The sequence below is a fragment of the Cydia splendana genome, chromosome 1 (assembly GCF_910591565.1).
Source record: "Cydia splendana chromosome 1, ilCydSple1.2, whole genome shotgun sequence".
NCBI classification, from domain to species: domain Eukaryota; kingdom Metazoa; phylum Arthropoda; class Insecta; order Lepidoptera; family Tortricidae; genus Cydia; species Cydia splendana.
In genome coordinates, this window is record NC_085960.1 from 7,633,300 (window position 1) to 8,210,015 (window position 576,716).

At 38.1% G+C, this 576,716-nt stretch overlaps 23 protein-coding genes and 2 long non-coding RNA genes across 33 annotated transcripts; 12 read left to right on the top strand and 13 right to left on the bottom strand.

Moving 5' to 3' along the window:
* Positions 1 to 25,725: 25,725 nt before the first annotated feature.
* Positions 25,726 to 49,040, bottom strand: LOC134796203 (uncharacterized). Of its 2 annotated transcripts, none has more exons than XM_063768235.1 (3): positions 48,380 to 49,040; positions 35,165 to 35,354; positions 25,726 to 25,882 (listed from the first exon to the last, which is right to left on the bottom strand). In XM_063768235.1, the coding sequence occupies exons 1-3, from the start codon at positions 48,564 to 48,566 to the stop codon at positions 25,741 to 25,743; spliced, it is 519 nt and encodes a 172-aa protein (XP_063624305.1). In that variant the 5' UTR covers positions 48,567 to 49,040; the 3' UTR covers positions 25,726 to 25,740. The 2 variants fall into 2 exon arrangements, with proteins under 2 accessions (XP_063624305.1, XP_063624314.1); XM_063768244.1 differs by lacking the exon at positions 48,380 to 49,040 and adding an exon at positions 47,608 to 48,262.
* Positions 42,045 to 43,940, bottom strand: LOC134795299 (uncharacterized). Its single transcript, XM_063767114.1, has 2 exons — positions 42,419 to 43,940; positions 42,045 to 42,176 (listed from the first exon to the last, which is right to left on the bottom strand). Exons 1-2 carry the CDS (start codon positions 43,907 to 43,909, stop codon positions 42,138 to 42,140), a joined length of 1,530 nt encoding a protein of 509 aa, XP_063623184.1. The 5' UTR covers positions 43,910 to 43,940; the 3' UTR covers positions 42,045 to 42,137.
* A 9,895-nt stretch (positions 49,041 to 58,935) lies between the features above and the next one.
* On the top strand, positions 58,936 to 59,700 carry LOC134804602 (trypsin-2-like). Its single transcript, XM_063778121.1, has one exon. The coding sequence runs from the start codon at positions 58,936 to 58,938 to the stop codon at positions 59,698 to 59,700; it is 765 nt and encodes a 254-aa protein (XP_063634191.1).
* Positions 59,701 to 95,017: 35,317 nt separating this feature from the next.
* On the top strand, positions 95,018 to 220,948 carry LOC134795598 (uncharacterized). Of its 2 annotated transcripts, XM_063767498.1 has the most exons (10): positions 95,019 to 95,248; positions 123,156 to 123,299; positions 165,436 to 165,527; positions 170,802 to 170,954; positions 182,567 to 182,787; positions 209,442 to 209,617; positions 210,184 to 210,290; positions 215,669 to 215,856; positions 219,826 to 219,938; positions 220,548 to 220,948. In XM_063767498.1, exons 3-10 carry the CDS (start codon positions 165,469 to 165,471, stop codon positions 220,770 to 220,772), a joined length of 1,242 nt encoding a protein of 413 aa, XP_063623568.1. In that variant the 5' UTR covers positions 95,019 to 95,248; positions 123,156 to 123,299; positions 165,436 to 165,468; the 3' UTR covers positions 220,773 to 220,948. The 2 variants fall into 2 exon arrangements, with proteins under 2 accessions (XP_063623576.1, XP_063623568.1); XM_063767506.1 differs by lacking the exon at positions 123,156 to 123,299 and having other exon boundaries at positions 95,018 to 95,248.
* LOC134794250 (probable NADH dehydrogenase [ubiquinone] 1 alpha subcomplex subunit 12) lies at positions 102,389 to 103,032 on the top strand. The gene has a single exon (XM_063766042.1). It carries the CDS (start codon positions 102,419 to 102,421, stop codon positions 102,911 to 102,913), a length of 495 nt encoding a protein of 164 aa, XP_063622112.1. The 5' UTR covers positions 102,389 to 102,418; the 3' UTR covers positions 102,914 to 103,032.
* Positions 168,831 to 291,591, top strand: LOC134795819 (annexin B9-like). 5 transcript variants are annotated; one of them, XM_063767778.1, is made up of 8 exons: positions 168,831 to 168,836; positions 277,913 to 277,954; positions 279,898 to 280,074; positions 283,642 to 283,846; positions 284,281 to 284,510; positions 286,466 to 286,562; positions 288,447 to 288,628; positions 290,461 to 291,591. In XM_063767778.1, the coding sequence occupies exons 2-8, from the start codon at positions 277,925 to 277,927 to the stop codon at positions 290,509 to 290,511; spliced, it is 972 nt and encodes a 323-aa protein (XP_063623848.1). In that variant the 5' UTR covers positions 168,831 to 168,836; positions 277,913 to 277,924; the 3' UTR covers positions 290,512 to 291,591. The 5 variants fall into 5 exon arrangements, with proteins under 5 accessions (XP_063623848.1, XP_063623826.1, XP_063623833.1 ...); XM_063767756.1 differs by lacking the exon at positions 168,831 to 168,836 and adding an exon at positions 277,525 to 277,641; XM_063767763.1 differs by lacking the exon at positions 168,831 to 168,836 and adding an exon at positions 277,525 to 277,641 and having other exon boundaries at positions 290,832 to 291,591.
* Positions 244,007 to 245,398, bottom strand: LOC134794333 (PF03932 family protein CutC). Its single transcript, XM_063766163.1, has 4 exons — positions 245,266 to 245,398; positions 244,896 to 245,039; positions 244,696 to 244,767; positions 244,007 to 244,616 (listed from the first exon to the last, which is right to left on the bottom strand). The coding sequence occupies exons 1-4, from the start codon at positions 245,266 to 245,268 to the stop codon at positions 244,008 to 244,010; spliced, it is 828 nt and encodes a 275-aa protein (XP_063622233.1). The 5' UTR covers positions 245,269 to 245,398; the 3' UTR covers position 244,007.
* LOC134795104 (protein Pixie) lies at positions 247,963 to 271,607 on the top strand. Its single transcript, XM_063766940.1, has 12 exons — positions 247,963 to 248,094; positions 248,317 to 248,531; positions 256,388 to 256,603; positions 257,052 to 257,259; positions 261,399 to 261,585; positions 261,962 to 262,083; positions 262,388 to 262,488; positions 263,011 to 263,188; positions 267,502 to 267,623; positions 269,665 to 269,861; positions 270,292 to 270,526; positions 271,439 to 271,607. Exons 2-12 carry the CDS (start codon positions 248,319 to 248,321, stop codon positions 271,484 to 271,486), a joined length of 1,827 nt encoding a protein of 608 aa, XP_063623010.1. The 5' UTR covers positions 247,963 to 248,094; positions 248,317 to 248,318; the 3' UTR covers positions 271,487 to 271,607.
* Positions 254,086 to 389,198, bottom strand: LOC134795557 (uncharacterized). Its single transcript, XM_063767454.1, has 2 exons — positions 388,890 to 389,198; positions 254,086 to 256,096 (listed from the first exon to the last, which is right to left on the bottom strand). Exon 2 carries the CDS (start codon positions 255,355 to 255,357, stop codon positions 254,086 to 254,088), a length of 1,272 nt encoding a protein of 423 aa, XP_063623524.1. The 5' UTR covers positions 255,358 to 256,096; positions 388,890 to 389,198.
* LOC134796009 (uncharacterized) lies at positions 291,511 to 295,166 on the bottom strand. Its single transcript, XM_063767913.1, has 7 exons — positions 295,015 to 295,166; positions 294,811 to 294,941; positions 294,557 to 294,663; positions 294,204 to 294,370; positions 293,753 to 293,881; positions 292,483 to 292,665; positions 291,511 to 291,631 (listed from the first exon to the last, which is right to left on the bottom strand). Exons 1-7 carry the CDS (start codon positions 295,054 to 295,056, stop codon positions 291,599 to 291,601), a joined length of 792 nt encoding a protein of 263 aa, XP_063623983.1. The 5' UTR covers positions 295,057 to 295,166; the 3' UTR covers positions 291,511 to 291,598.
* LOC134796136 (mediator of RNA polymerase II transcription subunit 29) lies at positions 295,652 to 303,735 on the top strand. The gene is made up of 5 exons (XM_063768112.1): positions 295,652 to 295,924; positions 298,312 to 298,373; positions 300,007 to 300,091; positions 302,063 to 302,158; positions 303,544 to 303,735. The coding sequence occupies exons 1-5, from the start codon at positions 295,697 to 295,699 to the stop codon at positions 303,661 to 303,663; spliced, it is 591 nt and encodes a 196-aa protein (XP_063624182.1). The 5' UTR covers positions 295,652 to 295,696; the 3' UTR covers positions 303,664 to 303,735.
* Positions 303,800 to 320,423, bottom strand: LOC134796478 (uncharacterized). The gene is made up of 8 exons (XM_063768671.1): positions 320,093 to 320,423; positions 318,616 to 318,671; positions 312,522 to 312,656; positions 311,036 to 311,174; positions 309,139 to 309,197; positions 308,723 to 308,857; positions 308,303 to 308,439; positions 303,800 to 304,443 (listed from the first exon to the last, which is right to left on the bottom strand). Exons 1-7 carry the CDS (start codon positions 320,175 to 320,177, stop codon positions 308,308 to 308,310), a joined length of 741 nt encoding a protein of 246 aa, XP_063624741.1. The 5' UTR covers positions 320,178 to 320,423; the 3' UTR covers positions 303,800 to 304,443; positions 308,303 to 308,307.
* Positions 340,280 to 360,987, top strand: LOC134794809 (uncharacterized). Its single transcript, XM_063766608.1, has 14 exons — positions 340,280 to 340,731; positions 341,136 to 341,392; positions 342,900 to 343,056; positions 343,317 to 344,061; positions 344,722 to 344,917; positions 345,901 to 346,025; positions 347,632 to 348,682; positions 349,061 to 349,237; positions 351,659 to 351,841; positions 352,214 to 352,402; positions 353,164 to 353,270; positions 354,941 to 355,041; positions 357,872 to 358,088; positions 358,569 to 360,987. The coding sequence occupies exons 1-14, from the start codon at positions 340,596 to 340,598 to the stop codon at positions 358,741 to 358,743; spliced, it is 3,816 nt and encodes a 1,271-aa protein (XP_063622678.1). The 5' UTR covers positions 340,280 to 340,595; the 3' UTR covers positions 358,744 to 360,987.
* On the bottom strand, positions 361,146 to 370,617 carry LOC134796470 (regucalcin-like). The gene is made up of 6 exons (XM_063768664.1): positions 370,220 to 370,617; positions 366,786 to 366,945; positions 365,776 to 365,973; positions 364,295 to 364,513; positions 363,205 to 363,320; positions 361,146 to 361,436 (listed from the first exon to the last, which is right to left on the bottom strand). The coding sequence occupies exons 1-6, from the start codon at positions 370,337 to 370,339 to the stop codon at positions 361,215 to 361,217; spliced, it is 1,035 nt and encodes a 344-aa protein (XP_063624734.1). The 5' UTR covers positions 370,340 to 370,617; the 3' UTR covers positions 361,146 to 361,214.
* LOC134794844 (SWI/SNF complex subunit SMARCC2) lies at positions 371,621 to 400,627 on the bottom strand. Of its 2 annotated transcripts, none has more exons than XM_063766655.1 (20): positions 400,356 to 400,627; positions 398,817 to 398,936; positions 386,418 to 386,522; positions 384,290 to 384,458; positions 383,782 to 383,936; positions 383,511 to 383,654; positions 382,649 to 382,773; positions 381,614 to 381,726; positions 381,140 to 381,276; positions 380,198 to 380,379; positions 379,700 to 379,841; positions 379,149 to 379,266; positions 377,714 to 377,844; positions 377,318 to 377,507; positions 376,854 to 377,008; positions 376,194 to 376,314; positions 374,824 to 374,961; positions 374,226 to 374,441; positions 373,211 to 373,313; positions 371,621 to 372,944 (listed from the first exon to the last, which is right to left on the bottom strand). In XM_063766655.1, exons 1-20 carry the CDS (start codon positions 400,470 to 400,472, stop codon positions 372,833 to 372,835), a joined length of 2,793 nt encoding a protein of 930 aa, XP_063622725.1. In that variant the 5' UTR covers positions 400,473 to 400,627; the 3' UTR covers positions 371,621 to 372,832. The 2 variants fall into 2 exon arrangements, with proteins under 2 accessions (XP_063622725.1, XP_063622717.1); XM_063766647.1 differs by having other exon boundaries at positions 386,409 to 386,522.
* LOC134795752 (regucalcin-like) lies at positions 388,499 to 398,130 on the top strand. Its single transcript, XM_063767691.1, has 6 exons — positions 388,499 to 388,694; positions 391,156 to 391,291; positions 391,550 to 391,750; positions 395,545 to 395,763; positions 396,209 to 396,321; positions 397,824 to 398,130. Exons 1-6 carry the CDS (start codon positions 388,608 to 388,610, stop codon positions 398,067 to 398,069), a joined length of 1,002 nt encoding a protein of 333 aa, XP_063623761.1. The 5' UTR covers positions 388,499 to 388,607; the 3' UTR covers positions 398,070 to 398,130.
* Positions 400,628 to 403,332: 2,705 nt separating the features above from the next.
* LOC134795868 (mitochondrial glutamate carrier 1-like) lies at positions 403,333 to 414,656 on the bottom strand. Its single transcript, XM_063767802.1, has 8 exons — positions 414,537 to 414,656; positions 414,043 to 414,124; positions 409,215 to 409,349; positions 408,049 to 408,198; positions 407,027 to 407,160; positions 406,435 to 406,633; positions 405,320 to 405,460; positions 403,333 to 404,404 (listed from the first exon to the last, which is right to left on the bottom strand). The coding sequence occupies exons 2-8, from the start codon at positions 414,099 to 414,101 to the stop codon at positions 404,263 to 404,265; spliced, it is 960 nt and encodes a 319-aa protein (XP_063623872.1). The 5' UTR covers positions 414,102 to 414,124; positions 414,537 to 414,656; the 3' UTR covers positions 403,333 to 404,262.
* Positions 414,657 to 426,000: 11,344 nt separating this feature from the next.
* Positions 426,001 to 429,080, top strand: LOC134790366 (tol-Pal system protein TolA-like). The gene is made up of 5 exons (XM_063761135.1): positions 426,001 to 426,213; positions 427,313 to 427,436; positions 427,853 to 428,015; positions 428,315 to 428,508; positions 428,905 to 429,080. The coding sequence occupies exons 1-5, from the start codon at positions 426,196 to 426,198 to the stop codon at positions 429,078 to 429,080; spliced, it is 675 nt and encodes a 224-aa protein (XP_063617205.1). The 5' UTR covers positions 426,001 to 426,195.
* On the top strand, positions 428,984 to 446,152 carry LOC134790350 (glutamate [NMDA] receptor subunit 1). 2 transcript variants are annotated; one of them, XM_063761121.1, is made up of 16 exons: positions 430,901 to 431,069; positions 431,254 to 431,376; positions 431,546 to 431,817; positions 432,090 to 432,242; positions 432,442 to 432,615; positions 432,689 to 432,950; positions 433,031 to 433,132; positions 435,362 to 435,473; positions 437,461 to 437,628; positions 437,771 to 437,895; positions 438,157 to 438,391; positions 438,624 to 438,772; positions 439,243 to 439,400; positions 444,677 to 444,849; positions 444,939 to 445,192; positions 445,756 to 446,152. In XM_063761121.1, the coding sequence occupies exons 1-16, from the start codon at positions 430,914 to 430,916 to the stop codon at positions 445,936 to 445,938; spliced, it is 2,799 nt and encodes a 932-aa protein (XP_063617191.1). In that variant the 5' UTR covers positions 430,901 to 430,913; the 3' UTR covers positions 445,939 to 446,152. The 2 variants fall into 2 exon arrangements, with proteins under 2 accessions (XP_063617199.1, XP_063617191.1); XM_063761129.1 differs by lacking the exons at positions 430,901 to 431,069; positions 431,254 to 431,376 and adding an exon at positions 428,984 to 429,090.
* Positions 446,153 to 461,803: 15,651 nt separating this feature from the next.
* On the bottom strand, positions 461,804 to 480,340 carry LOC134796065 (V-type proton ATPase subunit E). Its single transcript, XM_063768001.1, has 5 exons — positions 480,173 to 480,340; positions 479,800 to 479,975; positions 466,909 to 467,077; positions 466,215 to 466,409; positions 461,804 to 462,786 (listed from the first exon to the last, which is right to left on the bottom strand). The coding sequence occupies exons 1-5, from the start codon at positions 480,203 to 480,205 to the stop codon at positions 462,679 to 462,681; spliced, it is 681 nt and encodes a 226-aa protein (XP_063624071.1). The 5' UTR covers positions 480,206 to 480,340; the 3' UTR covers positions 461,804 to 462,678.
* Positions 480,341 to 483,416: 3,076 nt separating this feature from the next.
* Positions 483,417 to 493,525, top strand: LOC134790370 (regulator of gene activity). The gene is made up of 9 exons (XM_063761141.1): positions 483,417 to 483,553; positions 487,090 to 487,362; positions 487,812 to 487,995; positions 489,745 to 489,909; positions 490,837 to 490,869; positions 491,408 to 491,612; positions 492,066 to 492,230; positions 492,801 to 492,936; positions 493,391 to 493,525. Exons 1-9 carry the CDS (start codon positions 483,497 to 483,499, stop codon positions 493,463 to 493,465), a joined length of 1,293 nt encoding a protein of 430 aa, XP_063617211.1. The 5' UTR covers positions 483,417 to 483,496; the 3' UTR covers positions 493,466 to 493,525.
* Positions 493,526 to 494,566: 1,041 nt separating this feature from the next.
* Positions 494,567 to 498,239, bottom strand: LOC134795659 (hsp90 co-chaperone Cdc37). The gene is made up of 5 exons (XM_063767577.1): positions 498,123 to 498,239; positions 497,410 to 497,976; positions 496,770 to 496,885; positions 495,539 to 495,728; positions 494,567 to 495,179 (listed from the first exon to the last, which is right to left on the bottom strand). Exons 1-5 carry the CDS (start codon positions 498,153 to 498,155, stop codon positions 494,982 to 494,984), a joined length of 1,104 nt encoding a protein of 367 aa, XP_063623647.1. The 5' UTR covers positions 498,156 to 498,239; the 3' UTR covers positions 494,567 to 494,981.
* Positions 498,240 to 522,274: 24,035 nt separating this feature from the next.
* LOC134794425 (uncharacterized) lies at positions 522,275 to 523,463 on the bottom strand. The gene is made up of 2 exons (XR_010144671.1): positions 522,882 to 523,463; positions 522,275 to 522,648 (listed from the first exon to the last, which is right to left on the bottom strand). It is a non-coding gene; the product is annotated as an uncharacterized LOC134794425 (long non-coding RNA).
* An 889-nt stretch (positions 523,464 to 524,352) lies between these two features.
* LOC134794491 (uncharacterized) lies at positions 524,353 to 525,533 on the top strand. Its single transcript, XR_010144677.1, has 2 exons — positions 524,353 to 524,926; positions 525,160 to 525,533. It is a non-coding gene; the product is annotated as an uncharacterized LOC134794491 (long non-coding RNA).
* A 14,321-nt stretch (positions 525,534 to 539,854) lies between these two features.
* LOC134790379 (gustatory and odorant receptor 24) lies at positions 539,855 to 545,320 on the bottom strand. The gene is made up of 5 exons (XM_063761150.1): positions 544,660 to 545,320; positions 544,324 to 544,581; positions 543,918 to 544,196; positions 543,542 to 543,703; positions 539,855 to 540,091 (listed from the first exon to the last, which is right to left on the bottom strand). Exons 1-5 carry the CDS (start codon positions 545,194 to 545,196, stop codon positions 539,894 to 539,896), a joined length of 1,434 nt encoding a protein of 477 aa, XP_063617220.1. The 5' UTR covers positions 545,197 to 545,320; the 3' UTR covers positions 539,855 to 539,893.
* Positions 545,321 to 576,716: the final 31,396 nt, after the last annotated feature.

Below are 576,716 nucleotides of genomic sequence, written 5' to 3' on the forward strand. Positions count from 1 at the left end.
AATTATTAATTGGTGTTGTAAGTGTTTTTATAATACTTATGCTAGTTTTAAGGTATTTATGTATGGGCTATAGTGGGTGTTACCTAAAAAAAAAGCGATCTCTTTCAGACAATCATGCTGTAATTATTTTCAAAACGACTATTATGTTATAACCTATTAGGCACTGGAAATAGACCTATTATCGTAGGTACACTTTCTAATTAATGAAAACGAAGCTAGAAAATAGGTAAAATTATCGGAGCATGATGCAACGCTAACACCGATGCTCGCCATTGATAGCTACTCCCTGTTACATACGATTTCAACGTAAACTAATTACTCCTCACTTTTTAGCTAGGTAATCCTACCTTTTTGGCTACGGAACCCTTATAGATTCGTCATGTCCGTCTGTCCGTCAGTCCGTTTGTTCATCCGTATGTCCGTAAATTACAGCCATTTTACGCAAATAACTAAACTTAGTTTAACGAAATTTGAAACTTATTTGGTGTATTTTGTAAGCCGCTACTTAGTTAAGCAGTGAAAACCAAACAATATATATTAATTTCGTCTGAAATAAAATCGAAATCTTAAAATACAACAACATTATTTGTATATAGGTAAGTAAGACATCAGATAAATCACTCAATCCCGAAAGATAATTGGCTGTGACAACCTCTTAGCCTGATAAATGGGATCCTTACAAACGAATATTAAGACGGGCAGATGCGGAATATTATTCATCCTGATATTGCTTAATAGCTAATGACACCTGAGATAAGGGACTAAAGGAATAGGTAGCTATAGACGCCCCACTTATCTATAAATCGAATAATAATTTAGTGTTGCGTACTTACGTAGGTATCGCGAGGTAGCATTGTGATTATTGCTACACACTTGCATTCATTCCTTGTGCTGTCAACAAATAGAATCCGAATAAAGCATCAGGCACGCTCATGTGATGCTTGGGGATTTGCCACCGTCCGGTATAGATGTGGTATGTCCTCGTTGTCTATCACAAAGTGTTTGGAGAAATATTACCTGGATCAACACATTTCTACGTTCACACATGTCAAATTCTCATTAGCCAAATGAGAATTGCTTTTGGTTTAAATTATGGGTGGATTAGTCGGCAAAGTTGCTGGGTCTGCACCAGGGCAGGGTTGCATATATATAAGTTTGTACCTATGCAAATAATTTTGCAGAGTGTGTGTTGGTGGGTCGACTAACTATAGTTTGCATTTAGCCACAACCAACCATTTCATATCGAATAAAAATTAAACTATTAGTGCCACATATTTGGTCATACACAAAACCGAGTCATTTATCGTTTAAACTTAATTAATAATTACCGCAAACGCGAATTGAATTCAAAATATAACATTAAATATTTTCATGTAGCAATAAAAGTCTCCGAGCAAATTCAGTTGACTGGCTAGGATTTAAATAATTTACCATCTGAATGAGAAATGAACGGGGATGTAATGCTGATAAGTTTCCCGGGTTTAAGTGAGACATAAAAGTGTTGAACTGACATAAGAAATTATTTAATTGTAAAATTGTGTTCATTTAGGTAATTAATAGCTGTGGTAATGATTAACGTCCGCCAGGCGGCGTCGCCGCGTTCTCGTAATTGTTCAATCCAGTCATGGACAGCCATTTATGTTGTTTCCTGTTTTCAAATATCACGAATTTCCACTACACGCTCTGACTAGATTAGATTTTCTACTATTCCCTCTGACTCGAAGACCTGATGTCAGTGTGTAGGTAGGTATTTCCTGCAGTTTCAGACTTTCCTGGCTATAAGTTTTTATTGCTCATTCTGTACAGTCATATAGGTCATGAGCTGCTAGAAACGTAATAAATCAGACAAATAAAGGGTTAAACCTCGGAATGAGAGGTAATAAGCTAGAAACTCGTGTACATTTCCATTGTGGCACTCTACACATGTTATCTTAAAAATCACAGAAAATCTCCTGTGGTCGTCGGAATTCAAGGTCGCGAAAATCGGATTTCGGTTCTATAGATCAAATGATGTTCACATCTTAGTAAACATTGCTCAACCAGTTGCAAGATGAAGGGCGCAGAACGCGCAGCCGTCAGCCATACGTACTTTAAAGCCAGGTCACCGAGAATTTCGGGGAATAACTGGCTCGCCTAGTTTGAGAAAAAATATCAACAACACTTTATTCCAGACGCTTCTAAACAAAGTAAACCTAATTAGCTCCGACTTACCTTCACATTCAAATGACCTACTACTACTACGATGCTATTTGAAGACATTAATTTTATTTCTGTAGTTACCTACCTACTGCATACTAATACCAAAGAGAATAGATAGTATAGAGGGGGGGTTCCTCTCATCTGGCATAATATTGTTTGTCAGAAATACACTTCGCATAACATGTATCGCAGAAACACTTTTAGTCGAATGATAATTTTGCATAACTATTACTTGGCATTACTATTACTACGCATAGAATACATTTTGCAGCATATTTTTTAGCAGAAGATTACTTTCGCCGTCTTTAGTTTAGCATAATTTGATGTACCATAATCATCCTGCAGCATATTATGGCATAGTGATATTTTCTGCTATTAGCAGAAAAGTGGGTTAAGTTAAGTAAGAACCGCGACCCCAACAAAATTGAACCTGTGCCAAAGAAGGTTATATTAGGTTGGAACTGTGGCCTCCTATAATAACGAACGGCTGCCGGAAAAGTAGGTTAGGTTAGGTTAGAACTGCGACCCCCTACAAAAACGAACAGCTGCCAGAAAAGTAGGTTAGGTTAGGTTAGAACTGCGACCTCATACAAAAACGAACGGCTGCGAGCAAAGTAGGTTAGGTTAGAACTGCGACCTCAACAAACACAAACACATGCCACAAAAACAGATTCAGGTTAGAGTTATTTCATAATCTTTTTACCCGACGGACTTTATAGTTACTGATTATTTTACCGTATAAACACACTTTAAAAACTAGCAAACAGCAAATCCATCATCTCTATTCGTCTGTATGTTACTTCTTCACGCTTAAACCGCTTAAGTGATTTACGAGTAGATGGAATTTGGTATGCAGATAGTTTGAGACCCGTGGAAGGACAAATGGTAGTTTTATTAAATCTTTAACACCATTCCTCGTAGACGAAGACTCAACTTGATAACTTTATGCCACCTAAATATTATGCAATACATTTATCTGCGAAAACAATATTCGTTTAAAAGACTATTATGAACATCAACAGTATGCCAAAACATGGTTTTGGATTTTAAAACTCTGCGAAATTATTGTATGCTAAATGATATATGCGAAAGGTAATTCTGCCAAATGACATTTCTGCCAAGTAACATTATGCAATACAAAAATATGTCAAAAAACTTTCTGCAACACATTAGTAAACCATAGAGGGGTCCTGTCATAGTAAATTTTGTAGTCACAGTAAATTTACTGCCATCTATCGACACACGACTAAAACTCAAAATGAAAACGTATAAAATTATCAAAAAATGTTTATATATGGATAAATGATTTTATTATTTTTATATCATTTTGACCCATGTTCATTCACTGATATCTATGTGTTAAAATTGTTTTATATGAAACGGTGTCGTCACGCCATCTAGCCGAGAATAGGCCAAAGGTGTGTGCGCCATCTATCCGAGAATGACTTTTTCTTGATTTCCGAGGCACGTTTTTTCCTTAGACTTTATTCATCTTATACGAAGTTACATATGTCTTTGCTAATACTTTGTACATTACTAACTCAAAATTTCACCGTAAGTAGGTTGAACCATTACCAGATTCGCCAGACACTATAAAAGAGAAGATGTCGCCGATTGCAACATCCGCGTTGCGATTTGTATGACAGTACGGCGTCCAGCTACACTGAGGGCCTACCGCGAATCACGTTCGTCATGTTGCCTCCCTGTCACACTTACGTACGAATTTACAAGTGCGACAGAGAGGCAACACGTCGAACGTGGTTCACGGTAGGCCCTCTGTGCTCCCGGCCTTGCGATAACGAATCTCACACACGTTTTTCTCTTAAGTTGGTCCTTGAATTTCGAACAAGTTTTATAAAAGCTAGCACCTAATACGACCTTTGACGACCAGTCTGGCCTAGTTAGGGTTGCCATACGTCCGGATTTGTCCGGACATGTCCGGATTTTTGACCCTTTGTCCGAATTGCGGCCGGACTTGGCATGTGTCCGGATTTTTAGGAATGACCTTATAAAAATAAAATGCGCGCCCGGGGAGGGGGCTTCGGGATCGGGTGAAGGGAAAGGGAAAAGTAGATCCACGATACAGTACACCGCAGAGAGCAGCGCGCCGCCGGGGCGTCGTTCAAGTTACGCCAAATCTCTGCTACAAGAAATGTCCGGATTTTTAGGGTGATGTCCGAATTTTTATCAGGACTTTTAATTCTTCCATATGGCAACCCTAGGCCTAGTGGGTAGTGATCCTGCCTGTGAAGCCGATCGTCCTTGGTTCGAATCACGGTAAGGGCATTTATTTGTGTGATGAACAGAAATATTTGTTCCTGGGTCATGGGTTTTTTCTATGTATATAAGTATGTATTTATCTATATGAGTATGTATATCGTCGCCTAGCACCGTAGAAGCTTTGCTTAGTTTGGGGCTAAGTTGATCTGTGTAAGGTCTCCCCTAATATTTAATTATTTATTTAATATTTGTACTTTATTTTACAGATCATTGAACGAAAAACTATCACTCTAATGAGCTCTTAGAGCAGCGGTCGGCAACCTGCGGCTCGTGAACCTGTCACTTGCGGCCCGAGTGCCACCTTGGCTATTTTGTATGTAATAGTGACAAACGACAATGTCTCATAAAGTCATAAATATTAACAAAGTACGGCCCGCGTCACCTCCGTTAACTACTATGTGGCCCTTGGCTGCTAAAAGGTTGCCGACCGCTGTCTTAGAGGGATGAAAGGCTCATGCCAGTAGGTACATTTATAATTCGTACATAAGTCAACAGGTAATGATAAAAACAAATATTATGCAAAGTAAGCTAATATCTCTCAGAGAGATTAGCTTTGTAATATTTTATTATTTGAGTTTCATAAGCTTTGTTTTAGCTCATAACAAAGCTATCACCGATTATATACCGTTTCTACACTAATTCGTTTACAATTACGAGCCCCGATGCAAATTATTTCGTCTAGTTCCACGCAAAAAATTTGTTTATTTTAATAAATTTTACACATGAACATAAAATGACCCAATAATGGGAACCATAATAGCAATGTTTAATGTAGTTTATTTTGATCGTATAATAAAATTGCATAAGACTTTTATTACTGAAAAAAAGGACTTTTCAAAAACGTTGTCCAAATCATATTGTCCTCTCCTATAGTACTGCTGCATGCATGGGCTCGAAACAAAATTGTCAGTACATTGGCAGAGCCCTATTGCTTTCCCCTTTTCACATATGTTGTAATCCTACCCATCAATAAAAAAATAAAAAAACATTATTTTTTTTCTTTCAGTACAAACGGTATTTCTTGTATTTGGATTTAGTTATTGCAGAGTATTACCATATAAAATTAAATTACATTAGTATAAGCATTAAATATTAGTAATTTTTAAACAAAAACATTATTTTTGAACAAACGCGAGAACCTCAAAAAATGGTCTCACTAGACGAAAACATGTGCATCGGGGCTCGTATACTATATTTTTATAAAATATCTGACATCTATGACCCCTAATTTTCTGACCTTGTATTAGGTAACCTTCTTTCATAACAGAACGTTACTGCTCTATCAAAATAAGTGTACCTAAGAAAGCAATTAAAAATAATATATTTTGTTCCTTTACAATACATATTAAAATGTTAAGCTAAATTACATTTTACACATAGGTTGCTATGTGAACTGCGGTGGAAAAGCACGTCATTAGATAAGTTGACACTGTCGTGAACCAACATGGAGGCCTCATTCGGTTCATCTTAAATATTTCCATCTAAATCCAATTAAAATTTATTGTGAGTATCAATAATATGCTTCGCCCTCGCACATATTGCTTTTCGCTTTTCAAGCTGGTGGATAAGGGATTGCAGTTAATCAATACAATTTCAATATACGACCAGATTAATTTGTGAAGTAGAGAATTGTCGATTTAATTCTACCCATAACTTCCGCCTTCGTGGCAATTGTGCTCTCGAGCCTATATGATATTAAATAACTTTCTCTAAGAGGCCTATATCGACGTAGGGGGCACTACACTGACACTATTAACAAGTGATTATAAGTTTATAACTAACTATATAAGTACATTGGTAACTAATATCTCGTCATTTGTGGCAAGTTGATGGATGTTAAAATCAATCTACATACTTGTTCAGTAGGTATATAATGTACTAATTACCTTGTTATTATTCATTTGCATATAATAATGGATACAGAATACAATCTGGAACGGTTTAAACAATTTCATTATTTGATGTCTGGCCTAGAAATTGCGGCGAACTGCACGATAGATCTAATATAAATATGTTACATATAATATATTTAAGATACAAACCACAACACCAACAACGCAAAAATAATTTTCGAATGTTGTCGTGTTGTTACTTAAGTTTTGAGTTTGTATAAAGATTCCTTTAGACGTTAGAAATAATCTCGTCTTTCTTTAAAGAAATAAAAATAATATTCTCACTCGGGCCATAAACGAAATGATTAACCACATTCAATAACTCCTGTTTGATAGTTTCATCATTTCAGTCTGATAAATACACATACGATACCTTTAAAATGCTATTAAAAGGCTGCTGCTACTGAACGAGAACAACATAAACCACACAAGCAATATTCTAGACAAGGGCTGTCATCCTCACACCGCTAAGTACGACTCTACTGATTATTAGTATTGCGTACACGATATGGTTCATTTTAGCTCTACGGTAGCTGCAAAGTTAATGTGTAACATAACAATAAACGTCTTGTGTAATTTAATAAGGTGTTCAAAGGGTTAATATTGTTTACGCTGTAACCATAATACTAGACGGGTGGGAAAACTTTGCCGAGCAAGGCACTTTAACACTGTCTGCATACTAATTTGCTAAACTTATACAACGTTTACTGTATAGCTTAATTTTATTATGTGTCAATTAATTTTGTAAATAAACCACAATTAGCTTTACGCAAAAAAAATTTGGACATAGCATTAGGCGCGTCGAACCCAATTAGAGATTGTGGCGCAGATAGATCCGAAATCAATCAGCCGATCAACTTTATTAGGGAACCTAATCGTGTCGTTCTGGGCTTTTCACAACTCTTATATCGAGCGCACTGCCATGAGACAACCAGTATACACCTGAACTTCAATTACACATCATTGTTATGCATTTAAAGTTCAAAATACAATAAACAAGAGCTCACGATCGAACAATGGTTTTGTGAATTAAATACCTACCTAGCTAGAAGCACTCTAACGAAATCTACGAGTCGAGGGCGAGGGTGCAAATATGTTCACGGTCGTCGCTAAGTAGTTTGTAATTGTATCAAATGTCTGTATATCTATTTGCCGGGGCACTTATTAGTAAATAGGTTGTAATTTAAAAGCTTGCGGAATCACCTGCCAGTGTGTTAAGTAAAAGAAGACCTCTAAGTATTTTATTGCTTTCAAACTAAGGCCGAAACTTGCGCCACGTGGCGTGAAGGGGTGCAAAATTTACATAATCACAACAGAGACTCCGGGCCCTATTCGGATTTTGAAATAGACATAGGTACTAGATATCTTTTAGACGTCACCAAGATACGATAACGATATGTTTAAGATCTAACCTGTCAAATTTGACATTTATGCGATTCTGGAGATAATCTTGAACGATTTCCACAAGATATGACTTAGAGATCCAATTCACATCTAATAGATAGCTAACACTATCTGACGTAAAAGTGACACTGGTTGCCCGAATTGAGCTGCAAAAGAGAACTAGTTGAAATCTAAACTATAACGTATCTAGAATGGATCTAGTACGTGTCGTCTCTTGTGAATATCTTGAAGTTCGAATACGGCAGTCCGGCTTATTAGCTTCGAAACCTTCCACCTAGAACAACCTGTCATAGTCCTAGGCGTCCAAAATACATTCAAAACTATTTAAGGGAACATCACCATAACCATATACCATCTTCCAATTGAGACTTTATCATTTCACTAAACCTGTTTAGCGAAATGATAAAACGAGTTGACTTTTTGAGTTCGTTTCGTCAACTTACTGTCGTGGTTAGGGATTTTGTCAAAATCCTAAACAAATCTATTGAAATGAAAAAGCGTTTCGCGTTTATTGGCCGATTTTGTCTTTTCACTAAACAGAGGCAGTGATTTGGTCAAATGACTGAATTTTTCTAGGGAAATGATGATATGGATTCGCCATTTTAACATCCTGCGTGATTTGATCATATCCCTTAGAGATTTGTTCAAATCTCTGTTTTGATCATTTCCCTGCGACATATATATAGCTACAAAACCACTGATTTCTCATATATATGTTTTATTTGGAAACTAAGAGACACAGACCGAAAAAAAAATGATTTGTATAGAGGGCCAAAAATTTAGGCCGAAAGGCCGACCCCGCGACGGGCCGGTAGGCCCGGAGCTTCACCCCGAATGTCCAAGCGTGCCCAAACCCCAGCAATTTTGGGCGAGGCCGAAGGCCGAGCTGCGTGAATGCGGTGCACTCAAGCGTTCTACCAAGCCAACTGTCTTGATAAGCGGAGCCGGCGGGCCGAAGGCCCGACGGCGAAGCGTCGAGGCTCGCGAAGGCCGAAGGCCGAGCTCCGCGTAGGGCCGAAGGCCCGAAGCGTCACACGAGAGGGGGGAGTTGGAGCTTCAACACGACCCAATAGGAAAAGTGTCTTAGACAAGCGAAACGGCGGGCCGAAGGCCGAAGGCCGTAGGCCCGACGTGAGGTTGTCAAGACACTTCTACTATTGGGTCGTGTTTAAGCTCCAACTTCCCGCTTACGCCCCAAAGCAAAACCAACACTCCAAGTGCTTTAATAAGCGAAGCGGCGGGCCGAAGGCCCGACGCTGAGCTTCGAAACCCAGCGACGGCCGAAGGCCGAGCTCCGCGTAGGGCCTAAGGCCCGGAGCGGCCCTTACGAGTTCCCAAGCACGCGAAACCGAAGGCCGAGCTGCGGGAATGAAGTGCTCGCATGCGGACCTTTTCTTTCAAGCAAAAGTACAACTTCATTTCTTTTTCTCTTTGGAAAACAAAACTACAGCACAAACAACAACACCAACAACAGCACCAACAACAAAACAACAACAAGAAGACCGCGGGGCCCTCGGGCCCCGCGCACAACGCACAAAACTAGTTTAGCAGCTAAACTGTGAACTGAACTGTCGCCTGCGGTATTTTCAGACCTTTACGGCCTTCAAATATTCAAGAAAAGAGTGTACTATTTTAAAGTTCGGCAACGCACTTACAACACCTCTGGTGTTGCGGGTGCCCGTGGGCGACAGTAACTGCTTACCATCAGGCGATTCGTCGTATAACTAATCGTACATAAAACATATCTTAAAATATTAGGATGAATTGTATAAAGGAAGTTCATTATTGATTTGGTATATTTATGTTATTTTATTTCGACGGAAGTTAAAAATTACAGTGAAGGAAGTTAAGTATTAGAGTGAAGGACTGTATCTAAAGAGCACTTGCAGACTCTCAGACCTAATTAAAATTCCAGCTTAGAGATCCTTGCGCACTTACAGAGATATCGAAAGTAAACGTCACTTACGCGAGCAAGGTCGAGAGATTGTCCATTACCATGCTGAGATTCTTGCAATCCCACACTGCATTATTTAAATTAGGCACTAAGTAGCCATCTAGCTACTGTTACTGTGTATTGCATACTCTTATGCATTCCTTAGCATAAAGTTTCTGTTGTAAAAATAGGTCTTATTATTACCATCATCCTGCATGATTTATTTTTACGACCGGTTTGGCTTATTCAATAGCGACCCAGCTTGTAAAACTGATAGTCCTGTCTTGAATTCCTGGGGAACGTATTTATTTCTGGGATTTCATAGATATTTGTTACTACACAGTCGTGTATGTTTTCTATAAATTGAAGTATTTGTATAAGTACCTTTATATTGTCGTCTCGTTTAAGTATCAACCTAATCATGACACAAATCTGATTGCCTAAAAAATATTTGATTTAGTCGATTTGTAATTTTGTATCAACTGTCACAAGTCAGTAAAAGATGTAAAATAATGTTTTCGATTTACCTATATGTGCACACTTGCACACTGCACTAACAAGGTATAAATCAACGCAGTCCATCTCGCTCGCACTGATATATTGGTGCGATCGAGTTCACACAGTCGCTAGCGTAAATGTCAAATACCAACTCGTGGTAGCCGTGCAGTTGGTGACGAACCGGTTGAATTCTACCCGTTCAATACGTTTTATTACTATACCTGCCTTTGAAGGAACATTAAACCAAATTGAGTATGGCTTAGCGGCAGTTAAATTGGATATCATCTTGATACAAAGTTACATACATTTATAGAGAACTAATATCAGGCCCGTTCTGGTACGTGTATGCTTTCTCACTTTAGACCAATCGGATAACAGCCTGTCGACTAACAAATCACATAACTTATTACCTCATAAAAATTTCCATGTCAGGAAAGCCGGCTTATTAAATATCTCTTTGGATATTGATAATAAATATTTCGTGCCCCATCAGCACTTCTAGTGAGAATGATGGAGACCTCACTTAGTGCACAACCATTTAAACAAATAATTTAAAAAATCATCCGCTCATTTTTTTCTCTTTCCTTACTCTATATTAGTCGGCCAATCTATCCGTTCGTGAGTTTCGTGACAAACAGGCCTCAGTAATTTATTATTCTACCACAAATTGTCAACTGCATTACTTTTACCGCATTTACTTCCACTAGCAATCGTAAAATACTTAGCCATTTCGGTAAAAAATGAAGAATCCGTTGTAATTTCTACAAAATGCCCGAAAATGGTTGTCCATTCTACAGGAAATTAGAATGGGCAAAACTTTTGTCGTAACTGCACCTGCTGCAAATTATGTACTTTCCAAGGAAGGGAAGTATAGTGTAATATCTCAGAGTGATATTGTATTGTAATATGATGTTTTTCCGAAGCTTCTATTAAGGCCATGAAACGTAGCTACAGACAGAACTAAACATTTATTACTTAATTGAATTAATGTTAGCTAACAAAAACGCCCACGAGCATTTACTTTGAAATACTTCATTAATCTTCCTAATAGCAGTAATGAACCTATTTAAAAGATTAAACCAACTTTGATGAGCAGGCCGATTCAATACAAATAATGTAAGGTCAGCGAAAAATTCTATAGGACAAGGATACACTGGACGCGGCACAACCTAAATATGTGACGTTCCACGGGAAAAGGTACCTTATGAGGGTTTCTAGTTTCGGAGATATTAAATGTTTTGTAAAGAGGTGAAAAAATGCTCAATTTTTTTTTATTGTGTGATCTGAAACCTTAATGCGCAACGTTTGTTTACCTGTTTTTATTTTTGTTATAAGTTAGTTATAAGCCTAGTAATGTCGTCTCAGAGTTTAGTAGAAAAGGTACCTTATGGAAAAAAGATTGAAAATTCCCAAAAAAACTAGTCAATACGGGAAAAGAAGTTTGGTAAAGAACTGTATTAGCATTCTGCAAAACTAATTTGATAATTTCAGTTCTGGTTGGGGCGCCTCGCAAATATTATAACCGTACATAGACCGACATCACAAATCCAAGTAGACTGCTATTATACCAAAGTTACTCTCGTCAAGTCTTTCTTAACTAGAATAATCTTCATTTGGTTTGGTCGCATGCAGTAAATCAGCCATTGGTTTGCTGAAAAATGCCAATACCCGACGCATTACCTTATGGAATATCTGAGGTCATTGAACCTCAATGCCGCTTATCTTCAATAGCAACCGAAATATATTATTGATAAGAAATAGACGATTTATACCATCTTAACCTCAAAATATTATTAGTTTATCCTAACTGTTCCATCATCATCATGCCTCATCATGTAACTTGACCACAAGGTACCTTTTCATTACATACAAATTATTGGTCTTTTTTAAGATTATTATGACGAAGAACTAATTAAATTGGGGGTAGTTTAATGTAAATTAATATTTTCTATTCATAAAAGATAAACTGTAATATGATTGATATTTTGTAGTGATGTATTATTAGATTTATTTCCATAAGGTACCTTTTCGTAAATGTATGGAGCAAATACTGTTATTGTTATGTAAGTTTAAAGTGGCATAAGGGGTTAAATATAGTATTTAGTTGGGGTTTTAGGATTTATTTCATTTGAATGACAGAATTTCTTTCATATGTGCTCAGAAAAATTGATTGTGTGTCACATTAAAAGTAAAAATATTCAATTTTGTGATTTTATATGAAAAAGTCGCAAATACATTTTCACCTCTAAATCGGTATTGTTTTTTGCTTAAACTGTCTGTCAGTGTCGTTTTCTAATAGATAAAATTTAAATCTTGAGAGCTCATTGCAATCAATCGTGAAAATGAAATAAAACTTTATTTTGCAAGAGATTGGTTAGTATACACATAAATCAGTCGATATCAAAAGTTTCTATTTGCATTACAGAACAAGTCGCAATATTTTTTTAATCTCAGATATATAAGGTATTATTATTTGTAGTCAACTATGTAACTTACTTCAGGAACATAGTTTTTTAGGCGGCTAAACTTAAAACTTCTCTATCGTAAAGTTGCTCATTTCACAACATTATTTTCAAAAAATCATATCTCTGTAACTACGCAACCTAGAAGGTTGATCTTTTGTGTTATCGATAGCTTATTTATTGTAGATTACCGGGGTATGCATAACTCCATACCCGCCATAAGGTACCTTTGACCGTGGGACGTCACATATAATACATACGGCGCGATTCGAAAATGAATTAGAGATTCACTAGATATGAAATAGTAAACGCATGTGACGTTCCACGGCAAAAGGTACCATTGCCCCGGCTGAATATTGGAGCGGCGTTAATAATAGCGTAAGCGCCAGCCGCTATAAGGTACCTTTTGCCGTGAAACGTCACATATCTCTGCTATTTCATATCTAGTGAATGTCTAATTCATTTCCCGAATCGCGCCGATATTTAGGTACTACTATTAGTAACATCTCCAAATGAAGAACAATCGGATGATTGTGGTGTGTGGGTGTGTCCTTTAATACAAAAAATTAAAGTGTAGGCTGTACTCCTCAAACAGACCAACATTTGTTCAGTCAAATTTTTTGCTCGTGTTACAGGATAACTGGACACACCCGGTATAATAATTATTATGTTGTCAAATAATCAATACCCACGGTGTTACTTTAAACTAAACCTTGCAAGTTTGAATTGAGAACTCCGTTTCGAATGCCATTGGTTGTAAAGGTTTATAAGATAAAAAAAACTTTGTTGCTCAATAGTTTCATTGGTCGGCTATTCGTTTGTCTCCTAAGGAAGAAGCACTGAACATTACATTTTCAAGAAAGAGAATTTTAATAATATATATCAAAACGTATCCTGGAGTTTTAAGCTTTCATAGTCTACAACGAACCAAAAGAATAGTTATGCTTGTTAGCCGTTATCATATCATTAGTTATGAAAACAAGCACCGTCAACCATGGTAAAGAGGATTGGCGGGGTAAATAGGGATGGCGCAGAGAATAGGGATAAACACCGGGAATGAAATTTACCTGATGCGGTTGATAATAATAGTAAATTTTGCATGATACACTTTGTGTCGGTACCTTTTAAGAAACTGTGAGGTAAATGTCACTCCCGGTTTTTAAGTATCCCTATTCACCCCGCCATCCCCATTGTCCCGGTTAAGGGTACTTATTAGCAAGCAAAACCATTTCTTTCAAATCGTTCTACCGAGATCAGTGTACCCCGGCCTTATCTAAGCCTCCTACTGCCTGCCCGCCGGCTCTGGATTTATCAATTATTTTTCGTAAGAGGATTAAGTAGGTAATTATTTTTTTGTTTATTTTGGTGAGTGAATTGAGACAGATTCCACTATAGACATTCACTTTGAGGGTTTTTTATTTGAAATATGTTTTATTTATTTTATGTTACGTCTTTATCAAAGATATATTATGTAACTTTCAGTCACTTAGGTAGGTAATATCTGGGACACCGAGCTTTGCTCGGAAAACATGCGCGTTTTCCCAGAAATAACACCTAGCTAGATCGATTTATCGCCTCCGAAAACCCCCATATAGCAAATTTCATCGAAATCTTTAGAGCCGTTTCGAGATCCCCGAAATATATATGTAAATAAACAATAATTGCTGAATCATGTAGGTTCAAGTCTATTGCCTAAGTATACAGGATGATCAATCCAAATGGGTCAGTATGGAGAAGTCAGAAACTATAAGAGATAGCGAAATCTGTTCTTAGGAACCAATGCGTCGATTTTAGATTTAATAATAATGGCATTCAATTTTTTTTTTAATCTATCATACATAACCGGGATTCGAACCTGGTCAATATTCTTTATGTAATCACGTGTAATATTTGTTTGTATGGCAACTTTTAAACAATGCGTGATAGGTGGGGGGTGCTCGACCAAATATCATAGAGGGCCCCGAGACAAAAAAAACTACATTAAAAAAAATCAAAATGGCCGACCATTTTGATTTTTTTTTAATGTACATAGTTTGTTTTGTCTCGGGGATCTCTATGATATTTGGTGGCCTAGCGGTAAGAGCGTGCGACTTTCCTAGTTTCCCCTCTGGGTTGGAAGGTCAGATGGCAGTCGGTTTCGTAAAAACTAGTGCCTACGTCAAATCATGGGATTAGTTGTCAAGCGGACCCCAGGCTCCCATGAGCCGTGGCAAAATGCCGGGATAACGCGAGGAAGAAGAAGGAAGTTTGTTTTGTCTCGGGGCTCTCTATGATATTTGGTCGAGCACCCCCCACCTATCACGCATCGTTTAAAAGTTGCCATACAAACAAACAACAAGATTATTGACCAGGTTCGAATCCCGGTTATGTATGATAGATTAAAAAAAATTGAATGCCATTATTATTAAATCTAAAATCGAAGCCATGGTTCCTAAGGGGCTATTCATAAATTACGTCATTTCAAATTAGGGGGGGGGGGGGGGTCTGGACATCGGATGACGGTAGCATGAAGTAGGAGGAAATGGGGTCATTTGAAGCATGATTTTTGGATGATTATAGGGGGGGGGGGTCCAAAATCGTCAAAAATCGATGACGTAATTTATTGACAGCCCCTAAGAACAGATTTCGCTATCTCTCATAGTTTCTGACTTCTCCATACTGACCCATTTGGATTAATCACCCTGTATATTATTAAAAAAAAAATATTGAAAGTACCTACTCAATGATTATTTTTTAGGGTTCCGTACCCAAGGGGTAAAAACGGGACCCTATTACTAAGACTCCGCTGTCCGTCCGTCCGTCCGTCCGTCTGTCACCAGGCTGTATCTCACGAACCGTGATAGCTAGACAGTTGAAATTTTCACAGATGATGTATTTTTGTTGCCGCTATAACAACAAATACTAAAAACAGAATAAAATAAAGATTTAAGTCGGGCTCCCATACAACAAACGTGATTTTTGACCGAAGTTAAGCAACGTCGGGCGGGGTCAGTACTTGGATGGGTGACCGTTTTTTTTTGCCGTTTTTTGCATTATGGTACGGAACCCTTCGTGCGCGAGTCCGACTCGCACTTGCCCGGTTTTTTAAATCTAACGCATTCTGTGAATTCAGAACTCATATTTTATTTAATAAATGTACAAAAATCGTATAATTTTGTGCTGTTGGGTAAAGTAGATAATAAAACTAATCTAAGTCACGCCGCCCAATTAGCGGCGCTGGTGTTATTCATAATTTTCACCGAGCGCGTCGCCTCATGGAGAAGCAACATGAGTCTAGTCTCAGATAATGCATAGTTTTTAGGGCATCTAAACTGGTAACCCGACCACGTGGTCAGTGGTTTTCCTCCGAAAAGGTATTTTTTTGAAGTTAGTAGTATGCTGAAATTATACAACTTATACTCGTTGCACTTAATAACGAGTGTTTAGGGAAGGGCTTCAAAGTCAAACAAAAATGGTTTTGACGGCCAATCTAAAGGGTGATTAATGAGTTAAGCATTATGTAAAACCCTTACTAAGCTTAGTAAGGGATCCGCTAGGAGCTCCTAGCGGATCGCAAACTCTAACGGATAATATGTAGGCCCCTGGAGCCCTATTCAGGTGCTAGTTTATTGTTATCAACGGTTATGGATACATCTTCATCATAATGGATCTGTCAGCTGTCAACACTGACTTTTCTGTTTGAAGAACCCATAATTACTATCTGTATATACTTACCTCTAGGTCTAAACTAAACGTATTGTATTTGAGATGAGTTCATATCGAAACAAAATGTTTTGTGAATGAGGTAGCTGTAAACAGTGCTGCATTCTTTTCCCCGGTTTCTTCATTCGCGAAACATCGCTTACAAAATAATACTTACTAAACTACCTACCAAATCTACGTAACTTCGTAATTATTTTAGATATTTCACTGACAAAATAAAAGTAATTTAAGTATTATTCACCAAGGGGACCGCAAAACTTTAACCATTTGCGTCGTTCAGTTTACGATGATAAATAATATAAAATCATAAAAAGTGGAACGAAGGGGCACAGCTAATGGTTAACAAATTACGTAACTATATTTTTCATTGTGTCAATATCCAGGAAGGAAAATAGGGACTAGGTAAGTTTGTATGGAGAAGCGGTTACAAATCCCGAAAATGATAAAGAAACGTAGAAAACTGCCAATAGTCCTAATCTGGATTCTGGTTTTAGGGGTTTCTCCCATGCAAAAAGACGTTTAATTTGACCTAAATATTCACCCCGCGGAGCGTGACTGTACTAAGTTAGATACTTAATAAGAATATAATGTTCCTTTGGGATTTCTGTTAGGCTCGTTTAAGGGCTCACATAAATAAACATAATGTGTTCCAAAACGCTAGTCGCCTTATTCGCAACTTTTTAGTTACTAAACTGTAGCATACGCGTTTACCCCCATTACATAATTATCACCAGACATAGAAGTTTTTGTGGCAAAATAAAGTGATTGAGTAATTAAAATATCGACATGCCAGTTATTACGTTACTTATACTTAGATATTTATTACATTTTATAAGAAGATAGCTACCGCGAAATACACAACATCTTCGATAATCTTCTTCTCTTTTGATATAGGTATTGGTAGTTTTCTATTCTTTTGGCACTGTATGTATACTACAGTTTACGTTTTAATTTTTAAATACCTACTAAATATATGTAATAAAGAAATTATATACCGCTTTGTAATTGATTTGCATTATTGAAATTTCTCGGTAACTTACCTACAGCAAGTAGAAGAAGTTACATATTTTAAATGTTAATCTACCTATTATTATTTATTATCGATAATAGATTTATCGATGTTTCATTTACTCAAACACTCGTTTTTGCCACAAAAACTTCTAAGTATGTCTGATTATCACTATTTTGTACTTATTAGTCAGCGTTCACATCCTCCATATAATATCAGGTTGTGTAACTGTTTTATAACGCCGACGTACATCATACTTTTATCTATAATCTTTTAAACTGATCGGTAGCGCTGCTGTTGCACGGTGTTACTTCAACTGTGTGAAATAATATTGATAATTATACAAAATATAGTTAATTATAATCATAAGGAAGTTATGCCAAGTTTTACCGCGAATAACTTACTTTCAGTTATTCAGTAATGCTATTATTTATAATTTATTGTATTTAAAGCAGTACTGAAAGTTAATTGCTCACGATATTGTTTAATGATTTACATATCCTGAAAAACGTTTCAATCTATGTATGTGGTTTGATATACTAGATAAGAATAATTATAAGTATGTTTAATTAACATTTAATTTACTAGGGAGACGTATCTACGGTTTCGGAAGATATACTTAGGGCAACTAATCTTGCGATACTTTTTTTTGAAAGGCGTCACAGGAGGCGTCGATGATGTGCGGTGCGACCTTACCTATGCCCGCTTTTCATATACGTACAGATGAACACTGAATTAAGCCATATTTGGATAAAATAAGTTATATGTACATAATTAAGCGTAGTTAAAGACCTGAAATGAGTGTAAGTTAATTGGTAATATTGTTACGAAAATTAACTATGTACATTTTATTGTAATTCGTTCAAACACATAATTATAAGTTTATAGCATAGGTACGCCAAAACACTTTCATGCTTTTTTCATGCATGTAACTTAAATAGAACTTGCTTAATTTCATTTTTAATGAATTAGCTAAAGACTAATTACAGGTCCATCTATGTACATTAATAGTTATTTGTACAACAAGAGATCAAAGTTTGGTATTTCTTCGAGTGCTTATTTTGAGTCCCGTGCAAGCGAAAGATTCTATAATATCTATCTAATAGCGCAGTATGGGACTCAAAAGCGCACGAGATGTAAATAACTTTGGTCTCGTGTAGTACACAACATTTTTCACCTGAGCAGTGAGAACATACCTATTAGACAACTTGAAAAATGTAATCCTTCTTCATCACTTAATACCTGCACTCATGTTTTCTTAAAATATACAATAAATTAAGTTTAATTACAGCAATCGAACACAAAAAAAAAAACGAAATAATAAATTTCAGTAAAATAATATGGAAATATCGAACATCAACTGACACTTCAATCGACAACTTTTTTTTTGTAAAAAAAAAGCTTTGTAAGATACGGACCGAATTGCGGATACGTACTATTTGTCAACTATGGTAGAAATTCTTAAAAGTAAAATAATTAATTTTGCGTGATAATCTGTGTATTTTTTGAGTTCATTATTTGAATTGTACAATAAAATACCTAAAATATAGTATTTTATCAGTTTTTATCAAATCTTAAACTTTATCTTTTTTAATTAATTATTAAGAATTCATACTCGTACGTGGTTTGGAACGATGCGGTCTGAAGTTTTTCGGGCGTCTATTATAAACCGTCAATATACCGTTGAATGTCGTTTTAACTTTTTTTTGTCTATTTCTGTTTGCTAACAGTGTGAAAGGGACAGAGATAATAGAACCCAAGTATTTCGAACTTGTAGTAGACCCCGCATGTTGAAATGACATTTGACTATAAAGGTCACTTGAATGTCATTTTGTCTCACTCGGTGAGCAAAATCGCACTTTGCTCACTGTTTTTAAGAAGCAAAGTACCCTTGTTCGAGCTGCTGAGGTGAAAAAGTCTTTGATTAAATTATTAAGGTCGTGCTTATTGTAACTTCCGCATTTGCTCCCATTAGTCACGTCAGCCGCCACCTATCGGAACGCTGTGTAACCACGCATCACACAAGTGAAAGTTCCGTGCGAATGGGAAAACCACTGAACTCAGCAGTCTTTGCTGATACCTAAGTTACTTACTTACTCGTGCGCTAGATTTTCGGTAGGTGGCGCCACTGCACAAATTGTTTGCAAAAATTTTACTGTTCATTACTTTCAGAAGACCATTCAGAACTTTTGTCAGGTTCAGTAAGTGACGGGAATTTAAAAAAAACGGTCAATTGCGATTCGTTTAACTCGCGCACCGAGGGTTGCGTACAAACTTTCAATTTTCTCATGTAACTATCATCACGAAAGATTTTGACCAGAAGTACCTATACTAAGCGTAATACAGTGTCATCTATCGGCATATTGGCTTACTAATTATCGGCATATTGGCTTGCGCGGCCTGTATGTATGTTGATTTTTCAGGAATAATTCTTTATCATAATATGAACCGATTTCGATTATTGTTTTATTTGAAAGTAACTAGAAGGTGTTTTTAGTGTAGATATTTCAAGTATCCCTTCGAGTGGCATTGTCCTCCTCGAGGTCTCTACGGTAAGTGGCGGAGGCCGCGAGACGGACAGACATAACAAGCCGGTTGAGTGGCGCAGCCATTTTGGAAAAATATATGTCAAGTGGCGGGGCCTCAACGGGTGTTCATCGCGAATTTGGCGCGTGTTAGAAATATGACCGTTTTCCAAAAAAAATCTATGAATGATATATACAAACTATATATCACTGAATTCAGCATAAAATTGGTTATTTGATTGTATACCAATGAATTCTATTCTATTTATGTGAATTATGCTAGACTTGTTCTAATCTCATATTACCAATTTTTTTCTACTTTCATGTAAAAATACGTATAATTACGAAATAAAACAATTGATTGTAGAAAAAGCAGTCTTTATGACAAAACAATACATTTAACACGATTCACACAGTTTATTTCACTTTTTATCAGTGCGTATTCCGTTTGAATGTTCGCGGCTCGACGACAGTCGGCGCGAAATGGGCGAGGTGGGGCAGGAACATCACGTTATTTCTAACAAACTTTGTTTTACGCGGGAATTCGACCGTTAGGGAATACCATCCTTGTTTATTGACGAATGCATCTTGCAAGAGTGAGCAAGCAAGGCGTAGTTTTAACGGTTTTATTTTAGGCGCGAAATGCAGCGTCGCACAGATGCCGCGAGACGGTCTCTGTCAATTACGGGCTTGTTATGACCGAACCTTCTCGCGGCCTCTGCCACTTAGAGGCATATTTAAAAAAATGGCGCCATTTCTCCTACCGTTCAACCGGAGGTGCTGCCACCCGAAGGGGTATAATAAACACCCGCAAAGGGGCTTAAATAGTAAATTAAATTAGAAAATGTTTTTATGATTAAAAAAAAAGTTTTCAAGATCTCTATCATTGTGTCATTATATTTTTCCTGAAGATGAAATTCGGTATGGAGATAGTTTGAGGCCCGGGAAAGGACGGCATGCAGTCGTACTTTAGGGCAGAAGCTAGTACCTACATGATAAATTGACAAATAATAATTGTATGAGAGAATAGTAAACGTACACCTATAAACACTCGTGCCTTTATTATCAACTCGAACATATGTAATGAATATAAAAACTTTTAGCGGCCTGTCCTCTCTCTTAACAGTCGTAAGCCGCTTAAGCGATTTAACCTTTGAATATTTCATATAATCGTTGTTTTTCAGTTGTTTAAAACCCGCAGGATCCCAAAACCCTCTTATAGCCCTAAACTGCTTAATATGGCAAGCCCTACAATTAAACCATAACAGAATGGGAACCGGAAACCAAACGGTCCTTCCGTTTGTAAATTCACGTATAAAACAGATGGACTCATTTTGTATTTTATTGGGGTGTTTCGGTAAAATATTGCGTCGACTGGGCATTAGATTTATTATCTGTGCTGACGAGCAATCTCGAGTGAATAATTGTGGCATTGTTTTGATTTTCAATACAATATGATACATTTATGACCACTTTTTAAATAACGTACCTACTTAACTTCTAAATTCGTAGCTTAAAAAATAATGAATTTAGTATGAATGTGTATTGTAATTATGCATTATTGTATCTTTCTTTAGATACCAGACACTAAATATAGTAAAATAGGATTGAATAAAACAATCAATTTGTAATTGTATTTCTTTATTATACAATTGTTTTAATGAAATGACTAGCCTCTACTATAATGTGTCCTATTCAGTACCTAAATATTAGATGATCGTGATGTAACAAAACAGTCTTCATCACTACCTTGAATAACCTTCGTATTATAATTGTGATCGTTTTTACTCATGCTGGTGGCATCTAAATGGAAGAATTCACGGTTTTAACAATTAGGTACAAAGAAAATGTATTCGTTTTAAGTATATTAATAACATTACGATACAAGTGCGAAAAGTAGTAAATTCTCAACGAGTGGCGATAAATTGAAACACGACCGAAGAGAGTGTTTTGAATCGAAACTAGTTGCGAATTACCTTTTCGCACGAGTATTGTACAACGTTTTACAGTACAAATGGCCCTTTAAATTTTTGACATAGGCACGTATTGTCCTTAATCCCGGTAAAGTAGCACCATATGTACTGTAAAAATATTAAAAGAAGCACGCTCTTCAACTTTTACTTAGGTAGCTTAGATGTTTACAAATTTTGAGTGCTCCCATATTTTACTCATGGTTTTAGATGACACCTTGTCGGGGCAGGTGTTCGTGCCCTATCGGGTTAAAACTGTTGGGTTAAGCCGTTATGGTAACATTAGAAATATAATTTATGTTTTTACAGCTATTGTAATTAATGTAATAGTAAATGACACGCGTTTAATCTCGTGTAAGTTACAAAATGTAGGTAGGTATGGCATGGTAATATTGGTAATGGTTTGGTAACTGGAAAAAATACAAAATCTTATTTACGAGCCCTAAAATTGTAATATTACAATCTTAATGATAACTAGTTATAACGTCCAATCAAGATTGTGATAATAGTTATTATTCAGTTTAACAAGTGCAACACTTAAATTGTAGGAACCTAAAAGTAATAACAACTTTATAAAAAGTATACACTTATACATAGAAGTTACTTCAAATAAACAGTCCTTATTATAAAGTCACTTTTAATAGAGGATAGATACTTATGTACAACTTTTACCACATTTCATTAAGAATATGTTTAAAATTGTATACAGTTTTATAAAATTACGCATAATTATATAATTCTCGGGTTCAAATAAATATAAATCAGTTGAGGTTTTTACAAGTTTTTCTGTTTTTCCTTACCCTACTGACCACCAGTTTTTTTCTAGAATTTTATAATAATTCCACATTAATAGGAAAGAAAACAAAAACGTAAGATGGACTGCCTACTAAGCTATGTACAGCAAAAACCCTTAACCTAGCATCACCATGTGTTGATGTGGCTGTGATTTAATTCACATTACTTCATTAAACAATAACAATAATTCTAGGAGTTACGTATAATATCATTGATAGATAACTCAAAAGATGAAAAAACAAAAATAACCTGTACGAGTAGGTACTTATTATACTTACTTTAATAGATTTTTCTTTTGTTGTTGGATTTTTGTTTAAGTATGTCGAAAAATGGAATCTTGAGAGATGCGAGGGTTTCAAAGCACGAGGGTTAAACAAATTTTGCCACCGAGTGAAACACATAATTTTTCACCATACCAACGCAAGCAAAATACCAACTGTAAAACATCAAACAGAAACAAATCAAATCCAAATGAACGTTATTAAATATTTATCATCCTAAATCATCATTTAAAAGTCAATTCTATCAGCAAACAACTCAAAATTTTCATAAGATTACTTTGCCTCACATATGGATAAAATGCAACATTCTTATCAGTTTTTAAAGTACAAAGCAAGCCTTTCCGAGCTGTGGGCGCAGCACGGTTCCATTTTAATCGTCTATCACTATGCGCGTCCCTTTCGCACTTACGTACTTGTTAGAACGTGACAGGCATGGTGACAAGGAATAAAAACGCGACCGTGCTAAGCCGCCTGCCCAAGTAGCACAGATAGCTCTATAACTACTCACTTTTAGTTCTATCTAACGCTCTGTGCGTATTAAGACACTTATAAGAGCACACTCGTGGTCCTACAGCTGTATAATAGATCTCAGTGATATTTATATAGCTTAGGGCTGATTAAAAGCTGCATTACGGCTCTGAAAACTACCATTAATACGCAAAGGGTGATATAAAGGTATATTTGCTACGACCCTATACAGCTTTAAGGGTTATCAAATGCTTTAACCGTTATAAGGTCTGTTTAGTGGATAAAATTACGCCATGTGCTGTATAAGGAGGTAATTGTGGACTTTTATTACGTTGACTTATTAAGGGAGCACAAGTGAACTATTATGAAGCTAATAGATGTATAATGGAACACATGTGGCACATAATACAGCTTGTCGCTTAACATGTTTACCGCTAAGCAGCTTTTATTACACTGACTTTTAAGGGAGCACGAGTGAACTAATATGAAGCCAATAGACGTATAATGGAACACATGTGGCACATAATACAGCTTATCGCTGAACGTGTTTACCGCTAAGCAGCTTTTATTACGCTGACTTTTTAAGGAAGCACGAATGAACTATTATGAAGCCAACAGACGTATAATGGAACACACGTGGCACATAATACAGCTTATCGCTGAACATGTTTATCGCTAAGCAGCTTTTATTACGCTGACTTTTATGGGAGCACGAGTGAACTAATATGAAGCCAATAGACGTATAAATGGAACACATGGGGCGCATAATACAGCTTATAGCTGAACATGTTTACCGCTAAACAGCTTTTATTATTCTGACTTTTTGAGGATGCACGAATGAACTATTATAAAGCCAATAGACGTATAATGGAACACATGGGGCGCATAATACAGCTTATCGCTGAACATGTTTACCGCTAAAGCAGCTGTTATATTTCGCTGACTTATTATAAGGGAGAACGAGTGAACTATTATGAAACCAATAGACGTATAATCGAACACATGTGGCGCATAATACGGCTTAGCGCTGAACATGTTTACCGCTAAGCAGCCTATTATACTACCATTGGGACTGTCTGCATAGCGGCTGTTAAAACCTTCACAAGATGCCTTATAACTGTTTAGAGGTTCACTAGTGTATCGAAATAACGACTTGGACTTTATAGTGGTTCACTTAAGTATCTTTATCAGATATATAACAGTTGTATGCTGCATATAAGAATTTTAACGGTTCACGTTGCTTTTTAACATTGACCGCCATTTTATTGTATATAACCTACAAAATTGAAATTGCTTTTCCAACATTTAAGGCTAACAATAAGGTTTTGTGCCTGAGTTCTTAACCTAAATCATTAGATTAGTACTTCCTATAACGTATTATTAACTTTTTATCTCATATTCTGTCCAAAGCACTGAAATAGTTTTTACACATAGCTTATGTATATCATTAATTTAAATAAATACTGATTATTTTCGTGGCGCACTGAAATTTTCTTAGATAATGTATATATATAATGTCAATAAACTTGCATTCCCAAACATCTTTTTCGCATTCATATATAAAAGATCATGTACAAACATTTAACTAAACACTTTAACAAAATGACTTATGGTGTCGTTGCGCTTAACGTTTTTGCTTCAATATAAATATGTTCACCTCTGCGTTCGTCGTCACTATAGGTACTAAATATAATAGCTGATTTTTAAGGCAGAGGTGTAAAAGTATGTTATTAATTATCTTTTATTCAGCCCAACGTTAATCTTTCCCGGTATTAGGGCGCACATGTGACATATTAGCTGAATAAAGGGTAACTGGTGGTCTCTTACCCAGTCAATATACACCTCTTATAACTCCTGTTACCCCTTATAATTCCGTTAAAATGCTGCTACAACGCTCTTAAGTAGCCATGTGAACTTAAGGCTGCCTAATTTGTGCCCATTTAAGAGTTATAAAAGCTGAAAAGACGCATATACAGCTCTTATGCAGCTTTTATATTCCAGCTTCAAGCGTATTCGTACTTCATTATGCGGCTGCTATACAGCTAATCTGTGCTACTTGGGTGGTGTGGATAAAAGTATTTTTTATCATTCTGAGCTTTAAATACAGTGTACACCTTTTTGTACAAAGTTAATAAATTATTATACATTATTTAGGTGCATGTGTGTGCAAGGGTTTCAGGTAGGAAATCTAGTTTTATTTACATTTCTTACGTTAAAATATAATTACATGTATTTTAAATAATACATATTAGGAAAAGTTTATAACAAATTTAAATATTAATATTTAAATGTTTTATACCGATTCAGAGTTTAGAAGTATATCTAGGAACCTTCCAAGAGTCCTTCATCACAGCTCCTCCGCTTGCCCAGCTGGTGGCAGAGCTGCGGGGACCCCACGATGTCGCCGAGGAACACGCTCAGCAGGTAGAAGTCCTTCGCCTGGTCTGACGAGCGCTTATAGTGACTGTGGAAAAAAAAGTAAATTTATTCTACGGGTCTTCTAAAAATATTCCATATAACCACCGTGAAATAAAATCGCAGTAAAAGGACGTGCTTAATAGGAACAGACCCGTTGAATGTCCAAAATAGAAAAAATTCGCTATGACAAAATTTCTTTTCCTGTATAGAGTGGGGCTCATTATAGGTAACTATAGAATTTTAAAGCTAAGTATTAATCTGTATACATACTTTACATCATTACCTATATCGTAATTTTGGGTAGGTACATTATTTACATACCGATTATTATGATACCGATACCGATGTGTGCTAAGCTCACATCTTTGAAATATTTAACGACGTGCATATCTCAACATTTACTAATTTCAATAAGAGAATTTCGAAACTAACAGCACTTACAATCTGACATCCTATGTACATTTCATTTTATGAACAAATATAATATATAAAATGCTTTTAAAATTGCTTGCCCAGGCAAACAATTTCTAGACAACCCAAATTCATTCACAAAGGAGTTGGGATAATGTTTACTGTGATTTAACTTACAATACTCTCCTAAACAACTGTACAGGTTCAGACCGCGCGAGGCTTTTGGCGGTCGGAGCCTGGGAAGCCGGTTACTGGCTACATGCCCATCCTTCGCCCAATACTGGTACTTTCTTGGATCCGGCCTCCCTTAGACTGGCGACTGGTTTGCGACTCGGGGTTTCGGTGTGTACGCCACACATATGCTCTTGTGGCACGGACGTGGACCGACTGGCACACCACGGATTATCTTGTCAAAAAAGTGCAGGCCGTTTTTCGAGACATGCGTCGCTTAATGACATAGTCCGTCGGTCTCTTGCCACCATCAATGTGCCTGCTCTTCTTGAGCCGACTGGCATTATCAGAGATGATGGCAAGAGGCCCGATGGAGTGTCCTTAGTTCCTTGGAGCTTGGGACGGATGTTGGTGTGGGATGCTACCTGCGTAGACACACTGGCACCGTCCCACCTCCAACGGACTACTGTAAAAGCGGGCGGAGCGGCGGAAAGCGCCGAAATTCTAAAACGTGACAAATATAAGAGCTTCGGTAGAGAGTACCATTTTGTACCATTTGGAGTTGAAACTTTAGGTCCATGGGGTCCCAGCGCGCATAAGTTGTTCGCAGAAATCGCGAAGCGTCTGGTTGACGTAACTGGTGACCAAAGAGCTGGCGGCTACCTCGCACAACGTATCAGCATTGCGATACAGCGAGGGCCGATTTTAGATTTAAGCTAGTTATTAATTTCGTTTAGTAGTACCACTGTATATATATTGTAAATAAAATTGTATGAAAGAAAATATATATATAAAAGTAAGTACCCAACTATTTTATAAAAGTAATACGGGAATCACGTATGTATTTGGCAAGTTGGATATTTTATATGTATCTGCCTAAGTTCTTATAAGTATAATGTATTATGGTCATTGTTACTACGCTATTAATTACTCGTACATAATTAATTAATAAGACAAAATAGGAACATACACGAATAACCTATTCAAACTAAACAGTATTACTCGTATGCATATAACTTAATACTAATTAATAAATACCAATGCATTACAGCAGAATAATTATTAGTAACAACCCTGTCTGGATGCTTTCAACCTGATACTACGTGAGTGTGTGAAAATAATTATTTTATATTTACGATGTTACTTAGTGATGTGATATGACTTTACAAACTTTGAACTACCTATATAGTACTGGACACTGTGTGACATAGGCTCATTAGCTAAATAGCTGCTTGCCTATAATTATATAATAATAATAATAATATTTCACGGTTTCATGTGGAAGGCTCACAGTAATGCATGCATGAACACGTATACTTGAGATTGCTCACATTCCGACCTAATACTCGGATCCCCTCATTGGTTGCAAATGTTCTAATATGAGAAAATGGGGTGAAATAATCGTTTAAGGCTGGAAACACTTCACGCGAAATCCTTTTACACAAATGGGAACCGGAAGAAATGAGTACACAAAAAAAGGTTTTACATAAACAAGGTACTTAAATCACATAACAGACAAATAATATTTCTAAGAAGGTTGTAAGGTTTCTTTTGAGAAGATGTCGCGTCACTTTATTGAAATGGCTGTGGCTGTGACTGACGGAAATGACGAAACTATGAGGGTTTCGTTTTTGCCATTTCGGCTACGGTACCCTAAAAATGAAGTCATTCTCTTCATTGTGGCTTGCTTGTTGCTTAAAAGACATTATTTAGATCTGTGTTTGTAATGGTGCGTAGGGTAGTTTAGCCGGTTTACCGGCCACCTCCGGTTCTCGGCCACTACGTAGTAAAACTGTAATAACATGACAACTTTACCGTATTTATTGAAAAAATGAGGGTAGTTGGATAAATTAAGTTGACATTGACATATCCTAAATTTGTTAGCTTGATAACGTTTTGATTGGCTCGTCAGTGCACCAAAGCAATTTAGCAAGTGTGGATGTTGGACAAATTTGTAAAAAAAATTGTGATTCAATATTTTTTCAAGGTAAGTAAAAATATTGTTTTCGTGGGTTTGAGGCCATGTTGATGTTAATGTGCATTGTGGATAAGTTGAATTTATGTTATTATGATTTTAATGTACGATTTTTTTTATATAAGTCAATTAAATTTGATGGTCGGGTAGCTAAATGCAATTTCGCAAAGATATTTAGCTCTCGGCCGCCCGGCCGAGAACAGGATTGAGGCACGTAATTTTTAATTGATTATCTTCCCTATTAAAAGACAGCCAACAAAATAAATATTACAAATAATACTTATTTGTATCCAAGTAATTCATGTAGTTAGTTCTCGGCCGCATGCTTATTAACAAATAATTGGTTAAAATCTGCTTTAAAATCTTTTGTATTTGGCGGCCAAGAACAGGATTATAAAAAGTTAGTTTTCGGCCTAGCTAACTTATGACGGCCGAGAAACAAGTAAAATTTATTTTGTTTTCGGCCCTTGAAAAATAAATAATTTTTACACTATTTTTATATTAACAAGATGCTTCAAAAAGAAGATGAGGTTTTGACTATCAGCGTCGAAGAATTTTCGTTATTTTTGATGTATTGTCTTCATGATCTTCCTAGCGTTGTCACGACTCATAGGAGCCTAGTTTTTACGAAAATGACTGCCATCTGACCTTCCACCTATGTGTCTATTGGAATTAATTCGATTTCTTCACGAAATTTTCCTTCACCGAAAAGAGAATGATAAATATTACTGGTGATAAGTAGTTACCGTAGCCTATGGATGCCTGTAACTTCAAGGGTGTTACCGACCCATAAAAACCTCCGGACTTACGCACGCTGCTATTAGTTAGGCTACAAAATGTCTTATTTTAATATTTTGAGTATGTTTTGGAAAACTCTTTACGAGATGTAGGTACCATAAAAGTTCCCATTACCGTTCCTTAATGTAATACATTGTACCATTGAATATTTGTTGTTTTATTCAAAAATAATTCCTATTGATAGTGAAATAAGAGTAATTTAAAAACATAAATAACAGCGGCCGACAACTAGTTAACAAGCGGCCGAGAACCAAAAAAAGTGTCTGAAAACCAGCTAAATTGCTACTTTTTCATATTTTTAATTATATAAAGAAAACGTTGTAATTAATAACGGATTTTGATACTAACATGGTAAGTGTATTATATTTCTAGTCAAAAAATCACAAAATGACAAAGATTGGTCGAATATATTGTTCATAAAATACATGTGAATTCGAAATTTTGCTTAACTGGCCGACAACCGGCTAAACTACCCTATATACAGAAACCATGTTTATTCTGTCCAGATAACTGTCGCTTTTCTTTACCACGTAAAAACTAAAAACTAGAACTTAGCACAAATGTGCAACGACTGGAATTGTACCGACCGAGATAAACAAATAGTTTAGCAGGCGAGCTATCCAAGAGTGAACCAACTTGGCTCTTAGTTAGAGTCGACTGTGTGAAGCTTTGAACAGTGAAAGTGGCTGGCGGATTATTGCATAAGACTCGCCACAAATGCAGTTCAACTAGCCGAGCAGTACTCGGATGGTTTGCTCATCTCATGTAAGAATGCAACGCTGAACTGGGTATGTAGGTGCAAAAGTAGGTCGTACACAACTACACATGGACGGTGTAATGGCTTTCGTTTACTTATTAATTTTTAATTAAGTTTGGCATAATACTGGAGGCTCCCAGACGAGGACTTGATCAAATTAAACGACGAAGCTCTCGAGTGGGTTAATTCTCTGGGGTTCGATTTATGATTTATCTGTATAGTTCGTTTTTTTTAGCATTAGAAAGAACTTGAAAGAAGGTAAGCGATCTTGACATGTCTTTTAATTGAAAAACGCTTTTTAAAAATCAGTAACTAATACTTATGAAAGCAGAACAATATAAATGATCGTATTAGATTCATAATTGTTACATATTTGCCGTAACTTATTTTTAAAATGTGTTTTTCAATTAAAATACACATCAAGATTGTTTACCTTATTTCTAATGCTAAAAAAAACGAACTACAGGTATCTGATACTTACTGTAAAATGCCATACGATTGTATAAAAATTGGCTAGAGTAATGTAAATTTAAATGGAATGACGCGCTAAAATAAATAAGCCATTAATGTGGTTGTATATCTAATGCCTAGTTCCGTAAACTTAGATAACTTTGGTTCACAGACCACAAATTACAACTATGTCCAAATTCAAGTCCATATAAAATTCGCATATGTACATATTAAAAAAAATGATGAGTATGTGTGTTATGAAAAAGTACTAGTACATATATCGAAACTCTAAAATAAATGTGACGAGTATCATTTCAAATACCTAGGCTTATAAATTAACGACTTTATTCAAATGCCACGTTTAGATATGCTATAAGTTAAAGTCAATTAACATTTCCTAATTACTTAAATTGAAGGTTAACTGAGTTATTCGCGATTCATTTATTGTGCAATATATATCAAATGTGCAATCGATTAGGCCAAACTAAACAGACAGGAATTTCGATGTTGCAAGCCTATTTAGTCGGTAGTAAGTAATATTTGTGTGATCAGAAGCATGGATATTTACTTCTTTTTTACCTTCTTTAAAAAGAGTTTAATAACGATATGTACTCTTGATACAAATATAACATATGTAAGTTACAAATACTTTATATTATTATTCTCTCTATTCATTTTTCTTCTTAAGTTAGGTTGTTTATAACATGAATATAAAAGTAAAATACAAAAGCACATAAAAAAACAATAAAAAATACATATAAACACATTAAAAAAAACCTAACCTAGGGTTCCGCCGGCAGCCGGGCAGGGCCCAAGCTGCCGGTGGTCAGAGCCGCAGAGTGAGGAATCGACGTAGGTACTATACGCGCCGTGTCCAATTGTCCGTGTCGTTATTATTATTATTAGAAACCTGTTTAAAAGTTTGTACAACTCGATGATTAGTAATGAAACTTGGTCTTTCTGTACAAACAATAATAACCGGTTAATCTGCGAATCAGGAAGTTTCCTAATTAACAGTTTCTTTTTGTTGGTCAGGCGAGATTCCACAAACCTTGGGTAGATTTCACAACACAACTACAGCCCTGTAATCATTATTAGTGTTTAGCATGACTGCTCGTTCACATGTCACGGCCATGCTACTGTGTTGAGGTGGCCATAATCAACAAGGACTTCTATTACCTATTGTGTATTTTGACATTATTTGTTGTTGAAATACACAATAATTATTAAGTTAAAAACGACTTTCCTTCAGTTTTTCATTTTAGTATTCACGAAGAAAATAGGAAACTAGATTTTGACTTAGGACAGTGCGCTATAACTATAGCCATGCAAGGCATTATGGAAGACACTAATTTATTAGGAAAAACAAGGTCTTACAATATTAAGGATGACTCACATTAGACCGGGCCGTTGCCGGGCCGAACGTGATCACCGATCAGCCGTCATAGCATGACATGTCGGACCCCCCGGCCCGGGTTCGGCCCGGTCTAGCGTGAGTCATCCTTTATTCCCATTAGCACCCATAGCACACGCATGCCTAATACACATGTACTATCGTTACATAACGAAGGTCGCTAATTATGTTTTCCGAATGCGTGGTGTAGCAGCCAACGACAGCGGGTGCGTGGCTCGGATGACCCGTGCCGTGTTGCGTAGCGTTACGTCGCCGTTGGCGGCCTACTTGTGTTAGGGCTGTCACTAATCATTTGTTACTCAGCTAGTCTATCTAGAATTTTCCATTCCTAATTAGTCTTACCACAAACGTGTAATACAAAGTGATAATGCAACTTTTTTAAGGCCAGCTTTATTGTCGTTAGTAGCTATGACTATGAGACAATAACAAGTCCGATGCGTGACGTGTTGTTAGTTAAACGAGTGCATGGTTTGACGAACAACCGTGTTGTGTAACGTTACGTAGACGTGTAATTAATACAATGCGGCTCTAATCAATGCTTTGTTACGTATTAAGTGGCCACTTTAGAGTTTTTGTTATTCCAAAACCATCTTAAAAATGTGTATTAGAATATATAGTAAATTTTTAGTCTATTTTATTACTTTTAATTTAATTATTTAGTTTATAGTTAATATTAAGTAATATATTTTTAGAATAAGTGTGATTAATATATCTGTAATTAACGTAATAAAAGACCTTTTGTATTTATGTACTTTAAGGCAAAAATACTTTTCCAATAAATATCACTTCTATTTTCATTATTTTTTTTACAATTTTAGCAAATTTACCTACGTAAAACGCATGTCGTTTCGAACATAACCTTCAATTGCTACACGCTCTAACACCACGTTTTTTCACGCTAATAGAATAAAGGTGATCGACAACCCTACAGCAACTCGAGTTCACTGGACACACTTTGCTGCATTCTTTAACGAACGGCAATTTAGCCAGTCGCTGGCCTGGATACACAGTTCGGACATGGCATTGAAATGCCCAATTTGCATGCAGTTTGGTAATTCTTAAAGCATGGTGCATAAAACAGCTGGGTCAAGGACGGACGCTTGGGGAAATTGTGTGTGTTCAACCCATGAAACATTTAGAGCCACTTGCACCATCCCAACCTGGGGTTAACCGGTTAAACGTGGAGTTACCATGGTTACCAGTACAATTTGACACTGAGTTAACGGTTTAACTGGTTAACCCCGGGTTAGTGGGTTTGATGAGTAAACCGCGAATTTTACCTAAACTTCTATTTCGTTTAGTTGGTGTACTGCCATCTCGCCGAAATATTTTTCGCCTAATTTCACTTCCCAACCAACTTATTGCAGTACTTTTAGTTGGCAAACCAATGCTTAGCGTATTATTATTTAGCATAATTTTTATTTGAACACAATTTTATTTAGCAGATGTTCATTTTACCATTACCACGATTTATTTAGAAAAATAGTTACTAAGCAAATGTTTTATTATATCTAACAATTTATTGTTAAATAACGTTTGCCCAAATTGAAATTTCGCATACTTTTTATTGGATCACAACTATATTTAGCATTTTTTTATGACCCGTAAAACGAAACTGCTCCCAGAGATAGGTAGGTTATGGTTTTTTTTTTTTTTATGACCCGTAAAACGAAACTGCTCCCAGAGATAGGTAGGTTATGGTTATTTTTTTTTATGACCCGTAAAACGAAACTGCTCCCAGAGATAGGTAGGTTAGGGTTATTTTTTTTTTTGATGACCCTAAATACGAAACTGCTCCCAGAGATAGGTCGGTTAGGGTTATTTTTTTTTGGTGACCCTAAAAACGAATCTGCTCCCAGAGATAGGTAGGTTAGGGTTATTTTTTTTTATGACCCGTAAAACGAAACTGCTCCCAGAGATAGGTAGGTTAGGGTTATTTTTTTTTGATGACCCTAAATACGAAACTGCTCCCAGAGATAGGTCGGTTAGGGTTATTTTTTTTTGGTGACCCTAAAAACGAATCTGCTCCCAGAGATAGGTAGGTTAGGGTTATTTTTTTTTGATGACCCTAAAAACGAATCTGCTCCCAGAGATAGGTAGGTTAGGGTTATTTTTTTTTTGGTGACCCTAAAAACGAATCTGCTCCCAGAGATAGGTAGGTTAGGGTTATTTTTTTTTATGACCCGTAAATCGAGACTGCTCCCAGAGATAGGTAGGTTAGGGTTATTTTTTTTATGACCCTAAAAACGAAACTGCTCTCAGGGATAGGTAGGTTATTCACAATATTAGGCGAAAAATAATTTATGCCTATCAATACATTTGACATAACAATAAAAGACATTTTGAAACATGACCAACTAAATATTTTGCCATACAATAATATTGTAAATAATCATTTGCGACATGTTATATATGCGAAACATTGGTCTGCCATCTGATAGTTTTGCCAAATGATACTATGGAAAAAATAGTTTGGGTAGTGATAATTTGCCATACAATTTTCGGCCACATATTAGTAAACCCGTTTAGTTTCTTAGTCTACAAGAAAATTAATGTGGTGGTGTTTTAATTAAATAAGTTAGTAACTAATATTGAAATTTGTTACTAGATGTTTGGGTTTGTTGATTTGCATTATAAAATTAGGCACATATGTATAAGTGCGGATAAATGTTCTAAGTGATGTTTTAGCCGATATTGCAATAAATTTTATAATGATAAATAGCTTCGAAGGCCAAGTCTAAAGGTGAGGAGCTTACTTTGAAGCCTCTTCAGCCTAACATCACACTTTGTTGTATTGTATGTCAAGGACAGGTGTGACTTATTATTATGACGCAAATGGTATTCATTATAATAGTTTAGCATTGACGACTATTAACGGGTTTGTCACCAAGTTGTGTTGTAACTTGTAACAGGTAATAATTTATAATAACAAATAGCAATTTAGGAAATATGAAAAAAATAAGACTAATTAACAATGATTTGACATCAGATTTGTGAATTATCAGAATGGTTTATAAACTTACACCAATTTAACGTTATGATGACGTCAAGCATTTACTAAATTAAGTAATAATTAAGTAACGGCTCGATTCGGAAAATAAATTAGATTTCTACTAGACTTCATCAAGTTACGATACGGATAAGTTAAAGATATTTGTAAGATAGATATGTCAAATTTGAGGTTTCCGCGATTCTGGAGGTTTGTCGAAATCGTTCCTCTTGAACGATTTCGACAAGTTATGACTTAGATACCCAAGTCACATCTAGTCGATATCTAATGTAGATCTAGTTGATCTCTAAATCGTCTCAAGATCTTGTGATTATCTCGAAATCCGAATAGGCCTGTAGTCACCTGAAGACGTCCGGCCAGTCCATCTGCGGCTTGGGGTCCCACTGCGCGCGCGCCGCGTAATGCGCGCACACGCGCTCGAACACGCACGCTCGCGCGCCGAATTCGCCCACTATGTACTTCTCCACCTCCGCCGCGTCGAACGGGTCGGTGTCAGCGGCCAGCTGCCGGCGATTGCGCGAGCGGTATGTGGCTGGAATGACAAAGACAAAGATTGAGCCACGGTGTTCTATGGACTGAGCGAAGGGTTCTTTTAGTACTTTAGAACGTGTTTGACTATTTGTTATGCAGCGCGACATCCTGATACAGGTGTCTTAATCGGAAGTCCTTATTAAATTATGTTAAACTTTGATTATTACATTCTAATTACCCTCTTGTTTCAGAGTAAGCGATTCCGACCAAGACTTAAAGCCGAACTTTAAAATTATCAACTTATCGTAAGAACAAAACGCAATAGATCGCACAATATTGGTAAGTCACAGACTAGTTAGTAAGTATTCGGTAAGTGATGAAAATGACTGGCAAGGTCTATCATACGTCAATGTATTAGGAAAGTGCATATCTAGCGATGCAAATACAGTATTAGGTGCAACGAGGATCAATTAGCATCCATCTATTTATTAACCTTCACATTGCGACACTGTACCAATGAAAAAAAAGTTTTTAAGGCTTAAACCACAAATCCAACTCCACTAGAATAGTTATGTTTACTCGTATTTACCGTATTTTAAAACATTTCCAAAAGAAACTTATAAGTTATTTGGGTGAATCAACTTTTTAGTAGTTACGTATCAGTAATTGCCGTGGTTACGTTTAGCTGTCCAGGGGAAAACCACTTCTAATATCTTTATTTTACGCTATTTAAATTTACCAAACGTGCATATTAGTGGTAGTTATACGTGATTTCTATAATGGGTCATCTACTAAGAATGTAGGTAAGTAGAACGTGGTACAGGTCAACATGTCTTTTAACAAACTGCTTCACTATTGTCCCTCGGACAATGGGGCAGAATAACAACACAAAAAAAGTTGATTCACCCATTGAAAAAACGTGGAAGAAAATATAATACCCAAAACAAACTTAACAAATGTAACAAGGAAATATCCAGGAAGGTACCGTAGTAAAAGGCAATTTTCACCAAAGGTAAGCTGAAATGCAATGACCTCAGTTTATCAAAATGGTTTTCTGCCTCGTTGAGCCTTGCCGAGTGGGCTAATTAAAACTTCACCATCCCTGCCTGAGACTGCTAAGTCCACTTTAGCTCTATCGAAAATTGTGACTTTGGTTATTTTAATTTAAAGTTGTAAGTATACGCGGCTATCACATCGTATTTTAGCGGCTTTATTTTACTTGGGCTTGCGAGCACTTATACCTAGGGTCTCGTTCAGAAACGTATTTTAATCAAATCAAAACAATTTGCAAAGCCCATGGTGCTGGGCTCTAGAAAAAACGAACGTATTTACTCGCGTAACCCTTAGGTTTTTCTAGACTACACGTAAAATTTTAATAATTAAAATGTTTAAAGTAGAATTTCCGAATAACCCAACTAAAATAAGTCGTTTTATGCGAAAGCAGGCTCCAGCCTGCTTGAAAACTCTGTTAGCGACGTATCGTACATAGGTAATTTAAAACACATTTTTTTTTAAGGTTATAATAATACATATGTGTAGATCATTACGAACTTTACCTCGAGTCGCATTCAAACTGGAAAAAACTCAACTTTATTTAATGATTATTTGACAATTCACACAGTGCGCCCCTATTATAATACCTATGTATTATGTAAGTATCAACTAGATGTGTACCTATGTCTTTGCACTGCGCGGAGAATGTCGAATCAATACCAATTAAAATAAGGGTTCCTTTTGTACATTTTTGGTACGGAACCCTAAAAAGAAAAGAACGACGGCCGCTTCTGGTTCATTCCGATCGCAAATTCTTATATTCCGTAAAACTGCAAATCCACTCAAGTTAGTGCTTGTTTATATCTTGTAATGTAATAGGTAAAACCGCTGTTGCACAATTGATCTGCCGTCTACCATTTCTTGAGATTATCTGACAATCTTGTATTTCCGTTAATACGAGTATCTATCATTTCCTGAGCCGCACATTTCTAGTCTTCGAAATATGGACGTTATAGACAATCAGCAGCAATTCTTACGTAGGTACAATGCACGTTTGGAGAACACAATTTGTGCATTAATTAATTAATTGTGGGTGTAACCTATATACCCATACACATATAACTACTTTGGTTATCTTCGTTATTTTCATTATGTATAGCCATAAATTAGTAATATATGCGTGTTGTATTAAAAAATAATCTTATTAAAGATTAGATGTGTAAAACCAAATTCTTAATGGGGTTATAGGAGTAGGTACAAAATACACAATATTCACAAAGACTTAGATGTACCTACATTCAGAACAGATTTATTTCTTGATTTTTAATATAAATAAATGCTATTAAAGATCAAGTTATTTAAATGATCAATTTGACTTCGCTAACTATGTTTTCACCACTAAAGTTAAATGGAAGCGTGTTAAATAAATGAGTTTAATAGTTTTAATCACTATCAGCAAAGTTTACAACGGAGGTCGGCGGAAACCAAGAATTATGGCTCTTGCAATTTATCGTCTCTCAAATTATCATCTTTAACAGCCTTTTAGAAACGTGGTAGACTAGATAAGATTACCCTATTATTGAAATATTTGAAATATATTTTACCTTAGTCATCATCATCATCATCATCTCAGCCATAAGACGTCCACTGCTGAACATAGGCCTCCCCCTTGGACCTCCATACGTGCCGGTGCATTTTACCTTAGTACTCAACTTTTATCTTGTAATCAATGCACATACATTAATACCTATTAAATCTCCACTAAAATATATGCTATACTTATATTGGTACCTATTGGTACAAAGCACCTTAACAAATAAAATTAATGTTACTTCAAATGTTAAAATTAATCTTTTTTTTTTTTTTTGGAAATATAATATATATTTAAATTAACACTATTAAATAAATATAAAACATTAAATTAGCTTAAAAATAATAATACAAACTATCTCTAAACTAAATAAACTTAAAATAAAACGCCTATAAATAAAAAACGTCCCCCAAGTCACTGCCGATGGGCAGTGTGCCCAGAAGGCTGGCCGCATTGCCACGTTGTATGGCAATACTAACGCGTTGAGCAAAATACAGGCCAGCCCTCTGGTCCCCTGCGGCATCTATAAGGCGCTCCGCTAAGGCCCTGTATATACGGCGCGCGCTTGGCCCCCACGGCCCCAGCGTTTCGACCCCAAACGCCTCAAAAATATAACTACTGCCAAGGGTGGCATATTTGCGGCGTTTGAGGTCTTCTGCCATGGACGCGGCATGACCAGCATCTCTGCTGGTGCCCGGAAGGTGGGACGGCGCGAGGGTGTCAACACATGTGGCATCCCAGACTAGAGGCCGTCCCATCTTCCAAGGCACCAACGTCATACCGTCGGGCCTCTTGCCATCGTCCCTAGCCAAACCGACGGGCTCGAGTATGGCCGGGACTTTGACGCTGACAAAGGCCCTTCGGATGACGTCGTTGATGCTGGCGTGTCTGGGTATGCGTCCGGCGCTTCTGCCGCAGGAAAGCCCATGATGTCCAAATTTGTCCACCATGGCACCACAACGGCAGTGATGGGGGACGTTTGTTACAGTCCCTATGCGCAAACAAGTCGCCAGTCTGAAGGTGGTGTTGTCCAATAGGGTCCCTATGGATGGAGAGGGTAGGGCTTGTAGCCACAGACCCGACTCCCACTCCGCAGTGGCAAGAAGACGAGCTCGGTCTGCCGTACTAGTTGACGTATCAACGAGATTATTCCGTACTAGACGGCAGAGCGGCTCGTCCCATTGCCTCTGCGAGCATGGATTGGCAGGTGGGTCCGTGTTGCTGCAGGTTAGTGACCAAACATTCTTGGCCTCGGTGCAATGTGCTGCCTCTATGGTCTCGAGAGAGCGAGATAAAATGCCTCCAATCAGGTTTTGAGCACTATGCACCGAGGACAAGAAGGCAGGCAGCGACACACTGGAAATTTTGCGGATACCCAGGCCACCGTGCCGAATAGGCAGAGAGCCTTTCTTCAAAACGTATGTTGAGAACAGATGACAGAGTATCCTGAATTAAGGAGTCAAGTTTTAAAAGTAGGGTGGGATGCTTCCAAAGGTGACTACAGCGGAGAACATAAGTAAATTTGGGTACGAACAGGCAATATCGAATGATGGAAAAGGCGGTATGCATATTAATTTTTAGTAGGCGTTCCGAAACAGAATTAAAATTTTGGATTTTGGCATTGACATATTCGTCGAAAGATTGATCTAAAATAGGGCAACCAAGAAGGTGAAGCTGATTGTCACTAATAATTTTGATTCCGGGGGCTATCATAGCAAAGCTGTCCTCTATAATTTTGCAATCGGAGGAAGGGTTCTGTTTATAATAAAATAAATTTATAAGTGATGAGTTTTATTAGGCTTAATGGCTCACAACAGACAATAATAATAATATAGATAATCACAAAATCGGGACGAACGGAGGGACCCGTTCGAATACGCTAACATTAATAAATAATCACGTTCGGAAACATCTCCCTTTCTCAAAACAAGATACAACATAGTCTCTTAGATGACGTGGCTGTGTCTTAGCCCGCCCACTGCGGCGCACGGCCTCTTCAGGTTCCATCGGTGGATGTTGTTCTCTGATTGGTGGCTGAACCACTAGAGGGTTAGTATTCTGGTTCTCGTCCACTAATTCAAAGCCAGTAAACTCTGGTTCTCTATCGTGCAGTGGTTGGTGATCTGGGACCTGTGTCTGACTAGGGTGACCACCATCTATAATGTCCCCACTGTAAGGCTTTATGTGAACTCTACTTCTTCTGTATGCTTTATCATTTACATGTACTATGTACGATCTTTTATCTAGTTTCTTCGTGATGATACCAAAACTCCATCTCTTATCAATCTCGGGCTGAAGTTGAGTAACAACACTTGTCCTACCTATAACTCTGGCAGCTCAGCACATCTTTTATCACATTCTCGTTTTATCTTCTCTTTTCTTTCTTTTATTTTAACTGGAATACCAGGAATTATGTTTGGCTTTAAATGTCTTAACAGGCAAGGAAGTCCAGAACGTGTTCTTCTAGAAAATAATTTCTGAGAGGGACTGGTATTGTCCATTTCTATAGGAACATTACGCTGATGAAGTAAACTGTACCATAAATCTTCTTTGGTTTCTAGGCTGTTAAGTACTAGCTTCTTTGCAATTTTCACAGTAGCTTCGGCTTTTCCATTTGACTCTGCATGATGTGGTGATGATGTTACATGCTCGAAATTCCACTTATCTGCAAACTTCTTAAATGACTCATTGGCAAAATTAGTTGCATTGTCTGTGCATACTCTCTGAGGAACACCATGTCGAGCAAAGTTTTTCTTACAGATGGATATGATTTCGTTAGCTGATAAATTAGAAATTTTGTCTAATTCGAAAAAATCTGAGTAATGATCTATAGTGACCAAAAACTTTAGATCTCCCACACTAAACACATCCATGGATACATATTGGAAAGGGTAAGCCGGTATGTCATGACACATTAGAGGCAGTTTTTGTTGTGACGGAGCATGTGCCATACAAAATGTACATTTCTCAACATATTTTTTTATTTCACCCGACATTCCAGGCCAGAAAATGTTTCCCTTTGCTAAACGAAGGGTACTAGCCACTCCGTTGTGACTGACATGAACTCTTTGCATCATCTCTGCTCTTAACGCTTCTGGAATCAAAACTTGGTTATTTCTGAAGATGAGCCCATCTGATGTGGACAGTTCATGTTTAAATTTGTAAAAAATCTTGACCTCTGCTGGCATGTCTGATATGTATCTGGGGAATCCGTTAATAATATATTCACTTAACTGTAGGCAAAGTGTGTCTTTTATGGACTCTTCTTTGATTTTTTCTAAGAGTTTATCTGTGATCTTTAAATATTTTAAACTTGAAATTTTGCTTATCAGTTTATAAACTTTTTTTTCCTTGATTTTATTTTCCAGATCATAAGTGTCACATACCTCTGATACTGGAGCTCTGGATAGGGCATCTGCTACAACATTTTCTTTTCCTTGAATGAATTGTAACTGTACATTATATTTTTGTAGTGTGAGTAGCATCATTTGTAGTCTTTTTGGAGCTTCAATCAGTGGTTTATTTGCAATATTAATTAATGGTCTGTGATCTGTCTTGACAATAATTCTACTATTGCCCGCTACATATTGATTAAACCGGATGCACGCAAACACCACTGCTAACATTTCTTTCTCTATTTGAGCATATTTCTTTTCTGTCTTTGTCAAACATCTAGATGCAAAAGCTATTACCTGATTGTTCTGATACATTGCAGCACCCAAGCCATATTCACTGGCATCACATTCTAAAACCACTTCTTTATTTAGATCAAAATACTGCAATGTAGGTAAATCACTAACTTTCTTTTTTAACATATTAAATTCTTTATCTTCTGCTTCAGACCAGACAAAATCCACATCTTTTCTCGTTAGCCTCCTAAGATGCGTAGCTTGAATACTGAGATTATTTATGAACCTGCCAAGGTATCCAACCATTCCCAGAAAACGTAAAACATCCTTACTAGATGTTGGAGTAGGCATGTTATTAATAGCCTCTACCTTAGATTTGTCTACCTTTAGACCTTCGTTGGTTAACATATGTCCATAAAATTTCACTGATGTTCTTAGCAGATTGACTTTGTCTTTATTCAACTTACAATTTATTTCTCTTAACCTTATTAGTAATTTTTCAAATTTAATATTATGATCCAACACGGCATCTTCAACTGTCTCTCCAACTCCATAAATTAAAATATCATCAGCTATAATCTCAATGCCTTTTAGATCCTTAAGGAGACTGGTGAGTTGTTGCTGGAAGATCTCAGGCGATGAACAGAGCCCGAACGGGAGACGGAGCCACCTGTAACGACCAAACGGAGTCCAAAATGTAGTCAGTTTACTACTGTTCTCAGTAAGACGGCACTGCCAGAATCCTTTCTTAGCATCTACAGTGCTGAAAACCTTTGCTTTACTGAGCTCAGGCAACATCTCATCTAGAGTAGTGAATTGGAAGTTTGGTCTCTTTAAAGCTTTGTTTAATGGAATAGGGTCTAAACATAATCTGAATTTTGAATCACGACTAACAATCAATATGTTATTTACCCAATCTGTGTGCTGCGTCTCCTTTACTATGATGCCATCAGCTTCTAGTTGTTCCAGTTCCATTCTTAATTTTTCTTTTAGTGCAACTGGGACTCGACGTGCAGGCTGAATCCGGGCCGGAACTGATTCATCCAGCTCTAATGACACTTCACCTGGGAGGCTGCCATAACCCTCAAAGACATCTTCATATTGTTTCATTATTTGCTCTGCTTTAGAACGATCCAGCTCTGTTGATACTTCATCACAGTATTGAATAAAGCCCAGAGCTACACAAGCTTTCTCTGATAAAAGCGGTTCATGTTTTACATTAACAATGTGAAAGTTTAATTTATAATCCTTATTCTTTCTGGTGACTATGAAGGATGCACTTCCATAATTAATGATGGGAGAGCCGTTAAAAGCTTTCAGCTTTTTTACTGGTGGAGTCAAAGCCAATAAATCCTTTTGACCCGTTAACTTTTTATAATATTCTGCTCCCATCACACAAACTGCAGCTCCTGTGTCCAAAGCACAGTATATTTTCTGTTTTTTCTCACCAATATGGAACAACAGTGGTGCCTCAGCATGACCTGACTCTTCATTGTGCCTCACCTCCGCTATGATTACACTGTCATCCGAGTCTTCTTGTAATTCTTTTACCGTTCCCCGCTTCTTACAAACCCTTTTAAAATGGTTTCGGCCCCCACATTCTTCACAACGCTGTCCCCAGGCTGGGCATACTTTCTTTTGATATACATGAACACCTCCACAGAATTTACACTTTTTAGGTGTGTCCTTATCCAGCTTTAGCTTTTTTTTGATAATCTTGTTGACCTCTTCAGATTTTTTTAGATCTGCAACTTGTGCAGCAGCACCCTCAGAAGCACGACAGATATTGATGGCTGTTTCTAAAGTTAGATCTTGCTTTTTTAGCAACTCTTTTATCACTTCACCATCTTTTATTCCCACCACAATTCTGTCTCTTAAAATCTCTTCCTCAAACTCTTTATAATCGCATCTTTTAGCCAATTTCTTCAGAGCCAGTAAATACTCGTCAAAGCTTTCTTCATTCTGGTTTTTGATATTGAACAAGTACCTCGAGTATATTACATTTGTTTTTTGAAATATGACCTTTTCCATTTTTGCTAATATTTCATTTTGACTCTTCTTCTCTATCTCAGACAAGCCAAAATCCATATATTTTTTCATGGCTTTGCTACCGATTGCGCTGAGGAGAAGGCCGGCTTTTGTTTCATCTTTTTCGGTACTCCAAGTATTCATTCCGGTAGCAAGGCAATAATCTTCCCAGCGGCTCTTGAAAAAGGTAAGATTTTCATAAGGATCGCCATCATCTACTTCTAAAGGTTGTGGCCAGGGCACGGACACGCGGCTTTTAACATCTGGCGATGTGACATTTTTTACTTGCTCTTGTAGCATGAGCATTTGTTGCTGCATCACGGCTACCAATTGAGACTGCTGCTCAAGAAGTTTCTTATATTCTTCTGCTTCCATTTTTATTTACCACTTCTACACCATGTTTATAATAAAATATATTTATAAGTGATGAGTTTTATTAGGCTTAATGGCTCACAACAGACAATAATAATAATATAGATAATCACAAAATCGGGACGAACGGAGGGACCCGTTCGAATACGCTAACATTAATAAATAATCACGTTCGGAAACAGGTTCAAAATAAAAAGTTCGCATTTCGAAAAGTTCAGAGTTAGGCCGATTGATTTTAACTCTGATGTTAGTTTTTTAACTTTATTAACTTATTAATATCTGGGAGACCGCGCTTTGCTCGGAAAACATATAAAAACTCAAAAATGCTCGTTTTCCCAGAGATAGGAACTAGCTAGATCGATTTATCGCCCCCGAAAACCCCCATATAGCACATTTCATCGAAATCGTTAGAGCCGTTTCCGAATAAACAAGAATTGCTCGTTTAAAGGTATTCAATATTTAAACTTTGATAAGCTATTCAAATATTTCGTTATATCACGAACTGTATTGGTATTGTAGCAATTTTACTGTTTTTGATGGAACCATTATTATGGAGAGAACGTAACAGTAACTATATATTTATTTCAAATACAAATACGTAAGTTTAAAATAGTCAGCTAAACATAAAAAGCTGCATTACGAGCGTAACATCTTGCTATTCAAGAATAGTTAATTGACATGCACTAAATTCACAGTTAAGTTATTATGCCTTGCATAAGACTAATAATGATAAGGTTGGTATGTTATGCTATCTCGATTGATTTGCATAGTATTCATACTTTGCCAATTGCATAAATGTATAAGTGAACTATAGGTAGAGACGAGTAAATATAAAGCATTGCATATCGGCACAAAATAGATAATTTAATAGATAATTTACAACTGTATAAAATACTTTTACCTACCACATTGTATGTAAACCTGTTTATGTGCAATAAAGTGACATACATACATAAATACATTCATACATACATACATTTTACCACACTGCATTATAACCGGCTCAAAATGCTACATGCTATACCTAAAAATGCAATACTTAGGTTCTTTAAAGTTAAACCATGTACTAAGTATTTACAACGCATTCAAATATCGGAGGAACGGAGGCTTTCGCACTATGGCAATATTGTTATAAATATATGTCGGCTGTACTTGATACTACATAGATTGTTATTATAATTACTTATAAAGTTTATTTATTTATGTAATGTAGTTTTATACAAATTATAGATTTGATTACATTACAAACCTATTTATTTCAAGTGAAGTTATTATTATTTTTTAATTGAAGAGTTTCATTCACTCGTCTTTAGTAAGCACATAAATAATAAATACACAGCTAGTACTCGAAGTATGAACGCATTGTAAGTGCGATATGAATGCAATTAGAAATGGGTTATACAAGAAGTCCTTGATGGTGATGAAACCAGTATGTCCAGTTCTGGACGTTGTGGTTTATGTTTGAGTAATGAGGCGCCTGACATGTGCTATCAGTTGATAGATAGTGATACATAACACTGTACGGTTATTACCAAGTTGTACGATGATTATCCTGTTGGAATAAGTATTTCTTGTAGCTTGTAGAATACTTCTACAAGTATACGAGCTAATTAAAAAAATATTCCCCAATTTAACACATTGTTGAACCATATAGGACTCTACATATATCATTTGCAATTTGCAATTAAATCAAAGAGTGTCGTTTAACGATTGTTTTCCTGTTTTCTCTAACCTCTTACGTTAAATTTAAATTATAAATATTTTATGATAATAGTAAATACATATTATGCATAAGTACTAGTGATGTAACGATACCGATACCGATACGATATATCGGCCGATATAATCGGCAGGCCGATATATCGGCATCGCCGATTTAAATACTCCCGATATCATAACAAAATGTAAACAACCCAAAGTAAGGTATTTTATTGGGCAAGAATATTCTTCACCTCAATTTTAACTTGATGTGTCAAAACTTACGTAAGTTTTACTACGATATATTGCTTACTCAACGTAACAGTGAAGCTGCTATAATCGTGCTATTTTGCTAATAGGAATATATTTTTCTTTATTTTTATTTTTCCGTTTTTCACACTTCTTAAAATCGAGTGTCTATTAAACATAAGTATGATTTATGCGTATAAAGAATATAATTCTTTATTTATTTGATTGATTAACTAACTACCAGGCTATCGATATCGGTATCGGTATCGGTATCGCCGATTATTTACTTTAAATATCGGTATCGGTATCGTATCGGCTAAATCATGTATCGTTACAACCCTAATAAGTACCTGCCTACATACGATCGAAAAACTTAACCCTCCATCAGCAGTCGGGTAAAAAACAACATGGGTAATAATTTACACCAAGGCTATACCTTCCTACGTACTTTGAAATATGTACCTACTTATTTAATACTTTTTACCCAACTATTTTGTCGTCAATTAGAGTAAAAAACCGCTTTGTAAATAAGTACCTAGAAATAAACATTACAACACGCTATTGTCTCCTACAGTATTTCTTAGAGTTGAACTTTGAATGAAATTAAAAGTAAAGTGGCGATGTTGCGATAGTTAAATGAAACAGAAAGTAGTTGAGTAACAAACTTACATTTTATACATATTTTTGGTGCTATCGACACCGCATAAATTTCAAGTAATATAGGTTTTACAATTATAATTCCGTATAATGCCTATTTGTTTGTCATGTCAATCCTATTATCCTATATGGGCAATTATTGCATACCTATTGAGGCGTATTCTGATTGTAATAACATGTTATGAATTTGATCTGGATGTGTTATGGATATGATCTGTCAGTGTCAAAGATGACATTTCTTCAACCAGAAACGTTTTGCCGTACTCGATATACCTATTCACAGTGTTCGCTCCTAGCAAAACTGTACCAGCGGGCGCAGCATGGTTCCATTTTTAGGGTTCCGTACCCAAAGGGTAAAACGGGACCCTATTACTAAGACTTCGCTGTCCGTCCGTCCGTCCGTCCGTCCGTCCGTCCGTCCGTCCGTCCGTCCGTCCGTCCGTCCGTCCGTCCGTCCGTCCGTCCGTCCGTCTGTCACCAGGCTGTATCTCACGAACCGTGATAGCTAGACAGTTGAAATTTTCACAGATGATGTATTTCTGTTGCCGCTATAACAACAAATACTAAAAACAGAATAAAATAAAGATTTAAATGGGGCTCCCATACAACAAACGTGATTTTTGACCAAAGTTAAGCAACGTCGGGAGTGGTCAGTATTTGGATGGGTGACCGTTTTTTTTTTTGCTTTTTTTTTGTTTTTTTTTTGCATTACGGTACGGAACCCTTTGTGCGCGAGTCCGACTCGCACTTGCCCGGTTTTTTATCCAGTCACTATGCCCGTCACTTTCGCACTTACATACTTGTTAGAACGTGACAGGCATGGTGACAAGCGATAAAAATGCGACCGTGCTACCGCCGCAGGTGAAATAGTTTATGATAATACCTACACTTCAACAGAAATGTAATCCTTAGACGCATATCAGAAACATGGATAGGTGGATGTGTAATATATTCCACGCGCAGTAAAACAAATACCATCAAAATGCTTCGTTACGTAGGTAGGTAGCATATATTTTTTGCAGAAGTATATTTCTATCTTATACAATTTTGTTAAACAGTTGGATTTTAAGTATTTGTACCATATTTATTGTACCAACCTGGACTTAGAGAATATGAGAGTTTCTTCAAAAAGTTGGTGAGTCGCACACTCAAAATGATGACTGGAAAACCCACTAACTGCACCGGCAGTTCAAACGCCGCGTCTTGACTGTTTACATCACCGCAACAACTTAACAATATCACTAGTAGGCCAGCGGTGTATAATATTTTATTCCACTCCATTGCAGACAAGTATTAAATCAAGAAGAAAACGACAACTACCTAACTCAACCGAAGATGTTAACTGCTAATTTGTAGTCAACAGTTTCACAACACTTCGAATGTCTATTGTTGAAGTGTCACATGCATCAACAAAACGCACTAATATTTGAATTTTAACAAGTATCGTTCGAAATTTGAATTTTTACGCTCCCACGAAAGAGGTCCGCTCCCGTTGTAACCCTTTTCTATTTTCGCGCGTGAAAGCCGATGCAGTGTGCCAAACTAACTCGTAGTACGGCTCGGATTGTACTGGAATACGTGACAGCGTAACACCTTTCCCGCCGGTCTTTATGTTGGTCAATCGAAATCTTATGTCATAATGCCGGTTGATCCCCATTACGGCTACGTTTCGTAAAAAAATATTGTAAATAAACTGCGTGCTCTACTCTACTCTAAGCAAGTAAGTACGTATTCTATGTGCAATGGTTTGTGTTTTATGACTTCCTAGCAATTTTTGAAAAAGTATTTTTAATGTTCTAGTTCGGTATTGTTTGGAAATTTTACGTAAACGAGTATGTTTCTTTTTTGTATTACTTCTACGTGTCTTACCTGGATTTAAGGCGTAAGATAATTTCTTAACGAAATTTGTAAGTCTCACGGCCATAATAATAAATGGGAATCCCACTAATTGCACTGGTAACTCAAATCCCGCTTCTTGTCCAGAACCTTCAAGAACGAATTGGAACACCAAAAAGGATATCACTGTCCAAACATACCACAATTTAAGCAATTTCATGTTTTACGATTATAAAGGTGATTCTAAAGTGGAAACTGGCACAGAAATAGAAATTATATTTTAAAATACAGATCACGATTGTCTCTTGTTTCCATCTGAAAAATTTAGCACACACGGTTTAGAAACACATCGACCTTAGCTCGGAATCTACGTGGAACTGACCGTGTCCAATCACCCAAGACCAACAAGATGTACAAATTTCGAAACGTAATGATTAACATTAAGAAGGCTACTATTTAATCACCTGTCGTGACACAAGGTTAAATGCTTTACATTTAAAATGTTGAATGTTTACGTGTTTGCGCGCAAGCTGTCATAAAGATCACTGCGCTTTACTGAGAAGCATCATAGAGCTGATGTATCTCCCCGCTTACGTCCCTAATTACCTGTGTGAGCAACATGTAATTATTCGGCGTTTGAAATTTTGTTTAATTGGTTTTTTATCCGTTAACATAACACGAAACTGACCTGCACAACACAAATGGTTATTAACCCGTCACGTCATATTTTAAGGTTTAAAAGTAGGTATACAACATTGTGCACAATGGCCGTTACGCAATTTCAAGAGATGGTGTATTGATTTATCGGAACTCAAAACAAATTATTGATAGCACAGTCCACAACACAGCACAATTCGGTTTTAGAATATCCAAGCTCAAGGTCATATTGTTTCGTAGGTAACTAAAATAAAATATGAAATAAAATCTGAATTGAAAAGAAAAGTACAGTAAATTGAATTTTCTAGAACCTTGGCCTTCGTATAAAATTGTTTCAAAAAGGTCCATAATTGGGGTATTAGGGACCTCTGCCGGCCCTTTAGGGTCATGTACGAAGTTAAGGAGCTCGCCTGCGATGTAAATGCTCAATTAGAAAGATCTTTCTCGGAGCTCAAGAGAATCTACTTACACGTTCTGAATTCTCGAGTTCGTTTTTTAGAAACAAGAGCGAAGTATAATAATGTAATTGTAAATAAGATGAGAATTTCATTAAAAGTACATTATTATGCTCGTTTTGTGTTATACGAGTAATATATATTTGATCCGTGTTCTGTGACTCAGTTTGTTTCCCAATTATTTATATAGAAGTATAGGAAATGAAACTGATGCCTAATTCAACAGTTTTTAGTTTGCAGTTTTGTGGAGCTATAATAAATAAATATACAAATATATACTATTTGTAAAATGTTACGTTACCTATCTGTCAAATATTGCTAACAAAATCTAGCATGTTTATTTAAATTATTTGCCATTTCTATTGAACTCCACTTTATACACAATACACAAATATGACTTTGACGTGTCTCAAATCGATCAAGTAATGGGATTAAATTGCAGGAAATAAGCGTATAGTAGCCATTGTGTCACGTCACGTAGCTTTTGATTTATATGGGTCGAGGGTGGCGTGACGTCATCACAGGCTGTGACAAGAATAGCTGACACTACACGTAAGATGGCGGTCTTGGTTATGTACAAAAACTAAATAAAAATACTCATTTTCGTACAAATAATATTGTATTGATTATTGGAGAAACTTTTACTTAATATACTACTGCTCAGGGATTTAATATAAGTACATAATTATAATTTATTTTTTGAATTAAACTTGTCATCTATATAGAGTAGGTACCAAGCTATTGCTCGAACAGACAACATTAATTACCTATTCTATAATTAATTATAATACCTACATATAACCTACTAATAATTAATTAGTTTTTCAAAATACTGTTAATTTTACGATTCTTAACATTTTAAGAATTTTCCTCGCTGTATTAGGTTAAGCGGCTAATATAATTGTTTGTATGATGATTCCTAGAAGTTGCTAAACACTCATCGCCATCTTCAACTTTAACCCTACACTAACAAATTTTTACTTACAAATTTATTTTTTGAATTAAACTTGTCATCTATATAGAGTAGGTACCAAGCTATTGCTCGAACAGACAACATTAATTACCTATTCTATAATTAATTATAATACCTACATATAACCTACTAATAATTAATTAGTTTTTCAAAATACTGTTAATTTTACGATTCTTAACATTTTAAGAATTTTCCTCGCTGTATTAGGTTAAGCGGCTAATATAATTGTTTGTATGATGATTCCTAGAAGTTGCTAGTAGGTATATTGTATACTTATACATGTCCACCCAAAAATCCTTTCGAAGACAAGCTCTTGAACACCACGTTGACAGCTAAGTAGTATCCATATAACGGAACTATTGTATTTATGAGAATCCTTTAAAGAGTTGTTTCCTAAGAAAAACCTATATATTTGTAATTATATTTTATTTATAATTGTTTATGGTTTATTTTTATTGCTTATCGCATCCTGTAAGTATGTTAAATGCATCTCTTCCTACGTGCAAAAATTCCCTCATGGCCAAAAATAAAGTTGCTAAAGATATGGTTGAGTTTTCAGTTGTTTGTAGAAAACCCTAGCAGTCTAAATGGGAATTATTTTGTTAAATATACAGGTGGAGCTTATACATTCTTACCTAAGTATTAATCGATTTCTGTTGAGCAGAATTTTTATCAACAACATTTCGCGTTGTGCGTTTATGAAACAGCACTCGCGACAACATTGCCAAAATCGATATTAACAGTGTGTTATGAATACAAAATCGGATCGGTTGCTCGAGACGACTCCCGAATGAAACTGATTGCCTACCGCGAACCACGTTCGACGTGTAGCCTCTCTGTCGTACTTGTAAATTCGTACGTAAGTGTGACAGGGAGGCAACACGTCGATCCTGCTGTTATTCCAAGATGCATCGCCCAACCAGTGTAACTGTGATCCCTGATTACGCATGATTATCACAAGTTTCAATAGCTTGCGTTTATATTGGTTCATCTGTAGCAAAAGATCGGTCTGCGATAGAAATAACAGTTCGTATTGTTTGGAAAATAAAAAGGGGCAACATAAACAGCGCAGAGGGAGTTACAAAGGCTTGGCGGCGAACAGGCCATTACTGTGGGGCGTTATGGGCTTGTTACAACCAGATTACGCCTCTTTAGCCAGGGCACACTTGGAGCAGGGCACTCAAATTCTAACAACTAGCTACTTACTCCTCAATTAAAAGCGGGATTCATTCCATGGATTTGTATAAGACAATGATGCCGACTGGTAGATCTACATTAGACGTTTGTGGTATGTTCCGCTAACTGTGCTGTGCTAACTTGCTGTGCGGCCTTATTTTTAATTATAGATTTGAATAATATCAACTACGTATACTTATAAAGGTAACAAAAATAATTCAGACTATACCTATACGTTCCACTGCTGGGCATAGGCCTCCTCTCATGCGCGAAAGGGTTTGGGCTATAGTCCCCACGCTAGCGCAATGCGGATTGGGGACTTCACATACACCTCTGAATTTCTTCGCAGATGTGTGCAAGTTTCCTCACGATGTTTTCCTTCACCGAAAAGCTAGTGATAAATATCAAATGATATTTCGTACATAAGTTCCGAAAAACTCATTGGTACGAGCCAGGATTTGAACCCGCGACCTCCGGATTAGAAGTCGGATGTCAATTATGCACTTGGCCACCACCCACCCACAACTTAAAATCGTTTAAAGTCAAAAATAAGATCATGTTTACAGCGAGTAAATATCTCATAAAAATGGAGTTACGTATATACATCTAAAATATGGATGTAAAAATATATTGTAGTCTAATCGAATAGTAAAACATAGGGTTAGTCACTTTAAATTTATTCTAACACGTTCAGCGCTGAACAGGTCTTTTTGCCATGTACTTAATTGTACTTTTGCCTGGTGCTGTCTACGAAATAAGTCAGTCACTAGAAATTTAATACCTAAACTACTACTTACTACTTGTATCTGGGTACTAAATTCAAAAATTCCAAGGAAATAACAAACTATGATAAGTTAATGATGGTCTTATAATGCTCAGGTTTTATATAAACAGCGAGTGTTTCGTTCTCAGCGATAATTTAAAAGTTTACGGCCGTCTGCAGCCGAAAGATAATTTCCTAGTGAGGACTTCTGTAAGCCTCACACCACTAGACTTAGAAATATCTGCATGTTTCGACCCTAAAACTTACGGAATAAGATCTAGAATCGTGTAACAAGTAAATGAGAGGAACTCGGTGTACGAGACTTAAAGCCGAGCTAGATTAGGACTGTGATTAGTTCCCGTTTAAGAATTGCTCCGCAAACATGAAGCTCCTGGATTTAAATGGATGAGTAAATAAAAATAAAAAAATAGTTAATTTAAGAAACTTTTGTAAAACAAGGAAATTCAAGAGTAAGTAGATACTTACGGAATAGTCTTTGTTTTGTTATTTACTTGGTATTAATCACGTGAAGCAATTTCTTTTCACCACACCAGCTCGGAAAGGCTCACTTTGCACTTCAAAAACTGATAGCAAAGTTGCATTTTATTCACACGTGAGGCAAAGTAATCAAATGCAAATTTTGAGTTGTTAAGAAAACAACAAATGTTTGCTGGTAAAATTGACGTTTAAATGATGATTTTGGATGATAAATATTTAATAACATTCATTTGGATTTCATTTGGTTTGATTTTGTTTGATATTTTACATTTAATATTTGCTTCGGGTTGGTGTGGTGAAAAATTTTGTGTTTCACTCGGGGGCAAATTTTGTTTAACCCTCGTGCTTTGAAACCCTCGCAACGCTCAAGATTTAATTTTTCGAACCACTCGCTACGCTCGTGTTTCAATTTTGGAATCTTTCGCTTGCTTGGGTATCAATATTAGCACGAGCGGTTAAACAACGACTTTGCCCCCTTGTAAAACAAATAACTATGAAATATTACCTATTTATTTGCCTTAAATGTGTGTAAGTGTAATCTATCAGTAGGAGGTATGGATAAATAATTGAATAATAGGTGTTATTGATATTTCTAGGTAGGTAATATTTTCATGTATAACTATCCTATATGTAATATGTAAATTACTACAGTATTAGGTATTCATTATTGCGAGAGAAATTTTACTAAAATATATTTAAAACCCCATTTTTAGGGTTCCGTACCCAAAGGGTAAAACGGGACCCTATTACTAAGACTTCGCTGTCCGTCCGTCCGTCCGTCCGTCCGTCTGTCACCAGGCTGTATCTCACGAACCGTGATAGCTAGACAGTTGAAATTTTCACAGATGATGTATTTCTGTTGCCGCTATAACAACAAATACTAAAAACAGAATAAAATAAAGATTTAAATGGGGCTCCCATACAACAAACGTGATTTTTGACCAAAGTTAAGCAACGTCGGGAGTGGTCAGTACTTGGATGGGTGACCGTTTTTTTTTTTGCTTTTTTTTTGTTTTTTTTTTTTGTTTTTTTTTTTGTTTTTTTTTTATATGGTACGGAACCCTTCGTGCGCGAGTCCGACTCGCACTTGCCCGATTTTTTTATTATTACTAATATTTTACAAATATTGACTTGGTCGCACTTACTAAACTGATCAGCACGGTAACCACGACTTGGCATTTGACATTTACGTTAGCGACTGCGTGATGTGAACTCGATCGCATTCCCTATTCCCTCTCTATTGCACTCATACATCGGTGCTAGCGAAAACGAGATGGACTGCGATCGAGTTTACTCAGTCGCTTACGTACACGTCAAATGTCAAGTCATAATACGGCTACTTGTACTATAAAGATATAAATTTGTAGTTAAACTCAAAGAGAATTAAATCACTAAAGTTGAACTCATAGAATACTATATAATACTATATAACTCATGAGCAATAGCTCATTCATGCGCTAAGGAATGATATCCGCCAGTAACTAACTTAACTCGATTAAACATATGTTGGTATAATTTGTAATTTAAAGCAAACAAATATAGGTACAGTCAACGGTAAAAATATGGGTGTAGACTTACTCAAAAATATGTCCCATAGTTCTTAATTCACTGACATAAGAGTTATGGGACATATTTTTGAGATGATTTGTACACCCATATTTTTACCGTTGACTGTACTTTACGAGTAGGTAAATCAGATACCTATCGTCTGACAAAAAAGAGTAGAAATTAAAAAGTGGCAATACTGTAGTGTTATCCCGTTTTCTTAGATTGAATTGAAAGGGACAACGCTACAGTATTGTCACTTTTTTAATTTCTACTCTTTTTTGTCAGACTAACACGCTCAGGTTATTCAAATTATAATTTGATTTTAATTATCATATTTTTTTTAATTCATCAATTCGTTAATAGCAAAACATCAAAATTGATTTCTGATCATTATGGTGCTTTAAACCCAATGCTGTGCTTATCATATGAATATATTTAACCGACAACATTTAAAATAGAACTCACCTGCATATCCCGACAAAATCACTGCATACAACAGAAACAAAACGCTACTCTTTAAGCCCATTTTAAGATAAAAAAAAGTGTTTTTATAATTTCAAGTTTGTGGTCAAAGAATATTTTCTTTTTTTAGTGGCCAGTGAGCACGATGGCAGCCTGTCCGTGAATGCCAAATCGCGGTGAAACGAGTTGAACTGCCAAATATCGTCGACGTGAAACTAAAGTAATTGAATGTTATGGTTGTGCAGCTTTCTGAAGATAATGAGGTAGTTTATTCTCGGGGTCACTTTTGAATTCTGTATGTTTACTGAATTGTAAAACTTGATTGCTGAATTCGTAGCTGAATTAGCTGAATTCCTAAAAGCGTTGTGTCGTAACTCATGTTTTCTTCTTTATCAACATTTTCATACACACTAAATCACAATGATAATTAATGATGATAAAAGTAGGTACTAGTACCTACTGTAATTAAAACAAAGCATTACCATTAAATCATAACCCCAAATCAATATACCTACTGGGAGACATAAAAATGTATTAGTTTGGAACCTATCCTATTTTTATTTCTTAAATTAATGAAATTTCTAAATTGCTGTTATTGTTATTTCACACTACTTATTTATTATTACATGAAAAAACATGCCCAAGGTTCTACGGAACCCAACTAAAATACATAATATATGTATTGATGTAGATCAGCGGTCGGCAACAAACGGCTCGCGGGCCGCAGGCCCCGAACCTGTCGCATGCGGGCCGCGACCCTCCTTGGCTATTTTGTATGTAATATTGACAAACCACAATGTCTGCTATAGTCACAAATATTACTCATGGTCTAATAAAACATGGTCTTCTATTCCCAGAGTGACACGGGCCTACGTCACAATAACATTGCCACTTTATTTCAACATAACATGTTACATGGGTACATTATACCTATGGTTAATAAGTTAAAATATTTCTTTATAATTTTATAATTTTCATTTATATGTATTTTATCTTAAATTTTACAATAACACGTCATTTTTAATTATTCGTTAGCAATATCTTCCGATTCACGACAGAAATTTCAGACGTTCGGGTAATTCTGTTTACACTACTGACAACACAGGATAGCGCTGTCACATTTGACAATTCGGATCTAGATAACTTCATGCCCTGACGGTCATCCTTGTCGAACGCGTGTTAATTGTTATTTCCTTCTCGCTCAGTGTCAGCAGTCGCAGTGTTTTCCAAACTTTTCACGCTTGGTAATTAATGTGTAACTGTGAATTAGTTTTTCAAACGTTTGTCTTGTATAGATAAATAAGGTTTAATTTTATACATTAGATTTGTTTTATTTTACTATGTTTCTACATGAATAACTTAAAATTAATGCCGTTAAAATAATTTTCACCGTTGGTTAAAATTCTCCCACATTTTAAAGTTTGAGAACCTGTAAACAGCATGATGACGTAGGCCCGTGTCAGTTAGGTCATACGCGAATCTCGGAATAGAGTACCAGGCGGATATATTATTATACCATGATATTACTAAAGTACGGCCCGCGTAAACTTCGTTAACTACTATGTGGCCCTTGGCTGCTAAAAGGTTGCCGACCGCTGATGTAGATGATTGTTGCGTCATAATTTTTATATCTACTTTCTCAGTCGCGTTGTGCCCGACTTTCTTACTTGTTGATAAAATTTCACTTTTGCATAAGATACAAGCGAGTTACAGGACCAAAACAAAAACAGAAATTTGTACTTACTAAAAATCTATTTTTGAAGTGAAAACTTCTTTAGCGGCGCTGAGCACTTTTTGAGGTGGGGAAAAAATGATAAACTCGGGACAGCGTAACGCGTAACGCGTAAGGCGTCTCTCCTCTCTTTCTACCGCACGGCGAAAATGTATGTCTGAGCCTGCTGTTTCATGTAGGCGGCGCAGGGCGCTTGCGTGACTTATGTCATGTGTGACGGAGAATATTATTCACCAAAGAACTTTAGTCATAACGTATCATAATCAGGTCAATTATTTAAAACTGGACTTTTATATTAAGCAATAAAGGGGCTATTCATAAATTACGTCATTTCAAATTAGGGGGGGGGGGCTGGACATCGGATGACGGTAGCATGAAGTAGGAGGAAATGGGGGCTTTTGAAGCATGAGTTTTGGATGATTATAGGAGGGGGGGGGTTGTCAAAAATCGATGACGTAATTTATGGACAGCCCCAAAGCTCAATGTTCTAATCTTGTACGGGCTGAAATACGAGGATCTCACAGTTACATTCTAACTTTATATCACTCCAATATAATTCAATAAAGCTACATCTTGATGAAATCGCTAATAAAAGTGAACTAGTACTGGTGAATAAAACTCAAAATATCATGACCATAGTTATTTGTACAACAAGAGATCAAAGTTTGATATTTCTGCGAGTGCTTATTTTGAGTCCCGTGCAAGCGAAAGATTCTATAATAGATTCACGAGCGTAGCGAGTGAATCTAATTTAGAATCTTGAGCGTAGTAAGGGACTCAAAAGCGCACGAGATGTAAATAACTTTGATCTCGTGTAGTACACAAAATTTTTCACACCTTAGCAGTGAGAACATACCTATTAGACAACTTGAAAAATGTAATCCTTCTTCGTTTCTTAATACCTATGCACTCATGTTTTCTTAAGATATACAAACAATTAAGTTTAATTATCGCAATCTAACACAAACACAAAACGTAATAATAAATTTCAGTAAAATAATATGGAAATAAAGAAACATCAACTGACACTTCAACCAACAACTTTTTTTTGTAAAAAAAGAACTTTGTAAGATACGGTCTGAATTGCGGATACGTACTATTTGTCAACTATAGTAGAAATTCTTAAAAGTAAAATAATTAATTTTGCGTGATAATCTGTGTATTTTTTGAGTTCATTATTTTAATTGTACAATAAAATAGCTAAAATATAGTATTTTTATCAAATCTTAAACTTTATTTTAATTAAATAATTATTTAGAATTCATACTCGTACGGAGCTCGTACGTGGTTTGGAACGATGCGTTCTGAAGTTTTTCGGGGGTCTATTATAAACAGTCAATATACCGTTGAATGTCGTTTGAACTTTTTTTCGTTTCTTTTTGCTAACAGTGTGAAAGGGACAGAGATAATAGAACCCAAGTATTTCGAACTTGTATTAGACCCCGCATGTTGTAATGACATTTGACTATAAAGGTCACTTGAATGTCATTTTGTCTCACTCAGTGAGCAAAATCGCATTTTGCTCACTATTTTTAAGAAGCAAAGTACCCTTGTTCGAGCTGCTGAGGTGAAAAATATATTTAGATGCGATTTCTGCAAGGTAACTTTACAATTTCTATTCGAATTTTAAACAATTAACGCTACAAATTTAAGTTTACTGGCCAGCAATTTCGGAACTAAAGTTTTTCAATAGAAAGGAGGATGGGTCAATTATACATAGTGCTGCAAACATTTTGGACTAGTCATTGAGTTTTCACTTCTGTAGGCACTCCCGGAGTGCAACCCGTTGTTTTTTTTATTGAACTTTGTTGATTAGACACCACGGAAAGTAAGAGATTCTAGCAATATGACCCGTTTAGTTGAGAAATTCGCTCATACTTAGCCAAGGTGCGTTTCCATCAGAGATGTTCATTCTTAATGTAACCTTTCCTCACTCAGCGTACTCGCACATCTCTGATAGAAACCCAGCCTAATCCCTTTATCATTTTAAAACAATGCAAAAGCCCTAATGACGTAATAAACATTTTTTTACATGACACGTGTAATCAACACGTGTATCCTATAAATAAAGAATGTAATAAATTACATGTATTATCAAAAACAAGAACGTACGCGCATACTGACATAACTAAAATAGTTACCTACTCACAATTTTATACATCGCACGTGTACATTGTATAAATTCAAACAATGTTATAAAATAAGCTATATTTTAAATATTTATTGCATCATTTATTGCTAATGATAAAGACTTACTTATATAAAGCTCCTTACACCAATTAATTTTATTGCATGCTCACTAATTGCGTAGAAAAAAAAACTGCAATGTATTTTTTAATACTTTTAAATAGCTTTATAGCGATAAGTGCATTAGAGTCACGTGTATATAACGGCGTTGATTTGAATCCACAGCAACACCGGCATTTGGTACTTCTCACAATCAAGTCTTATCGAACAAATATCATATATGAATATTCCATTTGCACCGGCTCTATAATTAGTGAAAAATGGATAATCACAGCCGCACACTGCGTTCACAACAAGGATAAGGTCGTGTCAATTACCGTGCGACAATTCAATAAAAAAATCGACAGGATCTTAACGCACGTGAGACCATACAATATTTTTAAACATTCATTATATATCGACGGTCTTGATGAGTTGTCCAATTTTAAAAATGATATTGCTTTATTAAAAGCTTCAAATATAATCGTCTTTGATAACTATGTTTCGCCGATTAAACTAGCACAAGTTCCGCCTCGGATTGGAAATCCTGTAATAATGGCTGGATATGGACTTAACGAAATATCAGAGATGGGGCCACCATTGCCGCGACAAGGAGTGGCAAAACTCACTCAATGCCCTAGCAATGAATATGAAGGTATGTGGTGTATATATGACTATGTTAAAACTTCACATGGAGACTCCGGCGGGCCACTGACCTATAAGGGCAAATTGGTGGGCATTACATCTGGAGGCGTTGGAGATGGATGCGCAAAAGGGGATTCTCCAATACAGCCATGCCGTCAACATTATCCAAAAATAACGTATCACTATGATTGGATTTTGAAAGTAATGTATTACAATTGAATGTATTATAATCCACAAATTTAGGTCTTAAATTATTAAATAAATAAAGAGTTTTGAGACTTTATATAATTTCATCTTTTATTTTCATTTCTTATTATGTACACTGGTACACTAGGGTGGTCCACGTTTGTATGGAGTAAAAAAAAAATTATTTGTAATCTTTTCTCCACAAGGCTTTTGTTCTATTATGAAGTAGTAATCTATGCGCCAAACTTTGACTCATTTGCTCATTATTTACTGGTCGCTCAACATTGCTTTAAAATTTGATATGTCATACAATAAATAAAGAACACATCCATAAATAACAAAATGGCCGGTTTGTGTTTTATTTAGCTATAACAAAATAGGGAAAAATATAATAAACCTATTAAAACGCCTCCAGGTTTTTTTTCTTTGGTCAAGTGTATTTCATACATTTCAGTACCTATGGCAGAATTGCTTTATTTTAAGCGACCTCTAAATAATGTTTGATTGTTCTCAAAATTGGTTTACATAATCTTTATACATTTTTGACTAAAAAGAACCACGTGGAGACCAAACAATAAAAATGTTTTAACCACCTTATTGAAACACCGTCACATACCTACATAATGAATACCGTGAGGTGTGTTTAAGCAAAATGCTAAACAACGAAATATCACATTTTGCGTATCTTTTGAGGCAGTGCAAATGACGTCTACCGTTGAGTTTATAATTTGTAGAAACCATTATACAATAAAATAATTACCTACATGTTTCATATTTTGTTTTTACGGGATCTAAAAAACAAAATCATTATACATGTATTACGTTACTATATTTTCTTCGTCACTCATTACAGTACATTACTTAGTAAACCTAGACTTTGTAGGTGCTACGTCATCCAAATATCACAACTGACATAAATAATATTATCAATTAACATACCTACTCGTAATTGGCATATAAATATGTCGCATACAATCTATTTTAGTACCCTTAATTGCTGTAAATTACTTATAAATAAATTGATGTAAGTAATTTGCATAATACCTATCACTGATAACAATGTACAGGTACCGTTTACATTCCTTAATTAGAAATGTAGATAATAGTAAGTAATTATTACTGAAAAATGATAACATACGACTCACTTCCACATACAGGGCTGCTTATCAGAGTTGGGCATAAATCGATTAACTTTTTATTCGAATAAAAAAGTTAATCGTCAAATTTTAATCGCGATTAATTTAGTCGACCTAACATACGATTGAAATTGAATTTATCTGCATATAAATCGAGTAAATTTTCGATTAAATCTCGATTGAAAGTTGACAGTGGGTCATTTTTGTACGTAAAAAAAAAGATGCCTTGCATGCAGTGCAGATGGCAGCAAAACACTTTGTCATAAAAGTCGAGATGGGTGTCGATTTATCGGTTTCAGGGAGTGCCGGTTTCGAAAATGATGACAGTTTTGGAATCCAACATGTCTGCCGTGCACTTTGATATAAAAGTCGTCATGGGTTTCGTTTTATAGGTTTCAGGGAGTGCAGAATTCGAAAATGGCGGTAATTATCCAATTTGGACTTATCATAGAGCCGCTGCATTTCCTTACAGGATCATCTTTCCCGGTCGCTATAAACAAAACCACTAGATACCCGTGGCTAGTTGAATTTAAATCGTTGCCGTTGTAAACTCGCGATTCCTCTAATGCACTTGTCGCTACCAAGTCGCTACCTGTGTTTACAGAAGTTTTTGTAATGTGCCTTTGAAGAAGTTTTTTGAATGTTACATATATACTTTTGATGATTCCTTGTATAGAGTATTTGAACATATTTTTTCATCTAACAGTATCACACAAAGTTCTAAAAAACTTTATTTTTATTGTGACTTTACAACAACTTGTAACTATTGTGCAGTATAATTCAGGACACGGCTTAAAAATGACAGTTCGTATTTGTGTGTATTGCACTAGTTTTTTTTTTGTCGTAAGTCTACCCCCAGAGATCACATTCGGAGTTTGTTATAGTCAGGGACCGTATAACCGGTTTTATTAAATACCTGTATAAAAACTGTCAAACGAATACCGGTTAAAATGTTATACCTATATTCGCATTAGAGGTATTGCTGTCATTACGTTTTTGTCTTTATCGCTATTTGTACACTAATTGACATAATGAAATACCGGTATTCATTAATACCTCAATAATAACAGGTATTCAGTATACCGGTAATGGTTTTCGTATTTAATACCGGTATTCATTGCACTTGATCACAGAGTAACCAAAAACTTTGCGACAAGAGGTTAAAGTTGTTGTTAAGTCCTCATGCCAAAGACATATGTAACTTACTATCTATTATTTTTGCTCATGCTTATATTGATCGCTGTAGAAGCGAAAGATTTCATGATTTAACCACGAGCGTAGCAAGTGGTTCGAAATCTGTAAAATTGAGCGTTGCGACCGTTTCAAGGCACGAGGTTAATGAATGAATTAATGAAAATAATTAATCCCAGAAAACATGAGCAAAAGATATGAAATATGAGCGCCGCGCCGCCAAAATCTTCGCGCCGCCGCCGCCGCCAAAATTCTGCGCTATCGGTGTGGCATCGGCGTGACCTTGTTAGATACTAGAGTCTGTCTAAGCTAACTTTGCACCGATTTGAACAGAACAAAGTGAGGGAGTGTTATTATAATATAAACGTCATATTTTCATAGAACTTTGACATTAACGATGATATTTACACACGTTGTCGTTGCAAATGCTATGCAGATTAGTTTGATCGGGAATTTATTGCTTTTATATAACGTGCTAACAAATTAGGTACCGATATTTTAAGAGATGGTACTTTATATAAAAACAATTAACTTTAAATAGAAATCAAGAAAACTTTTCATATCATATTTTTGTTTTATTTACCGAACAAAAATATAAATTAAGATTATATCTAAAAATAATCATTACGTGCATTTAACCACATAAAGAAAAAAATACATAGAGTGCTCACTCAGAAAAGTCTAATGCTCAACAACTTTCAGCGAATATTAAACAAGGATTAACTGGAACTTTATTTTCAACTCCTTCTGCTTTAATATAGTAGTAGTAGTAAAACACTTTATTATACAAAAATCAAAACAAAACAGGAAAAATAACATTCGTCATTAGTACAAAGGCGAACTTATGCCTTTAAGTGATCTCTTCCAGTTAACCTTTGAGCAATATTACTTGTAAATAGTTGTTCAATACAATTTTTCAGACATTTTTGAAATTAATATTCTTTTTAGGGTTCCGTATTTCGTACCAATATCAAGTTGATATCAACTGCAAAAAAGTTTCTTGAAGGGGTTTTTATAGGCTTTTAATATCGTACATTTAAGTCACATTCACTCATTGATTCATTCATACTATTTTTGCGATTAGTAGGTGGTCTGTGCGAGCAGTGTGTGTAATCATTCACCTCTCCTGGCGATACGTACATATAATAACTATTATATTTGACTATAGCTACCCGCACTGACTTCGCACGGATTACACAAAACCTTAACAAAATGTACACCTAAACTAAAGCTTCCTCAAAAATCTTTCTATTGATAGCTGAAATCCGCATGAAAATCAGTTGAGTAGGTTTTGATTTGAGTTCATCGTGAACATACATTCATATAGTTACAGACAGACGCGGTGGGGGACTTTGTTTTATAAAGTGTAGTGAATTAGTGATAGATTCAATTAACAGTAACCTCACAATATAAAGAGATGTTCATTATGCTGCTTAACTACAGTTAATGCCATGAAAAAATTTTTTCCTACCATAATTCAATAAATGAAATGAAATTAAATTAAATGAATTAAGGTTTGACTTCTCTTCGCATAAACCAAGTTTTCAAGGCTACGCCGCCGATTCGCCGCCACCGCCAACCAATTTTGACCGGCGAACCGCCGCCGGCTAAATGCCTATTGGGCGGCGCTAGACGTGCGCGCCGGTCGAAAAAACTTGGGTGGCGGCGCGCCACAAAAAAATCCACGGCGGCGGCGTGGAATTTTTCAACTTTTCAATATTAAGACGTATAATGAAAAGCCATGCTTAACCCTTAAATCGACAAGGGAAAAAAATCTCAAAAAACTGTGTTAGTATCATTTTTTTGGTGTTATTATCTTATTATGTGGTTGTTTATTGTAGAAAAATCATGAAAAAAATCTAGAGAGAGAGAGAGAGAGAGAAAGAGTCTTTATTTGTGAAAACACAGGTACAATTAATGATCTTATATTACAGTTTCGTAGTCTCACCATGCTCTGCCAATAGTGGCGTACAAATACTATAATACTACTTATAAACATACAACATGCATTATTTTAAAATTTACAATTTGTAAATTAAATATTAATCATTAGAACATAGTCACAAAATTTAGAACATAATCATACTTAAGAAATAAAATTTATACATACATTTAATTTTCATTCAAATAGTCGCTTATTTTATAATAACATTTTTCGATTAATAGTGCAGTCAGTTGTTTCTTAAATTGTGATAGTGGTAATGTTTTTAAACAATCAGGAATTTTATTATATATTCTGGTTGCCATTCCAAAAATGCTTTTCCGCATCAATGTGGTGTTCCGTTGCTCATTGTGCAACTTCAGTAGGGCTACCGCCAATACCGAAAATCGTCAATTGCGGGCATTTTTCTCTGTCACTCTAATTACGCCTTCATTGGAGTAAAAGAGTAAGATCCCCGCAATTTGCGAATTTCGGTTTTCGCGGTAGCCTCTCTGGTCATATTGTGATCGCGTTGGATATTTGCGGTACTCTGAGACTTTAGCGAACAAATTAGAGTTGCATTTAACAAATACTGCCATTTCTAAGATATATATACACGGAAATGTTAAAATTTATAATAGTTTCGAAAAAAACATAGGTATGTCAAATATGTTGGATGTTGCCAGGTTCGGTGTAAATAAAAAGATACGCCGCATAATGAAAAGACGTCTAGTATTTTGGACGTTGCCTAGTTAGTATACAGTGCTTTATATGCATAAGGTTTTTCTTGTCAAATTCATGTTTTTTTTTAAATAAATATAGAATAATTGCATTTTTAATTACAAATACACTTACTGATAATGTCAACTTATGTTATGAACTAAAGTAAAACCTATTATCGAAACTTGGGCGGGCGTGTTTCGCATTGGGTAGGCTGGCCAACACCGCGTCACTGAACGTAGTGCGCTCCTGCTATTTTGCGACAGTGCATAGTCTACTCACATACGGTGCCGAGGTGTGGGCCCGCGCGGCTGATTCTCTGCGCATATTTCGAATGCAAAAGAAAGCATTACGTGCCATTATTAAAGCACCAACCGACACCTCATGCAGGAACCTCTTCGAGGACCTAGGGGTCTTGACATTGCCAGGCGAACTTGTGTACCAGGTGGCGCTATTCACTCACACTAACTTACACTTGTTCAAGAAGCGCGGCACGAATGAGGGTGATGCGCTCCGTAGCAATAAATATAGTTACCGTCTTGTCACACCGAAACACAAGCTTTCGAAGTCAGAGCGTTCTCCATACATTATGGGTCCGTCCGTTTATAACAGACTACCCGCAGCGGTCAGAGATGCAGCCTCCACCGATGTATTTAAATGTAGACTGCGAAAGTGGCTACTAACCTTATCTTTGTATGACGTCGAGGAGTTTTTTAAATTACCATATACATAGGTTATAGGTTATAACTTATTAATACTCATACGTTGTATTAACATATACTTATTGTAATTATTGTTTTTATACGAAATGTAAATGATTAATTAATATAAATTAAATCTGTACTATATGAAATGATATACTGCGACATTGAAATTGTACCTATTTAGACATTTTGACCTGTAACTTTGGTGTTATTAATAAATATTTGTATTTGTATTTGTATTTGTATTATTTTTATATTTTTCCAAAAGCTTTATAGCTCGTAGGTGGTAAAATTTTACCAGTCATTGGCGTCATTTTATTAACATTAAATCAAACTTAGCGGGGTATCGTAGGATGCAGAAACATGTGAGCAATGGTATACAACAATGCATGCAATTTTATCAATATTTTCGTAAGAAATTTCTCAAATGAAATCGGGTCTGTCTCTTGATGTCTTGATGAACGCACAGGAAAAAAAACCGTAATAATATTTTTTTATCTATTTTGTTCATTACGTTGCAATACGACAAGTAATGACTTTTTAAAAGGTTTTGAAACACCTAAAATCCCTCTGTTTAATTCATATTCATATTCATAAAAACTACCAGAAAACGTGATAATTTTACTCTTCGCATACTTGGCACAAGTGCCTTGTAATCGACAACGGTTAAAACACTGGACATTATACTTTGTAAATGTGTTTTACCCATAGGTACATGGTACATACAACACATTTTTATGTAAATAGTACTGCCACATAATAAATAGTTAGTATGGTGTTGGTGCGACATAAAATAGTAGAAATTAAATAATATGACCAAAAAAATTCCGTAAGTACGTAATTATTGCCATGTTTAAGTAAGTATTTTACGTCAAAAATGTGAGAGTTACGTAGGAAGTGGCGCCTATTTCAACTATTTCTTATCGGACTATAACCTATTACATATTTTAACGCTGCATAATACTGTCTTATAAAAAATATTCGGCGCGAATTTTAATCTACCGGCGGCGGCGGCGGCGCGCGGACTCCTTATGGCGGCGGCGCGCACGTCTAATTTGAGATTATAAACTACATACATAATAAAATACAATTAAATCAACAAAAAAAAAACAATTAAATGAATCAAATGAACGCTATTAAATATTTATCATTCAAAATCATCACCTAACAGCTAATTTTACCAGCCAACATGAAAACGGGCATTCTAAGATCCGGATCTTAAGTATTTACAACTTTACAAGCGGGCCGGACAACGTCCTTGACGAGTAGCGAAGGAACGAATCGTGGTACTACCACAACCGGTATTGGCACTTACTTATTACCGGTAATAGCTTTAGGAGTAAACTATCAAATAGTGGTATTTGTTGTCAATTGGCTAAACCGATAACACTATTGAATACCGGTATTCGAATACCTCTATTCGGAGCTTAAGTGATATAAATACCCAAATTCAAATTACACCGGTTATACCTCAATAATAACCTGTAGTCAGAATACCGGTAACGGTCCCTGGTTATAGTGCAACTTAATAAATAAGAGTTGTACAAACGGGTCTGCCGCGATATAATTTCATTGTTTTTACCTTTAATTCCGACGTTTCAGCTGAGTTGCACCAGCTGTGTGTGTGTATATCTCAGATTTATAATGTATATTACTCAATACATCTAACACCAAAATGCATAATGCTCGCATAGAATAACCTAACCTAACCTACTTTTCTGGCAGAAGTTTGTTTTCTGTAGGGGTCGCAGTTCTAACCTAACCTAACCTACTTTTCTGGCAGCAGTTTGTTTTCTGTAGGAGTCGCAGTTCTAACCTAACCTAACCTACTTTTCTGGCAACAGTTTGTTTTCTGTAGGGGTCGCAGTTCTAACTTAACCTAGCCTACTATTCTGGCAGCAGTTTGTTTTCTGTAGAGGTCGCAGTTCTAATCTAACCTAACCTACTTTTCTGGCAGCAGTTTGATTTCTGTAGGGGTCGCAGTTCTAACCTAACCTAACCTACTTTTCTGGCAGCAGTTTGTTTTCTGTAGAGGTCGCAGTTCTAATCTAACCTAACCTACTTTTCTGGCAACAGCCTGTTTTGTATAGGGGTAGCAGTTATAACCGATTTAGTATATCATACGCTATTATATTTTATAATCATTATACTAAAAGATAGTATATACTATGATCGATATACGTTATGTACTAATATAAATTCTATGTTATAAGCCAGAGTTTGGCAAAATTTATTCGAATAACGATTAACGATTAAAATTAACCGATTTAATCGCGAGCGACGATTAAAAGTGACGATTAATTAGTTTTATTCGAAGAGCTTCGATTAACATTAGTCGCGATTAAATTAATCGTCGACTAATTTCCGCGATTAATTTTTTCAATCGAATAATTATTCGACTAATTTTCTCTCGATTCATTTTAGGAACCATCGCCCCCACTGTACATCGGTGGACCTTATGCCTTTTGTAATAAGGTCTTTGTTGTTTTATAGGTTTCAGGGAGTGCAGCTCTTCTGCGCTCCCTGAAACCTATAAAACGACACCCATGACGTCTTTTATGTCAAAGTGCACGGCAGACATGTTGGATTCCAAAACTTTCATCATTTTCGAATTCTGCACTCCCTGAAACCTATAAAACGACACCCATGACGACTTTTATGTTTTTTATGTTTTGTTTTTTTGTGTTTTTTTAGTGATATAAAGTTAGAATGTAACTGTGAGATCCTCGTATTTCAACCCGTACAAGATTAGAACCTTTTTCATGTAATGTCATTGAGTTTTTCTTTATTGATTTAAATGCCATTTAAATGAGTGGCCATCTAAACGTTACGGTCACGTGATCGCGTTACGCGTTACGCTGTCTCGAGTTTATCATTTTTTCCCCACCTCAAAAAGTGCCCAGCGCCGCTAAAGAAGTTTTCACTTCAATAATTCAAAGAAAACTAGGGAGAGTGGGGCCAAAAAATGATTCCGGACATCCAAAATATATTCAAGGTAATAATTCAATAGCAAATAGTAGATATGACATTGCTTTGTTGAAGACTTCAAAGCCAATAGTATTTGATGACTACGCTAAGGCGATTGAAACAGCAAGAGTTTCTCCAAGGAACAATCAATGGGTCTGTTGTGCTCGAACAGTAATGTAAAAAGTGGACACGGGGACTCACTCGGAGGAGCACTTACGTTAAATGGCAAACTTATAGGCGTTGTATCTGGAGTGGCAAAATATACTTGCGAGGAAACCAACCCAGATTTGTCGTGTCGATAACAATTTATGTAAATGTAGACGTAAATAGCAAGTAGATACAGAACCTTACGGGATTACAATATTAAGTATACGATGGCCAAAGATAACTCAAACATTTCTGCCAAACACTTCTAATGGTACCTATAGGTTATTTATCTATGTAGGTACGATTAGGTTTGTTAGACGTTAGTACACATTTTATACGCAATGGAATAATACGATATCTGACTTACGCTTTTTGTTTGAAATGATGCCGTTTACAATTATTTTACATTATACATACATGTTTCGCAAAACTGAATTTCAATATACGGATTATACGAGTAAGTGGGCTATGAACTTTATGAAGTCACAATAAAAATAAGTGCCTTGCATGAGGTGTGAAACCGAACTATGCAATGTGAGGTGTGAAGCCGCGCTATACAGTAATTACAAAACATCCTATATAACCAACAAACAAAGGGGTATAATATGCCATGACACAAATTAATTCAATACAATCAGCACAACGTAGCAAGTAAGGAGCAATGTATTTTTTAATATTTTTAAGCACCTTGATAGCGATTAGTGCATTAGAAGAGTTCAGAGTTTATAATGGCATCGATTTGGATCCAATCGATCAAGGATATTTAGTGCTTCTACGCATTTACACCACAAATGGAACCAGGATGAGATGCAGCGGGTCAATCCTTACTGCTAACTGGATCGTTAGCGCCGCGCACTGCTTACAAGCTCAGAAACTGATTACAAAGATTTCTGTGCTACAAGACACTGAAGAAGTCACTAGAACATTAGCTACTGTAAGCCCAACTAATGCTTTACCTCATCCAAAATATATTCATGGTAAGACCACAATTGCAAATACTCAATATGACATTGCTTTATTGAAGACTTCGAAGCGAATAGCATTCGATGAATACGCTAAGTCGATTGAACCAGCAAGAGTTTCGCCTAGAAACAATCAATCGGCGATCATAGCGGGATATGGATTAAACGAACTCGGCGAGCCCTTGCCCCGACAAGCTGTGGTTAGGATTACTAAGTGTCCATTCACTAATTCTGGGTTTCTGTTGTGCTCAAATGACAAGGTAAAAAGCGGAGCTGGAGACTCTGGAGGAGCACTCAAGTCAACCGGAAAACTGGTGGGAGTTGTATCGGGAGTTGCAAAGTACAACTGTGATACATATGAACAAAACGATCCAGAATTTCCATGTACGTCAATTTATGTAAATGTTTCCGCTCATTATACATGGATAAAGAAAGTTGTGGGGTTAAGTACGTAGATGTCAGTTTATGGTGAAGAAATAGTATGTAGGTATAGATAAAATTCTTTCAACTGAGCTTGTTCACTTACCTGTACTAACAATGGCATTGTTCTATTACAATCCTATTATCTGCTTTTGTTCTCGTAGGCGCCAACCAATTTACTTACAAAATAAGTTAGAAGTACATTGCATGTATATTGAATTCTAAACCTTATTTCTTGTTGAATGGGGTTAAAATGGTCTAAAAGGATAATATCATATTCAATCTTTTGGAAAGTCACATAATGCACCTTAGCCACGACAGGTGTCGATGGTTGTTAAATGCAAAAAAAGTTGGGTTAGCCATTATTTAGTTAGTGTATTTTGTAGTCTATTGTTTAAAGAAATAGAGTCGTTAATCTATACTAACATTTCAAGGCGGTTATAATCTGCTTTTACTACGAGGGGATTATCCTAATTTGTGGTTTACCACTCAATGGTATTGTATTCTTGAGACTCTTTGAGTAAACTAGCTCAGATCGCTTGATTCACACTATACCTACACTTTTCTTGAGAATAAGGAAGGAAGGATGGATAAGGAAACATTATCACAACCGTAGACCGCCATACAAGTCGTGTCAGCCGCGCCGCCGTGCAGTTCGTAATTAATATTTTATGTAATTGACAACATTCCAGAATATTAAATAGCCTTAAAGTTAATATTTTGACAAAAACGCATGCTACACGAGATGGGTTTTCATACAAAGGTGTTTTTTTTTTTATTATGAGTATTACTACGAGTATAGCTCCATTTTAAATTGGAATACATTATTTTTGTAGCAGTAGCCTTAAAATCCCATCTCACCCCCCTTTCATACATACACATTTTTCGGTTTCACAAAATAGTTTACCATGCCGTTGAATTGTTGCATATGTTGCAATGACAGACCTTCGGTAACAATACGCCCTCAGTAATTAGAAGCAGGAGCGCACCACCCATGATTGCATGGCCCAGTGGTTAGTCGCTTGCGCACACGGTGTCCGTTGCGAGTGTTGCGTGCATCGTTACGTGGCACACGTAACTATGCATAAAAATTAGGCCGCACTTGTTTGTTTTTATAATCTCCATTATGCAAGCAAGAGTCTTTAAAAATCATTTAAAAATCGATACTTTAAAAATCACAACTTGAGGATTACAATGTGCATCTCGCGCGCAACAATATGTAGGTATGTAAGATAAGAGCGCGATGCATTATATCTGTCCGAAAATATTTCCTAAAACATAAATAATTAGAAAATAAGTTTAAATTTAGAATTTCTTTAGTTGTTTACTTATATATGTTTTGCATGCGGTGTTTACCTGTAAGTGATTGTGACATCACTCCCTACATGTATTAGCTTGTACGTTTTAAATGTATCGATGTCAACAATTGTTGGTGAACCTTAATAAAATAAAATAAAATAAAAATAAATTACGAGTACCTACTGTAAAAAGAAAATCTATTTAGCTTTATTTGACATTCATAAGCGCATTGTAATATGCCTACTTGAATAAACTATTTTTTATCTTATATTTATCTTTATAGTTGAGATTATTAAAGTTCGAATGTGGCTCTGGCATTTTAAATATTATAATATAATTATATGTCTTTAATCAGTATTTGGATGATGTTGTTATTTATATGTGAATAAAAAAACTTTTGTTTAAACGTTTGTTAAAAAAAAATATGCCCCGAAGCGACTGTCGAAAGAATCGAAGTGTACTTTAAGCATGCACCATTATAGTTTTCATATTGTTCACTTAACCGACATGTACGGTTGTTTTGAAAAATACTTAAAGCGACGGGACTGGGAAAGGAAAGGAATGGCGCTTAAGAGAATGAAGTGTATGGTGTGCTGTGTCACTTAACCGACTGCATCAGCAGTTGTAGCATTTAGGAAGAAACATTTAAGTGTCATACAGCTAGTGATGTGCCGTTCCCGGGAAAATTCCCTTGGTGGGAAATTTCCCGGAAACTTTCCCGGGAAATTTCCCCTACGAAGGGAAAGTAGGGGAATTTTGAAATGGCGCATAGATATACTATTTTATTATCAGAAATTCAGTCAACACTTAGCATCCTAAACTTTTTAAAAAAACATTATAAACTGTATCTCATCCGCCTACGAAAATTCCCTATACCCCCGGGAAAATTCCCATTCTTCCCGGGAAATTTCCCATTATTCCTGGGAAATTTCCCATAGTTGCTGGGAATGATTTCTCGGCCAAAATATTTTTTTTTACAATAATACGCCATTATTCAACAAAATCGATACAAATCATCACAGTTTAATCAGGGTCAAAATAAGTTAGTAGTAAAGTAGTTAGTACTAATGGGAATAGTGGAGTTCCGTAAGCTTTTTACCAAGAAATTCTTCTACATACGAGTGTTAAGGACGGGTTCTTGTGAATGTTTTTGCATTACATTATCAAAATATCTACAAAAAAAAATTCTGTAGCCATAATTTTTTGGAGATTAAAAAAAAAATTATAAGTATCTATTTGTATGGAGAACATTTCGAAATGATCTGACTTCGCATTCAGGTACATCGGGGGCTTAAAGTGATGCCATATATTTTTTTTAAACATCCAAAGTGTCGAATATTGTAAGCAAATCCACTTTCACGGTTTTTTTTTGGGAAGTCACTTTGCACTTTACGGTTTTTGGCTACTTTATTTTAATAAACGCAGTTACTTGTCGTTATAGCTAGCTTTAATTAAATTAAATAATTGTAATACACTTAATCTGTTTAAATATTCCCCTGTTTGGGGAATTTTCCCGGGAACACCGGGAAAATTCCCAGGAATTTCCCATATGGGAATATTCCTTGTTCCCGGGAAATTCCCACGGCACATCACTACATACAGCCTGAGTATCCAATATTGTCAGCGTGTAATATTACCCAGAGAAACAGCAAGCAACAGTTAAGTCGACCACTTAACTTGCAAACCAAGTACCACAGTTAATTGTCCGAACAGTTTTATCGACTCGCGAGCTAATCCTGCGAGAACACAATGCAGTTATTACGAACAGTATATAGACTTCATACAAATGCCCAAAATTATTATACATACCAAATATACATCGTGTTATTTTATAGTCACAATACATATTTTTCATTGTCTTACTTTGCAACCAATACATATTATTTGAATGATGCCAATCACCGAGACAATTTACTAAGCTTACATTGGCATTGTGTAATTAAAGATAATTCTGTTGATCAACTCAGTCTATTTAAATAGAACAATTAAAAATTAATGTATTCGTGCTATTGAAACAAAATAAAAACTCAGTTTCAAATGGCAGCAAAATGAACAAATAGATATCTACATACGTGTCACAGGTATGTAACCTAACCTAATAAACAATATTTTTCCAAGTTACTATAAGTCAAAGTACTTGATGTTTTACTGCTGTTTTACCCAACAAAAGCACCAAACTGGGTCAGTCCAACTTGTAATTGAGTTTATTTTAAGGCAATCATTTGTCAGTTGTTGAGGTTCTATGATTTGGTGAAACTCGACTAGTCGTAGCTTAGGCTGTATTTCAGTCATATAAAAGGTAAAACTTATTCTTAAATATTAAATAACAAAACTTTGCGTATTATGAAATCAACCAAATACAAATACAACTTGTAAAGTTTATCCCTTTGCAGTCGTCCACAACTACGAATGTGATTTACTTTGAGAACCAACAATCGGTAGAGAGTTTCCAACTGCTTAGAAACATCAACACAGAGCAAGTTGTCTCTTGCTCTACGAGACAAACGAACAAACATCCCGCCGACGCATCGCTTGGGACCTAGTTTGCCTTTGAATCCTAAACTTTAATTAAGTATAGAATTTAAGTGAGCAAAAAATTTTACGCTTACGAATTTTATGGTTCATATTACATATTTAGGTTTACTTGTGGAACTTTGACATGGAAAAGTGTGCGTGTTTGACAGAAATTGATGTTTATGGTGACACTCCCAAATTTAACATTGCAAAGTCTGTGTACAGTAACTAGATCCGATTCTAGATTATGCCAATTTACGTGATATGAATATATGAAAGACACAGCTAAGTTTTTGTAATGTCATGCCGTGATCTGTCGAAAATTGAATATATGTTAAATACCTTAAATGGCTTGTTGAGGTCTCTGGGGACAAAAGAGCTGGCAGCTTCCTCGCTCAACGCATAAGCGTTGCGATCCAGCGAGGAAATGCTGCCAGCATTCTTGGCACTATGCCCCAGGGGTCCTCTCTAGATATAGATTTTTTAGGTTTAGTTTTAGTTTTGTAGGTAGTTCTATATTTTTTTTAGGTATTAGTTTTAGTTTTGTAGGTAGTTTTAATTTTAGGTTACTTTTTATTCTAAGTTTGTTATCTTAATTTGTATCCAAAATGTTAAATACCTATAAATTGAGTTTGCTGCTCTGGAAGATACGCTGTCGAATCAAATACCATGGTTCTTTACTATAAAACAGTATCTGCATATTTTTTAATCTTTTAACTATTACGTTGGTAGCATCGCTGAAAATCAGCGTCGTTGAGTGCAACGACGTGCACGTAGTGACGTGCTTTCGAAACATGCTGAGTGCATGGACAGCAAAGTCCGTTAGTTTTAAGATTCAAATTAATTATTTTCATTTTCATAAATTTTTTCATCTGATTTCAGAATAAACATGAATTATAAACTGAAATAAATGTCATATACTAAGAAAAAGTGACCAAGGCCTCCAGTGCCCCAGGCTGGAATCGAACCAGCGTCCTCTGCTATCGCGGCAGGTGCCTGAACCACTCGGCCACCGGGCCACAGCGACATTAGTCAAATTTTCCAAGTATATGCACTTCCTACTGAAGGCTTGTGGCGCCCCCTAGGAAGCTTCAGTAGGAAGTGCATATACTTGGAAAATTTGACTAATGTCGCTGTGGCCCGGTGGCCGAGTGGTTCAGGCACCTGCCGCGATAGCAGAGGACGCTGGTTCGATTCCAGCCTGGGGCACTGGAGGCCTTGGTCACTTTTTCTTAGTATATGACATTTATTTCAGTTTATAATTTATATAGTAGTGTTTCTACTTGATAAAAACAAATTAAAATATTTTCTGAAAAATAATTTAATTTGTTCAAATACTTCTTAAACATGAATTGTTAAAAATTTTGTAAGAAAGTCATTAAGTACATCTTATTTTCCTGTAAAATAAAAACTAAGTGCATAAACACATAAGTGCACTGCAGTCGGCTACATGTGCCGTACTCAGCGGAAAAGAAAAATATGTAGTTCGTAGTTTTAAGTACTAATACCTACTCGTACATAATTTAGAATATTTTTTACTAACCAAGATATGAGTGTAACTTACTTGAAATAAATGATTTATTATATTATAAAATGAAACGAACTTTATTTTTACAATTATTAATCTAATATATTCATCCAATCTTTAATCCAATTATAATGAGTGGCAACATTTGCATATACAGTAGTACAATTTTCTACATCCAATCTATCAGCATCAGTACAACTCGCAGAAACGACTCCCACAAGTGTGTCTTGCCAAGTTAGCGCTCCTCCAGAGTCCGCGTCTCCTGCCCTCACTTTATCGAACGAACATATCAAATGCTCAACATTGTAATATGGGCACTGCGTAACACGAACTATACCATATTTAGGCAGTAGGTGCTTAGATTCGTTGTCCCCGTACCCAGCTATGACAGCCGATTGACCAATGCTCGGCGATGTTTTTGCTAATTTAATCGCCCAAATTTTGTCATTAAAGCGTATTGCCTTTGTAGTTTTAAGCAGAGCTATGTCATTCTCTCTATTTGCAATCTCATCGTTATGGTGGACATAATCTGAATGAATTATTATTCTTTTTGAGCTTACTGTTGCTATGTGTCTATTCCTTCCCGTCCCAGCCTTCTGAAAGACGTTTACCATATTCACAGTATATGAGAAGCAATGTGCGGAGGAAAGAATCCATCTTTCACTGATAATTGAACCACTGCACTTGTATATAGAATCTAAATCGAGTTGTACCAGATACCCGTGCTCTCCTGGACGCAATAAATTGCCATTGAAAATTCGAGATTCTAATGCACTTATTATTACTAGACCATTTAAAAATGTTAACCAGAACATTTTGCTACTCGTACGATCCACAGTTGCAGAAAGACTAACGGAAAAAAACTTTATAGAAGTATTAAACATGCAGTATTGTTTTCAAAGAATGTTGTTATTTATTCATATTAGCCGTACCATATATCGATAGTAATATTATCTATATTTTTGCTATAAGAATAGGTAAACATTCCGTAATTTTGTAAACTCTAAACATAGCCCAATCAAACCTAAAAAGGGCCTGCCGGATATGTAGAAATAAAATGTTTATTAATACCTAATATTTTATTCGTCAGTAACGTTGCTTAGCAAAAAAGGAAGTCAAATATGCTGCCGACCGGTTTCGGTAAAGAAGAGGGTCCCTTATCTTAACGCATACATACAGTTAACTTAAACCCAAGAGAATAACATTAACAAACGATACACGGAAGCAGAGGCCACTCTACTGTGAATATGAGAATACAGCGAGGATATAGTCCGGCCCCTCGCCACGGCCGGTCTTCTCAGCAACATCGGACTCCCCAACACTACACCAGACTAAAACTCTTATATAGTTAAAAGTTTTAAAACTTTGCTAGCGCGATGTAGACCCGCGTTCCGGATTGGTTGATTCAAAAAGTAATTTGGTTTCGTGCTGTTCCAGTCAGTAAACTCGTGCAGCAAAAAACGGTGATGGTTTAAGCACGTCGGCACTCGAGGCGCGTGTAGCGGTATTCGAGCATAAAACATACTTAGCTAAGATATGTTTTAACACTTTTAAACGCAATAGCGCTTGAAATAGTTTAACAATCAAATGTAAGTTAAGCGAACCGTTTTCATGTTTAATAGAGCTTAATAAGGTAATAAATACACAACTCTTAGTTAGTTGGGTTTTTTGTGAAAAACTCGGTAAAATTTGCTCTTTGCTGTCAAATTCGTATACTTAAGTATAGAATTTTGTTTTCCGGATTACTATTTTACGATAACCGTATTAAGTCTATTAGCCTACCTATCCTACCTAGTTATGTACCTACTGAACTGAACAAAATAAATTTACGTTCCGGTGCAGTTTTTAAGTAAGTAGATCACAATAGTAGCTGTGTTTGTATTTTATTATAACGTGCAATCGTGCATTTAAGTAGCATCCTGCTGTGAAAAAATAAATTCACACAGGCAATAAAGCAATATATTGTTTGAATCTTTGTTTATGAGTACCGTAGTCACCTGAGAACCTTTATTTATTACAACCAATGCTACATTATTTTAACTTATCTCAAGTACCTACTGGTAAACTATATGCTATAAAATATGAGGTTCATACCTAGCAGTCTTACTAGCATATTGTAATCAAAATAAAATTAGACTAGAACGTGTCGAAGAGACAAAACATGATGTTCTGCAAGTCAGATTTTGCCTACAAGACCAACTCCGTACCACTCGATGGGTAATTTAGCTATCTGAAAAGATGTCGCCGTTAACGGGCTTGGCAAGTCTCACTCGTATTCATGACGGAGAGTCCTCGACATCGATCTGAATTTCAGGCACGTTTTGAAGGCATAGGGCCCGCTTACTTCCTCAACATCATCTCTCTTGGGGAGAGTTTGAAAAATTGACCGTTATTTCGTAAAGAATAAGGTTACTTTTACAGTAAATTTGGAAGTTTAGGTGTATAGATAAATAGTTCATATGAATTATAAAGGCCGACAACCTGTTTAAGAATAGTTAATCGGAAATTCGAACCTAAGTAATTATTTATACGTACGGTACTGCATAAAATATTATGGCTAGGTACTACTTGAAACAAGCTAGGCACTTAGGCCGTGCAGAGTTCGTACCTCCCTTGCTTTGCACTTGCCGAGCTGTTCGCGAGAAATATAGTGTGATGAACTGATGAAATACAGTGTTAATTATATTTTCATAATTAGGATCATGCATGATTTTTTTTTGTTTATTTTAAATAAACACGTTCAACAACACCAAATTAATGTAAAAATGTGGAAATATGCAGTCTGTAAATGTATTTTTTATTTCCGGAGTAGGTGCATTAATGCGAAATATTACTGTAGGTAGTTACGTGCTAAAATAACAACTCTATGAGCAGTAGACCTCGCGAGATCCTATAGAAGCCATTGAATAATCTCCAAAAAATTAATTGAACAAATAATGCATGGTATGGTATATCAAATACAGCTGAGATGCTTCATGGTTTATTTTTAGAAATGTTCTTCATGGTTTATTTTTAGAAATGCTCATTTTAGCGCTTTTTAAACTAAATTATACCGCACAAGAACAAAATTGTCGTAGGTACTAAAGTTGGACTCGATATCATGAGGTATTTTCTACTAAGTAGTCAACTTTATTGTTTTTAGCAGAAGATATTTTAACCTAAGTATGCATTAAAAAAAATAGCATACATATTGAATTAAAACGATGCAAGTTTCTTAAAGAACTTTTACCTATGTATAACAAAAGTACGTTTCGTGCACAAACAGCAATACCATAACATAAATATTATATAATACTTATACATTTTATACCGAATTGTATTGATTGATTAGTTTGGAAGCATCCATGCGTTTCGGGTCTAAAAGATAAGAGAATACAATTCAAAAATAAATAAAAACGCCATTATTTATGAGCTCAGGAAGTTCGAAATGGCGGCCGGTCGGGTCGCAGTCGTACGTTTGATTAATGTTTAGGCCAAGGAACCCTTTGGGGCAAATATTTTGTCCGTCTGTTTTGATAACTCAGAAGATACAGAACTTTAAAAAGACGAAGGATATACTTTTCCCTACAGCGTATTGCGCACGGGAGGGTTCTTTGGAGAAGTTATTATGGTGAAAATAAATATACATACTTTTTTTTACTTTACAGTACCTCCCTTTTTAGTTAGTAGTTGCTCCTACACCAACATATGTATATAAATATTATACCTGTTTAGATATTTTTATAGCATTTTTTGTGTCACAATCACTAAATTTTATATTTTATACGTACTCGGTAGCAAAGTGTGTTAACCCTCCTGCCTTAAACTTTCGCAAAGTTCCAAGTGTTTATTGTATGTAAGAATATACAATTCCACATTCAGTTAGTTTATAGGTCAAGATTTTTTTTAACTATGGAATCGTTTGCTCGGTTGTCACATATTAGCACAAGGGGTCAAACACCAACTTTGCCTCCTTTTAAAATAAATAGGTAACTATTGTATCTCCTTCACATTTATATTCTAGACATTTCTTACTAACAAGTGTTTGGTTTCTGAAGTAAAGGTGTATCGGTCCAACGTATCACACTTCGACGGTTCTATTCTGTAACTTTGCTCACTGAAACATGAAAGGCGTTCGTCCGCATTGCGTATCTTTCTCGTATGTTTCCTTGGGGTAGTATCGTAACAATATGTACCTACGTACTACGTACTTACCCTGTTCACTTCCTACTACAATATTAATACAGGATACACTAGTATAAAGCTCTTCAAATAAATCTTATCTTAGCATTTCTACTTATCAAACCTTTTCACGACATTTTTCGTGCAAGTTAATTGTACTTCTCATATAAAATTTGAAGGTCGCAATAAAAAAAGGGAAAAAGAATTAACAAATTACTCTGCTGTAGATGGAAAAAACCTGTAAATAATTTAATTTTTCATGAAAGTGCTTGGTCACCCGTGAGTCCATTTCGAACCCCGGGTTTTAGTGTTCTAGAAAGTGTGACGTACTTACTTAAATTACAAACCAAGTTAACTTTTGTAAATAACATTGTAGGATATGTACGTGTTAATCTATTTTATTTTACTTTTTGGTCCTTATTCTTTAGTCGATCCTTGTTTCTTGTGGATCATGACCATTTCCTGAAGTTTTGCATCTTCGATGATTTGTCTCCATCTGTTTCCATCCAAAGCACTACTAAGAAAGGTTTTTTTATGTTTGGCTATCCTGCAATACGTATACTTCTTTAGTAATAATCATTTTAAATATAACGTAAAATTTTGGTATCTTTGCAAAAATAAATTGAATATCGCATGAGCACCCAATTCCATTGAAGTTAAAAGCCAGATATTGAATTTCGTTTTGTGAACCTCGTATTTTACCCAATCGCATATAGTAAAAGCAACCTTATTTCGTTATACATATAGTTCATAGTTAAACAAAAGTGTAAAAGAATTATGAATTCTAGGAAATAAGCAGTGTCAGATCTATGGCAGATAGTTAATTTACATTTTAATTGAATACACCGGGGCGCTGAAAAGTGCGATTTTTAAGTAGGATGAGCTTTCATGGCTTCACTTAAATATATACGCTTAGAAAAATTTGGACAGAGTTTACTATAACATCGCCCACACTGTTAACTATACATCGGTGGATCTTATGCTTTTTGTAATAAGGTCCACCGATGTACAGTTAGGAGTGTTGCTGTTTATACTCATTTTTTTTTTCGGTACCTAGGTACGAGTACAAGGGTTTAAATCAGAGTACCTAACTATTAGGCACTTGTTATTCTTCTTCTTCAACGTGCCATATCCTAACGGATGTCGGCGATCACCATGCGAAAGTCCTCGCTATGTTTTGCCACTCTGCCCAGAGTGGTTGCGTCCGTAATACCGGTCCAACTCCTTATATTATCGCACCATGATGTTCTGGGTCTTCCTCTGCCTCTTTTTCCATCAATTTTTCCCTCAATAATGTTTTTTAGTAACTCATATTTGATGTTCTTGTTAGATATTTATGTCCAAAATATGCTGTTTTCCTTCTTTTGATTGTCAATACGACTTCCTTTGTCTTTTTAATTCTGTCTAATACTATTTTATTTGATATTTTATCTACCCACGATATTCTTAGCAGTCTCCTGCATGTATATCCACATTTCAAAGGCATCTAATTTGTTGATTAGAGATTTATTTAGGGTCCATGCTTCTACTCCATAGATCAGAATTGGCAATACAAAACATTTAACTAGTCTCCATCTCAGGTTTAAATTTATGTCTTTATTTATGTATAATTTATTCATTTTTATGAAGGCACTCCTTTCCATTTCTATTCTTATGCGGATCTCCATTTCTGGGTCCCATTTCTCATTGTTTGTTATGATATTTGTTATGTTATGATATTATAGTCATATGATAATAAATATTCTATTTTTTTAAATATATTATTCAATATTGTACCTTTGTCAGACATTTAAGGTTACGCAAATATATTCGTTTAAAGAATGCACAAATCATTACGAGTAGGTACTAGGACTACGTTGATCAATTTTGCGATAGACGCATCATAGTAGCAACTAACTGCCATATCATCTCTCCGCCAAGCTTTTGCATAATGTCAGTGCTTTCATGTAGGCAATTACAGTACCGATAAGTAGTACCCAGGATCGCTATTAGCATTCCCGATAGGGAATAAACGTAAATGTTTAACGACCGGGCCAATTACACTAGATTACGGAGGGTTTAGACTCTAAAGGACTACGAGTAAGATACAAGAGTATTCTAGTCCGCTTAGTAACTCCGCGGAGTACTTAACCGGCGTTCTAGCCTAGTCGGTAGTGACCCTGCCTACGAAGCAGGAGGTCCCGTGTTCGAGTCCTGGTAAGGGCATCTATTTAGATGTTTATCACAAGTACGAGTATTTGTTCCTGAGTTCTGAGTTATGGATGTTTTCTGTGTATTTAAGTATTTATCAATATCTATCTATGATATATGGGGTCCCTTTGTTTCCCATAAAGTTTTAAGTCATAATGTATTGTTTGTCATATTATCGTTAGTCATAAAACTGAAACCGTTAACTTTTCAGGATTTTCGTAAGGTTATTCTGTAGATAGGTTAGGTTAGGTTTGTTTTATGGCAATCCTGAAAAGTTACGCGTTTCTGAGAAAAACCAATTATGACTAACGAAAATTCGGACAAACAATACATTATGACTTAAAACTATTTGGAAAACAATAAAGACCCATTATATATACCTACTTATCCTCGTGTAGTACCTACTCACAAGGTGCACAAGCCTTATTGAGCTTGGGTACTGTGGGACTAGGTCGAATTGCGTACTATTTTCTCATAATATGTAATAGGTAAGGTAGGTTGTCACACACATGTGCAATGTGCACAAATTGCAATTACCTAGTAGTCGTTGGAGCCACTACAAGCCACAATTCATATTGTATGAGACACTATTTTTTATCATACGTTATTAAAGTGTGTTATTCCACTGAGGTGTACAGCAAATTATAGGACAGCTAATTCCTCCAAAGTTGTTTATTTATTTATACGTAACTGCACGGCTACCAGTACAATTAAGATAATGGTTTTATTTTTATTGATTATTTATCGACACTCAAAGCCTACATACAGAGTGGAACATTTATAGAGACAGCTGAATGGATAGTGTTATCTAAGTGATCTACAATTGAGTTATTACAATCGTAAAGATGGATTAAAGTAAAATAAAATCATTAAAATGAAATATTTTTATATCAGTGAAAACTCTACAAAGTTATTTACATGTTAAATTGACACACGTCATGTCATTCATAGGATCTACTTGCTAGGGTTGAGACATACAGATTTTTGCACTAATATTGGGTCCTTACCTATGAAATTGGCGTTTTTGTTCATAGATATAAGTCTGATCCTAGTTTTTTTTTTTTACAAAAGTACATACACAATTACAATAAAACTACAGTGCACTCAATAAACAACGATTTTACATACAATTAATTGTTATTTTTTATTGTTAAGTGTTCAGAATTAAGCCTTGAAAATAGGTCTTTTCATGTGCTGTCGGTTCGAGTATTAAAATTACTTATATTTTTCTAATGGTACCAATTTTCAAGAAATGGAGATATTGAAAACATACCTTAAAGGTGTCAAAAATTACTGGAAAAATTTTGTTTGGTTTGAATTAGCCATCAAAAAAATATCCGCAAAATTAATTGTATGGAAATTCGTGTTTCGTTGAAATTCTCCGAACAAAACGCCAATTTCATAGGTAATGACCTAATATTTAACAAACTGTATCTCAAAAACTGTTAGAAATATTAAAGTTATTTACAAGTGAAAAATAAAGTACGTAGCCTAAACAATTCTACGTTTGCATAAGTCCTTCGTTCTATTCCACCCTATATAATTATATCGCCAGCCAGCTATCTCGTAATGCCCAGTGAAAGTGTTAACTTTGTATCTGTATGATAAAGTCTTAGATTAAAATGTGCTTTAATTAAAATCGTATCACTATTATTAAAGCACCCGCCTGTCATATATGCCCTTCGCCTTCATCAAGAAGCTTCTAATTTCACCCTTACGCGAGCCTACAAAATTCCATCAACACTATCCATCAAGAAGAAGCCATTAAAGGTTGACACACATTACACACATAACACCCTACTGTATTCAGTGGAAAGTAATGAATTAGGTATACCTACTTATTTATATTTGATATTGTTTTGAGTTACCGCTATAGTTTTTCATGAAACTATTTTGTACGGATTATAATGAATTTAAAATACATCCCAAATTTTCAACCCTTTAAGGATGTCTTACGGTAGAACATATACATTCAATCTTGTCTTATGGGATTATACTGTGGGGAAACTCAACTGACTTTGAACGTGTCTTAAAAATGCAAAAACGAGCTATTCGAATCCTGGCCAATGCAAAATATAATGATACCTGCAGAGAACATTTTAAAAATTTAGAAATATTAACATCTGTATCGACATATATCCTAGAAGTTATAATGTATGTAAGAAATAATCCAAATGAATTTGAACGTATCGGTGACGTAAGTAAACGACCGACTAGATATCCTGACAACTTAAGACAAAGTAAATGCAGATTACAAATGACAAAAAAGTGTCCCAAAATAATAGGGCAGAAACTTTACAACAAGCTGCCAAAAGTAATAAAAACTGAGACAAATATTAACACTTTTCGTCGCAAAGTTAAACAGCTCCTACTTGACAAGACACTTTATAGCGTTAAAGAATACTTAAATAATAACTATTAATGTACCCATTAGTATCAATAGACTACTTAATTAATTAATTATTATTCAAATTGTATATGTAATTGAAATTGAATTATATTTTTAATGTTTTATTTTTTATTTTTCTGTTTGTAAAATAATGTAAATATAAGTTTAAAATGCGTACCTAGCGTACCTGCCTTGACGATCTCACTATGTGTGCATATTTTTGTTTGTATTAATGAAAATTTTGTATTGCTATTGAGAAATAAATAAATCTGAATCTGAATCTGAATCTGAACGGTCCGGGTCCGGGCCGAGACGTTCGACACTACGTTTTCTATGACGGGTGATCTATGGTCATCAGCTAATTAGTTGGCTGAAGAACAACCAGCCAAGTCATTGACTGCAACGTTTAACTAGAAAGCTGAACGTCGTTTAGTCATTTAGTTAATTTGGACAATGATGAATTTGATGTTCGGTTAGATAAGGTTAGTATTTTATTGTTAATTTATTATTTATTTTTTTAATACCTCTAACTTTTTTAGGTCACTTTTAAATCACTTGACTGAGTGAACCAATCGTTTTCAAAAAGCTGACAGCTTGTTAAACGTTAAGTTATTATCTATCGGCCTAGGCGACTAACAGGCCTATTCGGATTTCGAGATAATCACAAGATCTAGAGACTATTTAGAGATCAACTAGATCTACATTAGATATCGACTAGATGTGACTTGGATATCTAAGTCATAACTTGTCGAAATCGTTCAAGAGGACCTCCAGAATCGCGGAAACGTCAAATTTGACATATCGGGGGGCACGGCAGTGCCCCCGCCAAGTCGAGCGCGAAGCAAACACGGCCGTACCATCCTTTACTGGAACCATTTCGCCGCATTTTCAGGTCCCTATTTGAGAACCTCTGGATAAGACCAGAACGCAGAAATTTTCGTCATCCAGTAAGCTATAATCACATACTTAAAATCCAAAATTTCAAGTCTGTAGGTCATTTAGTTCCGAAGTTAAGCGAAAGCAAAGTTTCGCATTTATGACACACACTCACTCACTTATGATCATCAGAATAGAACTAGTACTTCCCATAAACTCAGAGAGCTGAAATTTGGTACAGAGTTAGGGTTTAATGGCCACATAAAGGGAAAACTATAAAAACTAGGATAATCGAAGATCTGGAGTACCTGGTGACCCTGATTAGAAAACACAAGAGCCCAACCAAACTATTGGAGATCGACATACCGCCTTTACAAAAAATATTCAAATTGGTGGGTCGCTTCATTTGATGTCAAAAATCGAAGGTCTAAAGTATCTGATGAAGAACCCTCAGCTGGTCTCAGCTGTATTAAGGCTCCGTCAGACATAGGCGTTTTGCTTGGTGCAACATATGTACACACTGTTTTGGTCATCCGACACGCCTTGATGAGCCTTTGGGAAAGTAGTACCCAAAATGGAGCTGATGCTGAACCCTGGCTGTACCTAATGGAACTCAGGCTTGGTGCAACATATGCACACACTGTTTTGGTCATCTGACACGCCTTGATGAGCCTTTGGGAGAGTAGTACCCAAGATGGAGCTGATGCTGAACCCCGGCTGTACCTAGTGGAACTCAGGTTTGGTGCAACATACGCCCACGCTATTTTGGTCATACGTCACATCTTGATGAGCACTTGGGAGAGCAGTACCCAAGATGGAGCTGATGCTGAACCCTGGCTGTACCTAGTGGAACTCAGGTTTGGTGCAACATAGGCCCACGCTATTTTGGTCATCCGTTACATCTTGATGAGCACTTGGGAACGCAGTACCCAAGATAGAGCTGATGCTGAACCCTGGCTGTACCTACTGGAACTCAGGTTTGGTGCAACATAGGCCCACGCTATTTTGGTCATCCGTCACATCTTGATGACCGCCTAGTGGAACTCTGCAACAGGCACACGACGACAAGTCGGTTAACCAAAACAAAGTGTGCCTATGTTGCACCAAACCTGAGTTCCACTAGGTACAGCCAGGGTTCAGCATCAGCTCTATCTTGGGTACTGCTCTCCCAAATGCTCATCAAGATGTGACGGATGACCAAAATAGCGTTGGCTTATGTTGCACCAAACCTGAGTTCCACTAGGTACAACCAGGGTTCAGCATCAGCTCAGATCTATGTATACTAAAACCTTTACCAGAATGTAACAAACACTTTTCTGAAAACCGCATCAAAATCGGTTCAGCCAAACGCGAGATAATCGCGAACAAACATACATACGGGTCAAACTGAGAACCTTTATTTTAAGGCGGTTAAAATACATCAACTTTGACATTTTTGGCAGTAATGCAGTCGGCAGCTATACTGCAGCAGGATTGCAGCATGCACTACTGCCGACTGAATTACTGAGGTAAATATCAAAAATTCGGTCAGCATCATCGTATTTGACATTTGCTGCAGTAATGCAGTCGGCAGTATTGTCGCAATATACTGCTGCAGGCTACAAAACGCTCGTGAAACTATTCAACGTCCATGATCATGCTTTCCAACGTCCAACGTTCAGTAATCGAGTCACCGCTCGCAACACGCGCTGTGTTCTGTGTGACTGCGCGGGCGTGATCAAAGCGGGTCGCGCGCGCAGCGCGCCGGCGGGCCGCTGCGTCCAGGCGCAGATCGCGAGCGCCACGCGCTCGCGTCACGCTCGCATCGTGCCCCGCTCACGCCGCGCTTTGAAAACGCTCATGTGTGACGGAGCCTTTAGAGATATGGTAATAAAAAAACTACTCCTAAAAAGAAAAAAAATATGTCAAATAAGAAAATCTAATAAAATAAATCAATATGCCCACGTTTCTACAAAAAGAAGTGAAATCCCACCAAAAACATTCTGTAAAAAACTAGCCAAGTCTCGATGGAGCTGCTTGTTTATCTCTAAAAAGTAATGAAATCTAGACAAAGTCGTGCCAAGTCTAAGGTTCCTTACTGCGATTTCTTTATTATTATAGTTAATGTTGTGTGACTTGGCCGTTGAAGGGTACACAAGGGTACAAAACCAGGTGCTCCATGACACCAAACATACAGTATAAAAAATTATTTCCAGTACAGACGGACTTCTAATCATTGATAGAAGTCCGTCTGTACGTCTATTTTATGTTAGATCGATGGTCGATTTGACGCTTCAAAAAGTAGTGTTTGTTTCAGGCTCGCCTATACATCAGTATTATTGAAATACGCAGCTTTATCAAGCCTACAATTGACTGGTTATTGAATCAACGTTTTCCAAGTGGCAATTTTCCATCGTCAATGGGTAGCGGTTCTGGCGACAGATTGCTGCAATGGTGTCATGGAGCACCTGATTTTGTACCCTTGTGTACCCTTCAACGGCCAAGTCACACAACATTAACTATAATAATAAAGAAATCGCAGTAAGGAACCTTAGACTTGGCACGACTTTGTCTAGATTTCATTACTTTTTAGAGATAAACAAGCAGCTCCATCGAGACTTGGCTAGTTTTTTACAGAATGTTTTTGGTGGGATCTATCTTACAAATATCTTTAAATTATCCATATCGTAACTTGTTGAAGTCTAGTAGAAATCTAATTCATTTTCCGAATCGAGCCTTAATTAGCTAGCTAACTAAACCAGATGGATGCGACATTTCTATAGAAAACGAAGTGTCGGAAGCCTCGGCCCGGACCCGGACGTACTGGCTTGTGGTCAACGGGAGACTGGTCTGAATGGTGGTCGGAATGTATTTTGAATTAATTTTACGCGATATAATCCATTCAAATAGTTTTATTTTGTTTATACTTATTTGAGTAATATTTATCGGAAGTGGTTTAAACTTAGTAGGCAAAGCAGCATCCTTAATATTCAGGAAGTACCTATCTGATGATATGATGACAAAATTTTTCAATTAATTACATAGATACATAGACGTCAAATCTGACCAAAATCCGTTGTACGTAACTTATCTAAGACAGACAAAAACAAAAGAGGCCTTGGGCCCGTTTCTCAAAAGCTTGTAACTTGTAATACAAGTGGAAGTCCCTTTCTAACAAAAGCTGTCAAAAAGTGACATCCGCTTGTATTACAAGTTACAAGCTTTTGAGAAACGGGCCCCTTGTCACCGAATTTTGAGCCTCTGGATTTACATAGAAACATTTATCCCGCTGCGGTATTCAGTTCAGACACGGTAAACACAATAAAGTAGTTATTTATCTTCACATAACGAAAGCAAATGTCCTAATTCTATGCTCTCATACGCTTCGGGCATGATTTTTAATTATTGGAAATGTTGTATTCTTTCTTTTTGTGTTCTTAGTAGGTGAACTGGTATAAGAAATTTTATGCTCTCTACTTTGTACCAAAACCCTATATAAGACAATATATTATGTTTATACATTGTCATCTCATTCGCAACAAATAGATGCACATGTAAGAAGAAATAAGGAAATGTCAAAATTACAGGTCTAGAAGACCTCAGCTTCTCAACGACCACAAAATATTAATTAATTAGTAATTTAGTATACACAATCAACAACCTAAATTATTATTAAAAAAAGGACAGCATCAGTCGTACCTATTCTTACCTAATCTTTTCAATTATATTTCGAAAGTATTCTAACTAGAATAGAACATAATACCTGAATATCACAGAAGTCAAAGTACTGTTCACGTTGCTTCCTCTGCTGCTCATACATACGTGCGGTCGTTTACTATGTAGATAAGCCCAAACAAAGCGGGGTACCTCTACCTATGCCTACCACTACCATAGGTAGATATTGCTAACCCGTAAATTCTTGCTTGCATCTGATATGATGAAGAAGGTTCTCCGCTTTGTTACAAGAAATATCCATTAATTACTCTACTATGTTTCAACTGGGCGCCCTGATTCTAATTCCCTGGAGGTGTGTAGATGCTGTAAGCGGCTGGATTGCGTATAAGGTTTAGGAACAAAATTAACTTGAACATGTCCTCAGCTGTGGCAATTCCCATCTCAACTCAAGCTGAATTCTCTCCTCACGGGGATTGGGTCCTTCCTTCGTGATTGCCGTCTATAATATATAAATTGTGTTTCATACCTTTTATCGAAGATAGCTTGTTTGTGAATTCGGATCTATGCCTACCCTGAGCACTGGAAATTCTTTAATACCTTTTGACGACCGGTCTGGCCTAGTGGGTAGTGACCCTGCCTGCGAAGCCGATGGTCCTGGGTTCGAATCCCAGTAAGGGCATTTATTTGTGTGATGAACACTAATATTTGTTCCTGAGTAATGGGTGTTTTCTATGTATATAAGTATGTATTTATATATATATATATACTTAAGTACGTAATGCATGTAGGAGATCCCACATATGGTCGACCTTCACCAATCTGTCTGACGGATGAAACTATGAAAATATGAAAGAAAATATGTTCCAGGACATAAATAAATAGGGTTGCCTAAGGAAATATGGTCAAGGCTATTTTTAATAAATTTTTGCAAAAAAAATTTTTTTCGGCAAATTTCACCGATTTGTCTGACGAACGAAATAAGTTTCAATGGAAAGTATACAACTCGTACAACATAAATCATCTAGGTTGCCTATCTTTTTCCGGTCACTAGTATGTGGTTGCCGTGTTTAAAGAGGTGATTTTATATCGTTAATTGCACTCATCTGTCTGACGCTTGAATTATACATCAAAATGATGGTAATTTTATTGCAAATACAATGGTATAGGGTTGCCTGCGAAAATCCGGTCACAAATAAGGGTTGCCAGGCTTTTAATTAAAATAAGAAGGGAAGACTTTTAGCGATAACTCATAAACGGTTTAACTGATCAAGTTTGTTTTAATTTCATTTGATTGAGTTTTTTAAGCACTACTTTCATGATTTTTTGCATATTTTTTGGACAGATGATTCAAAAGTTAGAAGGAAAAACCTTTTTTTTTTCTTTCTATACGATTATTTCCGAAATGATTCACTTTATCAAGAAATGTTGTTTAAAGACCCCTATTCATTTTGAAAGGCCTATCCAACGACACCCCACACTATGAGGTTGAAAATATAAAAAAATTGTCACACACATTTTGTTTTTTTCAAAGCGATTATTTCCGAAAATATTCACTTTATCAAAAAATGTTCTTCTAAAACCCCTATTCATTTTGAAAGACCTTTCCAATAACATCCCATACCATAGGGTTGACACGAAAAAAAAATCCTCACATACATTTTGTTTCTTTCGTGGCGATTTTTTCCTAAAATATTCACTTTATCAAAAATTTTTGTTTTAAGACTCCTATTTATTTTGAAAGGCCTATCCAACAACACCCCAAACTATAAGGTTGGAACGATAAAAAAATTGTCACTCACATTTTGTTTCTTTCAAAGCGATTATTTCCGAAAATATTCACTTGATCAAAAAATGTTCTTCTAAAACCCCTATTCATTTTGAAAGACCTTTCCAACAACATCCCACATTATAGGGTTGAAGCGAAAAAAATGGTCACATAAATTTTTTTCTTTTTTTTCTTTTGATAACTATGTTGTAAGATGTCTTTTGATATGAATTTTAAAATAAATAGGGTTCTTCAAAAAACATTTTTTGATAAAGTGAATATTTTAGGAAATAGTCGCCTCAAAAGAAACAAAATGTATGTGAGGATTTTTTTTTCGTATCAACCCTATGATGTGGGATGTTGTTGGAAAGGTCTTTCAAAATGAATAGGGGTTTTAGAAGAACATTTTTGATAAAGTAAATATTTTCGGAAATAATCGCTTTGAAAGAAACAAAATGTGTGTGACAATTTTTTTATCGTTTCAACCTCATTGTGTGGGGTGTCGTTGGATAGGCCTTTCAAAATAAATAGGGGTCTTTAAACAACATTTCTTGATAAAGTGAATCATTTCGGAAATAATCGTATAGAAAGAAAAAAAAAAGTTTTTCCTTCTAACTTTTGAACCATCTGTCCAAAAAATATGAAAAAAATCATGAAAATAGTGCTTAAAAAACTCAATCAAATGAAATTAAAACAAACTTGATCAGTTAAGCCGTTTATGAGTTATCGCTAAAAGTCTTCCCTTCTTATTTTAATTAAAAGCCTGGCAACTCTTATTTGTGACCGGATTTTCGCAGGCAACCCTGTACCATTGTATTTGCAATAAAATTACCATCATTTTGATGTATAATTCAAGCGTCAGACAGATGAGTGCAATTATCGATATAAAATCACCTCTTGAAACACGGCAACCACATAATAGTGACCGGAAAAAGATAGGCAACCTAGACGATTTATGTTGTACAAGTTGTATACTTTCCATTGAAACCTATTTCGTTCGTCAGACAAATCGGAAAAAATGCCGAAAAAAAATTTTTTTTTCAAAAATTTATTAAAAATAGCCTTGACCATATTTCTTTAGGCAACCCTATTTATTTATGTTCTGGAACATATTTTCTTTCATATTTTCATAGTTTCATCCGTCAGACAGATTAGTGAAGGTCGACCATATATGTGGGATCTTAGACCGTTGCTGTAAGTGTAGATCTTTACAGTCGGGGTGGGTATCGTGAAGCCAGTGGTGACCATGCACATTGCACATGAGCCTTGGTACCTACTACTTAAAAATAATAGCATGTGTCAAATACAAGAAAACGTTGGCTACAGATCGAAGGTCACTAAAGCAGTCAAACGCGCGTGACCGTTGTTAACAATACCTACTCAATTATTGACTAGCAAAAAGCAGAGCTTTGTAAGGGCTCGCGGAGTTTTTCTACCTAAACGTACCGGACCGCGACTTTGCTCCAATCCGAGGCTTGTTTCATGTTCGATCGAGTGGGTACGTAATAAGTCCGTTAAGAACGCAGCTATAAGTGAGAGCAAGAAATAAATATGCTGTCCGGTACGCCTGTCTATTACAGCTTTTACTTTGTCCATTAAAAACGTGTCCAGACGACAAAATCAAATTTCCAATATCATCCACAGTCCACACGTAATATACAATTTCATAAGCGCTTATTACATCCTACACGGTCGCCCAGTACTTTTTGTAAGGAAGCCAACTGGTTTTCAGTGTCAGATGACCAAAACAGCGTGTACCTATGTTGCACCAAACCTGAGTTCCACTAGGTACAGCCAGGGTTCAGCATCAGCTCTACCTTGGGTACTAATTTCTTAAGTGCTTATCAAGACGAGTAGAATGACCAAAACAGCGTATGCCGTTGCACCAAACCTGAGTTCCAATAAGTACAGCCAGGGTTCAGCATCAGCTTTACCTTGGATACTACTCTCCTAAGTGCTCATCAAGACAAGTCGGATGACTAAAACAGCGTGTGTCTATGTTGCAACAAACCTGAGTTCCACTAGGTAGGTACTGCCAGGGTTCAGCATAAGCTCTATCTTGGGTACTACTTTCCTAAGTACTCATCAAGACGAGTTGCATGACCAAAACAGCGTGTGCCTATGTTGTATTAAACCCGAGCTCCACTAGGTACTGTCAGGGTTCAGCATCAGCTATCTTGGGTACTGGTCTACCCAGTGATCACATGACGAGTCGGGTATCCAAGACAGCGTGTGTCTATATATGTTGCACCAAACCCGAGCTCCACTAGGTACTGCCAGGTCTCAGCATGGGGTTCAGCATAAGCTCTATCTTGGGTACTACTCTCCTAAGTGCTCATCAAGATGAGTCGGATGACCAAAACATAATGTGCCTTTGTTGCACCAAACCCGAGTTCCACTAGGAACTGCCAGGGTTCTGGGTCAATTTGTTGAACTGCACGCCGACGTTGCAATTGGCGTGCAGTTCCCATACAAGTTGCAGTCGTGTATGGGCCCTAAGTCACTGAAGTTTGTATTAATATGCTTATCTTTATTTATAATTTTAGCATTTCCAAGCAATATGTAGTAACACTAAAGGCGCCATTCATTAATTACGTAAGACAATTTTTGTCAGTTTTTGTCCCCCTCCCACACCTATGTAAGAAATAATAAGAATAGGCTGACCCCCTCCCCTTCCCGCCCCCTATATTATATATATTACGTAAGAATCTAAAGGAAAAAATGAGTACACGTATGGTTTGTTTTAGTGTTTATTTCACAGAAAAATATTTTTATGAATGTTTATTTGTACCTGTACAAAGGTACTTGAGCTCGTTAAAGCTAACTCTGCACCATGTTTGATAGCATAGAGTGTGGAAATATTATTATTATTTTAAACGTCATAATTTCATAGAAATTTAAAAACAAAACGCATCTTTGTGATCTTACGTAAGAACTATGAAACCCCCCTCCCTCCCCCTTGTAAGAAAAAATAAGATATGTTCGACCCCCTTCCACCCCAAAATCGTCTTACGTAATAAATGAATGGCGCCAAAACTGTTTCTCCAAATTAAAATACCCGATTTAAGTTTGCTAACACAACATGACTGATTAGTTCATCAGCGTCACAAAACATACGAGTAAATTGACCTCCGCAGTGATTACAGCAAGATTGATTTTTCTAGTAGGTATTCACAGAAACTTAATTGCTAAATTGGGAACAGACTAAGCGAAGCGAGGTGGGTCAGAATCCAAAATTTTAACCCACTTTTGTATTCATCGTTGTTTATGGCGTAAACGCCATCGACATTATTGAAATTGAAAACACCGCATAGGTATTGTTGTCTAAGTACCCACAACACAAGCCTTCTTGAGCTTACTGTGGGCTTAGTCAATTTGTATAAGAATGTCCAATGTTTATTTATTTATTTACTACTAACGCCATCTGTTAGAGAAATAAATAATTAACATTAGCACAAATGTTTGATAAGACAATTTGCCAACAGATGGCGCTAGTAGTAATACAAAGTGTTATTACTTTATTTTATATTTTTAGGTTTATAAAATGATATTTTTATGTTTGATAACACATCTAGACATGAGTTTAAATTACTATGTTAAATCTCAAACCTAACAGTGCAGTAGTTTTTCCGTAAAGTGTACCACAAGAATGCATAGTTTGTCGAATAGTGATAGGGCTCGCTTCGCTCGCCCTAATAAACTGTTTTTTTATTAATATTGCCCGGTGAAATAGAAATGAGCAATCTAACAATATGAATCATAAAATGATTCCTATTTCTTTTTTGTAGTAACGGAACGGAAAAATACAAAAGTAAACAGTGCACAAAGATTTGTGACATAGCAAAAAATAAGGTAGCCAAATCCATTTGTTCCTGTCCAACCCGCCGTGAAATTTCATGAATTTTCGTCTCGTTAAGGGGTCATCCATTAATTACGTCACACGAATTTCTAGGTTTTTTGACCCCCCCCCCCCCCTTGTCACATTTGGTCACATTTGGCAAACCCCTCCCCCCTAGTGTGACGTCACATTTTTTCTACGAAATCGCCAAATCGAATTAAGTAAGTACCTAAGTATTATTAATATTTTATCAAAATATTTTTGACGATATAAATATTAGTAATTTTATAATCCAAAACTGCTTAGGAAAGAAAATTAAAAGAATAAAAACGATTATCGTTTTAAAAACTTGTTATTTAAATGTACAGCGAATAAAATAATAAAAAAAAAAATTTCGGTTACTGATGAAGTTAAAGTGACGTCACAAAGTTTGTGTCTCCCCCCTCCCCCATGTCACAATATGTCACATTTTCTTGACCCCTCCCTCCCCCTAAACGTGTGACGTAATTAATGGATGACCCCTAACTATTGCTTAATGTCCCTTGAGTTTTGCATCGTTGGATACCCGCTGCTAATTTAGCATATTAAATGTGATGAAGTCCAGTTCTGGCTACCGAAAAAAATACAACATAAATATTGTTTGACTTAAATATCGTTTAAAACATCAGCAAACCTCATTAGTTCCAAATTCATTGTTCCTATACCTCTCTTATCGAACCTCACCATCTACGACAAAACCCTATTAGCTGAAAAATAAGCAGAACACTTCGATGAATACCTGAAAAATACGCGGTCCCGTGAATTCAAACTCTAACAATAGCATTGTTGATCCGCTGAGAGTTTACACGCTCCTTAAGCCAAACCCTTTCAGTAATAACCGCAAAGCTCGTCGTCAAGCCTGCGGAAGCCTTCAGTCCTGTACATACTTGCGGCAGTGCCCGAAGGTTCGCCGCGCCGACCGCTTGCACCCATGCCGCTCTGCGCAGAAAACATCGCAACTTCGCCAAGTCAATCTAACAAGTCAATAGGTACTAATGTGTTCTTAGAATATTTTTCAAGCATTTAGTAACACTTTTAATCTGTTTGTTAGACCTTTTAAACGGTGGTGTGTAGTGTATAAATGAGTGATTAGATTACTTTCATTCTGTGTGAATTTATGTTAAGTGACAGGTGCAACTAATTGTCTTGCCTCAACTTAGGTAAGTGACGCTTATAATTCAGCTAACTTAGTTTTGATAAATGTTCAGTTTACAAGGTTGTACGAAAGTATACAAATTTATAGGCTGACCCCCTTATTCATAAAACTTTATGGGCCTGATTTAGTTAAATAAATTGTGTTTATCCCTTTCTTAAAAATACATAAGTCAAAATGACAGATTAAGACAAATGATTATTAGCTAATTACGGTTTGTAGCGCGTTTATGAATAAGGGAGTTAGTTTTTTACTATACCTGTAACAGAAGTTTTCATAAAGGGGCCCACTGATTAACAGTCCGCCGGACGGTATCGGCCTGTCAGTTGTTCGGAACTGTCAAAATTTTGTTCTAACTGACAGGCCGATACCATCCGGCGGACTGTTAATCAGTGGGCCCCTTAAGTAAGACTACTTACCTCTCACAAAAGCCGAAACAAAGAATGACTTCCAAGGCAATAGAGTTAATAAAACGTACCAGTTATAAGTAACAATATAAAACTAAGCTTTTCATTTTCACTTGCTTCATAGCGACGTGGCGTGACTATGATAAACATTCCCGGTACCTACTTAACAGCAAAACTTCACGCTACTTTCCGAAGAACTTTGCAATGTAGGTAATTTTATAAGAGTTCTATTATAGTGGTGCTACCGACTGCTCTGAAAGCCGGGGCAAAGCAATGAAAAGGAATTCTCAAAGGCGAAGTAACCGAAGAATGAAGCCTGATATGAAATAAAAAGAATTGAAACATGCTCTAATAAGAAATACTATGCTGTGATAAAACGACAAAGAAAACCGCACGACGACGGAAGGAAATTGCTTGAGTCTTATTCTATAGTAATAAAGTGCAGAATAGGTTTATAAGAGCTTGTCAGTTGTTCGGTTTTTAACAGAATACCGCACATTTTATTAACAATGCGTAATAAAGGTTACTTTACGTGCCATTAATAAGCAAGCGTAAGTATGTGTGACCACATGGTGACCACATAGCGTAACCACGGAGGTAAAAGGATTAATTAATTTATGTGCACGAACTATAAGTTTACCACTTCTGTTTATTATTTCTAAATGTATTACTTAGTGGGTTATATTTTTATTCGATTACTAGGGTACTTTTGATTGAGATTAAGTAATTATTTGCCTATTCGACAATGTAAAATCTCAATAACCACACACTTATAAAAATTTAAACTAAACTACATAAACCTATCTTAACCTAAGGGGTCTGAATTAATTAAAAAATATATTTAATAAAAAAATATATTTAATTGCGGAGTCGATGATAATGTAAGTAGATTCTTATATTAAAGTTTAATTTAAAAAAAAATAGAAAATAATAATAATTTTCTAACTACTCACTTGCTAATAGCAAACAGCATTGCATCCTTCAACATCTCATCAGAGGGCCTACCGCAAACCACGTTCGACGTCTTGCCTCTCTGTCGCACTTGTAAATTCGTACGTAAGTTTGATAGGGAGGCAACACATTGAACGTAGTTCGCGGTAGGCCCTCAGAATCTTACAAACTACCCCCTTCCATCACAGTCACTCCCATCCGCGTTTGGAATAAAATGATTGATTATGCTTTTTCCCGAACTTGTGTTTGAATACGATCATTCGATTTGGGCTCCATGCGGTCTAAATCTGATAGGCTAATGGTCTAAAGCAACTTAGGGGTGAGTCACGCTAAACCGGGCCGGAGCTTCCGGCGCTTCGTTTTCTATAGAAAGCACCACGTGATCACCGGTCACCCGTCACAGATCTGGGGGCACGACCGTGCCCCCGCCAAGACGAGACAAAGGGCAAAAGGCAGTGCATATCTTTTCTCGGCACGTTTCGTCGTATTTTCGAACCCTCGTAGTTTCGGCTTGGATAATGCTAGAGAGCTGAAATTTTTTGTATACTATGTAGTTAGTAGACTTATCAAAAACACCAAGTTTTATTAGGCTACCTATTATACATACTTTAAATTTCATAGATACTTTAATTTTCACTGTCCGAACCATATGAAATTCGTGTCATAGAAAATACAGACTACTTCCTGAAGACCTAGAAGGCTGAAATTTGGCATGTAAAGATAGGTCTGTATGCTAACACATATGGTGATGAGAAATCTGTAACTTTCGCCCTGCAACCCCGTGAAATGAGGGTACCTAAAAATTGCTGTAAACCTGAAAACATTGGTTCCTGAAGTCCTAGAATCGTGAAATTTTGTATATTAGTAGTGATTGGAGTGCTAATAAAGAAACAACAGTAAAAAAAAAAGTTTTCCAAGTGCAGATTTGAACCAGCTTCACGTAAACCAGCCAAGTAGCGCCCTCTTTATTGGCATTGTTACTTGTCGTAAACTTTTCGAAACCTTACTTACCTACAACTTCAAACACAAGGGAGGTTCTGTGAGCTGAAGAACCTTGCGAACATAGCCTAAATAAGTGTAGCCTATTAGAAGTGTAGCCTGTATTGATACTAAAATTGTTTTATCGAACCTGATTAGCAGAGATCGTCGATTTTGTTCGGCACTTGGGCCCAGAACAAAGTTGGGCGTTTTAGATTGAAACGAACGTCTTATTAATCGTCATAATCTCAAGATTACGATAGTAAACACAGAAATGAAACGGGAATGATGAGAAATACTGCAGTGAAAACATGAATCTGGAAATAAAAACTTTTGTATACCTATGCGTATACCATTATACTACCTATATTTCGTAAAGAAAGTGCGGTTTTTTATTTTCAGAAAAAAATTACAAAATCTGGCGTGTACCTAAATATGACTGAAATCTTTTTCTCATATAATATGAAGCAATATTTTGGCGTGATGTGTGGCGTGACGAGAATGGATAGGATAAGGAATGAGTATATAAGAGGAAGCCTGAAAGTTGCACCCATAACAGAAAAAGTAAGGGCAAATCGCCTAGCATGGTACGGGCATGTGATGCGGAGGGATGAAAGTCATGTGACGAGAAAGGTATTACGAATGAATGTGGAGGGAAGTACGAGGAAAGGAAAACCGAGGAAAAGGTGGATGGACTGTGTGAGAGATGATATGAAACGAACGCAAGTGAATGATGAAATGACGGGCGACAGAGAGGTGTGGAAGAGAAAGACATGCTGCGCCGACCCCAAGTGAATGGGACAAGGGCAAGAGAATGATGATGAAGCAATATTTTGATCTTGTTTGTAGTTCATTATTTCCCAATAAAACTGAACATATTGTTAATTGACCATTTGTAATACTTCTTTCAACAATAATAAGGTTTATTTAAGGTTGGCGTTGCTTGCAAATACCTACCTATGTGACAGATTCTCGACAGATTGATAAAAGATGGATGCGTTTCGTTGTATAAAAGGAGTAGTATATATTATCATTATTCTGAATACATTTACATCTCTTAACTTTAAACCAAAATGCAAAGACAATCAAGTATTTTTCTAAACTACGTATGTTAGGTATTTTGATATAGCCGTTTGTAATTTAAACGTAGATACAAAAAAATCAATAATAAATGATACTGTGATATTTTTAATAGTATCGAAACGCACGTATGTCAGCTATGAGGCTATGACAGACAGTGGCAGTTAGTGTCAAACTAGAATACAGACTTGTCTACCCACCATAAAGCTTAGTGCAAAGAGAATATATAGCTCCTTAGTGAAAAAACCTCACGGATTGTGTGAATTTGAGGGTTATGTCAATGCTAATAAAGATGATGACGACGGCAAAGCTTTTGTTAATAAATATATTATTTAACGGAAATAAATAATATACTTAATGTCTTTTTATTATGTATTTCTAATTCCCGTTTCATTTACACCCAATATTATATCTTTTTCTTATTACGGAAATCCGTATATAATTACTGTAATAGTCTGTACCATATACGCGATGGTTTTTCCTACGGGCCCAAAATCGACGATCTGCTTTCTGCATTAGATTTAAGCATGTAGATAGCTAGACTGAAATTTTATTTTAGAATAGTTTGTACTTAGTTTAATTGTAATTTTAAGTTATTTTTATTTATTTATTTTTGACTTGTTTTTGTACCATATATATACAATGTAGTGCGTCAAGCAAATCTTGTCAGTAGCAATGTAAAGCAAACTAAAGTAGGGCAACACTCAAAAGAGTAGTATTGCGCTAAGAAAAGCAGCAATGTACAATGTACATCGAACCAAAACTTCCACAGATAAAACACAGATGATACGCGATTTTCGAATTATTCGAACACAGTGTTGCTAACCCGCGATTTTTCAAATTTGCCGCCGTTTGCTACTGACAAGATTTGCTTGACCCAGTATATGAATAAATGAATAAACCTCTTTACAATAGTAGAGTAGCAGAAGACGTCACACTCCTGTCAAGATTTTTTTTTCAATCAATGTCAAACTGAAGTCACAGCCTTCACAAATCTCAAAACAAAACCCAAAGGAATATCGGGGGGCACGGCAGTGCCCCCGCCAAGTCGAGCGCGAAGCAAACACGGCCGTACCATCCTTTACTGGAACCATTTCGCCGCATTTTCAGGTCCCTATTTGAGAACCTCTGGATAAGACCAGAACGCAGAAATTTTCGTCATCCAGTAAGCTATAATCACATACTTGAAATCCAAAATTTCAAGTCTGTAGGTCATTTAGTTCCGAAGTTAAGCGAAAGCAAAGTTTCGCATTTATGACACACACTCACTCACTTATGATCATCAGAATAGAACTAGTACTTCCCATAAACTCAGAGAGCTGAAATTTGGTACAGAGTTAGGGTTTAATGGCCACATAAAGGGAAAACTATAAAAACTAGGATAATCGAAGATCTGGAGTACCTGGTGACCCTGATTAGAAAACACAAGAGCCCAACCAAACTATTGGAGATCGACATACCGCCTTTACAAAAAATATTCAAATTGGTGGGTCGCTTCATTTGATGTCAAAAATCGAAGGTCTAAAGTATCTGATGAAGAACCCTCAGCTGGTCTCAGCTGTATTAAGGCTCCGTCAGACATAGGCGTTTTGCTTGGTGCAACATATGTACACACTGTTTTGGTCATCCGACACGCCTTGATGAGCCTTTGGGAAAGTAGTACCCAAAATGGAGCTGATGCTGAACCCTGGCTGTACCTAATGGAACTCAGGCTTGGTGCAACATATGCACACACTGTTTTGGTCATCCGACACGCCTTGATGAGCCTTTGGGAGAGTAGTACCCAAGATGGAGCTGATGCTGAACCCCGGCTGTACCTAGTGGAACTCAGGTTTGGTGCAACATACGCCCACGCTATTTTGGTCATACGTCACATCTTGATGAGCACTTGGGAGAGCAGTACCCAAGATGGAGCTGATGCTGAACCCTGGCTGTACCTAGTGGAACTCAGGTTTGGTGCAACATAGGCCCACGCTATTTTGGTCATCCGTTACATCTTGATGAGCACTTGGGAACGCAGTACCCAAGATAGAGCTGATGCTGAACCCTGGCTGTACCTACTGGAACTCAGGTTTGGTGCAACATAGGCCCACGCTATTTTGGTCATCCGTCACATCTTGATGACCGCCTAGTGGAACTCTGCAACAGGCACACGACGACAAGTCGGTTAACCAAAACAAAGTGTGCCTATGTTGCACCAAACCTGAGTTCCACTAGGTACAGCCAGGGTTCAGCATCAGCTCTATCTTGGGTACTGCTCTCCCAAATGCTCATCAAGATGTGACGGATGACCAAAATAGCGTTGGCTTATGTTGCACCAAACCTGAGTTCCACTAGGTACAACCAGGGTTCAGCATCAGCTCAGATCTATGTATACTAAAACCTTTACCAGAATGTAACAAACACTTTTCTGAAAACCGCATCAAAATCGGTTCAGCCAAACGCGAGATAATCGCGAACAAACATACATACGGGTCAAACTGAGAACCTTTATTTTAAGGCGGTTAAAATACATCAACTTTGACATTTTTGGCAGTAATGCAGTCGGCAGCTATACTGCAGCAGGATTGCAGCATGCACTACTGCCGACTGAATTACTGAGGTAAATATCAAAAATTCGGTCAGCATCATCGTATTTGACATTTGCTGCAGTAATGCAGTCGGCAGTATTGTCGCAATATACTGCTGCAGGCTACAAAACGCTCGTGAAACTATTCAACGTCCATGATCATGCTTTCCAACGTCCAACGTTCAGTAATCGAGTCACCGCTCGCAACACGCGCTGTGTTCTGTGTGACTGCGCGGGCGTGATCAAAGCGGGTCGCGCGCGCAGCGCGCCGGCGGGCCGCTGCGTCCAGGCGCAGATCGCGAGCGCCACGCGCTCGCGTCACGCTCGCATCGTGCCCCGCTCACGCCGCGCTTTGAAAACGCTCATGTGTGACGGAGCCTTTAGAGATATGGTAATAAAAAAACTACTCCTAAAAAGAAAAAAAATATGTCAAATAAGAAAATCTAATAAAATAAATCAATATGCCCACGTTTCTACAAAAAGAAGTGAAATCCCACCAAAAACATTCTGTAAAAAACTAGCCAAGTCTCGATGGAGCTGCTTGTTTATCTCTAAAAAGTAATGAAATCTAGACAAAGTCGTGCCAAGTCTAAGGTTCCTTACTGCGATTTCTTTATTATTATAGTTAATGTTGTGTGACTTGGCCGTTGAAGGGTACACAAGGGTACAAAACCAGGTGCTCCATGACACCAAACATACAGTATAAAAAATTATTTCCAGTACAGACGGACTTCTAATCATTGATAGAAGTCCGTCTGTACGTCTATTTTATGTTAGATCGATGGTCGATTTGACGCTTCAAAAAGTAGTGTTTGTTTCAGGCTCGCCTATACATCAGTATTATTGAAATACGCAGCTTTATCAAGCCTACAATTGACTGGTTATTGAATCAACGTTTTCCAAGTGGCAATTTTCCATCGTCAATGGGTAGCGGTTCTGGCGACAGATTGCTGCAATGGTGTCATGGAGCACCTGATTTTGTACCCTTGTGTACCCTTCAACGGCCAAGTCACACAACATTAACTATAATAATAAAGAAATCGCAGTAAGGAACCTTAGACTTGGCACGACTTTGTCTAGATTTCATTACTTTTTAGAGATAAACAAGCAGCTCCATCGAGACTTGGCTAGTTTTTTACAGAATGTTTTTGGTGGGATAATCTTGTTACAAACCATTCGTTTAAGGTAAAAGATGTCACTGTCTGAATATCATCAGATCAGCAAATTGAAGCACTTTTTCGCCACCGTCCGCGCGAATGGCGGGTTTAAAAACACTCTGTATAAGTTGTGGAGATTTGATACTTTTAAGCATGGCTGCCTGAAGGGCTGGGACGTAAACGGCAACAAATACTACGAGAACCAGCGGTACATGATCGGCCGCAGCCGTTGGGTGGAGTACGCGGAACACTACAAATGGGAGTATGAGGGCTCTCAGGTGACCCCAGAATGGTTTGGCTGGCTCCACTACATGACGGACCAGGTGCCGTGCTGCAACCTCATCAAGTGCTGTATGCGGCAGTCGGACTGCCACAACCGGTGGCTCCTGCCTCCTGAGGAGAACATGACGGGCACTACACACCAGTACTACCCGTACTCCACCACCAGGCAGGCCGTCACGGTGTGGGACGGTTCGTCTCTATGCGAGTTGCCCTGTCCCCCCGTTTGCTGCGATAGTAAACACTCGTAAATTTTGTAATCACTTCCAACTGAAAATGTAATTAATGTTGACAATTATTAAATAGTGACACAATAAAGAGATACTTTCGATAGCTAGAACACATGTCTTAAAAGAGAAAAAAATGTCTAATGATATTGAAAACCGCTACTTCTTTAGGCGCTGATCTACAATGAGTCCGTTATTTTGTAAATGTTCCAAAAACTGAATAGTTACCTAGTCAAAACACACAAGAAAACAAATTACACTAAAATCGATTGAGTAACCAGAATCAGAGACCTTCGTTAACGCTTGGGTCATTAAAAAAATCCCTATTATGTTTATAATGCTTTAAAATTTCTAGAAACTTACAATTTATACTACATAACAAGACTTATAATTTATATACCTAGGCCCTACATAGATGGCGCTAGCAATAGGTACATAACTTTTATGAATACCTAAATGTCAAAATGTTTTAAAATTATGCCTGTTTATATGACCTTGTATGTATTATCGTAGTTTCTATAAACGAATAAGTCATTTTTAGCCTATTTCTAGCTGGTACTGTTTGACCAAGATGTTGGCTTTATACAGTTACTTAGAGCTTATAAAGTTAGGACTGACAGAGTAAAAGTCTTGGTACCTACCTACGGGAACTGATATCTTTTTAGTGTAAAAGCTTTATGCGCCTAGTCTTGGCAACACTTTACATGAAATGTTTTTGGTGGGATAATGACATGTCGGTCGCCTCGGTCCGCGCCCGGCCCGGTCTAGCGTGAATCACCCCTTAGTTGCTTTAGATAGTGTGGGATACCCTATTTTTCTTGGAGATGGCAACGTATAATATTAATATAAGATTAAAATGTTGCCACTAATTAACAAATTGAATGGGTACCACCCATTGAATGAATGGAATTTAATTTAATAACGTATACTACTATATATTAGCAAAATTAATATCAGTTTCAATATGTCGCGTTTTATTGACATGAGCCCACCTCACCGCGTACAATAAGTACGGATGCCGTAGTGACATTCGAAAATGTATTTAACTGTTAATCGTATTCTCACACAATAAATTTCAAGTTCTAAATGATTTTCTAATGTCGCTTACGGGTACTGTTGTTGAGCACTTGGTATTATGAGGTGGAGCACTATTGTTAACAGAATTCTAATTTACGAGTAGGTACGTAAGTTTAGTTTTTAATCTCTAATGGCATCAGGTTGCATGGTGTCGCCTGAATCGTGATCGCGGGTATGAAACCAGTGATATCGACCCGTGCCACTCGGTCACTAGCCTCAGATATTGATTAAACGCATTTTGTTAGGCCATTGATACAATGATCAAAGCACAAACGTTTAAATGCGCTTACTAAACGCTTCTAGATGCTAAAAGGAGATGTCGCTACAAAATTAGATTAGATTTCTTTATTTCAACGCGTTACTTTAGAAGTCAGTAACGCGTTGAAGCTAAGTGGACAGTTAGATAGACCAGGAAATATGATTTACTATTAATGTAAGGTGGGATAAGACTCACCGGGTTAAGACTATCACCTGAATGGAATCCTCATACTGTTTGTCTTGCCCCAAGCAAAATGAACTTTGTCACCCCACCTTACCTTAGTAATTTGTAAGTTAGTATACTGTACAAGTAAAAAAAATGGGCGTTATGTCACAACACGTTTTAAAAAGAATTGGAAATTACATTAAGTAAACAGAACCCATTCTTTTTTAATAGGTTACGTAGGTGTTAGATAAATGAATAATTTTTAAAATATTAAATATTAAAAACACAAAACTGATAGTAAATATTATTTTCAAGGTAAAACTTGTCAGGAAGTTATCTATTTAACTTGATTCATATAATTATGTAAAACTGCTAAATCAATAACTGGATACTATTTAAGTTTTAAGTAAGATAAATAAAATAATAAACAGATGTAATTGAAAATAAAACTGTTTTATTAAATTAAATAATCCAATTTATTCACCTTATCATCAACAACTAATAAACACAATCACTATTAGTTTATAATTCAGTAAGAGATAATTTAATTAATTATTAATTAATTAATCCATCTAATTAATCAAGCAAGTACATAATAATTACAATAATTACCAACATAGTATTTACTTAACTTTTAATATTCCTTTGGCGACGATTAACTCAGTGCTGATGCGCAAGGCAGAATGCTCAAAGCAGAATGCAGAATCAGAATGATCAGTAATGGATGGGTCGGTCCCTTTTATACCAATTTCTACCTGGCAACTGGTTGATCATGCCACTTGTCATTCGATAAGTGACGTCACAGAAGTAGTTTCTCATGTACCTCGTCCATTTATCGAATCATGCAGAATAAAACTATTAGAATATATTTTCAATAAACTCCGTTATACATAATTATTAATCAGTAATATTAATTCAAAATATAATTACTTCAAAGTAGTTTACAAATTTAAGTAGTAAGTTAACAGACTTACTGTTTCTCTTGTCAACGGTGGTTTCGTATCGTACCTACCCACATAAATAGCAAATTCTGTAAAATTCACGTAATGTTGTGTTAAGTGTTTAAATAGTGTAATATATTATCAACATTGAACGTCAAAGAGAAACAGGTCAGTTTTATACGTAATACAATTTGTACATAGAATAACAATATTCTAACATAGGCATATCACAATAAAATACTTTTTACAAGATAGTGACCCTATGATTCCAAATTCTAACAATTCTGTACAGGGAGTAATATACCTAACTAACCACGCGCAATGTACCTTTGGCAACTGAGTTGTACTTACTTAAATGTATGTAATAACATGGTTTTTTTGTATTAGTATTAGTAAGAGTACATATACTCTTTATTTGAAAAATAATGAATAGTGTTGAAGCCAAAAATACTTATATACATCAACCATACCAAAGTAATATTCTCCTCAATTCTTCTTCATATTTTATTTATTCTGATCACGTCGCAGAATTTAGGAAAGGAAGTAGATGCAAGTAACTCTATTACGTAAATGTTCCTTATCCGACTGAGACTCTTATAATATAAACGTACTTTCCCTGAAAACCGAAGACATTCAATCGCATAATTTATAAGTCGATAAATTCCGGTTTAGGGTTGAGAAAGTCGTAAATTTTAGCTTTACATGCCGATACTGGCTATCAAAAGCAACAGTCACAGATTTTTAAGCAAATAGACGGGCCAATAGTAATTTAGGTATTTATATACAACAGCAGAACAACTTATTTAAAATGAAATGAAAGAAAAATGGTAACAAATGAATAAAAAAATATTAGTTGATCACGTCATGTATTGTGATGTTGGCTGTCAGTCATGTTGTAGTGAATAAAGTTTTATAACACTTTAAACTCTCGCGTTTTGACACATTGCTATTGATATGAACGGGTCTACCGCGATATCATTTCATTATTTTTACCTTAAAACCGACGTTTTAATAGGGTTGCACCAGCACCACTAGGATTGCAACATATTATATTTCTTCTTCAACCTAGCGTTTTCCTGGCCTAGCGCCAGGGTCCGCTTTCCTGCTCAATCTTCTCCACTTTGCCCGGTCTTCGGCATCCTCATGTGTGATATTATAGTTAAAAGTAGTATAAGTAATTACAAAGATTTAAGAGTTAAAAGGCCGACCCCATCCCCCGTCATCATCTCACCCACCACCACTGGGGACTTTTAGATTTATAGATGATCCAAATGAACACGTTTTTCTTCATTTCTGATATATCTATTTTTCCCATGCTTTTTATAAGGTCATTATTATAATACTAGCTTTTGCCCGCGACTTCGTCTGCGTGGAATTAGTGACAGCAGCTAAAGTAGGGATAGCGCCTGGTTACTTCAATTATTAGCCAATTCATTAACTCTTTCAATTCCACCCCCCTTTGCACTCTCTTCAGGGATGATTTCGGACATAAAAACTATCCTATGTCCTTCCCTGGGACTCAAATTATCTCTATATTAAATTGGAACTAAATCGGTTCGGCGGCTTAAGCGTGAAGAGGTAACAGACAGACAGACAGACAGACACACTTTCGCCTTTATAATATTAGTATGGATATACTGTTGTTGGTCCGCACGCCGCTTTAGTGTATGCGAGACAGCGCTATGCACGTATATAAAAAAATAACAAAAATAATATATAAGTAGTGATGTCCCGCTCTCACACCGGAGCAACCGCATCCGAAAGGAATATCGCCTCATCCGGACACGTCTGCTAGGATGTAAGCTGTGTCCGCAACATTTTCTCGCGATCCCATACAATGCCGCAAGCATGTTGCGAAATAACTCGAGTCGGTATCCCGATCAAATTTCTCGCTAATGGTTTGCATTATTTTCGGTTAATTAATCTCTCTAATTGGGCTAGGATTCATTTTGTACGCCGATTTACGCAAAACGAAGGTACCTATTGAGTAATACGGTTAGGTATAACTCCCAATTTTCAAAATCTGAATTGGTTTACATTACGTACATTTGAAGAATATAAGGCCAACACTAATTGAACGTAGATAGATTACACCGCTGCATTAGGGTATATGTTTATTAAATTGTATTATTAATAAAAATACAATCATTACATACATTGATGAGCAAGCGCTAGAGGGCTGATGGTGGTTTTAACCCTTAAAACGTTTGTGTCACTTTTTTAGTACAGGTACTAAATGTGGCGCCAAGTTTAGACACTAAGCGCGGGCTAGAAAAGGAAGTACGTTGAAGAAAGTGCGAGAATTATACTTTTTTTCCTAATTTATGGCAATATCAGGCAACATTCGGTTTATGCGCAGGCGGCAATTGAAATTTGAAATTCGCTGAACTTGCGACGGAGTGTGTTACTGACGTCATAGAATATAAAGTAAATAGCCAAATTGTTTTCTTTGTATTGATTTTATTACTAGGAGAGTTAAACATTGTTATTTTAAATAAAGTTCATTAAATCATAGATTAATTCTAAGTAAAAAATTGCGAAATATACCTTGTCCCATTTTTGTGACATTGTCGATAGTACTGGTAACAAAGTACCATTTAGCACGCCCTAAAAAACGGACAGTGCCGACTTGTGCGGAGACAAGATTGTGACAGAAAACGGACATTGCCATACTTAGGCCATATACTTTTTTTTTCATTTAACGTCATTTTATAGGCCTATGTTGCGTTGGGGTTATGTGATACATAAGTATTGTATACACTTTTTTGTATTTCAGTTTCTGGTGGTTCCACCATCTGACTCAGAGGAGTGAGATAACAAAAAAGACGACTTTGACGACATTTTACTAGAGACAGATTGTAAATGTACCTTGCCCCAATCCGACTCTTTTTCAGCCAGGTCACTTTCTCCGGTGACGTCAGATATGATGGACAAATATAGATCGGTTCATTTACGAACACGCGTGCTTTTATTCTTATTGTCAGGCTATTAATGTTTAGTGCGCCTCAACGTGAATGGCACTATCTGTATTTAAATATAATTTCGAAGTCTAACGTAGTCCTAGTGGGAAATAAGTTGTTGATAATATAATGACTCGATCTGATGACCTAAACACGACCTGTCCCCTAGTACCCCATCTACAAAACTTAATTCCTCGTCATCAAACGCATTCAGTATCCAAATTATTGACACGTCTTGAAATTTCCTACGGTTAAAACCTATTTCAAGTCGATGAAGCAGATGTTACAATTCCTGAGGCCTGTAAAATGTAATCTGTACAAAATTCAGGAGAGTAAATAGCTAATTTCGAATCTAGTATTATATGTGGGGCAAACGAAGCAAAGGATTTCTACTCGGGTACAAGAACATAGTTATAGCTGATGTCAAGGACTGCCAACTAAAGTCTGCAGTCTGGGAGCATGACATGGATAAGCACCTGATTCTCGCCAAGGAAGAGCCTATGGCCTCTCGCAACATTCTGGGAATACATATATTCCCATAATGTTGCGAAAGGCCATTGAGACTGAAAAACATCTAAACTTGTACAGGAACTACAGCTATTCTCTACCACCAGCTTAGGACCCAGATAGTCAGTGTAATAAGGAAACAAGCAAGCCATAGAACTGTGAGACCATAGTGTTAAACGGTGTGGTCATTTAAGTAATATTACTTACCTACAACCATTGTAATGTGTAACTTGCTTTATGAGCCTATTTTGCATGTATACGTAGCTTGAAAATGTATATTTTTTGTTTAATATATCTGTACGTGGGTCGCTTTACATATTAACACTAAAAGTATATATAGTATTATTATGTTTCTCATAAGTTTTTCTTCTTGATATTCTAATTAAACATGTTTTCCAAACATTTGCTAATGTGTTATTTAAATATTTTTTAAGTTCCTTGCCCTGTAATTCTTTAATAATTTTTATTTTCTGAAACTGTATGACGGCGTTGTCCGTTTTTTAGGACAATCTTGGGAGCAATCAATCTATAAGGTTCGTGGCAATGTCCGTTTTAACGGATGTCCTGAAAACCCTACTTTCAGAATGCTTTTAATTTTTTTCTTAAATATATTATTTTTTTACTCATTACTATCCCCAAAAACATTCCACGAGATAGGTGGATACATTATTTCATGTCTTGCCATGTTAAGGGCTAAGTAGGTACACAACACTCACACTGTATAGGAATTTCACTAAAAGCACAAGTTATAAAAAGTAATCACATTGAGACGCCTGATACCTACCGCAAAAAATACTTCAGACACAAATGAATGCTATGAAAACTGTTGGGAACAGAATAACTCACTGGCTGGCCATAATAGTTAACCGCCTACCGCAATTCAATAGCATTTCCATTTTATCTGTTTTCACATTCCCAATCAACGTTCTGTCAACACGACTGTATTTAAATACTTATTGAATAACAAGTTTTGTAACGTTATGATCATTGGATATTTAACTGAATATTTTCAATAATTAGTGAACATAATCAGGAAAGGTACGACGTAACATTGTGGGTGCCCATTATTGTGTAACACAATTTATGTTTATGGTCACCGCAGGCAACTTACATTTGCACTTAGTACCTACCTTGGAAAGCTTAGTAATTATGTATTAGTGTAGATATACCTATGTCGTACGTGCGTACATACCTACTGTTCCCGTTATATATACACCAATACAATTACTTCTTGCAATAGATGTTAATCTAGTATAGGTATGGTATTAATCTTATAAGTATATACACACTTCCTATTGAATCATCTATTAAATTTTCATGTTTAAACGACTTATGGCGGAATCAAAAAATATTGTTTCCACCACACCAGCTGGTAAAGGCTCCCTTGATTGTTCAAAAACCGATAAGAAAGTTGCATTTTATTCACATGTGAGGCAAAGTACCTAATCAAATGCAAATTGTGTGTTGTTTTCTTATGTTTGCTGGTGGAATTGACTTATAAATGATGATTTTTTGATTGATAAATATTTGATAACATTCATTTTGAATCGATTTGCTTTGATTTTGTTTGTTATTTTACAGTTAGTATTTTCTTGTGTTGGTGTGGTGAAAAATAATGTGTTTCACTCGATGGCAAAATTTGTTTAACCCGTGCCTTTCGTGCCTTGAAACCCTCGTAACGCTCAAGATTCCATTTTTAGAATTTTGGAATCCTGCTTGCCCGGGTATCATTATTAGCACGCGAGGTTAAACAGCAACTTTCCCCCCTTGTAAACCTTGTAAAATAACTATTAAACTGTTGACAGTTTACCTACTCCATGTGGATACAACCTACTTAATATTCACTATGTTGCAACTTCAACAATAATGTAAGTAACATCAAAATCCTCAGGGTCTCATGACTGTTGAACTCTGATATTGCTCCTCTTATTGATGAGAAGTAACTGTCCGTTTGGGATCTCTGTGGATTCCGTCCGTATTTTCTACATTCCATGTTCACTATAATAAAAAAATGCAAGTCCTAATTTTATTGTTGAACTAAAGTAGATTCACTTTTTAATTTTGATTCAAAAGCATATAATATTTCACTACTAAATGAGACTGTTCAAGACTTGGCGGTAGTACGAGCTGAACTCCTTATGACACTTTAGTATGATACATATGACCGTTTTGTAGGCAATTTGCGGCTCCGTAATTGATATTTTCTGATTGACAAGAAATGAGGAGCCCCAAACTTTCGAAACCACAACATCGGTCCAGCAAATAACAAGTCCGGTTTGTTGATTCTCCGGTATATTTCGCTAAATAAATCAAGGTTTCTTTCAGTGTCGGCGCCATGATGGATCGCGTGTTCTACCCACTGAGCCCATTTGTTACTTGTTAACGGGGGCGAAGAGGCGATTGTTCTGTGTCCAACACAGTTTGTATTTTACAGGGTACTTACGCCGCTTAAATATAGTTCGTTTTTTTTAGCATTAGAAATTAGGTAAACAATCTTGATGTGTCTTTTAATTGAAAAACACATTTTAAAAATAAGTTACGGCAAATATGTAACAATTATGAATCTAATACGATCATTTATATTCTTCTGCGTTCAGAAGTAATAGTTACTGATTTTTAAAAAGCGTTTTTAATTAAAAGACATGTCAAAATCGCTTACCTTCTTTTAAGTTCTAGCTAATGCTAAAAAAACGAACTATAGGTAAAACCGGCAGACAAACCCTATGACGGAATTAGCCACATTGACCTTTACGTAGTAGAATATTTATTTTAGCGTATGTAGTAGGTAATTACCTAGTAATTAGTAGTAATATCGACTGGTGACGATTAAAAATCGTCTAAAAGTTACAATGAAAGACAGTCCTTGACTAATTAGGTACATTAAATATACATTGCATTAATACGATACTAGTTGCTAGGGAAAAGACTTCGTATAAATATAGGAATCTAATCTTTTCATAATCAGTATAATCATATTCACAAACTTTGACCTAAGTAGCTAATTAGTTTGAAACATTGCCAGATTTGTCATTTGTTACACCCTTCGTGTAATTTACGCGGGCCAACCCAGTATCGTTTCGTAATAGCTACCTAATAGTCAAACTTACAGGGAATGTTACTAATTACTTGCAGAGGACGTATAACATACACAATAGCGTGCCTTGAACTTTGCCGCCAATCTTGCTATATTGCAGCTTCGTGATCAGGCATAAAATCCATAGCATAACGAGTTCATAAGGGTCAATTTTTGAAGAAGGTGTTTTTTCGAAATTTGTATGGCATTTTTTTATTTTTGGAAAATCTGATTTATGATCATAGTTTCAGGAAGGGTTCTTAACAACAAAAATATACTGTACGAGGCACTACTCTACTTTTTATAGTTAGTTAGATATGGACGTTTAAAGATTGACATTTGTATGGCACTATTTAGCCATTTGTAAGGCGCTTTTGACATGTATATGGCGTAGCCCGACGTACGAAGCATGATGTACGCGTTCCAAAGCCGGGCGCCTTCGGCGCCCTCATACTAAAAGAGTCGGGCGTAGCCCGACGTACGAGGCTCGCTCTACGCGTTCCAAAGCCGGGCGCCTTGGGCGCCCTCATACCAAAAGAGTCGGGCGTAGCCCGACGTACGAGGCACGATGTACGCGTTCCAAAGCCGGGCGCCTTCGGCGCCCTCATACTAAAAGAGTCGGGCGTAGCCCGACGTACGAGGCACGATGTACGCGTTCCAAAGCCGGGCGCCTTCGGCGCCCTCATACTAAAAGAGTCGGGTGTAGCCCGACGTATGAGGCTCGCTGTACGCGTTCCAAAGCCGGGCGCCTTCGGCGCCCTCACACTAAAAGAGTCGGGCGTAACCCGACGTACGAGGCACGATGTACGCGTTCCAAAGCCAGCCGCCTTCATGCCAAAGGTTGTCGGGCGTAGGCCGATATATGCGGCCCTCTGCGTGCATTTCTGTACTGAGGACGCCCTCGAAAAAGTAATATAAAGTGACTTCAAATATTATTAGTAAGTAACGAAATCCTGACCCCAAAATTTATTAAAAAAAAATAAGTTCAAAAATTTAATTAATTAAAAATTAAAAAACACGACTGCGAAAAAGCGAACTGAAAAGACAAAAATAATTTTTAGTTGTGTTAGTTACTCAACTTAATGAATGTAAAAAATTATTAGAATATGAGTGTTTAGTGAAGGATATAAAAAACAAACGCAAAAGTTTTATGCTCATTTAGGATCGTGACTGTGCCTGTGTATTTTATTTCAATTGCAGTCGGGGACCTTTTAAATGGGAAAATGTCAATACATCAAGGTCCCCGACTGCAATTGAAATAAAATACACAGGCACAGTCACGATCCTAAATGAGCATAAAACTTTTGCGTTTGTTTTTTATAACCTTCACTAAACACTCATATTCTAATAATTTTTTACATTCATTAAGTTGAGTAACTAACACAACTAAAAATTATTTTTGTCTTTTCAGTTCGCTTTTTCGCAGTCGTGTTTTTTAATTTTTAATTAATTAATTTTATTTTATACTTTTTAGAATTTTTTTATTTTATACTTTTAGAATTTTTTTATTTTATACTTTTTAGAATTTTTACATTCATTAAGTTTAGTAACTAACACAACTAAAAAATATTTTTATCTTTTCAGTTCGCTTTTTCGCAGTCGTGTTTTTTATTTTTTTATTTATTTAATTAATTTTGGGGTCATGATTTCTTTACTAACCATTTGAAGTCACTTTATATTACTTTTGGGAGGGCGTCCTCAGTACAGAAAGGCACGCAGAGCGCCGCATATATCGGGCTACGCCCGACTCCTTTGGAACGCGTACAGTGCGTCACGAACGTCGGGCTACGCCCGACGCTTTCAGTAAGAGGGCACTGAAGGCGTCTTGGTAAGCGTACAGCGTGTCACGTACGTGGGCCTACGCCCGACACTTAGTATGAGAGAGTCGAAGGTGCTTGGCTTTGGACCGAGTGCAGCGCGCCACGTACGTCGGGCTACATCCGACTCTTTTACTATTAGGGCGCCGCAGGCGCCCGGCTTTAGAACGCGTACAACGCGCCTCGTACACGCCCGACGCTTTGAGTAAGAGGGCGCCGAAGGCGCCCGGCTTTGGTAAGCGTACAGCGTGTCACGTACGTCGGGCTATGCCCGACATTTAGTATGAGAGAGTCGAAGGTGCCTGGCTTTGGACCGAGTGCAGCGCGTCACGTACGTCGGGCTACATCCGACTCTTTTACTATTAGGGCGCCGAAGGCGCCCGGCTTTAGAACGCGTACAACGTGCCTCGTACAGGCCCGACGCTTTGAGTAAGAGGGCGCCGAAGGCGCCCGGCTTTGGTAAGTGTACACCGTGTCACGTAAGTCGGGCAAGCCCGACACTTTTAGTATGAGAATGTTGAAGGCGACTGGCTTTGGACCGCGTGCAGCGCGCCACGTACGTCGGGCTACGCCCGACGCTTTGAGTATGAGGCCGGCTTTGGTAATCATACAGCGTGTCACGCTACGCCCGATACTTTTAATATGAGAGAGTCGAAGGCGCCTGGCCTACACCCGACACTTTTAGTATGAGAAAGTAGAAGTCGCCTGGCTTTGGACCGCGCACAGCGCGCCACGTACGTCGGGCTACGCCCGACTCTTTTAGTATGAGGGCGCCGAAGGCGCCCGGCTTTGGTAAGTGGTGTCACGTACGTGTGGCTACGCCTGACCCTTTTAGTGTGGGGGCGCCTTTGGCGCCTGGCTTTGGACCAAGTGCATATACTTGGACAAGTTGCAGGAACCGCACATCTTTCTTAAGCTCTGAGCCGTAGGCCCTACGTGGAGCTCACCCTTCGGCTTTAAAAAAATGTCATCATCATAAATGTTAAAATTAAATCAAACCTCCTTCTTTCTTTCCCCTGCCCTTATCCCACGTTATGTGGGGTCGGCACAACATGTTTTTCTCTTCCATTCTCCTCTGTCTTTCGTCTCCTCAGCACTCACTCCTTTCTTTCTCATATCCTCTTTCACACAATCCATCTATCGTTTTTTGGGTCTACCATACGCTCTCCGTCCATCAACATTCATCCCTAACATTATTTTGCCTATATGGCATTCATCCCTCCTCATTACATGCCCATACCACGCTAACCTAGTACTCCTCATTTTCTCCGTTACTGGAGCTACTTTCAAACTTCCTCTTATATAGGTACTCATGAAATTTTGAAATTGAACAACATTTGAAAATTAAATCAAACCATACGGTTATAATGATACTTTCACGATTTGTTCTGCCAAAGTCGGTGCAGAGTTAGCTTAGACGGACTCTGCATCGTATCGATTAATAAATAGAAGTTATATTTTAAACTTTTCGATTCCATAAGCGCAATTACGAACATGTTTTAAAAACTGTGAGTAGTATGTACCTAATATACATAATATAATTATATTTTTTTATGATCAGCGGTCAAACCCTTTCCTTTTATTTTAATAAGTACCTATCCCATTCAATAATAATATTTGGTTTTATGAGATTAGCTTCTCTTAACATATTTTGTCAATTCTTACTTTCTCAAAATGAAACTTAAACCCACATGTTGCGTATATATTATCAATCGGCTTTCAAAGCCCTTCATTTTGATACCCTACTCAATAGGTTTGCACGATATTTTTTTCTAAAGGTTGCGTAATATGACGTATTAAGTCCGCCATATTGTTTTTATAATGACGTCACATAGCCTATGTTACCCGGGATGACGTAAGGATTCTAATGATGTATCATACGTCTAAATCGGTTAAGGCATTCAGAAGTTAAGGTGGAATAAAGAAACTCACATACATACACTCTTTTTGTTTGGGCAGTCGTGTAAAAACTAATACCCGACTACTGCAAATCGCGCTCTAAAAAGTATGAAACAAGATAGAATTCTTATCTGAAATTATCATACAGGAAAATTATAAGAGTTATCATTTTTTTATATATTTACAGAGATATTCAAAGGATCGCCATGGACGTATGCCACGATTATAAACTTTACGGCAGTGTTGGGCATTCAAGAATAAAATCATTATTTGAATAAGAATTTGTAGGAATAAAATAATCTCGATTTTATTCCCGTCAAAAATATTCAAATAATTTTGGTCGGGAATAATTCGTATGAGAAAAAATTGAATGAGAATAACATATTCTTAATCAAATAAATATAATCATGATTTTTCTTCGAAATAATATTCCACGAACAAAAATGTGGTCTGGGTACCGTATAGGTACTAATTACGTATAGTTAGGTGGATGTAATAGTAGTTAGTTTCTTGTCTAATTTATACCCATTTTATGGAATAAAATCATACATGACTTTCGCATAGTTTCAGTAACCGTATTATTTATAATTTACTAACCAAATCATTAGGTTAAATTTAGCTGGTCTAGGGGCCTAGGAAGATGCCAATCGCTTGCGCTCCGACAACGAAGCGCTTTCTGTCTCTATCACTCTTACATATTAGTGCGATAGAGAGCCAGAGATAGCGTTTTGTTGTCGTAGCGCAAACCATTGGCATGTTGGCTACGCACCCAAGGTGCCTAGCCAAGATGACATTTTTTGTTTTTAATTTAATAACCAAATCATTAGGTAAATTTAGCAGTTCTGGGGGCCTAGCCAACATGCCAATCGCTTGCGCTCCAACAACGAAGCGCTTTCTGTCTCTATCACTCTTACATATTAGTGCGATAGACAGACACAGATAGCGTTTCGTTGTCGTAGCGCAAACGATTGGCATGTTGGCTACGCACCCAAGGTGCCTAGCCAAGATGACAATTTTTCTTTTTAATTTAATAACCAAATCATTAAGTAAATTTAGCTGTTCTGGGGGCCTAGCCAAGATGCCAATCGCTTGTGCTCCGACAACGAAGCACTTCCTGTCTCGTATCACTCTTACATATTATTGCGATAGAGAGACAGAGATAGCGTTTCGTTGTCGTAGCGCAAACGATTGGCATGTTGGCTACGCACCCAAGGTGCCTAGCCAAGTGGTCAATTTTTGTTTTTAATTTAATAACCAAATCTTTGGGTACAATTTAGCTGTTCTGGTGGCCTAGCCAATGCAAGTGCTTTGACGACCGCTTTGGCCTAGTGGGTAGTGACCCTGCCTATGAAGCTGATGGTCCCGGGTTCGAATCCCGGTAAGGGCATTTATTTGTGTGATGACACAGATATTTGTTCCTGAGTCATGGTTGTTTTCTATGTAAGTATATAAGTATTTATGTATATATTATATATATCGTTGTCTAAGTACCCACAACACAAGCCTTCATGAGCGTACCGTGGGGCTTAGTCAATTCGTGTAAAAAAATGTCGTATAATATTTATTTATTATTATTTATTATTTATTAAGTGCGTGGCCAACATGCGAATGTGCTACGACAACGAAACGCTATCTGTCTCTCTATCGCACTAATATGTAAGAGTGATAGAGAGAGACTATACGCAACTCTACGGAGCGTTAACGTTTCGCATATTGGCTAAGCACCCTGATCGGATGATAGAACTAGATAGTGTATAGCGGAACTCTTCAATGTGTACTGTACCTAAACTAAAGTAACAAATATCAATTCAATCCGACTTTTAATTAGAAGGGTGAAAATCAACTTACAAAATATAACCGATTGTACTACAAAAATTAACTTAATTCTAAATAACATTTTAATTGAATAAAACCTTATTTAGAATAGTCCTACTTCTAGAATAATTATTCTGTTTTTTATTCCGCATTTAAAATAAAAGTTACATGATTTATTCACCTTAATTTTATGCTAAAATAACTAGTGCAAGAATTATTCTAATTCAAATCGATTTGAATAAGAATAAAATTTCTGTTTTAATTCTTATTCTTATTCAAGTTAATTTTTGCCCAACTCTGCTTTACGGTAAAGTGGCATACGACCACGGCTATCCTCTGAATCTCTGTAAATATATAAAAAAATGATAACTCTTATAATTTTCCTGTATGATAATTTCAGATAAGAATTCTATCTTGTTTCATACTTTTTAGAGCGCGATTTGCAGTAGTCGGGTATTAGTTTTTGAACTTATTTTTTTTTAAATAAATTTTGGGGTCAGGATTTCGTTACTTACTAATAATATTTGAAGTCACTTTATATTATTTTGCGAGGGCGTCCTCAGTACAGAAATGCACGCAGAGCGCCGCATATATCGGGCTACGCCCGACAACCTTTGGCATAAAGGCGCCTTTGGCGCCTGGCTTTGGAACGCGACATCGAGCCTCGTACGTCGGGCTACGCCCGACTCTTTTAGTATGAGGGCGCCAAAGGCGCCCGGTTTTGGTACGCGTACAGCGAGCCTCGTACGTCAGGCTACGCCCGACTCTTTTAGTATGAGAGCGCCGAAGGCGCCCGGCTTTGGAACGCGTACAGCGAGCCTCGTACGTCAGGCTACGCCCGACTCTTTTAGTATGAGGGCGCCGAAGGCGCCCGGCTTTGGAACCCGTACAGCGAGCCTCGTACGTCGGGCTATGCCCGACTCTTTTAGTATGAGGGCGCCGAAGGCGCCCGGCTTTGGAACGCGTACAGCGAGCCTCGTACGTGGGGCTACGCTCGACTCTTTTAGTATGAGGGCGCTGAAGGCGCCCGGCTTTGGAACGCGTACATCGTGCCTCGTACGTCGGGCTATGCCCGACTCTTTTAGTATGAGGGCGCCGAAGGCGCCCGGCTTTGGAACGCGTACAGCGAGCCTCGTACGTGGGGCTACGCTCGACTCTTTTAGTATGAGGGCGCTGAAGGCGCCCGGCTTTGGAACGCGTACAGCGAGCCTCGTACGTCGGGCTACGCCCGACTCTTTTAGTATGAGGGCGCCGAAGGCGCCCGGCTTTGGAACGCGTACATCATGTCTCGTACGTCGGGCTACGCCAGACTCTTTTAGTATGAGGGCGCCGAAGGCGCCCGGCTTTGGAACGCGTACATCGTGCCTCGTACGTCGGGCTACGCCTACGCCCGACTCTTTTAGTATGAGGGTGCCGAAGGCGCCCGGCTTTGGAACCCGTACAGCGAGCCTCGTACGTCGGGCTATGCCCGACTCTTTTAGTATGAGGGCGCTGAAGGCGCCCGGCTTTGGAACGCGTACAGCGAGCCTCGTACGTCAGGCTTCGCCCGACTCTTTTAGTATGAGGGCGCCGAAGGCGCCCGGCTTTGGAACCCGTACAGCGAGCCTCGTCTGTCGGGCTATGCCCGACTCTTTTAGTATGGGGGCGCCGAAGGCGCCCGGCTTTGGAACGCGTATGAGGGCGCCGAAGGCGCCCGGCTTTGGAACGCGTACATCGTGTCTCGTACGTCGGGCTACGCTCGACTCTTAGTATGAGGGCGCTAAAGGCGCCCGGCTTTGGAACGCGTACATCATGCCTCGTACGTCGGGCTACGCCAGACTCTTTTAGTATGAGGGCGCCGAAGGCGCCCGGCTTTGGAACGCGTACATCGTGCCTCGTACGTCGGGCTACGCCTACGCCCGACTCTTTTAGTATGAGGGTGCCGAAGGCGCCCGGCTTTGGACCGCGTGCAGCGCGCCACGTACATCGGGCTACGCCTGACCCTTTTAGTGTCGACTTTTTGACCGAGTCCGGTGCGTCACATAAGTACGTTTCATTTAGTATGCTTCGCTTGACCACTGCGAATTTTACGAGGTGAATATACTAAGCAACTTTTACCATGGGACCAAACCCGATCTCGTAAAAAAAATTGCTGATCTGGACCTATCTATACCTATTCACGTTATAAAATATTGCAGGTCATTAAAAACCACCATGTATATAGCGGCCAAACAAATTTCTTTTGAAAAATCCTTCCGATACATCGCCGTAGTCGCGGTAACACGCGGATAGATAGAATCCAGAGCGATTGTAGATTCGTAGTTCGAATTACCTACCAGATAAATTAATGTTTTATCAGGTGCATGCAAGCAAAGCCGGGTGCAAAAGCTAACAATATGTATATATTTGGAATGTGCTAATTGAGCTCTTTCAAATGATATACAACACGTCATCATTACTTATTTTTATTTTTTTGGTTCGGGACTTTATGACCTCTAAAGGGCGCCGTGTTCATTTTCTTGTGACGTCATGTATAACCAACGGGCGATTAAGACGATTCGAATGACACATGAAGTTATGAGGGAACAGATGAACATACATACATACATATATACATACATACCCACATACATACCGGTCAAAATCATAACCCTCCTTTTGCATTGCCGTAGTCTAAAACTAAAACCCGACTACTGAAAATCGAGCTCTAAAAAGTATGAAACAAGATAGAATTCTTATCTGAAATTATCATACAGGAAAATAAGAGTTATCATTTTTTTTTTATATTTACAGAGATATTCAAAGGATCACCGTGGACGTATGCCACGATTATAAACTTTAAGGTAAAGTGGCATACGTCCACGGCGATCCTTTGAATATCTCTGTAAATATATCAGTAGCGGCGGCTTCATACAACCCGATTCCCACCGGCTTGCCTAAAATTTATTGCTACATATATATCCATAACGAAAACACTACGTATTACCTTGTAATCGATAACACGATTTACTAAAGCTTCACTATTGATTAAATTTCAACTAATCATAGCGGGCGCGCGGGCGACTAAGTTTAAGCTTGAGTATTCATTCATGAGCCACCACACACATACGAAAACTCACGCACACGCTCATAAAGTTCGCTAAAGAAAGTCCGCGTATTTACGCATCAAAATAACACGGTTTTGTATCGAGTTATTCATTTAAATAAAAACCTTAAACGTAACATGATAAGGTTTATATTGGAAAAATGCACGCACACAGTCAAAGTCCGCGAGTGGCGAAGTGCTGTACACCATGCTTCATTTGAATTTAAACCTTAAATACAAATAGGTAAGATTTATATTGGAGTGTAATGTTTCACAATTTTGAATCGAGTCGCGTTTGCCGCTCGTGTGGTTAATGTTGCCGTACCAAAAAATTGAATTGAATTAATGGGTAAATTTTTTTTGTATTTTGCTATCATTAATACCAAATTTTCAAAAAACCTTTAAGAAAAGAAATTTTATTACAAAATCTAAGAATATTATGGAGTCGCAAGTTTAGTTAAGGTAATTTGATAACGAGGGTTTCTTCGAAGAAAGTACTGTTTATAAATTTGTAGTAATAGGTTTTGGAAGTCCGTAGGTCGTGGGTGAAAATGGAATAATATTATGACAACACTTCCGTTCCGGTTATTGCCAAGATTTGTTGTTATTGTTGTTTTTATTAGTTTTATAGGTTTTAATGAGATTTTACTTAGTTGTGTGCATATATTTATATATAAAGACTAAAGCAGTGAATTTTTGAGTGTTATTAGTGTTGCGTATTGTTCGTGCAGGTGTTTCAAGGTCAGTCCTTGTTTTTAACAAGCTTTTATTAGGACGATCTGTATGTAACTAATGTAATGGAATCTAAGGTAACTAATTTAAACATCTTCCAAGGATCGTAGCGTCATGAAAATTGGCAGCTGTATGTAGTTCTGCTGACAATACAATAATATCATACTGTCGAACTGATCTGATGATGGAGACAGGAGGTCGCCATAAGAACTCTGTGATGAAACAACGCAACCTAATTGTGTTAGGGGTTTTTAGAATTGTCTCGATGAGTATTAGTTGTCTGTCGTAAGAAAAGTATAGTCAGCGATAAAAGCTTGTACCAAAAATGAAATTTTTGCAAAAAACTTATTAGTTAGGATTGTTAGGAATTTAGGAGTAGGAATCCGCTTTTGTCATACACGACATACACTGTTTATGTGACGTCAGTGATGACAAGTATGGCAAAGGTGGTTATACACTAACTGCAAAAGAACGAACTCAAGGACACACCTAGCGCTTTACTTTACCTTCGCTTATCATGAAAAAATAAGTACATAATGTAGGTGTTTCATGTAGGTGTTTTTTTTTTTGCTCCGAGTTGTCTAGCGAAAAATTCCACGCGCCGCCACTGAAATATATAAAAAAATTATAACTCTTATAATTTTCCTGTATGATAATTTCAGATAAGAATTCTATCTTGTTTCATACTTTTTAGAGCGCGATTTTCAGTAGTCGGGTTTTAGTTTTTGAACTTATTTTTTTAGTCCTATGGACTTCGAGTTTTAGCCGTGGGACAGCAAAAAATGCCAATTTGAAAATTGACCCATTAATGATGCGATGTTACAGTAGGTACATTGTTGATCGGGTCCTTTATGAAGGTTATGAATATTTACCCGCGCTATCGCTTGCCCAGGAACATTGTGGGACCTTATTACAACTTTGACGGGACATGAAAGTTTAATGTTATTTCTAATTTTGTGCGTCAGCGGTTTCGCTTAATAATTCAATGCAATATTCTGTATGATGTTGATGTGATCTTAGAATATAATTTGGCGTAGTGGGTAAGAAAATCCAAAAAAAATGCATACCCAAGTTTATGTATTTTAGAACTATTAAAAACTGAGAGTGGAAAATTTCTCAGCCTGATTTCTTTTTAAATATATACTAAGTAGTCACGTATATACTTAAATCCAAAATATCCAAAAGAAATATCATCCCTTGTACACCCCGCTCCCTATACACTGCTCCCGATATGTTTAGTTTTTAATACGCTAGTTATTTTTTTGGATGTTTTTATAGTTGAATGGAAAGAAAACTGTGAACTTAATTCAATAAATAAAATGGATAGAGAAATTTTCCACAGCGAGTAAAAAGGCAATTTCTGAAAAAAGTATAGTCACATGGTAACTTTTTTAGATTTTCAATTTGTAGGTATAAATCGGCAATAAAATGGCATTCCAGTGAAATTAGACTGAGCAATTTTCCGGTCCAAGACACGCCAATAAATTATATTTTGTTAATATTGGTATTTAGCGGGGATATTTTTTTGATATTTCATATATTGTTGCAATACGTTACATGTCCGGAGAAGAAAGTTTTAACGGAGCATTTTTCCGTAAAAAGATATTAACGATTTAAGACTTTAGGTATTTACTTAAATCCTATTATTATTATTCTTTGGAAATGTATACAATACTTTTTGTTTATTGATACTTTATCATACTGTAAAGTTTTTTCTGGCTGAGGAATTACTGCGGGGTCCACTACCTTTATTTACTACACTAATATAATAACTCTTACTCTATAGCACTAGAACACGTCCGCCTTAAATTTTTCGATTACCATTTGCAATGTGTCTATCTCTATAAATATCACACTTCTCTCGCAATTCGTGTATAAATTCAATTTCGCAAACTCTCAAATTCAACGGACACAGCACGGCGTGGAGTTGAAAGTACATTTACATTGAACATTTCAGGTCGGCTGTCTCGAAAGGAAGTTTCATCTTGAAGAGTATTCACGCCAACCGGCCGGTGCCTTCGAAAATAGTAGCGGCGGCGGCGCTCTGCATATTTTCACGATAATAAACTTTTGGAATGGATGAACCGAAGCACGATGAAAGGTAATTTTAAAGGGTTGCTTTTGATATCGACCAAGCAAATATAAACAATAATGCACTACTATTGAATTGACATTCTTTATTCAGTTCTAGTTTACCTACGACGACTTGGTGAAAACTACTTATTCTTAAGTAGGTTTTTTTTACTCCTTGGTTTTAGGAATGTAAAAACATATCGTAAATAAAGTTGCGTTTTTCGCCTTTACGTTGTATAACATTTCTACTCTCCTCCTGGTGGCCTAGCCAAGGTGTTCGCTTCGCTATCAAATCGCTTTGTGTCTCTCTATCACTCTTCCATATTAGTGATAATTAGTGTGACATGACAGTTGCGTTTTGTTCGCTACGGAGCGTTAGCGATTGGCATGTTGTCTATTGGCTCCTCTACACGATGGCCCATCCTATTGGTCCAATATGTTGGGCCAACGTGTAGAGGGGGTAGTGGTGTCGGTTGGCTTATGGCGCGCGGGATGGCGATGAGTTGGCCGCGGTGTCGGTTTTTCGGCCGCACATCAAAGGGATTGGGCAAGCGATGGCGGTACGCATCTACACGTGGCCCAATCCACAGTGCGTGCTCGAACGCGGTCGAATGCGGACGTTTGTGCTCAGTATCAATTTTCGTTTTTTTTTTTATTAAAATGACGAGTACGTGGCCTTGTTATGGAAGTAATGAAGGAATAGGAAATTTACGCAGACAGTACATTTACAATTTAAATAAATAAATATAACAATACATACTTATAGTTAAATAAATGAATATTAGATACATATCTAACTATATGTATATAGTAAGTACCTACATTGCACAATTTGCACAGCTATGTTGGTAAGCTAGTAACAAAATTAAATAAAAATTATAATATGCTCTAAAATAATTTAAGCAAATTATAAGGTAACATGAAATTAAAAAGATATTTAATTAATTTAATTCTTTAAAAAAATCTAACATTCATTTATTTTCGGGAAGTAGGTAACCTCAAAAAACTCTTGCAGCTTCTACGACATTTTTTTTAATTACTTGATGATAATAATGGTACGTGGCGTATCTTAGATAAATTGCTGCAACGGCTAATGCTTCCATCACGTCCATCTTGGAAACCGGTTAGATCACAACTGAACGTCGCCATCGTGTAGATGCGTTCCAACCACCACAAGGTTATCTCGCTGGCGCAGCGCTGGGCCATCGTGTAGAGGAGCTATATGGGGCCTGACTAAATATACAGTTGTATAATGTATCCAAATAAGGCATTACTACTTTACTATAACGTATTTTCGATTCTGGGAAATTGTCACGTAGTATTACAAATCACTAGGTACATTATGAAACACTTCCAAAGATTAAAAAATAACGTTTTGATCTTTAATTTAAGAATATCTAGGTATATTGGTATTGATACTTCGATCTCTTTATAATTGTATATTTTATAATATTATTCTGAATGTTTAGATAGTATTTTTTTTACTAAGTAATAGTAGGTATACCTATATCACCAAGACTAACAAATAAAATGAACTTTTCTTTAATAAACCCTCGGCGTGTGCATGTTTATTCATGATTTTAAGTTTGCACTGCGAGTCAACAAGTCGGGCTCTGTAGGCATGAACTTTGAAAATCCCAGATTATTTTATACAATCTGGTATGAAGATTGGGTTCAGCTACTAGGTCCTATGAGTGCCATCACGTTAGCCTTGCTATCCCATACCTAGAAAATCTCGCGATTGTGGCGATTGTGTCCATTCTATTTTATTTTTCCAAGGAATATTTTACGAATTACGTAAAAGGTTAAGGTCGACTGGTAGAGAATGCATTTTGGAATCATGCTATGTAAGATAAGTTTTCTTTTGTGCAATAAAGTTTAAATAAATAAAACTATTTCTAGTTAGCCTGAGGATATTATGAAGTAGGCATGCTGTTAGCTCGCACAGAACAAACAGCGACTGCTACAGGAATCGGCAGAGAGCTGCCACATATACTTCGTACTTTCAAGACTCTCATACTAAATTGTGTTCAAAGGAAGCATCTTCCAGCCGTCGTGTGCTTTCCCAAAATAACGTCTTATTTTTTTTAACATCTAAATACCTACCTTCTCGTTGGTGATAGGAGTATTGAATTGGTCAATTTTTCATTGCTTACTTACTTATTACATAACTGTTGCTTATTTACTAATGATAAATTTATAATAATTATAGGATTATTTTTAACCGGCTTCCAAATCCCAAAGGAGGAGGTTATCATCAATTCGGTTGTATGTTTATTTTTATTATTTTATGTTTGTTACTCCATATCTCCGTCATTACTGGACCGATTTTGAAAATTCGTTTTTTGATTGTATGTCATACAGATTGATCGCGTTTTTGTCAAAACCCAGTTCTGATGATGGGATCCATGAGGAATCGAGGGAACTCCTCAAATCTTAAAGGCATACATATAGTGATGTTTGTGTTTGTATCAACAAATCAAGCACATACATTTAAAAACGTGACATTTGATGAAGTGGAACTGCTGACGATGATCAGAACGGAACTCTTAAACGACGCATAGTTCACGTTTGGCGATTTGTCCACTTCGTTATGTTTGTTAAGCAAGTTTAGTTTTTAAGCCACATTTCTGTCAAGCTCGAGTTCTGATGATGGGATCCATAAGGAATCGAGGGAACTCCTCAAATCTTAAAGGCATACATATAGTGATTGTTGTGTTTTTATCAACAAATCAAGCATATACATTCAAAAAAGTGACATTTGAGGAAGTGGAACTGCTGATGATGACCAGAACGAAACTCTTTAACGACGCATAGCTCGCGTTTGGCGATTTTCCTCTTCGTTATGTTTGTTAAGCAAGTTAGGTTTTTAAGCCATATTTTTATGTCAAGCTCAAGTTCTGAAACATGGGATCCATGAGGAATCGAGGGAACTCCTCAAATCTTAAAGGCACACGCATAGAATTTTCTGTATTTTCATCATAAAATCAAGCATTTACATTAAAAACTGTCGCATTTGATGAAGTGGAACTGCTGATGATGATCACAACAGAACTATTTTCTTTCGAATTTCGATTTTGACTTGAACTGGGACCCGGACACGGACCGGTACCTGGATCCGGTTCGGACCCGGACCTGGACTCGGACCCGGACTCGGACCCGGAATCGGACTCAGACCCGGACCTTGACCCGGAAAACCACTATGATACCTAAACTAAATAAACCACTATGATTACCTACCATAAAATGTAGGTATAAAGTATGATAGGCCAATCTTACTAGCCCCTCCCGCTCAAATCCCCGTACACCGTACCGTTAAGTGGGTTAGGTTAGGTTTGAACTGCGATCCTCACAGAACCGAACAAAAGTGGGTTAGGTTAGAACTGCGAGCCTTACAGAAACGAAATGCTACTAGAAAAGTGGGTTTGATTAGGTTCGAACTGCGATCCTCACAGAACCGAACTGCTATCAGAGAAGTGGGTTAGGTTAGGCTAGAACTACGACCCTTGCAGAAACGAAATGCTAATAGAAAAGTGGGTGGTTTTACCTTCTTTTCTACATAGAGCACCATCTACCATAATCTTTCACCGGGCCCCATAGAAGTCGGTTTTTTTTTCTTAAAAATTATTATTTTAGCACAGCTTCACTACTACAGCTTACTAGAATTTTATTCTAATGTAAGAAATACTTAGGTAGGTACTTAAATATAATAATTATGTACTCGTAGACACATTACAACGTAAAAGTTGTTTTTATTACATTGTTGTTATGATTATGATACATATTTCCTTAAATAAATAAGATAATAACGTAAGGACATAGTTAAAACTAGGAGCAATAAATTACAATCTGCCTTCAGGAAATATTGCCTTACCTTAAAAAAGGAAAGTCAGTTTATAGAGCAATTCAGTTAAATACTTTGAATCTCTCGAGTTGTGAATTTATAAAGTTATAAATCCAACTAGGTCAGACATAACTCATATAACCCAGCCGGGTCTGACCAGTATAATTTAAAAGACTGGGTGAAGTGGGTGATACATTTTAAAATTCTAGGGTCATAAGCCTTAATCTTGAAGAATTAATATATCAATCTGATATCGCTCCTTGAGAAACACAGTGTCATTAAGCGAAAAACGTGTTTTTTGGGTACAGAGCTTTAAAAATTTCGAAATCTTCAAACGTCTAAAACTGCCGTACTAGTGATAGAAGTAAGGTTTTTTTGCTATGTTTTGTTAGATTTTTAACTAAGCTTGTTAGCCATTAGAGTAAATTGTGTTGGTTTTGTTTAATTTCTAAGATAATTCAATTAAAAGAAAATTGTAATGTCACTTTTCCGTTTATTTTTGTTTAATGTCACTTGACGTCTTCGCAATATTGATTCAATTTCTGGAAAAGTGACACTATATCCAGTTATTTGAAATAACTTAACCTTTATTTCAATGAAAAAGCGCAAATAGCACCATTTTACATTGATGTCAATTAATATTTATTAAAGTAAGCGATTTTCAGTCTCAAAAATTAGCAAACTAGACTATTATCCTTTAAAACTAGATTATTCTTAGCTTGTTTTGTTTGGCCAAATTTTTACGATCTAAAATTACCAAAGTAAATAAACAAAGGGGAGGATAATAATTGAGGGATGGGATGTAAGGCCGCAGTACCGTCTTTACCATAAGGGCACACGAGGCCCGTGCCCAGGGCCCCCATCCTCAGGGGGCCCCGAAGGACAGACAGTAACAGTATATTTAATTACCCATAATAAATAGAAGATCATAGCTGAAAAATGTTAGTTTACTTAATTAGCTTTCTTTACTTTCCAAAAGGGCCCCAAATTCTTACGTGCCCAGGGGTCCTAGCATAGTTTAAGACGGCCCTGTGTAAAGGGCCCAAATGCCATGTTACGGATCCCAAACCAGCCTCTCCTGCTCGTGGTCACCCTGTTGAATAACAAACGAGCCTCTGGCGATCCAACAACCCGCACTGGACCAGCATGGTGGGCTTATGGTCCAATCTCATTTGACATCTACGACTCCTCGGTACGGCGCTAAGTGCCCTGTAAAAGTGGTGCTAAGAATCCCCGGGCGGAAGATACCCACAAAAAGATTTTAATGGCCCATGCAAGAAAAAAGAACTCCAACACCTATAAAGGCCGCCCTTTGATTAACGAAGAGCGTCTCACTGATCTGAAACACGGCGTAAAAGAAATTAATGGGGTTGTCAGAAGTTCGACGAGAAGAATGGGCGTACGCAGCATTTTTTAAGGGGTGGGGCAGAAGTAGGGGAGGCTAGAGTACATGGCCTGCAATAGTACAGATCCTCTACCCGTCCGCATAGGCGTGGACATGGTCGAGCGCACGGATCAAGTTAAGTACCTAGGATCTGTACTTAGCACTACCGGGGACATCGACAGCGACGTCAAAGCCCGAATTTCCGCTGCTTGGGTCAAATGGCGGGAGATGACTGGGGTTATTTGTGACCCCAAAATGCCGATTAAGTTGAAGGGACAGGTCTATAAGACCATCATTAGACCTGCCCTTCTGTACGGCAGCGAGACTTGGCCTTTACTAGAGCGGCACAAGCAGGAACTGCGTGTCACGGAAATGAAGATGCTGCGGTGGATGTGCGGAGTTTCACGCAAGGATCGCGTCCGAAACGCCCACATTCGGGGTAGTCTTGGCGTCCGTGACATTGCAGACAAACTGCAAGAGTGTCGCCTTCGTTGGTATGGCCACGTCTCGCGCAGACCGGCAAGTTACGTGGGTAACAAATGCCTGGCCATGCCGCCTCCTCCCGGTACGGGAAGAAGAGGCCGGCCCAAGAAGCGATGGCTTGATGTCGTCAAGGAGGACATGCGTGCCAACGGACTCACTACCAGGGATGCCGAAGATCGGGCAAAGTGGTCACGAAGGAGTCGGAAGGCGGACCCCGGGTCCTCGCGCCCCGCGCGGGGGCACAGCCGGGATTGACGCCAGGATGATGATGATGATGATGATGCAGAAGTAGGGGAGGCTGGGAACGTTGTAACAGGGTACGGTTGAAACGGAAATTCTTAGCTTATGGTCAGAGACCAGGGTGGGGAAACTGCCCCACCTTGCCCCACCGTGGGTACGCCTATGACGAGAAGGCGTGAATCGTTTACCATTTTGGAACAGCCTGTGGACAATATGGAGTAGGCTTTGTCGTCAAAAACAAGTGGAAGGACAACATTGTCGGATTATCAAATTACTCCGACAAGGTGGCTGTGTTGGCGTTAAGTATATCCCAAAGCCAAACTCATATAGACCAGGTACATTAAGCCCAATCAAAACCTAGGCATCGACATCATCACATTGCGATGATAAGATTGAAGAATATTACGAGATTATTACCCCCTAAATAAATCTAACGACGAAAAGCAGGAAACATAGGCCATTGTTCTTGGTGATTTCAATGCTAAAGTCAGATCAAGCACAGATTGGATAATGCCGACATAGTTGGACCACATATGGCCTTGGCAGCAGAAACGACCGTAGTTCTCGGCCAATTCCATTTGCCTTTGGTCAAAACTTGAGCGTAACTAATTCCTTCTTTCTCAAAAACCTCAAAGTCGCTGGACCTGGACGTGAAGTCCTGGCGGAATATGACACACGAAATTGACTACTTATATATTTTCGTCTGACAAAAGTTTAATTGGGGATTTATTTAGGTAGGTATTACGTACAATCAATCGGTTTAAATTTAGTTCCGATCACAGACCCGTGAGAGCAGAAATAAAGTTTAAGACTTAAATCCACCGTAAGCAAAATTAATTCATAAATAGGTAAAACACCTAAACAGAGACACACTCTTATTTGTATCCACGATCAGTTTAACTTTGAATTACGAAGTAATTTTGACACCTTGCTAGAAGACACCACAAATACACATTCAGAAATTCAAATTCAAAATAACAACATTATAAATACATAGTTTAGAAACAGCCAGTATAACCCGGAAAAACAATAAAAAACTCACAAGCGACACATTACATTATTGAATGTATATAGAACTAGCTCTTCTGATGGGGGTACGAACAAGGTACGAATTCTTCGTCATCATCAGTATTAACTTTACTACCTACTAAAAGAGTAGGTAGTATTAACTTTATTAAAATAGCTTTAAACTTTGTTGTCTTGAATTGCATTGAGACATTTTCTACTGTAACGGGAATCTTACACATACCAACCTATTTCCACAGTTAGTTCAATAGGGCTCCTAATGTGGCTATATCTATCTAATTATAAATAGTCGTCTAGTAGGTATCCATAATACAAGCCCATTATGAACCTTATTGAACAAATACAACACAGTGACATTAAACAACGAGTGACATTCATTAACCACACCGTTATAAGCGTTCTGTACCCGTTGTAGTGGCTTTAAGCTTAAAATGTCATTTTTCATTTAAGTACGCCAAGTGTCGCTAGGGTAAACTAAGCTAGCAAATTGACACTACACAGATAATGACGATTGACCTGCTAAAACTCCTGTCAGCTTCTTAAAATCACAATGTCACTTAAAGTAAAAGAACAGTACGTTTTTATTTTTAGTCAGCATTATGGCTTCGAGTTTTAAGCAAAACCGTCATTATAGATATAATGTCACTTTACTTATCTCAAAACGTTAAAAAATGCAAAAGTACAAGTGTCCTTAAAGGGAAAAGTACAATATTGCTTTAAATTGAGTTTTGATTTTGATACCATATTATAAGTTCAAAGTGACATAGTACGTATAGATACACTATTTCTTATGAACATTGACGTAGTTACCATTGAATATCATAGATGACCGTCACTAACCAAAAAATTACAACTTACTTCCCTTTAATGACATTGTTCCCATGAGGCAGGCGCCTATTCCCTCTATTCGCCATAACGACATTAGCGCCCTCTGGCGGTTCTAATAGAGCTAGGGCGATAGGTGTCTTCGTATTGCGTGCGTTACGATTATATGAGCTAGATGGCGTTACTAACTCAAAAACCCCATTTTTTGGATAATGACGTTATGTTTCTCAAGGAGCGACCACACCCACAGCATCTTTCACCTATTTTCATTGTCTATTTTGTTTGCTCTTGTGTTTAATTTGGAAAAGAGATACTAAACGAAAGAATTTGTGTTAGTCTAGTTACACTTTTATAACCTTACGAACTTTTTACTCGAGTAGGTATTTGTCTTTTAGTAGGTACGATAGGTAATCAATAATCATTTACACGTGCCCAGAATAGGGATGATGACACATGTTGAATTTTATAACAAAATCTTGTAAAATAGATAGCAAATGAGCAATTTATCACAATATTGTGGATAAAAAAAATATATGGAAATAATACAAAAATACAGCACCTGAAAGTTTTAAAATTTAAGTTTTTTTTTAACTTCCAAAAACGAAATAAGTAAGGATACCATTCGATTCCTCACATTTTATCCAAAAAAAGATTGTGTAGCAACTATGTATGTATATCCATAAAAGGGTTTACTAATGTGTTGCAGGAAGTTTTTTGACATATTTTTGTATAGCATAATGTTACTTGGCAGAAATGTCGTTTGGCAGAATTACCTTTCGCATATATCATTTAGCATACAATCATTTCGCAGAGTTTTAAAATCCAGAACCATGTTTTGGCATACTGTTGATGTTCATAATAGTCTTTTAAACGAATATTGTTTTCGCAGATAAATGTATTGCATAATATTTAGGTGGCATAAAGTTATCAAGTTGAGTCTTCGTCTACGAGAACTACCCTTTGTCCTTCCACGAGTCTCAAACTATTCTACTCTATAGCAGACCAAATTCCATCTACTCGTAAATCACTTTAGCGGTTTAAGCGTGAAGAGGTAATATACAGACGGAAAGAGTTTTATACGGTAAAATAATCACTAACTATAAAGTCCGTCGGGTAAAAAGATTATGAAATAAATTTCATAATCTAATGATAGGTATCCTAACCTATCTTAATATTATGCTCTAACCTAGTCTATTTTTCTGGCATGTGATCGTTTTTGTTGAGGTCGCAGTTCTAACCTAACCTACTTTTCTGGTAGCTGTTCGTTTTTGTAGGGGGTCGCAGTTCTAACCTAACCTAACCTACTTTTCCGGCAGCCGTTCGTTTTTATAGGAGGCCGCAGTTACAACCTAATATAACTTTCTTTTCTGGCACAGGTTCAATTTTGTTGGGGTCGCGGTTCTTACTTAACCCACTTTTCTGCTAATAGCAGAAAATATCACTATCCCATAATAAGAGTATGCTGCTGGATGATTATGGTACATAAAATTATGCTAAACGAAAGTCGGCGAAAGTAATCTTCTGCTAAATAATATCCTGCAAAATGTATTGTATGCGCAGTAATATTAATGCCAAGTAATAGTTATGCAAAATTATCATTCGACTAAAAGTGTTTCTGCGATACATGTTATGCGAAGTGTATTTCTGACAAACAATATTATGCCAGAAGAGGGGAACCCCCATAAAAGCAATATTTCACCAACAAAAGCGCAATTTTCTTGTTTTGTTCATACAGTTCATACTTCAAGATGGACTCTCAGTGACCTTGACGTCACGGTCACTTATCGTTTTGTTAGGGGCGTTTCGCGAATGAAGTACGACTGTCGGACTTTGACTATCATTTCTGACTTTTGTATAATGGGTCCCATATTGACATTTGATCCTAAAAACAAACCTGATTGATTGATACCATTAATGAAAATTTGTCATGTAGCCTATTGTTGTAGCACTATCGAACTGTCATAGTGAGTTCTCTCTTATGAACTTCCAAGGTACGGTGTATTGATATATTATATTATAGCCCAATATAAATTATTAATAACAAATCGTGTCATGTACGCTCGTGTAGCTGCTGGTATTAATAGGCTATTTTGCTATTTCCTTTATGTAAATACTTAATGGAATTGCATCAAAATAATTAAAATTAACTAATTATTATAATTCTGCCCCATTATCTGCCCAGAATAGGGCAGAATGGCGCTCTCTTGTGTCAGAGGCCAAGATCCTCTTTGGGTCACTGATCCAGTGATGTATGTATGTATGTATGTAATTGTTATAATACCTACTCGTAAGACCCAAAAGTGATCAGTTTTATTGAATTATATATACAATTTTGTATACTTACCGGTAGTTGATATGATAGAATCCCATTTAGTGGAGTGTGCTCAGAGCATAAAAAAAGGTCAACCACGGCGTTGCATGAACAAGAGATTTTCTATGGCAGGATTGGTCCTTAGGACCCAAGGATGGATTTAAGAAGTGGAGCCACCCAGATTTTTGATGCAGGTGGGGGGTGGGGGGGTTTTAAGCGTCGGCGACGTCTGATGTTAATAATTGTTTAAGTTTAGGTTCTATATCAAGTTTAGTATCATTTTCAAGTACTTAAATCAAAGATGTAGTCATAGATCTCATCTAAATCGGTTCAGCCGTTATTGATTCCCCATACAATCTTACACCTTCCTTTTCACTTTTAAGAGATTTTTTTTTTTTAATAAAAGCTATCCTATGTTCTTCCCTGGGACTCAAAATATCTCTATACCAAATTTTATCTAAATCGGTTCAGCGGTTATTGAATCGCCATACAAATTTCCACCGCCCCATTTCACACCCTTAAAGGATGATTTTTGAGATTTAATGTAGGCTATGTTATTCCCTGGAACTCAAACTATCTCTGTACCAAATTTTAACTAAATTGGTTTAGCGGTTTAAGCGTGAAGAGAAATTTAAAAAAAAGTATTTTTTTCATTATTTATGTGTTTTTACTTCTGAATAGTGCCATTGTGATATCAGAAATGAATTCGGCATCCCCGATTTATACTAAAACGATACCAAACTTGGCCTAGTAGCTTAAATGATAGAGATTTTGTTAGAGCGCATTTCGTAGATTATAAGCAACACTTTCGTATCAGTATTAGTGAGGTTAACGTTAATTTTCTAGTCGTGTTGAAAAAAAAAGTTATTAATTTATTTACGACATGCGTGGTCACCCTAAAATTAGAATACTAAACTACCGATATTCTGTGTCAAATTGAATGTCACCACTGTCATCGCGGTCTGGTTACTTTTGAAAACTCGTATCTCACTCAAGTTTGACAGTTTATTTTCTTCGTAATCAAAAATTAAAGAGGTTTTATGCTTATTAATTAGGTCTTGTAGGGTGACCATGATTGTAGAGGATTAAATTTGCCCTCACCAAAAAGTTAAAAAATAGGAAAAAATCTGGCTGTTTCACCTAAATACGACGGTGATCGATCAATTATCAGTTACTGAGTGTGCAGGATTAGTCCTGCTCACGTCTCATGAATCACCCTGTATATGTCCCTAATAGTTATTTTCAAACGTCCCTGGTTGAACTTACATCTAGTTACCTACTAGATACGAGTATAGCTGGACCTTTATAATATGACTTTACTTTGGTACTCTCGAGATTTAAACTTAATAGGTATGGTCCGCTTTTCTGCCGCAATGTACGTCAAATCTGTTGAAACACGACATGACTGCAGTAAAAACTAAATGAAAAGGATTTTCTGATTCCAGACTGGCGCATAAAAATGTAAGAGGGTTATTTTATTATATAGGTAGTTAGTTACCAGTGCAGGCGGTCATTTCACTCGTAAGTCGATAAATAAAATGGCTGAAGACTTTATTTATTAATTAGCATACCTGTGCTAACTCGGGACACGAACACTAAAGTGATGGTAAGTATTAAAGTTTTTTAACTTAAGAAGCTCGATATTAGGCATGATATTCAACCTGTGTACAGTAATACAGGATTTCCAATACGCAAATGCATAAATATGCGTCAATAAACTTAAATAATAAACATCAATTAGTATCCGTGCCCCGAGTTAGCACAGGTATGGTATGTTCATTAGAATATCTTTTTAAAGTGCATAAGTATAAGTAAATGCTTACTTAATGCTACATAAAAAGTTTTTCTGTGAGCTGTAGACCTCGCGTTTATGCTTAAAACTGAATAAATGTATAGCTCCGCTGTTTTGAAAGTTTTCCGAAAACTGAATCGACATATAAAAGTCCCTTTATTTATTCCTCGAACCTGCTCACAAATAGTGATGTGCCGGCGAGAAATTTCTCGTTCTCGAGAATTCCTTCCCCTGGAAATTCTCAGCGATTCTCGAGAAATTTCTCTTGGACGGAAATTTCTGAGAAAGCACATATAATCAAAACAATATCAAATTTCATATTTTTTTAATTTATAACTCTGCGTAAGGAATTCGAACCAATTAGACGATACTAAAGGTCAACTTCTCTTTGTTCTCGAGAAGTTTCCGAGAAATTTCTCGGGAACGTTCTCCATAGAAGCTTTCCAGGAGAAAATTTCCGGATTGAATATTTAAGAAAAAATACTGGTTATTTCGAGTATTATTGTTTAGAAGCTCAAATAGTCTGGATTTATGTTATATACAGCTGTTGGCTTGATAAGTTGGTTTCTGCCAAATGAAATGAACGTTCTAAGCGATAAATTTTGTTCCCGAGAAATTTCTTGGTATGGTCTCGGCTACATTTGGCGTTCATGTAAAACAGCCAATCCATACCGATATTATTATACATAAATGCGAAACTGTGTCTGTCTGTTACCTCGTCACGCTTAAACCGCTGGACCAATTTGGACAAAATTTGGTATGGAGATAGTTTGGACCCCGAGAAAGGATAGTTTTTATCAATCATCATCATCATCACGCAGACGAAGTCGCGGGCAGAAGCTAGTTGTGTAATAATAAAACAAAAAATGTTTCATATTAAAGAACTTGAAAACTGTTTTGACAAACTGTAATAAAATATAATATTATGGAGTTAATACAAAATGACTAATTTCTACTCAATAATTAAATGAACGGTAAATATTTAATAAAACAGATTTGAAATATTTGGCAGAGAATCATGGTCATGTCATGAACTATCTCAGGTACCTAGTTTATAAAACAAAAGAAAGCCACCAAACTTTCCTGTACCCTGTACATAACGCTTATCGCCAATAATACTCCATTGTTTAATTTGCATGTGATTTGCATGTGATTTTTTTAATTCTCCAGGTAATTTTTGAATAGGGAAGGGTACAAATACTTTTTTCTCTCAGTGTCAATGCTAAGAAAGTGGACGGTTGTGACAAATCAAACGTGTTAATAAATTAAAATTAAAAAGGTAAACTGTTTGAGTAGGTACTTTAGAACTTTGTCGGACGATGGATGTATCAAAGACGTGTGTTCATTTTTTGATGCAGTGTATAGATGCAAAAATATCACAAGATTTGGTACGGCATATGATAAATTGCGAAAAAAGTCCGGTTGTAGTAAAACACGAATTAGGAAAGAAATAACCTGAAGTGATTAATCAATCTGGAGTATTTCGGATGAGCCCATATTACAGGGAATACATTTAATGAGGTAACCTTTAATGTGTTTTTCCAGTAGCTAATACATAATAGTATATTACGATACAAAAGTAGTACGAAGTGCAAAATTTGAAAATTCGCAACGAGTGGTGATAAATAATTAAAACAACGACCGAAGGGAATGTTTTAAATCGACACGAGTTGCGAATTACCTGTTTAACAAAAATGTGTTTTATTTATTAACTATTAACCATTTAAACGGTACTGAATGAACCCGAGAAAGTTCTCCGGAGAACATTATCAAGAAATTTCTCGGAAATTTCTCGAGAACGAAGAGAATTTTGCCTTTAAAGGTTTTAGAAGAACTAAAATGTATTGCGAATACCTATAAATTACTAATATCAACACATACAAGAAACAAATAATCTAATTTTTATTATATTTAAAGTACTTTCTCGGAAATTTCCTTTCCAGAGAAATTTCTCGAGAAGCTTCTCGCGATATTCTCTTGTTTCCGAAACTTCTCGAGAACTGCCCATCACTACTCACAAAATTTCACGAGAATCGGTTGAGAAATGTGACCTAGCCTTACCATGATGTCCTTATTGCGATTCTGTTTAGGACCTAAACTGAATCACTAAAGGACATCATGGTAAGGCCCCTGTAGAGGGGAACATCCGGACATACGAAAGCATAGTTGGCCAACCCGAAACGGAGACCTTCGTGCACAACCCCTTAGGGGCGCATACCATACTAATAGAAAATAATTATTGTCAGGAAATGTTTTACCCCACTACTGTAATGTAATGTAATATAATAATGTATCTAGTCAATAATAAGGGGAGTAGCCCCAGTAAATTAGAGTTCATTTAACCATCAGGTCTTTGAGCAGTTACAAAAAGACATCGAGTCGTTTTAACTTGGACACGGACACGTAGGGTTACCAGATGACAGGAATTTTCCTGACATGTCAGGAATTTTGGCCTTTTGTCAGGAATGGGGACGGAACACGAAAATGTCAGGATTTTTTTTAATTGTTAGTTTTTTTATAAAGTACCTTTTTATTTACTTAAATATATACAAATAATAAATGTTGTAAAAATTTAATTAATAAAACGCGGCTATCGGCTTAATCGGGGCCATCGCTAACGGCTAGACCCCCCCGTCGTCGTCAAAAATAAGAATGTCAGGAAAAATATTCGGAAATCAGGAATTTTGTCAGGAAATTCTAAATTTGTATCTGGTAACCCTACGGACACGATGCGTCATTTTGCAGAAACTGTTAATTTCAATATTTTTTTACTTCCGTTTATTGTAAACTTGGTCCTTAAATGTTGTATTTTTAATATATCCCCTTTTTGAGGTGATAAAGAAATTTACTATAATGCTCGGGGCTTGAGCAAATATTTAGCACTGAGCATGAATTACGGGAGACGGCTTAAGGGGCCGGTATATGACGTTTTCGATTTAGACCTCACTTTGTAACCATAATTTGTTCAATAAATGTTTGATAATTGCATTAAATTACACGTAAATTTATTCACGAAGAAACCGTGTACCGACTCTTTATGCCATTATATTTTTAATTTGCTGTTATTCTCTACAAATCGACACTAAAAGTATCAAAAAATCAAAATATGGAGTTCCGTTTGAGACGGAAGCAAAACAATTTTGTCTTTGACAGTAATTGAATTATTGTATGATTTTGGAAGCTAGATAATTCAGCTACCAATTTATTATCGATTTATATTTTTACTCACAAAGACAACACAGAAATTCAATCTCAAATGTAAACTTTCGAACAATTTCCATACATTGACGACATCACTCAAAATTCTTCTTCAAGTCAGATGCCCGTTGGGGCTACACCGGAGCACACGTGTACTTCTTCAAATGAAAATGACAGCTTGATTTTCTTGCTTTTGTCAATTATATTGACATTAAATCATATACGCACACGAGAAAGCATACCAGTAGATAAAATGTATTTCAAAAAATAGGGTACATAAATAACAGCTCGCGTCTCATTTAAATTTCATTTGCTGTTATTTACGGGTCATTATTGTTGAAAACCGCAGTAAACTATCTTAAAATAATACGATTACAGTCGAATTTAAGTATTATCTTCCTTCAAAACTCGCTTAAAATGAAAAAAGTTTAAAGACTCATCTTTACTGATTGGGATCAATTTTTATTATGCTGGTATCATTTTGCGTCATTTTAAAAACGTATTTGACTTCTGTATGTCAATGAATTTTGATGACAACTGTAATCTTGTATTATATTATAGAACTTTTATATTAAAATATTGCCTATTAACTGGAAGAGTTATGTAATTCGTATAAGTAATACCTGAAAGTCTTGTAACTAGATCTGTAATACCATGGATTGCGACGAATAAATTATTATGATTATGCCGTTCGTTCCGTCTATATATATAATGCGTGTACGTGCTGTTCTCTGAAAATCTTCAAGAAAAAATAAAGGCTAGACCAGCACTAAGTACTAGCAAGTTTTTGCGGCTTTGGAGACCGAGATGAAGCTCACAGGCCAATAGCGTTGTGGCCTGGTTATTGTTATGTATACCTATGTATCGAATGTTTTATAAATTTACTATAAAAAGCAATGTTTTATTTCGATTAGGTCTACATTTTGTGCATATTGCATATCTGAAGTATTTTCGTACTAAACTTGAAACTTTCGTTGAAACTAAATAAAATAATTATTCCAAATGTACAGTCACCTGCAATTTATGTTACACAACGAAGGCCGCAAAAATATCTGACACGATCTTATTTGTAGAACCATAAGAGCATGTCACATATTTTTGCGACCTTCGAAGAGTAGGTACCGTCATTACTCATTATCATCAACTTTGCCCGCTTTTTTTTTTAAACACGAATTTCTCAAAAAAAATCACATCATATGACTTTTTTTTGCTCAGCAAATACAGCTCGTATATATGATGATGATGTCTAAGGATCACTTAAAGGTTTTGGGCAATCCTACCATTCCCTGTTAATAACTTAGCGATAAGTGTAAAAACTTTTAAATAAATTTGCTGGGCAATGTTGCCTACCCGTTTTTGGCCATTTCCAAATAAGGCTCGCCTAAGCATTTTACAAAGGCTAGGGTTGTCACTTTTGAGAAAATCTGTTACAATAGTTTAATGACCAAAAATATGATTTTTGTTGTGTTTTCATTCGTTAACGGGATAAAACATCTAAATAAAGGATAATAAGACAAATTAAATACAGTATATTATAAACTTATTTTAGTGTACAAACATAACCTTCTTTTACTTGCGAAGTTGGGTAAATTAGATGAAAGTGACAACCCTAATCCGTTTTTGGTGGTGGGCAATGTTGGTATGGATGCCAAATTACCGGATTACTTTGCCCACCGCTAAAACTTTTGTGTATTTAGGCCTTATTAGTTTAAATCTCAATAGACATAATCTATGCTTCATGTGTTATAACTGAAACCCGGAAATATTTGTCAAAGGGTTCTCAATTTTTTCTACTTGCATTCATTATTTATCAATTTTTTGCCCGCCGAAATATACCCTATATTAGACAACTCGCTCAAACTCAAAATTCCCAAGTCAAGTTATGCACAAGTTTGGCATATACTTTTTCAGAAATATAACCAATTTTCTACTAAAAACAGCAGGGTGGCCATAACTATTATCAATTTTTCTACATTAACGAATTTGTTTAAAATTGTCGTTTTGGGCAAAGTTTCCCTGGAGGCAAAGTTGGCGCTAATGACGTAACATATTATTGCAGGTGACTGTACATAAATGTTTCGGTGATTTTGAGATTATTTTCCAGGTTAGTTTACTAACAATCAAGTTATGCAGATACCGATTTCGTGAACGTATAAGTAGTAAGGTACCGCTATTGTTTAGCGATACCGATTATTTTTGAAGGTAAAACTATACCGGTTGAAATATAAAGATATTAAAATTACAGCAGGGACAATCATTTTTTATAGGTGTACCTAAACCATCATTGGCCGAGCGTTAGCAAAGGTCTCCGTTTCAGCTTGGGCAAAAATGCTTTTGTATGTTCTCCTTTGCAGATCACATTTCTCAACTGATTCTCGTGAAAATTTGTAAGCAGGTTCGATAGAACTATTCTGTTTCGCTTTATCCGCCAAAATGGAATTGCCACCCTGCTGAAACTTTATTTATTTAAATTCCTATTGAATGGATTTTGCACCTTATGAAAAACCGTATAGAGTAGTAAATAACATTTTACATCTGACTTAATGACATCTTGTTTTATTCGCTTTAATTGTACAAAACGCGTATCTCGACAAAGCAATAGTAGGTAGTAAAACAGTCAACAATCAAATGAATTAAATAGGTACGTCACGTGTGACATGAACAGACAAGGAAAGCAAGATTAAATGCATTGTTTCTCTTTCATCTTTAAATGGAATGCTTTTACCCTCAAAGGAGGCTAGTGGTCAATACTAAACTAAAAGTCCAATCTTAAAAAAACATGATGGGTCACTGACCTGTCCCAGTAAAGTGAGGTAGTGTGCGTGAAGTGCGCTTGTGTGTGAAATGGGGTAAATTGACAGAATCTGATATTTTACCCACCGCTACCGTCGCCTTAATGCCACGCAGCGCACTTTATGAGTTTACATCTTAAATCTCTAGCTTGGCTGCTACGCTCGGCAAGATACATTTATATTATAATTTATGGTTAATATCTAAATGTTACTATTTGTCTACTAGTGGGTATAGTAGTAAACTATGTGGTTAATTACAATATCATTTTACTTATTTAAAAAAGAACTACATATACCGTTGGTCCTTCGAACCGGATCGAATATGGCCAACGTGCGACGTACGACCGTACGTGTGAATGTTGGGTTTGCAGTCATTTCAAAGTCCAAACTTAAATAAATTTTTATTTAAATGACATCTGAAATATAGTATGTATTATATTTTACTTATATCGTACTTCTAATCCCAACAATGTTTATAAGTCGTAACATACTTTTATGTTAAATGTAATAATAAAATATTTATTTGTTGTAAAGCGGCATAACAAAAATGCATGTCACTAGGTATGTTTGTCTTTAGAACTACCATAAGAAAAACTAAATATGTAGCAAAAACGTAGGCAAACTTTTAACACTACCTTCGGTCGTGTTTTGATTCCGCCAGCCACTCGTTGCGAATTTCCTACTTTTCGCACTTGTACCTGTCAAGGTTCTTATTTACAAGGTTTTCCTGCAATTTGGCAGTTTGTAGTCACGATTCACTAACGCCATAAGTACAAGCAATACTAACAATTCTATTTTAAACAGTCGTAAAACAAATGGTACTCTTTAGCTAAAGCCTGAACCGTAGTAAAAGTACCTAACATTCTTTACACGGCTTCCAACAACGTTATAAGCATTAGGCTGAAGTGAAAAATACCTCAGAAGCGCGAGAATTAAGTTTTAAGTTTGAGCTTACCCCAGACTTTCGTGTTACGTCAGACCTTGGAACGGAGTCAAAATAATAAAAAATTCAAGCTAACAGGCACTTTGCTAAAGTCTGTTTTCTGATCCCGGAAACTAAATTGACATTTCATGTGTTGCCTGTTTAGGTATACTTATTTATAGCTATTGGTATAAATATACAGATAGCGTTTCGTTGTCGTAGCGCAAACGATTGTCATCTTGACTAGTCCCCCAGGTCTACTTACGCTAAAATATCATATCTTATGTACTCGTAATACACACTTTTACTAAATAATTATGTAACAGTGAAATGTAAATATGTAATCACCGCCGGCTACCTACTAATATTTAATTTTCTGTGTTACTGATAATTGTTGTGTATTTTATAAATGTACTGTACATCGCGATAGATGGCGGGGTACTATCGCGAAAGGTCGCTGAATTCACGACACGAAAAATACAATACTTATATTTCACTAGAATCTCGTTTTTCCTTGAAAAATATACATAAAGCCACTTGACTTTTCATTCATTGTATCGCAAGTAAGCAAGTACTCCCGACATCTCAGCAGGGAACGCGTAAATAATGAAATGATCTTATACGAAACTCTTGGCCTACTTCCCAAAGTAGCCGAATTCTTGCTGTGGGTGGGTTATATTGGGACAAATTAATTAAGAATTTTCCTGACTCTCACAGGTTCCTAACAAGGTAACGTCAACTTAAGTAGTTAATAGATTTTGCAAGATGAGACTATTGCTACACTGTCTATTTAGGTTTGAGTTGGGTAATTTCCTAATATTAAATTAAATTTTCTAGAACATAACATGTCGAATAAACTTGCCAAAGTCTGAAGCACTCAAATTAGCAGGTGACCTGGTTCTGAATCTAAAATAAAGTTAGATATGAAAGGCGGGTTGGGGGCGCGACCTTTGAGGTTTGAGCCTAGAACGTGCATAGTGATATTAAATTAGGGAACTGATCTCGGTAAGTCGCTGCCGCCTCGTTACTTAGCACAATAGAGTAATAGTAATAGTTCCTAAAACATTCTATAGATCTTCATCGTAAAAATTGACAGCATTTTAATTTTTTATTATCTGAGAGGTTCCCTGGACTCTACATATTACTTACCATTCAAGACATGCCGGCGCCAGAGCTACATAAAACGAGGTCCTAAGGCGTGCCATGGAATGAAAATTTGTCAATGCACATAAATGTCACGACATTTCACGAGGCAAATTGGTTCGAGACGACAATCGACACAGCTCTCTAGGCCTTCCACCTAATTCACAAATTATAATTACTCGACCGTCGGCTTGATCCCAACTCCAACATATATTGAACTCTAGGTCCGTAACAAGTATGCACATTTATACTGGTTAGTCTGAGGAAATGCTTCAATAAGTACTTAATAGTGATATTAAATAACGGAGAACGCGCAGAGTATGTACGCTCCAAGTACGCTCTACATAAAAGTTCCGATGTTCGTTTGTTAAACTTAATTCACGTCAGAGATGATTTCCTGCAAAGAGAACTTACAATCACAATGAAGGAAATTTGATATTATCATCTAACAGGTTCCAATTTCCTTAATAGTGCTCCGTCGCGTGAAGAGCTCGTTTTGTAGAAACCACCTTTACTGTAACTAACTTCGTTACACTCGAGATTCAATTCTGAAGTATTCCACTTCGCTCTTGCTTCGATATGCCGTACTTATTGCTACATAATATGAATTTAGGTCTAAAGTCTAAATACATTCTTCTGTTTCGTGGAAGAACTCGCTGGCTAAAAATTTGATCTTTCTCGCAAAAGTCGCAAATGTTTTCCTTTCATTCGCCGCGAAATAGATCCGCGATTTAGAAGCGCAGACGTGCACGAAACAAAACGGGTAGTCTTTACCGGTAGGTATCCAAAAAATCCGGCTTTAAAAGTGCCACGTGCTTAAAGACATGGTATAACTGTATCCTTGTTCTAGATCTTCATTTCATTTACTTGGAATTTAGGTGCAAGATAGATATGCTAAGTACGAGTATATGATAACAATGTCAAGTTACCTACAGTTTTCAAAGACAAGCCAAATAGGGAAGTTTACAATTGTATAATATTAAAAAGACTAGGTCAATTTGATTTTTAATGATAATTACTTGTATTAATTCAAGATCTGTTGTAATTTTTTTTTAAAGTTCCAAGTACCGCTTGAACTTAACATTTTGGATTAAATTAATTCCTACTACCTAATTCCCGTCCCTGATACGAGAAACTATCAAATTGTATGTTGTATTAGTTTAATTGGTCAGTCTGCAGCTAATATGTAGCTCATTATTTAATGTTATGAAAATTAAATCCCACAAGCTATATGAGCTCGTATAAAACAAATAACATTTTATTCTCATTCCGTATTGTGTTATAAAATAAAAACGCAATAAAAGAGCAGGATAATATTTCATACACAATGTGAGGTAGGTACGCAGTTTGCGTGAGCTTGTAGGGAAATGAAAATACGTTGTTTCCTCTTAGCCATACAAAATGTAAGAAACTCGTGGAAAATTTATTACGTTTAATAAAAAAATCTCGAATAGGATTACAGTGAACGTAAAAGTTTTATAAGCAGCCAGGAGGTTCTCGAACAAAGGATGCAGGTGACCCGTTAAAGTGAGCCGTTAAATAAATCCTATAAAATTTATCCGGAATCAGAGGTTCGGTGAATATGGGACCCCCGCTAGTTTCGGCCATTAATCAATGCTGATAAATCTTTCGTCAATATAGCGATGTAAAAATATCTTTGGATTTATGTCACTTATACATAATATTTTCTTCATTAATTTCATTGCCTACCCAAATCGTTGACTTAGAATAAACGGATTCCACCGAACCCATCATCTTTTCCGGCCGAAACGGATGAATACGCGTGATAGTATCCTCTGAAGCCGTACGTGTGTCAGTTGTCAAATGTATGTAAATGCCTGCATTAAGCCCTCAGTGGTATCTGCGGCCCCGCGATTCCATTCCATTATAAACCGATCAAGCCTGAAATTGTTTTTCACGTGAGCTCGCACCTACATACAATCGAGGAAATTTTCTGTGATACAAAGCTTGCAAAAACACTGGAACGAAATGACCTATAAGTACACATTCTTCGCTAAATTCAAAACCACGGAAATCATTTTTATGAATAGGTAGCTAAATTGACTTGTTTTTGTGGACTTAATAACGTACCTGCATTTAAGTAAGTAACCTAAGTAAGGTGCCTATTTTTTACTAAATTCCAGGAAAACGAATATCTACTTACATGAAAAAGTCCATTGCTTCAGCGATAATTTGAGTATTTAAGGTTTAAATACTCGAATTATTATGAATCGAATGTCTAAATTTTTAACATTCGATTCACATACACATGGAACTGGCGGAAGGTATGATTCCGGATTTTAAAAGGTCATAAAAGATCTGCAAATTTTATTCAAATCAGTTTGTGATTGAGTACCTAACTTACATATAAAGTTATTTTATTAATATTGCAGTTACGATGGGCGATAAGTTAATGTATAAGTCCTGTAGGGGTATTTATATAATAAGGTAAATATTTGTCATTAAATGGATCGGCAGCAGCACGAATAGCAGTTTAAAACACAATTTTTTGCAGGTCACGATTGTCATGTGCCAATAAAGAGGCAACTAAAAAACATCTATCATAAATTAACTTCATCTAAATTTATATTAAAACTTCTGCTCGCAATTTCGTCTGCGTGGAATGATGATTATTATTGATAAAAAATATCCTATGTCCTTCCCCGGACCTCAAACTTACTCCATACCAAATTTCATTTTAATCGGTTCAGCGGTTTAAGCATGAAGAAGTAACTGTTACAGACATAGACAGACAGACAGACATAAAGAGTTTACATTCGCATTTATAATATTAGTAAAAGCTTTTTGCAATTTTGGCGCTTCCCGGTGTGTTATTTACTAAAATGTCAGGCTATTTTAGAGAGCGAGTGCAATACTATACTTATTTCAAATAAAAAGGCTTTTGTATTCAGCTAGTTCGCTGAAAACTTCGTGTCTCGTTATTTGAAAACGGCTGCCAATAACTCCGATCCGAACGGTATTCATGTGCGGCATACATCCATCGAGAAATCATTATATTTCCGACTCAGCGCCCCAATAGATTAAAACTAGTTCCGAATAGGCGGTAAATAACGGCGCTGGACGCTCCCGCTGCTGCGCATGAAGAATGTTTGCAAACTAGCTTTCGACCTTAGCCAACTACCTGGAAAATACCGGAAAATAGAAGAGAAAATTTAAATGAACTTGGAAAAAGATGAATGAACGAAGTTTTGATAAAAGTACTTGTTTATATTTTCCAACAAATTTTCATTTTCCGAGAAAGATTAATAACGACCACATAACGACTTTCTTTTATGGCAGCAAACATAAGGTTTGAAGGTGTGTTACTGTTAATAAACAAACCATATTTAAGAAAGCTCAACAGGTTTATAATACAGGTTTATTAATTAACGAGGGAATTTGAATGTTTAATTTAGTCCATCCTGTTTATTATGCAAACGTATCCATTACTTTATTAACTCAAATTCGTTCTAACGTTTCACAAGCAAAATAGCAGAACTTTGTTAAAGTTCCCTTGATTTTAATGGTAAAAGTTTGGAAACCTTTGTTCCAGCTGAGCATTGAGCAAAAATGTTTTAGGATTTGGATTGACTATGACTGTGTACTTTAATTTCGTTAGAGTTGGTACGGAGAAAACTGGCTTATTTTACAGATAAATGTTAGCCGAAACGGCATACCGACGGAACCTGATTGGAATGATCAACTGCATTTTAGTGAAAATTGGTGGATTGGTGGTTGCTCGGAATATGTAAAATCTTCCGAATTTTATCGACGCTTATCGGAATTTCTTATGTTGTAATTTTTGTATAGGCAGGAGAGAGTGGGTCAAGAGTAACAGAGGATCTTTTGCAATAACTTTACTAATATTACTTGTACAGTCGCCATCATATATATCGGAGCGGCCGATGTGCTCAAAAATATCTGAACACGACTCTAACGCCTTGACAATAGAGGCGTGTTCAGATATTTGTGAGCACCTTGGCCGCTTCGATATATATGATGGCGACAGTACAGGGGTAAGCGCTCACGACGTTACTGTAGTGATCAAAATTTTGCATATATATCGTAAAACTAAATATAATTTAATGGATAAATGCTCAAACAATGCAGCAGTTTTATCGTTTCGTTCCTCGGTTTCGTTAAATCAAAAATGGCGCAACTACAGCTCTTACAAAAAAAGTGATCCACTGTGACTCACTCTCCCCTATGTTGCCAAAACCCAATTGTTTGACAATGCAATGTATCTTAAAAGTAGGTACAACATTTTATTTATCAATTATTTTACGTATACATTTACATAAAAAAAGAATGTATAATGTATTTTTTTTTGTCGGCCATTTACAAATTTTACATTTACACCACAAACCGGAATCAGAGACACTGTTTGTACTATGCTCGTTACATTATTTTTGGTACCGTTTGACATTTGTGGTTGTTGTTTTAATCCTCGGAAATAAAAAAATAACTTTACATAAAATAAATATTTTTTTTATAAATATGTACTTTTACTTTAATGTTTGCAAGGTATCATAACTTTTATCTGATACAAAACTCGATTTCAGTCCACTAATAAACTTTCCGTTCGTCTAAGCGGAATCAAGATCTTATTCGTGAGAAACCATTTATCTTACAAAAAAGGTCGAAAACAAACACCAGTAACCGCATAAGAGATTTTCCCGTCAAATCGGATTTAACCCCAGAAAGCTGCTGGTGAGGATCATTTATCTCGCGCGATCTTCTAGTTCAGGAAGGTACAACGACGTAATTTCCGCAGGCGGCTCCAAACGACTTGCTTCTACTGAATAGCGTTTCGATAATGCTCCATATCAGGCACTAATGTGCTGTCTTCGTGTGGGGGCGCTAGCGGTACTATAAAATCCTAACAAAATTATAGATAGGTACCTAGGTACCATTTTTTAGATTTCTAAGTACCTGTGAGTAACTTTATGGTCACTTAACCAATGTAATTGTAAATTAGTGGTATTTTTCTTTTTCCTAATGTAGGTAATAAGTACCTACCTTTTATCTGATCACCCAATTAAGCTGAGCATGTGAAAGTATCCAATGCCCTCTCCACTATGCTTGTCGTAATAGTAAATTGTTGAGTGGTGAAGCAAACAATCATTGGTAAAAAGCAAAGATGTTAAACTTTTAAAATCGTATCTAAAAATACTTTTAAATATTTAATATGATTTATCATGCAAAATCAGCGTACATGAAATGTCTATTATAGGTACTCGTACGATGCAATAGATAAGAAAAACAAGCCCATTATGTGTGTTGAATCATAATTTAATAAGTACTATAGAAAGACTAAGTATATAAATTTTTTTCACCTCAGCAGCTCGAGCAAGGGTACTTTGCTTCTCAAAAACAGTGAGCAAAATGCGATTTTGCTCACTGAGTTAGACAAAATGACATTCAAGTGACCTTTATAGTCAAATGTCATTTCAACATGCGGGGTCTAATACAAGTTCGAAATACTTGGGTTCTATTATCTCTGTCCCTTTCACACTGTTAGCAAAAAGAAACAGACAAAAAAATGTTAAAACGACATTCAACGGTATATTGAGGGTTTATAATAGACCCCCGAAAACTTCAGACCGCATCGTTCCAAACCACGTAATTCATAATAATTAATTAATTAAAATAAAGTTTAAGATGTGATAAAAACTGATAAAATACTATATTTTAGGTATTTTATGGTACAATTAAAATAATGAACTCAAAAATATACAGATTATCACGCAAAATTAATTATTTTACTTTTAAGAATTTCTACCATAGTTGACAAATAGTACGTATCCGCAATTCGGACCGTATCTTACAAAGTTTTTTTTTTACACAAAAAAAAGTTGTCGATTAAAGTGTCAGTTGATGTTCGTTATTTCCATATTATTTTACTGAAATTTATTATTACGTTTTGTTTTTGTGTTCAATTGTGGTAATTAAACTTAATTGTTTATCTTAAGAAAACAAGAGAGCAGGTATTAAGTGATGAAGAAGGATTACATTTTTCAAGTTGTCTTATAGGTATATTCTCACTGCTCGGGTGAAAAATTTTGTGTACTACACGAGGTCAAAGTTATTTACATCTCGTGCGCTTTTGAGTCCCTTACTACGCTCAAGATTCTAAATTACATTCACTCGCTACGCTCGTGAATCTATTATAGAATCTTTCCCTTGCACGGGACTCAAATTAAGCACTCAAAGAAATATCAAACTTTGATCTCTTGTTGTACAAATAACTATTTTCTCACTGATTTTGGGTGAAACAAAGTTTTTCTACAGCCACCTCACCCTAACCTTACAAATTGTTTAAATATTTTTATCTAGTAACGCAGTTATTTGCTCAGTTCCGAATCCACACAGCCAAAATAAGGCCTCTATGATAATAATGTTAATTGCTTTAATTACAAGTTATGCTTTACATATGCCGAGAGGTTAGCTGCCAAAAACTTCTCCAAGTCCTAACTATCGACACTTACAGTTGTACTGCAGTAGGTGCGGGTATTATAATACCCAGCGGTACAACTTTTGGCAGATTATTATAAGAACAGTTTCCGCCAAGTTGCATCGCAAGCATTTATGACATTCATGCATTAAATTGAAACTTTACAACGTGTGTCTGTATAACGAGCTCAGTTTTCTACGAGTTTAGTTTCCTAATCCGAGTTGGAATATCGTTAATTAACAGGTATTTGTCATGTATCACATAATTCAAGCAGAAGTTGCACGGCATTATATTGAGTGGAGATTTTGGTTAACACCTTGTTATTAATTGTTGCACTCGTATATCCTAATTTTATTTAATTATTGAACAGAATAGAGTCGCTCTTCGTCAAGTAACGGCCATCTATAACCTAGTTGGTAGTGAAACCCTGCATACGAAGCTGGAGCCGCTGGAGGTCCCGGGTTCGAATCCCGGTAAGAGCATTTATTTATGTGTTGATCGCGAATATTTGTTCCTGAGTTATGGATGTATTCTATGCATAATTGTATATTAGTATGTATATATATGCATTTATTATATATATCGTCGACTAGTACGTCTAGTACCCACAACACAAGCCTTATGGAGATTAGCGTGAGACTAAGGTCGATTTGTGTAAGATTGTCCTATATATATTTATAAATAAAAGTAAAATATTGTGGAGTAATTAACTAATATTTATATTGCACGTAGGAAGATATTAAGTATATAAATTAAAGTTATAATGTATACTTAGACTGTAATAAATAGTATTCTCAATTATTTTGACTTGCCGCCAATTAGCGGGAGGCCCGACTTTAATTACGCGAAAGGCTACCGAAATTTGTTAAAGGGGCACCTAATATAAAGCACATTGTTATAACAATAAATTACGTGCTCCTGAAATGTTTATACCTGCTATATAAATTTAAAGAGCCTTAATGTCTTCAATCTTCATTATATATCTCAGGAAATGACAATAAAATGAGCCATTAAGTACCCGTATGTCTATAGGCCGGGACCAATAACTTTGACGTGACCCTCGTGTGTCTAATGTGAGAAGGGTGGATAGATTAGATAGATGATAGGTGCTCAATCTTAAAAAAATCCTATCTACTTTTGAAATCAGTGGGAAGGGCGAAATAAAACAAGTTACCTCACGCTCCTCATTGAATTGTAGTGTTGATTTTTAATAATATTTTATTTAGAATCATTTTATACTTAGTATGCATGTATGTACTTATACAATAAAATGTTATTCACTTTATTTTATTCGACGAATTAGCCGTTCGGCTTGTAAGGTACACCACATACGGGTTGATTTTTTGCAGTAATTCAGAGCCTGAATTTCTATCACTTAATCAATTTCGATATTGTCTATGTCCTATATATGGCACCTGTTTTATTATGGAAAAATAATAATAAATATATATGTAGGGTCCGGGAGGCGTCTCCTGATTTGTTATTCAACCAGAAACGTCACTTTTGACACTGACAGATCATATCCATAACAAACACAGATCAAATTCATAACCTGTTATTAGAATCAAAATACACCTTCAATTCTAAGTTTGGGTTTGCCATAACTACCAACAAAAATGTTAATTTACCTACTCAGGTATAAAAAAAACCGGCCAAGTGCGAGTCGGACTCACGTACTAAGGGTTCTGTACATTACCTAAGTCCGACTCACGCTTGACTGCACATTTCTAATAGGTAATAGGTTTTCCTGTCATCTATAGGTAAAGAACTATTTTGTGTTTTTCTAAATTTTAGACCTAGAAGTTTCGGAGATAAAGGGTGGGGGCAATGGTTATTTTTTGGCTATTTTCTTAAATAACTTCTAACCTATGTATTTCAAATTTATAAAAAAAATATATTTGAAATTCTCAAGATGAGCTCTTTTATTTGATATATAACACGATATAGTTTGAAAAACTTTATTTTTATCTTTCTCATTTACCCCCCAAAAGTGGCCCCCATGTTTAAAATTAATTTGTTTACGTTACAATTCCGTCTTTGGGTCACCAATTTACATGTGTGTACCAAATTTTAACTTAATTGGTCCAGTAGTTCCCGAGAAAATAGGCTGTGACAGACGGACAAACAGGCAGACGCACGAGTGATCCTCTAAGGGTTCCGTTTGTTTTATTTTGAGGTACGGAACCCTAAAAAGGTAAACATCAGGCTCAATATTTCAGGGTTAAGACTGGTAGCCATTTAAAATATTTCACCCGCCTCGGATCACAAGTTTCCTATCTAACAACTCACTTACATGTTACTCTGCCTATACAAGATCCAATGTTTGGAGTAAGTTTAGTTAAATATGACTTAAGAACTAACAATTGCAGACTTGAATATGATCATAAAACAGAATATGTACAGGTACCTATGTCTACTTTTGATTGCATAAGTACCTATTTAAATTTCCAATTGTTACCTAGAGCTAGTTACGTAGGTACATACGTTATGTTATCTATCGAAGTGTAAAGGCATCGTCTCCAGGCAGATTAATTCAGCCCAAGAGAATATGTTCGCACTGCTACCAGCTCTCTGGTGCATGTATGCCATCCATGTTATTGAATTAGTTGCAAGCTCGAGAATTTAATTGGATAGAACCTTTGTTTGATTTGCAGCACAGTGTTACATATGTGCTCCTAATCTCATTAGGTTGACAAAAAATACATCACATTGTTTAATGATAAACAATTTATTAAGGCTTTGATTCGACCTAGTGAGATTTTACATGAAAACCATAGGTATTGGGCAAGAATGTCACTTTGTGCCCTTCTATCATAATTCATAACAATATTTGACTATAAGAGAGTTTTTTTTAAATGCATTAGGTATATTTTAGTCGTCATTTGAACGGGAATAATAATTTTGATTATTAGCATTTTAAGTATAATACCAATAGTTACCTAATCGAAGAAAAGCATAGCGCAGGATTTTAACTAAATGCATTCAACGCTACTAGATACTTACCTATCTAGGTAATAAGCGTTTATAGAGCGTATTTTCTGTAACTGTGTAAACTTGACTCGGTTAACCACTAAGAATAAAAAATAACGTAGTTTGTTTATTTCTATTGTGTAGGTACCAATAGATGGTCAAGCAAATCTTGTCAGTAGAAAAAGGCGCGAAATTCAAATTTTCTATGAGACGATATCCCTTCGCACCTAAATTTTTCAAATTGGCCGCCTTTTTCTACTGACAAGATCTGCTTGACCAACTTTACATGCGAGATACGTAGACATTCTAATGGTTCTATAAACTTAGCATAATATTTTTCATGACAATAAAAAGCCCTCAATAATGGTAGGTTTTCCAATAGCCAAAAGGTTTGGTATTCGACACTCTTTTCAATTTCAAAGGGATCTCCGGTAACATAAGAATGAGTTCGCCTACATTCAAGGCAGGTAACAAAGTAGGCTCGAATAATATTTATTCTGCCACGGAATCAATAAGACTTGCCTTACCTATGCCCTATATAGCAGTTCTCGCGAAGAAGGTGCCCTCAAAGGTTCCCCTCCATTTATTTTTATTGCCCCTATTAGAGGTATAAGTAGCCACGTGCAGGAACGCGGGGTTTTCCCACGGGTGGTGTTGCTAGCGTGTCAGGTATGTTTAACCCCAATTAGTTCCCATACACATTCATACTTTACGGATTAGGATTGATAAAATTGCGATTTTAATTTTAAAAGTTTTTGATACTGGGCCAGGCCACATGATTCACTTACAGCAACCGGATTATTGGTTGCAGCTTAGAACTGTGATAGTGTCTGCTGGGTCACTACTATTTTTACTAGTACCTACGTATTCAGGGGTAGTTTTTGTTCACAACTGATAGGCTACTCCCAGGTAGGTAAATGATACCTATATCTATATATAACAGATATATAAGTAGGTATTAGTCATTGAACTTGATTAATGTAGGTAAGTGAAGTTGAAAATTGTTTCATAAATGCAACAACTGAATAATATAATGAACCGAAGAAGGTTCTCTAGGAAAGGTCAATTTTATACATGATGTAACCCACATCAAAAAGAACATATGCCGCTGCCGAGCCTCACCCAATATTTTAGCTTTTTCACTTGGCGTGCCGCAGAAACAAAATAACAGGGATAACTCTCGCGTCTGTGTAATAATGTACCCACATTACGTGCATGAGTGGCAAATGCTGCATGTGCTGCCTACACACTAACTACCACATTCCCAACTTAAGAGCGTTTTACAGCGAGTATTCCGAAACATTTAGCACGGTGTGCAAGTCGAATTTAGGTTGGCAATGGAGTGCAAAAGATGTGAAGCAAAAATAATATAAACCCTGTGCTAAACGTATAGGTATATAGGAAGACTGCTATAGTTATTGGCACCTCCATAGTAATTGGCCACTCTTAACAAATAGCCAATTACTATGGAGTGGCCAATAACTATTATATCAGTCAGCCTATGTTACCGTAAAAACCCGCATCATTCAGCTTACGCGGCTAACGTTTAAAAAAAAAAACAAATAAAAAAATATTTCAAAAAATTGTTTTTCATAATCGTACTTGTTTATTATTTTAAAAGTATCGTGATAAGTACTTTATCGATAAAAACAAAGAAAGAAATAAACAAACATAAAATAATTTGATTTGGTCCCTAGTTGTATTCAAGACTTATTTATGTTTTGAAACCACATTCGTCTGCGGGCGGTGCAATCAACTAGGCTGCATTGTTGAATGCAAACGAGTCAATACGCCTGCCGCGAATTTCAAATACAAGCAAAAACAACTGAAGGTTGCAACATATTCAATATCCTCTATTTAAGGGGCTACCCCATGCCAATGACCTTCGATCTGAATCCCTTAGTTTTCTAATGTTTTTTGTAGCTTATTATATTAACGGCTTTATGCAATATAGTATCCCATATTTACTTCAAAGTTCATTGTCTTCGAGATATTTGGCATCAAAGTTGAACAATTTTAGGCTAAAAAACTGGTTTTCTGGACATAACTTTTGTGTTAATTAGTTTAAAATTTAAACCCTGGACACGTTTTTCGAGACGTCAAAGACGAACCCAAATATGTAGATTTCGTACATGTAATAAAGATCCTTCACTGCAAACTAGATACGAAAAAAGTGTTTTTTTAGACAATGTTTAAAAAATTCATAAAAAAATAAGTAAGGTGTATTCAGGTAATACCGAATGTCGGATAATTCCGAAATTCAGATGAAAATCACCCTTAATTCCATCATAATAAAAGTCTCTTTTCGGAATTATCCGACAGTTTTCGACATTCGGAATTACCCGAGTAAACCTTATTCATTTTATTCAAAATCCAGTGGACAAAACTGGAGATAAAAGATTGAAAAACCGATAACCGTTTGTCTTATAATTCTATCTGTACTTAGTGCAAAAAAGGAGATACGATTCAAAACTTGTCAAAAATCGATGAAAACCTCGGGTAGCCCCTTAATTGACAATAACGTGGAAAAGTGACTAGTTACTAAATAAGATAAGATAAAAGATAAAAAATAGTTTATTCAAGTAGGCATATTACAATGCGCTTATGAACGTCAAATAAACCTTTACCGGCTCCAACCGTACACCTCTGCTCCGAGAAGATTTAAATCCCCCCTCAATTGGAGGAGGGTATCCCAATATGGGACCGGCAACAAAATCAAACTCATACTTAAGTGTATTTAGTGTTTATATTTTCTTATAACTCTTGCATACGCCATAATTCAAACTGTTATACTTCCTTTTATTATTATTAAAGTTAATGTCAAATGTAATACGTTGACACAAAAGGAAAATTTAGGACGCGGCTCAAACAAAACTTTAACACATTCACTGCTAAGAACTTGCTAGGTTTAATCATTCTGTATTACAAATGGTGGGCTTGGCACTGAAAGTGTTAAATACAAATAAAAATATCGACATAATTTAATTATTTTTAGGTAGAAATGTATAAATTTGTTAGGTACTTATTTTGCTTACTGCAACTTATTAATTTCAATTTTATGTCATTCCTTTTGAATAGGTACCTAATGTATTGTATTGTTGTGAGCTCCCAATCCACTCTATTAGAAACCTATAGGCTGTCACATGTTGAGGACGCGTTGTCAACGAGGACCGTCAGGTAAACAGCCTGTGCATCGTAAATGGATTAAGCCATCAACTGCGCTTGCAAACGGCCGCCAAGCTTAAATAAAACTGTGGCCATTAGTGCGGCATTTGCGGGGTTCATCAAATATTCTAGTGGTTTAATGTAAGCTTTTATTGCATTAGTAAACACACAGCCTTTTAAATGCCTCATTATCATTAGACTTCACTGACACGTGTGACTTCACTGATGGAAGTGAAATTAATATTATCTTTGCGTAGGTCAATAGAATCAGGCATTTCTATTAGCGTATGCTGATACTTAATTAGGATCACGCAGCCGACCTCGGAAGCTAAAATAGAAGTTCAGGCCGCGTAGCCAAGATGCCAATCGCTTACGCTCCGTAGCGATCGAAACGCAACTGACACTGTCGCACTAATATGGAACAGTGATATAGAGACATAAAGCTTTTCGTTGTCGAAGCGATAGCGATTGTAACCTTGGCTAAGCCGGCAGATTATAGAGTGAGAGAAATATCTAGAACAATACTTCTGGCTGGTACTTCTAGAAACAAATTTTGAGACTAAACGGAAAGCTACTTTGAAATAAATTTGTCAGCCTAGACATTATTACATTCCAACATGTATATTACATTCCAACTTTACCTAGTTATTACATTTATTTCCCTTGGGCTATTTACAAGAAATAAGAGAATGATTAAATATGTTCATTACTCAGTGAGCTTGAATAGATTCGACAGCCTTGTTATTGTTTTCTTTTATCCAACTCCCTCAGCCTCAGGACGATCACTTCAGTATTGTCTAACAACACCTAATTTACATCTGCTATCGCCTTAATAATGGCATTAATATTCATCAGCAAGTCGGTAAAAAATTTCAACCACGTTTTCACACCGTTAATGGTTAAATTAAAAAGAAATCTTACTGCACTTCTACAACCCTTAAGAATATCTAAATATATATGTCGAGTACCGAGGGTCTTAAAGGCGGTGGGCGCGTGGGGTAGTATCTCGATGTATTACTTCACAGCTAAACCAGTATGCTACCATGCTACCAGTGCATGAAATAAACCTTAGGACTCGTTAACCATACTAGTGCCTACTATATTTCAGAACTAAATGATGAAAAGAACTAATTGCTATTAGAATGTTGACTGGTTAAATTGAGAATGAAAAGATCACATGAAACCGTTCAAATCTTTATTATTGTGAGCGCCTAGTACCTAGTCTAAGGTCTACAATATACCAACTGCACCGCAAATTAAGGCAAGTGACTATGTAAGTACGAAGTTACTTGATTAGTCAGTCACTCGTAATGGATATCCCTGCACTCTGGGAAGCTCTCACTGCGATTGTAGGGGTGGTCGGGAGACAGCGTGCGCAGTCATCAAGCTAAGTGAGCATGATTTAACAAGAAACATCAAATTAGCTTGCCATTCCGTCTGTGAAAGCTGCCAAATATTATATTAGCTACTTTTCATTGTTAATTAACAACAATGAAGTTCGATTTTTAATTAACAACAATGAAGTTCGACCCTGTTTACAAAGCTATAATTTAGTTTTTAATTGAAATCTGTGTACCTAAGGAAAAAAAATTCAGAGACGAGCACGATTTTTTATACGTCCATCGTTCCTATCGAAGTTTGTTCTACATGGTCGGCAATTAAGTTTTGCACTACGTTGATTGAATTAAAATTGCTCTTTTGTATACCTAAATGAATTTAGAAATTTCACAAAGTTCAAGAACCTGGTGGCTGGTGGTAATGGAAGCATACACTTATTTCCTTTAATTTCATCTGCGTTAGGATTATGTAATTATATATACAAAATATTTTTTTTATCTCGGTAGGTATTGCTTATACTTTCCCATTGTACGATCAGCAGTAAGTCGCGGATGAGATTTACAAAAAGAGATATTTACTTAATCAAGTGTAAAAATTCAGAATCGCGTACCCGACGGTTGCTCGCACTCGCAGCTCATTTAAGATTAACCTCGATTGTTTATTTGTGCCAACTGCCAACCTACGGCCCCATTAACTTGCGCATACTTAATGTACCTGGAGAGCTTTCAATGTCTCGAAAATTTCTGTCTACCCGAACTCAATTTTAAGTTGGAAAGGTGTCAAAAAAGAATTTATTTTAGTACTGTCTTACCTTGAATAGTAAAGTGCTTAAAATAAAATGTTGTGACATATTCAAGTGAACATATTTTTCATTAGGTACTTCAGATCTTACATTAAAACGAAACCTATAAATTTAGCTAAGTGACAACTAAGCATGAGCACTAACCCGGAAATTGAATACAAACAATTAATTAGCAGTTGAAACAACTCCAAGCAATAACAGAAATAAAACCACACAAACAATCAAGAGTATATTTATACCTTTACCTATGTTTACAATCCCAAGACACACCCTTCGTTATTAGTAGGTAGTAGTGTACCTAGTTGTGACATGGCAGTTGGCTTAATAGCATTTAAATTCGTATAGCATTTAAATTCGTATTGATTATTATTAGTGTTAATTAGATTCCTTAATTATTATTTACTGTGATGAAACTAACTAGATATTAAGCAATACATAATATGTTTTATAAGGTAACTTTAAGTATGTATTTAGCTATTAAGGTTAACTTGCCATACCCTATTCAGGGTCCATGCTGTTCAATCCAATTTAAAATACCATCTGTAAATACCATGGAATGCAATAAATAAATGAAATGAAATGAAATTAACATGCCCGTCTAATGTAGCAGCTAAAATTCAATTCGAAACGAACACGATATATTTACCAGCGAGGATATTTAAAGAAAACAAACGTAGAATATGCGTAGAATGCTGACCGCAATAACTAGGTATACCTAAAGAATCCGAGTAGGTGCTACCTTAAATCCCTTGGCCTTTTTTTAACGGGCAGAATCACTGTGAAATCTCACCATTTATCTACCCAACTTTAGGCCTCATCAATCTCAACATCAAATTACCTTGACAGGTGAATTAGCGCTAAGTACCCTGAATAACATTATTCAGTAGTGGAATTACCATGAGCGATGAGTATTCATAATCTCCGATAAGTGAATACATTGTCCAAATCCATCAACTTAATTTCTTAAGTAGCCAACCTACCTAAGTGAAAAGTGAAGTGAGTTTTGACATTTGTATTATTTTCACATTAAAAATATAGAAAAGTTTGTTTATCGCCCGCCTCTACCTGTTCCGTCCATAGTTTTTTATGTATACAATCATTAATACCACATAAAATAAAATCTTAAGAATATCTTAAGGCCATGTTGGGTAAGTAAGACAGTTTTGAAAAGTTAATTTGCACAGGCAGAGCAAAAAAGTATGGGCGGTACAAACGCCTGAAAAATTAAGAAAAATTTTACTCAATCCTTACTAACTGCTACCTGCAAGGCGTTCAAACGAGTATCGCCCTAAGGGTGGATGGAACACTGCGAGCGCAGGCGATTGTACATGTATACTAACCTACGTGTCTAGGTAACATAAGTGCAATTAATTCAGACAAATAAAATATTTAAATAAAGTATAAATAGCACATACGTAAAATTTGATTAGCTAGACAGACATTTCGAGCCAGAGAGATCTCCATCAGAATGTTAAATTATTACTGGTATCAATTTCAATGCAAATGCCAATTGATTGAAAATCAATAACTATTTATAGATTGTCATGTGCTGTGCTCATCACTGCAAAAGCTACTCGAACACAAATTGCTGCCAAATGCTTCTCTGAATTTGCGCCAAATGGACGTATATACGTACAGTCAGCTGTAGAGAAAAGTGACCCCCTCTGCATAGAAGTTTGTATGCAATGATGCTAAGCGAATAGTATTCCTGACTGTACATAGCACTTACCTAATTGATGGTCATTCATCGTAAATTATGTGTAGTTACTAGTTAGTTACAACCAAACGATTAAATACGTGACAAAATGTAGTAAGAGAAGTAAACACACAAACAGGTTCGAGTATAAAATATCCAAGTCAACGGAAAGCCAACGAGGCATCGATTTTCAAAGCATCAGAAATTCTGGAAAGCTTCCGATAGTCATTGATTGCTGCTATATTGATGGGTTTCTAGAAGAATAATAAATCAATTTTGTTAAAAGGCCTATCCAGTGTTGGAAATGATCGATAATGCCTACTTATGCCAAAGATAAACAGGCTGCGTAGCCAACATGCCAATCGTTTACGCTCCGTAGCAATCGAACGAAACGCATCTGTCACAATATGGAAGTTTCGTTGTCGTAGCACATGCGTAGGGTTGTAAAAAAACGTTTTTTTTTCTGACTTGAGTAAAAACATGAAAAAAAACCGTTTTTTTTCTGGAGTACGTTTTTTTTCAAAAGTATGAAAACTCAAAATTTGCAAGGCAGTTAATACTTTTATACGGTTGTTTTACTTGTTTTAGACTTTATGTTAACCATTAAACCAATTTAATTTAACAACTTTGATTAATAACAACATAAATGAAATCTGTAGTGGTAGTTATCGCAATTTACTGTTGGCAACACCAACGCCTCTCGTCGCCGCATCGCACGGTGGGCTGGCCTTAGGCCATAACTCAAAAAAACGCATGTGGTATTTTTTGGTTTCCAATGACTGAATATTATTAGCTAATAAGTGTACTTTTATCAGGTGTAAATAGATCCGGCATAACTAATTACTTTCATTCTCTAACAATCCTTGAAAGTTAACGCAACTCCCGTTTGTACGCGCTCTCTTATCAAAGGCTCATTAAGTGAACGTCATTAGTAGTGAATTCCTGAGGCGATAGTGATTTTAGTGATTATTATTAATATGGAGCTTAAAGAATCAGGTATGATGTTTCATTTTATATACAAAGTATAACTTTTTCATTAAAAGTATATTTATAATAATAGGTCTACGAGGTAACAAAAAGTCATACAAACAGGATTAGAATATTTTGTTTACTTAAACTTCTAGTTACGTTCCCAATGAATTCTAACATCGAAAGTAGTATTGTTTTGAAGCTTGATATCTCTAGATTAACGGCCATAAAAGATTATATGCAGACGCCTGCGGGTTTGATAGTTAAAAGACTGCTACGCCTGCGTAGGCCAACGCGTAGCAGTACTACGAAAACATTACGAATGGAAATTTACCCTTTTTCTTTCTTTTTTCAGGTGATGTGTAGGTCGGATCTTTTACAAAGGGATTTTTATTTAACTTAGTAGTTCAGATACAGAAGGATGTTGTCAAGTGCTTAAAACAAATTTGTAGGAATGTTGCCAGATGTAGAAAACGTGTGATTTGGATAACATAATAATGTACTTACATTGGTAGTAGACTTGTAATTTATTTGAAACCATCTTTGCGAAATCAGTGTATAGTTCTTAAGAAACATTCGAATTGGTTAAATGAGAAGCAATGTGATAATTTTCCAATAAAAATAAGGTGACTGAAAAGACGTTAAATATTGAATTGGGACAACCGTCATCATCGGGCAATTCGGAACCCTCTACTTCAGCCGGATGGCCAAAAAAAGGACTTTTCGGCTTGTAGTAAGCGATCAAAACGCAGAAGGTTAGCAGCACTAGCAACCTTGGATACATCAGTAGTCAACAACCTGACGAATATTAGCTAATTTAGAGATCAATCAAATCCTTACGATGCATGTGCTATCTCTTCTCACAGAAGCTATACTAACAAAAGACCAATATTTGTTACTACGTACTTATATAAATTTTCGAGTTTATCCTGTTTTACCTTCGTTTGGTAAAGTAATTGTGTGCGCGCACATAGACAAATACGAATCTCTTAAATCATTTTCTAGTAAATTCGGACCCTATGATTACGGGCCGTAGGAAACTACCAAAAACAAAAAATCTATAGTTGTCACAATGTGTACTTATTTAACTAGATGTTTAAAATACATTTTAGATGAATCTAAAATATTAGTTGATCTATGTTAGTTTTTTAAGGTGACTGACACGTGACGTGAAATATTTTGCGTTGCATAATTTGTACGATATTAGCATCTCTGTAAATATATAATTTTTAATTTTAAATATAGATTTTTACAATATAATTGATAAAAACTATTTGTTCTATTATATTATTCAAGAATACGTTGTAATTTATTTCTTAATTCAATTTTTATATGGCTTTAAAATTGTACGGATTTTGCATATTTTTTTGTTATCAGTTAGATTTTTATTATGCTAAAATATACAAAGAAGAACTATTTATTACTGTTTTTTTACTAGATATTTAAACAACAAACATGAACATATTTTTATTTTGAGGGTATCTTTGATACTTTCGGAGAAATCGATTTTTGACCCTTTCTCCATACAAGCCGAGCCACCGTGCATCGGGGAATTCAGGGATTCCCCAAAAATTACTTAGTTTTAAGTTACTTATATTAATAAATCACGAAAAACCGTTATTGTGGCATATTTTTGTTCATCTGAAAAAAACCCTAATTTAGAAAAAAAACCATGGTGCCAGGTTCTTTTTCATGATTTTTTTCATAAATTTGAAAAAAAAACATTTGGTTTTTTTTCTATTTGCAACCCTACACATGCGATTGTCACCTTGGCTAGACACCCTGATCAAAACACACAAAATGCTCTTTCACTGAAACTGAAAACAAGTTCAAATTGAAGGGGCCATTAGAGCACATGTCGTGACAAAACATGCCGTGACTTTAGTGGGGCACAATGAGAATAAATGCTGAATGAGCCGGCAGGTCAAGCGTCTGACCCACATTTGCTTTATTAAGGCGCTTTACCAGCTATTATTTCGCTTAGGCCCGCGACTTGCAATGAATGCTTTTCCTTATTGCATATTCGCTTTCACTTATTAACCTTTTGCGGCTGGGAACACGATCAAAAGAAATGCCGACCAAAGAAGTCTAAAAAAAGAAAACAGTGTGCAAAATCTAATTTAATTAGATGAGCATATATACCTATTTATTAATTGAAGTACCAAATTAAATACATCTAACAGTTTTGTTAATCCAAGTTTTAATAAAACAAATCGTATATTTATGAATATAGCCTTAATGTAATCGATATCGACTTCAAATGTTTAAACCTACTGCAATCGTACCTATTATTGAAGAACCACGTAAAATGTGTACCTATTTGTGGTGTTACTAGAATAGGCTAGACGAGGTTAGCCAATAAAGGCATGATACTAGCCGGGGATCCTAGCCCAAAGAAAGGAAGGTTTTTCAATCATCGTCGAATAAAAGGGATTCCAGAGCTCAGGAATCTCGTTTGAAATTTTTATATAGCCTCGGGGAGACTTAGTAGACGATTTTTAGGGTTCCGTACCCAAAGGGTAAAAACGGGACCCTATTACCAAAAAGAATAGATAGTATAGAGGGGTCCTGTCTTTGTAAATTTTGTAGTCACTGTAAATTTACTGCCATCTATCGACACACGACTAAAACTCAAAATGAAAACGTATAAAGTTATCAAAAAATGTATATATATGGATAAATGATTTTATTATTTTTATATCATTTTGATCCATGCTCATTCACTGATATCTATGTGTTAAAATTGTTAAATATGAAACGGTGTCGTCACGCCATCTAGCCGAGGATAGGCTAAAGGTGTGTGCAGCATCTATTCGAGAATGACTATTACTTGAATTCCGAGGCACGTTTTTTACTTAGACTTTATTCGTCTTATACGAAGTTACATATGTCTTTGCTATTACTAAGACTACGCTGTCCGTCTCTCCGTCCGTCCGTCCGTCCGTCTGTCATTTGAATTTTCACAGATAACAACAAATACTAAAAACAAAATAAAATAAATATTTAAGTGGGGCTCCCATACAACAAACGTGATTTTTTTGCCGTTTTTTGCGTAATTGTACGGAACCCCTCGTGCGCGAGTCCGACTCGCACTTGTATTTAATTATAATTTTTATAATAACGTGCTTGAAGTATTATAGTTCCTAGGAGAACTATTACAAGGGAAACTAGTTTTGAGCTTCTAATTTCTCCGAGAATTAATGTTTATGTTAATGGTTATGGATGTTAATGTGTATGTTATTTAAGGTTAGTATTAATGTATATATAATAATTATAAACTAATTCATTAGGTTACGCACTTCCGGTGTCTGGAAATCGACCTACGACCGCCAAAACTTTGAGACATGACGCCTCTCTGTCAAAACTTTCTTCGTGAGGTTCCTAGATGTTTGGTTGGCACTCTAACCCGAAAAGTAACCCTCCGGATAAAACCAGCCTTCACTCACATTCTGCTTTCGTAGATAAAACTGGGATTCGTACAGAGTTGCGGATGCTATAAAGTAGTTCATTATATAGTCGGCATTAGCAAGGCAAGAACATTCAGGGATAAAGGAAGAGTGATATAGTCATATATAAATAAATAGTGCACGTCTGATATATTTATAGTCTAATTTCAATAACCAAGAGCCTGTATGTTACATATATTGCAATGTAATTCATTCAAGGTTCAAAGTTGCAACTACCTACTGAGACAAGAATTTTTGGACAATTTTCGTGACGATACAAACAATCGAATAATTTCATAAAATTGATATGCCAAAAACAAATAAACAACTTTTGCAGGACTTTTGTTATTGAATTTGACAACGGAACATGACGGCCGGCCGTTAATTATGAATGGACTCAGGCAGTATTTGCTTTCATCCGCCGGGCTGGATAATGGAAGTTTAATTTTTAATACAGCGTTATAAATTCCACGAGCAGTGCATGTCTACACTAGCGCAGCTGAATAACTTGTGCGCTGGTCCGTAGTCGTTCCTCCAAGTTGCACTTTTAACAATGCAAGATATCTCGTTATTTTAATCATGAGCTCAGAGTAGTTACCTGGCAATATCTTAGGTAAATCCTAAATAGTCCTTAAATACATTAATTACTGGTTCGGTGTTGTCTTTATAGAAGATACGGTATTGTCCTTAAGGCTATAAAAGCTATGCGCGCAGAATTTCTTCTATTTATTTTATACACCATTTGTGATTTAGGTTCAACTACTTAGTCCTAATCACGGTATCCCCATTTATTTATTTAGTTGAAATGACTATATATGAAAGTACGGATATTACATAAACTATAACCATCCAACGATAGCGATACGCATTGATTAGTAAGCAGATTTTGAAAAACTTTTAAATGGGTCAAACAGATCACTGTGTTATGTCTTTCCTGTAGACATACACAAGAGTTAAGGGCTATAAAGGTTAATTTTCTTATTTAACCCTTATCCACGTGAAAAGGTCCTCCTTTTATTTAGAGAACTATGATAAAATCATTGCTTACATGCCCACAAGCTGTTCACTATTGCCCACAGGAGAGAAAAATGTGCTGTTCGTGATAACACACTAGTTTTCTCTCCTGTGGGCAATAGTTAACAGCTTGTGGGCATGTAAGTAATGATTTTATCATAGTTCTTTAAATAAAAGGAGGACCTTTTCACGTGGATAAGGGTTAAATAAGAAAATTAACCTTTATAGCCCTTAACTCTTGTGTATGTCTACAGGAAAGACATAACACAGTGATCTGTTTGACCCAAATGTCCTGGAAAAAAGATTACTGTTGATAAACTTTAAGTAAACTGCAAACTGTTTTGTTTCAGATAACCCGCTACAATGACAGTTGACACTATAAAATGGAGATGAAGAAACAAGACAAACCTGGCAGTTTATCGCCACTGAAGCCAACATTAAGGTAACCTTTATCTATTATTTATAATTTATTAAAAAATATTAATACTGTTTTTATAGCCATCTGATTTCTAACCTATACATACATACATACATACATACAAATATACATATAATCACGCCTATTTCCCGGAGGGGTGGGCAGAGACCATGGATTTCTACTTGCTACGATCCTGACATACCTCTTTCGCTTCCTTCACTTTCATAACATTCCTCATACACGCTCGCCGGTTTAGAGTGCTCTTGACCTGGCCTTTTTTCAGGATTTCCCCGATCGGATCAGAGAAAGTCCCAAAGAGTAAAGTAAGTAAAGGTAAAGAGAGCCCTCTTGAAGCATTTTATGGAAACTCATTTGAAAGCGCCATCTCTGATTCTCCCCCGAAACTAAGTATGTATGTGTGCGTGTACAATTACATATGCATCCATACGTGTACTTTCGTCCCACATAATATAAGGTCTACTTGGTCGGTTTACAAGTCCATTTTTTGATTGGTTTCTTGTAACAAATAACTGTAATTGTTTACAAGAAGTCAAACAAAAAATGTACTTGTAAACCGCTCAAGTAGACCTAACATTATGTGGAAAACGGAAATAATGGAATAAAAAAAAAAAACAGAATATTAAAGTAAATATGTTTATTGCTTTCATTTTGTTGATAGCGTAAGTAATACAATAAGTGTAGGGAAAATAGTCACAGAGACAATAGAATAAGTGTACTCGTAAAGAAGCAAACTTGTTGTTTACCTCTCGTGCTTATATCGAGGTCAAAACATTCGAAATATTCCAAAATTACTAGTGTTTAGAGAGATATAAAAAGTGGAATCTTGAACGTTGCAGAGTCACGAGAAGCGAGCAAACTTTGCTGCCGAGAGTAATACATGTTTTACACCACATTATTGCTAGGAAAGTACAATTTTTGGTAAATAATAGAAAAAAAAGCGTGTGGTGAAAAAGCATTCACACACAAGAAAATACATGTTAATAAGAAAATTTACTACGCCATAAGAATACCTAATAGAGCCTAAACATATGCGTTATACCAGTGCCAACTCAATTTAACATATTTTATTTTTGTAATGTTTATGTTTGTTGTAATATGATTGTGCTGCACGTTTAGTTTCGTCTTCGTCATCATTATAATTTATTTTACCACATAATATGCGATTAACTGATCTGCACCAACTGTACAGTAAAACATTTATTGTAGTGTTTGTGAAATACTGGGTCAATTTATCGTTATGTATAAAACATTCAAAAGGATAATCAACCAACACATCAGTTATTGCGGTAATGACTTTTTTCAAGTTATTTTTCGGCACATTTTTTTTTTAATGACATTGTAATATTTTGTATGTCATGAAAACAATTGACAAAATCCTCGCTTGGGTAGCAAAGCCATCGCCTCGTGCTTCTTTTGCTTTAATGTAAGCATTTTTTTTGTCTGCGTCTTGTCCATCAACTAGGCTTTCTCTGCAGGTCTCACATCTTTTGACGACATTTTTAAGACATTTAGTCAGTACCCATCCACACACATAATTCCGCTGACCCGCATCGGATTCTTGTAAATTGTCACATGAGAAACCCTCAGCATTACATTCTACATCCTTTTCAGGTGGAACGTCTGCGTCTGCATGTTTTTCTTTCAGAAAGAAATCTAGTGTTTGTAGACATTTATTTGAGTCATCTTCGCAGTTCGCATTTTTGGAATGGAGCGAGTTATAATTGTTTAATAAAAGCGATTTAAAGGCGGCTTCAAACGCCGTAGTATTAGGCGCGTTGTTTCTTGCCCCATAGCTGCGAATGTTCCCGAAAAAGTTTTCTAAGGGATCCTGATTTAAGTGTCGGGTTAATAAAATGTCAAAACCGAACTTTTCCGACAAAACTGTCCATATTCTTTCTACACCTTCTATAGTTTTACTAAAATTAATAACAGATGGGACGGTCTGTTCGATTTTTCGCATTTTATTCCCACTCATTTCTTGTTTTTTTATAAATGTTACTGTCTTTAAAATTGTTTTACAGTCTTGCCATAGTTTATGATGTGGCGAATTCCGCTTCACGCATTCTTTGTATTTTTTTCCGTTAGGAATGTTTATGGTATTTCCATTCAAGCTGTCGAATAGGTCGTCGAGCATCAAAGTAATGTCAATTATTTGACGACACTCCTGAGGCAGATCGCCACTGGCCGATAGGTGTTCAGCGGCTACAGCTACGCTATGGCTAAATAATTGGGTCGCTAATTTGACTCGCATTTTTTTGATTTTGTTGATTAATATGCTCTCCGGTCAACTTGTCCACTAGCCGTAGTTCTCCATATGTTCGGTCGGCGGCATATAACATTTCATAATGTTGCCACATCACTATTTTCCCTTGCCCGTTTGTGACGTAGCGCATGTCCTTGGAAAGTAAATTATTCCTGAGTCCCTTCATTAAATGGGGAGTGTCATAAATATGGATAATGTTTTTGCCATTTATTTTAAAATGTTCATATGGTAACTCCTTCTGTAGCTGTTTATTTTCTTATTTTGTGTCATTTACTAGTTCCCTGATGGCTCCAACATTTACTTGGCTCTGATCACAAACAGTGTTCACGATTATGAGACCGGATTTTTGTGCGTGTTTGATAACATCCACAATAATGTTTTTTAATTCCGTTTTCTGCAAACGTGTCGTAAAATAGTAGGCAATCGGTTGCTTAAAAGTATGTTTGATCCCTTTTACCATAAATACTAAGGCGTGGTCCGCAAACGCCTTGTCACGGTTGCAAGCAAAGCCTTCCATTTTATCCTTTTGCGCATTATAAGAAACCTGCGGTTTTAATGACATCTCGTCGAACATGAGGCTGCATAATCTGTTAGATAGGTTTTTCTTCGCAACAGTTTCCTTATTTTTTTTGAAAATTATAGGGTTTATCCCCGGTCTAAGTTTTATCTGGCTCAGTAAGCGCTTCATAGCTTTTGTAGATGGCAAGGTAAAATATTAAGTAATGCATAGCATTTCGGACTCTTTTTGTATACGGAAAATGATAACACCTTTTCTTCAACAGTGAAGCGTCGTCCTTTTGGTGTTTTTTTCGCTTGCTGCTGCATCTGCATAAATAGTCGCGCTGGTTTTGACATGTTATTTACAATATCCTGGAATGCAGGATTGGTTGTGAGGTCTTCGGCATTTGCCAGCCTCGCTGCAAATGACTTAGATTTTTTCTGTAACCTTAATATCTCCGTACGTAGCCGCGTGATTTTTGTACGCAGTGAGATTGATTGTTCTAAGCTGGTGCTAGATGATTTTGTTTTCAGCCCATCTGAAAAACAAAAATAAATGTGTGAATTTGGAAGCATGGTTAAAATAACAAACCGCACTGTTACATAGAGACTATTACTGCCATGTTCTGCCGCCAGAGAGCAGCATTAATTTGTTTAGTAAACCATAATCAGATAGAGTAACTTATACATACTAGGCCTTAAACAGTCCAGTAGTTTCCGAGAAAATAGGTTGTGACAGACGGACAGACAGACAGACGCACGAGTGATCCTATAAGTGTTCCGTTTTTTTCCTTTTGAGGTACGGAACCCTAAAAACATCGTTATAAAGAGTTAGACTGGTTTTTCCTACATACGTATAACTAATTCTGAAAGATCATCTTATAGGTTCATACCAGGTAAATGCAGTGAAGGCACTGCTAATCTATTTAACCGGTGGTTACGGTTTTTGTCTGCATTCTTGAAATGTTTATCACAAATGATCCTCTTCTTATGGTACTCATAATCCGAAGACTTTTCCAACTTGCCACCACCAAGTATGACCCAAGATTTGAATTGTTCTGGATACTTGTCAGGATTTGAAAAGCGATGGGTTATTGTTCCTGAAAAAATAAATTCACTCTCCTTGTATTATGTTTGCCTGATACATGTACGATAATGTTAAAATAAGTAGGTATGACACATATTTTTATACCATGTCTGGAGTATCTAGATATGGGATTTTAAACTATACATATGCATAGATATGGGAAGATTCTTATAGCTATATTTTATTGTTAATTAATAATATTTAAATGATAAGTTTGAAGAGATATTCTAATAAGACTACAATTTTTCATTTTTATTTGTATTAGGTATAGGTTAGTTTAAGTAATTGCTATGCCCTTGCAGGGCTCATGTTTGAAACAACTCATTTGTTATTTAATACCTATATGTACAACATGAATGCAAATAAAGAACTTGAACTTGAATGTATTAGGTACCATAATTCGTGAAAACGAACTTACCAGTGTTTTTACAGCCCAAAGCACATAGTCTAGGCATTGTAGCAGATTTATCGATAGTGGCCTGCCTTATCAAAAGTTACTAGTACTTAGGTACTAGTACTTAAGTACCTACCACGAAATAAATTTACTGTAAAATAGCGTCCATATCGCACAAAATAACACAGCACACAGCGAATGCTCAACGACAAGGCGGAGCAACACAGAGATACAACTCAACGCACTATCGAGGTTTTCATAACAGGGCATGTGTTTTAATTCGGGCTATAATCTAATTTCTTTCAGAACCGTAACGAAGAAAATGGCTGAACCATCACTAAAATATTTCAAATTTACCCTCTTCCAGTGACAGCAAAAAAATTGCATGTCTTGGCATTATGGTCTTGGCGGATATGCAAGTGTTGCCAGCATAAAAAAACAGCATAATTAAATCAAATTATAACAAAATTCTTATTTTTTCGCAAAATTTATTGAAAATTATAATAATTACAAATATGAATTCGTACTTATTTTAATTTAAATATTAATGCCACTAAAATTATATACATTTTAAAGTGACATCTGGTGACGTAGTTTGTGTAATCGGAAGTCAACTAATTTTGTCAAAAGCAAGATATAGAAGTCGCCTGCATCTTTACTGACGTTAACTACATTTGTTGTGGTCCCCCCCCCCCCCCCCTGGAAAGTCCGCCGAGGTCTACCTCTTCCAACTCCCACTTCCACTTCTCCCTCCTATACACTCTCTTTGTTAGCCTTATTTCGCTCATTCTTTCCACATGTCCAAACCTATACAAACTATAAAAACTTACTATTCATTGTACTTTCAGCATGTGCTTCTAAAGTACTAGCAGCACGATTAGGTATTTTGTCTGGTTTAAAAGGATGACTCACGTTACGTCGTTATGTATGATATTTCGAACATAATCGCGGCCGAGCTAGCCAGTAACTTATAGATGTACCAATCAAACTGTCATTTTTGTCAGCAACTTGTTTATCGATAATGTATACCAGCAGGGTCGACAGCAGCGAAGAGAGGACCTCTCGCTCTGGCAGCAAAGCGGAGAAAGAGCTCAAGCTACCGCCGGAAAAGTCGCCAGACGAGGGTGGCGGCAAAAAAGAAAGACGGCTCTCCAAGGCTAGTGATAGTTCCCGAGAGACTTTTGAAAGGTAATATTATATTTTATCTAATTTTCTGAAGGTAAATAAAATTGTGACTCTGACTCTGTCAAAGGCCCTCGGAGCTGCCGTTCACTATTATATTTAAAATATAACTAGGTGGAAGTAACAGGTGCTATCTCAGTGAAGGTTCTCGTATAGTCAGCGCAGAAGTACAAAAGCGAGTGGAAAAGGGCTCTGCCCTTATCAACAAAAAACCGGCCAGGTGCGAGTCTTGGCAGACAGACGGACGGGCGGTCGGACAGACGGACGGACAACAAACTGATCCTATAAGGGTTCCGTTTTTTCCTATTGAGGTACGGAACCCTAAAATGGACTAATTTTTGAACTCATATCACTCAAATCTCTATAAAATTCTAAATAGGCCTTTGCGAGATGTACTTCTGGTTTGTCAAGAAATAAAAGCAAGTAAACAAGCCCTCCAGTCAGCCAGCACTCGACGCTATCCTTTCTTATTAAGCGCTGCAAACAAACTAGAGCGCTTTCAATTGCATCACGTAGAAAACGTTTCATTCCACCGCCTTTCCACAACGGCCCGCTGCAACGAAAGGCGCTTGGGCGCGACCAATTTGCGAAAAAAACATGACGGAATATCTGCCCAACCACGCATGCATTAGAAGATCAGTTTCAATGTGTATTTAAATACGCGAAGATATGGTAGGTATACAGTTTAATTAATTTCCTGATGTTATACATATAGGCAAAGAGAATAGATAGTATAGAGGGCTATTGCCATAGAAAATTTTGTAGTCACGGTACATTTACTGCCATCTATCGAAACACGATTAAAACAGTTAGCTGTCATTCGTTATTCGCGCGTTCATTTCTCTCTGAATTGTACGCACAAGTATGTGCGAGCGAGACGCCCGCGCGAATGACAGCTAATTGTTATTATTCTAATATTGGATTGATGTCAGTTTACGCTCGAATTGGCCTGTGTGTCCGGTACAGAGATAGGAAAGCTTAATACAATGGTTTTCGTGACTGCATCCGAGCCGGTAAAAATCACTTTAAGCACATAGCAGCCGTAGGTAATATCTTATATTTTGAATTCTCAGGCAGGTGAAACTAGTACCTTTGCAGTGGAAATGTAAATATTTTACCCAGTTCGTGACAAAACTTTAACTTTTAGTACCCTTTCAAAATATATTTACCTCTTTAGGGAGAGAATTCATTTTACGTAAGCAAAAGTAAGTTTTACGTAGTCCAAGTTTTAGAGTAAAATAGTAACTGCAATGTTTGTATAATTATGAAACCGGACTTCCTTTCTGTCAACCAGCCCCCCCCATACATAACAAGGCCTAATAATAGTAAGGCCTGGTCAATTTATCTTTGTTTTTCTTCTTGATATACCTACCCAAAACTGCCGTTACCATCCCAAGACGGTTATTTTTATTGTATAACTTGGAGGGTGGTACGGCTAATTTATAAGGCCAAATAAATTATCCGAGATAAAAAACAATTGTTCTTATTGCCCGAGAAGAGCACAGATAATGGCTAGTCCGTAATGGAGACGCAAGAGAACAAAGTGGCCGTCAGCGACCGGCGACTGCAATAACGGTGGCTTCCTTGCAATTGCATGCAGACAACTGGCATTTAAAAATGTAACAACCTCTTTCAGAAGTTGTACTCGTAAAACATTGATAGCTTATAAGCTTATAACATAGTGAATTACAAAGAAGTGGTTTTGAGTTATGAAAAACATCTGGGCCTATCTATTTTATACCTCATGTGTGGTTTTTATTCTGAATAACGAATTCTTTACCTGGGTGTCGTTAGGTTCTACACATTCGTTCTGTCAAAGAATTGAATTATTGTTTATTCTGCTGTTTTTGCATTTAATGCAAATCTTTATATGTAATTTACTTAGTATTATTACCAGATATCGTACAGTACAGTGTAGCAGTATGTGCAGTAGGTGCTGCGTTAAAGAGATCTGTATAATCTAATTCCAATTGAGATTATAAATTAGAGGTAACAGTATTATGAAGCTTAATTGATTTCTATCCAGGAATTGGTTTTACCAATTCGTTTAATTATATATAATATAATATATATAATATATATATAATAGTCGATATAACTAGCAAAAAGCAGAGCTTTGTAAGGGCTCGTGGAATTTTTCTACCTATATAGTTATAATTACTAAGGTAGTTTTTAATAAGAGATTCATCTTAAAAAACCGGACAAGTGCGAGTCGGACTCGCCCGCCGAGGGTCCCGTACAAATTTAACGTATTTATTAATTTATTTACAAAAAAAATAGTTACCAAATATTTTCCCAGTACTTGTAGTGACGATATTACTTGCCAAATTTCATAGTTCTAGAAATTCTAGATCAACGGGAATTATCATACTTAAGGGGGCCCACAGATTACCAGTTCGCCGGACGATATCAACCTGTCAGTTGTTCGGAGCTGTCAAATTTTGCGTTTAACTGACCGGCTGATATCGTCCGGCGAAGTCCGTCAGTGGGCCCCTTTATAGGTACATTTTGATTCCTTTGAGAGTTTCGAAATATAAATGTTTTGCGGCATAAACGGCCGTATAGTTTTTTCCGATCACTTACAACTCTTAGAAGTATAAATTTTTCACAGCTTTTAGGACCTAAGTTATGCTTTTAATTTCAACTCGATACATCCACGCGTTCCCGAGATAAAAGGTCTTGGTAGACAGACGGACGGACAACAAAAGTGATCCTATAAGGGTTCCGTATTTTTCCTTTTGAGGTACAGAACTCTAAAAATGATATGATATGATATAAGGGCATTTATAAATAATGAATACCCCAAATCATTTTGTATTATATTATATCAATAGGTACTTATATTTAATAGTTTCACGCCGAGCAAGCCTTACAAATGTCCGGAGCACCTATATATAGCTTCTTGACCGGTAGACATGAATATGGGCGTAGCGATGTGACAACCCCATCGCGTGCTGATGGACCAGTACAATCAGTCAACGCAGGGCAGCTTGTGGAGAGCTGTTGGGAAGAAACATTCCCACGGCTCCTGGGAAGTGGGAAGTTCTGCCACCCGATAGAAGGGTGGATAAAAAGGGCCCTCTGCCTCTGTCTTGCTTTAGCCGGTCGGCCAGAGTGGAAAGCGACATCGATTTTGACATTTGAAACGATAAGGCAGTAATATCGCGCTGCAATACTGCTGCCGACTGCGATATTACTGCAGACTACATTACTACCGCAAATGTCAAAAACCCTGGCAGCGACATCGATTTTGGCATTTGAAACAGTAAGACAGTACTATCGCCCTGCAATACTGCTGCCAACAGCGATATTACTGCCGACTGCATTACTATCGCAAATATCAAAAATCCTGGCAGCGCCTGTCATTTGCGCGCTGCAATACTGCTACCGACTGCAATATTACTGCAGACCACATTACTGTCGCAAATGTCATAAACCCTGGCAGTGACATTGATTTTGTCTTTTGAAACAGTAAGGCAGTAATATCGCGCTGCAATACTGCTGCCGACTGCGACATTACTGCCGACTGCATTACTATCGCAAATGTCAAAAACCCTGGCAGCGACATCGATTTTGGCATTTGAAACAGTAAGGCAGTACTATCGCCCTGCAATACTGTTGCCAACAGCGATATTACTGCCGACTGCATTACTACCGCAAATATCAGAAATCCTGGCAGCGATATTGATTTCGACATTTGCGCGCTACAATACAGCTGCTGACTGCAATATTAGTGCCGACTACATTATTGCCTCGAATGTCAAAAACCCTGGCAGCGAAATCGATTTTGGCATTTGAAACAGTAAGACAGTAATATCGCGCTGCAATACTGCTGCCGACTGCGAAATTACTGCCAACTGCATTACCGCCGCAATTTCGAAATCAATCACGTGTGATTTTAATCGCCATAGTAGTAAAAACGATTATCGATTCAATCAAAAAATATATAGTCACGTATTAAATTTCACCCATAATTAATTATGATTACCAACTAATAGGGTATTTGACTGTACTTAAGATAAATTATTTTACACCATGCAAGAAATAAAGCACCAGAAGATTAATAGAGAAAGGTAGATAGCAGTTATTTTTAGTCACAATTTCTATTTTAAAACCCGATAACAACTATAAAGAGTAGGTAATTTGCTTGTGACGTCACATGCTAGTGTTTCATGTAAATTCCATAGTAGCAAATCGGTTTGACAGTTCGAAAAAAGAAACTCATTTGACTAGTATAGGTAGTCAAATACCCAATTATATTGAGCCACAAAAACCCAGCGCATTTTAACGGAACAACCTTTAACCTTGTCACTACTAACGCCATCTGTTAGAAAAAGAAATAACTAACATTAGTCCAACAGATGGCGTTAGTAGTAATACACATTATTTACCCTTTTATTTATTTTTTATGTTTATATAATGATATTTTTATGCTTGATAACACATCTAGACATGAATATAAATTACTATGTTAAATCTCAAACCTAACAGTGCGATAGTTTTTCCGTAAAGTGTACCACAAGAATGCATAGATTGTCGAATAGTGATAGGGCTCGCTTCGCTCGCCCTAATAAATCTAATTTACAACTACGCTGCACCGAAATGCTACAAAATTTACGATGTCTGATTATTACCTACCATCATCGCCCACACTGTTAACTAACAGTTCGTAAACCTTATTACAAACATTACAATAAGCTTATACCGATGGACAGTTAAGAGTGGACTGTTTATACTAACAAGCGACATAAAACCACAGTACTAGAACGCTTTTCAGAATTAATCCACTGGTTTCATCAACTGCCGCGGCCATAACTCATGTCAGTTTGGTTTGCGCTGGCAACTTCTGAAAGGACCGCATACACTGCAGCTAGTTTCGCCGTCGCATTGAATTTTTATGGTAGTGGTTTGAAATTTATTAGCCCCGTTTTCGAACGGCCATAAAGAAACAAAAGATTTGCAGTACCACTATTGCGATAGTATTTAGGTACTTAGACATCCTATCGTGTTTGGTAAATTACCCGTTTGCAAGCACATTGTTACGAGTACTATAACTATCAACCTCTAGTTTACAGATGTGAAAATTTGACAATAAAATTATAAATTTAAAACAATTGAGTTTTTTTTATTAAGTCCCCTACCGGTTTGTACTGGGGTGTATGTTCAAACATCTATTCGGTCAATTAAATCCACACAGAATATACACGGTGTGGCCTGTAACATGAGCAAAGAATTAAAACATAGATTGTACTCCTCAAACGGTGACACTTTTGTTCAACAACTTTTAAAAATTATGAAGTATTTAGACTCCCTATTTTTCATACAAAATAAATATTATCTTCAATGGACGCCATCGCCACGCCATATTATTGTGATTGACGTTGCTTGTCACGCCTTAAACATAACAAAATTCGCAATACATTGCGTCTTAGAATAAACTTTAAAGTGTAATAAAAATCAAACCACAAGTTATTTTTAAAAGTCGCTGAACAAATGTTGGTCAGTATGAGGAGTACAGCCTACAGTTTAATTTTTTGCTCATGTTACAGGCCACACCCGGTATACGTAATATACCTAAATGGAAAGCAATTCCTATCAATTTGCGTAATAATGCCTTTTAGTGAGGTATCCAATAACACTATAATTGCAGCAACTATGCGCATGTGGAGCGTGTACGGTAATTGTGCCTCGCGATCGATGTCGCCAATCCATCATGCAGCGAGCCTGTAAGCTAAACCTAGGACATATTAAGGGGTAGGTAACTAACTGGATACTAACTAAATGGTTAGAAAAAAACACACACATTTACACTAAATCGTGCAACTAAAGTAGTTAACTGGGTGAAGTGCTCAAAATAACGTAACACTCTTATGTTTAGCTTTTGTTGTTATTAAGAGTTAATGATTATCCTTTAATGCAAAAATTTTACACGATAAAACTTAGTTTAGAGAGTTTTACCATAATTTCCTTAACGCCTAATCAAACAGCCTTACATAATCCACTAAATAATAAAATACGCATAACATTTGACTAGTAACATGCAATTTTCACATGGCTTCATGTAAAACTATTAGCAAAAATATCAAAATTGCCTATGACGATGATGAGATACCTGTCCTATATTTTCCAGGACAATTTTGCAACACTGTAAATACCTATTGCAAGCCATCTCAATGCGAAGTGACACGAAAATGTGTCTATATTTACGAAATGGGCTGTTAAGTAATAGTATGGGCCGAAGTTAGAAAATCGACTTTTGTTACCGGCATGACTTATAAGTCATATAATCCCTGGGATATATCCCTTTGGGATGGGGATATATCCCTGTGACTCTATTTCTGTGACAGTCTGTGATAACTTGAGACATGAACAAGAATATTGCAAGCCTCGGTGGACACATTTGGCCGCTGCTTTATGAAAACGGTAAATGTTCAAGAAAAATTCTGTTCACTTATTCTTTCCTTTTAGAAAACAGATAAGTAAGATTTGTAACTGTGCTGACAGATAAGTAAGAGTGACAGCCAGGACAATTAACAAGCGGCTTAATTAGAAACAGAAGAAGGATTACAGGATTTATTTTAATCAAATATAATCTGTACCTAACGTTTTCTATAAGTACTCTTAAATTAACTACATTTGCAAATAAAATTTTATCCTGCGTGGCCCAAATACGATGACGATACAATTGTTAGGTATTACCCACTTACTTGTTTACATGTACGATATAAAGTTTTGTTCTCCAATAACTTGTTACGACAATCTGCCGTATTCGAACTTCAAGATATTCACAAGAGACGACAGGTACTAGATCCATTCTAGATACGTTATAGTTTAGATATCAACTAGTTCTCTTTTGCAGCGCAATTCGGGCAACCAATGTCACTTTTACGTTAGATAGAGTAAGATATCTATTAGATGTGAATTGGATCTCTAAGTCATATCCTGTGGAAATCGTTCAACAGTATCTCCAGAATCGCGCAAATGTCAAATTTGACAGGTTAGATCTTAACCATATCGTTATCGTATCTTGAAATGGTGATGTCTAATAGATGTTTTCAAAATCCGAATCGGACCCAATATCATATTACCAGTGATCGTTAATTGTTAATTTTCCAGCAATTTAGGTGCAACATAGTAAAAATAAAGGATTTTCTTCAATTTTTTTCTATTTTTTTCTTATTAGTCACTAATATTAACCTTAACCAATTCTCTCCCTAGAAAAAAATTGAAGAAAATCCTTTATTTTTACTATGCTGCACCTAAATTGCTGGAAAATTAACGATCACTGCATATTACTATATAGTTAGTTAATCACCAATCTAGCATGACCGAAGATTAGAAGCAATGCAAATATTCAATTTCCAAGATATTTCTCACTACACCAGCTCGTAAAGGCTCTCTTTATCCTGCCAAAACTGACGAGATAGTTGTATTTTGGTTGCTTCCTCATGTTGGCTGGTAGAATTGACTTTTTAATGATGATTTGAATATTTATTAGCGTTTATGTGGATTTGATTTAGGTATAATAAACTTTATACTTACAGTTAATATTTTCTTCGACTTGGTGTGGTGAAAAATTTTGTATTTCACTCGGCAGCAAAGTTTGTTTAACCCTCATGCCTTCAAGCCCTCGCAACGCTCAAGATTCCACTTTTCCACCCATTCGTACGGTCGTGGTTCAAGCACGAAGGGAAACAACAACTTTGCCCCCTTGTAAAACAAATAACTATTAAGTATATATTATGATGTTGGCAGCGTCAGCGAATAATACCATTACAGGTCGCCAGGGGCGCGTTACCGCGAGGTAGCGTTATGGGGTCCTGTCGACATGTTTACGGACTTGACCCTCGTACTGACCCATAGAAAGTGGGGCTTAATCTGGCAAAGTGCAGTATTGAATAGGCCACGAATAGGCTCACCCGGTACAAACATTTCTTTTTATAGGCATTTTCCTTGTCTTTCTTTATTAAGCATACTTAAATTAAATTACCGTAGGTATTCCATTATGTTGATTGGTATCATGTCTACAAGCAATATAAATAAGAATCGGTACAGTTACTATAAGATATATAAGTTTTATAACAGATGTACATAAAGGAAAAATCGAGGTGATGTTACATGATTTTAGCCTACGGCCCATTATTTCTAGGATTTTATTACAAACTGCGAGTGACAAACTTTGCGCAGGCCGCGAGTATAACTCTGAGAACATTTCCTTCTTACAAGGAAAAGCAACTATACAACTTACTAGGAAACAAATATTTATATCTATGAAGAATAATTTCTAGTACAATCCTTTTAGGTGGAGAGGATAACATAAAAGGGAGCATAAAATATGTAATTTTGGAAATGGAAGACGTAATGTAATATTTGCCGCTTAATACCTCAGACGCGACTTTGTTTACACGGTGTTATTTCCAGGCTCCTCGGGTTGAATTATTTATAGTATAATATTCGTTATATATTAAACATTTTTTTAAAGTATAATATCAACTCAGGACTTAGCTAAGGCCCTGCGAGCTAGGTTAGCTGAAATAGAATAGGCTAAAAAGGAGATAATAGGTACAATATTTTTTGAAGTGAAAACTTCTTTAGCGGCGCTGGGCACTTTTTGAGGTGAGGAAAAAATGATAAACTCGAGACAGCGTAACGCGTAACGCGATCACGTGACCGTAACGTTTAGATGGCCACTCATTTAGATGGCATTTAAATCAATAAAGAAAAACTCAATGACATTACATGAAAAAGGTTCTAATCTTGTACGGGTTGAAATACGAGGATCTCACAGTTACATTCTAACTTTATATCACTCAAATATAATTCAATAAAGCTACATCTTGATGAAATCGCTAATAAAAGTAAACTCTAGTACTGGTGTATAAAACTCAAAATATCATGACCAAATATATTTAGATGCGAGGTCTGCAAGGTAACTTTACAATTGAAGGGATGTTTACAAAAACAACATAACTGACTACACTGGTTGACACCTGAAACGATTAACAATGTTCTTAAAAAAGGGTCAACCGCTCTAAGCAGTTATGTTGTTTTTGTAAACATCCCTTCTATTTCTATTCGAATTTTAAACAAATAACGCTACAAATTTGAATTCCGAATTTTAAACAAACTCACTAACCAGCAATTTCGGAACTAAAGTTTTTCAATAGAAAGGAATCCTCCTTTCTCAATCAATCAATTATACATAGTGCTGCAGACATTTTGGGCTAGTCATTGAGTTTTCACTTCTGAAGGCACTCCCGGAGTGCAACCCGTTGTTTTTTTTTATTCTATTTTTATGAACACCATTCAGAACCCAAGAACTCCTCTATAAGGCCCTCTCTCTTGAAACCAACAAAAAAACAAGTAATAAAACCTAATTAACTAAGTAAGTTAAACCGTCCTATTCATGGTCGAGCTTTATAAGATCCTCGAAACATTAATTACCCCGTGCTACACCGTCTATTAGCGAAGTTAAAAGTTAGTTCGGGACCAGTCGGTTTCGAGTTGAACGAGTGCGTGGGTGAAACTAATACCTAGACACCTAGGTACTTAATGCATTTATGTAGTATAGGTACCTACATACGCAGTACGGTCAGCCTCTATAGTGGCTTGTCGTTTCAGTAAATACCTTGGCACTTTATAGTTAATTTGTTGTTAACTTAATGATGTCGTAGTCTATTCCGTTACTATAAGACAATGATAAACTAAAACTCGTACAGGTACCCAGTCGGTTCCCTGACATAAGTATCAACTTTTCTATACAATTAGTATGGCAACTTGGGTACTTAAGTTGGGGAACCGACCGTACCTATCGATGAACTTATCAAACACACAAATTGTCTAGAATTAATAAAGTTTTATTCGGTGTTATAATGTGTGTAAAATTGACTGTAATATACATGATTTTTGAAATAAGTAACCCGGCATATTGAAGTACCGACAATTCCAAATCATCCGAAATGGTTTAAATATTATTTTTAATTCGAGCGATATATCACTATATGTACCTAAATATGTTACTGAATCAATAAAAAAATAAGTAATCAACAAAATTTAAACGATCAACGTGCGACGCAGATATAGTTAATATTCCGACAAGTTTGCAATACGGAGTTAGTATTTTAAATCTAACGCAACACTTAGCTGCATCGCCAACTACAACTGAAATGAAACAATGCGTTAGACAGTTAAGCCATTAATATACGTACATTTAACCGATTCGAGCTATTTAGGTCAGGTCAAACCACCACCAATGCCTTCCGTCCAAAATATATTTGGAAACATTTCGGACTAATCAAGACTGAGGTTAGGGATAACTCTCAACAGTCGGTGCCATTCGTCACGTCCTATTTTGGTTGTCGTTTTGCTGAACGAAGTTAGAAAGCAGATAATTTGATTATCCTCGTCTTTCTCTGTTTAATGGCACGTTTGTATATGTAACAAAATGCTTATTTCTTATTTTTATATACCAAAGCACATATAAGTAGGTACTTGCTACCTATTTAGTTTACTTACTATTTTTAGACAATAAATATGGCATGATTATATTTCGTCTCGGCCCTGTTCAGTGTTCACCAACAGATTAGATTATTATGTGTGTTTATGATTAATTTATAAAAGAGTATCAATTGACTCATACTTGTCACTGGTTCCCGCCATGTTGAATTATTATAAAAAGCGGGTATAGCAGTGACAAGTGGCCAGTTCGAGTACGGACAAGTTAGAGTGAAGACGTCTTGAATAATTTATTGTAAATTGGTTGTTATTATGTTTCTAACAAATGAATAAAGTTAAAATATTGGTACAAGTAATAGGTTTCATCATCAACCCGGTAATAACCCAACACTTGTAAAGTACAAGCATAACCGATATAATACGAGAATAAAATGTCTTCCATTAACTACTTGACTCGATGTGAACAATATTTTCAACTTACGTGTTATTTGTTACATTTCCAAGAAACATTTATTTCAAACGGCTTTTATCATATGAAGCGCTGGTGGCCTAGCGGTAAGAGCGTGCGACTTTCAATCCGGAGGTCGCGGGATCAAACCCTGGCTCGTACCAATGAGTTTTTCGGAACTTATGTACGAAATATCATTTGCCGGTCGCTTTTCGGTGAAGGAAAATATCGTGAGGAAACCGGACTAATCCCAATAAGGCCTAGTTTCCCCTCTGGGTTAGAAGGTCAGTTGGCAGTCGCTTTCGTAAAAACGAACGCTTACGTCAAATCATGGGATTAGTTGTCAAGCGGATCCCAGGCTCCCATGAGCCGTGGCAAAATGCCGGGATAACGCGAGGAAGAACAGGCTTTTATTACGTGTGAAAGATTCTTTGTCCCGAAACCGAAAATCACCTACCCACATTTACCTACCCTAGATCGCTACAATAATGTAGTAGGAATATTTAGATTTAGTAAATTGAAGAATGACGATATACCGCCAGTTTCCGATATCGTGCTCAACCAAACGCAACTTTAAATTGTTCAATTTAAACTTTCAAACTGCTACTTCACTTCGGTAATGGATCGAAGCGAATACCGTTCTGTAAACATTTGTGGTTCCATTTCAAATACCATAGCGCTCTTTCTGAGATTATTGAGTTTTTATTGTTCACAGACAAGATTCAAAACAGTCATCGATTACTAGTCCAAAAGTCTCTCGGAAGTACTTTACGAATTGGAAGCAGGCGTGCGACAAAACCAAAGACAAAACGAAAGAGTTGCTGAAGCGGTGGAGGACGCTGCCCGAAACTGAGGTGCCGGAGGACCAGATGCAGGCTGCGGCCAACCATGACCACGAGGAGGGGGAACACCGCGGCTGGAGCGTGCACGTGTGGAGTACGTATATTTTTTCTATACCTATCAAAATCTCATGTGTACCCTTACACGAGACGGAGACAATATCAAACATTCCATAGGTTACATACATTCCGAGCAGGGTGTCTAGCAAACGCTTTGTGTCTCTCTATCACTCTTCTATATTAGTGCGAAAGTGGCAGTTGCGTTTCGTTCGCTACGGAGCGTAAACGATTGACATGTTGTCTACGGACCCAGCTGTCACCTGCAATAATATCTTGCACAATTATGTGAGCTATTTTTCGATCGGTTTGTGTATGTATTTTTACTACGAAATTACTAACTCAATACACATTCTCGTACGTAGGTAAGGACGTACACACATTTACTACCAACCAATAGGATTAAAGTATTTCGAAAGTTTTATCATTAAAAGGAAATCGCATTTCAAACTTGTGTTTAATTTGCTTGAATAACATACAAATCAGATCTAAAAACCATCACAATCACTCCAAGCAACAACACCAGATGTTTCAAGTAATAAATCTCCCAGCCAAAACTAATAATCGAAGACGAATGTTTCCATTTACTGTATACCTACTTACTCGTAGGTACGAGTACGAGGCGAATTCGTCTGTCTCTTGTGTAGCAAATTGCACACAAAATGGGTCATCTACTGTGTTGCCTTTGTTTTCTGACACCTAATAATAACAAAATGGGGCAGCCTGAATTGGAAGTTAGCAAAAGGTCACATCAAATGAACTAAAATATCTCCGGGACATTGCTATTAATTCCCAGTAGAGGGGTGGTGTTTTAGATTATTGGTAACCAAAAAGGCAACATAGATTCATTTATTTTTTCGGTTGGATTCTAAAGTAAAAAGCTTATTTACCATATATTTAGGTTTTCCCAAAAATAGTTTGAGTTTGCAATCAATTCGGCCTAGTTTGGTCAAACTAGATTTTCTAGGTTAGTTGAAATCCTAAGTTCCTAAAGCACCTAATTTGGTTAAAGTCGGATATAACGTAATGTAATATACCTATAATATAATTTAAAGTTATCTAACTCCAAATCATCGTAATCCACAATTTGATTAATATCAAATTGCTATATTGGTGCGCAGTCGATTTAAGTCTCATTTCAATTTCAAAGTTAGTTGATAGATTTCCAATCTGAAATTCTTAAAGTGAGCATTCCATAACTTACCTATAAGAAATTCTTGTTGCATTCCCCTAAATAGTACCGCGGAATTCCGTAGCAGGAAGTATAGCAACGTTCCAGTCAATTGTTTCTAACGTGCCGAATAAGCACCTAGGATCCACTTTTGGTTATCAATATAGTTATGTCCGCAAAGGGAACGATAAGCATAAAATAAATTTAGAAGAATACTGCTCAAAATGATGTGGGACTCATTTACATTTTCCTACAAAAGCTGTAACAACACTGAACACATTGTCACCCGACAAACTCATTTAATATCGTCACATAAAGGTCCCTCGCGCAACAGGATAGCTTAGGACACATTTATTCTTCCTTAAAATTATGGGATCATTGTTGTCATATTTACAACAAAAGCAAAAGTTGGAGAAAATATAATACGCCGCTGCAGGAAACTTCACCATTTTTGATTCGCAATTTTCTTTGTATTACCTACTATTCACATCTTTGGTTGCCCCGTATTTTAAGGCATCAACGGCGTAACTTGTTGGGAGACCTCGCTTACTCATTCAAAACTTTGTCGGGAAAAATATAAAAATACCGTGAATGTCTCGTGTGGAAATTACTTTCGTGAATTGCGAAGTAATTCAGGTGCTTGTAAAGACAACAAAAGGGAAGCCTGCTGTTAAGGATGACTCACGCTAGACTGGGCCGTGCGCGGGCTGAGGCGTCCGACATGTCATTTCCTATGACGGCTGATCGGTGATCACGTGGTGCTTTCCATAGAAAACGAAGCACCGGTAGCTCCGGCCCGGCCCCGGCCTGGTGTAGCGTGATTTTAACCTGACATTTATATTGTTTAATTAGCCTTAAGTTAATTAAACTTTATTTCAAAGAAACTATCTATATGTAACATACTGAATATAAAATAACTTATTAAAATAAACTAAAACTACAAAGAAATTAAATTTAAAACTAAAATAAAAGAAACTTACCTATAAAATAAAAACCTAATTATAAAAAGAATACCCCCTCTAGCAGGTCCGCCTGTGGCATGGTATCCATTACGCTGGCGGCGTTTCCTCGCTGAACCGCCAGGGCGATTCGTTGCGAGAAATACGCGCCAGCTCTGGGGTCCGGGGCTTTATATTGTTAAATAACTAATGCACGGATTTCGGGACTAGTCGATGTTCGATGTCGATTTAACGTGATGGTTGAACACATACTTATTTTTACTGACCGTCGAATAGTCTAATATTATTCGGGCTATTAAAAGCCGATTTATTTATGCGGTCAACTAATTATCCCATTTAGTCTCAATTAAAAGAATATCAACATTATGATCATCAGTCAAAGACATCTATTACCTATCATATATACATAAGTTAAATACTACCTGTTATTATAGACCTCTCCCGAGGAGGTCTCGGTCGTGCGCGTGCGTTGCTATCTAAGGTTGCGTGCTGCGTTAACCAGAACAACACTAACCTGGACTGCGCACACTTCTAACTTAATTTAACCATATTAACCTAATCATGGTCTGAATGTCTTGATTAAGAATTCAAAATACCTAGCCTGACCGACCACATAGGCGTGCATGCGCAAAACTAAAGATTAAATTAAACTACGAGTAATTAGTAGTTAGATATGCACAACTTAAGTACAATACATGTACAGAAACATAAACAAAGACAATTGGATAGAGGTAACAACAGACGATCTTATCGCTTAATGGCAGCTTAGGTACTTTATTAAAAATTCAACTCTGCTAGGCAATTTACATAAGTACTGTAGTTTAGTCTACGCATTAACCCATGTTTCCAGTATTTGGTTTAAAAATTTCCGCGTTACTGAGTGAGAGAGTCCTCTTAAATACGTGCATAGTTCTGCTTCTACATTGTCCTATACTAGTCCACATCGAACAAAGCGCTTTATTACTACCTAAATGGCAGTTCACTTAACCACATATGCCATCTATATTAGTAGAATGTTGCCAACAATGTGACTGTCGGTGTATAATTTATTCACACCTCTCATTGTTTGAAATTAGTCCCAAAAGGGTCTCTCTGTAATTGACCGAAGCGAAGCGAAGGTCTACGTTTTGACTCGGGCATTTTGCTTTCGTATGTCCGGATGTTCTCCTCTACAGGTCGCAATTCTTAACCGATTCTCGTGAAATTTTGTGACCGAATTTTATGACTAAATAAAATTTTTTTGTCAATCCGGTTTTTGGAAATTTTTAAAAATGGCGGCGTCGTGATACCTGGCGCCTAAACAAATAGTCGTATCGATATCATAAGACTTTTTTCTTTTTGAAACATGTTTACAGAGTTAATAGCAAAAAATGCAGAAAAAAATTATCGCTGGTTTAGGCGGTATTTAGATATTTAATTTTAACTAATTTTAATTTGAGAAGGAGTAGCTAAATTTCGTCAACCCATCTAAGAACTATTTGGCTCAGTTTGTAAACGTTCGCTTTTTCTGTTTGCACAGAGGGTCTGGGTTCGATCCCCAGTAATTGTATGCTGGGATATTATAACTTTTTGTATTTTTTTACACATAAATTTCGTATTGTTTTTCTTTAATTTACTATACACCGTGTTTTTATTGAATTCCGTTAACTTCGGGGTATAGTTAAGTACGTTTATAAGAACTAAATGGCATAGTTAATTTTCAAAAAAAATTTTTTTTTTTGTTTTCTTTTTTGTTTTTTTTTTTGTTTAAAAAGTAATTAAATGTAGCATATAGCGTTGTTGTAACACGGGCATTACATTTAAGTCAACCAAACAATTGAAATCTGTGACATATCAATGTCATTTCGTACATCAATCGACCGAGATTGTACTTAAGTTTAGTAGCAAATGTATGAACTCATTCTAAACACTAATCAATATGTAAGCCGGCCCTAAGGCAAGTGTACACGCTTGTAGAGGCCTTATAGTAAAAAAATAAATTATGGATTATCTCCGAAATGGACTTAATTAGAACATCGGTGTCTTTGAGAAAGTTACTTGATTTAAGCTCAGGAATGCACCCTTGAAATTAACGGAAATCAAAAAAAACACGGTGTATTTAAAGCTCTTAGCACCATGTTATTTCAAGCTCTGCTCGCGAGGTCTACAGCTCACAGAGCCACTAGTCGATATTACAAATGTGGAATGTAGCGTCGTACTAAGTTATTGAGAGTGAGGACAGAAATAAAAGCTTTTCAGATTTCGATCTGTGTGTAGTACTTACACTAAAGCTCTGTAGGCCTGGCAGGCGCGTCATGGATCGATTTCCAACTATTTCTGTCGCTGCTTAATCGGTCTCCACCAAATATTTGCTGTCACGCCAGCGACGCATACATTACTTGATGGAAAATAGAAACTAGACACGATCGATTGCCTACTACAATCTGGCCTCGTAATACGAGGAGGTAATCAATCAGGTAGGGTCAGATTTTGAAGCACTCGAGTTCAACATTGATTCTCCCAAAAACATGGTATCAATGACATTGATTTAAAATTTTATATGAAAATCACCACGTGATTACTGATCAGCCGTCATAGGAAATGACATGTCGTCGCGGATGCCTCGGCCCGGGCCCGGCCCGGTTTAGCGTGAGAAATCCTTTAAGCGTGTCCGAACTTTTCACTAATTTGCACAAGACTCAAGTAATTTTATTTTTCAGGTTCCATCATTGTGCTTACCACCAGTACCTATATTAGTGTTTACAAAAACTCTCTAGTAAAACACATATCGGCTTAACTTAGGCGCTTAAATCGTAAACTGCTGCGTCACATCACAGCTATACAATTTTATGTCTACAATACCTGTTTTTACAATCATAACTTTATTTTCGTTGCTTCTATTTTACAACATTTATTACTCTTTTAGGTACAGTTATTATGCGAGCGCTATAATTTGTGGTGACAGCCAGTTTTCTTACATGGTCCATCCCCATCTACATTAAGGAGCAGTGAGAGATCTATCTAGATCTAAGTAGATCCTATGTTCTGTACGCTAGCATGACATTCCTTTATTTTCTTGTTCCCGGTGTAAAATTGCCTTCCCGCGCATTGAATGGTGAACGAGCCTCCCGCGAATCACAAAAGATTCTCGGCTGCGCTGTGCATTACAATAATGCATGTACATGCACAATAACTGCTAATTGACCTCCTTATTCATAAAACTTTACGGACCTGATTTAGTTAAATTATGGTCTATCCCTTTCTTACAAATACATAAGTCAAAATGACAGATAAGGACAAACGATTATTAGCTAATTGATGCTTGTACCGCGTTTATGAATAAGGGGGTGTGAATCTTTAAGTCTTTCTTCCGATAACCTTTTGCATCTTTATTTTACATTAATAGTGTTATACCTACTCAATGATCCGTAGTCAACTAGGAACCCCTTATACCTAGTTTCGCTATGTCCGTCTATCTGTCTGTTTGTCTATCCGTCTGTCCGTCCGCGGCTTGTCTCACTAACCATTAGTGCTAGAAAACTGCAATTTGGAATGGGTATACAAATCGATCAAGCCGACAAAGTGGTAACATAAAAACCGGCCAAGAGCATGTCGGGCCATGCTCAGTGTAGTTTTCCATAGTTACCCTTCTATCACAATATTAGGCTGAACGGGAGCTATTTGTAAGTACCTATTATATACATTACAAGTAAAAGGCAGTACCTTCGGAGCGCTTTGTGCGTCTTTTTACTAAGAAGAAAATATTTTTTCCAATAACTTAAAATTAACCGCTCATGTCTGCTAGGTACTTATAGTTTTTTGGAAATAATAAGCTTTTCTTTCACGATTCCTGAAAATATTCACTATATCGAAAATGGTCGTTTAAAACCTCTATTTGTTTTAAAAGAGCTATCCAACAACATCACACACAATAGGGTTCAAACGAAGAAAAAATTTTAAAAAATGTAGGAGAGGTACACAATTTTTTGTGCTTTTATTTTACCGTTTTGTCGCCATGATTGATTTATGTATCCATGCCAAATTGCAGCTTTCTATCACTAACAGACGGACATGGCGAAACTATAAGGGTTCCTAGATGACTACGGAACCCTAAAAATGAGTTTTTTAGGGTAGCTCCGCCCGTAGGCATAATTTTTATTCGCTTTAACCCTATGATGTGGAAAAAAATGTGCCCAATTCAAGGCTGCGTATTGTTACAAACGGGTATGTAACAATACGCAGCTCTTACATTACAGTAATTTTATACATTTAGCGTTTGCGTTAAATCCGGTAGTTCTGATTTTTTGCAGACTTGTTTATGATATTGGCCCAATGAATAATCCAAGTTTGAGACCTCGAGCTCCGAACGCAACTTTGTCAAAAATTGAAAAAACCGCGAAATTTTCGGAGTATTTTAAGATTTGGGCGATTATTCCTAACCCTAAAGGACTAGTTTTTGATAGTACGGTCTTCTCAGGACGTTTTTAAAGTGGACTAAATTTGCTATAATACGAGACTAAAATTTGTCTCTGTAGATCTAGTAGTTTCCGAAATAAAGCCTTTCAAAGTTTATAATTTTTTGTAGAACTTGTATTCGTAGGCTAAGTAAGTGCAGTGCAGTTGTCTCAGGCGATGCCGCTTGGCACAATTGTTTCTAAGGTCAAAGGCGTTCGGAGCTCGAGGTCACAGACTTGGATGATTCATTGGGCCAACATCATAAACTAGACGGGCCCGCAGCTCCGCTCGCGTAAATGAAATAAAGAGTTTGTCTTAAGTTTAGTTAAATACCGATATTATTATGTATTCAACCCTACCAGGGTTTATAACTGTGATAGGGATTTCTTATTTGTAGCCGTTATTTGGATAACTTAATTCGAAAATTTCTCATTGCGAAAAGGCAAGATGGTATTTTTTCATCTACGTAGGTATTCATTTAAAACTTGTTTCAACAAAAAAAATATTATTTATTTTTATAAGCCTAGTTGCAAAAACATTTATTAGATTAATTTCCGCCTTAAGACAAATATAGACGACCACCGCCCATAAATCGCCTTTTAATACAAACGTAGGTAGTCCCCATTTCCCTTTCTGGATATTAACATTAGGTACTTACTACGGCTACGGTGACGCAACAACCCAAAGTGAGTCCTAGCCTCTGACACCAGATCACGCCATGTTTCTCGGTCTTGCAATAGCTCTCGCCAGTCGCCATGGCCAAGGTTGAGCAGGTCTTGAGCAACTACGTCGTTTCAGCGGTACCTAGGACGTCCACTCGGGCGTCTCCCATTTTATTATTTATTTAAACTTTATTGCACAGTAAAAAATATACAGTGACAAAAGGCGGACTTAATGCTACACGGCATTCTCTACCATTTTGTTGTCCCAAGTACGCTCTCTTCACGGCACGGTCCTCTCCCATTATCTCCGTGTCATTATCAAGTGTCCGAGCCACTGAAGCTGCCGCTTTGGTCTTTTTTTTATTTATTATGAATGGGCTTACTCATGGCCACAGACTAGCCCACTTCTCTCAATATTTCGCCACTATATCGTAACACATCCTTATTTCTATGGCAACAAAGTTATATTACGATATTTGGCTGACTGCTGACTGTACATTTGCTTATTTTCATCAGGTCGCTCAAAAATATCTGAACATGCACTTTATCTACCTACATTATAATTTATAACTTACTATCCACTTTGTATTTCTGGCCCATCTCGGCAGCCCGTTCCCCGGCATGCCAATCATTGCCGAAGCCGTGAAAGTAAATCTAAATAATATAACTGAAAAAGAAATAAACAACAAAATACAAATTATAAATAATATGATAATATTAATTTGATTGATGTCATATATGGCATAAGTCACTCGTATGGGCTATAGACTAAGGTTGAGGTTGACAGCACTTTTTATTTTACTTCGTGTAAAAAAACGCCGAAATAACTGTATACCAACATGACAAACATAATTTAGGTTACTTTAACTAACGAATATTTTGGTCTAGTCTGTAGCACCACCGAAACGAAAACAACCGAGAGTTGCCGAGAGATGGCCGATCGTCGTAAAATAGAGATTGTTATGAAAATTTATTTTGCTTATTATATCTATCTATCTATACTAAATATAATAAAGCTGAAGAGGGTCGAAAGTCTGTACATGGAAGATATTCGAAAAAAAGTTGGCTGGGGATACTTAGAATAGATAACAGAACACGTTCCAACAGTTTTTAGAATTTTTGTCTGTTTGTCTGTTTATTTGAACGCGCATCACGTGAAAACGGCTGAACGGATTTTCATGGAAACTTTACTAATCTGTCGAGAAAATCCCCGGCCAGGTTATAGGCTATAAAACTTCAACCCTTAAAAGGGGGGGTAGCCATAACATTCGATTGACTTAAGTTTGCCCCTGAATCTTATGGCGCTACTTAGGAAGGAGGGGCAAACTTTTTTCAAATATGTGCTACCACTATTGAGTACCCTGGTAAACTAACAGATGGCGCTGAATTTAATACGTTGTGAAATGAATAAGCCACTGAAGAAGGATTTTGCCAAATTAACTCTAAGTTTAGAAGAGGGGATACGGATATCAACAAATTGTGACGTTCCACGGGAAAAGGTACCTTATGAGGGTTTCTAGTTTCGGAGATATTAAATGTTTTGTAAAGAGGTGAAAAAATGCTCAATTTTTTTTTATTGTGTGATCTGAAACCTTAATGCGTAACGTTTGTTTACCTGTTTTTATTTTTGTTATAAGTTAGTTATAAGCCTAGTAATGTCGTCTCAGAGTTTAGTAGAAAAGGTACCTTATGGAAAAAAGATTGAAAATTCCCAAAAAAACTAGTCAATACGGGAAAAGAAGTTTGGTAGAGAACTGTATTAGCATTCTGCAAAACTAATTTGATAATTTCAGTTCTGGTTGGGGCGCCTCGCAAATATTATAACCGTACATAGACCGACATCACAAATCCAAGTAGACTGCTATTATACCAAAGTTACTCTCGTCAAGTCTTTCTTAACTAGAATAATCTTCATTTGGTTTGGTCGCATGCAGTAAATCAGCCATTGGTTTGCTGAAAAATGCCAATACCCGACGCATTACCTTATGGAATATCTGAGGTCATTGAACCTCAATGCCGCTTATCTTCAATAGCAACCGAAATATATTATTGATAAGAAATAGACGATTTATACCATCTTAACCCCAAAATATTATTAGTTTATCCTAACTGTTCCATCATCATCATGCCTCATCATGTAACTTGACCACAAGGTACCTTTTCATTACATACAAATTATTGGTCTTTTTTAAGATTATTATGACGAAGAACTAATTAAATTGGGGGCAGTTTAATGTAAATTAATATTTTCTATTCATAAAAGATAAACTATAATATGATTGATATTTTGTAGTGATGTATTATTAGATTTATTTCCATAAGGTACCTTTTCGTAAATGTATGGAGCAAATACTGTTATTGTTATGTAAGTTTAAAGTGGCATAAGGGGTTAAATATAGTATTTAGTTGGGGTTTTAGGATTTATTTCATGTGAATGACAGAATTTCTTTCATATGTGCTCAGAAAAATTGATTGTGTGTCACATTAAAAGTAAAAATATTCAATTTTGTGATTTTATATGAAAAAGTCAGAAAATACATTTTCACCTCTAAATCGGTATTGTTTTTTGCTTAAACTGTCTGTCAGTGTCGTTTTCTAATAGATAAAATTTAAATTTTGAGAGCTCATTGCAATCAATCGTGAAAATGAAATAAAACTTTATTTTCAAGAGATTGGTTAGTACACATAAATCAGTCGATATCAAAAGTTTCTATTTGCATTACAGAACAAGTCGCAATATTTTTTTAATCTCAGATATATAAGGCATTATTATTTGTAGTCAACTATGTAACTTACTTCAGGAACATAGTTTTTTAGGCGGCTAAACTTAAAACTTCTCTATCGTAAAGTTGCTCATTTCACAACATTATTTTCAAAAAATCATATCTCTGTAACTACGCAACCTAGAAGGTTGATCTTTTGTGTTATCGATAGGTTATTTATTGTAGATTACTGGGGTATGCATAACTCCATACCCGCCATAAGGTACCTTTGACCGTGGGACGTCACAATTTAATTGAATAATTGTGTTGATTTAATAATACAACAAAATTAAACGACAATAAATTAATTGCCATACATTACACAGTGCCATCTTTTGGGGAACTGAGTAAACATTAAGTAATCAAGAAAACTAAAAATGAGTTTACATAGTTACGTAGTGGTAAAATAAACTCACATATCAACACACATATAATCAACACGCGTATAATTGCATAATTATTTAAAAGCGCTATTACATTTCGGCGTTGAGCGAGTTTAGGTATTTTACGCGCTGCGGCAGGCCGTGCGAGCTCTGTATGCCGATCCCTTCTGCCACACTCGCACTACAATGACGGATTAAACATTCTTGATCCTTCGCGAAGCATATTGAAATCAACCATAACAACACTAACTGTACTTAACTTTTAAAGTCCTAAAACTGTTATTTGGTAAGTACGAAAATACTAAATGCAGTGCAAATGTACATAGGGGCTGTTCATAAATTACGTCATCTATTTTTGACGATTTTTGACCCCCCCGCCCCTAAAATCTTCCAAAAATCATGCTTCGGATGACTCTGTTTCCTCCTACGTCATGCTACCATCATCCGATGTCCAGACCCCCCCTCCCCCCTCCTCCCATTTGAAACGACGTAATTTATGAATAGCCCCATACTCGAACTTAGGAAGGTATATTACTCGAAAGAAATTATAGGTACCTACTCGCTTATTTACATGTTTCGTCATTGCATTTGGTACCTATAGGTTGTAAAGTTTGTATCAACGAGGGTTTAAAAACTAACTGGTACTGAGGATCTGATGATAATGATGATGATTAAGGTGGTCACGGATACCAACCAACCATGTAGTAACATGATTATGCTCGTTTGATTCGTCTCAACAAGATCTTTGACACTGAAGATACACAGGGGTCTGATGATGGAGCTGGAAGGTGGCCACGGGTAGCAGTCTATCATGTAACTAAACCACTTCGTTTTTGGGCTCGTTTGATTCGTCTCAACAAGATCTTTGACACTGAAGATACACAGGGTCTGATGATGGAGCTGGAAGGTGGCCAAGGGTACCAGTCTATCATGTAACTAAACAACTTCGTGTTTGGGCTCGTTTGATTGGTCTCAACAAGATCTTTGACACTAGGTGATACTCAGAGTCTGATGATGGAGCTGGAAGGTGGTCACCGGTACCAATCAACCATGCAACTAAACCACTTCATGTTTAGGCTCGTTTGATTAGTCTCAACAAGATCTTTGACACTAGGTGATACTCAGAGTCTGATGATGGAGCTGGAAGGTGGTCACCGGTACCAATCAACCATGCAACTAAACCACTTCGTGTTTAGGCTCGTTTGATTCGTCTCAACAAGATCTTTGACACTAGGTGATAAACCAAACACGAAGCCCAAACACGAAGCCCAAACACGAAGTGGTTCAGTTACGTGATAGACTGGTACCCGTCGCCACCTTCGAGCTCCATCATCAGACCCTGAGTAGTATCTTGTGTCAAAGATCTTATTGCGACGAATCAAACGACCCCAAACACGAAGTGGTTCAGTTACATGGTAGACTGGTACCCGTGGCCACAGTCCAGCTCCATCATCAGACCCTGAGTACTAACTTGTATCAAAGATCTTGTTGCGACGAATCGAACGAAGCGAAACATGAAGTGGTTTAGTTGCATGGTTGATTGGTACCGGTGACCACCTTCCGGCTCCATCATCAGACCCTCAGTACTACCTTGTGTCAAAGATCTTGTTGCGACAAATCAAACGAGCCCAAACACGAAGTGGTTCAGTTACATATATGGTAGACTGGTACCCGTGGCCACCTTCCAGCTCCATCATCAGATCCTGAGTACTATCTTGTGTCCAAGGTCTTGTTGAGACGAATCAAACGAGCCCAAACATGAAGTGGTTCAGTTACATGATAGACAGGTACCCGTCGCCACCTTCGCGCTCCATCATCACACCCTGAGTACTACCTTGTGTCAAAGATCTTGTTGAGATGAATAAAACGTGCCTAAACACGAAGTGGTTTAGTTGCATGGTTGATTGGTACCGGTGACCACCTTCCGGCTCCATCATCAGACCTTGAGTACTATCTTGTGTCAAAGATCTTGTTGAGACGAATCAAACGAGCCCAAACACGAAGTGGTTTAGTTGCATGGTTGATTGGTACCGGTGACCACCTTCCGGCTCCATCATCAGACCCTGAGTACTATCTTGTGTCAAAGATCTTGTTGAGACGAATAAAACGAGCCTAAACACAAAGTGGTTTAGTTGCATGGTTGATTGGTAATTTGGTACTGGTGACCATCTTCCGGCTCCATCATCAGACCCTGAGTACTATCTTAAGTCAAAGATCTTGTTGAGCCGAATCAAACTAGCCCAAACACGAAGTGGTTTAGTTGCATGGTTGATTGGTACCGGTGACCACCTTCCGGCTCCATCATCAAACCCTGAGTACTATCTTGTGTCAAAGATCTTGTTGAGATGAATAAAACGAGCCTAAACACGAAGTGGTTTAGTTACATGGTTGATTGGTACCGGTGACCACCTTCCGGCTCCATCATCAGACCCTGAGTACTATCTTGAGTCAAATAAATACATATAGAATGTCAGGTCGTTTCAAATATTTTAATCCTGTGCGGTAGTTTATTAAACTGTACCATTATAAATTATAATACTATAAAAACAGTGCTAGGATCAAAGTCTCTACGGCGGTTTACACGCATACAGTATAGCGTTTTACACGGCGCCCGCCGCACACAATGATAAAAAACCTCGTCGTCGCCGTTGAAAATGTGCGGAGCCGACCGACACACGTCCTGCCTCTACAAGCTCTGCCGCGGCACTGAGCTGGCGCAGCGCGCGTCATCGGTAATATAGAGTAGTTTTCAAAAAATTGCCAAAAAATTATAGTAGAATTTCATAAACACTAATGTATACCAACAGTATAAGCAAACGTTGCAGATTGCTTGAGTATGAAAATGACTTCGATATTAAGTAGATTTTCGTAGGAATTGACACTTGTTTCGGAGAGAAAATTGAGTTCGTTTTATTTTGATTTTCTCTTTCTCAGAGGTATGTAGGAAAAATATCGTTTGATATGCCTAAAGTACAGGGTATTAGTAATACAAAATAGCCAGGTTTAGCAGAGTAAACTTCTCAACATTTCCAAATAAGAGCTCGCCATTCAGTGCTTCACGGGGTTTTTCGGAAAGGACCATCAGAAAAAAAATCATTACTAATTTAATAAGTCCTTTTTCTAATATTTACAACGATATTTCTAAAGATAAGAAGACGCTTTTACTGGAGCAAGTACTCATTGTTTCTAATAATGAGCGCAAAGTCCTGAATTTCGTCGACTAGTATCATCAATTTTGCATTATTTCGACTTTTCTTGTAAGAGCGCTCTTAACACATTCGCTGTGTTACGGGAAGCATTTGGCCGTATTTGACTTTCCGTCGGTGCGGCAGCTATCTGCGCTTGTCTTGCCCCCGGTGCGGCGGTAGTTTTTCTATGTTCCCGTGTGAGTAAGAGAAAGATGACTATACTTCCGATATTCTTACTTCAAGTATATTCTATTTCAAAAGAAAAAACGTATTTTTTTTCTCTGGCGCGGCACGGGTACTATTTGTCCGTACTCCATCACCCCGTACCGCACCGAAAGGTGGGTACGCAGCGCTCAGATTGGTCATAGTGCTGCGCATTGTTCACGCTTCCGCGTCGATACGACATTTTTATAATGCGACAATTCAAGACTATGCTGACATCTATATTGAAAATTACCTACTCTAAAAGTCCGACCCCTGTTTATAATTTACTTTTATTCATATACAGGGTGATCAATCCAAATGGGTCAGTATAGAGAAGTCGGAAACTATGAGAAATAGCGAAATCTGTTCTTAGGAACCATGGCTTCGATTTTAGATTTAATAATAATGGCATTCAATTTTTTTTTAAATCTATCATACATAACCGGGATTCGAACCTGGTCAATATTCTTGTTGTTTGTTTGTATGGCAACTTTTAAACGATGCGTGATAGGTGGGGGGTGCTCGACCAAATATCATAGAGGGCCCCGAGACAAAACAAACTACATTAAAAAAAATTCAAAATGGCCGACTTTTTTTTTATTTTTTTTTAAGTTGGTCCGAGCGCGCTGAGATTTGGCATGCGGCGAGCCTGGGGGCCCAAGATTACCATGTCAAAAAAAAAATTTGGAAAAATCCAAAATGGCGGCGGACACGGGCAAAGTCAAATTTCCAAGTAGGTTAGTTTCAGGCCGGGAGGCCGAAGACCGACCCCGGCGGAGGGCCGAAGGCCCGGAGCCTCCACCCCGACTCCCAAAACGCGACTCCCAATAGGAAAAGTGTTGGGTCGTGTTTAAGCTCCAACTTGCCCCTTTCGTGTGACGCTTCGGGCCTTCGGCCCTACGCGGAGCTCGGCCTTCGTTTACTCGGCCTCGGCCTCGCGTTTTGGGAGTCGGGGTGGAGGCTCCGGGCCTTCGGCCCTCCGCCGGGGTCGGCCTTCGGCCTCCCGGCCTGAAGTTCGCCCTTCGGGCTCGCTTAACCTACTTGGAAATTTGACTTTGCCCGTGTCCGCCGCCATTTTGGATTTGTCCAAATTTTTTTTTTTTTGACATGGTAATCTTGGGCCCCCAGGCTCGCCACATGCCAAATCTCAGCGCGCTCGGACCAACTTGAAAAAAATATATAATTATATATATATTTTTTTTAATATATAATTATATATTTTTTATGTAGTTTGTTTTGTCTCGGGGCCCTCTATGATATTTGGTCGAGCACCCCCCACCTATCACGCATCGTTTAAAAGTTGCCATACAAACAAACAACAAGAATATTGACCAGGTTCGAATCCCGGTTATGTATGATAGATTAAAAAAAAAATTGAATGCCATTATTATTAAATCTAAAATCGAAGCCATGGTTCCTAAGAACAGATTTCGCTATCTCTTATAGTTTCTGACTTCTCCATACTGACCCATTTGGAATGATCATCCTGTATATGGTACAAAAACATGCCCAAAAACAACTTAAAATTACAATTTTAAACTAAATACAAAACTATTCTAAAATAAAACTAAACTAAACTGTTTATAATTATATGAGGATGAATAGTGTTTATTTTGATTACGTACAGACACGATGACGATAATAAATATTTTGTCGATTATAAAAGTCGTTATCGATTTTTTTGTATCACATCACTAGTGTTATATACGGCCTGTGCGGCAAGGGAAGTATATTCCCATAAAATTAAGGGTTTTGAAAAACGCCTATATCTTTTTTTATTTTATATAGATCCGCGGGCGACGGCAGCTGTATATACACAAAGATATAGTCTATTGATCAGAATTACTTTTATTTCAAATCGATTACATTCCAGGTCTGTAGGGACCTTTAAAGTCAGGACATGGTACGGGAAAATGTAGGTCGTGCCGCAAATCTGGCTTTCTCAATACGGGAAGTATATGACTCGTATAGCACTGGCAGTAAGTTTGGGTTTTGCGCTGCCGCACCGAATGTGTTAAAATTATTAATTTTCTCCGTCATGAATTAATACCTAATCGTAATTATATCGCATCCATATCAAATCCATATTCGTACGTATCGCCTCCTTTAATCACTTAATAATGGCCATGAAGGTGGGTACTTTGAAAAAAAAACATTGACCTCTGTCATTTGAAGTGCCGGATTAAGCCTTTTAAGCAAAATAAGCACTTGCTTAGGGCACCACGTCTAGGGGGCACCAAAACCGTAGGCAAAAAAACGCGCAGGCTGCATCAGCATTGCAGTCGTCGTGGAGTAAGTACCTACATGAAACTTTTATACGTGTACAAGTACCCATCTAATAACGAAGGGTCGTAGGGATCAAGTAAGAGAGTGAGGGTACGTAAGAACATCTCCAACGTAGGCTTTTGATTTGACCTTACGCGGAGGCCCTTAAAGTCATGGAAAAAAATATTGCTTTCGGGCTTGCAGCCAGCCGATTTTTTCGACAAAGGTTACCGATTTTATAGCAAATTTTGCTCTCTTGCACGCCAGATTTGTCGGCCAAGCCGAGTTGCTCCTTAGCCGCGATCCTGAGACCTAACTGTCAAAGTGTTATAAGGGGCCCCGTGAAAGCCGAAAACTAAAAGCATCCTATCAAGTAGCGCTTTCGAGTGAAGCCAAAGAGCGAGCAGTAGAAAAGTCGTGATTACATGCATAGATTCGATGTCAAGCCACTCTTTTGCAGTTCGGCGTTAGGTCTTATGCGAGGCCTTTTGCCTTACGGCAAAGTTGATCTTCTGCCTTAGTTACACTTGGGCGTGGATCCAAATCCAAGCTTTCCTCTTTCGCAGTTGGGCCTTCTGCCTTGCTCACACTTCGCCAATTCAATTCACTTGGTCAATTCCAAGCTCTGCTTTCTTGCATCTTTTCTGTATGAAAACAACCTCGCTGAGACCGATAAATATCGAGCCCTATGCGAAGCTAGGCTGATACAAAACTGTCCCATCCCTTCTCTGTATGAAATCCTGGATTGGCGCCTGGTTGGGACTAAAAGTAAAAATGTACAACTGTCTATCAAATTGCGTTTTTTATATCGAAAAATGTTCGAGCTCGCTTCGCTCGCGTTTTCAATAACTTTCAATAACTTTCTAAGGTATGATAAAGGTGACATTCGGGTGGCGACTGCAGCAGCATTACTCTGTTGCAACGTTACTGCTGCAGCACTGTCAATTTTCGTGATAAAATGATGTGACTGATTTCCATACTAAAAGTAAAAATGTACAACTGTCTATCAAATTGCGTTTTTATATCGAAAATTTTTCGAGCTCGCTTCGCTCGCGTTTTCAATTACATTCTAAGATAGGATTAAGGTGACATTCGGGTGGCGACTGCAGCAACACTACTCTGCTGCAACGTTACTGCTGCAGCACTGTCAATTTTCGTGATAAAATGATGTGACTGATTTCCATACTAAAAGTAAAAATGTACAACTGTCTATCAAATTGCGTTTTTATATCGAAATATTTTCGCGCTCGCTTCGCTCGCGTTGTCAATAACATTCTAAGATATGATAAAGGTGACAATCGGGTAGCGACTGCAGCAGCATTAGGTACTCTGTTGCAACGTTACTGCTGCAGCACTGTCAATTTTCGTGATATAATGATGTGACTGATTTCCATACTAAAAGTAAAAATGTACAGCTGTCTATCAAATTGCGTTTTTATATCGAAATATTTTCGCGCTCGCTTCGCTCGCGTTTTCAATAACATTCTAAGATATGATAAAGGTGACATTCGGGTGGCGACTGCAGCAGCATTAGGTACTCTGTTGCAACATTACTGCTGCAGCACTGTCAATTTTCGTGATAAAAATGATGTGACTGATTTCCATACTAAAAGTAAAAATGTATAACTGTCTATCAAATTGCGTTTTTATATCGAAAAATTTTCGCGCTCGCTTCGCTCGCGTTTTCAATAACATTCTAAGATATCATAAAGGTCACATTCGGGTGGCGACTACAGCAGCATTAGGTACTCTGTTGCAACGTTACTGCTGCAGCACTATCAATTTTTGTGATAAAATGATGTGACTGATTTCCATTCTCAGCTGTAATGCATCAATGAACGTCACTTAATTTACCAAAAAAATTCAATGTAATCTTGATGACCCTTGCCTAGGGAGAGGGGGCACCAAGGTCTAGAAATGCTTAGGCCATCAAAATATCTTGATCCGGCACTGGTCGTTTGCGGAGTCAAACGATTTGGGACTCGCATTTTATACGCATTACCATGCCTTCCCAAAAAAAATCAAATCATTCGCGAAAGTCTCGCAACGCATTGAGGTTACAAGGGGCACGTGGTCTTCCTCTGGCGTCCGAAGAAGACCACGGTGAGTGGCGCTCTAGCCAGGCAGGCCGCTTCGCTTTCGCTCGCGCGCGTATAGGTACCTTACTGTATCGTCCGATATACACCTACTACTCTGTCGTTTAAATCACGTGTAAAATTAGAATAAGGGCGAAAAAAACTATTGATTTTGGAGTGTGGTTTTATTTAGTGGTACCTAATTGTAAAATATTTTATCTGGACTACAGTCCTCTAGCATATCGATCTGTCGACTTTACTTCAAGTTCCGCCTTCAGGGGAGAGGGAGAGAAATTAGGATAAGAAATTAGCAGCTTACTGATACAGACCGAATTCCACGCGGGCGGAGCCGCGGGCACAACTAGTATTAAATACGCATCGAAAGCGATAGTTTTTATGCTCTATATAGTTCTATTCTCATAATTAGATAATAGATTTGGAACAGTTTTTTCTTATCATACGTGCGTCGTATTTGAGAAACGTGTCAAAAACTTTTTTAGAAATGTGTAAGGCGCCATCTCGCTTCTTCCCTCGTTTTTTATCCCGTTCTGGTTTTTCAATTTTATATATATGTCGAAGACCGATGGTCTCAAAGGCGGTGGGCGCGTGGGGTAGTATCTCGATGTATTACTTCACAGCTAAACCAGTATGCTACCATGCTACCAGTGCTTGAAATAAACATTAGGACTCGTTAACCATACTAGTGCCTACTATACTTCAGTACTAAATGTTTAAAAGAACTAATTGCTATTTTTAACTCAAGGGAGCGATATGAAAGTAAAAAGAAACCGTTTAAATCTTTATTCAAGTCAAACTAGGCCGGCTTCAACCCTACATATCTGACCTGAGAAGATTTAGCCCTATATGGGACCGGCAACAAACTCAGAGGGATACATCTTTTCAAAACAAGTTAAAACAACACATAACACATCATTTCTTTATTTCACAAAAGTAAGCTTCTAATGAAACATAAGAAATCAAAATAACACTTGAAATAAAACACTTAGCTAAATGGTTAAAGAACGCGGGATTCTATAAGCTATCAGAATAATCCTTCAGGTATAAACCTTCAGGAACGTAGCGAGTTAGGCACGAGGTTGGCTAACGAGTACGTCCGATCTCTAGCGCGGTCCGATCAAGAAGAACTACCAGCGGCGGAACCTCTCTGCTCCCGCCTCAAAGTCAAGTTGGCAAACCTGCTCGACCAGTCTACCAACATACCGACAAAAACGCCAACTCGTGCCTACGCTCACTCGAGAGAAACCTCTCGACGTTCCAAAACCTGTCATCTCAGTTCAACAACACGCCAATAGATGGCGTTACTCTCTACGCAACTTTATTTCAACAATGCGCCAATAGACGGAGTTACTCTCTACACAACTTTATTTATTTTGTTACAACCAAATAATACGTAGCTCAACATTGCTAATCGATTTTATACAGGCGTCTAAAATAATGAACTATAACGCTGCAATACGTCTTTCTGGTGTCAGGGTCCGACATATATGATATGTCTGCAAAAATCAGAACTACCGGATTTGACGCAAAAGAGCCAGGTTACAAAATTCGACAAAGTTACTGGATTATTATTTGGTGGTTTCTATTTAAAATTTGAAACGACAGGGAACCGACCGACCTTTTCGTATTTTCGTGCTCGTAGCCTCAGCCGACTACTACAAGCCGACGAGATTAAAAAGTAAAATATTGACAGTATGAAAACGTCTAATATACAGAAACAATCTATGTGGTTTCATAGTGGTATATTGTTGATGCCACTATAATAACTAATCGTTTATAGACCGCCGTATATAGCCAAAGCTAATAGAGAAAGATAATATGGAAAAAGTAGATACCAAACCGAAGCAAAATAAACGAAACGATATCAAAGCAAAGACTGTTTCGGAGCTGAAGCAAGCTCATGCAAACAGTCGGAGCACCCGATTGAGCAATGTTAAGGAAATGGGCTTCTACCAGTTCAAGAGCATGTTGGAACGAAATGTTACCTCTCAGCCCGCGCCCGCGCCCAAAATAGCAAAACAGAATAAAAAACTAGTGAAGAGCACGAGGCCCCAAAAGCAATCTCCATCCATCACACCGAGGGTTTAGGACTCAAGATCCCTTTTTCCCTTCAGTCAATCTTAACAAGATACGTTTTATACTTAGCACGTAGCGTATTTGAATAAATTTTATCAATAAGCTCTAGTGTTTTGAAATCATCGAAAAGGTAATTAAGTTAATATTTTTTCACCACACCATGGGGTCTATTATTGAATTTCGAGCGCTCTATTTCGTCATTCGAAAATCTGTGGAAACCGGCGAATTGATATTTTAGGAGTAAAACCACAAATTTACCCCTTTTTTTAAAGTAAATAAATATTTCCATTAGAAACTTAGTGCCGCTACGGTACCTAACCATGTAGGTACATATAACTGCTCCAGTTCACAATTCAGACTGCAGCTTTTGCAAGCAAGGCCCCATCAAATGTGACAACATAGTCGAAACGTCGATAAAACGTGAGCCATGTTTTATTCTCATTTCCACGTGAATAAGAGAATATTCTGAATTGACGTGCCATTCGGTTCGTCGGGTTCTCCTATGAAATATTAATCCAATACGCTCAAAGCCCGAAAAAGTAAGTGGGTAGGTAAGTTTGTAAGTGTAGTGCCATTAGATGTCTCGAAACTTGATGAACATAGATTAACATAGCTCTATTTAAAGTAGGTGTAGATAGAATCTGACAGTTTAATTATCTAACGGTTGATTTTATCTTTTTCCAAATTAAATATGCGTTTTGAAATTAAACTCACTCGAATGCAGAGAAGCATATATAACTTGATATATATCTAAGTACGTAAGAACGTTCATAAAAAATATTTTTATTGCACGCCTCAGTACACACATACAAAAAAAACATATTTATGTGTAACTATGTGTATTTTCTGAGGAGTGTAATGTATCAAAATGTCATTTAGTCAAGTTTTATACGGATATAATGGCTGTAGTTTTATCAATTATCAATATTATCATCTATCGTGTCATGTTTCACTCTCGCACTTATTATAGGTATGACGACCACGTCACGATGGCAGTATATAAGATACGAGTATCAGCGCAACCATCTTAGGTCCACAAGAAGGGTTCCTCGCAATTATTAAATTGGTATCCTGTAACCGTTCTTGTAAAATTAAATTAAATGAGAAATAAAAAAAAACAACGGGTTGCACTCCGGGAGTGCCGACAGAAGTGAAAATACAATGACTCGTCCAAAATGTCTGCAGCACTATGTATAATTGACCCATCCTCCTTTCTATTGAAAAACTATAGTTCCGAAATTGCTGGCCAGTGAGCTTAAAATAGTAGCGTTAATTGTTTAAAATTCGAATAGAAATTGTAAAGTTACCTTGCAGACCTCGCATCTAAATATATTTGGTCATGATATTTTGAGTTTTATTCGCCAGTACTAGAGTTCACTTTTATTAGCGATTTCATCAAGATCTAGCTTTATTGAATTATATTGGAGTGATATAAAGTTATGTAAGATCCTCGTATTCCAGCCCGTACAAGATTAGAACATTGAGCTTTATTGCTTAATATAAAAGTCCAGTTTTAAATAATTGACCTGATTATGATACGTAACATTGTCCGTGACACATGACGTCAGCGTTACGTTACGCGTTACGCTGAATCGAGATTATCATTTTTTCCCCACCTCAAAAAGTGCTCAGCGCCGCTAAAGAAGTTTTCACTTCAAAAAAACTCGTTTCTAATACGTAAGTGAGGTGAATTTAACCTTGAAGTTATTTGTTTACAAGGGGGCAAAGTTGTTGTTTAACCGCTCGGGCTAATATTGATACCCGAGGCAGACAGATAAAGCACGAGGGTTAAACAAAATTTGCCCCCGAGTGTAACACAAAAATTTTCACCACACCAACCCGAAGAAAATATTAACTGTAAAATATCCAACAAAAACAAACCAAATCAAATCCAAATGAATGTTATTAAATATTTATCGTTAAAAATCATCATTTAAAAGTCAACTCAACCAGCAAACATAAGAAAACAACTCAAAATTTGCATTTGATAACTTTGCCTCACATGTGAATAAAATGCAACTTTGCAATCGGTTTTTGAACAATCAAGAGAGCCTTTACCAGTTGGTGTGGTGAAAAAGTATATTAACTAGTGTCTATAATATAGAGTAAAAATAAATTATGGGCTTCATTTGTTTCTGTTTTGGTTAGGTGTCTCAGGTATATTTCTAAATTTGTTTTTTTTTATTGTAGTCCGGAAACCTTGGTTTGATACATTATGCACACACCTTTCCATCGGGAACTTTATTGAAACTCTGTCTCGACCCGAATTTACGACGGTTCCCGTACTCCTCCGTTTTACGACTACAAATTATATAATTGTGCCGCAAGCTTTATAGCTGGAAAAGTTTGAATGAATCTTGAATTCGGTTACAAAGTAAACAATAAGTATTTGCTAACATCGCTTTTCTAAAGCTGAAAAGAAACTGAATTTTAAGCTTGCCAAATAAATTTGCATTAATGGTCCTAAGTGTTTTCACTTGCATGGAAAATAAAAGGTTGTTACAGATGTACTGCATAATTGTTTTCCATCGTATTTTCTCGGCAACGTTCGTATTTGTCATGCTACTTCAGTCAACCTCAGTACTCAGTACTTTTTGCACTGAGACTGACTGAAATATCAAGACAAGTGCGTACGTACGATGGAAAACAATTATGCACATACAAAAGGTAATCACGGTCGATAAAAGTAGGTCTAGTAAATCGTACTGCTATCTTATGAAGTGACAGCGGGGTTATTTTTATATATCTAAAACCCATATGGACAATTTATGTCATACTGAAATAGATGTTTGTACCGTCGACGTCAAAAATATGTTTACACTTTTGCACCTTACTCCTTTGTAATAAGGCGAAACATGTAAACATATCTTTGACGTCGACTGTACACTAATAGTTAGATAAGTCTTACATTTCACCGCACAGCCAATTATGGGAATTATTCGTTCGTGCCTTAACGTGCTTGGATCGTTTGATCAGTTGAAACCACAATATTTCTGGCACGCGAAATGTTCGTTTGCTTAACGATTATTACGTTGTTATTGAAAAGAGTTAACTGGCTATAACAGAAATGTGGAGTTTTGTAAGCGATGGAAAGATTTATTGCCATGTGAGTTAAGTACACTCAAAAGGACACATTTATTGATGGGGCTAAGTTCATTCCATATCTTGCGGGCAACATAGAATAAACAGAGAGAGTTAATAAAAATTGTGGTCATGTTGCGTTTTTGCGCGCGTAACTGTTTTTATCAGTTACCTTTACAGGGTGGCTAAAAAATAACTGCATTCCCGTTGCCAGGGAAGTTTTGGGATTATACTGAGCAACTTTTACTATGGGATCAACCCCGAAATCGCAAAAAATAATTTGGCTGTTTCATAACATAACCTACCTACATTCTGGCTGGTCCATTTTCTATGGGAGGGTAATTTTTTTTTTCGCGATTTCTTTGTTGGTCCTATAGTAAAAGCTGCTCAGTATAATCCCAAAACCTCCCTGGCAACGGGAATGCAGTTATTTTTTAGCCACCGTGTATTTACTGCTGTGTGTTAGTACTGCTTGGTTAGAAATTTGTAGTGATTTTTGTTTACTGAGTATCCAACCGTATTCACATTCATGAATTTGGAATACAACATACATTCTGGTATTCAAAACTCTGTAAAACTGCAGGAGTGCAGGTACATGCCTCTAACTGCTGATGGCGCTGGAGCACCTAAGTTACCCAAGTTCTTAAGTACGTTATATAAAAATGAAAGCGTATAAGTAACTAAAGGAAGTGGAAGTGAATTTTAAATAGGTATCCGATAGCAATTAAAACAAGTTCTTGTCGCCAGCATTTTTCATTCGCCCAATAATTGGTTCGGGTATTCTGCCAACCAATATCTTCGAAAAATCTTTTAAAGGTAAGTAAAGTACTCTATATTAGTGTAAATTTCGATTGTTCTGATTCAGATTGAGACAACTCACAATGGTGGCGCAGTGCGTCGCAATAATTCGGTCACCCTTAGGGCGGACCGAACCCTGTGTTTAATAAGTAAATTCCACGCCCTTTTCGCGTAAAACTGTGCTGTTTTGAATTTAATTTAGGTACCTTTCATTACCTGGATCATAATTAAGTGGCAAAGTTTTCCTTGGCTACTCCTAATAAGAATGTAACTGGGTCGATCAACTATTTCTTGTTGTTATTCTGTCCCATCAGCCAGGAGACAATAGTAGCATAGTTTCTTAGAAGAGCTGCCGTACCATGTTCTACAAACGTGCTTAGTAGATGTCCCATTATGGAAAGGCCTTATAACTACCAAAAAATTCAAGTTTGGTTCATTTAAATACGAAATAACTAGTATTTTAAGAGTGACCCAGGAGACCGTAACCATGGCAAATAGTGACAAGAAAAAGTTGATTCACCCAACTAGAGGTAGTAATTACCCCTCATATTCGTTTTTTTTACACCTCGAACATCATATCACGAAATTGGCCGTAAACTATCCACTTCAAAGTGTTCCTGTGACTTGCCTGTCATTTCTAATAGCAACACATTTTTTACAAAGTGGTCGCAATGTCACGTATCATAAAAAGTTCAATGCTGCAGATGTTTGCAAAAAGCAACAGTTTTGCCAGGCTATAGATATGCGCAAATTGTGTCAAACCTCGAGCTTGTCCGTCGAAACATGAATAAACATCACCGCACATCGTTACTGGATGCACACGACACGACACGACGACGTTAGCGTCGCTACTTGAACCAGTACGACGTGAGCCAGTTTGAATCTACCAAGATATGAAACAATATACTTTTCGCCACACCAGCTCGGAAAGGCTTACTTTGCACTTCAAAAACTGATAGCAAAGTTGCATTTTATTCACATGTGAGGCAAAGTAATCAAATGCAAATTTGGAGCTGTTTTCTTATTATGTTTGCTGCATGGTAGAATTGACTCTTAAATGATGATTTTGGATGATAAATATTCAATAACATTCATTTGGATTTCATTTGGTTTGATTTTGTTTCATATTTTACATTTAATATTTGCTTCGGGTTGGTGTGGTGAAAAATTTTATGTTTCACTCGGGGGCAAATTTTGTTTAAACCTCGTGCTTTGAAACCCTCGCAACGCTCAAGATTCCATTTTTCGAACCACTCGCTACGCTTGTGGTTCAATTATCTTTCGCTTGCTCGGGTATCAATATTAGCACAAGCGGTTAAACAACAACTACAACAACCTAACAGCTTTATTTCTTATCCAGTGCGACTTACACTTTTCTGAATAGATAATCCACAACACTTTGCCCAAGAAATTCCACGGCTTCCGTTCAAAGTCATTTCTCAAATTCATGTCTATTTACAGTTTTTTGTAATTCTCTAGGTATAGTTTGCTAGGTACTTATTAGTAGGTATCTATTTTTAAGTTCGACCTTTGAAATTTCCTATATGGCCCCTTCTGACTCAGTGACCAAGATATAACTATTTCATTCAAAAACAGTCATTTTCTTTAGTGACAGTTGTTATATACCCATTACTTGGGCAGTCCTTCACAAAACATGCTTGAGGACTCCGCGGAGACAATCCACACATCTACATACTTGATGCAGACGTAGAGTGTTCGTCTAATATGCACGCATATACTTACATCTACCTACTTTTAAAGCCTACATTGTTCACTTTCATACTTATACTCGTAGACCTCGTAGTTGTATAAGGGATGAAAAAATATATAGATAAGTAAAAAAATATGGTGAACTACGGAGGTAGTAAATACCTAAACCATATACATACATTTATACCATAAGACATATACATTTATACCATAATTTAAATGTACCCGAACTCCATAGCATAGCATAGCCATAGCATGTGATCATAACAAACTTGTTGGCAAAACTGCGACGGGTCTAAAGACTCCTCTTCACGTTGGGCCAACGCCAACGCCAACGAGGGACGCATTTATGCGTTAGAGGGAGCAAGTGATATTGCTATCTCATTCTACCGCATGGCTGCGTCCCTCGTTGGCGTTGGCGTTGGCCCAACGTGAAGAGGAGCCATAACAAGGGTCTCAATGCCCATATTGAGCGTCACAGCGCAGCGCCTAAATAGGTAATTTAACCGATAGAGATTTCCCTTTCAATTAAAATTTCAAACCTTTGCGCGTTTGCAACTTTTATCATTTGACATGGCCGTTAAATTAAATTTCGTCCAAACATCAAAGGACTACAAGTATTTAACTACCTACCTGTCTAATTTTTAACCCAATAAAAAAAAATACCAGATACCAGCTCCATACGGAAAAAAAATCGAAAACATAAAATTCTTATATGTATAATTACGGGTTATGATGTATAACATACCATAGAGGTCGTGTAAACCATCTAATTATGCCGCTACATTCACGCTCTTAATAATAAGGAAAAATAAATATACAATTATCTCAATAACAGGGCAGCTACCCACTCAGCTTGTGACAGTAACCAACATACTCGTACTTATACAGATTGTCTGTTCGTACAGCGACGTGGGTCAACCGGTTCAGCGAAGACCTGGGCTGCCTGGAGCTGGAGGACGAGCAGCCGCTGGCTCAGCTGAGCTCCGTCCAGACCGACAAGCTGACGCTCTTCTTCACCGAGCTACTCGACCATGACAGAGATGACGTCATTTGTGATCAAGACTTTGATCCCTTCTTTGAGGTAATGAACAATCAGTGCCAAACATTTCCATCAGTGTCAGACATATTCGCTAACGTCTTCGTAACTTACTTTCTATAGCGAGATGTATTAGAAAGTAAGTAACGCTCACGCTAGCAAAATATGTCAGTAGAAAAGTCGTGGTAGCCCTAATAAACTACCAGAAAATAACAACTTTCACTATAATTAACTATTCCATCCTAAAATTAAATTAGCGTAACTATTTATGTCGAGCTTAGACGCTTTTGTGGTGCGCTAAACATTATCCCTCTATAAAAAAATAAAAACACTAAATCATAAAGCAATTGACTACCGTTTTAAACTCTATGAGTCGTGATTCTAAACTGAGATTGAATCTTCCTCGGTTTGTCACTTAAAGCACTTTAGTTTTGAAGATGTCATGTGTTTGCAAAATCCCATCTGAAAGCGGTGTCGCCTTGAAGCGATTTTATTACGGTCATAATTAAGGTGACGATGACTAATGAATTCCGCGCCCTATTAACCACATAGATTAACTAGCGCTATAATGAAAGAGAATAATTAAATTTGTTTGATGTCGCCATTTGCAGAAGCTCGCTCACTTCGCCGACTGGTCGTTCGACTCGTCCGAGTTCCACATCATGTTGGAAGTGAAACGGGAATTCATAGAGCAGTTCATCAACCCGCTGCCTCCCAAGTGAGTAGACTCGTCTCGTCTCGTCGGCTAGGTGAACTCGAATAATTAATGGGCCGTACTAATGAATTATAATTATTCATCAAGATAAGGTTCGCTTCCACGAATTAAAGATACAAAATGCCATGACGACATTACAATGGAGAGTCCGTCACTTTAACTAATGGAAGGGATTACAGACATTTATACTGTTGCTATTTTGAACATTTGAGATTTAACTTTGATTTAGGCCGGTAATTTATTTCAGCAAAAAGCAGCAACTCAATTTTGACTGAAATGAAAATTATTTTATTTTATGTTTGATACCAATAAAATTTGCCTCTATCGTAGGTCTCTCTACCTACTCACTACTTCAGTTTTTACGTACCATATGTAGAGGGCACGCAGAGACAACTACGATTAGAACTTTAAGATACGTCAATTAATAGATCTAGAAACGATATGGATTAGATGTATCAGTGTCAAAAGTGACGTTTTTGTTTGAAGAAACGTCACGTTTGACTCTGACATATCTAATCCATATCGTTTCTAGATCTATTAATTGACGTGTCTTAAAGTTCGAATCGGGCCGAGAGTGTATAAAAAATTGTGTAATAATCTTCCTTCTTTTACGTAGGTATTGTATAATTATGCCTTAATACTTTCAGTACGTTTTCATTTTCAGCTCCAATTTTCTTTATTTAAGTAACAAGGCATGTGTAATGACTTAATAAGACAAGGCAGGACTTATACAGAACGAAAAGACCTTTTATAAAACAACATTACTTATTATTTCTGTGAAATGAGTCAGCTGTAACATGTCTACATGTCTTGACTTTAAAATAAATACGCACAAGAAACGTAGTTCCTATTTCAGAAAGGTTAGGACATGGCGCGAGCTCGTTGCGCCTCGACATCTCATCCCACATAATGACGTGATAAACCCTATACGACTATCATAGGCCGCAGTATAACGGGAATAAAGCGGCTGCGTTTATACTAGCCATTTTCTACAAGAATGAGCCATAGAACCATATTGAAAAGACGAATCTATTGACACTGTAGGTCAACATGTCGACAATGTATATATGTAGGTTTAAAGTATTCTAGCTGTGTCACGTTTTCGTCACTAAATATTTATCGAAGTGGTTGATTTTAAATGAATTTCATTCTCCTTTTACTTGTACAGTCAGCAGCAGAAGTCGCTAAGCGGGCGAGGTGTTCAAAATTACCTTGACACGCTCTTATTCTCTTAACATTAATGTGGCGTCAAGATCATTTTGAACACCTCGCCCGCTTAACAACTTCAGCTGCTGACCGTACAAGTTCTAAATAAAATGGTTTTAGAGCAACGTAAACATTTTGCGGCCGTTAGAACAAGCGACCGCGAAATTGCGAAATTGTGACAGTCATTAGCAAGCTCGCGGCTCCAACGCCGGCCTGCTCCCGGCATTCTTGTGAACATTAACTAGGTATACTTACGTATGTTGATATATGAATTTATACCATTGTATCATTTGTTATATGTAGTACATTAAAGCCAGTCTTCTTAAATTAGGAAAGAGAATTTAAGAATCGTGAGATCTATATAAAATATAATTTATCAAGTCTCTACTGCTACGCCGTAGCACACGTAGAAGATCTACGATTCACACAATTATGTATGTAGCTAAAAAAATAAGCCCGGTCAAATTGTATAGTTTTAATTGTTGAAAATTAATATTCATATAAAAAAACTATCGTGGTAATTCTTTTATTGATGACAAGGGTCTATATTGTAGAACTCGTATCCTATAGAGTCGCATTTAAAAATTTTCAAAGAAGTTGACTCAAGACTAAAAAAACTTAAGTCTTGAAAACTCATAAAAATCAGTCAAAATTTTCAAATAACAGTTGACTTCTCACCGATACTAAATCCAATTCCGCACGTGTCGTGTCTTTGCCCACAACTTGCAATTATCGCGCGGCAGCCCCTTTGGGCTCAATCAGAGCGCAAGCCGATTGTTGTCAGTAGCAAGCCACGTGCCCAGTTCCTGGATAGCTGTGTATAATCCCGTAAAACTGTTAATTAACGAAGTGAACTCTTAAAGTAACAGACACCTTTGAAATGTTTTGTTAACTTTCTATTTGTCAATAACTTTAATCGTTAATTAATTATGGATTCTGGGTACCTTAACACATTCAACACCAAGAACCCGACTGTCGGGTACACTGTTCGTAGCGACTACGCGCTACATACGACGAAACCGTGGCTACGCGCTACGAGCGTAACCCGTAGCACTTAGTGGTATTGAATGTGTTAATATATACCTACCTATAGCTTATAAATGAAAATAATGAAGCCATGGTTTGTCGAGGAATTGCGAAAGTAATGAAACATAAACATTTTCTTTATTAAAACGTTATCACAGCGTAAAAATATACATACAAAAGGCGGATATACTGCTATGGCATTTCGACCATACAGATCCAACAGACAATCATTTTTGGTGCGATGGATGGGAAGAAAATACAAATAGGTACTTTGTTAGTATTTATTACAACATTATAACATTATTGCACTTTATTCTTAAAAGTTAGCGTTTCAACTTTTAAACGTTCGTTACCTTTTTCTTTGTACTCAACTCGTTAAAATTTACCTTAATTAATTTTATTAGGTACGTAACTAACTTTTCGATTGGCGGCGCCCAACTTTGCATATCAATCAAGCAAAATGTTGTTTTGAAGGATACCTAATCTCCAGGCATCTTGAAAATCACTAACAATAACCTAATATTTATAATAATTTTATTAAAGTGGCTCACGGGCCACCGAAAAATATACACTTAAATAAGTGGGCGGCGATATTGTCATTTTATTATTAGGCCGGCCGGTGCTATCGGGGCGCTTCTATCTCTCCTTATCATAGGACATTGGATTTGGATAAGCTTTGTGAATATTGGAGACCCAAATAATAAACTATTATGCATGACCGTTGTTCATTACAACGCACTTATTAGGATCGAGATAGTTATATGCATATGCGACTTGTCATTTAGTAATAGGCGTAATAGCTGTGACGTGGACATGTGCCAGTGATTTCGGGGTTCGGGATCCCCGGGGCCCGTTTCTCAAAAGCTTGTAACTTGTAATACAAGCGGATATCACTTTTTGACAGCTTTTGTTAAAAAGGGACTTCCACTTGTATTACAAGTTACAAGCTTTTGAGAAACGGGCCCTGCCTGCTGGTATCATCTCATACTAGGTACCCAGTCACATTGTCTGTGATCTGTGCACCTCGTCTTGTGACGTCATTAGCGTTAGCGCGGCGTCGCAGTCCAACGAGGTGCACATAATACTAGTAACCGGATAGTAATAAGAGGGGAACAACCAAATATTCCGAAATATGTTTTTCCGACTTTCATAACCTCGATTTTCATAATCACGATATTTTATATGTCCGAAATATCGAAATCACGACTTTGAAAACCACGAATGAAGAAAATCACGACTGTGCTATTTCCGAATACTTAAAATCCGATTGTCATATGAACGAAAACTTAAAGTTCCGATTTTAAAAAAATCCGATTTTTTTTTCCGAATTTGTCTGTTCCCAAAAAATCATTGACCGATCGGAAATAAAATAATTCGGAATTCAGAAATTCGATCTTTTGTAAACTCGGAATAATGAAATTCGTGATTTTCAAAATGGAGGTAATTAAATGGTCAGCCGTTTTTAAAATTGATCTGCAAAAAAAAATGCATTCAAATCATTTGGACATGCTAGAACTGCTACCTTTACAGAAACCAACTGCTACTAGAAAAGTGGGTTAGGATACAACTGCAACCTTCACATAAGCCAACTGCTACTAGAAAAGTGGCTAAGGTTAGAACTGCGACCTTCACGGAAACCAACTGCTACTAGAAAAGTGGGTTAAGTTAGGTTAGAACTGCGACCTTCACAGAAGCCAACTGCTACTAGAAAAGTAGGTTAGGTTAGGTGAGAACTGCGACCTTTACAGAAACCAACTGCTACTAGAAAAGTGGGTTAGTTTAGAACTGCGACCTTCACAGAAACCAACTGCTACTAGAAAAGTGGGTTAGGTTAGAACTGCGACCTTCACAGAAGCCAACTGCTACTAGAAAAGTAGGTTAGGTTAGAACTGCGACCATTACAGAAACCAACTGCTACTAGCGAAGTGGGTTAGGTTAGGTTAGAACTGCGATCTTCACAGAAACCAACTGCTACTAGAAAAGTGGGTTAGGTTAGAACTGCGATCTTTACGGAAACCAACTGCTACTAGAAAAGTGGGTTAAGTTAGGTTAGAACTGCGACCTTCACAGAAACCAACTCCTACTAGAAAAATGGGTTAGGTTAGGTTAGAACTGCGACCTTCACAGAAACCAACTGCTACCAGAAAAGTGGGTTAGATTAGGTTAGAACTGCGACCTTTACAGAAACAAACTGCTACTAGAAAAGTGGGTTAGGTTAGGTTAGAACTGTGACCTTCACAGAAGCCAACTGCTACTAGAAAAGTAGGTTAGGTTAGAACTGCGACCTTCACAGAAACCAACTGCTACTAGAAAAGTGGGTTAGGTTAGAACTGCGACCTTCACAGAAACCAACTGCTACTAGAAAAGTGGGTTAGGGGTTAGGTTAGGTTAGAACTGCGACCTTTACAGAAACCAACTGCTACTAGAAAAGTAGGTGTAGGTTAGGTAAGAACTGCGACCCTCCCTCCCCTAGAAACTTACTGCTTACAGAAAAGTAGGTATAGGTTAGGTTAGAACTGCGACCCCTACAGTAAATAACTGTTTTTAAAAAAGTAGGTTTAGGTTACGTTAGAACTGCTACCCCCCGTAGAAACGTAGGTACCTTTATTTATTAACAACAAGTTCGGAATAGCGTTATTCGGTATTAAAAAAATAGGAATCACGTCAAATCGGAATTCAAAATTTCGGAATTATGACAATTCGGAATTCGTGATATCAAAAATCGTAAATATTAAATTCGGTGTTTCTCCCTATCGGAATTGTTATATTCGGAATTATGTGGTTCGGAATTTAAAAAATCGTCGGTTTTACTATTCGGAAATATAAAACTTCGTGATTTTCATAGTTCGGTAATTACGACAATCGGAATTTTGATGGGTCGAGCATTTAAAAATCGGAATAATAAAATTCGATATTTTAAAATTCGGCATAAAATATTTCGGAATTATGTAGTGTACCCTAATAAGAGTCTCACCTCACTTTTAAAAGGTCATAGCATCATGGTTTTGCACCTACTAATAATGATAAACTGACGCTGAAGTTTTAATTTGACACTTCTTCCATTGCTGAAAAACTGCAAAATGTGTGTTGTAGTGCCGTATCTGTTACCTATTCGTGGACCACTTTGCCTAAAATGCTTCTGTCGCCAGATACGGTGAGCTACCCTACTACAAGCGGGTGTGCGGCCCTGAGGCCGGAGGGTACCCGGGCCGGACCACGCTGGAAGGCTGGCTGGCGAGGTGGGCGCTACTTCTGAGTCGATACCGCCGCTTCTCTGATTTGCCGCTGTACCTGCAGTACTTGTGCAAGATACTGTTCCACGTCGTAGACAGAACCAGTAAGTACATACTTCGTACGACACCGCCACTACCGCTAGCCACTGCTTAGGGCCCCCCTCGATGGATAGGTACTCCTAATTCCTCTCAGATTTCGAAACCCTTTTTAGGGTTCCGTACCCAAAGGGTAAATACGGGACCCTATTACTAAGACTTCGCTGTCCGTCCGTCCGTCTGTCACCAAGCTGTATCTCGTGATCTGTGATTTTTACAGATGATGTATTTCTGTTGCCGCTATAACAACAAATACTAAAAACAGAATAAAACTAGTAGTTCGCTCCGAACTGAGAACTCGCGGGTTGGCAAACATTATATAGAGCTATTTTGTTGCACATACCAATAAATCGCGTGGATTTATTGCAAGGTCTGTGGAGCCCTTAACTGATAGATTTAAGTCACCATATACAGGGTGATTCATAAGACGTGAGCAGGACTAATCCTGCACACTCAGTAACTGATAATTGATCGATCACCGTCGTATTTAGGAGAAACAACAACACGTTTTCCTATTTTTTAACTTTTTGGTGAGGGCAAATTTAATTCTCAACAATCATGGTCACCCTACAGGACCTAATTAATAAACATAAGACCTCTTTAACCGTAATGGCATTTTGATTACGAAGAAAATAAACTGTCAAACTTGAGTGAGATACGAGTTTTCAAAAGTAACCAGACAGTGATGACAGTAATGACATTAAATTTGACACAGAATATCGGTAGTTTAGTATTCTAATTTTAGGGTGACCATGCATGTAGTAAAAAAATTAATAACTTTTTTTTTTTAACACGACTAGAAAAATTATGTTAACCTCACTAATACTGATACGAAACAGTTGCTTATAATTAAAGATATGCGCAGCGTTAGTCCTGCTCACGTCTCCTGAATCACCCTGTATATTAAAATAAACTGTATCTGTGGTAAGCCGAAACATTTCCTATCAAATGTCAGATACCTATATTATGTTTATTTTTATCTTGCTAATTATTTCAAGATGGTAAATTTAAAAACGATATTATAAAAGTGTAAGCCGAGCACTTTCATTTGATACCATTCTCGACCATACTTTCTTGCAAATAAAATGACCAGAATAGCAAGCCCCCTCACAAACAGCTTTTAGGCCTTCTAAGCTCTTCTAGCTCAATAACCTCTTGATCGAGCCTGCTCATAATTTAATGACTAAAATATAATGCCCTCGACTACATGTTTAACTAATTTCATTTAAATTAGAACAAATTTACTTTAGTTCTTGAGTATCAAACTATCTTCTGACAGTTCAGCTTAAAAACATCGAAATGCCGGGACGTGCCGCTAGCCAGCCGCGTGTTCAAAGTTGAATGTAAGAACTTCGTTCGCTTCGCTCGCTCGTTCGATAAAGATTTAAGTGATACAACAAACGTGATTTTTGACCGAAGTTAAGCAACGTCGGGCGGGGTCAGTACTTGGATGGGTGACCGTTTTTTATAGATAATGGTACGGAACCCTTCGTGTGCGAGTCCGACTCGCACTTGGCCAGTTTTTATAGTGCCGCAAAGAACTACTATATTATTAAAAAATACTGGCAAGAACACAATGCCCTGGCGGCTATACTTTTCGTTAGAGTCAAAGATGCCGAGACTGAAGCGTAAATTTCGATATATTTAGTGATTCTCTTTTAGTACCTAATGTAACGTAAGTAAACGTTATTAACGTGACTTTTCTCTGGGAATTATCCTCTGCATTATTAAAGAGTAAATCACAGCAATGCTGCATTCGATTTCTCCCCCACAAAAGTCGAGAAATGTTAATAATAGTTTCCATTAATCTGCAATCAATCGGCGGCTCTCCAGTTTGATATTTCGTTCTCACGCAAAGAGAACAAATATTTTATGTTTTGCGCAATTAGTGTGAATCACGAGGCCGAGCCAGGCCGGCCAGCGGTTCCACGTCAAAAAGTCGATTTCATTCACGGCTGAAACTAATTTACGCTGTCAAAGCTTTCAATAATTTGCTGCAATTAAAAATAACGGTATTTACGAGTATTGATTAATTGCGTACGATGGTAGCGTACTTTATTATGGTTACTATTTCAGACCGTTTTTACGCAGGTACCTACAGTTTGGAATAGGTAATAGAAAGTTAAAATAATGCCTAACTGAAAATAACCAACTGCACCAAAACAGTTTATAATACCATTAAAATTTTGGCTGCATCTCATAACAATCACAATTACCTAGCACTAAAAGATCTGAGATTTTTATAATAAGAGTTCACTTTAATCAGTTTAAATCTTCAAGTTGGTTAAAGAGGTAAGCAAATATGACGAACAAATAAGGTCAAAAAATATTCGCGCGAATGATTAACACATTTATTTTACTAAAAGTGAAGAAATACAAGTTTATAGATGTAGACTCTAAGCAAAAGAAAATTTCTCTAAGAAAATATTCAAACAAAATGGCGGCATAATTGTTAATCAAGCCATCACGTCGTAGTGGCGGGCTGGTGGCCCCGAATTAATCCTGTCGATCAGTCCGACAGCGGCTGTAAATCCACCTGCCAAAGCAACTTTCGTTGAAACACGGCTTTTTTAAAAACCGGGCAAGTGCGAGTCGGACTCGCGGGTTCCGTACCATAATGCAAAAAACGGCAAATAAAAAAACGGTCACCCATCCAAGTACTGACCCCGCCCGACGTTGCTTAACTTCGGTCAAAAATCACGTTTGTTGTATGGGAGCCCCACTTAAATCTATATTTTATTCTGTTTTTAGTATTTGTTGTTATAGCGGCAACAGAAATACATCATCTGTGAAAATTTCAACTGTCTAGCTATCACCGTTCGTGAAATACAGCCTGGTGACAGACGGACGGACGGACGGACGGACGGACGGACGGACGGACGGACGGACGGACGGACAGCGGAGTCTTAGTAATAGGATCCCGTTTTACCCTTTGGGTACGGAACACTAAAAAACGGATAAAGTCACGCGTTGAGCTCCAAGTATTAAGTAGTATCCTTTGTAGATAATAAAGTTTCATATTGCTGGGAAATTAAGGCTATAGTGGCGAACACTAAAGTAGGTCACACAGAACACTAAACGTCGAGTAATCCTAATCAGATTCGGATTTTAGAATTCCAGTTGATCAAAGGACCAACTTAATCCGAGCTTACATTAAGCTGCTACGGCATTTACTCAGCCATACCGTAATACGTCACAAACGCAACATGTATAGGTACGAGTACGTAGGTGCTTACTCGCAATAACGTCGAAGTCGTAAGATATTGAATAAGTACATAATACCTCCTAAATATTATTAAAAAAAAAAAAGTCTGTCGGCCAGAACGAACTAATTCCGAATTACGCCGATTTCTTTTCGTATTGTTCGGGATTTATATTATTCCGGAGATTTTGGGTACATTCCAAGTTCTGGCACTTCGCGCAGCGTCTGCAGCCAAAATTCAGTGAGCGGTGCATGGCAGCGGGCTTCCTGTTTCGTTCAAGTTTTATATGAATGCCTCTCGCGTCCCGCCGCGCCGACTCTTTGTCTTCATTTCATCTGACGTACCTACTTTCGTGTCTACTTAAATCAAAACTGAAAAATAGTGTTTTTAAATAAGTATTATTTGGAAGGTTAAATAAACTTTATTACGCATATCCTGCAAGGTATGAAATTATCAGGATGTATTTTTAAAGGGGTCAGTAAAAGAAGCTACCAGATCTCGTGGCCTTGCCTTCTGCCCCGGACTCCGAGGCAGAAGACATTAAGTAGGTAGTTGAGGACCGAACTAAGATTAACGCAAAGTGAGAGAGAGTCCGTATACATAAACTATATGGTATTAAAATATTATCTGTCTAATTATTCTGTGCTGCTTAAACCCAGAAGCGGTGTTGTAAGTACCTAAATAAATGAATTTACATTTACGAATTCATATCTCTACTTAAAGCTGAACTCCATCTCGTGAATTTTAGTGGGCATTTAAGTTGCTTATTTGCAGGTACTGGCGAGATAACGAAGGCGGCGCTCGCGGCGTTCTACCGCTCGGTAATCGGGCTCAGCGCACAGCGCGTCGAAGAAATCATCGACACGGCCTATGACCGCATGACTAGTGTAAGTGTTTATTGATATTCAGGACAATTTACAGTCGACAACTCGATTGGTAATAATGCGAAAATATTTAAACATCTTTGAGGTCGACTGTACTTACGTAGATATTACTGTAAACTGTAAAGTTTTACTTCAGCATTCTACCGGTTAATCGTCGAGCTTACCGCATCGACAAAATTGCCCTATACTTATACTACTTATCTATCGATGCGCCCACTTATTTATGACGAATACACCACTCAAATTAATTTAATCCAATGTAAATGTAAATGAACTAGGTACTTGCTACTGTTATTATAGTCCCATCGATCAACGATAGCAGATCAGGTATGATATGATTATATGATACACTGAGTACGTTTTTTAACCAACGCCTACTGTGTAATTTTACATTTAAACAGACGTTCAAAAAAGTAATGAAGATCAATGGGCGGTTGTAAATATGTACTTTTCACGTAAGACAATCCAAAAACATGTACGTATGTGTGTTTATAGTGTTTATACACAACTTTATGTAAAAAAACCATAACCCGGTATTCATTGTTCTTGCGTGTGGACATTTACCCGCATTTAAAAGCGTCATGTAAATTCAACAGCCTCTTATCTTTACAGAACAGTTACCTAATCCTGGACTACGGCACGTACGTGCACTGCTTCACTAACTGGCTGATGGGGAAGAACCCCAACGGCCCTGGACAGTGGGTTCTAGTGCCCTCTAAAGACACCCTCCCTGAGCCGCCCTTCCCCGTGGACTACAGCGCGCTCAACACCGAGCCAGCCAAGTTGGAGCCGTATGCTCCGGATAAGAAGACTAATAGACACTCTGTTATAGTATAAGTGACAAGATTCGGTTACGGAAGAAAGATAATCTTCCCGTGTTTTATACAAATTTAATGTAAGAAGTGAAGGTCAGTCCATAGATCTTAAGGAAGTAGGGAATCGGAAATCAACCTACTCATATCCAACTTCTTTTTCACTACACTGGTTTCATTAACGTCGTACTCTGTTAGGTGTTTGTCACAATTGTAACTAATGTGACTTACGTGATTTAGACACTAACATAACATACAGAGGTGCGGGCACACTAACATTTGTCATAATTTACTCCTGCGATTCTCACCCAAACCACTTAAAACATTTTTCATCACACTTGCTCACAAGTTAAGGGTAATTCCACAAAATTATACTATACAGGGAGTAACCGCTGTTATTACTCCCAAGAGGGATAGTTATTTTTTTTAATTATGTAACTAAGTTAATGCGAAGCGGATTGCACCCTAGTCAAAAAAAATAAGGTTTATATTTTGTAAATCGAGCTATTTATAAGTTGTCCTGTATAAAGTAATATATTTATTTAACTTTAATATAGATAGTTAGTATAGGTGCCTATATTTTTACCTGACTGCCTTCAGAGGGTTTTATCTTTCGAGAGCATGTAAACCTACCTACGTGTAAAGTAGAGCTCCCGATACACGTGTTACACGCTGACACGGGTACCCGTGTTCTTAAGCCCGCCGGGCTTAAGAACCCGAACTACACGAACCCGCCCGGATTCGGAAACGTGTACACGGGTACCCGTGTACACGGGTACACGGATACCCGAAATAACGGATCTTATTTACCCGCCGGTTCGACCCTTCACTCTCGTGTAGCGGAGATTCGTGCTATGAAGACATACGATTGAATATGTGGGAGGTTAGGAAGATTCAATTACCTACTTTGCAGTTTTACTGGATTGATTGGTAATGTCAATAATAGGTAGGTAAGTACACTTTGTTTCAATAATCACAATATTAAAATTAACAATATGTTAGTAACCGTTGACTTCATTTATAGGTATTTCATTTTCTTAATTGATGTAGTTTTTTGATAATTAAAGTAAACCTAAATGATTATCTAATACAAAAGTACATAGTTATGCTTACTGAAACTATCACGAACGGAATATGCTATATTTTCCTTTAGCAATATCGCATTTTGCTCACTGTTTTTAAGTAGCAAAGTACCCTTGTTCGAGCTGCTGAGGTGAAACAACAATTAAATTGGTACAACACATATCAATCACATTGAACATCCGATAAAATAAAACTGCTAAACAATCGGAGCTCCTGAACCTGAACCTGAACCTTTGTTTTATTAAAAACTTTATACATTACTTCAATCTCCGCTACACGCCAAGGACGGGTTAGGCCCGCGTGTATTTAAGGTCCGTTTCGCCGTGTAAACGGGTACACGGGTACACGGATACACGGATCTTAATTACACGTGTACCCGACTACACGTGTAGAACGGGTCAGAAAACCGTGTACGTGTAGTTCGGAAACGGGTACCGAACACGTGTACACGAAACCCGGACACGACCGCGAGCCCTAGTGTAAAGTTATAGGTACTAAAATTGTTTGCGAAGCCTGCAGGTGTGTTCTTTTTCCCTTTATTTGATTTTTTTACATTATTATGTTATGACTTCACGTCAAAAGTTAATTAACAAAATATAGTTATCACTTTCGTTGTAATATTTAAACGTACCTATTATATATATTTATTTCCTCGCAAATGTGATTAAAAACAATGTGTGTTGTGTAGATAACCCGGGCGGGGAAAGATTATAAAATTTTGAACTGAAGTCATTCATTAATTTTAAGATTAGTTGTACGTTGTACTACTAACACTATATGGATCTCTATGACTCGAATCAAATAAATAATTTAATTGAATAAAAACCGTCTAAAGAAAGAAGAACAAGCAACCTAACTTACAACTAAAAATCGAAGGGAAGCGGTGTCGGGGCTCTGAATCACTCTAGTTGACAAATTTAGCCATATCCCCTTTATTGCAAAATATACTATTATTTATCTACTTAGGTTAGGGTGGTTCAAAAAACATTTTTTTTTATTTTCCTACGGGGCACCCCCTTATTTTGTTACACTTGTTATGCTGATAAAATACACTAAGTTTCGTAATTTTATCTCAACTACAAGGGGGTGCTCAACCACTTTCAAATTTTGTTATGTTGTATGAAACCCAAAAAAAAAAGTATTTATTATTCAGAATTTTATTTAAGTATCTGGTTTCACACTATTTGCACATGTGATTTATAAGTTTTGAAGTAGAAAAACATTTTTATATCTATTTATTATAATTTTTCAATAGTAAGATTTATTGAATATCACCTAAAAAATCATAAAAAATAGAAATAAAAATGTTTTTTTATATAATAACTTTTAAATCACACTTTCAAATAATGAGAAAACTACTACTTACATAAAAATCTAAAAAATAAAAATTTTATACAACTTTGAAAAATTTCAAAGTGTTTGAGCACCCCCTTGTAGTTGAGATAAGATTACAAAATTTGGCGTATTTTGTCAACATAACAAGTGTAACAAAATGAAGGGGTGCCGATTCTTTTAGCTAGAGTTTGGATTTTTCCCATACAAACGTGAACCACCCTAACTTAGGTATTAATTGTGAAATGTACTAAGTATTGCATTCAGGCATCCTGATCCTCTCCTGTGCCCTTTAGGTTCGACCTCAATGTAAATAAATGTAGCTATCAGGGTTTTAATGAGTACCTACGCAAAATAGAAAATTATTCACCACTGACGACATTGGTGGAAACGTACAAAATGTATTCAAATAATAACCGTACGAACTTATTCTAGTCTTCTAACATAATATAGAAAATTGAGTACGTACGTGGCAATAAGGATATAGGTACATAAGTACATATTAGATAATATAATATGAATACACTATCTCTATGTGATCTGGTTGGGAACTATGTTAAAAGCCCCGTAGGATAATTGACCTACACTGTCGTACATTACATATCTACTAACGCAGAGCGGTCCTGCGCATATGCCACGTATTTGTTAGATGTAGTCGCACCTTAGGTTTGAAAAGGTACGAGTAATTCTCATACCACCCATGATGGGCCTTTAGCTTAGCCCCCAACCTCAGGCGGCTTAGCACGGTCGCGTTTTTATCCCTTGTCACCATGCCTGTCATGTTCTAACAAGTATGTAAGTGCGAAAGGGACGCGCATAGTGATAGTCGATAAAAATGGAACCGTGCTGAGCCCGCAGGTGTGTTTTCGCTTCTATTTGCAAACGCTTTATATAAATTGTATATGGGTGCAACTCGACCAAGTCTATTATCTCTACAATGTATTAGAAAATATGTAATAAGTCGATGTAAATAGTAGGAATAATGCACAACACGAAAAGCAAAAACTGCCTTAAATAAGCGTATTCACATCTCACGATATAGCCTTATTTTGTACCTTAGTATTAAATGGAGACTAATATACTGTTAGAATAAAATATCACTTTGAACCGGATTACTTTAACTTATTTAAATTAACTCAATCCTTATCCGTAAATACCTCCTGAATGAATTAGTAATTAATCTTGGTAAGGAAGTCTTCTTCTTCTTCTACCTAGCGTTATCCCGGCCTTTGCCAGAGTCCACTTGCTTTCCTCCACTTTGCGCGATCCTGGGCGTCGTCTCGTGTGAGCTCGTTCACGCTCATATCTGCTTTCACAACATCAAGCCATCGCTTTTTTGGTCTGCCTTGGGGTCGGGGGCCGTCAAGGGCTAGGTTAGGTTGGTAGGGAAGTCTGTTCACACCATGTTCACACATAATTTTGTGATAAATTTTTGGTTATAACTTTAACATTTTCGACACCATGTCAAACACAAAAGCTGTCTCTCGGACGCCACGTCACCGAAGTGTCAAAACTGAAATTGAACTTTATGCATATGCACGTATGCTATGTTGCTCTGTGGTCTGTGACCGATTAATCTGTCTTTGGCGTTGAACCTGCGGTGCGGATATATCGGTCATTGGCGTACAAAAGGTTGACGTCAGGGTTGGTATTTGATCTTTTTTTACTTTTTCCACTTCTCGATATTCCCTTGCGAATTGCGAAAAACAGAAGTAAAACAAACTTAAACATGCCTAAGCTATACCTACAGGTAATGTGTGCTATGTACATAAGTATAATTTCATGACAAAATACAACGATTGATGATTATAAAACGTTTTGCTAAATGTTCTCTCTCTTTGGCAGCATTAGGTACCCAATAACATTCAGCTCGCCCCACTGCATCTCTATAAGTTGATTCGCGTTTTACCATATATAAAAAGCTTGATGATTGATGGCGGGTTACAAAGATGCTAAAGACGAAACATGGCCGCAGTGCTTCTTGGCAGGCAGTTGCGAATTCCACCCAAATCATCAATCATCCAACGCCCGCGTGACAAATTGTGCGTATTTTTGAACGATGTTTTTATATTCATTCTTACAGCCTTGTCCAAAAATGATAAAAGGAAAATTCTAACTCGGGGCTATAAGAAATCTCTTTGTGTTACGCTTTGAATCAATGTTGAATACAAATCATATAAACACGGCATTAATATTTATGTCATACCTACCTACCTACCTATTGGTATCATCTCGGGGGCTAGGCAAGATGACAATCGTTTGCGCCTCGACAATGAAACGCCCTCTGTGTCTCCATCGCACTAATATGGAAGAGAGATAGAGAGAGAGAGCCAGCGTTATGTTGTCATAGCGCAAACTATTGTCGTTTTTGCTAGACCTCCTGTTCAGTTTGTTCAAAGTACTTTCTTACTTACGTACCTATGCCAATTACTCAGTGATTGATTTTATTATTTTGTTAAACAAACGTAATCTGTTCCTGAGCCAGACAATGAATTATACTTTGTTTTAGGATTGGTTACTTACTTAAGTTTTGAATCAGGTTTTGGAGCCCGTGTAATTGATTTAAATATTTAGATCAGTTTCTAATAATAATAGTTGTGTTAATTGGGCACTCCCATTTACCTTTATTTAACCCATTCCTTATCAGATACTTTGTCTATTCTAAAAACTTTCAGTGTGCCCCTCGTATAACTGAACCTTTTCGGCTACGTATTTAGCATTAACATATTTAACAATCTATTCGTTACATCGTATAAAACAAATGCCCCACTGAACTCGGTCTTTGCTAAGCCGTACTGCGTATAAGAAGAAAAACCAAACACGGTACGAATCGTCCAAATGATGAAAATATATGTATAAGACATATAGTAATCTACCTTATTACACGGCTAATACCTACTATTCCCATAGCTTACTAGACTAGCACATTGCTTTAGGCCAGCGGTCGGCAACAGGCGGCCCTCTCACTTGCGGCCCGCGAGCCTCCCTGGCTATTTTGTATGTAATATTGACAAACGACAATGTCTTATACCTAAAGTGATAAATATTAACGAAGTGCGGCCCGCGTCACTTTTATTAGCTACTATGTGGCCCTTGGCTGCTAAAAGGATTGGCTTTAGCGTTTAACGTTTACGATAGCCCGTTACCGTCCACGATACATGAAAAGCGACTGCATACAATCACATTATATTTATCGTGACGGTAAAATATGCCGTTGACATGGACTTCTATGGTACAATACAAAAATGCGCAAAGAAAAGCACATGCACTACTAGCAGGTACCCGATTGAAATATCAAGCCAGGGCCGCATTCAATTGTTCCGCTGGTGTCCTGATATTGTTTCCCGTGCCCGCAGTAATAGGATCATTAAACGAGAGCGGGCCGACATTTTTGTGCGGGAATATGGCGCCATGATTAATGGGCCACAATATCTACCAATGTTTTCAGGAAGCACTGTCGCTTCGAGTCGACCTTTTTCTCCATTACGGTTGGGATATATCTATAGGGGGCAGAACGATTTCTGTTGGAATCACAGATCACGGACCTACTAGATCATAAATGGTAGCATCCTATAGATGATAGATGTGCTATACGCGTGCGTCCGTGAGGGACAAAACATACGCAATGCGACACTATGATTGGTCGAATTTATTTGTTTTTCACCATAATCCATATTTAAATTTACAGTGGGAAATAAAAAAACGTGAGACTGTGACAAGGACAAACAATAATAGCGCTTTCCTGCTACTCCTACTGAAAGATACATAAGACTATCCCGTTCGGTCATTTCCCCCCACCCCTCATGCCTGATCCAGTTATACTAGATTCATGTACTAGATGCATTGGTACTCCCGTAGTACAGCTACTAACGACGGGTATAAGGGTCGGTTGCACCAAACTGTTCGTATCGTTAAAGAGTTCGCAAAATTTTTATATATGGAAAGTTTCATAGGACGGCCCCGGGCGCGCCGGCTGACGTTGATCAGTCTGTCAAATGTGGTTGGTGCAACTGGCCCTAAATCTGGCAAACGAATAATTTTTTTTTTAGTTTTAACGTAAGGCCCAATGTACATTACAATGTACGCTGTTTCAATCTAATTCGAACCTTTCGAAAACTACATAAGGTAGCATTTCTTTTGTTTCATTGTTTTCTAAAACAAACGAAATGCTACCTTATGTAGTTTTCGAAAGGTTCGAATTAGATTGAAACAGAGCAGAGAAAACTACATAAGGTAGCATTTCTTTTGTTTCATTGTTTTCTAAAACAAACGAAAGGCACTCTAATCTACTGTACAACAAGGTTCAAATTAAAAATAGGGAAACCTAGTATGTTGGGCCTTAAGAGGCAAGGTGCATTCAAGGCGACTTCAAAAGTGAAGTAATTAAAAACGCGCATGTAACTCCTCTAGAGTAGCAGGAATCCATTAGGCTATGGTGACTGCTTGCCATCAGGCGGGCCGTATGCTTGTTTACCACCGACGTGATAGATATACAGCGTGGAACTTGACGACGGACCTTTCCGGAAATGGGAGATAGTTTAGCCTTAGCTCTATATTTTCTCCATAGAAACTATGTTAATATGGGCAACCGTTTCTAAATTATGGCCTTTTAAACATCCATGCAAAAAACTACTTTGTTCTAACTAGGGCTTGCAATTCGATTATTCGAATATGTCGAATATTCGACCTGTTTTGATATTCGAATATTCGGCTGTTCAGGTTACGAATATTCGAATATTTTTTATTACTAGTAAAAACCTGTTTTCATCCGCTACCCAAATGCGAAGGAAATAATGTTTTACCTGTATTTCAAAGAAAACTAAATCAAAAAGTATGTTTTATTACGTTGCGGCTAATGCTTTTTCTAGGTACAATCAACGTTACGTAAGTTTTAAGTTAAAGGGTCATTCTGTTTATTGAGTACAAGCGTACCTTAAGCGAATATTCGAAGTCTAAACCTTGCCCTTTATCGCAATTCGCAAATTTGATCATACCAAACCTGCTCAACTAGGTAATCTAACCATGCACCTTTAGCTAACGAATAATCTACCCAGTGGTCAGTCAACTTTTTCCCTTAAATATTCCAATACCTATTATATAATTTATATAACAAATAAAGTTGCTAAAGATTCAAAATACAATGGAATTAAAAGCCATTTTACAGGCCTCTGAGCGACTAGAAGTTAATTTAAATCAGAAAATGTCCTCCAAACTATGAGATTACTGGCTTAACGGAGTCTAAAAACGCCTGGTCCATCGCCTGCCCGGGGAAGGATTTTCCCGAAAATCTAAATTCGCAAAGGGCTTGAGACGACATACAATGCAAAATTACTTATGACTGTCTTTTAAGCCGCAGTACAGGTTCTGCACGCGCCAGACTGCTAGCAGCCGGTTCCAAGGAGTCCGGCGCCTGGCTGCACGCCTTCCCGTCCCTTCCCGCACACCGGCACTTTCCTGGAGCCGCACACTCTGCGCGTTGCGGCCTACCTGCGACTTGGCGTCCGGGTCTGTGCTCCACATAGGTGCCCCTGCGGCACTGACGTCGACGCCTTCGGACACCACGGGCTTTCCTGCCAAAGGAGCGCCGGCCGCTTCTCTAGACACGCCGCGTTAACGTACCGGCTCTTCTCGAGCCTCCTGGTATTGTAAGAGACGATGGTAAGACCCCAGACGGAATGTCAGTAATTCCGTGGAAGATGGGACGGGTGCTGGTGTGGGACGCCACCTGTGTGGACACCCTAGCCCCGTCTCATCTCCACGGCACTACTACAAAACGTCGGTGCGAATAAAAAAATCGCCATGTATTTTTAAGCTACTTTCCAGGAGACAAAAATAACTGTTTATTTTCCTGTTTGTAATATATTTGTTGCACGTGTATTTTTTTTCTAATAGATCAATGATTTTTACATGATACCACTGACTTAATATTAGAAATAGACACACAGAGCGGAACAAAAACGTCAACAAAATGTGGGTCAGAATGACATTAGCGGAAAATTTGCATTGATGATAAAAACGCTTACGTAAATTTTGAGTCAAGATAAATATTTTGTACGGAAAAGAACTTACTGTCGTAAGCATTAAGTGTCAAATTTGTAAACATTAGTACCAACACTGTTAAAACTTTTAAGTCCGATGGCACTAAACGTAACGTCACCATTGTATTTACGTCAAACAACGTCAAACGAGAATAATGAACGAATAGAGTCCCTTTGGTACATTTTAATAGGTATTACTGTACAGAAAAATCAAAGTAATAAATGAAACAAATTTAATTTGATCGGGAGTTCAAATAAAATTAATTCATGGTAACAACCCTTTCAAGTTATCATAAAACAAATTTATTTTTAATAAGTAAGCATTCGTCTTTAAATACTATTTTCCTTGAAATAAATTCAACTTATTAAATAACTGTGTATTTTAGATCTACATAATACTCTTCGCGCTTTAGTTCTTTGCAATATAGTGCACGGGGACATTTAGGTCGCTACTGGTACTGATTGGTTATGGTCTTTATCAAAAAATCCTGTGGTTGTCACTGTGTTCAGACAGGTTTAGCATTTACAGTTAGTCGATGACCTTATTGGTCGTGTATATGTCGGAAACAAGGAAATGGGCTGAACACACAAGTGCCGTTTTGCCTTTGTTTAAAACTGCATCACCCCTATCTCTTGCTATAATAGCAGTCCACTCTGCACGTCGCATAGGTTTTCTTGGAAATCTTGAATTTAAACATAATATTATATGTTACGAATTCCATATAAAAATAAAAAAGTATTAACCTCACATCGACTCATTAGATTTTTGTTCCTTCACATCCCTTCTTTGGTACTAACAAAATAATTTATTCAAAACCATGAAATTACCACCAGATTACATAAATTATGTAATGCTATCCAAAGCACTAACCGAAAGAAATACATTCCATGCTTTTGCCTTGTTTTATCATTGTTATTTTTGCATATTTTAACGACATTGTTGACAACTTCACATTTGAGCGGTCCATACAAGACTAAACGAAAAAGTAACGCGTGATCTGTTTTAACGTTACTTTTGCGGGGCCATTTTTTGCGGCTGATTGGGTATCCAGTTCTTATTCTATATCAATGCATGATACTCATGAAGAAAATAAACAGTTTCAGTTAACAGCTGCTAACATTATAAGTAACTAAGAAACTTTTCGTTTTTATTATTATTCTTTTCTTTTTCTTTTATTTACGCTGTTGGTACAGTACGGATGTCTACCGTCTCCAATTCTCCCTCAATTGCTCAAAGGTTAACTGGAAGAGATCCCTTGAAGGGATAAGTTCGCCTTTGTACTAATGATGAATGTTATTTTTCCTGTTTTGTTTTGATTTTTGTACAATAAAGTGTTTTACTACTACTACTACTACAGTTTTTTTCGTAATTTTCTACAATAATTTATTTTAACCAAAATTTTGCTACATAGCGACTTAAATTTGGTTTACTTAAAACCGTCATGTGTTAAGTTTGTACACATAGCGATTTGTTGCCAAAGTAACATAGTACGAGAGATGATACATAGCGATTTTAGGGTCTATGTCGGGTAATCCATTCTATAATAAATCGCCATGTGCAACATTATCGCCATCACCCTCGACGGAAAACAAGGCATTTAATTTCGTTATGTCCTAAAAAATCACATAGCTATTTTTTTTTCTGTTCTATTTTTTTTTTGTACAAATGTTGTTCTGTGTTCACATAGCGGAATTGTTATTTTCAAAACTAATAAAGATATAACAAAAATATTTATGTGGGTCGACGGGAAATTGAAAAAGGAATTCAAATATGCCAAAATCAAAAAATTATAAAAAAACACATAGCGCATTTTTTATTCGCACCGACGAAAAGCCGGCGCGGCAGCAGAGGCGGCCGAAAATTTAAAAAGACCAAATATAGGGGTCTTGGCCCCGAATACGATTTCGTACCTTCTGGTGTCGAGACCCTTGGCCCGTGGGGTCCGAACGCGTCTACGCTTTTTAAGGATCTATCCAAAAGGATAGCTGACGCCACTGGTGACCGTAGATCTGGCAGCTTCCTCGCACAAAGAATAAGTATTGCGATACAGCGAGGAAATGCTGCCAGCATCTACGGCACCATTCCGCAGGAGGATAGTTATTAATTATAAATTTTAAGATTAGTTTTATTTATTTTAGATTTAGTTTTTAAGTTTTGTAGGTTAGTTATTTAAGTTTTTTTTTTCTAGATATGTATATCAAGTTTGTATGCACTAATAAATGTAACTAAATAGTAAAAATCTGAAAATAATTACCTACTAAAATGTTTTTTCTCTTACATACGTGTTTGGACGATTAAAGTTATATTAATTCACACAAGGACGCATTTATAATAAAAGTTCTGTCTAGAAATATTGAAAATGTCTAATTTTTGCGTTGTAAGTACTTGTTTTTATAACGTGTGCATCTCAGAGTAGGACGATAAAATTAAGTCAATTAAGTGGATTTCTGCAAAATATCATTAGTTTTAGCAATATGTGAAAAAAACTTTTGAATAAAATGATTTTTCGATCCTGTTCTTATTTTTTTAAATATTCGAATAATTATTCGAATATCTCGTTAGAAAAGGTCGAATATTCGAATATCTGAAAGTTTCGAATATTTGCAATCCCTAGTTCTAACCCTAACAGGTGACAGGGTCAATGAACTTACTTGTAAACAATCGTTAGACGACAGGTATGTTAAGTTTTGCCCCTTAGGTAGGTTTTCATAGGTCTTCTGGATACTCGGTAAGAATCGTCGCAGGATTTATGTAAGCGATTCTAAGCGTGTGGCTCCCTTGTTTAGTTTTTGGGTGTAGTATGTAAGTATGTAATTTCTCAATATTAAATAGTACTAACGACAATAAACAGTGCAAATGGTGACATTGACAATCACTCAAAAGTACTTGTGGGAACACTCGATTGACATCATGTGTTTTAACAGAAACACAGAATTGTTCTGATAAGAACAGTTGCTATCGACTGACACTCTGCGATTAAACAGAGAAACAGGACGTGCCCTGACAAGGGCAGTTTTATGTTGCTCTGAGAAGAACATTTTACGTCGCCCTGATAAGGGCAGTTTGCGTGCTCTGAGAAGAGCAGTTTTATATTGTCCTGAGAACCGGCGGTCAACTTAGTTTTATTCCAGCGCGGCACGCGCCGCGCCTGCGCAGTGGCACGCGCGCGCTCTCGCTCTGGCACGCGCCCGCGCACCGTATATCTCCATCTCACTCTATTGTAAATACGTCTCTTTCTTGCTTTTCTCAAATTGTGTATAAATACCGTGAGTTTTGTAAATAAATTATCATTCTTGTACATACTACAAAGCGTTTCACTTCTACTACAAACCTTCTGATACACCAGTAGCCATTGATATAGAATAAGAACTGGATACCCAATCAGCCGCAAAAAATGGCCCCGCAAAAGTAACGTTAAAACAGATCACGCGTTACTTTTTCGTTTAGTCTTGTATGGACCGCTCAAATGTGAAGTTGTCAACAATGTCGTTAAAATATGCAAAAATAACAATGATAAAACAAGGCAAAAGCATGGAATGTATTTCTTTCGGTTAGTGCTTTGGATAGCATTACATAATTTATGTAATCTGGTGGTAATTTCATGGTTTTGAATAAATTATTTTGTTAGTACCAAAGAAGGGATGTGAAGGAACAAAAATCTAATGAGTCGATGTGAGGTTAATACTTTTTTATTTTTATATGGAATTCGTAACATATAATATTATGTTTAAATTCAAGATTTCCAAGAAAACCTATGCGACGTGCAGAGTGGACTGCTATTATAGCAAGAGATAGGGGTGATGCAGTTTTAAACAAAGGCAAAACGGCACTTGTGTGTTCAGCCCATTTCCTTGTTTCCGACATATACACGACCAATAAGGTCATCGACTAACTGTAAATGCTAAACCTGTCTGAACACAGTGACAACCACAGGATTTTTTGATAAAGACCATAACCAATCAGTACCAGTAGCGACCTAAATGTCCCCGTGCACTATATTGCAAAGAACTAAAGCGCGAAGAGTATTATGTAGATCTAAAATACACAGTTATTTAATAAGTTGAATTTATTTCAAGGAAAATAGTATTTAAAGACGAATGCTTACTTATTAAAAATAAATTTGTTTTATGATAACTTGAAAGGGTTGTTACCATGAATTAATTTTATTTGAACTCCCGATCAAATTAAATTTGTTTCATTTATTACTTTGATTTTTCTGTACAGTAATACCTATTAAAATGTACCAAAGGGACTCTATTCGTTCATTATTCTCGTTTGACGTTGTTTGACGTAAATACAATGGTGACGTTACGTTTAGTGCCATCGGACTTAAAAGTTTTAACAGTGTTGGTACTAATGTTTACAAATTTGACACTTAATGCTTACGACAGTAAGTTCTTTTCCGTACAAAATATTTATCTTGACTCAAAATTTACGTAAGCGTTTTTATCATCAATGCAAATTTTCCGCTAATGTCATTCTGACCCACATTTTGTTGACGTTTTTGTTCCGCTCTGTGTGTCTATTTCTAATATTAAGTCAGTGCCAGTAGCCATAGCATGCTATAGTGGTGACCACCGACTCTGGACAAGAAGAATCACAATCAAGAAGATGCCTCCCAACGATGAAAAAAAAAGCGATGCCCCGGAAGAAGCCAGCAGCCTCACCAGCCCATCTCCGGCAGCAGCACTCCTATCTCACGATGTGGCGGCGATATCACTCTCCCTGCGCGTCCCACCGTTCTGGCGAGACCAGCCAATACTCTGGTTCTGCAGTTTCGAGGCGGCAACGGCAGAGCTGAAGAGAAGCCAGGCGCAGCTCGCTCAGATGGTTATCGCGCAGCTAGAAAAACAAGATATTCAAAATATCAGCGACCTCATCTACTCCCCGCCCGAAGAGAATTACTACACCGCCATCAAAAACAGACTCATATCGGTGTACGAGGAGAGCAACAGCGCGCAGACCAAGAAGCTGTTATCCCAAGTCGAGCTCGGGGAGCAGAAACCCAGTCAGCTGTTACGACGGATGAAGACGCTGAACAAGGAGAAGTTTCCTGAGACAACGATACAGATGATGTGGCTTGATCATCTCCCGCCACACGTACGCTCCGTGCTCACCGTCAGCGAAGCGTTCAAAATTAAAACGACGTTAGAGGACCTCGCGCTGCTCGCCGACAAAATGTTGGAGCACACGCCAACATCAGCGTCGCACCAAATCGCCGCAGTTTCTACTCCCGCAGTCTTACCACCTTCGCTACCAACACCTCCACCGTCTACGTCAGCTCTCGACGCACAGTACCTCATCGGCGAGATTAGACGGCTATCGCTCGAAGTCGCCGAGCTCCGTTCGAGACCGCGCGAAAACTATAATCAACGCTACAGCCGCTCGCACCGCCGTTTCCCATCGCGCCCACGAAACCAATCGCAAGACCGAAGCCCACGCAGCCGCAGAAGCTCGCCGATGCCGTATTGCCATTACCACCGCCGTTTCGGGATGGACGCTCAGAAATGCGCACAGCCGTGCAGCTTCAAACCGATACCAGCAACACCATCAACAGCGGAAAACTAGACGTAACGCTGGATGCGGCGGAAACCAGCGTTACAACAAGATCTCACCGCCTCTTCGTACGTGACCGAACCAGCAAGCTCGTTTTCTTGGTTGACACGGGAGCCAACATCTCCGTCCTGCCAAGAACACCCGGCACGAAGGCGCAACCCCTACCCTTTCAACTGTACGCCGCCAATAATACAGTTATTCCCACCTACGGCGAGAAGACGCTGGAGCTCGATCTCAACCTACGCAGACCATTCCGGTGGAAGTTCATCATCGCTGCAGTATCGAAGCCAATCATCGGTGCAGATTTCCTGGACTACCACCACATCATAGTCGACATCACCAGGAGACGACTGATCGACGGCAAGACCCTACTATATACGAACGCACAACTCTGTACCGCAAACATACCTACCGTGCGCAGTATAGACGTGCAACAGTCGTACCACAACATACTTGCCGACTACCCTGGTACAACTCGTCTCACCTCTATGAAGCTCAGCCCGAAACACAACGTCGAGCATTTCATCGAAACAACCGGACCACCACTTCACTGCAGACCACGTCCGATTGCACCGCACCGCTACGAACTCGTGAAGAAAGAATTTGCCAACATGATGGAACAGGGCCTATGCAGACCAAGCAAAAGCCCTTGGGCATCACCTCTTCACGTCGTACCGAAGAAGAATGGCGAATTACGTGTGTGTGGCGATTACCGACGGCTTAACGCAATCACTAAGCCCGACCGCTACCCAATCCCACGCATACGTGATTTTACCTACCAACTCGCCGGCAAACAAACATTCTCCACCTTGGACCTCAACCGCGCCTACCAACAACTACCAATAGCAGAGCAAGACGTCGAGAAGAGCGCCATCATAACTCCATTCGGCTTATTCGACTTTCCAAGAATGTGCCCCGGCCTAAAAAACTGCGGACAGACATTCCAACGCTTCATACATGAAGTACTGCGCGACCTCGACTTCGTGTTCCCGTTCGTTGACGACCTACTTATCGCGTCAGCCGACAAAGCTACGCACGAGAAGCACCTACGCGCCGTACTAAGCAGACTCGAAGACTACGGTATAACTATCAACCCGTCGAAATGCGTATTCGGACAGCCATCGGTCAAGTTCCTGGGCTACGAAGTCAGCAAAGACGGCATACGACCACCTACCGAGAAAGTGCAAGCAATCATCGACTACCCTAAGCCGAAAAACATCGATGAGCTGCGAAGATTCCTCGGCATGCTGAATTTTTACCGCGAAAACATTAAAAACGCCGCGCAAATTCAAGCACCACTCTGCAAATACCTACACAATGCGAAGAAGCGCGACAAGACCGAAATCAGCTGGGACGGCGAAGCTGACGAAGCTTTCGACGCGTGCAAAGCGAGCATCCAAAACGCCGCTTTGCTCGCGCACCCCTCCCACCACGCCCCGCTAGCAATATTTAGCGATGCGAGCGACAGAGCCGCGGGAGCATCGCTAAACCAATTCGTGAACGAAGCTTGGCAACCACTTGGCTACTTTTCTAAAAAGTTCTCCGATGCCCAGACCCGCTACAGCACATTCGACCGTGAACTACTAGCAATATACCTCAGTACGAAGCACTTCCGGAAGATGTTCGAAGGACGTGAACTTATAATTTTCACCGACCACAAGCCGCTCACCTACGCATTCACCAAAACAAGCAATAACAACGAATCACCGCGCCGCACCCGTCAGCTGTTGTATATCAGTGAATTCACTACTGATATACGACACATACCCGGAACGCAAAACGCCGCTGCAGACGCCCTATCTCGCATCGAAGCCATCGCATGTCCATCTCCTATCGACTACGAACAACTAGCAAGAGCGCAAGAGCGAGATAGCGACACCATCCGATCACTCGCACAGCAAGACAACCTATCGATGAAACAAGTCACAATTCCCGGAACTACAGTCAAACTCTACTGCGAAACATCGACGCCGCACTTACGACCTTACGTACCCGAAGAGCATCGCCGTGCCGCTTTCAACGCAGTACACAACATAAGTCATCCTGGAATTAGAACGTCACGCAAACTCGTCGCTCAACGCTACTTTTGGCCCGGACTAAATGCCGATGTAGGCAAATGGGCAAAAGTCTGCGTTCACTGCCAACGTGCGAAAATCCAGCGACACACTGCAAGCCCTATTTCAAGTTTCCCGCCAACTACAAGGTTCGAGCATATACACGTCGACCTTGTAGGACCGCTACCTACTGCCGCCAGCGGACACAGATACCTACTCACTATGATTGACCGCGCAACCAGATGGCCCGAAGTGACACCATTATGCGAGATCACCGCCGAAGACGTCGCTAAAGCTCTATACGAAGGCTGGATCTCCCGCTTCGGCTGCCCCGCTACCATCACGACCGACCAAGGACGGCAATTCGAGAGTCGAGTATTTGCGTCACTCACCCGCTTACTCGGCATCGAAAGAACCCGAACTACGCCGTACCATGCCCAAGCGAACGGTATGATTGAAAGGTTCCACAGAAGTCTCAAGGCCGCACTCAAGACCAGGCTACAGAACGACAAGTCATGGATCGACACAATACCTAGCGTTCTACTTGGACTACGAGCCGCACTACGCACAGACACCGGTGTAAGCCCAGCCCTACTCACTTACGGCTGCAGTGTACGACTACCCGGCGAACTGTTACTACCTACGCGCGATGACGTCACCATGGACTCCGACTTCGTGGAAAAACTACGAGCGACCATACACAGCCTAACACCGACAGCAATGATCCCGCATGGCAACAAGAAACCTATCTTCGTGCATCGTGACCTTCAAACCTGCGAACAAGTATTCGTACGAGTTGACGCCGTAAAGAAGCCGCTACAAGCACCTTACGACGGACCCTACCGAGTACTAAAACGCAACGACAAAATATTCACTCTGCAGCTACCTAATCGCCAGATGAATATTTCGATCGACCGCTTAAAACCCGCATTCATCTTCGCAGACACCGAGCAAGAAACACCTACGAGTACAACGGACATACCTACAACCTTAACGACCGCAACAAATATACCTACAGCTACGAGTTCAACGAAAACGCCTAACATACCTACAACGACGAGTACAACGATCGCAACGAAAATGCCTACAGCTACAACATCGAACAAAAGTTCGCAACCGACTGTACCACCGAGTTTACCGACATCACAACAGAACAACAACAACCAACAACAGAAAAAAGGCATCCTGAAACGAAGAGATGAACCAGACACAACCACGACCACGCAAGTACCTACAAGCACGAGCACAACACGCCGAGGCCGCACTATTCGCCTGCCGGTACGCTTCGCTTGAGGGGGAACCCTGTGGGAACACTCGATTGACATCATGTGTTTTAACAGAAACACAGAATTGTTCTGATAAGAACAGTTGCTATCGACTGACACTCTGCGATTAAACAGAGAAACAGGACGTGCCCTGACAAGGGCAGTTTTATGTTGCTCTGAGAAGAACATTTTACGTCGCCCTGATAAGGGCAGTTTGCGTGCTCTGAGAAGAGCAGTTTTATATTGTCCTGAGAAGGACAGTTTAATATCCGGAGCCTGCAGCATCCTCGTCGATCTCGTCGTGTCTTCCAATCAGCGAGCGCGTAGCAGCGAAGCGAGGCACGGCGATCCGACGACGCGATGTTTACTCCACGGCAGCCGACGAGCGAAAGGACTGTCGCCGGCGGTCAACTTAGTTTTATTCCAGCGCGGCACGCGCCGCGCCTGCGCAGTGGCACGCGCGCGCTCTCGCTCTGGCACGCGCCCGCGCACCGTATATCTCCATCTCACTCTATTGTAAATACGTCTCTTTCTTGCTTTTCTCAAATTGTGTATAAATACCGTGAGTTTTGTAAATAAATTATCATTCTTGTACATACTACAAAGCGTTTCACTTCTACTACAAACCTTCTGATACACCAGTAGCCATACCATGCTATATACTCAATCGTCATAAACAATAAAAAATTATATCGTAACCTCTTTTACCATGAACCCCTATGTTTACCTGGAGTAATAAAAAGGTTTGACATGTTTCATAAAATTGTTTTCGAATAAATTGAACCCGTGCCCAGGTTGAACAGGATTTTTTTCATGTAATAATTGTGTTTGATTATTATTTTGGTGTAAAATGGGCATGAGAAATATTAAATACTTAATTCATCGCATTTCCTATAATTAACGAACCTCTTTGCGTGGTTGAAAATCAACACTATGGTTAGAATGTAATTGTCATGTCATTAACCTTACCTAATGTCATATTCGATAAAAATGCCTTTGTTGATTGTTTAAATTTGCTTTTATCATATGTGACATGCAACTATAATGCGGCTGATTCTTATACATAGAGAAACATATCTTGGCGTAGGACGCACCAGACTGGGCGTAGGACGATTTTACGTGCTTTTGGTCGACATTTCGATTGCTGACAATCAGCCCATTGTAGCACGAACCAGCTCGGAATGACCAACAAACGTGGATGATGTGTTGATCAACTGGCGGCTAGACTAGAAGAACGAATGCGGTACCTATTTTGAACGGAATCCAAAGGTAATGCATACACTATCTCATACTCGGCCACGGGCTGCATCATGCATTGTAAGAGGTGGAGGAACATGGGTTATTCCCACTAGTTACCACCAAGTTCTTACCAGTGGTAACTACCGGGATTTTTTTTCCCACCTTTTACCACTGGTAACTACTGGGAATAAAAATTTCCAGTAGTTACCACCAAGCCGAGTTGGTGGTAACTAGTGGGAATTTTTATTCCCAGTGGTTACCACTGGTAAAAGGTGGGATTTTTTTTCCCCAGTAGTTACCACCAAAATATTGTTAGAATTCAATACTAATAAAAACAGTATAAATAGTATAGTATAAATGTAGCGTGCTGTAATAAATAATTATGTGTCAGTTAGTGATTCAGTAAACTGCTTTAAAAGTGATCAAAAAATTAAAACAGTTTTACCGGTATAAGTGTAAAAACTAAAATAGAAGAGTCTCATTCTAGTTAAATAGAAATTAACTTATTATCCGGATTAAATTTATCTTATTAACTGTAAATTGAATTACATATTTATACAAACGAACAAAATCAGTCAAAAACCGACAGAACTGATTTCGTTTTATTAAGAAACATATTTTAAATACAATAGCAATAGACGATTGAAATATAAAAGTTAAATACAAAAAAAAAACTTAATACGAAATGTACGAATAGTACCTGATGCCCCTCTGGTAGTGTTATTACCATCCCGCTAGCGTGGGTGTTTAAGCAATCGAGCCGAGCGTAATTGGAATGCGAGCCTATGCTGGTTAGTCCGAGCAGTCAGCCCATCCGAAGCGCGCCCTAAGCGGTTTTAATAACAACCATGCCCTGTACTTATTTAGCTTGACTACAAATTATGAATACCTACATATTCCAGCTCTGCGTCGTGGTATAATAGAACGAAATGAAGTAGCTGTAGCTGGGATTTTTTATTCCCAGTAGTTACCACCAAGCCGAGTTGATGGTAACTAGTGAGATTTTTTTTTCCCAGTAGTTACCAGTGGTAAAAGGTGGGAAAAAAATTCCCAGTAGTTACCACTGGTAAGAACTTGGTGGTAACTAGTGGGTATAACCCGAGGAACATTTGAACGCCGTAGGTATGTGAATGTGAACATACTGTTAGATATGGTTAAAACGAATAAAGATCTTAATTGATATTAATTATTTCGCACTTATTTCATGAATTTGACATATTTATGCGTCATTCATGCATTAGTGTGATTAGTGTGATTACGTCAACGCTCGGAAATAAACGTTGATAATCGCCGAGTTTTCCCGACAGCGATTTCTTTAATCATGCTTTAATCTAACCACACTATTATGGTATAGGGTTATCACCACAGTTAAAAAGTAGTGAATTTGTTATTTTTAATTTTTATTTAATTCATGATTCTGGCCCTTACTAATCTATTCTATATCACTTAAACGACGCTATATTTCCGGGAAGGTCTTTCGTGACGTTCCACCCTGCATACAAGGTGCTCACGAGGAATGCGAAAGATTTTAACTAGTGATGTACCGACTATTGATTTGGCCGACTAGCCGACTAATCGGCGCTCGAATGGCCGATTAGTCGGCCGACTAGTCGGCTAGTCGGCCAGATCATTAGTTTCGTACCTATAAGTTCAGGTGAAAAACAATAGTTTTGCTCCTTTGGTTGCGCTATTCATCATATTAGCTTGGCTAAAAGGTGTTCTCTACAGGTTCAAAGACCTATCACAAGAATCCTCGTTCAATTTCTGTCTTTAGTTATTTTATTTTGCGATCTTGTGCAGACCGTCAGTACAGCTTGTAGGAGGTATTTCCAAGGCTCTATTTCCCGTACGTAGTCGCCAGTTAAGAACCTATCCCCCGTGGTCAGCGTCTTTACGAACAACGTGCTCTGTCTAAGTCTCTAAATTTTGCAATAACATTAAAAGTTCCTCATGGCTCCACCATTAAAAAAAAAACAAAAACTGAAATAAAATAAAAAATATATACATCGAACTTGCACATGAAATTACACAAAAATCAGTTGAGATCGACCTGTAGAGGAAAACACCAGCCCACCAACATACGATAACGATCAAACGGTCAATTATATGAACAAAAGTTTTCGTATGCACTCTGAATAGGTATTTAAGAAGGCCCACTTGCACACCTGCGGTTAAACCTGGAGTTACCATGGTTACCAGTTCAATTGGCACTGGATTGACGGTTAAACTGCTTAACTGCTTAACTGGTTAGTGGGATGGTGCAAGTGGGCCTTAGTAAAATAAACATAAAACATATGGTAAATATTGACTATTGATTTCTTTTTTTTCTGTTTTTCTTTCACTAATAAAGTGCCGACTAATCGGCCATTTTTGCCAACTAGTCGCCGACTAATCGCGGACTACAAATGTGGCCGGATAGTCGGCTTTCCCGACTAGTCGGTACATCCCTAATTTTAACCACGCATTTCTGAGGTCAAAAGAAGGAAAAAATGTAATATGAGTTTAGGTTAGTGTCCGACCGAAACATGTTTTTTTGCCGAAACCGAAACCGAATGTTCGGCTTTGGCTCTAATTTCGGCCGAAACCGAAACCGAAACTTTTGAAGACTTGTTAAAATCGTTGAAAAAAAATCATAAAACCGCTTTTAAACTCATATTAAGAGGCTGTCAACACCCAATGTCCTTGAAATTGATGTTACTTACGGGCTCCCCCACGCCAATGACCTTCGATCTGAATCCCTTAGCTTTCTTATGTTTTTGTAGCTTATCATATTAACAGCAACGGCCTTAAGCAACATAGTATTCCATAGGTATTTACTTCAAAGTTCATTGTCTTCGAGATATTTGGCATCAAAGTTGAACAATTTTAGGCCAAAAGACTGGTTTTCTGGCCATAACTTTTGTGTTAATTCGTTTAAAATTAAAACGCACGTTTTACGACACGTCAAAGACGAACCCAAATATGTAGATATCGTACATGTAAGCTTCCTTCAGAGCAATCTAGATACGAAAAAGTGTATTTTTAGACAATGTTTAAAAAAATCATAAAATAAAAAAATAAGTATGAAGTTTTTTCAAAATCCGGTAGACAAAAATGGAGACAAAAGATTGAACAACCGATAGCCGTTTGTCTTATAAATCTATCTGTAGTGCAAAAGTAGGAGATACGATTCAAAACTTGTCAAAATTCGATGAAACTATTTGTTTTAGTAAAGCAAAAAAATATATATACCTATGTATGTATGGGGAAGACAAACAAATTATAGCCAGCCTTTTATGAATGTAGTATGATACCTTTGGGTATGGTGCTTTACCCACGCTAGCGTCCCCTTCCCTCCTCCTGCCGCAACCCCCCCCCCCCCCCCTTTTTGTATGTAATTTGTTCCGGTTGACGGTTTTTATTAATTTTTGAGAAAAGTATTAGAATTAGGAATAAAGTGTCAAGGTAAGAAATAATCCTTAATAAATTCTAAACAAAAAAGGTTATATGCTACTTTTTGGTAAGACTCACCATATTCATGTATAAATCTGAAATAAATCTTATACGGAGAATAAGCTTGCAAGGTTATTCTCCGTGTAGGATTTCTTTCAGTACTATTACGTACTATGTTATATTGAACTTCAACAAGTTTTTCAACGGTTAAATTTTGTCGAACTTCATCTAGCCATAACATAAATATGGTGCGTCATATCAAAACAATGAATATAACCTTTATTGTTACGAATTTAATAGGGATTATTTCTTTCATTGACACTTTTTTCCTATATTGTATACTTTCCCCAAAAATCTCATTTACTCCGATAAAATTAGACAGTGTGCGCGTTTTAGGTATTGATAGCCTCTTAAGACTGCGTCGACCGTCCAGTGGCCCCATCATTAGTGGGATTGTGTTTTATAATTAACCGATTAATTTCTGTATACATAAATCAGTATATGTATTAATATTGTTGTCCTACTTGTTCCACAACTTTTGGCTTTTGTCACATAGTTTAGTTTCATAGAACGAAGTACCATTTCGTAAGTTTCGGCCCGGCCGAAAGGTTCGGCCGTTTTTTAGCCGAAACCGAAACTACGGCCGAAACATGATTTTTTGGCCGAAACTGGCCGAAACCGAAACCGAACCTTCGGTCGGACACTAGTTTAGGTTAATTTTAATATCGCCAAAAAATATTTTTTATTGTTTTTTTTTTTTTTTTGAATGTAAGTATATGTACATAAAAAGTAAATGTTATAGCTAAACTTGTCACTTAAAATGGATTTTTACTTTTTTTTCGTAAAACTTAGTTTTTGCAAAGTGTTACTTGTCATTTTTGACATTATCAATAAGGATATTTAGACTACGTCCCATAGTAGCAACATCGCCGTCAAAAAAGCGTTTTGCACTATGTAACAATAAAAACTTGTTTTTTTTTTATTGGTATTAACTATGAAACTATGCGAATTTCAAAAAAGTTCATAGGACATTTTTGTCTCTAAATATGATCAGGAATATGCTGTTAAAATTATTTGGTTTCCTCATGTTACACCGTGTATAAAACATATTTTTCTAAAATTTCAATATCATAGATGGGTCATGGTTTTAAAAGTTGTACATGTAGTGCAATACACTTTTTTTAGATTTGGGAATTTTGATCTTTAGTCACTTTCTATGAGGATTTGAGCATTAGTAAAAGGCAGATAAATACAAATCGTTTAGTGCTTCTGTATTTGTAAAAGCTCATTTCTTATTGCACATCTTAATCTAATAACACTATTTTTATCTGTGTAGTAAATTCTCTCAGGGCCTGCAGTTTCCATTCCCATGTTCAAAGTTTTGCCAATCTTGGCCGGTCTGGCAACTTTACATGAGCTATGAATTAACGGGCATCCAAGTTTCACATATTTTTTAACATTTTCTGTATTGATACCACCACCAGGCATGATATGGATTTTGTCATGGTAAAAGCCCATTATATCAGTTATTATTTGCAATGATTCAGGGTCCTCTACGGAAGGTCTCTGACCACTCGTAAGAACTCTGTCAAATCCGAGTTTGACAATTTTCTCAAGAGATATTAAAGTATTCTTGCACATATCAAAGGCTCGGTGAAAAGTTACTGGCAAAGGATTTGCCTTAGCGATAATTTTGGCACATGTAACAACATCAACTTCCTGTTCGCTGGTAAGTGCACCAAAGACAAACCTGTTTACACCCATGTTCTTCATTATGCCTAAGTCTAACAGCATTGTTTCTACTTCCTTTGGTGTGTAACAAAAATCGGAGCCTCCTCTACATCTGATCATTACATTCACACTTGGTTTCTGAAATAGATACTATCTCATTATGCTTCGGAAACTCAGTTTAAAAAAGAGCAAAAAAGGCATAAAAGGTTTTTTGTACCTCAGTTAACTCTGGGCATTTACAATCTGAGCATGTTTGATGTATAGGTGTCCCTGTACCTATATTCCGTACCTGAAATAGATAATAATTATAAAACACTATTGCCCTTTGCAAGTCCATATATTAAATACTTTTAAGTTTTAATATTGTTGAAACTGATACTAAACTAAGTAACGATTTTGTATCTTTGACATACATACCATGTATAATATTTGTTTCACCAGTCCAAGCGTAGGTGTAAGACCTCCTTCAGCAAGGGAGCTGCATACTTCAAGCTCTTCCGCACCTCCATGGATGGCATTGATGGCGGACTCCAAGCTGTCTATACACACTTCCAATTTCACCTGATAACAATGTTAACAAATTAATTTAGATAGCAATAAGCAGTCACTTTCACACCTACAGCAACAAAATAGTAAAGTAACCATAAGTAACTACAATTTTGGCAACCTAGCACACCTAGCAAAAGATAGCTTAAATAAGATAAGTATCAAGTGTTTCAAAATAATTACATTACTAAGCACAAATAGCACAATAACAATTGTAGGCAAGAACTAGCTACGTAACTACCATTTTCTAAGAAGCAACAGTAATCTATGTCATCTAAAGTGTACTAGAATTTTGATTTATATGCTTTTTAAATTTTTATTTTGAAAATGAAATTAATTCTAATTTATGTCAACCATAGAAGGTAATGTCAACCATATGAACCATAGATAGAAGGTAATGTCAACCATAGAAGGTAGGATCGTATAGAAGTGGTATACGCGTGCCTCCGTGAGGGACAAAACATACGCAAATGCGACACTGTGATTGGTCGAATTCATTCGTTGCCCACCATAATCCATACTAAAAGAATGGTGGGGAACAAATAAAATGTGAGACTGTGACAAGGACAAACAATAATAGCTCTTTCGCTGCTACTCCTACTGAAAGATACATAAGACTCATAGAGGAACAATAACATAGAGATGACACGGGGGAGGGGCCAAACGACCGAACGAGATGCACTAATGGATATTTCAGTAGGAGTAGCAGAGAAAGCGGTATTATTGCTTGTCCTTGTCAGAGTCTCACTTTTTGTTTGTTCCCCACCAAAAATTTAGTATGGTTAAATGGTGGGCAACAAATAACCCGACCGAATTACGTAGATTGTTTTTGGTATGTTGTCAGGAATGTGAAAACGTGTTTTTAATATTGTCGCTTTGCTTATGTTTTGTCCCTCACGGAGGCACGCGTATAGCTCATCTATGTAATACTAGGTCTATGATAAGACTAGAGTCAGTCCATGAAAAGTCTGCAGCGGATTTGATAGCCCACGCAGTGCACGTGTTATTATAAACGTCAAACTTCTATGAATTTATGACGTATAAATGACACTTGCACTGAGTGGGCTATCAAATCCGCTGCAAACTTTTCTTGGTCCGACTCTATCCTGTTCGGTCACTTCTCCCCACCCTCATGCCAGATCCAGTTTTAATACTAGATTCATGATGTCAACAGACAACAACTTCAAGGCCCCAACGTTTTCTGTTCACTTTGACGGCGCAGCAACTAATATCACTTCTCTCTCCTCGCTCTTTTAAAAATGCCATTTGTCAAAAAAGTACAACCATACTGTTGACAAGATGAACTTCAAATCCAAGTGTTGCCTTTTTTGGTGCATCCAGGCTGTGTACAGCTTGGCAAAAAAGAGTAGAAATTAAAAAGTGGCAACACTGTAGTGTCGTCCCGTTTTCTTATATAAATTGGTTTGAAAGGGACGAGACTACAGTGTTGCCACTTTTTAATTTCTACTCTTTTTTGCCAAGCTGTATATGTGCGTAAAAACGTGTATGTTGCTCTTTTAGGGATGTGAAAAGTCGATTTTAATCATATTATATATCGATAAACGCCTCAATATCTTCGTTAAACATAAACATAATTGAAATGCTAATGAATAATAAATATATTAGAATATAATAAAATAATTCAATTATTGCAGAACACATAAGTTAGTACGTATTTATGTATTTTAATTAAATATCTGAACTTTCCCTTCGTTCCCTGCTGGGGCGTGACGATGAAATTGTGATCTGATAACCACAATAAACAATAAAAGCGTTTTTGTTCATTTTAGGTATCGTTAAACCTTTGAAGTAAAATTAACATTGCAAGAAATGTCGATAATTTATCGATATGACTTTATTGACATGGCTACAGTAAGGTGGTGTTCAATTGTTAATCGTACACTAAACAAAAGTGGCAACAGTGACAGCTCGCTGAGACGGGATCTCTATATATTAAATCTATGGGCATGAACCAGCCAAGGGCCCAACGTTTTCTGTTCTCTTTCACGGCGCAGCAACTAGTATCATTTCTCTCTCATCGCTCTTTTAAAAATGCCGTTTGTCAAAAAAGGACAACCATACTGTTGACAAGATGGACTTCAATTCAAGTGTTGCCTTTTTTGATGCGCCCAGGCTGTGTATGTGTGCGTAAAAGCGTATATGTATGCTCTTTTAGGGATGTGAAAAGTCGATTTTAATCATGTTATATATCGATAAACGCTACACAGCGGAACGAAATTGCGATTAATTGAAGCTTCAATATCTTCGTTAAACATGAACATAATTGAAATGCTAATGGATAATGAATATATTATAATGTAATAAAATAATTCCATTATATATTTTGTAATAATATGTATGCTAGTTTTAAGGTATTTATCTATGGGCCAATAGTTGCCTGAAAATAAATGTTTTCATTCATTCATTCATTATTGTGGAACACATATTTTAGTAGGTATTTATGTACTTTAATTAAATATCTGAACTTTCCCTTGGTTCCCTGCTGGGGCGTGACGATAACATTGTGATCTGATAACCACAATAAAGAATAAAAGCGTTTTTGTTCATTTTAGGTATCGTTAAACCTTTGAAGTAAAATTAAAATTGCAAGAAATGTCGATAGTTTATCGACATGGCTACAGCAAGGTGGGCCTCATTGTTAATCGTACACTAAACAAAAGTGGCAACAGTGACAGCTCGCTGAGACGGGATCTCTATATATTATAAATCTATGAACAACTTGATAGTTGGCGTTGGCAAGACTTGTCAAAGTATTCTTGCCAGTTAAAAAAACTGAAGGTCTATGAAAATCATTCCACATTACGCGTCGAATCCATGTAGATTCATATTTTTTAATTTGAAATATAATACGAAGATATTGTATGTATTTTCACAATTCTCATAACAAAATGGTTTTCATATATGTATGAACGTTTTTAGTAATAACCAGATCAAACTGTCAAGTACACAAGATAGACAGAGTATAGAAAATAATTCCTTTTGACATTTCAAAGTAAAGGGACACGCGAACGTAGGCAAGATTTCGCCAACGTTCGCCCTCTTTTACCAGGTATACGCTGTTTTACAAGTCCCAAAGTTAAATATTATACGTAATACTTACGTTATCCTTAATTGCCTTTTAATACTACAGTGTGCAATTTATAAAAACTGCAAACACAAAATACAAGTTGAGGTTATGTGTTAAAATCTGCCACATATGAGACGAAATTGTTGAATTGTTAATTACAGCTGGTTTAAAAAGTGTTTTTTGATAGTTAATTTTCGTTGGCAGTTATGTCTCGAAATAAACAACATGAGGAGACGGACAAGCTCACGCGTATCGCAATTGTGAACGCCGATCGCTGCAAGCCAAAGCGATGCAGGCAGGAGTGCAAGAAGAGTTGCCCGGTGGTGCGGATGGGCAAGCTTTGCATCGAGGTGACGCCCAACGACAAGATCGCTACCATATCGGAGGAACTCTGCATCGGTTGTGGTATTTGTGTCAAGGTAAGACCTTTCAAGCTGTTTTTGTCATTTCAAAAAAACGAAGTGATCAATCACCGCAATGTTTATCATGGTCATGTTAATTTGCAGTTTTTAAGAAATATTGTGGAACAAAATTATATTATTAAGCTTAAGTTTCCCTGACCATTTTGTGCCAATAGCTGTATACAGGTTGATTATTTTTAAATGGGGCACTGAGGGCAGCTACCATGACGGGATCGTCTTGCTGTGATTGCAAAATGGTCTTAGAAGACCTACCCTTCCTTTTAAATAAACAATTGTTGATATATAAAGATGTTGGAATAAATGAACAGTCAGCAAAAAAATTGTAAGTTTTTAATAGGTAATTATATGTTTTTATGCCAATCAATTCCATTTCTATCCAGCCTCAAAAGCTGCTTAGAGACCAACCTAGGTTAGGGCATTAGAAAAGTCACAAACACTGTGCCTTGTTTTGATATACCTACTTTTAATTTCATTTATTGAACACTATGCAAGCTTACAGTTTCAGACTAATTCACTTACATGCTAGGAAAACAAATAAATTATCAAAATAATAAGGATACATGCTAATAAACTAATCAAGAATTAACATAACAAAAATATAAAAATCATGCAGATTAAAATGACATACAAATTCATCAACATCAATACATAACAATAGGCTACATTCCTACTAGTCAAATCAGCTTCTTTTTTAGAACTGTCAAAACGATTTGCTAATATGGAATTTATATGGAAACAAATGTAGTGACGTCACGGTAAACTCACCTACTTTTTATATTTCAATCTGATTTATTAAATACAAATTGAGTTTAAAAATAGCTGCTATCTATGTTTTTCTAATAATTATCTGGTGCTTTATTTCGTGCACGGTTTGAAATAATTTATTTTAAGTACAGGAAACATCCCTATTGTAGCAAATATTTGAAAACTTGGTCATAGTACTACCATATTCAACAATATGGCTTGCTTTAAGGCACTGTTTCCGTACTAGGTAAATGTTTGTAATGTTGGTATATATACCAGATTTTAATTTATTTTAATGCATCTACTGGAACATTTGTGTTTTGATGTATAAAATATACATTGCTTGAGGCAAATCCTGGGCGTTTTCTAAAATAAATATTGAAAACCCGATTCTCACAGATCCTGGTGTTTTTGGGTTCTTTCAACTCAGAATCACTAGCATATTCAATCCTAATAATAAAAAAACTTGTCCCAAAAATTTGTATGAAAATTGTACATTCCACTACGTCACGTCCATACAAGTGAAAAATTTTCTCATAATAAAACGTGACGTAATGGAATGGTCATTTTGGGACATCTTTTTTTAATGGAAGGATGGAGAATGCTGTCGATTCTGAGTAGAATGAGCCCAAGAATGTCCAGATTTGAAAGAATCAGGTTTACGATATTTAATTATTTATTTTAGAAAACGCCCTCCTATCAAACATAATAAGATTTGAGTAAAGCCTGACAACAGTTTATTTAACCCTGAGATAGTGTCGCTGCAAACAGCTTACGTATGGCAATAATGTGCGTACGTCATGTATAGTCGGGGTAGTGGGCATTGGCTTCATGTTGATACGTGGTTGATACTCGTATAAGTAATGTCAAAACATTGCTTACAGAGAATTCGGTTCTTTTAATTTACCTATTCGTCAAAATCTGATTCTAAATATTCAATATTATTATATTCTTCGTTTTCTTACTCTGACGAAGTCTGATTTTCATCAGATGTTGTGTCGCTTTCAGGATCACCAACCTCGATTATAAAATGTTCAGTCTCAAATTCGATTATAGGATTTTTATCGTCGATCTACATAAACCTTCTTCTTTCTTCTTCTTCTTTATTAGGGGCTATATAAGGCTCCAAAGCCTATGTATCACTGCGACCATTCCTGATCTATTGTGATCGCCACCTATTACAACTCTCGATCCAACCCTGCAACTTCGAATAGCTGCAGGATCCTTTTGGTCTCGAGAGACTTTACCTCCTCCGGGCGTAATATGTGTCCGCCCAAGATTAGGTCACGAGTACGCATTAGGCAAGGGCACTCTGTGAGGATGTGCAAGGGCGTCTCCTCCGCCTCCATGCAGAGTCTGCACCGCCCTATGTCACGTTTCCCCATGGTGTGCATGTGCTTATTTAGGCCGCAATGCCCGGTAAGCACCCTTACCAAGTTGCGCAGTTGGTTCCTAGACAGCGCTAAGGCGTTCGAGGACGCCTTTTTGCTGAAGGCCTTGATAAGCGCTTTGGAATGGTTCAAACCTGTTGTTTCTCTCCAGAGTTGAATGGTTTTGTAGTGACAGTAGGTCTTTAGGGTGAGCCGCGTTAGGCTTTTGGGGATACCACAAACGGGCTCAGGACTGTAGTTCTTCCCCTTAGCCCCTGCTCGCGCGAGTTCGTCGGCCTTCTCGTTTCCTACGATACCCGCATGCCCCGGGACCCAACGTAGAACAACCTTGTTCCTGGCTCCAAGGTTGTTCAATAGTTGCCTGCAGTTCTCAACCAGCCTCGATGTGGTGACATCGGAGGTTAGAGCTAAGAGTGCCGCCTGGCTATCCGAATGGATATAGATAGTATGGTTGCCGTAGTTGCTTTGCAGATTGATTGACGCACATTCTAGAATGGCGTATACCTCTGCCTGGAATATAGAGCAAAAACGTCCTAGGTTTAAGCTGATGCTTTTCCTAGGCGCTTCACCGTATACTCCGGAACCTACTTCAGATTCGGATTTGGAGCCATCAGTGTACCACCTCAGGCTTCCTTCTTTCCACTTAATTTGACTGTTTGACCAGTCCTCCCGTTTGGGGATTTCCACTGAGTAAAGTTTGAGTGGACAAAATTTGGGTGACATAGTGTCGGTTGGCATCCCAAGAACAGGAATATCGTACACTGATTCATTAAACAGTCTCAGAGTTTGCGATAACCAATTACCTCTCCTCGCGCCCGCTATTCTAAGCATACTAGATCTCGCCTCCAATTCTAGGTGCAAGTGGAGGGGTGGTAGATTTAGTATGGCTTCTAGGGCTGCCGTCGGGGAGGATGACATGGCCCCAGTGACGATGACACAGGCAGTTCTTTGAAGGCTGCCAAGCTTCATCACTGTTACCTTCTGCGTCGTTTTCCTGTACCATGCTACAGAGGCGTAAGACACTATCGGCCTCACTATGGATGTGTACAGCCATAAGGCAATTTTGGGTTTTAGACCCCATCTGTTGCCTGCCAAGCGACAGCATATTGCCAAGGCTGATTTAGCCTTTTGTATGGTTCCGTCCACATGCTTGTTCCAGGTCAGTTTCTGGTCCAGTGTTACCCCCAGATATTTGACCTCTGTTGAGAACGGAATAGTTTTACCATTCATGACAAGTGGTTTAAGTTTGTCCAGTTTCCTCTTGTTCGTGAATGGTACTATAATTGTCTTATCTGCATTGATAGACAATTCATTTTCTCCGCACCATCTATTTATGGTGTTGAGAGCCCTCTGCATAAGGTCTGATAAAGTACTTTGGCAGTTGCCCCTCACCGTCACAACAAGGTCGTCTGCGTACCCCTGAGTGTCGATTCGGAGTTCCGCCATCTTGTGCAGAAGTCCATCCACCGCGAGAGTCCAGAGCAAGGGAGATAGGACACCTCCCTGCGGGCAGCCTCTCACAGTGGCCACTTCGAGAGTAGTGTTAAGCAAGTCTAGCCTAACCACTCTGCTTGAGAGCATGCTTTGCACCCAGCGGATAGTGGTGGAATCCACCTCCTTGGCCCTAAGCCCTTCCACCAGTGTCCGAATGGGTGTATTATCAAAAGCGCCCTCAATATCTAGGAAGGCCGACATGGCTATGTCCTTGTCTTCCAAGGCCCTTTCCACTCTGTCAACTAGCTCCAGCAAGGCAGTCTCTGTAGATCTGCCCCTGCGGTAAGCATGTTGACTGTCGTGTATGGGTTTTCTCAGAAGACAGCTCTCCCTGATATACTTATCGATTACCTTTTCCAAGGTTTTAAGGAGGAACGAGGAGAGACTGATCGGTCTGAAGGACTTGGCTAAAGCATAATCCTTCCTCCCAGCCTTCGGTATAAATAATACCTTGACCTTGTTCCACTGTTCTGGTAAGTGTCCCCAGGCATAACTAGCTCTGAAGATTCTAACCAAATGCGGGATTAGGACTTCAGCTCCTCGCTGCATTAGCACAGGGCTTACTCCGTCCAGGCCGCACGTCTTGTAAGGTTTAAAGGAGTTTATAGCCCACTTCACTATCCCGGGCCTTATGACGAGGGCAGCCTGCCTCCAGTCCTCCGGGCGAGGCCTGTGCAGGCCTCTGACCACCTGGGACTGGTGCGACTGTCCTGCCCCTGGGAAGTGAGTTTCAGCTAAGAGCTCCAAAGTCTCCGTCTCACTAGCGGTGAAGGAGCCATCATGCCTCCTGAGAAGGCCTACTTGATTGCTTCTAGCTTTGGAGAGTATCCTGTGAAGTCTCGCTCCTTGAGGCGTATTTTCAATTTCCTCGCAGAACCTCCTCCATGACGCTCTCTTAGCTTTCCTAATCTCTTTACTGTATTCATTTAGGGCTTTCCGATAGACCTCCCACTCCCCTGTCCTCTTAGCCCTATTGAATAACTTGCGTGTTTTGTCCCTGAGCCTCCTAAGGTTGGAGTTCCACCACGGGACCACACGTTTAGTAGATTTGACCTTGGGAGCACAGTTTTCTTCAAAGGCACTTACAATGCCATTTGAGACCACCTCTACCGCAAGTTCTAAACTCTCCCGCGTTTTGATTACCTTCCCTGCGGATTCCAGATTACGTTCTAGGCAGCTCCTGTAGCCTTCCCAGTCAGTCCTCCGGGGATCCCTGAAGATGACCGTTTGAACGCTGAGAGAAAAAGATATATTAAAACAGATGTGCTTATGATCTGACAACGATTCTACATCACTTACCCTCCAGTTCTGAATATGCCTGGCTAGATTTGAAGATGCAAAAGTCAAGTCCAAAACCTCCTTCCTAACCCTAGTGACAAAGGTGGGTGAACATCCTATGTTTAGAATTTGGAAGTTATTGCATAGAAGAAAGTCATGTAGTAACTCACCCCTATCATTGATGTCGGTGCTCCCCCAGTTGGTGTGGTGGGCGTTGGCATCACATCCCACCAGTATTTCTGCGTTGTGTTTGCGGGCATAGTCGGCCACGGTTGTGAGTTCCGCAGAGGGGTCGTTCCTATCTCCAGGGAGGTATGCCGAACAGAGTATAACTCTCTGCCCGCTCCATCCCTTGAAATTTACATACGCTGCTACCAGGTCGTCTGTGCATAACTCTGGAACAGGTAAAAAGTCAATGTTCTTGCCAAAAGCAATGCAAGCCCTAGGCTTAATTCCGTTAGTATTGTATAAAACTTTACCAACCGAGTTCAGTCCTAGTATGGTTGAGTTCCGCACCCAAGGTTCTTGAAGTAGTGCGAGGTCGACGTGTCCTGCAAGCCGGCTTTCAACAATGGCCGTGGCTGCTGCCGCATGGTGGATGTTTGCTTGCAGGACCCTCGCGGGTGCCGTAGGGCCAAGGCCTTTTATTTGGCCCTCTTGGTGACCCGTTGTGGCCCTCCCCTGCCTCTCGCAACAGGAGTCCTTTGAGGCCCTCCTGTCACCGAGGTTATGGGTCTGGCCCTACCGGGTACCATGCCCCTCGTCATGCCCCTTGTACCTCTAGCTGCCGGTTGCCCGCCCCCACGGCCACGAGAGCCCTGGGGTATAGGAGTTCGGCCGCTAGGTACCATGGTACTTGGCCCTGGAGTAGATTCAGCGAGGGGCTGGGGTTGCTGCTCCGTCTGCTGTGCTGGGGGAGCGTTTGGCCCCCCTTTTAGTCGGAACAGTACCTTCTTAAAGCCAATCGCTACCTCCCCACGATTGGCCTTAAGGGTTTCGGCGGAAGGCTCATCCAGAGCGAAGGTGACCACCTTGCCACCCTGCTCAGCCTTCTCCCCGAGAACTTTCCAGAGCTCTGTATTCAGGCCAAAGTTCTGGACCCTGATCAGCGCCAAGGCTTCCTCCACTGAGGCCGCCTCGGACTCTGGAATGAACGTGATGGCCGTGGCTGGTTTGGGCAATTCACCCTCCGGGATGACGGAGAGTTTCGCCTCCGGCCACGGCTTTAGATTCGGGACCTCATTCACAAGCCAGTCCCTGCTAGCCTGGTTGACACAGGTCACCAGTATCCAGCCTGTCTTGTGAATGAAGCCCAGAAACTGTGGTGCACCGCCCTTCGCATTCGCCCATTGGGTGACCATGGCGAGATTTAGGTGACGGTGGACCAACTTCATCTGGTCCTCACTCATAGGGTCCGAATTACGGATCCCTACTCGTGAGGACCCCGCTACCTCCCTGAAGCTCGGTTGACGAGGCTCCCCTGAGGTTTCAGCGCGGAGTTTCGGGGCCTTTTTCGCTGATCCCTGTGGAGATTCGTCCTCAGAGCGGACCCTTTTTACAGGGCCTTTCTCTTTGGCCGGCTTCTCCACAGCGATGTCCACCCAAGGCTTACGGGCCAATGACAGGGCTTGCTCTTTGGCTACCCCGTCGCCCATAAGCCTGCGGAACCTCTTGCGAGCAGCACCCGACATGCGTTTGAAAACACGCGGCTCTTTGGTCGAGGAGCTGTCGCCGGGCGCACCAGAGACGATGTCGTCTCTGTCGACCTCAGCTACCCCCTCCCCTCCCTGAGAGCAAACCTCGGGCGTGCCAGAGGCTTCTGCAGCCTCCTTCGCCCCGATACTACCTTCAGCCTGGATCAAGTCCAGAGCTGAGGACATGGCGTCAAAACTTTCTAAATTGTTGTTACTTTCCATGAACGTCCCACGAGTAGCAAGGGAAATATTCGTCACAGAACGGCAGAGCCCCGCTTGCCGACTGAAGGACGAGATACTGCTACGATTCGCCCCGGTTTCGTAGAGACGCCGTTAGAGACTGGTCTCGCCACCAGCCACGCATCCATCGGCACGGTACGTATGACACCTTGGATTGGCGGAGAGGAAATGGAGTAGGAAAGGGGAGCAAAGAGGGGGAAATAGGGAAGGGAGGGATTAGAGAGAGGAGGGATAAAGATAGGAGTAGAGATGGGAAATGACTATTCGGATCACAGGATGTTAAGACGGGAGATAAGGGTAGGGGAAAAGGATTACCTGGCGGGTGGGACTGTCACACCATGTATGGCCCTCATACTTAGCTGCTAGTGGCCCGAGGTTGTTGGTAAATAGTGCGACGCTCGTTAAGACCACTAGCATTTCCAGGGTGTACGACCCACCCAGCAGTGAACCCCGGGTGGGTTCAACCCTGGTCCGCGGCGGCAGATCCAGGGTCGACGGGGACGTGTATGAAGGACTTGAGTGAGCAGACCTGTAGCCCAGCGTCGCAAACCTGAGCGTGCCTACCCCCTCCTACACCCCTACATAAACCTTAAATGAAATATTAAAGTTTAAACCTAACAACTAACCAGTTCAATAAAACCGCACTATAAAATGTCAATACCGGTCATGTCAACAACCAACTTTAAAACATTGTTTATTGGAATGCTATGTAATCCTTCGTCTTTTTTAAGCTGTAAGTATTTGATTGCATTCACTACAATTTTTTTCGCATCTTTGGTAAAATTATTTTGGCATTTTTGTAATAAAACCGTTCATATTTGAATATATTCGTAGATATTTTCCGTTTGTTTACATCGGTGACACTCGATGACATCCAACGTTCGTTGTCAAAGAGTACTTGTTGCCAGTAAAATAAATTAGTACCATTGAAAATCCGCAAAATGGCGAGGGTCAAATAAACTGTTTAAGGTGTCAGGCTTTAAGGTGAATATCTTATACAATTTGTCCACAGAAATGCCCATTTGATGCAATTACCATCATCAACATCCCATCAAACCTGGAAAAGCATACAACCCATCGCTACTCCAAGAATTCATTCAAGCTACATCGCCTGCCCATCCCGCGGCCTGGTGAAGTTCTTGGGCTTGTCGGCCAGAACGGTATCGGCAAGTCTACTGCCCTGAAGATCCTTGCGGGGAAACAGAAGCCCAATCTGGGCCGCTATTCTGTAAGATGTAATTTAGACAGATATATAGGCATGTTTAATATAACAACCTATTTGCCAAATAGGAGAAGTCAATTTGTAATTAAAATAAGTCTTCATTGATTGAAAGCAAAACTAACAGTCATTGTATTTTAAAGCACCCATATTTTATACATATAGTTTAGGTGGTATTATTTGATTATTAACATTAGAGCTTACCTTAATTTTGTTTTCAATGCTCTCTAATCTAAAAGTTCTCTATTATAAAAGTTTGTGTTCAGGAAGAGTTAAACCTCTTAGTAAATCTCTATATTGTTTGATCATTATAACCTTTGCTGTGGCAATTAGTGTAACTTGTAATTAAGCATACTATGCATGGGGTCTTTCGACCTCAGCTTGCAGTGAATGTATTAACTATATTATGTAAGAAACCTTGAAGAGCATCTCTATTTTCAACTGCACTTGTTTTTAGGATCCCCCGGACTGGCAAGAGATCCTCTCCCACTTCCGTGGCTCTGAGCTGCAGAATTACTTCACCAAGATCCTGGAGGATGACCTGAAGGCCCTAATCAAGCCTCAGTATGTGGACCAGATCCCCAGGGCTGTGAAAGGAACAGTTGGACAACTGTTGGATAGGAAAAATGATATGAACAATGTAGATGAAATTTGCAAGATGCTTGGTGAGTTATATTTTATTTGTTTGTGTGTATTTCCAGAGGCGTATTTACAAATTTGGCGCCCCGGGCCATTTTGATTTGCCGCCCCCCTTCATCAGTGACGATCTGCTGATAAAGTATTTTATTTAAGAAAAAAAAAACCTGCAACAAGTATCTTTGGGGTGTGAAATAAAAAAAAACCGGACAAGTGCGAGTCGGACTCGTCCACCGAGGGTTCCGTACTTTTTAGTATTTGTTGTTATAGCGGCAACAGAAATACATCATCTGTGAAAATTTCAACTGCCTAGCTATCACGGTTCATGAGATACAGCCTGGTGATAGACGGACGGACGGACAGCGGAGTCTTAGTAATAGGGTCCCGTTTTTACCCTTTGGGTACGGAACCCTAAAAAACTAAACATTTACCATTTACTCACATAGGCATTTACATTGTTTTCCTATGTACAAATTGGTTGACAAAATCATCAATGACGCTGTCGTAATTTAAAACGTTTGTCAGCTCAGCTTCTATATTAAGAAGAGCTAAGCTATTCAGGCGCTCTTCGCTGATAGTGGAACGTATATAATTTTTTATTCTTTTGAGTGCAGAAAGGTGACGTCACTAATGTCACTATTCTAGATACAGAAACAGATTTATATGGGCCGTTTTTGTCACTCAATGACGTTATATTTGCCTGATCTGATCGGTGACCGCCCAAGTAGCACAGATTAGCTGTATAGCAGCCGCATAATGAAGTACGAATACGCTTGTAGCTGGAATATAGAAGCTGCATAAGAGCTGTATAAGCGTCTTTTCAGCTTTTATAACTCTTAAATGGGCACAAATTATGCAGCCTTAAGTTCACATAGCTACTCAAGAGCGTTGTAGCAGCAATTTAACGGAATTATAAGGGGTAACAGGAGTTATAAGAGGTGTATATTGACTGGGTAAGAGACCACCAGTTACCCTTTATTCAGCTAATATGTCACATCGGTGGGTACTGCTGGGTTTTGGCCATTGAGAATCAAGGTGAGGCATTGGCAGTCAGGCTGGATATAGCTAAGGAGTTCGGTCGGGTCTGGCATCGAGTCTGCTCGAGGGACTATGTTATACAAATGGATCGCTAGCTTTTTTTCCGGTAGACGCATATGAGCCGTATAGGTAGTAGACGGAAGCTGCTCCGATAGTGTGGACATTACCGCTGGCGTTGCACTAGGTTCTGTGCTGTAATTGCTGCATATCAATGATAATCATTGCTATGCAGACGACAGTAGTAGAGACGCGTATTACACAGGCCGTGCCATTATCCCACATTCTGTGGTGCTGGAAAGTCTAGAAAAGTATTATATTTGTATCTGATATCGAGAGCACTCTATCTATACTGAGTTTCGGCATGGGATCGGAACAATTTAGTGAGATTCAATATCACGAAGACACAAGAATCGCCCAATGTAGTCAGATGGGTCACAAATAATGTAGGTACGTAAGTGAAAACGTGACCGAAGCGAGCGCGAAATTTTTTCGAGAAAATAGTAGGTAAATTTTTAGGGTTCCGTACTTCAAAAGGAAAAAAAACGGAACCCATATAGGATTACTTTGTTGTCCGTCTGGCCGTATTGTCTGTCTCAATATAAAGGGTCTTGACATGACAGAGGGCGGCAAAATAAATTTTACAAATAAATAGGGGAGCGAAAAAATTCTGGTCGACCCTATCTGAACAGCAAATAAAATATTTTTTTGACCCAAATTTGCCGCCCCCTAAAATCTGCCGCCCTAGGCTTCAGCCTACTCAGCCTAGTGGTAAATCCGGCACTGCGCCGTACTAATACTTCTTGAACGAATATGTTGCTTAATTTAGGTACTTGTTGGTAGATATTTTAAGCGGGTTTGAAGCGTTCGTTTGTTTATTAATTTAAATGTCAATTAAAATATAATAAAAAATATAGCTAAGTTTGATTATAAAAGGCGCCCAGAAAAAGCCGCGAGGGGGCGTCTTCGCCGCCCCCTCGCGGCCATGCCTGCCGCCCCGGGCCATGGCCCCCTTGGCCCTAGGGTAAATACGCCCCTGTGTATTTCCTTATTACACGACTGCCCAAAAAAGTAGTTTATGGTTTTTTGATGTTTTATTCAATTTAATAAAAACAATAAGGACCGTATCGTTAATTATGGATACAGATAAAACATGGTCTAACTGTTGACGTGTGTATTATTTTGTATTACTATGTTCTTAAGGTATAATCTGGGAGTATTTTTAAGCCACATCTGATATAAGAAGGTTTTACATTTATTTTATTTTAGGGACTTTATGATGATTTCAATACCGTCTAGCAAATATAATTTGGACAAGCCTATCGAGCTTAATTTCAGACTATTTCACCGATTCCTTGGTACAATTTGAAGAAACAAAAGGTTAATATGCTGCCAAAATATGTCATCTAAGTGTCCTTTTCATGATTGCTCAATTGAACATCCACAGAATAAATGAGGTGAATTTTTATTTTTTACATGAAAACCACTTTTTATGCAACATTTTGGATTCCCGTCAATTTCTGACGCAAGCGAAATGAGGGAAGCAGCTAAAAGAATCTACCGAAATCCAAAGCCTAACGGACATTCATGGCGTTGAACCATGGCTAGAGCAGGTCGATACAAACGCTCCATGATGGTTATATTGTATACCAAAGTCGGGGTTGTCGTAAGTAACATGCCATATTCTCTAAAAGGCCCACCATGCACAGATCCAAAACTATTTCCAACTAAAAGAAATGATTAGACTATGCCCAGATGTTTCGCTTTACGAATCATGTGTAATTGCTGTTTACATAGTAAGATGTTTTTTTGTGTAATATCTCGTCTTGTTCGCATACCGCAAATTTTCTTGTAGTATTTGTCCACAATCGTTGTTGTTACTCGGGAGGATTAGGTAAATATTGTCTAAACCATATGCTTTACGTCGATCTCTCAGGACGAAATGTTACTTATTATTAAAGCTTTAATTAAACTATATGTGTAATTTTAAGATAAAAATATAATACCAGAAAAAAACGAAAAAAACTACGATACGGTCCTTAGTGCAGTTGGAAATAACATATTGTACTCTGTAGTAACAATTTAAGTACAAAATTATACAAAGGTGAATAGTTGTCTATATGCACCTAGGTATATCCTTTGTTTGAGCACGTTTTTATCAATGGGGTTGGCAACTGTCAAAGGTTTGCATAGATGGCGCCATCATAGCTTGCCCCTTTTTCTATGAGATTTGGCTTAAAGGACTGGCATCCAGGGTATTAAAAAAACAAAAATTTGACACAATTCTAGGGATTGACAGGGCAAGCTATGATGGCGCCATCTGCTAAAAACTTCCACCGGCCAACCCCATTTACGAAACACTACCTATTATGTAAGTATACATATAGGTATTTCATAACTGGAAAATTGATAATGCAATGTATGTATGTATGTAAACACTTTATTATACATAAGACAGGTTAAGATACAATATTATTATAACAATAATATTCTTCTAACAATAAGTCTTATCCAGTAATGAGTTTCAACAGTCTACAGATTTGTAATTAGTTCTCATTTGGCTCGATTCCAATGCCCAATCTATTGTTCTGCTTAAAGGATAGGACACATTTACATTGTCAAGACCATGTGTTATAACTAAAATGAACAGAGTTGATTATTTTTGTCACAACGGTAGCTTTACGTACCTAATGATATGGTCAATCTACTTTCAATGCCTAATCCTAAAGGTATCGTCTTGGGTCGTCCCATTCGTTTTTCGTCAAGTTCTTTAATTAGTCCTATTCTGCTTTCGTCACCCATTCTACATTCGTCACAATCGTCGGTGGCTTTCAATGTAGAATGCGTGACGAAAGCAGAATAGGACTAATTTAAGAACTTGACGAAAAACGAATGGGATGACCCAAGACGAAAAGGGTGTCACTTGCGCGAAGACACACCAGTCTCTTTTTGATTAAGAAAAACTTCGTATGGAAACCGGACTATTCCCTATAAGGCCTTGTTTCTCCTCTGGATTAAGAAGCAGGCTCCCATAAGCCACGGCAAAAAGCCGGGACAATGCCAGGAACATCATTGTCTAAGCTTTAATGATTTTGCCAGAAAGAACACAATATTTTTACTTGCTTATCCTTAGATCTCTCTCACATCCGCGACCGCGAGATCGCGGCGCTGTCCGGCGGAGAGCTGCAGCGCTTCGCCTGTGCCATGGTGTGCATCCAGAACGGGGACATTTTCATGTTCGACGAGCCGTCTTCCTATCTGGACGTCAAGCAGCGTCTCAACGCTGCCCGCACGATTCGCTCGCTCATCCATCCTGATAAGTAAGGCTTATTACAGTTATTACCTTATCGCCCTTTTCTCACTTAATAAGAACGTCATTGAAATTAACAAATATTTGTAATAAGGTCGTGATACCCATATCCAGTTGTCTAGCTGTTTGTCATGAACAAACATGTGTAGAACGAGTAAAGAAAAATCATGTTTATTGCATATAAAATTGCTGTGTGCAACCATATTTTTTATAAATTAATGAGGCTTAAAGCTAGCGAGTGAGAGGGGAGCAATCATTAATACATTTGATAGAATCTAACGTATGAACACATGTTCGTCGCCATGTTGCTTGGTGTCTAATTCGTCCATCCGTTGACCGTTTTTTTAAACACTTTATATTAAAGTGTACGTATTTCTTTTGTACAGGTTCATCATCGTGGTGGAGCACGACTTGTCAGTGCTGGACTACCTGTCTGACTTTATTTGCTGTCTGTATGGCGTGCCCGGTGCTTATGGTGTTGTGACTATGCCTTTCTCTGTACGAGAAGGTTTGTTTCTAATATTAACTGATTTAAATTTGAATATAACAACTACACAATATCGATTAATAAATACGTAACCATTAAATACATTAAACAAAATGAAAATCAAGGTGGCTAGATCATGTTCAGATATTTATGAGCAGTGTAAGTACAGCTGGCTGCAAAAGGGCATGGACGCATTATGAAATCCATTCATAAAGAGGCCATGCAATTTTGCGGCTTATTAAATTATTACTGGCGGTGTAAAATAACTGGTCATCGATTTTATTTTAGTTTGTATAAATAAGTAATAAGTACCGTTTTTTCTCAGGTATCAATATATTCCTTGATGGGTTTGTGCCCACAGAAAACATGAGATTCAGGACTGAATCCTTGGTCTTCAAGGTTGCTGAGTCAGCAACTGAAGAAGAGGTCAGTATTTTTCTATTTATCCAAACTGAGTTATTGCAAGGTTTTATACTCATTACTCATTTAAATAGAGTGATCGAAATGAACTGAATGAATAAGTACAGTTTACACACTGCACAGTATATGTCTATTATAGGTAAAAATGTAGGCAGATTTTAATGAACAGTCAACTCCATCCAGAGATGCCTGACACAAACTTCTATGTAGAGGGTGGTCTGAATTCTGTGGAGCACACTTTGTGAATACGACCTTTAAACCTTCATGAAAAAAGCGTACTCCCATCTTAAAGGCCGCCGGAAACGCACTTACAACCCTTCTGGTGTTGCGGGTGTCCATGGGCGGCGGTAATCGCTTACCATCAGGTGATCCGTCTGCTCGTTTGCCTCCTATATCATAAAAAATAAACCTAGAGCTCGTTTAGCACAGTTAATAGTTGCCTTAAAGTAAGAAAGAGATGCCTGCTGGTAGACAAGAACCTTTTGTGAAACTGGCTCCTGTTATACATATAAATTTGTTTATTTTTAGATTAAAAGAATGAACCATTATGAGTACCCGGAAATGTCAAAAAAAATGGGAGATTTCTATCTTCGCGTGAAGTCCGGCGAGTTCTCAGACTCCGAGATTTTAGTTTTGCTCGGAGAGAACGGAACCGGAAAGACAACATTTATCAGAATGTTGGCTGGCAACTTGGAACCTGAAGAAGGTATGTAAAGCCTAATCAGTAATATATGATCATTGTCCAGAGGGCGCTGTTATTCTCATGTATAGGGTAACAGTTCAGTATAGTATATAAAAATTAGTTCCAGACAAATTCCGCAACATGGCGCGTGATCTTATATTCCTGATCAGGCTTTAGCACACTAAATATACATAAAGGAATATAAGATCACGCGCCATGTAACAACTGTCCACAACGAAATATGTGCTGTGGCATATATTTCGTTGTGGACAGTTGTTACATTCAATTCCAATTTAAAACTATATTTTTGTTTATTTTTACCCATGACGAAAAGAAGAGAGAGATTTAGTTCGGGTAATGGCTAATCTACTTTAGTGATTGGTTACCGAATTGCACTATTTGCTTCTCTTCTCAAGATGTCAAGAGTAAGAAAATCTCACCATTTGCACCATCCCACTAACCCGGGTTAAACCTGGAGTAACCATGGTAACCAGTACAATTTCACACTGTGGTAACGGTTTAACCGGTTAACCCGGGTTAGTCGGATGGTGCAAGTGGCACTAAAGTGAATTGAGCATTATAATATGAATACTCAAACAGTACAGTCAGTAAATAAAGGCGCGATATTCAAATTTTCTATGGGACGACAACTCATCACGCAGTAGCGTGCACAGAGATTTGGGACTGGGTAGGCAAAATTATATCAGAAAACCGGGCAAGTGCGAGTCGGACTCGCGCACGAAGGGTTCCGTACCATAATGCAAAAAAAGGCAAAAAAAAACGGTCACCCATCCAAGTACTGACCCTGCCCTACGTTGCTTAACTTCGGTCAAAAATCACGTTTGTTGTATGGGAGCCCCACTTAAATCTTTATTTTATTCTGTTTTTAGTGTTTGTTGTTATAGCGGCAACAGAAATACATCTGTGAAAATTTCAACTGTCTAGCTATCACGGTTCGTGAGATACAGCCTGATGACAGACGGACGGACGGAAGGACAGCAGAGTCTTAGTAATAGAGTCCCGTTTTACCCTTTGGGTACGGAACCTTAAAAAATGAGAGCTACTAACTCACCAAAAAAATTGCGTGATGGTTTTCATTTTGTTGTCAAGTCTTTTCAATTACTTCTTTTTTTGGCTAAACGAAAGCTTCGAAAACGCATCATTTTTAATAGTTTGCACACACACACACCCACACCCACAACTTTCACAGATAAAATTATCCATTTTTTCACTAATCGCACTTTATAATTTCCGGCAACTGTTAACTGTTATCTCATAAACTCACCAAAACAAACAAACAATGGCGACCGAATAAAAAATGTAAATAAACTTAACCAAATACTGTAAACGAATAAAAAAATAGTCTCGTTTTTGCACTAAATTACCATAGCAAATGCTACTTTTTAAAATAGTCACGTAAACATCGGAACTATTCGGAAACTTTCGGGCGTCATTCGTTTATGTTTGGTACGAAAGACACTGCCTATTGCGTCTAAATGTGTGCGTTACTTGTATAATTGTGTGCTCGTACTTATAGGAAGGCCCACTACACTGTAACCGCGTAACGACGACTCACGGGGAAGACACACATAGAAAGATTTAGACGGAAATGTTTTCTGTCTTTGCCGTGCAAGGCACGTAGCGGCGCTAGTGCCGCGTGGTGTAAACTTCGTCGCGTAGAATTATTATAGATGATGACTTGATGACAAAGCTTAACCGGTAGATGGAGCGCTTATTAATTTTTAGAATGTTTTAAGTTATATCGATTACTGATAGTACGATCAGGTATAAATTAAATTAAGTAGTTTAAGAGGATAGACATCGGAATTATAGTAGGGTAGGCAGTGCCTTTTTGCCTTTATGAAGTGCACGCCACTGTGACATCACGCCCAGAGATATAAGAATAACAAATTTTATCGCGAATGCCTAATAAAAATGTCGGATGATTATTATTATTTGAATTAATGATTCGTCGAATAATTTATTCGTCGAATGAATTGCCACGAATAATTTGTTTATTGGAATACCTTATTAACTATTCACGGTTTAGAAAGATTTGGCAACTGTGACATGCAATACAACTACCTGTAACTGTAAATATAAATTATGCCCTAAACAAACAACTGCTAAGAAAATTTGGTTTTCTCACTCTTATTATATAGCTAAGTATCTCTTTCTAGGTCTGGCTAGAAAGTTACTAACTTTGTGTGTGAGAAATTCATTGTTCACGCTAATCCTTTGTTGTTATACTACCTGGGCCTACCAATCCTTTAACCTTTAACAATCTTTAACTTCTCAGAACAAATGTACAGTAAAAACAAGTCATGTTAAACGTGTTATTATTCGTGTTGTTTATTTGAATGGAATAAGCCAAAAGACTTCAATATTGTTCATGGATTTATTCGAATAAAATAACGAATAAATCATTCGTCATTTGAAAAGTGGTCGAATGATTTATTCGCGGATAAATTATTCGCGAATAAATCATCCGCGAATAAATCATTCGCGAATAAATCATCCCGAATAAATAAAAAAATCGTGAATTATTCGGATGATTATTCCTATAAAAGTTTATCGCTTTTTTCCGTTGACAAGGTGGGTATGCCAGAGTATAATATTCTATATCTTTATTTTTCACCAGAATACAAATGAAAACAGCATAAGAACACTTAAGAAACTATAGATCAGTAGACAACGGACGGACATAAATGTCATAAAATTCTAAAACGCAGTACAACGGATATCAACGTTTTTCTGTAAATGCTCTGTAGAATCGGCCAAAACTGCAGTTATATTCCTTTTCAAATAGTTTGGCCTCTGTGACAGCTGTCATCTCCATACATTTTATAACCTTAAAACGAAGAATTGTATTGAGATGACAGCTGTCACAGAGGCCAAGCTATTTGAAAAGGAATATAGCAAGTCGAGTTGGTCAATTAAAAATGTACCTTGAACGCGCCCGTAGTAAAATATCGATTGATTATTTTGTACACATCTGGCAACACGTAACATTCAAACGTCACTTTTGTGAAAGTTGTCAATCGGTTTTCGCTTCATTGAAAAAATTAATTTTATAGAATTCTAAAGAAAACTGTGTTATAATCTGCATCGTTTACTAAAATAAATGTAGCGTTACGTGCATTACGATATTTTTCGATGACAGATCACAAAGGTTTTACTTACGTGTTGAGGTTATAAGTGTGTTATCGAAATTTAACTAAATGTATTGTTAAAAATTGTTATGGCTAGAACTGAACTATTTGATCTCTATTTTCATCCTGTGTTTCAAAAATGTTTACGACACGCGGAGTCTTCGTTGTCCACTGATGGTAATGTCCATTAGAGTAATTTGCATACAAGTTCAATACAGTTTAAATGCCCTGCAACGGAATGCTTACGTTTGACAGTGTTAAAATACAAATATTTGCGGATTGCTAACTATCAGCACGAGTGCCGTAAAGACTTACGCCCGTTATATGACGAGATGATTGTGTTACTTTTTCAATTTATTAATTTTAATATCTTAATATAATCAGTTATCCATGTTTGTATACAATTTTACAAGGATTATACCTGTATATTTATATTGACGGAAGGAATGTACTTTAGCTATATGTATTTCGTTTTTTTTAGCATTAGAAATAAGGTAAACAATCTTGATGTGTCTTTTAATTGAAAAACACATTTTAAAAATAAGTTACGGCAAATATGTAACAATTATGAATCTAATATGATCATTTATATTCCTCTGCTTTCATAAGTAATAGTTGTTGATTTTTAAAAAGCGTTTTTCAATTAAAAGACATGTCAAGATCACTTACCTTCTTGCAAGTTCTTTCTAATGCTAAAAAACGAACTATAGTGTGGAATTTATGGCACATATTATTTTTAGATTTAGATTAGATTTAGATTTCTTTATTTCAAGATGAAAATTACACTATAAATTTGCTACATTCATCAAAATTATGTTTATCTTCTCATCATGATCGTCATAAATTACATTATGAATTTAAAATAATAAGATTAATTGTGTCTCCCAATAAGGATCGTCATGTACGATGAAAAACATGTCAAACAATTGAATATAAACCAATTTAACATTAAAGTCGATGTCAACGTAAATGTCGTTTATAGATTGCACTTGTCTCAAGGACTTGTCTCCCCACCCAATGTTATGGTGTTGTAACACAAGGATTTGGGGGAAAAACATATAATTTATATATATGTAAGCAATTGAAAGGGCTAACTATTAAATTCACAAAAAAAAAACAACATCTATTATGCAAAGTAACTTATGTTTGAAATGTTGTTGATATAGTAGTTTATTATTTCCTCAGGTTCGGGCACCCTGCCGCAGTTGCACATTAGTTATAAACCACAGAAAATATCTCCCAAGTCGCAGGGCTTAGTCCGAAGCTTGCTGCATGAAAAAATTAGAGATGCATATATTCACCCTCAGGTAAGTTATCATGCCAAATATTAAAAAGCGGCCAAGTGCGAGTCAAACTCAGGTAAAGGTGACTGGTTTGAAATAGAAGTAGGAGTTCATCAAGGTTCTACACTGAGCCCAATACTCTTCAATACTACTATGGATTACTTGACGAAACACTGTTAAAAGCCTCTACCGTGGAACTTACTTTATGCAGATGATGTGGTTTTAATTTCGGACAACGTCGACCACCTACAACAAGACTTAAATACCTGGGTAGAAGCGCTTGAAGCCAACGGTTTGAAGATAAGTAGGAAGAAAACCGAACATATGTCCTGTATCTTTGACAGTTTAACAGACCCTAAAACTATCAACATCTCGATAGGAGACACGCCAATACCCAGAGTGTCGGAATTTAAATATTTAGGTTCGATAGTGTCCAACGACGGCAAAATTGATAGGGATGTTACTCATCGGACCACGACGGGCTGGATGAAATGGAGACAGCTCACAGGAGTCATGTGCGATAAGAAAATGCCGCTCAAGACCTAAGGAATAATGTACAAAACAGCAATAAGACTTTGTATGGATCGAAGTGCTGGACTACAAACAAAAGTCAGCTTAATAAGCTACACACTACCGAAATGCGTATGCTACGATGGTCAGCTGGCGTCACACTCCTAGATAGGATCCGGAATGAGTACATTAGGGGAAGTTTTAGAGTCGCGCCAATAATCGATAAAGCCAAAGAAAAACGCCTTAGATGGTACGGGCACGTCCAAAGACGCGAAGAAGACCACCCGGTAAAACTGGCCTTAAACCTGCCTGTAACCCAGCCACGCGGCCATGGAAGACCACCCTCCACTTGGCTGACGACGGTCGAGAAAGACCTCAAAGAAGCTCAAATCGACACCAACGCCGCACGGAATCGTGCTCAGTGGAGGACCGACCCAAGTAAATGGGACTACCGGTCTAGGGGAAAGAAGAAGAAACTAGTGCGAGTCAGACTCGCCCATGAAGGGTTCCGTAGCAGCAAGTAACATAATAAAATTGCGGTTTACGATTTATGACGTATTAAAAAAAACTACTTACTAGATCTCGTTCAAACCAATTTTCGGTGGAAGTTTGCATGGTAATGTGCATCATATATTTTTTTTTTTTTTATCATTCTCTTATTTTAGAAGTTACAGGGGAGGGGGGGCACACATTTTACCATTTTGGAATTGTCTCTCGCGCAAACTATTCAGTTTAGAAAAAAAAAAATATTAGAAACCTCAATATAATGATATGGATAGGTCTTCAAAAATGTTCAAAAATCAATTACGATTCATAAGAGCTTGTTGCTAGGCCTACATGAATAAAGTATATTTTTTTGATTTTTGATTTGTTTGAAGACCTATCCATAGATACCCCACACGTATGGGTTTGATGAAAAAAAAATTTTTGAGTTTCAGTTCTAAGTATGGGGAACCCCCAAAATTTATTGTTTTTTTTTCTATTTTTGTGTGAAATTCTTAATGCGGTTCACAGAATACATCTACTTACCAAGTTTCAACAGTATAGTTCTTATAGTTTCGGAAAAAAGTGGCTGTGACATACGGACGGACAGACAGACATGACAAATCCATAAGGGTTCAGTTTTTTGCCATTTGGCTACGGAACCTTAATATTGGATATTAAGAAGTCCATATTAAGATTTTTACTCTGAAGCCTTTGGTGTGGCACCGTCCGTGCCGATCACTGTTCATGTGCATAAGCAGGCAAAAGCTGCTTATAGCTAGCCATGACCAATGTGGATCCTTGCTCCCATTCCTTCACTTTATAAGGGGACTACCCGAAGTCTTCTTCTCGTCAGGACATGTCCAGATTTTTAGGCCTTTTTCAGGATTGTCGCTTGATTTGGCATGTGTGGATTATTCGGAACCCATTTATATGATTGATTAATTTATTACAATGATTACACGAAAATGGTTTGATGAAATTTTCCGATTGTTAAAAATGGATTATTGTGTGATGTACAAAAAAGCGGCATTGTAACCTAATTAATGCTTGTATTTTGTTCTTATTCCAGTTTATCACGGACGTGATGAAGCCCATGAAGATTGAGGAGATCATGGACCAGGAGGTGCAGAACCTGTCGGGAGGTGAATTGCAGCGAGTGGCGCTGGTGCTATGTTTGGGCAAGCCCGCCGATGTTTACCTCATCGACGAGCCCTCTGCTTACCTTGACTCTGAACAGCGTTTGGTTGCAGCTAAAGTTATTAAAAGGTAAGCAGATTTATTTGGTATTCATGTTTACAATTAGTTCAATGCAGATATTCTTTATTGTTCATGAGAGTAGTAAACATTGTAAACAATCATATGAAGAACTTGAAACTAAAGTTAACAAGGGCCATTTCACTAAGAAATTATTTATAACCTCACTAATGGGTAATGGCATATCTTTTTAAATCATCTTAGCAAAACTTGATACATGGAGAATATTCTAAGGTGCCTAACTGGTCCCTAACTGCTAAGTATGCTACTTATTTATACTTCAGATACCCAACTCTTTTGTCTCAATTTTCCCTTGTTTATAGGACTGCTGGATGTTTTATAAAGTGCTTTGTGTACTTACGTGGCTGTACCATTCTTTTTTTTTTCTTAGTAACCTCTCCCACATGTAAACTATAACAGTACCTACATTACGATCCCGCAGATTCATCCTCCACGCGAAGCGGACAGGCTTCGTGGTGGAGCACGACTTCATCATGGCGACGTACCTGGCGGACCGTGTGATAGTGTTCGAGGGCACGCCGTCGTCGGACGCGACGGCGCACGCGCCGCAGTCGCTGCTCAACGGCATGAACAAGTTCCTCGAGCTGCTGGGCATCACGTTCAGGAGGGACCCTAACAACTTCAGGCCTAGGATCAATAAACATTCTTCTGTGAAGGTCAGTTGAATACATGATGATTGTCAAGCTTACTCCATAGAGTAGAAGTTATCCAACTTGATATGGACACAAATTTGAACTGTGCTAAATATGTACTCATATAACAAACATCACTCTCAAAGTTAGCACTCGAAAAGGCCGCATAACGAACAATCGCTGAAATAGACTTGGCCAGATGGTGGCAGTGCCTTTGAAGAGACTTGAACTAATACTTTAGGCTTAGGATTCACAAACATCTGACTGGAAAGGTGAGTTAGAATTTAGGATATACTGTTACTCATACCACTGGACTCAAACATGTATAATCGGTAAATTTCGTATTTTCCGATTTTTCGTACATATCTCCATATTATTACAACATTTACAAATCAATGGTTTACCGACCTGAATTTGTCTGTACATTTTTTGGCAACTGCAGCATTCCGGTCGGGCTAATTAAAATAGACAACTCTATAAATAAATTGCCTTTGTTCTGCAGTCATGTCAACATAGAGCATAGACCGCAATAATGGGAACAACACCAAAAATATAGTTATGACTCATAACTTATGAGTTAATATCACTGCAAGTCCTGCTGATTGTTGATATTGATGGGGGATTTTTAACTCCTATAGTCTGTATCTTTAGGTAGGCATGTAAATAAAGTTAAACAAAATCTACCCTCAAATGGCTCCTTATGCCAATTGAGGGTAGATGAAAACATAACATGATCAAATAATGTAGGTTAAAGTCAGGTCGTTCAGTGACAGATCCAGGAGGTTTTGTATTTGGTTGGTTAACCAAAAAATTTTATAACTACCCGAAAATGTACAAATTATTTGTTTACTTTTATTTAAATACCTAAAGATACAGAGTATAAACAAAGAAAGCCGGTCGGTGATGTAGGTATTAATGTTTTCCCTTTTGTTCCAGGACATGGAACAGAAACGGGCAGGTCAATACTTCTTCCTGGAGGACTAGACCGCGGAACCACCACGATATTTATATACTTCGCCGGAACTGTATCTGTCACAACCGTGATGGCGCGCCATCCGTGTATTTCCATTATATTACTGTAATAAAAATCAGTTTTATACAACCACATTTGTAATTATTATTTATTTTTTATACCTGTCACGAAACACAAATGCACTTACACTTGGGATTTACATGAAATTGTAACTTGCCAAATGGAGAATAGAAATGCAAAAGAGGTTTCTTATTATCAAGCATGCTGCGGTATCAATTTGGATGCGGTTTTTTTCTTATTTTTAAAGCAGGTTTTTAAATGATGGGTTCTTATAGTTCATGTTTATCAAAATATTTAAAATCGATACATCAGTGTATTTGGGTTGGGGGTTTTTTAAATTTTCAATTAATGTGTTATCTAAATAAAACAAGTAAGAAATATATGTACTATGACATTTAACTTGAACTGCAACAAATACACCTAAGACACTGAATCTTGTTTATTTTTGTAAAAATTGCTCGTTCAATAATATCAGGCGTTGGGTAGGTAAGTAGGTATACTTGCTTCACCCGTGAAAACGAAAACTGGGGAGAACGAATTATTGAGTATTCTGTGACAATACTTAACCCTTTATAAGGCCCCAGTTATACAGATATGCTACGTGAAAGTTAAATACACTACCATGTTTGTAATGCACTGGGGAACACATCTACGGCAAGAAAAAAACGAAATCATTAAGAAAAACATGTGGTCAATATATGCACTCGGCCTGTTAGTGTACTTGAGTTTTCAGATGATCTGTTTCCAATACACCTATTCATTGACATAACAAACATAACGTGCTCTGTACAGACTGGCGTTTAATTGACTACATACGGTAAATCGAACATTATTGTGTATCTTGTAGTGGGTAGGATTAATATACGAATATCACTAAAAAAATTATAATCTGGCCCGTTTCACGATACAATTTACAAAGGAGTTAGAAAGAGACTTCCGCAAAACGTTCTAATTACAATACTTATCGATATAGCATGTATATAACCTTTTATAATTTTATTAATATTATAATTAATTCGTTGCTGATGAGACGCCTGCCGGGTCATCGATGTTTTTTACGTGTGGCGTAATGCATGACACGGGAGGAGTGTCATCATATTCTATGGCGCATGGCACGGGTGCCGTGTCATGAAATTATTGTTCCGCGCCACAGCCTAAAGTTTTCGAAAATGGAACACGCAACGAATCGGTTAAAGTGGCAAATGATACACTTTACTGACACTACAAACAACGTAGTACAGTTATTGCAATTCACGATGGAGAGTGGATTTATCAAAATTAGACCTTGTCATCATACCAATAAGAGTCTCGCCACTCGCCATCGTGAATTGCAAGAGCAAATTTGAATTTCAAATTATTAGATACAGCGACGTGTATATTTTTAATAGTATAATGGAAACAATGACGATAGCTTGCTTCCCTTGACAGGCATAGTGCATAAATTGACCACATACTATAAATTAATTAATTATACTAAAATTAAATACTGACCGAAAAAGTATGAATAAGGAAAGAAAGTCTGATATACTCGCTATATAGTTAAATAAAAAAGAGTATGTTCTTCTCCGTAAATGTTTATTAACTAAGTGGTTTCCAAATCGTCTCTGCCTTATAAAGGGTTAAATAAATGTGACATATAGAGTCGCACCACAAATTTTCCTATTTATGCCTTTTTAATCTGGACCCCAAAAACATTCAAATCTGCCGGGCTAGCGCATGATTGGCGCGAAAGTATCTCGCCGGAAGATAGACTTACCCGTCCCTCTTTAATTAATACAGTTAGAAAAAGACGGGTAGTCTATCTCGCGGCGAGATACTGTCGCGTCAATCATGTGCTTGGCTGGCTTGGCCTACAGGTAATCAAGCCGCGATAAACATTAAGATCACCTAAAGTATTAACCTAGTCCTAGGGGTACCTTACGCTATAATTAACAAAACGTTCCTCAATAAAAAAATTAGGTACTACTAATAGACTTGGTGCTAACAACTTGTTAATGGCATCGAACCAACATCAAGTTTATCAATAGCGACGTCACCGGTGACTCACTCTTCTCCGAACGATATGAGTGATCTAATTCAATCGCGAACCTTGACCGGAACTTTGGGGGATAGAAACCAGTCTTATACAGATAGGGCGTATAAATATCGTATAAGTATCGGCGTATGTCTCATACGCCGATTGGGAAGTAATTCTACGTAATTACAGATTACTCATAATATCATCATAGTTCGTCTGTCTCTCCACGTAGGAAAAATAATTCGAACAGAATAAGATCATAGTAGGTAGCAGAATGGTGTTGGTGACACGCCTATTTAAAGATGTCTTATTACAACTGTTGTATGATGAGATTGATGAGTTAAGAGACCATATGGACAGGTTGAGAACTTCTAGTACCATTGACCGGGGTGACTTTCAAATGCAGGGGCGACTTTAAAATTCTAGTTTTTAAGCCATAATATATATATTTATGCGAGATTTTTTACAGTAGGTGAATATGAATATATAGTAATCTAACTAGTTACAGGAACATTTTCAGTAAATAATAAATAATGGTAATTCTATGGCCGTTTTAAATCTATCAAAGTAACCCCAAATTTTCCAAAGTCACCCCGATCTACGGTAGTCAAGTTTTTAACAAATCCTTATTAGGTCTTTTTCCCGTAAGTTTCCTACCGACCAAGGCATCACTAAATTACTCAGAGTGATTTCATACACCACCCTAATACTCTGTAATTTCGAATATTCATTCCAAGTATCAGGATGGTATCAGTATAGTAAAGATAACTTTTACCCCATACGCAGATACTCTCAATGGTTACATTGCACCCAATAAAATCTGAACGAGCCAACTTCAATCAGTTCAACGCCACTTGCGATGCATTATGATTTTCATATATGGCTCACACATGTATGAGTTAATGACGGTGAAACCTGTACAGTACAAAATACACGTTTGTGCAATGACCTAGTCACGGTTGATACTAGTCATTCGGATCAGCATATGATTCAACTCAGCGGATGCTAGTGAGTAATCTTTGATGACAATTAATGTTAATGAGACTCGGATAGACTTCGTCAGAGTTAATTTAATGACATTATATTATCACTACCGTATCTAAGACCAGTGTGCGGAAATTATAAGTGCAAATGTGAAACAAGGACTTTTCGTAGTCCTTTACATGGGAATTTACGAAAAAATGCCAAGCATACCAACCTTGCTGTTTGAGAATAGTGGGAATGACTTAAGTAGTATCTGAGTATCACTCACTGCGCTCTTGTTTCTTTTATATAATCTTTTACTTACAGCAAAAAACAACTTTACGCTCTTGTTGTACCTACCAATAACCAACCACCAACCAACCAATAAGGTACACCAATACCAAATAAGGTAGATTTTATTTTAAATGCTTAGTTATGTAGGTAGGTACATTGAGGGGTTCACAGACTGCAGAGGGAAGCCTCAATAACCGTGTCAATGTCATTAAAAATAATACCTACTATGGCACAATAACAACAATAGTCAGGTACTAGGATACTATGAACGGATAGGGAGTGCCTATGGAGGAAGGGAGTGCCTATGGAGGAAGGGAGTGCTTATTACGAGAGAACACGGAACGGAATAGACTCCTGGGACCTCATCATTAAATAAGTACTTACTATTAATACCATGGCATAATAATAGTTATTACGGTTTGTACTACAGCTTTACTAGGATAGGTACTATATGAGCGTACAGGGAGTGAGTATGGGAGTACGGAGGGAGTAATTGAACTGGGGCCGTATCATTATGTACCTACCTACATGACAATACCACAATATAACAGTTTGTACTACAGCTTTACTAGGATACTATGAGTTGAATGGGAATGAGTATGGGAGTGCGGAGGGAGCCTGTTGGGTGACCGCGTCTTGTATTCTGCCGCCGAAGCCGCCGCCGGCGCGGTGCGATGACATCACCGCCGCAGACGAGATTACGTGGAACAGGGGTCGACTCAATGCGGTTATTATGTTCTTATATTGTTTTCATTTACTTAAACTTTAATATAATTTGAAGTAAGTAGGTATTTTCGGCGCCTAGGACACTGATGAAGACTTAAAGGAGCTTAGTCACTTTTTCTTTAGTAGGTAAGTGATGTACCTACACCTGGTACCCATGACATCTATACAGGGTGTCCCATAAGTGACACGTCACAGTGACACTGGAGGTAGACCAGGCCAAGAGGACGCAAACCAACTTAACATGACCCCAGTAAAAGTGGCACGGTTTTCGAGTTATTGCCAAATTAAGGTTTTTCATGAATTTTTACCGTTTTTAACATTGTTAGTGCCTGTGTGCACTCGGAAAGGTCTCGAAGTTATTTTTTTTTATGTGTACGGCATCATGAATAGTCCATTAAGATAACAGAATAGGTATTTTATCGATAAACAATGTAAAATGCAAAAAAAATACTGGTTTAATCTTAAATTAAATTCACAGCGAAACATTAATTTCGACTTTGACCACCTGTCATGAAAAAAAATTACTATAAAAGTAATGAGCTAATAACGTCAAGCTATTGGGCATGTTATGCAGATTCAAAAATGGTATGACACATGTACCTTCCTGTAATAAAATAGGAATTATTATCAACTTTCGTAAACCTCATAAAAAATAATTTAAAACTAGGAAATCTGCAATCCGTTGCTACTTAGTAAAAATAACGATTTAACGTCCCAAGAGGCTAGAGCTAGACTACAGCGGCATGTTCGAGGCAGCACAAAACATATCCGAAATTGATTTAAGAAAATTAACTTGAAGTTTTACAAGACGGTTCCAAGCGTGCATACGAGCCGGGGTAAAACAATTCGAGCACCTATTGTAAAATAAAATTATTTTAATAAATTGATTAAACTTCAACCTGCAGTATTTTAGTTTCTTTGAACCTTTATCAACTCAATGATATCCTTAAAAAGGGAGATAACCATTTTCCATCTCTTTCTTTTAGGCATTCGGCAAATACAGAGTAGGCGTTTTTTTATTTCTGTATCCAGAATTAGATATCTTAACATAAATCGTTATTTTTACTAAGTAGCAACTGATTGCAGATTTCCTAGTTTTAACTTATTTTTTATGAGGCTTACGAAAGATGATAATAATTCCTATTTTATTGCAGGAAGGTACATGTGTCATACCATTTTTGAATTTGCATAACATGCTCAATAGCTTGACGTTATTAGCTCATTACTTTGCTAGTCATTTTTTTTCACGACAGGTGGTCAAAGTCGAAATTAATGTCTCGCTGTAAATTTAATTCAAGATTTAACCAGTATTTTTTTGCATTTTACATTGTTTATCGATAAAATATCGATTCTGTTATCTTAGTTAACTATTCATGATACTGTTCACATAAAAAAAATTCACTTCGAGACCTTTCCGAGTGCACACAGGCACTAACAATGTTAAAAACGGTCAAAATTCATGAAAAACCTTAATTTGGCAATAACTCGAAAACCGTGCCACTTTTACTGGGGTCATGTTAAGTTGGATTGGGTCCTCTTGGCCTGGTCTACCTCCAGTGTCACTGTGACGTGTCACTTATGGGACACCCTGTATATACTTGGGTATTTTATTAATATAATTTAAACACTAAATATTTTCCTGGTGTTTGGAAGGTAACGTTAACGAATTCAAATAAAATAGATTAAATAAATTGTTTTTATTTTGTTAGGCTGATTTTCAATTGTGGTTACTACATTCCTATAAAGACGAACTCAAACAAGAATCTCATTAAGTATGGCCTGCCACTTTTACCTACCTATATAAGTTTTGTAATAATAAAATAATAGTGCCCAAAATTGCAAAAAGATAAGTCAACATGGGCAAAATAGTAAATAGATCAAAAACTTCCGGAAAAGCCATACCTACCTATCAATTCCCGACAGACAAAATTCCCTATAAGCCATCATTATAAATTAGACCAAGAGTTGCCGACCACTTACCGGTTCAGCGAGCGAGAGAGCAACAAAAACGTTGATACGAGCGGCCGACCGACCTCCGCGTTTCATTCGTGATTATTTCGGAGCCGTGAGTCCGTGGACTGGGTGTGTCGCTCTACTGAAAAACAAGTGGGTATTATAACCAAAATTTTCCAAATACTTCCAAAACAATTGTCGTTAAAGTGATTTTAATAAAGTGTTCGAAGAAATACAGAAAATGTTTACATGAACTTAGCTGAAAATAAGTTTTCGCAAAGTAATAAAATTCCGTGCCGGCCGGTTGTTTGCTAATCGCTAAAAGCCGGGTTGGGTGTGCTGGTGTGCACTTCTTACTAATGGAAACTTATTTTTAGCGCTAACGGGAAAACTGTGTAATTCATAAAAGGAATTTATTTTCTAGAAAACAATCAACATGAGTGGACAGCAGTACTACCCGTACAAGGTAAGTTTTCAACCCACATTATACCTATACAAGCGGATTCGTAAAGTCCTATTGATTCTCGCTACAGATGACATCATCTTTTGGCAAGGTTGAAAATAAACAACTTGAGAGAGTAAAATATTATAAAAGCTGATAGTGTTTTCAGATGCAGTGTTAATACATTTCAATGTTGCAGTTTTAGTTGAATCCATAAGAACTAATTAAGATTTTAATTTTTTTTTAATAAAACATATTTATGTGAATAATAACAGCTAAAATTCTGATTATAGGAGTTACTAATATCGAGTAGGTAGATTCCGAGACAAATCTACGAACGCAGATAAGTAGTAAATCACAGGTCACCTTAAATTAATTAACTTTGCATTTAAGTAACTAATGACTTGACACAGGTATTTAAGTCAAGTGATATAACTCTTATTAAACCGTTTCAACTATGCCAACGACCACATTAACACTAATTACTATTTACATACTATTTGCTTAAAGATTTTTCGTGGAAATCCGTCACGCCCGACTCCACCCTGTAATAAAGTTTCACACCTAGGTACTCGTAACTACCTGACTGGCCTACTTACAAAGAACTAGTACATAAGTACCTACATAATATATATTCAATATGATGTACGGTAGGCCGTACATCATTAGAAGGAGGCATTTTATTAACCTTAAGAAACTTTATGTGGGTAGGTCGATAAGATATTTGAATTCAACGATTTTTTGGGACTTTTTTTTTCTTGGCAAGGGAAAAAACTAAATTTTACCATGAAAATCTATTTACCGATTGGAATTTAATCCTTCGTATTGTCTAATTAGTATTGAATCGGTGCTATGAAATGCGGCTCACGTGCAAAGGTCTAAGTGGGTTTACCTTGGGTGTGCAAAGAATGACAGTGGCGCATTGTAAGTAAGCAAACTGTGCATAAATGAAACTCAAGCGCCGTATGACTAACTGAAATTATACTTATGGTGAATGATGTCATCGTCGTATAAAACTTATAATTAACATATAATTATAATGCTGTTAGTTTTATTATATTGAAGGATGTCTGCAATATTATGTCCATCAGGATTGTGAGAGATGAAAGCTAAGCCAACCAATTGCCGTTACTGACGGGTTCCCATAAAACTTTTTTCAAGGGGAATTACCGTAGGTAAATGCCTCCGCGAAATAACTTCCCTTTTACTGAACTGTGACGCGGTGGGCAAAGTTATGTTAAAGGGCAAAGTTTTATACTTTTACGGTACTTATTGGGGACAATACTGCAGAGCTCTATATATTATTATCAAGCCTATAAGCGACAAGGTGTTGGCGACATAATGTCTCGGTAAAGTCGGCCACCGTGAGTCGAGTTGCGCAATGCGAAGGGATGGGGAAGGAATGTTCCGTTCCGCAATGCCTATACAGATACACTACACAATTCCAGCAGTAGGTAATTTATATACAATGAGGTAAATAAACAAGTAAATCATTAATTGATGACTCAGGTAAAAGGTAAATTTGTTAATTGCCGATCATGGTTGAGGAATTTTTTAAAATGCCTGTATATCAAATCAACATAGATGTAATATCAAGGTAATATAAATTCAACATACAAATAAAATAAAAATATATAAATAAAATAAAACATTATTTATAAAAAACTGCCTCCTTCTAAAGCCCGAAACTGTTTCAACAGTTTACAAACTATTCTAATAAATGTTAAAGTAAAAACATTGGGAAGATTTTAATTTTTAGGCGGCTATTTTCTTAAGGGGCCCACTATTTAACAGTCCGCCGGACGGTATCGGCCTGTCAGTTGTTCGGAACTGTCAAAATTTTGTTCTAACTGACAGGCCGATACCGTCCGGCGTACTGTTAATCAGTGAGCCGCATTAGTGTGATAACCGACTACAGGCAACTTATTTCCAATGATCACAGAATTAAAAACTTGTATTTATTGCAGTGCACCCCCACGGTGTACCCCGCCGAGCCCTTCGACCCGGTGGCGGACGCCGAGACCCTCCGCAAGGCCATGAAGGGCATGGGCACGGACGAGAAGGCCATCATCGACGTGCTGTGCCGCCGCGGCATCGTTCAGCGGCTCGAGATCGCCGAGACCTTCAAGACTAGCTACGGCAAGGTAAGACCGCCTCTACGACCAGCCAAGGGTCTGTCACATAACAATTCAGCACCAACGCACCTGTATCGTGGACTTTAAAGAGGAAATCATTGCTATAGCAACCGTCAAGTGTCAACCAACTTACTAAGTATCTCAACAATATAAACGTGGCCCGAACTGCCCGAAGATATGACCTGGAATTCTCCACGTAGCACGTAGGAAGTAATACTATACTTACTTACTTACTTGTGATCCGTCAGAGGACACTGCCACTCACTATAGGAACACTATCTTCTGTGCTCGTAAAATTACTTTTTCCATAAATCGAGAATATTTTCGACCTAAACTCACCTGACTATATACTTTGTAGTTAGCTAGTTAGACACTTTGTCGTCAGGTTTATCCTGCTTTGATTGTTATCGTGATGTCATGTGGTATAAACAATGTCATATAATAAATGCCAGTTAAATCCGGTTTATATAAAGACATCTTTGTATGAAGTTACAGGCACAGTTAACTTCATTATTTATTTTAACTTTCTAGGTCGTGAAATTCCTGTCTGACTTGTCAATCTGACCTGAGAAAAGGTATTCGCTAATCGCGTACCTTATCATTATCATGGCTAAATATTTGACTATTTTGGAGTTTGTAAATAACGCACCTTGTTTGCACAGAAAGTTGTTAATATTTTATGATGCTGTGCAGCTATAGTACCTATACTACCTTACACCTATAGCATTAGTTGTTGGCTAACTAACCCCGCCCCTAATTAAACGCACAATTTAATACATCCACATAAAGGTCAATGCTTAATGTAGACGTATCTCAATTTATTAATCAGCACCGTTTTCTCACGCATTTAAGTACTTCTAAGTTAGGTAACTACGGAATTAGTTAACTGACAGAAATATTATGGTGTATGTATATAAGTATAATTTTGTAAACATAGAGCACAATACGAAAAACAACAGGAAAATCACAAAATGTATAAAAGCCCACAGCGTACAAATTATATTACCTAATGATATAAGGAGAATTAGTACCTGCTCAAGGTAATCTGTACAGCAACTATTATAGCAATGAAGACAAACTATTAAGCTTACTTTTTAAATGTAATAAACAGGGAGCAAAAACAACCTGATAACATCAGCGTCAGTAGGTAGCCTTGACAATCGTAGTTACCTTACTCAGTGATTCACACGCCGAAATCATTTCAATGAGGACCTTGCGGAACGGCCAGTAGGCAAGCCAGCAACTACGTATGTGAGTCAGATAATGATTTCCCAAGAACAATAGCGGCCTAATAGTTCAGCTATGTCGATTATTAACTACTACTCTACTTACACACAGCCCCTATCGTTATAAGTTATAACTTATAACGTTTGAGATAGGAAAGTTGGTATACCTATTTTAATAAACTATGGTATTACCTACATAACTTACTTTTTTATATTAGGTAGGTAGGTACTATTAATTTATAAACAGTTACATCTATGGGTGGGGTTTTAACTAACTGTTGCGTGTTAACTTTAACCTCGGTTATTTGTTTTGACTCGTTGCTATGTTTTAATCGAATTCGTTACGTACCTACCTATTCTGCTATTTTTAAAACAGGAATGATTCAACGTGTAATGGGTAAATGTAGGGCCTTTTTAAGACGAAACAGGAGCTGAGTTTTAAATATTTTAGGTAAATATACCCGTCTCGCTAACGGAAGCGGCACCTAAAAGTAGTGCGATAAGGACAAGGCGAAAAATCCTGCGTAAAAATCTCAAAAAATCGAGGTTTCGTACTCCTCTGTTTCCTCCTCCAAAACTTAACCAATCGTAACCAAATTTGGAAATCTATATTTATTTATTTATTATTTATTTATTATGAAATTATCTGTGTCGGACCGTTTTGCTTTTTTGGCTAATTGATATCAGTTTTGAATGCCACGCCTCTCATTGCGGCATAGTCAATTAGGCTATTTTGGCCATTTTTGAAGGGCTCTAGCGCCTTAAAAAACAAAAATATCAAAAAAAGCAAAACGGTCCGACACAGATATTGACAATATTAATCTGAGTTGAAAAAATCATTGCTCTAGCTTCAAAAACCACGGAGGAAAACGAGGAGTACGTTTGTATGGAGAAATGACCACTCCCGTTGGCTCTTAACCATTCACGTTAATAGCATTTTCATCGTCATTAGTAGGTTATTACTTTAATAACTATCTTTGATGCGCTTACCAAGACGCCTAAACAATTGTGTTATCAGGTACAATACTGTCACGATGATATCATTTTGTTTACATTATACTGTCTCCACGACCTTCAAGTGTCTGCCACATCATGTTAAAGGTAAAAGAATTACCTTCACCCTGAAAATGTACCTATTACCTACATATATAATTAGAGTTCAAATTCCTTTATTAGAAAAAGTTCAATGGAAAGCCACATCTGGTGATTTATCGCAGTTGTTATAAGTACTTATGTCAAATAAAGATATTTTATTATATTTCAAGATATATTTTTTTATGAATGGAACCATTGATTGTAGAAAGTTACCTGTGTGGATTCAATTTAATTTTGTCGTCAACATTGCAGAAGTGTAAGTATATGTATTTTGACTAATCATTGGAAAATAGGCAATTTCTCAAGTTGAACGTAAACAATAATCCTTCATTTCGAGATATGCTTATGAATAGAGAGGTATTTCAAAGAACTGAGAGGAGTGTTGCTGATTAAGAACATCATTATTTTTCTTATTGATACCTACTTGGGTATGTTTCTGTCAATAATTTTTGTCAATTTAAATTCCGTAACAACTAAATCATATCATATCCAAAGCGTCTGATCTTTTGAGAAATAAATACCTACCTATTAGTTAAATAGTGCATATTATTCAAATTATTAAACGTATGTATTATATTATACGTGCGCGGGATATTTGAGAGACATTTTACGGACATTTTAATTAACGTTGACAGGCGAACGTTAAAACTAACTCACCCGCCCGAGTCAAAAATAGCGCTTGCTCATTATAGTCATTATGTTTTAATGTTTATTTGGGCACAAACGGTACAATAATACATACTTACAGGTATTAATACTATTCAATACATGAACCAATGAAGTTGCCACTAAAGAAAGAAAGAGATCAATGTTCACTACAACAATTTCCTTGTTATTTAAGCGGAAAAATTACCTTAAAATATAGCATAAATATAGCTATAAGCGTACACACACAACGTAAAACACATTTAAAGATTTCTAGGAAATTGTGGGCTCTTAAAGTTGAATATTTTACCTACGTCCGCGTCCGTCTACATAATACCTACAAGACAAAATAATTTAGCAATAATACCTATTCTAGGTATTTATAGAAATCGGCATAAATGAAAAACATTTAGATCTAAATAACAACCGGTATAGTTAAAAAAATTTAAGCTGACCGTTTAGGACTGAGACTAGGCTCCTTCCTCTCATTCCTAACGTCGTCGGATGTATAATGTGGCGGATAGAAAATGGAGTGTCCATCCACGTCTTGATCAAGTCACGTAATTTGTAACGTACTTAACAGTTTTAAATTGTTGTGCTATTATTGTAGGACTTGATCAGCGAACTGAAGAGCGAGCTGAGCGGCAACCTGGAGAACGTGATCCTCGCGCTGATGACCCCCCTCCCCCACTTCTACGCCAAGGAGCTGCACGACGCCGTCGCGGGGATCGGCACCGACGAGGAGGCCATCATTGAGATCCTCTGCACACTCTCCAACTACGGCATTAGGACCATCTCCGCTTTCTACGAACAGCGTAAGTTGGGACAGCAGGGATGCTAATGAGTAATCAATATAAATTAGATGTCATAGGACTTAGACTTGCAATAGATGACACCTATTTATAAGGGTGCTACAGGATGTAGGTAGTGCATAATCTTTTACCATCGTATTTTCACGGAAACGCACGAACATCTTATGCTATTTCAGTCAGTCTCAGTACAAAAAGCACTGAGGTTGACTGAAGTAGTGAAGTAGCATATATGCATGACAAAAATACGAAGGTTTCTGGTGAAAATACGATGGCTAAGGATTATGCACACTGCATCTGTAAATGGGTGCTAAGTAGAAAAACCCAAAAAAGAAAAGAAACTCACTGCAAACACAGTACATTCATGCATTAGCATGTCCCTATGCTAATACTGACAATGAAGACAATTCTGCTACATTTAACATGAACGTTTCTTCCAGTGTACGGCAAAAGCCTGGAGTCAGACCTGAAGGGGGACACCTCCGGACACTTCAAACGCCTGTGCGTGTCGCTCTGCATGGCCAACCGGGACGAGAACCAAGGCGTGGACGAAGGCGCCGCCAAGGGCGACGCCGAGGCCCTCGCAAACGCCGGCGAGGGACAGTGGGGCACCGACGAGTCCGTGTTCAACTCCATCCTCATCACCCGGTCCTACCAGCAGCTGAGACAGGTCAGTTCAAACCCTAAGGTTCCTCTGCCTGGTTGCGTTTACAAAATCTTGGCATCAATATTTTCGTGCGCGTTTTGGCGTTTCAGAACAGAAAGGTAGTCTAATACCTAGTACATATATGTATTATATTATAAGACTTACTGATGTATTACCTATTTATATGTTTGCTTTACGGGATGGTTTCACTCAATATGTTACGATGTTGTGAGTAGGTATTTGAAGTCATAACTTATAATCATAAAACCATTGACGATTCGAATGCTGGCACGATGTCAAAAGGGATCGTTTCTATAACTAAAGCGGTCAATATTTTATTGTTCAGTCAAGTGTAAAAATATGGGTGCACAAATCATCTCAAAAATATGTCCCATAGCTCTTTGTCAGCGAATTAAAAACTATTGGACATATTTTTGAGTAAGTTGTCTACACCCATATTTTTACACTTGACTGTACATAATTGCACATTCAATTACACTGTGTTGCTTTACTCTTCTTAAACTTTATTATCCTTTTCTCCTCATATCTTTTCCATTTTATCCGACATTTAGGATTATCTTCATTATCATAGTTCACGGATGGCGGGCCAGACAAGCAGCGCGTGTCGATAGTAAACGCGATACTACTATTTCACGTCAATTACTATTCTATTTTCATCCCATTTCATAAATAATCATCGGCAAAGCGCGGTTTTATGTCGAGGTCGATTGAGCCGATATCGCAATTAGCGCTGGTGTTAGAGCGTCAATAATGTAATTAAAATTATTGGAATTTTTACAGTAGGTAAGTAGTTAATGATCGCACAGTACCTACGTCTCTTAAAAATCTGTAGACCAAGAATCAATAGACATCAGCCGGCCTACCCAAGATGCCAATCGTTTGCGTCGTAGCGTAACGAACGAAACGCTCATATCTCTATGTCGCACTAATATGGAAGAGTGATAGAGAGAGAGAGAGACAATCGATTGGCATCATGGCTAGGCCCTCAGATCAGACAGTTTAATTGCTCTTCCAACTTCCCGTACCACACATCGTAGGGGGTTATAGTAATATAACATAAACTGATTCATGCCAGACATATGCAACTTTAATCAAAATGTTAACCATGTGTCTAGATCGCTCGTTCAACAAAAATGTTATTAACTCATGTAGATTTCGTTTTATGCCAGGGTTACGGTTATGGCTATGGGCACGAGTCACGCGGGTGACCTCATTTAACCCGTAAATGTCGACGTTTCCCGTAAAGAGGGTTTCAAGCTACTAGCCAGCCATATCATATAGGCTATTAGGTACCAACAGTACCTACCTATTTAGATAAAATCTGCGCAGGTATCCTAATAGTTTGTGCATGCCCGTAGCATGGGTGTGTGAAACAAAAATAAGCAGATAAATGTCGTAAATTTTGAATCAATTTCGGTGCAGCATTGTTGCGTTAAAAGAGATTTGTCTCAGATGACAGAGATGTGACCGAATTCCAGCTGAAAATGAGCTGAAATGTGTACCCATAGGTATAAACCTTGATTCATCACCTCTCGAATGTCTGATAAAAAGTTCGAACCGTTCGATAAGCACTCATTCGTCCGCATATAATTCTGAATCACTTTTTTAATAGTCATACATTATGGAACGTCTCTCAATTGAATACCCAGACTACAACTCATCAATTATGTTAATTTATGTATTTATTTTACACATGTAGGTAGGTATGTACGTATGCTATATGATGTGCTTATTCATATCTGCTCTGGTTTTGCAAACTAAGTAATTCATATTCATGACTTGACGCAATAAGATCACTAAACAAATGTCTTGGGTCTACTTTTCATATCAGTTTTTACCCAACTTTAATAAAGGAGGAGGTATAATAATACCTAATCTTTGTCATCGGCGTCATTGACTCATCGCAAATTCAAAAAGTGCATTTTTTTTCCATGTGTTAACATACTTTTTTACGTCAGATCTTCGCCGAGTACGAGGCGCTGACGGGCAAGGACATCGAGGAGTCTATCAAGAAGGAATTCTCCGGAAGCGTGGAGAAGGGCATGCTTGCTATTGGTAAGTTTTCCGAGTACCTAAACCCTTTTTTTCGCTCCGCCCGCATTTCGCTTATATTTAAACGGTGTTTAATGTTGTCCTATTTACTACACTACCACTCCATCATCATCATCCTGTCCTGGCCGGTTTCGGCCTCGGCGACTGAGTAGGTATGTAGGTACTGGCTAGTGAGAGCAACGATCGTGAGCTCTCGTGAGGTGGCTGACCTAGCCTATTTTTTGCAGTAAATGTACAGCCACACTCACCGCAGGTCAGCACACCTCGGACAAAATTGTAGTTTATAACCGCAGGTGGTTGGGCCTTTAACTGGTCACGCTTTGCGTCAAGGTCCACTCGCCTATGCTCTTCAAAGGATTGCACTTTGGTAATCACTGTATGCCTCCACTTCGGCCGATCTTGTGCCGAAATCTCACTCATGTGACGCTTCAGCACATCTTTGTAGTGCAAAAGTTGGCCGCCCTATTTCCACTTGCCACTTTGCACCTCAGAGTAGAAGATACGCTTAGCAACTCTATCATTAGACACCACCACTACCTACCCCTTACAAAATTAATAATTAAGTAGAGCATCTTTTTAGCTTATTTGCTGTGTATAATTATGTGCGTGTAAGTATCACGATTGAAACAGAAGTGCCCAAAAAACACATGTTCCACAACGACTACAAAATGCAACAATCGACAGTGTGACGTTGCAAGGTCGCCTCAGTTAGTCATACGCAGGAAGCGAAGTTGATGCGGCCTTGCAGTCAAACCACAAACGACTAGTTTTTATGTATCTAATCCACCATTTGAAAAGGTCACAAACAAAAACGTCTCACGTTATTAATCCCTGTTGGGGTTTCCGTGATGTGATGTCGTGACTGAATCAGGAGCGGCTCGCGGTGTGATGGATGGCTATTAGCTTTGTCACGTAGATACATAAAACACTCCCACTCAACACATGATGACATAATAGAGAAAGTAGTATTTTTAATTAGAGTAAGCTTTTTTATTAGTACACTGACGATTGCGTGCGAAAAACCGTTGCACTCTATACACATGCCCAAACCTATTTGATATTTTTTAAAGGAAAAATAATTTAGGTACCTAATAACCAATAAAGTCCCACTAAGTAAAAGGAAAATTTTAAATCATAATGAAGATTGTGTACGCACTACACGCTTTTGCAAATTGTTACACTGCCGTTAGTACCTACTATTGACTTAGGTACTTATGTAAGTCCTACTTGTATGTACCTAAGACGTTCAATTTCTCAATAAATTGCATTGCCAATTGAATAATGGCTATTGAGATGTGACGTTGATTTCACCGTTGGGGTCACAATACAATAGGACTTGTTACCTCGTTAAGGGTCAATCAATTGTGTCTACGTATATACTTACAAGTCGGTAAATGGTAACAAACTATGAAACTACGATTACAGACGGTTCGTTGTTTTTGTTTATTTTGCACATAGAAATGTTATCAGACTAAACACCGCTTTATTGTACCCATGTTTTGCGGATTTTGATACCTTTTGATATTTCCGACTAGGTTGTACTTAAATAAATTGTATACTTAATAAGAAAGAACATGTATAGGGTACCAAACGCTATTCGTATGTATAGCAAACTTGCGGCCATATATTTCAAGCCCCGCTGAACAATCATTTTGATCAAATCTTGTGGGAATTCGATAAGAAACAAACGCCGTACCTATACGGAGCAGCAATACGTTAACTGGCTTACCTACTTAGACAGTAGAAAGGAGAAAGTAAATATAATGGAGCCATTAAATTGACTTATTAGATGTAAACATGTTAAAGAAAAACTGTCTACTAACATTTTACTATCTATAATTATCCATCGTTATTCAATGCAATAACCAATGATTATTTGGCCTGCAGTAAAATGTGTGAAGAGCAAAGTGGGCTTCTTCGCCGAGCGCCTCTACCACTCCATGAAGGGCCTGGGCACCAACGACAAGACCCTCATCAGGATCGTGGTCAGCCGCTCCGAGATCGACCTCGGGGACATCAAGCAGGCCTTCCTGGAGAAGTACGGCAAGCCCCTGGAGGAGTGGATCGCTGTAAGTAAAACTATACCTTGTTTCTTCGCTGCTAAGACGCATAATTGGAAGCTAAAGATAATCATAATAATATGAGGTATTGGGTACCTACCTAAAATTGGTTGGAATTAGTTGGCCATACGTCGGAGTTAAACGCTTCGTTTTATTTGGAATTTGCTGTTTAATTTAATTGCTGAAAATAAAATGCTTAGTCCAAAGACTTGATGAAGGCAAGTTTTATATCGACTAAAAATGATTATTATTTATTTCTATTTACATACTTCACTGATTTATTGTATTCACGTAACCGACAATAATATAAAAACTATTACATTCATAAGATAATTCGTGCCTATGAGCTTTGGACAAAGCATAGAACATTTTTAACTATCTTTTATATAGTTTATATCGTGTTTGATTTAGAAACTATAGTTTACTAACACTATTATATTTAGAAACTATAGTTTACTAACACTATTAGTTTGCTATCGGTGTATTTAGACTCACTAACCCAATAACTATTGCACATGCGTCACGTTTTATCGTACGCTATTTACATTTGTTTACCTTTATCGTTAAAATATATAATTAACACATTTTATCACCTAATTAACAGTATTCCATAAATCGCACTTTTACAATCACAGGAATTAAATGTATTCATATCACATAAATGTACCTAATTATGGCCTAGAATGTAAATGGTGATGGTCTAATCGTAATGGTAATTAGAACAGTCTTCCTGACTGCATGAAATACTTCAACAATAACCCTTTTTCTATGAAACTGACCCATACTTTCAAACAAGATTTTCATAACCGAAAACTTACTAAGTATATAGAATAAAAAGCATGACGCTATCTTCAACAGCAAAACAAAAATTCATCTTCACATCTTACCAATATTTTAAATTTATCATATTAAGAGAATGCATTTTTGTATCAATATACAGATCTATTTATTATTATAGCTATTACGAAAGTATATAGCTGAGAGAGAATAAATTAATTGAATTGTTATAATGAGATTAATGAGTGAGTTCGGAACGTTATCAACAATGTTGTGTTTCATTTTGTGTTCGTTTTCAAAATTTTCTGGGCAATTCTTCGGCGTTTCAACTGACAACAAACTAATCATAGACACCAACTTACATCAAATAATTGAGTGTCCTCAACACTATTTTCTACTCTGAAATTATGGGGTAACACATAGTACCTAATAAGTATTATCTGAACCCTGAGTATTGATTTTAAGTAAAAACCTTCGCTATTAATGGTAATTACACTGATTACCTATATCAGTGGTTGGCAACCTTTTAGCAGCCAAGGGCCACATAGTAGTTAACGAAGTGGACGCGGGCCGCACTTTGTTAATATTCATGACTTTATCAGACATTGTCATTTGTCAATATTACATACAAAATAGCCAGGGAGGCTCGCGGGCCGCAAGTGAGAGGTTCGCGGGCCGCATGCGGCCCGCGGGCCGCTGGTTGCCGACCGCTGACATAGATCATTAATAACGATATTTAAGATTAAGCAAGTTTCTTCGTTGATTGATCAATATATATTTGGGTCATTTTATAAACGCCTGTAATCTGTTACAATATAGATGTTGAAAAGAAACTTCCACTTTTGTAACATATTACAAGCCTTTATAAAACGACCTTTTGCTAAGGACTGAAACCAAATTCACGGCAGGCTAGGTTGAAACGCCAGAATTTGCCCTAACTGTTTGGCTAACCACGGCTCGCGGTGTTGCGTGTGTTGGGCGCCACGCATGGCATAACTTGCTTCGAGTGTTCGTGATTTGACTAAAGATTGGTTCAGGCTCAGGAACATCCGTTTTGGTTGCAGGGCGACACGTCCGGAGATTACAAGAAGGCTTTATTGACCGTTGTCGAATAATTGTTGGGCAGGCGGCGGCGATTCAAACAAACGCTAATTCCAATTATTTAAGCTAAACGTCAATTTCTCGGTTGTAATTTGATCTGATAGGCCATCTGCGCGCGGCCTCTAAACTGTTATCCTCACTTGAAGACGGAGCGAGCCAGTTTTGCGGCCGCGCCTTTAAGATTAATTTATTTTTAAAAAGATCTGTATATTTTGTTCCTTTGCACATAGTCATGTAACTTATCTTTGCACTGTACATACTGTCTAGCTGATGGCTTCTTCATGCATGAGCGCGAGTGCTGAATGGTTTTTACAAGTAGTTGTTGATTTTTCAGGAGGACGTAGGAGGTACTCGGGGCCTACTGCTCTCTACCTTGAGCTACTAGACCCCGCATGCCACTAACATGCAATCTCAGTATTACGAGCGTCCTTTCGTGTAACCTTGCTGTGTGAAGAAAGTAGTCTCATCACAAATACTTATACCATTGTATCGATGTAACTTAAATGTGCATTTTATTAAAGACATTTATAATTTTAAGATATTAGAAATCTCGTGTTTGATATTTTTATTTTATTTACTGAATTTTATTTACCGCATGGTGTGTGAAAAATCTCAACTGAAATTGTGGGCCAGTTTCGTATTAAGTTTTACGCTTATTACAGCTTCGTTTTCGGTATTGTTTGCAGGAAGACATAAACGGCGATTTTCGAGATGTCCTAGTCGGCCTTTGTTACTAAGCCTGCAACTATGAGGCAGATTTACTCTTGCATGCGTAGGTACCTATATTGTAACATGGTCTGTTAGGTCGTTATGTACAAATGAAATGTAATGTTTTCCAGGGTGATACGAAGGGCGACTACAAACGCGTGTTACTCACTCTCGTACAATAGCGACGATACGCATAATATAAGACTACATGTTGTTATGAATTGATGTTGTGCGCATAAGCTAAGTTCCGATCTGAAACTGCCTTTACATTGTATAACTGTTGAGATGATAGAAAAAGCTTGATATTTTTGTGAAATGAGATATTTATTGATGCTGTAGTTTCGTTTACAATATATTTACATTAATAATTAAAGTATGTTCCACAATCTGGTTTTATTCTACGTCCCTTATCCCTTCCTCGGTTATCTGAAAACGAAAATTCTTTCAGTCTGATATGATATGTAGGTAATAATTTTTATGGAATCAATTAAATCATTCAATTTGGAAGGTGATCAGAACTGTTAAATAACGTAACGTTCTCAAATCTCGGCTCGTTAGTCGTTTTGACAGGCAGGATGAAAAGTACTGTCAGCGATAAGAGCTTGTATCATAAATTATATCTATACAAAAACATATTGCTATTAGGAGTAAAGTATCGGTCGTGCATTTTTTGTATCATACGCAAATCATACCACTTAAGCGAACTGCTTGCTGATATGTTATGCTCATAAATAGGTACTAGGATGAGGAACGGGTGCCACACAAACACGTAAATAAATAGTTATCTCATCCCGTTTGAAACTACATCAGATGATAATTTAGGTATATTAAAATATAAATAATATTGTCAGCCGGCAATTTCGCGGTGGAAAGACCGTCAGCTGATGCCCTGAAGCCCGTAACGCAGAAGCCAAACGGGAGCATGTATTATTTATTTAAATGCGCCGTCCCTATTTCATCACCAAAGTAGTTAAGGAAGATGTAGAAGCCTCGTGAACATCGGAATCACTGTACGTACCTTGAACGTGATCACAGCGTTCGGAGCAGAGCTGCGCCCTGGCGTCGGCTAGTGCAACCACGCTGGTGCCAGAGGAGAGACCCACACGGGTGCTTATCTAACACCTCGATGGCCCAATATTACAGGTTTCTATGTTACATTTTCATGATAGTTGAAATTCGACTTAATGTCACTATGAGAATGTTCAAATTTCACTTCGTTAAAAGTGAAACATAGAACCCTGTAATATTGGGCCAGCTATCTGCCAGTATGAACATACCTTGAACGTGCCAACAACGTTAGGCGCGTTATTTGACTTGAGCATGAGGGCGGCGCGCTCCCCGCCGCGGTCCGCGAGCAGCACGCGGCGCGAGCAGCGGTGCGCCCATGCGTCGCCTAGGGCACCCACGCTGGCGCCGGAGGAGAGACCCACACGCGTGCTCATCTCGTTCGTTAACACCACCTGCCAGTATCAACACAGTCTATACAGTCGTTCGACGGGGGCCAAGGGGGGGTTCGCGCGCACCCGAGCTGCATACATCGCTGTCATCGCATTGTTAGTAGCTCGGTACACGTCAAAGGCCGTCGGACCACTGTTATCTTACTTTTTACACTGTGGTATCACCATTGGTTATATGTATCATTGGTTATGTGTATGTATGGATATTTTACTTAGGGGTCATCCATTAATTACGTCACACGAATTTCTAGGTTTTTTGACCCCCCCCCCCCCTTGTCACATTTGGTCACATTTGGCAAACCCCTCCCCCCTAGTGTGACGTCACATTTTTTCTACGAAATCGCCAAATCGAATTAAGTAAGTACCTAAGGGGCTATTCATAAATTACGTTATTTCAAATTAGGGGGGGGGGGTCTGGACATCGGATGACGGTAGCATGAAGTAGGAGGAAATGGGGTCATTTGAAGCATGATTTTGGATGATTATAGGGGGGGGGGGTCAAAAATCGTCAAAAATCGATGACGTAATTTATGGACAGCCCCTAAGTATTATTAATATTTTATCAAAATATTTTTGACGATATAAATATTAGTAATTTTATAACCCAAAACTGCTTAGGAAAGAAAATTAAAAGAATAAAAACGATTATCGTTTTAAAAACTTGTTATTTAAATGTACAGCGAATAAAATAATTTAAAAAAAAATTTCGGTTACTGATGAAGTTAAAGTGACGTCACAAAGTTTGTGTCTCCCCCCTCCCCCATGTCACAATATGTCACATTTTCTTGACCCCTCCCTCCCCCTAAACGTGTGACGTAATTAATGGATGACCCCTTATGTGTGGTGGCAGTCTCTCTATAAGAAAGCAGTTCGTTTATAGGGTAGGTAAGGTAGATCAGGGACTGACAAACTGTGGCTGAGACAACACAACACAGTTGGTCTTTTTTACTGAAATGTCATCCGATCCATCATGGTTGGATGGACAAACTTTTTAGATATAGAATATTATAATATAATTGGTATTGTTAATGGTTAAGTTAGGATTACTAGCTGTAAGAAGCATAAAGCAATTGGATTTCTGGATACTTACAGCAATTTGGTTTTCTAATGCAGTTTTATGTAGCTCTGCCATCAAGCGGAACAGTAGCCCTGTCCTTTGTTTTGTGGATATGCCCTCTTTGAATGGGAATGCAATGGAATCTATTACTATGAGTTTTATCTGAAATCAAAGTAAAATAAATATTTTTTGATGTCTGTTACATATATTCAATTTAGAAACCTGGTCCTTTACAGCCCGGCAGACTCCTTGGGTAATTTTACAAAAGTCAGTTTAAAAATTTAGGTATTTGTTTTCAATTTCAATAAATAGATATGTTTACAGTCTAACATACACTATATAAAATATATGATAAAGATGGTTATAGACTCAGTTACAAACAATGTATTTTTGGGGAATGGCTAAATAGATAGGTACCTACACTGCAATATATTAGGTACCCTACATGCCCCAACAGGTGCACTGAGCTGTGCAATATACTTACATTAGGATGTTGCTGCACAAATTTAGGTAAATTGTGAATACATGCACAGAACTTCTCCAAACCAAATGCATCCATGTAGTGTAATTTCTTTAAAGCATCTTCTTCCTGCACCGCTATGCTTGTGTGCAGTAGCCTCTGGCATTTGCTGAGGCTTGCAAAGAGGATTTCTGAAAAAAAACCTATCTTACTATGTTTTGTCTTTCTTCCACATAGCAATAAGCAACAGTAAATTAGCTTAATTATAAAATACCTAGTAAACCTACACAGAATGTTACATGCCTGCCTACTTTTATATACAGTTATTATATGTTTGTATGCAGTAAATGCATGTTTTCGATTATTCTTATTCTTACCTTTAAACCTGTAAATACTGAAATTCGTATTGGTGTCGATGTATAAGGCTTCAGAGCTTAGTCCTCCAAGGACCTTCGGTATTTGAACAGAAGCACAGAATTGTAAACTAAGACAAAACAAAATAATAAAATGCAAAATAGCCAGTTGTAAGTAACAAATTTAATGTGGATTAGCATTTCTAAGACTCTGGAATTAGGTAAAATAAGATTTTAAGGATTGACTAACAATGAACTAGGAACTGCATACAACTTACCATAATTGTGTTTTTCCTGAGCCTGGCAATCCTATTAATTCTGTAATAGAACCTAACTGGAGCCCGTCATTGCCTAGTGCATTATCCAAGCTCAAACTGAACGAGGGTATAGAAGGTAAAGAAGTTTCTCTCTGAAATATAAATTAGGTGCAAATCAGTGTTCACTTCAATAGAAACTTAATTCGTTTAAATCACAGAACTAACCTGCCATAGTTCTGTTGCATTATAAATTTTAAAGGCTGACATAATTATTGACTGTGGATGGCACTCTAATGGCGCATAAATAACAAAATTCTCACTTTTTCAGTCACAAAATGCAATGAACTTTTGAAATTTCGTGGCTTACACACGTTGACATATGTTAATCAGTGTTGCCACTGTTAATATAAATAAACCGTAGTGACGAGCAACCGATTATTACCGTTTTACAGAGCCATCTTTTGTTGAGTAGTAGTAACTAACTTTCCATTTTACAGAGCCACCTTTTATCGAATAGTGGTACTAATTTAGTTACTATTTACTTCGCTAGATGGCAGAAGGATTCTCATACGTATAATGATTGTACTATTTACCACTAGATGGCAGCAGGCGCTAAATTCATATTTTAAAATGTGGATAGTATGTTCTTTAATTTTATTACATTGGTTAAATTCTGTGTTATTGATATAATCTTCACTAAATCTTTACATGTACTTAAACAAAATAAGATACATTTAATCAATCATAATTTTCTTTATCTGTTAAACAACTAAACGCCAAAACCGTGCGGACACAAAACGCAGTAAATGTCAAGTTGTCAATGTCAATATATACGTATTTTCGGTATTTTTGTTTGTAAATCAGTGCGATATTAATTTATAAGGGTTTTTAACTATAAATCAACAGCATGAATCAAATGAACTTGCATGTTCCTTTAAACCCAGTGGGAGCGGCTCCTAACGTCGGAGTCGGCGTCGGTATGCCGATGCCAGTAGCTGGTGCTATCATGCAGCAACCTTCCCCTCAACACGCTCAGCAAATGCAGCCAGCAATGGCACAGCCGCCTCAGCAAGATAAAATGGACAATATCTCTAAAGTCAAGACGCTCATGAGCTCTCTGCGCGAGTCTATACCTGTAAGTAAAATAATTCAGTATAATTTAAAATACCTTGGAATGGATCCCTTAGCCCTTAGCCACAGAACACCGCCTCTAGAAACCTAATATTGGCCATTTTGTTCGAGACGCAAATCACCAAACTGTGAGGTGCGGGAGGGGCGCTCACGGCATTGCGATTGGTCGTTTCAAACATGGCGCGCTGACACGTGCAAGCGTAGGGATGGGACATGTTCATTACAGGTAGTGGGTACTGCTACCAGTGATATCGAAATTTATTGTGGTAAAATTGTTACAAGTAGTATACTTAGAGTAAACTTACTTAATAATTATATTGATTAATTTAATATTTCATTAAGTAATTTAACAATGTACCTGAAATTTTTACTTAACATGTTAGGGCATTTCTGTTTAAAGTACCCAGAACATGAATTTTAAAGTTTAGATTTTTTATATTATTTCTACTCAGAATCGCAATCTCTTTCGATACGAGAAAAAAGTGTCGCCAAAATCTCATACAATTATTTTCTTTTGTCCGTTTTATTAAGGTCATTGAAGGTTGTATTGAAAACATATTCAAATGGACCAATAATATATGCCTATTACAAATCAACTCCGAGTTCTCTCGCGCTTCTTTGAAGTTCATCATCAGGTCTATCTCGTGACATGAGACCTAACTGCTCACCTAGAGGATTCAAAAAAAACCATACAACATATGTCTATCACAAACCAACACCGAGTTCCCTCGAACTTTCTTTGAAGTTCATCATCAGGTCCATCTCGTGACATGAGATCTAACTGCTCACCTAGAGGATTCTAAAAAACCCATACAACATATGTCTATCACAGACCAACACCGAGTTCCCTCGAACTTCTTTGAAGTTCATCATCAGGTCCATCTCGTGACATGAGACCTAACTGCTCACCTAGAGGATTCTAAAAAACCCATACAACATATGTCTATCACAAACCAACACCGAGTTCCCTCGCACTTCTTTGAAGTTCATCATCAGGTCCATCTCGTGACATGAGACCTAACTGCTTACCTAGAGGATTCTAAAAAACCCATACAACCTATGTCTATCACAAACCAACACCGAGTTCCCTCGCACTTCTTTGGAGTTCATCATCAGGTCCATCTTGTGACATGAGGCCTAACTGCTCACCTAGAGGATTCTAAATAACCCATACAACATATGTCTATCACAAACCAACACCGAGTTCCCTCGTAGGTACTTCTTTGAAGTTCATGATCAGGTCCACCTCGTGACATGCGGCCTAACTGCTCCGCTGGCCTAGAGGATTCTAAAAAAACTTACACAACATGTTACCTATATATTATGTCTAAAATGGTACAATACGGTATGACGAAGCACGAAGTTTCCGCAACTGCAAAACCACCATCGTCACATCACTAGTCGAAAGGGAAAGGGATAGCGCATTGCATTTTCAAGTTGACGAAAAGGGACGGACATACTTCGCCTCTGCTTCTGACCAGTATAAAATGAACCCCGCGGACAAGAAACGTTATTCAATGAAATAATGAATTTGACTTTCCTGTGGGATGTTTTTCCATCTGTTTCGTATGTAGATGTCTTAGATGACTTGCCACACCATTTTACGCTGCAATATCCCATGATTTCCCAATGAATTCAATAGTTTACGATTTATTTTCTTAGACTCGTGCACACTGCTAACAGGTCGTAACCTTGGGCGCAACTGATCGGAGCGGCGCGCGAACAATCTTATATTTGACCTATACACCATACGGGCGGTGACCGCGAGTCGTCCTATAAGCTCGGTCTATAGGGGTTGGTCTGTGCCCTTAGCATAAACATTGGGTCGCTTAAACCTACACACACGTACCACAAACCTATACACAAATTAACTAAAATGGAGTTACAGTAGAACCCTGCCTTTAAAAGCTTATTATTGTTCTTACCTACCTATATGTAATGAATTATATTGAAATATGTTTCACCCACGTCATTGTTTGATTTATACGGAATTCTTTAACTTCTTCTGTGCTGTTCTGTGCATTTAAAACCCAATTATTAATACAATCCTTTTTTGCGAATTATAATGTATTCACAATAAAAGCTTGATGATGATGAATATGTGTCGGGATGCCTTGCTGGAAACAGGCCAGCCAGTCTAAGAATTATAACATTTTAAAAATAACTCCAATGAAAGTTTATTTCAAAAAAATCAATTAATGGAAGTCTTGTCCGAACCTGACTATATATATAATTGGCAAGACAACAGATATCCGCATCAACTTAGAACCAGTTTTAATCAGTTCGTAATCAAGTAATTCAATTAACTTCACCCACAGATGCAACACCAACTGATAAGCTGTACTGCATTAATAATTATCACTTACATAATTATTTTTTATTATCTTTCAGATGACTCTTAAATCAGCAGCACAAATTTTGCATCAGAATCACAATATTGATTCCAATTCACAGTAAGTTATGATTACATCTTATTTAGCGTTGGTTGCACCCAACCATTTGTCTTTGTTAAAATGCTTGCTATAATTTTATTGTATGGGAAGTTTCATAGCTCTCTGTTGAGTGACATTGATCTGTCCATTGATCGTGGTTAGTGCAACTGGCCCTTAAAGTATTTAGACCTAGCAGGAAGAAGACTAGACTAAAGTGGCTGTGACATTAATGAAAATCTCATATAATTGACAATTTGCAAAGGTTCACCAAAGGCGGTCACTAAAGACATTCTAATTTTAAACGGGCATCTATGGTAAAAAGTAAAACAAAATTCAACATGACATGCCTATCTACTTAAAAATCTTAAAATACAAGTGGATATTAGAGCCAGGTATAGAATTAGTTTTACCCATGTAAAGACTCAAAGGGGTTGAAAAAGTGATGACTTCTCTTCTTGGTGTGGCAAAATTTGAATCTGCATGGCACAGTTTCATATAATATTCAACAGAATTTCAACTCTCGAATAACTAGTGTCTCCCATGGCCGTCAAAGTGGCTGATGATTGTTAAAGTTGACAGATGTTTATAAATAACAACGCTAGTATTTTGTTTCGGAGTAGTTGTAGTTATCCTTTAGTTTAGGGCATTTACATTTAACTTGTACTTTAAAGCGTGACTTAAGTCGTGTTTCAGTAACGTCTAACCTGACAAAATGTATGGGATTTGACATTGACCGTCAGTTTTGTAACGATTGCTAACTGGCCGTTAAAGGTGCACAGTTAAGTGAAAATGCCCTTTAACTTGATGTAGTTCATTTTTTTAGCATTAGAGACAGACTACGCGATCTTGAAGTGTCTTTTAATTGAAAAACGTTTTTTATAAATCAGTAACTATTACTAATGAAAGCAAAAGAACGTAAATAATCGTTTATGATTCATAATTGTTACATATGTATTTGCCGTGACTTATTTTTCAACAGTGTTTTTCAATAAAAAGACACGTCAAGATTGTTTACCTTTTTTCTAATGCTAAAAAAAACCGGGCAAGTGCGAGTCGGACTCGCGCACGAAGGGTTCCGTACCATAATGCAAAAAACGGCAAAAAAAAACGGTCACCCATCCAAGTACTGACGCCGCCCGACGTTGCTTAACTTCGGTCAAAAATCACGTTTGTTGTATGGGAGCCACACTTAAATCTTTATTTTATTCTGTTTTTATTATTTGTTGTTATAGCGGCAACAGAAATACATCATCTGTGAAAATTTCAACTGTCTAGCTATCACGGTTCGTGAGATACAGCCTGGTGACAGACGGACGGACGGACGGACGGACAGACAGCGGAGTCTTAGTAATAGGGTCCCGTTTTACCCTTTGGGTACGGAACCCTAAAAAGAACTATAGCTGTTATGCTCACGCCCGGGATCAACAATTTTATCACAAGAAAGTATAAAAAATACGTGGTTATATAATACGCAAAGGTGATTGAAGGTTACTTTCTTACACCTACAATATATATTACATTATATGTATAAAGTGAAACAAACAAACAAGTGTAGGTCATATCAAAAGAAGATACGAGAAAATGTTCATCTAGGCCAAGAGGCCTCGCAAGGATCTCTATGATAATGATAACCTGTTGGTTTTCTTTTTTTCAGGAAGGGTATAGACGCTCCAGTGCCGCGATTTGATAAGAATTTGGAAGAATTCTTTAGTCTTTGTGATCAAATGGAGTTGCATTTGGTAAGTAGTTATGTTTTAAGTAATGGCCATTCAGTATGACACCTATTGTTAGTGCTATATGTAAAAATCTCGATGTTTTTCGGCGGAAGGACAGGAATTACGTTGTCCCTCCCCAACGCTTGATACGTTCTCTTTTTCGCTAGCTAGATTGTGCCTTATAGTCCTTAGCCGAGCGCGCGCAAATTGCTGCCGATCAGATATGTAAGCGAGACAGTGCTATACATGTATAGCGAGGTGTCCCGCTCGCACACCGGAGCGGCGTGCAGATCTCTCTCGAGAAAAGGTATTCAACTTATTGTGGAATGAGCTCCCTTTTTTCGACGAATTTCCTCCCGCCCGCTGTGAAAGGAATTCCTCTTATACCGCACAGTGCGCGACCATTTAGGTTCTAGGGTGTGGGGATAAACACTCTGCCTACGGCGAGCGGTGCAGTGATGGCAAGATTGGCAAGCTGTCACCGTTGGCAACAAGGCAGCATGTCAAACAATTCTTCAGACAACAGCTCATTGTACTTACCTACGAGCGGTAGAGAACATTCTGTATACAGGATGACTAAAAAATAACTGCATTCCCGTTGCCAGGGATGAATTTTTGGGATTATAATGAGCAACTTTTACTATGGGACCAACCCCTAAGTCGCGAAAAAAAAAATTTGGCTGGTTCATTCATTTTAGTTGGTCCATTTTCTATGGGAGGGTAAACTTTTTTTGCGATTTCGGGGTTGGTCCCGTAGTAAAAGTTGCTCAGTTTAATCCCAAAACCTCCCTGGCAACGGGAATGTAGTTATTTTTAACCAGCCTGTATAGGAATCCCCAGTACCTACTGTCGTCCGATAGACAACATGTCACAGATATGCAGGAGCAGCTATTGGAGTAGGTTCCGTCTACTACGGCTCATATGCGCCTGCCGGACAAAGGGCCAGCGATTCATTTGCATAGGTAGTCTCTGGGACAGTCCATAAGATGGTAACTTCCCGACAGTAGACCCCTGACGGAAAAGACGCGCGGGACACAACTCTGAAGCACTCGGCCCGCTCGCCTTATAAAACGAAAGCATAGCAACTCCCACCGAATATCCCTCTGCTTGATAGAAGTTTCTGGCATAGAGTATTCGCACTGCGGGATGGTGGGCGGTAGGGCGCTACCGTCGTCTTTCAAGGTCGAGTTCGAGGCAAAAAGAGTACCTAAAAGATCGGCTTTCTCTTTTGAGCTGTGGGTCAGATTACCATCGCAGTGGTGGTAAATACTCCTGACAAAAGTTTTCCTGCTGTGCCTTTGGCAAGGCGGAGAGGTAGTCTTTTGCCCATTTTGGCGCCCCCCCCCCCCCCCCCTGGACGGCGCCCGGGACACGTGCCCCCTCCAGCCCCACCCCCCTAGTTACGCCACTGCTTCCAATAGTTACAATAACCTTGGAACACAAAACATTAATACCTCTCCTTTTTCTATTGCCTGATTTAATTGAAGCTACATGCCTATTGATTAGCGATCTCGTACAACACAATTTTGTACCTTATGTATACTTGATACGGTCCATTTATATCTTTTAAGTTTTGTTCGCTAGTACCCTATTGAAATGTGAAAGTTGGTCTTACATTAGGTAGGCTACAATATAGCGTCCAATAATTAACTTATTGACCCGGGTGCTTTTGCTATATATGCATTCTTATCTCTGATGTCTTTACGTGACTCCTTATCAACTGTAAACATTTGAATGTTTTCTAATGCTAATCATCATGTGATGTTATACGTAATTGCCCGTTGCCAGGTCAATAGGTCCTAACATTCTAATTAATACCTGCTTACAAGTATGTACGGACAAGTTTGTATGAATAATAATAACCATCCTACATCTAGAATTTGATCACTGTATAAAAATTTCGTTGTAGGTACTTGTCAATATTAACTAGGTCTGAAACAGAAGATATGTATGTTGACATTTGTTGATGGATTAAATCATAAGTTTTGTCCTCAGCGTACTGCGATAACGTGCATCGAGCAGCAGCAGTCGGCGGCGCACTACCTGCCGTCGCCTGTACACCCCGTGCGCCTCGACTCCGGGCCCAGCGCGGTGAGTGATGCACACTGTTACCACCGACACAGAGCACTGTCATACGAGCACGTGCAGCGAGCAGGGGGCGCACTACCTGCCGTCTCCCGTGCACCCCGTGCGCCTAGACTCCGGGCCCAGCGCCGTGAGTGATGCACACTGTTACCACTGACACAGGGCACTGTCATACGAGCACGTGCAGCGAGCAGGGGGCGCACTACCTGCCGTCTCCCGTGCACCCCGTGCGCCTAGACTCCGGGCCCAGCGCGGTGAGTGATGCACACTGTTACCACCGACACAGAGCACTGTCATACGAGCACGTGCAGCGAGCAGGGGGCGCACTACCTGCCGTCTCCCGTGCACCCCGTGCGCCTAGACTCCGGGCCCAGCGCCGTGAGTGATGCACACTGTTACCACTGACACAGGGCACTGTCATACGAGCACGTGCAGCGAGCAGGGGGCGCACTACCGGCCGTCTCCCGTGCACCCCGTGCGCCTAGACTCCGGGCCCAGCGCGGTGAGTGTTGCACACTGTTACCACCGACACAGGGCACTGTCACACGAGTACGTGCAGCGAGCAGGGGGCGCACTACCTGCCGTCTCCCGTGCACCCCGTGCGCCTAGACTCCGGGCCCAGCGCGGCGAGTGTTGCACACTTTTATCACCGACACAGGGCACTGTCACACGAGCACGTGCAGCGAGCAGGGGGCGCATTACATGTGCCGTCTCCCGTGCACCCCGTGCGCCTAGACTCCGGGCCCAGCGCGGTGAGTGTTGTACACTGTTACCACTGACACAGAGTACCGTCGCACGAGCACGTGCAGCGAGCGGCAGGCAGTCCGCGCACTACCTGCCACCCGACCTCAACTCCGTGCCTAACTTCTCACTTTCGCCTTCCATATACAGATCTATTACTGACCGCTGACTATTTTTTATATCAATCGATTCCATTCCTATCCAGTATCAATTATCAGTTTCCAAGGGGTCAACTAAAGGTAATGTACTAAAAAGCCACAAATTAAAGAAAACCTTTTCCATACATTTACTATGGAGAAACCGTGAAATTTTATTCATATTTTTCTATCTCGCCAATCAGGCCTATTACGTTTAAGGACCATAATATCTATGTCCTGTATGAAGACATTACTGTAGTACTTATAAGTATTGATAGAAAAAGGAGCAACGGAAACGTATCTTTTTAAATATCAAAGTACATAGTTAAGTTACTTAAGGCAGCTTAGACAATTCTCTTTTAGCTTAGATTCTTATTATCAATTAATAATGTTCAATTGTTCAGGTGCCTGAACATTGGTACCATTGCTTTGTTACCTATTGCCCCTTGTGGATTTACTTGATGTTAATTCAGAATATCCAGATAAATAAAGGATACTGTGTTTGTATTCTAGGAGAGCACACTAAGCTACCCCCAGTACTTGAACACGGTGCGGCTGCAGATCTCGTACGCCAAGGACATCCACGACACTCTGGTCGCCGCCGCGCAGACCGAGTGGCTCAAGAAGAACTAGCTTTATACCCCACACTACTAGCAAGTAAGATTACTGTTATTATAAGGCTAATATTAAACATTTTTACAGAATCACACTTTTATCAATTATCATTCACTAGTCTGGAACCGCCAAGTAATGAAATTAAACCACTAAATCTTTAAAAAAACTTTATTTCAGGGAAAAATCGATAATGCTTAGTATATTTACATCTGGGTACATAATACGAAATCTAATGCAAATTACAATTTACATAAGCTTTTCTATAATATCTACCTAATTCTTACCGATCACAAATCAATTGCACGATTAATTTAATCTCTTTATTTTTTAGACATGTTTTTGAGATCATTTTGAACAAGTAAGGCCATAAAACATTTGAACAGTACAGACCTCCAAAATACATATACCTACATATAAATCGCATTAATAAAAATAGATACATTCGTCGACTACATATCATCTCCTTGCCTAACATTCTAAAATTAACATAAAACACACAACATTAAAGTCAAACAAAACGATCAAACCTAGCTTTTATTTCTTAGAAGTAAACAGATAGATCATTTCGAAGAAGTCGCAAATGTCACATTTATCTTCAAAAGCCATTCCGAGGTTTCGCAAGGACCAGCCCGGGCTCTCTTCGGACATCGCAGTTTAATTTAAACACTTTTGAAATCTTATTAATTCATATAAAATATCACAATAGGAATGAAAATAACAAATTAAAATACTATCAGTCTTTTGTTCTTGAAGACGCCATTGCAGGAACATCAGTTTCACTAATCCAGCATGAAGTACCTGTAACAAACAAGGTACCGTTACTATCAGCTCAATTTTTTAAATATGACTTTTTGTAGCGATACAGTCGGATACAGTACAGTGCTCTGGCATGCTCGTCCAATCTACTATTGATCGAAACAGTCCTGTATTTGCAGTAGCGATTCAGGGGGGATTTTTGAATCTCGATCGCTCGATTTCTTCACTCGAAAATCGGTGGAAAACGGCGAATTGCTAATTTTTTAAATACGAGCGATAGAAATTGGGAAGCGAGTGGTATTGGCCACTCGTTTTCAATTCTATTAGTAGAATTTAAATACCCGGTAGTGGAGATATTATTGAACAAAATACACGAAATCGAGCGGTCGAAATTCAAAAATCGGCCCCCGTGGTGTGACCTCGTACCTAGAAAATACTGTGTTCAATAGTTCAAAGTACACATGTAGGTTCTATTAGTACTGTAACTACATATTGCAGTGGTGACACATTAGGGCGCGCCCAGCGACAGCCGCGGGGGGCGACACTCGAAGGGACATAAATCCTGCTTATCATTCAAGAGAATATGTTTGCGTTTCTGTGACCCTAGATAAACTTATTATTATGACATAAATAACGCTGGCGGTCCGCTCGCTGTGGAATAATACGGACTCATTCATATGATGGATGCTCGGACAAACAACTGCCTGTAGCCGTACTAGAAATATCTTGATGAGTCTAGTAGTAGCAGTGTCGAATTAAATTCATACTAGGTACACGAATGTTTCGATAGTACGTAGTAATTCTTCATCGGCTTTAAAAGTATTCAAATGGATTCTTTAAATTAAGAGGAATAATAATTTGGGTACACTTGAATTCTGGGACAGTTTGTTCTTTGACACATTGACAGTAACTTGGTAGGAATTCCACACGGCCTTCATATTACCTAATTATCAAATTATCATTGGGACAAGTTACGAAGTGGTCTAGAAATCAAATTGGTTGGCTTTATCAACATGAATGTCCTAAAATAGACACGTTATCAATATTATTCTTTATAATTGGTTTTCTCGGTACCACACGGAGTGTTTTGTTTTCCTTTTACCTAAGTACAAAAGCCTGCGACCCAAGATAACCTATGAATTATCATCGAGTCCTACAAAATTGCAAAAACAAATGCCCATCTCCTACCTATTGTATGCAAAACATTAAGTACCTATTCATTATAGATATACAGATGGATACCTCGTAATAATATTCAATAGTCATGAAATTATATTACATTTGTGATGTTCATTAATTTAATTTATGTAATGTGTTACGTGTTTATCTATCGTAAGCAACTCGGAGTGAATTAATTATAATAAATATTATAATGAAGCTAATCACATTAGTATGCCCGAAAGCGATTAAAGCAAAATAGGTACTATTTAGTAATGATTCGTTAGTGGTCATCGACCCTTTGGTCTTGTTATTTGTACTTGGTACGCTAATATGTATAGGTATCGCATTTGTGTAAACGTATATGTTTTATAACTATACGAGATGTACATTATCATATAGCTAACATTTTTACTCTAGGGACACAGGTAGGTACTTATAGTCTGTCTACGCTAACTCTACACCGACTTTGACTGAACGAAGTGTAGGGGCGTCAATGGCGTTATTCATTTTTATATAATTAAAATTAATAATTAATTTTATTTTTATTTATTTTAAATATGACGTTTATGAAAACATTCCCACACTTTGTCTGAACAAATTCGATGTAAAATTAGCTTAGTCCGACTCTATCTCCTCGGAACGTTTAATTTAATAATCATTATATGTACTTTTATCATTATTTCATTAATGAACTATCGTGTAATGAATCGTGGCATGTTTTCTCCCTACAGTTACAATAACAAAACCATAAATATCTCAGGATCGTTATTCATTGATAAAAAATATACTAAACCTTGTCACTATCTGTTATTATACACGTTAATGATTTTAATGTTACTAAGGTGCAATTAACAATGACAGATTTAACTGATTTAAATGGTAATGTATTGTGACAATAACTGACACGAGATTATTACCTACCTACTCGAAAATAAGTACATATGTATAAGTACGTAGTACATTATGTAGTAGTATATTCATTGTATATATTTTATTATTTTTATCTGTGTATTGTATATGTAGTTTATTATGTTTTTCAGTTGTTTGCAATAGTTCCTAATTGAATTCTCTTACTCTTCTTCTCGCACCATTTTTATTACATCTCTGTTTAGCCCTATGGTTGACTGGTAGAGAATGCCTTTAGGCATTAAGTCCGCCATTTGTACATTTTATTTGTATTTTGTGCAATAAAGTTTAAATAAATAAATAAATACATATTGTCGAAGATGCGACGGTCGGCTTTTGGATTTTTTGTCTGACGTGGCTCAATACAAAAATGAATGGCCTCAAAATAAAAACAAACACGCGATCTCGGGAATTCTTAAGTTATTGCCATACAATACAAATACACTTTAAGGTGGTTCGCTTTCCATACAAAAAACAATTGCGTTATATTAAGTAATTACACACTATTACTACATAAATATGTGCGCATCTGTCTACTTTCAAATGTTTATTCGCGCTAAATTGATAGTAAAACTTTGTTTTACACAGAAATCACGCAAAAAACGTTATTTTGGTATTGCATTGATAAGAAATAAAACGTTTTTTTGCGTGATTTTTGTATAAAACAAAGTTTTACTATCAATTTAGCGCAAATAAACATTCGAAAGAAAGTAGACAAATGCGCACATATGTAATAGTGTGTAATTACTTAATTTAACGCAATATTTTGTTTTGTATGGAAAGCAAACCACCTTAATGCACACTTCAATACAAGAAAATAATACTTAGAATACAGCAACTCTTGTACTTCTTGTTATTAGTAGTAAGTATGTAGGTAGACTAGTAGGTTCACTAGACAGGTACTAAAAGTTACTAGGTATATTCGTTTTAATACTTTTAATTTATTGTTGCAATATCCCAAGAAGATAAAGCTGATGTTACCAGATTACTTCCTGTGTTGTAATGTCATGATCGAAAACATCCCTGTCCTCGTAATCGCTCTGTTTATCCATGTATAAGTACCGAGTTCCGCCGAGTGCAGATTTGTAAGGTCAAAGGGGCCAGGCGAGATACGGATATGACTGTGCTGCCATTTGAAGACCACGTAAATATTTAAGTTAATTCCTCTCAATCGTTTCTCTGTGTCCCACAGCACGTAAACCCATTTCAGTGGGTTAAGTCCCACTGCGGAGTCGTAAAGTTCGTATAGGGGGTCTCAGAGGCCTCGTAAAGCCTAACTATCGAAGAAATAGAAACAAACCCGGTTATAAACAACAGCAGGACCCCCTGGGTCGCGAAAAAGTTTTTTCTCATCACCTATTCGGAAACGGGCTTTTTCTGCCCTGCTTGGAGGGATCAAAGTGGCACTTTCCTGTTCTTTTTTTATTTTTTTATTCAATTTTTTTAGGTTAAATAATAATTTCCTCATAGGTGATGTGAAAAGCGGTAGGTATGTGTCACATTGTAGCAAAATTATTTTCACCTTGGGCGTTAACACTTAAACCCTAGGCTCGGGCTTCACTTCGTTCAGGAGTCAATGTACACCCTCGCCGTAAATGTAATTTTGCTCCCTTGTGACACAATCTAGTATTCATGCTTAGGGAGGGGAGGGGGGTCTCCAAAAATGTTCTAATGCTATATTTAGCACCCCCTGGTCGCGTCATGAAAAGGGTTCAAAAACTCCGCTCTATTCAATCTGTGTGACAAAACTAATGTGTGAAACTAATAAAACCTTATACCAATTGTAAAAGATTGCGTCACCGCCAAGCCGCAAGTTATAGAATGAAGTAGTTACTTGGTTCAGCCGAAGACCTGCTGCGCGGCGTACGTGATGTGCAGGAAGCCGTCGTCACCGCGAAACTGTTCGTACGCCTGTGCCATGGTCATGCTGTGGCTGGCCAGCACGCGCTCGTTCACCACCAGGTATAGGGCCTACAACAAACATATATTAGGAAACAGTGCTCCTCATATGGCCATTTGGTCTTTGCACACCTTAGACCAATGCGATGGGATGGGTTTTACTTATATGTTATTTATTGGACCTGCGTTTGGAGTTTGGAGATGCGAGTTTTCGGGGCATTCAATTGAATTCAAATAACTCATACATATTTGTTACTTTGACATCGTTAGAAGATCTATTAATGCATTTTGTATGAACATAGGTAGGTACTCATACTTATTCATATCTATTTATTTTCTCCTTCCCGATACTTACTTGTGAATCTCGTAGTTTCATCTTGGTCCTGATTATAAAGAGGAACTGGGACATCGTGAGCTCTTGGGGCACTAGAAACTTCTTCCTCCCCAACGCCGGGACTTCTCTTTCCCGTATGTAACGTTCCACGTACAACTAGAAAATATACAACTTTAATTAGATTCAAACATAATTTGCGCAATTACAAAGATTGCGTCCTAATTTGTTTGTTTATTTGTTCTCTAGTTAAACTAAAACAGATGCCCAAAAGTGTGATGCAGGGACAATCTACATAGCAGGCGGTTTTGACCGATGTAAAAACAGAAATTTGGCTCTACTAGGTAGAAGATAGGTACCTACCTGTTTTTTTCTGTCTGTTTTAGTAAAAAATATCCTTCTTTTCTAGAATGACAGTCAATTCGTAAGCTAGAACTCACCGGTACTTTGTTTGGGAATCTATGCCTTATCGCTTCCACTTCTTGTTTTCCTGTCATATCTGTAACAAATGCAAACATTTTACCATTTGTACACTTCCGTTGCCTGTTTACATTACTGGCTTGTCTTGTAAAGTACCTAGTTATGTGGCTTGGACGTCATACAATAATTTATTGCCTTTCATGCAGTTGATGAAACGTTAATTAGTTTTAATGATGCCTTCACTTGGTGTCGCTTTCCGACCCACCAACATAAATACATATCTTTAAAAAAAATTGCTGCTCGTAGGCCTGCGCCATGGTCAGGCTCATGCTCAGCATAGATCTGTTGTTGATGATTGCACTAACCGTCCTGGTAGCCGAACACCTCCTGCGAGGCGTACGTGATGTAGAGAAAGCCGTCGCCGTGCTGCTCGTAAGCCTGTGCCATGGTCAGGCGCACGCTCAGCATAGATCTGTTCATGTATGGTGGGGCGGTCACGTGGGGCGAGGACAAATGGGAATACACCGTTTATATACGTAACTTTTGTGTGCACTCTAAGTGATGCTTTGTTTGCCTAGGTATAAAAGTTTGTACTAATTTGTGGTATTGTATCTTCAATCAATTTTAGGTTGCGTACTCTAGCAGGTCATATCTTTATTCCATGTTTAATCGTTACTACATATAATCGTGCCTGTGCGTAGTTTGCCTCTGTGATGTAGGTCGTCCGAAGCCGTCCTCGTCGCCGTGCGGCTCGCAGGCCTGCGCCATGGTCAGGCTCACGCTCAGCATTAGATCTGTTGTTGATTATTGCACTAACCGTCCAGGTAGCCGAACACCTCCTGCGAGGCGTACGTGATGTAGAGGAAGCCGTCCTCGTCGCCGTGCTACTCGTAGGCCTGCGCCATAGTCAGGCTCATGCTCAGCATAGATCTGTTGTTGATTATTGTACTAACCGTCCTAGTAGCCGAACACCTCCTGCGAGGCGTACGTGATGTAGAGGAAGCCGTCCTCGTCGCCGTGCTACTCGTAGGCCTGCGCCATAGTCAGGCTCGTGCTCAGCATAGATCTGTTGTTGATTATTGTACTAACCGTCCTGGTAGCCGAACACCTCCTGCGAGGCGTACGTGATGTAGAGGAAGCCGTCCTCGTCGCCGTGCTACTCGTAGGCCTGCGCCATAGTCAGGCTCATGCTCGGCATAGATCTGTTGTTGATTATTATTGCACTAACCGTCCTGGTAGCCGAACACCTCCTGCGAGGCGTACGTGATGTAGAGGAAGCCGTCCTCGTCGCCGTGCTGCTCGTAGGCCTGCGCCATAGTCAGGCTCATGCTCAGCATAGATCTGTTGTTGATTATTGTACTAACCGTCCTGGTAGCCGAACACCTCCTGCGAGGCGTACGTGATGTAGAGGAAGCCGTCCTCGTCGCCGTGCTACTCGTAGGCCTGCGCCATAGTCAGGCTCATGCTCAGCATAGATCTGTTGTTGATTATTATTGCACTAACCGTCCTGGTAGCCGAACACCTCCTGCGAGGCGTACGTGATGTAGAGGAAGCCGTCCTCGTCGCCGTGCTGCTCGTAGGCCTGCGCCATGGTCAGGCTCATGCTCAGCATAGATCTGTTGTTGATTATTATTGCACTAACCGTCCTGGTAGCCGAACACCTCCTGCGAGGCGTACGTGATGTAGAGGAAGCCGTCCTCGTCGCCGTGCTACTCGTAGGCCTGCGCCATAGTCAGGCTCATGCTCAGCATAGATCTGTTGTTGATTATTATTGCACTAACCGTCCTGGTAGCCGAACACCTCCTGCGAGGCGTACGTGATGTAGAGGAAGCCGTCCTCGTCGCCGTGCTGCTCGTAGGCCTGCGCCATAGTCAGGCTCATGCTCAGCATAGATCTGTTGTTGATTATTGTACTAACCGTCCTGGTAGCCGAACACCTCCTGCGAGGCGTACGTGATGTAGAGGAAGCCGTCCTCGTCGCCGTGCTGCTCGTAGGCCTGCGCCATAGTCAGGCTCATGCTCAGCATAGATCTGTTGTTGATTATTAAGTACAGCGCCTGTTAAAAATAAAACTTGTTAAAGTAGGTAGAGCTAGACCAAGAAAAGTCTGCAGCGATTATGATAGCCCACGCCGTGCAAGTGTTATTTTAAACGTCAAACTTCTATGAAATTATGACGTATAAATAACACTTGCACTGCATGGGCTATCAAAATCGCTGCAGACCTTTATGGGTCTAACTCTACCTCATGATTAAGATTAAATATGTCAGTCAAATAAAAAAATAAGACCTTTAAGAGATCCACTCTCAAATTTAGTGTAGGTACATAAAATTTAACGTCGTTAGTTATCAAACTTATCGTTATCAAAGTCAAGCCCCTTTTATTCGTCAGCAAAACCTTGTATGACGCGTGAATACAGATCATTATCTATGGTTTAATTTGCATTGTCACGATTTAATTATTCTCTCACTTGTAAACAAGTTTGTTTACCATTTGTTGACGTACATATATGGGGCACGGTCAAACTTGGGTGCATTACATTTGTTATAATTACTTTTCATATATTATAGTTTGATATATCGTTATTTTAAATAACGTAATAAATGGCATACTACCGTAATACCTAATTAACGGTATACATAATGTTATTATTGGTATAATGGTCATAAGGTATATTTACACTTCGTCTAATATACATTGCCATATTTATTACATACTCTAAAGCATATTATTTGTTATAACAAAGGACATCACATAATTATTTATGTAGCATAATAGTTTCATGACATAAATGGGTTAGGTTAGGTTGGAACTGCGACTCCGCACAAACGAATAACTACCTAAAAAAAGGAGGGTTAGGTTAGGTTAGAACTTTGACCCTCCGTAGAATAAAATATTCTATCAAAAAAGTGGTTTAGGTTAGGTTTGAACTGCGGTCCCCGCAGAACGAAATCCGTGAAAAAATAGGTTAGGTTAGGTTAGAACTGCGACCTCCCTAGAATAAAATAGCTAGCAAAAGCAGTAGGCCTGCGTACTAGTTATAAAAAGTATGTAAAACATTACGTTATCAATAAATGAAATATGACAAAAAATGTTATACGATATATGTATTTATACTTGATAAAATTGTATGAAGTATTACGTTATACAAAAATATAATATAACAAATGTCATTATAAAACATGTCTATATACTATTTGAAAATTATATTACATTAGGCATTATATCAATGAAAGTTTAGATGAAATCACTATATAATAAAGGAAGCGTATAATAAAAATTACATTATAACATACAATAATATATCAAATGGCGTTATAACAAATGTATGATAGTTTTTTCATAATTATATTAAACATTACACACCCGTCAAACTTACATTGTGGTAAAAAGGCTCGACTTACTTGGTTAGGTTTTATTTTTATTCTGTTCCTAATTATAACTAGAAACTGTGACATTGTGATGTCTTCTGGCACTAGGAATTTTGACTTGTCCAATGTTGGCAAACTTCTTTCTTTCTGATACCTCTCCACTATAATCTGTCAAGGGAAACAATATCTTATTAGTTGTACATAAGGCTCATTATTTATTTATAAAATTTCACGTCTAATTAAATCGACATAAAATCATTCAGTTTTGCAATTTTAATTATTATAAATGATAGGTAATGCAACAATAAGCTACCTACGTAAACACTCAATAAGCCAACAAATAAAGGCCCATTTACACGATACAAGATTCTTGAACATTCAATACAATAAAATTGAGGCAACAAAAAACTTGCACTATCTAAACATACATGACATTTTTGTATTCAAGTAGCAACTTGAATTCAATACTGGCATACGTGTAAACGAAGCCTAGTGCAATTAATTGAATTCAAGAATTGCCAATCCATATTTTATTGTCGACATGGATTCCGTACGCGAAGGTGTGTTTCTTGTCGCTGCTATAGTAGCAACTGTGTTACGAGAAAAACTGTTATAAAAACGTCACAAAAGTAGAAGAAAAAGATGTTGGACAAAAAATGGATAGACAGCAGAAGTTTGCTCGGAGCTTTGAACACTTTGTGCCGGGAGCTACGAGCTGAGGATGAAGCCGAGTTCAAGAACATGTTTCGTGTAAACAAAGCTCAGTTTTCTTACTTGCTCGATAAAATAAGTTCTACAATTCAAAGACAGAACACAGTGATGCGTAATGCAATTCCGGCTCACGTTAAGCCAGAAGTAACATACATACTTGGCAACTGGAGATTCATTCGGCACTTTGTCTCAGTTATTTAGAGTACCTAAGTGCACCATAAGTACGTTTTTGGTTGAAGTACTTAAGAGCGCTCTTACAAGAAAAGTCGAAATAATGCAAAATTGATGATACTAGTCGACGAAATTCAGGACTTTGCGCTCATTATTAGAAACAATGAGTACTTGTTCCAGTAAAAGCGTCTTCTTATCTTTATAAATATCGTTGTAAATATTAGAAAAAGGACTTATTAAATTAGTAATGATTTTTTTTCTGATGGTCGTTTCCGAAAAACCCCGTGAAGCACTGAATGGCGAGCTCTTATTTGGAAATGTTGAGAATTTTACTCTGCTAAACCTGGCTATTTTGTATTACTAATACCCTGTACTTTAGGCATATCAAACTATATTTTTCCTACATACCTTTGAGAAAGAGAAAATCAAAGTAAAACGAACTCGATTTTCTCTCCGAAACAAGTGTCAATTCCTACGAAAATCTACTTAATATCGAAGTCATTTTCATACTCAAGCAATCTGCAACGTTTGCTTATACTGTTGGTATACATTAGTGTTTATGAAATTCTACTATAATTTTTTGGCAATTTTTTGAAAACTACTCTATATTACCGATGACGCGCGCTGCGCCAGCTCAGTGCCGCGGCAGAGCTTGTAGAGGCAGGACGTGTGTCGGTCGGCTCCGCACATTTTCAACGGCGACGACGAGGTTTTTTATCATTGTGTGCGGCGGGCGCCGTGTAAAACGCTATACTGTGTGCGTGTAAACCGCAACGAGAGACTTTGATCCTAGCACTGTTTTTATAGTATTATAATTTATAATGGTACAGTTTAATAAACTACCGGACAGGATTAAAAATATTTGAAACGACCTGACATTCTATATGTATTTATTTGACTCAAGATAGTACTCAGGGTCTGATGATGGAGCCGGAAGGTGGTTACCGGTACCAATCAACCATGCAACTAAACCACTTCGTGTTTAGGCTCGTTTTATTCATCTCAACAAGATCTTTGACACAAGATAGTACTCAGGGTCTGATGATGGAGCCGGAAGGTGGTCACCGGTACCAATCAACCATGCAACTAAACCACTTCGTGTTTGGGCTCGTTTGATTCGGCTCAACAAGATCTTTGACTTAAGATAGTACTCAGGGTCTGATGATGGAGCCGGAAGGTGGTCACCAGTACCAATCAACAATGCAACTAAACCACTTCGTGTTTAGGCTCGTTTTATTCGTCTCAACAAGATCTTTGACTTAAGATAGTACTCAGGGTCTGATGATGGAGCCGGAAGGTGGTCACCGGTACCAATCAACCATGCAACTAAACCACTTCGTGTTTGGGCTCGTTTGATTCGTCTCAACAAGATCTTTGGCACAAGATAATACTCAGGGTCTGATGATGGAGCCGGAAGGTGGTCACCGGTACCAATCAACCATGCAACTAAACCACTTCGTGTTTAGGCTCGTTTGATTCGTCTCAACAAGATCTTTGACACAAGATAGTACTCAGGGTCTGATGATGGAGCCGGCAGGTGGTCACCGGTACCAATCAACCATGCCACTAAACCACTTCGTGTTTAGGCTCGTTTTATTCGTTTCTATAAGATCTTTGACACAAGATAGTACTCAGGGTCTGATGTTGGAGCCGGAAGGTGGTCACCGGTACCAATCAACCATGCAACTAAACCACTTCGTGTTTAGGCTCGTTTGATTCGTCTCAACAAGACCTTGGACACAAGATAGTACTCAGGATCTGATGATGGAGCTGGAAGGTGGCCACGGGTACCAGTCTACCATGTAACTGAACCGGGATCCCTTTGTTTCCCATAAACTTATTGTTTCGAATTTCGATAGTCAGAAATTGATATCCATATAATTTATGGACATAAACATCAATAGTCATAATTTTTGTTAAGTATAACGTTTCATAGTTCTAATGTTAAACATCTATAATAGTAAACGCTATAATCACAAAAGTTATAAAATTGTTGAGTATAACATTCAAAGGTATATCAATAATTATTAAGAAATATTTTAAGGCATATATTTTATCGGACTAATGGTCGTTAATCATATCGTTTTAATGTCGTCTCTTTGTTTCCCATAAACTTACTGTTTCGAATTTCGATAGTCATAAAATGATATCCTCTAATATTCTAATATTTAGGATATTAGAGGATATAATATTAAACATTATGACTTTCAATAATTATGTCAAACAAAGGGCCATTTTAATGACATCCTTCATATAAAGAAAAATGAAATCTGTTTCCTCAGGTAGGTTCGTTAGTTACCTTGTGTCCCTTAGAGCGGAAATAGGAGCCCCGCTAAGCGGGGCTCCGTCGACTCGTTGGCTGGATGAAATGGCTTAATAAACTACATGAAAAATAAGAAATGGCGGGAAATCAGTAAACCAAACAATAAAACATCTGATTCCTCAGGTAGGTTCGTTAGTTACCTTGTGTCCCTCAGAGCGGAAATAGGAGCCCCGCGAAGCGGGGCTCCGTCGACTCGTTGGCGGGATGAAATGGCTTAATAAACTACATGAAAAATAAGAAATGGAGGGGAAATCAGTAAGCCAAATAAAAAAAATCCCCAGGTAGGTAGACAAGCATGCAATTTGTTTTGTTTAATTTTATAACTATTGACAATATGACTAATAAAAATTGTGATGGAAAACGATATGGTCTAAAAAAAATCGGAACTTAAAATTTAGAGAATTCAATAGATCCCCTACTTATCATTATAACCTGCAATAAAAGACCTTACAACGATTATTGTAAGCAAGTTTATTGCCTTCAATATTATGTAGTGGTATACCTTCTGGACTTTGAATATTATGAGTAACAAATTTTATGACTAACAATAATAGTGACCTGCAAAAATCGGAACTGCAATTTATATTGTTAAAATTTATGACTATTGACAATATGACTAATAAAAATTATGATGGAAAACGTTATGGACTGAATAAATCGGAACAAAAAAATTATGGGAACCAATAGAGACCCAACTGAACCACTTCGTGTTTGGGCTCGTTTGATTTGTCGCAACAAGATCTTTGACACAAGGTAGTACTGAGGGTCTGATGATGAATCCGGAAGGTGGTGACCGGTACCAATCAACCATGCAACTAAACCACTTCGTGTTTGGCTTCGTTCGATTTGTCGCAACAAGATGTTTGACACAAGGTAGTACTGAGGGTCTGATGATGGATCCGGAAGGTGGTCACCGGTACCAATCAACCATGCAACTAAACCACTTCGTGTTTGGCTTCGTTCGATTCGTCGCAACAAGATCTTTGACACAAGTTAGTACTCAGAGTCTGATGATGGAGCTGGACTGTGGCCACGGGTACCAGTCTACCATGTAACTGAACTACTTCGTGTTTGGGCTCGTTTGATTCGTCGCAATAAGATGTTTGACACAAGATACTACTCAGGGTCTGATGATGGAGCTGATGATGATAGACAGGTACCCGTCGCCACCTTCGCGCTCCATCATCAGACCCTGAGTACTACCTTGTGTCAAAGATCTTGTTGAGATGAATAAAACGTGCCTAAACACGAAGTGGTTTAGTTGCATGGTTGATTGGTACCGGTGACCACCTTCCGGCTCCAACATCAGACCCTGAGTACTATCTTGTGTCAAAGATCTTGTTGAAACGAATAAAACGAGCCTAAACACGAAGTGGTTTAGTTGCATGGTTGATTGGTACCGGTGACCACCTTCCAGCTCCATCATCAGACTCTGAGTATCACCTAGTGTCAAAGATCTTGTTGAGACGAATCAAACGAGCCCAAACACGAAGTTGTTTAGTTACATGATAGACTGGTACCCGTGGCCACCTTCCAGCTCCATCATCAGACCCTGTGTATCTTCAGTGTCAAAGATCTTGTTGAGACGAATCAAACGAGCCTAATCATGTTACTACATGGTTGATTGGTATCCGTGACCACCTTAATCATCATCAGATCCTCAGTACCAGTTCGTTTTTAAACCCTCGTTGATACAAACTTTACAACCTATAGGTACCAAATGCAATGACGAAACATGTAAATAAGCGAGTAGGTACCTATAATTTCTTTCGAGTAATATACCTTCATAAGTACGAGTATGGGGCTATTCATAAATTACGTCGTTTCAAATGGGAGGAGTGGGGGGGGGGGTCTGGACATCGGATGATGGTAACATGACGTAGGAGGAAACAGATTCATCCGAAGCTTGATTTTTGGATGATTTGAGGGGTGGGGAAGGTCAAAAATCGTCAAAAATAGATGCCGTAATTTATGAACAGCCCCTATGTACATTTGCACTGCATTTAGTATTTTCGTACTTACCAAATAACAGTTTTAGAACTTTAAAAGTTAAGTACAGTTAGTGTTGTTATGGTTGATTTCAATATGCTTCGCGAAGGATCAAGAATGTTTAATCCATCATTGTAGTGCGAGTGTGGTAGAAGGGATCGGCATACTGAGCTCGCACGGCCTGCCGCAGCGCGTAAAATACCTAAACTCGCTCAACGCCGAAATGTAATAGCGCTCTTAACGCGATTTATTTGGCATTAAATGATTTTATACAGGTAAGGTTCATTAAAAACAATCGAGTTTTGGCTTATAAACATCAGCACTGCTAGATCCAGTTCAGTTCAGTTTGGGACCAAAACCTTCTACCCCAAATTCTATAGAAAAAGCTGCAAGGGCAGCCTCGCGAGCCTCACGGTTTTTATAATTTGTATCCTCTGTGTCCCACACACATTGATGACTTCTATAAATTTCTATGAATTTAATTATTTCCGAACTAACTAATTTCAAATAATTTTTGCTCATTTTATCAGTTTTACTACCCACAAAAAACGTTCAATATTGAATGAAAATCTGCCAATGCAAATCGCTTCAATTCTTGCTTCAATATGGCTTCAATACATCATACTTGATTCAACTTGAAGTTTAGACCTGTCAAGACTTGCATGCAATTATTGCCGTTCAATAAATGTCTTTGGTGTAAACGAAATACGGTCAAAAATATTGCCTATCAAGAATTGAATGCAATAATTGTATTCAAGATTTTGGTTATTGCTCATGTATAAACACTTTGATTCAATTCTTGAATTCAATTATTGCACGGCAAAACTTGCATACAATTATTGCCAATTCTTGTTCAAGAATCTTGTATCGTGTAAATGGGCCTTAATAAACAATAATGACAAACGGTCATTTTATGAAACTAGGAAATCTTACCGGTATTTTGGTTGGAAATTTATTTTTGATCGCCATCACTTCTTCCTTTCTGGTGACTGTAACAAACACAAATATTAAGCATCGCATAAATTATATAGGTAGTTACCCTATCCACACATTCAAGTTTGCGATAGGTTGGTAGATAATTACTAATTAAGTTTCATTGATATTGAGTTTAAGAGTGAAACTCGATTGTTAAACAATCACATTGCTTCAAATACTGATTTATCCTAGGTACGGTACAGTAGGTACCATGTAGGTACACTGATGGTTACCCAGCAAGCTTATCTTTTTGACCTACTCATTGACATCTATTAGATGATACAGGGTGGTCTATCTAATGGCTGAATGGCGATTACTCGTACCACTAATCACTATTATATGATATTAGTATTAGGAATGGTTGTTTATCAAATACTTGACGTGATTTATTAACCTGTGATTAGGTTTGTTATGACTGCTCGCGGTAAGTTCTTCCTTTATCCGGTGGGATCTTATTATTTCAAGTATATTTTGCCAATATGTTCTACCTAATGGGAACACTTACTTATAGGATCGCATCCGCCCAATTTACTATAAGTAAACTTTTAAGGAACTTGTGATAACAAAATGCAATCTCGCACGCAGTTGTAAACAGATTGAGTTCAATGCACCAGTTGTAGAGCGGCACGAAACTGAATCTCAATTGTTTATATTTCGTGTGGAAAACAACATTTATATTATGAATATTATAATGTTTGGCCCATATTTTATACAAATTAATTATAGATGGCCTAAAATAATGACAATTGACATTTCACGCACTATTTGTTCCCATGCAAACGTTTAATGGAGTGTCAACGGACGTCCTTTCACATGAATGATATGATAAATCTCGTTTAGTAACCATATTATTCTAGCATTGATGTGACATGGCCTGGATTATCCGATAAATAACTGATAAAAAGCTGATAAACTTAAGGTCTTATTTGATTTGAAATATGCACTAACTAAGATGTAAGTAGTTCATAATCTCCCGCTTCATAATTATCTCATTAATACTTTGCAGTTAGGAATTTGAAGGGTACCTAAACCGCAAACCTTAGGGAGTTTTTAACCCCAAAAGAATTTCGGCGGTGAAGACTTCTAATCACTTAGATCATATTTCGCCTGTTGTGTGTGTGACTGATATGCAGCTGCAGAAGGAGGAGATTTTAAGGAAAGACGAACTTAAAAAAATATTATTTTTACACTTTTATCATTTATGGGTAAAATGGTGTCCTGACTTATTTGTTGTTTATATGATTTTAGTACATACCTAGTTATTTTAGTTATTAAACTTCTTACTTGCTATTATTGACCAAAGGAAGAAAAGTTTTTCCTAGTTACAATTAACATGAGGAGTCGAGTTTTAATTGCAATTGCCACAGATTTTGTAAGTATAAGAATCACGTATCTACGAATAAGTAAGTATTTCCACATATTTATCGAAACTTACCAAACGGCTTTTTCGATTTGAAGCACTGTCTCACATTATGGTTCACATCATGTTTTATTAATGTAGTTACAAAGTTCAGTTCCATTTCGAAAATATCTCCGTTACTAACAAGTCGGTGTGTATTCGTGCTATCTAATTCCGGCCGTGCACCCTCTAGCCACTGTGAAGCTCGACTGCTTTAAAGTAAACAACATCTGGAACTTTTATCATTTAGCATTAGGTCGAGGGTTGTCATACTACTCTAATCATATCACTATGTGCATTTGTTAGTACCTCCGTATATGACTACAGGTTTTAATTATTTGTTAGTATAATTTATAGTGACCAAATGAAAGTTGTGAATTAACCACATATAATGTAATATGTGGGTAGATAGCTATCTCATATTTATACAAAGGTATTTAAAATAATCTAAACAACCCACAATTTGGTATTTTATTGGGCAAGAAAATTCTTCAAGTGAATTCATTTAACTCGATTTGCCAAAACTGACATAAGTTAAATTCCTTACTCAACGTAACAACGAAGCTGCTGTTACCGTGCTATTTTGTTAATTGGAAAATATTGGGATGATTTAATCAATCAATTAGTAATTTAGTTTTGTAATATTTGCTATTACTTCGGTATCGCGCTAGTAAAGAACCTAAAACGAGATCGAATATTAAGCCAATTGAGGGCAGATGAAAACATTACACGATTAAGTAGGTACGATGAAATAGGTTTAAACTAGAGATGCCCCGAATAATGAATTTGGCCGAATACCGAATACCGAATATTCGGCCCCGCTCTCGGCCGAATACCGAATATTCGGCATGACATGCGAACATTTTGAGTCACAATTATTATGAAAACTGTTCGCCAACAAAGCACAACGTTTGCTAAGATTTATATTTTTATGTTGAACAGAATTAATGAATGTAGTTAGAGTCAATCAAATCAGGCGGCTTAGCACGGTCGTGTTTTTATCCCTTGTCACCATGCCTGTCACGTTCTAACAAGTACGTAAGTGCGAAAGGGACGCGCATAATGATAGACGATAAAAATGGAACCGTGCTGCGCCCCCAGACCCATGATAATAATAAAATATTTTGTAATCAACAAATGCTCAAAAACGTAGCTACTTTCCAAAAATACATTTTAAATATTAAATATACCTAGTGTCGTTTTTGGTAATTTTTTGAATAATTTTTCTTTTTAGGTAGGTGCAACAATTATTCGGTATTCGGCCGAATAGTAGGCAACATTCGGCCGAATACCGAATATTCGGCAAAGTGGCCGAATACCGAATAGTTGCCGAATATTCGTGGCATCTCTAGTTAAAACCAGAACGACGAAGGAACAGATCCAGGCAGTTTTCTATTTGGTTGGTTAACTGATGAATGTTTCAAGTAGGTCCCCAAACATGTAAAAAGTTAAAAACACATTGTTTACATTTATTTAACTACCTAATGATACAGACTATAGGTACTGGAATTCGTTAAGTTTAGAGCTTGATTTTTGGGGCACTGGTACTTCATATGTATAAAATTAGATAGGTATCGCATACGTTCTAGTTTTCAAGTTTTCTAGTACATTCTTCTTCTTTTCGTGTCAAGGCACAGAATAAATAATAGTACTAGGTACAGAAGACTCACTCTCTAACCCTTTGACCGCCGTTGGCATGTATACAAGACAACAATAGAACGATACACTGGCGCCGCTGTCTTGTATACAAGACACAAATTCAAATTCCGCTCGGTAAATGTGAAAAAAATATCAATTGTATATTTTTTTTACACTCGTTTTAATGTTTTAGGTCTTTGATTCTTAAAATAATTGCATTTAAAGCAGCTATATAAATCCATTCTTTTATAATAAGGCTATCAAAAAAATTGCTCCAGATTTCAACGTTTTTCATGTTCCTCGTCGCCGTTGTCTTGTATACAAGACAGCTAGGGATGGGAATGTTAACTCGATATGAGAATATTCAAAATAAATATCAAATCGCAAATCTGGTTTTATTTAAGCATTTGAACACCTGTTAAATGCCAATTGGTGGTAACTAGAATACGTTAAACGAGAGAGAAACACAGGCATAACTATAGCTGAAGTTCAGGGAGCTTCTTCAGCTGTCGATAGTAGAGTCAGACAAGTAAATCTGTCCTTGTGGTCTATTTGCAGAACAAATGAATCATTTTGAGATGATAGTGTAGTGGGGAGTGATACCCTGCAGTGACCGCTTCGCACGAGAATGGTACGGAGTGAGCCACGCCTGGTCAAGGTTCCTTTTTTATACGATGGATGCCCAGTAGGCAGTGGTAGGTACCTTAATTATCTATTACCTATAGGTACTTGCCATAATAAAAGAAAACATCTTTGTAAGTACCTACCTATTATTTTGTGTACATAAGTTGGTAGGTAATCGAATTTAAACTGTTACTGTAGGTACTTATTTTAGTAGGTATTTTTCCTGTTTCCCTATGGTTGTTTTATTGTTGTTGATCTAAGTGACGTCAGATAGGAAGATTTCCTAGAAGGGGGGGGTGTGCCGAGCTGCAGAGCCGTGACATCTTGTTGCTGAGTGAACTTGTTTATTATTGATTGCTCGGTTATAAGTATCTTATCACTGAGCCATTATTAATTAGAAATAATCATTAAGATTTACCGAAAAAACAGTTCCTGTAGGTCTAATACGCACGACAATGAGTAAGTATACCTACTATTATATAATTCATCTTTTAGTAAATCCCTAATAATATTTAGCTGAAATTCGGTATGAAGATAGTTTGAGTTACGAGGTTTGCGACTTAAGGTAGACTTTTCAGATTTTTGCCTGTACTTGTAGTGCAAGACGATATTACTTTCATATATTACATATTTCATAGTTCTAGGTCAACAGGAAGTACCCTATAAATTTGGATTCCCTTGAGAGTGTTGAAATGTACGTTTTTTGCGGCATAAACGGCCTTGTCTTTTGTTTACGTTAACTTAGAAGTTTCTTTTTTTTACAGTTTCAAGGGGCTGTAGACCTGAGTAGGTAAGTATATGGTTTTAATTTCAACTCGATACCTCTACGCGTTTCCGAGATAAGGGTCTTGGCAGACAGGCGGACAACCAAGTGATCCTATAAGGGTTCCGTTTTTTCCTTTTGAGGTACGGAACCCTAAAAATATATTAGGGTAACGCTATATTATATGTTGACATCATGTGCGGTGCACCCCGCCCGTATCGCAGACTCGCCTGCGGACAGATATTTAAAAAACAAAAAAAAATAAAAAAAAAAACGGTCACCCATCCAAATACTGAACCCGCCCGACGTTGCTTAACTTCGGTCAAAAATCACGTTTGTTGTATGGGAGCCCCACTTAAATCTTTATTTTATTCTGTTTTTAGTATTTGTTGTTATAGCGGCAACAGAAATACATCATCTGTGAAAATTTCAACTGTCTAGCTATCACGGTTCGTGAGATACAGCCTGGTGACAGACGGACGGACGGACGGACAGCGGAGTCTTAGTAATAGGGTCCCATTTTACCCTTTGGGTACGGAACCCTAAAAAAGAGCATAATGAGACAACAGATATTTTGGACTACCTGCCTACGTGATTTCGTGCTCGTAGCCCGTAGGCAAGTTCATAATGAGTTTCCGAACCGCTAGACCGAGTGGCTAATGTATGAACAGACACAATATTTAAGGTAAACAAATCAAATACTGATAATTATTATACGTAGGTACCGTGTTGACTAACCAAACAACGATTTTGCTCACGGCCCTACTGGTGGAAATTAAAGAAGATTTTAACTACCTATGTGTAAGTAGTAGGAGATAACTACAAGGACGGTCAACACAATTTTATCAAACTACGAATATAGACGGGTTGGTGCAGCGGGTCCTATGTTAAATAATGTACATATGTAATATTTAAAATTTCTTCGTGGTTTATTGTTATCGACTTGTGCTAGTTAATTGTATCTCTTTTTTTAGGGTTCAGTACCCTTTGGTAAAACGGGACCCTATTACTAAGACTCCGCTGTCCGTCCGTCCGTCCGTCCGTCCGTCCGTCTGTCACCAGGCTGTATCTCACGAACCGTGATAGCTAGACAGTTGAAATTTTCACAGATGATGTATTTCTGTTGCCGCTATAACAACAAATACTAAAAAGTACGGAACCCTCGGTGGGCGAGTCCGACTCGCACTTGTCTGGTTTTTTTTATATATTGGGCTTTAAAGACGTCACTAAGCATAGACCTACCATCCGCTCGCGCTTGACAGACAGCTGAAGTGTGCGAAAGGGAAGCCATCACGTATATGAACATCCCATGAGTGCGAAAGAGTCAGACTACCAATGAGAAAACGTAACCACTTTTGAGTTTGAGGACGGCCGCGGACGGCCAAGAGCGAATTACGGAAATTTACAAATTGAAAAATATACATGAATTAAGATGAAAAGTATAAAATAAAGTAGTTTAGTGAATATGGTGTCATGTAGTGTGCCGGATTGCAGTGTGACAGGGCCAAATAATCCAACCAAATACTCATTTCACAGGTAATTATGATATTCCACTGAAATATGAAACCTATGGAAGTGAAACGTCAACGAAAAATGCGTGCCAGTGTGACGTCATCCGGGAACTAAACATGGCGGTTTTAGTGCTGCCCAGAAGATTTTTACTGCTACTAGGTTTTATCGATACATCGATAACTTTTTAACGTGTTCGGCTCATTTTATTTAAAATACTAAGTATGTATTATTTGTGGAGTTTATGTTTTAATAGGAAGTAAGTAAATAAATAAAAATTCTTTATTAGTATATTGTTATGTGAAAAGATACTTTGATTGAGTAAGATGTGTGGAGTCTAGGACAATTTCGTGCTTCAAATTAGACAGGTAAACGAGATGACGCTGTACTACTCAATACATATTGCGATTTTTGCGGTAACTCTGATTTTCAAAAGTTGACGTTTGACAACTTAGTGACCGCAAAACACATGGCGCAGTACAGCGCCATCTGTTTTGGATGTCAGAATAAGTGTACGTGTTTTTCTTGGACTTTACCTCTCTATTACAATCAATTTTGTTGTGTTGTTAACCTTAAAGTCTGTAACACACTACCGCACTGCACCTCGAGACCGATACAAAATTCAAGCTTATTAAGCGACGGGTGAAAAAAAAACAAAACACCTTCAGAACATTTTTTTTATTACAAAAATAAGGAATGACTTCCGCTCTTCAACTTCTTCAACATTTATTCAGCAAATAGGCCACAAGGGCATTTTTATACATCAACATTGAATTTACATACAAGCAAAAATAATAACAATACATTAACCATTTTATAAATTACAACTATATGTATATGGTCTCTTAATGTCGAATTATATAAAAAAACTATAATAATGATATAAAAAAGCCCGCAGGGCAGCTTGTGGAGTAACGACCCCACGGACCCGAGTTACCCGAGTGCTCCCGAGAGTCGGTCAGGGTCTCCATCTCCAGCCACTCTTTCTTTTTATGTTCATTTCTTGGTAACCTATAAAAATGATTTAATTATTAAATTAAGATAATTTAGTTGGTTTGAAGCGGGGTAGCATGATAAAATAAGAAAATATAAATAGGCAATCATAATATATCGATATCAAAGTCGATAAATAAAGTACAACCCTAGCTGAAATGTTTACATTATTTAAGCGTAAAAATATAGTTAAATAAATCCAATCACTTCATGATCTATAACTGCACAGAAGAACCTTGCTATTTATAATGTGAAACATCCTTAAATTTGCCAGGAACATTAACAATAACCAATATTTTTCATGTAAATTATAGCGTACTTGTGTAAGGATAAAGATGGCTGATTTGGTGGTTTTCTTATGCCGCACCCTAATACACTACACATTGGCATATTCGCGACGTAATTATTCACATTTGGCTTCAATTATTTTCAATCACAAGCAAAATATTGAAAGATAATTAATAATTTTAATTTTCACCACGACTTTTTGACAGGACAAGTACCGGCTGAACTGACAGATAATGACATTTGTGGGACTAAACATGGCGGATTTTCGGCCGCATTAGGTATTTACGTATTTTCATGGAACACTTTATGTATGTACTGAAATACTGTCATCTTTTTTTGCTAAGGGTTACAGTGCTGAGTAAAAACGAGATAGATATATATTTATGTGTGTGCCGTCAAAATGGGTGCTATTTCTATAAGCAATTGTACGTATAGAACAATATGTCTTGTCCCTATTATATAGGTCTATGTGATATTCAGAGCGAACTTTTCTTAACGATATTTTGTCAAATTACCAGCATAAAAAGTGTAAGAAGCCGGTTTATACAGTTCATTATAAGTTTTTCTTCCGTTCCGTGCTAATATTTTATCATATTAGTCAATAATTTAGAATATTTTGTGTAAAAACATAAACTGATAGTTTATGCTAGGGCTTGACAAAATGTTCATATCACAGTATCGATAACTTGTCGGTATATTAATAGCTATGTAATTATTTCTTCACAAGACATCATTAAGATATTAGCTTTTATAACCGACTTCAAATAATAACGATTGTTATACCTTTTTGAAGGTGTTCATGTTTAGCGTGTCATGATAACTTCCCTTTCCAACACAGTAAGACTAAGAGTTACATTAAGATAAGTCTGCAACAATTTTGATGGAAAACGCAGTGCAAGTGTTATTTATACGTCATAATGTCGTAGAATTTTAATGTTTAAAATAACATTTGAAAAAGTAGTCGATAAAGCAATCAAACATCGACAGATTATTAATATGTTGTAACATGACATCACTATTTTTGAGCTCACATAGACAATTTACGCACACACTTGCATTTCATTTTTGGTCACACTTTTGAAGATTGACAGTTGTTCTTTGTCATCTAATTCTATGTCACGAAGCTATTTCCGACAGGTACCTACATGTCGACTACTGAGGTGCAACAAATTGAATCCTGGCATAAACCTCTTTTTATTAAAAAATTTTATCCACTAACTATCCCCAATTAGTGGATAAAATTTGCTCCCACATCGATATCGATAGGTACAACATATTTTGGTTACCCATTTCACAGTATTAATAGATGGTCTAAGATCCCACATATATGGTCGACCTTCACCAATCTGTCTGACGGCTGAAACTATGAAAATATGAAAAAAAATATGTCCCAGGACATAAATAAATAGGGTTGCCTAAAGAAATATGGTCAAGGCTATTTTTAATATATTTTTGAAAAAAAAATTTTTCCCGCAAATTTCACCGATTTATCTGACGATCGAAATAAGTTTCAATGGAAAGTATACAACTTGTACAACATAAATCATCTAGGTTGTGTATCTTTTTCCGGTCACTATTATGTGGTTGCCGTGTTTAAAGAGGTGATTTTATAACGATAATTGTACTCATCTGTCTGACGCTTGAATTATACATCAAAATGGTGGTAATTTTATTGCAAATACAATGGCATAGGGTTGCCTGCGAAAATCCGGTCACAAATGAGGGTTGCCAGGCTTTTAATTAAAATAAGAAGGGAAGACTTTTAGCGATAACTCATAAACGGCTGAACTGATCAAGTTTGTTTTAATTTTATTTGATTGAGTTTTTTAAGCACTACTTTCATGATTTTTTTTTCATATTTTTTGGACAGATGTTTCAAAAGTTAAAAGGGAAAACCTTTTTTTTTTCTTTCTAAACGATTCTTTCCGAAATGATTCTTTTTATCAAGAAATGTTGTTTAAAGACCCCTATTCATTTTGAAAGGCCTATCCAACGACACCCCACACTATGAGGTTGAAAATATAAAAAAATTGTCACACACATTTTGTTTTTTTCAAAGCGATTATTTCCGAAAATATTCACTTTATCAAAAAATGTTCTTCTAAAACCCCTATTCATTTTGAAAGACCTTTCCAACAACATCCCACACCATAGGGTTGACACGAAAAAAAAAATTCTCATACATTTTGTTTCTTTCGAGGCGATTATTTCCTAAAATATTCACTTTATCAAAAAATGTTTTTTTGAAGAACCCTATTTATTTTAAAATTCATTTCAAATGACACCTTACAACATATGTATCAAACGAAAAAAAAAATGTATGTGACCATTTTTTTCGCTTCAACCCTATAATGTGATATGTTGTTGGATAGATCTTTTGAAATAAATACGGTTTTATAGAAAACATTTTTTGATGAAGTGAATATTTTAGGAAATAATCGCCTCGAAAGAAACAAAATGTACGTGAGGATTTTTTTTTCGTGGCAACCCTATGGTGTGGGATATTGTTGGAAAGGTCTTTCAAAATGAATAGGGGCTTTAGAAGAATATTTTTTGAACAAGTGAATATTTTCGGAAATATTCGCCTCGAAAAAAACTAAATGAGTGTGACAATTTTTTTATCGTTCTAACCTTATAGTGTGGGGTGTTGTTGGATAGGCCTTTCAAAATAAATAGGGGTCTTAAAACAACATTTTTTTATAAAGTGAAAATTTTAGGAAATAATCGCCTCGAAAGAAACAAAATGTATGTGAGGATTTTTTTTTTCGTGTCAACCCTATGGTGTGGGATGTTGTTGGAAAGGTCTTTCAAAATGAATAGGGGTTTTAGAAGATTTTTTTTTGATAAAGTGAATATTTTCGGAAATAATCGCTTTGAAAGAAACAAAATGTGTGTGACAATTTTTTTATATTTTCAACCTCATAGTGTGGGGTGTCGTTGGATAGGGCTTTCAAAATGAATAGGGGTCTTTAAACAACATTTCTTGATAAAGTGAATCATTTCGGAAATAATCGTTTAGAAAGAAAAAAAAGCTTTTCCTTCTAACTTTTGTAAAATCTGTCCAAAAAATATGAAAAAAATCATGAAAATAGTGCTTAAAAAACTCAATCAAATAAAATTAAAACAAACTTGATCAGTTCAGCCGTTTATGAGTTATTGCTAAAAGTCTTCCCTTCTTATTTTAATTAAAAGCCTGGCAACGCTCATTTGTGACCGGATTTTCGCAGGCAACCCTATACCATTGTATTTGCAATAAAATTACCATCATTTTGATGTATAATTCAAGCGTCAGACAGATGAGTGCAATTATCGATATAAAATCACCTCTTTAAACACGGCAACCACATAATAGTGACCGGATAAAGATAGGCAACCTAGATGATTTATGTTGTACAAGTTGTATACTTTCCATTGAAACTCATTTCGATCGTCAGACAAATTGGTGAAATTTGCCGAAAACAAAATTTTTACAAAAATTTATTAAAAATAGGCTTGACCATATTTCTTTAGGCAACCCTATTTATTTATGTTCTGGAACATATTTTCTTTCATATTTTCATAGTTTCATCCGTCAGACAGATTGGTGAAGGTCGGCTATATGGGGGATCTCCTACTAAGACCCTTTGAAACTAATAATCATGTTCCACTAAATTGGTTGCTACAATTGTTCGGTATATCCGTTTAGAGAGGGTGTTTTCTATTTCAGGTTCAGTGCCGTAAAAAGGTAACGTACAGAGTTACTTCAGTATAGTATACTTAGGGCCACTTGCACCATCCCACTAACCCGGGGTTAACTGGACCGTTAACCCAGTGTCAAATTGTACTGGTAACCATGGTAACTCCAAGTTTAACTGGTTAGCCCCACCAGGTTACTTGGATGGTGCAAGTGGCGCTTAGTAAAATTTTAGGGCCGGTAACGTGCATGTGACGCCTCTGAAGTTGAATGTGGGAGCAAGTGATATTGCTATCTTAGTCTACCGCATGGCTGCGTCCCTTGGATTGGCCGGGGTTGGCCATTCGTGTAGAGTAGCCATAAAAATATGGGTGCATACATCATACTCAAAAATATGTCCCATAGCTCTTATGTCAGCGAATTAAAAACTATAATGGGACATTTTTTTGAGTAAGCTATACGGAAAAAAAAACTTAGTTGTGGTAACTAAAATTTAGGTGTGGTAGCTATAAACCTTGGTTGATATACGGACAACTAAGTTTTTAGCTACCGTAGCAAAGTGGTTTTAGCTACCAAAACTTAGCTGTGATAGCAAATATTTTTTGCTGAAAATCACTCCGACAACTTAGCAGTGGCAGCTAATAATATTCGCTGAAATTAGCTGTAGCTGCTAACTAAATTAGCTATATTTAGCAAAGACAGCGAATTATTTTAGCTATATTTAGCAGAGACAGTTAATTATTTTAGGTATATTTAGTTGAGACAGCTAATTATTTTAGCTATATTTAGCAGAGACAGCTAATTATTTTAGGTACATTTAGCAGACAGCTAATTATTTTAGGTACATTTAGCAGAGACAGCTAATTATTTTAGCTGTGGCTGCTAACTATATTAGTAGTGTCAACGAATTTTATTAGCTATCACTGCTAAACAAATTAGACGGAAATGCTAATTTAATACTTTAGTTTCGACAGCTAAAATAATTCGTAGTCATGGAGAATGGCATTAGCTATAGCAACTAAGTCATTTCGATACTCTATCGAATTACCTTAGCGGTATTTATCAAGAATCTTAGCTGTAGCTGTGAATTGGATTTGTTAGTGTAACTAAGAGGTTTAGTTGCATGATGTAATTATTTAGTGGCGACGACTAAAATGTTTCGTCGTATAGATGATACTCTTAGTTGTAGCAACTAAGTAAAATTAATACTCTATTATCGAATCTCTTCTATTATCTATTATCGAATTATCTTAGCGGCATTTGACAATGATCTTAGCTGTAGCTGTGAATTGGATTTATTAGTGTAACTAAAAAGTTTAGTTGCGTGATGTAATTATTTAGTTGAGACGACTAAAATGTTTCGTCGTATAGAAGATGCTCTTAGCTGTAGTAACTAAGTAAATATGATACTCTATCGAATTATTTTAGCGGCATTTGACAATGATCTTAGCTGTCGCTGTGAATTAAATTTGTTACTTTGAGTAAGGGGTTTAGTTGCGTGATGTAATTATTTAGTTGAGACAACTAAAATGTTTCGTCGCATAGAAGATACTCTTGGCGGTAGCAACTAAGTAAATTTGATACTCTATCGAATTAGTTTTAGCTGTGGTTGTGATTGAGTTTGTTACTTTAACGAATCCACTTAGTTGAAGTAACAAACTCAATTCACACTATTCACGGCTGTGAATAGAGTCAAAATAAACTTACTGCTACCGCTGCTTCTGAAAGGAACAGTTACAAATAATTTTAGTGTCCTTAATTAAAACATCACGCAAGTAAGTTTCACATGAGAAAAAAATCAACAGAAGAAATTATCGTAATAATATTATATTTATCGTGAAAATTAATTAATTATATTTAAACATTCCAGCCATTCGTAATAATACTAGTCCTTTTATACATTTAGCGTTTGCCTCAAATCCGGTAGTTTTGATTTTTTGCAGACTTGTTTATGATGTTGGCCCAATGGATAATCCAAATTTGTGACCTCGAGCGCCGAATGCAACTTTGTCAAAATACGAAAAAACCGCGAAAATATTGAATTTATTAAAGATTTGGACGATAACCCTAAAGGACTAGCTTTTGATAGTATCTTCTCAAGACTTTTTTATAGTAGTCTAAACTAGCTACAATACGAGACTAATTGTCCCTGTAGATCTAGTAGTTTCCGAGATACAGCCTTTCAAAATTTATATTTTTTTGAAAATGAATTCGTAAGCTAAGTGAGTGCAGTGAGTATGCACTTTTGTCTCAGGCGATGCCGCTTGGCACGATTATTCCTAAGGTCAAACAAAGCTGATTTGGCCCAATAGCCACGAGATCGTACCGTGCCTACGCCCCAAAAATGGAGGGGAAAGGGTCGGATCTCCACATCCAATCTATGCTATATTTCTTCCTGCTCTTAGCAACTAGGGCAAGTTACATATCATTTTCATATAATTTAGGGATTCATTATTCTATAAGGTATCCATTCAAAGCAAGCAGTCATACATTTTTTTTGTAAAAATATATAGCGGATTGAGCGGACGATTTCCATAGATATGTAATTATGGCCGAAGTCATATTTTAAAAATGTAATAAACGCTTACTTGGCGATTTAAAAGTATGAATATGATGTTTTCGTCCCTAAATTATATGAAAATGATATATAACTTGCCCTAATTGCTAAGTGCAGCAAGAAATATTGCACAGATTGGATCGAGGGAGCCACCCTTTCCCCCCCTTTTTTGGGAAGTAGGCACGTTACAATCTAGTGGCTATCGGCCCAAGTCAGCTTTGTTTGACCTTAGAAAGAATCGAGCCAAGCGGCATCGCCTTAGACAAAAGTGTTTACACACTGCACTCACTTAGCCTACGAATTCATTTTCAAACAAAAAAAAATTTTAAAGGCTTTATCTTGGAAACTATTAGATGTACAGAGACAATTCTAGTGTCATATTGTAGAAAATTTAGTCTAATTTAAAAACGCTCTCAAAAGGTACCATCAAAAACTAGTATTTTAGGGTTATAGTCGCCCAAATCTAAAAGAAAAGATTTCGCGGTTTTTACGATTTTTGACAAAGTTGCTTTCGGCGCTTGAGGTCACAAATTATTAATTGGGCCAACATCATAAATAAGTCTGTAAAATATCTAAACTACCGGATTTGACGCAAAAAAGCCAAGTTACAAAATTCGACAAAGTTACTGGATTATAATGCAATCAGGTGTATTCCCATGTGCACCCATATATTCCCACTAGTTACCACCAAGTTCTTACCAGTGGTAACTACTGGGAATTTTTTTCGCACCTTTTACCACTGGTAACTACTGGGAAAAAAAAAATCCCACTAGTTACCACCAACTCGGCTTGGTGGTAACTACTGGGAATTTTTATTCCCAGTAGTTACCACCAAAATATTGTTAGAATTCAATACTAATAAAAACAGTATAAATAGTATAGTATAAATGTAGCGTGCTGTAATAAATAATTATGTGTCAGTCAGTGGTTCAGTAAACTGCTTTAAAAGTGATCAAAAATATTAAAACAATTTTACCGGTATAAGTGTAAAAATTAAAATAGAAGTCTCATTCTAGTTAAGTAGAAATTAACTTATTATCCGGATTATATTTATCTTATTAACTGTATATTGAATTACATATTTATACAAACGAACAAACAAATCAGTCAAAAACCAACAGAACTCATTTCGTTTTATTATTTACAGACTTCATTTCGTTCTATTCTATTATAACACGACGCAGAGCTGGAATATGTAGGTATTCATAATTTGTAGTCAGGTTAAATAAATACCTACAGGGCATGGTTGTTATTAAAACCGCTTAGGGCGCGCTTCGGACGGACCGACTGCTCGGACTAACCAGCATACGCTCGCATTCCAATTACGCTCGGGTCGGATCGATTGCTTAAACACCCACGCTAGCGGGATGGTAATAACACTCTACCAGATGGGCATCAGGTACTATTCGTACACTTATTTTTATGTATTTAACTTTTATCCTTTTGGAAAATATGTTTATAGGAAGAACTAGTGGTGGCAAATATGTAATAATAATATCCAAGCTATCTAATTAAGGTTCCCTCTGCACCACAACTCTCATCGCATCTTGGTTAATCCTAATGTTGGCATAAGACAATGACAAATACTACCACGATCCGTGAGCTTTCTGTCTAGCTCACATGCCACCCGATAGGTAAATATAATTATCAAATTATGACAACCAATACCATTCTTATCGGTCATCGGGGCTGGCAGTTATGCCGAACAAAGAATATTTCGCAAGGATCGGACACGGCGGTTAAGAACAAAAGGGTGCGCGGTGTGCGCCACACTCGGTTCGGCCTTTTTTCACTCGTGGTATTTATTAAAAACAACACAAAAGATATTTAGGAACTAAACGATTGTTTTGCAATTACAAGGCATAGGTACCGATATTATTCATACTTATATTGCAATAAACCAATCAAAGTTGTAACCTATCAAATATGCATACGGTATTAAGGTCCTACATTGTTTCTTACTTTACCGTGATAAATATTAAGAAAACTTAAAAACATCTATACCAAATTTTATTGCAAGATCACATTCACATTCCCAACTCTACCAAGTTTTATAGTCGTTCGCATTCGTACGCCATCGCCATCAGAATCAGATAAAGTACACAGTATAATTCTTATTTTACTCTTTTTCTGATTTTAGCCTGACGCCCCGCCCTCTTGCCCCTTCGTCGTATTCAATTTAAGGTTGTTTTATGTCATTTTAATTACACTTTTGTTTGCTTACACATTCTTCCAATAAACACAGTTTCCAAAAGAATAAAAGTTAAATACATAAAAAGAAGTGTACAAATAGTACTTACCTGATGCCCCTCTGGTAGAGTGTTATTACTAGTGATCCAAAAGACTCGAGCCTTTGGAGCTCAATTTTTTAGGGCTCGCCTCATCTCTTGACGCCTAAAAGGCTAAAAGCCTATTTAGCTCTTTAGCCCCCGAGCCTAGTTCTATTTAAGAGCCTAGACTCTTGGGCCTAATAACCTTATTAAGCCCCTAAAAAAAAGCCTATTTAGCTCTTTAGCCCCAAGCCTTAATAAGGTTATTAGCCCCAAGAATCTAGGATCTTAAATAAAACTAGGCTCGGGGGCTAAAGAGCTAAATAGGCTTTTAGCCTTTTAGGCGTCAAGAAATGAGGCGAGCCCTAAAAAAAGAGCTAAAAGGCTCGAGTCCTTTGGATCACTAGTTATTACACTTATTACCATCCCGCTAGCGTGGGTGTTTAAGAAATAGAGCCAACCAGCGTAACATGACCGAGCGATGTACTACCCGAGCGTAATTGGAATGCGAGCTTATGCTGGTTAGTCCGAGCAGTCAGCCCATCCAAAGCGCGCCCTAAGCGGTTTTAATAACAACCATGCCCTGTAGGTATTTATTTAGCCTGACTACAAATTATGAATACCTACATATTCCAGCTCTACGTCGTGTTATAATAGAATAGAACGAAATGAAGTATCTGTAAATAATAAAACGAAATCAGTTCTGCCGGTTTTTGACTGATTTGTTTGTTCGTTTGTATAAATATGTAATTCAATTTACAGTTAATAAGATAAATATAATCCGGATAATAAGTTAATTTCTACTTAACTAGACTGAGACTTCTATTTTAATTTTTACACTTATACCGGTAAAACTGTTTTAATATTTTTGATCACTTTTAAAGCAGTTTACTGAATCACTAACTGACACATAATTATTTATTACAGCACGCTACATTTATACTATACTATTTATACTGTTGTTACTAGTATTGAATTCTAACAATCTTTTGGTGGTAACTACTGGGAAAAAAAATTCCCACCTTTTACCAGTGGTAACTACTGGGAATAAAAATTCCCAGTAGTTACCACCAAGCCGAGTTGGTGGTAACTAGTGGGTTTTTTTCCCAGTAGTTACCAGTGGTAAAAGGTGGGAAAAAAAATCCCAGTAATTACCACTGGTAAGAACTTGGTGGTAACTAGTGGGAATAACCCATAGTTTATCGATATGACTTTATCGACATGGCTACAGCAAGGTGGGCCACATTGTTAATCGTACACTAAACAAAAGTGGTCCCAGTGACAGCTCGATTCGATATCGTCTTTATAGTATTATATATCTATGAAATTCATAGACATAACTTATACTACTGTGCCTTAAACTGTTTTTTGACAAGTTTTCACAGACAATAAAATATGATATTGATGCATAGACCTATATAATAGGGACAAGACATATTGTTCTATACGTACAATTGCTTATAGAAATAGCACCCATTTTGACGGCACACACATAAATATATATCTATCTCGTTTTTACTCAGCACTGTAACCCTTAGCAAAAAAAGATGACAGTATTTCAGTACATACATAAAGTGTTCCATGAAAATACGTAAATACCTAATGCGGCCGACAAATGTCATTATCTGTCAGTTCAGCCGGTACTTGTCCTGTCAAAAAGTCGTGGTGAAAATTAAAATTATTAATTATCTTTCAATATTTTGCTTGTGATTGAAAATAATTGAAGCCAAATGTGAATAATTACGTCGCGAATATGCCAATGTGTAGTGTATTAGGGTGCGGCATAAGAAAACCACCAAATCAGCCATCTTTATCCTTACACAGGTACGCTATAATTTACATGAAAAATATTGGTTATTGTTAATGTTCCTGGCAAATTTAAGGATGTTTCACATTATAAATAGCAAGGTTCTTCTGTGCAGTTATAGATCATGAAGTGATTGGATTTATTTAAGTATATTTTTACGGTTAAATAATGTAAACATTTCAGCTAGGGTTGTACTTTATTTATCGACTTTGATATCGATATATTATGATTGCCTATTTATATTTTCTTATTTTATCATGCTACCCCGCTTCAAACCAACTAAATTATCTTAATTTAATAATTAAATCATTTTTATAGGTTACCAAGAAAAATGAACATAAAAAGAAAGAGTGGCTGGAGATGGAGACCCTGACCGACTCTCGGGAGCACTCGGGTAACTCGGGTCCGTGGGGTCGTTACTCCACAAGCTGCCCTGCGGGCTTTTTTATATCATTATTATAGTTTTTTTATATAATTCGACATTAAGAGACCATATACATATAGTTGTAATTTATAAAATGGTTAATGTATTGTTATTATTTTTGCTTGTATGTAAACTCAATGTTGACGTATAAAAATGCCCTTGTGGCCTATTTGCTGAATAAATGTTGAAGAAGTTGAAGAGCGGAAGTCATTCCTTATTTTTGTAATAAAAAAAATGTTCTGAAGGTGTTTTGCTTTTTTTTCACCCGTCGCTTAATAAGCTTGAATTTTGTATCGGTCTCGAGGTGCAGTGCGGTAGTGTGTTATAGACTTTAGGGTTAACAACACAACAAAATTGATTGTAATAGAGCTTAGAGGATATAACCAACGGAGACGCCATGTCTCAAATCGTCGGTACAAAATAGTCTGCCGTTTTTTGCGGGGGAGGGGCACATCAAATGTATAGGTACGTCATGTCAGATAAACGTCAGTCCATACATATGGTTGACAAGTTGTTGACCATTGGCCGCCTATTTTCGACAGAGGGGAACGCCTGTTAATGGCGGCTCCATTGTTAATTACTCCGAGTAATAGAGAGGTAAAGTCCAAGAAAAACACGTACACTTATTCTGACATCCAAAACAGATGGCGCTGTACTGCGCCATGTGTTTTGCGGTCACTAAGTTGTCAAACGTCAACTTTTGAAAATCAGAGTTACCGCAAAAATCGCAATATGTATTGAGTAGTACAGCGTCATCTCGTTTACCTGTCTAATTTGAAGCACGAAATTGTCCTAGACTCCACACATCTTACTCAATCAAAGTATCTTTTCACATAACAATATACTAATAAAGAATTTTTATTTATTTACTTACTTCCTATTAAAACATAAACTCCACAAATAATACATACTTAGTATTTTAAATAAAATGAGCCGAACACGTTAAAAAGTTATCGATGTATCGATAAAACCTAGTAGCAGTAAAAATCTTCTGGGCAGCACTAAAACCACCATGTTTAGTTCCCGGATGACGTCACACTGGCACGCATTTTTCGTTAACGTTTCACTTCCATAGGTTTCATATTTCAGTGCATTGATGCATCAAGGCGGTTTGTTAACAAAGGCCTACCGGTAAAACGCGAAAATCGAAATTTAGTTATATGCCTCTTTATCGCTCGATAGTGATAGAGAGATTACATAACGAAATTTCGTTTTTCTTGTTTCGCGGTAGGCCATGTGATTGACGTGACGTGTGATGTGTCAATGTGGTTTGTTTACTGCATGGTCTAATAAAACATGGTCTTCTATTCCCAGAGTGACACAGGCCTACGTCACAATAACATGGCCGCTATATATAGCGCTATCGCATATTATCATATAGCGCTGTCGCATGATGACGTAGCTTGTGTCAGTTAGGTGACCTAGAAAAGACGGGAATAGAGTACCAGGCGGAGTATATTATTATACCATGGTTTACTGTATTATATGTGCCACAAAGGTGCCACCTACGCAGAGCTTTGCCTAATATTCCCTATTGCTGTAAATGTGGTAATATCTGAACGCACCCATAATGAATTTGACATTTGCCTATTCGTAGCGTTCCATTCTACGTTATGTCTTTTTGCGAACGTGCTCTGCGATCATATATAACCATGGATACCGCCTTTAGGAACATTACCGTTCAAATTCTCGGGCCAAATTAGCACACATACACAATTACGCCTACATTCAAATAAGACGACGCGTTTACAGAGCCTGTAATCAAAGCTGGTAAACAAAATAAGAGTCATCTTTATTACACTAATGGTACATAGCTAAGTGTAGATGAAATGCATATAATGTCAATAACTACCAATCAGCGACATTAATCCGCTAATAACCTTTTTGCTGTACGTACTGGCCGCTGAGAGTTCGCGGTTCATATTTGATTAGAATATGACTTGGACAGGGATAGGTTTATGCCATACAGTGAAGAACCAGTCAAATAATTCACGTATAATAATTTAATGCAGATTAAAAGATAACTAGTTAAAATGTTGTTATGACATGACAGACTAACTCAACATAAGTAAATATATCATTGTTGTATAAATGTATTCCGCTATAATAAGTATTTTGTATATTTTATTATCAATCTGCATGGCAGTGCGAAGTCACGTTCAGGTATAGTCTGTCCGTTTTTCTAAGATCAAGTACGCCGTAGTAAATGTATGGCGAACTTGATCTTAGAAATCGGACTGGCTATACAGTCTGCAAAATTTACATGGGTACACGAATCGGGTCAAAAATATTTGAACAGGCGGAGTCACAATAAATCCCCACTTTCAGTTCAGAATATTTTATATGTATATAGCCGGTCAAGCAAGTTTGTCAGTAGAAAAAGGTGCAAAATTAAAATTTTGTATAGGACCACAGCCGTTCGCGCGCTTAAATTTTCTAAATTTGCCGCTCTTATAATATTTTAAACTTTCGCGTTTTGAACACATATTAACTCACATTATACGAAACGAAACTGATTTACGTCGGTAAATCAAGGTAATTGAATATAATTCGCGTTAGACCCGTCTATAATGTGAGTTAATATGTTTGCCGCTCTTTTCTACTGACGGAAATGGCTTGAGAGAGAACCTACATGTGACAGTAGAGGGTGGATTCAAATGATCAACATTTTCAGATAATGTGTGTATTTGTTAAAATTATTCAGTAAAAGCATGATAGGAAAAATGTATCTACATATAGGAGACCGGGTATGATTATCTCACGGGTTATATCTCATGAATAGAACATATTCTAGATATCTTGCCAGGCATCCACTCAATTTCATGTCTCTCTAATTGGACAGCTTTTTTCCATAGTTCTCTGCGAATAGCATCTTGTGGGAATCTGAATGGAAAGTAATGTAAAATGACAATACCAAATTTGATTATTAATTTGAAATAACTAGGTAGTTTTTTTATAGCTCCATCTCATGAAATAAAAAAGGAAAATACAAATCTGTAAGAAGGAATTTATTACTACATTTATAATGATATAGAAAATACCTAAACCAAACACAAGTTAATAAAATAGTCTACTTCATTTAGCATAACACCATCCCTATTATCCTCGCAATTTAAAAAGTCGTATGTTGTTATGAAAGTCGTATGCAGTTGTTACGTTTTAGCTTAGCACGGTAGTATAGAAAACAAATCGTCATGTTTTTTCCAAATTCTACTGAAGTTATCTGTTTACTACAAGTGAAAAGTGATTCCACTGTCCTTGGTATGAACTAAAATAACTTCTGCACCACTTCACGACACATGAATATATTATTAATTACAAAAAAACGTTGTTTTTATAAATCAATTTAGCCATTTGTCACTGACTGTCATCTCGGTGGTACTGAGATTGCCAATCGAGCAGTTTGTAAGTACCGCCTATCGCGGGGTAGTTTGCGTTGGGTCATAATTGAGCGGACAGAATACTTCCATGTATAGCATTTCGCTGAACGTGCTAGATCAATGCTAGATTTACTGTCTTAACTTGATTTATCATTCAATTTTTCTGTAAATTTAATAAAATGATTGTATAATATATTATTTCTAAGGGTGATGTTTCAGCTATAATAATTATAGTGGGCTAAATTATACAATTTTCAAGTCAAACGAATAGCGTAGAACGGAATACGTCTTTCTTTCGCGACTCGCACCGCACGAAATTCTTATTGAATTTTAGAGATAATAATTAAATACTACATTTTAATCAAATAAGTCGCATTAAACACCATTGCCATTTGGCAATGCACTAATCATTCTATTAGTTTCCAAAATTTTGATGTTGTTCTTTAAGTTTTCGTATTAAATAATACAATATAAACATTGTATCCCATCGATGGACTTTAGAATCGATAACCCAATTTCGCCGTAGTTTTTATTAAAAGTGGCTTTTAGTAAAGGCATATAGATGTTGGAAAACTTGTGTTGATAGTGTTGAGGTGCCGTGCTGGTGGTGATCATGTTGTTCACACCGATTTATATAGCAATGACCTTTATAAAAACTTGGCGCATCAGATCGTTCCGAGCGCGGCTCCTGGAGTTCCTGAGCGGGAATACAAGTGTTGCGTTTTGCAAAGTGCCAGAAAATGCTGCAGGTGAATATATTTTACTTATGTGACTCCCAAGTTTATATTATCAAAGCACCTACCTAAAGTTGTTATTACTTTTATTAGTTAGCTGTTTTTATTCTTTATTGCAAAGCCATTTTGTATATCAGTCAATTTCAAAAGTGTAAGTACATTTCTTGGGTCAGACCATTTTTAACTGCTTAGTTAGTATGACTTGCGTTGCAACTTCAAGCATCGAGCTGTGCATGTCAATGCAAGTCATGCTAAGTGACCAGGCGGTCTAGCATAAGTTGCGTTCTCGCGCGCGAGTCCATACTCGAAGTCGCGCTAGATGTATGGAGTCACATGCGAGAACGCAACTCATGCTAGACCGACATAGGTCATAACCTCACATAACAGAATTGTAATGTTAAAATTTAATTTTCTTGCAGAAACCCCTACTTTAAGTTCCAAGCTATGCACAAATCCAAAGAATGCATACCTATGTGACTTGCTAGATTACACAAATGCAACCAGGATATGCAGTATGAAGCCAGCTCAGTGTATTGAGATTAGTGACTGGGTGACATGTGCGGGAGGCCTGCCGCTGGGCTCTGATGAGCAGTCTCCCCTCACTGAATTTGATGTTGAAGTGTTATTGGAGTGTGAAATGGAGCCCCATGACTTGAGCGCAAATCATTTAATAACGGTAAAAATACATTATACAGTCAAACCTGGATAAGGTGGAACTGGATAAATGAGAAACGTCTATAAGCGAGAGTAATTATAAGGTCCCGTAATTTTTGCCCTAGATTACCTCTATTAGCGAAAGATACAAGACTCTTTAAGAGAGAGTTGTTTGTCCCGTTCGAACATCTGTATCAGAGAGTGTCTCTCCCTTGGCCTCTATAAGGGAGAATCCTGAGTGTAATTATTATCCGTTATTTTTGATACTTTCTCATTTTCGTGGAACTAACGCGCACGTGGTGCATTTGACTTTTTTTTTTGTTGTTTATAAAAATGGGTTTGTCTTTTAGGTCATTGTTTTTGATCTTTTTGAGAAAAACATTTGCGTCGTGAACCAATATTTTCGATCAAACTTGCTCAGTGCCTAGTAATATAATGGTTGAACACATTCTAGGAATGTCTTTAAATGAAAAATAGGTAGGTAAGTGTTAACGATAAAAATTACAATCGCTTTCGAGAACGGGAAATAACGAAAACTAAATTCACAGTAAATTTGGTTTCCATACATATTATGTATCAAATAAGGACCTAATTTTAGTAAAATATCACTGGCACTTATTTTTCAAACCTGCCTAAGGAAGAAATCTCCGATCCCTTACCTCTGAGAGTGAGAAACTCGGATTAGAGAAAAACCTCTATGAGTGAGAAACATATTCTGGTCCCTTGAGCTCTCGCTTATAGAGGTTTGACTGTAGCATTAATTGCTTATTTACACCAAAGCAGATATCATGCAGTAATCCTAGAATGTAAACTTAATTTTACTGATTCAGATAAGCTTATGAGCAGTTACTAGGTATTATGCCTATTTTCATATTTACTTTTATATTCATATTATAAATCACCTAGCCTAAGAGTTGAAATAAATAAAGAGAAAAAATGTTACATGATGTGTAGGATTTGCTAAAAAATATGTATTGCTATTTTTTAACCAAATGGGTGTTGTCAAATCTTCTGTGCAGCAATGAAAGTCTCATTTTCAATTAACCATGTTTCTTGTGTATAAATAAAAATTTAATCTAAAGTGTCCTAGACCCGACCCTTGTAAATTTAGAATTATCATTAACCTTATCTATGAAGAAAAAAACATGTTTACAACAAGCAACCTTGTTACTGATAAACAATGCGTGAAATGTGACACTTTAAATATAGGCCACTGGGTTACTCTGGCATATGTCATTCACACCACCTTGTACAATTCACACCCATGAAATATTATTCGAACCCACCAACATAAAATATAGTACAGTCAGTAAAAGTTACTAAGCACATAAAATATTCGATATATTCATAAAATAATCTGCACATAACATGTTCTTTTTCTCCTTCTATCTATCAAGTTGCAAATGATTTTGAAAACTATCCTCTTAGCCGTCCTTGCTACTTCTACTGCTGTCTGTACGCAACATAATGTGAAATCATTATCTAATTTGCCTATTAAATGCCTAAAATTAACTGTTTGTTTTTTGTAGCTGGACTCTATGGGCTTACCAGTGGCATGGAAGGCCAGCTCTCATTTAGCCATAGTACTCAAAACAAACATAGAGAACCTGAGTTCAGCCGGATTTCACTTTGTTGGTAGTGATGAGTTTCTAATTGATCACAAGCTGCCAGTAGTAAGGATACAGAGTAAGTTTACACTTTATTTATATTTATTAAATAGCTTATTGCTTTTACTTTTACAATACCTACTAATGATACTGATGTGATGATATAATATTTGTTAATACTGTAAGATAAAAATTTTCCTCTTATATGGGTTATAAAGTTTGGAGTTATTATGCACCATTGTTTGGCAAATCATATGTTATCATAAGTATATGAAAGTACTGATTTATTTCAAATAATTTATACCATGTTTTCTTCAATTGTATCTAAATATTTTCCAGCTGTAAAGCTTACAGGGGAACCAAATAAAGCTACTGATCCCTCAATGAGAAGTCTCAGAAGCGATATTCAACATGGTTTAAAAAATCCACCCGGGGAATTCCATTGGCCTGTGCATGCAGCCCTGCTCAGAAAACTGTCCAAAGTAGTTGATGTTAAGTCTGAATGTAATAGTGCCGTTATAGAAATGAATGGTGGCAGCAGTAACATGGTTGACACCACAACAATCAGTAAAAAGACTGTGTCTCTAGCAGATGTGAGTGTCAACACAACAAAGTCCCTCACAGAGGAAGACGAAAATGACACTTTAGCGGCTGAACCACATAAGACTCCAAATAAATCTCCGGAACGTAAAGCAAAGCCGCAAGAAGAGATTGTTGTTGAAAATGTAACAGTTGAAATTCAGCACAATATAACACCTAAAAAATCTAGTCTCAAATTAGATCTCAAGAAAGGTACAAGTTGCCTGTCAGCTTCATTACTCAACATATCGAGCCAAATCAAGTCTGTCACCACACATAAAAGGATAGTGAGCTCGTCTGGGCCTAAGAAATCGCAGCCCCAAATAGAGAGCTGTCCAGTGAAGGAAGATTTAAAGGGCTCTCCGTCTCATGGCACACCAAAGTCTGCCAAAACTTCCCGTCCATTAGTCAATACTAAATCACCAAACATATTGATATATTCAGATAGTATAGCTGCTAGAGATAATTTAGAAGCTTCTCTTAGAAAAGTCTTGGATGCAGATAGGTGAGTAATACTGATAATATGAACATAATGTAAATATTTTGTGTCTAAGTTTTAGTACCTACCCCCGAACAACGTTATTAAGCATAAATTCTTTATTGTGATTCGGGTAGCCCATGGTTATAGCGTTCGATCGAGAAGCTGGTTCGATCCCAGCCATAGGGGCATTGGAAGCCTTGGTCACTTTTTCTTCCGTATCATTATGACATCTATTTCAGTTTATCATTACCCAGTTCAGTTTATCATTACTTGGACTGAGAGCTTCAAAAAACAACCTTGAGATATCGTGTCCGCGGAACTGAAGGGGTTAACGACTGGCTTTACGGGCAATAATAATGAGGCATGACAGGGGCCGGTACAGCGGTATGACACCGCTACAACGCGATTGGTTGATGAGTTCGCATCACGCGCGCGATTGGTGGATGAGTTCGCATTACGCGCGCTATTGGTCGCAACTAGTTGCGTTAGACTGCACGACTGGCTGGAATTCGTGAGTAACACCGCTGAACTAGTACCATTTTTAGTGCCCGTAAGGCCCGTCCTTAGATATTTTACGTCAATGATTTTGACATCGTACGAAGTTACGAACCAAATTTTCTCAAATAAGTCTTATTTTTAATTTTTGAGCCATTTTCTAAATGTTCCTTTGTATGTATGTTACAGGTACACGATATACTCTGTGACGCGAGACGCGCTGGAGACGGGCGCGTGGCGCGGGCGCTGCGCGCTGGTGGCGGTGGCGGGCTGCGTCGGCCGCGCGGCGCCGCTGCTACTAGCGCACCTGCTGGACGGCGGCCGGCTGCTGGCGCTGTGCTCGGACCTGTTGCATGCCGTGCTGCCCTACTACAAGACTGCCGAGGTGAGCTGGGACCGTGGGCCGCGCGCCGCTACTGCTAGCGCGCTTCTGGACGGCGGCTGCTGGCGCTGTGCTCCGACCTGCTGCACTACGTGCTGCCCCACTAATTCAGAAAGACTGCCGAAGCCGAGCACGATACCTATTATTTCCATTCTAAAAAATCAGTTGCTCCTTTACTTTTACATAACGAAGTCAAGCGTAATATGAAGCCTTACGGTTACAGTATGGATTGGATTTGCTACTCGTCTCGGTCGATGATACGCATAATTATAGAATAAAATATTGAGACCAACCTGGTGGCAATCGCATCACATCCTCTCGTTTCATTGAGACCAAGCAGATTCACTTTTGAACTTTCACACTTACAACTTATTAACAATGCTCCAATACTTATGCGGTGCTTCCTGACGTAAGCGCCGACCGCCATAAGGTACCTTTTCCCATGGAACGTCACATATATGCACTTTAAGTATCATAAACTTTCATTTAAACGGCCGCGGCCTCCTAGCTTAGTCGGTAGTGTCAGTGACCCTGCCTGCGGTCATGTATTTGTGTGTTTATCATGAATATTTGTTCCGAACGAAGTTATGGATGTTATCTACATACGTATCTAAGTATATATTTATCTATATAAGTATGTATATCGTCGCCTAGTACCCCTAGTACAAGCTTTGCTTAGTTTGGGGCTAGGTCGATTTGTATAAGATTGTCCTCAAATATTTGTTTATTTTTATTTACTTTCCTATTTCCTAATTTATTTATTAGCCCATTTTATTCTTATTTATTTATTAGCCTCCAGCGTCGCTGAACAAAGGTCTCTCTCGCTTATGGAAAAAATTGACTCACCCTTTCGAAAGTCGCCCAACTACGAGTACTACGACCGTAAGTTTCTAAAGTAGTATCCGATGAGTAGTTGTGTGTGCCCAGTCCCGCCTAAGCTGTAATAAATGCATATTTTAAATAATATTTACATTGTATTGTTCAAGGTTCGGGAGAACGAAGTAGTACAATTCACATTTGACAAGTGGAAGTCCGTCAAGATGAAGCACCACATATTCTGCTACCAGGCCTCGCCAGCAAAGAAACAGTTTTCCACGGAAAGCGACAGGCAGTAAGTTACATAGTTTACTGGAGTTTATGTTTCCTTTCAGCTTTTTGCCTACATACGCAACAAACTTCTGTCTTGTCCCGCAACGTCTACATTGGTATTGATTAACTATTTTTATAAGCGACAGAAAATTAACTATGTGAAACGCGACTCTTAAAACCCCCAGCCAACTAAACAATTAAAATTACTTGGAGTAAAATACAGACATCTAAAAAAATCTGCACATAATTTGTAGGTACTCTGGTGTCCTAAAATATTAACTTTACTTGATGGTGTTTGGTCTGCATTCTTCATAATATCATGTAATAGATGTCAAAGATTAAAGTTGTGGACTTGATGTTACTCTTTGATCCCATAGCTTAGTTAGACTTTGATTTGTTTAGTGTTTATAGAGTCACGTGTGTTTGTTTATATTTTATTAAATACCTCGCTATCCAAGGCGATAATGCCTCACTTTCAAAGCAATATATCTAATTTATCAATACGGCTTTCATTGCTATGAGGTATAAACATTGTATTTTAGGCCCATAAAATAGTATATTTAATACATTTATATTTGGGTAATACATTAATATGCGTTTTGCAGAGCAAGTCAGGAGGCTAATATTTATCGGTACGCAAATTGTACATATTAGCATCTTACAAATATATTTTACAATATTTTGCTTGTAGTGTTTTGAAGCTCACTTATAGCTATGTTCGACAAAGCATCTTATTTTTTAATTATTTTGTAAATAATTTATATATTATATATTACAATATGGTTGCAAGCGAAGCCTAATTGACACACCATGTTTGAAAACATATTCATTTTGTCATTAAAAATTAAACGCAATGATGCTGAAGATACGGCGTAAAATCGAACTGTAATGATACATATATGTAACAACTTGAGTAGATGAATCTTATACACGTATTCTAATTGGTGCGAAATAGATTATCGCTTGTACCCTCTAACTGTCATGCCTGCCAATTTACAACCACATACATATCCCGCTGTATCTATAGCTTTCAAGGTAATATAAGGCCTTTTGATTTGGGAATTTCATGGTCGTATGTTGCATGGTTTATTTATTCAGATTAATGAATAATAAGCATTGTTGCACGCTAATATTTAACACTACCCTCAAAAAGCCCTAAGCACGATTTGATTGGATTATTACTTTGACTCACTACATACCCATTGAGTTCTTTGTAAAATTTAACCCTTCCCTGGAAATAAATCTTCCTCTGTTATATAGAAAAAAAAAACATCGATACATATGTAGCCATGGCTGCTTGAATTTTTCTATTTTGTCTTGGCTTTTCAAAGATGATGTTTTAATAGTTACATTTATAGGCTTTATATCCTTTTTGCCTCCTCATTTTTATAGACACTAAGTTAACGACCACTTGCGTTTTTTCCATTATGTAATCAGCAATGTCAGCTGTACACCATGTTACACTTATTTTTGAAATTTCATTAATGTCATGACACATAAAAGTTCAAAAGGAAGAATGTATTCCTACTCATAATTAGTCATAATTCAGTTTAAGTAGAGGAAAAGTAATGTTGCTAGAAAGTAAACCTTTGTTATGCAGATATATAAGTACTCGTTGAATTTTGTAGACCGTCCAAGTACACGGGGCACCCGGGCCATGAGCTGGACATCCAGGTGCTGGCGTCCGAGGAGACGTGGCGCACGCCGTCGCTGCTGCAGGCCACCGACCTCACCAACAGCGGCGTCGCCATATTCTCACAGGTACAGTACTTCATGTTGTACACCGTCCAGTACACGGGGCACCCGGGCCATGAGCTGGACATCCAGGTGCTGGCGTCCGAGGAGACGTGGCGCACGCCGTCGCTGCTGCAGGCCACCGACCTCACCAACAGCGGCGTCGCCATATTCTCACAGGTACAGTACTTCATGTTGTACACCGTCCAGTACACGGGGCACCCGGGCCATGAGCTGGACATCCAGGTGCTGGCGTCCGAGGAGACGTGGCGCACGCCGTCGCTGCTGCAGGCCACCGACCTCACCAACAGCGGCGTCGCCATATTCTCACAGGTACAGTACTTCATGTTGTACACCGTCCAGTACACGGGGCACCCGGGCCATGAGCTGGACATCCAGGTGCTGGCGTCCGAGGAGACGTGGCGCACGCCGTCGCTGCTGCAGGCCACCGACCTCACCAACAGCGGCGTCGCCATATTCTCACAGGTACAGTACTTCATGTTGTACACCGTCCAGTACACGGGGCACCCGGGCCATGAGCTGGACATCCAGGTGCTGGCGTCCGAGGAGACGTGGCGCACGCCGTCGCTGCTGCAGGCCACCGACCTCACCAACAGCGGCGTCGCCATATTCTCACAGGTACAGTACTTCATGTTGTACACCGTCCAGTACACGGGGCACCCGGGCCATGAGCTGGACATCCAGGTGCTGGCGTCCGAGGAGACGTGGCGCACGCCGTCGCTGCTGCAGGCCACCGACCTCACCAACAGCGGCGTCGCCATATTCTCACAGGTACAGTACTTCATGTTGTACACCGTCCAGTACACGGGGCACCCGGGCCATGAGCTGGACATCCAGGTGCTGGCGTCCGAGGAGACGTGGCGCACGCCGTCGCTGCTGCAGGCCACCGACCTCACCAACAGCGGCGTCGCCATATTCTCACAGGTACAGTACTTCATGTTGTACACCGTCCAGTACACGGGGCACCCGGGCCATGAGCTGGACATCCAATTGCGGGCGTCCAGGTGGGTGCAGTACTTAATTTTTATCTGAATTTATAAGTCAGGAAGTCATGACAGATGGAAACTAGAAATTATTTAAAGGATTTCTGGCAAAGGACTGAATTTCTTAAACATGCTTATTCCATACAAAACGTTGTACTAATTATCTGAATGACTAAATAACGTGATTTTTTCGTTGTTGGATTAGACTGTATTAGAAACACTCGCAACATTCTATTAAGCGACTTTTTCTATGTTTAACTGTTACCGGTTATGATGCGGTGCTTATTCTGCCTTATATCACGTTTTCTTCCTAATGTAGATACACCTGGAAGCCGACCCCTGCGACTACCTTGCCGACGAAGGCGTGAAGAGCAACGAGGCGCGCCTGGAGATCATCCACAAGATCCTCGGCGACATCCTCGACCTCCACGTGCGGGACCCGCGCGACATCACGCAGCCGGAGTACAGCAGGGGGTTCTTCCTCGGGAACCACGTGGTAAGACTACTTTACACTTCAACATTATCATGTTACGTCTATTGCATCGCCATTATAGTAGTGATTGCTGAACGAAGACGGTTGTATTTAAAGCGAAAACTTTATCTTTATTTTCTAGTAACTTTAATTTTGATTTATAATGTTGAATGATTTTTTACATAAAATATAACCATCTTTGTCTATAAGTACATACAGAATGAGTAGGTAACATTATACTTGCATTATGATTTAGATTGAATCTTGGATTGAGATAAAATGCAATATACTATTTCAGTATAAGTATATGTATTATGTATATGTTTAATATGCTTCTTAGATACACCGTCATTTATTTATTTTCACGATTATTTGAAACAAAATGAAGATTGTGTTAAGATTAGAACGCCAGTGGTGACTATCTAATACTTTTGCTTAATGTTTTGTCTGTCAGGATGTTACACAATAATGCTGCCTTTGTAGTAAGAATCAAGTAATGATTTAAGTTACACACCTTACACTATATCTACAAGCTTTGTCTGCAACCGAACCGACCGATAAACTCCCAATTCAAGACAAAACACAAGACAAGACAAGTAACTCGTTACATCTTGTCTCCCAATTAGTAAACTACGTTTACAATTACAAACACAAATATTGCAAGAATCTGCTCTTTACGAGTTTATAAAACTACTGTCAATATCCTAATTTTCTTTAGTAGGATATGACCAACGAGGTTACTGAAGTTATCTGATCATGGCACCAAAATGTATGCAAAATTACGACATCATTCCACAAACTAGGAGAGCTGGAAGCGCTCGGCAAGTAATAAAACTAACTCTCGACTCTTCCAGAACTTCGATGAAAGACACTGTCATTCAAAATTGTATCTTTGGAGAATAGCCTTTAAGTGTCTAATGGGTTGTCCGTTAGGGGTCGTGGCCTGCGTCGACCAGCGCGGGCCCCGGCCACGTGACGGTGTGATGGCCGGTGAGACGCGTACACGTTTGCTCATTGGTTGCTGTGTCACCGGGATTTTGAGACTCGATACTTAACTAGTATTAACAAAATTTACTATAGTACCTATAGTGTATATAAGTTAGTATAAAACGAACCTAATTACAGTCGTTCTCGTCTAGCTAACATCATTAATAAAAAATCAACTTTTCGTAGGTATATTCTTTATCACAGCGTAATATCCACTTATTTAAGCCCGAAGTCACTTGCGTTTCACAGTTTAATAAATTATAATTTAGTGATAGAACAGCAATTTGTGCTCAAAATCCCAGGTGATAGTAATATTATGCTTTATATCGCTTAGATTACACGTAGTTTAACAGTTGTTTGATTATTTTTACAAATTAATTATCATAATTAATTAAAGTCTACTTTGCACGACTCTTTTTCGCTTTACGCTTACATAAGGTAAGAGCCGATATTTTCGCTAAGCACGATTGTTTTATGTCAACTGAGTAATTTTAGAACAACTTTAAATTTTGCACCATTTGTCCAAATTTATCACTTATGGATTTTTCTAGACATCAAAAATTAACATTGGAATTATTTATAATTCATTACTTTTGAGTATAAAAAGCTAAAATGTATTCTTATTAATTCGCATGAATGTGATGAATGAGTTTTTAAGATAGCCAGAATTAGAAAGCTATACGTATACATATTGAGCCACTGAAAATATCGAATGTTTACAGACTGACACTACAATAGACCGAATGTTTTATTCCAATTCCAAAAATATTCAGCAGTCTAAAAATATTCGAAAGAGCTACCTTCCGTTGTACGTAATATTTGTATAAAAGTTAAGGCTTAATGTTCACATAATTGTCACTACAACATGATGACAGACGATCGATACCTAACGTTTCGTTGCGTGGGCCTTGTTAAAGAGTCTCATTTTGCGTTATTGTTGATAAATCGTCAGGTGACAAGCAAAACCACCACCACACCACACCGCACCACAAGTTCATAGAACTAGAAAGAAGTTCATAGAACTTGTGGTGGTAATTAGTGAGTTGTGCTTGCACAGTGAACCATATTAGTAGGTACTAAAAGAAGGTCGATTTTTGTTTAAATTTTTAGTAATTAGTGACTTTTGCTTGTCACCTGACGAAATATAGTCTGCGTCGTCGTAGACGAAGCATTGTCTACGACCAAAAAGTGCAGTCGCCAAATAAGAAGAATTTTGTACATTGACGTGTACCTAATGTATGTTTCTGTCGTCGTCTGAGATCGTAGGCCTCCAAAGGTTCTTTACACTGTGCTGCACCCCGCTACAGTGTGACGAAGTCTTAAACGTGTACGAAAGACACTTGCTTGGCGGCAGCACTGTTTGTCAGAAAGCCCATGAAATATAAAGTGCTACGTCTACAGCGATAAAGGCCGTGATGGATTTGTAACGCTCAGCTGATATATTCGTGTGTGGTGTAGCAAAAGCTGGCGCTGGTGGAGGGCTGGTGCCCGGGCAGCGCGCAGCGGGTGCAGGCGCTGCCCGCGCTGGCGCTGCAGTGGTGCCTGCGCGGCGACCACGAGGCGCGCGCGCCCGCCGCAGGGTTCCTGCCCGTGCACGTCTACGAGTGCCCCGACCACTTCTCCACCGTTGAATACTTCGACGTGAGTCTACCGCGGTTATTACACTGATGACGGATCGCACGCCGCTCCACTGTGTTAGTGAGACGTCGCTATGCACAACGGAGCGGCGTGCGGATCTGCATCCAATGTGAAGACCACCTATATTTATATTTCAACTAGTAAAGCTAGGAGAGGACGCGTTTCTAAGGTTCACGCATCAGTGGTGAGCGGGCCACAGTTTCTCTTACACGGTTACAAGAGTTTACTCATAGTGTGTCACACACTATGGTCAAAAAAATTAAGACCTGCTGACACAGTTGGGCGTCTAACGTGAAAAAATGGCAACTTTATCATAAGGCGACGTCGTGCGCTGTAGTATGTCCTGTAAACGTAAATTTATGTAATCCTTTCCAGAACCTAACATCGAAAGAGTTGGGGCGGCTCGTGATCTACGCGGACGCGCTAACAACCACCAACGCCGTGACAGGCGGGCCGCCGCTAGCGCACGGCGTGGCGGCCGTGGCGCGCCGGCAGACGGCTGCGCGCGGCCGCGGCGACAACGCCTGGATCACTGTGCCCGGACAAGCTTGTATCTCGCTACAGGTACGACAAACATTAATGAACCTTATAAAGTTGCTGTAATTACTCGTACCTGACGTGGTGGCTTTCATTAAAAAGAAACTCGTTGATGTATTTTTGTTCTATCCTTTGGTTTTATCCTCTTGACCGCGGCGAGATGTGATTGATCAACTTCATTATAGGTCACTTTCAGCGTTTAATAAATTCATTATAGTTGAGATGGGGGCCTATAGTGAAAAATATGCGATTTTAGTTTGGTACGTACGAGTATACAAAGTCTTAATTACAAAGAAAAAACCGGACAAGTGCAAGTCGGACTCGCCCACCGAGGGTTCCGTACTTTTTAGTATTCGTTGTTATAGTGGCAACAGAAATACATCATCTGTGAAGATTTCAACTGCCTAGCTATCACGGTTCATGAGATACAGCCTGGTGACCGACGGACGGACGGACAGCTAGTGGAGTCTTAGTAATAGGGTCCCGTTTTTACCCTTTGGGTACGGAACCCTAAAAACTGAAAAGCTGAAATTTTGCACACAATTTGGATGGATGACAATGCAATATTATGGTTCCATAGAGCTGATCTGATGATGGAGACAGGAGGTGGGCGTAGGAACTCCGTGATAAAACCTAATGTGTTTGGGTTTGTTAGAATTGTCTCGATTAGTACCAGTTGCCTGTTGAAAGTAAAGAAAAATTAAATTTTTGACAAAAACTTTTCATACCATTAAAGCCATCGAATAGAAAATTAAATTATTAATGTATATGTTTTATAATGTGTACAGGTATGGCGCAAGATTTCGCCGACGCTCCCGCTGGTGCAGCACGCGGCCGCGCTGGCCGCCGTGCGCGCCGTCCGCGCGCTGCCCGCCTACGAGCACCTCGACATACGGTAGGCTACCCACACTCTCGCGTCATCTCTATTTATACGAGTGCCATATAATTTAACTACCCTTAATATGTACCTAGCACTAGCAGTAAAACTGCATGTAAGGGCTAGTGCTTTCTTACCTACTTACCTACCTTCTTATTATATTATATTATGCGTTACATGTACGTATGTATGTAAGTATGGGATACGACAAATATCTGAGTTATGCTTTTTTAATAATATTATGAGGAACAAAGTTCACTAGATTTTAGTGTCCGACCGAAGGTTCGGTTTCGGTTTCGGCCAGTTTCGGCCAAAAAATCATGTTTCGGCTGTAGTTTCGGTTTCGGCCAAAAAACGGCCGAACCTTTCGGCCAGGCCGAAACTTACGAAATGGTAGTTCGTACTATGAAACTAAACTATGTGACAAAGACCAAAAGTTGGGGAATAAGTAGGACAACAATATTAATATGTACCTACATATACTGATTCATGTATAGGTACAGAAATTAATTGGTTTATTATAAAACACAATTCCACTAATGAGGGCGCCACTATATAGACGGTCGATGCAGTCTTAAGAGGCTGTTAATACCTATAACGCGCACACTGTCTAATTGTATCGGAGTAAATGAGATAGCACTGTCGTATGTTACTGGGCCTGGGCAAAGGAATAATAAGAAAACTCATCATCTTCCTCGCGTAATCCCGGAATTTTTGCCACGGCTCATGGAAGCCTGGGGTCCAATTGACAACTAATCCCAAGAATTGGCGTAGGCACTAGTTTTTACGAAAGCGACTGCCATCAGACTGACCTTTGAACCCAGAGAGTAAACTAGGCCTTATCGGGACTAGTCCGGCTTCCTCACGATGTTTTTCCTTCACCGAAAAGCAAATAGTAAATATCAAATGATATTTCGTATATAAGTTCCGAAAAACTCATTGGTACGAGCCGGGGTTTGTACCTGCGACCTTCGGATTGAAAGTCGCACGCTCTTACCGCTAGGCCACCAGCGCTCAAGGAAATATCTCGCTTTTTAATACAATGGACATTGGTTGGAGTCTGTGCTCAACTACTTATCCTGCAGCCGGAAGCACGGCTTTGACTTCGCATGAAAGTTCGCTTCACTGGGGCACTTTGGACGTTTAGGCCCAGGTGAAGATCGGTACCCGGCCTTGCGATATTGTCAACAAAAAATTCGCGCTCGCTGCGCTCACGTTTTTGGTTGACCCTGTATCTACATGTTGGCTTGACTGGTGAATGAATAGAGTTAGACCAAGAGAGTTATACAATTATTTTGATAGCATACGCATTGCAACGAGTGCAAATGTTATTTATACGTCATAATTTCACAGAAGTTTTGACGTTTAAAATAACACTTGCACTGCGTGTGTTATCAAAATCGTTGCAGAATTATCTTGGTCCAACTCTAGTAATTTTCTTAAAAAACTGCTTAAGTAACATCAGTTTCAAGGACATTGGGTGTTGACAGCCCCATAATATGTGTGTAAAAGCGGTTTTATGACATTTTTTCAACGATTTTAACAAGTCTACAAAAGGTTCGGTTTCGGTTTCGGCCGAAACTAGAGCCAAAGCCGAACATTCAGTTTCGGTTTCGGTTTCGGCAAAAAAACATGTTTCGGTCGGACACTACTAGATTTCATATACTCGTATACTTTGATGTTAACAGAATAAAATGGCCGAACGACATCTACTACGGGCGCGAGGTGAAGGTCGGCGGCACCACCACCACCGCCAATGTCACTGGCGACAACGTTGTCTGTAACATTGGTACGTACGCTATGAACGACATCTACTACGGGCGCGAGGTGAAGATCGGCGGCACCACCACCACCGCCAACGTCACTGGCGACAATGTTGTCTGTAACATTGGTACGTACGCTATGAACGACATCTACTACGGGCGCGAGGTGAAGATCGGCGGCACCACCACCACCGCCAACGTCACTGGCGACAACGTTGTCTGTAACATTGGTACGTACGCTATGAACGACATCTACTACGGGCGCGAGGTGAAGATCGGCGGCACCACCACCACCGCCAACGTCACTGGCGACAACGTTGTCTGTAACATTGGTACGTACGCTATGAACGACATCTACTACGGGCGCGAGGTGAAGATCGGCGGCACCACCACCACCGCCAACGTCACTGGCGACAACGTTGTCTGTAACATCGGTACGTACGCTATGAACGACATCTACTACAGGCGCGAGGTGAAGATCGGCGGCACCACCACCACCGCCAACGTCACTGGCGACAACGTTGTCTGTAACATCGGTACGTACGCTATGAACGGTACGTACGCTATGAACGACATCTACTACGGGCGCGAGGTGAAGATCGGCGGCACCACCACCACCGCCAACGTCACTGGCGACAACGTTGTCTGTAACATCGGTACGTACGCTATGAACGACATCTACTACGGGCGCGAGGTGAAGATCGGCGGCACCACCACCACCGCCAACGTCACTGGCGACAACGTTGTCTGTAACATTGGTACGTACGCTATGAACGACATCTACTACGGGCGCGAGGTGAAGATCGGCGGCACCACCACCACCGCCAACGTCACTGGCGACAACGTTGTCTGTAACATTGGTACGTACGCTATGAACGACATCTACTACGGGCGTGAGGTGAAGATCGGCGGCACCACCACCACCGCCAACGTCACTGGCGACAATGTTGTCTGTAACATTGGTACGTACGCTATGAACGACATCTACTACGGGCGCGAGGTGAAGATCGGCGGCACCACCACCACCGCCAACGTCACTGGCGACAACGTTGTCTGTAACATTGGTACGTACGCTATGAACGACATCTACTACGGGCGTGAGGTGAAGATCGGCGGCACCACCACCACCGCCAACGTCACTGGCGACAATGTTGTCTGTAACATTGGTACGTACGCTATGAACGACATCTACTACGGGCGTGAGGTGAAGATCGGCGGCACCACCACCACCGCCAACGTCACTGGCGACAATGTTGTCTGTAACATTGGTACGTACGCTATGAACGACATCTACTACGGGCGCGAGGTGAAGATCGGCGGCACCACCACCACCGCCAACGTCACTGGCGACAACGTTGTCTGTAACATCGGTACGTACGCTATGAACGACATCTACTACGGGCGCGAGGTGAAGATCGGCGGCACCACCACCACCGCCAACGTCACTGGCGACAACGTTGTCTGTAACATTGGTACGTACGCTATGAACGACATCTACTACGGGCGTGAGGTGAAGATCGGCGGCACCACCACCACCGCCAACGTCACTGGCGACAATGTTGTCTGTAACATTGGTACGTACGCTATGAACGACATCTACTACGGGCGTGAGGTGAAGATCGGCGGCACCACCACCACCGCCAACGTCACTGGCGACAACGTTGTCTGTAACATTGGTACGTACGCTATGAACGACATCTACTACGGGCGTGAGGTGAAGATCGGCGGCACCACCACCACCGCCAACGTCACTGGCGACAATGTTGTCTGTAACATTGGTACGTACGCTATGAACGACATCTACTACGGGCGTGAGGTGAAGATCGGCGGCACCACCACCACCGCCAACGTCACTGGCGACAATGTTGTCTGTAACATTGGTACGTACGCTATGAACGACATCTACTACGGGCGCGAGGTGAAGATCGGCGGCACCACCACCACCGCCAACGTCACTGGCGACAACGTTGTCTGTAACATTGGTACGTACGCTATGAACGACATCTACTACGGGCGCGAGGTGAAGATCGGCGGCACCACCACCACCGCCAACGTCACTGGCGACAACGTTGTCTGTAACATTGGTACGTACGCTATGAACGACATCTACTACGGGCGCGAGGTGAAGATCGGCGGCACCACCACCACCGCCAACGTCACTGGCGACAACGTTGTCTGTAACATTGGTACGTACGCTATGAACGACATCTACTACGGGCGCGAGGTGAAGATCGGCGGCACCACCACCACCGCCAACGTCACTGGCGACAACGTTGTCTGTAACATTGGTACGTACGCTATTCCTCTCAACATTAAGGGGACGAAACTGTTCATTTCGGGCATTCCCGGCTCCGTTCGGCTCAGCATTGCTCCGAACAATTATTAGGGTTGGTACAACTTGACGTTCCTTTGCGTGTACGTTCACAGATAAGATAAAGACTTGAATTTTGACAACCCTAAAGAGGCGAAAGGGATAGTCATACATTAGAAAGGAACAGCATGATTCGTCCCTGAATCGCTGTCAAACTTTTTCTGTGTACTATTCTGTGACATTAGTGAACATTTGGCAATTTTATATTTAGAAGATATAGTTTCCGTCAGTCCGTTTAACTAATTTATATTAATTACATACTATGTTTGGCTAGTAAGATGTTCAAATTACATAATTTAAACGGGTTAGTCACGTAATCTGTGCACACGTCGGGCACTCGCTGCAGATGTTGCTCCGGTTAAAGATCCTCGAAACGGATTGAAACATGTCCAGCAACTATTCGACTAAAATTATCCGTCCAAAATTTGAGCTGGTATGAATCACTCGTTGGCATCAGTAGTTATTGATGTTTATTTATTCCTCAGGCACCGGCGTAAACATCTCCAACATAGTTCCAACCACATGCGTGAACCAAATAATCGAGCAACACAACAAGCAACACGGCACCACGCTAGCACCAATGACGATCGAGAAATTCCTGGCGCGGTACTGCTCGCAGTTAGAAAGGATACTGGAATATATCGACTCGGACGGCGGCGTGGATGCCTTTCGCGAGCAGTACTACCAGTACTGGCTGCACGAGTAAGTGGTCGAGAAGCACTATTGTACGATTCCCACCGACCGGCTGGATTTTTAATGTGCCTATACATTATGTATGGCAGTAGCGATGGAGTCCATCCGGAGCCGTCCGCGTCCACGAGGAGCCGACCGGCTTGCGGCCGTACTAATGTGTAATGCGCTCCGACTCCGCCCGTTTGGTGGGAATTGTACTTATAACAACAACCTTGTAAAAGTCAAGTTCCTGGTGAGGGACGGCATCGTAACATTTACTGTTAATATCAACTATACAAAGTGGCGTAGTTGACTTAAGAATCGACCACACTACTGCTTAATACGGTGACGGTACGGAATCGCAGTGACGTGCTGTAAGCGTACCGTTTTTATCGCATGCTCTCCACACTGCTGCTCAAAACACGCTTTCGTCGTGTTCGTGGTCGATAATAGTGGCCTATTTGGAGTGAAATTGTTGCCCTTGGGACTCATATACGTGTCTTGTTTCAGCAACGAGAAGATTCAAGTCCGTCGCGAAGGCGACTCGGCCCCGGTGGCGGGCACGGTGGTGGGCGTGGACGAGGCGGGCTGGCTGCGCGTGCTGACGGCCGCCGGCCACGTCACCGTGGCGCCCGACGGCAACACCTTCGACCTCATGACCGGCCTCGTGGCCCCAAGGCTGTGAGCTATATCATGACCTAATAGTAGATGGACTATTAAAAACTACCGTATTTCGTAGAAGAAAGGTGTTCGTTCAGTACGCCTTGCTAAGCATAGGATTGTACTCTGGGAGTGTGGCGAGGAATTCATATGCCGCCCCGATGTATAAAGAATTTTAGGCGTGTAGTGCTCTTTCACTTTTCATATTTTAACAAATATATAATGTCAAGTGAAACTAATAATGTTTAACACCTGACAGCTGAACATAATAATGTCCTCCCGGTTCTGCGCGTAAAAGTAACTTGAAATATAAAGAAATAAGTGGGAACAAAAGTTGATTATGCTCCCTTTCGAATAAGTATGAGGAGTGAAAGCCACAAAGTGAATGGTGAGTGGTGAGAAGCGAGGAATTGTTAATAAGGATCTAGAAGCCTGAAGCAAAGGGTAGTAGGAATGATTCAACACTAGCGCACAGCACGTGTTCCATTGGTTGTGGTCGGTGGTAGAATCGTAAGTTTATTACAGAAGCTATACTATTTAGTGCCCTAAATAATAAAATGCTCGATTGTAATTGAACGAGCATAATAATCGTGTAAGTAGTATGACTAGATGGAACAGCCGTAACACTGCCAGTTCTACTATTTCTAATATCGTCTAGGTAAATTAAATATTGGAGTCCTGTTGTATTTTAGAATTTCGACTTGTTCTTGTACTATCATCGTTGAAATAACTTTAAAAGTAAAATTATGGGATTATAAAGAATGCCAGACGGTCAATTAATATAAGTTTGATGGAGGCGTAATCTCAGTGCAATAGAATGTATATATCGATATAAATGTGTATTTAAGTCAATCCAGTGTTCAAACAACAATGCACGATCTGTATTGAAGAGTGTGACGTTAGTAAAATATGTTAATTTATTAAATGACAGTGTTAAATATAAGTGTTTACATATTGAATAAAGGGATTATTCATTGTTTTATAATTAAAATAAAACGAATAAGTAATGATGTTGATGCGTGAGGGTAAATCAGTGTAAACGTTTGCCGTTCGTGTTTTGTAAAGTCACACTCTAACTCTACTAGTCAACTTTATAATTTGCTAGGTCGAAAGTGCTTTTTATGGGAAAATGGCAATATTCGTAGTTGTGATCATTTCGCGTTCCACTAATCTGAAGTTCATATAGGTTATGGAACCACCGGTGCCGCAGGGAGGTTGAGTTTAGTTCAAAACTCAACACCATTAGTAACTTTACAAAGTAAAGCCGGCATCACTAACCTTTTAGGTATGCATTGCGTTAGTCAGGCGTTGTAGTGACAGTCGTGTAACGTAATCTAGACCTGAGTCTCCTCAGCGAGACTCGTTTTTACCTTTAAAATTTATGTAATAATATACGTGGCTCCTGCGTTATCGCTACTGGGGCTAACACTGTAGGTTGGGCTTTACACTGTTATTTTGGGGACGGTGATTTAATATAGTATCCGAGATAGACAAATTTTAAATCTCAGGACCACTTTACTCACGCCTAGCTACGCTACTACAATTATATCCTATGTAACGACAACGCACTTGAGTATGTTGTCCATCAGTGTTAGTTACTAAATGTAACACCAAGTACATTGTGATTTATTTATTGAGTAGCAAATAAGTAGCATAGTTATAGCTATAGATACTTGACTACGTACCTACATAATCTCTACTCATAACATTTCGATTGTTGTTGACATGACGTTGTTCTCCAGTAAATGTAAGTTAACGAGTAATTACAAAATACAAAGTTAGGTGTAAATTAAGAGACATCGTCGCTTTTTTTAATTTATTCATTCATCAAATGGAGAAATGTGCCTAAACTGTTAATTAAATACTTCGCATACCCATATTTTTACCGTTATATATTTGAATATATGTATTGAGACTTTTAAACATTATTTCGAAATATTCGCTGTTTAAGTATAAAAATAGTTTATTGACCAAATTAAATAAATTTTATGCAAATGTGTTCCCAGTTTATATCTGCTTTATAGTAAGTCAGGACAACGGTCCAGAGTCACTTTTCGAGATAATTTGAATAAATTAATTGGATTTCTCAAAGTAATTATTCTCAAGTTGTTAAATCACAATGTCTCACACATTAGTCATCTCGCTGTCGTAGTGTGCTGTTTAGTTATTTATGTGTTATTTATTGATGGGAATTTAAAATGTTACTAAATTTAAATCTTGTTATTATCTTGTTGTATGCATGTCCTGTAATAAATTATTTCAGATTAAAGATTTACTACTTATTTAAATATTCATTGCATGGTATATTATAGGTAGGTGACTTTTTTACAATTCTTTTAGACGTTTTAACCTAATTAATTGCATGAATACATCTATATCGCTAGAGTTATTGGTTTATAATACGTACGTAAAACTTACAAAAATAAATCCAGGGAACGGTTTAATAAATAATACAATAAACATTCGATAATCTAAAATAGGTATATAACTTAAAACTCAGTATCTATCAGCGTCGTGGAAGTGGAACTTGTTAGGCGCGAGTCCGCGGCGCTGCGTGCCGCGGATGGTGAAGACGGCCCCGCCCAGCGGCGCCTCGCGCGACGTCGTCACGAACAGCTCGTCCAGCCGCGGCCCGCCCCAGCACAGCGACGTCACGCGCGCCGCCGGCACCGTGTACGATGCTATTAACTCGCCGCTGTCAGGGTTTATGTGGATCACCTGGGGTGGATGATTGTCGTGTTGGGTTACTTTTATAATTTATCGCGAACATACATACAGACAGACGCGGCGGTGGACTTGTTTTTTACATATAAAATGTATAGATTACATTCACAAGATTGACCTGAAGCTAAAGCAAACCGACACGAGGGCCGAGGCACTTATAAATAAACGTAGGTACTTATGTTGCTTACAGTTTCTTTGCTATAGTTCGTTTTTTTTAGCTTTAGAAAGAAGGTAAGCGATCTTGACATGTCTTTTAATTGAAAAACGCTTTTTAAAAATCAGTAACTATTACTTATGAAAGCAGAAGAATATAAATGAAGAAAAATATTTGCCGTGACTTATTTTTAAAACGTGTTTTTCAAATAAAAGACACATCAAGATTGTTTACCTTTTTTCTAATGCTAAAAAAACTAACTATAAGCATGTGAACAAACATTTATGGTTACATATCAGAATACCGAAAATCTATTTACCTAATGTTGAATCACCTATGCTCGTTTCACCTATTTTTTTAAATACCTATTGATCAGTTAACCTAAGCTCATAACACCTAATGAATGAATTACCTATTGCACGTTTCACCTACAATTGGTTTACCTAAGCTCAGAATACCTATGCTCGATTTACCTAAAGTTGAAACACCTAATACTCGAAATACCTAAAGCTAATATACCTAATACACGAAACACCTAATGTTGGTATACCTAATGCACGAAATACCTAAACTCGGTATACCTAATGATCGAATTGCCTAAAGTTAACATACCTACTGCACGAATTACCTAAAGTCGGTATACCTAATGATCGCATTACCTAAAGTTAACATACCTAATGAACGAAATACCTAAATTTGATACACCTAATGCACGAAATACCTGAAGTCGATGCACTTAATGAACGAAATATGTACCTAAAATCAAAAATATAATTATTGTTTAGTAGAATATTATTAGGACATACAAGAAGTCGAGATAGGTGCGATGACGAGTAAAGCTAGGAGGAGCGTGTTAGGTTAACTACGACCAAACAGTGCCAAAACCGACTTTTATTCATCGTCATGATGTTAACTTACAAAAATTTAGTTTTTGATAAGATAAGATAACATAACTAATTTTGTATTAGACTAACGAAATCATTCTACTACCTAAAAAGTAGCGTTTTTAAAAAGTGTATTTTTAAATTGTTATCCAAACAAACAGTTTCTACTGTAAGGTTGGGAAATCATACGATTTATTGGGTGGAGTTGCCACTTGATCATTCGGCAAAATGATATGAATTTTGTACTAGGTATATAGACTTTAGGTATTCCGTGCAATAGGCATATCGAAATTAGGTAATTCGTTCAGGAAGTATATCAACTTTAGGTATTTCGTGCGATAGGTTTAACAGTTTTAGGTATTTCGTCCATTAGGTAAATCAAGTTTAGGTACATCGTTCATTAGGTATATCAGCTTTAGGTGTATCGTCCATTAGGTATATCAGCTATAGGTGATTCGTGCATTAGGTATAATAGCTTTAGGTGAAACGTGCAGTAGGTAAAACGTGCATTAGGTATATCGTGCATTAGGTGTTTCGTCCATTAGGTTATTTGAGCTTAGGTATTATAAACTTAGGTCAGTCAATGTTTAGGTAAAATGATCGATAGGTAATTTAAAAATAGGTGAATCAAGCATAGGTGATTCAACATTAGGTAAATCAGTTTTCGGTATTCTGATATGTAACCACATTTATTGGTATCGTGTTTTGTTTTCAAGACACTCACCGCCCCACCGAACATGAGCGCCACCCAAAGATGACCTTCGGTGTCTATGGTCATGCCGTCGGGGATCGCGCCGCTGTACCCGTGTTCCGTGATGTCGAAGATAGTTCTTCGGTTACCTGTAAAACAGTATCGGTGGTATTTGTCATTCGTAAAAGGCTATTCTCGTAAATTAACCAAATCGATTATATGTAGCATAAAGGACCATGGGCAACTTTGTATGGAGCCTGATCCAAAAACCGTTCTTTGGACCTATCTTCTGAGTGAGGGAGTCGACGTAGTACATGACGGTGTTGTTGGGCGACCAGGCGATGTCGTTAGAGATGCTGACTGTACAAAGTGTCACATGACCCTCCTCCTCCTCGTCTCCTGTCCCCTCGAAGTCACGTCAGCGTGCTTATGCTGACGTCGCCGGTCAGCCTGTCGCAGCTAACCGGGTCAACGCGCCTTCTAAGGCGTGTGAATCACGGGCTCCCCTTTTGGAGAAGTCCTCCCGCACCAATGTGGATAAGGAGGGATTCACACTGGTGGAAAGGAAGAACAAGGTGCGCAGGGCGCCCCGTAAGACTCTGTGTGGCACTGCGGAACCGGTTAATTCTGGTTTACGAATTGCGACACCGAGTAAGGCGCTCTACGTGTCTCGCCTGCATTACTCCGCCGGGGCCGACGAGGTGGTGGAGTACGTCCGCCGGAAGACTGGCTACACGCTGAGGGTGCACCAGCTACAGTCGCGTCACTATGTGCACTTCAGTTCATTTGTGGTGCGCGTGCCGCGGCCGCTGCAGGACACCATCGCAAGCGCGGACTTCTGGCCGAAGGGTGTGGTGTTTCGGAGATTCCGGGGCAACCTGCCGAACCCTACACCAAGTCAGACGACGCAACGGAGCCACGCTGTTACGTCGTCGCCCAAATTTAATGTTTAATTTGTGTTTGGTTTTTATTTGTAGTTTTGTTGTTGTTTTCTTGTATTCTTATTTTGTAGTTTCACAGTGCCTTAGTTTTTACTGTAATGCTGTGTCACTTATTTGAGTAATAAATAAATAAATAAATAAATAAATGAGGGTTGCTGATCATTTATGTAAGTGGCACTCACCAATGTCTCCAGTCAGCAAGTCATAGTCGAACGCCTCTATCTTCTGAGTGGGCGAGTCGACGTAGTACATGACGGTGTTGTTGGGCGACCAGGCGATGCCGTTGGAGATGGTGACGGGCCGGAGGAGCGCGCGCGGGTTCTGCAGCGAGTTCTGGTCGAAGCTGTACAGAGTGGCTTTGTCAGTCACCACGTCGTCACCTGTTTGAGGGCCTTTTGTACCTGAAATAATTTAACATTCCTAGATCATTACTTTACTGACACCGCGAACACAGAATAGAGAAGAAGGTGCAATGTTGCAGTGAGTGTTAAGCTGAAGACTATCAGTTTGTCATACTCAGACTGGTTTAATTATTAATAGTTATTTAACGTTTCCTAAGACAAAGGGACATACAGTACGGTTAAATTATGTTATGGGCCAAATTATAGATGAGACAATTTATTGTCCCAATACAATAATGCTATTGTACAGGTAAGTATTCAATTTGATGAATATACATGTTAAGTCACATTTGATAAATAGTACAAATAAATTAAATTACCTATGACCTAATAATAACAGGTATTAATTACTCTTTGTCACAATACCTACAATAATATGAGTTTATATTATTGTATGGTAAGGCAGGTAAGTATTCAATATGTTTGAACATAAACTAAAATAAAATGTGTAGAACCAATTAGTAATTAAGATAAAAAAACAATGTATGAACCTTTATAAAAATGTTTATGTTGCTTATGCAATGTCACAATTTTATTATAATAATTTATTAATATTTGTGGCCGCGCGTGATATGTTGAAACAATACCTACATAAGTATTTTAGTAAGCAGGTATAACTGTGCGCGTGAAATAGTATTTTCGGAGACTTAAGTAAGTATTAGTTTTAGTACGGTCAGTAAGGTCGCATCGCCCTCTTGTGTGAGAAACCAATAGTTTCCACTTACCATCCCAGTGTAGAAGTCTTACTTAACCCTTTTCCAGTTTATCAACTTTTCCGATTTCCGATATATCGACCACATTCGTACTAATAGAATTTCAACTTTAGCATTCCGATTTAAGGTTCAAATTAGGTTGCACTTCAGGGAATTGTGACTTGTCTTCAAATGAATCATCAAAACTCAATCAAAGCTGGATTGATTGGCAATATTAGGATTTTTATGGGAAAAGCCTGTAGATTGGTGTGGCTTGACGGTCGTTCACTGTGGCCAACAGACGTATCAACCTGTGTGCCAGTGCCAGTCTGACAGTTTCCTTTCACCAATACCCCAGTGCAGTGGTTCCCAAAGTTGACTGGGCTCCGACCCATCTAACAAAAAGTACCAAATTCGGGACCCACCTCTTGACCGTCTTAAAAAGGGGGCATACAATGTTATTGGTAACGTTCAGATCGCCCGATCGGTCGGAATGTCGTCAGGGCCCACTCAATATTCGCTCGCGACCCATAGTTTGGGAAATGCTGCCCCAGTGTGAAAGTCACTTACCCGCCACGAACCGTCCGTCGGCGTCCGGCTTGCCCTCGTTGATCACGTTGTCGGGCATGCCGTTGTCCACTGTGGTCAGCAGACGTAACGCGGCATCGCCCTCCGTCTGCCAGTCTAGTAGATACAATCCTGCTCGCACGGCTACCAGCAGCCGACTGCTGCCTTCCACCAGTGCAATGACGTTCACTTGCCCGTAACCTGGAGAGGTAGTGATTTACAAGAATAGCAAATAACGATGTCAGATATATCGGAGCAGAAAAGTGCTTGCAAATAAGAATCTTTAGAACACGCCTGCTGTTGTTAAGGCGGCAAAGTATATGTAAATATGTATAGATATTTTTAACACCTTGGCCACTCCGATATATCTGATGATGGCGGCTGTACGCTGACTTTAAATGGCTGTTGCTATGTTGAATAGATGAACACATAAAACCGTTATCTTGAGGAAGTTAGGTACTTTTTATTTTGCTGCGGAATCGGACTATTGTTGCTGATTCTGCTTCGTTTATTTGTAAAGTATATCGTACAGTTTTCGATATCATGCATGGTTCGTACCAGCTAGCAAATACGTAGCAGGTTTTAATAATGAAAGGAATAACATAATGTTCCGTGATAATTATAATTGTGCTGAAATAAATTTGTATACCTTTATCTACTTCTTTGTAGATATGTTAGATACCATTATTTCTAGTTCTACCGTTATAAAAAAATTAGTACTCATCTAATTTATACTTATATTATATCTTCCTGTATGTAGGTGGTATTAGGATAACCATCCAATAAGGTATTACGGAACGGGCAAAGGTAAAATCATAACAAAATAAATAGGTACGAGCTAATGTAAGAATGATATAGTACAGTCACCTGCAATAGTATGTTACTCTTCGAAGGCCGCAAAAATATGTGACACGCTCTTATGGCTCTACAAATAAGATCGTGTCAGTTATTTTTGCGACCTTTGTTGTGTAATATATTATTGCAGGTGACTGTACATATTAATAAACACTTGCCTATACGTTTCGTTAATATCTGCCCCGTTGCATAGTGTAGGCGATGTAGATTTTGCTCCAACGCGTCCACGAAATACAAGCTCTGGGTATCGGCGTCCCACACGGGGCTCTCGCCGTGCGTGAACAGCGCTGGGCTGCCCGCGTGCTCCTCCGATGCCACCTATAGCCAGGAGACGATCAAAACCATACCATAGATAAGGCAAGCTCCCAAACTTCGGCCCACGAGACGAGGGCCTCTAGCCTTTACTTTTTGGATAAAGCGGGAGAGGCAAAAGCCATACAATCCGGCCCGCGATAAGATGAGATAGCCGAAGACCTGGCTGTGGCCCTCGGGTCAATAAGTTTGGAGACCGCTGTCATAGGGCATGAAAGTAGTCTTAGGCAAATATGACGAAGACATGGAATGGAACATCTTGTAACTTTTATTTTATCTTTAACCTCTTGAATGCCGGAACGTGGATCCGCGCAGTAAGTATTGAATTCTAATTAATGAACCTACCCGACTGCGGTAAAGTCAAACATAAATAGGTAAGGGTTATTTTTTTAGCAGTCTTTATGTAAGTGCCTGTATATTTTAGGTACTTATGTAGTGTTTATGCTTGTACCATGTGATATATTCATGGTGGCTTCGGAACTACTGGACCGATTACGGTGAATGAGGTGTCACACGCCTTTATCGCCGGTACCATTTGCCACATTTTAAACAATTTCCAAAAAAGATAAGGTTCTATAGCTTCGCAAGGCCCATCATACGAAGTTTCCCAGTTTTTATTTTGAACCTTGTTATGTAGTACATTAGGGTGACTTTCGTTTGTTTTAGAAAACAATGAATCAAAATGCTACTTTATTTCGTCTTCAAAAGGTTCGAATTCTTCGAGCAACACGGAAGGGAGGCGGCATTCGCACTATTTCCCCTCTGCCTAGGTACAAGATCAACTGATCTAGCGCGGGTAATAAAACTAGTTGCGCTCGGATTTTCCACTAGACCGAGTCCAGACGCGCGCGTGAACACAGCAGCAGAAAAATGCCTAATTGCTCGGTTTTTTGATGTAAAAGGAGGGCGGGGACATCAAATTTTCAAAAAGAAGGTGTTACATTTCACATGTAATATTTTTTTACATATCATACGTTTAATTACATTTAAACACAATTATTATATTTTAGTCTCATGTAATTGTTGGATTTATCGATTATGCTCGCCCAGTACAAATTGCGGATCGGTCGAGCGGCAAATCCGACTTCTCATCTATCAGAATACAATAAAATTCTTCGACGAAAATGTGTTAGTGTGCGTGTTGTGACACTTGTGACTCGTCCGTACACAAAAAGAGATCGAGGTCTACAAGATTTGTCTTTGACGTGTGTCATTTTCTATTAGTGTCCGACCGAAGGGTCGGTTTCGGTTTCGGCCAGTTTCGGCCAAAAAATCATGTTTCGGCTGTAGTTTCGGTTTCGGCCAAAAAACGGCCGAACCTTTCGGCCGGGCCGAAACTTACGAAATGGTACTTCGTATTATGAAACTAAACTATGTTACAAAGACCAAAAGTTGTGGAATAAGTAGAACAACAATATTAATATGTACCTTACCTACATATACTGATTCATGTATTGTATAGGTACAGAAATTAATTGGTTTATAATAAAACACAATTCCACTAATGAGGGCGCCACTAGAAGTCGACGCAGTCTTAAGAGGCTGTTAATGCGCACACTGTCTAATTGTATCGGAGTAAATGAGATAGCACTGTCACATGTTACTAGGCCTGGGCAAAGGAATAATAAGAAAAGTCATCATCTTCCTCGCGTAACCCCGGAATTTTTGCCACGGCTCATGGGAGCCTGGGGTCCAATTGACAACTAATCCCAAGAATTGGCGTAGGCACTAGTTTTTACGAAAGACACTGCCATCAGACTGACCTTCGAACCCAGAGAGTAAACTAGGCCGTCTTAGGCCTTATCGGGACTAGTCCGGCTTCTTCACGATGTTTTTCCTTCACCGAAAAGCAAATAGTAAATATCAAATGATATTTCGTATATAAGTTCCGAAAAACTCATTGGTACGAGCCGGGCTTTGTACCTGCGACCTTCGGATTGAAAGTCGCACGCTCTTACCGCTAGGCCACCAGCGCTTAAGGAAATATCTCGCTTTTTAATACAATGAACATTGGTTGGAGCACGGCTTTGACTTCGCATGAAAGTTCGCCTCACTGGGGCACTTCGGACGTTTAGGCCCAGGTGAAGATCGGTACCCGGCCTTGCGATATTGTCAACAAAAAATTCGCGCTCGCTGCGCTCGCGTTTTTGGTTGACCCTGTATCTACATGTTGGCTTGACTGGTGAATGAATAGAGTTAGACCAAGAAAATTCTGCAATTATTTTGATAGCATACGCAGCAGTGGCGGCACGCCTATAAAAGCTGATTCCCACCGGCTGGTTTGTTTTTGGACGTTTGAGCAGAGTTGTAAAGGAAATATGTAAGCCAAATTAGCCCCGGTTTGCCTAATGGACATGTTTGACGTGCCGCCACTGATACGCAGTGTAACTTAGTGCAAATGTTATTTATACGTCATCATTTCATAGAAGTTTTGACGTTTAAAATAACACTTGCACTGCGTGTGTTATCAAAATCGTTGCAAAATTATCTTGGTCTAACTCTAGTATTTTCATAAAAAAACTGCTTAAGTAACATCAATTTCAAGGACATTGGGTGTGACAGCCCCATATGTGTGTAAAAGCGGTTTTATGACATTTTTTCAACGATTTTAACAAGTCGACAAAAGGTTCGGTTTCGGTTTCGGTTTCGGCCGAAACAAGAGCCAATGCCGAACATTCGGTTTCGGTTTCGGCAAAAAAACATGTTTCGGTCGGACACTATTTTCTATGTATTTGTGTCGTCATTACAGATTGGATTTTGTACGTAAGTGTGTGAGAAGTGCGACTGTGTGCACCTTTCCCCCCGCTAAAAATGGCAGAAAGATTTGTACATACGGTAAGATATCGCTTGGGCCCCTCCCTTCTGACGTGTCGGAAGCCGGTGTTGCTCGAAGTTCGAATTAGATTGAAACAGAGTGTACATTGTAATGCACATTGGGTCTTACGAGGATAGTAAGAAATCCGCAGACACTAACCTTTAGTTAATCAACAATTTATTTATATTGTAATTTCTTTGTAATTGACCTAATTTTTATGCAGACACAAGTCGGGGACTACACCTACCTACCTATACCCATGTTCGAGTAAGGTGTAATTAATTTCTCAAAACTGCATATGTTCTCGGAACCGTAAATCGTATTCGGTAGGTTTTATAAAAAAAATGCAGTATTTCTATTACAAAAAAAAACCCTAATTAACTCTATAAACAAGTCTAAATTAACGATTATAGTTATCGACATAAGTTTAGTATACATATAAGCTAATGTAGCTATTATGCTTACCATTGATACTTTATAGTCAGGTTCTTCGGGTCGTTCCTTAGAGCCTTTGGCGAGCATAGGTTTATACCCGGATATATTGTCACAAATACTAATCAACAAAAACAATATTGCACCAAGCATCGTGTTCAACTGTTTTGTTATAACATTAAAAAAACTAAACGCAGTCCCTCGCTTACTCAGTGATAAATGGTACTGGTCGCATTTTTGTAAAAACTGAACACGCGTTATCGGAGCAAACCTTTTTGTTCTAAGGCACTTGCTCCGTTCTATAAACACGTGTGACCAGCGACTGAGACTACATCAGCGGAGTAATTTCAATCGTCTAATGTCTACGACGTTGCGAGCCGAATAAATCCGTCCGCCGGCGCGAACACACTACACAAGCGCTTGACGCCTCCAAGCTATCAACCGGCAATTTGTCAGCCGGCGAGAATCCTGCGTAGGTATAGCAGAGACTGAAGATCCCTCTAGCTCTTACGTGTTTTACGGGCCGCAGGAATATGTTGAAGACGAATAATTATGAAATTTACTATCATCCAAGTACGGTCCCCGTTACAATAAGGCTGCCTTTGAAATTGCAACTGGATCTCCATGGTATTAATAGTACATTATTGTCGAGGCTCGGAAGTAGCTACTTGCAGGCTGAGGATTCGTTTTAAACGGACGACCTTGGGAGTCCGTTTAATTGAATCCGAAGCCAGCAAGTAGCCTTCCAGCCGAGTCATATATAGTGCTTTTCTCAAAAATGGTGCAACAAATATAAATATAATAGGAATATTTTACAGAAGCAACGTTCTTACGTATATATTTTCGCAGATATTTTCACAGAAAAAAGTAGAAACAATTGAAAAAGATAGCTTTGCCGCCTTTTTATTTTTTAAATTTTAAAATAGAAGTGTATTTTTCTCAAAAATGGAAGGCAAAGTCGACTTTGCCGTTTAAAAAATAGGTCGCGAAGCGCGTAGTTTATGGTCAGTCAAAAATTAAAAAGTTAAAGGCATTGCAAATTCCATTATTTGTCGAGTTCCAAACTTTTTAAAAGTTTAAATGGCCATATCAAATGAAGGCACAGACCCATTAAACATTGCCTTTAACTTTTTAATTATTGACTGACCATAAACTCCGCACTTCGCGACCTATTTTTTATACGGCAAAGTCGACTTTGCCGTCCATTTTTGAGAAAAGTTCATTATCGTTCAACTAAATCGGTTCCACTCGCCACGATTGAGCTCCGACTCTTACAGGTTTCTACGGAGACTAACAACACCATTGTATATCGCTAATCGTATCGATGTATACAATCGTTAACACATTTTCTATGCACTGGTAATTTTGCCAATTATTGGTACAATGCTTATTCTTCTTATACTAATAAGAGTGCTTACTAAATGAAACGATACATATTTGACAGTTTTTATTCCATTACTTTTGTTATGTCTATTCCTTAAAATAATAACTTATAATATTTTAATGATTTATTTTTCATCGAGTCATACTAACTCACGCATCAACCGTACATGGCCAATTAATTACATTTAAATGAATTAAAACTAGATATTCAGTTCACATCAATAATTTCACATCATCAGTTCACATAATAGATTAGAATATTCACTGCAACATGTACCGTACGTTGATTTATACCAATTAGTGTAGAAATGCACTAGGTCTTAGTTACTACAATGATTAATTACGTGTTTACGTAAGATGGGTTGACAAGGCCGTGTAGAATACTTAGAAAAAGTATAATTATTAATTCCTATCAGTAAAAAAAATTGAGCACATTTAAAAATTAATGTTCTATGATTGTATGGACCTTTTAAATATACGATAAGAGTTAATGTATTTTTGTTTGATTGAATAGTTGTATAATAAAAATGTTCATATTATATGTGTCCATCTGTCTGTCTATTATCCTTGATTGTGTTATTCTATAAACATTACCCATTTCCATTGAGTGAACTACATGGACATTCGCGTATTGTTACTAAGCAGTCACAGTGTTCTGTAACAGAGTTGCGCCGAGGTCAGCGTTTGGTGGGTATTGCGGCCTCGGATACAATAGTGGCTCTATATAGAACAAAAATCGGTTTTAAACTGATTCAGTCTGTTACAACATCCTATAAGTTGCCATTTCTTTCGGATCGCTTATAAAAGTGTAGTTGTCCACAATACAAATTGAGATTTCCGTATAAATAGATGTGATCATATCCATAATACTAGTAAAAATTGGCTTAATTTTTTACGTGTAGAACACATAAACCCGTCGTCATCGTCTGAAATATTTTAAGGTCGCTTCACACTCGCAATAATATAGTAAAACGCTCGCAGAGCACATAGTTACACCTATCACACATTCCTGTAATTAGTCACCGACGAGAGAAATGAAGCAAGACAGCACGTGATTTTTCAAATACCCATCGGGTATTACAAAAACTTCAGCGGTCATCAGTAGGTACTAGAAAGATCGTAGGAATTTGTCCGAACGCGAAGTTTTCTAACATCGGGCGGCATGCTTTTGTTTTTCGTTTAGGCGGCTAAGTTCAGCATGGTGGGAGCCGGACACGGCGGCTAGAGCACGGCGGCTATGGACATAGCCGCGTCGGGCGGGTTCTATGCGTGGTGCGGCGCCGCGTCGGCCGGCGGCGCCTCGGCCGCCGGCCCCGCCGCCACCCCCGCCGCCGCCGCCACCGTCGCCGGCGCCGCGCCGCCCTCCTGCTGCATCCTACAACAAACAACACGTACACCTGTATTCAATGAACTTCGGGAGCCTTATGAATTATAGATTATCCTCCGAAATTAGAAGGACCCACTTTGTAGAGGCAATTTATTGGTCCGAGCTGCCGAGCGAGGTTGGTTGACGAAAACTATTTTTTTTATTATTAATTGAGCACGGTATTTGCAGTTCGCACCACCTCGTAGTCGACTATAATTCTTTGCGAATCCTCTCGTATAATAGAGACCTATGAGAGCGTGCTTGGGGTGACGTACCTTTGGTGCGCCTGGTGGCGCGCGCGGAACTCTGCGGCCTTTAGCTGCTCCAAGTGGAACTGCTGCCGCTCCTGGATCAGCTGCTGTCTCTGGTATTCTAAACCTGCAAAACATAAGGTTGATGTTTTTAATTAAAAGAAAAACAAATTGTATTATCATTCCTCAATTCTGTTCTCATTAAAGGAAATGTATAATTTCAAAAGACTTGAACTTGAACTCACAAACACCGGCGATGTTCTTGACCTTGACGGCGGTGGCGGCAACTCGAATTGATTAATTTACCTTCACGCTCGCGCTCCATTGTAGTTTTCTTCTTTTAGATAATTGTAGCTCGAAGTATTGTAGCTTATCTCTTCTTCATCTACGTCTCAACCAGCAGCGTGATCAGCAATTTGATCTTGCGCTCCTTGAGGCCGATGAAGTGCTTGCCCTTCACACCCGCAGCTCGAAGTAAGTTATACCGATGACTCACCCTCACGCTCGCGCTCCATGGTATCCTCGTGTTCCTCGAAGTGGCGCAACTTAATTTCAAGCTTCTTCGTCTAAGTCTCGATCAGCAGCACGACCAGCAATTTGATCTCGCGCTCCTTGACGTCAGAGAGTAGCTTGCCCTTCACACCCGCAGCTCGAACTAAGTTATACCGATGACTCACCCTCACGCTCGCGCTCCATGGTATCCTCGTGTTCCTCGAAGTGGAGCAACTTAATTTCAAGCTTCTTCGTCTAAGTCTCGATCAGCAGCACGACCAGCAATTTGATCTCGCGCTCCTTGACGCCAGAGAGTAGCTTGCCCTTCACACCCGCAGCTCGAACTAAGTTATACCGATGACTCACCCTCACGCTCGCGCTCCATGGTATCCTCGTGTTCCTCGAAGTGGCGCAACTTAATTTCAAGCTTCTTCGTCTAAGTCTCGATCAGCAGCACGACCAGCAATTTGATTTCGCGCTCCTTGACGCCAGAGAGTAGCTTGCCCTTCACACCCGCAGCTCGAACTAAGTTATACCGATGACTCACCCTCACGCTCGCGCTCCATGGTAGCCTCGAGTTCCTCGAAGTGTCGCAGCTTGATTTCGAGCTTCTTCATCTGCGTTTCAACCAGCAGTGCTACCAGCGACTTGATTTTCCTTTCCTCGACGCCGGCTAGATGCTTGGCCTTGACGGCGGCAGCGGCCAGCGCGGCCGCGGCTGCGGATTGCAGCTTCGCGTCCACCGTCGAAGGTGTCGAGCCTTCTGTTAACATGACAATAATTTTGGTATGGTAAAAATGTTGGTCAAGTGAGAAATCTTAAATATCTTAATTTTTTTATGCTATTCGACTCATTTTCGTTCAAAGATCATCTAATTATTTTCAAGGAAAAAGAGATCAACAAAAGTAAGTCAAATATTTCAAACTATATATAAAACATGCTCTCATAAAACATGCCAGTTCAAAGTAGAAGTTGAATGACATGCTGCTAGGATTTTTCTCATTCTTAATAATAAAATGGTCCTTGTGTGTAACTGAGTTAATATGCATAAAACAATCCTCGCACGTGGACTAATAGATTTTTTGACTTTTACGGCCAGGCAAACCGGCCCCGCAGGAACAGGAACAAGTATTTGAAGGGCTAACCTGAGGTGGGGGGCGGCGCGTCTTTAGTGTCCTTGGGCTCCTCGGGCGCGGGCTCGGCGGGCTCCTCCTTGGGCTTCACTTCGCCCTCCTCCACCTCCATCGCCTCCGTCTTCACTTCGCTGACGCCTTCTTTCTTTTCTGTTTATCATAATTTGTAATTAAAGGCCAGTTTCATTATCCACAGTTGACGAACTGATCAACGACACTCAGCAGTGAACTATGAAACTTCTCATACAATATAATTTTGCGAACGTTTGAACCGTGATGGATGGTTTGGCGCAACCGACCCTTAGATCGTCATCTTGATGACGATATTAGTTAAGTTGGTAGTTCACAATTTTCATACCCGGGAAATATTACTCAAAGCGGTAGATACTACACAGAACGCGAACCACGTTGTACTTGGCAACGATTGGCGCCACGGTGAATATGAGAACATAATGCGTAGCTTCAACAGCGCCGGCATCAATAATGTCCAAAGTGGGCTTCCAGCGAAAAGCTTGTTAAAACTGAATACTTTAAAAATTATGCCTACACCTTTATAATATTTTTCAAACTCGATGGGTAGGTTGACAGCTGTCATTTCAATACAATTTTGCGAGATTTAGCGTTTTTAGGTTATAAATTATATGGTCATCCTACCCATCGAGTTGGAAATATATTATAACCATACATTACGTAGTGGATATGTAGATCATCCTGGACAACTTTTACTATGCCAAACAGCAAAAACGAAAAAATATGTCTCGGTCCGATAGTAAAAGGAGTTTTTCTCAAAAATGGACGGCAAAGTCGACTTTGCCGTTTAAAAAATAGGTTGCGAAGCGCGTAGTTTATGGTCAGTCAAAAATTAAAAAGTTAAAAACATTGCAGTCTCGATTTTGGGACTGCAATGTTGCATACAAATTCCATTATTTGTCGAGTTCCAAACTTTTTAAAAGTTGAAATGGCCATATCAAATGAAGGCACAGGTCCATTAAACAGCCAAACAGATGATTAGTACCGCGACTATTTAGCTGTCTCAAATAGGTTGACGTATTTTCGGCAGAAAAATACACTTCTATTTTTTTATTAAAAAAATAAAAAGGCGTCAAAGCTAATTTTTTCAATTGTTTCTACTTTTTTCTGTGAAAATATATACGTAAGAAAGTTGCTTTTGTAAAATATTTCTATGATATTTATATTTCTTGCACCATTTTTGAGAAAAGCACTATATATGACTCGGCTGGAAGGCTACTTGCTGGCTTCGGATTCAATTAAACGGACTCCCAAGGTCGTCCGTTTAAAACGAATCCTCAGCCTGCAAGTAGCTACTTCCGAGCCTCGACAATAATGTACTATTGTATGAGTAGTATGAGCAGCGTGTTTACCGCTAGACGGCGGCAGGTCGGGCGCGGTGCCGGCGATGCCGGTGGCGGCCAGCGCGGCGGCCGGCCCGTGCGCCTCCGCCGCCTTCACGTGCGCCTCCATCATGGCCGCCGGCACCTCATCCTGCGGGACATACGTTAATTACTTCATCAGCACTGTCACAGTATAATCAAAACACCAAGAGTCCCGAGGACGCGATATCGCATCGGTAGAAAAGTTATCTCTAATTAGGAACTGAGTAAAATTAAAAAGTCAAAAATGTATGTACAAAAATGTGAAATGTACTTATGTACCTACGCCCGAAAACGTAGTTTGGTGAGACTACTAATTTTAGCTGCAAATGTAATCCATTCTCCACGTGCATTGATAAATAATTTCATTTCATTATTTTCAAAACCCCTAAAGATTTAGGGATGGGAAGGAGAGGTTATATCTATATTGGATATGTCAACGTAAAATTGTAAACACTCGTCAGTTTACAATATCGCTAGTTAAATTATAAACTGACGGTAGGGAGATTACAATCTAACCTAACCTAACCTACGTTAGATTATAAACTAACGGGTTCACAATCTTACGGTGTCAGATACAACGCCGCGAACTTGTACGGAGTTGGCCTGCTTGCTGGCGGGACCGGTTGGTACACTCAGGACTATAACTACCTTGATGGCAGCGAACTCGGCCATGGCGGCGCCGGTAGCCTTGGAGGCGATGCGCGGGTCCACGACGGAGGCGAGGAAGGCCACTGTACTCATCACGGGGTTGCCCTGCTTGCTGAACGGGATCGGCTGGTACGCCAGCGGACCTAGCACGCCACCTGTAACAATACTATGTGTAACACCCCCACCACCACGTATAACAACCGTATGTGACACTCGACAACTTAATCGATATTTGCGCAAAATTCAACGTGCTACGATTGTAAAGTCTGTGGACCAACTAAGGGTGGTATTCCATCTGTCCAATATGTATTTGCGTCTCACATTTTGCTTTATGAGTGAGACGCAATGCACATTGGACAGGTGGAATACCACCCTAAGTGATGTATGTTTCGGTGATGCAGCTTCATCCTCTGCAGTAGTAGCGCCTTCTCCGTCCCTCGGCACTGTAGCCAAGTTGTACTAACCGGAGGCGCCGTCCTGCAGGTAGGGCTCCTCGATGGGCAGACGCAGGAAGTGCAGGATGCACTCGTCGTGCGTGCGCGTGCCCACGTGCGCGGCGACGCGGTTCCAGTCGTCGCGGTGCAGCTCTAGCCCCTCCAGCAGCAGCAGCGTCTCCTGCTCCGTCCATTCGCGACCACGCGCTCCGCCTCGGTACTGGACCAACATAAATACTTTAGGAGCGATGTTTCAAGGATATATGTGACGATAAATGGTAATTTACTATTCTGCCATTGTCTGAAGATTGTTTATGATGTATATATGTATGTTGAATTTTTGTACACATCGATTTTTCGATTACTTATTTAATCAGTTCCAGCTTTATCAATTTCATCTCCCACACATAGTACAAAGTGGCCAACCTGGTCGAGCTTGAGTCCCGGCGCGCCACCCATTTCGAGAAGGTTCTCGACCTTGACGGCGGCGGCCGGAGCCGTCGTGTCCACGCCGTTCGGCAGACCCGCCTCCGTCTTCGGCACCGCCGCGGTCTCCACTGTAACACATTCATTATATCATATTATATGAAACAAGAAGAAAACACAAGACCAAAAGAAAAAATAACTAAAAACTACTACAGTGGAAACTGGATAAGTGGAATCGCAAGGGACCGGCTGTTTAGTTCCGCTTATCCAGGTTTTCCATTTATCCAGTTTTCCACTTAACCAGGTTCAAATAAAACGTTTTCTCACTTACAGAGGCTCTCGCTAACAGAGGTTGTGAATGCTAGTAATGTCGCTTATAGAGGTCACGTATAGTATGGTCAAATAAAAGATCAAGAAATAAATAATCATCTTTTCTTAAATATGTGTGTATTAACAGAAAATCGGTATGTAATCCTGACTTTAAAAAATGCAATACTGTAAATAATCCACAAGAGTTCGTATACAATTTTCAAAATTTCAAAAACAAAATCAATTAAACAAAATCACTCCTAATATTTATTTATGCAAGAGAAACCAGTATGGTTAAATAAATCAATGTACCGATTGTACTTTAATGAAAAAAATCCGTTATTTTGGTTTGAGTCACATTTTACCAAATTTCTTTCAATATCGAGAATACTGTCGAACACATTTTTGTCTATGTTTGGCTGCGATTAAAAAAAAACTCTACAGTGTCTCTATTGCTTTTTCAGTCTGTTATAATTTTTAATTTATCCCGAAGAGATATAATAACTTGATTTTGCGCTTAGGCATTGCTTATCTAACAGCACGGCACCGCACCACGGCTAAAAGAACCAAACTGAACGATTTGTGATCTCATACAAAATACGTAGTTAAAACACGAACCATAATGTTAACGAAACAAACTACCCTCCTTGTGACGGTTTATTAAAATGACAAATTTTATAACGCCGAGCCATTCCACTCATAGAGGTTTCGGAGACGGCTGCTTCCAGTTACAGAGGTAAAAATAAGAAATTTTCGAAAAAATGGATTCCGCTTATAGAGGTCCCAAAATTCCACTTATAGAGGTAATTCGTTGCCAAGGGACTGGAACCGAGAACTTGGGTCCACTTAAAGAGGTTTTCCACTAACCCAGGTTCCACTTATCCAGTTTCCACTGTATATCAAAATGAGTATGAATAGTCAATATCATTTAATAAACTCGAGCGGCCGACCAGAGCCGCAATACCTGCGATATCAGCTTTTACGAATCCGTGCATTAAAGAAATTTAACAAGAGGTCACAACCCTCAGCACTGTAGAATTCGACACAAGGAGAAGGTAAATAGATGCGTATGATCTGTTACTTTATTTAAAGTCCGCTAGATACCAAGTCAGTATCTGTATGTTACCTGGTCTCGGCAAGGCGGCGCGGTTGAGCGGCTGCAGGCCGGACGGCGTGTCGGACAGCACGTGGAAGTGCGACGTGGGCGGCGGGCCCATCGCCGTCGGCCGCGACTCCGCCTCCAGCTGCAACACAAAACATACATTAGTATCAGGATTTGTCAGGCTCAACCAAGAAACCGACTGGATATGCGCGTGTAAACACCAGCCTTAGGCCCATTTTCAAACGCGATGAGACCAAAAAATGTCTTGGCTGATTGTACGCTGTGTAGTTGTATAGCCTTAATTTCTATAGAGATGTCCGATGACTGTCTTCCCATACTATGTGACGCTGTAGATATGCTGTGTATAGCGTCAACCAAACGACAACACCGCCGTTAACGGATGCAAATCATGTCAAGCGGCGCGCTACTTCTCCGAAACGCCTCGACAGCAGCTAGCGCACATGACCCCCTTAGGCCTTGGTCTCTGGTTGATGTCGTACACAAAATCACGTCCATGTATCCTTCTTTACAGTGCAGGCAGCAGGAAATCAAGGCCTGCGTGAGCGTATGTAAACCTGGTAGTTGATGAGCCCCCACTGCTCCAGGAAGCCGTGCACGCGCATGATGGCGCACACGTCGCCGGCGAGGTTGCGCCGCGACGCCGTGCTCGTCAAGTACTCCGTGGGGTTCAGCCGGTATGTGTCGATCATGAAGTTCCTGCGCAACAACACAATATTTTTAGTTTACAAGTATTCTGAAATTTATAGCAAAACATATGCGGTCATCGCATTGTATTACCGCGCGTGCGACCCACCAACGCCTCCAAGGCGCCACCCCACACCACGTCAGGCCGAAAGATCTATTGTATATTGAACTTTGAAATGATGTATTGGTTTGATCATATATCCACGCCCTTTTTTGAAAAGCACGCGACCTAAAAAGGAATCGGGTCTCGTATCCCTTCCGTTTATCGACTTGGCCTGTAATATTTAATTTCCCGACCTCTGTAGTTAAATGTATTATGTATTAAAGTTAGTTAAATATTTCGGGCAAAATCTACAAATATAATATACCTGTAAGCGAGGTAGATCTCGGGCGTCTTGGACTTGTTCTTGCCGTTGAAGAACTCCGGCAGGGCGCGCTTCTCGATGGTGTGTATGGAGTTGTAGTCGAACCAGGCCGAGTACGACGGAACCACGATGTGGTGCGTCTGGTCTGTCACGTTGTCTTCCGGTTCCTCCTTCACCGTCGTTTCCTGCCATCAATTAAGGATTACAATATTGTTAGGAGACTGAAGTCTGTACGGAATGTGGAACAACATCTGAAAACTTGCTCATAAGGATGTCGTTCCAAACCTTGGAACCAAGGCCTTCGAAGGAAGTACTGGTATGTCAATGCAGTTTGGGGACCTTAAGTCTTCAGAGAACAATAGTAGTTTGTGTTACAAGGGATCAAAATGATATATTTCCCTCAAGGGTGTACATTGAATCCTGAATGAAGCGATGGATTCTAAAGTAGAATCCTGAGCGTAATGAGGGATTTAAGTGTTAACGCCTAAGACGAAATAATTTTGATACCGTGTGACACATACTGCTTTACACATCAACTATGAGGAAAATAAAAAATCTTAGTGTTGACACAAATTATTATGTTTCAAAATATTATTCAAGCTAAAAAAAGAATGGAAAAAATAACAAAACCAGTGTCGTAGAACAGAAAAGTGCCACTTTGATCCCCCCTAGCAGGGAGGAAAAGTGCCACTTTGATCCCTCCTAGCGGGGAAGAAAAAGCCCTTTTCCGAATAGGTGATGTGAAAAGTAATGAGCTTGCAAATTAGGCAGGTCACTTAGCAGGGCAGGTAGCTTGAAACAACTAACACGCAGACCATTAATTAGTATGTATTCCGGCTTCGCGCTTTGCAGAGTATCATGGAGGAGTCGGGGTGGTTAGAGTAGCGCTGCCCTGTTTTCGATTTGCGAGAAAACGTAAAGATGAATATTTGTAGGTGGGGGTACCTGCGTGTTGGAGTCGCTGTGCTTGCCCTGCGAGTCGTCGTGCGCGTCCAGGACGGGCGCGGGCGCGGGCGCGGGCGCGGGCGTGGCGGGCGCCGGCTCGGCGGGCGCCTCCGCCGGCGCCGGCTCCAAGGCGGCGGCTGCAAGCGCTACAACTCTCAGCAATGGTACCACGGTCAATATTATATATAGAGAGGCCAATTGAATCACACATACATATAAAATAAGTATTTAAATAAGAATTCTACATGACTTTTCATGTTTATATTTGTGGCCTCTCTCTGTGGTTTAACAGCCACCATTTTGTTGTGGATGCAGCGGACGCCATAGAGGTTGGTAATTGACATGAAAGGCTATTATGTATAATTAGACTAAACTAGTAATAACGATAGCAGCCGTAGTTTAACATTTGACAGATGTTTTTCACTTGCAACTGATGTTATCTTTAAACATAGACATGAGTTGGTGATGAATTACTTTCTTTCTCGGGCGGGCGCTCGGGCTCGGGCGTGGGCGCGACGTCGGTGTTGTCGCGCGACGCGGCGTCCTCCTCGTCGTCGCCGTCGTTGTCGCGCTTCTTCGTCAAGCGGCTGCACAAACGTAAATAAATTAAAACGAGACATTTCCATGAAGAGTCGTTGTCATTGTTAGTAGAGATGCAACGGATAGTTGTTTGGCCGGATATTCGGCCTGACCATCGGCCGAATATCCGGTATCCGGCCGCCGTATATTCGGCCGGCGGAACTACACCTACATTTCGGTTTTTCAGGTGCGCATTGTGCAGGTTTTGACCTGATTCGTAGTGAACGTTTGCGCGGACTTATTTCTAGGTTCAAAATGAGTGCGCGTGCAAGTGAGTGGAATGTTTAAATTGTTTTAAAATAATAAACGAGTACGATTATGACCGTGACTGTTTCTTATTCCAATCTTGTTTACTCCGAAATCAAGCAATGTTACTATCCGGTATCCGGCCGTATAGTAAGCCACTATCCGGTATCCGACCGGATGTTAAAATAATGGTCGGATAGGCCGGATACCGGATAGTAACCGAATATCCGGTGCATCTCTAATTGTTAGCGCCAATAATAAAATTTACTTGTACCCGATTATAAAAAATAATTATATGAAACAACGACCGCCTCGTTTCGGTTTCGGAAGGTTTCGGCGTAAAAATCATGTTTTGGTCGAAAAAAACTGCCTTCGGCCGCGCCAAACTTAGAACATTATAATTTCGGATTGCCTTCATCACTACTAGTGATAAATGAATTCTAATCATTCTTTCTTAATTAGAAAAGGCGTGGTCTGACACGCATTTGGCCGGTTTATTATAAATACTTACCTATAATTCGTGCAAGTGATATAATAAACTGTTTATATATCTAAAAAGAAAGACCACCGACATTTTCAACAATTTTAAAAAGTCTATAAAGGTTTTGGTTTCGTCCAAAGCTGAGTCAAAACCGAACCATCGCTTTCGGCAAAAAATCCGGTTGGTTGGACACTACAATGTACCTCTTTCTCTTGGCTTGTTTCTGCGGCGGCGGTGAGGGCGAGCGCTTGCGCTTGCCCTTCTTGCCTTTGCTGGACGTCTCACCGCCCGGCATCAGCTCCTCCACGGATAGACGAAGCTTATGCACCTGGAAAACAACACTCCAACATTATAATGTAAACGCAGGAGCAGAAATAAACCCGGTATAGCAAATTTATCAGGCTACAGCACGCAACCAACACGTAAACAGTTGCATTCTTGCATAGGGCATCACATCCAGATTCCAGATGTTCAATTCAAAGTAACTTACGCTCTACATACCTACGTGCTCCTGCTACGAGCCATTGTAGGAGAGCCCGCTTACCTCTCAGTTCGCAAAAATGAGAGATCGTATCTCATTTTCTCCACATGATCTCAGTTCGCAAAAATGCATGTAGGTCGTGTACCTACTTCTTTTACAACGACCCAGATCGTAACTCTGTCTTTTACAACTCAACTAATAGTCTTGTAAGGTTCCTATGGTTTGTTCCCATTAGTATTTAGGGTGACCACTTTAGCCGTGTCTTGATGTTTACCAACAGGCATTTTGGCCCATACACGACTTCCGTTCCCTTTAATGGTCACCATAGTATAAGATGAATGAAGATATATGTAGAGACAGATGACAGTAGACCTTCTTGCCCGCGGCGTCCACCTCGTAGTCCTCCTTGTTCGTCCACTCGTTGTAGTCGTTCGGTCACGCGCCACGCGCCACGCTGCGCGTCACTACCAGTAACTGCTGCGGATGCAGGATAAAGTCGAGCGGACCAGCTACAATATGGCATTATTGCTTATCAGCATCCAGTTGTCTTCTGTCCACCTGTTGACACGGTGGTTGTTTCTTACCTTCTTCTTGCCGGCGGCGTCCACCTCGTAGTCGTCCTCGTTCATCCACTCGTTGTACTGCGGTAGGTCCAGCACCCACGCCGCGGTCACGCGCCACGGCTCGCTGCGCGTGCACTCCCAGTTGGCCGTCTCCGGCACGTCAACCTGTTAACACGGCAAACGGTTTATAATTCAGTACCATTATAATTCAGTATACCATACAATTTCAGATGAACAAGACAACCAGCTCGATAATCAAATTGACCCCAGCCTACTGTCACAGAGTACGTACCGGCAGGTCGGCCTGCGCCCAGGTGTCGTGGCTGTCGGGCAGGTAGTACCAGTGCACGAGCACGTTGGGGCCGCGCCGGAACACCGGCCGCGCGTACTCCTCCTCCACCGGATCCACGTTCGGGTAGATGACGTGCGTCGCGTCCTCTTCGTCTTCTGCAACCAACAAAACATTCAGTTACACTGTTGTTGTTGATTAACAAATTGAAATTAAACTACGAGTACGTACGGTAGCTGGTTACTAAAATTCCAAAATATTCAATCGTGGGATGTTATTCATACTGTGTAATTTCTAGTTTGTTTGACACGTGAAATGTGCGATGCTTGCGTACAATAATAATTAACACTTTCGCAACCGGGCAAAAAACGGCGCACTACCCCAGAAACCGGTCGTCTATATCTGCGTACAAAACAACCCGCTGGGCGGGTTGTCCGGCATCTGAGCAAACATTAAGAGTGCCTACCAGGCGGGTTCTCGGTCGTCAAAGTGTTAAGGAACAAGAACAAACCGCATATCTCTCCCTGTCGGTTAACGACGATGTCCTTGATCTTGTTGGCGGTGGTCTTGTCGACATCGGGCCGAATAAAGACGCTGGGCGAGCGGACCACCTCCGCCGCCAGCAGCGACGACTCGATCTCCATCATCATCTGCACGTTCAGGTCCTTGCGCGACGGGTTCTGGAAAGGGGTGCGGGGGAAGGGACGAGAAACAAAAAAAATGTTAGCACGAACTTGAAGCGTTTCATAACTATCAAACCCATCTGGAACGGATATTTGAGCTAGCACTGGCACAATTGGAGTCCTACTCGAGGCAACTTATTTCTCAATTAATTATGATTTCATTAGGGTGGTATTCCATCTGTCCAATATATTGGTCCATTCAATGTCATTGCGTCTCACTCTCTTATTAAGCAAAATGTGAGACAAAATACACATTGGTCGAAGAAATTGGACAGGTGGAATACCACACTCAGGTACATTTCTTAGGTGTTATGTAATTTAATTTCAGATTAAAATGAATTCCGTGTCAAAATTGTCTGATTAAAAACTGAAAAACAATAACGTAAAACGTAAACTAGATTACATGAACCTGTTGTTTCTGTAGATCTATTTCATTGTAGATCATTTATAATTATGATAACAGTAAATACATGCTGATGTGAGTATCAAAATCACAATTTTGAAGTATTAGTTACAAACACAATAATGTTATAAAACAGATAAAAGTACAAACGATTTGTTAAGTAACGACAAAATCAATTACAAGTTACCTTTTTTTTTAATTAAAAAAGCCAAAGAAAAAACACAATGGACCCGGCATGAAATGAAACAAATATAATGGAAAGACATGAAACATCTACAACAAAAATCTGTGAAAAAATGTATACCGTAATATAATTTTAGACATATTTTATATTAGAATAAGTAATTTCTTGAGGTGTCTTTTACTTATATAAAAAAAGAAGCATATAAGACATTAAAGTTTTGAATATAAAAAATTCCGGTGCCGTTCCACTCGTGATATTTACAAAAAAAGTGGTAGGTATTTATTAAAAAAAAAAAGAGTGTTTGCTGTACAATAGCTATACATATTACATATTGTACTTGTCTTTGTGCGAGTGGTTTGGACTACAACACGGACGCGCAAGTTTGCGGTATGAATGAAAGGGCTGTTAGTAATATTCAGTCATCCATCATTTTGATGCGTGTGAGAGCGAGAAAACGTCCGAACCGAACATATACAGTGATTCATTGGGTGTGATTCAGTCACGTCAGGCAATTGAAAAGAAAACAAAATTACTTGATTGTTGCCAAGGTGGATGGTGGTTACATATGGACATATTTTTAGATTGTCATAATTGCAAGTTTAATAGATCAACGTGTTAGATCTTAAGCTTAGAATAAATTTAAAAGTGGAAAAGTCTTGGGTGTCTTGGGTAATCCAACCGGGTACAGTCACCTGCAATAGTATGTTACACAACGGAGGCCGCAAAATCATCTGACTCTATCTTATTTGTAGAGCCATAAGAGAGTGTCACATATTTCTGCGGCCTTTGAAGAGTAACATATTATTGCCGGTGACTGTACAGTAATTTTTCCACTTTTAAATTTATTCTAAGCTTAATAGCATCGTTCGCAGACGTTTCTGCGTGTTAAAATTTAAAATTGTGTTAGATCTTTTTAAGACACTTTAAGCACATGTCAAATAAAAGTACTAATTCAACATGACACATTCAACTTAGTGCCTTTTTCTGGCTATCTGCATTTACATAAAGGGACTGGTAGTCTTTTTAGAGCTACACTTGTGCGAACCAGGTGTATAGAGTATATATAGGATTGGTCACACGAACGTAATCCTGCACTCACACGCGCGTTGCGTCCAATCTAGCATCGTGTGCTCGGGACCCCATATCTCGAACGGTATTAGATTAATATTATTAGTTCTCAAACTATCAAATCATCTGCGTTTACATAACACACTAATAACATTAATCTATAATAATAATAGCTTTCGAGACATGGAACCCTGTAGAATAGAAACGGGGTGGGTGGTGAGCGAGCGTTGCGGGGCGGTTGGCGGGCGTGGGCGGGGCGGGCGGGCGTGCGGCGAGCGAGCGGCGTGCATACCTTACCGACCTGGAAGTCGAACTTGCGCCACCGCTGCTCCGACTTAAAACGGAACATGGTGGCGAGCACCGTGCAGAGCGACCCGCCCGGCTTCATATCCATGAACACTTTCATCTGAAACCAAATACGCAGTTATAACTAACGTCAGCCCTGATCAACAGAGCGAAAACCAACCAATCAACTTTTAGTATTTGTGTGTGTAAGGTTCAAATATAATTGCTACAACTTTATAATTATTAATTTTACAGTTTTAGATGACTTAGGTAAGTAAAACACAATCTGCATGTTAATTGGATGGTGTTTAGCAAAAATGAGTCATCCATCCATAATTTGCAATAAAATGTTAACATTAAGCGTCAATATTTTGAGTTCACATCTTATTGAAAAATTAATGGGGGTTGACACATTATTGCGTATCAGCATCCAATTAATCTTCTCATTTCCCATTATTTTGTAAGACTTAGGATAAAAATGCATTTTTTTTTAAATTATCAGAGATCAAAAGAGCAAGTTAAATGTAAATCAAGACACAGGATCAAAATGGTTAGGTCATGCTTATTCTTTCCCTTTCGTTTAAAATCATTATTTTCACGAAGGCATAGAAAAATAAGAGATATATTCTTCATATAATAGCTGCTACAGAATACAGAGCAGAATTTGAAGGGCACCAAGTTCAAGGCTTGCGCTCTAGAAACGTAAGCACCCGTAAGAACCATTACAAGCCTTAACAGGACAGCTGTTAGTCATATTCAATGGGCCATCAACGATGCGAATTATTTATTACATTACAATTCTAAAACAGCGAACAAACAATACGTTAAGTTACGAATGCTACGGATTAACTAGAGACCCCTCGAGGTGTCCGATTAAAAAAATATTAATAAATTGAATCTAGCGAGCGCCTACAGTAAATCGAAGAAATACAGTTTCGGGATTTTTGTCTAATTTCTTTTCCAATACAACAACAATAATACGCGATTAGATTACGAGGAAATCGGAAATGAGCGACAATAGCGCGGTCCGCAGTGTCAGTAAAAACACCTTCTTAAGATGTGACATAATTACAAACCTTGGCCGAGGTCAGATATCTGCAACACGATGCTTGTCCGTGACTTTGAATTAAGATTTTGCGTTTTGCAAATAAGGTTAGCGAAACACATTTTTGAGTAATGTAAACTACAATTCATATTATGGCATAGAAAAACACATATGTACTATGAACTATGAAGTTATATTCCTCTCGGATATATTACGTGTAAATATTTTCCTATTTTGAAAACAAACGTGTGAAAGGAAAAGTTTCTTGAAAATCGCTACAAACTATCAAAAAAAAGATACTTTTATGTTCCGTCACGATCCTCAAACGTCGAGGATTAGCAAAGAGAAGGCTTTACTTTAGAAATAAGTCTATGAAGAGTCGCTCAGTTTCTATTCTGTGCAGCAGAGAAATATTTTGCATTGCAGAGATAATTCTCTATAATATATAAGGCAATCCTTGTATGGCATTTTCAGGTTACAGCAGCGTTTCATCTGCGCATAAATATTTTGTTATTGTATTAGCTTGTTCATTCAAGCGTCATCGCTTGCCACCGGATCCGGCGAACTCACCGCTCAGCGCCTGCACGCGAGATTTAGCGCATATGCAGAAATAAATTTTAATATAAAAGCATTTACTTACAATGAACGCAACTTACACATTGTATTAACGTAGCCCTTGTCCTTATTCCCTCCCGTGACAATGAGCAGCACCTCACCGCACCTAGATAACCTAGGTCTAATGAGCGGTCAGAATTGTTCTCTGTGTATCTCTGTTAAAAATAGCTACATTATGAATATTCATTTATAATCCGACCCGTGATGTTAAATACAAATTAGTTCAAAACACTAATATTCGACTTCGTGTATGTGTTTGTTACTTTGTAAAGTTAACTGTACGTAACATGATTCAAGGTTGCTTTTTCTAAAACTCAATTGATCAAAGTATGAGCTTGCGAAACTATCTGTTGGATAAGGCCAACGGGTTTTATTAAATTCGCTCATTGAGCCTGTGTAATACTCGTAGGTATACTATATCAAACGTCGACTTGTTAATCGCAAGGGCCGGTTCTGCACACTGAGACAAGACGCGGTGAGAAGAGGCCGCATTAAGAACATTCAATTTTGACAGAAATACAAATAAGTGTAAAAATAAAATATACAATGAAAATTATAACGAGTGTTATTATAACAGTTGCGTTCGCCAGTGCGTGCTGCTCTAGTTCTAACAATTCACCACTAATAAGAAATGTAAGTGTTGTGTTGTATTTATAAAGATATCTTTTGACAGATAGATGTGCAATTCTGCAGCAAGTAACGTTGATTGATCGTTGACAGCGACCGTATTGATATGAAATATTTGTTCTAGTAATTATAACAAGTTTTCAAACGATTCGTATATTTCAAAAGGAAGGGTTCTCAATTAGGTTGCATGTTTTTTATTACATTTTTAGGGTTCCGTAGCCAAATGGCAAAAAACGGAACCCTTATAGATTCGTCATGTCTGTCTGTCTGTCCATCCGTATGTCACAGCCACTTTTTTCCGAAACTATAAGAACTATACTGTTGAAACTTAGTAAGTAGATGTATTCTGTGAACCGCATTAAGATTTTCACACATTAATAGAAAAAAAAAACAATTAATTTTGGGGGCTCCCCATACTTAGAACTGAAACTCAAAAAATTTTTTTTCATCAAACCTAGTTATACGTGTGGGGTATCTATGGATAGGTCTTCAAAATTATATTGAGGTTTCTAATATAGAGACACTTCCAAAGTTGTAAAATGTGCCCCCCTCCCCCCCTGTAACTTCTAAAATAAGAGAATGATAAAACTAAAAAAAATATATGATGTACATAACCATGCAAACTTCCACCGAAAATTGGTTTGAACGAGATCTAGTAAGTAGTTTTTTTTAATACGTCATAAATCGTAAACCGCAACTTTATTATGTTACTTGCTGCTACGGAACCCTTCATGGGCGAGTCCGACTAGCACTTAGCCGCTTTTTAAATGTTCGTTACCTCGGATGGAGGTCATTTCTGAATCTATTTATTCCTCAACGACGCGCATTTCACATTTAGCGCTTTGTCTTTTTCGTTATAAGTTTGCTAGTTAAGGTTTTTAAGTATTTTTTTCCTTTTGTCCGGGTCTGCCTAAAACGTAGTCTGACTAATTCGCGTTATGCCTAGACCAACCGAGAAATAGTCGCACTAAGACTTAGGTCTAATGAGTTTTTGTCCTAAAGCGAACTTGGCACAGTGAGACTCGGACGTATTACGATATTTACGATTTTGTGCAAAAGCGAAATTGGCAGCGTGAGACTTATTACGTATTGGTCTAAAAGCGAATTTGACACGAGATCATTTTTACAAGCTTTTATTTAGTTTCACCTGACCGTTGTCTGTCTGTCTGTAATCAAATCTTGCAAGTTAAATTTGATCTACTTCCCGGTTTCCGATTGAGCTGAAATTTTACATGCATGTATAAATCGGATGACAATGCAATATTATGGTACCATCGAGCTGGTCTGATGACGGGGACAGGAGGTGGCCATAGGAACTCTGTGATGAAACATGCAACCTTATTGTGTTAGAGTTTTTTAGAATTGTCTCGATGGGTTCTTACGATAATAATTGGCTGTGGAAAGAAAAATACATTCAGCGATAAAAGCTTATACCAAACTTTGTTTTTTTTTTGCCATAACTTATTCCCTATTTCAATATTTTATACTGATAGAGCAATGTCCATTATAGGGGGCCCATTACTGGATCCACGTCCATTGCCGGGGTTCCATTACTGGAGCTTTGGTGTCCATGACTAGAGAAACAAAACATAGTTTTAATTTGTTAAGTATGTGGAAACTCATTGCAGTATCTTTGATACAACACGCCTGAAACATGAAAGACGGATAGGACATTCATCTTTTAACACGCTAAGCGGTAGACCATTTACATGTATCAGGGAAATATCACAAATACTCCAAATTTCCTCTTAAATGTCCCATGACTGGTGCTGTTACCTTATAGGCGTAACGTGTTTTAGTCTAACTGATAATTAGGCGTATCGCGAAATGGACAAACAGCTACTTAGGCTTACTACGTTTGGGACATATTGCGAAATAGGTGATATAAGTAATAGGTCAATAGCGATTTAGACGAATAGCGAATTTCAAATGAAGTTTTGTCATATCGCGAATTAGTCAGACTACGTTTTAGGCAGACCCGGACAAAAGGATTTTTTTGCCAAGGTTCAGTTCCGATGATGATTATTTGAGACACTGAGGAAACTTTTAAAATCTTATCAGCTACTATGGTGATTTTGAAATTTCATTTTTGGTGAAATTGAACTACTGATGAATACCAGTATGGAACTGCACAACAAAAAAATGTTTAACTACATAATACAGGGTGCCCAGTAAGTAAACCTGTTTTAAAGGTCGGTCAATTTGCTGCTGATAGGGTGTTTTCTATTTATTTTAAGTATATATATAAATATGTATATACGTATTATATATATCATTGTCTAAGTACCTACCCACAATCCACAACACACGCCTTATTGAGCTTACTGTGGGACTTACTCAATTTGTGTCAAAAAAAAAAAACTTTTAGCTACGTAGAAAAAATCCTGGTTAACAGAAACAAGTTTTTTGGACTACGCTAAGTCCACTCTATAGCGATGTATTGATATAACGATGATTCTGATTATAGATGTACCGTGGTGGAGACCACTTCGAGGGCCCGCACTGGTCGCAGACCGAGAACGCGCTGTACTGGGTGGATATCTCGGGGCAGACCGTGTACCGCCTCGACGGCCAGACCGGGAACACCACCAGCCGGTACATTTGTAAGAACTGTTTGGATAATAACAGCTTTTTTGGTACTGTGTCCACAAATCGGACGTCTAAATCGTTTGGGGATGTCATACAAATTGGGATTGCAAGCCTAATTAAGTGCCCAAACTATATTTGAGGTGTTGAATTTATTGGCTCAAAATTACTTTTCTTTCAGATTATTACAACGCCACCTGTGTAAAGCAATATAGTACGCAAGTACACTCTGTTTTATTTTGTCCATGCCTTCAAAAACCGGAACTCTCTTCCAGCTTACGGCCCAGTGACATTCGTTGTCACAGTGCGCGACAACCCCGGTGTGGTCGTGTTAAGCGCGCGCTCCGACGTGTACCTCTTGCACTGGCAGACCACGGGCGACGGCGCGCTGCGTCTGCTCACCACCGTGGACCTCGGGCACCCGGACAACCGGTGCAACGATGCCAAGTGCGACGCGAAAGGGCGGCTGTGGCTCGGTATGTCGCCGTACGTTTCTGATTGCATGATATAGGTACTTCAGGTACTTGAATTGAACTGTTGTTGAGCATGTGTACATCCTGCGGTGGCAGACCAAGGGTGACGGCAAGCTGCGTGTCTCACCACTGTGGCTTACCCACCCAACCACCCAGACAACGGTTTTCAAATCACACGAGCGTTGCCCCTCGTTTAGGGTTTGGGGCATTTTAGGTTAGGGTTTTTTAGTTTAGGGTTTTTTTTTGGCTGCTATTTAACTGATCACCAGATTTAGTAAAATTTAATACCAAAAAAATCTATTTTACCACCCTAAAATAATGAATGATCACCAAAATTATAACACCATTTTAATGTGAAATGATTACCAATTTTATTACACTTTACTATCCTTTTAAAGGAAATGACACCAAACTAATCATTATTAACCCAAAAATACTAAATGATTACCAAATTTCAAACCCCATTTTAATGTAAAATGATAACCAAATTTTTACATCTTGCTAGCCTATTAAAGAAAATGACACCAAAATAATCATTGCAAACCCGAAAATAGTAAATGACCATTGTAACCACAGTTTAATTAAAAATGTGCAAATATTTAATATAATTATCGTTATCCTATTAAATTAATTAATCCACTTCGTCACCTTATTCTAGTAGCATTTTATTTCTGTAACAGTCGCAGTTCTAACCTAACCTAACCCACTTTTCTAGTAGCATTTCGTTTCTGTAAGGGTCGCAGTTCAAACCTAACCTAACCTAACCCACTTTTCTAGTAGCATTTCTTTTCTGCAAGGGTCGCAGTTCAAATCTAACCTAACCCACTTTTCTAGTAGCATTTCTTTTTTGCAAGGTTCGCAGTTCAAACCTAACCTAACCCACTTTTCTAGTAGCATTTCGTTTCTGTAAAGGTCGCAGTTCAAACCCTTTTTCTTTTACGGAGTTGTAAAATGCGTTACGCATTCCCCCGGCCTGGGGAGCCCTGGGGGATATGTGGGACTCCCTCCTGCAGCCTCCCTCTCAAGTTGAGAGGGGGAGAGGAGGTATACCCACTAAAAGCCACTCCGGCGTCACCCTTCTTACCGTTTTGAAGGAGCCAAGGGATGCCTGGGATTCTACCATGACTCCTTCCGGTGGCCCTGGCTTATCTTACGCCAGAGTACCCACATCGATGGAAAGGAGAGTCAGAGACGCTTGACCCTCCGCCAATCGTGTAGCGCCGTGCGGGCCCCCACAGCTCGCTGGCCCTGCTAGGGGTTTAGGCGGGCGGCAAATTGTGCCCGTCTTCTTCCCCGCCATCTGCGTCGGTTCGGGTGCGCGTCAGCCCTGCTCTCACGCTCCCTTTCCGCGGCTTCCTTCTGTGAAATGACTATCTCACAGAAGGAGGCAACTGCCTTCCATTTCATTTCGCTGCCCAACATAGCCACTACGACGTTGCGCAGCGAAAGGTTTCCCACTTCAAGAGCCGCAGTCATGGTGCGACGCTCTACGGCCCAACTACTGCATTCTTCAAGCGTATGTTGGGCCGTGTCATCCGGCGCGCCACACTCATGGCAAGCCGGGTTAGCCTCCCTCTTTATTCTGCACAGGTAATGACCGAAGCATCCGTGTCCGGTCATCACCTGTGCTAACCTAAATGTTACGGTCCCATGAGATCTCCCTATCCACTCCATGAAGGACGGGAGTAGTGCCTCTATGGTGTGAGTTCCATAGGGATAGTTCTCCAGGTCCTCCTTCCACCTTTGCTGCATCTGTTCGTGCGCTTGTTGACGCACCCTCCGCAGTTCTTCGGGTGCAGGAAATTCATTCAGGGCCCTGCACCTGACCCTCTCCCTATGCGCGTCGGCTAGCACCTGAGCCTCTAACTCCCATGGCAACGTGCCCGCTAAGGCGCATGCCGCTGCCCATGATACCGTTACATAGCCCCGGATCATCCGGATAGCCACCACCCTTTGTGGTCTCCGGAGAAGGGCCTTATTTGATGAATTCATCCGATGTGCCCATACCGGGGCCCCATACAGCGCCATACTGCGAGCCACGCCGGCGTAAAGGCGGCGACACGGGGCGCCTGGGCCTCCTACGTTGGGCAGCAGTCGACCCAGAGCCGAGGCGGCGCCCACTATTCGGGGAGCTAATTGTGAGAAATGCTCCTCGAAATTCCAGTTTTTGTCCAGGATGATACCTAGGTATTTGATGTGGGGCATTACCCGGACCATCTCGCCGCTCACAGGGAGGACTGTCCCGGCTGGGAGTCTCCAGCCTCTCTTCCCGAAGACGATAGCCTCCGTTTTGGACAGGGCCACCTTTAGGCCCAATGCCCTGATCCTACTGACCATCAGGTCAGCTGCAACGGCGGCCTTCCTGAGGGTCTCCTCCAACTGAGCTCCCCTGACAGCTACCATTGTGTCATCCGCGTAGCAAATAATAGTCGTCCGGGGAAGTAGAGTCGCTCTGATGGCCCAGTCAAATCCTATGTTCCACAACAGGGGTCCAAGTACAGACCCCTGGGGAACGCCACAGGTCATTGTCCTCTCTCTTCTTCGGCCACCTCGCTCGTTGTAGAGCACTACCCTTTCGGTGAGATAGTGCCCCACAACCCTTCTGAGATAAAAGGGCACCCCATGGTAGCGAAGCGCCTCTTCTATCACTGAGTACGGAAGGGAGCCAAATGCGTTTGCGATGTCCAGTGACACCGCCACCGCTCCCTCCTTGTTTTCCGTCGCGTACTCATAGAAAGCCTTGAGGGTTTCTAGTGCGTCAATAGTGGATCGTCCATTCCTGAACCCGAATTGACGGTTCGACACATTGGGGCCCATATCCTCTAGATGCCGGATGATCCGTAACCTAACCTAACCTACTTTTCTAGTACCATTTCGTTTCTGTAAGGGTCGCATCGCAGTGCTAACCTAACCCACTTAACTGATAGCAGTTTGACTTACTTTTCTAGTAGCATAACGAAATGCTACTAGAAAAGTAGATTATAGTTCGTTTTTTTAGCATTAGAAATAAGGTAAACAATCTTGATGTGTCTTTTAATTTAAAAACACGTTTTAAAAATAAGTTACGGCAAATATGTAACAATTATGAATCTAATACGATCATTTATGTTCTTCTGCTTTCATAAGTAATAGTTATTGATTTTAAAAAGGGTTTTTCAATTAAAAGACATGTCAAGATCGCTTATCTTCTTTGAAGTTCTTTCTAATGCTAAAAAAACGAACTATAGGTAAGGTAGGTATGCGGTGCGGGGTACGGGAGGTTGAGCGGGAGGGGCTAGTAATTTTGGCCTCAGTTTACCTTATTTGGTAATATGTATACATTTTTTGGTAACCATAGTGGTTTATTTAGGTGAAAATATCGCATTAATTTGGTCTTCAAGATTTGGTGATCATTAATGATTTTTGGTGATCATTCAATATATTTGGTATTTGAATACAATTTGAAGTGCAGTCGTAATTAAAATGGTGGTACTTTTGTATTTTTAGGCCTTATTTTTTTGGTGTTCAGTAATTTTTTTTTGGTAAGCATGATTTTTTTATTTAGGGTACCAAAGTATTTTTTGGTGGTCATTATATTTGTAGCCGTTTTTTTTTTACAATAAGTTAGGATTTTAACTGTCCAAAATACTATACATATGGTGCATTTAGTGCATGTACACCCCTATCCCTCGATTATTTTAAAGCTTTTGTACCTTAGAATGTGTACATTATTCAAGCACGATATCGATATAATATATTCACGTAGAGATGAATAGTTAAACTACTAAATATTATTGTTAACGGCCGTGAATTTCCAGGAACAATGGGCAAAGAGACGAGCAATGACGTTGAGAAGGACCAGGGAACGCTATACATGATAGACCACTCGAACTACCTCCACCCGGAGGTGAAGGTGCGCCCCGTGTCCGTGTCCAACGGCCTGGCGTGGACCGCCGGCAACAAGTTCATGTTCTACATCGACTCGCCCACTAGGAATATCGACGTTTTCGACTACAATCTTCAAAATGGCTCCATTCGTAAGGACATCATTATTTGTACAGTCAGCAGCAGAAGTTGCTAAGCGGGCGAGGTGTTCAAAATTACCTTGACATTGACACGCTCTTATTCTCTTAACAATAAAGTCGCATCAAGATCATTTTGAACACCAGGCCCGCTTAGCAACTTCTGCTGCTGACTGTATGTACTTAATTAAGAAAAGGAAGGCATTTCTGCTGTGCTGTAGGATACAGTGTGACTAACACAAAAAAAAACAAAGGTCACCAAAAGCGTTAAAAATACTTAAGACGGTTTAACCGCCTGTGCCTTATTACAGGAAATAATTTAAATTTCAAATAACTTTGCTTTTAGTCCTTGTTTTATATAAACATAATATGAATTGCGCATTTAACCCGAGCTTGTCGGATCATATAGTGAGAGAATGTCAACCACAATATAAATGTTAATGACATTGAATTATTTCAGGCAACAGAAGAACGCTATTCAGCTTCCAAGCAAACAATGTAACGGGCGTCCCAGACGGCATGACGATAGACAAAGACGACAACTTGTGGGTAGCATGCTACGGTGGTGGAAAGGTACGGACGGTATATTTTAGTGTTCAATCTTAATACAATAAAGCTAGGGACACACTTAGCCTAAGTATGCAATGCATTATGAAATCAGGGTGCGTAGCTAACGTGCAATCCTTAATGCTCCGTAGCGAACGAATCGCAACTGTCACATTGATTGACAACGTGACATCGATTGGCACGTTAGCTTCGCGCCCTGAACCTGAACCCTGAAATTTGTATGCTTAGAAACATATGTGTCATACGCAACGTAACGCATGACAAGTAAGTTTCTAAGCATACAAACTTCAGGCAGGCCTATGGAACTCTCCGCGCGAACTCGGATTTATACCTACGAATCTGCTCCCGTTCACGGTAGAAAAGCGAGCCAGTTGGTTGCCACACGCGCTCACGCACGCATGTCACCGCGCGCAGCACTGTCAATTTTTACGATATCGATAGTTACAATAGGTAAGCTACGTAGGTAGGTACTATTGAATTTCTTTAGTTAAACGTATTACGACAAATGTATCGTTAGATATCTATATTCGCTGATCTATATATTTGAATAGGTAACAATTTTTTTATTTACGTATTGGGAAATGTTTATTTTAACGACAGTAAGTTAACTTTACACCAAAGTACCTACTCATTTATGCTCATTAACTTTTATTTTTCTTTATTGTGTAACATTAATCTCTATCTGGTTTTAAATTACACGAAGTTTTAAAACTAAATTCTTGCTGGGGTCATTGCGCGGTTTATAAAACGGCGTAAACACTGCGGTTACTGCAGGGATATATGACCTTTTAAAATTAGTATTTCGCAAACACTAACTCATAAACGGGATATTAGACATGGTATAATAATATACTCCGCCTGGTACTCTATTCCCGTCTTTTCTAGGTCACCTAACTGACACAAGCCTACGTCATCATGCGACAGCGCTATATGATAATATGCGACAGCGCTATATGATAATATGCGATAGCGCTATATATAGCGGCCATGTTATTGTGACGTAGGCCTGTGTCACTCTGGGAATAGAAGACCATGTTTTATTAGACCATGATATTAGTACATTTTAAGATTTAGCTTTCTTTTATTTCACTCCGCTGTTTAAGTAGGTATTTGTTTATCATTTCTAAGCGTCAGCAACCCTAGCGTTGTGCCGGTGCGCGCGGTGCGGGGAGCGGCGCGCTGAAGGTCACTCCATTGTATTTTTGTGTAGGTATCAAAACGGTAGGTATTTGCGTTTTCTTTGAGAGATAAGTATCTGTTCGTAAGAACTCTTATATAATCTGTGGTTTAGCGAAAATAATCTAAACTCAAAAACTTGACACTGAAATGTATCACTTATCTTTTTTTCAAAAAGCAAGGACGCCTTGACAGAAAGTTAAAATTTTAATGAGAGATTTTTGTCGGTTGGATCCTTTTCCCTTTCGCAGTATCGTATAGCATCCCATTTCGCCAAATAAACTAAAGACTAAAACAATGGGAAACGCTGAATGATGACATAATTTTTCCAGGTAATCAAAATAGATTCTCGGGCCGGCAAACTGCTGGAACAGCACAAGCTGCCCGCTTCAAAAGTGACCTCAGTCACATGGGGAGGACACGACCTGTCCATCCTGTACGTCACTACTCGCAAGAGCCACAGCCCCAGCGAAGCGGCCCAGGAGCCTGAAGGTGGCTCACTATTTGCTATTGAAGGCACCGGGACTACAGGTGCGCCAGGCAATGAGTTTGTGTTTCCCGAAGCAGCCAAATACTAAATGGGATTGGTCAACCATCAACAAGTCATGAATAAAACTTGATTAATATTTATTGGAATTATTTATACAAATGCTACTCATTTTAACCTTACTTGTAAGTTCACCTTACTCTTTTAAATTGCCCAACAATAATTTATAACAATAATAATTTAACAATGTATAATGGGCACTAGAGCCCTTGGTCACTTTTTCTTTCGTATATGACATACATATGTATGAGTTTATAATCTATATTTTATATAATAGTGTTTCTACTTAAAATAACACATAAGTATGTAAATATTATGTTGTTGATTTGATTACTATATATATGTTTCCTATATATAAAATATTCTAATAAAATATGTTGATAGTAATTGTATTGTGCCTGAGATAATTTAGGAATTATTTTACCAAAAGCTGACCCCAGGGGTTTTATTATGCAATCTGGAGTGTTTTAAGAAGGAGGAGGAACATTTTCTATATCACACATTAGTGATCAAATAAAATGACCTACATTTTGTTTAACCTTTTGAACGCCAAACGGCGCATCCATTTGCCGTGAATAAATAATGCCAACCTAAAAGCGGGGTGTTTTTCAGTAGATTTTCATCAAAAACCGATCGACGTCAAATGCCGTCTTTGGCGTCGTTGTCACGATTTTGCGTTGACGTCAATTGCCGTCTGTGGCGTTCAAAAGGTTAATCACTAATGTGTGATATAAAAAATGATCCTCCTCCGTCTTAAATAATAAAATGTAAGACTTACTGGAAGCCTCAAAAACGGTGGATCAGCCGCATTCTTCCCCAGCTTGTTCTCCTGGTACTGGATGAGCTGGATGACCAGTTGGGCCAAGCCCTCCTTTGTCGGTGGATCAGTTTGGACATGCTGCAAAACAAGAGAAATAGACTTGATAAAATTTATTATTCCACAGTATTAGGTTTCATATTAATCCAGGGTTTGGCTAATAGTGGAATTCTGGCTACAATAGTGCAGTTCTCAAGAACATTCTTCGTTTTGTAAGGAAAACATTCATGCTTGAGAATATTTCCCCTAGTAAACAGATGTTTTCAAGAATGGCACAACTCTAATTCTTGCACCTGGCTCTTTGAGGGTATATTAGCATATTTTTCTATTTTTTATTTTCCTAATTACCTACCCATTAACTTAAGTTAAATATTAATTTAAGGTAAACCTAAAACTGACCAGTTTACTGCTTTACACAGCATCTGGCTTTTTTCCTTTCCTATTCTGTTGGACAGCATAATAATTAATAACGAGACTAACCAAATATTTCCTTTATAGATAAATAAATATTATAGGACATTCCAACTCAGATTGACTAAGTATCACTAAACTAATAGATAAACTGAATTATTGATGTCACTAGTATATGGGGAACAGTACCAGTAATTAAATTTATCAATATTGGATTAATTAATCAATTCAATTTCTTCTTTGTTTTAATTTTGATTAATATTAAAGAACTTGTGTAATATATAGGAACTTCTTACCCGTCATTAAATTATGCCCTCTAAATACCAATTTTTGTCTTAACAACTCAAAATGTGTATGAGCCAAGTGAAGGGTATATGTGTACTGTAAGGGAGCCAATGCACCAAACTAGAAACATGAAGTATTGTCAAGTTTAGTAAAAATGTTCTGCAATATAAGAGGTTTTTTGGATACTATTTTCAATTCTAACAAATTGATTGGGCTTTGACCCTTTCCATATGACTATAAAAAGGGTTAATACTTTCAGTGCTGAGCGCCACATTTTAAATACAAAATGAACACACCTAGCGTGTTCTTGGCAGTGAATGTGTTAAGCCTGACTAAAACAATAATCTGTTAATTTTGTATAAGGAATCATATCACTGAAAGTAAACCTAGATAATAATACTGTCAATCTGTTTTCAAAATTCCTCATTAAATAAAGTTAATGTCTAGACCAATTTTTAGTATAGCGGAAGAAAAAGCAGAGAAGTGTTCATTATAATATTACTATGATTTAAATACCAAAGGAAACATGTTGAAACTCATTCACATGTTTAATCTTTTAACATGTAAACTACAGACACATCTCTGAAACAATGGGTACTAATATATTTTTGTATTCATATGGTGGCCGATGGCTATATTAAATACACAAAATAAAAGTTTTCATAAGATATTCAAAGATATTTGGTGTTTGTTTCTTTGGATAGAAGGGGTTAGCATTCAGCAACATTTTAAACCAAAATATTTTACAGGTTAATCTAAGTTATTACAGCGTTTTAATAGTAAACTAGGCATGAAAGAGTGTACCTTTTTGCAATTTTTCTGCAACCAAACACGAATTTGATCAAATTGCGCTAGCGATTCCGGTGACTGGAAATATTCTACATTTGGCGCGCCGTCTTTCTTAGGGCCAATATTAGCCATTTTTGATGAAACTCAATTCCTATGAATGTCACAAAACACACTTTTATCACTATTATTCACTGTGCAATACCAAAAATTAAAGGCTTCAGCAAAATCTAACAAATATACCAAAATTATGGCATCAAGAGATGCCAGACAATATTTTTACTCTGTGATAGCGTCGGTTTCTTTGACGTTTGAGAGTCGGTGTTGCCATAAAAATATTTTGTAATCGAATACCGGTTTTGGACATCACTATCGTTACAGAGCCATCTGTTGATGAGTAGCAATTATGCTTGCAGATTTAAAGAACTTATTATTTATTCATTTTGTCGAAAGGTGGCGCTGTAATAAGAAACATACGCTGTCATTACAAAAAGCAACAAAAAGGCACGAAATTCAAATCTTCTATATCGCCGCCTTATTCGACTGACAAATTGCGTGTGCCGGATATAATTAATACGTTAATACCAAATAAGTTATCAAAGTAATATCCTTATAACATAACATTTTTATACACCGTCGCGGACTTTATTGTAGACCGATGAAAGAGAAACAACCCCACCATACATTGTGTTTTTATAACTCAAACGGATTAACCCTTTATAAGGCAGAGACGATTTGGAAACCACTTAGTTAATAAACATTTACGGAGAAGAACATCCTCTTTTTTATTTAACTATAATGGTATTATATAGCGAATATATCAGGCTTTCTTTCCTCATTCATACTTTTTTGGTCAGTATTTAATTTTAGTGTAATTAATTAATCTATAGTATGTGGTCAATTTATGCACTATGCCTGTCAAGGGAAGCAAGCTATCGTCATTGTTTCCATTATACTATTAAAAATATACACTTTAGTATCAATTGAAAGTAGACCTGAGGGAACACAATTTACAAGCGGAAGTCTCTTTCTAACTCTTTGATAGAAAGAGACTTCCGCTTGTAAATTGTATCGTGAAACGGGCCACAGGTTATAATTTTTTCAGTGATATTCGTATATTAACCCTACCCACTCTAAGAGACGCAATAATGTTCGATTTACCGTATGTAGTCAATTAAACGCCAGTCTGTACAGAGCACGTTATGTTTGTAACGTCAATGTCAATGAATAGGTGTATTGGAAACAGATCATCTGAAAACTCAAGTGCACTAACAGGCTGAGTGCATATATTGACCACATGTTTTTCTTAATGATTTGGTTTTTTTTGCCGTAGATGTGTTCCCCAGTGCATTACAAAAATGGTAGTGTATTTAACTTTCACGTAGCATATCTGTATAACTGGGGCCTTATAAAGGGTTAAGCAGCGTTTTCGATTAAAGTTATACACCTAAGCCTTCCTCAATTCTATTGATAGGTAAAAATCGTATGAAAATGAGTTCAGTAGTTTTTGAGTCTTGGGGTTGTTTTATAAGATGTAGTGAATTGATGTTTTCCCCTAGATTTGCGGATGCTAGGTTACGTGACTCAATACTATTTTTCGCTCACTCAACCGCTCACCCGCTTCGTGCAACCGCGCCAGCAACCGGACGTCCTAACACGAGTAAGATAGGTACTTGAAAAAATGTCACCACAGGCAGTTTAGTTCACTGATTAGTTTTATAAATAAAACTTCACGTGTTGTTAAAGTAATTTTTATTTTCAACATCTACCTATAGGCATAATATGCATCTAAAAGAAAGCACATCTAATTTCATATAAGTATGTTTCGGTTGTCGTCTAGATGAGAAGTGGTCAGTTTTCAATTGTTTATAAATTTACAATTCAATAGCCAAAGTTACCAGCTGCCGAACTAAGTGTGTCTATATAAAAATTATATCGTACAGACACTGCTGTGCTGTAATTAATCCTGTTCTTATGCAACAATTTAGGTATTATGGCAAGTGGAACACATTCCATTTCGAATCATTGTAGATCGGAGAATCCCAGAGGGAAGTCATGGAAGGAGATGCCTAGTATAATTGACATGATTATGACACACATTAACTTTACCTTATAATACCACAAACACATTTATAATGGTTTTAACAACGTTGGCATGTTATTGTCTTTATGATATCTTTACATAATAAGGATTAAATATTCGTAACACGGTTATTCAATAACGCAGACGTAAACATGTAGGCATGCAAACAACATCAATTTTTACGACACCTAAGTCACTTTAATAATTGTAGTGACGTTTTTGTACTGTGAACTTGTCTTCGTACTTGTACTAGTTAAGGGTGGTATTCCACCTGTCCAATGTATATTTTCGTCGTTGCGCTTACCAAATCTGATATGTGCGAGATTTTAATCAAATGAATTAATACCTTATATGTTTAGTTGCTAGGTAACTATTTGTCAATCAAAAATCGAAACCATATCAGCTTTGGAAAGAGCAACGACGTTTTGTCTCACGTTTTCTTAAATGAGAGAGTGAGAAGCAATGACATTGATGGACTAATATATTGGATAGATGGAATACCACCCTAAGATATAAATGCAGGGTGCTTCGATACTGAACTACGTAGCTATGTTTCTAATTTTTATTATAAATTAATTTGCCAAGTGTATTGCAATTTGATTACTAGGTACAGCACACAATTCACTACATATGCTCAATATTCAACGAAGAATATTTTGTTTGGTGGCAAGAACTCGTCTTAGACTAGATTATGTGCAATGTGTTAATAGATTTACGAAAAACTAGAAATTAGACATTGTTTACTTACTTTTTTTTTTAACACACTCGTTATGATAATGCAATGCTTGTCAATGTATATTGGCAGTGTGATAATATTATATGCTTGTCTTATCAGTAACAATCGAGATGAGAATCATATTCTACAGTAACTCACCACATGCATCATTCAATTGACATTGATAAAATTGGAACGTTAACTTCATTCTACCTAGTTCGCTATTTTACACACGTGATATTATTGTCATCATCACTGATAAAACATACCGACATCCTTAAACAGATACGAACAAGCGACTAAATTTAATAATGGACGACCGATGTCTTTAGGAGAACGTTCTGTTAGACAGAACCAAACACTATCATATCATTTTACTTCATAATATTTCACATCCTTGGCTATAAATATATATTATAATTATTATGTAAAAGAAGCAATAAAAATTATATAAATTTAATTAAAATAACAATACAATATACACAGCCAGAAATGAAGTTGTTGAAATGAAGAACCCACGTCCATCGTTTTGTTTTCTCTAGTTACAGAAAACTGTGTCTTTTATACGGATTTTCAATTTTGCGTAACATGTTATCTAAGAATTCACTCGTAGTGTGTGAATCTAAAAATATACATTTCATTGAATTTAATTATTCAGCGAGCCCTTACTTCAGCAGAGTGATAATAACATTACGGTAACAATATATAAAGTAATATCACTTTAATTGCTCTTGACTAAAGTAACTTAAAGTACTTAAATTTAAAACAATTGAACTATAAGCGTAACAGAAGGGCTTAAAACGTAAACAATTGATTTTTAATAACAATAATAAGTGTATAAAGTTTCTGAACAATATTTGTTCTGCTTTTAATAAGTTTTGTGACTTCCGCTGTTAATTTAATATTGAAATACTTATGTTCTATTATTTTGTATGATTTTATTACACCTTGATAAGTGACGCCAGTGTCGACTGTCGGAAAGTGTCGACCGGCTCACTGGTTCAATGAAAGCCCATTTACTCCCCGAAGAGAACTAGTAATCTAATCTGCAATTAAATTTGTTTCCATCGATTCGCGCGCAATATTTGGTAAAGGATCAACAAGAAGTGATATCGATATCAGTTGGTTTATCTCGGGTAGCCGAACAGAGACTCTGCGATGCCGATGTAGTAGATGGCCTGCGCGATGCCGAAGAGCGGCGCGATCACCATCATACGGCAGGCGCCGCCCTTGAAGAACGCCGTGATGCCCTCGTTCCTCAGCGTCGACCTGCGACAACGGCATTGTATAAAACGCGGGCCAATAACATATCGAGCAATGTACGTTTTCATTTATCGTCGTTTGACGTTAGGTAGTTTATCTTTTAATTAGTCTGTATAAAATTCGTTTTGTTATGTTGTGTATCGACTAACTATAGCACCAATTTCGTGTAAAACGGGCGATCAAGATATTTCGGAGATGCCACCTCATATCTGCGACAGAGCAACGAACTGTAATGCCGGTCATAACATTCGGTCCTTGAACACATCATAGAGAATATGGCACCGGGCGTGGCCTATAATACGAGCAAAAAACTAAACTGTAGGCGGTACTCCTCATACTGACCAACATTTGTTCAGCAACTTTTAAAAATAACTTGTGGTTTGATTTTTAATACACTTTAAAGTTTATTCTAAAACACAATGTATAGCGAATTTTGTTATGTTTAAGGCGTGATAAGCAACGTCAATCACAATGAAATGGCGTGGCGATGGCGTCCATTGAAGATAATATTTATTTTATATGAAAAATAGGGAGTCTAAATACTTCATAATTTTTAAAAGTTGTTGAACAAAAGTGTCACAGTTTAAGGAGTACAATCTATGTTTTAATTATTAGCTCGTGTTACAGGCCGCACCCGGTATAATATGTGTGTAGATAAAACAGTGCTGTAACTGTACATAATTAGAACACTCGTGTCCTATAATGAAACTTACTAAGCTCGTTTCATAAACTCACGCTCGTATTATAATGCCTGTCACTTTAACTACTCTCATTTCTGCAATACAAAGTTTACATTATTTAATTGTGAATGTGAATACCACTTTAACAATGGCGGTTTAGTAGGGTTTCTTATCTAACCCGACGCGGGTTGCGCGCCAAACCTAGAGGGCTTGGCAGAGTCGCCACACCCAGGATACTCACGTGATGCAGTCGACGATGCCGGTGTACTGGCGCTCGCCCGCGCCCTTGGTGAGCGTCTGCATGCGCGTCTTCACCACGTCGAGGGGGTTGACGCCTAACGCGGCCAACGAGCCCCCGACGCACCCCGAAATAAACGACCACCTGCAGCAACACAACACGGCTTATTGGAAGAAGGTTTTTATAATGCACATTGTAGTAGCAGGCCTATGGAACTCTCCGCGCCAGCTCGGATTTATACCTACGATTCTGCTACCGTTCACGGTAGAAAAGCCAGCCAGTTGGTTGCCACACGCGCTCACGCACGCACGTCACCGCGCGCCGCACTGTCAATTTTTACGATATGTAGTTACAAGCTACATAGGTACTCTTGAATTTCTTTAATTAAACATGTAGTGTTTATTACGACAAATGTATAGTTAGATGAATAGGTAGAGGTAGTATTTTAAATAGGTAGCAAATTTTTAATTTAATTTGGTAAATGTTTATTTTAACGACAGTAAGTTAATTTTACACCGGAAAATACCTAATCATTTATGCTCTGGTTAACTTATAATTAATTACCTACCTGTATTCATGGGTTCTCTATTATTTTTCTTTATTGTAAAACATTAATCTCTATCTGGTTTTAAATTACACGAAGTTTTAAAACTAATTCTTGCTGGGATCATTGCGCGGTTTATAAAACGGTGTAAACACTACGGTTACTGCAGGGACATATGACCTTTTAAAATGAGTATTTCGCAAACACTAAACTAAAGCATAAACGGAATATTAGGTATAATTTAATATTTAGATTTCCTTTTATTTCACTCCGCTGTTTAAGTAGGTATTTATTTATCATTTCTAAGCTTCGGCAAACCTATCGTTGAAGCGGTGCGCGCGGTGCCGGGAGCGGCGCGCTGAAGGTCACTCCATTGTATTTTTGTGTAGGTATCAAACGGTAGGTATATGCGTTTTCTTTGAGAGATAAGTATAGTATCTGTTCGTAAGAACTATTATATAATCTGTGGTAGTAGTTAATTTAGTATTTGAGAAAATCGCTGTGCCCTAACAGGGCATCACACCGAGCCCCTTGTACAGGTACTACGAGCTAGATAGTGTCAGTAGTTCAGTACCAGAAGGGCGGGCCGCTGGCGCCGGGCTGCCTCGGCCCCATGTCGTTGAGGATGGCGAAGCTGGGGAAGTACATGATGCTGAAGGACACGTCGCGGGCGGCGGTGGCGCCGAGCCCCTTGTACAGCCCCATGATGCCGCGCTCCGCCAGCAGCTTTCTGATCAACTGCATCGCCGACTGACGCTCGAACTTCTTGCCCTCTGTACAATAACATATAATCCATTAAGGCCCAAGAGTCTGGCCAGCGAGCAGTGATACAGTCGAAAGGCGGCCATTTCAAAGTAAGCCATACCGCGCCGCGTGGTGCAGCGGTGGCACGCCGCTACGTGGACGTTGGTTTTCCGCCTTAGATGACTGAACACTGACTCGCTACTATACTTGTTAGATGTGATACATGCATTACCCACGGACCCGAGGGCCACGGAACGCACGCACCGAGCGTGCACACTCGACGCCAACCGTTACACTTTTGTTTTAACCAATGTGACGAGCGTGCGTTTCATGGGTTCTCACCCACACGACGAGCGTGTAGCACCAGCGCGATGCATTCTTACTATATCTGTCTCATTCTAAGTTGAACGTTAAAGCCTGACCTTTTTTCGCTTGCGCAGCCAGGCGGCCCGCGTCCTGCATCTGGATCTTCAGTAGCTCCATGGGCGTGGTGACGACGATCTGGCACGCGCCCGCCCCACCGCCCGCGATCATCTGCCGGAAAATCGGCAGGGTCCTGCAACACAACACCATCGTAAATAACGGGTTACTGACTGGTAGCTATAAGGTGCAGGGGAGCAATTTTAGAGTGCAGGGTAATTTAAACTAATCGAAATATCTTCCATATTATACATTATTAACTAGAGTGCCATATATGTCCGCATAGCGAAAAAGATGTGTTGTGTGTGACTCTAGTTAATAATGTAAAACATGGAAGATATTTCGATTAGTTTAAATTACCCCGCAGTTTAAATGCCCCCCGGCTGCACCTTACCTCGATTTTTAGCATATAAAAGAAAATAGAAAAAAAGACGAGTAAACGAATAATATCTCGTTTACTTTATGCGATATAGTCATGAAAAAATCCCAAGTAGTATGATTGTAATTTGTTATTTAATACCCTGCAGAGAACACCTTGTGAAATGCGGAGCGAAATGAGCGCGGGCGCAAGAAAAGAAAATGTTTAAGTCCCTTTTGCTTATTTTTTGTACTTACCTGTTCCAAAAAGCTGGTTTTATGCATAGAAATACATAACACAGCAACATACAAAACAGGTTAAAACGTAGCCCTTCAAACAATAGGTACATCTTGTACCTATTTTTGATGATTCCTTATTTATTTAGCAGGAAGCCTTGAAGAGTCGAAATGTTGCGCTCGCGATAATGGAATCCGTTAGTAGGTTTCAAACTAAACGTGTGGCTACCCCGTACCGTACCGTACTCTCTGACTACTGGCTAGTAGCCAGAGCCACACGGTCGCCAACAAAGCTTAAAGTGAATTTGCTGGTTTTCAGCAGTGTAGATGGCAGTTTTCCACCTTACGAGTATTTCGTCGGAAGTTAGTCACGGTCTAGTAATCTCTTAAGGCATTTGCTGTGCGCTGTACTATAGGAATATAAAATTACCCATCAGGCAAAGTGAGGTAGTAGCGGAACATATCGTTGCAAGCCAGCTTGATGGCTTTCTCGGGCGTGACGAGTATGATGTTGACCGCCGAACCGCGGTACATGCCGAAGTATCCCTCTTGGGCGTATGTCTTCTTAAAACAATCCAACCTGTAAACAGTGTTGTGTTTAGGGAAAGTTTTATAGTTTCATTCAAGAACCCATAATTCGTGATAGCGAAATAAAACGCAAGGTAACGCTTCTTAAGCGCTTGTTGCGCGAGAACAGATCGGCACGAGTCCATATACTCTATACGTCCGTCCAAATCTACGCGTTTGCCAAAGCCGCTTATCGGGTAAGACAGGTGGACAGAAACGCAACTGATCTGACCCTTACGCTTGATTTCAGATTACAAAAAGTAATCTGTTGGTGCTATGCAAACTCATCTTCATAAATTAAGTGAAGTGCTTTGTAAGTCAAATCTGATAAAACGTTGATAAATCTGGGTTATCTATATTCTATTGATAAATAATATTTATGAAATTTCCCATTATACATAGGTATGTCGTATCCTTGACCGAACTGGACACTGTCTGGTTAGAGTGGTTAGACAGAACCAAGTTGAAATGATGCCTTTTTGATTAATTTTGAGATGTAATCGATCTTAGGCTAGTGATATACCTACTTTTGAAAAGTAAGTCCCAATGCACTGATTTAAACTTTCACGATTTTTAAACATTATTAAATTGTACAACGTGACTTAATCGCGTATATAAGTTTTAAGATCGAAACGTTCCGACGTAAATCTTCAAACTTAAATACGTGATTAAGTCCCAAGTCTTCCAAGAATTGATGTAAAACCACAGAATAAATAATAGCACTAGGTACAGAAGACTCACTCTCTAACAAAACGCGTCTGTTACGATCAGGACAGATATGGCCGCTAGGCGGCGACAGCGCCACGCGCGGCTTATGGCTAGCCACCAAAATTGGTGTGGAACGGATGTACTTTTAGCTACCTGTAGCAAAGCGACGAAATCGCGGAGTGAGCCACGCCTGGTAAAACTTTAAAAACCGGCGCGATGACCTTATCTTTCGTCGCATATTTCGCGCTGCGCGCAATATGTTTTGTCCCCTTATTGCGGCCCCTCTTAAAACCTAGTGTTGTACATACGTATGATACTGACATGTTTTTGTACTGTCTCTCGCCATTAGGGCCAATGACCTGGTTCTGCAGTCGCGTCTTCACCAAGTCGATGGGGAACACTACGGACACGCCGATGATGCCCGCGATGCCGCCATTTATAATTTTTGGTAATAGCCTGAAAATAAAGCACTCGTCAGTCAGCAATTACCTAAAGGGAACAAACGGCTACTGAAAGTACTGAAACAGCAACAATTAATTAAACATAGTCATGTCACACCAATAACATCCAATGTCTTCTATAGAATACTGCACAGATAGTTTACACTAGTTCAGCAAATGGTATTCGTTTCGCTTCTAAGTTTAGGAGGAGGTAACTATCGGCATCAAAGCAGCTACAACGACGCTTTTTGAGTTTTGACCTATAACCTACATATTTAATTTTCATTCAAAATTGTATTTATTAGCACGGCATCATAATGTTGTAAAAATTGTTTTAGGATACTCCTTAATCGCTTTGCCTCAAAGGTTTTCGATTAAAAATTAAATAGGTACCTAACACTCTTTTATTACGTGGTGAGTTGGTGACAGAGCTGGGCACCGTTAATCAAAAAGTTAACTTCGTTAATCGTTAATCCGTTAAATAAAAAGTTAACTTCGTTAAACGTTAAAACGTTACTTTTCAAAAGTTTTAACGGAAGTTAAAGTTAATCGTTAACTCGAAATCGTAAATATACGCAATAAGAAAGAAAACTAGAAGAAATAATCATAAATTTTGATTTTTATTAAAGACTAATTTACTAATTAACATGGTAATCATTACTAATTAATAATAGCATAGCCAATAAAAATATCATTCGCTAGCATCTGCCATAAGGTGCATGTTCCCCTTCATGAACATGAGCATATTAAAATTGTCGTCTGATAGCGACGCCCGCTTTGGAGAAAAAATATATTTTCCCGTCGAAAACTGGCGTTCCACAGCAGCACTCGAAGGTATACTATTAGTGTTATATTTGAGGCAGCGCGCCGCCTTGGTGTGAGTAGGTACTTAGGTATAACGATTAACGGACTTAAGAAAAGTTAACGGAAGTTAACAAGTCCGTTACAGGTTTTTAAAGTTAACTTAAAAGTTAATCCGTTACTCGAAATCTTAACTTCGTTAATTAACGATTAACGGATTAACGAGTTAATGCCCAGCTATGGTTGGTGACCCCCAATGAAGGATTGGATTTTTAGAGTTGTATTGATTTTAGATACGTGGATATCTATTTTATTTCTAAATTGTCCCCAAATCAACCCCAAATGTACAGTTATTAAGATTTCCAAAGAAAAAAATAATTTCCTTGATTATTAAGTTATCATTAAAGGGATACAAAACGTTTCATCAGCTCAGGCTCGCCCAATATGTATTAACTTGTTTACACATACCTACTCTAATAAGAGTTTTAATGAGTTTTATTAAATACACGTAGCGATGAAGCGTGACGGTCATTAAAAAGTCCCTGAGCTTGTCCCAGTCCCACATAGTGTCTCTACGGCTTTATTAATGTTATTGCTGCCATTGCCAAACGAGTGTCTGGTACCAACCTACTCTACGCTAGGCAATCGGGCTGCGTGCCAAGTTAAATAGCAATATTGCTGAATATCAAGGAAAAATGCGAGTACTTCATACTTGAGACTACATCAGCTTTCAGTAAGCGGTGGGTAACATATCTTAGGTATACCTTTAAACGAGTATATATATTTATTTTTATATATATTTCGGCGATCTCGGAAACGGTTTTCACACAGTTTTCGGGGTCGAAAAATCGATCTAGCTAGGTCTTATGTCTGGGAAAACGCATTTTTGAGTTTTCATGCTTTCCGAGCAAAGCTCGGTCTCCCGGATATTTATTAGATACCATTACAAAAAGAATTTATATCATGCTCTGCAGCCTCTGCAGCTGGACCGAAGTTTCGTCGGCCTATTATGGTGTGTTTTTTTCACACGTGCACTATGTCGTTATCGCACTTACATAATTTTCAGAACGTTACATTTGTCTTATCCACAACGACAATTGACATACACCGCTTAAGCATGACTTGGGATGGACTTGGCGTTGTCGCGTATGATAAAAAATAAAAATGCTATCAACACCACACTAACTAAGTCCAGAACCATTTTCCTCTTCTTAGCCTTCGTAGGACAATGTTTTTCATTGTTCATGAATCATGTACTTAGTTTGCAGTTTCATACTAAAAATATGAGATAATGTAAATATTCATAGACAATACTATTGTCTTACTATAAACGCTTCTGCTTCAAAGATTTCAAAAGTAAAGATAGGCCCTTCATATACCTAACGCCTTGCGCACCAATTTTCTGGCCCATTTCGTAGTGCCCGTAAAGCCCGTCTTTACGAAGTAATAAGTAAAAATTCTGCTTGTTAAAAATCACCCTAAAATAAAATAAAAATACTAGCCGACGCTACTTAAGTAGCATTTGTTGTTGTAGTAATAAAAACGGGACTAGGAAATCGTAAAACACTGTGAAATAGTATTTTTACAATGAATAGATATGTGCCAAAACCATTGTCCCATCATTGACACACAACACATTTATACTCGTGCGTGTAGGCAGTGGGTGGGTAAAACAGCCATTAGCAATGTGTTAGGTAGCTACTGTTCAGATTCTTGCATACTTCTGCGTTAGCAGAGTGTAGTGTAGTTCTTGTGATTCTTGTGTAATTTTTTAGGGTTCCGTAGCTAAAGTGACAAAAACGGACCTTGTAAAATGCCTGTGACGTACAGACAGACGGACATGCCGTAATAATTTATGTTAAGATATTTCATATGGAAGTGCGTATTGTGTATTTAGGTAGGTACCTACATACACAATACGCACTTCCATATGAAATACTTCAAAAACAAAATATTTTTAGCGGGCTCTCCATATATTTATTTTGACTAAATCGGATTGTTTTCCCAAATTCCAACATGTGGCACATCTTTTGATAGATTTTTAAAAAACCGATATGAGTATTTCGGGCTATGCATTCCATAGTTCCAGTTCTTCACAATAGGCAGACATAATGTTTTAAAGAATTTAAAGTAATAAGAGATGTCACATTGCGAAAAAAGTCTTTATTAAACTTCACCAATAATATTATGATGTTTTTCATATTTTTGGGCGGCATGGTTCGAAACTTAGAGGGAGAAAGGATAGATTGCGAAGATAAGCCTCATAAGCCGTTTTGCTTGTTATGGCTTTTTGTTTATTGCTTTATTCGCACGAAGGTACGTAACCCTCCATTGTGCGTGGACACTTGGACATGATTAGAAATCTTATGTCATGTTACAAATTTGAAATGATAGCATATCTGTTCAAACACTTGAACTAATAACATATAATAAGGTGCGTTTCACCAGAGTTGGGAGAAGAATCCCGGCCGTGTCGCACAAGCTAGCCAAGTCAGCCAAACTCGTACACGTCATGGGTCCGAAGGTATACAATCATCTACCCAACGAAATAGTGAATTCACCTAGCAACACAATCTTCAAAACAAAACTAAAGAATTGGCTAATCGAGCAGGCTTTCTACGACCATAAAGAATTCTACGGTTGTGATTTTACGAAATCGAATATATAATACATATATATATAGCGTACAGTACTCTGCGTGTATTAGTACAACTATCAAATATGTACCAATGTTTAAATCCACTGCACTTTGTAATAGTGTTAGTTATGTTTTATATCTTCCTATTAGAGATAGGCAATAACTATGACTTGTAATTTTTAATTATTAATAAATTGATTATGATTATGATTATAAGAGGGGCTTCAGCAAAGTTCTTTACCTATAACTATAACTGCATCTATTCATCTGTAGTCTAGTTCTTATTTTTTTGTGTTAGATGTGTGCAATTAACCAAGTAAATACACTAAATACTGATTTAAATTTTCACAATTATTAAACATTACCAAGTAAATACTATTGTATAGTTTGAAACTATGTTAGAGATTAAAAATGTGAGAGAAGTTTTCAATTTAGGGGATTGAGTCTCCCCTAGAATCAACCGTCCCAGTCTCCCCTATTTATGTAAGTTTCTTAATTATCCATAAACACTTTGTTACTGATATTAACATAATAAAGCAAGTTAAGCAGTTAACACATGTAATGTGGCCTTGGCAACAAACTAGTCACAGTTTTTGCATTTGTATGCAAAATACTGATATTATAGAAAGCATATTCTCATAGGACAGGATGGACAAGTTATCACTAGTCAGATAGGTTTAAAACGATCAAACTAGTGTAACAACTATCTGAAATATCAGCAGATAAAAAGTGATAAATGACCCTATCCATGATTTTAATCTATCGTAACTGTGTTGGATAAGAAGTCTTGAGTAATACAGTAACTTTTTTTTCAGGTATGTATACTGCCCTCCTAAGCCAAATAGCGATATCTCAATAACAAATGATTTTGAAAATAGAGTTATTGGCTATACTAAAGTATAAGTTAGCAATTAAATTTGTTTTGAGATAGCTCTACTTGACTTTATAGTATGGCAGTATAATAATTCTTGTGACATAGCAAAATATTAAATAAATATTATAGGACATTTCTTACACAAATTGACTAAGCCCCATGGTAAGCTCAAGATGATGTATTTCTATTGCCGCTATAACAACAAATACTAAAATCAGAATAAAATTAATATTTAAGTAAGGCTCCCATACAACAGACATGATTTTTTTGCCGTTTTTTGCGTAATGGTACGAAACCCTTCGTGCGCGAGTCCGACTCGCACTTGGCCGGTTTTTATTTTTATTATGCCTATGTGTATGTGTTGTATATGAATGTTTATATTTGGAATATACTCACTGTGGTGGTGGAGGTGTTTTTGCTTGTTCCTTTGGAGGAGCTGCTTTTACAGTAGACATTTTTGTGTTTATTTTTCTTGTTTCTGGTGAACAAAACAGAAAATTAACATAAATACATATGCTTAAAGGGTTGAAAGTTAAATGCTTAAAATACTATAGTTTTATTTATCAGTCATACCATCCTATATGAATGACAAAATGATTATTTTCTAGTTCAGAATAAATAACTAAACTGCACAACATGTTCGTTAATAAATTCCGTGAGTAATGGACAGAAATCAATAATGATCTCTTAGTCCAAGTTTCTACAGGAATGCCAATAAACACTACAATACTTTAATTAAACTGGAGTAACATTAAACTTCACAGTTGATTCCGCAATTTACTACACACACGGTCTAAAGAACTGAATCCAATTTTCAGTAAAAATTTAGATTTTAAAATGTGAATCAATTAAAACACAGCTCATAGTTTTACGTAACCAGCACTACAAACCTATATTTTCATTATTTTCACAAGAATTTCACTAAATTTATAGCATTTTAATGATAATTTGATCACAGGAAATTTAAACCTTGCTTGACTGATGGGACAAGAAAAATTAAAGCTGAGAGCCGACAGCTAGTCGAACTCATAGACCTATATAATAGGGACAAGACATATTGTTCTATACGTACAATTGCTTATAGAAATAGCACCCATTTTGACGGCACACACATAAATATATATCTATCTCGTTTTTACTCAGCACTGTAACCCATAGCAAAAAAAGGTGACAGTATTTCAGTACGGACATAAAGTGTTCCATGAAAATACGTAAATACCTAATGCGGCCGAAAATCCGCCATGTTTAGTCACGCAAATGTCATTGTCTGTCAGTTCAGCAGGTACTTGTCCTGTCAAAAAGTCGTGGTGAAAATTAAAATTATTAATTATCTTTCAATATTTTGCTTGTGATTTAAAATAATTGAAGCCAAATGTGAATAATTACGTCGCGAATATGCCAGTGTGTAGTGTATTAGGGTGCGGCATAAGAAAACCACCAAATCAGCCATCTTTAACCATACACAGGTACGCTATAATTTACATGAAAAATATTGGTTATTGTTAATGTTCCTGGGAAATTTAAGGATGTTTCACATTATAAATAGCAAGGTTCTTCTGTGCAGTTATAGATCATGAAGTGATTGGATTTATTTAACTATATTTTTACGCTTAAATAATGTAAACATTTCAGCTAGGGTTGTACTTTATTTATCGACTTTGATATCGATATATTATGATTGCCTATTTATATTTTCTTATTTTATCATGCTACCCCCGCTTCAAACCAACTAAATTATCTTAATTTAATAATTAAATCATTTTTATAGCTTACCAAGAAATGAACATAAAAAGAAAGAGCTGGAGATGGAGACCCTGACCGACTCTCGGGAGCACTCGGGTCCGTGGGGTCGTTACTCCACAAGCTGCCCTGCGGGCTTTTTTATATCATTATTATAGTTTTTTTATATAATTCGACATTAAGAGACCATATACATATAGTTGTAATTTATAAAATGGTTAATGTATTGTTATTATTTTGACGTATAAAAATGCCCTTGTGGCCTATTTGCTGAATAAATGTTGAAGAAGTTGAAGAGCGGAAGTCATTCCTTATTTTTGTAATAAAAAAATGTTCTGAAGGTGTTTTGTTTTTTTTCACCCGTCGCTTAATAAGCTTGAATTTTGTATCGCTCTCACTTATAGATACGGCGCACCAAGGTCGAGGTGCAGTGCGGTAGTGTGTTACAGACTTCAGGGTTAGCAACACAACAAAATTGATTGTAATAGAGAGGTAAAGTCCAAGAAAAACACGTACACTTATTCTGACATCCAAAACAGATGGCGCTGTACTGCGCCATGTGTTTTGCGGTCACTAAGTTGTCAAACGTCAACTTTTGAAAATCAGTGTTACCGCAAAAATCGCAATATGTATTGAGTAGTACAGCGTCATCTCGTTTACCTGTCAAATTTGAAGCACGAAATTGTCCTAGACTCCACACATCTTACTAAATCAAAGCATCTTTTCACATAACAATATACTAATAAAGAATTTTTATTTATTTATTTACTTCCTATTAAAACATAAACTCCACAAATAATACATACTTAGTATTTTAAATAAAATGAGCCGAGAACGTTAAAAAGGTATCGATGTATCGATAAAACCTAGTAACAGTAAAAATCTTCTGGGCAGCACTAAAACCGCCATGTTTAGTTCTAAGATGACGTCACAGTGGCACGCATTATTCGTTGACGTTTCACTTCCATAGGTTTCATATTTCAGTGGTCGAACTACTTGAGACTGTCAAAGCCGTGGTAGAAGAAACGAACGTCAAATTAAAGCCTAGTCCAGACGGGACAATTTTTTGGCAATCTGATTAAATTGTCCGATCAAATCAGGCCGTGAGGATGCAAACACCTCGGAGTAATTAACAATGGAGCCGCCATTAACAGGCGTTCCCCTCTGTCGAAAATAGGCGGCCAATGGTCAACCACATGGTAACCATATGTATGGACTGACGTTTATCTGACATGACGTACCTATACATTTGATGTGCCCCTCCCCCGCAAAAAACGGCAGACTATTTTGTACCGAAAATTTTAGACATGGCGTCTCCGTTGGTTATATCCTCTAAGGCAAACACCAATTCGGCTCGCCGATTATGACCCGAATATTACCGATAAAATAGAAAAAAGAATACTTGCCAATTTGTGACGATACTATTTTCGTTTCTTTAACTTTGATGGCTCAAATATCACCATAAATCTAAAATGGGATGATTAAATTGGAGATCGACGCCAATTTAATTTCTGATCTAATCGGTCGATAAGTAACTTAAAAATAAAATCCATCATATGCCATCATACACGAAACGGTCGCGCACAAACTTCACAAAATGTAAACAAGGTAGGTTTTGCTGGACAAAATTATAGGTACTTTTAGTTTTAGAATATCTTCATATAAAATATTTGATAGAACTAAAAATTGTACTTAATACCTACGCATGGTATAATAATATACTCCGCCTGGTACTCCATTCCCGTCTTTTCTAGGTCACCTAACTAACTGACACAAGCCTACGTCATCATGCGACAGCGCTATATGAAAATATGCGATAGCGCTATATACAGGGTGTCCCATAAGTGACACGTCACAGTGACACTGGAGGTAGACCAAGCCAAGAGGACCCAAACCAACTTAACATGACCCCAGTAAAAGTGGCACGGTTTTCGAGTTATTGCCAAATTAAGGTTTTTCATGAATTTTGACCGTTTTTAACATTGTTAGTGCCAGTGTGCACTCGGAAAGGTCTCGAAGTTAGTTTTTTTTATGTGTACGGCATCATGCATAGTTAATTAAGATAACAGAATAGGTATTTTATCGATAAACAATGTAAAATGCAAAAAAGTACTGGTTTAATCTTGAATTAAATTCACAGCGAAACATTAATTTTGACTTTGACCACCTGTCGTGAAAAAAAAATTACTAGAGAAGTAATGAGCAAAAGACTTCAAAATATTGAGCATATTATGCAGATTCAAAAATGGTATAACACATGTACATTCCTGCAATGAAATATGAATTATTATCATCTTTCGAAAGCCTCATAAAATAAGTTAAAACTTGGAAATCTGCAATCCGTTGCTACTTAGTAAAAATAACGATTTATGTTAAGATATTTTATTCTGGATACAGAAATAAAAAAAACGCCTATTCTGTATTTGCAGAATGCCTAAAAGAAAGAGATGGAAAATGCTTATCTCCCTTTTTAAGGATATCATTGAGTTGATAAAGGTTCAAAGAAAATAATACAGGTTGAAGTTTGAAAGGGTAGGTTCAAATAATTTTACAATAGGTGCTCGAATTGCTTTTCTCCGGCTCGTATGCATGCTTGACACCGTCTTGTAAAACTTCAAGTTAATTTTCTTAAATTAATTTCGGATATATTTCTTGCTACCTCGAACATGCCGTCGTAGTTCCTCTTGGGACCTTATTGGGTTGGAGTAAAATTTATCTTTTAAGTATTCCCCAATAAAAAAATATAATGGATTTAGGTCCGGGGTACAGTCATCAGCAATAGTATGTTACACAACTAGGGCCGCAAAAATATATGACGCGCTCTTATTGCGCTCCAAATAAGAACGTGTCACACTACTATTGCTGATGACTGTACCAGTCGGCCGATCCATCTTCTGGAACTGGAACCACAGCAAGATGGCTGCCCAGAACACTATGCTCGCGATGGCCGCGACCACCTCACACAGAAATGCCCAGAAGGATCAGCCGATTGGGACCAGTGGCATGGCCGCTGCGTTCCCCGGACCTAAACCCATTAGATTTTTTTCATTGGGGATGCTTAAAATGCTTAAAAGATAAAGTTTACTCCGTGCCAATAAGGTCCCAAGAGGAACTACGGCGGCGCATGTTCGAGGCAGCACGAAACATATCCGAAATTAATTTAAGGAAATTAAATTAAAGTTTTACAAGACGGTGCCAAGCGTACTATACGAGCCGGGGAAAAACAATTCGAGCACCTATTCTAAAATAAAATTACTTTAAAAATTAATTAAACTTCAACCTGCAGTATTTTATTTTCTTTGAACCTTTATCAACTCAATGATATCCTTAAAAAGGGACATAACCATTTTCCATCTCTTTCTTTTAAGCATTCGGCAAATACTGAATAGGCGTTTTTTTTTTAATTTCTGAATCCAGAATTAGATATCTCAACATAAATCGTTATTTTTACTAAAAGTAGCAACGGATTGCAGAGTTCCTAGTTTTCACTTATTTTTTATGAGGCTTTCGAAAGATGATAATAATTCCTATTTTATTGCAGGAAGGTACATGTGTTATACCATTTTTGAATCTGCATAACAAGCTCAATATTTTGACGTTATTTGCTCATTACTTTTCTAGTATTTTTTTTTTCACGACAGGTGGTCAAAGTCGAAATTAATGTTTCGCTGTGATTTTAATTCAAGATTAAAGCAGTACTTTTTTGCATTTTACATTGTTTATCGATAAAATATTTATTCTGTTATCTTAATTAACTATTCATGATGCCGTAAACATAAAAAAACCGGGCAAGTGCGAGTCGGACTCGCGCACGAAGGGTTCCGTACCATAATGCAAAAAAAAAAAGAAAAAAAAGCAAATAAAAAACGGTCACCCATCCAAGTACTGACCACTCCCGACGTTGCTTAACTTTGGTCAAAAATCACGTTTGTTGTATGGGAGCCCCATTTAAATCTTTATTTTATTCTGTTTTTAGTATTTGTTGTTATAGCGGCAACAGAAATACATCATCTGTGAAAATTTCAACTGTCTAGCTATCACGGTTCGTGAGATACAGCCTGGTGACAGACGGACGGACGGACGGACGGACGGACGGACAGTGAAGTCTTAGTAATAGGGTCCCGTTTTACCCTTTGGGTACGGAACCCTAAAAAACTAACTTCGAGACCTTTCCGAGTGCACACTGGCACTAACAATGTTAAAAACGGTCAAAATTCATGAAAAACCTTAATTTGGCAATAACTCAAAAACCGTGCCACTTTTACAGGGGTCATGTTAAGTTGGTTTGGTTCCTCTTGGCCTGGTCTACCTCCGGTGTCACTGTGACGTGTCACTTATGGGAGACCCTGTATAGCGGCCATGTTATTGTGACGTAGGCCTGTGTCACTCTGGGAATAGAAGACCATGTTTTATTAGACTATGTACCTACGTAATGTTTTTGAAGTGGGGCTCCTGTCATTTCTTTTTGTTAGATTTCAATTTCCATGATGATCTGAAGTTCGTCGCGTCTGTGCAGTCTGCGATGAAGTACCTAAGTAGAGTGTTACTTAGGTAATTTACCAATTATGTGCCTGCCTAACTTACGTCATAGGGTTACGTAAGGTCAACAAATGGGAAGAGGTTGCAGAGATTGTGTAATCTCTTATCATTGCTTCGATTACGATAGGGTGCACCCTATCGTAATCAAAGCAATGATAAGAGCTGGGCGCTCTCGATAAGAAATTAATCGACAAAATCTGTTCTAATACCTATGATCTTTTATACTAGATATGCCATACACTAACATATCAAGCGAAAAAACCGGGCAAGTGCGAGTCGGACTCGCGCACGAAGGGTTCGGTACCATAATGCAAAAAAAAAAACGAAAAAAAAAAAGCAAAAAGAAAAACGGTCACCCATCCAAGTACTGACCACTCCCGACGTTGCTTAACTTTGGTCAAAAATCACGTTTGTTGTATGGGAGCCCTATTTAAGTCTTTATTTTATTCTGTTTTTAGTATTTGTTGTTATAGCGGCAACAGAAATACATCATATGTGAAAATTTCAACTGTCTAGCTATCACGGTTCGTGAGATACAGCATGGTGACAGACAGACGGACGGACGGACGGACGGACGGACGGACGGAAGGACGGACGGACGGACGGACGGACAGCGAAGTCTTAGTAATAGTGTCCCGTTTTACCCTTTGGGTACGGAACCCTAAAAAATGATGCCAACCAATGCTGCCAACGTCACGGCAGTATTAGTTACAATTTGTTTACAACTTCATACGCAAACGCGTAAAAGAGACGGCACAATGAAAAGAATACCTAAGTAAAAAAGAGACGGCTAGTGTTTGTCACTTGCGCGTGAATTTGGTAAATCAGTGATACCACCATAACACGACGGCAAACAATGAATATGGCGCGAAGCGTAAAACTTTTAAGAAAAAGAAATATCAAAGAATAAGATGTTTGACAGAAGGTGCAAATCATTTCAGTGAGTTCTATGTGGTAATGTACTCGCTACCGAAGTAAATAGTTTTCACATTTAGTTATGTAAATAATAGTACATTGTAGGAGAGGACGGAAAACCGCTAAAAGATGGACGAGTCGTTTGAGGGCCGACACGTTAGTGGAGGCCCTCAAATAATACGAGTCCATCTTTAGCGTTTCCGGCCGAGGCATTACATAGTGCTTTTCACGACTACTGCGAGGAAATAAGAAAAAAATTGCATAGGTAACTATAAGTACTCGCCCGCGATTTCTCTGGTAGCAAATTACTAGCCACTGCCTGTGCTGTCTCTTGAATTTCGGTAGGCGTCAGCGTAAGAATATAATTTTCTTCACTAGAAGAACTCATTTTTATAGCGAGCGTAAATACGTGTTTCTTGTATTTTTTAGTCAAACACAATTTACACTATCCAATTCAGTAAGTATTTTCAGATCCCGCCTTTTTTACTTTTTTATCACTTTTAACAGGCGTTTTTCTGTTATTTGCTTCAAACCGACTCTAAACTTAGAAGCGTTTTTGCTAAAAAAAACCCACAAACAGCTACAAAAATAAAAAACGCCTTAAGCGTGAACTGAATGGATAATTGTTAAAAAAAAATGAACTAAATGGTTTTGACATTTCTTTTTTTTTAAACAAGAAATTGGTCCTATAAATAACTTAATTTTATTTTTGAAGAAAAAAGTTGCGCCAAAAAAGACCTTTTATTGATTTTTATGTTTTAAATGATACTCATTGCTGTAGTGAACCGTCACCAATGACAGATGATGATAACAATGAAACATTGTAGAAGTGGTGGTTCAGGTGCTACAGCTATTGCCTACTTTCCAGCTTGGTTTTAGACCATCTTTTGCCACATTTCCGAACAGTGGCGTGAAAAAGATATTATATTATACTTATCATTGTTACTTTTGTTAGGTATGTTTTTTTAATAGAATAATAATTGTACACATTGAGACTATTTTCTTTACTCGAGACACTGCGGGTTACTTAGGCGGGGTATGAAATACGCAATTAAGTTTAATTGGTTAATGGTAATGAAACGTTCTCAAACACCTTATTTCCCAAATTTACATAAAATTATATAGAATGAATTTTTAAATTAAAGTTTACTACTAGTCTAATCAATTTCTTCAATAGTAAAGTAAGAAACATTATGACAAAAAGCAAATTCAATAACAACAAAATCCTTTATTTTACTAACAATTTTATGTTATAATAATTGTTATTGTGTGAGAAAATGAAATGCCTGACAATAAATACTAATTTTGTAGTAATCTTTGTATAAACAGCAATATACCTATTTATTTAAATGACGCGACTCGGACAATAATATGGCGAATAATAATGTTTAATTTGCCAATTCTTGTACTTAATTACAAGAAAAAATGCGTTCAAGTAAAAAACTGTAATATTAAAGTTGAAATTTATATTTCTCTTATTTGTACGACAAGCACCAAACAATGAATGCAACTTACCATGACGCGTCTGCTATGATAATCTATGTACGCAGGTGGTGCGTCCTTGTCATTCTCGCTGATAAGAACATAAACCTAAGTATCTCTTTCTGTCAGCCGGCGAAAATGGCGGCTGGATTTATTTAATTCAAGATTAAACCGAAGAAAAACTAATTATTTCAGCTTTTACTTACCAATGATATGTGACGCCGTCAATTTTTTTGCGCTTCCGCGGATAATTTGAGCATTTCAACATAACGCAGGTCGGCATTTTGTTGCTTAATACAAGTTATTTATGGAAAAGTATTAACCGGTGTACACCTTCGCGCTTGCGTCAGGCAGACTGAGACAAACTCGTACACATGACACGAGGTGAGTGCTTCAATTTTGGAACGTGTATAACACATCTTTGTATAAAAGATCATAGTCTAATACCTACTTTAATATTACAGTTTTTTACTTGAACGCATTTTTTCTTGTAATTAAGTACAACAATTGGCAAATTAAACATTATTATTCGCCATATTATTGTCCGGGTCGCGTCAATTAAATAAATAGGTATATTGCTGTTTATACAAAGATTACTACAAAATTAGTATTTATTGTCAGGCATTTCATTTTCTCACACAATAACAATTTATTATAACATAAAATTGTTAGTAAAATGAAGGATTTTGTTGTTATTGAGTTTGCTTTTTGTCATAATGTTTCTTACTTTACTATTGAAGAAATTGATTTGACTAGTAGTAAACTTTAATTTAAAAATTCATTCTATATAATTTTATGTAAATTTGGGAAAAAAGGTGTTTGAGAACGTTTCGTTACCATAAACCAATTAAACTTAATTGGGTATTTCATACCCCGCCTAAGTAACCCACAGTGTCTCGGGTAAAGAAAATAGTCTCAATGTGTACAATTATTATTCTATTAAAAAAAAACATACCTAACAAAAGTAACAATGATAAGTATAATATAATATCTTTTATTTACATAACTAAATGTGAAAACTTTTTACTTCTGTAGCGAGTACATTACCACATAGAACTCACTGAAATGATTTGCACCTTCTGTCAAACATCTTATTCTTTGATATTTCTTTTTCTTAAAAGTTTTACGCTTCGCGCCATATTCACTGTTTGCCGTCGTGTTATGGTGGTAAGGTTTACTCGGGTAATTCCGAATGTCGAAAACTGTCGGATAATTCCGAAAGAGACTTTTATTATGATGGAATTAAGGGTGATTTTCATCTGAATTTCGGAATTATCCGACATTCGGTAATACCCGAATACACCTTATCACTGATTTACAAAAATTCACGCGCAAGTGACAAACACTAGCCGTCTCTTTTTTACTTAGGTATTCTTTTAATTGTGCCGTCTCTTTTACGCATTTGCGTATGAAGTTGTAAACAAATTGTAACTAATGCTGCCGTGACGTTGGCAGCATTGGTTGGCATCATTTTTGTCGCTTGATATGTTAGTGTATGGCATATCTAGTATAAAAGATCATAGGTCTAATACGAGTTTAGTAGAAGATAAAACATACATAGTTTGTACTAACTCTTATACATACCTATAGGCATACGTATTTATTTAACTCATGATTTCAAACTAAATTTTCAATTAGCATGCACATGCTTATTATATCTTATATTATGCTACGATCACGGGTATCTACGTACGTCTTACTGGCTAGTCCCATGGTATAATAATATACTCCGCCTGGTACTCCATTCCCGTCTTTTCTAGGTCACCTAACTGACACAAGCCTACGTCATCATGCGACAGCGCTATATTATAATATGCGATAGCGCTATATTTATTTTTATTTATTTTTTTATTTATTTTTTATTCGGGATGCTTACTGCCTAATATACATAGGTTAATAGACTTATCTACTATATGCAAATTACAAGCTTCCACATATATAATGCTAGATAACATAAATATAAAGGTCTCAAATTAGCAGAATATTACACTATATAGGAATATTCCTGATAAACTATGAACGCAAACTTAAGTCAGGTAACGTTAACTATCTACTGAAAATAATATTTTTAACATTATTAATCTTGCTGTGAAACAAATCTACATCGGGCATATCATTAAGTTCATTAAATAACCTAATTATACGAGGGAAGAAACATTTTTTACGAATGTTATTGCGAGAAAGAGGGATGCGAAGCAAGGGTCTTCTGCGCAGTTGCGAGACAGGTATATAAAATTGTACTTTGCTCACAAGATCCGGGGAATCGACTATACCTTGGGCAATTTTCATTAATAAACTTACGTCATTTGCCAATCGTCTCTTAAATAAAGGGACAAGATGGATTTTTTTGCATGACATAGAATAGTTGTCCATAGATAGCTTAAATTTAAAGGAGAGGAATCTAACAAACTTCTTCTGAATTTTTTCAATATTTTCTGCATACACCTTATAGAACGGGTTCCATATTTGAGAAGCATATTCGAGTTGAGATCTTATAGGCACAGTATATGATTTTAATTGTTTTCATTTTTTTAAAGTCACCAGCAGAACGAATCAGAAAGCCAAGAGCTTTATAAGCTTTGTCAGTAATACTTTCTACATGCTCAGTAAAAGTAAGTTTATCATCATAAATGACACCTAGCGGCTATATATAGCGGCCATGTTATTGTGACGTAGGCCTGTGTCACTCTGGGAATAGAAGACCATGTTTTATTAGACTATGGCTAGTCGGGGTACTCCAACCTTCGATGTGTTATAATTATTATAACCGTTTAAAAGTTATAATTTATTTTTAAATGTTTAATAATATTCCATTGTTGTAAAACAGGGCCATGGCACACTAAAGTGTGGGTTAGCGGAAACCGATGTCCAGGATAGAGCGAAGTGGAAGGAGAAAAGTAGGAAAGCGGACCCCGTCACAGCACGGGACAAACGCTAGGAGGATGATGAGATTAATGTAATAGAAGAAGTTAACTCTAAAACATGTTTCCCTCGGTGCCTTAAGGTTGACTGGTAGAGAATGCCTCGAGGCATTAAGTTCGCCTTTTCAACCGACGAAAAAAAAAAACGGAGGAGGTTCTCAAGTCGACGCGTATATTTTTTTATTTTTTTTGTACATTAAGTTGTTCTATTGTGCAATAAAATTTAAATAAATACTTTGAGATAATTCCCGAACCTATATCCCAAACTAATAGCTGGCATAATACTTTAATTATAAGTACTTTCATAAATTCTAGGAAGTGTCTTTGAGATGGATTGATTAGGTACTTACTAATCACTTTTAATTTCACAGTTTTAGGGTGAGTATAAAACTAACGCTTTAAGGACGACTCACGCTAGACTGGGCCGTGTCCGGGCCGGAGCTTCCGGCGCTTACTTTTCTATGACATGACAGGTGATCACGTGATGCTTTCTATAGAAAACGATGCGCCGGATGCTCCGGGTCGGACACGGCCCGGCCTAACGTGAGTCATCCTTTACTGAGCTAATTAAGTCGCGGAATGACAGACAGACAGACGGACGTGGCGAAACTAGGTATAAGGGTTCCCCGGTGACTACGGAACACTAAACATGTGGTTTTTTTTTCACCAAAAAATATCGACTAGTATGAATGTGTACTGTGTGTAGTGTGTATAGGTAGTTATTGATCTTGCAAAGTCTCGTGTGTTTGCCTAGCTCCCTCCGCCGGTCGCTCATATAACACTTCCTTTCATTTCGCCTGATAATGACGGATTCTACTTATTCTTAGGAATAATGGCGATCCCTTTCTACACTGCCAACTTCCGCGTGCAACAATATAAAATGTCCAATCTTCTGTATTGGTATCACATTACAAGTATCCCTTGATATAAGACGGACAGCAACAGAACCATCATGTCTTTTAAAGTTTTGGTAAGTGGATTAAAAAACGAAAGCTTCAGCTTTTGCGAATGTATATATGGTCAAGTAAATCTTGTCAGTAGAAAAAGGCGCGAAATTCTAATTTTGTATGAGACGATATCCCTTCGCGCCTACATTTTTCAAATTTGCCGCCTTTTTCTACAGACAAGATCTGCTTGCCCCAGTATATTTAACTTTGCAATACCCTAACTTTTTAAACTCTTCACTAGGTACGAGTAGGTAGTAATTAAAATTGTATCTTATCGCGTGACCACGGGTGATGCAAAAGATTGGTCATCTGACGTGGCGCGTAATTAAGTACCGGTAAAGTTCGGTTAAAATAATTACTTAAGTTACATTAATGGGGTTGGCCGGTGGAAGTTTTTAGCAGATGGCGCCATCATACCTTGCCCTGTCAATCTCTATAATTGTGTCAAATTTTTGTTTTTTTAATACACTGGATGCCAGCCTTTTAAGCCAAATCTCATAGAAAAAGGGGCAAGCTATGATGGCGCCATCTATGCAAACCTTTGACAGTTGCCAACCCCATTAAGTAGATAACACTGCATAACTGTATCAGTTAACTTGTTTTATAGATAATCATAAATATTTGGTCAGTCAGAGTCAGTGAACCCGTTTAAAAACAATAATACCTATCTATATGAAAATTGACGAAGCGGGAATTAAACGAACGAAACGAAGGTTTAAATTTGGTAGAAAGACATAATAAAAAAAAAAACAATAATAGAAAACCATTTTTACCTCAATATTTGCTGCCGGAATTTTATTTTGTTTATCGATTTTAAGTACCTCGTCTAGAAAGAGCGACAAGCGACAAGAACAACTTAACCATGGAAACCTCTTAAGGATGACTCACGTTAGACCGGGCCGTGTCCGGGCCGGAGCTTCCGGCGCTTACTTTTCTACGACATGACAGGCGATCACGTGATGGTTTCCATAGAAAACGATGCGTTGGAAGCTCCGGCCCGGACACGGCCCGGTCTAACGTGAGTCATCCTTTAACCTGCAGTGATCGCTTTGTACAGCTTTGGTCGTGTTTGGTCTGATATGCTAAGGATGTTATCAGTAAACTTTTATTTACAAAATTCAGGTATTTGTCTTCACTCTCGTGGCTGCAACCGTCGGCAGTAAGCCCGACAAGCGCAGCCTGGGCTGGGACCTCGGCCCGGTCAACGCCATCGGAGCTCCTTGGAGACCCGTGGTGCTTTCACATGGTAAGACAAGGAACACATGATAAGTGGACATACACAGTATACACAGTACAGTATAGGACATGGTAAGTGGTGGTGACAATGACAAGGTAGCTTGGCTCACTCAACTTTGAAATGTTACATCCTATATGTATACCCTATGTTTCGCAAATAAATAACTTATGACTTAAGGCCTCCGTGAAAATAAACGTCCTCTTATGATAGGAAAAAGCAACAGTAAGGTGGCACTATCGTAGATGGATATGTATTCAACTTACAGAATTAGTGCTAATACAGCTCAGCAATTTCCTGCATATATGTTCACTATTTCTAGACTTCTGAGTTCATCATCATCATATATAGGTACCTGTAGGTACTCAAAATAATAACAGTACTTAGAGCGGGTGTAGCTAGAGGTACGAGTTTACCTGTATTTTCAGATTCAAGTACAGACGTAGCGGGGGCGGTAGCAGCAGCGAAGGCAGCAGCGGCCGCGGTGATGGCCGCTCAGCACCAAGTCGCGGCCGCAAAGCATGCTGCGCTCGAGCAGCAGAGCGTCGCCAGCGCTAAGGAAGCTGCGGCCGCTCATGCCGCTCATAAAAGGTAACCGGTGCTGGCTACTTTCTTTGTTGTTTAGATTAAATTCGAGATCGTCAAGAAAAGACGTAATGGCGGGGCCGGTAGTAGTACCGAACTCGAATAGAAAAACTACGCCAGCGTTAATCTTGAAATACATGAATGTTGTCCACTTGTCACTAGACCTACCTAAACTTTAACAGTACAAGTATTTGGGTAAAGGGTTACCTACTACTACGAAATGTCAATATGTAGATGAGTACCTATGCGAGAAACTGCTATTAGAAAATTAAATTTAAGGACTTATTTTAACCCTAACTTCACAGCGAGGAAGCGGCCAGGCACGCTCGTGCCCACGCGCTCGAAGCAGCGCAGGCGGCGGTGCACGCGCAAGCACAGTTGGCGGCAGCGAAGGCGCGCGCGGCGGCCGCTCAGAAGATTGCCGCGGCGCGAGAAGCGGCGGCTGCCCGAGCTATCCAGCAAGCGGCGCATAACCAGGCTGCCAGGCTGCACAATGCTGGTAAGATTCTAGATATGTATTGTCTCCATGTTGTTACCTATATATCTCTTTATATGAAAAGCGCTACAGCCTACATGTTCTATGGTGGCGGAGGCTAATGCGCGCAGCGGTTGTGAAGAACAAACCGCGTCCAGAGATCAAGGGCTTCAACCGCGAAATTTGCGGAATATCGAAGTTGGTATAGCTCTAGGACCTCCGGCAGACTATCGCTTTTGAATGGAGGAGTTCACTAGGGATCTGTTGCACCAACCGTCTGTTGCCATTTTTTTGTATGGGAAGTTTCACAATTCACTGCTTTGTGGCGTTGATAACGATTAGTCCGGCCTGTGGTTAATTGATGCAATTGGCCCTAAGTCGACCAAACGACTAAAAAATTGACAAGTGAAATGATTTCAGACCTAGAATCAGTGAAGCTGTCGGTGCTGTCAAGCTCTGGGGCCGCCGGCGCCGCCGGAGCAGCACATCACGCCGCCTCTGCCGCCGCGGCCGCGCTGCAGCCCTCCTGGGCGCCCTGGGCCTGGCCCGCGCCCACCTGGACACCGCCTGCACATGGAGCTTGGGCTTGGTCTTGAACACCTGAACGTTAAAACTAAGGCTGTGGTTTCCCGTTGTCGCTGTACGTATACGCTGTGTACAGCGTCGTATTTTATGGGAGACCAAGTCTCGAAGCCCTCGTTTTCGTGCATGTAAAAAATAAAAATATTGAATTATCTAGAATCCTAACTTTATTAGACTCCAGCTAATTTTATATTAGGTACCTACAGATCGGTTCTTTTTATAATGTATGCGTGAAAACGAGACCGAATGACATAAACCGAACTCGGAACATAGCTAAGTTACTATAAAGTACAAATTATAATTAATTTCATGATCTTTGTTAAATTAATAGTTACCTACTAGCTACAAGTAGGTAATTATTTACCATAGTGCTTATGTAACACGAGAAAAGACAAAATCATTAAAGTTAAATTACATAACCTTTGTTCAAAAAGTTTTATCTATAATATTATGTTTCCTTTCGATAGGTAGAGACGTGAGATTAATTTTTTTTGTAATAAAAAAAACACTGTTGTATTATGCCTGTGTAACTGAGTATTATGCCTGATATGATGTTATTGTTTTTGTTGCTTAAGTTTACTAAGGGAAAACCACCAATGATCGACACTTTTAGCCAGTGTTCGACATAAGTACTTTAGGTCAAAGTGACAGGAATTAATTTTGAATAAAGAAAAAAAATCGTTGTTCAAACTTAAACAAACATCAAACATCAACATTTATATTATTACTTTGACATACAAACAACTATATTATACAACTATATTAACAACTATATTATTACTTTGACATAAGTGCCATATCGAACATTGGTGCAGCGTCGATCATTGGTGCTTTTACCTTATCTGCTTTGTAAATTGTTACAAAGTAAAATATTGTTTTTTATTTTATTTTATAAAATACATATATTACCACCGCATAACGATTTGAATAATTTATCTCGATTATACTTTTACTCTAACAACCAAATGAATAAATATTCCTTTTCTATTTGCCAAACAATCAATGTTCGGATTTTACTTCCTTCCTCGTCTAGCATTGATTGAAGTTGCCGATACGACTGCGCGGTAACCATGGCAACCACAGAGCAGGCTCCATCTACCGCTGTACCACAGCATCCCACAGCTGTTCTCTCACAGAATAATATTTTTACTGTAATATTAAACAAAACAATGACGTAAATGTGACTAGAATATACTCACTGGTAAGTAAAGTACCTCCCTAATTTAGCACTAAGCGGTGTGATGAATAATATAGGTTGCAGTGAGAGATCTCATCTAACTTGCCCAGAAGGGCGGGACCCAAGCAGTGCCTGAAATATTCAGTCGTAATTAAAAGTTACGCGGTGGATCATGGTTGTTATGTAAACTCTTCATTACAGCTGTTAAGATTTCTGGTAGGTAAGTAACTAACATGTTCTCGTTTCTTATGAAGCAAGCTTAGATAAGAGCGTTATTAAACGCCTATTGCACAATCCTCCGTATGACAAATAAATGTATTGTACGATAAGCAATCTCTACCTACTTGTTAAATTAATCTAATTACGCTTATTGATCTAGTATGTAAGTTATGTATGAAATACGAACAGCCACGCCATTTAAGGTGTTATAGACCTCATCGTACTCGTATGTTGATTTACCTAATAGAGAACAAATCCCTTATGCCTATGATGAAATTAATTATTTGTATGCATATTTTTTTAATAAAATATGTACATTTTAAAATAAATAAGTTTTAATCATATATACAGGGTGGAAAACACGAATGCTTATTTAGTTACCTCAGGCAATTGTTATTTCTGCAAATATTTATTTATTTATTTTCCACCTTTGTTTTCGTATACAGACAGGATGAGGTCCATCCTCGGGATAATGGCAGCCGTGAGCTGTTGGCAGCTGGCCTCTGCCGACAGAGACCAGCGGCGGTACTCCAACCCAACCTATTATAACGTCGGAGGGGTGCTCTCTAGCAATGAGTCCATTGCCTTCTTCAAAGATACCATTTCGGTAAGAGTACATTTTTTGGTTTTTTCTTCTACTATATCCCCTCTGATAATAAAAAAAAGCATTGGACATATGTGAGAAATTTACCTCTTTACTAAAATGGAGGCAATAAATAAATCAGTGGGTGGCTGAATCGTTTAAACTTTCTTGCTTGTTAGGTATTTACAATGTATGTTAATCTTTTCAGAATCTGAACTTCAAGGATCAATACGTCCCACGAGGTGTGACCTATCACGACTACTCAATCTTGATGGACCCAAATCCTATTAAGACTGCTTTGAATGTTTGTAAAGATCTGATTGGCCATCGGGTATGTAATAATTATTTTTATACTTTCCATTTACAGAAAGTATACTGTATTGTCTTAAATTTAACAAAAGTGATGTAAGCTTTAAAGTTTTTGTATTTTATTATCCTCTAAGTGACTCTCTGTATGTACTTGTATAGGTACCTACCTAACAAGCTTTCCTACCTTTCAGGTGTATGCTGTCGTAGTATCCCATCCTTTGACTGGAGACCTGTCTCCAGCAGCTGTGTCATATACGAGTGGGTTTTACCACATCCCAGTGATCGGTATATCTTCAAGAGACTCTGCCTTTTCTGACAAGAACATTCACGTATCGTTCTTGCGGACAGTGCCTCCGTATTCTCATCAGGCCGATGTGTGGGTCGATGTCCTGAAACATTTTAATTATATGAAGGTCATCTTCATTCATAGTTCGGACACGGACGGTCGAGCCATTCTAGGCCGGTATGTGAACTTATATATCTATTAGTTGTTAATTTAAAAGATATTGATAAATATTTACCTGTAATAAGACGCACATATCGATGCAATGCGTCGTCGCTGAAAATATGTTATTTTAAATCTTTTACTAAGTATGAGCATAAATCTTCGGCGTTGATAAAAAAAGCTTGGTCGTTTTGTCACCGGTCAGAAGTCCCCCTGTATATATTACTTTTTTGCCAACTTTACATGTAGCCGACATTAAATTGTGAATCTGATAATATTGTCTTTTATAGATTCCAAACGACATCCCAAAGCGTCGACGAGGATGTCGACAGAAAAGTGGTGGTCGAGCAAGTTATTGAATTCGAGCCAGGCTTGGACTCCTTCAGTGATAAACTTATAGAAGTAAAAACTGCGAGGTCAAGAGTTTTCTTAATGTATGCCAGGTAAGATTATAGCAAAACAAAACTACATAGGAGTGTCATTTAAAATCGATCGATTATGACATTTCCATGCAATTAATGCTTTTTAGTTATCTTTAAACGTTTGTATAATAATCGGTTAACTAACTTAAATAATCAAAATTCCAACAAGTTTGTCAGATACCTATCATGACACCGATTTGTAAACAATCCTTTGTTACAGCAAAACAGACGCTGAAATAATTTTCCGCGATGCGACGTTCCTCAACATGACGACGACGGGCTACGTGTGGGTGGTGACGGAGCAGGCGCTGGATGCCGCCAACGCCCCCGAGGGATTGCTCGGGCTTCGCCTCGTCAACGCCACTAACGAGCACGCTCATATCCAGGATTCCATGTAGGTACCTACAATACACTGTACGAGGTGAAAATTACAGATGTGAACAGAAATTACAATTATTTTTTTACAGCTATGTCCTTGCATCAGCAATACGAGACATGAATACGACTGAAGAAATCAACGCCCCGCCATCTGACTGCGATAACTCAGGAAGCACATGGAATACTGGTCGGCATCTCTTCGATTACATAAGGAAGCAAATTCTGGAGAGTGGAGCGACGGGCCATGTGGCGTTTGATGACCACGGGGATAGAGTTAACGCTGAATACGATATGGTGAACGTTAGAGCACAAGGCGAACATGTAGCGGTCGGGAAATATTTCTATTCCAAGGTTTGTTAAATATACATCCTAATATATATTAATAACCCGAACTATATGCACTATACATGGTTTCGTTGCTTTCGTTTTAGGATGTGCGGAAGATGCGACTAGAACTCAAAGAACAAGAAATAATTTGGATGGGCCGTAGTCCTTCGAAGCCTGAAGGGTTTATGATACCTACTCATTTGAAGGTATTTGTTTATTTGTTTATTTGTTGCATACAATTAACACTTACAGTTCAACCTTACGTGCTAATTGGAATTACATTACTTAATAGCTAGCAACATGCATTATTCGAATAAATAAGTGAGTGAATATATTATAACTACATTCGATTTAAATCTATAACACATTACTGACATTACATTAGGAGTATGACGTTATTACATAAAAGAGATCAAGGGAGTAAAATAATTGATTAAATGTCATTGAAGGATAATTAAACCGTGGGATTGCAATAATTAATTAAATGTCATGTATATAAATAAATCAAGGAATTGCAATAATTAATTACATGTCATGGATATAAATAAATCGAGGAATTACAATTATAGTACAAAGTCATAAAAATACAAATTCGGGTAAAGTCAAGCAGATGAGTACAATATGGGCAATTTAGTAAAATTAAAATTAAGTCAGTCGTACTTAAGCAATGTCAAATATTTCCAGCGAATACTTATTATAGCATATTAGGTAATGGAGCTAGTGGTAACGATTGATTCGATGTACCGATTTGATGCGCCTAGAAATTTAGACTCCGTCGTGAAAAAAATATCTAGGTCATTGTCGCTGTCCAAGATGTTGTTAAGCAACGTTAAAGCCTGGTGAAGAGGGGACGTAGCAAGCAGGCGCGTGGAGGTACAGCAAAGAGACCACGGCTACGGGGCCGTAGCTGTTTCGCGGAGAGACGGGGAACCCGCAGGCTTATTTGTAGTAATAATGGTGGGTTTGTTACTTGTCCCCGAATTAATTGAAAAAAATATTTTATTAAGTACATATTTCTACGTGACTCTAAGGATATATAATCTACCATACCTAAAACGAATAGGGTGGGATAAAGAAGGGGATAAAAGCCATATAACTTCTTATAGAGGAACCTTATGAATGATTTTTGGACTTTCTCTATTAGAACCGTGTACTGTTTTTCATGGGGACTCCAAATAACTGCGTTTGTTTCGAGTTTACTTCGAACGAAGGCGTTATAGAGTACAGTCATAGCATGCTTATTATTAAATAGCTTCGCTTGACGCATGACGAATCCCAGGCATCTGCGGGCTTCGTTACAGGTTATTGTAATGTGGTTATTAAATGTGAGCTGAGTATCAAACCACGTTCCTAAGTCTTTAATTTCATTGACGCGTTTCAAAGGCTTGCCCTCTATGACGTAAGGATGGGTTATAGGGAGTCGAGCTCGCGTGTATGTGATAACCGAGCATTTGTCATTGTTAAGGAATAAGCCATTGTCACGCGCCCAGGCACAAACTTTGTCTATGTCAAGTTGCAGTAGGGAAAAGTCTCGATTGCTGTTAATTGGCATAGCCAATTTTAGGTCATCCGCGAATAAGAGGCACGATGAATGACTTAGTGCTGTCGGTAGGTCGTTCAGGAGAATTAAAAACAGAAGGGGCCCGAGACTACTTCCCTGCCCGATCCCCGATGTTACCAAAAACGGAGTAGATCGCGCGCCTTCATACTGAACATATTGCTGTCGTTTCGAGAGGTAACTAGCTACGAACTCAAGTAGACAAGTACCAAAACCTGCAGCAGATAGCTTCTTTAGCAACACATCGTTATCAACTTTATCAAAAGCTTTCTGGAAGTTAAAGTAAGCTGTGTCTACTTGCCTCCGTTGGTCAAGGTTATTCGATATGATGGAAACGATATTAAGAAGATTTGATGTAGTTGAGCGCTTCGGTAGAAATCCATGCTTATATGTATATTCTTATTATACTTCTTCTTCCACGTATTTAATATAAAGTAAGTAAAAGTTTATTGGTAACGACAAAATATAGAAGCGCTGGTGGCCTAGCGGCTTAGAGGATATAACCAACGGAGACGCCATGTCTAAAATTTTCGACTCCGAGCCTAGCGGTAAGAGCGTGCGACTTTCAATCCGGAGGTCGCGGGTTCGAACCCCGGCTCGTACCAATGAGTTTTTCGGAACTTATGTACGAAATGTCATTTGATATTTGCCAGTCGCTTTTCGGTGAAGAAAAACATCGTGAGGAAACCGGACTAATCCCAATAAGACCTAGTTTCCCCTCTGGGTTGGAAGGTCAGATGGCAGTCGCTTTCGTAAAAACTAGTGCCTACGTCAAATCATGGGATTAGTTGTCAAGCGGACCCCAGGCTCCCATGAGCCGTGGCAAAATGCCGGTATAACGCGAGGAAGAAGGGTAACGACAAAATATCTATTTCAGGTATTAACAATAGAGGAAAAACCGTTTGTGTACGCACGACGGATTGATGACGGCAGCGAATGCACTGCTGAAGAGATACCATGCCCACATTACAATGCTACCAACGACACGGGTAATAAAAAATATGTATTACTCTATCTTTTAACTTATAATGGCTAGCTTTAGGTTAGGCGCAGATTTATACACTCAGCGTCACAAATAGCACATCTTAACTTTTTTCTTTCAAGCGGTTTTAAACTTTATATTATATAAGGAAAGATAAGACTATGGGGCATTATTTGAAAGGTTATGAAACCCTCTATTGGAAAATGTCGTAAAATGGACGATCTACCCCATACAAAAAGAAATTTTTCAGGAAAAACGAATCAACGTGTATTTAGGTTAAAATTGAAAAGAATAAAAACACTACAAAATCAACAGATACAGAAAAAAATAACTTTAAACTAAACTTAAAACCTCTAGTGCTGCCTCCTCTTGCCCTCCGAGTAGCTTCCATGCGACGAATCATGACTGTCATGAGTGCCACGATGCGTTTTTGAGGAAGTTGTTCCACTCCTCAATAATGGTGTCTTGAAGCCTGTCGAGAGTGGCAGGAGTAGGATCATGCGATCGCACCCGGCGTTTTAGCTGATCCTAGAGATGTTCGATAGGGTTAAGGTCAGGGCTCCTTGCTGGCCACTCCATTACGGTGATCCCAGCCTCACACAGTTAGTCTCACAAAAACAACGCAGTGTTGCAGCGGGCGTTGTCATGCATAAACTGGAAGTTGGGTCCAACTAAACCATCATATGGGACCACTTGCTCCTCCAAGGTCTTCGTTATGTAACGCCGAGCAGTCAGGGATCCCTGGCTGTGACCACCTTCAGTGCGGGAAATGCACAGGAGATCAGTTTACTCGTCGATCGAAATGCTGCCCCAGAACATGCGAGATCCGTCCCCTTAGCAGACGGTTTCTTCAGTGCAGGCTTGCGTGAATTGCTCTTCCTGCCTCCTATGCACCCCCCTGCACCTGCACCTGTCGTTGGTGTAAAGGCACACCCTCGTCTCGTCGGAAAAGAGGACATTCCTCTATTGTTTAAATGTCCAATCTTCGTGCAGTCGGCAAAATTGCCTCCTGGCTATTCGATGCTCTGGCTTTAATTGGGGGCCTGTAGCAGTTCTACGGGGCAACATCCTCTTCTCTTCCAGCTTTCTTCCGATCGTAGAGATACTTACTGCTGTTCTTGCAGCTGCTTGAAGCTGCTGCTGCAGCTCAACAGCCTCGGGGAAGCGGTTCTGCAAAGAGTTCGATACAATCGGTTGTCTCTAGCGGAAAAGCAGTGTTGTCTTCCAGATCCAGGCCTCCTGATGTAACCACCAGTCACCTGGAACCCCAGCAAGACTCGACGCACTCGAAAACCGCTTATGTTAAATTTTTCAGCAACTTCATACTGCCATAGTCCTGTTTGCAGCAGTGCCACCTCTTGAGCTGCTTCTTCTGGCCTGGTATCCATGTCCAAGGGTTTATTCTTACTGTAACGGTTCATTAGTGACCTCAGTAACCTCTGGAGAGCGCATGACCAATAAATAACCTTTACCCTCCATTTTATACCCGTCCAGGATTGCACAACAACGGACCGAATAAAATTGGATCTCGGCCCTTTTTTAAACAAAACGTCGATGTTCGGCGATGGTTATTTTTACGGACAATGACGATTTATCTTTTTAAAGTGCATTAATTGCGCTTTCAAATGATACCAATATTGACAGGGTACAATGCACTGGATAAGAGCTATATTTGCTTGAAACGAATTTTTGGCGAGGTGCGATTTTTTTGACGCCGAGTGTATCCGGGTCGAAGGACCAAAAATGCTAGTATGTATTACCAATTTACCACTACTACCTACCTAACAGTGAATTTGTTTGCCAATAAATAGCAACATTAGCAACGGTTCAAAAAAATGATGATAAAGATACAATAAGTAATGTTCAAAGTTCAGCAAGGAATCTTTTATTGTTTACCATAGCAATATTTTAAGTTGCATGACTATTACTTACGTATCCCTCTACAAAAGTTAAACAGCTGCTTCAGTATGTTGTGATATACTTTTTATGTCCAGATCAAATGTACTGCTGCAAGGGTTTCTGTATGGACCTCCTGAAACACCTGGCTACATGGATAAACTTCACTTACTCTTTGGCACTTTCACCCGATGGACAGTTTGGCCACTATGTTATTAAAAACTATTCTGCCCCTAGCCCGAAAAAAGAGTGGACCGGTCTCATAGGTAAAAGAAATGACATTTTACAATCGAACATTATGTACAAAAAATAAAAAATTGTAGACGATGGCTACTACATTCTTATAGCTTATAGCCCAGAGCACACAAGTCAGATTATCTGACTATATGTTACGTTATGTTTCCGCAGGAGAACTAGTGTATGAACGCGCGGATATGATTGTGGCCCCACTGACCATAAACCCTGAACGAGCAGAATTTATTGAGTTCAGTAAACCTTTTAAGTACCAAGGTATAACAATTCTGGAGAAAAAGGTAAGATAGTAGTTTTCTTGTCAAAATCCTGTTTCCATTCATTTTCCAAATCGTATTAGCTTGGGTATAATATAAATTTATACTATTGGTTTGGTCTCGAATTTGTTTAAATAATATGAAAACAAAGATAGCATTTTTGATTTTGTAATCTCATTCGCATTGTATATGTATTTATTAATTAATTTGTCGTTTCTAAACATGTTACCACGGTCACCCTGTATACAGTAGGTACAGCATTGTAAATATTTTTATTTTTTACAGCCGTCTCGGTCCTCGACACTGGTATCGTTCTTGCAACCATTTTCGAACACCTTATGGATATTAGTTATGGTATCAGTACACGTTGTAGCATTGGTGTTGTATTTGCTGGACAGATTTTCGCCATTCGGAAGGTTTAAGCTTGCGAACATAGATGGGACTGAAGAAGATGCGTTAAATTTATCGAGCGCTATTTGGTTTGCCTGGGGCGTGTTGTTGAATAGCGGCATTGGAGAAGGTAAGAAATGTCAATTCGCACTTGAGAAAGCATGGCAGAAACAGAAAATCCTAACTTTACGTACCTACCGGTCCTCGACATAAAAATAAATGGCGCACTCTGATTCGATGTTCGTTAGTCTTAAGAATGATGAATGAGATGAATCTAAAAGATTTTTAAGTAGGTACCTACATATTTACTTACAGTTACTTCTCGTCTTCAATTTTACATACATGTTTTTTTCTAATTTCAGGGACGCCTCGTAGTTTCTCGGCGAGAGTGCTCGGCATGGTGTGGGCAGGTTTTGCTATGATCATTGTTGCTTCCTACACTGCCAACTTGGCTGCTTTCCTCGTGCTTGAACGCCCAAAAACAAAACTCACTGGAATTAATGATGCTAGGGTAAATGTTTTATTATCATTTTAACCCCCTTATTCATAATCGCGCTACAAATACAAAGCTCAATTAGCTCAATCGTTTGTCTTTATCTGTCATTTTGACTTAATGTACATATTTGTAAGAATGGGATAATACATAATTTAACTAAATCAGTCCCGTAAAATTTTATGAATAAGGGGCTAATATATAACTCAAAACTCATACAGATGTATCCCACATATCTAAGAGTGACTATTACCGAATTGTATGTTTTTTTTACGTTTAGCATATAGATAATAAAAAAATCTAAGGTAGGTAGGTACTTACCTAATTATAATGACGGACTAGCTGGAATATATTAAAACTAGCTTCGAAAACTTCTGTAACATTTTCACCAAGTTTTGTCCTTTCTGATCACGACTCCAAGCCACCCTGTATATCCGATTAGTAAAGTATTAAAATGAGATTTGAATAATACTATGTGTTACTTCTAGCTCCGAAACACAATGGAGAATCTTACGTGTGCAACAGTGAAAGGGTCGGGAGTGGATATGTACTTCAGACGTCAAGTGGAGCTGTCCAACATGTACCGAACCATGGAGGCCAACAACTACGATAACGCGGAGCAGGCCATTCAGGATGTCAAAAATGGGTAGGTAAATCATATTTATAACCCATGGCCAGGCCTTTGTCGAACGCCTGGTCGAATAACTTAACTCTAAACTTGCAGAAAAAGGGAAAAGCGCTCGAGAAAAGTGCGCCCGAGGATAAGACACTTTTAGCTCATCACACAGAACACCGCCTCTAGAAACCTAATATTGGCCATTTTGTTCGAGGCGCAAATCACCAAACTGTGAGGTGCGGGAGGGGCGCTCACGGCATTGCGATTGGTCGTTTCAAACATGGCGCGCTGACACGTGCAAGCGTAGGGATGGGACATGTTCATTACAGGTAGTGGGTACTGCTACCAGTGATATCGAAATTTATTGTGGTAAAATTGTTACAAGTATTATACTTAGAGTAAACTTACTTAATAATTATATTGATTAATTTAATATTTCATTAAGTAATTTAACAATGTACCTGAAATTTTTACTTAACATGTTAGGGCATTTCTGTTTAAAGTACCCAGAACATGAATTTTAAAGTTTAGATTTTTTATATTATTTCCACTCAGAATCGCAATCTCTTTCGATACGAGAAAAAAGTGTCGCCAAAATCTCATACAATTATTTTCTTTTGTCCGTTTTATTAAGGTCATTGAAGGTTGTATTGAAAACATATTCAAATGGACCAATAATATATGCCTATTACAAATCAACTCCGAGTTCTCTCGCGCTTCTTTGAAGTTCATCATCAGGTCCATCTCGTGACATGAGACCTAACTGCTCACCTAGAGGATTCTAAAAAAACCATACAACATATGTCTATCACAAACCAACACCGAGTTCCCTCGAACTTTCTTTGAAGTTCATCATCAGGTCCATCTCGTGACATGAGATCTAACTGCTCACCTAGAGGATTCTAAAAAACCCATACAACATATGTCTATCACAGACCAACACCGAGTTCCCTCGAACTTCTTTGAAGTTCATCATCAGGTCCATCTCGTGACATGAGACCTAACTGCTCACCTAGAGGATTCTAAAAAACCCATACAACATATGTCTATCACAAACCAACACCGAGTTCCCTCGCACTTCTTTGAAGTTCATCATCAGGTCCATCTCGTGACATGAGACCTAACTGCTTACCTAGAGGATTCTAAAAAACCCATACAACCTATGTCTATCACAAACCAACACCGAGTTCCCTCGCACTTCTTTGGAGTTCATCATCAGGTCCATCTCGTGACATGAGGCCTAACTCCTCACCTAGAGGATTCTAAATAACCCATACAACATATGTCTATCACAAACCAACACCGAGTTCCCTCGTAGGTACTTCTTTGAAGTTCATGATCAGGTCCACCTCGTGACATGCGGCCTAACTGCTCCGCTGGCCTAGAGGATTCTAAAAAAACTTACACAACATGTTACCTATATATTATGTCTAAAATGGTACAATACGGTATGACGAAGCACGAAGTTTACGCAACTGAAAAACCATCATCGTCACATCACTAGTCGAAAGGGAAAGGGATAGCGCATTGCATTTTCAAGTTGACGAAAAGGGACGGACATACTTCGCCTCTGCTTCTGACCAGTATAAAATGAACCCCGCGGACAAGAAACGTTATTTAATGAAATAATGAATTTGACTTTCCTGTGGGATGTTTTTCCATCTGTTTCGTATGTAGATGTCTTAGATGACTTGCCACACCATTTTACGCTGCAATATCCCATGATTTCCCAATGAATTCAATAGTTTACGATTTATTTTCTTAGACTCGTGCACACTGCTAACAGGTCGTAACCTTGGGCGCAACTGATCGGAGCGGCGCGCGAATAATCTTATATTTGACCTATACACCATACGGGCGGTGACCGCGAGTCGTCCTATAAGCTCGGTCTATAGGGGTTGGTCTGTGGCTCATCATGCTACTCTTTGCCAGTAAGGGCTTGTGCACAAATCACGCGAGGTGTTTTCGGCTACTTTTTGACCCCCCCTCCCCCTTGGTGATATTTGGTGAAGTTTTTGGCTACCCCCCTCCCCCCCACACAACCTCACGTGTATTTTTTTGAAAATATTTTTTTCGACCTAATTTTAAGATAAATAGTATTGTGTATAGAAAATCTTGTTTATTTTTCTATTTTCGTAAAATAGGCTCGCTATTTTGAAGTGCAGAGTGAAGATTTATGTTTAACAAAACCGAGAAACAGTATCTACTCATGTGGTAGGTTTTTTTTCTTAGTTTCGTTCACTGTAGAAAAATTACACGTGAGCTCGAGGTTTGCCTATACCCCTATGCCTTGCCTATTGGGGGAGGGCCCAACGTGATCTATCGTGATTTTTTGGTGACCCCCCCTACCCCTCTATCGCACCTCGCGTGATTTGTGCACAAGCCCTAAGATAGGGAATCTGTCGCGGTATTGTGCACAGGGTATAAATACCTTCCTTTCTAACTCCACTATGGCCTTTATCTTTAAGGGACCCAATGTCTCACCACTCCCACTTGACTAGTGGTCTAAGATCCCACGATCCCGTTTCTATGGTCGACCTTCACCAATCTGTCTGACGGATGAAACTATGAAAATATGAAAGAAAATATGTTCCTGAACATTAAAAAATAGGGTTGCCTAAAGAAATCCGGTCAAGAATATTTTTAATAAATTTTTGAAAAAAAAATTTTTTCTTCAAATTTCACCGATTTGTCTGACAAACGAAATAAGTTCCAATGGAAAGTATAGAACTTGTACAACATAAATCAACTAGGTTGCCTATCTTTTTCCGGTCACTATTATGTGGTTGCCATGTTTAAACAGGTGCGTTTTTAACGATAATTGCACTCATCTGTCTGACGCTTGAATTATACATCAAAATGTTGGTAATTTTATTGCGAATACAGTGGCATAGGGTTGCCTGCGAAAATCCGGTCACAAATATGGGTTGCCAGGCTTTTAAGTAAAATAAGAAGGGAAGACTTTTACCGATAGAGTCTGGCTACTGAAATATTACCCAAAGTTTTGGCGGGAAATTCAAAAAATCTTGGGCTGGTCACACTGTGTGTAGTAGGAATTATAGTTTTGATACTAGAAAATATTTTTGATTTTCTGTGCACACGTAAGGAAATAAGTTAAATATGCGTTGACTGCACTCAAACTCAGCTCACATTAATTTCTACCACTATGTAAAGTATAGTCAACGACAAACACATATGATTACGTTCCAATGTTTTTATTTTATTGATATTTTCCAGAACTTCTAGTTTATCTGTTTTTTACACACTTGTCCTGTTTATGAGATTCAGGTATCAATAAATTCACATACTTAATCAAAGTTATAGGGAAATGTTAGAAGTTTATAACTAGTACTTAAAGTATCAAAATATTAATAGAGCACTAACCTACTAAATTGTTTCCGACTTGTAAACATTTCAGTTTTTCGTTATAAAACGCTTCACGTCGACTTCGCACATTGTCGTAATTATTTACGAGCTTAAATAATAGGTTGCGGACCTCACTCGGTATAGTCATTATTAATATTATTTAAGTATTATTTAAAATAAACGCCTTATAAACCGCGAACAATTTGAATGAATGACATAAATTGACAACAGACTTTTAACTTTTTTTAAAAGCATAGACAATTGGTGGTGCAACAAGGAAATATCTGTCAACAAAATTTGGCTAGCCAGACTCTAACTCATAAACGGCTTAACCTATCAAGTTTGTTTTAATTTTGTTTGAATGAGTTTTATAAGCACTATTTTTATGATTTTTTTCATATTTTTTGGATCAATGGTTCAAAAGTTAGAAAGAATACCCGTATTTTGTTCTTTCTAAATTTTTATTTCCAAAACGGTTAACTTTATCAAAAAATATTGTTTGCAGACCCCTATTTATTTTTAAAGACCTATCCAACGACACCCCACACTGTAGGCCTAAAACGGTAAAAAAAAAAATCACGTACATTTTGATTATTTCCGAAAACATTCACTTAATCAAAAAATGTTATTCTAAGACCCCTATTTATTTTAAAAGACCTATCTAACGATATCCCACATCTTAGGGTTGAAGTGAAAAAAAAAAAACACATTCATTTTACAAGCGATTGTTTTCGAAAATGTTCACTTTATCAAAAAATGTTTCTTGAACACTCTTATTCATTTTAAAAGACCTATCCAATGACATCCCACACCTTAGGGTTGAAACGAAAAATAAAACGCCACACATTTAGTTTCTTTCGAAGCGTTTAATTCCGAAACTTTTACTTTATCAAAAAATGTTTATGGAAAACCCCCATTTATTTTCAAAGACCTATCCAACGACACCCCACATTATAGGGTTGAAACGATGTAAAAGTATTCACACACGTTTTGTGTCTCTTAAAGCTATTATTTCCAAAAATATTCACTTTATCAAAAAATGTTAGGTAGTAGTTAGATATATAGGTATTTTAAAATAAATAGGGGTCTTAGAAAAACATTTTTTGATTAAGTGAATGTTTTCGGAAATAATCGCTTTGAAAGAATCAAAATGTACGTGATTTTTTTTTACCGTTTTAACCCTACAGTGTGGGGTGTCGTTGGATGGGTCTTTAAAAATAAATAGGGGTCTGCAAACAATATTTTTTGATAAAGTTAACCGTTTTGGAAATAATAATTTAGAAAGAAAAAAATACGGGTATTCCTTCTAACTTTTGAACCATTGATCCAAAAAATATGAAAAAAATCATAAAAATAGTGCTTAAAAAACTCATTCAAACAAAATTAAAACAAACTTGATAGGTTAAGCCGTTTATGAGTTATCGGTAAAAGTCTTCCCTTCTTATTTTACTTAAAAGCCGGGCAACCCTTATTTGTGACCGGATTTTCGCAGGCAACCCTATGCCACTGTATTCGCAATAAAATAACCAACATATTGATGTATAATTCAAGCGTCAGACAGATGAGTGCAATTATCGATAAAAACGCACCTGTTTAAACATGGCAACCACATACTTAATAGTGACCGGAAAAAGATAGGCAACCTAGTTGATTTATGTTGTACAAGTTCTATACTTTCCATTGGAACTTATTTCGTTTGTCAGACAAATCGGTGAAATTTGAAGAAAAAAATTTTTTTTCAAAAAATTATTAAAAATAGCCTTGACCGGATTTCTTTAGGCAACCCTATTTTTTTTATGTTCAGGAATATATTTTCTTTCATATTTTCATAGTTTTATCCGTCAGACAGATTGGTGAAGGTCCGATGTATGGGGGATCCCCTACTATAGCTCTCACCATATCCTCAAAAGCATTCACTAAAGGGTTACTTAATGTTACAGAAAATTAATGGCTTTTATCTGGGACTCGTCTCGTTTGGAGTTTGAAGCGGCTCAGGACTGCGAGTTAGTAACGGCTGGAGAGTTATTCGGCCGCTCTGGCTACGGGGTTGGCTTACAAAAAGGGTCTCCGTGGGCTGACAAAGTGACTCTAGCTATACTCGACTTTCATGAAAGTAAGTACAGACAGTTACATGCACATCGGTATAGTCTCGCATATACAATAGGTATACAATATAACTACTAAACTATGACCTTGTTATAGGTGGTATAATGGAGTCATTGGACAACAATTGGATACTACGTAACAATCTTTTAAACTGTGAAGAAAACGAAAAGACTCCGAACACCTTGGGTTTGAAGAATATGGCGGGGGTGTTTATACTGGTGTTAGCGGGCATTATAGGGGGAATAGTGCTTATCGTGATCGAGGTGGTGTATAAGCGACACCAGATTAAGAAGCAGAAGAGGATGGAAATCGCTCGGCACGCGGCTGACCGCTGGCGCGGTACCATTGAGGTAAACAAGACCAAGAGACCGCCGCCGTGGACCACAGATAACTCGAAAACCATTCATTACGGGGACTAAACTTAATCGCGAAACTGGACCGATCAAGTTAACGCACTGCAACACGTTATTGTTGTAACGTTTCAAGTTTATATCATTAGTTTAGTTTTTCAATCGAAATTATAATTGTTAAAGCTTAAGTCTCATAAATATACGATTCATGTTTATTTATTATTTTTTACTCATCAAGACAGTAGCTTCCCGCTTCAGATCGTCGGCTCTGAAAGGGGCATAGAAATCGCTTGCTAATCAGTCTAATCACGCTACATATAGCGTGTTTCAAAATCTCTATCTACTGTTTTCTGCTACCACTCCCCAAACTGAATGGGACCAACCCATCAAATTTTTTCTTAGCATTCAGATAGTCAACTTCGTCTAAAAAAATTATATCATTCGGATAGCTAGATGCCCCGACGACTTCGTTGGACGCATTATTATATAGCTTTCGTAAGTAGATACATATATAGAATAACTAATGTTTGATTTGTTCGTGAGGTATATTGGTAATTTTTCAGAAACGGAAGACTATGAGAGCCTCCATAATGCCCTCGCAACGGCGCGCCAAGTCGAATGGAGTGAAAGAGGCCGGGAGCATCAGCCTGGCCGTGGACCGAGGCGCGATCAGGAGGCGCGACGAGCCGAGAGTGCCTCGGTACCTCCCTGCCTACACTCCTGATGTATCGCATCTGGTCGTCTAACTTTAACGTGTATTCATATGTGGTTCTATGAAGAATGGGATGGGCTTCTTCATAGGCCAGCGTACAACGTGGTCATTACAACACCAAATAATTAAATATAATTTTAGTAAATACTGTAGCACGGCCTAGAATTAATAGTTATTTGGAGCCGGTCTTTGGTATAAAATTAAATCACGTAGCTCCTTGTGTTTTTGACGAGCAACGATAACTGGGACAATAATGTGCGTCTTTTTTTAGGCGCACTACAATTCTGGAATTAATACCTATGTAAAACCCCGTCGAGTTATTTCAACAATGGAAACTAGTATCAAAATACACGGAATTGGCTACTATAAATATTTATTTTTAAGGACGTTTTTATAGTTATTTCTACTTGTGATGGTTGCCTATGTTAAATTTATAGACTTTATGTAGGTGTGTAGTTTAGGGGCAAATACTATTATTGTTCCATGAATTAAATGGGTCATTCTCTGAGAATGTGTGCGGTTGCGTCTAATTGCCACGACTCTTTTCATACATTTGCTATGAAAATGTATGGGTCGCGGCAATTAGACCGCAGACATATTTTTGAGAATGACCGAAATAATCATGAAATTTTTGGTAACAACTTATTTTCCCTGTACCTAGTTCGTTACGTTACTTACGTTATCGCAACACCTTAATTTCATGCTTTTAGTTGCGCTATTATCTTATATTATCGAACGAGCGAGCGAAGCGAACCAAGTTCTTACATTCGACTTGGGACACGCGGCTGGCTAGGGGCACGTGCCGGCATTTCGAAGTTTTTAAGCTGAACTATCAGAGGATAGTTTGATACTCAAGAACTTAAGTAAATTTGTTCTAATTTAAATTAAATTGGGTAAACGTGTAGTTGAGGGCATTATATTTTAGTCATTAAATTATGAGCAGGCTCGATCAAGGGGTTATTGAGCTAGAAGAGCTTAGATGGCTAAAAAACTATTTGTGAGGGGTCTTGCTATTCTGGTCATCTTTTTGCAAGAAAGTATGGTCGAGTTTGGTATCAAATGAAAGTGCTCGGCTTGCACTTTTATAATATCGTTTTTAAATTTACCATTTTGAAATAATTAGCATGATAAAAAGAAACATAATATAGGTATTTGACATTTGACAGGACATATTTCGGCTTACCACAGATACAGGGCTAAAGGTTAAGGTTAAGGGCTCCACAGACCTTGTAAGATATCCACGCGATTTTTGATCCATTGCCGCCTATAGTGGGACATAAAATAGTAGAAATAAAATAAAATGGAACTCTAAAATTTCCATACTATAGTCGGTCAAACAAGTAGAAAATTATTTTTTTGATTGTATGTATTTTTATATGTAAATTTATTATTTTCTTTCTTTCCGTTTTTGTCAAAACCCAGTTCTGATGATGGGATCCATGAGGAATCGAGGGAACTCCTCAAATCTTTAAGGTATACATATAGTGATTAATGTGTTTTATCAACAAATCAAGCATATACATTCAAAAAAGTGACATTGGATGAAGTGGACCTGCTGATGATGATCAGAACGGAACTCTTCAACGAAGCATCTTCACGTTTGGCGTTTTGTCCTCTTCGTTATGTTTGTTAAGCAAGTTAAGTTTTAAGCCACATTTTTGTCAAGCTCGAGTTCTGATGATGGGATCCACGAGGAATCGAGGGAACTCCTCAAATGTTAAAGGCATGCGTATAGAGATCTTTGTATTTTCATCAGAAAATCAAGCATTTTCATTAAAAACTGTCACATTTGATGAAGTGGAACTGCTGATGATGACCAGAACGGAACTCTTCAACGACACATAGTTCACGTTTGGCGATTTGTCCTCTTGTTTGTTTGTTTGTTAAGGAAGTTTAGTTTTTAAGCCACATTTTTGTCAAGCTCGAGGTCTGATGATGGTATCCCTGAGGAATCGAGGGAACTCCTCAAATCTTAAAGGCATGCGTATAGAGATGTGTGTATTTTCATCAGAAAATCAAGAATTTACATTAAAAACTGTTGCATTTGATGAAGTGGAACTGCTGATGATGATCAGAACAGAACTCTTCAATGACTACACGTTTGGCGATTTCGAATTTCGATTTGACGGAGCTGGCCCTGGAGCCAGACCTGACCCGGATACGGGCTCTTATCTGGACCTGAACCCGGACCTGGATCCGGACTTGGACCTGGACCTCGACCTGGATCTGGTCCTGGACCCGGACCCGGATTCGGACCTTGACCCGGAAAACCACTGATACCTAAGCTGAATAAACCACTATGATTACCTACCATAAAATGTAGGTATAAAGTATAATGATGCCAAACTTACTGGCCCGTCCCGCTCAAACCCCCGTACACCGCACCGCACGCGCCGTTAAGTGGGTTAGGTTAGGTTTGAACTGCGATCCTCACAGAACCGAAAAAAGTGGGTTAGGTTAGAACTGCGAGCCTTACAGAAACGAAAAGCTACTAGAAAAGTGGTTTTGGTTAGGTTCGAACTGCAATCTTCACAGAACCGAACTGCTATTAGAGAAGTGGGTACGTGAGGCTAAAACTGCGACCCTTACAGAAACGAAATGCTACCTACTAGAAAAGTGGGTGGTTTTACTTCCTTTTCTACACAGTGCACCATCTATGTACAATAATATTTCACCGGCCCCCATAGAAGACGGATTTTTTTTCTTGAAAATTATTTTCTACTATTTTATGTCGAACTATACGAGTAAGTATATAGGTGCAACAAAGTCAATCGCTCTATATAATTTTTGGCAAACCGCGAGTTCTCAGTTCGGGGCGAACTACTAGTTATTAATGATTACACTAATACGACCGAAATTAAGGCCACTTTGTCTAATGCGTATTCTTCACTAACGCAGCGCAAATAGATGTGCGATCAATCAATCTATAATAAACGTACCTAGTCCGTGGCGCTCACGACAAAAAAGTGCGATATACGGCAAATGATGATGATGGAATTTCCTTTTACACAGTTGCTCCTTTTGACTTACAGATTGATTTAGGAAGGGGAGCCAATCGAATTTTTGATGCAAAATTTTGACTTAAGGAGGGGTGCCCCCCACAATTTGTAAAAAAATAGTTTTGCCTTGTGGTCAAGTTTGGTATCATTTTCGTGTAATTTAAGGATGCTGAATTCATTTCTGATATTTAATTTATACGTTTTCATATAAAAAACTTTTAAAAAATGAAAAAAAATTAATTCGACATTTTGATTTTTTCCAAATAAAAGCCGTTTTTTTTTTTTAAATTTTAATATGTAGACAAAAAACAATAATTTTACGAAAAAAGAAAAGTTAATTTGATAACTCTGGATGAAAAAAATATATATTTAGACCTACTTTCGAACACAAGCTCACTAAATAGGATACAAAGATGTGAGCTATGCAATTCATGGCGTTTGATGATGATGAGATCCCCTTTTGCATAGTGAGTCTTTAGGATCCTTAGGCCATTTTAGGAAGGGGAGCCATCTTGATTTTTAGTGCGGTGGGGTAGGGTGAGGGGGTGATTTGTCCCATAAAATCATAAATTATGGACGGCGGACTGGGGCTGGACAGATACCGGAGAAGTCTGGAAGCCTAGGTGGACCACCCAGCTCTATATCTGGTAATTCATCAGCCAAATAACAAGATGTGGCTGCAAGAAAGCCTGCATAAAACAAGGCCTGCCATGCACACTTTTATGCAACTGTAGAGGATCCTGCGACAATTCCAGGTAATGTTTTGTTCACATAGCTTCTCAAAATCTTTTTAGGAAATAATATACAATGTAACCCATTTGAAGAATGGAAGGTATAAGCTGGAAAGAGAGGAAAACTAACACGCAAGTATTAAATTTGGTAGGTGAATAGAGATCTCTGCTGAGAACAGGTCAAAACAGAAGGGGAAACATGTTGGGGCACCTGATACGTCACGATACTTACATAAAATCTATAATTGAAGGCAGAAAAGAAAAACAGAGAGGCAGAGGAAGAGCGAAACGTGCGTATTTGGACCAGGCCAAAGAGAAAATCAACGTATCAGGAGCTCAAAACAGTGGCAGAGAGAAGAACGGAATGGCGTTACTCCACCGACAAGAGCCAGGTTCTTAAGAATTATGATGATGATGATGTAACCTATTTTCATTGCTCTTGAGTGTATTACTTTTAACACTTATTTTTATTTCATTTGTTGCAGTGTAAGAGACAACGGAACAGTCATAGATGATATAGAAGTTGATAGTCAATATTAAGTATATATTATATAGATACCAATTGTTCATTGTAGTAAAACTGGTTTTTTGTATATATATATATATATATATATATTCATTGTAGTGTCAATTTACTTCGTATTATTTGTTCTTAAGTCCAAACATACACAATGACATAGTTTAAACCACATCGTTGTTTCCTATTCAATGGAATTTTTGTCGAAAGTCAACATTTTGTTTTATTTTGTCCACATTTTATTAAAATACATATACTATGTGTATACTTCTTATAATGAGAAATAATAGGGCTTTTTCGTAAAATTATTGTTTTTTGTCTACATATTAAAATTAAAAAAATATTGGCTTTTATTTGAAAAAAATCATAACGTCGAAATTAAATTTTTAATTTTTTTATTAGTTTTTTATATGAAAACGTATAAATTAAATTTCAGAAATGAATTCAGCATCCTTAAATTACACGAAAATGATACCAAACTTGACCACAAGGCAAAACTATTTTTTTTTCAAATTTTGGGGGGCAACCCTCCTTATGTCAAAATTTTGCATCAAAAATTCGATTGGCTCCCCTTCTTAAATCAATCTGAGAGACAAATGGAGGAACTCTGCAAAGGGAAATTCCATCATCATCATTTGCCGTATAATTAAGTGAAGACCACGGAGTTACCTGCCTACAAATAAATATCGACATTTCTCAAACTGTTTTGTTCACGGTCGGAACGGAACCTTTTTGTATTGGGTATATGGTATAGTATTATATTCTTTGATGGTATATCGGTATAATATGTTGTTTTTTACAGAACGATAGACTTATGTGTCGTCGCTGGTTTTCCACCTAGGTTATAGCTTATATGTGGTATTATCTATGAAAAGGGACCTTATTGTCGATGGCGCTTACGACACTAACATCGATGAGCACAAAACGTAGTAGTTTAAAATTGGGGATTCTGGCCCATTTTAGTTATTTTGATTTCCAATTTAGCAATTAAGTTTCTTTGATTACTGGAACATTCAATGTTGCTGTCTATCCAATGCGGAGGTCAATTTATGTTATGTGACGCTGATGAACTTATCAGTCATCGGGTTTAAAGGTCCCTTTGTAGTTTTTTATAAATAACTCGTAAACGGTGACCTGTAGCAAAAATGTTCTGATACATAAGTAATCTGCGTAAAATTGTCAATATTAAATATTCTATACACTTTTTCGCTAGGATCAGTATTTAAAAAAATATTTAAGGTAAAAAGTTAAATATGATAAATTGTTAATATTTTTTGTAAATAACTCATAAACGGTGGCCTGTACCAAAAAATGTTCTGATACATAAGTAATCTACTTAAAATCTACTCACACCAGAGGATGCTGAAGACCGGACGCTTAGCTAAAACGCTAGGTTGAGTTGAAGGAGAAGAAGATTGATCCTAGCGAAAAAGTGTATAGAATATTTAAGGCGCTCTTATACTCGAGTTTTACGTTTTCAAGGGGGTGAAGCAGACGAGTGGTAGAACGGGCAGGCGGGCGCCCCGCGCGGCGCACCGCACCATTCCCGCGCAGCACGTCTACGTCCTTATTCTGACGACATCGGTATTCTGAATCGTCAGTTCCGAGATTTTTAGTTCGGCAATTAATATTGAAAAAGATTTATTAGTAAATTCGAATTTTGATGAGTACTTAATGAAATTAAAAACCGGACAAGCGCGAGTCGGACTCGCCCACTGAGCCCACCGAGGGTTCCGTACTTTTTAGTATTTGTTGTTATAGCGGCAACAGAAATACATCATCTGTGAAAATTTCAACTGTCTAGCTATCACGGTTCGTGAGATACAGCCTGCTGACAGACGGACGGACTAACGGACGGACAGCGGAGTCTTACTAATAGGGTTCCGTTTTACCCTTTGGGTAGGGAACCCTAAAAATGGTAGGTAAGACGGTGAGGTCGGTGAGTGTACCTAAATAATTATTAATTATATGTATACAATATGAGTGTATACTTGACTGATCATGTTTTTGTAAAAATCGATTTCGACTAGCAAAACATATTATTTTTTGGCAACCGGGTTTTTTAACCTAATTAGACCCCGCTGAATCCGAAATTGCCGGTTGATTGATCGAATTCTTGACTGGAAGTGAGATAGTTGATATTAAAGGTCCCTTTTTTTTAGTTTTTCGTAAATAACTCTTAAACGGTGGCGCATAGCAAAAATTTTCTTAAACATAAGTAATCTACATAAAATTGCCTACAAGAAAGATTCCGTACAATTTTTCGCTAGGATCAATATTCAAAGAGATATTAAGGCGGGAAAGTTAATTATAATCACTTTTTGAAGGTCTCTTTTTTTAGTTTTTCGTAAATAACTCGTAAATGGTGGCCAATATAAAAAAAATAGTTAAACGTTAATAATCGACACAACATTTTCAATAAAAAAAGATTTAATACATTTTTAGCAGGGATCAATATTTAAAAAGATAATAAAGAGGGAAAGTTAATTATAATAAATTCTAAGGTTCCTTGTTTTTATTTTTTCGTTAATAATTAGAAAAGTATGACTCATAGCAAAAACAAATTTTACACAAATAATAAACATAAAATTTCCGACAAGAAACATGTATAACACTTTTCGCTAGGATCAATATTTAAAAAGACAAAGCATCCGGTAAGTCAATTATAATCAATTTTAAAGTCCCTTTTTAGTTTTTTGTAAATAACTCGTAAACGGTGTCCCATAGCACAATAGGTTTTTATGAATAAATAATCTCCATAAAATTTTCTGCAAAAAACATCTGAACACTTTTCTCTAGGATCAATATTTAAAACGATATTAAAGGAAGAAAGTTAATCACAATCAGTTCACAGGTCGCTTTTTTTTCGTAAATAACTCGTAAACGGTTGCAACGGGGGCAGTTGCAAAAAATATTATACATAAATATTGAACATAAAATTGTCCACAAAAAAGGTTTTGTACACTTTTTCGCTACGATCAATATTTAATGAGGTATTAAAGGGGGTACGTTAATTATAATCAATTTCCAGGTCCCTATTTTAAGTTTTTCGTAAATGATTCGTAAACGGTGGCCCATAGCAAAATAGGTTCTTAATGTTAACTAACCCCCCTTGGCTAAAAAGTGGCCTCCATGTTTAAAATTCATTTGTTTACGTAAGATGTCCGTCTTTGGGTCACGAATTTACATGTGTGTACCAAATTTCAACTTAATTGGTCCAGTACTTTTGAAGAAAATGGGCTGTGACAGACGGACAGACAGACAGACAGTCGTGCGCGGTCGGCCAAACGTCACTAACGGATGCTCGTAAATTTTGCAATTTTAACGGGCAAAATGGAGAAAAGTGATACGAATACATTGCAAAACTTGCTAATAGACCTAATCAAACCGATCGAAAACAAAGTGTCGGAGTTAAGTGCAAAATTAGACGACTTATTTGCTGAAATACGTGAAGTGAAATCAGTTTTACCGATCTAAAATACTGTGAGGTCAACCGATCTGTCCAATAACAGCGTAAACAACAGCGCCTCGTCTACACCATGCAGCGCGGTGTCGACACCGACTAGCCGTCCTGCTCGCACGCAGGCGCCTGCGCCGCGTAAAACGCGCGCTTCCGCCATCCGAACGAAAGAGAAGCTGGCTGCGCTTGTAAGCAAACCGTCAAATTTCAAACAAAAGAACCAGCTACCAAAACCGGAGTCCCAGCGCATACCGACCGCCATGACAATACAAAATGACAACGCAAAAAATGCTGAAATTATCAAACCAAAAAGTGACCAAATTGTGAATGACATTGTACAAACGGATGATTTAAGTAAACAAGTGAATAATACCCCACATAACCCTGTACCGAAAACAAACAGTGAAAGTTCGTCTACCGAGCCCTCTAACAAAGAGACCCAGCCCGAAAAGCCTGGTTGGGAGCCCCCAAAGAGCCGTCACCAACGTCGGCGCAGTCATAAACCTGCCCCCGTATCAATAAAGGGGACCGCAAAAAACACCGAGGTCGCCGGAGTAGAAGTGCTTAGATACTTACACGGATGCTACTTCAAGTACGATTCAACGCCTGAAAACATTATTAGCCACCTAAGAAGTATTTGTGATGATGTCCAGTACACCGTGGAAGCTATACCATCGAAAAGAAATACTTACAAGAGTTACAAGTCATTCAAGATAGGCATACCTACAAATGTTTATGACAACTTCCTAACGGCATCTGCATGGCCCTTAAACACCTGCATAACCGATGGCGGCCTTTTCTCCGACCCAGGGAGTCAAGAGCTCCCAATGCAGATGCCAACTAGTAGGACGCCCTCACCTGCAAACCTAAACAATGATAAAAGACCATTGCATAACACCGTACAAATGAAGATTTTACATCAAAACATAAATCGACTAGCAAACAAAACGTATAAAATTGAATCTGAACTACAGATAAGTGATCAAATTGACGTGCTTTGTTTTACTGAGCACTGGCGACAGGCTAATCAAATAGATTCTGTTAACATATTAAACTACAACCTGAGGGCCCAATTCTGCCGATCAACAAAGAACGGTGGAGGGAGCTGTATCTATGTCAGGACCGGAATCCCATGCATCGAGCGAAAAGAAGTCACGGACCTCGGAATTGAATCCCAGTTCGAGATCTGTGCTGTGGAGTGCATCGGACTTGACCTCGTCATCGTGTGTGTATACAGACCCCCGAGCGGTGATGTACCTTTATACCTATCTATGCTAAATAAACTTTTAAGTCTTAATTTTATTCAAAATTATAAGGTGATAATAACTGGTGATATCAACATTGATTTAATACCTAAATGTAGTAATGTAAAATCCCTATTAAATACAGTACATCAATTTGGGTTTAAGCAACTAGTAAATGTACCTACTAGGATAACTAATACATCAAAGACCTGTATCGATCACGCATATAGCAATATAAATAGAAATGATATTAAATCTGTATCGTGTTATGACTTGAATTTATCTGACCATCTCTGTGTATGTATAATTGTTGACATTTCAAATAATCGATTAACTCAATTAAATCACATTTCCAAAAGATCATTCACATTTCAACGAAAAAATGACTTCACTCAGTGTCTAAATTTTTATCAATGGGATCAAATTCTTAATAAAATTGACTGCCCTAGCAAAACAACTGAACTCTTAATGAATGTCATCAAACATTATTATGATATCTATTTTCCTATAAAAAAACATTTAGTAAAAAATACTGTAAGTGTGTGGGTCAACGAAGCTGTAAAAACTTTACGTAAAAAGATAAACAAAACTAAACAGGTTTTATCATCGCACTCGCAACCTGACAGCACTGAGTCACGCACCGATCGGCTGACGCTGCAAAGTTTAGAATCTGACTACTGGACAACGTTGAGACAAGTACGTAGTAATTTTATTAACAACCTGATATCGAACAGTAATGGTGATAACATGTGTAGAAGTGTATGGCGGGTAATATCGGCAGAGACGGGCAAAAATATGAAATGCAAGGGCGGTGCAATTGATGTATTTGTTAGTAAGGCTGCGGGCGACAGCGTCGGCCAGCGCGCGGCCGCTGCCGCCGCGCAGCTAAACAGGTATTACATTGATGCGAATGTAAACAACTCAAACCCGTGCGCTCGCACCGCGCTCGCATATCTAGATCAATACCTACAAAATGCACCGCCTGCACCCTACGTGTTTGAACCATTCACGTTGAATGAAATTTTAATAACATGTAAGAAAATTAAACGCAAAAAATCCAAAGACAATAATGACATGTCTACTGAAATTATTGACTGCTTCCCTCCGGTTGTAATCTCATTATTCCTATTATTATTCAATAAGTGCATTCACGCCGGAATATATCCTGATAGCCTAAAGGAAATTAAAGTACAGCCGGTTTACAAAGGCAAAGGTGAAATGCACCTACCTAAACATTTCCGTCCGATATCACTGATACCAGTTATTTCAAAAATATTTGAACGAATGATGAGCAATAGGATAATGAATCATATTACATCTAATAACCTATTAAACCGGCAGCAATATGCCTAGGGGCTATTCATAAATTACGTCATTTCAAATTAGGGGGGGGGGGGTCTGGACATCGGATGACGGTAGCATGAAGTAGGAGGAAATGGGGTCATTTGAAGCATGATTTTTGGATGATTACAGGGGGGGGGGGTCCAAAATCGTCAAAAATCGATGACGTAATTTATGGACAGCCCCCTACCAACCCGGGCGGTCGACGGCGGACGCGGCGCGCGATGTTGTGACGCGGGTGCTGGCACACCTGGAGGGCGGGCGACAGGTCGCAGCGGTGTTCTGCGACCTGTCGCGCGCCTTCGAGATGATCGTCCACTCACTCTTGCTAGCCAAACTCTCCCGCTACGGCTTTAGTGGAAGTTTTCATGACGCTGTTGCCTCGTTTCTAAGCAATCGAAGGCAAGCTTCATACGTGCTCAATACGAAGTCAATTCTGGAACCGATAGGATGTTCTGCTGTTCCTCAAGGATCCGTGATGGGCAATAACTTGTTTCTGATCTTAGTAAACGATATCACAACCGCTTGTCCCTACCCCGATTACGTGATGTTCGCCGATGACACCTGCATCATAGTCAACGCCGATAATTTCGACAACTTAAAATTGAAACTTGCCCATGTAATGCATCAAATGGCCGAGTGGTTTACGGCAAATGGTATGTTACTAAATGTCGATAAGACTAATATAATTCATTTTCAATTAAAAAAGACACACAACCCAATAAATATAAAAGTGAACGATATCACAGTTCCCCAAGTTGACACGACAAGGTACTTAGGGTACATGATCGACGCCGGGCTGACGTGGGCCGCGCACGTCGACCACATGTTCGACAAGCTGTCCTCGGCATGCTACGCCCTGTCCAGACTCGCGCCCACCCTGTCTGCCAATAACCTGCGTAAAGCGTACTTTGGATATTTTCACTCTGTCTTAATCCAAGGAATTGACTTATGGGCCACGTCGGCCACCTGGGAAAGACTCTTTAAATTACAGAAACGTGCCTTACGCATCATTGATCGGAAACCACTCGACCATCCGGCGAAAGAAATATTTAAAAATCATAAGATCTTAACCTTGCCAAGTATATATATACTGACAGCTTGTGACTACATACGCGAGAACCTACATAACTACCGAACACTAAATAGGACGTCACGTAGGCAACCGCTGATAATAGCTCCGAACCGGCGGCTGGCGAAGGCCCGTGCAGCGCTCAGTGTTGCCGGGGCGAGCATATATAACCATGTTCCTCTAAACATAAAAGAGGCTAAAAGCAACGCAGCATTCTCGAAAAAACTGAAGGCAATATTAATGGACCTAGCATGTTACACTGTCTCAGAGTTTCTGCAAATGACCAACCCGTTGACCCTAACACATCAAATACCTAATATGTAAATCATAACCTGTAGGTATGTTTACTAAAAACAAAGGAATGTAATAAATAATTTTAAGATAATATACTTAATGCATAATGTAAATAATTAATTAATTATGAACTGTGTGTACCTATTGTGTGACTTATAAATATGTACGTGATATTTACGAATAAATGATCTGAAATCTGAAATCTGCACGAGTGATCCTATAAGGGTTCCGTTTTTTCCTTTTGAGGTACGAAACCCTAAAAACTAAAAAAAGTGACATGTGAATTGATTGTAATGAACTCTCTTCCTTTAATATCGTTTTAAATATTAATCCTAGAGAAAAGTGTTCAGATGTTTTTTGCAGGAAATTTTATGTAGATTATTTATTCATAAAACCTATTTTGCTATGGGACACCGTTTACGAGTTATTTCCAAAAAACTAAAAAGGGACTTTAAAATTGATTGTAATAAACTTACCGGCTGCTTTGTCTTTTTAAATATTGATCCTAGCGAAAAGTGTTCTACATGTTTCTTGTAGGAAATTTTATGTTTATTATTTATGTGTGATCAACAGGGTAAAGACCGGTAGTGATCACCGAATCGTAAGAGGCACACTGAATATCAATATTAAAATTGAAAGGTCCAGCCTGATGAAGTCTACGCTCCGACCTACTCGAGCCCATGTTCAAAACCCCGAAAGCTTTCAACTCGAGCTCTCTAACCGCTTTGCTTGCCTAGAGAACTTGGCTTCAGTGGACGAAATCAACGACGGGCTAGTGGAAACTGTCCACACAGTAGGGTCTAAGTTTTTTAGACCCCGCCGTAAAGATAGACCTCAGAAATTGACCGAGCAAACCTTAAACCTCATGGCTGAACGACGCTCGCTACAGTTGCAGTCTCCCGATGACGCGGAGTCATATAGGCAGCTCAATAGACGTATATCTAAGTCCTTGCGACATGATCTGCGTCTCTTTAATACTAACCGTATTAAAGAGACTATTGAGCGAAACCAAGGCTCCAAAGTGTTCGCAAAGGACAAAGCAACGCAAGCAAAGCAAGGGTCTATTGGGCAAAGCCAGCTGACAAAGCTGAAACGGGAAGATGGCAGCATAGCGTCGAGCAAAGCGGAGGTTTTAGGTGAGATCGAGAGGTTCTATGGACAGTTATACACTTCGATCGCAAAGCCCGTTGACAGCTTGGTAGGAGATCCAAGAGCCAAGCTGTCCCGACATTATACCGAAGATATCCCGGACATCAGTCTGTACGAGATTAGGATGGCCCTGAAGCAGCTTAAGAACAACAAGGCGTCGGGCAAAGACGAAATCACTTCAGAGCTTCTGAGAGCGGGTGGAACACCGGTACTTAAAGTCCTCCAGAAGCTCTTTAATTCCGCCTTGTCCGAGGGCATAACGCCTGAAACATGGAATAGAGGCGAGGTGGTGCTGTTCTTCAAAAAAGGTGATAACAACCTATTGAAGAACTACAGACCCATCACGCTTCTGAGCCATGTCTATAAGCTGTTTTCAAGGGTCATCACGAACCGTCTCGAACACAGACTTGATGACTTCCAGCCTCCCGAACAAGCCGGTTTCCGAAAAGGCTATAGTACCATAGACCACATCCATACGCTGCGGCAAGTTATACAGAAGACCGAAGAGTATAACTTGCCATTATGCTTAGCGTTTGTGGACTATGAGAAAGCCTTCGATTCGGTGGAAACAGGGGCGGTGCTTGACTCTCTTCAGCGATGCCATATTGACTATCGGTACATCGAAGTGTTGAAGTGTTTGTATAATAACGCCACCATGTCGGTCCGAGTACAGGAGCAGAGCACGAGGGCGATTCCATTGCAAAGAGGCGTAAGGCAGGGAGACGTTATCTCTCCGAAACTGTTTACTGCCGTAATGGAAGACGCCTTCAAGCTCCTGGAATGGGAAGGACTTGGCATCAACATCAACGGCGAATACATCACTCACCTTCGGTTTGCCGACGATATCGTAGTCATGGCAAAGTCGATGGAGGAACTCAGCATGATGCTCGATGACCTCAACCGAGTTTCACAACGGGTGGGCTTGAAAATGAACATGGACAAGACGAAACTTATGTCAAATGCCAATGTTGTGCCCATCCCAGTCTCTGTTGGGAACTCGGTACTCGAAGTTGTTGACTCGTACATCTACCTAGGACAAGTAGTCCAATTAGGTAGGTCCAACTTCGAGAAAGAGGTCAACCGCCGAATCCAACTCGGTTGGGCAGCGTTCGGGAAACTACGTAATGTCTTTTCGTCCGACATACCTCAGTGCCTCAAGACGAAAGTCTTTAATCAATGTGTGTTACCAGTGATGACTTACGGCTCCGAAGCGTGGTCTTTCACTATCGGCCTCATCTCAAAACTCAAAGTCGCTCAACGAGCTATGGAGAGGGCTATGCTCGGAGTTTCTCTACGTGATCGAATCAGAAATGAGGAGATCCGTAGACGAACTAAAGTCACCGACATAGCCCACCGGATTAGCAAGCTGAAGTGGCAATGGGCAGGCCACATTGCACGCAGAGAAGATGGCCGATGGGGTCGAAATGTGCTCGAGTAGAGACCACGGACTAGCAAGCGCAGCGTAGGACGTCCACCTACAAGATGGACAGACGATCTTGTTAAGGTCGCCGGAAGACGCTGGATGCGGGTCGCTTCCAACCGGCACGTATGAAGGTCCAAGGGGGAGGCCTATGTTCAGCAGTGGACGTCTTATGGCTGAGATGATGATGATGATGATGATTTATGTGTAAGATTTGTTTTTGCTATGAGTCATACTTTTCAAATTATTAACGAAAAAATAAAAACAAGGAACCTTAGAATTTATTATAATTAACTTTCCCTCTTTATTATCTTTTTAAATATTGATCCCTGCTAAAAATGTACTGAATCTTTTTTATTGAAAATTTTGTGTAGATTATTAGTTCATTTTTTTTATATTGGCCACCGTTTACGAGTTATTTACGAAAAACTAAAAAAAGGGACCTTTAATATCACATATCTCACTTCCAGTCAAGAATTCGATCAAGCAACCGGCAAATTCGGATTCAGCGGGGTCTAATTAGGTTAAAAAACCCGGTTGCCAAAAAGTAATATGTTTTGCCAGTAGAAATCGATTTTTACAAAAATGTGACCAGTCTAAATTATTCAATTTGATTAATTTTATAGCCTTTTAAAATATGTTTACACAATTTATCAATCGTGACTGAATTCCGGATTGGTTAGATGGGTGTGTGCCTTTGCTGCCCAACTTGTTATAAAATGACAATATGACGGACGAATGTCTGAAATGTCACCGTATTTAAGAATTATTTTGCTTTTCTTCGTAAGTATGTTGAAAAACATTGTGTGTATAACATATTTGCATATTTATACTGTGATTACCCATTTTATGAAACGTCCGCTAAACTAGCACAGGTCCGACGCTGACAGTGGTCACGGGCGTACTGGCGTGAGGAATAGGCGCAAGGTATTGCCGCGTAGGGTGTAATTTAGTAGGCAAAATGTTGAATTCATCAAATTATGAATGAAAAAATTAACGTATCGATAAAAGGACAAGCAATAATGAAGATTTACTTAAAAGCTATCGACTGAAGTAAGTTTCATATACATTTTCGTCCTAGTACTTCTAACATAAGGAAATAAAGACAGTGTTAGGCATGTTTTCAACTTAAGATTCTATCGAGAAAATAATGAGCCGTCGTGTTTCTGACAAGCAATAACGTAGTTCAAGGACTGAAGTTATACATACTAGAAAATAATGCATGAAATCCTTGTAAAAGTCTGTAAATATGGTGACAAAAAAGTGTATTTTACTACACACTTCGCCTTAATGTAGACAATTTGATGTAGATTACTTATGTGTCAGAACATTTATTGCTACAAGTCACCGTATACGAGTTATTTATAAAAAACTACAAAGGGACCTTAAACCCGATGACTGATCAGTTCATCAGCGTCACATAACATAAATTGACCTCCGCATTGGATAGACAGCAACATTGAATGTTCCAGTAATCAAAGAAACTTAATTGCTAAATTGGAAATCAAAATAACTAAAATGGGCCAGAATCACCAATTTTAAACTACTACGATTAGTGCTCATCGATGTTAGTGTCGTAAGCGCCATCGACAATAAGGTCCCTTTTCATAGATAATACCACATATATTGTTATAGGGCAAGAAGAGGGCAAGGCATATAAATAAAAGATTAATATTAACACATCTATATATTTACATAAGAATTTTAACAGTGCCATAAAGGGGATTATACATTGTACCTTATATAAGAGCTATTGTGCTCTGCCGATTACGTCCGTCAAAAGCAAGCCGAGAGAACTGTAACTGCCAGGTAATACAAGGTAGGAATGTGTGAAACACTGAAAGGTTCCCCCACGGCGCTACACTGCGCGCAGCCAAATCTTTACCTCGATTTAGGTGTTCCCAGCATAGGATGCTGCCGCCGTGAGACAACCTTGCAGCACTCAATGATCCTACGCGAAACGATATAGACCAAATATATCGTTGCAAAACATCCAGTAATAACATCTATTATTATAAGGATACAGAAACATTTTCGCATACAACTAATTGTTAACGTCGATCTAATGAAGGCGCCTGTGTCTTGTGACTCGTGCTGCATTAATACTGAAGGCGGAAGGTGCAGAGCAGACGCCTATGAACTCTTTAACAGAATCGACTTTAAAATGCTATTTATATTAGGTACCTAGATATATGGTAACAATGTCTTAATTATATCGTTTCGAATCTCTACTCTAGGATACATATTGACGAATGAATTGTACGAATAAAATATTTTGTTCTCAGTAGACATCGGTGTTAAGTAGGCGAAACTAACATACAGTTAAGAATAGAACAACAAACAGGAACCAGAAACTTACATGATCACACATTATTTACTTCTGACGACTCGACAGGACCAATCATCAGTTAAATTCTACACAGCAAAATTGTACGCATTATTACAATATAATTAATTAGGCAAAGGAAAACATTTATTATTATAATAACGTTTAGTTCTACGAATAATAATGATTTATAATAAGTTAGTAGTAACAGATGTGTTAATCTAGTCGGTGAACTTGCGGTTGGGGTTGCGGCCGAAGAGCGCCGTACGGATCTGTGGCAGCAGCTGCTGGGCGATGAGCTCCAGCCGCGACTCCAGCGTGTTGCAAATCTGCATCAAATGATTCCTTTCACACTTGGTTCATTGTATTTGGCCCCGTTCAAATTATCGCGTAAACTACTCCCATCATGTACAAGTGCCGGCAGTTAGTAGACGAAACGCAACAATGTTTTAACAGCGATAGCAACGCTACTAAACGCATAACTTGTACTTTATCCGCGTTCGTAAGCGCTGGTTTGAACAAGGCCTTATAACTTGATTTACTAGTAGCTTGGCGTCAATCCAACCTGATCCCAATTGTTTGTCTCTTCATATAATAGAGCAAATTGCCTAACATAACAATTCTTAAAAGCAAAAAATAAGCCATTATACTGGAGGATATGTGCTTTTACGCCTCGCCACTACAAATAATGTACTAAAAAGTTATAAATAAAAATTACTTACAGAAACATCTTTGTAGTGATCAAATAATTAAAATAACATTTTTGGTTCAAAATGATAAACTACCATACAATGTTTACTTAAGAGTTGCAACCCTTTTTATTTAGTCTTGTCTTATTTTTGTAAAATTCGATTTCTACTGGCAAATCATATTACTTTTTGTCAACCGGGTTTTTTAACCTAATTAGACCCCACTGAATCCGATTTTGCCGGTTGCTTGATCGAGTTCTTGACCGGAAGTGAGATATTTGATATTAAAGGTCCCTTTTTTTAGTTTTTCGTAAATAACTCTTAAACAGTGGCTCATAGCCAAAAATGTTCTACTAGATAAGTAATCTGCATAAAATTTCCTACAAGAAAGATTCTGTACAATTTTTCGCTAGGAACAATATTTAAAGAGATATTAACGCGGGAAAGTTACTTATAATCACTTCTAAGGTCCCTTTTTTTAGTTTTTCGTAAATAACTCGTAAACGGTGGCCAATATCAAAAAAAAAAATTAAAAATTAATAACCTACACAAAATTTTGTACAAAAAAGATTCAGTACACTTTTTCGCAGGGACCAATGTTTAAAAAGATAATAAAGAGGGAAAGTTAATTATAGTAAATTCTAAGGTTCCTTGTTTTTATTTTTTCGTTAATAATTTGTAAAGTATGACTCATAGCAAAAAAAATCTTATACATGAATAATAAACATAAAATTTCATACAAGAAACATGCAGAACACTTTTCGCTAGGATCAATATTTAAAAAGACAAAACAGCGGGTAAATTAATTATAATCAATTTTAAAGTCCATTTTTAGTTTTTTGTAAATAACTCGTAAACGGTGTCCCATAGCAAAATAGGTTTTTAAGAATAAATTATCTACATAAAATTTTCTCCAAAAAACATCTTGAACACTTTTCTCTAGGATCAAAATTTAAAACGATATTAAAGGTTAATTACAATCAGTCCACAGGTCACTTTTTTTTAGTTTTTCGTAAATAACTCCTAAACGGTGGCCCATAGCAAAACAATATTATACATAAATATTGAACATAAAATTGTCCACAAAAAAGGTTCTGTACACTTTTTCGCTACGATCAATATTTAATGAGGTATTCAAGGGGGTAAGTTAATTATTATAATCAATTTCCAGGTCCCTATTTTTAGTTATCCGTAAATGACTCGTGAATGGTGGCCCATAGCAAAATAGGGAGCTATGGGTTACCGTTTACGAGTTATTTACAAAAAACTAAAAAGGGACTTTAAAATTGATTATAATGAACTTACCCGCTGCTTTGTCTTTTTAAATACCGTAAAACGGGGTCAACAGAAATCGCGGGGTGAATAGAGAAATTTTGAACTTTTTCTTTCAAGTTGTTATATTTAAAAACGTACGTCTCTAAAATTAGATTTTTTGGAACACGTATATAGTAGACTATTTATTCTTTACATTGATACCAAAAGAAGCTAATCAAACTGCCTAAAAGTTATATTTTTTTTACTCTAAAGTAAGGCCTTACCGAGGTAAGAAATGAAGCCTGTCTGAACTTTGTTCTAGCGGTAAAAGTAGTGACATTAACGTAGCTAAAGTTAGCTAACCTGGTAATATAGTATCTTTAGTACCTAAATAATAAATAATATCACCAATTTTCTCTATAATGAAGCATTTTTTTTGCGAAAAACTATCAACAAGCAATTTTACGTGAAATAGGGGTCAGTGGACACGCATATAGGATGAATAGTTACGTAATAGGGGGTGATTAGATACCGCAAAGGGGTGAAAAAATACGCCTTGGGGGTTAAAAGCACGAAAAAATGTTTTGTATCAAATAACTGTTTAACAGATATATATACTATTTGCCAATAGAGTATCAACATAATAATGACCAAATTCGATGCCTATGACAACTAAAACTTCATATTTCTATTCACCCCTTTCGTGTGTCTATCGACCCCGTTTTTAGGATATGGAGAAAATAGGTAGTTTTCTTTGATTTTCTCTGAATTGGGTGGGTCAAAATTGGTTTCACAAATGCAAAATTGAAGAACTAATTAAGGCTCATAACATGATGTGAAAATTTTTACTTTTATCATTTGGATTATTGGCGAAAATCGTCCTTGAAGTTGAAAATCGTGTCTTTTCACCCCGTTTTACGGTATTGATCCTAGCGAAAAGTGTTCTACATGTTTCTTGTAGGAAATTTTATGTTTATTATTTACGTGCAAATTTATTTTTGCTTTGTGCCATACTTTTCAAATTATTAACGAAAAAGTAAAAACAAGGAATCTTAGAATTTATTATAATTAACTTTCCCTCTTTATTATCTTTTTAAATATTGATCCCTGCGAAAAGTGTACACAATCTTTTTTTTAGAAAAATTTGTATAGATTATTAACGTTTAACAAGATTTTTGGATATTAGCCACCGTTTACGAGTTATTTAGGAAAAACTAAAAAAAGGGGCCTTGGAAGTGATTATAATTAAATTTCCCGCGTTAATATCTCTTTGAATATTGATCCTAGCGAAAAATTGTACGGAATCTTTCTTGTAAACAATTTTATGCACATTACTTATGTGTAAGAACATTTTTTGCTATGCGCCACCGTTTAAGTTATTTACGAAAAACTAAAAAAAGGGACCTTTAATATCTAATATCTCACTTCCGGTCAAGAATTCGATCAAGCAACCGGCAAGCAAATTCGGATTCAGCGGGGTCTAATTAGGTTAAAAAACCCGGTTGCCAAAAAATAATATGATTTGCCAGTCGCATCAAGAAGGAGAGCGATTTTGAATTATTATGTCTAGTCTAATTAGGGTTTGTTTAGTAGTAAAACAAGCTTGTTTTGCCACTTTCCTACATGTTTCATGTTATGTTTAGTAAATGTTTTGTCCGCGGCTTAGCTTGGCAACCCTAAGCACTGGAAAGCTGTAATCTATGAATATAGAAATGGTATCATAAAATATACAAAAATCATTTTTTTTGTCCATTTGCGACAACACGAGTCCAAATGAATTCGACTACGAATTGAACTAGATGTGTGATAGTTACCTTAATACGGCCCTTGGCCGCTACAAGATCGACACCGCCGCAGGTCTCAGCAGGGAGGAAGTTCTCGTTGTCCACCTTCAGCTGGAGGTCCTTGCTGATCTTCTGCTTGTAGCTGGCCTGTGCCTTGGAGAGCAGCCCCTCCACCAGGCTCTTATCGGCCTGTCGTACGCGGACGGTTACCTGAGGTTCCACCAACTAAACAAACAACAAAAAAGTTTCTTGGTAAGCTCCAACCAGAAAAAAATATAAGCAATAAATATCAAAACTTAATGAACCATATTTATAAGGACATTCTAACATACATGCTGTCCTCGCTGATTGCGATATGTCATCCTATTTACTATTTAGGCACAGGATTAAACAGCAATAACTTAAGTCAGGTATTTATAAAAAGCCTCGTTTTTATTAAAAAGATTTTAAGTGACCAAACGTCACTTATAGTATAGAAAAAAAACGGGTATTCATTAGCCGGGTCCACACAGATTTTATCAAAATCAGTACAGTGGTTAAAGCATGAAACTTTATCAAGACAGATCACGTTACATACTCATTACGTTATTATACATATTTAGTTAGTATAATATGATAGTTTTATGGTAACTATCTATGGACTCAAACACACTTCTTGTCTTAAAAAATATATTTTAATATTTTTGTTTTCGTTTAATTTCTAAGTAATGATTTAACAACCCACCTGGAATAGAGCCTGTACAATGAGTGTGACAAGCAGGTCGGAGTACAATTCCTTGTTGTTGGGCACCTCAGCCAGGCGCTTGCGGGCCTCGTCCAGCACGTTACGTACGTGGTCTTCACGCACTTTCAGTACTTTCAGACGAGCTTGGTTGAGCATGTTCGAAGATTGGCTGGAGAATAATAACACCAACTTTCGTTATTAAAATTTTTGTATTAATGGTCAAATAATAGCTGGTTTGGGAAATAATCCGGATTATGCTCCCTTTTCATCAAAATCCAATATTTTCATAATGTGAAGGCTCCATCAAGCAATGATGATCAATCCTGGGTGGGTTTAAAAAAAACCGGCCAAGTGCGAGTCGGACTCGCGTACCAAGGGTTCCGTTCATTAAGTCCGACTCACGCTTGACTGCACATTTCTAATAGGTTTTTCTGTCATCTATAGGTAAAGAACTATTTTGTGAACTTTTTTCAAAATTTTAGACGTAGTAGTAGTTTCGGAGATGAAGGGGGGGGGGGGGTCATTTTTTGGCTATTTTCTTAAATAACTTCTTACCTATGTATTTTAAAATTTATAAAAAAATATATTTGAAATTCTCAAAAAGATGAGCTCTTTCAATTGATATATCATAACACGATATACATAAAGTCTATTTCAATAGAACTTGCTAACTATGTAAACAAACAACTTAACTTTGTTTTATCTGTTTCTCTTTGAATTTTCACACCACCTCATCAAATACCATTGAAACCATACACATATACACTATAGAAATGGTCCGTTCCGTAAAATACACAAACATATAACTGTATCTTGGATATTTAATTAAAAGTTTAAAATGGGTTCATAAGTTAGGTTATTAGGACCTGTTGGAATGACGGTTTTGTTTCTTTTAAATTCTACAATTGTCTATGATGGGTAGTGTTGTGACTAAAGTTTGTGATATAAACCCGCTACACACTACCCAACCCACGCTCTGTACCTACCGCCACGGTTATAAAATACATCAATACATCATTCTTAGGTACTAATTTGTCTTCTGATCGTGATTAAACAAATTAAAAATAAGTAACTACTTGTTTTTTACTTTTGGTATTTTATTATTCGATATGGTTTGACATTAGTAAAGTAGTAAGTAGGAGTCTTGGCCATCACTAGTAAATTCATCATTCAGAGACAATTTCAATATGGCGGTTTGTTTACACAGTTAGCAAGTTCTATTGAAATAGACTTTAGTTTGTAAATTTTTATTTTTTAACTTTCTCATTTACCCCCCAAAAGTGGCCCCCATGTTTAAAATTAATTTGTTTACGTTACATTTCCGTCTTTGGGTCACTAATTTACATATGTGTACCAAATTTCAACTTAATTCATCCAGTAGTTTACGAGAAAATAGGCTGTGACAGACGGACAGACAGACAGACGCACGAGTGATCCTATAAGGGTTCCGTTTTTTCCTTTTGAGGTACGGAATACGGAACCCTAAAAAATATATTTTGTCCCAATCTACTAGCCAATGGTTGTCTAGAAGAGATCACTCTTCCGTGATAAGACCACCTGTTGTGTAACCAGGTGTGCAATAAAGAGTTATTGTATTTTATTTTACAAAATAATTTTAGAGATGCATATGTCGTAGGCCGATCGTACGTTCAGGCAGATCGTAATGTTCCTGTGTAATGTTTTGACGATAGTCACATCAAACCAATATATGTGGTATTATCTATGAAAAGGGACCTTATTGTCGATGGCGCTTACGACACTAACATCGATGAGCACTAAACGTAGTAGTTTAAAATTGGTGATTCTGGCCCATTTTAGTTATTTTGATTTCCAATTTAGCAATTAACCCATTCATGGCCACGAACCGCTGAGCGTACACAATACGCCGGGCCACCATACAAACCGTTTTTAGCTAAAACGTATGACTCAGCTTATGGGTCTCGAGCCTGGCGCGCACGGTAAATAAATCGCCGCTTATGAAGCCGGCCAGTTGAACAGCATTATGCAACATTTTTACTAACCACCGTTTTTCTGTGCCTATCAAAAAAAAACTAATTACTTATTGCAGTTTGGTTAGGCGGGTTCAAATTCCGGTAATCCATAGCCATGGTCACAAAATACGAAATCACAACAGCACAGGAGGAGTATAAAGTCGCCCACGAATAAATCGTGACTAAATAATATTTATTTCCCATGTTACTGATGTTACTCCAAAATACATCTCTAATAGGGGGGATGGGATGAATCACTTCTTGAACTCTTGTGACAAATACGTCAAATACCACATGAAAAATAATACCGCCGCCGCCGCTCGGATGCATTCCTTGTTTATTGTCCAAGTGTGTCCGATAAGCTTACACCTAGTCGGTCATTTATCTTTGTTTTGGTAAACGCCATTATATTAGTGGCAATAGAGAACTTAAAATGTATTATAGTACTTACTTTCTAATCTGCCATAGAAACCACGATGTTTTAAAGAACTTGTAAATATTTGTCACAAACTATTTGTAATACAATACATATTAGTTAGTGATGACTGTTTCAACCGCCTTGTTTTATATTGAAACGAAAAAAAATGAACCTTAACATCATTGTTAGTAGGTAATTGCCTAAGATACAATACAACGATCACCAAATATTATGACATAAAAGTACAGTGGGAGAAAATCCTAGTTGCCTTGCCCCTTATACAAAACAAAATATTATTATACTACGGTTTGGTTCCTACAAAATGTGGCTTACCATCATCCAAACAGTAATCGGTTGTAAAATGGTACAATATCAAATAGCTTCAACATGAAATAAGCTTTAAAACAAGCCAATAAAGTTTATTTTAGCCTGCTACGGAAACATTAGTAGTTTTTACAAGTAGCGCCAGGCCACGGTGACCCATACCTTGAGCCATGTCAATAACTTCTGAAATATATATATTTTTTGTATTTTATAAAAATGGATTTTTCTGTTTGCTTGCATCGCATATGTATCTAGAATTTCAGTATATTTACTATATTGCACTGATAGTAAACCAAACATGAATATTCTAGACCCTGTTTTCATTAAAAAATACGTGTTTATAATTTTTTAACCTAATATACCTTGTAGAAATGGTTGTTAGCTTATATGATACTTACGTTATTACATCAAATTACGTTTCGTTTAAGTTTAAATCAGAATTTATTCAAGACTCACATGTGAGTCACTGGCCCTGCGGAACTGTTTCAGCATGACCCATACGCTGAGTCGCTGGCCCTGAATGGGTTAAGTTTCTTTGATTACCACCACCATATTTACAGACTTTTACAAGGATTTCATGCATTATTTTCTAGTATGTATAAGTCCTTGAACTACGTTATTGCTTGTCAGAAACACGACGGCTCATTATTTTCTCGATAGAATCTTAAGTTGAAAACATGCCTAACACTGTCTTTATTTCCTTATGTTAGAAGTACTAGGACGAAAATGTATATGAAACTTACTTCAGTCGATAGCTTTTAAGTAAATCTTCATTATTGCTTGTCCTTTTATCGATACGTTAATTTTTTCATTCATCATTTGATGAATTCAACATTTTGCCTACTAAATTACACCCTACGCGGCAATACCTTGCGCCTATTCCTCACGCCAGTACGCCCGTGACCACTGTCAGCGTCGGACCTGTGCTAGTTTAGCGGACGTTTCATAAAATGGGTAATCACAGTATAAATATGCAAATATGTTATACACACAATGTTTTTCAACATACTTACGAAGAAAAGCAAAATAATTCTTAAATACGGTGACATTTCAGACATTCGTCCGTCATATTGTCATTTTATAACAAGTTGGGCAGCAAAGGCACACACCCATCTAACCAATCCGGAATTCAGTCACGATTGATAAATTGTGTAAACATATTTTAAAAGGCTATAAAATTAATCAAATTGAATAATTTAGACTGGTCACATTTTTGTAAAAATCGATTTCTACTGGCAAAACATATTACTTTTTGGCAACCGGGTTTTTTAACCTAATTAGACCCCGCTGAATCCGAATTTGCCGGTTGCTTGATCGAATTCTTGACTGGAAGTGAGATATGTGATATTAAAGGTCCCTTTTTTTAGTTTTTCGTAAATAACTCGTAAACGGTGGCCAATATAAAAAAAATGAACTAACAATCTACACAAAATTTTCAATAAAAACAGATTCAGTACATTTTTAGCAGGGATCAATATTTAAAAAGATAATAAAGAGGGAAAGTTAATTATAATAAATTCTAAGGTTCCTTGTTTTTATTTTTTCGTTAATAATTTGAAAAGTATGACTCATAGCAAAAACAAACATCAAACATCAACATTTATTAAGCAAATAGGCCACAAGGGCACTTTTACACGTCATCATTGAATTTACATAATTACAAGCAAAAATAATAACATCAACAATTTTATAAAATAAAACTAACAATTCAATCTAACGTATTACAAATCTTACACATAAATCATCATCATCATCATCATCTCAGCCATAAGACGTCCACTGCTGAACATAGGCCTCCCCCTTGGACCTCCATACGTGCCGGTTGGAAGCGACCCGCATCCAGCGTCTTCCGGCGACCTTAACAAGATCGTCTGTCCATCTTGTGGGTGGACGTCCTACGCTGCGCTTGCTAGTCCGTGGTCTCTACTCGAGCACATTTCGACCCCATCGGCCATCTTCTCTGCGTGCAATGTGGCCTGCCCATTGCCACTTCAGCTTGCTAATCCGGTGGGCTATGTCGGTGACTTTAGTTCGTCTACGGATCTCTTAATTTCTGATTCGATCACGTAGAGAAACTCCGAGCATAGCCCTCTCCATAGCTCGTTGAGCGACTTTGAGTTTTGAGATGAGGCCGGTAGTGAAAGACCACGTTTCGGAGCCGTAAGTCATCACTGGTAACACACATTGATTGAAGACTTTCGTCTTGAGGCACTGAGGTATGTCGGACGAAAAGACATTACGTAGTTTCCCGAACGCTGCCCAACCGAGTTGGATTCGGCGGTTGACCTCTTTCTCGAAGTTGGACCTACCTAATTGGACTACTTGTCCTAGGTAGATGTACGAGTCAACAACTTCGAGTACCGAGTTCCCAACAGAGACTGGGATGGGCACAACATTGGCATTTGACATAAGTTTCGTCTTGTCCATGTTCATTTTCAAGCCCACCCGTTGTGAAACTCGGTTGAGGTCATCGAGCATCATGCTGAGTTCCTCCATCGACTTTGCCATGACTACGATATCGTCGGCAAACCGAAGGTGAGTGATGTATTCGCCGTTGATGTTGATGCCAAGTCCTTCCCATTCCAGGAGCTTGAAGGCGTCTTCCATTACGGCAGTAAACAGTTTCGGAGAGATAACGTCTCCCTGCCTTACGCCTCTTTGCAATGGAATCGCCCTCGTGCTCTGCTCCTGTACTCGGACCGACATGGTGGCGTTATTATACAAACACTTCAACACTTCGATGTACCGATAGTCAATATGGCATCGCTGAAGAGACAAGCACCGCCCATGTTTCCACCGAATCGAAGGCTTTCTCATAGTCCACAAACGCTAAGCATAATGGCAAGTTATACTCTTCGGTCTTCTGTATAACTTGCAGCAGCGTATGGATGTGGTCTATGGTACTATAGCCTTTTCGGAAACCGGCTTGTTCGGGAGGCTGGAAGTCATCAAGTCTGTGTTCGAGACGGTTCGTGATGACCCTTGAAAACAGCTTATAGACATGGCTCAGAAGCGTGATGGGTCTGTAGTTCTTCAATAGGTTGTTATCACCTTTTTTGAAGAACAACACCACCTCGCCTCTATTCCATGTTTCAGGCGTTATGCCCTCGGACAAGGCGGAATTAAAGAGCTTCTGGAGGACTTTAAGTACCGGTGTTCCACCCGCTCTCAGAAGCTCTGAAGTGATTTCGTCTTTGCCCGGCGCCTTGTTGTTCTTAAGCTGCTTCAGGGCCATCCTAATCTCGTACAGACTGATGTCCGGGATATCTTCGGTATAATGTCGGGACAGCTTGGCTCTTGGACCTCCTACCAAGCTGTCAACGGGCTTTGCGATCGAAGTGTATAACTGTCCATAGAACCTCTCGATCTCACCTAAAACCTCCGCTTTGCTCGACGTTATGCTGCCATCTTCCCGTTTCAGCTTTGTCAGCTGGCTTTGCCCAATAGATCCTTGCTTTGCTTGCGTTGCTTTGTCCTTTGCGAACACTTTGGAGCCTTGGTTTCGCTCAATAGTCTCTTTAATACGGTTAGTATTAAAGAGACGCAGATCATGTCGCAAGGACTTAGATATACGTCTATTGAGCTGCCTATATGACTCCGCGTCATCGAGAGACTGCAACTGTAGCGAGCGTCGTTCAGCCATGAGGTTTAAGGTTTGCTCGGTCAATTTCTGAGGTCTATCTTTACGGCGGGGTCTAAAAAACCGGGCAAGTGCGAGTCGGACTCGCGCACGAAGGGTTCCGTACCATAATGCAAAAAAAAAGCAAAAAAAAAAACGGTCACCCATCCAAATACTGACCACTCCCGCCGTTGCTTAACTTTGGTCAAAAATCACGTTTGTTGTATGGGAGCCCCATTTAAATCTTTATTTTATTCTGTTTTTAGTATTTGTTGTTATAGCGGCAACAGAAATACATCATCTGTGAAAATTTCAACTGTCTAGCTATCACGGTTCGTGAGATACAGCCTGGTGACAGACGGACGGACGGACGGACGGACGGACGGACGGACGGACGGACGGACGGACGGACAGCGAAGTCTTAGTAATAGGGTCCCGTTTTACCCTTTGGGTACGGAACCCTAAAAACTTAGACCCTACTGTGTGGACAGTTTCCACTAGCCCGTCGTTGATTTCGTCCACTGAAGCCAAGTTCTCTAGGCAAGCAAAGCGGTTAGAGAGCTCGAGTTGAAAGCTTTCGGGGTTTTGAACATGGGCTCGAGTAGGTCGGAGCGTAGACTTCATCAGGCTGGACCTTTCAAGTTTAATATTGATATTCAGTGTGCCTCTTACGATTCGGTGATCACTACCGGTCTTTACCCTGTTGATCACACATAAATAATAAACATAAAATTTCCTACAAGAAACATGTAGAACACTTTTCGCTAGGATCAATATTTAAAAAGACAAAGCAGCCGGTAAGTTAATTACAATCAATTTTAAAGTCCCTTTTTAGTTTTTTGTAAATAACTCTTAAACGGTGTCCCATAGCAAAATAGGTTTTATGAATAAATAATCTACATAAAATTTCCTGCAAAAAACATCTGAACACTTTTCTCTAGGATCAATATTTAAAACGATATTAAAGGAAGAAAGTTCATTACAATCAATTCACATGTCACTTTTTTTAGTTTTTAGGGTCCCGTACCTCAAAAGGAAAAAACGGAACCCTTATAGGATCACTCGTGCGACTGTCTGTCTGTCTGTCCGTCTGTCACAGCCCATTTTCTTCAAAAGTACTGGACCAATTAAGTTGAAATTTGGTACACACATGTAAATTCGTGACCCAAAGACGGACATCTTACGTAAACAAATGAATTTTAAACATGGAGGCCACTTTTTAGCCAAGGGGGGTTAGTTAACATTAAGAACCTATTTTGCTATGGGCCACCGTTTACGAGTCATTTACGAAAAACTTAAAATAGGGACCTGGAAATTGATTATAATTAACTTACCCCCTTTAATACCTCATTAAATATTGATCGTAGCGAAAAAGTGTACAAAACCTTTTTTGTGGACAATTTTATGTTCAATATTTACGTATAATATTTTTTACAACTGCCCCCGTTGCAACCGTTTACGAGTTATTTACGAAAAAAAGCGACCTGTGAACTGAATGTGATTAACTTTCTTCCTTTAATATCGTTTTAAATATGGATCCTAGAGAAAAGTGTTCAGATGTTTTTTGCAGAAAATTTTATGGAGATTATTTATTCATAAAAACCTATTGTGCTATGGGACACCGTTTACGAGTTATTTACAAAAAACTAAAAAGGGACTTTAAAATTGATTATAATTGACTTACCGGACGCTTTGTCTTTTTAAATATTGATCCTAGCGAAAAGTGTTCTACATGTTTCTTGTAGGAAATTTTATGTTTATTATTTGTGTAAAATTTGTTTTTGCTATGAGTCATACTTTTCAAATTATTAACGAAAAAATAAAAACAAGGAACCTTAGAATTTATTATAATTAACTTTCCCTCTTTATTATCTTTTTAAATATTGATCCCTGCTAAAAATGTACTAAATCTTTTTTTATTGAAAATGTTGTGTCGATTATTAACGTTTAACATTTTTTTTATATTGGCCACCGTTTACGAGTTATTTACGAAAAACTAAAAAAAGAGACCTTCAAAAATTGATTATAATTAACTTTCCCGCCTTAATATCTCTTTGAATATTGATCCTAGCGAACAATTGTACGGAATCTTTCTTGTAGGCAATTTTATGCAGATTACTTATGTTTAAGAAAATTTTTGCTATGCGCCACCGTTTAAGAGTTATTTACGAAAAACTAAAAAAAAGGGACCTTTAATATCAACTATCTCACTTCCAGTCAAGAATTCGATCAATCAACCGGCAATTTCGGATTCAGCGGGGTCTAATTAGGTTAAAAAACCCGGTTGCCCGGTTAATATGTTTTGCCAGTCGAAATCGATTTTTACAAAAACATGATCAGTCAAGTATACACTCATATTGTATACATATAATTAATAATTATTTAGGTACACTCACCGACCTCACCGTCTTACCTACCATTTTTAGGGTTCCCTACCCAAAGGGTAAAACGGAACCCTATTAGTAAGACTCCGCTGTCCGTCCGTTCGTCCGTCCGTCTGTCAGCAGGCTGTATCTCACGAACCGTGATAGCTAGACAGTTGAAATTTTCACAGATGATGTATTTCTGTTGCCGCTATAACAACAAATACTAAAAAGTACGGAACCCTCGGTGGGCTCAGTGGGCGAGTCCGACTCGCGCTTGTCCGGTTTTTAATTTCATTAAGTACTCATCAAAATTCGAATTTACTAATAAATCTTTTTCAATATCAATTGCCGAACTAAAAATCCCGGAACTGACGATTCAGAATACCGATGTCGTCAGAATAAGGACGTAGACGTGCTGCGCGGGAATGGTGCGGTGCGCCGCGCGGGGCGCCCGCCTGCCCGTTCTACCACTCGTCTGCTTCACCCCCTTGAAAACGTAAAACTCGAGTATAACAGCGCCTTAAATATTCTATACACTTTTTCGCTAGGATCAATCTTCTTCTCCTTCAACCTAGCGTTTTAGCTAAGCGTCCGGTCTTCAGCATCCTCTGGTGTGAGTAGATTTTAAGCAGATTACTTATGTATCAGAACATTTTTTGGTACAGGCCACCGTTTACGAGTTATTTACAAAAAATATTAACAATTGATCATATTTAACTTTTTACCTTAAATATTTTTTTAAATACTGATCCTAGCGAAAAAGTGTATAGAATATTTAATGTAGACAATTTTACGCAGATTACTTATGTATCAGAACATTTTTGCTACAGGTCACCGTTTACGAGTTATTTATAAAAAACTACAAAGGGACCTTTAAACCCGATGACTGATAAGTTCATCAGCGTCACATAACATAAATTTACCTCCGCATTGGATAGACAGCAACATTGAATGTTCCAGTAATCAAAGAAACTTAATTGCTAAATTGGAAATCAAAATAACTAAACTGGGCCAGAATCCCCAATTTTAAACTACTACGTTTTGTGCTCATCGATGTTAGTGTCGTAAGCGCCATCGACAATAAGGTCCCTTTTCATAGATAATACCACATATAGGTAGGATAGGTTCGTTAGGTTGCTTCAGATGCCCGAACGGCAAACTGCCCAGAAATAGGAGCCCCGCGTAGCGTGGCTCCGTCGACTCAGGGAACGAGTCAAAGATTTTCACGTTTCACGATATGCCTAGTAATTTCACGATATGCCTGATCTTACGATCGGCCGCCGACACATACACCATAAATTCTTTTTTTCCCAAAGGGGTTCCATAAAAAAGTTTGAGAACCAATGTTCCATGTTTTAATAAAGTTGTACTCTAAACTAAAGCAAGGCATATGAAAAGAAAAAGGTTGCTTTATTTTACTTATTTCAGGTACAGAAAATACTAATATATCATAATCCTAATTCGAGTATTTTGGATATATCCATCCAAATTCCAATCCAATTATGAATTAGGGAGAGTAATCTGACAGCAGCAGTATAAAAAAACCGGACAAGTGCGAGTCGGACTCGCCCACCGAGGGTTCCGCACTTTTTAGTATTTGTTGTTATAGCGGCAACAGAAATACATCTGTGAAAATTTCAACTGTCTAGCTATCACGGTTCGTGAGATACAGCCTGGTGACAGACGGACGGACAGCGGTGTCTTAGTAATAGCAAAGAGAATAGATAGTATAGAGGGTTCCTGTCATAGTAAATTTTGTAGTCACAGTAAATTTACTGCCATCTATCGACACACAACTAAAACTCAAAATGAAAAAACGTATAAAACTATCGAAAAAATTTATATACAAGTATATATGGATAAATTATTTTATTATTTTTATATCATTTTGACCCATGTTCATTCACTGATACCTATGTGTTAAAATTGTTAAATATGAAACGGTGTCGTCAACGCCATCTAGCCGACCATAGGCCAAAAGTGTGTGTGCCATCTATCCGAGAATGACTTTTTCTTGATTTCCGAGGCATGTTTTTTTCTTAGACTTTATTCATCTTATACGGAGTTACATATGTCTTTGGTAATAGGGTCCCGTTTTACCCTTTGGGTACGGAACCCTAAAAACGTGTGATTCTGGAATGCTTATGTAAAAATATGATTGAAAAGGCATGGAGTTACATAGGGTAATTAGCCAGTAACCGGTCACCAGCCAAATAACTGGCCACCCTAAACTAAAAATGAATTCTATTCACCTATAAACAGAATTCGTTTTAGTATAAGGTTTCAATAACTGGCCAGCCTTCAATATCTAGCCAGTCTAGCCACCTTATACTTAAATGAATTCTGTTTATAGGTGAATAGAATTCATTTTTAGTTTCGGCAGGGGTGCGAAACTCCTGACTTCGGTCAAACTCGGCTCCGCTCGGCTCAGCATTGCTCTGAGCAATTATTGGGGTTGGCACCACTTGACTTCCTTTTGCGCGCATGACCACAGATAAGATAATCACTTGATTTTTGACAACCCTAAATAGCCGAAAGGGATAGTGCCATTAGAAAGGGACAGCATGATTCGACCCTGAACCGCTGTTAAACTTCGTTTTTGTAGGAAGTTTCCTTTCTGTATGGTAGTACTATTAATTATTCTGTGGTTCCGGGTGGCCAGTTACTGGTGAATTACCCTAAATGTTACTTTAATTTACCTATTCGACTTGGTGTGTTTGTATTTTGTATGTAAGTTTAGTTCTAGTTCAATTTTGTATGTTATGATAAGTTCTTTATTTATTTTTAAATGTAACTTGTATGTGTTGTTTATATGGACAGTTGTGTCTGTAATAAACATATTGAATTGAATAAATAGAAGTAACTTTAAGCCATAAGAAGTACCTATGAGATTTATATGGTAATGTGGTAATCTCATGAAATATATACCAACTACTGACAGTTTACTCTTTCTAATGCTAGATACATAGTTACAAGTTTAATAGTTAATAAACTATAATGTAAATATTTACGATTCAATACTGCACAATCCATCATATGATAGGTGAACAGAATACTAACTTTTACACATGTTTCTGACATACCACAAAGAACAAATTTAATGTTACGAAAGTATTTGAACAAATTAAATTATTTCAGAGAAATATTTTAATTTGTTTTTATCAAGTAGAAACACTACTATAGAAATTATAAACTGAAATAAATGTCATATACTAAGAAAAAGTGACCAAGGCCTATAGTGCCCCAGGCTGGAATCGAACCAGCGTCCTCTGCTATCGCGGCAGGTGCCTAAGCCACTCGACCACCGGGCCACAGCGGCATAGATCTAATTTTTCCAAGTATATGCACTTCTTACTGAAGGCTTATGGCGCCCCCTGGCCATCCCTAAGGTAACACTGTATGGTTCGGACCTTCTAACTGGATCACTCATGTGATACCGAGTTAGCGAGAGAGATGGCGCTGCCATCAATACTAAAGTATTTGAACAAATTAAATTATTTCAGAGAAATATTTTAATTTGTTTTTATCAAGTAGAAACACTACTATAGAAATTATAAACTGAAATAAATGTCATATACTAAGAAAAAGAGGCCTAGAGGCCTTGGTCACTTTTTCTTATTTTCAGTTTAAATTTAATGTTATTTCTTTGTATATTAAATAAAAAGAATACATTCTAAAATTGTACTGAAATGTAAAACATAGTCTTGTATAAATATTTTTAGTTCCATAATTTTTCCACAGTCAAATAAATGAAATCACATGACCAGATATCAAGTGCAACTAAATGAAGATAACAGTTAAGGCTGATACATTAGGTTAACCCTTTGAGCACCACATGTCATCTATAGTTGGAATCATAATTTGCAACCTTACATTTTTTTTTAATATTTGATTGTCCTTGATAATCAAATAATCGGGATATTGGGAAGAGCATGTAACTGTTGTAAAGTCAATAAAGACTTGGTTTTAAAATAAAGGAATAATTACCAATTATGCATTGGATTGTAATTGGAGTACCTACATACATCTTTTATTGAACATCACACTCAGTGAACATACCACGAGCAAAACTAGTGGATGTAATACCAGAGAGTAAATTCATAAATTGTATTTTCAAAAATCTAGTGCTCATTCATATGAACTCTTGGGAGTAAACATATTGTGGGTACATACATCTTTTTCTGGAGTTCCACCTGTTTCTCCTTCTTTTCATAGTACTCCATGATCTTAAGCCTCTGCTGTTGCACGAGACGGCCTTTCTCAATGTTGAACTCCTCTTCGGCTTTGGCATCGATTTCCTCAGCCTTTTCGTTGGCCTCTTGTTCGATGAAGGCCATCATATGCTTGATCTGGTAATGGAAAATTAGCATATTTACATGTAGGAACCGCTAAATCAAGCATGATAGAATATATTTATCATCAGCAACATCATCAAAGATAGTTCGTTCTTCACTATTCCCAGCATCTTCTAATATCAATCTGACAAATAACATGTCGTATTATATGCAGCGTACACTCTACGATAATGTATTTTATTGAAACATACCTGCTTCTGAACATCTGCGTCGCTTAGCGCCATGGCTGATAGTTAATATTTTACACCGCTCACACGTAAAACAGCCGATAATCAGCCAGAAAAGTAAAAACTGGCTGAAAGGAGCAAGTCGACGCCTAGTCAGACGTGCTTCTTCATTGAACGATCATATGATCCTTAATGTTGCCAGCCATTTAATATAATCTCCCATTTAAAGACCATAGACATAAGGAAAAATAAAATCAAAATTAAAAGTAGGCTAAAATATTATTTTATAGTTGGTCAAGCAAATCTTGTCAGTAGAAAAAGGCGGCAAATTTAAAAAATGTAGGCGCGAAGGGTTATCATCCCATAGAAAATTTGAATATCGCGCCTTTTTCTACTGACAAGATTTGCTTGACCAACTATACTTATTTTATTAAAGTTAAATTGCATAAAAGCCATAACAGATTACCGCCGACCTTGGTGCGGTGCAGCCAGGGGGGCGTATTTACCCTAGGGCCATCCGGGCCATGGCCCGGGGCGCCAACCCGCCAGGGGCGGCAGGGGCGGCGTGGCATGCGGTAGAATGAGATAGCAATATCACTTGCTCCCTCTAACGCATAAATGCGTCCCTCGTTGGCGTTGGAGTTGGCCCAACGTGAAGAGGAGCCTTGAAAGAGCGCGCTTCGCGTGACCTTTCAGTGTCGAGTGCGCCGCAGGCGCTCTGTAAATCAGAGCGTGCAGCTTAGCTTATAGTGTAAAGGGCGCCTGAGGCAACCTAAATGTAAGAAGCCTGACTTTACAGTGTAAAAGACCCCGCAGACGCCCTGTAGGTATGTCAGAGCTTTGTCCGACATTACAGTGTAAATGGTGCCGCATGCGCCCTGTATGCATGAGCGTTCTAAGCTTACAGTCTCAGGCACCCTGTATCCCCGCTATAGCGCCACCGCGGCCATAAATTTTAATGCATTATTTGAAGAGATGAACATGTTCTAATAGGGTTAAAAAACAGCGTAAAGAACTGTTTTTGTTTCATCCTCCTATATGAGGTCATTTTGCGTCAGTTTTGTGCATTAATTTTCGCACACGGTGACCTCAAGCAAGAACATCGTATTTCTGTAAAAAATGCAACATTTTTAGTTTTTTACAGCTTATACAATATTATAATACCTCGTATTTTTTTGTAAAATTTCATTAACATTGAATATTCAAGATCTGTCAAATAGGTATGACACCCACCAATTTCACCAGAACAGAATCGGTTAATGGACTGAGTAATTACTTATTAAATAAACACTGAAAATAGGGGTCATTTTAGCTCCGAATGCGCCGTTTCTAGCGCAGAATCAGCGCCATCTAATATAATGTCCACTGTGCACACGCAGTTCCGAGTAATGGCTACTTTTTTCTATACACTGGTATCAAAACTATACATTAAGTAAGGTATTATAATAACATAGTTACAGAGAAGCCACCACGCCATAACACTTCGTTATATCTGGTTTTTGGCTAACGTTTCACGTCAAAAATAATTAGTATTATTTTATTTAAATTGTTTTTTTCCCTAACTTCTGGGGCGGCCAAACTTATTGGCCCGGGGCGCCAAATTTCAAAATACGCCCCTGGGTGCAGCGCACGTATCGATAGTGTGTAAGGTGGTCGCCGTAAATGTGTTAAGAAGGCAGCTACCTTAGTAGAGCGAGAAAAATATATTTTAACCACACCAAGGTCGCGGTGTGGTGCGGTAGTCTGTTACGGCTTTAAAAGCGGTCATTGAGTCAATAACAAATTTTACATGCTAGAAGAAAAATATCAAACTACTTTTTAACATCTTATTCGGACTTCTTATATATGGTTAGGATTCATCACAATACATTATGACGTCACACTCAAATCAAGGGGTATTGATACCGTAAAAGTATAAAACTTTGCCCTTTAACATAACTTTGCCCACCGCGTCACAGTTCAGTAAAAACGAAATAACTTAAAAGTAGTTACAGATATAGTATGAATTATCTCAAATTATTTTTTCGGGTTTGGGTGGTAATCCGTTAAACAAAAGCCTTTGTTTCTTTTAAGAGCTGTCTACAGAACGTGCCAAAGCAACCATGTCGCTTAAAAACCAACTATCGTGATAGTGTTACGGTTCAGATTCATATGACAGCTCGTTCAGAGCAGGGATGTTGCGAATATCCGCATCCGCATCCGCAATCGCGGAACTTCCGCATTATTTTCAACATCCGCATCCGCATAAAATCGATGCGGAGTTGGTACAGGAACGTCTAGCGGCGGCGTAAGTGCTAGGTAATTTCGTCATTACCTATAACGAAATCGTCTAGATCCAAAAAAGTCGGCTAAGTTACTGTTTATTACATACAACGCACCTATATTCTTGCCCAAATACTAAACTAAAAGTATCGTATTTTTAAAAATAAAAATTAATAAAATGTAATACACGACGTTTTTTTAAGTACCTAATTTTGACATCCACATCCGCATCCGCGGATGTGAGCCTTTAAATATCCGCAAAAATCTGCATCCGCAACATCCCTGGTTCAGAGCTCTGAATAACTGTGCTGTTTCATGAATTTGAACCATATAATAAGAATGGTAAATTTGCTTTTAAACAAACTTGTTCCCGTTACTTATGTTGGGACTATTAGCAATAAGCAGTGTAACCACTGCATAAAGGAAAATATCTTTTGTTTAACAGATTTAGTGTCCGAGCCCGAAAAAAATCACCTGTGATAATCCATACTATACACTTTCTGCACTTTCTTCAGAACACAAACAAACCTCGACTATATTTTAACTTTTCATAAACTTTTTCCAACAATTTTTTTCTAGATCGTCAGTCAGTAAGACATAATATAAAATAGCTAAGGGGTATTGTTACCGTAAAAGTATTAAATTTTGCCCTTTAACATAACTTTGCCCACCGCAGAGCGCTTTGCTTCAGAAAGTGTATCTGTAACTACTTTTAAGTTAGTACGCTTTAACTGAACTGTGACGTGTTGGGCAAAGTTATGTTAAAGGGCAAAGTTTTATACTCTTACGATAACAATACCCCTTAGCTATTTTATATTATGGCTTACTGACTGACGAGCTAGAAAAAAATTGGTGGAAAAAAATTATGAAAAGTTAAAATATAGTCAAAGTTTGTTTGTGTTCCTTCAATTATTACAAATAAGTATTAATTAATCGCCTATATATTGGGAATGCCTTTGTTTCAAGGCAACACTAACTATTACTTATAATGAGGGTAGTTCATGCGTAGTGTACGACTATAATTAATCATTGACGCGAATAAAGTAATTCAAAGAAAACAAGTGAATAAATGAATGTAAATAAGTAATGAAGAATCAACGTCCGTACTTTGACAAAAATCTTACAAGAAATGACCAACGCCAGGTTTGTAATTATTTTAATTAAAAATAGATCTAGATAGTGTGTATGTCTATTTAACATAGAAATAAATGAAGTTTTTTTGTAAATTCACGCGCATTTCAGTGCTCATTACAATAAGTTACTGTTTATATTGTCAAAACCAAATCTAATACAAAAATCACATGACATGTAAAGAAGTTTTCAACATATAAACTTACAAAATTGTAATAGAATATAGACCATTCATAGACAATATTACCCAAAAATGTTGGAGGTTTTTTACTTGCGGTATGACTAACCCTAAAAGTCAATTTAGTTTCTAAATAATTATAAATGCCTCACAAAATAAAATCTAGATGTTTAAAAAAAGTTGTTATCATAATAATAAACCATATACACTTTTTAAAGTGTATTCATAATATTTATTCGAGGGTATAAAACGAATTTAAAGAGGGTGAATATAACTACTAGTTTCCGCTTTCAGCAATATGGCCGCCATAGTTGTTTAGGGTAATGTGGCGTTCGACAAAACAGAGTGAAATTGTTAAAATATTTATTTGTGACGTAATGATGCATAAAGTTTTCAGCGTTTTATAGCAGTGTTTGAAGCGGAGACTGTGTTACACATGATTCTAGTTGGTGTATAAAATTTTCTATGCATACAGATCGTTTTGTAAATTGAACAGTCAACAAACTTTTGTTTATTCCATTCTAGTGGGTTCATTAATTTCTGCCGAGAATACTCTATTATGAACCATCCATACGTTTCTTGAGATAGTGGAATAAGGACTGACGTCGACACATTAGGTAAATATTGAATGAATTTTTAAGAAGTTACTAGCTGTACTTATTCACCCTGGGTCGCCATTGTTTGACAGAGGACGAATGCTAATCAAATAATAAATGGCAAAGGTTTACCTCCTTCATTTGTTGTTATTGTCGTCACCTCATTTATCTCTCTTTTTTAAACTTATGCACTGACGGTGTTTTCTTGGTTACACTGCGTAAGTTGAAACAGATGCAAATAATAATTAATTGCCACTGTTCAATGAGATGTTTTGTTTTTTAATTCATTATTTGCATGTGCAAGGAAGCATCTGTATCCTCTTTTAGTTAAGTGAGTTGGCTTTTTAGATAGACAAACTTTCACATTGTTTTTGCTGCTGCTTTGATTCCACAAACACATGTTGGGGACTGAAATGTTTCTAACCTGGAGTTCAATGCCAATTTTACTGAGATGATCTGTATGCTATATTCAATTTCATCCTATATTTTCCAAATTGAACTAACAATAATATAATTTAAATTTACATAGTTGCCCTGCTGCGGAAGTAAATAAAACTAGCATTGGAAAGCAGACATCTAGGAAACATTTGGAGATTGTTTCTGAAATGCCTAAAATTTGAATCTAATTGTGAACCTTATAAATGTTAGTAGATATAACTTTTATCAAATTTATGTTAGTATACTTAGTATAAACATAGAGAAATATAGTAAGACAAGAGTGCTCACTCCATACATCAGTTTTGGTAACAAAAAGACTAATATTTTCTTAGTCGACATCTGGGCGTTTTCAGAAATAAATATGGAAAACCCGATTCTCACAGATCCCGGTGTTTTTGGGCTCTTTCAACTCAGAATCACTAGCATATTCAATTCTGATGATAAAATAAAATGTCCTAAAAATTTGTATGAAAATTGTACATTCCACTACGTCACGCACATACAAGTGAAATTTTTTTTCATACTAAAACGTGACGTAATGGAATGGACATTTTGGGACATCTTTTTTTAATGGTGGGATGGAGAATGCTGTCGATTCTGAGTAGAATGAGCCCAAGAACGTCCAAATGTGAAAGAATTAGGTTTTCAATATTTATTTCTGAAAAAGCCCATCTAGCATTGAGTAGCGGAATTATCACTACTGCTAAATAGCATTAGTAGTACTGTCAAGTGACAATAGATGTTGCTGTTGACTATGAAAATATTAGTGTTTTTGGTACCAAAACTGATGTATGGAATGAGCAATCTATGTATTATTTTCTCTGTGGCATAAACAAACACAATTCTTTGCTTAACATTTAATACCTTTAAAGATCAATATTAGGGAACATTTTACAGATTAGACATAAGGTTTCCATAACTGCAGGCATTTTCATTTAATTTTGTACTTTACTGATCACTAGTTTAACATAAATATAAGAATAGTTTGTTTCTAGACAAGGTTTGTGTTATACAACATGATTTTTCACTAAATGGAAAGGTGATGATAGACAGGTGACACCCAAACTACTAATACTTAAGAGGACATAGATAAGCCCTTCTCTTCAAAAGGTTGTCAACCCCTAGATGGACATTATTACTTCTTTGAAATTGAGTTAAGCCTAGCAAAGCACGGTAATTTGTTAAACTGCGACCAACCGATCTCAAGGGTCCAGTCTGAAAACCAGCGCCAGGCCCTCTGCTTGGAGTGCTTGGCATATGCTGAGATTGGAGCCCATTGCCCAATCATTCTTATATCATTATAATTACCTATCTTTCTAATTAATTTGTACCTATTTTAGTATTTAATTTTTATATATTGTACTTAGTTGATAAGGTATTTTTTGTGGCAATAAATATTTTTCTGATTCTGATTCTGATTCTGAAATATCTCTATGATCTCTAAGCTAAAAATCTCGGTAGGTAGGTATCACTTGCTTTCATTCGCTTGGCCTTATCCCATTCATTTGGGGTCGGCACAGCATGTCTTTTTCTTCTGTACCTATCTCTCGCCCGTCATCTCATCATTCACTTGCGTATCGTTTCATATCATCTCTCACACAATCCATCCACTGTTTTCTCGGTTTTCCTCTCCCGTTACTTCCCTCCACATTCATTCGTAATACCTTTCTCGTCACATGACTTTCATCCCTCCGCATCACATGCCCCTACCACGCTAGGCAATTCACTACTTTGTCTACTATGGGTGCAACTTTCAGGCTTCCTCTTATATACTCATTCCTTATCCTATCCATTCTTTTAGTTTTAATTTAATTACTAGCACTATATCATGCATCAAAGGTTTTATAAATAATCTTATTCTCTGTATGTGGAGAATGAAATCATATTTAAAATAGATGAAAATGGCATAGGCAAGTCACAGTACCTGTGTTACGGTTTACAGTAAGCATTGTACTATTAAACAACTTGAATGGCAAGGTGTCACCTAAATTTGATGTAGCCAGGTATGCTTTACTACAATAATGTTAAAAATGTACGCCAATTTAATACATCATATTCTATGGTCTGGCTTAGTATTTATTGTTGAGAGCATATGCTAAGTTGAATTCTCATTAGATTGCACTAATAGTGGGTCTATTAGTGTTGATCAATTGCATCCCAAATACATCCCGTCAATAAGGCAACCAATTAGTGCAACTATTACGGCAAGCTATTTTCTATGAGCACTATAACTGTAGAACTGTACTAACAAGGAATCCAATAGGAGTTATTGACTTTATCAATCAAAGAATTCTGACCACTAAAATCACTAAATTAACAATGTTTTAATTTTCCAGGTTATGGCAAACTTGAATTTCCAGCAAGCGCCTAGAAGCCTAGCCAGCGGCGGGGTGGGAGGTCGCGTAGGCTCGGGGCTGGTGGGCGGCGTGTCGGGCCATGTGACGCCCACGTTCGGCGGGGCGCTGTCCCCGGGCCGCGGAGCCACAGCCATGCCCGGCGGAGCCCCGCCCTCTATGGCCTCGAGATCTACACTTTTCGGACAAAGGGCATTTGCAGATCGAAGGGTACCAATACCGACGCCACTATCTCAGCCTAATTCTAATGCTATGGTATGTTAACATTATAAGCGTACTTGCTGCCTGCAGCGAAAGATGCCATTCCAGAGTTACTACTTGATCTATAAATCTAGAGTTCTGTTCATAAAATCTACATGAAGCAAGATAGCATAAATATTTGTCCAAAACTATTAAAGCCACAAAGTGAATTGACAACATGAAGTACAAGCATCAGTTTACTCTTTCTTATTTTGGATAGGTTCTTGGATACAAGATTCGTATGCATTTTCATTCTATTATACGTGTTTTCTATGTAAATGTGACGTTTTCAAGCAAAAGTACCCACCACATTGTCGCTTACCATAAGGACGAAATTTGCTTGTAACTTTATACGAATAACCTGTCAGAGCGTCCTCGTGGCAAGCGACAGTGTGGTTACTTTTGCTTGAAAGCTGGAAGTTTGTTTGAGTAAGTGTGTGATGATGACACTGATGATATTTCAGTCAAGTATGGGCAACCTGTCCCGCTTCAACGCCGGCAGCAACTACCACTCGGTGTTCGGCGAGGGCGGCGACACGTCGACGCCGCCGCTGCTCGACCTCAGCGAGTTCCCCTCGCTCACCGCGCGCGGCGCCGGCGACCAGGCGCCCGCCGCCGCGCCGCCGCCGCCCGGCTCTAAACCGTACGGTGCGTTACCCGAGCCTCACCTCACACATACATACAACTACAACAACTACCACTCGGTGTTCGGCGAGGGCGGCGACACGTCGACGCCGCCGCTGCTCGACCTCAGCGAGTTCCCCTCGCTCACCGCGCGCGGCGCCGGCGACCAGGCGCCCGCCGCCGCGCCGCCGCCGCCCGGCTCTAAACCGTACGGTGCGTTACCCGAGCCTCACCTCACACATACATACAACTACAACAACTACCACTCGGTGTTCGGCGAGGGCGGCGACACGTCGACGCCGCCGCTGCTCGACCTCAGCGAGTTCCCCTCGCTCACCGCGCGCGGCGCCGGCGACCAGGCGCCCGCCGCCGCGCCGCCGCCGCCCGGCTCTAAACCGTACGGTGCGTTACCCGAGCCTCACCTCACACATACATACAACTACAACAACTACCACTCGGTGTTCGGCGAGGGCGGCGACACGTCGACGCCGCCGCTGCTCGACCTCAGCGAGTTCCCCTCGCTCACCGCGCGCGGCGCCGGCGACCAGGCGCCCGCCGCCGCGCCGCCGCCGCCCGGCTCTAAACCGTACGGTGCGTTACCAGAGCCGAGCCTCACATATACATACAAGTACAACACACCCCCCACATTGATTTTTAACGAACTACTTGGTTTATCTTGGGCGGCACTATCATTTAAGAGCCTCAAGCAAACAAACAAAACCAAGTATTTTGGTCAAAAAGCAACAACAAAGTCCGAATGATGGACCACTTCGTCTTATGGAAAAGTTTATTTTTTAGTTGCAATTATAGTACCTACACAATTGTATTATCTTCAGGGGGTTATACAGGTTTATAAGCATTTTCACAAGCTAGTAAAAAAACCTATTTTCATGATTATTATTTTTTACTTCCAATGTTATATTAAGAAAAGGTTACAGAAGAATTATAAAAAACCGGGCAAGTGCGAGTCGGACTCGCGCACGAAGGGTTCCGTACCATAATGCAAAAAACGGCAAAAAAAATACGGTCACCCATCCAAGTACTGACCCCGCCCGACGTTGCTTAACTTCGGTCAAAAATCACGTTTGTTGTACGGGAGCCCCACTTAAATCGTTATTTTATTCTGTTTTTAGTATTTGTTGTTATAGCGGCAACAGAAATACATCATCTGTGAAAATTTCAACTGTCCAGCTATCACGGTTCGTGAGATACAGCCTGGTGACAGATGGACGGACGGCCAGCGGAGTCTTAGTAATAGGGTCCCGTTTTACCCTTTGGGTACGGAACCCTAAAAACCACCCACCGCAAACTGGAAAGTCGAAAATAGTCAAATTTGGAGCATTTTCAGTTATTATACAAATTATAGTTTTGTTTAGTCATGATAAAACATTCACGATAATGCAATACCAGGGGCGCTAACACAAGTCGATGACTAAGCAGAATGTATAGCGTCAATTCAGGCCTATCTTTTCAATGGCTTATACATAAAATATACAAACTTTCTACAAATACCTATCAAATGCTTGGCGCGTCTAATAAACTCCAGTAAAAAGTATCGAAAGACGTCACTTACGATCGATCAGTGACGTGATCGATCGTTACGATGGAACAGATGGTATGCTGATGCTAAATATTTGTCAGTTTTCATTCTAACCCACGATTAGTATTGACTGAACAGTAAAAATGGATTGAGGAGGAAGTTAAAAAACTTGTTTATTTTTTTGCCGATTGGTATTGTTGAGAAATAATAACAATGTTGATTTTCGCCGACAGTGGGTATGGTGAAGCAGCCGACGTCGGAGCAGTCGGAGTTCACGATGTCGTCGGAGGACTTCCCCGCGCTGCCCGGCACGTCGGCGGGCGGCGCGCCGGCCGCGCTGCAGGACCACAACCACGCGCCCGACAAGCCCCGCAAGGGCATACAGACCGAGCCGGAAGGTACCTCCACACCTCCACCCACACCTCATCCACCTCCATCCACAACCATACCACACACACACTTCTGCAGGGAAATTCCGCTATTTGCACCGTTTTGAAAATGTATATGTAATGTTCTTCCCCAAACATTGATTGAGCGGAATTTACAAACGTAGAGCGATAGATAATTGATGGGACTCGATTGCTTTCCTATCTATATATTTTTACCCAAAAAAAAAATTGATTATGAGAATCATGGAGTTAATGGTTAAAGGAGGTTGCACACGGCGAATTTTTGCAGCGATGCAGTCGCAAAAGGGCATCGATACAGTTGCTATTCAGCATCGAGCAGTTCACGAAACGCACCACTGAATCGCTGCAAAAAGTCGCCGTGTGCGGCGTCTCTTAAGCGAAAACAACGTTAGGAACGCTATTCCCCGATGTGTATGTACACAAAGATACCTATACATAAACATAAAAATCAAGTTTCTATTTTCTTGAGAGCTTGCAGGAACAGGAACACAATATGTTTTGGTCTTTTAGTAGTATTTTGCATTTAAAAACTCGGATCAACAGAACGAACCATGTGTTCATGTTATAACTGATACAATAAATCGAGTTTTCAAACGCAGATACGAACTGCGCAAAAGTGTAATTACACTTAATGTGTAATTGTGTATATATTAATTTATTATGAATTTTATTTGTAATTGTTATTGTTCATTTAGCAGATAAATATTATTTCGTAGGCGCTCCCTATGGACATTATATGAACTTTCTTTTCTGTTTATTCATTTTTTTCATTTAATTTCCCATATGAAATGATGCATTTTAAATTACATTTTTAGTTCGTAGTAGCATGTAGTATTATGCATGTTAGATGGTCTTGTAGATAGATTCGATGTGCAAATAAATCGTATTTTTACATAAAGTTTTTTTCTCCCCAAGTTGTCAATCAAGGAGCGCATACGGAATTCTATGGTGTGTATGATCGAATGTTGGCTATGGCCATATATACTGAAGTGGCTTTATCATGTATTTTTACAAGTTTTGAATTACCTGGGTCACTTTTAAACTAATGTCCTTAGAAATAAAAAAAAACTTATAATGATATCTTACAACAAATAATTTGATATTATTTGCATTTGGAGGTGCTTTTTTTATACCACGACTAGGGCAAACAAGCGTGCGGTCCGCCTGATGTTAAGTAGTAGCCACCACAGCCTATAGGCGCTTGCCAATGTGGATTGTGGAGTTGTACGCTCGTTACCTACCCTAATATAAGTTTACAAATATTGGTAGTACTGTTGAGATTATGTTATTAATTTGAAAACCATCTAAAAATGTATTCGTCGTTTATAAGTCGATTAGCGACATCATCATCACAGGCCAAAATTTGACGGAGATTCCATGAGGCAAAATGTAACATGATAAAGATACTTCAATGTATCAGCCACGAAAATCCAATAAATTGACGTCTCGTATTAGACCGTTTGATGTGACGTGTTTCACATTGTAGGTAAAGTAACGAATATACCGGAGACGATGATCCCCAACCAGTTCGGCATCGTGGGGCTGCTGACGTTTATCCGCGCGGCCGAGTCGGACCCCAGCCTCGTGTCGCTGGCGCTCGGGCAGGACCTCACGGCGCTCGGCCTCAATCTCAACTCCCCAGACAACCTCTATCTCACCTTCGCCGGCCCCTGGGCGGACACCCCCTGCAGGTACATACCTAACACTCAGTTTCGGTCATTTCGACCATACTCTTTTTAACACTTAAGGTTAGCCCACGATTATTCCATTCGATAAAAGATATCCTTATGCCGAAGATTGTGCCTATGATATAAAATCAATTCGTTTCTCGATAAGAAGCTATCTCAAAAACTAATTTAACACATTCACCGCCAGCGACCCGCTTGGTGGGTTCCATGTTCATATGTGGTTTTTGCTACAGAGCGAAAAAAAACGTGTTATCGGCCACAACCGTAGCGCGTAGCTGGCAGTGAATGCGTTAAGTTAATCTATGAATATAACAACATAAAGTTAAAAATCACAAGACAGCTGCAGCTTACTTTTACAAGTACCTTCAATAGTGTTAATAGTGCTTTGAAAGATTTAAATGTAATTCAACTGGTATTTTAGACACTGTCATGTTAACAAATCTAATTGCTTTGCAGACCACAAGACATGGACTACCACGTACCCCCCGAGTATCTGATAAATGGCTCCATCAGAGAAAAGCTGGCGCCGCTACGACTGAGTCGATATAAGGAAGACCTATTATTTTATTTGTTTTACTGTTTTGTCGGGGACGTTCTGCAGATAGCAGCCGCCGCCGAATTGTAAGTATTCGTGTTATAGATATAAAAAAAAACAAATGCTCTAAGATTTCTTATATTAGTCGTGCACTTCCAATTTCTTGCAATTCCAAGCATGGTATTCCAAGCAGAAAATTCCAAGCATGTGGGATTACAAAATGTCTGGTAGTAATTAATAGACTCGGGACGCTGATTATGACAATCTGCACATAAGTGCAGTATTCAGTAGAGTAATCATCAGAATTGCAGATTATTGTCAGTAGGTACAAATAAATAACTTTTTGGCAAAAAAAAACATTTTTGGTACAAGCTTTTGTTGCTGACTACTTTTCGTTCCATGGTCAACTAATACTCATCGAGACAATTCTAACAACCCCAAACAGAGTTTCTTTTATCATTATCACAGAGTTCCCATGGCCACTTCCTGTCTCAGATTAGCTCCATGTCATCATAATTTGGCATTGTCATCCAGAAATTGGGAAGTGGGTCAAATTTAGCTTCCAAGATTTGACCCATACATTTAACATGGCAAAGGGCAAGTTAAATAAAAGCTGTAATAAATGGCATAGTAAAGTTGGTGAGTCTCTGTTGCAGATACAACCGCGAGTGGCGGTACCACATGGAGGAGAAGGTGTGGATCTCGCAGGCGCCCGGCATGCCCATGGTGGAGAAGACGCCCACCTACGAGCGCGGCACCTACTATTTCTTTGACGCGCACAATTGGCGCAAGGTAAATTGTTACGCATTACCATTACTCGGGGTACTATCCTTCCATGCCCACATAGTAGATTAACTGTAGAACACGAGATAAAGACGTGCTTTACGATCATGAGAAATGAAAATAAACAAATATAGGCTTGGGTGAGATGTATTAGATGTCCAACGTTACTAGAACATTATTACCTTGGACTGATGATGAGGTATCCAATATAAGTACAGTCGCCATCAGATATATCGGAGCGACCGAGGTGCTCAAAAATATCACACATTCTAGCGCCTTGAGAACAGAGGCGTGTTCAGATGTTTGTGAGCACCTTGGCCGCTCCGATATATTTGATAGTGACTGTACTAGAAAATTGAGCTATTATAAAAAGTTATTTGTAATTGATTTACATTCTTGTTCTGCTATACTTGCAGATCGTAAAATGACTGGAGTATAGCTAAAACATAATGTTTCCCCGCAGGTGGCGAAAGAGTTTCACCTAGACTACAGCAAGCTGGAGGGCCGACCGCAACTACCGCCGCACGTGCTCACGTAGCGGCCCCGCGCCCTCTCTCACACACCTATTGTAGTTTTGTTATATAAAAGTACAAGTTTATACACTGCTTTCATTTTACCTTAATGTCGGCGAGCACCTACAAATCTATGTTAACACCATGTGCGACTGCATCAGTTAAGTCGGACCGGCCAAGGTGTTCGTAATTGGCCAAAACCTATTATCAAGACGATAAAAGTGCCTGTGCAGATAGTTTTGAGCTTCTTGCCTGGCGACTGAATGTACGTAGTTTTCCGGATGTGCTAGACCGTGGTCCCAATATTAGAGATGATGCGTTGATTGGTGTTACCATTCGTATGCTACTGTAAAATTTTGGCTGATCTAAACGAACGAACGAATCTTTTTACGAATTAATGCCAGTTCTTGAATAAATACGTCGAAAAAACAAGTTGAAATTAGGGATCACGGAATAAAGAAAGAGCGCGCCGCGCCTTCGCCACTAAAGCCCGTCACGGCAAATAGAGGGGTGTTATATGTTAGACGCCAATGTCTGTCTGTTGAATTGGCATCGTAGCTGTCCAATTGGGTATTTTCCTACTAGTCAAATCAGTTACTTTTTTAGAACTCAAAACGATTTGCTAAAATATGGAATTTATATGAAACATTACATCGTGACATCACGGTCAACTCACCTACTTTTTATACTTCTATCCGATTTATTAAATAGAACTTGTGTTTAAAAATAACTCCTATCTGTGTATTTCTAATAATTATCTGGTGCTTTATTTCATGCATGGTGTAAAATAATCAAATACAGTATAATACCCTATGGATAGGCCGATTTCGATGCGGTTTTTTTAAGTAAGTTTTCTTGCGGTGGTTCTTAGCCGTTTCATAGAAATCGAGCCAGCAGCTTGAACAGTATCAGCTATTCAGGTCTTTTTCAAAATGATGTAAGGCATTTTTGGCATAAAATGGGATTTTGTTGGCATGTATCAGCTCTACCAAAATGATGTCAGGCATTTTTGGCATAAAATGGATTTTGTAGGTTGCGTATGGGTTTTTAAACTTTTTTATTTAATAGTTATACTAAATTAATCTGACCCAATGGAATTAAAAACTAATCAAAATAAAACGAGTAACTGATTTCTTAACATACGTTTTATTTTAATATTACATCTCAATTTAAAACCATTGGTTCACAAAAATACATTCAGCAAATAAATACCTTATCTTTTATTGGGTGAAATGAAATGAAATCTCATTTGCAGATTGGACAGAGAGGAAGACTTGGTGTCATGGAAATTAGTTTTCTACCTCCTGTTCAAATGTAACTAGGTATAAAGAAATAAGGCTGTTTGCCATCCAAATTGCTAATACAGATTTCTCATTAAAAAAAATACGGATTTCCGGTTCATTTACGAATGTAAAATAACGTAAACCTGAACGAATTTAGTCTGTTTCTTCGTTATTGTATTTGAACATTCTTGAAATGAATGCACCATTAACGAATTCGAAATTTACGTTTACATTTAAAATGTTTTGTGTGATTGTAATCTCAGTCTAAATCATCAGAACTGGCAGCCGGAGCAGCATTATTCTCTTTCATGGTGGGTTCTTCATCGTTCTTGCCGGGTACCCATAAGCCCGAGTCGACACATCTCTTCATGTGGTAAATAGCCTCCTGTTCTGGCATCTTGGCTATTGTTGCTTGAAGCAACGGAACATCTTGTGTGTCAAAGCATTTTTTCAGTTCCTGAAATAGTTAGTGCCTGATTAGATTTTCGCTTTTTTTAATCAGGGTAGCTATATAAAATAGAGATGGGCCGAATATGCAAACTCCAAGTAAGACTCCAAATAATCAAAACATCCTATGGATGCAACGTCTCAATAATCATCGTATTGTTTTAATGACAGTGGGAATCGTAACCTGATGGAAGAGAGTACTTGAAAAGTTTTGGAGGAGATTTTACAGTGTTGCAAGACAATAATAAAAAACTATTTACATATAGCTTCAATTTAGAATCAACCTTATTGACAACCAACACAGTGGCACATTGTGGTTGAAAACGCCACATTCACAGATAAAGGTAGAATATAAGTGTCAATGCTCACATCAGGAAGTTCTGCATACACCTCGACAGGGTCCAGTCCTCCAGGCCCAAGTCTCTCTTTTCTTTCCTCCTCTTCTTGCTCCTGGATGGCTTGCTGAATCTTCTCTGCAGCACGCTTCTGGATTCTAGCTTTGAACTGATTCAGCTCATCATCAAATGAGTCTTTATATGTTTTCTCAGCCACCTGTATCCTGTATACAAACAATGCAAATTTATTAATAATTGATGGTTGCCTAGTGCACCTCTGCCACTAATGGCAGTTTTTAACTCTTTGAATACTATGAACCACACTCGAGGGGGCATTTTGCAGGCACGTCAGTTAGTAAGGTTTACAAAGAACAATTTGGTAACAACAATGACGCATGACAGCTAGTTTTTAAATGTGTATATTTTTCCACGAGATTTTCACACATTTATGTACGCAATTCAAGATTAATTGAATTAGATCTTTTCCCCAAAATCGTTAATTCCGCGTAGCAAATTTTCCATTCGCATTTTTTCCCACCCGAATTTCAACCCATACCGTTTTTTTGTCATTTGCTTGTTTCTCTATTCTCAAATTATCGCAACATTTTTATTTCTTATGCTATCATTTTCTTATAATTAATAGTTTCCAAGTCGTTTATTTCGCATTATTTTTTCGCCGCACTGTTTCTTTTCAATAAATATTTAGTTAACAACTTTATTAGCTAGACGGAGGCCCGCTTCGCGGGACTCCTATTTCTGGGCGGTTTGCCCTTCGGGCATCTGAAGCTACCTAACGAACCTAACCTACTTACACTTCGCGGGGCTCCGTCTAGCTAAGCTATAAACTAAATGTTTTTTTAAAAAGAAACAGGGCGGTGGGACCTAAGAAATAAAAAGAATGCGAATAAGATGGCTTGGAAAGTATTAATTATGAGAAAATTTTAACCTAAGAAATAAAAATGTTGTGATAAATGTCAGTAGGTCATATTTGATAATAGAGATATAAGCGAATGAAGCATAAGGGTATGGGTAGAAATTCGGGTGGGAAAAAAGGCGAATGGAAAATTTGCTACGCGGAATTAACGATTTTGGGGAAAAAATCTATACACTCTGCAAAATGTCCCCTCGAGTGTGGTGTATATTTGGCAGTCCAAAGGGTTTAGAATATAGATACAACTTAAAAGGAAGACTAGTTCCTCAAACGAGCCTTTGTCAGTAATAATCCTAAAACAATCCAGTGTTCACCTGGTTCAAACATGACTCACCTTGAGAAGAAAGATCCAATGCATGCTCTAGGGTCCACATCCAGTTGTTTGGAGAGTTCCAAAATGTACTGCATGCAAATTGTTTGATGGGCTACATGGGCCATGAGGTCATGTTTCTGGAATAATTAATGAACTAAATGAAGTGTGAGTATAATACATATTTAATTTTATTGTTTCATCTTAACACACTATAATGACAAACTGATGCAAGCAGCCATAAGAGTACATTTGTAAATATGTCTGTTTTGCAACAAGATTTAGCGGATTTAGATTGACAGAATTTAACATTATCCATCCACCCACATTTTTTTTAAATATATTGGAGACAAACAACACCAGAAGGGCACATGCATATTATCCACATTCATTAGTTACATTCTGATAGTTGAGAGGACTAAGTTAGCCACAAGCTATTTAACCCGTGGAGCGCCCTAAACAGACACGTGTGCTGGTAACTAGTATAGTTCCATACTACGGTAATTCTGGGGCGCTCCAGGGGTTAAAGCTGATGTTAGAGCAGGGCTTGATAAAGGTTTTATTTTACATTGAGATAATACTGCTTCAATATATTTTTGTGCAGTGATTTAAAAAATTAGCAGTCAGCAAAAAATGATGAGAATATTTCAATGTAGGTACAAACCTCTTCCATTTCTAAGTTGATACACCAGATCACAAGGTAGTTAGCTGTTTCTTCACATGCTAGATGGGGGTGTTGCTGAAGGAATGCCTTTGAGTCATCATATTTCCTCAACATGCCAAATTGTTTTAAAAGTTTCTCATTTTCTTTGATAAACTTCCTCATCTTTTCTTCTTTTTCTTCCTCAGTCAAATTCTCCTCCTTCGGTCGCACGGGTTTTGTGTTAATAACAGTTTTTGTAAAACCGGGCTCACTGATTGTGTCTACATTCCATGGTGTCTGTTTCTCTTTCTTTTTAAGCTCGTCTTCCTTCATTTGAAGCTCTCTGTCTTCTTTTTCCAACTCGGTCAATGTTTTTTTTAATGATTCTAGATCAGGCCCATCAGAACCGATATCAGCGAGTTTGCTTTTGGCTTCTGCTAATTTCCTCTTTGTTTCGTTCTTCTTGCGTTCGAACTCCTCCTTTTCCCTTTTCCTCTCTTCCATGCGCTCGACACGTGCTTGGTGTCTCCATCGAAACAGTGATGGTGTGTCAATGTTTGGATGCGTCTCATCTTCGTCATCAGATATCTGCAAAACGCATTTTTATTGTGACTACATTATTTAAATCAGTTAATTATTGATGAACGTTGGGTTTAATAAAGCTAATAGATGGAAGATATACTTCATAATCGGTTAGATTTATTTATAATCCCGGCTTATTTTATCATACCAACCTCAATATCTTTCCATTTGCTGTAGTCCACCATTTTCACAAAATATTATGTTTGTAGAATACGACCCTCTGTGTTTTTCGAAGAAAAAACAATGGACACAACACTTAGATTTTCACTTATAGTATAAACAACATTATTTGCGGCATTTGACACATTATGACTGACGTATATAGAGATGTAACTAACGCAAATCGATTGTCACAGCAAGCGATTACGATTGGATGGCACGTAGACTGAGGTATCGAATTGTGACGTATAATGAATTTTTATTTGAGATTTAAATAAAGCTAGAATCATATGGTTTTCCCGCAAGGTAAATGCATTTAATACACCGACTGAGTAGGTCGCACCCATCGTCAAAATCTAAACTAACTGGGGATCTATTTTAAAGTTTAATTATGTTATTTCTGTGTCAAATTTGTTATCTGTTAGGTGACGATAAATATATCCATATTTACAGTTGTAGTAAGGGTTACTCCACGGACGAAAACAACGTAGTTATATCTCAGTCGGCTTCTTTATTGAAATGCTTCCTAACTATCTAGGTACAGTTACTAACAACTTTTACGTAGCTATTGTAACGTCAGCAGGCGTTTCGACAGAGACACCGCACTATAGTTCGCAAGATTAATGTTGGAAGGTGTTCAATAGCTTGAATGCAGCCAACCAAGCAGTAATCCGCTCCTAACATTTGACATCGATCGTAATTTGCACCTCGGAGGTCACTATTCTACGTCGACACACCGTTAGCGTGTTCTATCTCGGAGGTGGCGCCATCTCTGGACGAGTTTGGGTACTACACAGTTAATTATCCACCTTATCCTTATTTTTATTAAAAGAAAAATGAAGAATTCATATCGATTTACTTAGACGACTACCGATTCATAACGGTGGTGTCCGGCCAACCCTAAAATTAAAAAAAAAAAGACGTAGAACGTAAACGTTCGCAGTGCAGTTGTTTTCCTTTGTGATTTCGATGTGCAAGACATTTTACGTAGTATTGCTGTTGTGAGTGACAGACGTCAAATACCGCAAATAATGTTGTTTATACTATAATCACACGATTTTATTTAAAATATCGACAATCGCTCAGTGCTTTCTTCTCGAATGTAAATTTCTAGACGATTCCGATTGAGTCTAAATTTCTGTCTGATCCTGCCCAAAGAGCATATAATCACTACGTTCTAAGAGGCGGAACTCCATAGTACGTTTTTGTCAAACGCTTCGTTTTGACAGGACTTGACTGATGTATGACTGATGAGCATCTATTCATACCAACATAAAGAAAATTGTTTATAGCACAGATAAAGAAATATATTATCTATATATTTATCTATGGTTTATAGAAAGCAGTGCTGCGAAAAATCGATAATAGTGAGTTCTCGAAACGATAATAACCGACATGATAGAAAGTAGTGCTGCGAAAAATCGATAATAGTGATTTCCTAAACCGATAAAAACCGTCCTAAACTCATTCAAATTTTTTATCTTAGAAAATAAAACACCTGTGAGTTTATTACAAACTTTATTAATTTCTTAAGTTGATACTTGGTATATACAAAAACTCATTTATTATAAATAATAAGTGTTCTAAAATTAATATAAAACTAAAATTAACTACAATTAAGATAACTGAAGCTAAAAATTTTGCGCCCTTGGTAGGGTGCCCATCACGCAGGCAGCGTTCCCGCGCTGGATTGCTATGGCCAATCTTTGCGCGAGAAAGCTGCCTGCGCGAGGATCACCTGTGGCCTCCCTTAGGAATTTACTGAGCACCTTGTGGAGTCCCCGAGCCCCCCTACCCCATGGACCTAGTGTCTCGACGCCAAAGACGCCATATTCGTAGTATGCGCCGAGACAACTATATTTATTCGCCTTGAAGAGTTCTCGGACGTCAGCCGCCGCCCCGGCCTGTTTGCTGGTGGCTAAAATGTTGGACACCGCCAGTGTATCTGCGCAGGTGGCGTCCTACACCAGCGCCCGGCCCATCCACCAGGGGATCAGCGACATCCCGTCGGGGCGTTTGCCGTCATCCCTTGGGATCTGGGGCTCCAGAGCCGCAGGGACGTCGGCGCTGACGAGCGCTCTCCTCAGGATGACGTTGAGCGCGGCATGACGGGATAGGCGGCCGGCGCCCGAGAAGCAGGCGAGTCCGTGGTGGCCAAGGCGATCAACAGGGGCCCCACTAGAGGCACAGCTGTGGTCCACACATACATCGGCCCCGACCCGGAGTCCGATAGCAATTCTGAGTGTTTGGCTCGATGAAAGTGCCGTTGTTGGGTGATGGATAGGCGTGCAGCCATAAAATTAGTAAAATAAAATAATTTATTTACCAATAAACTATGGTATACATATTTACCAGGGACCCCCGCACTAGGTGAGACCTGGGCTATAACCGCGAAAATCGAAGTTCGCAAATTGCGGGCATTTTTCTCTGTCACTCTAATTACACCTTTATTGGAGTAAAAGAGAAAAATCCCCGCAATTTGCGAATTACGGTTTTCGCGGTAGCCCCTCTGTATCGCGGGGAACCATTTAAGGCAGGGGCCTTAAATGGCCTAAGGGGCCCAGAATGACCCACGCTGGCCCATTGTGTACAGGGGTACACAATGGGCCCGCGTGGGCCATTCTGGGGGCCGTTAAAGGGAGCAAGTGATATTGCTATCTCATTCTACCGCATGGCTGCGTCCCTTGGACTGGCCGGCGCTGGCCCATTGCGTACAGGGGCCTTTAGATTTGTACAGTATCTGGATTTAGGTATAGCATGCAAGTTACAAAATTACTAAAAATGACACTTAAATATTTGCGTACATTATAAAATATTACTTAGTATAGCTTCTAGCTGTTTCCACGTAGTTAAGTGATTGAAGAAGAGTGTAGGTAAGCTTTTTGGCCTCAATAACTGATCTGTCTTTGATTTGAGATAACAATGCTTTAGCATGGCACTGTAGGTTAAAGATTCGGTTTTTGAGAAGCGAGACGTAACAAGTCATGAGTGTAGACGATTTGTGTGTAAGCAAAACGATACTGTGCAAAAATAACTGCCGAACAGTCAGGCCCATAGCTTCAGCGTAGAGTTCAGAAGTTGGAAATCGAAAGGGTCATTGTCCAGACTCTGGTCTGGACACAGCTAGGAGCCTTGCGTGGTCCCTTCCCGACGAAGTGTCAATTGGGGATTTTAGAACGGCAGTGGGGGCTAAGTTGTTCCAGGCCCTTTGCCTCTCGGGTCTAGGTGGCACATCTGGCAGTTTAGCTAGCCAGGCTTTCTTGGCCTCATCCAAGCACGCGATCTCGCAGTTTGTTATTTTAAGGATTTTACCTGCGAGACCAGACGTGCTATGGATTGAGGACAAGAATGCCGGCAGAGCAATACTCGATATTTTGCGTGTTCCTAAACCGCCAAACCTAATGGGCAAAGAATCTTGAGTCCAAGCCGGTTCTATTTAAAACGGACATTCAAAATCGATTCCAGTTGTGACTTAAGGGACTATCGATAAGTTGGACTAAACTAGCGACTTTCGAGATAGGGCAGCAACGGAGCAAGTACGTAAATTTGGGAACCAACAAACAATTAACATTTTAAAATAAATAAGGCCGAATGGCTACTAATTTTGACTAAACGATCTGAATTAACATAAAATTTAGAAATCGATTTGGCCAAAACAGACGGAATAGCTTCATCGAAAATGAGGGAGCCGAGAAGGTGGAGATTATCCTTTGATAAGATTTTAATGTTTGGGGCTAAACTCGAAAAACTTTGAAGTACCTGGGCTGCTAAAGAGGGTTCTATGTTTTCGGAAATGTACAATTCACATCTGTCGAAGTTAAGTTTCAGGTCAATGGCGCTAAATTTCTGTATAACTAGGGATAAGTCACGTCGCTCTCCGGATAGCCTGGAAAGAGTAATAATAACGGGAAAAGTTGAAGGCACGACACCTCAGGGCCCTCCTCCTACTAGATGGTGTGCTCAAATTACGGCACCTATGCTATTAAAACTGCACGAGGCCATGCGCTTGGCGGAGAACAAAGCCTATGGAGGAACCTGGTCTTCAACAGAAGGATATGATGTCACGATCCTCAGTATTGAGGGCCCGACTGAAGAAGAGGGATAAGTCTGCCAGGACCGTTTGTGAGTCTCCGCTGATGGTGCCGTCGTCCAGGTACCAAACATGCAGTATGAACGTGAGACTATGAATAGCTGAATTAATGGCCAGACTGAATATATGGTATATAAATAATAATTATATATGTATATATATATACATATTTGTTCTTATTGCACAATTTGAATACTGAATGTACAAATATGCTGTACCTATGTTTTTAAACACTGAACTGTACAAAATATATTCTGGTAGAATTTACAAACGGATACACTGTACTCGTTACAAAATCTAACATGTTTGTCTAAAGATTTTTCAATAACTAATCTTAGAATTAATATATTTAAATAGGATAAGGTAAACACAAATATAACTGTAAAAAGGAAGTAGGAACTAACTGAATTACCGTCACACACTCAACTCGACAGTCGAAATTATATATAAGTACCTAGGTATAACTTTAAGCCGTATCAGCTGTGGGCTGTGTGTGATAGTGTGTGTGTGTTAATTATTACGCTATGAGCTGACCCTCATTAACCCCTGACGCAGAATGGCTACAGAATCACAATCTCCAAGTTAATACGCATAAAATAAAACTCATTCAGTTAAGACCCTACCAAAACGAACCCATAGATCTAACTTTAACCAAAATAATAAGTTTATGGCATAAAAAAATTTTTTGGTACAAGCTTTTATCGCTGACTGTACTTTTATTCCACGGGCAACTAATACTCATCGAGACAATTCTATAAACCCCAAACACAATTAGGTTTCGTTGTTTTATGACAGAGTTCCTATGGCCACCTCCTGTCTCGCGTCTCGCCTTACTTATGTATACAAATTTCCAGCTTCATTAGAAGTCGGGAAGTGGGTCAAATTTAACTTGCAAGATTTGACCCGTACAAAATTAGTTACATAGTCTGTACTAAATATGGTGTGCATTGATACCATCAATGAAAATAGAGTGTATAGAGGCGGATTGTCAAAGTAAATTATGTAGCCACTGTAAATTTACTGCCAATATCTTTCGACAGAAAATTAAAACTGTTAGAACGCCATTTGACTTTGATCCATAAGGCTGATTAAGACGGTAGGTCAGGAAATGAATGCTCAAAAAACGTTATAGAGGGAAATGCTAGGAACTAGGGATGTACCGACTAGTCGCCGACTAGTCGGGAAAGCCGACTATCCGGCCACATTTCTAGTCGGCGATTAGTCGGCGGATAGTCGGCAAAAATGGCCGATTAGTCGGCACTTTATTAGTGAAAGAAAAACAGAAAAAGAAAAATGAACAGTCAATATTTACCATATGTTTTATGTCTATTTTACTAAAATGCCTATTCAGGATGCATACGAAAACTTTTGTTCATATAGGTAATTGACCGTTTGATCGTTATCGTATGTTGGTGGGCTGGTGTTTTCCTCTACAGGTCGATCTTAACTGATTCTCATGTAATTTCATATGCAAGTTCGATAGTTAAATAATTTTATTATTATTCAGTTTTTTTTAATGGTGGAGCCATGGGAAACTATTAATGTTATTGCAAAATTGTCAGAGACTTAGACAGGGCACGTTGCTCGTAAAGACGCTGACCACAGGGGATAGCTTCTTAACTGACGACTACGTAAGGGAAATAGAGCCTTGGAAATACCTCCTACAAGCTGTACTGACGGTCTGCTCAGGATCGCAAAATAAAAGAAAGACAGAAATTGAACGAGGATTCTTGTGATAGGTCTTTGAACCTGTAGAGAACACCTTTTAGCCAAGCTAATATAATGAATAGCGTAACCAAATGAGCAAAACTATTGTTTTTCACCTGAACTTATACGAAACTAATGATTTGGCCGACTAGCCGACTAGTCGGCCGACTAATCGGCCATTCGAGCGCCGATTAGTCGGCTAGTCGGCCAAATCAATAGTCGGTACATCACTACTAGGAACACAATTTTTGACACCGTAACTTTGTTTGGACTAGTTAGGAGGTGAACATATCAAAAGTCACCGGCTGTAGCCCCGGTGCTGGGGGGTAGGGGGTTAAGAAGGTCGAATTTTTCGGTTTTTCATTGATATCTTGGAAACTTTGCGTCTTAGCGACATGACTGCTAAGACAAACCGAAAGCTGATAAAATTAGTTACAAATTTTATCCAGTCAAGTTTTTCGATATCTTGAATAGTTTTTGAGATACCCGCTCTTGAAAGTTTATTTAGGGATTTTAATTTTATCTTGATATCTACATCAGTGAAGCTGTTAGGCCATGTTTGGTATCATTTTCGTATAAATCGGGGGTGCTGAATTCATTTATGGTATCACATCAATTGACACTATTCCGAAGTAAAACCAAAATTTAAAAAAATATATTTTTTTAAATCCCTCTCACGCTTAAACCGCTGAACCAATTTCGTTGAAATTTGGTATAAAAATAGCTTCAGTCTTGACACAGGACATAGGATAGCTTTTTAACCAAAAGCATCTTTTGAGGGAGTGAAAAGTGGGGTGGAAGTTTGTATGGGGAGTCAATAACCGCTGAACCGGTTTAGATGAAATTTAGGATGGTATACATCTGTGTTTAGATAAAAATGATACCAAACATGACTTCAAACCTTACCTTAAGCAGTATTAACCTCAGGAATTCAGTTTCGTCGACGAAGTTGAATTCCCCCCATACTCCATTTCACAAATTTAAAGGATGATTATTGAGATTAAAAGGATCTTATGTCCTGTCTTGGGACTCGAAATATCTGTATACCAAATTTCAATTAAATCGGTTGAGCGGTTTAAGCGTGAAGAGGAATTGAAAAAAAAAAGGTATTTGTTTAAAGTTTATATGTTTTTTCTTAGGAATGGTGTCAATGTGATACCAAAAATGAATTCAGCACCCCCGATTTATATGAAAATGATACAAAACACGGCCTAGCAGCTTCACTAATGTAGATATCAAGATAAAATTGAAAGCCCTAAATAAACTTTCAAGAGCGGATATCTCAAAAACTATTCAAGATATCGAAAAACTTGACTGAAAAAAACTTGTAACAAATTTTATCAGCTTTTGGTTTGTCTTAGTAGTCATGTCGCTAAGACGCAAAGTTTCCAAGATATAAGTGAAAAACCGAAAAATGAGACCTTCTTTCCCCCCTCTACCCCCCAGCACCGGGGCTACGGCCGGGGACTTTTGATATGTTCACCTCCTAACTAGTCCAAACAAAGTTACGGAGTCAAAAATTATGTTCCTAGCATTTCCCTCTATACCTTCTTATTGCTTGGCCTACGGCGCGCGAAGCGTTTAATGCGATTTTAGCTACATTGCGGACTGTTGGTTAAGTCCAATTCAACCGACCGATCGAAAACCGCAATGTAATGGAACTCGCATGCGAGTTCTCGCATCGACTAAATGAGCCCTTTTATTCTTTCACTGATATGTGTAAATTTGTTAAATATTGAAATTAACGCCATCTACTCGACTGTAGGCCAAAGGTTATGGCGCCATCGCTCGAAAAGATTGCACCATACCTTTGGCCTACTCTCGAGTAGATGGTGTTAATATTAATATTAACACCATCCAGTATTATTATTATATATATTCATATTTAACAAGTTTACACATATCAAATACTATTACTTATTCTGTGATATCAGTGAAATAATAATGATCAAAGTCAAATGGCGTTCTAACAGGTTTAATCTTCCGTCGAAAGATGGCAGTAAATGTAGGTACTGTAGCTACATAATTTACTATGACAGTAACTCGATTCTCTATTTAAAATTCTCTTTGATACCATGTTTTAAAGATGGATTTAAAAAACAATTTATCTGGTTAAAGTCCTAAGCTACCTATTAGGCAGACTCTTAATAAAGTAAACTCGATTTCACTTTCATGAGCTTCTTCAGCAATTCTTTCTTCGTTGTATTGTAATCTGTAACAAGTAAAATTAATTTAAATGAAACTCCGTAGAAATCTTTGGTCTCTTAAATGCATTCGTACAATGCAAACGTAAGTACATCCGCGGAAAAATTAAAAGATGTATGAGAACCTTTTATCAAGTGGATGAAATTAGGCTTGTTTTAAGCAATGGTATGTATGCAGGCAGAGATTAAAAAGTATTATTTGGTACTATTCCGCCGTATACATCCTTTAAAACGAAGATGAGATAATAATATGCTGTGCGTAAATATTAACCAATAACTTTGGAATTAATGTTTCAAACTGCTGAGAGATAAACATATTTTTTTAATACGAGTAACAATACCATATTCACTTACCTAGTCTTTTGATTTGCTCGCTGCGTTTTTCGATTATCAGAAGCAAGAACTAGAGCAGCGGTCGGCAACCTTTTAGCAGCCAAGGGCCACATAGTAGTTAAGGAAGTTGACGCGGGCCGCACTTTTGTTAATATGTGTGACTTTAATCAGACATTGTTGTTTGACAATATTACATACAAAATAGCCAGGGGGGCTCGCGGGCCGCTTGTTGTCGACTGCTGAACTAGAGTATCCCTAGATCCGCCAGGTTGTTTGTCAGCAAAGCGGAGGCGTTTCGCTGGTATTGCCGCTGAAATCAAATAATCCGCATAATTATAGAGGTACTAGCTGCTCGCCTCTTTATTAGTAGTATTAGTACCTACCTACTTAAAAATGGAGACCTATAAGCTCTAGAAACCACGGACCGGAAGACGCAGCGTGGGAAGGCCCTCTACAAGATGGAGTTGTATGGGGTCGGCGCGTGACCGGCCGCTGTGGAGATCGTTGAGGGAGTTCTTTGGCCATCAGTGGACGTCTTTCGGCTGATATGATGGTTATGATGATGATGAAGCTTTCGGAAACCCGTGGCGCGAGTGACTAAAAATACGTAAATGCTCTACCCATCCATGCAGTATCATACCACGACCGTGCTGTCGTGAACGTATCAAGCATGGAATGTAAGTTAGTGATAAATATTAAGAGCTCGTCAACATAGGTAGAGTTTTTTTGATACTCCTACAGTCAGCAGCACATGTTGCTAAGCGGACGAGGTGTTCAAAATTACCTTGATACCATCTTGATACGCACTTATTCTCTTAACAATAAAAGTCGCGTTAAGATCATTTTGAACACCTGGCCCTTATAGTAAATAACCTTATAATCGGTCAAGTCCTATAAATTAAATACCTTTGTACTTAAATTACATACTTCACTGCAGGCTTCACTTATACGGACTCTACTTGTCTGGTCTAATGTATGGTTTTGAACCATAACCATTTCTTGTTCGGTGGACAAGTCGCATACTCAATAGGCAATAGCATTAATTGAGCCAATAACATTTTTTTTCTCAATTCTACGCTTACCTTTATCCGGTCGAATGCTTATTCCAGATTTCAGACAAGCTTGGCCTGTACTCGTAGATGCAGTAGCTGAAGTTTGTGCTGGAACATTTCACACGTTAAAATAAGTTTTAAAAATAAATTGCAAACATAGGTACCAACATAAAACATTAATAGTTAGTACCTTCACTTATTTTTATTTGTCAGTCGTAGTTAGCTGTTAACCAAGCAGGTAAGACTTAGACCGTTTAAATACCTTACTTTGAACTTCTTATCTGTTTTATACCGATCTATGTTTTACCTAGTAATAGCTGATACTAATGACCTACTTGAAGACATGCATATCGGCGTCCGCGTGAGAGCAAATCTCGCATACTACCGAATACCTAGTAGGTAAAGAATCCTCAAGTAAACTATTAAAAAAGAGCATGCGAAGACCATCTCCGTATAAATCCTTAAGCGGACGCACACATTTAACCGGTTTCGATGAAACTTGCATGGGGTATGAACTTTAAGATGTTTTGCCCCGTTTCTTAATTCCCACACTCGTAGTTCGTACCTATCAATAAGCGAGATTATCATACTAATACGTACACGTAGATTAGAACGTTATTGATAAACCGGTGTTGATAAAACTTCCACTGAATAACCTACTGTCTGAAATGCCATATATGTAAATTATTGGCTGACATTTAACTGATAACCATATATAGTAATCCACTTCGTCACCTTTTTCTAGTAGCATTTCGTTTCTGTAAGGGTCGCAGTTCTTACCTAACCTAATAATATTAACCTTACCCACTTTTATAGTAGCATTTCGTTTCTGTAAGAAGCGCTAGTGGCCTAGCGGTAAGAGCGTGCGACTTGCAATCCGGAGGTTCGCGGGTTCAAACTCGGCTCGTACCTACCAATGAGTTTTTCGGAACTTATGTACGAAATATCATTTGATATTTACCAGTCGCTTTTAGGTGAAGGAAAAAATCGTGAGGAATCCGAACTAATCCCAATAAGGCCTCGTTTACCCTCTGAGTAGGAAGATCAAATGGCAGTCGCTTTCGTAAAAACTAGTGCCTACGCCAATTCTTGGGATTAGTTGCCAAGCGGACCCCAGGCTCCCATGAGCCGTGGCAAAATTCCGGGACAACGCGAGGAAGATGATGATGATGATAATGATGATTTCGTTTCTCTAAGGGTCACAGTTTTATCCTACCTAACTAGCGATTGCAAATCCGTGAACATTTTTCAAATCCGGATCTTCGGATTTTGATTTGACCGAAATCCGAAGTTCGGATTCAATCCGGATTTTAAGAAAGGAATATGTGGCATAAAGGCAAAGTGAAACAAACAATCAAATTAAGTTGTTTTTATTAAAAATAAAAAACAGAATGCGTACACTGCTACGCCAATAACAAAATCTTTAAAAAACAATAAAAACAAAATACATACGTACACTCCCAAGTAACAAAAGGTTCTATAACTAAGGCATTTTATCACCAAACAGTGATACAGTAGGCCTATAATGGTAACCATTGTGACTGCTTGTACTATAAAGGTTTTTAACAAAGCGTTTTGTTTCTATAAGATTAAAGACCTTTTAAGTACTATAATTTAGCTCTTAGAACGCTTATAGGATCATACAAAAGAATCTTTAAAGTGCTGCACTGTAATAGATATGCAAAAAGCGATTATGGTACTATTTAATACTATAAACGACTTTACTGATGCTTTTATGTACCTATTTTGCACTAATAAATCTAATAATGCGTCAAAGTAACTTTTATAGTACTAGTATTGTAGCAGTATCGTAAACACTATTAGAGGATCAATCTGCACTATAAAAGGACTTTGCACGACCATTACGTAACGTTTTAGCTTTTTAAAAGCTCTCTTAACATCGCTATAAGGCTAGAAGAGTTCTCTAAAAGTCATGAAAGTTTTTCTATAGTGCTATATAGTACCATAAAAGTTACCTGGTACGTTGCTAAATAACTTAAATCGTAACTTAAAAAATGGCTGCTGTTTTCTGCCATAATAGCACATTAGCGGCACGGCTGGAGCCTATGTGTATAGCAGCCACAGTTGGAACAAGTCCTTATTTTATTAATTTTAATTTAATTAAAACATGAAAATTATGAGAGCGCATTGTCAAATTTGAAAGCAGCATAATGATTCTATCGATACAATTATTTTAGCATGTACAAAGTACCGGCATAGTAACGGTCCACAAATGCTTTTTAGTACATCCTTTTTATTACCTAAATACAAATGTCACTTTAAGAAACAATGGCGAATGAACTTATTTAATATTTTAGGCACCCACGACGCAAGTATGATAAAAAAGATCACCGGAATCGTTTACGGTGCAAAATAGCACTATAAACATGTTTCATTGGTTACTTTTATAATTCCAAATTGCGACATAAACGTTGCAGACAGCACTATTTTAGTACTAAAGAGCGTTTCTCGTCACTTTTACATTTCAACCATAGAGCTGATTTATCACCGTGAGAGCCTTTATGTAATGTTTATAGAATAAATCAGTGATAAAACTAGGGCCTATCTGGGGTTTTGTAAACGTTTACAACACCATTATAGTAATCATGAACACTAATTAGCACGCTCCAAAACGTTCTCAGGACTTTTATAGTACCAAATTTTGTTACTTGGGCTGCTACGCCAATAAAAAAAGCGGACGCGGGGTAAGCATACAGGTGCGAGCGAATGCGCGACGCGCAATGCCCGGCTGGCAATAGCTCTCCCGCGTTACCGCTTCATGTGCACCGCTTTTTATTTCGCATTAGCATTAATTTTGAGCAAATTAGTACTGGTGGGAAAAAATCCGCAAAACCGGTTTTTTCTTTTCAAAATCCGAATTTTAAAACGGATTTTCAAACGCTCCGAAATCCGGATTTTTGAACTTCGAATAATCCGGATTGCAATCACTATACCTAACCTAAGCCACAAAATCGAAATCGCCAAATGTGTACTATGCGTCGTTCAAGAGTTCTGTTCTGATAATCATCAGCAGTTCCACTTCATCAAATGTGACAGTTTTTAATGTAAATGCTTGATTTTCTGATTAAAATACATAAATCTCTGTACGTATGCCTTTAAAATTTGAGGAGTTCTCTCGATTCCTCATGGATCCCATGTTCAGAACTCGAGCTTGACATAAATGTGGCTTAAAAACGTGAGCTATGCGTCGTTGAAGAGTTCCGTTCTTGACCATCATCAGCAGTTCTACTTCATCAATTGTCACTTTTTTCAATGTAAATGCTTGATTTGTTGATAAAAACACAAAAATCACTATATGTTATGCCTTTAATTAAAGATTTGAGGAGTTCCCTCGATTCCTCATGGATCCCATCATCAGTAGGTACTCGAGCTTAACAGAAATGTGGCTTAAAACCTTAACTTGCTTAATAGTAATTTTGAAGACCTATCGAATGATGTGCTTATGTTGATATTTCTCAAGAAAAAAACAATTTTAGTTTCATACGACGACGACCGGTCTGGCCTAGTAAGTAGTGACCCTGCCTGTGAAACCGATCGGATCCCGGTAAGTGCATTGTATGATGAACACAAATATTTGTTCCTGAGTCATGGGTGTTTTCTATGTATATAAGGATGTATTATCTGTATAAGTATGTAATGTATATCGTCGCCTAGCACCCATAGTACAAGCTTTGCTTAGTTTTGGGCTAGGTTGATCTGTGTAAGATGTCCCCTAATATTTATTATTTTTTTATTTACCTACCCATGGAGTGTATTTTAAACTACGTACCGAAGCGTAAAGTACATCAACACCACTTAACTAACGTCGATTAATGGACGGCTGGCAGTCCTCAAGTATGAGTTTCTCCAGAAACTTCCTACCTCGCACAGACAAACTGTCGAATGAACTGCCGCGTGCGGTATTTCCGGACCGTTTCGACCAAGGCCTGTTCACTTCCTAAGAAAGTTATGTCCCCAAATAATTGTGCATGTGTGCGCCTTAATCTTCTATGTGTGCGTTGGCCTCCGGGAAAAAGTTGCGAGTAATAAAAATAAAAACATTTTTCTACAGCAACATTGCTCCCAACTCTGATTTAAATTATCACGAATTTTATACAATATTAATCATAAAACGGGACTTAAAACGCTTAAAACTTAATTACATGCGATTAAGTTTTATAATGAATATTTGCTTCCAACTGTCTTTATCAATGTTCATAAAATATATGGAGGGTAGGTACGTCTACCCACCATAATAAAAAATATATTTGTCAATGACTCTGTCCAACTGCTGTGGTTAAAGTTCATAACGAAAATTTTATTTATTAACTCTTTAAATAATACATACAACGTGTACCGCTACGTACCACTTAAGACTGTAAGTCTGTACCTACATGGATTACAGCAATGCACATAGAAAATGTGCTAAATGCGGGGCAACGGCTGTTGAAGCAGCCAGAGTGAAATTTACAACTTTAGTGGGTTCAGAAGGAACCGAGTCATAACGCATCTGGAAAGCGTATTAATTAACCGTGAAGAAATGTATGAATACAAGTTGGAAATCTGTGTAAAATGCCGTATGTAAAGTGTAGTGTATCTGTGTGTAAAGTGTAATAGGTAGGCATGCCTAATGTTATTTGTATAAAAGGTACTGAAAACTTTGTGAATGCGCTTTATTAATATCTATTTTTTTATTAAGTTGCCAGTTGCCAGTTTTCAGTGTATATTTTTATATGTAAAACATTTTTTAATAAATAATATATATAATGTTATAAACATAAACATGCCTTTTATTTAAATCAATTGATAATACCACAAACAAGGGGTAATATTTGCATCTTGCATATATTTCGTGATATGAAGATAACAAATATGTTTATCAACAAAATTACTACCTACCAATACCCGCCAGGCTAAACCGGTTGTCAACTTTAGTTCCATTGGTACACAAAGACGGCGCCACTAGTATAAACGTATAAACGGTTGGGGACATTTTTTTGTATGGAGTTACCGTTCTTCTCCTAGTGAGTATTATATTCTTTGGTTTCGACCTTCAAACCTTCAAGAAAAGAGGCCAGCATCGAAATTAGGAAATTACAACCCCTACGGTGTTGCGACTGTAATGTTGCGGGTATCCATGGGCGACGGTAATCTTATCATCAGGTGATTCGTGTGCTCGTTTGCCTCCTATATCATATAAGTAGGTACATATAAAAAACACATGTTCCAAATTTTATTAAAATACCCTTATACTTATCTTATAGTTTTGGAGTAAAATTACTGTATATGTATAAGTGTTTCTTTTATTGCTATTATGGCTACGGAACCCTAAAAACGTTCACAAATCGGACTATCGGTTTCGAAGAGAAACGTGGATAAACTACTTGAGGTCTGTGTGAAAACTAAAATACTTTTACCTAAAAGCAAAACTAGCATAATTACCATTTTCACTGTTTGATGTTGACAGAGGTACTCTGGCATGTGTAGATCTGATCTGAATCTGGTTTGCAGCTGAAATTTAAATTATTGTAACAGAAATAAGGTAGTAGTACTAGTGCTTGACGCTGCACTAGTATTCGACATGGGCACTTTATGTCAAAGTAATATAGGTTAAATTTGAACGGCGAAGATTTTTCTGTATTCAAATTTAATCCTTGTCACTTTGACATAAAGTGCCCATGTCGAATACTAGTGCAGCGTCGAGCACTAGTACTTCTACCATAAGTTAACATTTTTAGATTAAGTACTATTACGTTATTGCGGTGCACGGCGTATGGATAACTCCATACGCCGTGCACCGCAATAACGCGGTTGGGAGCGGCAAGTTATCTAGAAAAAAAAAATATCTTCATGGACTTTCCATGTGCGACGGTAATCGCTTATTTACCATCAGGTGATTCGTGTCCTCGTTTGCCTCCTATATAACTTATATAGAAAAGCCTATGTTTATTTTAATATCCTTATATCTTATAGTTCTTGAGTAAAATGGCTGTGATCTACGGACGGACGGACGGGCGGACTGACCGACGGACATGACGAAACTATAACGGTTTCATTTTTGCCATTTTGGCTACGGACGGAACCCTGAAAACGATCACAATTCGGACTAACCAATTCGAAGAGAAACGTGGGTAAACTGAGGGCCTATCGCGAAACACGTTCGCCGTGTTACTTCTCTGTCGCACATACGTACGAATTTACAAGTGCGACAGAGAGGCAACACGTCGAACGTGGTTCGCGGTAGGCCCTCTGAAGTCTGTGTGATTTGAAAATACTTTTAAAGATAACTAGCATAATTACCATTTACCTACACTGTTCGATGTCGATGGTCTGGTATGTAAAGGTTTGCAGCTGAAATTTAAAATTCTGGTGAAAAATTATGTTAATATTTTTAGATGATCTATTTTTTATGGGTAATCAGATATACCTACTGTTACTGTCTGTCTTTCGGGGCCCCCTGAGGATGTGGGCCCTGGGCACGAACCCCGTGTGCCCTTATGGGAAAGACGTACTGACTTATATATTAAACCACTTATTCATAAAACTTAGCATCTAACCTTTGTTAAATTTGTCCCTTTCTAACAAACACAAATGACAAAATGACGGATAAAGATAATCGATTATCAAGGGCTTAAAAGCGTTTATGAATAATGTCATAAGAATACTGTTGTTGAAATTGAAATAAGTACCTTCAATTCAATCTCTCATAGCATAGCATACTTAGTACCTATTGATTGAAGTTTCTTGTTAGATGGACATTGTTTCCATCAAAAAATAGGTAGGTATATAATACTAATAAGTAATTAAAAATAATGAAATAGCTGTAAGTACTACCTACTCTGGACTGGAATAACCGTGATGTGCACAAAAACAGGCCAATTCGAACATACACTGAAATCAGAATAATAATTTATTTTAATCATCATCATGCATTCATTGTTAAATTTAGTCATCGTGCGTCTTGCCCGCACCAATACATGTACGGAAAAGTACGATATTTGAAAGACATTAGTTAGATGTCATTATGATCCAACCTCACAAACACCCAATTATATGACAAATTGTTTACAGTACCTATTACCTATATTAGGTATTACTCAGTAAAATTCCTCCTCCTTAGAAGGTATCATGAACCGTGATAGCTAGACAGTTGAAATTTTCAAAGATGATGTATTTCTGTTGCCGCTATAACAAGGAATACTAAAAACAAAATAAAATAAATATTTAGTGGGGCTCCCATATAACAAACGTGATTTTTTTGCCGTTTTTTGCATATGGGCACGGAACCCTTCGTGCGCGAGTCCGACTTGCACTTGGCCGGTTTTTTAAATTATAATATTAGGTCTTGGTTCAAAGTTTGTTTGGGGTTAGCTGGATGAAGGGATAACTTCATCTTTATAATTTAAAATGTATCTGTTGCTGTGCTGGACTGTTTTAAACTTACCTACGATAAAATGTTTATTACTTACCTAATCAGTAATCACTTAGTGCTACTTGCACCATACCACTAACCCGGGGTTAACCGGTTAAACCATTAACCTAGTGTCAAATTGTACTGGTAACCATGGTTACTCTAGGTTGAATCAGTTAACCCCGAGTTAGTGAATGGTGCAAGTGGCCCTTAGTGGGCTACAACAAAGGCTAATTACTAATTATGGCTAATAGAAAGTTACCTTGTCTACTTGCAGCATGTTGAGGAAATTCTCATAATAATTGGTATTCCGACAGTGGAGGTGCGGAAAGATTTAACTTTGGATAGGCTCTTTTTAGGGAAGCGCTGGTGGCCTAGCGGTAAGAGCGTGCGACTTTCAATCCGGAGGTCGCGGGTTCAAACCCCGGCTCGTACCAATGAGTTTTTCGGAACTTATGTACGAAATGTCATTGATATTTACCAGTTGCTTTTCGGTGAAGGAAAACATCGTGAGGAAACCGGACTAATCCCAATAAGGCTTAGTTTCCCCTCTGGGTTGAAAGGTCAGATGGCAGTCGCTTTCGTAAAAACTAGTGCCTTCGTCAATTCTTGGGATTAGTTGTTAAGCGGACCCCAGGCTCCCATGAGCCGTGGCAAAATGCCGGGATAACGCGAGGAAGAAGGATAGGCTCTTTTTAGGGTTTTGTAGTCACCTAGAAACCCTTATAGTTTCGCCATGTCTGTCTGTCCGAGGCTTTGCTCCGTGATCGTTAGTGTTAGAAATCTGCAATTTGGCATGGGTACATATATCATGCATTGCGGCAGCGATACTTAATATAAAAACTATAAAAAAAAATTTTTGTTCCAATAGCGTGGGGTACCGTTGGATAGGTCTTTCAAAACGAATAAGGAGACCCTTTTTTGATATAGATAATTTTTCGGAAATAATCGCTCCAAAAGAAAAAAAAAATGTGCCCACCCCTCTAACTTTTGAACCATGGGTCCAAAAAGTATGACAAAAATCGTGAAACAAAAGCTTAATAAATAATTTCAATGAAAACTATAGCAAACATGATCGGTCCAGTCGTTTTTGAGTTGTTGCTAAAAATCTCTTTTTTCTTAGTAAAAAGACGTACAAAGCGCTGCAAATAGGTACTCCCTGTAATTTATAATGTACCTACATGATACTTACGAATATCCCCCGTTTGGCCTATTTTAACAGAATCGTAACTACGAAACTCTACACTGAGCAATTGAGCATGCCTCGACATGTAGCTTATTGTCTTGCCAAAGTCTCTCCGTTCAAAATGATCGCCACAAACGTGACGAATCTCCTGCAACTTTTCTATGGGTAAATGAACGAGATCTTCTTTTCCAGTCTAGCTTGTCTAACCCAAGTTATACACCTGTAAGCAAAGTGGTTTTGGCTTCCTTTTCATTGTGTACTGTAAACATAATATTGAGGGACACAAATGATGCAAATTAAAATAAGTATTGCAAACATAAGAGGAAGATAGTAGTAGTAATTAATAAGTATGTGCTTTAAAGTGATTGCGACATTTGGGTTCATGCAGGACTACTTTCAGATAACTAAAATATGAAATTGAATAACACGTAAGCTTTTATAGTAATAAAAGGTCATATTTGAAAAAGAAATGGAGATTATAGAGATTCGATGATGATAAATAACGTGGGTTGTGTCGGTCTAATAAGTACCTACCCTGTGCCCTAACTATTAGAAGAGACTTACAGGTAGCAAACATAGCAAATTCAAATAATACACCGCATAAGTAGCAAATAACATTTTTAGGAATTTATAAATTGAAATAGACGTCATCTTTGAATGCCTAGGAAGTATTTGACCAACAACTTTGATATCTAGAGACTGATGACCCCACAGTCAAACTCATTGTTGAGTTTTGCTGGGCTATGACTATTTTTAAGAATACCTCTGTATTTTATTAAATAAATACATAAATAACATTTAGGGCGAGCAATACGTGCTTGTTCCTCCTATTACGGAGTGGCGGAGACCGGATTCGAACCGGCGTCTCGGTCGGTCTTTAGCTTGTTACGCGGCTGATAAATCAAAATGTTTAATAAAATAATTTGATTTGTTCCCTGGTAGTTGTATTTCGGGACTTGTAGACTTACCGCTGTTCATCCTTGAGAAATCTGGCAAAGAATCCTCCTCGAGTGATTTCTCAGACACCGCATATTCACAATATCAGTTTTTGCCGGCCATTGTACTATTTTACAACAGTATTATTTCTGTTTCAAATCACCACAAAACCCAGGAGAAGCAAACTCAACTTTAGAAAACTGTTATTGTTTTGCAAAATTTGCACACGAATTGTCAATTTTGTATTTCAAAATGGTTGCCGCTCGTATACGCATAATGTCAAGTTGGCATTTCAACAGTGCTGCCGCCAATGCCATGCCGCTGAACTAATTATGACAAATATCTTTGCTATACGTTTGTTCGTAGTAAGAGAGTTTCTCGCCACTGATCCTGCCTGACAATTTGATTTGAGTCATTTGACAGCGTGCATTACCAGACCAAAAAAATACGTTAGGTTATACGTAAAATCCATACAAGGTAGGATCGTATAGAAGTGGTATACGCGTGCCTCCGTGAGGGACAAAACCAAGGGCCCAACGTTTTCTGTTCTCTTTCACGGCGCAGCAACTAGTATCATTTCTCTCTCCTCGCTCTTTTAAAAATGCCGTTTGTCAAAAAAGGACAACCATACTGTTGACAAGATGGACTTCAAATCAAGTGTTGCCTTTTTTGATGCGCCCAGGCTGTGTATGTGTGCGTAAAAGCGTATATGTGTGCTCTTTTAGGGATGTGAAAAGTCGATTTTAATCATATTATATATCGATAAACGCTACACAGCGGAACGCAATAGCGATTAATTGAAGCTTCAATATCTTCGTTAAACATAGACATAATTGAAATGCTAATGGATAATGAATATATTATAACTAGCAAAAAGCAGAGCTTTGTAAGGGCTCGCGGAGGTTTTCTACCTTAACGTACCGAACCGGTTGCTGTCCGGTACGCCTGTCTGTTATAGCTTTTACTTTGTCCTTTAAAAACGTGTCCAGACGACAAAATCAAATTGCCAATATCATCCACACGTAATATACAATTTCATAAGTGCATTACATCCTACACGGTCGCCCAGTACTTTTTGTAAGGAACCCAACTGGCTTTCCTACATAATGTTGGGTCAGCGAGCCAATGTTCTTGAATTTATTTTTGCGTCCACTCCACACAATTGATCGAAAAACTATCCCGTCTGGACACCTACTGGCGGTAATCACGCTGCTCCGCACATAAACTAACACACACAGTTCCACTAGGTACAGCCAGGGTCCAGCATCAGCTCTATCTTGGGTACTGCTCTTCTAAGTTCTCATTAAGACGTGTCAGATGACCAAAACAGCGTGTGCCTATGTTGCACCAAACCTGAGTTCCACTAGGTACAGCCAGGGTTCAGCATCAGCTCTATCTTGGGTACTAATCTCCTAAGTGCTCATCAAGACGAGTCGGATGGCCAAAACAGCGTGTGCCTATGTTGCAACAAACCTGAGTTCCACTAGGTACTGCCAGGGTTCAGCATGAGTTCTATCTTGGGTACTGTTCTCCCAAGTGCTCATCATGACGAGTCGGATGTCCAAAATAGCGTGTGTCTATGTTGCATCAAACCTGATCGAGTTCCACTAGGTTCAGCCAGGGTTCAGCATCAGCTCTATCTTGGGTACTACTTTCCTAAGTTCTCATCAAGACGAGTTGCATGACCAAAACAGCGTGTGCCTATGTTGTATAAAACCCGAGCTCCATTAGGCACTGTCAGGGTTCAGCATCAGCTATCTTGGGTACTGAAAGTACTGATCTACCCAGTGATCATCATGACGAGTCGGATATCCAAAACAGAGTGTGTCTATGTATGTTGCATCAAACCCGAGCTCCACTAGGTACTGCCAGGGTTCGGCATCGGCTCTATCTTGGGTACTACTCTCCTAAGTGCTCATCAAGATGAGTCGGATGACCAAACCATAATGTGCCTTTGTTACACCAAACCTGAGTTCCACTAGGTACTGCCAGGGTACTGGGTCATTTTGCTGAACTGCACGCCGACGTTTCGATTGGCGTGCAGTTCCCATACAAGTTGCAGTCGGGTTGTAGTCCGTCTGTATCGGCCCTAAGTCACTGAAGTTTGTATTAATTATGCTTATCTTTATTTATAATTTTAGCAGTTCCAAGCAATAGTAACACTAAAGGCGCCATTCATTAATTACGTAAGACAATTTTTGCTAGCTTTTGACCCCCTCCCAACCCTAGGTAAGAAATAATAAGAATAGGCTGACCCCGTCCAGCCACCAATATAATTTATTTTCAAAAAATATTTTTATGAATGTTTATTTGTACCTGTACAAAGGTACTTGAGCTCGTTTAAGCTAACTCTGCACCATGTTTGATAGCATAGAGTATGGAAGTATTATTTTAAACGTCATAATTTCATAGAAATTCAAAAAATATATCGCATCTTTGTGATCTTACTTAAGAACTATGAAAACCCCCTCCCACCCCCTTGTAAGAAAAAATAAGATATGTTCGACCCCCCCTCCACCCAAAATCCTCTTACGTAATCAATGAATGGCGCCAAAACTGTATCTCGAACTGAAAATACCCGATTTAAGTTTGCTAACACAACATGACTGATCATCACATCGTCAGCGTCACAAAACATACGAGTACATGGACCTCATACAGCAAGATTGATTGTTCTAGTAGGTATTCACAAAAACTTAATTGCTAAAATGGGAATCAAACCAAGTGAAGCGAGGTGGGTTGAATCCAAAATTGTACCCACTTTGGTATTCATCGTTGTTAATGGCGTAAGCGCCATCGACATTATTAAACTTGAAAACACCACATAGGTATCGTATTGTCTGAATACCCACAACACAAGCCTTCTTAAGTAGTTAAGTAGTATAAGAATGTCCAATATTTATTTATTACTAACGCCATCTGTTAGAGAAAGAAATAATTAACATTAGCACGAATGTTAATTCATCATTTTGCCAACAGATGGCGCTAGTAGTAATACAAAGTGTTATTACTTTATTTTATTTTTTTAGGTTTATAAAATGATATTTTTATGTTTGATAACACATCTAGACATGAATTTAAATTACTATGTTAAATTTCAAACCTAACAGTGCAGTAGTTTTTCCGTAAAGTGTACCACAAGAATGCATATTTCGTCGATTAGTGATAGGGCTCGCTTCGCTCGCCCTAATAAAATCCTGGGTTCGGATCCTGGTAAGGGCATTTATTTGTATGATGATACAGATATTTGTTCCTGAGTCATGGGTGTTTTCTATGTATTTAAGTATTTATATATTATATATATCGTTGTCTGAGTACCCACAACACAAGCCTTCTTGAGCTTACCGTGGGGCTTAGTCGATTTGTGTAAAAATGTCCTAAGTATAATAATATATTGTAGCCAATAAGCCTGACATCGTGATAATAGATTGATCGCAACGTCGGGCCGTGCTCGTTGACATCACCATCCCCCATGATGAGAATCTCGTGAAAGCCGAGAAGGACAAGTCCAGTAAGTACCTAGACTTGGCTCACGAGATAACCGCCATGTGGGATGTTGATTCGACGATCATTGTCCCGATAGTCGTTTCAGTGAACGGTCTAATAGCGAAGAGTCTCGACCAACATCTTGAGAGACTCTCGCTAGGTGGTTGGATCAAGGGTCAGATGCAGAAGGCGGTGATCTTGGACACGGCGCGGATAGTCCGCCGGTTCCTCTCTCTGCGGCCCTGACCACCGGTAGCTTGGGCCCTGCCCCGCTGCTGGCGGCACCCTAGGTTAGGTTTTTTATAATGTGTTTATACTGTTTATATTAATTTTTATTGTTTTGTAAGTGTTTTTATATTTTACTTTTATATTCATATTATAAATAACCTAACTTAAGATGAGAAATGAATAAAGAGAATAATAATATATAATATAATATAATATAATAAAATAATTCAATTATTGCGAAACACCTATTTTAGTAGGTATTTATGTATTTTAATTAAATATCTGAACTTTCCCTTGGTTCTCTAGCCCCCTCCAGACTATGCGCGTGAATCGCGGGCGAAGCCGCGAACGCGAATGTGGAGTCGATTTCGCAGGTCTGCGTTCAGGACTCCACACTAGCGTTCGCGGCTTTGCGCCGCGATTCGCGCACGAGTGTGGAGGAGGCTTCTGCTGGGGCGTGACTATAAAATTGTGATCTGATAACCACAATAAAGAATAAAAGCGTTTTTGATCATTTTAGGTATCGTTAAACCTTTGAAGTAAAATTAAAATTGCAAGAAATGTCGATAGTTTATCGATATGACTTTATCGACATGGCTACAGCAAGGTGGGCCTCATTCGTACACTAAACAAAAGTGGCAACAGTGACAGCTCGCTGAGACGGGATCTCTATATATTAAATCTATGGACAAAACATACGCAAATAATACGCAAATGCGACACTGTGATTGGTCGAATTCATTTGTTGCCCACCATTATCCATACTAAAAAAAGGTGGGGAACAAATAAAATGTGAGACTGTGACAAGGACAAACAATAATAGCTCTTTAGCCCCCTCCAGACTATGCGCGTGAATCGCGGGCGAAGCCGCGAACGCAAGTGTGGAGTCGATTTTCGCAGACAGCGAAATCGACTCCACACTCGCGTTCGCGGCTTCGCCCGCGATTCACGCACAAAGTCTGGAGGGGGCTTTTCGCTGCTACTCCTACTGAAAGATACATAAGACCAAAGAATATAATACTCACTAGGAGAAGAACGATAACTCCATACAAAAAAATGTCCCTTTCAAAAGTTCGTTTATACTACTAGCGCTCTGGTAGGATACCATTGTAATTAGAATTGACAACCCGTTTAGCCTTGCGGGTATTGGCAGTAATCCAGTTCAGGAAGCTAATGGTCCTGGGTTCGAATCCCAGAGAGGGAATTTCTTTTTGTATTTTTTTCTTTTTTGTTGGGGTCAGGTTTTTAAGAGCCCATCAACGTGCACACTAGCGTCACTGCTGAATACATTAAACTAGTTTTTATGTTATTGGATTCGTCAATCTACCCGTCCAAAGTTAAAACGGCCGTTTTTGTTTTGAGCTCATAGATCGACGAATCCAGCAACATAAAATCTAGTTTGATGTATTCAAAAGGTACCTAAATACACAATACAGTCCGTAGCGGCCCCTTTTTTAAATACATGTCGTTAAATTTAAATAATCACGATTATTTAGCAGTGGCGCTAGTGTGCACGTTGTTGGGCTCTGAAATTAGCATTTCACAAATAAGTAAAAAAATACGTTAAAAGATAATGATTAGGTACTATATTCAGAAATTCGTGAAATATAAAAGGTAACAAAAAGTTACGTATTATTAAGATATAAATATTTTCATAATACATATGAATACATACACTGATATGGCAAATGGTTACAAGTTGTTATTACATCTATCCGGTTATCGGACATTTTCTGCTTCACAGCTCCGCGCAGCGTTCTTGGTCACCGGGAAACTAGTTTGGATATGCGGCAGATACGTGCCCTTCTGAGCTTTTTCCAAGAAATCATATGACGGCCCAGGATTATATTATTATCTCACGCTCAAGCCATCTGCTGATTCACTTTCTAAAACAAAATAGTCAAAAAAATAAACAATATAATCTATCTTCCTAATTACTAACGTCGCTAATTCCTAGGGTTACCAGCTTAAACAATGTGGGGTTTTACATCTATGTTGAATTTTGATTATAATTTCGGACGCGTCCGCGTGACTTACGGGGATAGTAAGATTAAATTATTATATTTGAATTTGGTAATTAGCACGCTCATTTTTCTTTAAAGATTAATATATATCTTACCTTGAAATTATCGCTGTTTCTGATTTACTACAACGGTTTCCACACACACATTAGGGCTTTCCATAATCCGGATAAGAATTGTTGATAAAGTCGCCATTGCCGGATACATACAGCAAGGAAGGAAGAGAGACAACGGTTTAAATTTAACTAAGTCTGTGCGAAGACGCATTTAGATATGTTGCTCGTACATATGAATAGATTTTATTTTTAAAATTAATAGGTAAATAAATATATTTCAAGTGAATAAATCGTTTTATATGAAAATTGATATTTTTGCATTAAATGACTTAAATGACAGCATTGACATTACAGACTTTTATCTTGTCTATGTTCTTACCGGCCAGACCCAAATCAAGGCCTATCAAAGAGGCCAATTGACAAAGATTTTTTTTTATTTTATCAAGGAGGGTAGAGGCACGTCTACCCTTCGTAGATTTTATGAACATAGACAAAGAAAAACTGAAATATAATAGATAATAATATACATATATCAAAAAATAAATAATAATTTACATATGACTACTTCATAAAATACAAATCAAAATAATTTGATTTGTTCCTAGAAATCGCATCTATAGACAAAGCCAGTTCTAGCAATGTTGCTGTAGTAAAATATTTTGATGTTAATTACTGGCAATCTCGTCTGGGAACGGACAACACATGCACAATTTTGAAGGGTCACATCGTTTCAAGGAAGTCAATAGGCCTTGCATAAGACTATCCCGTTCTGTCAGTTACACCCACCACTCATGCCAGATCCAGAGGGTCTACCGCGAACCACGTTCGAAGTGTTGCCTCCCTGTCAACTTTACGGACAAATTTACAAGTGTGATAGAGAGGCAACACGTCGAACGTGGTTCGCGGTAAGCCCTCAGGTATATCCTAGATTCATGGTAAAATCAGTTCAACGTTCATGGTCCAAAACATACAATTAATTATTCTTAGGCATTTCGAATTTGTTATCGTAAACCTATCGAAAACAAAATAAAGTAAGTGATTGCGACATTTGGGTTCATGCAGGACTACTTTCAGATAACTAAAATATGAAATTGAATAACACGTAAGCTTTTATAGTAATAAAAGGTCATATTTGAAAAAGAAATGGAGATTATAGAGATTCGATGATGATAAACAAAGTGGGTTGTGTCGGTCTAATAAGTACCCTGTGCCCTAACTATTAGAAGAGACTTACAGGTAGCAAACATAGCAAATTCAAATAATACACCGCATAAGTAGCAAATAACATTTTTAGGAATTTATAAATTGAAATAGACGTCATCTTTGAATGCCTGGGAAGTATTTGACCAACAACTTTGATAACTAGAGACTGATGACCAAGGCCTATTGACTTCCTTGAAACGATGTGACCCTTCAAAATTGTGCATGTGTTGTCCGTTCCCAGACGAGATTGCCAGTAATTAACATCAAAATATTTTACTACAGCAACATTGCTAGAACTGGCTTTGTCTATAGATGCGATTTCTAGGAACAAATCAAATTATTTTGATTTGTATTTTATGAAGTAGTCATATGTAAATTATTATTTATTTTTTGATATATGTATATTATTATCTATTATATTTCAGTTTTTCTTTGTCTATGTTCATAAAATCTACGAAGGGTAGACGTGCCTCTACCCTCCTTGATAAAATAAAAAAAAATCTTTGTCAATTGGCCTCTTTGATAGGCCTTGATTTGGGTCTGGCCGGTAAGAACATAGACAAGATAAAAGTCTGTAATGTCAATGCTGTCATTTAAGTCATTTAATGCAAAAATATCAATTTTCATATAAAACGATTTATTCACTTGAAATATATTTATTTACCTATTAATTTTAAAAATAAAATCTATTCATATGTACGAGCAACATATCTAAATGCGTCTTCGCACAGACTTAGTTAAATTTAAACCGTTGTCTCTCTTCCTTCCTTGCTGTATGTATCCGGCAATGGCGACTTTATCAACAATTCTTATCCGGATTATGGAAAGCCCTAATGTGTGTGTGGAAACCGTTGTAGTAAATCAGAAACAGCGATAATTTCAAGGTAAGATATATATTAATCTTTAAAGAAAAATGAGCGTGCTAATTACCAAATTCAAATATAATAATTTAATCTTACTATCCCCGTAAGTCACGCGGACGCGTCCGAAATTATAATCAAAATTCAACATAGATGTAAAACCCCACATTGTTTAAGCTGGTAACCCTAGGAATTAGCGACGTTAGTAATTAGGAAGATAGATTATATTGTTTAATTTTTTGACTATTTTGTTTTAGAAAGTGAATCAGCAGATGGCTTGAGCGTGAGATAATAATATAATCCTGGGCCGTCATATGATTTCTTGGAAAAAGCTCAGAAGGGCACGTATCTGCCGCATATCCAAACTAGTTTCCCGGTGACCAAGAACGCTGCGCGGAGCTGTGAAGCAGAAAATGTCCGATAACCGGATAGATGTAATAACAACTTGTAACCATTTGCCATATCAGTGTATGTATTCATATGTATTATGAAAATATTTATATCTTAATAATACGTAACTTTTTGTTACCTTTTATATTTCACGAATTTCTGAATATAGTACCTAATCATTATCTTTTAACGTATTTTTTTACTTATTTGTGAAATGCTAATTTCAGAGCCCAACAACGTGCACACTAGCGCCACTGCTAAATAATCGTGATTATTTAAATTTAACGACATGTATTTAAAAAAGGGGCCGCTACGGACTGTATTGTGTATTTAGGTACCTTTTGAATACATCAAACTAGATTTTATGTTGCTGGATTCGTCGATCTATGAGCTCAAAACAAAAACGGCCGTTTTAACTTTGGACGGGTAGATTGACGAATCCAATAACATAAAAACTAGTTTAATGTATTCAGCAGTGGCGCTAGTGTGCACGTTGATGGGCTCTTAAAAACCTGACCCCAACAAAAAAGAAAAAAATACAAAAAGAAATTCCCTCTCTGGGATTCGAACCCAGGACCATTAGCTTCCTGAACTGGATTACTGCCAATACCCGCTAGGCTAAACGGGTTGTCAATTCTAATTACAATGGTATCCTACCAGAGCGCTAGTAGTATAAACGAACTTTTGAAAGGGACATTTTTTTGTATGGAGTTATCGTTCTTCTCCTAGTGAGTATTATATTCTTTGCTGATGACCCCACAGTCAAACTCATTGTTGAGTTTTGCTGGGCTATGACTATTTTTAAGAATACCTCTGTATTTTACTAAATAAATAATAAATTAATAAATAACATTTAGGGCGAGCAATACGTGCTTGATCCTCCTATTACGGAGTACGGCGGAGACCGGATTCGAACCGGCGTCTCTGTCGGTCTTTAGCTTGTTACGCGGCTGATAAATCAAAATGTTTGATAAAATAATTTGATTTGTTCCCTGGTAGTTGTATTTCGGAACTTGTAGACTTACCGCTGTTCATCCTTGAGAAATCTGGCAAAGAATCCTCCTCGAGTGATTTCTCAGACACCGCATATTTCACAATATCGGTTTTTGCCGGCCATTGTACTATTTTACAACAGTACGGGTTTATGTTTCAAATCACCACAAAACCCAGGAGAAGCAAACTCAACTTTAGAAAACTGTTATTATTTTGCAAAATTTGCTCACGAATTATGTCAATTTTGTATTTCAAAATGGTTGCCGCTCGTATACGCATAATGTCAAGTTGGCATTTCAACAGTGCTGCCGCCAATGCCACGCCGCTGAACTAATTATGACAAATATCTTTGCTATACGTTTGTTCGTAGTAAGAGAGTTTCTCGCCACTGGTAATACTTGACCATCAAATGTCAACACGACTGTCTCTGAGGGTTGCCAGGTAGTAGAACCATTAACCACAACTCTGTGATTTAAACGTCGTACTTTTAGTACCTTTCCACACCCCATGGGCACGGACATGTTGGAAATTATTTCTTCCTCCGACCACTGTGCAGGAATACCGCGAACCAAGCCCATACGGGTCACCGAAAATGACGGAATATATGCAGTAAGATTTTCTGACTCAAGGCACGTATCAGTAACAAATAAGTTCGCATCTATGTAATTTGAAAACGACATTGCTATACGTGTCCTACCAATGCGCTTAACACTTCCATTTATAATGTTTTTGAAACCTTTTTTGACTAAGAATTTCCCAAAGGAGACCGGGTGTAAGGATGATTTTGCATCAGTTTGTTTAATTTGAACGTGCACCGTAAAGGGAGCAACATCTGAAGATGAGAATAAATTCCTGCCAACCTTGGCGCTAGTATTGTCATTGTTTGTATTTAATTTATCCGAAGAGTTTACGTTAGGCTGAATATTAGACGTTGAAGGAGCTTGGATGTCTTGTATGTTCTCCTGACAATCGCACGAATAGTCCCCGCCATTATTTTTCCTTCTTTTTTTATTACATGCTTTGCATCGTTTGTGACTCTTATTTCTTTTACGTTCACTCCTGCTTTCAACAGAAGTGTCCGTGTCCATAGCCGATTCTACTGTTATATTACTTCCGACCTGGAGGTTTTCACCTCCAGGGTCAGGGGGATCGTCGTCCCCCGCCATTACATATATACAAGAAAAAACTTACCAACTACGACGAAATCACACTAATTATATATACAAATACAATAATATATACAAACTATGTGAAAAATTATATACAAATTACCGATTCCCTGATCTACAATATTAAAATTGAAATTAAATTTACAAGAAACCTAAAACTTGACCGCCGCGTTTCACGTTTCCCGCGCTTTTTTTCCTCCGTTGCTTTTCTGAGTTTAATTATATTCCCTTTGCTCCCGCTAGTGTAACGCTTGCCAGTAATTACCGAAAGATGGCTCTGTTATCAAAAAGTACCAAATACAAATTGTACTAGCATTGTAGGTACCACCGATAGGGTGGTATTCCATCTGCCCAATATATTGGTCCAATGTATATTACGTCTCACATTTTGCTGAATGAGAGAGTGAGATGCAATGACATTGGACAAAGAAATTGGACAGGTGCTACACCCTAAAAGCCGTAACACTCCATCGCACCGCACCAAGGTCATTGTGCGACGCACCCATAAGTAAGAGCGAGAAAGAGATATCGCTTTCTCGCTCTTACTTATTGGTGCGTCGCACAATGACCTAGGTGCGGTGCGATGATGTGTTACGTTACGGCTTTAAGGTCCGCAATGAACTTTAAGCCCCCCATTCACACTCCTACCTTGTAGTCCGCCTCGTTGGGTAGGATTGTGTATGGGGGTTGCGGACTACGAGCCGTCCTACAAACGGCTAAACGGTAGGACCTATACATATATTATTATACTCTTTGGGTAGGACGGCTCGTAGTCCGCAACCCCCATGCACAATCCTACCCAACGAGGCGGACTACGAGGCGGACTACGTGGCGGACTACAAGGTAGGAGTGTGAATGGGGGGCTTTATGGAGATAAGATAAAGTATTTTAAGTAAAGTAGCTAACACACTATCGCACCGCACCAAGGTCATTGTGGGACGCACCCATAAGTAAGAGGGAGACCGCGATATCTCTTTCTCCCTCTTACTTATGGCTGCGTCCCACAATGACCTTGGTGCGGTGCGATAGTGTGTTAGCTACTTAAGTACTTAAAGCGCGCTCCACACTTAAGCACACGGGATAAACGCACAAAGCTAAAGCCGCCAGTGTAGGGCGCCTCGTAGTCCGCCTCGTTGGGTAGGATTGTGTATGGGGGTTGCGGACTACGAGCCGTCCTACAAACGGCTAAACGGTAGGACGGCTCGTAGTCCGCAACCCCCATACACAATCCTACCCAACGAGGCGGCCTACACGGTAGGAGTGTGAATGGGGGGCTTAAGCTAAGATGTCGCTGCAGTTTACAGATTATAATAGAACCCAAAATGAGGCTATGACCATGGTCTAATAAAACATGGTCTTCTATTCCCAGAGTGACACAGGCCTACGTCACAATAACATTGCCACTTTATTTCAACATAACATGTTACATGGGTACATTATACCTATGGTTAATAAGTTAAAATATTTCTTTATAATTTTATAATTTTCATTTATTATATATGTATTTTATCTTAAATTTTACAATAACATGTCATTTTTAATTATTCGTTAGCAATATCTTCCGATTCACGAAAGAAATTTCAGACGTTAGGGTCTTCGAGCAACACGGAAGGGAGGCGCCATTCGCACTATTTCCCCTCTGCCGAGGTACAAGATTAGCGCGTCAATCTAATCTAGCGCGGGTAATAAAACTAGTTGCACTTGGATTTTTCACTAGACCGAGTCACGACGCGCGCGTGAACACTGCTGCACAAAAATGCCTGTTTGCTCGGTTTTTTGTTATAAAAAGAGGTCGGGGACATCAAATTTACAAAAAGAAAGTGTTACATTTCACATGTAATATTTTTTTTCTACATATCATACGTTTAATTACATTCAAACACAATTATTATATTTTAGTCTCATGTAATTGTTGGATTTATCGATTTTGCTCGCTCAGTACAAATTGCGGATCGGTCGAGCGACAAATCCGACTTCTCATCTCTCAGAATACAATACATACTTCAACGAAAATGTGTTAGTGTGCGTGTTGTGACACTTGTCACTCGTCCGTACACAAAAAGAGATCGAGGTTTGCAATAGGGCTCGCGGTCGTGTCCGGGTTTCGTGTACACGTGTTCGGTACCCGTTTCCGAACTACACGTACACGGTTTTCTGACCCGTTTTACACGTGTAGTCGTGCACACGTGTAATTAAGATCCGTGTATCCGGGTACCCGTGTACCCGTGTACACGGCGAAACGGACCTTAAATACACGCGGGCCTAACCCGTCCTTGGCGTGTAGCGGAGATTGTAGTAATGTATATATGGATGTTCAATGTGATTGATATGTGTTGTACCAATTTAATTTATTTTTCACCTCAGCAGCTCGAACAAGGGTACTTTGCTAACAGTGAGCAAAATGCGATTTTGTTAAAGGAAAATATAACATATTCCGTTCGTGGTAGTTTCAGTCAGAGATGGGCAAAATTCATTTGAATGACGAATTACGAATGAGAATTACCAAATCATTCGCGAATGACGAATAAATTTTTCGAATGATCATTCGTGTTCAATTCATTCGCGAATAATTTATATTTTTTATTTTTTATTTTTTGTTCGGATTAATCCCTGCCGCTTCTTTTCGCCATCGCCCTACGCGACAACATTACCATCTTCATCACTTGGATGGTTGGCAGTCCTCAACTGTGCGTTTCTCCAGAAACTTCCTGCCTCGCACAGCCAAACTGTGGAATGAACTGTCGCCAGCGGTATTTCCGGACCGATACGACCTACAAACCTTCAAGAAAAGAGCGTACTCCCATCTTAAAGGCCGGCAACGCGCTTGCAACCCTTCTGGTGTTGCGGGTGTCCATGGGCGGCGGTAATCGCTTACCATCAGGTGATCCGTCTGCTCGTTTGCCTCCTATTTCATAAAAAAAAAAAAAAAAAAAAATTCGGCGAATAAAATAGCCCACGAATAAATTATTTGCGAATAATATTGTCGAATAGTTAGCTTACAAAATAACTATTTAGCTGTTTTATATCCCAATAGTAAAAAGAAAATGTTTTCTATCGGTTTATCTGGTTGGTTGATTTGAGGTGTGGAAACTGGGAATACGCCTCATGTATTGGCGGTCACGTGGGGCGAGAACAACTGGAAATACACCAATAATGGGGTATTCCCGTTTGTCCCCTTCGGGAATATGTGGGAAAAGACAAACAATCTTTCCCATTTGTCCCCACTTCATTGAAGCAGGGACAAATAGGAACACACCATTAACGGGTGTATTCTTATTGTTCCCCGCCGGGAACAGATGGGAATAGGCGCTGCATATAAAACATTTCCATTTGTCCCTCATGTATGGCGTAGGTCACGTGGATAGGGGACAAATGGGATTACATCAATAATGCACCCATTATAACCAATAATGGGTGTATGCCCATTTGTCCCCGCGGGGAACATATAGGAAAAGAAGCCACATATAAATATTTCCCATTTGTTCCCACCTTATTTTTGTAAGGACAAAAGGGAACACACCATTTTCGGATGTGTTCCTATTTGTCCCCGCCGGGTACAGAAGTGATAGGATTTGCATATAAATATTTCCCATCTGTACCCTCCTTATTGGTGTGGGGACAAATGGGAACACACCATTTTCGGGTGAATTCCTATTTGTCCACGCCGCGAGAGACATTTGGGAAAAGACGCTGCATAGAAATCTTTTGTATCGGCACCAAATGGGAACACCAATTTCGGGGACAAATGGGAACACCAAAACTCATATAAAACATTCCCATTTGTCCCCGCCTCATGTATGGCGTAGGTCACGTGAATCGGGGACAAATGGGAATACACCAATAATGCACCCATCATAATGGGTGAATTCCCATTTGTCTCCGCGGGGAACATCTGTGAAGACCCTGCATAAAAATATTTTCCATTTTTCTCCACCTTATTGGGGTTGGGATAATTGGGAACACAATTTTCGGATGTATTCCCATTTGTCTACGTCGGGAACTGATGGAATAGGTGCTGCATATAAATCGTACCCATTTGTCTCCGCCTCGGGGACAAATGGGAACACCAATATCGGGGACAAATGGGAACACCAAAACTCATATACAACATGCTCATTTGTCCCCGCCTCATGTATGGTGTAGGTCACGTGAATCGGGGACAAATGGGAATACACAAATAATGCACCCATCATTACCAATAATGGTCGAATTCCCATTTGTCTCCGCGGGGAACATATGTGAAGACCCTGCATAAAAATATTTTCCATTTTTCCCCACCTTATTGGGGTGGGGATAATTGGGAAAACAATTTTCGGATGTATTCCCATTTGTCTACGTCGGGAACTGATGGAATAGGTGCTGCATATAAATCGTACCCATTTGTCTCCGCCTCACGTATGGCGGCGGTCACGTAGGGCAGGAACAAATAGGAATACACCAATAAAGAGTGTATTCCCATTTGTTCCCGCGAGAAACTTATGGGGAAAGACGCTGCATAGAAATCTTTTGAGGTGGGGACAAATAGCAACGCCAATATCGGGGACAAAGGAGAACACCAAAATTTATATAAACATTCCCATTTGTCCCCGCCTCGTGCATGGCGTAGGTCACGTGAATTGGAGACAAATGGGAATACACCAATAATGCACCCATTATTGGTGTATTCCCATATTACTAATAATTACCAATAAAGGGTGAATTCCCATTTATCTCCGCGGGGAACATATGGGTAGACCCTACATAATAATATTTTACACAAATATCGGATGTATTCTCACTTGTCCCGGCCGGGAACAAATGGGAATAGGCGCTGCATATAAACAATTCCCATTTGTCCCCACCATGGATGGCGACGGTCAGTTGGGGCCTTTCCCAAAATTTTGCTTGGCTGTAAAATACGCTGCAGTTGCATACCTATTCAGATTTGCCATCTGAGTGTGTATTACAAAAATCCTTCGTGTAATTTATTCGAATAATTCATTTCTTATTCGAAATTCTAAACGAATGGTTTATTCGCGAATAATTTATTCGCGAATATTAATCTCACCATAATTATTTAGATTAAAAATGATTCGAATAATGCCCAACTCTGGTTTCAGTAAGCATAACTATCTACTTTTGTATTAAATAATCATTTAGGTTTATATAACACTTTAAACTCTCGCGTTTTGTACACATAATTACACAAACGGGTCTACCGCGATATAATTTCATTGTTTTTACATTTAATTCCGACGTTTCAGCTGAGTTGCACCAGCTGTGGTCACGGAAACACTGACGTCCCAACAAATGGTAACATGGTGGTGGTGGTATTTAGGTTTACTTTAATTATCAAAAAACTACATCAATGAAGAAACTGAAATACCAACAATGAAGTCAACGGTTACTGAGATATTGTTAATTTTAATCTTGATTATTGAAACAAATTGTACTTACCTACCTATTATTGACATTACAAATCAATCCAGTAAAACTGCAAAGTACGTAATCGAATCTTCCTAACCTTCCACATATTCAATCGTATGTCTTCATAGCACGAATCTCCGCTACACGAGAGTGAAGGGTCGAACCGGCGGGTAAATAAGATCCGTTATTTCGTGTATCCGTGTACCCGTGTACACGGGTACCCGTGTAAACGTTTCCGAATCCGGGCGGGTTCGTGTAGTTCGGGTTCTTAAGCCCGGCGGGCTTAAGAACACGGGTACCCGTGTCAACGTGTAACACGTGTATCGGGAGCTCTAGTTTGCAAGATTTGTCTTTGACGTGTGTCATTTTCTATGTATTTGTGTCGTCATTACAGATTGGATTTTGTATGTAAGTGTGTGAGAAGTGCGACTGTGTGCACCTTTCCCCCCCGCGAAAAAAGGCAGAAAGATTTGTACGGTGAGATATCGCTTGGGCCCCTCCCTTCCGATGTGTCGGAAGGCGGTGTTGCTCGAAGGTTCGGGTAATTCTGTTTACACTACTGGCAACACAGGATAGCGCTGTCACATTTGACAATTCCGATCTAGATAACTTCATGCCCTGACCGTCATCCTTGTCGAACGCGTGTTAATTGTTATTTCCTTCTCGCTCAGTGTCAGCAGTCGCAGTGTTTTCCAAACTTTTCACGTCGTAAGCTTGGTAATTAATGTGTAACGGTAAATTAGTTTTTCAAACGTTTGTCTTGTATAGATAAATAAAGTTTAATTTAATACATTAGATTTGTTTTATTTTACTATGTTTCTACATGAATAACTTAAAATTAATGCCGTTAAAATAATTTTCACCGTTGGTTAAAATTCTCCCACATTTTAAAGTTTGAGAACCTGTAAACAGCATGATTACGTAGGCCTGTGTCAGTTAGGTCATTCGCGAATCTCGGAATAGAGTACCAGGCGGAGTATATTATTATACCATGGCTATGACAAAGAGTAGTATAAAGTATAATAATAGGGCTATGATATATCTTTCACTCCGAATCACTCCGAATGTTGTTTAGATTACTATTATTGCTGGAAAAAGGTCGTTAGGTAGGTTAGGTTATAGTCTGACAAACTTTTTTTTTCAGACTATAGGTCAAAGAGTAGGGTTAGGTTTAGGAATACAAACTTCAGCTACAGGCCTCCTTTCTACTGAAAATTTTTATAACATATAAGCGGGCATTACATTATACAATTTGCAGTGCGCTAGCTGAGTTAGCGCACTAATTTAGTATAGTGTAAAGACAGTTAGCCAGTTAGTGACCCAATCTAGTGCGATCGCATGTGCTCTGCCGCACTAAGGCCAAGCGCGCACCACGACTTTATGTCGCGCGATAATTTAGTCGCAGAAATGTAACGTATGTGTTTATATGGCAGTGCGCGCATATGTGACAAAAAAATCGCAGCGATTTTAAAATTGTGATTTGTCACATTTTTCCGCGACTACTCGCGACGCGATTGTCGCAAAGTGAATTGCAGCATACGGAGTTGCATGGCCCCGCGCGCACTGCGATAATAAAATCGCACCCGGACCTCAGTCGGCATTTCGCTCTTCGAGCGTCAGCATGTCGGAAATGTCGGAATGAGAAAATGAGACGCTAGATGTTGACCATTTAATTATGGAAATAGACGGGGATCACCTTTGTGTTATAAATGCTCAAAGTCATACAGCGATCGCATATTAAAGACACGTTTCATGACAAACGACTGGTACGAAATCCATGTAGAGAATGAACGACTCGTCGACTTTTTCATCGCAGTGCGCGCAGTGAATTTTCTGCGATATATTACAGCGCGATTTTAAAATCGTGTCGCAAAAATTAAAATCGTGGTGCGCGCTTGGTCTTACGCTATCTAGCGCACTAGAACGCATAGTGTAAATGGTTTTAGCGCGCTCAGCGCTTACTGTGATAAGCCCCCTCCAGACTATGCGCGTGAATCGCGGGACAAGCCGCGAACGCGAGTGTGGAGTCGATTTCGCAGGTCTGCGTTCAGGACTCCACACTCGCGTTCGCGGCTTTGCGCCGCGATTCGCGCACGAGTGTGGAGGAGGCTTAAGGTCAGTTGTCAGCACGCCACCGACGCACTCAAACACGCGTATGATGGATGTTTTAGTTATTGAATTTCAGTTCAAAATGACGGAGCCACAGACTAGAGAAAAGGAAGTACCTACTGCTAAAATCTTCTTCTTCAATCATGAACTTTATAAAGACATACCATTTTTATGGGATAAAAAACATAAAGATTACAAAAACAAAGCCATTAGAAATTATGGTAACAAAGTGCTTCTCAAAATGTACAAAGAATTCGACCGAAACGCGACCTTCGACCGAAACGCGACGTTCGATTCGAACGATGATCACTGCTGAAATGAAAATAAGACACTAAGCCCTCATTCCCACGGGCGCTTTTACAACGCGCGTTAAAAAAGCGCTTGAATGACACAAATGGATACATGTGTATTTATTCACACGACAGCGGTGGCGCTTTTTCTCAAGCGTTGTTGGATTTTCGACTTTAAGCCTTGGTCGTTAAATCGAATTTAGAGTGCGGACAGATTCAAGCGCTTTTTTAACGCGCGTTGAAAAAGCTGTCGTGCGAATGGGGGCTAACTAGCGTCGCTAGCTAGTGTAGTGTAATGAACAAGCTCTTTTTAGGGTTCCGTACCCAGAGGGTAAAACGGGACCCTATTACTAAGACTCCGCTGTCCGTCCGTCCGTCCGTCCGTCTGTCACCAGTGGGGCTACCGCGAAAACCGAAATTCGCAAATTGCGGGGATCTTTCTCTTTTACTCCAATGAAGGCGTAATTAGAGTGACAGAGAAAAATGCCCGCAATTTGCGAACTTCGATTTTCGCGGTTATAGCCCAGGCTGTATCTCACGAACCGTGATAGCTAGACAGTTGAAATTTTCACAGATGATGTATTTCTGTAGCCGCTATAACAAAAAATACTAAAAACATAATAAAATAAAGATTTAAGTGGGGCTCCCATACAACAAACGTGATTTTTGACCGAAGTTAAGCAATGTCGGGCGGGGTCAGTACTTGGATGGGTGACCGTTTTTATAGATAATGGTACGGAACCATTCGTGTGCGAGTCCGACTCGCACTTGGCCGGTTTTTTTTTATCTCGCCGAGCAACACTTAATTAGCGCTCTGCAAATTGTATAATGTAATGCCCGCTATACTTGGTCAAGCAAATCTTGTCAGTAGAAAAAGGCGGCAAATTTAATAAATGTAGGCGCGAAGGGTTATGGTCCCATAGAACATTTGAATTTCGCGCCTTTTTCTACTGACAAGATTTGCGTGACCAAGTATAGATATAATATTGCCTTTGGTCTTAGCCTGTCCAGAAAAGACGAATAAAAATAAAAAGATATAATATATATTTTACAATTTCAAGCTGTCATTTCAATTAAAAGTGATCAAAAGTGATCTATTTGATCTATTTGCCAGGTATGGCTTACCCCATTTTTATTTTACTACATGAATCACTAGCCAGAATACGAAGACGCTTTCAAATTAATAGCGTTAGATATTAATGGCAAAAAGACAATAAGTAAAATGTAGGTAAAATTCAAATTGTTGTTTTGCAATTCGAATTTCTTTGTTGGTTCCTTGGCAGAAGGGTCGGTGCCTCTTATGGGACGCTGCGTGTGTTAGCACACCATCAGTTCTGCTGCTTCAGCTGCGGAGTATGTGGCTAAACAGAAACATAGGTACGAAGTAAGTACTCTGCCTTAGAACCAATGTATGATTTCATACCAGCTGCGGTAGAGACTGTGTAGGAATTAGATCGGAGACTAAGAGAGGGGGGTTTTCTTGCCATCCCCGCTCCGGATCGTACCTGATCCAACATATCTTCTTAGTTTAGTGGTTAAAATTGACAAAGGCTGTTGCGGATTACATCATCCTTTGTAAGTAGGTGACGAAGCCTGTACCTAGCTGATTTGCCGTTGTGTCCACTTGACGAAGCCTGCGTTGCTGATCACGAACTTTGGATGGAAATAAGTAATTTAAAACAACAACTTTTAATTACACATTTAATTTATTTCTTCTTTACGCACACAAACAAGAGTTCAATAAAAGAGGCGTATTCGATGCCTCTAGGCACTATAATACAAATACCTATATATAAACCAGAATATTACCTATAAACTCTTAAAAATTCCTCACCAAAATGGTATTCTAAAAGTTTCTATTGTAATGCGACTATATCTGTCTGTTCGTTACAGCGGTATATGTATTTTTATCACTACCTACACCTTATAAAACAAAGTCCCCCGCCGCGTCTGTCTGTTTGTGTGTTAGTATGTTCGCGATAAACTCAAAAACTACTGAACGGATTTTCTGGACTGAGTGATTCTTGAGGAAGGCTTAGGTGTATAATTTGTTAACCCGTGCGAAACCGGGGCGGGTCGCTAGTTAATTTGAAATCTGAGAGAGTTTCAAATATAAAATCTCAATAATCACACACTTATACAAATTAAAACTAAACTAAACCTATCTTAACCTATGGGGTTAATCTAAATTATATCTACAAATATCCCCTAAAGAGTTTAAAAAATGCAAATATTATAAACAAAATTTGTCCGTTCAGTTTTAAACGTGTTTTCACCGCTAAGGTGTGATAACCCATTTTAAATAGAGGTACCTACCCTACTTGCTGAACATAAAGGGATAATCTTTCTGCAAAACCTGTCTTTTTGTAGAACACTTTCTGCAAAGAAAAATGGTGAGAAACAGCAAAAAGGATGAAATTATTGAATGTATCACTTCATCCTCATTTTCATTTTGCTATCACATGCACCTTTCTGCATCCTTCTGTGATTCCTCCTTTACCCTGGCCGCACACGCACCGAATTTCCATTCGGTTTCCGTACGGAATGACAGGTGGGAACGGGACGTCGCTCTACAAATGCATAGCGCTGTCTTGTCTCGCTTGCGCATGTCATTCCGTAAGTACGGAAACTTCCGTGCGTCTGCGGTAAGCCTAAGCCTGGCATGGCCAGACCGCGTCTGTGGTTAGCCTTATCTATCCTGTTAAGAGCGACAGGGAAATAACATATTATACATTTCTTTGTTCTTCTTAGCAGAAAGTGTCCGGCGACCTAATAGATGATAACTCTTGCTCTTTAAAAACTGTAAAAGGGTTGATGTAATAACCGCTTAATTAGTGCCATATCGTTAGGTGATACGCCTTGGAAGGATAACATAGGTATTTATTGTATATTGTACTGTGAAAGATTGTCCCGTAATATTTATTTAAATACTAGGCGGGCCCGCGGCTCCGCTCGCGTAAATGAAATAAAGAGTTTGTCTTATGTTTCGTTAATTACCGACATTATTATGTACCTATTCAACCCTGCCAGTGTTCATAACTCTGTGATAGGGACTTCTTATTTGTAACCGTTATTTGGATAAATTAATTCGCAAATTTCTCAATAAATGATGTCATTTGATAAGATAAAATGATGGCAAGATTGTATTTTTTAAAATTATTATTTATTTTTATAAGCCCAGTCCAGTTAGCAAAAATGTTCATTAGATTAATTTCCGTCTTAAGACGAATTCGGACGACCACCGCCCATATATCGCCTTTTCATACAAACGTAGGTTAGTCCCCATTTTCCTTTCTGGACATAACAATACTTACTACGGTGACGTAACGATCCAAAAAGAGTCCTGGGCTCCGATACCAGATCACGCCATGTTTCTCGGTCTTGCGATAGCTCTCGCCAGTCGCTATGGCCGAGGTTGAGCAGGTCTTGAGCAACGACGTCGTTTCTGCGGTACCTAGGACGTCCAATCGGGTGTCTCCCATTTCGTTGTCCCAAGTACGCTCTCTTCACGGAAAGATCCTCTCCCATTCTCTCTGTGTCCGAGCCACTGAAGCTAAGCCGCTTTGGTCTCTCCAATACCCAAATATATCGGAACACATCCTTATTTCTATGGAAACAAAGTTATATTACGATATATTTGGCTACTTTAGCCTGATCTATTTCATACTGACTGTACATTGGCTTCATGAATGTGTAGTTGCCATTAGATATATATCGTAGCCACCAAGGTCGCTCAAAAATATCTGAACATGCACTTTAAAGTTACATTGTTCAGACTTCAGATATTTGTGAATACCTCATCCACTCCGATATATCTGATGGTGACTTTCAGCAAGAAGAAAAATCTTACTTGGTCGAGTCGTATCGTATTACGCGAGAAAACAGTTTCCAAATTGATTAAGTATACCTATCTCTAAAGTCATCCCTTGAACTGATGGACTTCATATTAACGTATCCACTTTGTATTTCTGGCCTATCTCGGCAGCCCGTTCCCCGGACGAATGGCAATGTTTGCCGAAGTCGAATTTCTTTTTGACTTGATTGACTGTGAATTCAAATTGACTCCGAATAATATAACTCAAAATAAATTTAAAACAACAAAATACAAATTATTAATAATATGATAATATTGATTTGATTGATGTCATATTTGGCATAAGTCACTCGTATGGGCGTACACTAAGGTTGAGGTTGACATCACTTTTTATATTACTTCGTATAAAAACACGTAGGAATAACTGTATACCAACATGACAAACATAATTTAGATTACTTTACACCGAAACGAAACGAACCGAGAGTTGCCGATGTTCATACAATAAAGATTGTTATGAAAATTTCTTTTCCTTTTTGTAAATTAAATACGCGGCGAAAGCGGTAGTTTTTACATTCTAGTTCTATTCCCATATTTAGATAATTGATTTGAATAGTTTTTTCTTATCATACGTGCGTCGTATTCGAGAAACGTGTCAAAAACTTTTTTAGAAATTTGTAAGGCGCCATCTCGCTTCTTCCCTCGTTTTTTATCCCGTTCTGGTTTTTCAATTTTATATATGTATATGATGATGTTATTTTATATTGTAATAAGGAATAAGCACATCATTGGTCCTAGTCTTACGAAGATTTATCTATATTTAATGTTTCTTTTTCTTCTTTGCTAGCGTGGTGAGCAGGGTGGTGATGGTGGTCAAAGTGGTGGGAGCCTCGGTGACCGAGGCGGTAGCATTCACGAAATCATCATCGTCATCCGCCTCCTGGACACGCGAATCGTCGGGTATACTGATTTGGAACTGCAGGAGCACAACTAGGTAAGTCACCATCGTAGCTAGTAGCTGTGAACAATTTTGGTTAGATAAATTCACTTTATATAGGTAATGCCATTTTACGTTATTAGTTTATTACTAAAAATCGAATCAAATAATCTCTTATTTATGTGGAATTATAGTCTGGCAAACCCAATTTGTCAGTAAATAATTAGAAAAAATACTAAGCTAAAGTGCCCTCACTCCAGCCACCCCCCTAATACCAGCTACCTGCATTAAATTGATGAATAACTTTTAAAACGTCCAATAATACTCGGATTTTTTTTCGTAAAGACGAAATTATTAGGAAATATAATTATTATAAATCGATTCTCAAACATTAAACAACACAAGTTTTTAAACCTTAATGTTATTTATGACCCTCATGGAATTATTAGTAAGTACTTTAAAATCTCTCTCAAAGTTAAAATTGTCCCTATTCACCCCGTTTGACGGTATCTACTTAAATTTATGTTTTCAATGAGATTTATTATACAAATATACAATCAGAAGTGGTCCTTATCGACAACCGACCTTTAGGACATCTGAATATCACTGACTTGATGAGCATCCCATTTGCATCAAAGAATGCTTTCATGTTCATCTATGAAGGGTTCTCCGTCCGCAGGAACGTTCATCAGCGCAATTGAATTTATCTCCCTACGTCTCTATTATACTTATTAGCTTTTCCTACTTTGCTCCTATTATATACCTTCACATACGAGTAAGGAAAAGCTCTGCTGTTTGCTGCTGGCGTATGATGCATGGCGTTATCCACAGGATAAAATAGACGCCACTAATAGCGCGACACGTAGGTATGTACCTACCTACAATGTCAAGTAGACAAGTACCTACGACCATCTTGTTCGGGTACTGGTGCTGGTGTTATCCGCCTAGCATTGCCGGTTTACAAGATTTAGATATCTTGGTTAGGTACTTTTTTAAGGTTCCGTATCCGAGGGGTGTCTAAACTGTCTAGCTATACAAAGCCCCCGTATTCTTTTGGTTTCTATTGTATAATGGTTACACATATAAATCACAAACTATGATATCTAATTCCCTTAATACCATACTTAGTTATGAATAACAAGAAATCATACAAACCTCCCAAGTAACAATTTGTGGTTCTATAATAGTCGATAGAACGTTTCCCAAATACCACCTAAGGTCCTATAAAAGACCAATGAAGATTGTATAAAGCCGAAATGGCGCATCTTATGTGCCATTCAGTGATATAGTAGACCTGTAGCAGTGTCAGTCGTGACGTTTTAGGTCTATAAAAGTGATGTGATGATCACTTTTGTGCTAATTTGTTGTCAGTAACGCCATTATAGTGTTAATTTATACTATAGTGACATTTGAGATTCCATTATAGTGCTTGTTTTATACTATAGTAGTATTTGAAATTGTATTATAGTGCTTTTTTATACTATTGTAGAATTCATAGTTCCTTTACTACGAAATTTGCTATCAAGTTTTCCATCAACTGTTGTGAGTGGTTTTGTTGTGTGTTTACTTCACAAAAACGGTACTAAGTAAAATTTTGATAAGTAAAGACTTTATATTAATATGCGCCATTTAGATGTCGAATAATTCGGTCCTTAGTGCAAAAAGTATATGGGACGGAAGTTTTACCGTTAGAATAGTATTAGTTTAATGAGGAATTTTAAATGCCCCCTCGATTTATTTATGTTTTTAATAAAATAATTTAATAAAATATCATGATATTCACCATAGTTACTACTATACAGCCAAGAAGTAAATCCGACGCTTTTATAGGCTAACTATAGAACTTACGACGAAATATTCACCGCCATCATGATTAAAATTAGGGTTCCAAAAGAATTTTGCTGTGACCCAGTTACACCTACAAAATCTTTAGAAAGATATAGGATTTTTTTTAATTTAGATGTTGTCATTACTGTTGTTTCCTTTTTCAGTGTGATTGGTAAAAAAAATGTGCTAATAATGGATGTCGATAAATATCTAAACCGTCACGATTTTATGCTTGTATTAAATCATTGATGATAAATCTCACCTACAGTCACTAATATCACTGGGGTCTTTTTTATCAATTAATTAAAATATAAAAATATTTTGTACGGAACCACATTATGTGGCTTAGGCCTGAACTTATATAAGCAAGATATAAGTAGCCATTACAGATCAAATTTATCATTTACAAGTAGTCGTTTTCTACCTTTATGTATCTAACTCGGTTTATAAAAGACATAAAAACTCAACTATAACGCTGTTGTCTTTTAAAAGAAAAAACAAAACCACTATACAACAGTTTTGTGATATAAAAGAGTCATTGTGACGTTTACAGCGATGAGATATAATAGGGATTTAAAAACTACTAAAGCGCTTTTTAACGCTATAAATATGTCCCAAAAACGCTACATAGAGCAAAACAGTTCTATAATAGTGTTCATATGACTACTAAAGTATTATGTACTATAGCAGTGATCTCTAAAGCCACTATATCCTGAAATCGTTGTATAGCTGGGTTTTTGTCACTGTTAGAACACAAAACTATAGCGGCTAGCAGGGAACCTTAATAGCGCAAACTACTAAAGTATTATGTACTATAGCAGTGATCTCTAAAGCCACTATATCCTAAAATCGTTGTATAGTTGGGTTTTTGTCACTGTTAAAACACAAAACTATAGCGGCTTGGCAGGGAACCTTAATAGCGCAAATTAGTTGCATAAAAGTGATTCCAAATACTATTATACAGTAATATTGCTCTATAGTGGTTATATTTGAACCTGTTATAGTACACGCCTATAACGGCTCTATAAAATGATGAAATAAACCTTTACATCAATTGCTTATAGAATATATTAGCTGTATAAGCCTATAGAGCAAAAAGGTGTTGCCAAGCGCTTTTATACGACAGGTGGTCACCTCTGAAACCTTAATACAACGTCTATACAAGCTTTTAGCGATACAAACTAAAATTATAGGACTAAAATGTTACTTGGGCTATCAAGTCAAGGGTGGGTCAGTTAAAATTAAAACACGTTGGTAGTAGCTGCGGAGTTCTTGAAGCCCAAGTCAGACTCGCAGTGGTTTAATTGCATCACTTAGGGCCAGTTGCACCAACCACAGTTAACAAGCTGATCAACGTCACGCAGCAGAGTTCTATGAAACTTCCCGTACAATAAAATTTTGCGAACGTTTTAACGGTTACAGACGGTTTCGTGCAACTGACCCTTAGTGGTGTGCCAGCATACGACATTTTTGACAGCAAGTGCAAGACCATAAAAACGCTTGGCAATAAGGTTTACGAATTGTCAGTTAACAGTGAATTGTCAGTACAATTTTTTTACAAGCAGATACGGTCTGCAGTCTGCCTCTGGTACTTATCAATTAGGTAAGTTTGTTTTGAATTCCGATGAAATTTTATTGTGTCTTAGGTCTTAGCTGTATCAAAACTTATTTGGATCGATTGTGCTATTGAAACCCGCAACTCACCGACTTGAATAGTGTCCTGTTGACGTCGAAAAATCCTCCCAAGCTAATTTGGGAGGGGTTCATTTCAGTGGCTCGCAGGAACATGTTCACCTCGGTCAGTGCGTCCGCGTTCATCCAAGACAGCTCAATCATTAGGAGCTTCTTTTGGAAGTTCAGGCGTACCTATTCGAATTAATTAATTTATTATACAAATTCTGTAACGTTGCGCATAGATAGACAGTAATAGGTGCACATTTAAGGGAAAACTTGTTCATTTAATTTATACTAACAGAGTTAAACTTAATATTGGTGGAAAATTTGTAGATGACCAAATATATTAATTTAGAATTCATCAATAATTATTGAAGACATTTAGATCAAAGACTGCTGAACTTACGTTATGAGAAGCATAGTGCGCCTCGTCGCAAATAAAGAATAGTAGCATAATACTGCAAAAAGCAGTTAAAGCTAAACCGATGTCTTTGGTTCCGAAACCCTCGGAGATTTTGCTGAGCAGACCGTAGATCGAAAGTGTGATAATAAGGAACAAGTAGAGGCTCATGAAAGTGAAGGTGTAGCAATTCGCGATCCCGGTGTCCCGAGCCAGTTTACTGAGGCGCAACCAGAGCGCGCGGTATTCCGCGACCTTTCCGGCTGGCCCAATGTTACGAAGAGCCTATAACATATAGAACATTCCAGTAAATACGAAGTGTGCGCTGGATTAGTTGTTTCATGACAAAAAAACAACGTTATACTGTATAGTTTGCTACCGCTTTTCCGTAGAAGAATGTCGAAGAATCTACCTGTTGGAAGTCTTCTGCCAAGATGTGCGCACAAATGCTGAGAGTTTCACAAAGAAGGTACCAGTAGCCGCCCAACATGTAAGTCAATATTTCCAGAAATACGTATGGAATAATTTGTAATAATTTGAAGTGGACCATGGTGACATGTGTGATGATCACTGATGCTGTTGAAAGTGCTGGGATGACTATAGACATAGCAAGAGCTTTTTTATATAGCCCTACAGGAAGCACTCGGTTTGATAGTTTTTTGTAAGCAATCTGTAAAAATTACGAAGAATAAAGTAAACAGACAATTATGATATGCAATTTTATGCTACGTAAAAATTAAATATGTACCTCATATTCAACCCATCCGTTGAGAACTTCGGCAATCTTTCTCGTTTCATACCACAATAAAGGGACTGCAATCATCGGAAACAAGTACACTGTAAATAGGTACTCAATCACAGCCTCCTCAAATTTACCTTCTTGAGCACCGGTTCTCACTATTTGGACTTTATTTAGGGAAAGATACAAAAGGTATCCGATAAGAGAAAAGTAGAGAGCGGCAGAGTAAAGCATTGAGGGAGAGGTGGGTTGAAATTGGGTCACACCCGGAACTGGCCTGGTCAATGGAAGAACGCCCATGATCTTCAGGAGAGTAAACACCGGTTTGATGTTTTCATAAATGATGTCTCTGGTAATGTCGGGATTGATCAAGTTATCTTGTATAGGGTCTATGGCATTATTAGGGGTCGGTAATCTCGGAGTACGATTGGGTGTAACATCCAGGAATATGATTTTGTTCTTCGCCTTTTCGTCCATTTGCGCCGCGATGCCATTGGGTATGGGTGGTTGATTCGGAAATAAGCTATTATTAGTGTAGAAAGCCATTTCAGGTAGCTTTTTTCCGGGGTACTAGCCAGGTTGGCGTCAGAACTGCGAGTGGGGAGCCCGGAGAGGAGCGACTAATGGCGACACGCCGGCGGCTCCTAGTCATATTTCAAAACTTGACAAGTTGATTGCAGCCACGTAAGCGTTTCGTCGCCCTTGCGTTAAACTTTCAGTGCGTTCTTCACCTCGAACAGGACCTTGAGTCATTAGAACGCCCACGACATATCTTGTGGTTAATAAATGCATAATTTATGTTGTTATTTGCATACGAAGTGATTCAATTACCTAAATTATTTTTTACTGAGTTTTGATTGACATACTTACCCGATTTTGGCATACTTACCTTACTAGAGGGAGTAGAGGGTGCATAAATGGTGGGTAGGTAAATAAATATTTTAAACACTAGGTATTTTTTTGCGTTGATCAAATTGACACTGTTGCCTACTCAGAAAAACACACAAGATTTTACAATCAGCAGCCGAATTTTGTCAGGTTTGGTCATACAGTCGACGTCAAAGATATGTTTACATTTTTCGCCTTATTACAAAGGCATAAGGTGCAAAAGTGTAAACATATCTTTGACGTCGACTGTACATTATGAATATGTATGTTATGTATATCAGGCGATATTCACCCAGAATATGAAGATACTTTAATTTTTGTGTAAAAGATATAATATAAAGAAGACATTGCAACATTCGTCATACTTACTTACCTAATTGCTTATTATTTCGTTTATTCCAATTTTCTAAGCACGTTTACCTTGCTTAGGAATTCGTACGCGAACTTTGCCTCCGTACATTATGTAGATTTATTATAATTCCGCAAATATACTTCTGCGTGAAATATCTTTCAACATCGCGGAGGAAGCGATTCGAGATTTGGAACCACTTTATGTCTTATTAGGGATTAAAAGATTGTGTACCCGGCGTGCGTTGTTTGTTTACAGATTCGTTACTGTATATTTTATTCCAAAATATTGAAGTTGGGTTTTATTCAAAAGAAGATGCGCTGTCTTGCACCATACACTCGGTGGTTATATGAATTCTAATTTCTATCCTTTGTGTGAGTAGTTTATCATCTCCCAGCTGGGCGTTTACACTTAACTGTGTACCATTAACTGCCGGTTATCAATCGTCACAAAACTGACGGTTATTTTATTAGGAAAGTGACAGTCAGACGTGACTTAAATACAATGTAAGTCGCGCTTTAAAGTACAAGATAAAACGAAAATGTGCAGCTAATTAAATCACTGTCCTAAAATTTCCCACTCTATTCTCATCAACTTACCGGATATCCAATCGCTACGTAAAAACTATGTTCTTCTAAAAACTGTGTTCCATACTGGTTCCATACCTACTTAAAAAGTTAAAAACAGGTAATGCCAGATAAGTATCACGAAATATTGTGCTGTGCTTATTTTCACATGGGACTGTAAAAAATCCAAATAAAAAGTACTATTAAACTCTTAGGTACAGCTATGAGAATCCATTCTTCGCGCTTTTCAAATTTTAGTTAACTTCTGACTATCTACACTAATTGTAGAACTTTCCTATGGGTTGATCGTTAGTGGAAAGCGCTGATCTGTGATACTAGCAGGAACTAAATTAATATGATTCTACAATATCGTAAATGTTGTAGTGAATCTGGGTCTCGATTATATTCATAATTAATTTTAGCGCGCGGTACCTACTTCATTTACTCCGGTTAATATGATAGTTCATAATTGGAGCGTTTCAGGCTGAAACAACCTCGTAGTTTAAGGAAGCCTCGTAATGAAAGCGGTATTACGTCGCTAATTCAAACCCAACAGGCGGCGCGGCGGGCCGCGCAATTAAACGGAGCTGCATCGCGGTAGCTTAATCGACAGGTATAGTCAGTTGCACGGACTCGACGCATATAGGAACAGTAGAACAGCGCCACTGAGCTGTGGTGGCCAGGGTTCGGAACCGGTTTTTTTGTAAAACCCGAAATAGCCCAATATTTTTAATTATTTTATGCTCTTTACGTAGGACTGAATCATGTATTTTGGTAACATTCATGTATTTTTGTATGAAGAAAAAACCGGTTCCGAGCCTTGGTGGTGGCTGGCTACAGCGTATAGGTTTCTAAACGGTCGGCAACGCGCATGTGACACTTTTGGAAACACAAATGTCTCGGTTACGGTAACCGTTTCATAACCGGGCGGACCGGACTTTTGTTTTTCACAGAGCTCCTACTATCTCTGCTGCATTCACAGACTAACCCTTTTAATTTAAAATGGGGGTCAATAATGGACAAAGTTTTCTTTGAATTCTCCTTATTTGAATTCATTGGTCTGATCATGACCAAAATTGATAACTGATGCGATGAGTGATGATCCTAAAGGCCCCTTAAAATCTTGAATTTCCACATTTTTTATTCAATCTCGTCGAAAGTTAAATATTATGTCTATGAATTTGGTGAACCGCGATTTCTCAGTTAATAGGGGCGAACTACTGGTATAAGAGGCCAACGAGCAGACGAATGCCTTATGGTAAGCGATTACCGCCTCCAATGGTCACCCGCAACACCGGGCTTGTAATTGCGTTACCGGCATTTAAGATTGGAATTTCTGTCAACAGTCTGTACCTATTCTGTGGGAGGTCGCAGTTCTAACCTAACTACTTATTTTTCTGGCAGCAATACATTCCCTTGGGGGTCGCAATTAGATTTCCCAGCTGTCATCCATTATGCATTACAATATTTCTTACTAACAATATATGATCCTAAATAAGATTTTCTCTTTATTTTATTAGGTGTGCGTAGAAAAATATATGACTAAAGAAAAATAAGCTACAATTTTATGCGTAATGTGTTATGACAGTCGGAAATATGACAATAGTTATTATGTGACCAGAGGGAATCCCTAAAACTAACTATCCTCGTGCGTCAAACTATCTCTATTTCATCTAAATCGGTTCAGCAGTTTAAGCAAGAAGAGGTGGCCGATAGACATACATACTTTCGCTATAATATTATATTTAGGTGTCCGTGCCTTCGCTTGAACCACATTATGAGATAACACCCTTGTAACTCAGCCCTAATCAAGCGAATTCTTCAACTAGTAGCGCCATCTATCGCACTACCCAAGTAGTAATGTCGCCCGGTTGCCAGCGCGCGGCTGCTTTCTCTTCAGTACGCTTTTGTAACTCAGCCGAGCAACACGTTTACAAAGCAAGTTTAAAAAGATCAAGAAATTTAAATCGTAAAAATATTTTGAAAATCTCCGAGTTCGTGACATTCCGCTCGGTGCCCATGGCCCAGCGACGAGACGCAGTGACCTTCCTACAGGCACCGTCACAAAAAGTACACGGGTACTTACGCCTCATGGCCTCGTCCTGTGGGACAACAAGCGTCGTCCCGTGAGACGACATGTCGTCGTCCCGTGAGACGACATGGCGTCGTCCCGTGAGACGACATGGCGTCGTCCCGTGAGACGACATGGCGTCGTCCCGTGAGACGACAAGCGTCGTCCCGTGAAATGACATGGCGTCGTCCCATGAGACGACATGGCGTCGACCCGTGAGACGACGAGGCGTCGTCCCGTGAGACGACAAGGCGTCTTCCCGTGACACGACATGGCGTCGTCCTGTGGTATCGTCCTGACAGACGACATGGTATTGTCCTGACAGACGACATGGCAGCGTCTTGTAAGACGACGAGCATCGTCTCGTTAACACATTCAATACCACTAAGTGCTACGGGTTACGCTCGTAGCGCGTAGCCACGGTTTCGTCGTATGTAGCGCGTAGTCGCTACGAACAGTGTACCCGACAGTCGGGTTCTTGGTGTTGAATGTGTTAAAAGACCTTGTGACATTCCGCTCAGTGCCCGTGGCCCAGCGATGAGACTAAGTGAGCTCTAGCCATCACCATAAATAGAATACCTACGGGTATAAATGGCACACGGCGTCGTCCCGTTGGACGACAAGCGTCGTTGCGTGAGACGACATAGCGTAGTCCCGTGACATCGTCTTGTGGGACATCAGGCGTCGTCCTGTAAAACGATAAGGCGTCATCCTGTGATACGACAGGCATCGCGATGAGTTACGTCATCATGTGAGAAGACATTGCGCCATCCTGTGGTATCGTCCCGTGAGAGGATATTGCGTCCCATGGGACTACATTGCATTGTTCCATAAGACTACATTTTGTCGTATCGTGAGACATTAATGCGTCGTCTTATGAGACGATATCGCATCGTCCTATGAAATGACATTGAAATGACGTTGTCTTGTTAAACAAAAACCGTTGTCTCATGGTCTACCATTAATACGGTAGCGGACGTCTTATTGGTCGCTTTATCGTTCGATGTCTGCACGGTGGGCCTCGCATTTAAGATCTGCATGGTCATGAACCAATGCACGACTTAGTTAGTGGCGTCATCATCAATGTAGCCGACCGAATGGTGTGTCATCTTTTAGACCGACGAGCAGCAGAATTTTTATTAGCGGGTTTGGCGCGAAATTGATAACGAAATGCAGTTACACTATTGTCTCAACCTGCCAGGAAAAAGGAAGGTTTCCGTCTTGGTCGTGTACAAATGTTGGTCTGGGTCGATAACAAACAATTCCCGTGAGATACCAAACAAACCAAAAATATACATTCTGAGGATCCTAACCTGTATGACTAACCGGCCATGAAAAATAGCAGTTAAGAAACTGTGAAAAGTACGAAGTGAAAAACCTTGTGTTATACTTTGCCCAACTAGATCCTATACCAAAAAGAGAGAGGGGAGGCAAGAAAATTGACATTAGCCTTAAAGAAGGAAAGAAAACTAAAACTCTCTCTCCTGAATAGGAATACCAATACAAGTTTATACTTGTTTATACCAATTCATTTACGGCTCTGTCATAGGCTAACAAGAGATATCTCTTTATTGCGGCTCTAAACCTGAAAAGAATAGAGTTTATGATACTTACTCATATATATTAGTGAAAAATCATCGCACTAAATCCCTCTTTTGAATGATGAATGACTCTAGCCAGGTTGATAGTGTCTTTGGGAATACTGAAGCATCTCCTGTATACCCTCTAAATATTGACCATTAGCTAAAAAATTGCGGCCTGTTACAAAGAGAAATCTTTTACTTACTTTAAATCGTCTACTATGTAGCTGTGAAACAGAGACCACTGAACTAAGAGTAACACGTAGAAAACAGCAAGTATCTTCCATCGCATTCCGTCCAATAGACCGAACTGACAAAGGCATTTATAATGTAATTAGTGCTCTATTCACATCAGTCAGGTAGAAACTTGTGAAATTAGATTCAAAATTCAAGTAACAAGCTCCACTTCGGAAGATTATCTAAGCAGCGGGTTGTCAATCAACCTGCCGTTGGTATAACAATCATACATCATAAAACGTTGACCATAAACGTTACATAGTTCAATTTCAAAGGAAATGAACTCTTACTGGTAATATAACTATCGGAAACAGACGGTATTTGTAGGAGATGCTTTCACAGAATGTCTAAAAGGACCAACTAGTAAAATATTAAATTAGTATTGCAATCCGCATAGTTACTCATGATTGTTCAATAGGTGAAACATCGGTTTCTTTAGTGGTAAATGTTATGCCTATGTAGAAGATGAAGCGCCCCTTCAAGTTATGTAAATAAATAAAGAATTTATGATAAGATTTTTCGGTAGTTTAGTTAGAGTGGAGTTACTGATTCTGTTTCGAAAAATCGCGAATTGAATTAGAGGTGAAGCCGCCTAAGAGAACTAAGTTGTCGAACCAATAGCCACGGTCCACGGCTTTACATCTAAACGATGATTGTTTAATTTCTCCAAATAGACAAATTAAAATGAAGTCACTTCAGAAACTTTGAAACCATGTGGACTGCGGGGCAAGCCAACGTACATACAAACGTACAACGTACGTAAACGTACACACATGCGTAATATGTAGAAAATATTTGCAGGCAGTCACCGATAGCAGATACCGGATTCTGAAAGAACACGAATCAGATCCTTCTTTCGAAATACTCACGTGATTTTATAAAAGAACAACAACATACGGTGGTTCAGGAAAAAATGCAAGATCTAAGTGAAATATGATCCCAGTAGTGACTCATGACTACAAATATGTTCGCCGGTTAAATAGAGCCTGCAACTTACTCTGAAAATCAACACTAGTTCTGCTGTCATTGCCGGATCTAAGTACAATAAGCTTAGCTAAAAGGTAGTAGTCCAGGGTTTACAGCATACTGTTGTAACAGGTCTCGTAGGGCATGTAATTGGAAACGTCATCGTCAATGCAATCAATTAGAGTTCCAGGTGTAGTACCCTACAAAATCATCGTGTCTTGGTTATAGCTTGGTAGCTCACTCCGCGATTTCGTCGCGTCGCTACAAGGACATGCGGCGCACACCAATTTTGGTGTCTAGCACTAGTAGTTACCGCGCACCGCTATGGAACGGACGCCTGCTCGCGGTTGCGCCACCTTGTGGTCATAATCTGTCGTAATAGTACATACTATTATTTATTCTATGGTTACGTCAAGGTAGTGACATGAATATATGTCGCAGAAAGGCCTAGATCATCAATTAATTGTTTATTTGTGGGCATCATGATGCCTAATTAACCCTAGGGTTCCCTCAAGATCATCAAATGATACACAACTTGATTGCACGAAAGCCAATAAACAACATACAACGTCCTTGTATTGCTAAATTTCTAATCAAAAGTACCTACAAATTAATAATAATAATAATTCAGCCTATATACGTCCCACTACTGGGCACAGGCCTCTTCTCACTCGCGAGAGGGCTTGGGCTATAGTCCCCACGCTGGCCTAATGCGGATTGGGGCTTCAAAGTACAAATTAAGTAATCAAATTAATATTTGGTAATGAACGCGTCTACACGTGTTAAGGTTTGACAGGAATTGTGCCACAGCATCACCCGCGCGCGCCGGTGCTGACAGCACTTGAGATTAGATGACATCATGAGACACCCGTGGTTTGTGCCACTGCAATGGTATGCCAAGAACTTACTGGTTCAGACCAATATACAAATAATAATAATGATTTAATTTGTCTGGGTGTTACGAAAGTTCCGCAATTGGTTTGAAAAGGTTGCACTACAATTTAAAGTAGATAGGTCCACCTCCTCTACTCTAACTCAAAGAGTCTTTCATCGTTAGTCAAGAGGTTTTACACTCTTATTAGAAGATCGTATGTATACGAAAGCATTAAAAACTCACAAATCGTGCTAAGTCTAACAATAAAGCTGCTAATCCATTACCAGCGCGCGAACCATAAAATCTTCAGTTTGGGAATCAGCTTGCCACCAGAAAGGGTGAACATTAAACAACCTACAATTACAAGCCTTTATTATAATTAGCCTAAAAATTATGGGTGAATGCATTGGAATTATTCAAAGATTAAAAAATCTTCTAAAATATCCTACTTGGTAGACGGATCTTCAGTCTACGCACAACATCATGGTGAGATGCCATCCACAACAACTGGAGTTGTCAGCATCACTTTAAATTCATAATCATCGCCTCCACACGATTGTAACCTTCGTGTCAGTGATTCTGTTCATTCGTTACATTCGCTTGCATGACTGACAAGCATATAATATAAGCTTGGTTGACCCGGCACCAGCCTAATTGGCAAGTTTTCAGTTATCTGTGGGGAGTAATAAATTTAGCAGCATAATTGACACTTAAAATAGGTAGGAGCCTACCATTTCATATAAGAATTAATATCTATTCATGGCTTACTATTAATATGGTTGTTTTTAAAGCAACCCTCACCTAAAACTAATCAGTAAGGAAGGATGTATTATCGCCTCAGTTGAAACTACTGCTAGGTTGTTGAGAGTTGTTACTTGTTAGTAACGCATACATTAATTAAACCATGAAGTGTTGTATTTTCTTCTTCACTTTCTGACGCTACTTTCAGGCAGAGGAGTACTTGATTCGAAATAAATCTCAATTGCTTCCACAAATAAGAACATCATGTTTATAATTTTTAACACATTTACGGAATATGTTGTCCTTATGTAATGATAGCCCATTAACAAATAAACCTGGTATACCTAGTCAATAACTATGTATTAATATCTAAATAATGTCAATATCGTATTGTAGTGGGTACCTATACAAACCTTTGGTTATTTGTCCACATTAAAAGTCATATTACATTACATCTGGCCTATGATGCAACTTACCAATTTACATTAAATTGTTGGAAAATACGATAAATCAGAGAGGACCCAAGCTTTTCCAATTAGTTACAAAAATTTTAAACAGTGGATGGGCCGGCAGTGCTTTATTTGTGTTAAGCAGTAGATAAGTAGTAGTAATATCATGACATCATACAACAAAACCTTTTTATTACCTAGTGGGCGATTGTAAGGAAAGAATCAGGTAATTTGGACGGGTTTAATGTAAAACTCACTCGATGAGGTTCACGTTACACGCATCAGAGCTACTACTTCAGACAGTGGTTACACTTAAATTTGAACGACCTACAAGTACCTACTTATGTCTTTAATTATGATTTTAGGGACAGTTTTGTTTTATATAAAAAGTTAAGTAGTTTTATAGTCGCAATGGATAACTTATGTTGCCAGTCAGTGCTAACAATTGTCTCGTTTATCGGTAATTACAAATAAGGAAAATCTAGTTAAGGTTTGACGTAAACAATCCTTTAGTATATCAATACGGAATAAATTTCAAGCCCATATTCTTATTAAGGGATTTTTGCATAAATTTAATTATTATCAGTCACAGTACGCCCGGGCCAGCGCCGGCAGAGGTTTAAACACGTCTCATAATGTGGTTCAAGCGAAGGCGCGGACACCTAAATAGAACCGTTTTTCCCCCGAAGGGTAAAAAACGGATATTTAGGTTCCTGCCGAAGCTTGAACCACACCTAAGGGCCTTGCCGGCTTATGTGGTACTGAAGAGAAAGCAGCCGCGCGCTGGCAACCGGGCGACATTACTACTTGGGTAGTGCGATAGATGGCGCTACTAGTTGAAGAATTCGCTTGATTAGGGCTGAGTTACAAGGGTGTTATCTCATAATGTGGTTCAAGCTTCGGCAGGAACCTAAATATCCGTTTTTTACCCTTCGGGGGAAAAACGGTTCTATATGTCGCAGTCAAAAGTGTGAACTGGTCAAAAGAACTTTTAACCGACAAAAACAGGCAAAACTGCTTTTGACTGAGCATGTTGGTCAAAGTAGTTTTACCTGAATATCATTGGTTAATAGTAATTGTGACTGTTACTATCAGTCAAAAGTACTCGCAGAGATAGGTAGGTTAGGGTTTTTTTTTTGCTACGCCCAAGAAACGTAACTGTTCCCAGAGATAGGTAGGTTAGGGTTATTTTTTTTTTGCTACGCCCTAAAAACGAAACTGCTGCCAAAAATAGGTATTATGATTTTCAGGTAAAACTACTTTTGACCAACATGCTCAGTCAAAAGCAGTTTTGCCTGTTTTTGTCGGTTAAAAGTTCTTTTGACCAGTTCACACTTTTGACTGCAACATATACATATATATATATATTTTTTTAATATAATTTAAAATAGGGATTTATTACATTTATCTATGCGATACAAGCCTTCTGTTTCAATCCACTTTGTAAGAAATGACATCCAAGAAACAGGCTCGCTTCAAGTTAAATTAGCTTTCGGGGCTGTTGCTTTTTCATTAAATAACTTAACCACGAACAGACCAATAGCATCTATGGTCAAAAACTGCGACCAGGCCATGTCATGCGTTGACAAAAAAAATTTACTTCAGAAAACATAACCTTACTAGCCTTATCCTATAAGCCCTACATCTTAGTAGAATAGTTCCTATGGTTATAAAGCTTTATGAGCTTTTACATTTTGGCAGAGTTGTATTTATTAGCTTAGTAGTATTTCTTTTACGAAATTGTTCGTTGTCTTTGGAGGTTGTATGTAAAAAAAGGTATACCGGTAAAAATACTGTTATGCTAAACTATTACGACGTAATATAATTACATAGATAGATAGTCGAGCGTTTGAGATTATAAATTGACGCGCCACGCGCCAGCAATCTCGAGATGTGAGTCATCGTAATCGCATCCGAGCCGGGCGTCTCGAGTGGATGCCGTCACATACATCCACTCACACTTGACGTTTATTGATCACTGCTTATACGTATTTTTCATATCTCATGCTCTGAAAGTGGGTCGTTGTTGTTCTAAAAGGTGTGCAGAAAGTGATACGTTTATGCTCTAGTGCAGAAAAAAAAGTGCGTTCCAATTAGTGCTCGTCTCATAAGCATTATGCGGGAGCTAATTCTAATAGATATCAATAGGTACTTACCTCGCCACTGACATAGGGGAAATAGGTAATTTTATTCTTACTAGTTCGTGGAATTTATTTTATTAAATATAAAATGAGTTTATGTTGTAAATTCATTACTTTTATTTTAGCTGATATATTCACTAGGCTGTATGAGGTGGCGACAAATGGAATACACCTACAAACTTTTTTACTTAAAGCGTTAACAGACTATCGCACCGCACCGCGACCTTGGTGCGGTGCGGAGCATTTATCGATAGTGTGTAAGCTTCCATCGCACATAATTATTATTAATAGCGGTGCGGTGGGCATGCACGTCGCACCAACTGACAGGTAATAATAATACTGGTGCGCTCCGCACCAATTTCCCTAGTGTGTAAGCTGCATCGCACCGTTTGACAGCTGTCATTTTCAAATTATGACAGTGGAATAATAATACTGGTGCGCTCCGTACCAATTTCCCTAGTGTGTAAGCTCCATCGCACCGATTGACAGCTGTCATTTTCAAATTATGACAGGGACGGCAATGTAGCCAGTCGATGAAATAACAAAAATGTGGAAGCAGTGCTTTAAAAAGACAGATTTTTTAAGATTTTCATGGAAAAAGGTGCATTATATTACCTCACGCCCTTCATCTACCTCTAAAAAAGCGGAACCACATTAATTGAAATTCAATCTTAAAGGATTCCATTGCAAAAATTCGTTGAAAAACACGGAAATATGGGACACTTGGCAACACTGGCGCACGTGTGCGGCAGTCTATAAGCTAGGATCGCACCGTTTTGACGGTTCTGTGCTATAGTGTGGAAGCCCACGCCGGTACGAGCTATTCCTAGAACCGCTCCAAGGTCGCGGTGCGGTGCGATAGTCTGTTACGGCATTTAAACTTGTGCATGTGAGCTAAGGCAGAAACGCGTACTGCCACTCTTCAACTAATACTAATAATAAATACAAATAATGTGAAAATATTATAATTACAGTGGTAATTATAAATTTTTTAACATATATCAATATTTATAAGTAGTTTTTCACAAAAAAACAAGCGTTTAATATTTAATAGCCGCTACAGACTACCGCACCGCACCAAGGTCACGGTGCGCTGCACCTATAAGTGAGAGCGGGAAAGAGACATCTCTTTCTCACTCGAAAGCTACGTTTTTAGAAAAAGAAGAAATAAAATTTGTATGCTATTTAAGACATCGAATTCACCGCTAAGTTTACTTGCATTATAGTGCTTGAAAAAAAGTTACGCAACGCTTAAAAAAGTAAAAGGGCGGGGAAGCTAAACTAGTGTGAACTTTTGTATTATTCAACGAATTTAAGTTAAATTCATTTTCGCGATTAAAATGACTTCATCCAGTGATTCTGAAACCGACTTAACGCCTGATTTAATCAGAACAGAAGCCCAATCTATCGTGGACGGCCTTTTACCGCAAATTTCAAAAGAAAGATATATGAAATCATATACGGATTTTATAAAATGGCGGTCCGAAAAGAAAGTAAAATCTTTCTCGGAAAGTGTGATGATAACTTATTTCAGCGATTTATCGAAGAAATTAAAACCATCAACGCTGTGGAGTATATATTCGATGCTTAAAACCACTTTAAACACCAAACATGATGTAAATTTAAAAAACTACAATAAGCTGACATCGTTTCTAAAAAGGCAGTCGGTTGGCTTTAAAAGCAAAAAATCCAAGATTTTTTCTGCAAATGAGATAGAAACCTTCTTAAATGAAGCTCCTGATGATGTTTATTTGGCAACAAAGGTAATAAAATAATCATATTTTTGTTGTAAATGTAACTAAATTTCTATAGAAATCGTAAATAATAGTTTTATAAGTAGGTCTTAATTATAATTGTTTTGTTTTCAGGTGGCGCTAATTTTGGGTATATGCGGTGCTTGCAGAGGCATTGAACTTACAAACATTACAGTAGACAACATAGAAAAGCACGGTGAATTATTATTGGTCAAGCTTCCCAACACTAAAACAAAAATCGACCGAGCATTCGTTGTGAGGGAAGAATTCGTTCGAATTGTGTTAAAATATCAAGCGCTTCGCCCCGATAATTTGCAAACAAATCGTTTTTTTCTTAATTATCAGCGAGGAAGATGTCTAAGACAAAATATCGGGAGAAACAAAATCTCAAATATGCTCAAAACAATTGCAGAATTTTTAAAATTGCCAAACCCGGATCTATATTCAGGGCACTGCTTCCGCAGAACATCGGCAACGCTTTTAGCCGATTCTGGGGCCGACTTGACAATGGTGAAACGGCACGGCGGATGGAATTCGAGCACAGTGGCAGAAAGTTATATAGAGGACTCAGTGCAAAATAAGTCCAAAATACCTATCAAATAAAATTACAAATGCCATAAACCTACGTAGCGCTTCGCCTCGTCCAGGGACTTCTAAAGACTATCCTGAATTCCAAGAGTTACATACCAAAGAAGTATTTGTACCAGTAAAGGAGAATCAACCAGCGTCAAACGCAAGGATACCTTATCAAATATTTACTGATGCACCTCAAAGCAACACTCAAGTCTCGCAAACTGTGCCTGCTGTAGTGCAGAATAAGGAAAAAACATCTAATAAAATAAACGTACATTGCACTACGCCGCGTCCAGGTAGTTCAAAAGACTTTAATAACTACGAATATATAAGTCAAGAAGAGATCTTGAACCCAGTAAAAGACAATCTACGAGCGTCAATGACCAACATAAGAATGCCTTCTCCGACGTTTACTGATATACCTCAAAATGAAAGTCAAATTTCACAAACTATATCTAATGTGAATATTCCAGGCAAAAATGTTACATTTACATTCGCAAATTGCTCTAATTTTTCCATTAATTTCAAGTAATTGTATACTTTGAATAAACATATTGTTACATTTTCCGTCTGTGTTTTTTTTTACTTTCCTCGTATTCGATATGAAAAGTAGAGTGTTTAACTCGGGTGAAAGTCACCCATTTCTGACTCGAATTATTGGCGCTCTCACTTCGTTCGAGCGCCAAACTATCTCGTCAGAAATGGGTGACTTTCAGCCCTTGGTTAACAATCTACTATACTTATTTTGATCTTAATTTAGTGGTACTGTAGACTTAAAAACTGACCTACAGAATTGTCAGTATTCAAATTCCAGTAGGATTGGAACACCTTAGATCGATTTATCAAATTATTATTTTATTAATCAGAAACGTCTGCAAACGATACCACAATGCTTAAAAGAAATAAAGGTAAAGTGGTTGAACTCACTGTCTCGGGAAATATGGTGAAAATATTAGATGTCAAGGAGTTCGCTAGAAGGTCCAAATTAAAAAACAAAACAATTACTTCTGGAACTCAGGTGACTATATACGAATCACCTATCGACGTAAACATTAAAACAAACCCCATATACCCAGTGGCTAAGTAAACCCAGTAGTTACCACAAAAATATTTGTTTTTGTCTCAGTTAACAGTATTAAGAGTATTAAGGCCCTACCAAAGCCGCGAATACTGCGATCATATATAACCATGGATACCGCCTTGAGGAACATTACCGTTCAAATTCTCGGGCCAAATTAGCACACATACACAATTACGCCTACATTCAAATAAGACGACGCGTTTACAGAGCCTGTAATCAAAGCTGGTAAACAAAATAAGAGTCATCTTTATTACACTAATGGTACATAGCTAAGTGTAGATGAAATGCATATAATGTCAATAACTACCAATCAGCGACATTAATCCGCTAATAACCTTCTTGCTGTACGTACTGGCCGCTGAGAGTTCGCGGTTCATATTTGATTAGAATATGACTTGGACAGGGATAGGTTTATGCCATACAGTGAAGAACCAGTCAAATAATTCACGTATAATAATTTAATGCAGATTAAAAGATAACTAGTTAAAATGTTGTTATGACACGACAGACTAACTCAACATAAGTAAATATATCATTGTTGTATAAATGTATTCCGCTATAATAAGTATTTTGTATATTTTATTATCAATCTGCATGGCAGTGCGAAGTCACGTTCAGGTATAGTCTGTCCGTTTTTCTAAGATCAAGTACGCCATAGTAAATGTATGGCGAACTTGATCTTAGAAATCGGACTGGCTATACAGTCTGCAAAATTTACATGGGTACACGAATCGGGTCAAAAATATTTGAACAGGCGGAGTCACAATAAATCCCCACTTTCAGTTCAGAATATTTTATATGTATACATATAGCCGGTCAAGCAAGTTTGTCAGTAGAAAAAGGTGCAAAATTAAAATTTTGTATAGGACCACAGCCGTTCGCGCGCTTACATTTTCTAAATTTGCCGCTCTTATAATATTTTAAACTTTCGCGTTTTGAACACATATTAACTCACATTATACGAAACGAAACTGATTTACGTCGGTAAATCAAGGTAATTGAATATAAAACGCGTTAGACCCGTCTATAATGTGAGTTAATATGTTTGCCGCTCTTTTCTACTGACGGAAATGGCTTGAGAGAGAACCTACATATATGTGACAGTAGAGGGTGGATTCAAATGATCAACATTTTCAGATAATGTGTGTATTTGTTAAATTAATTCAGTGAAAGCATGATAGGAAAAATGTATCTACATATAGGAGACCGGGTATGATTATCTCACGGGTTATATCTCATGAATTAAACATTATTCTAGATATCTTGCCAGGCATCCACTCAATTTCATGTCTCTCTAATTGGACAGCTTTTTTCCGTAGTTCTCTGCGAATAGCATCTTGTGGGAATCTGAATGGAAAGTAATGTAAAATGACAATACCAAATTTGATTATTAATTTGAAATAACTAGGTAGTTTTTTTATAGCTTCATCTCATGAAATAAAAAAGGAAAATACAAATCTGTAAGAAGGAATTTATTACTACATTTATAATTATATAGAAAATACCTAAACCAAACACAAGTTAATAAAATAGTCTACTTCATTTAGCATAACACCATCCCTATTATGCTCGCAATTTAAAAAGTCGTATGTTGTTATGAAAGTCGTATGCAGTTGTTACGTTTTAGCTTAGCACGGTAGTATTGAAAACAAATCGTCATGTTTTTTCCATATTCTACTGAAGTTATCGGTTTACTACAAGTGAAAAGTGATTCCACTGTCCTTGGTATGAACTAAAATAACTTCTGCACCACTTCACGACACATGAATATGTTTTTAAATACAAAAAAACGTTGTTTTTATAAATCAATTTAGCCATTTGTCACTGACTGTCATCTCGGTGGTACTGAGATTGCCAATCGAGCAGTTTGTAAGTACCGCCTATCGCGGGGTAGTTTGCGTTGGGTCATAATTGAGCGGACAGAATACTTCCATGTATAGCATTTCGCTGCGCGAATAGCGTTTCGTAAGCCACACCCGCTAGCTTCGTCCCCCCCGCTAGCACGCACACATGGAAGCGCTTCGCGGTGCACTTGAACTCCATCTAACTTCAAAACAGTTAACTACCATAACGCGTAACGCGGTCCGCCAGGAACTTAAATTCGGACAGAAAAGAAATAGATGGCGTTGTTACTAATGGCAAATAATAAAATAATTACATATATTGTTGTAATAAACTTAAGACTACGTAGCCAGTTTTTATTGTTGATTTTTGGAAGATGCTAACAGCATAGTTAATTGTAAGTATTATAAGAGTATTGATAATAAGAAAATAACACAAGAAAAGAGAGAAGATTATTTTTGGTAAAATATTAAAATATGATGAAAATAGATTTACTTGGGATTTACGGTCACTAAATGCAAATTACAACCTTATTGATATGGAATTACATTTTATTCATGTACGTAGTATAAATATATCGTAGCTCCATATGTGTGTTCTACCGCTTGTACAATGATGGGCTGTGCTTTGAAAAATTGTTTGACATGATGCCAACGGCCGCTTTCTATCACCGTACCGCTCGCCGTCGGTAGGGTGTTCATCCTCACATTATCGCGCAGTGTGAGGCCCCTCCCGCGGACGCTCCCTGCCGAGGTTTTCTCCTGGAGCTCCATCAGTGTGGGTGTGGGGTTCTTCAAGAAAGGTATGTCGGTAACGCGATTGCTACAACCCTGGGGTTGCGGGCGTCCATAGGCTACGGCGAAAGCTTACCATCAGGAGGTCCGTATGCTTATTTGCCACCAACTCATTATTATTATTATTATAAACGATATTTTAGACTTCTAAGTACATAGGTATATACACCGATAGATAGTTAAATACTTTGGTCTATGAGACGATATCCTTCTATTCGCGCCTACATTTTTCAAAGGATCACGCCGAATTTAGCCTACCATTCGATAAGCATACATATGTCGTAGGCCGATCGTAAGATCAGGCAGATCGTAATGTTCCTGTGTAATGTTTTGACGATAGTCACATTAAACCAATACATAGGTAGGATAGGTTCGTTAGGTTGCTTCAGATGCCCGAAGGGCAAACTGCCCAGAAATAGGAGCCCGCGGGGCTCCGTCGACTCAGGGAACGAGTCAAAGATTTTCACGTTTCACGATATGCCTAGGAATTTCACGATATGCCTGATCTTACGATCGGCCGCCGACATATATATGATAAATTTAATCATATTTCTTACAATCTCATACATATATTAAATTCCAACGGACACTTCTTAGTAACAAAAATAAGTAAAAGAGTAATTAAACCAAATCAACACATCCTGCGCCATTACATAGAATCAATGACAGTTTATAAATGGACGTCTAGAGCTAAACAAAAATGTATGGCAGCAGAATACATTTCTACGATGTTCCTGATGGTTGATGCTAATAACGCTTACTTATAATGTTCTTCAAAGAAAAACATTCATACCACTAACGACATACTGTTTTAAGCACTAAGTATCAAAATTGCAAACAGAACTGCGATACAGTAAAAACTTTTTTTTCCAATGACTTTAATTGTAACATGCCCAAATGACTTACGTCAAAAGTGAATAGTGTGTGAATAGCGAACGAATATAGAACGAATAGAGTCGCTATGGATTGTGTTTTCATATGAATTATTACATATTTATTTGATGGTATGAAATCTAGATGAGCACCAATTTACAATTAACTTTCACCGGCTTTCCCCATTGGAGTCGTTTATTTCTTCTTTAAAATTGATTATTGTTTTTTTTATAAAACGTTATTTGATATCAGGGTATGAATAACACAAAAATAGGTTTAAAGTAACTAAACTAAAACACGAATATTTATACTATATAGACTTAAAAATACATTAAAATACTTAAACTAAAAGTAAAGGGAAAATGTATATCTAACTTATTTATAAATTGCGTATATGATAAAAACCTACAACTTAAGAATCCTAATTTATTTGAAATAATTTAAGTTTATTATTAACTGCCTTTTAGGCAAACGTAAACAAACTTTCTTTTTTGGAAAAGTTATTGAATTTATTATAACAATCCTGTGATGGTTACTATATTCCCTTCTCTCTCTGGAACTGAAGTAAATATGTTTTCACCACACCAGCTCGGAAAGGCTTACTTTGCACTTCAAAAACTGATAGCAAAGTTGCATTTTATTCACATGTGAGGCAAAGTAATCAAATGCAAATTTTGAGTTGTTTTCTTATGTTTGCTGGTAGAATTGACTTTTAAATGATGATTTTGGATGATAAATATTTAAAAACATTTATTTGGATTTATTTGGTTTGATTTTGTTTGATATTTTACATTAAATATTTGCTTCGGGTTGGTGTGGTGAAAAATGTTGTGTTTCACTCGGAGGCAAATTTTGTTTAACTCTCGTGCTTTGAAACCCTCGCAACGCTCAAGATTCCATTTTCGAACCACTCGCTACGCTCGTGGTTCAACTTTGGGATCTTTCGTTTGCTAGGGTATCAATATTAGCACGAGCGGTTAAACAACAACTTTGCCCCCTTGTAAAACAAATAACTATTACTTAAGTGATTGGTTTTACATTTGATGCTATAACAATTTTTACTATAAAATAGCTCTAACTGTTATACTCTATTCCGGTTCGCATGTTATGGCTTATTAATTTATGGAACGCGTATTGAATGTATGTATTATCATAGGTATTTAAAAAAATCTATTAACGTAATATCAACTCATTCGATTTTTGTTCCTTGGCAGCCTTTAAATGCCTAATATCATGGATATGTTTACACTATTTACGGCACCTTATTTCCTTGTAATAAGGCATAATAATATTTAACATATCCGTACGATGATACCTTATTGATACCCATTACGGCAGAATTTCTAACCTCAAAATCGTAGAGAAATCCCGCTTTTATAATGTTCTGTGAAGTGTCCGTGAATTTCTAATTACTGTCGGGACTTCCATTTCATGTTTAGAGCCTGATAATATACCTCCCATGTTTAGCGAGTGTTGGGCCAAACTTGTATGGGAGCGAAGCATCATCCTTTGCCGCCTTTTTCTACTGACAAGATCTGCTTGACCAACTATAGATGTTTCTTAAAAAAATAAAAGAATGTTTAATTTAAGTAAAATGAGCCAACTTAAGGTTTTAAGGCACTTTCCCTCCAGAGCCTATTATTTTTTTCCACCCAGTATAGTAGACAACCATTTCTTTCGACTCAATAAAGTTTTATTATAAAAATCGCTGGTAACCCAGGCGACACGTTTTGAGTCATCGCAACATACTAAAAAGCAAAATTTGTCAAAGTAATTAAATGTATGCCAAAAATACCGACAAATTATGTTGAAACAATGAATTTCAAAACAAATGTCATAAACCACAATCATCATTTCTTTAATTGGCAACTTTAAGAAAGGGACAGATAGATTTAAGCCTCTCGCTCGGCACGTTTTTCTCATTCCTCCTAGTCAAGCTAAAACAAACTGTATAATGATAGTAACAGAGTACAGTGTATTACATATTTCACTTTTTCCACAGTATCCTGTCATTATTCATTATAAATTATAAATTAGGTATGTGAAATTGTACTGGCGTGCGGCTTTCAAACCTATGGTCGCGGGTTCGAACCCCGAACCGTGTGAGTTTTTGTAAGTAGGGATCTTTTTTTAGTGGTACTTAAATATGTAATTATAATGTGACCTAGAGTCCTAGAAGATACAACAAATAGGTATGAATAAATACTTACGAATAAAACTTTTCGTAATATTAAAATATCATAAGTAATTATTTTATTAATACACATATTTCAATAATTTTAATTTAGACAAGATTTATTTTAAAATTTTATTTTACGATTTATTTTTATATTACAATAAGATAAGCAAAAATAATATTTTTATAGATATTTTCGAAAAAAAAATACAAAAAGTTGAGGATGGTTCAGGTTAGAACCGAAGATCGGTCACTCATAGGCGACGCAATTTTCACTGATGCCTAATATCACACAGCCACCAATACATTACAACAACTGTCGAAATTTCCTAACCCGTTGTAATTGTTCAAAGAGTATATATTTTGACTTAGCTAAGCAAACACGCACACATGCGTAACGTATAGGCCTGTAAAGATGTCACCATCTGTAGTAGACCTCCGATTCCGTTACTACTCAATGGAGCTACGACTCATCGTTTATTGGATATGTAAATTTTACGTAATCCGGAGCGCTGCGCGATTTGACATAGGTCTTACCTCTTTGAGGCCCGACGGCCATCTAACATTACTGGCATAAAGGATGCACTTATGACTTTGACGCATGACAGAATGAGAAGCCGAATTGCGTAAAATGGGCGTTTTCAGTTGAATTCATAAAATCAAAAACGATGATAAATCCGTCGGTATAATGATAATAAGTAAATATTCTTTGCTATGACAATTAAGACGAGATGAAAACCTTTACTTTAAAGTGGATTATGCTGGATATGGATGTGTTTTCTAGTTGCACTGAGGTACTTAAGGAAAATGAAGAGGTAACTTTGGATTTATTTTCTATCGAGAAAATTTTAAGCATTCGTGTTTCGACTAGCATGAAATCTCTTATCATATAGTCAAAAAACATATATCCGAAAATAACATCTGTTTATTTCCGGGGCTAGCCACTGCCACCTTTCTAAGATCCTGTTATTTTGCGATGCACAGCCTTAACAGAGAGAACTGTGCAAAACCCGAATAATCTTGAAAAACTTTGTTGACCCCTAAAACAAGTTTGTCGGGACTGCGATAGTCGAGCGGAATTAATAGGCACGTTTAGGCTAGAGCTAGATTAAGCGTGCCCGTTATCAGAAGGGACAGCAGCTAACTAATAAATAAAATCTACTCACAGACGGCCTCCAATTCAGGAAACGGGGCAATTATTGGGTACTTTGCTCTAAAAATGGTAATTGGACCGAAAGTCTCAATAATATAGTGCATTATTTATTACTTCTGATAATAGAAAGCCGATATTCAGCATGACATATGATAACTATATTAATGCGTGCTAGGGTGTTCTAGCAATTCTTAGTACATAATAACTCAAGTTAATTATTTTTCTGAAGAAAAATAAGCCAACCGTCAAGTTTTATCGATTCGGGAGCGACCTCTTGTGAAATATTTCGACCTAAAACCGATCTGTTAAGTATAGGGTCCAATCAAAAACTCTCATTCGTCATCAAACTTTTTCTTTATTGCTTTTAGAATGTTATGAATTCTGATCGTTTTCTGGTATCGCTCAATATACCGATCCCTACAAAAGTCGTAAATTACGCGTGTCGAAACAAAAGTCTCATTAAGATCATGGCTAACAAAACTAGGTCAATGCTAACCAACAATGATATATAATTTTGCTTATCCATTCCGAGTACTTACAAGAGATCGTCGTGTTTATAAATGCCTGATTAATATTCATTCGCACGTGTGTGCCGTACTGCTCGCTCCTTCGGCGGAGACAGTCGGCAAGGCGGCACAGGAATAACAATAGACTCTAACGACTAGGGCTCAAGTAAGAACAAAGGAACACTAAGATAATAGGCATTTCGGAAATTAAGTAAGTGCCTAAAGTTTGCAATGCTTATAAACTACGTAGACTCTAATTTCCGTTCCTTGTAGACCCTTCCAGGGCTGCACACAGTTACTTAAAAATAAAAACTAAACAAATATAGAGCAGTACGGTTACCACCAGTTTGTCACTGACATAAACGCCGTCGAGAACGTAATTTACTTTCTATACATCCCGTTTGCACTAATATGCGAGTGCGAGCGAGATGTATGTACGGCGTTTCTGATGGTAACCGTACTGGTACCTTCTTTCTGTAAACTAAGTGTTGATAAAATGTATGATGATAAATTTTTAGCTTAATCTTATAGTTCGGAGTTTAGTCGGGTCGGCCTAGCAATGCACGCACGAGAACTTTCCAAAGTTGCGAAACTTTCCACATGAGAATTTCTCGGTAACTTCTGAGAATGTTCTCGAGAACGAGAATTTATTTATTTATCGTAGTTTATACCATGAATATTCACGATAGTTTAGGTGTAGTATCCTTACCCGCAGAAAATTCCGACTTTTGGTCTACCGCCTCCGGTCAGAAAAAATTATGACGGCCGGGCCAAACGGTCAGACCTAGGTGGGGGGTGCTCGACCAAATGTCATAGAGGGACCCTGGCAGTTTTTGACGCGGCCATGTTTTTTTCAATATGGCCGACTTTTATTTTTATTTTTTTCAAGTTTGTCCTAGCGCGCTGAAATTTTGGTCACGGAATCTCGGGGTCCCCTAAATACCTTACAAAATTTTTTTTTGGAACAATGCTACAATTGCGGGAAAACTGGCCACTTCTATTTTGTATGGCAACTTTTAAACGGTGCGTGATAGGTGGGAGGTGCTCGACCAAATGTCATAGATCGCCCCGAGACAAAACAAACTGCATTAAAAAAATCAAAATGGCCGACTTTTTTTATTAATTTTTTCAAGTTGGTCCGAGCGCGCTGAGATTTGGCATGGCGGGAGATAGAGGCCTCTAGATTCCTATGGCAAAAAATTTTTTTTGGAAAAATCCAAGATGGCGGTACAATAAATTTCCATGTTGCAGAATGTTCTGAGAACATTCTCGAGAACGTTTCCGCTTTTTGGGAATGTTCTGCAATTTGTACATTGCCTGGTCGGCCTTTCAAAAAATAGGGGTTTAAAAATACTTTTCTTTGATAAAATTTATATTTTCGGAAATAATCCCATGTTTATTTTAAGCAGCGGTCAGGAACATGATACAGTCTAGCAGAATTAAGACCGTTAATTTAAAAGAACGAAAGTAAGTATTCCCGGGACGTATTGTTTACACACAGTTTTCAGTTACAAAGTGTCGGCTGCCGCAGCGGTACTGACAGTCTGACAGTGTATACCTAACTGATAGGTCTGTGTAAATATTTAGCAACCAGTTATAATAGCACTCTAGTTCAGATTTGTAGTAGCAATAAAAGTGGTTATGAATAAGTGCAATAGAATCAGTATTTTTTTGGTATTCTAAGGAAAACGTGTTGCAAATTCCCACAACAATTGGGTTATTCCCACTAGTTACCACCAAGTTCTTACCAGTGGGAGTTCTTACAACTAATGGGATTTTTTTCCCACCTTTTACCACTGGTAACTACTAGGAAAAAAAAATCCCACTATGATATTTTAAACAAAAAAATACGAAGTGTACGAATAGTACTGATACCACTCTGGTAGAGTGTTATTACCATCCCGCTAGCGTGGGCGTTTAACACATTCAACACCAAGAACCCGACTGTCGGGTACACTGTTCGTAGCGACTACGCGCTACATACGACGAAACCGTGGCTACGCGCTACGAGCGTAACCCGTAGCACTTAGTGGTATTGAATGTGTTAAGCAATCGAGCCAACCAGCGTAATATGACCGAGCGATGTACTACCCGAGCGTAATTGGAATGCGAGCCTATGCTGGTTAGTCCGAGCAGTCAGCCCATCCGAAGCGCGCCCTTTACTTATTAAGCGTGACTACAAATTATGAATACCTACATATTCCAGCTCCGCATCGTGTTATAATATAATGAAATGAAGTAGCTATAAATAAATTTAATCCGGATACTAAGTTAATTTCGACTTAACAAGAATGAGACTCTTCTATTTTAGTTTTTACACTTATACCGGTAAAACTGTTTTAATATTTTTGATCACTTTTAAAGCAGTTTACTGAATCACTAACTGACACATAAGTAATTATTTATTACAGCACGCTACATTTATACTATACTATTTATACTGTTTTTATTAGTATTGAATTCTAACAATATTTTGGTGGTAACTACTGGGAAAAAAATTCCCACCTTTTACCAGTGGTAACTACTGAGAATAACAATTCTCAGTAGTTACCACCAAGCCGAGTTGGTGGTGGTAACTAGTGGGTTTTTTTTCCCAGTAGTTACTAGTGGTAAAAGGTGGGAAAAAAAATCCCAGTACCTAGTTACCACTGGTAAGAACTTGGTGGTAACTAGTGGGAATAACCCCCACAATTTTTTATGAGAATTATTTTATGATTTCAGCTTTCTAATATTATAGAGATAAACAAAATAGCATCACAAAAGAGCTTTCCGAACTTGAATACTGTGATGGCGGATGCTTAGCTTTTTGGCTATATGAAAGCCGCTCACGTAAATTCAATGTTTATACAAGCAGCGCATCAAGTTGAGGCTATTGGCTTAATCCATAATTAAAAGCCACATGAGTCATGCATACGTAACATCATACAATCGATTAGGCGCTATTACAATACATATTTCGAACAGGTTGAACAGGATCCTTATGTGCCTCTTGTGCATGGACCTTAGTCTCAAATTGACATCAAAAACGCTTTTTCTAGCTCTATTTCAGCTAAAGGTCTATTCAACTTAATATTAATTATATTTATTTCATTCATTTTACAAAAAAAGACCTAAATTTCTCAAACTGATATAATTTAAAAAAATGTATTGCACCCATTTTCCGTTCTCTATTGGTAATTTGGTACTAATGCAGTACCTACTTCATTCTTTATGTACGAGTATGTTACCTGGAAATTGCTCAGGGTAATAAGTTTAGATTTGAGAAGGAGTTCCCTCTATGTCTCTCCTTATGAAAATCATCATGAATATTAAAAAATGTATTAGTCATAACAAAAATGAAATAGATTCTGCCATAAAAAAAACAGAAATACCTAATCAATTCAGTACAGACGCACTGTTTCTGTCATGTGTGTAAGTGTTCTACAAGTGCTACGCCGCCGTAGCCTGCAGCAGTTTACAACGAAGTAGCGAAAACTTTTCGTAGCGAATTGTGGAATTAACGCTTCAAGGTTCAAGGATGACTCACGTTAGACCCGGCCGTGTCTGGGCCGGAGCTTCCGGCACATCGTTTTCTATGGAAAGCATCACGTGATCGCCTGTCATGTCATAGAAAAGTAAGCGCCGGAAGCTCCGGCCCAGACACGGTCCGGTCTAACGTGAGTTATCCTTCAAACGAATACGCCCGGGCCTTACGATGACGCTTCCACCATCGCGACGTATACATACATTTGTAAAATATCGTTGTTTTTTTATAGCCATGACATTAAAGTAGCGTTGTGGCATTGCAACTTTATTCATTCAGGAGCAAATAGAGATCGTAAGAGCAAGTATTATGTAATCCCGTGGCGTATGTTAGGCGGAACAGCCTCGTAACTCATCCACGGGGACTATCGGTTCATCCAATTGCTTGTTTTACACCCGCCCCGCTTTACGGCCTAAATTCATCTTGTCCACTACAGCGAGACACACTTGTGTTTTATTTATTGCACACCTTAATCTCTATGGACCATAAACCGGCATTTCCCCGTGTTCATTTGTCGTGACAAGTATCTAATGCCAGCTTTATGTATTGTTGAGCAGGTGCCTCGTGAAGTCATATTTTATATCTTTGACGTGCACGCGATAAAGTTTTTATTAACTTTGATCGTTTCTGGTATAGCTACTGGTATGGTGTTTGTGCGCGCGTGACCTCGTGGAACTTGAGGCTAGGTGTTCAGTATTCATCTGTCTAGATGCTTTTGAATTTACTTCATTCAATTCGCATGACACTTGTTCTTCCTTCAACGAATGGGATTCAAGAACATCGTCTGTCAGTATCTAAGTATTCTAAGTAAAAGGAATTGTTTGATATCAGAATATATTTATTCAAAATGAAAACATACTTAATTAACAAAATTTGAATAAAAACTTTCCTAAACATGTATATTTACTACTCTAGGTACTCTCGCCATGTTTATTGAAAATCTTAGTAAGGTAGGTAATAAGTACCTACTTAAATGTGATTGCTATAGCAGTCACATTCGCCAAATACCTATTAAATCTAAAATGTACAAGGGGTATGACTGAAAGTCCCAACACCGTAAATAATAATGAGCAGGAGGCAAGAGGTCAGTTTTAATTGGTACTGGGTGCCTGTGTACTAAATATTTAATCTTTTCTGTCCTTTCGCTATCGGGTTCAGTCAATGACTGTGCTAGTGAGTGTGTATGTGACACTAAAATGTCTCTTACCGATTTTATGCAGGTAGGTACGTTCATATACGTCCCTCTGCTGCGCACAGGCCTCCTCTCATGCGCGAGAGGGCTTGGGCTATAGTCCCCACGCAATGCGAATTGCGGGACTTCGCACACACCTTTGAATTTCTTCGCAGATGTATGCAGGTTTCCTCACGAAAGTAGGTACCGTAGACCGGGGTGACTTTGGAAAATTTGGGGTTGAGTACTTTGATAGATTTATAACGGCCATAGAAATACCATTATTCATTATTTACTGAAAATGTTCCTGTAACTAGTTATATTACTATATATTCATATTCACCTACTGTAAAAAATCTCGCATAAATATATATTATGGCTTAAAAACTAGAATTTTAAAGTCGCCCCTGCATTTGAAAGTCACCCCGTTCAATGAGAATATAATAATATTAAATAATTTTCAGTTTTCAAAATTTCAATGCTCTAAGCTTCCCTACAAGTTTATGCGAATTATTAAAAGCTAGTGGCCTGACAGTCGGAATTTTGAAATTAATTAATGGCTAGTCAAACAAGTCGAGTTTAAAGTGTACGTAGTCAGTACCGTCTTTACCATAAGGGCACACGGGGCCCGTGCCCAGGGTCTCCATCCTCAGGGGGGCCCGAAGGACAGACAGTAACAATATATTTGATTACCCATAATAAATAGATGATCAAAGTGGAAAAATGTTAGTTTAATTCGCTTTCTTTACTTTCCAAAACGGCCCCAAATTCTTATGTGCCCAGGGGCTCCAGCATAGTTAAAGACGGCCCTGTACGTAGTGTACGTGCTTGATGTGAAGTACGTCTAATTAACTAAATAGCGGGTCCGGCGTTACATTTAGTTGACAAATAACGCTAAGAAAGTAACTTTCGGTAAAGGAAAGAGGGCTAAATCGCATAAAAGTTGAGTCTTGTTCAAAGCTTTATAAAGTAGACCTACTGACATAAAAGACTTGTTTCTGAAGTTGTTTTCCCACTCTTTGTGAAATGTTTATGGAGTATAGATAGACTTCCTTTTCAGACTTACACTCGATAGGGTGTTGTTATTTCCTTATTTGATGTTGCGATATCGCAAGCTTTTATATGGATGGGACTGTTTATAAAGTATTTACGTATGAGAGTTACTTACAATCGTGAAGTAGATACTTATTTATTTAATAGAACTTAAAACTTTGAGTATGCTTCCTAAAGTGTCACCTGCATTGTTGATAATTTTCCAATTTCATAAGTTCATGGCTCTATGCTTTGGTTTACAACAACATGTTATAGTACTCTAGCAAGTCTACTAACTCAGTTGTTGGAAATGGTTCGTACTTACGAAAAAAAAAGTAATTTTATACACACACAATATGAAATATAAATTATTTCCGTTCTTCAGGCTTTTACTGACTAACAAGAGTAGATGAATAATCATTTACCCGACGAAAACGTATTCCGTTTCTAGCGCAGAACAACTCGACATTTCTCTCCTTAGCTTTCTTCAACGGCTTTGAGAAATTGATATAGTGAGTTCTAGATTAGCTCTGTTCAAGCTCGAGTCTGTAAAGGAAGGAATAAAAGGGAAATGTTGGAAATCATTATACTATAAGTAATGAGAAAAAGATTATATGTAGCTACTTAGTATTTTACAGTTACGAGTAGAATACTGATATGAAATGAAATGAGTACTTTCAGGTGTCATATTCGTAATGAACAATTAACTATGTGATATTTTACTACTCAAGTTAAGCTTAAGTGAATTGGGTTCCGTTTATGTTAAGTTTCCAGTAGAGTGCTGTGAAATATATTTTCACTGCAGACTTTATTTAGATGGGCTGTCACAGTTTCACTACCCACACAGCGATAAAATTAGCAAACTATTCTTATTAACGACAATATATTTAATACCTAACAAAAGTAACGTGAGACCCAGACATTTTATAGTTATTTGTCTTACATCAAGGGCGCAAGTTGTTGTTTAATCCTTCGTGCTAATATTGATACCCGAGCAAGCGAAAGACTCCAAAGATATAATGATATCATAATTGAAATTTTCGGAATCAACTTGTATGTACGACATTAGACTTCCATGTTGTGTAATATCTCACTTATTTACCCACCTTTATACGAAGGCTTCTTTGTAATTATGTTTTATGGGTTAATATGGGCCAGGTCTGAATCTATTGTTCTTATTAATCGTCGTATCAATTACGCTAAACCACAGGTATTTACGAGTAAGTATTTTGTTAATTAATTCCATTAATTTGCGACAAACCCGCAGCGACGCGTACACAAATCGTACCTAGGGTTTGCGTTTAATGGTACAACTGTTTTTGTCCTTGTTAACAAAGTACTCGTATGAGGGTACACCTCTTGTAGATCTTTTGCTGCAGATCGGTTTAAACAGCAAGCTTAACAGTAACGTGCAGGTAGTAAGCAACGCAGAATTTGATAACTAAATGTATTTAAAACTTATTAAATTCACAACCGTAATCACATGCCAATCTTTCATTTTCTTCTCTCTTTTTTTTCATTATGACATTCGAATGGCCGTTCCGATACTCGCAGAACCGAGTCAAATCAATGACTTAGTGAAATGAAACGTTATTAATGTATTTGTTTTGCATCCTATTATTAATATTTTATTGTAAATCTTTAGAAAAAGGGATGGTTTAAAATGATATGCTTACAGTCGGCCGTCCTCAGATAGGAATGTCCCCATTCCTAGCCGGCCATTCGAGTATCAGCTGTATGCCCTCATACATAGATTCTCGTATTTAAAATTCACATTTTTTTTAAAAGTAGTTATACAATACTAAATAAAAAGGAAAACAAAATTACATAATGTTTCTTAATGACTGTTGTAAAAGAGAAATAGATAAAACAACACAGTATAAAAGCTTTCTGGAATAATTGGAATCAGTTTTGTTAAAAAATAAAAACTACAAATCAACATAATTAGCATGAAGATGTGGAGCAGCAGCGTGTCCTTCATCAGCGAGGTCAATACGCCGAGTGCGCGACGCGCGACTGCGAGTCAGCTTCTGCCGGGGATCCACTGTCGACGGCCTCGGCCTGAAAGATTACAATATTTTAGTATATAATATTAGTCTAAATCTTCGGCTTTAATTGGTTTAAAAGTTGTGAACTTGTGAATGTACAGCAGTTCTATTTATAAGTTATTGTTAAAATATGGCAATATGATCCATTTGAGAGTTTCATTCATTTTGCTTATTTATGGAACCACGTGTTAGTAGAACGTTACAATGTAGATATGACATATAACTGTATCAAGTCATATGGAATAGTAATCATCATCATCATCAGGCTATAGTAGTCCACTGCTGGACATAGTCCTCCCCTGCTGGAATAGTAATACTGAATATAAATAAAACTGTTACCGCCCTTGTTCGAAGGTAGGTAGGTATCCACTATTATAGGGTGAGTACCGCTTGTGCTTCGGCCGTCCTTAACTCTAGGAACTGACACCCACAGTTCGGCATCCTTCTTCATTTAAGTTACTCCATATCAGTGAGTACCGCTTATGCTTCAGCATCCTTCACCATGTGAGTACTGCTTGCATTTCGGCATCCTTCACTGTCTATTGAGCACCACTATTAGTGAGAACCGCTTATGCTTCAGCATCCTTCACAATGTGAGTACTGCTTGCATTTCGGCATCCTTCACTATCTATTGAACATCATTTATGCTTCACCATCCTTCACTATTGAATACTGCTTGCATTTCGGCATCAACATTCCGATTGGCAGCATACAATCTATTGCGTGGTTGGCACACAGGTGGCGCCGCAGAGCTTATCGGTAACTGTAATCAAAGGGTTGTGGGAATAGGAAGGTCTGTCATGTCATGTCATGTCAGGTATTGCATTCAATAATAAAAAACAACTTTGTCAGTTTTTGTTTTAATGGTCATCTACATGTAATCATAGTTTTTATTCGTCATCTGACGCTGACGCATCAGATGATACTACTTCAGTGTCAGTTTCCTTGTCACATTGAAATGTAATCCATCTTTTTAAGTGATCTGCCGGATAAATACTCTTGTACTTGCGTTTAGAGTGTCCTTCAATACTTGATATTTCGTAGCGGTCGTTGTCGAGTACAGCAGTTATCTTGAAGGGCCCCCTAAATTTTGGACATAACTTTTTGCTTTTGCCAGTAGCAGGATTGTGGTGATTCGGTATCATAACCAGGTCTCCTTCCTTGAAAAACACAGTCGGTGCTCTCTGCTGATTAAATGTTTTCGCCATGTAGTTTTGATTCTTCTCTGTGTTTTCTTTAGCAGACTCTCTAATTTCAGATAAAGTTGGCTGAGCATCTCCCGTAGATGTTTCGGCTAAAGAATTAAGTACAGCGGCTTCAGTTGTGTTAACGCTTCTCTGTCCAAAGACTATCTCAGAAGGTGTTTTGCCCGTCGTCTTATTTTGAGTATTATTAAGACTCCACTGTAGTCGACCTAACCGTGTGTCCCAATCACGTTCATCTTGGCCATGATTCATAGTGGCTAACGAGCCCAATATGGTCCGGTTATATCTTTCAATTTGCCCGTTAGCGCGTGGCGTTGCAACAGCGTTTAAAACGTGCTTGGAACCTATCGTTTTGATATATTTCTTAAATGTTGACGATGTAAAACTAGTTCCGCGATCGGAGATAATAACCTTCGGGACTCCTATGGTGTCAAATATGTCTTGTAATATTTTAATAGTAGTTTTAGTCTTAACGTTCTTAACAGCTTTTACGAATATGAATTTACTGAAACCGTCGATGATAGCTAATATGTACATATTTCCTTGTCTACTCCGAATAAATGGTCCAAGATGGTCCATATGCATCGTATGAAATGGCTGATCGCCTTTTGGGATGGGGTGCAAATAGCCAGTTGGTTTAGCTGTGGTACCTTTATTGTAAGCACAATTCATGCAAGAAGACACATACTTTTTGACGAATCTATTTAGCTTCGGAAACCAGTAGTCGTGTTTCATCTTTTCAATAGTCTTTTCTGTTGAAAAGTGACCCGCTTCATCATGACACAATTGGCATATGCGCCATCTAGCACCATTTGGAACAACCCATTTATATTGTTCACCTACTCGTCTATAAACTTTGCCGTCACGTAAAACATAGTTATTAGTTATATCTTTTATTTCTTTTTCATTACTTTCTAAAACCGACTTTATATGTTTAATTTTGGGGTCAGTCATTTGTACAGTCAATAGCCAATCAGTTGTAGATATATGCATTATTTCAAATTCTCGTGATTCAGTTAAAACATCATCGTCAGGGTTAGCAATGGGGTTTCTGCTAAGGGCATCGACATGTTGCATATTAGCCCCAGGGCGATATTCTATCGTAAAATCGTACTCTTGCAGTAACAACCACCATCTTGCAATACGTGGAATGAGGTCTCTTTTAGTCAGAGTTGTTCTTAGAGCATTGCAGTCAGTCAAAACTTTGAATTGTACCCCTATAAGAAAAGTTCTAAACTTTTTTAGCGACAGCACAACTGCAAGCGTTTCCAACTCATAGGAGTGTAGAAATTCCTCATCCTTCGTAGTTTGCTTGCTAAAATATGCCACTGGCTTAAGTGGTGACTTTTCATCAGGCTTTTGGAACAAAATACCACCCACCCCTAACTTACTCGCATCACAGTGCACCTCTGTTATATATGTAGGGTCGTATAATGCTAAAAGAGGACGTTCTGTTAACTTTGCTTTTAGATT

Bases quoted from the DNA above. Each gene is read 5' to 3' on its own strand.
- LOC134795299 (XM_063767114.1), bottom strand. From the start codon at position 43,909: ATGGAAGCAGAAGAATATAAGAAACTTCTTGAGCAGCAGTCTCAATTG. The intron at 42,177-42,418 runs GTAAATAACATA...TGGTCGTTACAG, and splicing joins AGACGCAGCACACAGATTGG to GTGGCTCCGTCTCCCGTTCG.
- LOC134796203 (XM_063768235.1), bottom strand. From the start codon at position 48,566: ATGAAATTGCTTAAATTGTGGTATGTTTGGACAGTGATATCCTTTTTG. The intron at 35,355-48,379 runs GTAAGACACGTA...TTGTCATTCCAG, and splicing joins ATCTTACGCCTTAAATCCAG to CCACATACCGCTCGCGCAAT. The intron at 25,883-35,164 runs GTGACTACAGGC...TTTTTTCCACAG, and splicing joins GACTGGCCGGACGTCTTCAG to TCACTATAAGCGCTCGTCAG.
- LOC134804602 (XM_063778121.1), top strand. From the start codon at position 58,936: ATGTATTTTTTAATACTTTTAAATAGCTTTATAGCGATAAGTGCATTA.
- LOC134794250 (XM_063766042.1), top strand. From the start codon at position 102,419: ATGTCACTGTCTGAATATCATCAGATCAGCAAATTGAAGCACTTTTTC.
- LOC134795598 (XM_063767506.1), top strand. From the start codon at position 165,469: ATGGAGATGAAGAAACAAGACAAACCTGGCAGTTTATCGCCACTGAAG. The intron at 165,528-170,801 runs GTAACCTTTATC...GTATACCAGCAG, and splicing joins CCACTGAAGCCAACATTAAG to GGTCGACAGCAGCGAAGAGA. The intron at 210,291-215,668 runs GTGAGTAGACTC...TTCTGTCGCCAG, and splicing joins ATCAACCCGCTGCCTCCCAA to ATACGGTGAGCTACCCTACT.
- LOC134794333 (XM_063766163.1), bottom strand. The intron at 244,768-244,895 runs GTATGTATGTCA...TATCTATTTCAG, and splicing joins TGAAACAAATATTATACATG to GTACGGAATATAGGTACAGG. The intron at 244,617-244,695 runs GTACAAAAAACC...TATCTATTTCAG, and splicing joins AATGCCCAGAGTTAACTGAG to AAACCAAGTGTGAATGTAAT.
- LOC134795104 (XM_063766940.1), top strand. From the start codon at position 248,319: ATGTCTCGAAATAAACAACATGAGGAGACGGACAAGCTCACGCGTATC. The intron at 262,084-262,387 runs GTTTGTTTCTAA...GTTTTTTCTCAG, and splicing joins GCCTTTCTCTGTACGAGAAG to GTATCAATATATTCCTTGAT. The intron at 269,862-270,291 runs GTAAGCAGATTT...ACGATCCCGCAG, and splicing joins GCAGCTAAAGTTATTAAAAG to ATTCATCCTCCACGCGAAGC.
- LOC134795557 (XM_063767454.1), bottom strand. From the start codon at position 255,357: ATGGAAAGTAACAACAATTTAGAAAGTTTTGACGCCATGTCCTCAGCT.
- LOC134795819 (XM_063767778.1), top strand. From the start codon at position 277,925: ATGAGTGGACAGCAGTACTACCCGTACAAG. The intron at 277,955-279,897 runs GTAAGTTTTCAA...TATTTATTGCAG, and splicing joins AGCAGTACTACCCGTACAAG to TGCACCCCCACGGTGTACCC. The intron at 280,075-283,641 runs GTAAGACCGCCT...CTATTATTGTAG, and splicing joins TCAAGACTAGCTACGGCAAG to GACTTGATCAGCGAACTGAA.
- LOC134796009 (XM_063767913.1), bottom strand. From the start codon at position 295,056: ATGTCAGCCTTTAAAATTTATAATGCAACAGAACTATGGCAG. The intron at 292,666-293,752 runs GTAAGTATCCAG...TGATACTGGCAG, and splicing joins CATTAGAAAACCAAATTGCT to GTGGTGTTAACGAACGAGAT. The intron at 291,632-292,482 runs GTATGTTCATAC...TTTCGTTTTCAG, and splicing joins ACGTTGTTGGCACGTTCAAG to ATAACCGAGGAAGGGATAAG.
- LOC134796136 (XM_063768112.1), top strand. From the start codon at position 295,697: ATGAATCAAATGAACTTGCATGTTCCTTTAAACCCAGTGGGAGCGGCT. The intron at 298,374-300,006 runs GTAAGTTATGAT...TCTTTTTTTCAG, and splicing joins AATATTGATTCCAATTCACA to GAAGGGTATAGACGCTCCAG. The intron at 302,159-303,543 runs GTGAGTGATGCA...TTTGTATTCTAG, and splicing joins TCGACTCCGGGCCCAGCGCG to GAGAGCACACTAAGCTACCC.
- LOC134796478 (XM_063768671.1), bottom strand. From the start codon at position 320,177: ATGGAACTGAACTTTGTAACTACATTAATAAAACATGATGTGAACCAT. The intron at 312,657-318,615 runs GTAAGATTTCCT...TTCCCTTGACAG, and splicing joins AATTTCCAACCAAAATACCG to ATTATAGTGGAGAGGTATCA. The intron at 309,198-311,035 runs GTTAGTACAATA...CATTTGTTACAG, and splicing joins GGTGTTCGGCTACCAGGACG to ATATGACAGGAAAACAAGAA.
- LOC134794809 (XM_063766608.1), top strand. From the start codon at position 340,596: ATGTTGTTCACACCGATTTATATAGCAATGACCTTTATAAAAACTTGG. The intron at 344,918-345,900 runs GTGAGCTGGGAC...GTATTGTTCAAG, and splicing joins CCTACTACAAGACTGCCGAG to GTTCGGGAGAACGAAGTAGT. The intron at 353,271-354,940 runs GTAGGCTACCCA...TGATGTTAACAG, and splicing joins TACGAGCACCTCGACATACG to AATAAAATGGCCGAACGACA.
- LOC134796470 (XM_063768664.1), bottom strand. From the start codon at position 370,339: ATGCTTGGTGCAATATTGTTTTTGTTGATTAGTATTTGTGACAATATA. The intron at 364,514-365,775 runs GTAAGTGACTTT...AAATTATTTCAG, and splicing joins CGACGGACGGTTCGTGGCGG to GTACAAAAGGCCCTCAAACA. The intron at 361,437-363,204 runs GTGAGTGTCTTG...CATCCACCCCAG, and splicing joins CGCTCATGTTCGGTGGGGCG to GTGATCCACATAAACCCTGA.
- LOC134795752 (XM_063767691.1), top strand. From the start codon at position 388,608: ATGAAAATTATAACGAGTGTTATTATAACAGTTGCGTTCGCCAGTGCG. The intron at 391,292-391,549 runs GTAAGAACTGTT...ACTCTCTTCCAG, and splicing joins CACCACCAGCCGGTACATTT to CTTACGGCCCAGTGACATTC. The intron at 396,322-397,823 runs GTACGGACGGTA...TAATTTTTCCAG, and splicing joins CATGCTACGGTGGTGGAAAG to GTAATCAAAATAGATTCTCG.
- LOC134794844 (XM_063766647.1), bottom strand. From the start codon at position 400,472: ATGGCTAATATTGGCCCTAAGAAAGACGGCGCGCCAAATGTAGAATAT. The intron at 386,523-398,816 runs GTAAGTCTTACA...ATTTGGTTTCAG, and splicing joins CACCGTTTTTGAGGCTTCCA to ATGAAAGTGTTCATGGATAT. The intron at 384,459-386,408 runs GTATGCACGCCG...ACCCCTTTCCAG, and splicing joins TCGACTTCCAGGTCGGTAAG to AACCCGTCGCGCAAGGACCT.
- LOC134795868 (XM_063767802.1), bottom strand. From the start codon at position 414,101: ATGTCTACTGTAAAAGCAGCTCCTCCAAAGGAACAAGCAAAAACACCT. The intron at 408,199-409,214 runs GTCAGTATCATA...CACTGTTTACAG, and splicing joins GAGAGACAGTACAAAAACAT to GTTGGATTGTTTTAAGAAGA. The intron at 404,405-405,319 runs GTGAGTATCCTG...CCGTTGTCGCAG, and splicing joins GGCATCGTCGACTGCATCAC to GTCGACGCTGAGGAACGAGG.
- LOC134790366 (XM_063761135.1), top strand. The intron at 428,016-428,314 runs GTAACCGGTGCT...CTAACTTCACAG, and splicing joins GCTCATGCCGCTCATAAAAG to CGAGGAAGCGGCCAGGCACG. The intron at 428,509-428,904 runs GTAAGATTCTAG...AAATGATTTCAG, and splicing joins TGCCAGGCTGCACAATGCTG to ACCTAGAATCAGTGAAGCTG.
- LOC134790350 (XM_063761121.1), top strand. From the start codon at position 430,914: ATGAGGTCCATCCTCGGGATAATGGCAGCCGTGAGCTGTTGGCAGCTG. The intron at 431,070-431,253 runs GTAAGAGTACAT...TAATCTTTTCAG, and splicing joins TCTTCAAAGATACCATTTCG to AATCTGAACTTCAAGGATCA. The intron at 444,850-444,938 runs GTAAGTACAGAC...ACCTTGTTATAG, and splicing joins TATACTCGACTTTCATGAAA to GTGGTATAATGGAGTCATTG.
- LOC134796065 (XM_063768001.1), bottom strand. From the start codon at position 480,205: ATGGCGCTAAGCGACGCAGATGTTCAGAAGCAG. The intron at 467,078-479,799 runs GTATGTACCCAC...ATTATTCTCCAG, and splicing joins GTGGAACTCCAGAAAAAGAT to CCAATCTTCGAACATGCTCA. The intron at 462,787-466,214 runs GTAACTATCACA...CATTTGATGCAG, and splicing joins CGGCCAAGGGCCGTATTAAG to ATTTGCAACACGCTGGAGTC.
- LOC134790370 (XM_063761141.1), top strand. From the start codon at position 483,497: ATGAAGAATCAACGTCCGTACTTTGACAAAAATCTTACAAGAAATGAC. The intron at 487,996-489,744 runs GTGCGTTACCCG...TTTCGCCGACAG, and splicing joins GCCCGGCTCTAAACCGTACG to TGGGTATGGTGAAGCAGCCG. The intron at 491,613-492,065 runs GTACATACCTAA...ATTGCTTTGCAG, and splicing joins TGGGCGGACACCCCCTGCAG to ACCACAAGACATGGACTACC.
- LOC134795659 (XM_063767577.1), bottom strand. From the start codon at position 498,155: ATGGTGGACTACAGCAAATGGAAAGATATTGAG. The intron at 496,886-497,409 runs GTTTGTACCTAC...TAATTATTCCAG, and splicing joins TCAACTTAGAAATGGAAGAG to AAACATGACCTCATGGCCCA. The intron at 495,180-495,538 runs GTGAGCATTGAC...TAACTATTTCAG, and splicing joins TGTATGCAGAACTTCCTGAT to GAACTGAAAAAATGCTTTGA.
- LOC134790379 (XM_063761150.1), bottom strand. From the start codon at position 545,196: ATGGCTTTCTACACTAATAATAGCTTATTTCCGAATCAACCACCCATA. The intron at 544,582-544,659 runs GTACATATTTAA...TAATTTTTACAG, and splicing joins ACGGATGGGTTGAATATGAG to ATTGCTTACAAAAAACTATC. The intron at 540,092-543,541 runs GTGAGTTGCGGG...AATTGTTCACAG, and splicing joins ACAGGACACTATTCAAGTCG to CTACTAGCTACGATGGTGAC.